Here is a 576,716-nt window from a genome sequence, read left to right as displayed (position 1 = left end):
AATACTGCATATATTTTTAATTTCATGATTTCTAATCCTTTACTTCCCCTGCAACAGCTGGAAGAAAGACAGTTTCAGAATATGGCTATTACTTGGCAACACAAATGGTGAGAGACTTTGTCTTCAGAGAGGTAGTTTCAGACTTGGGCCCAAATACTACTCTACCACTCATACATGTAGGATGCATGAAAAATATTAATTTATCTGAACTTCAGTTCCTAGATCTTGTGTAATAGCGATAATACTATTTCATGGAATAATTGTGAAGATTAAATTAAATGAGATATGTATGTAGTATTTAGTACACTGTAGAAATATGCTATCCAGTAGAGTAGCCACTAACTATATGTGGCCATTTAAGTCAAACTTAATTAAAATTAAATAAAATATAGGATTCAGTTCTTCAGTCACACTAGCCATATTCCAAGTAATTAACAGTCACATGTGGCAGGCACTACTGCATTGAACAGCATAGATACAGAACATTGTCATCGTTACAGAATCTTTGAACATTGCCAGACAAAGTAGTAAGTGCTCAATAAACGTTCATTTGATCAATCTGGCAATTTTTCCTCTTCCTCACCAATTCCTCTAAGTGCTCAGGCTACTCAAGGTATTCCCTTAACAGGAAGGAAATCAATATGATAGAACATGTATGCGTTCATCACTTTTTTCACTCCCAGAAATACTGCAGTTCTAAAAGATAACTGCAGAGAGAAAACAATGGTTACCACAAGTGAGAAAAGTTCTAATGAGGGATTTCATACATTGCAGTCTGACACTGGCAAATGTCTTTTTGGACTGAGTGTGGGGAGAGAAAAGTCTCTGCAATAATCCTCAATTAATACCGAAAGATGCACCTACTCACAGCTATGACATGACCTTAAGGCTTTAACACTTCCTGAAATAATTAAAAAGAGAAGGGCTTTTTCCTCTGTGGAATTCATTTCACACCAAATTACTGCTGATTGAAATGTCTAAAAATAAGTATAAATCAACATTTTTCCAGAAATACTTTAACCAAGTTAGTCTTGGACATCTGAGTACAACTCTTTGCATTAGTCTTTTGGTTTCTTTGGTTTCATTTTCTTTCTCCTTCCAAATATCAGAATTGGAGCTGGGAAGCTACCAAGCAGCTGATAGGGATCTAGAAAGTTGGAGAATGTAGAACTATAAGAAGCTGATAATTAATTTCATCCCTAAGAATAATTCTGGTGTTAGATGATACTTGGGAGTATCTGGTGAATTTGTCATATAGACCTTTGTACATCTGGGCTTACATGTTCTGGGCAAATTTTCTATACCAGGACATTTGTGGCCCTCAAGTTGAAAGGATACACAGATTTATTTTATTTTTGTTTTTTATTTTTTTTAAATATAAAGCAAAAACATACAGTTTCTGTCCTGTGACTGGCCTATTTCACTTAGCATAATGTCCTAAGCTTCATCCATGTTCCAGCATATGTCAGAAATTCCCTCCTTGGTGGCTGAACAATATTCTACTGTATGCATTTTTCACATCTTGTTATCTATTCAGTATTCTTTGATAACTGGACCACCACCTGAGGATTCTCCAATTATCCTTGCTCTTCTTGTTTAAATCTTTTTTTGGCTTATTCTAGTCATTCCTTTCTTCATTCTCTTCAGATGTACTCCTTGGCAAAACTCCCCTTGCTAATCTGCTGTGGCTGTCTCCAGTTGGATCCCTTCCTCCATTTATTGACGCAACAAATCTGGCGATTACACTAGGTTTCTGGAGTCAGGATGTCCTGTGAATCTGGTGACCTGTGACTCTGGGCGTTTCTTTATGTCTCTGTACCTCCTACACAGGTTTATTTTCAAAAGTACAAGTAGAAGGGGCTGGCCTATGTGCCTTATTACAAATGAGAAGGAAGATCTAGTACTTTTAGAAATCATGGTATTCTGCTTATAGGTGGTATCCTTGTGGGTAATATGCAAAACATCCTTCCCAAGTCAAAATGAAAATGTGTCAACATACCTTCTTGAAGTGGTGCACCTTTCAAGACCCAGATGCAAACAAAGCAAGTCTGTTCTCATAGCCTTGGTAATAGCATTTGAATACACTGGGTAATAAATTGGATCATACATCTTTGATGAGTGAAACTAATTCCTTGCTGGTTAAATTCCTTTCAGGTTAAATAAATGCATAGTTCGCTTGTTTCACCTCTTTACCTATTATCAAACAATCCCCATTAGACTGCATACCATTTTGAATTATTCTTCTATAATCAATCCTGGATATTTACTTCACAGCTGAAGTACTTATACAACAATAGCCTCACTGTGATTTTATCTTTTTTTGTGATTTTTTTTGTTATGATATCAATAAGAGAATTTATGGATTAAGCCACAATGAAATGATATAGAAACATAGGACATGATACAAATTTTTTATTTTACTGAAAACATGTATTTACTAGCATCTAAACTCAAAAACATAAAATACTGTCTTTTGGAAAGTGTAAGTAACACAGGATCATAATTTTGTAAAATACAACTATCAGGTTATTTTAATCAATTGCCATATATTTTTCTTATTATAGTATGACCCATGTGCCATACACTTTGATGTAAAATTTCAGCTACTAAAATGATTTTTCTGTCCTATTTACTTTCTATTTTGCTCTTTTTAAAATATTAGCCACATTTTTTGCAATATATCTCTTAGGAATTATTACTGTATTATTAACCCTTCCACTAAGCAGAAATTTCATATTTTTTACTACTTTTCGATGTAAATTTTTATCGATATTATTTTAGGGAGGCATTCTTTAGTGAGGACACATAAGAAAGGCAAAATGTTAAAATAAAAGAAACATAGCTTAACAACTTTTAAAATAAACAAAAATTCATAGACATCAACTAACTTTTACATAGAGCATAGTAGCTAATTGTCCAGCCCATGCTTTCTAATAATAATGCAATCATTTTTGCTGGTCAAAATACTTTGACTAACATAATAGAAACCACAGGGACTTAACCTAAGTACAAAGCAAGAATTTGTTATAATCATACAAATATGTCATGAGAATCAAAGAGTTTAAACTAGAAATGTATAGGTGTCAGGAACTAAGAAGTCTTCTCCCCTTGTCACTCCACTCGAGTACTTTATTTTTCTCTTGGAGGAGTGACTTTTCTCTGCTTCTCCAACAATATACCAAATAAAGCTACTTCCAGCTCCCGAATTACAGTTTTATATTATATGTAAATTGTATATAATATTATATTAATAGCTTTTTAAATTTCAACTTCTCATCAGGAGAATCTAATTGGTCTAGCTTGAATCAGGTGTGCATCCAGAGGTCAAAAGCATGGGCCAAGGCTTAGGGGTTGTGTCATATAAACTTGACTCCCAGTGAGCCCATCCCATGGAATGAGCTTGTGTTGGTGGGTGGCATGTTCTCAGAAGGAAAAATAGTCAACAAGCTAGGCAGAAACCATCAAAAGTATCAACTGCTATGCTTTGCTCTCTTCAAAGTGATTTCATTTACACAATCTTACTTGTTTAGAGAGGATCCAGGGCTTATACTAGGCCTATCTAGTAGTGGTAGTTTTATTGGAAAGTCAAGATGCTCCAAACTGTTTTATTCATGCTGTCATGAACATCAATGCCCAGATTAAGATCAGATAATGCTAGTGAGACTGATGAAGGAATGGCTTCTGAATACAAAATCATGCAGAACTTCTTTAAAAAACTAGCAAGAAAGCTTAAGAAAATATCTTGACTGAAGGTCATTTTAAAAGCAGGAAGGTCAAACATGGTTAGGAAAATAAGAGTATTTGCAAAAGAAAAAAAAAGGTCATGAAGTTAGAGTCCCTAATTTAGCCAAAAGTAAATGAACCTATAGAATGTTACAGTTTTACTGTATTGTATTATTTTCTTATTTTCCTTATTACTGATCAAATTAGTTTCTCTGGTGCCAGTGAAAAAGCCAAAAGAAATCTGAGTAATCAACGTAACATTCAGGTCCAAGGCTTATTTATAGCAGTCAATTTAGGCAATTCATTAATATCCAGGCATACATTTTTTTTTTCACCATGTAGCTATAGTGATTTTCAGAATAAATTTTGGAGATCCAGATTCCAGTGAAGAGCAGGTATCTAGAGAAAATAAGATATGTTGTTAGATCCAGAAAAGATCAAAGACTGACTTGGCAGTACTTGGCACTCTGAATTGGTTATATCAGCCTGCAAACATCCTCTCATTATTTTACTTTCACACAGTATAAAATATTTTTGGATTCTTTACCAACCAGATAAAAACAAATTAAAATGAAACACTGACATGAACTGAATATCTTATTCTGGAAGCACCATCACTGACAGCTTCAGAAAAATAATAGAATGGATCCTTCAAAACATTTTTCCAAAGGGCAAACGATTCTACCAAGAAAGTCAAAAAATAAAATCAGCTTAATAACCTACAAACACAGGAGTGTGATTCTCTTCACTGCTCCTAAAATTTTTTCTTCTTAATGTTCTTATAGTTCTTTATGATTTCTGGGTGTATATAGTTATTTATTTGCAGAATTGGAAGCTTTCTTGGGCACCATATCTTCTTCATGGGTACATTCCCTATGAATTGGTAAACAAAATACTGTGCATGTAGTAAGGGCTCAAAAACTCTTAAAATGAAAAAGCAGCATGTTCTTTGAGTATCTGCAAAATTCCTTCACTGCTTACAATTCCTGATAAATGAACTTAACCTAATTTCCAGCTAATCTGAAATTACTCTTTCCTATACATGCCTTTCTCTTTATTTCTTTATTCCCGCTGTTCCTTCTGACTGGAATGCCCTTTCCTAATCTTCCTAAATCCTATCTATTCTTCAAGGTCTATGGCAAATAGCCCCTTCTCCATGAAACTTTCTCTGATCTCTCCAGCTAGAAATAATCTATCCCTCAGGTTGAAGTTCTACAGAATCTTGACTAAACCTTCCTTACATCCCTTAATTATACAGCAACTAATTGCTTTACATAACTATCTCCTAAGCAAGAGCACATACACAGCCATGTCTGATAAAATATTTATTGGGTGACTACCTTAAAGCCTATGGCTCCTATGGGGTATAAGACTTGTAATAGAGGATCTCTTCTCCTTGCATTTGAGTCATCCTCTGGGAAGACAAAAAAGATTGCTCCAAGGCAGCTTTGTGACCTGCTGTGTGACAGCTGCATGCACTGTTCCCACACAAGAACACCTGTAGTCTCTCTGCTGGCAGGTGGTGACCTTCTGAGTAAACCTAATGCCAAGGGTGGCCTATGAGAGTCCTGTGAGTCTGAACGTTTTAGCGCAATATAAAATGACCCTTGCTCAGTATAGAGAATATAGTTAATGATTCTGTAGCATCATTCTATGTTGACAGATAGTCACTACACTAGTTGGTGTGAACATTTAATACTGTAGGTAACTGTCAAATCACTATGCCATATACTTGAAGCCAACATAATATTGTATATCAACTATACTTCAATACAAATTAAAAAATAAATTAACCCCTGGTGGGCATTTTCAATAAGGTTTCAAGTACTTAATTATGGAAATTAAAAGGATTAGTACATGTAAAATTCTTAAATGATGTCTGGCACATAATAACAACTCAGTGAATATTAGCTATTGTTGCCCATGGTCAGAATCCATCAAGTGTTAACTATGAACTTAAGCATATCTGATTACAATGTTTGGCCCATTACTCTTCGGTACTTTTCTACATAGAATCAAATTCCTATCTTCACCTTTAAACCTGCTCTAAAAAATGGGTTTTTCTAACAAATGTGGACTTCAGTGCAAAATTAAGTGACTTTCTTACCTGCTCATGGATACACATTGTAAGATTGATCTGAGTGTCTGTTCCCAAACTTACTTGCTATAGACTGAATGTTTGTGTCCCTGTAAAGGTCATATGTTGAAGCTCTACTGTGAGGGTATTTGGAGGTGGGGCCTTTGATAATTAGGTCGTGAGGAAGGAACCCCCATGACAGGAGTCATATCCTTATAAGGAGAAGGAGCTAGCCCTTTCCCTATTTCCCTGATGTCAGGATACAATGATAAGAAGCCATCTGCAAACCACGAAAAGGGCCTTCACCAAGAAACCAACCATGCTGGCACCCTCATCTCAGTCTTCCAGCCAACAGAACTGTGAAAAATAAATATTTGTCATTTAAGCCACCCAGTCTATGGTATTCTGTGATGGCAGCTCAGACTAAGACACTACGAATACCAGGTACAACTTATAATTATCTGAAGAAATGATGATGAACTGTGAGTTTACATAAAGAGTTTCTCTCCTCTGGGAAAAACTAGGTGAAACACTCTGGAAACTTGAAAAAATGGCATGTCACTAAAATATGGCTCACCATGTTGAAGCAGATAGAAGGAAAGTATAAAAAACTAGGGGGAAAAAAGAGATCATGAACTCAAGATTGCTATCTTTTAGTTCCTGTCCCAGTTCAAAGACACCCAAACTGGAACTCAGAGTGAGCATGACATGGAACTCTAATCAGTACACAGTGGGTAATACACACACAAAAGGCCTTGGCCCTGTATCAGAAGACCAGATAAAGGAACCTACATTATTTAAGGTAAAACAAAATGTTTCTGTCTCTCTCTCCTGCTCTGTTTCTCTGTCTCCTTCCATGTATATATAATTTTTATGACTTCATCAGGTGGGCTTTGGCAGTGAGTACATTAAAGAGTTACAGGGACTATGAAAAAAATGACTTACAGAGTAAAATAGAAGCACAAAAAAAAGGGTAACCAATGCTACAGGAAAACAGGGTCAGGAAAGATATAGAGAAGGGGACATGAGCTGAGGGGACAGACAATATGGAGAAATGGCACTGGAGACACAAGAACAGTGTGAACAAAGGCACAGAGGCTCAAGTAACAAAGCTGGTTGAGAAAACATACATAGAACAAATGGTTTGAAAACAGACCAAAGAAATAGGTAGGGTCGGGATCTTTAAGGGCTTTATAAGCCAGTTTATAGAAGGTGGACTTTTACAGAAACACACAGAGCAAGTGGAATATAATAATTGGATGTGCATCCTCAAAAGATCTTTGTAGAATTAAGGGTGACATCAGGGTATGGAGAATGTTAAAAATCCTTCCAGAATCCAAGTAAGAAATGAGAACCTGAGATTATGTAAGAAGAAATGAAAATGAGAAAAATTATCAAAGTAGAATTAAGATTTGGCCAGAAAGTTCTTAGTTATGGAGGTCAAAGGTGAGGAAGGAATGCAGGGAAATATTTTGGTTTGTTGCTTTGGGAATTCTGGAGATTGTGGACAAATTATTCTCCCAGTTAATGTTAAAGGAGAAAAGGAAAATTTGCACAGTAAGTCACCTCAGGTCTTTTTGAGGTTGAGGTACTTATAAAGCAGAAGGTAGAAATGTCCACTAATTGGTTGGATAGCCATAATCAGAGCTAAGCGGGTATTCATAACGTCAGGGCTGGAGACTGAGACATAATAATTTATATTTGAAGCCACAGCAGTAGATGCTATGACCGAGGAAGCCCAGACAAGGTGAGAATAGAGCCTTGAGCAAAAAGGCCCACATTTCTGAGAGTCAAGCAGGACAAGGACAAAGGACACTCGGAAGGACAGTCTGAGAGATGGGAGCGCATTCAGAGCAAGCTCCACGGAAGCTTCAAGAAAAGATGGTTTCAAGTAGAAGTAGCAATCTGGTCAGAGAGCTTTGGGAAGGATGAAAATACTCTACTGGATTCAGTAATTTCCAAGTTAATCAGTTTCCTTTCAGGAACAGGGTTTGTCTTTTTCTCGGGAAGGGGAAGCCGGTAGGGTAGCGCATTCCTTACGGCGCCCGATAACGCTCCTGTGAGACTATTCGGCCACCTGAGGGCAAACTCTCTCTCTACATTCCATTTCCACCCCGGTCCCAGGTCTTTGGAAACCCCGGGGTGCAGTTCCCCCTCAGCCTGACACGCGCCCTCCGCCGGCTCCAGCAAACTTCGAAGCCCTCAGGAAGCTGAGGGCTCTAAAAAACCTCACCTCTAAAGCCCTCCCTCAGGCATCCAGGAAAAATTAAAGCCCTTATTTTGTCTTCCCAAAGCTTTGTCCGTTACCTTGCGAGGCTTTCTATTATTTGTACATCTGGCACAAAACTAAAAGCGAGCCAGACCCAAAAGTCTAGGAAAGCTGAGGTTCGGGCAAGGAGATAGCCTCACAAGCCACTAGAGAAAGAAGAGGAGGAAAAACTACAACTCCCATGAGGCAGCGGGGCCACGGGACCCACGTCTCCCAGCACCCTTTGCGAGGCTCAAGAGCGTCAAGGTTGGCCGGCGTATGGAGACGGGGGGTGAAGTGTCCTCTAAAGCCGTGGAGAAGCAGCCTTGCAGGATGGCAGCGGCCGAGGCGGAACCTGAAGCCCTGACGGAGCGGGTGGACATCGCGCGCGGCCTGGAGAACTTGCCTGTGAGCGCTTGGCCGCCGGGAGTGGAGCCAGAGCCCTTCGAGGTAGGAAAGTGGCGCGCGGGACCGACAACCTCCTGTAGGGGGCGGGGCTTGACGGCCACGAGCAGTGTGCGCTCAGCCACTGGGGCGGGGCTGGGGCCCGTCCGGGTTTGAGGCGGGGCTAGATGGCCCCGAGGCTCTCGTGCGCCACTCCCGCACGTGGTCGTGGTTATACGGTTGACTCTTGGACTGCTGCTTGCGTCCTTTTTTTCTTACACCATCGCATAGCTGTTCGCGCACAGGAATAATTTAAATGCACAGGATTCAGTGTTTTCTGTTAATCCATCGTAATCTTAACGAGAGTATTCCTCTTCTCTGCCCATAGACTGGCAGTTCCCTGAAGGGCAAAACCAGATGTTTTATGAGGTCCTTGGGAAAGCTACCGGAGAACTTGGCGTGTCCTAGTTCTGCCGCCAGAACTCACTGAGGAATCAAGGGTTAATCATTTACAAATGTCAGATAAGGCATGGGGCCCATTAACGTATCTCAGACATCATGGTTAAAAACTTAACCTCTTGAGTCAGACTTGAGTCTCCCTCATGCTGTGAGGCTTAAGAAAATAGGGTTTCAGCTAAGCCTTAGGGCCCTCCGTGTACATTAAAGTAACTCCTCTCTCCCAGTTTGTTTTGATAATGATAAGCAAAATACAGTTCCAGGTTTGCTGAAAGTCAATAAATGTTCACAACTATTACTAACTCAGAGCCCTTTCTCCCCTAACTACAGGTTGCCTAAAGAATAAGGAATAACCCAAAGAAAGGATGGTGTGCAAAGAGCACTGGATGTGGACGTTTGGGGGTTATCCATTTTAGCCTGAGTTTCTTCATCTGCAAAATGAAAATAACTAAAAATGTATAGCCCTTGTCACGTCCATTATCAATATTGAACCCTGTCCTTCCTTCTTCCTAGGTTTGTTGTGAGGATCAAATAAGACAATAACTCAATATCAATTTCCAAAGAGTAGAACAGGATATTAATGTCAGAAATGGTTATTTTTCCTCAAACTACCTTAGGCAGTTTATGGTTAATATGGTTAGTTAGCACAGATATTAAACACTGATCCCTAAAAGCTTATTCAAGACCAAACATTGCTGAATGCCTGGTCAAAAACACTGATACATGTTTTCTTTATTCAATAAGTAATTGAGGGCCTATAATGTTCCAGGCACCATTTTAAGTTAGGCATAGAAGATAATATAATGACAATGCACAACTGCTGCGCCTAGGCTTACAAGAGCATTTATAAAGCACTTGGTTGCTATAAAAAGGCAGGGAAGGAAGCCAGGTTATTTATCTTTACACATATAGTTGATGGGCATAAATGAAAATCAGGAGGCCGAGACTCATCCCTACAGTGTTCTAGCTGTCTGGCTATAATAGCACAGCTCTGGGCAGAGTTAGAATTACATAAAGAAAACAAGATTCCTTCCTCATGGAACTTAGTCTTAGCACGAAGAGAAAACATGCTTGAAACATTTAAATGAAAACCCAGAGGTGCCTTCAGCTAATTTGCTTCCATATACTCAGGAGCATAATATCAGTCTTATTAAAAATTTTAAAAAGCTTGCTTGCCCCAAACCCTGCTTCATAGACATACACACATAAGAATTAAGGCATGAAAACTCAAGGTTTTTTTTTTTAGTTTTGCTTCTGGGTACTGTGTGAAAAGGGAAAAAGAATATTCAAATGTTCACATTGCAAACAAGCATTTAATAATGCCATCATTTTTGAAGCCTAGTAGAAAATAAATTGATTTTCTTAAACTATGAGTTGGATCTAGACATTTTTCAGGTTTCTGAAACCAGCTTCAAACATCCTTTTTAATATCTCTACTTGACCTTGACGATTATCTGGCTCTCAGTCTCCTAATAGCTGCTTGAAGCAAAAACTCATGGGGCTGGAAGCCAAGTACAAAAATGCTTGTAGCTGGTGTTTGAAAACAACCAAAAACGGCCTGAAGATTTTCACAGCACTTTCTTAAAATTCAGAATCAAGGCATAGGTTTTAAGCCCAGGTTGTTGTGCATTGTCATACTTCAGTTTCAGGGGCTTCAATACAAAATTTGACTCAGCAAAGTCATACTTTGAATCAAATTATCATGAGCTACAATAAGCAATCAAAAAATAATTCATGAGCCACCTGCTCTGTGCCTAGTCTTATGTATAAGAACCTGACCCCATTACCATGCCACACCCCAAACCTCGTAAGCATGCCTTTCCTTGAGACATGTATTTATTAGAAAAATAACATATACACATTCAATACAAGTAGAGAGCCCTACAGCCTATGTCATTTAGATCCCAGAGTACCTTCTATTAATAAGGGCAGGTCTAGTTCAGAGAAGGGAGAAATGGTATATGAGCATAGCCAAGATGGTGTATTTGCTCTTCAACTAGTCTGGTTCCATTTTGACTTCTTGAGTGGTCATGGTTTAAAAGAAAGTTTTCTGTCAAACTTGACATCTCCTCTCAATTCTTCAAGGATCTGGTTTCTAGTGCATCATTTTGCACTGATCATTTTGCATTTATTCCCAACTCTTGCATGATCAATTTTGTACTTTAACACACACCAGGGAAAAAAAGCTTATGTTATGAAAAAAAAAAAAGTAAAAAATATGAAAATCCCATTCTCCATGTCCTCTTGTGAATTTTTATGAATGGGTTCTTTCTAAATCCCAGCACATGCATGTAATATGCAGTAAGGCAGCATTTGAATAAAAGACATCTGTGCCAGATCAGCTCTTAGTTGCTGCCAACCACCACCAAACCCCTGAAGATGGATAAGTAATGGAGGATAGGAAAATAATCACATGGTTTTCTAAACATAATTTTGGCTCAGATACATTTGAAATTGGGAAATTTAACTCCAGAACCTATTTTTCACCATCCCACTAGATAGCCTGCAGAATTCATATTAAACACCTAAGTGCCAGCCACTCGAGCAAGCTTTTTATGTGGATTCTCCTTTTTTTTTACTTCACAGCAACCTAAGATAGAAAGTGTTTAGAGAGATTAAGTAATATGCCAAAAATATACAATGTTTTAAATATAAAATCTAGAAATATTATCTAGAAAAATTTAAGGAAGCTACTTTTTTAAAAGTATAAAGTGCCTGGCACTGAGAACAGTGTTAGGTTACTTAAATTTCATGAAACCCCATTCCCAAAGAAGGTTTTATTCCTGTTAAATAAATGCTAGCCTGAAGCTTAGCAAGTCACTTGCCCTAAGTCTCACTGCTAATAAAAGCCTTGTTCTGTGTCTCCTGTAAGACTTTCTATGCTGGGAAGCTCTCCACTGCTTGCCCAGTGTTGCAGGCCAGGCATAGAGTTTTACTGTCTGGGCTCCTGCACACATTGCTAGTCTCACCTCCCTCTTGGAGACCTCATTTCTCATTAGCCATTTATGTCTTTGACAAAATTCTCCAGCTACTTCCTGGAACCATTCTCAACTTCCACCCTGGGTATATCACTCAAGACTCATTTGTTTATGAAAAATATAAATACAACATAAACCAACTCAAGCAAAAAAGGGAAGGAATTGCCTCACATGATAGCAAAGTCCAAGAGTGGTAACTATGGGCATGTCTGGATCTAAGAACTCTAACAGTGTCATCAGATATTTCTTTCTACCAACCCCCACTTCGCACCCCATGCTAGCCTTTCTGTGGTTGGCTACACACTCAATAGGATTTGTGTGTGTGGTAGAACTTGGGAATGCCCAGTGAATGCTCTACAGTTTTACAACCCCAGTGGAAAGAATGCCTCTTTCCTAATTGTTTCAGCAAAAATCGTAGAATTCTATTTCATTGATCTGGCTTAGCTCCTGTGTCCATCCAAACATTTGAAAGAGCAAGTGATGTTCTGATTAGCCAGGTGTAGGTCCCTGCCCAAACTGGACCTCCATCCAAACCACTGAGATAAGAGTGGGAAGGGTTCCTTTTAGAAGAGTCAGGGTGCTGTTATCCAAAGAAAAGGAAAGAAAGCTGGATAGGTAAAAACCCATATCCTCTTTGGTCACATCTCCCAAGCTTTGATCTCTCCTTGGCTTAGGGTATGTACAGAAAACCCTTAGCATAAACCCTTTGGGGATCAGTTTGGTCCTGGGCTTTGGACCAGGAAGTAGGGTACAGACTATGGAAAGACTGTTACAAAATGGAGCTTTAAACTCACATTTACTGACTCCCATTTTAACACACTTTATTAGCTTTCAGATACTCAAAATGAAATATTTGAATAGAAGGCCAGGACAATGACATCACATCAGTTTATTTCTGATAAGAAAGAGTAAAAAGAACTTTTTAGCATGTAGCTACTTGAAAAGATGGATTATTACATAATCATCAGTTACATAATTAGACCATGGCTTTCAAGAGAGTATTTTTTAGTATACCCATTTTTCTAAGGTAAAATCTCTCTGGAATGGTATTTTACCAACCTTTAATGGAGGAGAAAATGGAAACATGGATCTAAAATGATTTGTGGTGATTATTGGTATCAGAGTTGAGGATTATATCCATCAAGGGGAAGAAAAAAAGACTCTCTTTAAACAGGAAGTTTATCCAGGAATCTTTATCCTTTGGAAGGTGTCTGCAGCTCTTTTGGAATTAGCTACCTTTAGTAATATAAATCTCTGAAGGATCTTAGAGATTGTGCATCAAGTTTAAATTGCAGAATTTTTTAAAATTCAAAATTCCTAGATTCTCTAAAATCTTTTTTTTAATATATAAGTAAAAAAAAGCAAAAATAGGTATATGTTCCCAAACCCTTCCATATGCAAATAAGTTCAACAAGGAATAATATGCTCTCCTGGTGAGGAAACTGCAATAAGTCAGACTTGATTTTAAAAGAAGTTAACGTGTGTCAAAAAAAAGCACTTTAGATTTTAATGGTTTATACTAAAATGCATGCACCTTTAAACACAATCAATTTAAAAGAATTCTTCACAAAAAGTTTAACAGAAAGATAGTGAAATCTTCATTTTAAGTACTTGTTAATTGTTTCAGTAACCATTTATATTTCAGCATTGACTCTTAGAAGCTGGAAGTAGATTCTGTATAAAACAGCAGTCATATTGAATTTGACTGATAGGTCATCTTTTTCTAAGCCATTCTTTATCCCTTTAGGACATCTCTGCTAAGCTTAAGTCATAAGAAATAACACAAACAAGAAAAGCTCTTCTCACTCTCCCCCATCAAATCACTTTGTAAGCAGTGTTGGCCTTTCCCAGATATTCCAACTCATCCATCACAAGAGGATGTCAATCCTTACTCCCCAGCTCAGCTTTTCTTTAAAGTATAGGGTTTTGCACCTAACTGCATGGCTCCAACAAGGCCTCAACGGGGAGTTACTACATGCTGTTGAATACTTTTTCTAAAGCATGGCCAGGAGACACAGTATTAATGGAGGATTGACTGAAAGAGGTACAGTTCAAACATTCCTGTAGATACAACCTGGGCTTGAGATTGCTATCTGGCAGGGAGAGGGCAAATCGTGTAGGACTGCCCTTAAATTTGGAATGTGATCCCATCTCCAGGTAGATAATGTCAGAACTTCACTGAAATATAGGACACCCAGCTGATGTCTGGGACATAGCTTGTTGGAGGTGTGGGGAAACTGGGTCCAAGGACACTAACAGCATGTATTTCTATTATTTGCAGTATACCCCTGACCATGTAGCTGGGCCGGGAGCAGACACTGATCCCACGCAGATAACCTTTCCCGGATGCATTTGTCTCCAAACTCCCTGCCTCCCTGGTACTTGCTCCTGCCTCCGTCATGAGCAGAACTATGATGATAAGTCATGCCTCAGAGATACAGGATCAGAAGCAAAGCATGCCAAGCCAGTGTTTGAATGCAATGCCCTGTGCCAGTGCAGTGACCACTGCGGGAACAGAGTGGTCCAACGGGGTCTGCAGTTCCACCTCCAGGTGTTCAAGACAGATAAAAAAGGCTGGGGACTTCGTACCAGGGAATTTATACCAAAAGGGCATTTCGTCTGTGAATATGCTGGTGAGGTCTTAGGATCCTCTGAAGTACAGAGAAGAATTCAGTTACAAACAGTACACGATTCAAATTACATAATTGCCATCAGGGAACATGTTTTTAGTGGGCAGGTAATTGAAACATTTGTTGATCCTGCCTATATAGGAAATCTGGGAAGATTCCTTAACCATTCTTGTGAGCCAAACCTGTTGATGATTCCTGTCCGAATTGACTCAATGGTACCAAAGTTGGCACTTTTTGCAGCCAAAGACATTTTGCCAGAAGAAGAACTATCTTATGACTATTCAGGAAGATTTCTTAATCTAATGGACAGTAAAGACACACAAAGGCTAGATAACAGGGAACTAAGAAAACCTTGTTACTGTGGTGCCAGATCATGTACTGCGTTCCTGCCTTATGACGGTTCACTGTACTGCCCCTTAGAAAAGCCAGACATCAAGAAGGAAGAGTATAGGAGAAACACATCTGGTCTATCCTAGTGGGTGAGAGTAAGAAGGAACCAAGCATGTTGCCTCAGGCCCTTCTGAGTTCCCCTTATGACAAGCAGCTTACCCTCCAGGTAGGTCTCTGCTCTGTGTTATGCAGAGCTGGTAGCTGTCCAGCTCTCCCTCTACCTGACTGCACAAATTTATCTCAGGAATATGGCAGAGACTGTAAGTTGTCCAGCAATATCTTCTCTCTATAATAGGCTTCTCCATTTTTAGCTGAGTACATGACTGCCCAGCTAAAAACTGGTTGCTTTTCCTAGTTAGAGGTGACTGTGTTTTAGCTAATGAGAAAGAAGCGAAAAAGGTGTCTTTAAATGGAGACATTCTTCCTTTATCCCCCTCTCTTCCTATTCGCTGGAATGTATACATGACGGCAGGAGCTGCGGCATCCATCCTAGACCCCAAGATGACCTTGGAAAAGAAGCCACACATAGCAGTCAACAAAATTGTGAGGAGTCTGGGTGCTGGAGACTGTGGAACTGTCTACCAGTCCTGATGTGACACCTCTGGCCTCGTAGGTGAGCAGTAGTCTCTCCCTCATTTATGCCACTGCTATTTTTAGTGTTCTAGAACTAGCACCAAACCTAATCATAGTGATCCAAGGAAACCCTGGTGGCTGCATACCTAAGCACTACTTTCCAACAATTTTTTAGTAATAAAGCTAATATTTCTATTTCTGTCTTTCTGACTTCTGCCTCTTATTTCTCATTCATTCTAAATACAAATCAAGGGAAAGGACATGATTATCACCTCCTAAACCCTAATAATTATCACCAATAGTGAAAAATATAACCGTGGCAGTAACTTCCATGGCATGTCACCCCAAACATCATTAAAGGAAACAAAGTTGCAAAATTTTCACTACATACTTGGTTGTACTCCACAACTTGTGAAGCGAAACTTCAAAACTTCAAACAGCCTGACTTCTTCATGTATAAGTAACATGAAAATAACTCTGTCAACATCACAAAAGGGGATGGAAGGTTTATAATTCCATTTAAACTTCCAGACAAGCAAACATCTCTACCTTCCTTCCTTAAAGCAAGGATGTTGCAAAAACGAAGTGACTAGGGAGGTTTATTAGATATTTTGAAAGCTAAAATACTTAGGTGCCATAGTATTATTTGATAAATTAATTAATTTCCTCTCTGGTATATTTAAACCCTTCTGTCAGGATGCATTTAATATGATATATCATAGGAGTCCATATTATATATAATACTCTACTCCTGTATATCATAATTATGCACTTTAAATGAGTGAAATGCATAAATATTAAAAAATTAAGCTGTTAAAATAAGTATGTTAGAGTTTGCATGTCCAGGTTATCATCATGGAATGATTCCATATGAATAGAATATAATACAGAGTGCTCATAAAGTACCCTGAACTACAAATGTGTAATGTCTAAAACAACAGATTTTTCCTCCAAACTACTCATTTCTCTCTGCCAACCTTTCTGTAGAACTTCGATTTCTCTGAGAAAGTCTTGCTTTTGGTAAAGCAGCTTATATCCTTCATTTTACCTTCCTCCTCCTCCCAAGCTCTCCTAACAACTGATGCAGTAACTTGTTAGGCTCTTTGACGTTTTGCAGCATGCTGTCACAAGCCTCAGTATAGCCAAGTATATAGTGAAAATTTTAGTTTGTTTCCTTTTATGACTTTTGGTTACATACATGGAAGTCATTGTCCTGTTTTTCACTCTTGGTGGTAATTATTAGAGTTTAGGAGGTGATCATCAGTCGTTAAGGAATGGTCAGAAGGAAAATTCTTAGCTCATTGTTTGATTGTACAGGTACCCTTTCCTACTTCCCTCAGCCCTTTCTCTGCTGAATATCACCAGCAGAGAAAGAAGCGGAAAAGGTGTCTTTAAATGGAGATACAGAGGACAATCTTCAGTTCAGAGGCATGAGCAGAATCGTCCATCACTGTGCCTCTGTCAGAGATAGAACTCACTGGATAAAGACCCTTGGAATTTTTTTGTACCCATACACAAATTTATCCTTAAACAGCATACAGCCCTGCAAATCAGATTTCTATGGTAAGAATCAAAGACTTTTTATTCCAATTATTTCCTAAGCACTGAATTAACTACATTTACTTTACTGCTGTGGTCTACTTTTGAGAGCAAACATTTAAAAATATACTTTGTTTGACTGTTATCCTAATATAAAAATATATAAAGTTTTCTCTATTATAAATTACTATAAAATTAAACATTTAAAAGATGGCATGTATCTTCATGGATTAAAACATTCATAAAAATTGGTGTTGAAGTCTGTTTCCACTGACTTCACTAAGAATGCAGAAATGTGTACCTTGGAAACTGGTTTGACCCAAGAATAGTAAAGATCATACTTAAAGAAAAAAGCTTTTCAAATGATTTTTTTAAAATTTCAAATTAATAATCACAAAATACCAGTGGCTGATAGATTTTGTTCACAGCTAAATGGACATTTTTGTCTTAATTGAAATGAATATTCAGAGACTATTTCATTCTCCCTCTTCCCCTCAATATTAAGCCCCAGTACTGGCTAGCCTGGTGCATAAGGCAGCAGTGGATTCAGGACATCAACTAGAAACTACCTTGCATAGAACAGAGGATTTTATCTTAAAACTCAAGAAGGTCTCCTAAAAGAAAGGTTGAGGGCACCAAAGAAAAAAATTCTTTTCCTCAAATTGTTTGCATTCTCTTGCGTTCAGATAGTGTTTTATTTGTGTAGTATATATCTAATTACAGCTCTGCCACTGTCCAATGTGTTGAACAAGTTACTGAACCACTCTGAGCCTTAATTCCCTTTTCTGGGTATGGCAATATTGGGAGGATCAAATGAGTTAACACTTAACATTGTTTATAACAATGACTTAGCACTAGGATAGCTGTAACTGAAAAAATAGACAAAAGTGTTGACAAGGATGTGGAGAAGATGGAACCTTCATATATTGCTGATAGAATTCTAAAACTGCACAATTACTTTAGAAAACTGTTTGGATAGTTACTTAAAACATTATATATGGAATAACAACATATTCCAGCGACTCCATTCCTAAGTACAGCCCCAAGAGAAATGAAAACATGTCCAAACCCCATGAAAAGCCACACCCTCACTCATAAAGAAAAACTTGTACACACATATTTGTAGTGGAATTATTTATAACAGCCAAAAAGTAGACATACCTCAAATGTCCATTGACTGATGAATGAACACAATGTGGTATCCATATGGTGGAATATTATTCAGCCATAAGAAGGAAGTATTGACACATGCCACAACATAGATGAGCCTTGAAAATGTTGTGCTAAGTGAAAGAGGCCACATACTGTGTGACTCTATTTATATGAAATGTCTAGAATAGGCAATTCCATGGAGACATAAAGTAGATTAGAGGTTGCCAGAGGCTAGTGGGGAGGGCGGGTATAGGAAGTGATTGCTAACTGTTTCTTTCTAAGGTGAATAAAATCCACTTTCAAAGGGTGAGTTCTATGGTATGTGAATTCTATCTCCATAAAGCTGTTACCAGAAGAGGAAAGAAGACATGGGTGCCTCTCATTTGGAAATGGCACCCTGTAACTCTGAACACTGCTTTCAGAAAAATCACTCTTTAGGTCCCAGAGGAATGTTTCTCCACTTGCTTTATTTTATGTCCTCAAAAAAACCCACGACTGTGCCTAATACTGTAATTGCTTGTGGCCACTACCACTATCAGAGATAGACACTGCTTTGGGGTGACAGAGGCTTTGAAGAGAAGTGCTTGGTTTGATAAGAACATAGATGAATTAATTAACTTGTCAGATCCTTCCTCTTAGAAATTATGACTGTAATTCTTGAGTAACAAACTATAGTTTCCTTGTAGTGTTGAACATCAGTTTTCTTGCTTCTCTTTCTGTTGGAGTTTGTGGTTCCAGGAGTACTCATGAATTGGTACATTGTTCACTACAATTGCACATGGAAACAAACATTTTGCAACATTAAACAATCCATATTACCTTCAAGTTTGTAGATGTGCAGATCTAGAAGTTTCATACTGGTTCTTAACATTTCTTCACATTATTTGATTCTTATTACATTATATTTAAGAGATACTTAAAATAACAATATAAGCGATAAATGATGAAGTTAAAAAATTTTTAATTCAACTCTTAGAGCAAAGCTTTCTCAAATTGAAATTAATAAAAAAACTATCAAAAAGATATACTGACTCAAGAAAGATGGTCTCGTTTAGTATCATTGTTCATATAGCACCAACTAAGTAAAAATCTTGTTTATAGCAACATGACTTCTGATTTTACTGAAAGGAAGATAAATGCATTTTTAAAAATATGTAATAATTTATGAATCAGGTCATTAATTTATTATCCATTCAGAGATTGTCAGTTCAGTTGAATGCCCAGGCATGAGCAAGAAAAATTAAATTTAGTCGTATTTGATGTCTTGCCAATTTCCAGTCATAAAAACCATAACTTTATACATGTTTTCCATTCTTGTGTTTATAAGATAGTCTTATCAAAGGAGGCAGATAACTTGATTTATTACTTAAATATTTTTACATACTGCCTGTGGCTCTCCCACAAGCTGTACTGGCCTTGAATCTTCTATGGGAGAAACTAGCTTCTATGGAGAAACTAGCTTCCCTGGCAAGGCTGTTATGGGACACAGGTAAAATACTGGATGTAAGTAGACTATAAAGTACTATATAAATTTAGTTATATCATTACAGGCATACTTCTGGGGTTACACTGTGCTGCAGAGAACACAACACAGCATGTATCATAGACATTGTCCTCAGTTACATCAAAACTGATGTAGATTCAATTTAATGGCAGGTCTTTGGTGGTAAAGGTTGTGGAAGTATTGGAATAAGCTCCAAAAGGAGGTCTGTTAATGATTTAAATAAAAGGATACCTGTCTTTGATCATTTAAGTATAGACAAAAATTATAAGCAGAATCTGAAGAATGTCATGGAGTTCCATTTATTTTACAATTGCAGCTGATCCTTGAACAACACAGGTTAGACTGTGTGTCAATCTACTGATACCCATTATAAATATAGTGAAAAAAACTTTGGAGATTTCCAATAATTTGAAAAACAGGAACCACATAGCTTAGAAATATCAAAAAGTAAAAATAAGGTATGTCATGAATGTATGAAATATATGTAGATACTAGCCTATTTCATCATTTAATACCATAAAATATATATGAATAAATAAAATTTTAAATCTCTCAAAACCATACACACAAACCATTTACGGTCGAGATGTAAAAAATATAGATACAGTATTAAATTTAAACTGCATAAAATTAACTGCACTACATACTGTACCACTGTCATATTTTGTAGCCACCTCCTGTTGCTATTGCAGTGAGCACAAGTGTTGCAAGTATTGTCATAAAATGCTGTGTGACAATAATCATTTCCATGTGAGCAGTTAACCTCTCCAATAAATTGGGAATCACAGTGAAAAGTCATCTCTCATGATTCTCGTGTACTTCTCATCATGTTTAGTGCAATACCATGAAGTTTGAATAACACTGTGGGAAGTGCCACTAGTGATGCTGAATGTCTTCCCAAGAAGCTGAGAAGAGTCATGACATTTTAAAAAGCTCAACTGCTTGGTATGTACCTAGACTGAAGTCGGCAGCTGCAGATGCCCACCATGTCAAGATGAATGCATCCAGCGTAAGGACCATTGTGCAAAAAGATGAGGAAATTTGTGAAGCCATCACTGCAGCTATGCCAGCAGCTGCAAAAGCATTGCATTTTTTGCAAAATATCTTTTTATCTCATATCAAAAATGCAGTTTTTACAGGGATGAAGGATTGCTATAAGAGAGGCGTAACTATAGACTAAAACGGTTTGAGAAAAAATGAATTCTTGTCATTACATGACAACTTAAAGGAAAGTGAAGAATCTAAAGTTGGAGAATTCAATGCCAGCAAAGGATGGTTTGATAATTTTAGAAAGAAGTTTGGCTTAAAAAAATCAATATAACATGAGAGGTGGCTTCCACTGATCGAAAGGCCACAGGTGAGTCCCCGGACACCACTAGGAAAATCACTGAGGAGAAAGCTTATCTGCCTGAACAGGGTTTTAATGCAGACGGAAGTGCCTTTTTGTGAGGGAAGAAAAAAGCCACAGAGGACATCTATTACAAAGGAAGGGAAGTGAGCACCAGGATTTAAGGCAGGAAGGGATAGGCAAATTCTGTTTTAGGCAAATGCAGTTGGTTTATGATTAGGACTGCCCTTATCTATAAAGCTGCTAACCCCTGAGCCTTCAAGGGAGAAGATAAACACCAGTTGTCAGTCTTTTGGTTGTACAAGAGAAGACCTGGATAATGAGAACACTTTTTCTGGATTTGTTTCATGGATACTTTGTCCCCAAAGCCAGGAAGTGGTGAGGGACTGAGTTTTCAAGTTTTTTGATATTGGATAATGCCCCTGGCCACTCAGAACCATATGAATTCAATACCAAATGTGTCAAAATGGCCTACCTGTCCCCAAACACAACATCTTTCATTCAGTCTCTAGGGGGTCAGAGCACCTTTGAGCCCCATTAGAAAAGCCTTACTCTATGGAAGATTGTCAACACTGTGGAAGAGAACCCCAGTAGAGAGAACATGATTTAAGTCTGGAAGGATTACACCATTGAAGAAGCCATTGTTGTTATAGAAAAAACTGTGAAAACCAACACATCCAAAACTATATATTCCTGCTGGAGAAAACTATCCAGTTGTGCATGAATTCACAGGATTTATGACAGAGCCAATCAAGGAAACCCTGGAAGAGATTATGGATATGGCAGAAAAGGTGAGGTGAAGGGTTTCAAGATATGGATCTTGGAAAAATTCAAAAGTTAATATACACCACACCAGAGGAAAGATAATTTGATAAAGATGAGTGCTTCCGAACTGGTGCCAGATGACAAGGAAGAACACTTTGAAGCAGTGCTAGGAAACAAACTGACATTAGAAAATCTGGCAGAAAAGTTCTACTTACTCAATACTGCTTTGACTTATTTTCAAGCACGGGCCCTAATAGGATGTGGGTGCTGAAACTAAAGGAAAGGGTGGGAGAGGGATTGGTACTGTATAGAAACATTTTTAGAGAAATGAAAAAGCAAAAAAGTCAGAAATTGCTATGTATGTCCTTGAAGTTACTGAGTGCACCCAGCTCTCCTGCTTCCTCTCCTAGCTCCTCCACCTCTCCCGCCTCTGCCCCCCGAGACAGCAAAACCAACCCCTCCTCTGCCTCCTTCTCCTCCTCAGCCTGCTCGGTGTGAGGACAATGAGAATGAAGACCTTTATGATGATCCACTTCCACCTAATGAATAGTAAGTAGTCGTCACGCCACACCAATAATAAACTTACCTGTTCTGTATGTGCGTGAATGTCTTCAGGTGAAAAATCTCGTAATTGTATGCAAATCACTGTAAGAGACGTTTTTAGGTCATCATCATCCCCATCACCTAAGTATTCATCATGTAGAACATCATGTGCAACACCTGCATGGAAGTGGAAAGCCTATCCCTGCAGAGGCATAAGGTATGTGAGGTTTAATATAAAATTAATAATTTTAGTTTTCTCACTGTTTCATAACTTTGCTTTCCAAGAGTCAGATTACAGTATGCCTCCCTCTCATAACTGGAGAAAGTGCCTATCAGCCTATGAGCGCTTTTTTTAAAATGTAACAATGTTTCCTATGCTGTCTTATGAGCATGACTGTAATCCTGTATGCCATAACAATGTTACAGTGATTCATTCATTCATGTATAGGCCAGGCTATCATAAAGAAATTACATTGCTGTTGCTTTACTTCAATGCATGAATCATTATATCTGTAAGTAAATGAATTTTCACATTATCTTTTCATTGTTGATGAATTGTGTTATTAATGCATATAACATCTACACTACTTTGTATCATATATTGTCACTGTAGGTACTGACAGATAATTCATTCTGTAAACAGATGTAAACACAGTATCATTAAATGCAGTACAGTACCATGCATGTATTTTCTCTTCCTTCTGATTTTAATAATATTCTTTTCCTTAGCTTAGTTTATTGTAATATAGTATATAACATATATAACATACAAAATATGTGTTAATCAATAGTTTATGTTATTGGTAAGGTTTCTGGTCAACAGTAGGCTATTAGTGGTTAAGTTTTGGGGTGAGCCAAAAGTTATATGTAGATTTTCAACTGGCAGGGACTCAGCACCCCTAAACCCCTGTGTTGTTCAGGGGTCAACTGTATTTGGGGTTTCCCTGGGTTGATAAAAATCCTCACTATTCTTATGTACATTGTTATTCAGTTAATAGCATTACATTTTGCCTTGTTGCCAAAGCTACAAGTCATCTGTGACTTGTCCTCCTCCTCAGATCTAATCAATCGCCAATTCCTATGTATTTCCTGCCCTACATCTCTCTCAAATCTGTTCCACTTTTTTCACCCTATTATCGTTTTATACCAGCCTTCCATCATTTCTTCCCCACAACTGCCTCTCTGCCTCCCACATTCAAACCCTTTGGTGACTTCTCATCACACTTGGGATGGAGCTCAAACTCCTCAACGTGACCAGAAGGCCCCTGTCTCTCACTCTTCTCCTTCCTTTCTGGGGGGTTCCCCATGAAAAGCCACACCCTCGCTCATCCTTCACCTTGACAATGGTGTTCCCTTATGGAAGCTTAAGGAAGCAAGAGGCTGCTTAGCTTTGCTTTCAGAGGGCATTAGAAGGCATGCGTTTGTGTGTGACTGAATTATTCTTACACTTGCCTTCTTTGCAGAATCCACACCAAAGAAAAGCCATGTGAACACACAGGGAAAAGACAGCCATCTGTAAGCCAGGGAGAGAGCCTTACCAGACACTAAAGCGGCCAGCACCTTTAATCTTGGATTTTTCAGCCTCCAGAACTATGAGAAATACATGCTTTTTGTTTAAGCCACCCTGTCTGTGGTGGTTTGTTATAGCAGCCCGTGCTAAGACAATATTCTTCCTGAAAGTAAATGGAAAGTCACTGGTACAGTTTGAAGAGAACAGGAACATGATCATATTTATATTTCAAAAAGAAATTCTATAATGGGGAGAAGTGACTTGGTTGGAGGGGCAGAGGGGAGTTGTCAGAGAGGATTCAGGTGGACCAGTTAGAGGAGATTATTACAGTAATCCAGGGGAGATAGGCAGCTTGAACTACTGGAAGACAGAGCAAAATAGATTCAAAGGGGGATTTAGAGGCAGTAGGTACAGGACTTAGAGACAGATTAGATGTGAAGAAGAGAGAGGGACAGATGAGGAATGATGCTATAGCTTCTGGCTTATGCAACTGTATGTATTGAGCACCATTTCCTGAAAAATCCAAGGGTTACCACTCATAGGACACAAGGCTCTCAGATACAGCTTTTACAAGTTTTTTGCGTTTGTTTATTCCGAAAAATATCAAATTGCACATCCTTTAAAAAAAATCATTAATTTGTTTCATTTTTCTTCTTCCACCTAAACACAATTTTTTGGGACAATATTCCCAGTGTGAGATGTATTGTGAGGTAGTGTTTGTTTTCAGGAATGCTTGAGTATTTGACCATCAAAACCAGTTTAAAGTCTCATAAGGGAACATCTTGCTCTTAACTGGCTGTACCTAAAACACGTGACAAAGAGCATCACACAGGCTGGTATCATCGTCAGAAAGTCCATCAGGATCTTGCCAGATTCGTTCTTCCACCTCAGACGCAGGTGCTGGCCCTTCCGGTGACAATACAAGGAGGAGAACAGGTGGGTGACATAAAGAAGAACATGGCCAAACACTGTAGATATTGTGGTGACTCCAGCACATCTCTGACCATGAAGCAGAGGTGTTTAGAATGCTTGTTCCAAGAAATTAAGGACATTTTGGTTTTTTAAAAGGAACTTTTTTCTCATTTAAACCAGTTTTTTTTTTCCAGTTTCAAAACTATTATTATTTTTGTACAATACACATGAAATGCTTTTAATATATATTATTTTAATGTTGAATATTTTGTGGAGTATATTTTAACATGAGAAGGGTGTAGAAAATGAATGTGCCTCATACTAACTTTGTATTCACTTCAAAACCATAAGTAACATGCTGTAGTACCTTTTAAATCTAGGCTTTTATCCCACTCTTTCTGTTTTTTTTAAAAATTGAGATATAAGTCATAGAATGCTGTGTATGTTTAAGGTGTAAAACGTGTGAATTTGATACATTTATACATTGCAATATGATTACCATCATAGCGTTCCCTAACACCTCCATCACATCAAATAATTATCATTTCCTTTCTGTGGTGAGAACATTTAAGATCTAGTCTCTTAGCAACTCTTAAGTATATAGCTGACCCATGAACAACATGGGGGCTAAGTGTGCCAACCGCTCCCTTACAGTTGAAAATCCATGTGTAACTTTTGACTTCCCCAAAACTTAACAACTAAATAGCATATTGCTGACCAGAAGCCTTACCAATAACATACAGTCGATTAACACATGTTTTATATGTTACTTGTATCACATAATGTATTCTCACCATAAAGTAAGCTAGAGAAAAGAATGTTTTTTTCAAATTCTCACAAACCTCCAAAAATATTTCCAATGTATTTATCCAAAAAAAATCTGTGTGTAAGTGGACCCACACAGTTCAAGAGTCAACTGTATATACAACAGTATTTGTGAATTATAATCACAATGCTGTGTGCATTAGATTCCTAGAACACATTCATCTTCTAACCCCAGTCTTCAAGATTTAGGAGTCTCTGTCTCATCCGATGAATAAATAGCTTTTCTTTTTTTAAAATTATGATTATCAGATAAAAATAGTTTTGTAAAGTTTCAGAGAACTAGGAGACTTACAAAGCTACAAGCAAGGGAGACTTTTTGGCACCCGTCATTTGAAAGGTTTAAGAGATTAAGATATAACAAGCATTCACTAGGTATTCATTCCTGGACAGAGATCAAATGGATTCACTAACTTTTTTTTTTTTTTTGCTTTAAGAAGACTGTCTTTACCAACACATCTATACTTTTGCAGCTGGTAAGACACTTTGTCCACCTCTCCCAACACTGCCACAAAACATCAAGGGTGATCAAGGGTGATAAATGCTATTCACATGGTTTCTAACTAAGAAGAAATTCAATTGGAATTCTCCAACTGTAGTTTCAGCCTATTCGTTTATAAAGAGTGCCACTCCAAGGACAGAAAATAATAATGTATTCCGTATCACAAAGCAAACTTGATTGTAAGAGACTTGCAGGCATTATGGGACATAAAAGTTCTTAAACTCCCAAGTTCATAATTACAAAACGTACAGGTCCTGACAAAGAAAGCACATGCCAAGGGTAAGCAAATGGCCAGACTATGGAAGAGCTGGTAGCAGGCTGACTTTAGGTCCTCAATTCCAAGTATCAAAAGCTCAGGTCATTTAGCCAACATTTATAAAGTGCTCACTACATGCCAGCTATTGTGTAGGTGCTTTTAACACTACACTAAGCTTTCTGTTGCTTTTTAAAGCTACAATAAAGCAAAACCTACTCCTTAGTTTATGTGGCTCGTTTCATCCTTGGATTTACTTCACCCAGGGGCCACAACCACAGAATTCCAGAGGGGAAGCGTCCTTAAAGTCTGTGAAATGAGGGATCTATAACTGGTTGGTGAAAAGGGAGGGGTGCACAGTTTTTCAGTCTTGCTTTCCTCCCAACTGGCTAGATGTCATACCAGGAGGGAGTCAAAAAACGGCCTAGAGCAGAAGCAGCACCCACCAATGTCTGCAACAACAGGGCCCCCAAGATGGACACACTAGTGACTTCCAGGATTTTCCTGACAACCCTTCTCATCATTCCCCAATGGGATGCTCAAATAATACAAGGCCTCATTTTACAGATGATGCACATAAAGCTTCCAAGGGGTAAGAGGACTCAGAGCTCAAGGAGTGAGAAATATCTAATCCCCTGTCTCATTTGAGCCCTGTGCACTCTGTCTCCTGGGGGTAGGGCTCAGTCGCCGCAAGTACTGCTGACACCACAAAACAGGCATGGTCCAAGGACCAGGTCTGAGGACATCAGATGGAGCAGGGAAAAGAGGGAGAGGAGGCTGATGAGACTAGATAACACGTAAGGTTTCTGACCTCCCAACTGTGATGTTTTAACTTTAAGAAACATCCCTCATCAAACCATGTAGAAAAGGTCAGAATTGTTAGCTCAGAGAGGGGCTCCAGATCACCAAACCACAAGGAGAAAAATAACAAAGTAATTAGAGGCAGTTAAGAGGTCACTGTGGATTGTGGGCAGGGGTGGGGAGAGGAAACAGTTTACTCCTGAAGACTGATTTTATTAACAGCAAATCATTTTTGCAGACTGGAGTCATTTGCAATCAAGATTGGACTGATTAGCATACCCCAGGGTTGTATTTCAGACATGGAGAGCAGGCAATGCTCTAGTGCTGACGCCATTTGAAGATCTTAGTTTGATTGCATTCTTCTCCCCTGACAACTATCCCTGAATCCTACAGAACAATTTCCTCTATGCTGAGGTATCGTGGTCATTCTCAGATTGATTTTAGGATTAAAAAAAAAAAAAAATTGAAAAGCTGCACATTCATTGTGTGTGGCGTGGAATGTAAATTGATAAATCCTTTTTAGAGGATTGTCAGTATTATCACAGTTTAAAATGAACATATGCTTTGATACAGGAGTTGGAATCCCAGGAACTTATGCTACAGAAATACCTGCATAAGTTGGCAAAAGTACAATAGGTACAAGTAGGTTTACTGGACCATTTTTTAACAGTAAAAACTGAAAATATTCTTCCATAGGGGAAATGCTTAAATGAATTTAATTAATTCAACTGTTTTAAAAAGAGTTTGGCCTGTATATTACTTTCATGAGGTGTATAAAATATACTAAATAGTATTTATAGTATGATTCCATTTGTTTTATAGAAACCAAATATGAGTTGTATATATTATGATTTCTGTGTTTATGTATGTTTATAAATCATATATATTCAACATATATCAGTATGCACCTGTATAACAGATGTGTGTAAATGCAATTTTAAAAGTCTGGAAAGATTCACTAACTGTCTATAAGAGTTCCCTGCTAGCTCAGATTTAGAAAACCAAAACTCTAAGGGCTTCTAAGGATACTTTTCATATTTTTTAGAGTGCCTCATTTTATCCTATGCATTTTATTGTTCTTACAATTAAAAAATAATAATAAAGATTTTTCTAATGAAACTTGGTGGATAGTATTAATAATCTAACTGTTAATAAAGGCAGTAGAAATTCAGGGACTAATCAGAGTAAAAAGATGAGAGGTCATTCCAGAGCCTCCTCCCTTCTGCAGGTCACATTCTCCATCTCCTCTTTGAAAGCTAGATGTTGGATCGGACAAATACTTTAGAACAACTTTTTTCTTAAAAAATTTAGAATGATTTTAAAGGTTTGCACCTTCTTCTATCCCCTCTCCGTAGCCTTCCCAAATCCACAGAACCCCTAAATAAAAGGTATCCAACCCTAAAGATCAGTTGTACAAAACCAGCAAAACCCAAATACAATCTGGCCACCAGAGGGGGAACATGAGACATAAAACCATTTCAAGGAGCCGCTTCACAGAAAGACTCCCACAGACGGAGGTACGGGGGGCTGGCTCCAAACAGATGGCCCCAAGTTAACAGCTCACAGGCAGTAAGCAATGTAATGCAAACTTGGACTTGCCTACTATGTCCTGAAGCAAAAGGTTTAATTAATAAATACAAAATTACAAATGTGAATGTGGTCCCCGTATTAGCGAGGTTTTTTTCCCTCCTCACAAATCTGAGTATTTACAAATGTTCTGGAACACAGGCAAATGTTGAGTTGGAACCTGCCCTGAAAACTGTGTTAAGAAAGAGCGCTTAGCTTTCAGTCCAACAGCAGGGTTAGGAGCAGAGAGTGAAAAACTTCAGCCTAGTTTTATAAAGACCAGGGGATTTAATCTTATCAAGGAAGTCCTCCCATATGCTTTTTCAGAATGCTATTTAACAAGCACGGTGCAGGACACATTCCCTTCCATTCCTCATACACACATGATCCCAGGAGTCTTTATCAGCTCTGTTCTTTTCATGGGTTTGAGCCTGACACAAATGAGCTGATAATGCACCTTCTGATCTTCATTATTTCCAGCAGATGAATGTTTCCCACATATCCAGCCTTCTCCCATCTCCCCCATTAAAAAAAAAAAATCCATTCCTTTATGGGCACATAATCATTTTGTAAAAAGAAAGTGGCATATTCTTGGGGGAAAAAAGATGTGATGGAAACATGCCTTTTGAAAATGTGTAATCTTAACCTGGGATATATCATTACCATATTGAGAATAATTACTGCAGGACCTTCAAAGTTTGGAATGGATATAAAGCAGGTCAAAGGTTTACATACAGATCACCCTATACTGGCTATTTCAACCCCTCTGCCTAGCTTCTACCTTTACTAGAAGTATTTCCACTTGATTCAAAATCTGAAGAACAAATCGGTTTAGTCACTTGCTCAAAGTCACAGAACTAGCAAGTGAGTGGTAGGACAAGAATTGAAACCTAGACAGTCTGGCTCCAGAGTTCCTGTTCTTAACCACTAATCCATTCCACCTCCCTTCTCTTTGCCTTTTTTCTCCTTGAGGCTATCTCTTGCCTTAGTAATCTCACCTCTTCAATACACCCCTCCCTACTCCAAACTCACAATAAAAGTGGATTTAATGGTACAGTGGAGAGAACAAAAGTCCCACAACTGGTACGGGTCCCACTTCTGCCTCATTCAGCCATGTCGCCTGGGCACCCTGTAAACACTATGTACGTCTAATTTCCTAAGTGCACGTTGGTAATACTAACCAAAAATAAAAGGTTCCTCCTGAGAGAGCTGGCAGATTAAATTAAACAGGTACCTAAAGCACCCAGCACAGTGCCTAACCCAAAGGGTGCCGAATATTGTGGGCTGGAAGGCAAAGCAGCCAAGAGAAGAGCTAGAGCAATCATGGTTTACAGCAAAGTCAAGACAAAAGCAACCTGGAGAAAGTGAGCAGTTTCATGAAAGTACTTTCTCATTGGCTCTATGATACATCCCCGAGCTGAGGGTGTGGATGCTGGTGACATGCAGGGTCCCACCAGCACGGCACCTTGAGCAGAGGCTGCAGAGGGGACCTCACACCGCATGAACCTAATATTGTGAAGCCTCCTTGGGGAATCCTTCTTTATCACAGTGACACCAACTCAGGGCTGTTCAGGGCAATCCCTGCACAGAGCCATCTCCTGGAGGACCTGCATCATCACCTCCTCACTTCCTAGGTATCCCGAAACGAGCAGGAAGTGCTTCTTAACAGTCAATCCTACTTTCTCTTGTGGTCGTCTAAATTCACTGCTTCTTGACTTTCTTCAGAAGAGATGGAGAAGCACTGGTCGTTACTCCCAAGACAATTTCAGTCCCTATCAGACCTCGCTTTTCCTCTACATCAGCAGCTTTCAAACTTTTTACTGAAGACCCCAAAGAGCTTTTGTAATGTGGGTTATATCTAGGGGCATTTAGCATATTAAATAATGAAGACTGGAAAAATATTTTAAACATAAAAATATACAAGCAAGGTGGATTCAAGAGGAAGAGCTTCAGAATTATACAATATATTTAGCAATAGCCAGACTGAATTTTACCCTTTAATGAAAACTTTGTGGGACAGAAGGACCATACCATATAGTATCAGGGTATTTTCAAATTCAAGTATTAACATAGGTCTGGGGATCGACCATGTCAGCTCTTTTTATTTATTTTTTATGTTAAGATAGAGGTCAATTTTATGTTTTTATATTCAGCCTCTATTATGCTGTCTTACAGCTGCATCCCCTGGCTGATCAGAACCATTTGGTAATAACTTCCTGTTCCTCTGCCTTTAACAATTAAGTACCTGGTAAGCAGTTACCCAACTACTTTGTGCTAAACGACTTTCTTTTTGCATTATTTCACATCTCTCCACAATCCCAAGAGGTAGGTATTCCCTTTTACCTGCGAGAACATTACTTGCCTGAAAGTCGCACAGTTAAGTACATGGCAGGGTGGGATGTGATCCCAGGCAATCTCATTCCAACACTTTCTTCCCACGGTGCTAAACTGCCTTTAAAAGACAGCAACTGAAGAGATTAAAGGGGCATCCTACCATATCATTTAAAAGCAAATAAACAGAGGTTTATTTGGCAAGTGAACCGAGCACAGAAAAGTTGTGGACTTCAAAAAAGCAACCACCAAGGGCCCTTCTGCATAAGCGCCAAACCAAACGCAGGTGAACCTTTTATCGGTACCACCTGACAAGGAGCAGCTTATCTCTTTTCCCCTGAGAACCTGTTAGCTGGTTTCACTTTCCCCCTAAGCACTGACTCCAAGCTTCTCATGTTACCCATTAGAGGTGCCAAACTGACGTGCTGGAAGAGAGTTGCTTTGCTCTTCCATTTCCTCAGCAGAGAAAACAAGAAGTTCCTCGAACACGGCCCGGCCCAGGGACGGGAGAACAATCCTATCTGACCTTCAGTTATTCTGAAATGGAATCGTCTTCTTGCCTGACAGCTATGACTAATGCCAAAGGCCCAACCAGCCTTCTCAGAATGATGACTGTGGGGTCACTTGCCATTTGGGGGCAGATTAGAATCTGACGCTGAAAAATTCCACCCCTTGGTGCTAATCCTCCGAATTTTCCAATCCTAAATAGGACAAGTTTCAGAAAAGGGCATTTCTCATTTTACAGCCTACCTGAATATTATCTGTAATGATTTTGCTTAATCAAAAAATTAATTAAGCCCCTGCTGTAATGGTCTAAACACCAGAGTCAGAGGAAGGAAGAAGTTCTGGCCAGTTGCCAAGGCTCCATCTGAGGCTCTCAGAGTTAATAATTTCCATGATGTTTTAAGCATTTGAAACAACAAAGGCTAGCTTTCACTAACAGCACAGTGAATTCTGGCAAACCTATAAAAACTAGGTCTGTCTCAAGGTCATTTGTATTTCAGGGAATTAAGTATTAATAAATCAAAGGAAACCAATAGTCAAGAAACTGACATTTCTGCTATTTTTCTGATATTAATCTGCTTACTTATTAGTTAATCTACTTGTTACTTATTAGTAATAAGTACTAAAGTTAATGAAAATGGACTTCCAAAGGCATTGCTGGGATTACTATGGCTGTTAGGTGATTTTGGGTGGGATGGGGTGGAGATGGAGGAGAGGAGTCTCAAAAGGCACGTCTAGGTAGGGTAATGTCCTTATGCCCAAGCCACTGTCCCTTCTCACATTTGGTCATTCCTGACTGGTACATTACTTACTTGATCATTTTTCAGACAGAAAAACAAGATTTTGTGCTCCATGAAATGAATCAACTCTTCATAATCTATGTTGGAAAGTGGCACCCCACAGGTTGAATCTGGCTGCAGAAGAAATGTATTAGGTTTTTTAAAATATGAATTAGTTGCCAACATTAAAAACTCAGAAGACTTCACATGAGAATACAGATACCCAGGTACTCTCGGATACTGGGTGATAAGTGACTCTGGGTTCGTATTTCTTCTGCATGGCAGCCATGGGTAAGAGCAAAGCAACAGCAGCCCCTTCAGACGGGCAGCGCTCACACTCAGCCTGCATCCTACGTGGCCCTGTTCCCACAAGAGCTAGGCTCCATGCCTAGCTAATAGCCAGGCTGCAGGTTAATTCCCTATGAGCAATAATGGAGGAAGAAACACATGCAAAATGTCATTTTATAAAGAAAACATATATCCCACACTAGTGTCTTGTATGAAATTCCTCAATTCTAAGAATAGAAAACACCATATTGCCATGTTTTTTTCAAAATGCTCCTTTCACTAAATGAACTGTGGATTTTATCACAAGTAACAATTCTATGTGTAGCTTGAAAACATGGCGTTATTTGGAAAAGGTGATTAGAAAGGACTAAAATTCTGAGATATTCATGGAGGAAATGCCCATTGCCTTATTATATGTCAACAGCAGCATTCTCAGTAAAGACCATTCATGGAAACTAGAATGTACCAATACACTAGTTTGGGGCCACTACCCTACCACACCCTGACCCAAATCAACACTTACTAAAATAAACAAAACTTTCCATTTCTTTTTCTTTCCTGAAGGGTCATGATGACAGAGATGCTTTGTCAAAAAAAAGGGAGGGGGATGAAGGGAGAGAAAATACAGTCTAAACAGATGCAGATCTGTATTTCATTTTAGGCATAGGCTGAACCACACAGCCTGAGGCATCTATGTAATATGACGTTGTTTCCAAGGAAATGTCACTCTTGATCAGTACTACCAACACTCCACTCCCTACCCTGTTCTAATCATGTTTACAAGGCTTTAAAAAAGAAGATATGACTTTCTTCCCCATCATGGACACCCCTGAAAGTAAAGATTGTCCAGGATTCAGGACCAAAGCAAATTTGAGAACAAACCTCAAATTCCATCCAGGGTTAAATGGGGCAAAAAATAAGAGTTAGAAGCATAGGCCCAATTATAAGATCTCCTTAAAAACAAAAACAAAAAACCAGATATCCAATACTGGTATTGGCCCATTAACAAAATATTCTGCTCCGCTACACGAAGTATTTCTTTAATGCAAAAATAGCTCATCAGTGATGAGTAAACAGAATGGAGGGCACCAGAATGTGGAAGTCACGTACTGGCACATGCAGTTTGAAGTGTGTTTTTAAACAATTAGGGATGAACACTTCTGCATTTTTTAGGAGAAAGCCTTACCAATACATGAGACCTTCACACACAAAAAAATTCAAAATCCAATGTAAGTCCAAGTAGAGGTTTATTTAGTGGTTCATGAAGTGCTACATTTTGCATGACCTTAGTTAAGCTCTCTAAAAAGCTGAGAGCGCAGATAAAGATGCTACAAAGACACTGCCCAGCCCCCCTTAAAAAAATATATTGATGAAGAAGTCTATACTCAGATTCGATTTTTACTTTTGACAGAAGTGGTCTCCATTCAGAGGAACTCTAAGCCCTTCAGCTGCAAAGGACTGACTAGCTGTGATGCTGGCTGCCAAGGCTATTGGAGATTTGATGGAATGACTTGTTTTACTCAGACAGCTCTTACTGATTAGTGCTCTAGGTACAAAGTTCCTTAAGCTTTGAGTGGTCTGCTGCTAGCCCTATTTCTTCCATAGGTCCCCTATTTTTTGCATGCAAGTTTGCAGAAAGTGAAGTTGTTTAGGAATGCATATACGGCCCTAAAGGTGTAGTTATTATACTGTCATCTGGTTGGTCTCTCACGTGTCAAACTGCAGCCTTACATAAAAATGTCTGCAGTTTGATGTACTCTTTGGTTGACAAACTGGAAATGTGGTTCTTAAACGAGGGCTTGTTAGGATTCCACTTGAAATGAGTTCCAGCATTATGCTACTGCTAAAAATGCACTTCCAAACACTAAGCCAAAACACACCCCAAAATATTTATGCTATAGAACATTAATTAACAAGAGAAGAATCCAAAATACACACACTAAAAATGTAACCATGCAAAAAAGTATAAACAGGTGGGAGGTAACAAGTAAAAACAAAAACCACACTTGAGTAGTGGTGGCTTTAAAAATTAAAATATCTTATGTCTTGCATTAGCTTTTAAGCAAATGCTCTTTTTTTGTTTGTTTTGCCTGGAATTAATCACCAATTTGGTGAAAGTTTGTAGGGAAACATTTTATATCCACAAAGTGACAGATTAACAAATGTGGCTAAACACCCCAGCAACATGACTGTTTTTCAAGACAAATGTTTAATGTGAGGAGGCTATGCAAAAAAGTAGCAATCAAATGTTGGTTAGACACTTGTGAATATTATTTGACTTACTTTGACAATCAACATAAAGATGAACCATTTCTTTCAAATGACATTTGAGAAATGTTTTAAGGGTCCTTAAGGACTGGGAAGTCAGGATGGGGTCCTGATGACAGGGACCTGTGCTACTGGCGGTCGAAAGCTATCACTCTAAAACAAGGTGCTTTCCTGATAGGTGAAGCAGCTGCGGGGCTTTACAGGACCACCAGCTGAGGCAATGCCCCTGACTTTGCCTCACCTACTGTGGCACAAAGCAGCAAAGTCACAATAAGGTTCCAGGCGGAACAGCTTTGCCTCCAGGAATAAAAATTCCCACAAACTGCTCACCTATCAAAGTTATCAAGTAGCTAATGGACATGAAAGTTTACTAGCAAACAAAACACATGCATATCATCACAGGGCATTTCTTTAAAAAGAAACCCCAATGTAGGGAAACAGAAAAGGAACCAAGGAGAGAGTGAAGTCTGATTTAGCAGATACCAGTTTATTCGACATAGTGCATGATTCAAAGCATCTGATATTCCACAGCCAACTAGATTCCCTACTTCCCTATTACAAAATACCAGATACCCTGAATACAGTTAATTCAAGGCTCTTGTTCCTTTTCTCCTACATCTAGAATTAAAGAAGTTTCTCTGCGTAGCACATATTTCACATTCACTGAAGGCTTTGGGGAGAGGGGGAAATAGGGTTTATAACTGTCCCCCTGAACCAAAGGCACTTAATGTTAAAGGTAAAGCACAGTAGAGTCACCCCACAGACAGTCCTGCATGTTCAAATTGCTGAACTTGAGCATGCCATCGCTGGCCCACGGGGGATTCATCTTAACATTGTGAAAGACACTGATTTCCTTGAAAAAGCAAAGTGCAGTGTGAACATAAAGACTCATCACCACCATCACCCCTATCCTTTCCTGAACATAATATGTAAGAGGACTCTTATTTTACATGATTAGTATCACCCGAGGTTCACATATGGAAAAAAATAGCTAAAAAATAATCTGCCATAAATTCTTACTATGAAATCACAATAGAATCTGATATACTCATAGAATTTTTGAGTTGGAGAGAACCTCAGAGATCATGTTGTGCATTTTTTCACTGATAGATGAGGTCACGGAGGCCCAGGAAAGTCAAGCATGGGACCCCAGAGTCTAACCCTAATGGCAGAGTCTGGGAAGGACACAGGCCTCCTGAAGCCCACCTCAGGGTTCCCTCCACCCCCTTCCTCTTTAAAAGACTCCCGAAAGTAACACATGGCAATGATCCCCAGAAATGCACCACACAATAAAGCGCATTATGCTGACGCAGGTCAGAGATTTGGTCTCGCATGACAGTTCCTTTGGCCATCGGGCAGGTACGTAACCCACCGTGTGGTGGGAATTCCTCACGTGAGGTTGCTCAGTGTTCTGAGGGAAGCTGAGTACAGGTTAGACACCACTTCTTCTTGGATTCGTACAGGCTCTTCACGCCTCTTAGCCCACGGTGGGCAGGCGGTCAGCGGCACAGCGGAATCCCAGATTGGAAGCAGAGCTGTCAGGTGTATTCTGGCTTCGAGCAGCGCAGCGATACCTATAGCAGTAGGACTGGGCAGAGAGAGGGAGCGAGTGAGTGCTCTCAGCCCCCGGCTCTACACCGTCAGGTTCATGCTGTATATCTGAGACCAGCTGGAGAGAAGCTTGGCTTGCCTACAGGGCTTCCCCACAAACAACCCTCATGCAAATTTAGTATATATGTTTTGAAAAAGGCAGCACACTCAGAGCTCATCTCACCTTACCCAAAGTCCTTTACCTTATAAACATGAAACAGCTACAGGACAAAGATGTTGGTGGAAAAAAAGTAACAACCAATAGTTACATAATTTATTGCATACCCATGCTAGACTAGGAGCAGCTGTTAAAAATCATGTTTTTATGTAATATTTAATGGCAGGAAATTCTCATGATACAATGTCAAGTTAACATGCAGAATACAAAACTGTATATGTGGTATGATCCCAATCTACACTGTTACGTACACCAAAAGAAAACACAGCAAGATTAGGAACACACCACAATACTAACAGTAGTTATCCTTAAGCAATGGAGTTCCAAATTTCCTGCAGTAACTATATATTACTTTCATAATTTGAAAAGTTATTTTACATTAAAGTAGCATTTAACATTAAACCAGTAAGGGCAATCAAGAAAATATTAATAAAGAACAACTTTAGACATTATTTAATATCCAGCAGATTGGCAATAATGAAACAAGCCTAGGAACATCAAGAGTAGGAAAAGCTATGGGAAAAAAATTTTTTAATACATTGCTTTTTGAGTTTAAATCATAACAACTCTTAAAGCTAAACTGTTGTGCATAGATTTGTTTTGTATCTCTTTCATTACAGGAGAACAGTACATGTATATACATGTGCACAAACACACGCAGACATTTAATGTCTAGAACACACCAGGGCAGGGTGTGTTCATATAATCATAACAGCGCAGACAAATTAAATGAGTCATGCAAGGTGACACAGATGTTAAAGAAAGTAGAATTCAAACTGAGTTCTAACTGTGATGCACCTGCTCCCTGGTAATATTCTATACTCCTAGATAGAAAAGTTTCCTATCTCATGCTATCCCACCCCTCAACCTGCATGTACACACTTACCTGTACAGGTAAGAAAGCCTAACACTGGCCATCTAGTAGGTACTTGGTGACTAACCACAGATTATTTGATTTAAATGCTTCAAAAGCTTCAAAATTCCAAAAATAACCATGCATGGAACTCTTCTGTCCTAGGGTTGTTCTTTGATCCAAAATAATATAGAATGAAAGTAAACTAGTTATCCTGTGTGCCATGAGCATTACCTCTATGAGTTGGACTGATGAAATTAAAGTTCCTGTCAGCTGGTTAAATAATCTACACAAAACATCCTATGGAATAAGTTCAGAATTCATGAAGGAGAGAGAATCTGGGGCAGAGGGGACAGGTCTGCATGAAAGGGGTTTTTTCTTAATTCTTATTACTGCCCTTTCTGTCACAAAAGTTGCATGTTTCTAATCTTCATAAAAATTATCTCTAAAGCTGCCACAGAAATTATCTGGAGCATTCTACCATAGAAAAAGAATGACACAGTGCTCTGTCCTCTATACAGGGTAACACTAGCAACCAATTTTCTCATTTTCCCTATGGCCAGTGAGGATTGTAACTAGTTTATCACCAATATTTAGGCAGGCAGAGGGAAGATGAGTACAAAATATGCCTCAAATAATGAGAACACTGATGGCATCTGTTACCCCTGTGACTGGCATGCATTGAAAGCTCTGAGATGACTAGAGGTGACCAAGCAGGAAGACAAGAGTAGAAGCCTCATTCCACACAGGGCCTACTCACTGGCTTCTGGGAAGCAGCAGTGCTCTGGTGTTTCTAGAATTAAGTTTCTGCACAGAATCCAGTGCCCCATGGTCCAGGTGTGTGAGTGAATCCCACACTGGAGCAAGAATCAAGTTCACAGGGAGCCAGGTGACCAGACATGGACATTCTCGTTCCATAACTGTGCCACCACACATGATACGGTGGCCTGGGAAGGCCTCTCTAGGAGCTGTCGTTTGGCTGAGTTGCCCAGAGGTGTGGAGAATGAGAAGTCCAGGCAAGAGCCAATGACTGGTACAAAGATGACAGGTGATATAAAGCAGGAAACACAGTGGATGAATAAGATGGAGTCATATTACAGGTGGTCTTCTAAACAGAAAATGGAGTTTGGGCTTGATAAAAACAGAAATTGTGACAAATGTTTTGTAATTTACTCAAGAGAAAGGGCAAAATCCAAGACTCATTGGCTGTTTAAACTTAGGCAAAGACTTTCTGAATCTGTTCCATCATCAGTAAAATGGAGCTGTTAACAGAATAATGTCAAAATGCTTCATCTTCTTTTTACATTAAAAAGCCCTAAGACCATAGATGATATTATAACTGTAAATTCATAATGCACACTCTTAATTACAGAAACTAACTTTGCCTGTCTTATCTGACCTCTTTGGGTTAACTTGCTTCTTCACTGAAGGAAAGCATTAGCCAGCTTCTCTCTGCAGGTCTTAGAAGTCTTGGAAATGATAATGCCCCTGCCAGCATCTGACTGTGGATGTACATTTACCACATAAATTGGAAAGTTGAGGGATGTCTCTGGTGGTAAAGCAGAAGACTGAGGTCTTTGTTGGATGGCATACTTCTATATGCAACATATCTCTCAAATTATAATAAACTATTTTTAAATAACATGTTTGTATGCCACAAAACAGAGGCTGTAACAACTCTTGATGAATTGTGCCTGCCTGGAACACTGTGTTCAGGAGAATTCTGAGGCCTTGACACAGATAGTAGAAAAGAGATCCATGATGTCTAAAAGATTTTCACCACAGCCATATTGGATAAGACCCTGGGTACATACAGAATAATCCCATTTGGGGAAGAAAAAAAACAAAAGAGCACCAAAAAAATTGGTAGAATTCTATCAGTAATTTTCTTCAGGAAGCAAGATAAAAAAATTTTATTTTCATTTTCATGTTTGTTACTTATATTCTAATTTCTATGCAATGAAAACATTTTATTTGCATAACCAAAAAAAGCTTAAAATCAGTGACTACAAAAAGAGCTGGTCCTTTATTGGATCACAGCTGTTCCTAAAAGCTTCCGTTAAGCTGAATGACTGTGAAGAACTAAACCCCACAAAGCAAGTCTGACTATAAGTTAGTGTTGAAGCACCAGGAGGCCACCATTCGAGAACACAGTTCACACGTCATTCCACTTCAAATGCACTCATTCACTCAGCAAACATTTATTAATAAGTAGTTCATTTTAATTTCTAATAATGGGTAACTAATGTAACACATGATTAAAGAGGAAAATGGCCTGATTTTAAATGTCCTCATTGCTCTTTTTTTTTCAACTCTACTTTCAGGACCAAAAACAGTTATTAATGATGTTAGATCTTTGAGTGGCTGAAATATGGGTCACCTTATTAATTAAGAGCAAAGGTAGTAAGAAGGACCTATTTTAGCTCTACTTCATCAAAATGGCTAATTACTACATGAAACTGATCTCAATATCTGCCCTAAGAATGTGATCCTGGACTTAGGAATACTCCATTTAAGATAATGACTTACCAGCCCTGGGACCTTGAGGTCAAGTAATAGTGTTTTTTATGAGAGGAAGATTTTTAGGGATAAGGCAAGTTTTAAGGTAATTGTAGCTTACTATGAACAAAATCATTTAGTGCAAATCACATAGCAGAACTCAGGTCTCTTCACTTCCATGCTTTGTTCTTACCACTGACACTATATCACCTCTTGTTGCCAGTTATCTCGGTGTAAAATGATGTAGAGTGAGGATTTCTTCAGTGTGTGGGTTAGGCTATGGACTCCATGGGGATTAATCTAACAACATGCAAGAACAAAAATTAATATTTCTTGAGCACTTACTATGTGAACTGTTCTAAGAACTTCACATGTATTAATTCACTTAATCATCCCAATAATCCTATGAAGTAGTATTATTAGAATCTACATTATATTACATGAGGAAAAATTGCAGCACAGGGATGCTAAGAGTGTGCCTAAAGTCACATGACTTACAGATGGTGGATTCAGGATTATAGCCTGACCCCATTGCAGAGTTTGTGTTCTTACCCAAAACCACGTTGTCTCATAGTTTTGATTCCTGTGCCCTTTTCACTAAGGTGATTTTTTTTTCAAAATAAATTACTATATTCTTTCTTTCTTTTGTTGATTTTCTTTCTCTTGTTGATTTTCACCTTTGCCATAAGCACCATTTCCAGGTTTTTCCAAATTCTACCTATCTAGTTAGAAGTTCAGTAGGTGGTTCTTTATTGAAAAGGGAGGTAAGGGGAAAAACAATCTAACAATAATAAAGGGGATGATTAAGGATAATGGGGTTAGCAGCAACTAACTTTGACAGAGTCTATACAGTCAGCTAGGCACAGTGCCACATGCTTATATACTTGGGTCCACCCATTCCTCCAAAGAACCTCACAGTAGGGGCAATTATGATACATTTTACAAATGTGAAAACTGAGAATTAGAAAGATCAAGTAAAAAAAGTCACAGACTAGCCAGGGGCAGTTACAGAACTCCAGCTCAGATCTAATTCCAGAGCCCCTATCTTAATAATTTAGTTACAGTTGGGACTAAAGACTGATGTGTATATAAACATTTAAAAGTACTGACCCAGGGTAGTGCTATTAATTTAAAATTAAAATTTTAAAGGCAAATTTGTCCCTATCTTGTCATAAATGTATTGTAAAGCATAAATTGAACTCAACTCTATGAACTTCCATCTACACAACTGGATTAAAAATTCTAAGAAACACAGAAGACACACACATATACCAACAAACTCACATATATACATAATCTAAAAAGATTCTCTTTAGGTCAATGATTCCCAAACTTTGCTCAATGTTATCATCATCCTGAGAGCTTTAAAATCCTGATGCCCATGTCATAATCCACAAAAATTAAATCAGAATGAGGCAAATAGAAAAATTGACATCAGTATTTTTTATAGATCCTAAATGATCCTAAATGTGCAATAAAGTTTGAGAACCACTGTTTTAAGGCAAGTTCACAATGCCTCCATTATCAAAGTAGTATAACTTAACTTGCAGCCATTATAGAGTGTTCTAAGTCTCTAACCACCTGGACTGACTGAATCACCATAGGAAGCTTCTTGTAATAACAATCTGCAAAATGCCATCTTTGCACAGGGATAGAAAGACAGAAACTGAAGTGTGAGAGATCCATAAATATGTGATGAAAAGAAAAAAAAAAAAGGGAGAGATGTAGTATTTGATTTCCAAACTCCTTAAAAACGCTATTCATGAAATACCAAGTCACTCTGACTAACCAAGAACAGCCAGCTTGAACACTGAAATCACAGCCCAGAGAGTAAAAACAATGCAACTGATGCTCACCTCACAAAGCCCACAGAAACACGAGGTTTCCACCCCCGTACACCACAATCCTCCCTTCACTTATAGCTGTCATCTGAATCTCCACAGAGAATCCAAAAATTTACAGGAGTCTCAAATAAATTAAGAGTGTGCTTCCAGACTTATGTACTGGAAAAGGTATATAGCCCACTCCGGCTCCTGGGACAACAAAGGTCTCACAGGGTCAGGATACAACAGATGGACTTTGGTTGGCAACAGGCCATTCACAGCCTCTGCTTTCTGTGCCACTTTTGTCCACGGCTGTGCCCAAACTTGAAATGATTATCCTACTTTTTTGCAGGTTTTGAGGAGAACAGGTATGTATCAACAGAAGTAGATGGGACATTTGGGGGCTAATGTTTACAATGAGTCCATAAACCTGCTGTTAGAATACCAAATGTTGTTAGTAACTGGACTTACCTTATGGCACATGTAGGATCCACCTTTCTTCACCCGGTCTTTCCCTGATGGTGGGCCTTTCTGTATATACAGAGAACAGAACATTTCAGCCCAGACAGCACAGCTGCCCCTCACCCAGTGAGAAGAAGTCCATTTTGGTCCAACCAGCTCTCTCACAGTTGCCTAAACTCTCTACATGTACTTCTGCTCCCTTGGCCTGGCGTCAGCACCCACGCGCCCTTCCCAAATACTCACCTCTCCAAATCCTACCCATATTCTAAGGACTAGCTCAAGTAAGTCCCTACTATTTGGTGAAATCTTCATGACTACCATAAACAATCCCATCTCTCAACTCTTATAAAAGCATTTCTCCCCTAGATGACTAATAAGCTGCTTGGCAGCATCTCTTATATCACGGTTTCATGCTGATATACAAATTTATCCTGCATTAAAATTGGCTTGCTCAACGAGAATGGCAGGCCTTTTTGAATTATGTTTCTATAATCCTACTGGGTAACACATAATGAACCCTTTCCTGACTGAAGTAAGGAATTTGCTATTTTTATATTTTAAAAACATTTTAGGTTAGGCTTATTAAGGTACAATTTATATAAAGTAAATTTGTTAACCTTGTTAATCCTTTTAAAATGCACACTTCTGATGAGTTTTGGCAAATGTGTAGTCATGTAACCACAACCACAGTCAAGAGACAGAACATAGAAAAGAACACTTATCTTTTTAAAACAGATTTATATAGTGTTTCCTATAAACCAAGCACATTTCTAAGTACTTTGCAAATGTTAACTCGTGCAATCTCCATAACAACTTCTAAGGTAAGTTAAGCAAATGGCAGAATGAAGATTCACACCCGGAGTCCACTGTGCTCCCAGTTTAGAGGTCAGGGACGTAGGAAAAATTGGACATTGCCTAAAAGGAGGCAATAAGGAACAGTGGCTATCACGGTAAAGAGAACTAGAGTCACAGCCAGCCAAGAGGTAGGACTATTTCTTCAAGAAAGGGCTTCGTACAAAAGTGCAAAAAAAATGAACATCTCCACACTATAGTTGGAAGCATAAGATCCTCAATATCAAGTAAGCCATACAAAAGCATCTGAAAGGTACCAAAAAGCTACTACAAACTAGAATCACATCTGGGCAGCCTGAGGAAGACAAGGATTTTTTGCTTTTCCTTTGTTTTGCAAAAGTCAACTAATCATGCAGCTGCCTGCTCCTTATTTAATGAAAACAAAGGAAGGGTGAACAATGGCTCCTATCTGTTTCCCATTTTCATGTCAACCACCTATTGTCAGGTCCAGGCATAAGTGGGAGAAGTTAAAAGAATCATGTTTTCTCCAAGTATGGCTGACACAGTGACTTGCAAAGGTCAACTATGTGGGCAGAAGTTCATGTTTTCTTCTAAGCATTTCCAGGTACTTAGAAACTGTCACAGATCAAGCCACTAGTTATTTTTCATTCCACTGCAGAGCCATAGTATTTCATGGCCTTAACTACTTAATGTTACACTAATAAATGTGTATTGACCATACATGGGCAAACTATAAATGAGAAAATCTAGATGCAAAAATAATGACTAACACCAAAGCTTTCTTCCCAGGAATACCTAGAATCTGACAGACATTGCACCAGAATCTTCTGAGTTTATTATTCTGTAAAAGTAAAATAATCACCAAGAATTCACTGAAGCAGAAATGAAAGCATTTATAACTGTGTAATTATCCTATATAATGGCCACTCTCTTCTTCATTAAACTTCTTTCCTGGGAATTCTTGCATTACAATGCTTCAGGTGGTTCTCTGCATGCTGTGTTACAATACACCAAATGGCAGTTTAAATTATGGTTGAAGTTTCTCACAGTGTCTGCTATCATGCAAGATAAAATTCTTTTGTCAAGTGAGATCTAAGAACAAGAAGGAGCTGATTTGCCAATAGGAAGGAGTGAAAACAAAACAGTCCCCTTATATCACCAACTCCATGATCTAGGTCTGCAATCAATAAATATGGCACTCATCAGAATGACCCCATGCTGCTGTGACCACAGCAGTTAATATCGTCTATCTAGGTGACTGCTTAGCTAATTCTTATAACTACAACTGTTTTTGCCAGAAAAACAACACAATGTACGATTAGCTATAGCTGTCTGAAATGCTTTCCACTCTGCCAAAAAATAGAAAAAGTACTAAGAGTGTATAGTGGGTTGATGGGTGTCCCCCCAAAATGCATGTTCACTCAGAGCATCAGAATGTGACCCTGTTTGGAAATAGGGACTTTGCCAATAGGTAATTTTTGTAACTAGTTAAGATGAGATCATACTGGATTATGGGGAGCCCTACATCCAATGACTGGGGTGCTTATAGCAGGAGGAGAGCACAGAGAGACACACAAAGGAGGCTGTGGGAAGACAGAGGCAAGACTGGAGTGATGCAGCAACAAGCCCAGGAACACCAAGGACTCCTGGGAGCTGCCAAGGGTCTGGAAGAAGTAAGGAAGGATTCTCCCCAGGCACTTCAGAGTGCATGGCCCTACTGGAACCTTGATCTTAGACCTCTAGCCTCTGGAATGGTGAGAGAATAAATTTCTGTTGTTTCAAGCCACCAGGTTTGTGATAATTTGTTATGGCAACTTAGGAAACAAAGGGGAAAAGTCCCCATTTCTATTTGTTAAAGGAAGGATTCATACATCAAAATTAATAGTTTCTCATGAGCAAGTTTGTTCCTTGAGGTTAACATAATAAGCTACAGACAGTACTATCAAATACCTCATTTTTCTGCCTATATACCTCACAAGAATAGAGATCGCAGTGCCCCACCACCTCCACTACCAGTCCTCAAAAACCTAAGTAAACAAACACAGTGAACATAGGGACTCTGTCCAGAAAAAACAAGAACCCATGTGAATGTTGTTTCCAAAGATACTACTATCTGTTAACAGCTCTACCCCCAGACACCAAAATATTAGCAGGTCTCTAATGTTTGGATGATTACAAGGACAGCAAAAAACACACATTTATCAATAAACATCAGTGCCAATAATCTCAAAAGGTCAAGGTACAGAGAAAGTTCCCAGGAAGAGGTGAATATGCAATGCTGAGTGTTAATACAAAGAAGCACACGCTCACTTAAAACACCTGGGGAGGCATAAAAGTCTTTAATGATGAAAAATCCACATAGATGCCACAGAATCACTCATCAGCAAGACTAGCTTGTTCAGGTCTGCCAACCTGCTCAGGGCTGCCAGGACATATTTCACAGGAGCATCAACAATGGCATTTCAGGTAATCAAGACAGACACTTCCCTTTCCCTCCTTTTCATCCCCTAATAAAATCACAAGGAAAGCCAAAGAAGGGATAGAGACTTTGACAAATTTTAATGAGTCAGCAAAGAGTCAAGAAGCACTACTTTTAAGCATGTTATTTGAAGTAATCCATATCGTGAAATACTAAGTAGCCACTAAAAAGAATGAGGCATGTTAAAAATACATAAGGGACTTCTGTATAAGAATATTATCATTTTCATTGAAAGGAACACAGAATCAAGCATTATTCTGATTTTTTTACACACTGTGTCCCACTAGGGAGTTGGTTACCTGGAGTGAATGTCTGGCTTTGGGGCAAGGAGGGTGCCACAAAGGGCCTCAGCTCACTGGTCACCCAATCATCCACACATTCTCATTTCCTCAGTTCAATTTACTGCTTTATTTCCCTTGGAAATTCCCCTGTGACCCATGCATTATTCAGAAGTGTGCTGTTCAGTTTCCAAGTGTTTGAACACTTTCTTATTTCTTACTGATTTCTAATTTAATTCTGCTGTGATTGAAAACACACTGTATGATTTCAATTTTTTAAAAATTTGCTGAGATTAACAGACATCTACAGAACACTCCACCCAAAAGCAACAGGAAACACATTCTTCTCAAGTGCACATAGAACATTTTCCAGAATAGATCACTTGCTAGGCCACAGAAAGAGCCTCAGTAAGTAAATTCAAAAAGATTGAAATTGTACCAACCAACTTCTCAGATCACAAAGGTCTGAAACTAGAAATAAATTGTGCAAAGAAAACAGAAGGGCCCACAAACACAGGGAGGCTTAATAACATGCTCCTGAATAATCAATGGATCAATGACCAAATAAAAACAGAGATCAAGCAATATATAGAGACAAATGAAAACAACAGCTCCATGCCCCAACTTCTGTGGGACGCAGTGAAGGCAGTTCTAAGAGGAAAGTATACAGCAATCCAGGCATATTTAAAGAAGGAAGAACAATCCCAAATGAACAATATAAATTCACAATTAGTGAAACTGGAGAAAGAAGAAGAAATGAGGCCCAAAGTCAGCAGAAGGAGGGACATAATAAAGATCAGAGAATAAATAAAATTGAGAAGAATAAAACAATAGAAAGAATTAATGAAAGCATGGGGAAGGCAGTATAGCACAGAGAAGACAAATAGTGACTCTACAGCATCTTACTATGCTGATGGACAGTGACTGCAATGGGGTTGGGGGCGCAGACTTGATAATATGGGTGAATGCAGTAAGCACAATGTTGCTCATGTGAAACCTGAACATAAGGTTATATATCGATACCTTAATTTAAAAAATAATAAATAAATAATAAAATAAATAAAACTGAGGTTTACTGGATTGTGCAGGATATGGTCTATCTATGCATATGTGCAATCAATACTTGAAAGGATATTCTTCTGTTCTCAGGTAGAATATTCTAGAAATATCTATCAGATCCTGTTTGTTGGTGATATTCCTGGGTTCTTCTATATCTTTGCTGATTTTCTGTCTAACTGAACCATCAATTGTTGAGAAAGAAACATTAAAGTTTCCAACTACAATTATGGATTGGTCTGTTTCTTCTTTCAATTTTTTTAGAATTAGATTTTGCTTCATGTTCCAGCTTTTTTCTTAGGAGCATACACATTTAGTATTACTATGTCCCCTTGGTGGATTAACCATTTTATTATTATAGAATGTCCTTCCCTGACTAGTAATTTTCTTTGTTTTGAGTCTACTTTATATGATAATAAATAGACATTTTTATATATGATAAATATGATAGCCATTCCTGCCTTCCTTTGATTAATGTTTGCATAATATATTTTTCCCATCATTTTGTTTTCAACCCATTTATATATACATTATTATATTTAAAGTTTTTTGTGGACAGTATATACTTAGGTTATATTTTTTAGTCCACTCTGCCAATCTGTTTTTAACTGATATAGTTGGGCCATGGACCATGTAATTTAATGAAATTATTGATTTGTTAAGACTTTGTTGTTCATTTTATTTCTTGCTTTGTCTGTTCTCTGTGATTTTGTTTCTGTTTCCTTTTTCCTGCCTTCCTGTGGGTCATTTTTTTAAGAAATACATTTTTATATACCTACAGTGCTTTTGAATGTACATATATATATATTTACATACATACATCACAGTTTATATCATATATATTTATACATGTACATATATATTTATACATGTACATAAAATATAAAGCATCACAGTCAACTGGTATTATTTTACCAGTTCCAATGAAGTATAGAAAAGTTACCTCCCTTTATATCATTTTAGCCTCTGTGATTATAACTGTATTAAATATCTCCTCTAAATATGTTTAGAAACACACCAGATGATAATTTCTGCTTCAATCAACAAACAAAATTTAGAGAACTCATGAGGAGGAAAGCCTATTGTATATACCTTTACTTCTGCTTAGTATGTTCTTTCTTTCATCCTGATGTTCAAAACTTTCCTTCTTTAATCATATCCTTTCTGTTTAGGGAGCTTCCTTTAGCCATTCTTTTAGGATAGGAATGCTGATAACAAATTCTCTTAGTTTTCCTTCATTTGAGAATGTCCTGATTTCCTCTTATTCCTAAAAGACATTTCACGAGATAAAGGCTTGCAGGTTGGCAGTTGTTTTCTTTCAACATTTAAAAAATACCGTACCATTTCCCCTGACCTTTATTAGGGCCTCTGATAAGAAATCCACTGTCATTCGCATTGGTTTTTCCCCTAAGGATAAGGTGTCACTTTTCTTCTGGCTGCTTTCAAAGCATTTTTTTTGTCATGAGTTTTTAGAAGTTTAATTATGATTTCTTTGGGATGATCCTGTTTGGAGTCCACTCAGCCTCTTGAATCTACAGGTTTAAGTCTCTTCCTATATTTGGGAAGTGGTCAGTGACTATTTCTTTGAGTACTCTTAGCTCTATGCTTTTTCTGCTCCTCTAGTATGGCCACGACACGAATGTTAGATGAGCTTTTTGTTGGAGTCACATAGGTACTGGGGAGCTATTAATTAACTAATTTTCTATTTTCTGTTTGTTCAGATTGAGTCATTTCTTTTGTTCTAGTTGCTAGTTCACTGATTATTTCTCCCTCTGTCCCTTTCACACTGCTCTTGAGCCCATTCATTTTTTGTTATTCTATTTTTCAGTTCTGAAATTTACATTTAGCTTTCATTTACATCTTCTACTTCTTTTCTGAAACTTTGTCTTCATTGGTTTCAAGTACATTCATAATTACTCACTGAAGTACCTTTGTCATGGCTGCTTTAAAACTTTTGGTGTGTAATTCTAACACCTCTGTCATCTCAGTGTTAGCATCCTTTGACTGTCTTTTTTCATTTAGTTTAGTATCTTCCTGCTTCTTGGCATGACAAGTGATTATTCAATTATATCCTGGAAAACGTTTTTATTATTATAAGACTTGGGCTCTCATGTAAACATCTTGTTTTAGCTAGCTTTCTATGATACCACACTGGCAGGGGAAGGGTGGCATCTCATTATTGACAAGTTGAAGCAAAGTCCAGGTTTACCCACTCAGCCTCCCCACTCAGCCACTATGGACAACTCGAGAGGAGCCCTGTTACTTACAGCTGCACAGAGCTGAGTTTTGGCTCCCCACACAGTCTCTACTTACACAATAGTGAGGGTAGCCACACTGTTGCTGTGCAATGATGAAAGGCCTAGCTCTCTACTTGGCCTTCTCTGACACCAAAATCAAAGGGGTACTGTGGCACCTCAACAGAGCCTCATGGGGGTGCAAGTCTAGGCTCTATACTTGGCCTTGCAAGAATGGGTAGGCACACAGTATTTTCTGTAGTGTTTGGAGTACGGTAGTTACTGACCAGTTTTCTGTATGCCTAGACTAACCCTTTCCTACTTGCTCCTTCAGCCAGAGAATAGGCTTTTCTGGGATTTTTTTGGTCAATATTCATTGGCATTTGTGGGTTGGTGGCTTCTTCAACTCCAACTCTAGGTTATAAGGGACAAAAATAAAATTCATGGAACTTACCATCATGTCATTCCTAGGGCACAAGCGGTTTGTAGCTACTCTGCCTTCTTTCTTTTCACTTTTCAGGGTCTCCTTATGTTTCTTTTTTATGTAGTTTCCAGAGTTTTAATCATATTTACTGGGAGAAATAGGGAAATGTATGTCTACTCCATTTTCCCAGAATCCAAAGTCAAACCTCCTTTACCGTCATTTTTAAAGGACAGCGTTGCTGGATATAGAATTCTTAGTTGATAGTTTGTTTTTATTCCAGCACTTTGAATATAGAACTTCACCATCTTCTGGGTTCCATTGGTTCTGATGAGAAATTAGTCATTAATTACATTATTGTTGCCCTGTGTATAATACAGTGTTTTTCTCTTGTTGCTTTCAAGACTTTCTCTTTGTCTTTCAAGTGTGGCTATGATTTGTCTAGGTATATTTCTTTTTGTGTTTACCCCAGTTGAAGTTCACTGAACTTCTTGGATCTGCAAATAATTTTCATCAAATTTGGCAAGTATTTAGATCATTTCTCCAAAAAATATTTTGTCCTGTTCTCTCTTCTCCATCTGGAAATCCTATTATACATGTTGGAATTATGTTGAAATGCTTGATATTGTAATAGAGAGCTCTCTTTTTTTTGTCTGATTCTTCTTTTCCTCTCTGTACTTTGGTTTAGAAAATCTCTCTTGATTTACTTTCATGTTCACTGATTCTTTCTTCTACCATTTCTAATTTGTTACTGAGTTCTCTAAGGAACTTTTCATTTCAATTATAATATTTGTCAGTTTTAGAAATTTCACTTGGTTCTTTTTTTTACCATTTCCATTTGCCTGTTGTAATCCTTTATTTGTTGACTCATACAGTATTTTCTACTAATTCTTTGAATATATTTTACTTTAGTTGTTTAAATATAATAGCTGCTTTTAAATCTTTGTTATGCCTAACATCTGGGCTTACTCAGAGTCAGTTTTTACTTAATTCATCTTTTTCATTAGTTTGGATCATACTTTCTTGTTAGTTTGCATGTTATTACTTTTTAAGTGAAAACTAGGCATTTAGATTATTTATGCATACACACATACACATATATAAAATAGCACCTTTACAGTCATTGTGTGAGGTCAAATCTCCATAATAAATCCCTCATTGCACACACACATGCAACCATGCATGCTAGTAGTTTTACTTCTGATTAAACCATGACTGACAGAATTAAAAGTTGTTGAAGCTGGGTTATGAGTACATTCTCTCTACTCTTATTAGCATTCCCATAACAAAATCCTAAAAAAATAACATATACTCATATATGCTCTTTATAAAAGGAGCCATTAGAATTCACAATGTTGCCTGAGGAGGAAATAAAGAAGGGGCTGGGAGAAAAGAGTGGGAGTTTTGTACCTTTTGAAATTATTATTCATAAATTACCTACTCATTTTTTTAATGGGAAAAAAAGCACATTCAGTGCAGTAAAAACTAAAATTCTCTGGCACATACTGATTCTTTTTCATTGAACTCAGAGATAACACTGTTTATTAAAGCTTAAAAGCATCTTTTATTTTGCATTTATTATATCCTCATTATAATAAAATTTTACTACTGAATAGCACAACACATTTATTCAAAGCAGGAAATAAGAGTTAGCCTCTGAAAAAGCATTAACCACCACACCACAGACCTTCCTTTTTACACCCATCATTCACTTAAGGATCAAGTAAGTAGGGTACCATTCCAATGGTATTCAAATGATAGCTAATTGTTAGCCTTTTAGCTTCTGACAAGAGTGTTGGTTTAGAAAGACTATTCAGTTTAAAACTATTAAAACTCCTTTTAACCCTAAAAGGAATCAGAGCCAAACAGAAAAGTTGGGAGCAGTGGATTTACTCCTGGATGACAAGATCCAGGTTACCTGAAATAAGAAGATGCCTTTGAGATTTGCTAGTCCAGAAACTCCCCATCTGAGCTCTGTGGATCTAAGAAAATAGAAATGGTATCTAACTTGTTAAAGATTTCAAAAAGACTTTTTAAAGACCTCATAAATTTACTGATGAAAAAGCTGTTCTGGCTAACCAACACATGTTTTTTAGGCCCAGGTCGTTCTAGCCCTAACACCCCATCATTTCATCATTGCCTCCCCTCCCAGGATAACAAGATTCTCACATCGCCCACAATGAGACACTTGATTCTTTCTGCCTAACATGCCCGTCCCCACTGCTCATCAAACTCCTATTCATCTTGCAAGATCCACCTTGAGTGTCGTCTCTCAATTAAGAGCATGGGCTCTGGAATCAGACTATCTGCCTGAGGTCAGGGCATGGTTCTAACACTGACTGTTGAGTCTGGTCTAGTTAGGTAACCCTTCTATATCCCAGCTTCCTCTCCTGAAAAATGAAGGTGATAACAGTACCCACTTCACTGGATTGATGTGGGGTTTAAATGGGATAATGCACATAAAGCACTCTGAAAATAATAAAGAATAGATATGCAACTGCTGTTGTTACTATTACACAGTAGTAGTTCATGACTAACTCGTTTCCCAAAGGTGCTCATAAATTTAATAATCCAGGTAGCATGTAACTTACAAAATTCAAAAACCAGAAAGATCATTTGACCCAATTTTTCTAAGGCCAAACTCCTGAAAGGAGGCCAAGTTCTTCTAATAAAATAGTTGACACGTTAATAGCCTGTAGAAGGAAGTCACACTATTGTATATTAGAATAAAACTCACATAGCTGGTCAAAGAGTACAGAGGCTAATACCAAAGCAACAGACTTAGCAGAACCTGAGCATTTTTAATAGTGAAATCACCACAAAAACATTCTGGAGGCCATAGTGAACTTCACCTCAAGAAGCTTTTAAAAGTCTGAAAACGTAATTTGCCTTTGCTTTACTTTCATCCCCTTGTCTGGTTTAAATGATACAATACCTAAGGAAAAAACTGAAATTCATTGTTTTTTATTTGACAATGGCAGCAGGCCTCTATTTAATATTTAATACTATTTCTGAGAAGACCCAACAGTCCTGTGAATATCTTATGTATTGTAAATATTGTTTTCCATCTGATTAGAGACTGCTTAAGACCAACTAATGGTAACAACAATAGCTCTGAAAAAGCAATGAACACCTGGTAAAGGAACAAATCAGGAAAGGTCACACCTATTCCTCCCAGAGTCTTCCTCCATTTCTTCACACTTTCCCTATATGCTCAAGCTAGAATCCTGAGGAGCAATTTTCAATTCCTCCTTCTTCCTCACCCACATCCAGCTGGTCTGATTAGCACTACCTCCACAGCAGATCTCTAATTGACAGCAACAATTCTCTCCATAGTAACCACCCAGACCGCAAACACCAGTTCTCACCTGCACTACTACAACAGCCTCCTAACACGTCTTTCAGCTTCCAAAACGGTACCTAGTAGGAGCACAATAATATTTGTAGAATAAATAAAAGACCATGTCATTGTGCAAGAAACTAGACAACCCCCCACAAAAAAAGAGTACATATTGTGTGATTCCATTTATCCAAAACTCTCAAAAATACAAACTAATCTATTGTGACAGAAACCAAATCAATAATTTCTTGAGTGTGGGAGGCAGACAGGGGCACGATGAAGGAATAACCAAGGGGCACAAGGAAATGTTTGGGTGAAGGACATGTACACTGCCTAGATTGTGGTAGTTTCGTGGATATGTGTGTGTGTGTGTGTGTGTGTGCATGTGTACAAACTGTATATATATTATACTTATTATATATCCACTGATATGTTATATATACATAAAGTATACATATACACACTGATCAAATGGTACAGTTTCAATACATGCAATTTATGGCAACTGCACCACAATAAAGCTGTTTTTTAAAATGAAAATAAACCAAAAAAAGATGGTTATTTTTAATAAAATAGAAAGTATGGAATTTGCTTCAAAGAAGCCGGAGGAGAAGAGCAGAGATTAGTGGGCAGCAATACAGATGAAACAAGATTAGCCATGAGTTGATAATTATTGAAGCTGGGTACTTAGGACATGGAGGTTTAACACGCTATTCTCTCAACTGTGGCATGTTTGAAATTTTCTACAATAAAAACAAACTTTAAGTTAAAGAACAGAAAATCATAAACTAGGATAACTAAAAGAAGAAAAATGACTATGCCTTCCGGTGCCCCAAAATGCTAGGAGTCTAAAGACTTCCTTAGAAGTTTAAGTGCAGGGGAATGCAGAGCTTAAAACGACAGTTTTTATTCTCCACCCTGTAAGTCTTCAAAGCATACATATTCCTTGAAAGCTAAGTCATCCTTGCCCTGGTTGGTTAAATCTGAGCTCTCTTGCACATCCGACTTCTGGTCAAGCCTCCAAGCTGTCAGGTAATACAAGCTCCCGCGGATACGGTTCCAGCAGCGCAGTCACAGATACAAACAAGTGGTCTTTCTACCCATATGAAGTATTTCATGCATGCAGAGGCAGGCATCCTTGCTAAATCACCAGGTACTACAGCGATCAGCAGCTCAAACACACATAAAGGGGTAGCACTTTTATCTTCTTTTTCTTCAAGCCTCAGTTCAGGTGTGCCCTCAGAGGAGTCTCTTTTCAATCACCTTAACCAATGTCAAAGGAAGGAACTCCTCATCTGCACTGGCTTAGAGCATGCTCACTGGTCAGGTCACTAGATCCTCACAATCCCCTTGGGAAGCAGGAAGTATCATTATCCTGATTTTAAGGATGAAGAATAATGAAACTGAGAGGCAAAATAAACAGAGTGCCCCAAGTCACACAGTTGGCAGGTGACAGGGCCAGGAGATGAAGTCCATCCTATCTCTGTGCCTGTTCAGCTCGACTATCTCCTAGGCTTAGCTGCAACTCTGACCAAGGTGTGTGTATGAAAAAAGGTCAAAATCCCAACTTGCTTTTTTTAAACCCAATGTCAAACATGACAAAGGATTTAAGAGTGAGTAGATGAAATCACTACTTCAAATAAAGCTTTTTTAATTATGTGTAATTGTATGTATCCCCTTGCACAAGGACCAGTGAAGAAGGGCTGCCAGTTAGCTTTAGACACTGCATGAGAAGAGGAAAAAGAAGGTGACACACAAAGAAAGGTCAAAGGAAGAAAACTAGAGATCAGATTGGAAAGAATAGCACATCAAACACACAAACCAAATTAACACCCCCAGCAGTATTTTCTCTGTAAAACCAGCATGCCCTGTGTGGTGATCACTCTGCGAGTGAAGTGAATGAAAACAGTCATTTCCTCCATGCTACTTGTTTCACCCATTCCAGCTAGGAAAGGAAGGGAATTTTCAAAACTGTATTAAACTTGCTCTCATTGTGGTGGTTCTCCATTTTCCAATTTAAAAAATGTCACCTTCAGAGCTGAGGTGTGCAATAAAGATTCTTGCTTCTGCAGTAATGTGTAAAGCTGGGTATTTAAAACAGATTTTAGTTGCAGCAACTGGTAATAGCAGCTAATATTTACTGAGCACACAGTATAGTCAGCTATTGTTTTCAATGTTTTTAAATTTCAAAATGATGCTCAGATTTTGGCTCTCTTATTTGTAGGGCAACCATATAGTTTATTGTCCAAATAAAGATACTCTGGGGAATGAAAAGAGGAACTATTAAGAATTATGGCAGACACAGGCATAAACCGGGACTCTTTGGACACCCAATCATTAGCCCCACTAAGTGGAGAATTGAGGAACAGAAAGGTTAAATGGCCCATCTAGGTCACACAGCTAGTAATCGGAAGAACCAGGGTTCAAGCCCAGGCCATTTGGCTCCAGGCTCACACTCAGCCACTCTGCCATGTGCCCTTTGTGAGCTGATATAACACACCAGATTTTTTTAACTAAACCACTCCCCTGTTCCAGTTTGAAATACACATACCTCTCTGTATTTCCCAAGTTCACTACAAGAACATAGCTAAAACCCAAGAGAACTATGAGTCAAGAGTTCACATTTTTAAAAAATAAAGATATTCATTAGCTTTTGGAGAGGGCTGAAATATACCCCTTGCTGGACGAGCATCTCCTAATGTACTTCTTTCAGCATGTGGTATCTGCTTATTTCACTTGGGAATAACTGCATTTAAAGTAGCGACACCTACCACTTAAAGAGACCTGCATACCTAGACTGACGGAACAGATGCTTCTAGTGGTTTCACTGGCTCAGACCCCACTGGGTTTTCAGGTCTCACCTCACACCGTGGGAACCACTGCTCCACTTCATTGTCCTGCTTTGTAAAGTCTCATCTTCCTTTGTGTATTGCTAGAACGATTTTCAAAAATCTCTAATGAAAAATCATGTCCCAGAAATAAACTAAGTAAAGAGTTCAATATTTTCCTTTCATTACAAAATAAACTATAGGTGCCATAAAACATCAAAGAGCCACAATGTCAGGCAGGTAGAAAGTGCCGGGTGTATACACAAGAGTTCCCGTAGGCGTGCTCTTTAAGGCAATGTACTGGTATGCTCGATTTTATCCCTTTGCTTGAGTCCCTGAGTGATACCCCCCTCCTTTACACTCAGAGTTCTAAGTGAAAAGAAACAGTAGTTTTTCAACACAAGGCCATGATACATCTAGGTGCTGAAAACCAGTCAACCTAAACACAGAAACAGCAACTATTAAGAGAAAAGAAGCAGTACATTGGATTTCTGCAACAAAGAACTAACTCTCTCATCATCTGCTAATAGCTGTATACTGCTAACTGGGATCGGTCGTCTAATAATGCAGATGGTTCTTTAATTTCAGAAAGCTTAATATCCTAATATACAGCACACAAGAACATTCTTGATCTATCCAGTCCTGGATGGATCAGCTCCAAAGTTTAGAGAAATCAGTTTGTTCCATCCTAAACAATGCATGGCAGACAGCAGTGTCCTAAAGAAAGGTTAACTTCTGGGTCCACAAGTCATCAGTATCACAGGGTACAGACTACATTTGCTGAAAGGTTTGCCCCAGACTCAATCACTTTCACCTCTCAGGGCAACCATGTAAAACTGTTCAGTCCTGCTTGCAAAGCCAGATATGGCTTTAAGCATTGCTTGACGTGAGAAAAATACCATTGAGTCTTCCTAAGGTTTTTATTTATCACATTCTCTTACACTCACAATCTTCTGTATTTTCCAGTGACAAATCATTAGCAAGTTATGACAGAGTAAAAGCAATTAGCTTTTATCAAATAGTATTTTTAGTTAAATATTATTTTCAAAGAATTGAAGACCTCTATGATTTTATTTTGGACATTTTGCCAGTGGACAAGTGCAAAGTGCCCAACTCAGTAAGTTCTGCCACTTCATTAGAAGCAGTGAGTCTGTCCTTTAGAGAGCGTAAAGAAGAAAGTATTCATGGAAAGAAGGCTTATTTATAATTGCATGCCACCAGATGACTTTCTCTCCTTTCCACATCACTAAAAAGGTCCAGAATAAATGTTTTCCATGAAATTTCAGAGTGTGGTATCTTTTCATAGCTGGCTGGCTTATTGTATTTAAATTTTCATTACATATTAAACACAGGAGTTCCCCTCTTTCCTCACTTACAGATGACGCTGTAAACAGAGGGTACCCCTCTTTCCTCACTTATAGATGACGCTGAGAGCTTAAGGAACCTGCCCCAGGTGATGCAGCCAGTGGGTGACTGGGCTAGGAAACCAGGTCCAACTCTAAAACCTCATGCTTTTAACCATCCTGCTGAACTGCCTCCTTACGATTAATTAACTACATATGCATGTATATGTAATTAGGTGCATTTGCTTAATTCCTTAACATCTGCAAGCTCCATGAGGGCAAGGGGATGGGTCTGCTGGATTCCCAAAACCCCGCACAGAGTCTGGCATTCATCAGACTGCCAATAAATTTTGTTGTATGGATAAAAGTATATATACTTACACATACCACTTGTGTGGGTATGTATATTACCTATATTGTAAATGCATCCACATATCCACATGAAAAAAAAAACAGAATAAACTGTAAAAAAAGATGACTTAACTATTCTATTTTTCTTGTCTCAGTAACAGGGTTGTATTTCAATATCCTTTGGGAAGGAACAAATGAGTCACACTATGGCACAGGGCATCAGGAAAAGTAAAGCTATAGATGTGGAAAATGACACTCTCTATTGCTTTACAATTCATTAGCAAGCCAAATGTTAAGTAGAAAAACCAACTTGCCAAATCAGTAATTTTTTAAGAACAATTTAGTGGAAACAAGACATTAGGTGAAAAGGACAGGAAACTGATTTAACATCTCAAGATATAAAAAACCATAGGCTTAAGTCACCGCCTCTCTCTTGCTTTTGGAAGAAGCCACTGCATGACATAGCAATTCACATCTCTTAAATTATCTTTCATATGCATAACACTCCCTGAAATTCCTGACTTAATGTATGCAGTTTGTGATAAAATGCTACAAGGAAGTAAGTACCCTTTCGTGCTTTGTATTTCAAATAACATCTGGAGTCCAGTAAACACTGTACACAGTCTTGAGACCAGAAGACCTGCGATTTAATTCTGACTCTGCAAATCAAATTCAGTATCTGGGGCAAAATTAAAACCTTTCTCCTCCAAGAATTATCATAAGAAATGAGACTAAAACCACATGCCCCCTTTTGCACAATCAGAAATATTTTGAAATATGAGAAAGAAAGAGAAGGAGAGAAACAGCGAGAATGCACTTTGAAATCTTCAGAGGTGAGAAAACGTCTATAAATGTAAAGTATAAGCACTTTCCCTTGTCGAAAAAACACTAGGCAGTTTGGGGGTAAAGTCAGGGCTATCCCACAAGAATACAAGGTCTGAGGTATACCTCTTCTTTTGTAACCCCAAACATACTTTGCAGTAATAATCTACAAAGCTAGAATGGAGAAGGGCTTCAGGGAACATCTTTCAGTTGACAGAGACCACACTTTTTCTTCCCAAACAACTTGTAATGACTCTACCTCTGATTTAGGAGTGCTGGAAAAACTGTTTATGAATACGGACTGTTGTATGTGAAAAACTGTATAGATGAGAATTATTCTGTTTTAGGGTAGGAGTAATATATATATATTAAATTAGCATTTGTTGACTACCAAGCGTATCAAAGGCTTTAGGGGAAAGTGCTAAGCATAAATTAGGGGCTGAGATATTGGGGGAATATTGGGGGATTCATCTCAAAACCAAGCAAAATCTGTCCAGGGAAGCCCCAGAGCATGAAGAAGATGGGAAAAGAGGCCCTCAGAGGTAGATGCCAAGCCTCAGAGAAGGTCTGCTCCAAAATACAGCACCTAAGCTTCTGACTGTCAAGTCATACCTTAAACCATACCTGACAGGAGATAAAAATCTCAAGCAACTGAATCATAATGGAGGCATAGTTCCACCTGGAACCTGGCAAGTACCCATCCTCTGCCCAGAAAAGCTGCTGAGACCTGGCCTGTAAGCTGTGGACCAAAATAAATAAGGGAACCAAGTGACCCAGCCTCTGCAAGCCTTCCCACCCTCCTTTCTCCATGACCCTTTCCAGGTAAACCTTTAAGACGGGCAGAGAAGGAATAAACAAGCTTTGAAAAGAAGCCAGAAAACTGGGTCTGATTCCCTAAGCATCAGCAGGGCAAAACTTCCTATTACCACAGGACTAAGGAACCATTAGTAGTAATTTTAAAATGCAAACTCTCTGTAGTCAAGGACTATGTGATGTTTATGTCTGCTTCAGCACAGAGCAAGTACTGAATAAATGCTTAATTAAATAAGTGGGGGAAAAAAGGCCATCATCTGATCTAATAAACAACAAGAGCAAGTGTTGAAAGAATTTTCAAAAGGAAATGTTCCAACTGCAAGGTGCTTAGAAAACAGTAACCAGCACTCACTGAGTGTTCACTATGCAGCAGGCACAGCACCAGGTGCTCTAATTCTGTTAATCCGCAACACAGCACGATGTCCTTATACCATATTGTTACTCCCATTTTAGAGAGGAGGAAACTAAATCAAAAGATGTCATCCCCTTTGCACAAGGCCTCTATGCCATCGAGTGGCAGAACTGGAATGGACCTAAGGTCTCAATCATTTTAAAACCAGTCCTCTTAACCATGTTACTAGCAGCTTCATCATCCATGACTGCCTGCTTTCCAAGCCAGCACCAGACGGCAGGGCTATGGTCCAGATTTACTGTGTCCCAGGAATGGCTTGCTACATCCCTAGCAAAATTTGCAGATAAAGCATATCAGACAAGGGCAGGATGATTCACCTAAGGTGGCATGATGGTTTAAAGCTCAATGGCAGATGGAAATTCAGGCCACTGACCTCTGCTTTCATTATGTAACGATGGTTCTGTTATTCAGTGCAGCGGGTAGAACCTGACTGAGTGCAGCAAACTACCACATCAGCAAACTCTTTGCTCTTTTCTTTTAATGTTTCTGTTATAACCCCAACTCATTATGTCTGACCTTCTGCCATCCCAGTCTTAGAACATATGGCTCTCCCTTCCCAGGAGTGCTATACACACTGTGAAAAAGACAGCTCATAAAAGCCTTTTTACTGGGCAGACCAAACCAAGGAAGACAATTTACACGTCACAATCCAAAGCCCTGAGTTAGTTGGCTAACAGAAATTCTCCAAACAGCTCTGATGCCCCCATAAGGAGGGGAAAACAGAGCAGCAAAACTGAAAGAAACAAGTGCATGCAGACTTGAGCACAAGTGCAAACCCACCCACCCACCTCCCACGCCCCCACCACTTCTGCTTTCACTCTGAGCGTGGAAAGGGCACAACGCGTCAGAACTGAAGCACAAGCCAAGGGCAGCTGTGGCTCAGGGTACCGACAGCTAGGCATTTACTTCAAGAAACTCAAAGCAATGGGAAAGAAAGGACAAAAACTCTTTCTCCATTTACCATGAATTCCTCAAAAGGCCATGCCCTGCCTGTCCTGTGTTTGGAGCCAGCACAGTGACCTGACCAACTGCTGCCATCCTTTCTAAGGACATCTCCTCAGAGAAGCCTTCACAGCTCCAACAGCACAGAACAGAGATCACTGAGGCTCCCACCTGAGCCATATCTAGTTTTAAGCTAAAGAATGAAGGTCCACAGCTTTTTGGGGCATCAAAGAAAGGATTTGTGCAAGGGTGGAAGCTGGGGGTTTTCACCTCCCACCTTTAAGATCCACTCATCAGAGACCGTCTTACATGCAGGTATCCTGCTCAACGTGCCCAGAAGAGTTAATAGTTGTAACATAAAGTTCTCGAGGTAATTTTATTGTAAAGTAGAAACAGACAGTATTTTTACGACCTTCCAAATAACAACTGGAATTAGCACTCACTCTATTCAAGCAAGAAGCATATGTTTGGACAAAGTGTTTATAGGATCTAAATATCTGAGCTTCATATACTCAGGCTTTTTTCTATTTCTCAACAGTGTGTTGTAGGATGATCAACCTTGCTTCTGAGCCACAAAGAAAAGTGGCAACAGATAAACACTAGCTTCTCCTCCAGGAGGATTTCCATCTTCCACTAGAGAGAAGAAGATACAATTCTTTTCCTAAACATAGTCCCAAGAGACTGATATTTTGATCACTCTGCTGTCCCACTGGCACTTACTAAGTGCAATTTAGAACCACATTAATTTATTGTCAATTGTAAGTTGAGTTCATTAACACTTTCACACCTTTTTCATTTTGAACCAAAGGTTACTTCTCCATCAAACTGATTTATTCATGCCCCTAAAATGTCCTCATTAAAAAATATGTGAATGCAAAAATTCTCAATCATGACATAAGTTGGTCATGGGGATAGCTGTAGAGCATGGAGAACACAGCCAATGATAAAATCATTCTATCTCAACAGATATTAACTGTACTGGTTGGGGTGAGGATTTAAATAATGTGGGTAACTGTTGAACCATTGTATTGTATACTTCAAACCAATATAAGATTGTATATCAATGATACTTCAATAAAAAAAGAAAAAAATAGTAATAATAAAAAATATGTGAATGAAGGCCTTATGTCAGGTAAAAATCCTCAATCAACTGCTCCTCCTAGCACACACTAGGTACTCAGCGAATGCTTGCTGCATTGATTAGGCTGCTGTTGGGCTGGTCCATGGGTGTGGCAGTCTCAAGAAGGGGGATATGATATTTACTGTTTTTGGCCAGGCTGTGACAAGGACAGTCTCATGCCACACACAGAGAAAGACCAGGAGACAGGCCAAGCAAGAGTCTAACATTTTTTTTAATTAAGGTATTATTGATATACAGTCTTATGAAGCCACATTGTGGTTTCAACATTCACCCATATTATCAAGTCCCCTCCACCCCATTTCAGTCACCACTGTCCATCAGCATAGTAAGATGCTATAGAGTCATTACTTGTCCTCATGCTTTACTGCCTTCCCCAAGACCTACCTATATTTTGAGTGCTAATCATAATGCCCCTTAGTCCCCTTCTCCCTCCCTCCCTCCCCGCCCTCCCCAACCCCTTCCCTTTGGTAACCACTAGTCCCTTCTTGGAGTCTGTGATTCTGCTGCTGTTTTGTTCCTTCAGTTTTGTTTCGTTGTTATACTCCACAAATGAGTGACATCATGTGGTACTTGTCTTTCTCCACCTGGCTTATTTCCCTGATCATAATACCCTCTAGCTCCATCCATGTTGTTGCAAATGGTAGGATTTGTCTTCTTTCTATGGCTGAATGATATTCCATTGTGTATATGTACCACCTCTTCTTTATCCATTCATCTACTGATGGACACTTAGGTTGCTTCCATATCTTGGCTATTTAAATAGTGCTGCAATAAACATAGGAGTCCGTATGTCTTTTTGAATCTGAGAACTTGTTTTCTTTGGGTAAATTCCTAGGAATGGATCTCATGGGTCAAATGGTATTTCTATTTTTAGTTTTCTGAGGAACCTCCATATTGCTTTCCACAATGGTTGAACTAGCTTACATTCCCACTAGCAGTGTAGGAGGGTTCCCCTTTCTCCACATCCTCGCCAGTATTTGTTGTTCCTAGTCTTTTCAATGTTGGTCATCCTAACTGGTGTGAGGTGATATCTCATTGTGGTTTTAATTTGCATTTCCCTGATAATTAGCAATGTGGAGCATCTTTTCATATGTCTGTTGGTCATTTGAATTTCTTCTTTGGAGATGCATCTGTTCAGATCCTCTGCTCATTTTTTAATTGGGTTGTTTTTTGGGTGTTGAGGCATGTGAACTCTTTATATATTTTGGGTGTTAACCCCTTACTGGATAAGTCATTTATGAATATATTTTCCCATACTGTAGGATGCCTTTTTGTTCTGCTGATAGGAGTCTAACATTTTTATTGCACAAAATTCATTGATTCATGCAGTGGAGTTAGTCCAGAGGAGGGTTATTGGGAAGAAGAGCAATCAAGTATGGAATTTAGAGGACAGACAAAAGTAATGTAAGTCTAAGTCCCAAGTCTAGTCACCCAATGGCAAAGAAGTACTTGAGCAGAACTGACAAGTTTGTTACCTGCTAGCATGCTGTACATGTTCACCTCAGGTCAGAGGGTGGGCATGTGCCACGTGTGATGGGCAAGGGCTCAGAGGAGGGTCCGTCAAAACAAGCAGAGTGCAAGCTGCAGACAAGGAGGGCTTATGGCCTCCCTGATCAATTCTACACAACAACAAAGCAGCCTTGCAAAACAGAACACATTTCCCAAAGTGTCTTGAGCTATACAATCTAAGTGAACAATCAAATTCCACGTTGACATAAACAAAACAATCTCTGGCTAATAGAATTTGGCAAGCAGCAGGGATTCATTCAGAGGAAAAATACTTTTTGGAAAACTTTATTCCCTTTGGGCTTTAATGAGCCATGAAGCAGGACAAAGTTTTTCACTGTTAGGATGACTATGTGATATGCCAACAAGAGGTGAGGATAGGAGCAATATCAAGCACTCGTTATTTATAAATATCACTTTCTTCCCCTCTTTCCAAAGACCACTATTCTTCACTAACCCAGCTCAATAGAAGCATATAATATTTCAATTAACTAGCCAAAACACAATTTAAACAAAAAGAGCAAATAGCAATAGTACTTCTGAGGTACACAGTATTTTCACATACATTATCAAGTTTAATTTCATAGATTCTTGAGATTGATGTAATTAGTCCCAATCTGTAGATAAGGAAACTTAAGATATATTCTAAGTTCAGATGCATTCCTTTACTTTTAAGTGGCTCAGCTATAATCCAAATTACTCTGACTTAATTCCAAGACTGGCATTCTTTCCTTAGAAAAAACGCTACCCAAATGAAACTGTGTACCTCTAAGTTAGAGTGGCACAGATACTATAGATTACTCCCATCCCTTCACATCATCAGTGAGCAAGTCAGCATGGTACCTGGGTATTGAGAGGGAGCAGGCCCAGGCAGGTGCCATGTAAGATCTATACAGTCTTTGACTGGAAGAACTACATACTGCCACAGATTAACATGGTTCTCAGGGTTAGGTAACAAAAAAGGAAAAAAACCATCAGGTCACCTTTTTAAAAAAAATTTGGTTAAAATAACAATAGTGGCAGCAATGGCCACACTCTGGATTGCATCTCTGTGACAGAGGTGATGCATCTTAAGCAACTCCAGAATATACAGGCACACACGGTCCCCATAACCTCCTAGCAGCTAAGACCAAACCAGCTCTCACTTTATACAGTCATATAAATACTTCAGCCTCTCTCAGAATTGTGTGTACAAGCACACAACGTGTTTCTACCACCTGCTGTGGCCATAAACGACTGTCCAATAAAACAAACAATAATGATTAACTTTTGCTCTCTGCAAGGCACTGAATAAGAAAAAGATATTTCCTGAATAGCCTTTGCATGCAGAGCACTGACTTTTCTTCCCAAGCTCTCCAAAGAAGCTTTAAAATGATTTGGCATTATGAGTTTGTCTCAGAGCTAATGTGACGCTATATACATAATACTCAAGAGGTCAGTTCCTGGTTTCAAATGTTTACTAATCACATGTATATTTTGGTCCAGAACTTTCCCTCAAAATGTCTGCTCCTAACTAGCCTTTGCTTTTGAAACACCTGGAATGTCAACAAGTCAAACTCTCTCAATTCTATGTATCTGGAATTGGCTTTATTATAGGAACAACCACTATGATTACATAACAAGTTCTTTGCTAGGCACTTAGATACACAGGCCTTTAGGGAAGGAAGACAAGTCAATTAAGACCTCAAAGAGAAATAGGAGCTTTAAACAGACCCAATGAAACCATCCATCTGTGAGGAACTGCAGGGATCACAACCCAGAGAGAAGGGAAGCCCCAAGATGTGAACCTATCTTCCCTAGAGGTCTGTTGATTCAAATGGCGGAAGCTATAAGGCTGAGAAGCTGAAAAGAACTTTTAATACATTGATGGCCTAGAGAAACAAAAAACTGGAGTTCAGGGCCCTCTAAGAAAGAAGAGTCATGGTAAAACTCCTGGACTTTCAGTGGGCACCCTGCACTATACCCCGGCTAGCCCCGGCAGGGACTGAAGCTCAGCCTTAAATCATCTCAATTCCTGATTGGAATAAACTAATCTGAAACAGAAGTTTCCAGAAGCAAAGGTAAATCCTCCCTAAACAAAAATCATACTGTCAAGATCTCAAATACTCTGTCTGATTTTTCACATACAACATCTGGTACTCAATCAAAAAAGTTAGTTATATGAGTAAACAAGATATGACCAAAAAAAAAAAAACAAGAACAACAACAAAGGACAGATGCAGATGGACAGGAGAGCCAGATGCTAGAGTTAATCAGATGCACACTTTAACATATGGTGACTAAAAAATCCAGTGACACACCATTATACATTGACCAGAACAGCTTACACTAGAAGTACTGGTAACACCAAATGTTGACAAAAACAATTCCTGTTCTTTTTCTTTAGTTAAAAGAAATTCAGCCTACTGCTGATAAATGTTAAATCTAAATGGTAGGTACACAGGTTATCTGTTATACTACTTTTTGCACTTTTCTGAATGTTTATAACATTTCATACTTAAATGTCTAAAGAAGAAAAAAAGGCATGGCGAGAGAGAGATCAGCAAAGGCTAAATTATTTTAGCTTTCAGAAGTCATGTTGAGGAGTTTGTACTTTATGCTCTGGACAAGAAGCCACTGAAGGATTTTAAACAGAGTAGCGAGAGCATTAGATTTGTTCTCTATAAATACTGTTCCAGGGGCAACAAAGCAGAGAATGAAGGCATGGGGCCCAACTGGGGGGCGGATGCAGTAACCCAGATGAGAGACGAAAATGACACTAGAAATGAAGGAAAGCTGTAGAGAAAGAATCTGCAGCCTGGAGTCAGTTTTCTTGGGAGTGGGGATTTAGTTTCAAAAGTCTTGAACTTTATATCAGTCCAATCAGGAGGCAAATGAGGCCACTGTGACAAAGAGAAACTTAAAATGAGAACAATTTATAGAGCAAGGACAACTTCCAAGATAGAGCCCAGGACTGGTGAGAACAAGAAAAATATGAATTTTTCTGCAAATCCTTAGATGAAACACAAGCAGTTAGAAAACTGAAAACTAATAAGCACTTGACAACAGATGGTCAGATAGAGACGTTCACAGCCTGCCAGAATTCTGAAGCCTTGTGCACCTCCTTTCCAACATGCAGATGCTTCCATCTGAGGGGGTAAATTCTATTTCTGATTCTGAGAGCAAACGCCAAGTCACATCTTGCCAGTAGAAAACGGCATTTCCCAACGACAAACCCACCAAGCAATTCACAATCTATTCCCATTTTGGAGAGATGGCTTGTCTTTGACCTCTACTTCTACCGGCCCTGTCAGAACGTACAAGGGAAATGAGGGGGAGTGACGTTTCTGAAGAACACAGCTTTATCATCTACACCCAGGAGAGTAGATTTGTGTCTCCAAACTATTCATGAGCAGCCCACCTGTTCTTCCAGGAAGACAGATCAAGCATATCAAACTCATCCCCACATTCTGAAAAATCGCCCGAGGCACAGAGTCTGATAAGTTCGTCAATTACTCTGAGCTGCTGAACCCTCCACTAAGAGGAGATTGAAGAATTAGTTTTTGTTATCATTACCCTTTGTGCCTTTTCAAAAGGTTATGGTTTAAAATTAAGTAACCAGTTTAGCTAGTTTTGGTGAAAATACACAATCTTGGATCTGACTTAGGGATGTCTAGTTTGCTGGAGATAGGATTTTTAAATGGTATTCCCTCCCCCTAATCCATTCAGAGAGCAAAAAATATTCAGAGACATTATTTTAAAGGAACTACTTCTCTTTGCTCTGCTGATGGACAGTGACTGTAAAGGGGTTTATAGGGGAGACCTGGTATAGGGGAGAGCCTAGTAAACATAATATTTGTCATGTAAGTGTAGATTAGTGATACCAAAAACAAAACAAAACAAAACAAAACAAAAAAGGGCAGTTCCTGTGTGGTAACCACCAATGAGTTCTACACAAGGGTATAAAGGGCATATAAAAGTGTAGGCAAAGCGCCTGTTTGTGTTTATACAGAAGATCAAAGCCTAATTGGGCTACCCCGAAAATGAACTAAGATACGATATGAAAGAGAACTTCCAACATCAGCACTCTCTGGAAGACTCATGCCAGAAGATGATCATCAAAAAACCCCAACAAAGATCCACGCATTGCTACAGCTGTAGATGCACTCATCCCACCAGTTCCTGGACTTTCCATGGGAATGATGAAGGAGATATCTAAGCTGGCCTGTGCATACAGTAAAACAACAAATTTGACTGGATCTATACTGTTGGAACTCAACCAAGAATTAGGAGAAGTGCAAATTGTAGTGCTCCAAAATCTTACAACTACAGACTATTTACTTTTAAAAGAACATAAGGGATGTGAACATTCCCCAGGAATGGGTTGTTTTAATTTGTCTGATTTCTCGCAGACTGTTCAAGTTCAGTTGGACAATATCCACCATATCATAGATAAGTTTTCACAAATGCCTAAGGTGCCTAACTGGTTTTCTTGGTTTCACTGGAGATGGCTGGTAATTACAGGTATGCTTTGGTTATGTAACTATACTCCTATTATGTTAATGTGTGTGTGCAATTTAAGTAGTAGCTTAAAACCTATACATGCTGAAGTTACTCTACAAGATATGTCAAAGAAATAATCAATCTTCCCATGTTTTCTTCCGCCTGCTACTTCTATAGCTTTTCTTCTTCCTTCCTAATTACAACCCTTAAATAGAATTCGTGCCTCATATCAAATTTACCGAGTATCATAATTCTTCCAAGTGGTAAAGATACCTCAAGACAAATGCTGGGCATAGAAGCTACAGGGCATAAATATGCAAAGAAATAAAAAGCTAACCATTTCAAACAATAAGGCTTCCCTCTCACTTACCAACTTTACATTTCCCTGTATGGCCCCGGAAGATGACTGGTTAGCCAGAGACGGGTAAGATTCCTCAAGGGAGGAACAACCTAAGACAGGCACAGTCGCAGGGGGGTCATCAGGTGAGAAATTGGGGATCAACAGAGGTGAGGCTTAGAACCTCCCCCCTCATGTTCTGAGAGAAATCTTCTGCATACGTGGATGTTTTATTGCCCTTGTCTAGCTTGGATTAACACATAGTCTACAGGCACACACCTGATCATCTACATTTGCTCTCTTACAACACTAAACTATGTTTTCTACCTTTATCTTGTATCTACCTACCACTTAAGCATTTTATTAAAAATAATAATAATAAAGAGAGAAATGTGGTATCCACATATAAATCAAGTATAAAAACCAAATGAGTATTCATATTTGAACTGACTGTTTATAGTTCATAACGCATGAGCAAAACCAAAAGTTTCTGTGATGACTGCCCTTGTACTGTTCACTATGTAACTTATTCATTATTTGAATGAATAAGTTACATAGAATACAAATAAGTAAGAATTTGTTCTCCGTGTAAGAACTTGTTTGTTATGCCTCAGAAGATTGGAGACTGACGAAAATTAGGCTTGGGGTGGATTAATGATTGTGCATTGAGCATTGACTCCCCTATACAGAATTTTATTGTCGTTAACAACCATTTGATCAATAAATATGAGAGATGCCCTCACAAAAAAAAAAAAAGGACAGACTTCCAATGGTAAAATAAATAAGTAACCGGGATGTAATGTATAGCATAAGGAATATAGTCAAGATATTGTAACAGCTTGGTAGGGTGATAGCTAGAACCTAGAATTATGTATATAAATGTTTTATCACTGTGTTGTACACTTGAAACTAATGTAATGTAATACTGTGCGTCAACTACCCTTCAATAAAAAATAATTATCAAAAAAAATAAAAATAAAAAAATAAAAAAATAAAGGAACTACTTCTCACCTCCATGACCATGAAGTGTCTCAATTTTTGAATATTCTGATGGGAGAACTTTTGGTTTTAGAAGCAGAGTAGTATACAGTAGTTGCAGTCTACATTCTTCTGATACCAGAATAAGCAAAACTTAGACAAACATGGTTGTTTCAATTTCCAAGGTAAATGATGCACTGAACTGACATACTGTAGAGTTCAGGAAATAAGCACTGAATGACTCAACTTCCTGATTCAACAATTCACCCAGAAAATACTCCTCATTTTTGCCACATCATGTTCCTGAATCAAAACTTCAACCAATCAAAATGCAGGCCATTAGCTGCATGATGAATACCATCTAGCAGATCTCACTAGCTATTAATAAAACATTAATGAATTTTGCATAGTTATTTATATATCTCACTCTGATCAGTATGACACTGAATATAATTTCAAAAGTTACAGGCATATTCCCTTAAATAATTATAACCATCACAATAAAGAAGCATATAAATCCTCAAAGACATTTCTACACAATATTTTAAGGTTAAATAAAAAACATGTGCTAAAATATCTTCGGAGAAATTCCAAGATTAATTTCAAGAGTAAATAAATATCTCTCAGAAGCATGAAAATCTTGCCACAGACTGTCCAGAGGATGGATCTAAACTTTTCACAATATACACTCTGAGAATGATACTCACTGGGTTAAGCGTTTTTTCAGCAGAATGGTGAATGGTCCACCAGTCTGAAGTCCATTCCCACGCATTCCCTACTATGTTGTATAAGCCATAACCATTGGGAGGAAAGGCATCAACCTAAAAATGAGAGAAAGGGAATTATACTGTCAAACTACTTACCTTGTTCAGAAAACCTTTTTGATGCAGAAATGCACTAAGAGCCATACTTTCAAAGTATGAAATATTAATTTTCATTGCCATAGTCAAAATATAATTTGGCCAGTGTAAAAACAAAGAAAAGAGATACTTCTCAGCTCTGAGCTCTCAAGGGGAGTTTAGAAGCCTAATGGAGTTTATATTACATGGTAGGAAAACTAATGAAATTATTCCTAGTAGAGAGACTAATAGTGATCATAAGTCAAATCTGTATCTTTGGGGTGGATGATATTTAGACCTTCAAAAACATAACAGAAGCATCCTATTAGACCCAGTTGTAAGTCCTGTCATCAGAGCTGAGCTATGCTGGCCACACAATGTCTTTCAGCATCGAGACCCCAACCAATTTCGTCCTCTCCACCAGCCTACTCCAACTCGTCATCTTATCTTTAAGCTTCATCCATTATCAAAACATTGAGGAAACCTGCATTTATAAAGAAAATGTGAGTTTTATTATCAAGCATATTTGTAATACAGCGTCTGAAGTCTCTGGAGTCTGCAAGTATGAGGCCAACTGTACAGGTTCTCCTGCAAGCAATTGTATCACATTTCAACAGTCAGGTCAGACAGTCTGCCACACAATAGTGTCACAGACACAGACGCAAAGCACAGAGCTTTTATGAGATGGAGGGAGAGGAGGAGGGGGACAAGAGAAAAAATTTTAACTGAACAATGGTAAGTACAGAACTGTTTTGCTATTTTAGTGACTTAAAAATTTTTCCCAATATTTTCTTAATGGAAATTCTAAAACATGAAGAACATTTTTCTTTTTTTTTTAATAAGCAAAGGGTAGTTTAATAAAGCAAACAACACACTCAAGGAGGGAGTGCAGGCATGCTCCAGAGGTACGCAGCGTGGTGGGATTCAGGCTGGGTGGTCATGTAGCTGGGGTTTAAGCATCAGTGGAATATTCACTGGGTTAGGGGGTGTTTTCTCAGAATAGGGAGGGGATTTCTGGGATTACAGGGTGACACCATCTTTTTTGTCCTTAGATGGTCTCTTCCTCGGAACTTGCCATGGTGCCAAGAGGTGCAGTTTTATTATGCTAAGTGAGTGTTTAATGTATCTTGAGGTGAAGTAAGGATCAACTTCTCCTCCGTGTTGGAACTAGTCAGTTTTGGTAGTTCTGGTGTCCATATCCTTCCTCCCCATATCCTAGAAAACTTTCATTTTTAAAATGAAAAAAATAGCAAGTTATCTTTGGGATTTTTTTTTTCTCATATTAATGAAGTAGGACTAAAGGAATGAATAAATTAAAATTCATTTCTATTTGGCTTCAGAAGGTTTCAGGTTGACACATGAATATGGAAACATGTGATACTTGGGCAATTCAGAACACTTCAATCACAGTTATGAAGCTACTCCAAAAAGAACGTAATCCGCATGAGCTGCAAAGCTGAAAAATTCTACCACTTGCTTCCATACTCAGCGTTCATTATGGAAACTGCAGTCCTTACCCATGGCTTCATTCAGTAATTCCATGCATGTCAACTGAAGGCAGAAGGGTTCAGTGACTTCAGAAGTCAAAGAGCTTAAAGATAAAGGAAAGAGGAATATGCCAAAAACAAAAAATCCCATTCTAAAAGGCAGAGTGGGATGAGTAGGGAGGGAGACACCTCCTCACAAAGATAGAGGAGCTGTCTCCCTGGGACTGAGGTCAGAGTTTAAGGGTCAGAAAGACAATAGAGGAGGAGAGGCCACAGGTATAACCTGTTCTTTCAAGAATTCAGAGAGGATCACGAAGCTGGAGTAACAGTAGGATGGAGTAGGAAGGGAGAGAAGAGAATGACCTGTTTCAGGGAGGAAAGGGAAGGAACCAGGGCACAAGAGCAATCGTGAGATGAAGGAGACATTCTGGAGGCAGGAATCGTTCTGCAGGCTTACAGAACACAAAAGCGGAGGAGGTTCACCAGTCAGTGTACCTGAGGGGCCTTTCTACGTGCCAACACTCAGTGCTGTTGGGCAAGCAATTTTACCTATCTGGTGCTATTAAACAATAAGATGAGGTAGTATCTACTCAAAGGTCTGGGGTTTTTTCTCCCAAATAATTTGATGCTTTATTGAGGTAAAATCTGGAGGTCAGTGCCCCAAAATTACAACATGAGAGTGCACCACTAAGGACAAGAAACACTTTAACTGCTCATTGTTATGTTAACTGCACAAACCAAAGCTTCCTTTCAGAAACCTCGAAAGAAAACAAATGTATATGAAAATACTTCAAACATGCTTATTTTCAGGTGAATGAACTGACGGACATTAAAACCAAAACAAACTAATAACTGTGTAACAGCAGCCTTGCAAAATATAAATCCAATTCTTTAGGTTCACTGTAGTCAGAACAGTTTGCTCAATTTAAAATCAGAGCAAAAATAATAAAACAGTACATGAGAGAGCTGTTCCATTGTAGTCCATGCCATCACTAAAGTTAAATTTCTGCTCTCAACTGACCAGAGCATGTGGACACAACAGGACAGCTAAGTTGGACGGGAGATAACTCTCTGGGTAAACAGTCCCAATTTAAAGACACAGGTCTCATTAAGTCTCATTCCAAACATGGGTGGAAGTTGCCTCTCTCCAACTTGCTTCTTTCTCCTTAGGTCCTGCTTCTCAAACTGGTTCTTCAAGGGCTCCTAGTAACTGTTCTAATTTTGTCTTAGGACTTCCAAGGCAATTTCCTCAGGGAAGTTCTGCTGAATATATTCCAAGGAAACATATGCCGAACTCCCAGTTTAATGTTCCAACTCTAAACATCTATAAAGTGTCCTTACTTCATATGGAACTTTGTGTTTTCTGAAAGGTGCACTGACTTGAGAATAAATGACTGTTTTCTTTAAATTGTGATAGGAAACGATAGCAGTAAGCACTGTAAAAGATTTCCAACTGTCCAATACAACCTTCCCGGCCTTTTACTAAAACTGGCAGGCGCCTCTATCATTTGTCGGTCCATCAGAAGCCCACACCTAAGGCTCCGAGAGTCACCGCAGTGGCCCTACTTCTCCCAGCCTGGCATCCTTGAGGGGCATCATGGAGGAAACCCTTCTCATGCCAGTCTCTCCCCGGTGTCCACTGCCAAAAAGGCTGCGTCCAACACCATTCACAGTCAGAGTTAGTGCATTATGGGTGAGCTGTCACACAGTCCTTGGCAGTGTGCAACACGTGGAGGGCCGCTGTCCTGCTGTCTGCATCAACACCTTCCCTGGGGCTCATGAGCCCCCTCCTCAGAAACCTTATCTGATAATCCTGTCACCCTGCAGTGTCAGTTGTACCGACCAAAAGTGGCCCATGAGGCATGGGCTGGGCTTCTTGCCCACGTAAAGATTGAAAAAAGGTTGAGGTCCTCCAGTCCCTAAGACTTCTACTCACTCATGTTACTGAATAAAACTATTTGCCTGCAAGAGCAACAGATATCCTGAAGGAAACTTCAGAGGAACCAACTATTAAATGGTCTGATGAATCTTTTCCCTCTATTGAATAAATGCACCCATTTCTTACTGGTTTGAGTTGGTTCCTTTAACGTATCTTCACTCACATACATGGAATTTTATATGCACACACATATGTACTCTTTTACCTATTTAAGGGCTATATATTCTCATGCAATCCATCTTTTACATTAATTCTGCAAAAAATAAAACTGTAATGCTTTACCTATTATTGATGAAAATATTTTATAAATTTCTACCAGGTCGAAGGTCTCACTCTTCTTTTGCAAAATTGTCAAGGTCCTTCTCTCGTTTATTATTTCAGCTGAAATTTTGGAATCATTTAGTCATGTTCCAAATGACATATCTGTGTTACATTTATAAATAAATTATGGAAGAATTATTTTTGTGTGAAACAAAAATACAAAATTTTTTTTTAAACGACAACTGTTTGAAAGATTGTTGAAAGAAAATTATTCCTTGTAACAACAAATCCAGGCAGGTGCTATTTCCCTACCACAAGATTTCTTTCCTCGCTGTGTTAAAAGAAAATGAAATGTTTTGACCACTGCTTCATTAGTTTATGATTTTGCCAGCAAAAGAACAGTGAGAAAGAAACTTTTGCACACTCTAGGAGAGAAACATGTCACACACATTCTGGAAAACAATTTGGCCATATTATCTAAAACACCAAGAAAGTTTTCTAGTCTTTTGCTCATTAATTTCACTGCTGGGAAGCTATCATAAAAACATCATCAGAGATACAATATTTTATGCACAAGATGCTCCCTGTACTGTTTAGCAAAGCAACAGACAAAACCTAAATTTGCAACCATAATAGGTAAATGAATTAGCACTAATCCAAATGATGGGTTGTCCAGATGCTAACAGAGAATGTATTTGGGAAGAACTGATAAAATGTTCCTCCTACTAAACAGGTAAAAACAGTAGCATTTTAAATACTGCATTGAGGAGGACCCAAAAGCAGTCTATAAAAAATACATAGGTGCATACACAGGAAACACATATGCTGGCATATACGGTAGTTAAGAGCATGAGCTTTGGAAACAAATGGACCTAGTTCAAATTCTGCCTGTGCTGCTTTCCAGCTGTGTCACCTTGGGCAAGTTGATTAGCCTCTCTGTGCCTGGGAATGCTCTCCTAGAAAATGGAGTTAACAGTACCTACCTTACAGAGTTGAACTGACATTAAACGAGATAATTCATACAAATGGCTTAGCACCATGTCTGACACACTGCAAGCTCTCACTAACTTCTAGCCATTATTAGCATCATTAACAGAGAAAACGAGTGGGGAAAAAAATGCACCAAAATGCTACCAGGTGTTAGTTCTGGGTAATAGGATTTTAGGTCTTTTTAATTTTCTCCTTTACATTTTTCCTGTTTTTCCAAAGTTTCTATAATAAGTGTCATGGAATCAGAAAGAAAAATGTGTTATAAAAAAGAGCATTTGATTAATTATTAGTATTTGCTATGTGCAGGAGTGGATGAATCCAGGAAGCGGCAACATGTTGGTGAGAGAGTGAGCAATGCCTTTCAGCCATTTCTGCTCAGTTCTCAGGTCCCAGGGGCTGCTGCCTCCTTAGGAAGTCTCGCTACTCACAGGCGCAGTTCCTCGGAAGCCATCCTCTCCAGTGTTGGTCACAGGAAACTCGCCCTGCCAGATGTTGGCATAATGTTGGCCTTTCGGCTGCAGTTTGTTGCCCCAGGGGAAAAGCCTGTCAGAAGAGACACAGGCATCAGCCTGTCAAACAGGCACAGGCTTCTGGGTTAAAGTCAAGAGAAGGAATGCAATGAAAGAGAGGACATTGCTGGCTTGTTCTGAGTGAGCTGTTTTTTAAAAATTGAAACATATAAACAAATAAAGCTTTTAGTCAGAATTTTTTCTCTGTGACATCTGCATAACTAGTTCCTGTCAAGTTCACAACAACCTAAGTCTCTTCCAAGTACTCAGAAGGCCTGAATATAAATCACACAACTAAAAGAAGGGCTTCTAGAAGGCTGGGAAAGTAGACATCATTCTGGACTTATATGGTAGCATGATCAGGCACCACTGTACCACACTTTTTTATAAAGCCTTTGCTATTTTAAGGAGCCTTTCCTAGAAGATGTGACTCGAACACGAATTTTCTGTCTCTAGGCTCTAGAAGAGAAATACTGCTGTTTCAGGAGATGGCTAAAAGAAGAAATTGTAAAAGCAAGGTCGGCTGCCAAGAGGTTCTGAGGAGGACTAAGTAACGCCAGAGAGGCTGCGTTGCTGGAGAACTGTGGGGCTGCAGGGAACCCACTTCACCAGATACTTGGCTTTGAGGGGCTGTGAGGGGTTGATGACCCATGCATCTGTGTCGCCTATGTAACAACGACAATAAGGAAAGCCCCGTAAGAGTTGTTGCTGTTTTGAATCAACGTTCTAGCCAAAGTAAGACCCACAGATGTACAGAAAGGTCAACATACTGTTAGGCAAGCTGAGACCCTCCAGTACCTATTCTGCAGGCCTCCTCGACAGCTGTATTCCCACTCAGCTTCCGTGGGCAACCGCTTTCCCGCCCATGTGCAGAAGGCAACGGCATCATTCCAGGAGACGTGGAGAACCGGGTGATTGGGCCTGGGGAGGAGAGAGACAGAGTGAATGGGGCACGAACTGGAAAAGCAAACAGGAATCAGCTTCAGCAAAGTGCCTGTAATCACCCAGCTTTCAATCCGAGGCACTGAGCGGGTCCTGGTCCCCAACTCAAGCCCCAGCCCCAGATAACAGCACATCTGTAATCTCCCACCATAGGTTCCCGCCATCCCAGGCTCCCAAATGGGTTATAAATGCTCCTGGAAATAGACTTAAAACATTTCTTCACTTTGCAGTTTAGGCTTCAACCGCCCCCCCAGAGTGTCGCTTGGCACAGGAGACATGGACGTGCACTGCCCACGTCCGTCTTTAAGGAAGGAGTGCTGCTCCAGCTCCTGGGAGGGCTGTCAGAAGAGGCTACCAGCTGTTGGCTCCTTTGGGGTTTCCCAGAGCTGTGCAGAGCCACCAGTGGCTACCCAGGCAGGGCCACAAAGGCCCACCCACTTTGGCCTACCACAGCTCAACCCTCCAGGCCATACATAGCCCAGAGCCCCCTGTGGGGCTGGCCAGGACTTCTTGGGCCTGCACTATAGTCTTGGTTTCCCCCTTCTTCCCAGTTCTGCTTCCTCCCCCTCCCTCTCACAGGTGTGGATCCCTAATAAATATTCTCTACGCCAAGCTCTATCTCTGCACACATTTTCAGAAAACCCACCCTGTGACATTTAGCTGTAAGCTTTGCATCTTTCTGTTACAGATTAGCCAGCTGTATTTGTCTCACTCCAGCAGATTCCAAGTAAGTCCTTTTTTTTCTGAGGGTACAGAGGGTTAAGGAAGGTCAGGGGGAAAGTTGAGGATGAGGGGATGACATCATCCTCAGCTTTAACAGCACCCCATAACTTTAATTACCTGTTCACTCTCTTTCCAGTGGAACTACACCTTCTGGTCCATCCCTTAAACATCTTTGAATTCCCTGTAGTAATTACAACATGGCTTCCATGTATTCTTTCAACAAATGTTTACTGAGTATCTACTGTGTACCAGTCACTTTTTTAGACTCAGTCAGTGGAATGAAATATATTCTCTGAGTTTTCCTTCTTCCCTTAGCTTTTTCTTCTACTATGAAATTCAGGGAAGAAGATATTCATTGGGAACTAAGAGGCCCAGTCAACCTGAGGCAGCCAAGAGTCCTCTGACTTTCCACGTCACAGTATTTCCACCACAGAGACCGCCAACTCAGGCTTTGGAAGATTTCTGACATTTGCCATATATCCCTAAAGCTGAACCTCATGTACTCCCAGCTCACTGACAATGAGGGCAGTAACCAGGAATGCTGTCAAAAATTGAGGCTCAAAAATCCTGTCTGAAAAACTGGGTTAGGAGAACAGTTTTCTTGGGCTGCTGAGATGCTGAGTCCTGCCCCAAACCCTCTTCCATCTCCAGGGCTTAAAGTGCTACTCTATTTTTGCTTGAGATAATTACTTCCTTGCCACCCTGGAGACTCGCTGACCGACTTGCAGCTCTGTGGTTTTTCAGTCAGATGGTGGCTTCAGAGTATGTCGGTCCGGGACTGGAGATAACACATGGCCTAGGCCTGAGCTTCTACAGTGGCCACCTGGCAGGAGACAACTTCTTCCTCCTAAGACAGTCTTCTTCCTCATAATGACCCACTCATGAGACAGAGCGACCAGGCTGCAAAGATTAAACATGTCCTGAGATGTGCAACAGGCCTGTCAATAGGAAGATAATTCTCATCAGGCCAAATAAGGAAGGAAAGAGGCCATTTGTTAAGAGCCTTCTGTGAGCTGGGTGCAGTGTTGGGGTCTTTACATATGTTATTTCCTGCCATCATATTTTCCTACTGACTAACTAGGTTGTCATTCTCACCCTTTTACAGATGAAGGTGCCCACTGTGTTCCTTTTCCACAACACAGAAATCTATTTCGAAATGACATGTGTCAACTGGACAATGATCCACCAACCTCACCTGTGCAGAACGGTAGAGTCGGGCCCTTCTGGGTGTCTCCAGTTAGCGCCTTTAACAGGTAACCACCAGGGAGCAGCTGCAACCTCAGAGCAATGCAGAACAAGCCGAGGTTAGCTATGGCGACTCGAAGAAAACTGACTCGCTACAAGGAATCTCACTCAGGGTCTTCCACTTCCACTTAAGTTACCAAACTAATCCCTTACAAGAAAATCAAAGGTAAAGATTTGTATGTAAATATATCTGTAACAAAGAAGTATTATTTCATATCATAAAGCACCACATTGATTAAATATGTATTTTATATAGTATGTATCTACAATAAATATTTTTAAAAGACCCACTGCTAGCTAATCCTCTATAATCTCTAACAAGTAAAAAGAAAGATGGGGAAAAGGGTCAACCTTACAAATAAGTGCTGAGTTGAAGGTAAACCAAAGTGCTCAGAGATCAAGCTTAAAGCACAGGGTAAAAGTTGGAGTGGATTTTCAAAGACCCTGGTCCAAATTTCTAGCCTAACATCTGCTGTGTGGCTCTGGGCAAGTTCGCTATCTGTCTGGCCCCTCAGAATCCTCATCTGTGCAATGGGAGCACGCCCCTGACTCACCAACCTCATACTATAGAGGAGGTCAAATCAGATAGGACTGGGAGGCCCTCTGCCAACTGCGGCCAGGACCTTCACCCCATTATGGTTCCTTAACCCAAATAACAATAGCAGTGACCCTCATTTAGTGACTGGTTGAGAACTTGCTTGGAAACCATGCAAAATGAGATTTTAATCAGGGCTTTGCCACTCACGGTGTGACCCCTGGTAACCTACTGAACCTTCCAAGCCTGATTTCTCATCTGTAGTTGGAGGTAGTAACAGTACCCACCTCACAGGTTATGAGGAGGAAATACACATGTGGGCCTTACAACTATGCCCAGTACTTAACAAGCACTCAGTAAAAGGAGCCAGTCTCTACCATGGCCTCGCTGACAGTCAGAAGGACAGCCACAGCAAGTCATCCCCAGCACTGTCACTGACACTAACTAAAGAATGGAAATTTGCCAATGATGATTCTAATGTAAACTAGAGCAGACTCAAGGTTATCCCACGACCATGTAAAACGTACTCTCAATCGTTTGCATCCTGATGAGCTGGGCTGAGTGTAAGAGGGGGATGTGTTCCCGCTAACAATCACAGCAATCGCTGGGCCACTGTTCTTGTTCTTTTTTTCACATCCACACAATCAAAACATTCACAGTATTCCAACCACGATTTGATGGAAAAAGCCAAATTCTTTCATCTATTTCAACAAAAGAGGCATTATGTCCTTAAGGGATACTGCAAGGTGTTTCATTTTTCAGAGAGCAGGAGAGGTGAAAAGCACGGCTTCTTTCTATTTCAGCTGTGTCCTTGCAGAAACTAATCTGGGGATGTTCTCACTTACTGGACGGCTTGATGTTTAGGTGCCTGTGACAGGTAATTCATTCCATGTCAAGGCAAGACTTGCAGAGAAAGCCCAGCTCATCCCACTCTTGTGTTTCAGTATCATCTCACTCACCCAACTCTACCCTGCCCCCAAGACTGATAAGACAGGCACCAGAAGGTTCTATTCTTAAAAAAAAAAAAAAAGACATGTAGCAAAATGTTAACCTTTGTTAAATCTGGGTGGTAGAAACTAGATATCTGTTTCTCCTGCATCCTTTAGTGTTTTGAAACATTTCATCATTAGTAATTTTTTAAAAACCTAATTATTTATGATTCTACTACTGACTGGCATCTGGGTAGTTTCCAGGTTGGGGCTACTGTGAATAGCAGTATTTCTGTAAACACTCTGAAGAGCTCACAGCTCTTCATATGCATTTCTGCTGCTCGTACACCATGGAGTGGAACTGCGGGATCGTAGGGTAAAACATGCATGCAGCTTTAGGGAAGAGAGCCAAACCCAAGCGTTCAAGGCAAAAGTCCTCCCAGATTTGCTACCCCTTCTTCAAAGGGGACCTGCCCTGGAGGCGGCTTATGCACAGTGGAACCTAGGGCGGCTGCTCCAGGGACCTCTTAGTCGACTGCTTTTTTACTCTTCTTCCCCCTCAATTCATTCTTGTTACAAATATTTACTGAGCACCCACCATCTGCCAGATGCTGACCTTGCTCCTAAAGGGGATCTTCAACCCCCAGGAATCCTCAGAGTATAGTCTAAGACAATTGGTATCCTGATAGCTTTTAAATTATTTCTTTTACATACTTATCATGCATGGTTAATTGCACAAAGTGGGGTACAAAGTGTGAACCTAGTCACCTCACTTTCCTCAAAAATCTTTATAAAACTCAAATTGGGGTGTCCAGGTACCACTTTAGCCACACCAGTGCTATAGTTCTTACTCAATTTCCTCCCCACCACACAAACACCCTTTCTCTCATTCTAGATATTTGCTTTTAATTTCTCCTAGTATCTCTCTTTTCTGAAATATTTCACACTATGTTAGCAACCCATCCAAAAGACTCCACTAGCTTACATGACTTACAGTATGGATCTGTACAATGATTACCTATCTCAGTGATGGTGCAGCAAAAGAGGAAGAACACACTCGCTGAAGCATGGAGAAGGGGACACCAAGATAACACTGTCCTTGTCCAAGGGCCAAAACCTAGTTTTTCCTCCAAAATAAGACCTGAAGTAAGTATGCAAAGATATATATACAACATTAATTAAACATTGCAAAATAACCCATCCTTTGCATTCTCCATCAGAAGGAACACTATACAGTTATCAAAATACACTCCAATATGGTAATATGGATATATTATAAAGATAACCTGTAGAATAGAATACATATTTGATTCTGTTTCTATAAAATATATTCACATGCCCAGGAATGGGTTGTTCTAATTTATCTGAATTCTCTCAGACTTTTTAAGTTCAGTTGGACAATATCCACCATATCATAGATAAGTTTTCACAAATGCCTAAGGTGCCTAACTGGTTTTCTTGGTTTCACTGGAGATGGCTGGTAATTACAGGTATGCTTTGGTTAGGTAACTATATTCCTTTTATGTTAATGTGTGTGCACAATTTAATTAGTAGTTTAAAACCTATCCATGCTGAAGTTACTCTACAAGAAGATATGTCAAAGAAATAATCAATCTTCCCAGGTTTTCTTCTGCCTGCTACTTCTATAGCTTTTCTTCTTCCTACCTAATCATAACCTTTAAATAGAACTCGTGCCACATGTCGAATTTACCGAGTATCATAATTCTTCCAAGTGGTAAAGACACCTCAAGACAAATGCTGGACATAGAAGCCACAGGGCATAAATATGCAAAGAAGTAAAAAGCTAACCTCTTCAAACAATAAGGCTTCTCTCTCACTTACCAACTTAACATTTCCCTGTATGGCCCCAGAAGATGACTGGTTAGCCAGAGACGGGTAAGATTCCTCAAGGGAGGAACAACCTAAGACAGGCACAGTCGCAGGGGGCCATCTGGTGAGAAAATGGGGAGCAGCAGAGGTGAGGCTTAGAACCTCCCCCCTCATGTTCTGAGAGAAATCTTCTGCATACATGGATGTTTATTGCCCTCGTCTAGCTCGGATTAACACATAGTCTACAGGCACACACCTGATCATCTACATTTGCTCTCTTACAACACTAAACTCTGTTTTCTACCTTTATCTCATATCTACCTACCACTTCAGCATTTTATTAAAAATAATAATAATAGTGTCAAAGAAATAATCAATCTTCCCATGTTTTCTCCCGCCTCCTACTTCTATAGCTTTTCTTCTTCCTTCCTAATTACAACGAATTCTTAAATAGAATTCGTGCCTCATATCAAATTTACCGAGTATCATAACTCCTCCAAGTGGTAAAGATACCTCAAGACAAATGCTGGGCATAGAAGCCACAGGGCATAAATATGCAAAGAAATAAAAAGCTAACCATTTCAAACAATAAGGCTTCTCTCTCACTTACCAACTTAACATTTCCCTGTATGGCCCCGGAAGATGACTGGTTAGCCAGAGACGGGTAAGATTCCTCAAGGGAGGAACAACCTAAGACAGGCACAGTCGCAGGGGGGTCATCAGGTGAGAAATTGGGGATCAACAGAGGTGAGGCTTAGAACCTCACCCTCCCTGTTCTGAGAGAAATCTTCTGCATATGTGGATGTTTTATTGCCCTTGTCTAGCTTGGATTAACACATAGTCTACAGGCACACACCTGATCATCTACATTTGCTCTCTTACAACACTGAACTATGTTTTCTACCTTTATGTTGTATCTACCTACCACTTCAGCATTTTATTAAAAATAATAAAGAGAGAAATGTGGTATCCACATATAAATCAAGTATAAAAATCAAATGTGTATTCATATTTGAACTGACTGTTTATAGTTCATAATGCATGAGCAAAACCAAAAGTTTCTGTGATGACTGCCCTTGTACTGTTCACCATGTAACTTATTCACTATGTAAGAATTTGTTCTCCATGTAAGAACTTGTTCGTTATGCTTCAGAAGATTGGAGACTGACGAAAATTAGGCTTGGGGTGGATTAATGATTGTGCATTGAGCATTGACTCCCCTATACAGAATTTTATGGTTGTTAACAACCATTTGATCAATAAATATGAGAGATGCCCTAACAACAACAACCAAAAAAAAGTACACACTTCCAATTGTAAAATAAATAAGTAACCGGGATGTAATGTATAGCATAAGGAATATAGTCAAAATATTGTAACAACTTGGTATGGTGATAGCTGGTACCTAGAATTATCATGTATATAAATGTTGAATCACTGTGTTGTACACCTGAAACTAATGTAATGTAATACTGTGTGTCAACTACCCTTCAATAAAAAATAATTATCTAAAAAAAAAAAAAAATGGTTTGCAGTTGTACACCTGAAACTAATGTAATACTGTGTGTCAACTACCCTTCAATAAAAAATAATTATCTAAAATAAAAAAATAAATAAAATAAAATAAAAAAAATAAAAAAATAAAAAAAATAATAATAATAGAGAAATGTGGTATCCACATATAAATCAAGTTTAAAAATCAAATGTGTATTCATATTTGAACTGTTTATAGTTCATAATGCATGAACAAAACCGAAAGCTTCTGTGATGACTGCCCTTGCACTGTTCACCATGTAACTTATTCACTATGTAAGAATTTGTACTCCATGTAAGAATTTGTTCGTTATGCATCAGAAGATTGGAGACTGACGAAAATTAGGCTTGGGGTGGATTAATGATTGTGCATTGAGTATTGACCCCCCTATACAGAAATTTATTGTTGTTAACAACTATTTGATCAATAAATATGAGAGATGCCCTCACACACACACACACACACACAAATATATATATATATATATATATATATATATATATATAAACAGACTTCCAATTGTAAAATAAATAAGTAACCGGGATGTAATGTATATCATAAGGAATATAGTCAAAATATTGTAACAACTTGGTATGGTGATAGCTGGTACCTAGAATTATCATGTATATAAATGTTGAATCACTGTGTTGTACACCTGAAACTAATGTAATGTAATACTGTTGTCAACTACCCTTCAATTAAAAAAAAATATATATATATATATATATATATATATATATATATATATATATATATATTCACATGAATGAATGTTAGTATGATCACAAGAAAAGAGTCTGGAAGAATATACTTGCACTTAACAGGGATTGTGGACTCGGAAAGGAAATATTATAGTTTTTTGAATGAGCATATGTTACTACAATAGGATTTCTCAACACCAGCACTGCTGACATATTAGGCCAGACAATTCCTTGTTATAGGGGAGAGCTTGTGCATTGTAGGTGGCTCAGCAGCAATCCTGACCTCTCCCGACTAGATGCCAGTAGCTACCTTCCCTAACCCAATTGCAGCAACCAAAAATGTCTCCAGACATTGCCAAACGTCCCCTAGGCGGATCAAAATAACCCACTGCACTAAGATTTAAAAAAAAAAATGACTGTTGTAGCTCCAAGGGGAAGAGTGTTCCAGGCCCAGGGCAAATCCCCCTATGAAACCGGTAAACCAAAATAAGTCAAGGGAAAGGAGGATAGGTTGGGAGAAACCATTTTTATTGCTCACAGCTTACTCAAACTCACTAGCTGGGCCCAGCCCCGGCCTTCTCCTCTGGCCACCACTGGTGCTCTGCTCCCCCCACCACCACCCAACATCCGTGCTCTCTACTTCCTACCAACCCCTTCAGGGAGTAGCACCGTTGGTGGGTCCTTGGTGACTGGCAGATGCCAGACCAATTACGTACCAGGAATGGAGGCGAGGAAAGAATGGCCGTTATCTCTCCACCCCTTGCCCTGGAGGCTGTGGGACATTGCAGTGGTAAACACCTATTGATATGTAAATGGACTAAGGCCAGTTGGGAGATTCTGGAAATTCTGCCATTTACCCACAACTGTTCTCCTTAAATGTTAATTTATAGTTCATAATGGCGTGGTAGTTAAGGGCATCCAATGCCAGAGCCAGGCTGCCTGAGTTTAAACAACGCTCCTTTACAAACTGTATGACCTTGGGCTCCTTAGGCCTCAGTTTCCTCATCTGTAAAATGGGGATAATAATACTGCTATCCATCCCTTGGGTTGTTGTGAGGAATAAATAAGGAAATATATGTAAAGAGCTTGGAACAGTTGGTACACAGTAAGAACTACACCATGTTGGCTATCATTATTACTATTACTCATTTACATTACTGCATGTTGCAAACTTCTCTTAGAACTTTGAAAGAATATATATTCTAATGAGTGAAAATCCACCCCCAATACTTTTTTAGCATGAGCCCCAGCCACCTGCTAATTAAACCCTTTCAGAATACAAAGAGGCTGAGAAAAATGTTAGAACATGTGTCATTCCCAAAGAATTCTCAAGAAGAGTATGTAGTTGTCTTCCATCACAGTCCTGATGAGAATCATCTACACATGAATGAACCCATTCCCTGAAGCAAGTGGCACCCTGACAGCTGGATGGAGGGAGTGTGTGAGGGTTAACTGGAATGCAGGAGGAATCCATTCACCAAGACCCAAACTAAATGAAGCCTGGGGCCTGTGAGAGTACCATACCACAGGCCTGTCTGTGAGCAAGACCCTCAGTCCCCACTCTAACAGTCAGACACACTCAGCAACGATTTCCCCACCTCACACATGAAGAAAAAAGGACAAGTAATGAAAGTCATCCCATGACAGAGGACTGATGAAATCAGAGGTGGGACATTATTCATCCTAGACAAGTTGCCTTGGGAAAGCCATGCTGTTTTCTGGCCAAATTTATGGCAAATCCCACCATATGTCAGCAGATGCTTTTCTCTTCCAAATGTCACTCTTAATGCCATGTTCTAAAAAACTTTTTCTTGAACTCCTGGTCATGCCTTGAAAATAAATGATATTCTACTGTGTTTAAGAATTTATAAAATACTAAATATTTGAGAGTCATATATGAGCTAGTTAGTCAAGGTCAGACTATGACATCTCCAAATTCCTTTTCTTAAATAGGAACAGCCTCCAGGAGTGTTGTTTACAGATTAGCAGCCGCAGCATGAATGGACTGGCATCTAAGCCTCATCCTAAAAAGAGAGAAACTTTTTTGGAAATGGGTGCCCATCTACACATTTTGTGTTCAAATAAGACACTTCCAGAATCACAGTGCTTCCTTGTATCAGGGGGAAAAAGGACTTTGACTTGACCTATTTCTTGTCAACCATCTCCATAGCAACTGTCTTGGGTTTAAGTTGAAACAGCTGTACTAGACAGCCAGACACCAATTACAATGTAAATAGGATCCACGTGAGTATTCATGTCCCCTTGAGAAATGGTCTTGTGAGAGCAAAGTCAGTTTTTTCTCACCTCTCCCTGGGGACGTAACCAGACTTGTAGTAACTCTCAAAGAAAAGAAAGGGGAGGATAGCAAAAGTGCCTTTATTCTTGTCGGAGATGGTAAATTATGCTTCTTATATACACACAGACTAAAATAAAGTCAGCAGCACAGGAAAGAGAGAGATAAAGCACTGTGTAATTATTCATATTCAAGTGTAAAGACATCAAGTTCACAACTTTAAAACCATTCTCAGAAAAATTAAATGCATTTAGACATGCAAATTAAAAAGATGGACGTTTCCTGAAATGTGGTGTAAACATGACAATTACCCCTATAAAAACAGCCTGGGAGAATATTTTCAACTGGCACCAGTGAACAATGAGAAATTGCAGATCTGTTCAAATTCATGAAGTATAAATAAAACTGGAGGAAAATCTAACAAGTGAAGGAATTCAATGGAATCAAAAGCACACAGTGAGTAAAATCTCTTGTTTCAGCACCCAGTGCAAATGTTGGAAGTAGAAAACTGGGCTTAAATAGAGTAAAAACAGAGTCATTAAAATAGATAAGTAGTTAACTCTGACAGTTTATTTCGAATTAAATCCTAAATCAGGTACCTTGACTACTTAATAGAATGCATGCTTTTCCCAACAGAGTACAAATATTTGTGAAATTTAAAGCAGACCCGAAATGTGTCAATACCTTTTGCTTCAGTTCTTAGTGAAATTACTCATGCTGGGCTACACTGCATTGCTAAGGCACTAACCAGGATGCTCTAAACATTCATTACATGTCCTTCAACTCACAGCTGCAGACTTTCAATTCATAACTACTATCCAAGCAACTCCCAGTGACTGTTCCCCAACAGTTTTCTACAAGATGTTAGTAGTTACAAGGAGGACAAAACGAGTTTTGAAAAGTAGTTAGGAAAGAAATGGGTTAATCAAAATAAAACTAGGGTTTTTTTATTGCAGAACTTTTCAAAATCTTTAAACAGCTAACATAATGTGTAGTTAAATTTTAAATAAGGGTATAGAGTATGCACCAGAGTCAAGTAGTTAGCCAAATTGTTAGTGGGCTCCAAACCTGGCTCTTCTACTACTTACAAACTATGTGACATTGGACAAATTACTAAACCTCTCTGAGACCTGGTTTCATCAATCACTAAAATTAGTATACTAAGAGAACTTATCTAGTAGGCTTGCTGTGGCTATTTAGAATAACAAGCATTCAGTAAATAGGTATGTATATGTGGGTGTTGATACTTTACTAGAAATCTACAGGACCAATTCACAATGCCATTCATTCCTTCACTTATTCATTCAATAAACTTTCAATGAACATCTGCCTTTTGCCAGCCCTGTACTAGGTCCTGGGCATGCAGAAGCAAAACATACAATCCAGGGGTGAAGACAGACAAATAAGCACATGGTTTCAACACTGCACTAAGTACTGAGGCCAAGATGAGCTCAGTTAGCTATGGAACCCAAGGAAGGGCACCCAACCAAATTCAGAGGTGCTGCTCTGCAAATGCTTCCTGAGGAAGTGAGCAGGAGGGGCAGGGAGGCAGAGTTGGGGTGGGTAAGATGGCCACTTAGGAGGCCACCTGGATTATAAGCATACTTCACTTACTTCAGAAAAGCTGGGCATCAATATTTTTTGTTAAATATACCAAAGATCTTCAGAACCTCAGTTATGTAGGGATGTGAAGAGGTCACCTTGTTTAAACCTATACCCAAAGGCTATATCCTATCTCCGGCACTCATAGGATGACTGGGTAAGGCAGGATGAACACTGGTCTGATCAGAGCAGTCTAGATTTACACCTGTTATCCCAGCATAATTAATATCATTCCGTCTCACCCTCAAAGTGTTCCTGACTGGATAATCAATCATATCATCACTCTACCAACTGATAGTCCTCCCATCTCAGATTGAACAATGTGGGTGACAGACTTCTCTTCCGTGCCAACAGTCCCTCACGTTCAGATCATTCTAATGAATAAAAGTTCCTAATCAATAGCTAAACAGAAACGCCTCCCATATGCTGGCACTGATTAGGCTTCGAAGGGTTGTGTGGAATAAATCAAATTATTTCTGGATCACCCTTCAGACATGTGTACAATCATCATAACTCATTCACCTCTTATTCTTCTCTAGGTTCAGTAGTTCATTCAACCTCCCCCAGGCTCTATCATCTCAAGGAACCACTACCTCCCCAAAACCTAGAAGTCATACTTGATTCCTTTCTCTCCTTTTCCCCTCAGTATTCTGAGATATACTTTCAAATATCTGACCACTTTCAACTTCTCTACTCCTACCACTCTGCTCCATGGCCCCATTGTGTCTCACTTGGACTATGACAAAAACCCTCACAGAAGCCAGAGCGGCCCCAATGGCTTCTTACTGAAGAAGAAACCCAAACTTCTCTGAGGCCCACAAAGCCCTATGTAATCCACCTGCTGCCTACTTCTCCAACCTAACCCTAACCCCCTATCACAATTCCCCTGCTCATCACTTCACCTTATGGATCATACTGGTTCCTACTCATCCCTTAGGCTTCAGCTCTGGTGTCACTTGCTCAGAGAGGCCCTCTTGGACCCCACAAATAACAGAACCAAAAGCCCAACCCTACTACACTCCAATCACTTTCTATACCATTACCCTGTTTTATTTTTTATTTGCAGGCCACTAGGCAGTTAAAAGTTCACTTTAGAACTGTCTCATTTCTTTTTTTAATTAAAGCATCATTGATATACAATCTTATGATGGTTTCAAATACACAACACAGTGGTTCAACATTCACCCATATTATCAAGTCCTCACCCCCTCTATTGTGGTCACTTTTTATCAACACAGTATTATGTTATAGAGTCATTAATTGTATTCTCCCTGCTGTACTACCATCTGCATGACCTACCCATATTGTAATTGTAATAGAGCCCCTTAGTCCCCTTCTCCCTCCACCTACCCTCCCCAACCCCTTCCTTTGGTAACTGCTAGTCACCCTTCTTGGAGTCTGTGAGTCTGCTGCTATTTTGTTCCTTCACTTTTGCTTTGTTGTTATACTCCACAAATGAGGGAAATCATTTGACATTTGTCTTTCTCCGCCTGGCTTATTTCAGTGAGCATGATATCATCTAGATCTTTCCATGTTGTTGCAAAAGGGAGGATTTCTTTTCTTCTTATGGCTGAATAATATTCCATTGTGTATATGTACATCTTCTTTATCCATCCATCTGTTGATGGGCACTTAGGTTGCCTCTATATCTTGGCTATTGTAAATAGTGCAGCAATAAACATTGGGGTGCATGTCTTTTTGAATCTGTGATCTTGCTTTCTTCAGGTAAATTCCTAGGAGTAGAATTCTTGGGTCAAATGATATTTATATTTTTAGTTTTTTGAAGAACCTCCATATTGCTTTCCACAATGGTTGCATCAATTTACATTACCACAACAGCGTAGGAGGGTTCCCCTTTCTTCACATCCTCACCAGCACTTGTTGTTTCTTGTCTTCTGGATGTTGGCTATCCTAACTGGTGTGAGGTGATATCTGATTGTGGTTTTGATTTGCATTTCCCTGGTGATTAGCAATGTGGAGCACCTTTTCATGTGCCAGTTGGCCATCTGAATTTCTTCTTTGGAGAAATATCTCTTCAGGTTCTCCATCCATTTTGTAATCACTTTATTTTTTGGGTGTTGAGGTATATGAGTTCTTTTTATATTTTGGATGTTAACCCCTTATCAGATGAGTCATTTATGAATATATTCTTCCATACTGTAGGATGTCTTTTTGTTCTGCTGATGGTGTACCTTCTTATACAGAAGCTTTTTAGTTTGATGTACTCCCACCTGTTCACTTTTTATTTGTTTCCCTTGTCCGAGATGTGTCCCAGAAAAAGTTGCTCATCTTTATTCAAGAGATTTTTTTACTGTTTTCTTCTAAGAGTTTTATGGTTTCATGACTTACATTCAGGTCTTTGATCCATTTCAAGTTTACTTTTGTGTATGGAGTTAGTATTCCAGTCATTCCCTTAGATGCGGCTGTCCAGTTTTCCCAACACCAGTTGTTGAAGAGGCTGTCTTTTTCCCATTGTATATTTATGGCTCCTTTATCATATGTTAATTGACCATATATGCATGGGTTTGTATCTGGGCTCTCTATTATGTTGCATTGATCTGTGGGTCTGTTGTTGTGCCAATACCAAATTGTTTTGATTACTGTGACTTTGTAGTAGAGCTTGAAGTCGGGGAGCATAATCTCCCCAGCTTTATTTTTCTTTCTCAGGATTGCTTTGGCTATTTGGGGTCTTTTGTGGTTCCATATGAATTTTAGAACTATTTTTTCTAGTTCATTGAAGAATCATGTTGATATTTTGACAGGAATTGCATTGAATCTGTAGATTGGTTTAGGCAGGTTGGCCATTTTGATAATATTAATTCTTCCTATCCATTAGAGCTGTTTGTTACTAGAGTTCTAACCTAGTAACAGGAGAGGGAGGCCTTCTACCTGGCTCCCTGTTGTCTCCACAGCCAGTAAAACACTGCCTGGTCCATAGCACAGGTGGGATAAACATTTGTTTAAAGAATAATTGACTTATTCCTGAGGTTTCCATGATTTCCAAACCGCTCCTCACCTTGGGTAACCTTCTTCTAGATAAACACCAATTTTAAATACAGACTTTCAGTGGGATATCCTTTTGTAGAGAGAGAGAGAATCCACCCCTGCCTTATGGGCTATACACAGAGGTCTGTAATGGGAAAGGTACTAGGCTGGCTCTCAGGTACTAAGAGGTGCCACCCTCAACATTACCTAGAACTATGAAAAGCCATTTCCCCTCCTGGGCCATGGCTGACTCATTTATAAGAGGAATGTTTTTGCCAGATGATTCTGAAAGTTCCATCCATTCTAAATTCTCACATTTGGGCTTTTCTTAGAGCTTGGTATCCCCTGGGCATGACTCCTGCTAGGATAGTCTATCTTTGTCTCACCATGTAGATATATAATGGAAAAAATGTCAACATCTGGGAAGCAGGGGATGTCAGATCATTTTTATTTCTTAATCCAAGATAGGCCTCAAAACACCCATGCCTTGAAAAGGAATTTATGGACAGCTTGAACAGACATTTCAAATCAAGCCTCTGGAACCCCAGCACACCTTACTCACACTCATTCTGATCAGGTGCATTATTTTGGAGCAGGTTGTAAAAAAAAAAAACTGTGCCTGTTATCCTATTACTCTGGGTTCTCACCTTCCAGGGTTATCATGCTTTGCTTCCTGAGCCTACACCACACTCTGACTCCAAAGTTAGGCAGACAACTACCCTTTTGAAAAATAGGCACAAAATACAGTTGTGTGACTATGTTCCCTTCTTATCTTATCTAATCAGCCACCCCTGGGCCATCCTTCCCAAATAATTCAGTCACTGTGAACCCATTTCAACCCTGATGACAAGCCAGTTTTCTCTTGCCAAGGAAAAGCTTACTTTCCAACACGAGGCAGGTCATTCCCGGTCTGAACCCTGCAGCTTTCAAAAACTAAAAGCTCCAGTAGATGACACCCAAATGGCCTTCTGTCATTTATTGACAAATATGTATTAAGTACTTATTAAGTGACAGTTACTCTGCTGGGCCTGTAGTGTGAATAATACAGATACATTCTCACCCACTGTCACAGAACAAATCTGGGAAAGGGGAAGGCATTCAACAAATACCTACACAAATTAAATATTAAGAGAGATAAATGGCACAAAAAAAAGGCACGAAAAGTCGTACAAACAAATAAATGGAACAATCTAAATCTGGAACGTCAGACAACAGAAGAACATTCCAAATGGACATACATTCAAGAATAAGTTTAGCTAAAACCTGACCTTATAAAGCTGAAGGTGGGCAGTCAGAGTAAAGGGACATAGCAGGCCTTCCACCAGATGCTTTACCCTCATTGACCCCAAGATGAGTTCTTCCTCTTTTTTCAAGGCTTCCCTTAAATACTTCTTCCTTGCACAGGACTTCCCTAATCAACCTACCAAATTCAGCTTTCCAGGCATCTCACCCAGCTCCTCCCCAGTACTCTTCACCACAGCATTGGCCCGTGTCTTTCCTAATACCTTTCTCAGCTTGTCATTTCATACTACCTGGACTCCAGGATGGTATAGATTTCATGTACTCTTATTCTTTTTGATAATTTTTCAGTATATGTTATGTGTGCTTGCATTTTTATTTTTCTAACATATTTTATACAAAAAACTCATAAATCAGAAGAAAAATATCTAACTTTGGTTCAGAGTCTATGCTTCCACATCCCCCAGACTTTATGCAGCTAAAGGGCAGGGAGGGTACCTTTCATCTCTGTATTCTCAGGAATAGCAGAATATCTAGAAGACAGTAGGATATCTCTGTTTCCTAAACAAGAGGAACACATTTTAAGCCAGAAAGCAAATCTTGAAACAGAGGAAAAAGACTCATTTCCATCACTAGAAGTCAAAGAACAGATTCCAGTGATCAAGGAGGCATGACTCCAAACAACAGCTAAAATAATGTCACTGAATACACCCTAAAGAACTGAAAGCAGGGACTCAAGTTGGATACTTGTACACCAATGTTTATGGCAACATTATTCATAATAGCCAAAACAGCTATTAGCTGTTAAATAGCTGGAAACAACCCAAATGTCCCAGATGAATGGATAAACAAAATGTGGTATATAGAAACAATGGAGTATTATTCAGCCTTAAAAATGAATGAAATTCTGATACATGCCACAACAGAGATGAACCTTGAAACCATTATGCTAAGTAAAATAAGCCAGACACAAAAGGACAAATACTATATGGTTCCAATTCCATGAGACACCTAGAATAAACGAATGTTGAGAGACACCAAGTACAATCAAGGTTACAAGGGGATGGGAGGAAGTGAGACTGGACTGGGAAGTTACTGTTTAATGAACACAGAGTTTCTGTTTAGGGAGGTGAACAAGTTCTAGAAATGTATAGTGGTGATGGGTACACAACATTGGGAATGTACTTAATGCTAATGAACTGTACATTTAAAATAGTCAACACAGTAAGTTTTATATTATACATTTAACTGCTCCCACCAAAAATAGATGTATCACTGATACATTCCTCCAGCCAAGGACTGTGAGATGATCCAAGAGGATTTATTCCATAATAGCAAGTCCTTTCAAAATATCATTGTAACTTGGCAGAGTGCTATATATGGCATTACCAAAACTTACCAATGGGGAACAGTTAAGCAAAGGAAATTGAACTCAGACTTTCAATTAGAACAGGCAAACTCACTAGACAGGCTCAAAAGCAGAATGAAAATGACAGAGATACGAAACTTGAAGACATATTAACAAAATTTCACAATCTGAATGTAGAGAAAAACAGTTTTAAAACAATTAACAAAGCCTTAAAAACCTTGAGGATAACATGTAACATTCACACGTTGTAGTCCCAAAAAGAGAGGCAAGATTCATATTGACAAAAGTATTTGAAATAATGGCTGAACACTCTCCAAATATGGTTAAAGACATAAATTCACAGACATGAGAATCTCAACGAACCTCAAACAGAATAATCTCTAACAATGTCCGAAAGCATAATAATCAAAACGCAAAAGACATTTTTAAACCTGGAAGGAAGCCAGAAAATAATGACAATGATACATATAAGAGAACAGTGATTCAAATGGCTGCTCTCAGAAACCACATGGCCAGAAAAGAGTGAAACACTTTTAGAGTGATGAAAGAAGAGAACTGTCAACACAGAAGTTTGTATCCAGAGAAAAAAATCCTTTAGAAATTTAGATGAAATAAAGGCAGTCTCAGATGAAAAAAAACTAAGAAAATTTACAAATGCAAGATTTGCTCTAAAAAAAATGCTAATGAAAGTGTTTTAGATTGAAGAGAAATGATATGAGAGGGAAACACAGTACTTTAGGAATGAAGAAAGAACAATGGAAAAGGCGTGGGTAAATTTAACAGATTAATTTTCTTCTTTAAATTAACAAAAAAAGTATGAGTGTTGCAAAGACCACAAAGGAACAGCAATAGACTGATGACTGACTTCTTAATGGCAACAATAAAAGCCAGAAGACAGTGAAATCACCACTTAAGTTTACTGGGAGAATATAACTTCCAACCTACACTTTTTAATCAGTGAAAATATCGTTAAATAATCTAGCAAAATTAAAGATATTACAAACAATAACAAGAACATTTACTACCAAAGAATGACCTTCAGACAGAAGAGACATTCTGTGTGAGATACAGAAAGGCATGGGGAGCATAGATATTACTAATTATAGAGATAAACAAATATTTATTATATAGAGAAGTATTAATAATATCTAATTAGTGGGGAAAGAAAACAAATTAGAATGAAATAGTGGGTATCAGTAATACATAAGCTGAATGGAGATGATTTAGAGCAAAGTCCTCATATTATAAGCAGAAAAGTTAATGGGCTAAATTTTGGCCTTTAAATATGAGTATTATAATAGATAGTTTAACTACTAAATGAAGATACATAAAGTTATAACTTCTAAGAAGACAAGCAAGGTTGAGATGAGGAAAAATTAGGCAAGAAATTGAAGGAAAAAGAAGTGGAAAAATGGGGTAGAGAGAAAACAAAGAATAAAGTAGTAGACATAAACCCAAATATATCAGTAATCATAACAAATACAAACAAAACTAAAGTCTTGACTGAGAGACAAAGACTCAGAATGGACTTTTTAAAAACATAGCTTTCTAACATACATAAAATATATACCTAAAAACATGAAGACACAGTAAAACTGAAAATGAAAAGAATGAAAAAGTATACATTAGACAAATATTAACCAAAAGAGAGCTGGTATACCTATGTAGATATCAGACAAAACAGACTTTGAGATAAAAATCATTAGAGAAAAAGAGAATCCCTATATAATGACAAAACAGGAAGATATATTTCTAAACTTATACACTTATACTTCTGAGCTTAATAGCATAGCTATGAAGTACATAAAACAAAAATGGGCACAATCATTAAGAGAAATGATCAAATCTACCATCTAAGTGAAATTTTAACAGTTTTCTCAATCACTGAGATCAAGCATAGGAAAAAAAATCATTAAGGATATAGAAAACTTAAACAGTACAACTAACAAACTTTTTAAAATAGTAATGCATAGACTACTGCACTCAACTAATAAAAAAGGAACATTCTTTCCAAATACACATGGCATATTTATCAATGTCAACCCCGGATAGGGACAAAATATCCCCAACAAATTTTGAAGACCAGCATCAAATAGATTACATTATCCAACTACAGTGCAATCAAGTTAGAAATCAGTAACCAAAATGATAATAAAATAACCAAAAGTTGAAAAATAAAAACTTTTAAACAGTATATGGGTTAAAGAACAAATTATGTCAGACATTAGAAATATTTAATGATAAGCAATTATAAATATGCCACAGAACTTGTGGAATTAGAAAGCACTTAGATATTTATAGTAGCCAAGTTATAGAAGCAACCTAAGTGTCATTCAGTAGATGAATGGATAAAGAAGAGGTGGTACATATACACAATGGAATATTATTCAGCCATAAAAAAAGAAATCCTGCCATTTGCAACAACATGGACGGACCTAGAGGATATTATGCTAAGTGAAATAGGCCAGGAGGAGAAAGACAAATACCGTATGATTTCACTTATTTGTGGAATAAAAAAAAAAATGAACAGAATAGCAGCAGCCTCTAGACACTGAGAAGTGACTGGAGGTTACCATAGGGGAGGGGTTGGGGTGGGTGAGTAGAAAGGGTGAGGGGGATAAAAGGGCACAAAAATTCTCAATCGTAATATAAGTTGGTCACAGGGATGGTAGTACAACATGGAGAATATAGCCAATGATACTGTAACATATTCCTATGTTGACAGATAGTAACTGCACTAGAGGAAGTGAGGACTTAATAATATGGGTAAATGTTGAACCAGTGTGTTGCATACTTGAAACCAATATAAGACTATGTATCAACCATACTTCAGTTTTAGAAAAAGAGATCACTTAGAAAGAATCTGTAAACTAAAATGCTCCTATTAAAAAACAAGGCTCAAAAGTTTTAAACTAAGTATCAAACTTGAGAAGTAAACAAAAGAGTAGCAAAGAAGTTAAATGACTTTTCCCAAAAGAGGCAGCCGGTTATTGGTAGAGCTGAGGTTCAAAACCAGGTCTCTCTGACCCAAAGGCTGTGATCTTTTCCTTATGGCATCTCCCAAGAAACAAGCCCCAAAATTAGTTTAGGGAAGAAAACGTCTTGGTGGTCATGTAAAATAAGAAACCTCTTAAAGCTGAACTGAAGTTGTTGAGGAAAATGTTGGTTAGGTTTCTTCAGAAAAGTAAAACTTGTAACATCCAAAAGAACACCAGCAATTTATCCATCAGGCCAGTGTTTTGAGTTATTTTAGTTTGCTCTTCCTATGTGCTGGAACTGGCATTTCTAAACACTTTCTGGCTTGGCTTACACTGCAGTTAATTTACTAAAGCTTTTCTAAGAATTATTTTTAATTCTTAGAATCAAGAGATAATCATTGTTTTTCAGGCTCCCACCAAGGGCAACTGTTTTCTTCCCACCCATGGCCATTCCTCATGTCAGAGATTCATGAGCTACATTAGTAACACAATAATAAAAATGAAGCATTCTTTTTAGATATTAAATATTCTAAATACTACCCTTTTCAACAACAGGTTTCTTAGGGTAAAATACCCCCAAACAAACACAACAAAAACTAGCCTTAATCCTTTCTAGAATTGAATATCTAAACTTTTTAAGACCTGTTTCAAACTGAACATCCAAATAATAAGCACAACTAATTTCAGCACACGCGAGAGCTCTGTTTTAAACCATTAAATTCAGTTTCAAATGAATTTTTATAAGCAAACCCTAAAAGCCAGCTCAATGTTCACCTGAAAACTTTGTATATTAAAAAAAAGCAAACAGAGATGACAGCAGCAGATTTTTTTAACCTCTCCGAGGGTAAGCATCAGCCAGACAGAGCAACCAGACAGCAGCTCCAAAACCCGGGAAAAATGTGCACAAGCAATGGCTGTGCCACTGTCACCTCCCCAAAGTCGGAATACCAGCAGGTAAGGAAGACGTGCCAGCAGCCCTGCAGCCTTCATGATATCTGTGGCTGGGCACAAGGAGAAAGCAGAAGCAAGCAAGAGGGCATCAGACCCAGGAAAAGCAAAATCTCCAAACAGCTAACAGCAATCACTGGAAAGCACAGAAGGACAGTGTAAGAAAACAGCAAAAACTGGAAGTTTTGCCCACTATTACCCTTGCACAAGGGGCCCAAGGGTGAGGGACATTAAAGGCCACAGGGCAGTCTGGCCCACAAACTCTCAAAACTGACCAGCCAGGATTCCCTTCTGGAATAGATCCCCCCCACCAACAAGAAACCTCAGGGAACAAAATGAAATGCCAGAAAATGAGAGACAAGAGAGAAAACACAAAGAGAAGTGAGAGCAGGGAAGACAGCTAGGAAATCTCAGGAAACAAGAGACCATATTTTTAGCATGATGTGAGTAGAAGTGAAAAGGGAGCTCTGTGAAGTTACTGAAATTACCCTGAAAAAGCCTCCTTCTGCAAGTTTGGAAAAATTTAATTCACATAAAAATGAGCACCAGAAGAGACTCAAGCTCAAATACCATCCAAGGTTACTATAAGAAAAAAAGAGAAGTGGGACAACATACTTAGACAACAAATGCAGTCAGAAAGACATCCTTTAAAAACCCTGCAGCATATCACTTCAGAAAGAGGTGAATGACGTTAAGAAAATGACACAGGAGAGAACAAAATAAGCCAGAATTGGCAAATTCAGGAAAGGAGAAGTCAAGCAATAAGGAATAACAGCAAAGAAAAGAAAAAGTCAGGTCAGAATGAACACAGGATTACTTAGGAGACTCAGAAGATGAAAAGGAAGACAGATTTTATTTAAAAAGTGATGGAAATTACTCAAAGTGGTAAACACTGAAAATGGGTAAAAAGGAGCCTACAAATGGATATATTAAGAGTTTCTGAAAAATAAGGGCACAGAAAAAAGCAGCAAAAACTGTAAGAAAATTTTCCTCAAATTAGAAAAAAGAAAATTGTGAAGCTACATATTGAAAAGAACACACTCCCTACCCAAGAAGACTGACCCATAATGACCAATGCCACAGTATATTATAGTAAAATCATTGGATACTAACGAAAAAGGAAAAAACTTTGGGTATCATGCAAAAATAACAAGTACCTTTCAAAGGAAAGAAAATTTCAACAGCAGTGCCTTATTCCAAAAAAAACCACAACAGCATAGATATGATACTGATGAAAAACAAATGTGAACCAAGGATTTCATAACCAGTAAAATTGCCTTTTAGTATAAAGAACAATGACAAACTCTTATCAACATGCACAAACCCAGGGAATTGTTCCCAAGACCACTTCCTAAAGAATCTAGTAGAGACTCTGGAATCCAAATGGCTAAGTTCGACTCATCTAAACTGAACACAGAAAGCATACAGGTTACCTGCAGAAATGAGTATTCTATATAGTGGACACATACTCTAATTATACAGAAGTGGTGCAACAATTTTTAAACTGGGGAAGAAATGGGAAAAGCCTATATAAAAGGTTTTGTTTTGCTTTTGACCTGTTCTCAGTAATTGCACTGGTGTTGGTAGCATCAGTCTTATGATTTTGAGACTGCTGTCATCTGGGATAAAGTGCATGAGTAATTACAGACAATTCTGATTCTATCATTCTCCATATCCTTGAGAACCAGGATTGCTGGTGTGGAAAACGGAGACACGGGTAATACAAAACAGGCTAAGTTACAAACCCTGAACTGGAAATATCACTGTGGATGCACAGAGCATTTTATTTTAGCTCTGTCCACCAACTGAAGGCCATGAGCACACCTAGAACCTAGACCGAGTACTTAAAATACTATTTTCTGCTGAAAGTCACAAGCGCTTCTTAGAGAAATGACTGATTCCAGACTGAGGGGCTGGGGGTGGAGGGTAGATCTTGTCACTGGAGAAAGCAAAGAAGCTATAAAAGACTACTAGGATCACTTCAAAGGACAGTACAGTTGCCTACTGTTAGGGGCAAGAAGCAGGAACAGCTGCAAATGGGTACATGGTTTCTTTTGGGAATGATAGATATGTTCTGCAATTAGACTGATGGCTGCACAGCTCTATAAATACACAAAATAACTTGAATGAAGTGTATGCTTAAAATGGTGGGTTTTACAGGATATAAACTATATCTCAATAAAGCTGTTTAAAAACAAGAGGAAGAAAAAGGACTCATAAGAACTAGAAAAAGCACTCAATACCCCAAAATAAGAAAACTTGACAATCAAAAGGTATCTTGATCCCAAGCAAATGAAACCCATAAAGTATTTTTAAATCCATAAATTCACTGAAGATGTTTTTTTAAATCTGTAGATTAAATAAATCTCCATTTGTGATAAAACTCCACTAAATATACTAAATATAATATTCACAATATATATAAAATATAAAATAATGTATATAATATAGGACTAAATATACACACATAAAAATGAATACACATAAAACTGGTAAATCAGCCAACAAAGACAAGTGGGTTGTATCAACTGCCAACTTTCTGGTTGTGAAGCTGTATGATATTCGTACAAGATGCTACATTGGAGGAAACCAGGGAAAGAGTCCACAAGTTCTCTCTGTATTATTTCTTACAACTGCATGTCAGTCTACAATATCTTTAAATGTTTAATCAAAAAAAAAGAAAGAAAGAAACCTAATGGGTCACTTTGGAGAATAGTACGGAACCAACTCCTTATCTTAGAAGCTAGTAGAGAATCAAGCATTCACCCTACCTTTCCTGTATGAACTGTACAAATGGTTAAAAAAAAAAAGTAGATGGAGGGAAATATCTCTTTATAAAAGTATCTCAATTAACAAACGGAAAAAAAAATTACTAGATTATCACTATCTTACAACCCCCAGTGAATTAATGGACCAAGGTACAGAGCATTAACACCAGGAAACATCACAAGAAGAGGGAGAAGCATGTCTAATTAGGTGTCTCGTGATGAAAGCACACGCGACTATCTAAGGCCTTACCACAGGGTTCACACAGGAGTCCGTCAGGCCTTGGGATTCAGCTACCAGTTTCCAGGAAATTCAGAGGACAGAGAACAGGTGAGCTGCGCCGTGAGAGGGCAAGCAGTAAAATTCACACTGTGGGAAAGTCTACAGGAAAGAAACACCCTGAATTCTTCCAGAGGTAAATTTGGTGGGGAGCAGGGCAATGGAAGAGAAATCTGCAGATTAGAAGAGTCTTAAAAGACACACATTTCCTTCAAATGGGCAAGACTGAACTCTATAGTAGTCATGGAATGTATACCTGGTGACAGACAATACTATAAAGAAATGCAGGAAAGCATCTACTCTAAAAATAGTGGCTACTTAGGGACAGAGATGGGAGGTGATCAGAGGTAGCACATGAATGGGGATGCTGAGGAAGGTAACAAAATTCTAAGGCCTGACTTAGGTGATGGTTACAAGCATGTTTGCCTTAGAAAAATTCAGTGAACTAGACATTTGCTTTGTGTGATTTTTCTGTATGTGTTTTATTTTACAATAAAAAAGGTTTTCTTAAAAGGTAAATTTGTATCACTAGTGTAACCTGTCATAAATAGAACATCTGTGACATTTAAAATAATTACATGAACCATTTAAAGTGAAATTACATGAAAGTAAACATCTGAAACAATTACATCAAAGTAAACAATATTATAAAATAATTACATTTAAAATAATAAATGAAAGTAAACAATATTATTAAATTCTAGCTAGTTACAGTAGCCTGTGGAAGGTTCTGAGGTCTATTTCTGTGTTAAAAAGGAGACAAATGTGTCGCCAAGTATTAAGGACATGTAGCTCCCAAAGATGACTTTTGGCCTGACTTAAATCAGGTCTTAAAACAGACCAGAAAAGGGTCTCACCACATGATTCAGGATTATCTTATGCTTGGCCATGTACCACCTTAACTCATCTCCTGTTTCATTCAAAGTCATCTCATGGACCATCCCACCTCCTACACTTCTGGAAATATTGGGTGAAAAACAGGTCTGGTGCCTGAGAGTATGTCAGACCTAAGAGAGGGTTGAAAAATACAGAAACAGCTGTCTGAGATCAACAGATACATTTTATTTGTTTCAACCCTCTCTAAATATGCTTAAAAGGTTTGCTTTTCCATTATGAGCATTTCAGCAAGTGACCAACACCACGATCTGGTGAGAGCTGCTTGTTCTTGTCCTGGTTACCAGCACACACACTTCACTGGATACTTAATAGGGCACCCTCGGAGCCTAGCAATAATCTGCCTTTGCCTTTATGCATCATGTGTTTGGAGTTTCTCAAGTGACAAGAGGCTCTGTATCCGAAAGCACAAATTATAAAAGTAAGTATAAAGGCCCTCCTCGTCTGAACTCCACATCTTAAAACAAGGTACCACATCCTGAGTTGCTAGCTTATCAACACTACGCCAGTGAGACCTCAAAGCCTTTTTATAAAAGATCACATATTACACTTGTAATATAAACTTGCAATGAGCAAAGAAAACTGAAATTCAAGTGGTGCTCTGTCATGTTTTTAAAACATGTATCTTAAACACACACAGTAAAAATGGCCTGAAATAGTGACTGATGGGCAGTGACTGCAATGGGGCATGGGGGGGACACAATAATATGGGTGAATGTAGTAACCACATTGTTTTTCCATGTGAAACCTTCATAAGAGTGTATATCAATAATACCTTAATATTTTTAAAATGGCCTGATTGTCCTATAAATGACTGAGATCGAGTCTGGTTTTGCATCATCTTTCCCCCCTCCCACCCCCAGTTTTGCTACGTTCGTTTGAAGAAACAGAAAACGCCAGCCAGACAGTCTGATTTTTCTGGCACTCCTGCTCACGAGAGAAAACAGTGACTCCAACACATGAAGACCAACTTAAGGTAGGAGTCAACAGGGAACTTGTAAAACAAAGGAAGATTAGGGTTGAATTCCTGACTTCAATGTGTGTATCTTCTTTTATTAACTGACATATCGCTGAAAAACAATCTGATATTGGTTTCAAGTATACAACACAGTGGTTCAACAGTTACCCATATTATTAAATCCTCACCCCCATTGCTGCAGCTACTATCTGTCAACAGAGGAAGATGTTACAGAATCACCGACCACTTTCTCCATGCTGTACTACCATCCCTGTGACCAACTTACATTATGATTGAGAATTTTTGTGCCCTTTTATCCCCCTCACCCTTCATGTCCACAATGTCTGTATATTAATCAGTCTCCCCCAAGTCGGCTGACCTGTTTCCTTTTCTTTTTCACCACCTCCTGCCTCACCTGCATTCTCTGTCCTCTGTTTTGTACCCTCAGCTTCCTAACTTAACTCCTTTCCCTTTTCTTTTATTTTCTGCCTCAAGAGACATGTATGTAAATAAATACTCAAACATACACAGACCGGCTAAATGTCTGGAACAGAAATCCCAAGTCCCTTACGGAGGCTCAGCTCCATTTTCATGATTCCTGAAATAAACTCCCGTTTGCCACATCCTCTCTATGAAAGCAGGCAAACCCCTGGGAGGTAAGGACCAATTCCCTGGCTCAATTTCCTGTGAATTCCAGAGCAAAGGGCCCCTTTTCATGATTGAAAACTAATCTAATCAGATGAATTCATGAATGTTTAAATAGGAAGCTCTCTCTCCACATCAGCACCTGATGAGATCAAGTCTTCAAGAACAGAAGTTTGAAAATGTTCACATTTAACCCTCCATTCTTGAAATGATTATAAGTAAAATAAATCTGGAAATGTCTAGGGCTAGCTGAGCTCTACTTAGCAACATAATGTGTCACTCAGGTGCACGAGACAGAAGCTCAAGTCGAACCAACACTTCAGACACCACCCTGGGCATGTGCCGTTTTCTCCAAGATAAGGTGCCCTGTCCCGGGAACTGGTATTATGGACACATCTACAGCAGAAGGATTAGGTGTTGGGGGGAGTGGAGGGTGGCACTTACAGTTTGGATCTTTCACCCAAACCCTTTCCAATGAGCAGTGGAGAAATATGAGAGCCTATTTAAACATTACTTACTGCCTGTTGGATATCAGACTTCACCTGCTCACTCAACATGCCTTCAAAGACAAAGGAGTCACCAAACTTCTCGGCCTATAAGGAAACAAGGAAAAAACAACCAGAAAAGCTTGTAGTAACGTGTTTCACATGTGCCATTTTCCTTCTACATGTAAAGTGATTCTTCTTGTCCAAATGAACTCAAGTTTTTCTTATGACTTCCCAAAGGATCCAGAAATGACTGAAAACATCTGGCTTCCTGTTACAATAGTTTATGTCACTTACAGAGACCACTGTCATTTAAGACTCATTTAGCTGGTAAGAATGAAGACAGGAAGAGATTAGCTTTTGAGAATGTGATTGTTCCTGCTGATGGAAGCACATCTCCCCATTACACATGACTTAGGAAAATACTATTCTTCACATGTCAGATTACATAATCAACCTTCATACTCTTGTTCTGCTCCTGGAACTGGCTAAACAAATTAAATGGCATTGTCTGCTGATATTCTGACACATTCTAGGGTCACTAGGATGTCCATTGTGCTAATAAATCTCAAGTGGCCAGTTCAAGCATCAGACAGAAATCTGTACTTGAATTATTTGTATTCAACATTACTGTCTCAAAACCTCATCTACCTGGTTTTCTTTTTTTCATGGGACCCCTGCCCCACAAATCCTCACCCTGGTCCCTGGGTCTCCCTGATTCCACTCTCCTAGTTTTCCTCCTCCATTTCTGACTCTTCTTCCTCACCTCCTGGTCCCAAAAACACTGCTGCTCCCAGTGCTCTGCCTTGGCTCTCTGCTCTTTTTACTCTGCACCGGTGGCTCCTGGGCTTTGTGCAGTGGAGATCACCAGGCCAGCTTGTCAAAACTCCGAACTACCACTCCCCAAGCCCAGAGACGTTGATTCTGGAGGTCTGAGGTGAGGCCACGAACCCGCACGTGCGGTGGTCCCAGAGATCGCACTCTGAGATGCGCTGACCTACTGCTGGATAGCCTCCTTCCATCTCATCACTTTGAACGACTGCCACATTGCAAACAACATCTCTACCTCCACGCCGGTCCTGCCCTCACTGGATGGTAGTAACTGCCCACTTATTTCAGGCCTAAAAATATCTCAAACTCCTTGTCCTGAATGTAGCCCATCATCTTTTCTTCACCCCTGCTCTTCTTCCTGCATCTCCTCGTGGGGAACTGCCTAAGTACCTAAACCATTCCTTCATTCAACAAATATGTAGGAAACACCTACCGTGTGCCTGGCTTTGGGCTAAATGACAGAAACACAAGGTCAGTATTAGACAGCCATGCTCCCTGTCCTAACAGCCTTACATGTGGGGGCACAGACAAAAACTGAGTCAAAGAAAGAAAGAAAGGAAAATAATTTCATCTCAACTTGCCCTTATAAAAAGTATCAAGAAAACTCTTCTTTTAACAGAATGAGTGGAGGAAGCCTTCTTGAAAAGGAGACATTTAAGCTGAAATGACTCAAAAATGACAAGAAGCCAGCCATACAAAAAGGGGAGTAGGCAAGGGGAGGTAGGAAATTCTAAAGCAGGGGTGAGATGTGGGCCAAGCCCCCAGGATGGAAAAGAATGTCAAGTTTTCTAGGAGTAGAAACAAGACCAGCCAGGCTAGATGGTAAGCAAAGAGTGTGATATAAAATAAAGTCAGAGGGAGAGAAAAAAACTGTAAAGCACTAAAAAAATATGAAACAATTATCCAAGCAGGGGATCTTAACCCTTTTTGTACCCTGGATCCCTCTTGCAATATCATGAAGCTTAAAGAACTGCCTTCTCTTAAAAAACCACAATATTTACATGCATAAGTCAGTACAATTATAAAGAAAAATAGTTGTATCAAAATATTAATAAAACAAACTTGTGCTATAGTAATAAGTAAACATTGCTCTTTACTACTATATTAAATAAGATCTCTTCACAGATCTCATAATTACCATCATTTCTAAAACAGAGATGAATGCTAACAATATTTCAAGATAATCTGCAACAACAATAATGTGGCCAAAAAATCTGTGATTTTTGTGACCAATTCATAGGTGCTACTACTATTACTATGCTTTGTTCTCTGACTCATAACTGAAGGAAATGCTAAATTTCATTTAGAGGGTGGTAAAAACTCCAGATGTCATTTTTCCCATCCATGCTCCTGGATGCCCTGCTCTGCTTGTTCTACCTAATATTCATGGAGAACTTCCGTCTAAAGGAAGCTTCTGCCCCGAGAAGTTTATTGTCTAATTTCAGTGAACCACAGAGGAAGTCCAGCTGAGAGTATCCTTATGAAAGAATGAGCGTCTGCTTACTACAAATGGGTACAGAGGAGACAGCCACTTTGTACACGGTGGGCCATTCCAAAGAAATGTGACTATACAAAACCAAATTTGAATGTTGTTCATTTTCAGCATTTACTCTCAAATTATCATTTTAATTAAAAAGAAAAAAGTGTTTAGGCCCAAAAAAACAAAAGAAAACAGAAACCCAAAAATAAAAGCTTCACAAACTGAAAGGAAAAGTCCTTTGGTGAAAGAAAATGGGAAGCCCCCAAAACAAGTACATTCTGGCAACTTCAGAGACCTTCTTAAACTAGAAAGCCTCCCTCTTATTCCCATTTAGAACAAACATCCACTTTGGGAACCTTGCTTTGGGGTTTAGTGGCCACAGGAGAAGACCGGGATCTGCCACAGAAGATCTTTTGAGTCATCAGGCATTGGAATAAAACCACAAAGATGAAGGCTTTCCTTCTTCAACTATAAGTTATGACACACATAATGCTTCTGGAACAACCAAGTTGCAATTTTTTGAGGGAAAAGTGGCCTTACTTTGCATGGTATCTGTTATCAAAAAGCCTGAATGGACAGTGGCCTATTAAAGCATGGACACAATATACCATAATGGTTGAGAAAACAGACCCCAAGGTCACACTGGCCAGGTTTGAATTCCAGTTCCATTTGACCAACTAGCTGTGCAACTCAGGGCAAATCACTTTTCCAACCCTCGGTCTGCTACCTGAAAAATAATCAGTCTCAGGGGGTTGCTAAAAAATGAGATTACATGAAATAACTATAAAGGGCTTAGCACAGCACTGGGCACATAGTAAAAAGTAGTTAATAGACATGAGCAAAGAAGAAGTTTTCCCTCCCCATTCCAAGCCCATTACCTCTGTCAAATAGCCAGTTGAGTTCACAAACTTCTCAAATTCAGCATTACTGACTTCATAGGCATCCATGTAAAAGGCATCAACAGCTACTCTCCTCGCAGGGGCTTCGCCATCCTGCTTTATCTGAGGGTCATCTGTGCCCATTGTAAACACACCAGCAGGGATGGGCACCATCTGCAGGGAAAGGGAAGTCATGCCACTGCAGTCAAAGTGAGTCTGCGTGAAGTGCGGAGTGCCTACACACAGTAAACACCCAAGTTATTAAACCCCCACCACAGAAGTCATGTAAAATTAGTAAAATCACTCTGCACTTCCATGAATGTAAATGACTAGTCACAAAAAGAACTGAAAATGCCTTAGGAAAGTAGTTTCTTTAGTCAAAACTCTACATAATACACATTAGTGCATGCCAAGGAAACAGGTCTGGATCAACAATTACCAAGCTTCTAATGGCTAGAATATAGAGGCAGGAAAAATAATCCACTTCTTTATACATTAGAGTATTTTTCTCCCATAATATGCTCATTTCTTTTGAGTTATTTTTAAGTGTATGTAAAAATGAGATGTCTGATATTCTTAAAACCTACTGAATGAATTTGAGTCTCTGTTAATATAAGACTTAAATCACTGAAATGCGAGGACTCATGGGGAAAAAGATGGCAGAACAGGAAGGGAAGGTGGAAGCTTCCTCCCAAAAATACATAAAACTCAAAAATACAGCAAATACAACCAAACCTGAAAATGACCTCAAGACTACAGAACTGACTACCTACATCTGGGGAAGAGGAGAAGACCTCACAGAAAAGGGAAGAAACACTGATGAAATGAGGAGGCAGAGGAAAATGTTCCAAACAAAACTACAAGACAAAGGAAGAGGGCTGAGTGAAACTGAAATCACCAATCTTCTTGATAAAGACTTCAAAGTAAAAGTCATAAACATATTCACGGATCTACAGAAAAACCCTCAGGATATCAGGGAGGACTTCAAAAAAGAGATACAAAAACCCACAAGAGTCAGAGCTGAAGGATACAGTATCTGATATGAAACATATAATGAAGGAATTTAATAGCAGACTTTCACAGGTTGAAGAAGTTGTAAATGATATGGAAATTAGGGAACAAGAAAACAATGAAGATGAAAAACAGAGAAAAAAGGATCTCTAGGAATGAAAGAATAATAAGAGAACTATGTGACTAATCCAAATGGAACAATATTCGCATAATAGTGAAACCAGAAGGAGAAGAGGGAGACAAAGGGATAGAAGATCTCTTTGAGGAAATAATTGTTGAAAACTTCCCCAATCTGGTGAAGGAAACAGACACTCATGTCATGAAGTACAGAGACCTCCTAACAAAAGCAAGCCCTAACAAGACACCAAGAAATATAATAATTAAATGGCAAAGAAAGCAACCAGAGAGAGAAAAAAGATTAATTATAAAGGAAACCCCATCAGGCTATCAGCTGATTCTCAGCAGACACTTCACAGGCCAGAAGGGAGTGGCATGATATATTTAATGTAATGAAACAGAAGGACCTCCAACCAAGAATACTCTAACTAGCAAAATTATCATATAATTTTGAGGCCGGGATTAAACAATTTTCAGATAAACAAAAGTTGAAGGAATTCACCACCACTAAAACAGACCAACAGGATATATTGAAGAACTGCTGTATATGGAAATATACATAAGCCTAAATAGCTTTCACCAGTGAAAATAAACCCAGAGTAAACATAGCAGACCAATTAATTGCGAAGCAAATATAAAATTAAATCAACTATTCACAAAATCAGTCAAGGGATACACAAAAAGTACAAAACATGACGGGTGGAGCCAAGATGGCGGCATGTGAAGAGCAGCAGCAATCTCCTCCCAAAACCACATATATCTATGAAAATATAACAAAGACAACTCTTCCTAGAATAGAGACCAGAGGACACAGGACAACATCCAGACCAAATCCACACCTGCGAGAAACCAGTGCCTCCCGAAGGCGGTAAGATACAAGCACCGGCCCGGCGGGACCCGAGCGCCCCTCCCCCCAGCTCCAGGCGGGAGAAGAATAGGCAGAGCGGGAGGGAGACGGAGCCCAGGACTGCCGAACACCCAGCCCCAGCCATCCGGACCAGAGCTCAGACACAGTGCATGTGTGGGGTCCTGGATACTAGGGAAACAGGGCAGCAAGAATGGTAAGCGGGTACCGGAGGCTGGCGCCCGAGAACAAAGAAAAGCCAATGGCGTTTTTTTTTTTGGCGAGTGCTTTTTGGAAGTCTTAAAGGGACAGAGACCCCAAAACCGGACAGAAGCGTCCCGGGACACTTAGTCCAGAGGCAGGGAAGCTGGGGATCTCTGGGAACTCTAATGCCCTGGGCAGCAGGGAGTATGGAGGCCCATCACGGAGATAAGCAGCCTCCCAGCCAGTCCCTCTCCAACGCGACTCCACCATTTTCGAGTGGCAGCCCCAGGCAGGCCACGCCCACAGCAACAGCGGAGACAAACTCCATAGCAGCCAGGCAGGAAGCAGAAGCCCTGTCTGCACGCAGCTGCCCAGCACAAGCCACTAGAGGTCACTGTTCTCCCAGGAGAAGAGGGCCACAAACCAACAAGAAGGGAAGTTCTTCCAGCCAGTCACTCGTCCAAGCTCTGCAAACTATTTCTATCACCATGAAAAGGCAAAATTACAGGCAAACCAAGAGCACAGAGACAACACCAGAGAAGGAGACAGACCTAACCAGTCTCCCTGAAAAAGAATTCAAAATAAAAATCACCAACATGCTGACAGAGATGCAGAGAAATATACAAGAGCTAAGGGATGAAGTCCGGAGGGAGATCACAGATGCCAGTAAGGAGATTAAAGAAGTGAAACAAACTCTGGAAGGATTTATAAGCAAAATGGATAAGATGCAAGAGGCCATGGATGGAATTGAAACCAGAGAACAGGAACGCATAGAAGCTGACATAGAGAGAGATAAAAGGATCTCCAGGAATGAAACAATATTAAGAGAACTGTGTGACCAATCCTAAAGGAACAATATCCATATTATGGGGGTACCAGAAGAAGAAGAGAGAGAAAAAGGGATAGAAAGTGTCTTTGAAGAAATAATTGCTGAAAACTTCCCCAAACTGGGGGAGGAAATAATCGAACAGACCACGGAAATACACAGAACTCCCAACAGAAAGGACCCAAGGAGGACAACACCAAGACACATGATAATTAAAATGGCAAAGATCAAGGACAAGGAAAGAGTTTTAAAGGCAGCTAGAGAGAAAAAGTTCACCTATAAAGGAAAACCCATCAGGCTATCATCAGACTTCTCGACAGAAACCTTAAAGGCCAGCAGAGAATGGCATGATATATTTAATGCAATGAAACAAAAGGGCCTTGAACCAAGGATACTGTATCCAGCACGATTATCATGTAAATATGATGGAGGGATTAAACAATTCCCAGACAAACAAAAGCTGAGGGAATTTGCTTCCCACAAACCACCTCTACAGGACATCTTACAGGGACTGCTCCAGAAGGGAGCACTCCTAGAAAGAGCACAGAACAAAACACCCAACATAGGAAGAATGGAGGAGGAGGAATAAGAAGGGAGAGAAGAAAAGAATCTCCAGACAGTGTATATAACAGCTCAATAAGCGAGCTAAGTTAGGCAGTAAGATACTAAAGAGGCTAACCTTGAACCTTTGGTAACCACGAATTTAAAGCCTGCAATGGCAATAAGTACATATCTTTCAATAGTCCCCCTAAATGTAAATGGACTGAATGCACCAATCAACAAACACAGAGTAATAGAATGGATAAAAAAGCAAGACCCATCTATATGCTGCTTACAAGAAACTCACCTCAAACCCAAAGACATATACAGACTAAAAGTCAAGGGATGGAAAAACATACTTCAGGCAAACAACAGAGAGAAGAAAGCAGGGGTTGCAGTACTAATATCAGACAAAATAGACTTCAAAACAGAAAGTAAGAGATAAAGAAGGACACTACATAATGATAAAGGGCTCAGTCCAACAAGAGGATATAACCATTCTAAATATATATGCACCCAACACAGGAGCACCAGCATATGAGAAACAACTACTAACAGAACTAAAGGGGGAAATAGACTGCAATGCATTCATTTTAGGAGACTTCAACATGCCACACATCCCAAAGGACAGATCCACCGGGCAGAAAATAAGTAAGGACACGGAGGCACTGAACAACACAGTAGAACAGATGGACCTAATAGATATCTATAGAACTCTACATCCAAGAGCAACAGGATATACATTCTTCTCAAGTGCACATGGAACATTCTCCAGAATAGACCACATACTAGCCCACAAAAAGAGCCTCAGTAAATTCCAAAATATTGAAATTCTACCAACCAACTTTTCAGACCACAAAGGTATAATACTAGAAATAAATTCTACAAAGAAAACAAAAAGGCTCACAAACACATGGAGGCTTAACAACATGCTCCTAAATAATCAATGGATCAAAGAACAAATTAAAATAGAGATCAAGGAATATATAGAAAAAAATAACAACAATAACACAAAGCCCCAACTTCTGTGGGATGCAGCGAAAGCAGTCTTAAGAGGAAAGTATATAGCGATCCAGGCACACTTGAAGAAGCAAGAACAATCCCAAATGAATAGTCTAACATCACAATTAACGAAACTGGAAAAAGAAGAACAAGTGAGGACTAAAGTCAGCAGAAGGAGGGACATAATAAAGATCAGAGAAGAAATAAACAAAATTGAGAAGAATAGAACAATAGCAAAAATCAATGAAACCAAGAGCTGGTTCTTTGAGAAAATAAACAAAATAGATAAGCCTCTAGAAAAACTTATTAAGAGAAAAAGAGAGTTAACACACATCAACAGAATCAGAAATGAGAACGAAAAAATCAGACGGACTCCACAGAAATACAAAGAATTATTAAAGACTACTATGAAAACCTATATGCCAACAAGCTGGAAAACCTAGAAGAAATGGACAACTTCCTAGAAAAATACAACCTTCCAAGACTGACCAAGGAAGAAACACAAAAGTTAAACAAACCAATTACGAGCAAAGAAATTGAAACGGTAATCAAAAAACTACCCAACAACAAAACCCCCGGGTGGGACAGGTTTACCTTGGAATTTTATCAGACACACAGAGAACACATAATACCCATTCTCCTTAAAGTTTTCCAAAACATAGAAGAGGAGAGAATACTCCCAAACTCACTCTATGAAGCCAACATCACCCTAATACCAAAACCAGGCAAAGACCCCACCAAAAAAGAAAATTACAGACCAATATCCCTGATGAATGTAGATACAAAAATACTCAAAAAAATATTAGCAAACCGAATTCAAAAATATATCAAAAGGATCATACACCATGACCAAGTGGGATTCATTCCAGGGATGAAAGGATGGTACAACATTCAAAAATCCATCAACATCATGCACCACATCAACAAAAAGAAAGACAAAAACCACATGATCATCTTCATAAATGCTGAAAAAGCATTTGACAAAATTCAACATCCATTCATGGGAAAACCTCCTAGCAAAATGGGTATAGAGGGCAAGTACCTCAACATAATAAAGGCCATCTATGATAAACCCACAGCCAACATCATACTGAACAGCAAGAAGCTGAAAGCCTTTCCTCTGAGATCAGGAACAAGACAGGGATGCCCACTCTCCCCACTGTTATTTAACATAGTACTGGAGGTCCTAGCCATGGCAATCAGACAAAACAAAGAAATACAAGGAATCCAGATTGGTAAAGAAGAAGTTAAACTGTCACTATTTGCAGATGACATGATATTGCACATAAAAAACCCTAAAGACTCCACTCCAAAACTACTAGAACTGATATCAGAATTCAGCAAAGTTGCAGGATACAAAATTAACACAAGAAATCTGTGGCTTTCCTATATACTAACAATGAACCAATAGAAAGAGAAATCAGGAAAACAATTCCATTCACAATTGCATCAAAAAGAATAAAATACCTAGGAATAAACCTAACCAAAGAAGTGAAAGACCTATACCCTGAAAACTACAAGTCACTCTTAAGAGAAACTAAAGGGGACACTAACAAATGGAAACTCATCCCATGCTCGTGGCTCGGAAGAATTAATATCGTCAAAATGGCCATCCTGCCCAAAGCAATATACAGATTTGATGCAATCCCTATCAGATTACCAGCAACATTCTTCAACGAACTGGAACAAATAGTTCAAAACTTCATATGTAAACACCAAAGACCCTGAATAGCCAAAGCAATCCTGAGAAAGAAGAATAAAGTAGGGGGGATCTCACTCCCCAACTTCAAGCTCTACTACAAAGCCATAGTAATCAAGACAATTTGGTACTGGCACAAGAACAGAGCCACAGACCAGTGGAACAGATTAGAGACTCCAGACATTAACCCAAACATATATGGTCAATTAATATTTGATAAAGGAGCCATGGACATACAATGGCGAAATGACAGTCTCTTCAACAGATGGTGCTGGCAAAACTGGACAGCTACATGTAGGAGAATGAAATTGGACCATTGTCTAACCCCATACACAAAAGTAAATTCAAAATGGATCAAAGACCTGAATATAAGTCATGAAACCATAAAACTCTTAGAAAAAAACATAGGCAAAAACCTCTTAGACATAAACATGAGTAACCTCTTCTTGAACATACCTCCCCAGGCAAGGAAAACAACAGCAAAAATGAACAAGTGGGACTATACTAAGCTGAAAAGCTTCTGTACAGCAAAAGACACCATCAATAGAACAAAAAGGTACCCTACAGTATGGGAGAATATATTTGTAAATGACAGATCCGATAAAGGCTTGACGTCCAAAATATATGTAAAGAGCTCACCCACCTCAACAAACAAAAAACAAATAATCCAATTAAAAAATGGGCAGAGGAACTGAACAGACAGTTCTCCAAAAAAGAAATACAGATGGGCAACAGACACATGAAAAGATGCTCCACATCGCTAATTATCAGAGAAATGCAAATTAAAACCACAATGAGGTATCACCTCACACCAGTAAGGATGGCTACCATCCAAAAGACAAACAACAACAAATGTTGGCGAGGTTGTGGAGAAAGGGGAACCCTCCTACACTGCTGGTGGGAATGTAAATTAGTTCAACCATTGTGGAAAGCAGTATGGAGGTTCCTCAAAATGCTCAAAATAGACTTATCATTTGACCCAGGAATTCCACTCCTAGGAATTTACCCTAAGAACACAGCACTCAAGTTTGAAAAAGACAGGTGCACCCCTATGTTTATCGCAGCACTATTTACAATAGCCAAGAATTGGAAGCAACCTAAGTGTCCATCAGTGGATGAATGGATAAAGAAGATGTGGTACATATACACAATGGAATATTACTCAGCCATAAGAAGAAAACAAATCCTACCATTTGCAACAACATGGATGGAGCTAGAGGGTATTATGCTCAGTGAAATAAGCCAAGCGGAGAAAGACAAATACCAAATGATTTCACTTATCTGTGGAGTATAAGAACAAAGGAAAAACTGAAGGAACAAAACAGCAGCAGAATCACAGAACTCAAGAATGGACTAACAGGTACCAAAGGGAAAGGGACTGGGGAGGATGGGTGGGTAGGGAGGGATAAGGGGGGGAAGAAGAAAGGGGTATTATGATTAGCATGCATAATGGCGGGAGGTGGGAGAAAGGGGAGGGCTGTACAACACAGAGAAGACAAGTAGTGATTCTACAACATTTTGCTATGCTGATGGACAGTGACTGTAAAGGGGTTTGTCGGGGGGACCTGGTATAGGGGAGAGCCTAGTAAACATAATATTCTTCATGTAATTGTAGATTAATGATAACAAAAAAAAAAGAAAGAAAGAAAAAAAAAGTGGGATTATTCCCTGATAGGATAAAAATAACTGAAAAATCTGCATAAATCAACGATTAATGCATGCTTTAAATATCCTTAATTTTGATCATTTAAAGGGTGTCAGATGATCAGCTATCGGAATACATTTTTCTGATAATATTCCTTTCTCTTAAAAAAAAAAAAAAAGGCAGTTCCTGTGTGGTGATCTCCAATAAGTTCCTCACAATGGCTTAAAGGGCATACCAAAGTGTGGGCAAAGGGTTTGTTTGTGTTTATACAGAGGATCAAAGCCTAATTTGGCTACCCAGAAAACGAATTAAGATACGATATGAAGAAGAACTTCCAACATCAACATTCTCTGGAAGACTCATTCCAGAAGATGATCATCAAAAAACTTCAACAAAGATCCTGGCGCTGCTACAGCTGTAGCTGCATTCATCCCACCGGTTCCTGGACTTGCCATTGGAATGAAGAAGGACATATCTAAGCTGGCCTGTGTATACAGTAAAACAACAAATTTGACTGGATCTATACTCTCGGAACTCAACCAAGAATTAGGAGACGTGCAAGTTGCAGCGCTCCAAAATCTTGCAACTATAGACTATCTACTGTTAAAAGAACATATGGGATGTGAACAGCTCCAAGGAATGTGTTGTTTTAATTTGTCTGATTTTTCTCAAACTATTCAAATTCAGTTAGACAATATCCATCATATCATTGATCAGTTTTCACAAATGCCTAGGGTGCCTAAATGGTTTTCTTGGTTTCACTGGATATGGCTGGTAATTGTAGGTCTGCTTTGGTTATGTAGCTGTATTCCTATTATGTTAATGTGTGTGTGCAATTTAATTAGTAGTTTAAAACCTATACATGCTTATGTTACTCTACAAGAAGGTATGTCAAAGAAATAATCAATCTTCCCATGTTTTCTTCCGTCTGCTACTTGTATAGCTTTTCTTCTTCCTTCCTAATTACAACCCTTAAGTAGAATTTGTGCCTCATATCAAAATTACCGAGTATCATAATTCTTCCAAGTGATAAAGATACCTCAAGACAAATGCTGGGCATAGAAGCCACAGGGCATAAATCTGCAAAGAAGTAAAAAGCTAACCTTTTCAAACAATATTGCTTCTCTCTCACTTACCAACTTTACATTTCCCTGCATGGCCCCGGAAGAGAACTGGTTAGCCAGAGACGGGTAAGATTCCTCAAGGGAGGAACAACCTAAGACAGGCACAGTCGCAGGGGGGTCATCAGGTGAGAAATTGGGGATCAACAGAGGTGAGGCTTAGAACCTCACCATCACCACCCCCCGTTTTGAGAGAAATCTTCTGCATCCATGGATGTTTTGTTGCCCTTGTCTAGCTTGGATTAATACTTAGTCTATAGGCACACACCTGATCATCTACATTTGCCCTCTTACAGCACTAAACTATGTTTTCTACCTTTATCTTGCATCTACCTACCACTTCAGCATTTTATTAAAAATATTAATAATAATAATAATAATAATAAGGGAGAAATGTGGGATTCACATATAAATCAAGTACAAAAATCAAACGAATATTCCTATTTGACCTGATTGTTTATAGTTCATAATGTGTGATCAAAACCGAAAGTTTCTGTGATGACTGCCCTTGCACTGTTCACCATGTAAGAACTTATTCACTATGTAAGAATTTGTTCACCATGTAAGAACTTGTTCGTTATGCTTCAGAAGATTGGAGACTGTTGAGAATTAGGCTTGGGGTTGATTAATGATTGTGCATTGAGTCCCCTATACAGAATTTTATTGTTGGTAACAACCATTTGATCAGTAAGTATGAGAGATGCCCTCTCAAAAAAAAAAAAAGTAGAAAACATGACACCTAATACATAAAGTGTGGACGATGAGGAAGCAGGAAAAAAAATACCTGTAGATTGTGTGTGAAATAGAGTAATCAGAAATTTAAGATAGACTTTTATATAGTAAGGAAGCTATCCTTGAACTACAAAGTAAACTAAAGCCTACAATAGATAGATAGAGAGAAAATAAAAGAAAGCCTAATCATACCACTAAAGAAATCCATCAAATAACCAGAGAAGAGGGTAAGAGAGGAAAAGGGAACAGAGAGATAGAAAAACAACCACTAAACAATTAATAAAATGGCAGTAAGTATGTATCTATCAATAATCACCTTAAATGTAAACGGACTGAATGCAGCAATCAAAAAAGATAGAGTATTAGAATGGATAAAAAAAACAAGACCCATCTATATGCTGCCTACAAGAGACTCATCTCAGACCCAAAGACATACACAGACTAAAAGTGAAGTGATGGAAAAAGATAGATCATACAACTAATAGGGAGAAGAAAGCAGGAGTTGCAGTACTTGTATCAGACAAAATAACTTCAAAACAAAGAAAGTAACAAGAGACAAAGAAAGACATTATATAATGATAAAGGGGTCATTCCAACAAAAGAATATAACCATTATAAATATCTATGCACCCAACACAGGAGCATCTACATATGTAAAACAAATATATTAACAGAATTAAAGGAAGTAAACAGACTGCAACACATTCATTTTAGAAGACTTTAACACACCACTCACATTGATAGATCAATCAGACAGAAAATAAGGAAACAGAGGCACTGAACAATACATTGGATCAGATGGACTTAACAGATATCTACAGAACATTCCAACTAAAACTCCAGGATACTCTTTTTTCTCAAGGGTACATGGAACATTTTACAGAATAGATCATATACTAGGCCACAAAAAGAGCCTTAATAAACTCAAAAAGACTGAAATTGTGATCAAGCAGCTTCTCAGATCACAATGGTATGAAACTAGCAATAAATTATGCAAAGAAAGCAAAAAAGCCTATAAACACATGAGGCTAAACAACATGCTTCTAAAGAATCAGTGGACTGAGGACCAAATTAAAGCAGAAATCAAGCAATACATGGAGATAAATGAACACTAAAACTCAACAGGCCAAACCTGTGGGATGCAATGAAGACAGTTCTAAGAGGAAAGTACACAGCAATATTTCTAGAAAAAAAACCACCTTCCAATAATGACCCAGGAAGAAACAGAATCTGAACAGACCAATTACCAGCAATGGAACTGGAAATCAAAAAACTACCTAAAACAAAACCCCAGGTCCAGATGGCTTCACACCTAAATTTTGTCTAACATATAAAGAGCTAATACTCATTCTTCTTAAAGTATTCCAAAAAGAAGAAATGGCTTCCAAACTCATTCTATGAAGCCAACATCACTCTAACATCAAAACCAGACAAAGACACCACAAAAAAAGAAAATTAGAGACCAATATCCCTGATGAATATAGATGCAAAAATCCTCAACAAAATACTAGCAAATTGAATTCAAAACTACATCAAAAAGATCATCCACCAAGGTGGACTGATTCCAGGAATCCAAGGATGGTACAATATTCATATATCTATCAGTATCACACATCACATGATCATCTCAAAAGATGTTTTAAAAAATCTGCCAAAATTCAACATGCATTCATGCTAAAAACTCTAACAAAATAGGTGTAGTAGAGGGTACTTATCTCAACATAATAAAGGTCATAAATCGACAGCCAACATCATACTTAACAGTAAAAAAGCTGAAAGCTTTTCTGCTAAGATCAGGAACAAGACAAGGATGCCGACTCTCCGCACTTTTCTTCAACATAGTACTGGAGGTCCTAGCCATGGCAATCAGACAAAACAAAGAGACAAAAGGCATCCAAATTGGTAAGGAAGAAGTTAAATTCTCACTATTTGCAGATGACATGATATTACACAGAGAAAAAAAGACTCCAACAAAAAACTACTAGAATTAATAACTGAATTCAACAAAGTTGCAGGACACAAAATTAATACACAGAAATTTGTTGCATTCCTATATACTAACAACAAATTAGCAGAAAGAGAAATCAGTAAAACAACTCCATTTACAATTGCATCAAAAAGAATAAAATACCTAGGAATAAACCTAACCAAGGAGGTGAAAGTCCTTTACACTGAGAGCTATAAGACAATCATGAGAGAAATTAAAGACACCAATAAATGGAAATCTAACCTGTGATCATGGATAGGAAGAATTAATACTGTCAAAATGGCAATCCTGCCTAAAGCAATCTACAGATTCAATGCAATCCCTAGCAAAAAGAACCGGAACAAATACTTCTAAAATTCATATGGAACCACAAAAGACCCCAAATAGCCAAAGCAATCCTGAGAAAGAAGAACAAAGCTGGGGGGATTATGCTCCCTGACTTCAAGCTCTACTACAAAGCCACAGTAACCAAGACAATTTGGTACTGGCACAAGAACAGACCCACAGATCAATGCAACATGACAGAGAGCCTAGATATAAATCCAAGCATATATGGTCAATTAATAAATGATAAAGGAGTCATATACAATGGGAAAAAAGACTCTTCAACAACTGGTGTTGGCAAATCGGAACAGCTACATGTAAGAGAATGAAACCGGATTATTGTCTAATTCCATAGACAAAAGTAAACTCGAAATGGATCAAAACCTGAATGTAAGCCATGAAACCATAAAACTCTTACAAAAAAACGTAGGCAAAAGTCTCTACGGGTAAGATTCCTCAAGGGAGGAACAACCTAAGACAGGCACAGTCGCAGGGGGCCATCTGGTGAGAAAATGGGGAGCAGCAGAGGTGAGGCTTAGAACCTCCCCCCTCACGTTCTGAGAGAAATCTTCTGCATACATGGATGTTTATTGCCCTCATCTAGCTCGGATTAACACATAGTCTACAGGCACACACCTGATCATCTACATTTGCTCTCTTACAACACTAAACTCTGTTTTCTACCTTTATCTCGTATCTACCTACCACTTCAGCATTTTATTAAAAATAATAATAATAGAGAAATGTGGTATCCACATATAAATCAAGTTTAAAAATCAAATGAATATTCATATTTGAACTGACTGTGTATAGTTCGTAATGCATGAACAAAACCGAAAGCTTCTGTGATGACTGCCCTTGCACTGTTCACCATGTAACTTATTCACTATGTAAGAATTTGTACTCCATGTAAGAATTTGTTCGTTATGCATCAGAAGATTGGAGACTGACGAAAATTAGGCTTGGGGTGGATTAATGATTGTGCATTGAGTATTGACCCTCCTATACAGAAATTTATTGTGGTTAACAACTATTTGATCAATAAATATGAGAGATGCCGTCAAAAAAAAAAATATATATATATATATATATATATATATATATATATATATAAACAGACTTCCAATTGTAAAATAAATAAGTAACCGGGATGTAATGTATAGCATAAGGAATATAGTCAAAATATTGTAACAACTTGGTATGGTGATAGCTGGTACCTAGAATTATCATGTATATAAATGTTGAATCACTGCGTTGTACACCTGAAACTAATGTAATGTAATACTGTTGTCAACTACCCTTCAATAAAAAAAAAAAAGTCTCTAGAATATAAACATGAGCAACTTTTTCCTGGACACATCTCCTTGGGCAAGGGAAACAAACAAAAAGAATGAACAAGTGGGACTACATCAAACTAACTTCTGTACAGAAAAGGACACCATCAGCAGAACAAAAAGGCATCCTACAGTATGGAAGAACATATTCATAAATGACTCATCTGATAAGGGGGGAATGATATCCAAAATATAAAAAGAACTCATATACCCCAACACCAAAAAACAAAAAACCTGATTAAAATATAGGGAGGACCTGAAGAGACACTTCTCCAAAGAAGAAATGCAGATGGACAATAAGCATATGAAAAGATGCTCCACATCACTAATTATCAAGGAAATGCAAATTAAAACCACAATGAGATACCACCTCACACCAGTTAGGATGGTCAACATCCAAAAGACAAGGAACAACAAATGCTGGCAAGGATGTGGAGAAAGGTAAACCCTCCTACACTGTTGGTGGGAACATCAATTGGTACAGCCATTGTGGAAATCAGTATGGAGGTTCCTCCAAAAACTAAAAATATAAATACCATATGACCCAGTAATTCCACTTCTAGGAACTTATCAAAAGAAAACAAAGTCTCTGATTCTAAAAGTCATATGCACCCCTATGTTTATCACTGCACTGCTTGCAATAACCAAGATATGGAAGCAAACTAAGTGTCCAACAATAGATGAATGGATAAAGAAGATGTGGTACATATACACAATGGATTATTATTCAGCCATAAAAAGATAAGAAATCCTCCCATTTGCAACAACATGTGGATCTAGATGGTATTATGCTCAGTGAAATAAGCCAGGCAGAGAAAGACAAATACCAAATGACTCCACTTATTTGTGGAGTGTAAAAACAAAGCAAAAAAGAAGGAAAAAAAGAGCAGTAGACTCACACTGAGAAGGGACTAGCAGTTACCAAGGGGGAGGAGTTAGGGACGGTCATGGGGAGAGGAAAGGCGATAAAGGGGCACAATAATTTGTAAGCACAATACAGGTCGGTCACAAGGGCGGCAGTACAGCAAAGAGAACACAGATAATGATTCTGTAACAACTTACTAAATTGATAACATAGTAGCAGCACTAGAGGGAGTGAGGATTAAATAATATGGGTAACCGTTGAACCACTGTGTTGTATATTTGAAACCAATATAAGATTGTGTATTGATGACACTTTAATTTTTTTTTAAATCACTGAAATGGAAAATCTAAAAAGTTTAGTAAGGGACTATGTCTTGCCCATATTATGTCCTTATCTCTAAATATTAAGACCTTATTAAAACTCTAATTTCAATTATTTTGTTCCTCTCTACCACCCCACATAAACTCTAAACTCCAAGAAGGTAGTAACTGCCTGTTCATATCTCTATTTCCAGCACTGGTTGCAGGATCTGAGTATCACACACAAAATGTTCAGTTAAAAAATACAGGCTGATGCTCCACATCATGAGTCTTTAGGGAAATGCAGATCAAAACTAAAAAGAGATTCCTCTTCATGCCCTCTACCATGGCTATACTCAAAAAGACAGACAATAACAAGAGTTGACAGGGATGTAGAACCTTCAAACAATGCCAGTGGAAATGTAAAATGACACAGCTGCATTAGACACAGTCTCTCAGTTCTTCAAAAAGCTAAAGAAAGAGTTATATGACTCTGCAATTCCACTCCTAGATGTACATCCAAGGTAAATGAAAACATATGTCTATGAAAAAGTTATACACAAATATTCACAGCAGCATTATTAACCTTTGTGCACTGTTGGTGGGAATGTAAACTGGTGCAGCCACTATGGAAAACAGTAGAGAGTTTACTCAAAATATTTAAAATAGAACTACCATGTGATCCAGCAATTCCACTTCTGGGTATTTATATAAAGAAAATGAAACATTAACTCAAAAAAACATATGCACCCCTATGTTTACTCCAGAACTATTCACAATAGCCAAGATATGGAAACAATGTTGATCGACAGATGAGTGGATGAAGAAAATGTAGTATATGCATATACAATGGAAGACTATTCACCTAAAAGAAAGAATGAAATTTTGTCATTTGCAATAACATGGATATGAACCCGGAGGACATCATGTTAAGTGAAGTAAGTCAGACAGAGAACGATAAACACCAAATAGTCTGAAATGATTATTTAAATGATCTAATAAAAGGTTCCATAACGGTCTTCAGGGGGAAAAAAGCTTTCCAGCAACAAACAAGTAGGTCCCGTTCTGAGAACAGCTGGACATCTCTCACTGCATAGACAAGTTGCACAGGAAGCTGTACCCATTGTATCTAATGAGGTTTCACAATTATTTGATCTTTTCCATCCTCTTTTCCTTCAAGGTGAGCACCAACAATGATAATACATTCACAACTTCCACTGTGGACTCCTGGCCTAGTTTCTTTTTTTTCCTTCTCTCATTAACCATCAGAGATAGCCACCACTGAATAACCCAAGTTTCCATTCTCGAGGCTATAGATAAAAATAGCTTGCATTGCTCTGAGTGGATCATAACTTCCAATTTATACTGATGAAGTGACATTTTCTGTCCTACAAATTTAACATGTCTTTCTAATGAAATCTAGACCATCAGATATCTCACTCTAGAGGACCCTAGGCCAAATAAAAACCATTTTAATCAAGTCTTCATTGAAGGTCCACATTCAGAGAATCCATACCTCCTTGAAAGTAAAGTAACCCTGCCCCCCACCATATCAGTTTTTCCCACTGAAGCCCAAAAGCACAGGTCAAGTCAAGGTCACTTGACTATCACTAGAACCATATTTGGGCTACAAACATCCCATTATTTCTGCCCACCCAACACTCATCCCCCCCTTGTTCTTGTGAGGGCACCTGAAATGGCTTTGAAACAACTTCATGAGCCCAAAGTCTGTGTGACTTAGGTGGTGTGGGATGACTCTACTGCACGTCCCAAGACCCAGGCCTGGCCAATGACAGCATTCTTTAGACCACAGAGACGTCATGAGGGATGGGGCCATGGCCAAATCAAAGTGAGTCTTAGAACTTTCGCTGGAGCTATGAGTAAAGGGGCATTCTCTTTCTCTTCCAGCTGCTGTATCGTAGTTAAAGGGACATTATCTGAAAACAGAGCCAACAAAGACAAAAGAGCCAACAGCCAGCCAGAAAGAGATCAGGAGATGCTGCTTATAACCCTGGATCGAGGTGTGTCTGGGAGTATTTCTATTTTTTAATTTCCCCACTATAAGAGCCTATAAATGTTCCCTTCCTGACGTTTTTCTGCTTATGCCCAGAGTTGTCCTTTCACTTGCTACACCATAAGATTTTTGTCTTACGTGTAAAAATTAAATAAGTTTATACACAACTCTTTTGTGTAGTTCTTCTCCCTTCCCTTCTTTCTTCCCCTCAAACCTACCATAAAAATGTAAAGGCTCAGGAGGAAGTCAGGTGAAGAACAAGCTTGTCCAGAGGATCCATCCAGAAACTGCTGCCTTACCTGTTTATACAGGCTTATCTAGCTCTACCATTCTCTCATTCTAATGTCTGAAAAAACAGAGATTAATTACAGATGGAAGAGCATTCTAGTTCCCTCAAACCCTCAGGTTTATAACTCCATTAAGCCTCAGTTGCCTCATTTGGAAACTGAGGGATCATACCTCTCACTGGATTCTTGGAAGGATCAGATACAACCAAAGAATATTTTTACAAGGTTTCTTTAAAAAGTATATGGCACCCTTTATTCCCACAGAAGTTTCTCAATTTTGTATCCACCAAAAAAAGGTAACAGATCATTCAGGAATGCCTGAAATGTGTAAGGTACTTGATGGATACACAGAATAAAACAGCTCTAAAAATGATTTCCATGGAGAATGAGATATAAAGCAACTATACAAATAACACTGCATTAAAGAAAATATACAAGTGGTCATCAGACAATATAAAATGTTATGGGAATTCAGAAGATAGAAAAAGTACTTTTGCCTAGGGAAAGATGTCATTGAAGAGATGGCATTCAATTGTGCTGTGACACCTGGACAAGCATTACTGAATTGGCAACATCCTTAGACAAGAAATCAGGACTGAAATTACCCACACATAAAGACATTACATACAATTTTATCATCCTGTGATTCCAAATGCCTTACAAACAACTGCTGTAAAAGAAATAATATTATGAATTTATTATAGAATAAATGTCAATGAAATGATAGGCTGTGTAGAAAATTGTTAGGATGATTTTCTCAATGAGAATTAAATATTTTTTAACAAGAGGAAACAAGTAAAATTTTAAAATATCTATATTGTTTCCAGACTATTTTTACTGCCATAACTTTCCAGTGAAACTGTGAATTCCTTGAGGGTAGGGCCCAGTGCTATTTTTTTCTTTGCGTCCCTCATCTGGGTAAGTGCTCATTAAATGAGTTAAAATACAAAAAAAGGCTCACACCTCAAAAGTGTCACATTAAAAAGTGTTGAAGATGTCACCCCCAGAAACCTAAAATTACTGGCATTGCCAAGAACACAGCATGCACCTGCACGGGGCTTTGTTTGAGCCAATGCTAGTCTCCTTCCTGGAAATACCTTCAATCTGCTTTTCCATCCCTAGCTCCTGAAAATGTCTCATCCAAAGCCTAGCTCAAGTGTGACTTTTTCTGTGAGGTACTTCCTGACTTGTCCAGGAAGAATGAATCCTTTCTTTCTCTTCAAGTGCTTCATACATATGCCTCCCATAGTGCTGTCACTATAGAAAAATGGTACCTACACATGAATAGGTGGGGGAGAGGGAGAGGGCTACCGGAGGGTAAATGCCTTCAGGACAGGGCATAGGTCTTTTTTCTTTTCTTTATGCCCAGGACATAGGGCAGTCTTACATAACATGGGCCCTAAATAAATGGGTAACAAAGAAAAAAACAGATTCATTACAACCCCAACCAAAATTGGAGAAAGTTATTTTATAGATATAAAAGCTGGTTCTAAAGTTGATTAAGAAGAGGCAAAAAAAAAAAAATAGTATCTAGACACTGACCTTATGCCCTTCGTAAAAATTAATTGAAAGTAGGTCACAGATCTAAATGTAAAACTAAAACTCCAAGAAGATAACATAGGAGGAAGCCTAGATGACATTGCGTATGGTGATATCTTTTTAGACAGACCATCAAAGGCACCATCCACAAAAGAAATTGCTAAGCTGGACATCAATAAACCTAAAAACTTCAGCTCTTCAAAAGAAAATGTCAAGAGAATGAGAAGACAAGCCTGGGAGAAAATATTTGCAGATAACACATCTAATAAAGGACTGCTATCCAAAACATACAAAAAAAAACTCTTAAAACTGAACAGTAAGAAAACAATCCAATTAAAAAATGGGCCAAAGACTTACAAACACATCACCAATAAGATACATGGACAGCAAAGACATTCATCACATGTCAAACAAAAAATGCAAATTAAAATGAGATACCATTATACCCCTTAGAATGACCACACTGAACACTGACTCCACCAAATGCTGGTGAGGGTGTGAAGCAACATGAACTCTCCTACACTGCTAGTGGGAATGCAAAATGATGCAGCCACTTTGGAAAACCAGTTTGCAGCCAGTTTGGTGGCTTCTTAAAAAAACTAACCACACTCTTGCCATATGATCCAGCAATCGCATGCCTTGGTATTTCCCTAGAGGAGTTGAAAACGTATGTCCACACAAAAACCTGCACACAGATGTTGACAGCAGCTTTACTCATAATTACCAAAACTTAGAAGCAATAAGATGCCCTTCAAAAGGTGAATGGATAAACTGTGGTACATCCAGACAAACAGAATATTATTCAGCACTAAAAAGAAATGACCTATCAAGCTAGAAAAAGACATGAAGGAAGCTTAAATGTGTATTTCTAAGTGAAAAAAGCAAATCTGAAAAGGCTACATACTGTATGATTCAAACTATATGACATCCTGGCAAAGGCAAAATTATAGAGACAAAGATAAAAAAAGATCAGTGGGTGCCACTGGGGAGGAGAAGGAAGAATGAATAGTGGAGCACAGAGGAATTTTGGGGCACTGAAAATACTCTGTATATTAAAATGATGGCTACATGTCATTATGCATCTGTCCAAATCCATAGAATATACACCACCAAGAGTGAACCCTAAGGACAATTATGGACTGGGTAATTATGATGTGTCAATGTAGGTTTATCAGATGTAATAAATATCCCACTCTGGTGTGGAGGATGTTAGGAGGGGGCTGTGCATGTGTGAGGGTAGGACTATATGGGAAATCTCTGTACCTGCCTCTCAAGTTTGTTGTGAACCTAAAACTTCTCTAAGAAAAATAGTCTTTAAAAAATTTTTTTGAGAAAACAGAAGAGCTTCTGCTATGACCATGTACTTCTCCCATAATACTGGACTCCCTAAATTCAGAATAAATGGCTAAGTGTCTGAATTAGACCAAAGTCATCTGCACATGACCTAAAACATCTGAAAACATGGAAAAGAGAGAGATGAAGAACTGTCTATTAAGTTATTGTCTTGATAACAAGGCTACTTAGGGTTCAATGAAGGCTTGAGAGCAGTGCTCTCAGCAACTACCAGTTTACAATAGCTCGGATGCCTTCCAACACAGAAAGTGAATGCAAGTGTAATGAGCATAAAATAAGAGGATTATACAAGGAAGGAAGGAGGGAGAATGTGAAGAAGGAAGGGAGGGAATGCAGGAACTGGCCAAAATGACCCATACAATACCTAGTCTGGACGCAAAAACCACTACAAAGGAATGAAAAAAAAATGTGTATTTTATAAATGTGATTCAAAAGATATTGGCACCCACATCCCATTCTACAATCAATTGGAAGTTGGAGCATTTAAAATGGTGAGTGTTCAGTAGTGGCCAGAAGGTTCTAGGCAAAATTTTGACACAGACCAATGTGTGCATGCATATAAGACAGTTATCCTGTTAGTTGTAAAACAGATATGGGGCTTTCTCTTTAGAAGAAGAGAAATTATCAATTATATCCAAGTTAGAAGGGAATTAAAATCAACTATAACTATAGCCAAAACACACTACAACAGTAATGAGGGCTCCCCACCACATAAAAGATAAACAGTAATAATGCAGTGCAACCTCTGAGGAACGACAGGAAAATTTTTTAAGTGCAATAATCATACAGGAGGGAGAACCAATGAGAAGCCAAGTTACCAACCTCTTGTCACTCTATAATTAAGAAAAAAAGTCATAGTTCTGACCCCCAACTACCCTCACAGCCTAGTTGTGGAGAGTCGCCAACAGATAGGTATCTTTAGTAATTATGCCAGAGTAAACAGGTATTACTGTGGAAGCTTATGGAAATACTGAAAGGGACGGACAGGAAAGAGGTCAGGTGAAGCTTCCTGGAGGATGTTATCTCTCACTTAAGTCCTAAAACTTGGCCAGAATTAACGCAAGGAAAGAAAAGTGGGACACAGAAAAGAGGAAAGAATGCAGATAGGGATACACGAAGGAACACTAGCGTAGGAGTCAAAAGACCTGGGTTCTGGTATGCAAGTTGTTTTCACAACCAAACCAATATGCAAGACACCTGGCAGGTAGTAGGAGTGAAATAACAGCAGTTACTAATGTTACTATTTATGTATCTTAGCACCTAACACATCCAGGAACTATGAGAGACATGATAAGTAATAGTAATAAAGCAAGCGCAGTTCACTTACTCCTTCCTATGTGCTGAAGTGCTAGGATAGCAGGATAGTAAGACAAGTCCTTGCCCCCCCCAAGAAGCACAGTCTACTGGAAAAGTCTATCAGAAAATATACAACAATGTTAGGGACCCAGTGTCTTGATACCTACACAGTTAATAGAAGACGAACCCAGGACTTAAATCCGAACCTGTTGGCCTTAAAATTCTGAGAACCTCATCAAAAAGATAGGGTGGAGTGAGGAGGTAACAGGGTAAGTAAGTGGTAAGAAAAGGAGCAAAAACTGTCTTCAAACCAAACTCCTTCATGCTCAAAATTGAGCCGAGCCCCAGGTCTCTGCCGTCTTGTGGGCGAAAAGGGAGGAAGAAGGCCTCCTCAGCAGGTGTTGCTGTTTGGGGTGTGGCTAAAATCTCTAACTCGCCTCCCTGCCAACCTCTTGCCTTGCCCATCCCAACCTTGTCCAGGAGCCCAGCTGCCCCCACGCGCCCCCGGGGAATCTAGAGAGCACCTTGGTGGGCTCGAGCGGCCGCTCTCTGGGGCCCCGGCCCGGAGCGTTCGCCTCCCGCGAATATCGATGCGCGGCCGCAGAGCTGCCGTGGGCGCCGGACCGCTGAGGAGCGCCGCAGCCGCACGAGCCCGCGAGGGACGCCGCGCCCGCGTCGGCCTCGACCTCTTCGCCCCCCGCCGCCCGGCCGGCCAGCGAGAGCAGCGGGAGCAAGAGGACGAAGCCGACCCAGGCACAGCGTCCACCAGCCCGCCCCAGCGAGGGCGCAGCCATGTTGTCCCGCGAGCCATGTGACCCGGTAGGTCACGTGCCCCCGCCCTCCTTAAAGGGGCCGACCCTGGACTGACACGAAGTATCCGAGAGAGTAGTTTTCTCTCCGCTCTCTCTAAGCACATCTCCTTTGGAGCGCACCTCCATGGCTCTTCTGAAGGCAAAACACAACAAAACTCAAGATTATGTGTCAGACTGTGTGCTCTGTTATTATAGTTGGTTGAAAAATAACAAATGTATTGAGCATTTGCTAAAGGCCAGGCGTTGTGGTAAGTAAGCACTTCCCTTTGAAATCTCATTTCTTCCTCACAACGACCGTGTAATACTGGGTTCATAGAGCAAGCAGTTAAGTGATTTGCTGAAGGCCACATGGCAAATATGTGTAAAAAAGAAAAAAAAAGATTTAAACTCAGGGAATCTAGATTTAAACCTTGAGTTTTAATCATTATGACTTATGGCAATTAAATAACCTTCCCTTAGCAGGAATTAGAGAGGAAGATGAATGTGTTTAAGGACACTTCACCAAGTTAGGGAACCCCCTAGGCTGGGATATGGACGACAGTGGCTCTTAAAGTGTTGTCTCAGACCAGCAGCAGCATCTGGGAAGTTACTGGAAAAGCATTATTCAGTTAGACTCTTTGGGGACTGGACACAGCCATCTGTTTTTAACAAGTTCTCTGGATGGTTCTACCGCAAACTGATACACACTAATGCACGCTGAAGTTTGAGAACACCTGTTCTACAGGACCCAGTTTCTTCAGGAAAAAAGAAGACACAAGGGGAACTTAGAGATTAAGAATGACATCTCAGCTACTGTAATACAGAACCTTATCTAAATACTGAATCAAACCTACTAATCTTAACATTTTTGAAATAATCAGGGAAATAACTACCACTGGGAATTAAGGAATTACTGTCAGTTTTGTTTTTAGGTTTTTAAGAGTGATCATTATATTTGTGGTTATGTGTCTTCAAAAAATCCCTTCCTTTGAGATACATGTACTGACATATATATATGGATAAAAAGATACGCATTCAAGGATTTGCTTCTCAAAAAATGAATGATGGTGGGGTGGCTAGAGATGAAATAGAATTGGCTATAAGTTGCCAATTGTTGAAGCTGGGTTTTGAGTATCTGGGTGTTTGTTGTACTTTTCTCTCTAGTTTATTCTTGAATTTTTAAATATAAAGTCCTTTCCTTCTTGTTGACTATTTTACAGTTTGCTGAGAGCTTTCACACATTTTCCCATTTGAGATCACAACCACTTGGCAAGAAACCTATTACTATACCCATATCACAATCAGTGAGGCTAAAAAGCCAATGCTTTAACCAAGGTTATATATTTACTGTGAACCATATAGATTCCAGGGTCAAGGTCAAAGATAATTTTTGTTACTCTTTTGCAAAGTTCAGTCTCTGCACATGGTGGTGTATCAGCCGCCCTTCCAAGAACTGAACTCCTTTAATTCATGTATGCGTTCCAAGAAGACAAGGATACTGCCTGTTTTCACCAAAGTATTCCCCCTAATTTTTGGCAAAATTAGGCCAAAGCTTGGCACATAATAAGCAGTCAGTGAACCTTTATTGAATTAATGGATATATGAATGAAGGGCAGGCATCATGAACTCTTGCTCTTAAAAAGAAAGCAAATTGTTGAGGAAATCATACAGATTTTAGACTTAGAGCTGTGTTTAAAGATGTTTTTAAAGAGGTAGAACTTAGGCAAGTTATGTCACCTTTCTGAGCCTGTATTTCTTCATGTGTGAAATGGAGTTAATAATACCTCCTTTTAAAGATTTTATGAAGATTAAGTGAGATAACATATGTAAAAGGCTAATCTAAGCCCATTACTCAGCATTTCACACACCTCAAAAAAAGTTTGCGATTATTAGCTGTCATTATCAAAGATGGAAACTTTGTCAATTCTCCAGAAAGTATCTACCTTCTCTCAAGCCATTAAATAATTTCTTACTGGTCAGTAATCAATGACTAAGTGGAAAATATTGATGAGAAATCACTAGGTGAGGAGGCCTGTGCTAGAAATTAGAGTTAAACTTACAGTTGAGCAGCCAACGCTATACAATTTAGGGCAGTTGATCTAAAACTTCTCACCCTCTCCTATCTCCCATCTGAGGTCCTTCCACTGGTCTTCTTGGCCCTTCTGTGTATGAAGCTGGACAAGTGATTGTGTGTGTTCCTTAAGTGGCAAGAAGCCCAGTGTGGTTATTACAATAGAGTGAGCAAGGGGGAGAGAGAGGAAAGAAGAGCCGAAAGGCAACAGAGAGCCAGGTTATGTAGAATCTGCTAAGCTTTCACTCTAAATGAATGGCAGTGCCATTGAGCCGTTTTGAGAGGACACTTCACACCTTTCCTGTTAATCCAGGTCATTTATCTGCCAAGTTAGAGTCTCCTTGTCTTGCCTGTTCATCCCTGAACACAAGGAATCCAAAGTGGCCTGATGGCAGCCATGGCTTCTTGTTTAATGGGATCCTTCCTATGTCCATAGGAGAAAGTGCACTCACTTTGGGACTAGCACCTCTAACTCTAAAGAGCCCTGAATTGCAGAAATAGGAAGAACAAAGTCCCCAGTGATTCCTGAACCCATGTGTTCTTCCTGCTTGGGGACTCCATGCCCTTTAGACATCTCTGGGTGAATATATATACTGCATCCTTATAGGATGACCCCATCCTTCAGAGGATGGCCTCTAAGCTGGCATTCAGCTACGCCCTCGGTAAGTCATTCCTACTTTCTGTGAGGCCAACTGTTTTCGGCTGGTGTGGTATGGGAGAAGACCATTGGACCCCATGGCCATGTAGGTCCACCCATACAGCTCCTTCACTGTAAAGTCAGTCACCAGACAAATGCTATATTGGTGGGAATATATGCCTGTTGATAAGGCATTCTGCAAGTTCCCACATGCAGGTGCTGGCTGAGGCTTCTTGGAAAGGAAATGCGCAGATAAAACATTGTTCATTGTGATGATTTTCTCTTGCCACTATTTTCAAGGCCACTCCTGAGCAGGGCTGTGATGCAGTCACCATTCATTTTCAGGTTGCATCCTCATCCTGAGCCCACTCATCCATGAGCCCAGCTTGGGCTTTTCCCTACTATTTCTGCTGGTCATATGAGACCCCCCTACATGATCATAGATGTGAGCAGAGGGAGGGGCACTGGTGCAGTCGTGACTGTCTGCAGCTTGTTCATGTCATCAGGTCTTGCTCAGACTTGATCTTGGGTGTACGGTTTCTGTATCATGGATTGCCGCTCAGCCTGCCCAACTTTAAGATTTGGTTGGTCTGACAAAACCAGCTAATGAAAGCAGTTCCAGATCTGTGATTATTTGGTAGCCAACCATTCTATCTATACCAGGGCTCAGGAGCATCTCAAGCTGTTTTTTTAAAAGATGCCTAATTTATTAGTCAGGGTTCTCCAGAGAAAGAGAACCAATAGGATGTGTATACATATATGAAGAGATTTATTATAAAGAATTGACTTACATGGTTTTGGAGGCAAGTAGGTCCCAAGATCCACAGGGTGAGTGGGCAATCTGGAGAACCAGTGATGTACATACCAGTCCAAGTCCAAAGGCCCAAGAACCAGGAATTATTTGGTGTAATTTTAGTCTAAAAGCTGGCAGTCTGGAGACCCAGGAAGAGTCAGTGTTTTGGTTCAAGCTGAAGGCAGGATGAAAGTTGCTGTCCCAATTCAGAGAGAGTCAGGCAGGAAGAACTGTCTATTACTTAGGGAAGGGCCAGCCTTGTCATTCTAGTCAGGCCTTCAGCTAATTAGATGAGGTCCACCCTCATCTAAAGCAACCTGCCTTCATTTAGATAGCCTACCAATTTAGATGTTAATCTCCTCCAAAATACCCTCACAGAAACACCTGGAATAATGTTTGATTATCAAATATCTGAGCACCCTGTGGCCCAGTGAAGTTGGCATAAAATTAACCATCACAATAATCCTCTGCTGTGGATGGCAGGACTTTGCTCCAAAACCCCAGGGGCCTAGTGTTGTGATCCTCCAACTGGGGCTCGCCATCATCTCCCTCCTGCATTTTTCCTGTCACTGAGATCTCCTACACCGTAAGGGCTGCCAAATTGCATGGCCCAAGGAGGAAGCATGGCCCAAGCTTGCACTGCAGGCCGGCTCTGCTTCTGAGCCCTAGCCTTCCGTGTCACCTGGTATGCACTGGAGCACAATATTCCTAGGGGTGAACATGTCTTCAGAGCTAGAAAAGGCCTTGTGCTTCCTTCTTTGTATCGGGGATACATAATGCAGCAGTTTGTCTTTTGCTTTGGAGAAGATGTTCTGGTACAGACCTGACCAATGAACCTACCTTTACTGAGGTGGAAAGTCCCTGAATCCTCATGGGTTTATCACTTACCTCTGGAGTGTGTGTTTCTTATGAAGGCTTCAGTGTGTTGGCCTATTCTTGCTCATCCTGTCTGATTAACATATCATCGATGGAACAGAACATTATAATATTCTGCAAGATGTTTAGAGAGGTTAGTACAGCTCTCTTCAAACTATATTATCACAAAAGACAGGAGCATTCACAGAGGCCTGGGGTAAAACTGTAAAGCTGGGATTGGCAAACTTTTTCTATAAAGGACCAGATGACAAATATTTAGGTTTTGTGGACTACACATGATCTCTATTGGATATTCTCTGATTTTCATTCTATTCAGGCCTTCAAGCTGATTAGATCAGCTACTTGCTGTTATGTTACAAACCTTTAAAAATGTGAAAACCTTTCTTAATTCAAGGGCTATTCAATAGGCTGTGGGCAGCTGTGGGTGGGATTCAGCCCCTGCTATAAAGTAATATTTTACCCATTCTATTTTAATGTGAACACTTTCTGATTCTTCTTTCAGGCTGGGATAGAAATAAGAGGGAAAAAAATGCATTTGCCAAATCTGTAGTGGCATGCCGTGTACCTGAAGACGCCGCGCTGATCTGTTCTGGCAATAATGCGGCATCCAGGACAGCACCCGAGATCGGGGACGGTGTCGGGTGAGCTTGTTGGTGTCTACAGCCATCCTTTATAATGGGCTGGCCACCCCTAGCCTCCTCCTAACTGTAGATATCTAGCAGCACCCTTGTTGATTTCTTACCTATTTTACCATCTTCACATGCCCTGTGAGTCAGGTCTCCTTGGCCGCCCCTCCAACCCTGTCTGCTGTTACATCGATTGTAGCTCCCTGGCTGCTTGTCCTGAGTGCCACCATCGGGCCTCTATTAATTTTGGTTCCTGTCATCTCCTTCACTATTACAAACTCCAGCTCTGTGGCTGCCTCTCCTAGTCAGCCCTGGCCCACAGGAGCGAGCCTCCACCCTACTGCTGAGGGACGCTGGTGCCCTCTGCCCAGTCCCTGCCTGGTGGCCTTGGGGAATGCTGTGCTCTCTGGGCCCTCTCGTGGAATGGAGTCCTTCCTCAGGGGCTCTTCTGGCCTCTCAAAATAAATCCAAACAGCAGTCCTACCTGCCTGAACTGTAGATACCTTTCCGGCATCTGCCTCAGCAACCCACACATTTCGCCTTCATTCTGAGGGAGCCACTGCTTCTCCCTGGCTGCTGAGAGCCACTCTAGCAGCGAGATTTCCCCTTCCCCTGCGGTCCTTGCCAGTGTGTGAAACCCCAGCCCCCAGTGAGTTTCTCCAAGTAAATACATTCTTGTTCATCCAGTCTTATGCCTTGGTCCCCCAATCAAGTACTCACATGGTCCCAGTCTAAGGTTACTCCCCTGACTCTGGCTAGTATTTGCTAATTAATTACTTTTTAAAACAGCTTTGTTGAGATATAATTCACATGCCCTACAGTTCACACTTTTAAAGTATATCATTCAAGGCTTTTTATATACTCACAGTATTGTACCACCATCACCACAATCTAATTTTGGAACGTCTTTGTCACCCCCAAAAGAAAGTCCATACCTCATTGATAGTCACCCCTCATCACTTCTTTCCCCCAGCCCAGTCCCAGGTAACACCTAGCCTACTTTCTGTCTCTGTAGATGTGCCTGTTTTGGACATTTCTAATGAATGAAATCACAGTATATGGCTTTTTGTGACTGCTTCTTTAATTTGGAATAATGTTCCTGAGGTTTATCCATGCTGCGACATGGACCAGTACTTCTTTATGGCCAAAGTGCCAAATTTTATGTATCCATTTATCAGTTGATGGACATTTGGGTTGTTTCCACTTTTTGGCTATTAGGAATAATGCCCCTATGAATAGCATATGAACCCTTGTGTACCAGTTTTAGGTGAACAAATGTTCTCATTTCTCTTGGGTCTATACCTAGGAGGGGAATTGTTTGGTCATATGGTAGCTGTACTGTAAACTTCTTAAATTTTTAAACTTTGGAGGGAACTGCCCAACTGTTTGCCAAAGTGGCTGTACCATTTTACATTCCCATCAAAAATGCATAAGGAGTTCTTATTTCTCCACCAGGAGAGTTAATTCATGGATCTCCTTTAGAGTAAAATCTTCCTGTCTCCTTTCAGGCCCAGCATTTCCTCAGTTTGACTATACTAGGATTTAACCCTGCTTATAGTCCTGCAGCCTCAGAAGGAGGTGGGGGCAGCTCCTGGGGTCTGGGGACCTGTTGCCTTGCAAGGGAGGGGACTCTGCGGTGTCCCCCCACATGGGGGAACTGCTAGTTCTCAGTAGGGAGGGAGAGGCCATCTCGGCAGACTCTGTGAGCTCCAGGAGATTGCTTTAGGTCCTAGGTTTTTCCAACCTGAGAGTTAACTGCCCTCAGTTTCTTATTATCTCTCTGTAGGGGAATCAGTGCAATGTGGTAATAACCAGGCAGTCCTGTTACCCTTGCATGCATTGTTCTTTGATACCTTTCAAAGTCCTGAATTAGCAGTGGCACAGACATTCCTTTCCACATGGATGATCTCCCAGGTTACCACCAGTAAAATTTTGGCAGTTGGGCTGCCATGTTGTGCCAGAGACTGTCCCTACCCCATATACCACTCAAGAAGGTGGTTCCCGTTGCCAACCAAGCTGTGCATAACTCAGTCTCCAAGCCCCATCTTATCACCTGCTTTCTCAGACCACTTCCATTATGAACCATGTCAGTGTGGTTTTTCTCAAAAACAGGTATCAAAGATGTAATTAGAAATGCAAGTGATTAATTGGTGGGACACATGTGAAAACTATAGGGGAAAGGGAATAAGAAGGAGTAGACTTCAGAAGTCTCCAGGAATGGAAGGAGGCAGGAATGTGCATTGGGCAAGAAAAGCCTCTGAATCTGGTGGATAACTTCATGTGTCAACTTGACTGAGCCACAGAATGTCCAGATATCTGGTTAAACATAATTTCTGGGTGTGTCTGTGAAGATGCTTCCAGAAGAGGCCAGCACTGGAATTGGTGGCCTGATTACAGCAGATGGCCCTCTCCAACCTGGGTGGGCATCCTCCAATGTGCTGAGGGCCTGGTGGAGCAACAAGGTGGAGGAAGGTTGAATTCATATTGAATTCATCCTCTGACTACTTGAACTGGAATATTGCTCTCCTGCTCTTGGCACTCTGTGGTTCTCAGGCCTTGAGATCTAGGCTGGAAGCTGCACCATCAGTTGTCCAGCTCTCAGGCCTTGGGACTGCACCACCAGATCTCCTGGTTCTCCAGCTGGCATGCAGCAGATCATAGGAATTTTCCCTCTCCATAATCACAGGAGCCAGTTCCTTATAAAAAATAATCTCATCATCTATAGCTGTATCTCTGTCATCTATAGCTGTAGCTATCTTCTATCGCTTCTGTTCTCTGGAAGACCAGTTATAGTGTTGAAAAAGTCTAGGCCAGCATAATGGGAAGATCAAGGGCAAAGAGGAGTCTTGCATTGAGCCCAAACATCCCTGATCTTCCCCCTGTGTTCAGTCATTGGCTGAAACTGCCCAGCAAAAGCATGTCCTCAGTTTTAACACTGGCTGGCCACACAGGTGCTTCTGCTAGAGGCTGTCAGTTGCCTGTACTCCTGGTAGAGTCTTGAAGGGAGAGCTGAGCGCACACTTACTGTCTTCCACCAGAGCTGACAAGGCCCTCCAGCATCCAACTCCTGCCAACCTCTCATTTCATCGTCCATCATTTATCCCTTTCTCACCGTGTTCCAGCCGTGGTGTCCTCCTTACTGCTCCTAGGACATAGCAAGCACAGTCCTGCCCCTGGGGCTTTGTACTCGCTATTCCTTCCACCTGCAATGCTCTACCCTTTCTTGGCTCTTCCTTGTCATTCAGGTCTCAACACAAATGCTCCCTCCTCAGAGAAGCCTTCCCTAACCCCCCAATATAAAGCAACCCTTCCCTATTGGGTCATGTCACATCACCTCTTTTATGGGCTTCATGTACTTGTCACTACCTGAAATGATTTTCTCTCTCCCCCCATGGGGGCAGGTACGGCGTCTGTAGTGTTTGATGCTATGTCCTCCATGCCTGCAGCAAAGCATGGTATGTCTAAGTGCTAAGTAAGTATTTGTTGACTAAATGAATGAACCATTGAAAGAAGAAAATCTTCAGATCATGAAGGGATTACATTTGAACATCAACATTCCTCAAATAACAGTGCTTCAAAAAACATTTGTAAGACCAACCCCAGTGGCCAGGGTCTTTGTCCCAGAGAAGTTGCTGCCTCACAGTGTCATGCTCACACAGACATTCAGGATGTGGCTTTCCATCTGTACAGCCAGGAGGGCCTCTGAGGTGGATATAATAGCACCTCCATCCAAGGGTTTTGTGACAATCCACTTTTATTCATCCGACAAGTTTTTATTGCATACCAACTAATTGCCAAGCATGATTCTAGGCACCAAGGATATAGCAGAAAACGTAACAGATGAATTCTTGTCCTTGAGGAACTGATATTAAATAACTTAAACCATATGAAATTCTTAGAACATTGCTTGGTACATAGGAATAGCTCAAGAATCATTTGTTATGACTATTACACTTATTAACCTATTCATATCTAAAATGAGCATTCCAGAGGTTTTTCTTTCTTAATACGACATTTTCCTCTGCATATTTAGAGAATGAATATGAGAAGCTCAAATAATTACAGGCAGAAAAATGTCAGGCAGTTTTTTTTGCTAGGCATTCTTCAAAGTCACTAAGGGGTAAAATCACCTGGTTGGAAAGCCTATTAATTCAGACTTTTTAGTTTTGCTAATTTGTGCTGTGGTTGATGAGAACAATTTATGTATAGAGAACTTTTCATCTTTGTTTGTTCTTGTAATGGCTTGGTCTTCCTTCTCCCCCTCCTTCAAACAACCAGAAGAAAAAAAAAAAGGACTTCCTTAAAGAAAATGAAAAGAGATGCATTTGAAGGATACACAGAGGGAATTGGAGCTGCAGTAAACTGAACAATCCAATATCAGAAGAGACTGAAACACTGTCCGGAACAGAACCACCGGAGCCCGGAGAGTCGGCAGCAGCTCCAGGACCTCCCCGGTAGGTGTTCTTTGTCCTCACCGGGGCGCCCTTCTGATGCCCTCCCCATCTCTCCAAGGTTTGCTGTTCCCTGCACTCTGATTGCTTCTCCTCCCATTGGCTTGCCTTCCTCACTCTCTCCTCAGTATCTTTTTTTTTTTCCTTCAAAGCTTCTGCTTCGTCACCGTACAGTTCCTCTTTCCAGCAGGCTCATGACCCTTGGTGGCCTCAGCCATGGCTCAGCCTCATTCAGCTTTGACTGTGCTGCTAACAGTCAAAGTGTCACTGTTTCCCTGTTCAACTGTCACAAAGAGGAAGCCTGGCTTGCCCAGCTCCTCTTTTTCACACCACAGCCCACCATAGACCAATGGGAGCCTACGGCTGAACTGTGCTTGATTCAGGTGGGCATTGCTGGTCCGATCATTTATAATAAGAAGTTTAGGCAAAATTGTAGTATGCATCAGAATTACTTAAAGCAATGATTGGTCCACTCACAGCCAGATTCAATAGGTTTTGGGGTGAGGCCTGGGAATTTGCATTTCTAACAAGTTCCCAGCTGCTGTCGAGACTGCTCATCTGAACAGTTTGTAAACTACCACTTGCATAAAATAAGCCATTAGTGGTAGCTCTTCAGTACCTGTGCTGGGTGCAGTATTTTTCTCTTAGCAAATCTGAGGGTATAGCAAGTACCATGACTGATAACTCCAGTACAACTTATAATTTTCCTTCTCCAGACTTAGTTTTACCCATTTACCTTCCTGATGTTTCTGAACAGTGGTGATTGTAGAGAAAGATGAGAAGAAGCTAAAATGGCACCAAAAGGAGTTTAGAGTAAGTAAAAAAATGCTTTATGTGCCTTTGGAAAGAGAGAGGAAGTAAAAATATAAGAAATCACAGCCATGGTTCTCTCCTAGTTTCTATCTTTCACCATGTTTGAAATCAAAGAAAATGAGGGAGAAGAATGATTCCCAACTTTTTCAAGCTCAGTTGTAAAAAATGAAATGTGTATGCAGCCATATATAATATAAATGTATATTTATATTTCAGATGCCCATATAATAGCAGTTTTAGTATCCATTTATTTAGAACATGAAATGCCAAGGTGCTGCTGTGAAGGCAGTAGTAGCAGAGAAACTGCATATTAAATCACATCAGCACCTGTGTATATTTGAAAGGTACAAAGATGTGTTACCTTTTCAAACTTTAGCTAATGCTGATCATATAAATGAACTCCCAATCTTTGTAATTACTGGTTCCCCAGGGGTCTGTGACCCAAAGCTTAGAGATCACTGAACTAACTTCTTTCTAAGAAGACTCAAACACAACACAAAGAGTCCTGAATTAGAGTCAGAGATTGGGCTTTGGTCCTAGCATTTAGGTAGGAGACTTTAGGGCTAGTCTTCAAACCTCTAGAAGCCTGTATGTCCTACCTTATCTGCTTTATCACAGTACTTTATTAAGATCAAATAGCCAGGTAGGAGAAAGGAAATAAACACATGTGAGTATTATAATGGCATCACTTTAGTTCTAGGAGGCATTTCCATCCCCTTGTATTGGTTCTGAAATCTGGATGTTTCTTATGAACTATGGATACCTATCAAGTGGTATCCATAGTTCATGCTCCATTTTCCCTCCCAAAAAAAGTTTTAAAATCAGGGATATTTATTTCAGTTGATGGTCTTAAAATCAAGAGTCAGAATCAAGAATGTGTGAAAACCAATATGCTTAGAGGAGGAAATACTCCCAAACTCATTCTATGAAGCCAACATCACCCTAATACCAAAACCAGGTAAAGACCAAAAAAGAAAATTACAGACCAATACCCCTGATGAACATAGATGCAAAAAAGCTCAACAAAATATTAGCAAACTGAATTCAAAAATACATCAAAAGGATCATACACCATGATCAAGTGGGATTCATCCCAGGGATGCAAGGATGGTACAACATTCGAAAATCCATCAACATCATCCACTACATAAATAAAAAGAAGGAAAAAAAACACATGATCATCTCCATAGATGCTGAAAAAGCATTCGACAAAATTCAACATCCATTCATGATAAAAACTCTCAACAAAATGGGCATAGAGGGAAAGTACCTCAACATAACAAAGGCCATATATGATAAACCCACAGCTAACATCATACTGAACAGTGAGAGGCTGAAAGCTTTTCCTCTGAAATCAGGAAGCAGACAGGGATGCCCACTCTCCCCACTGTTATTCAACATAGTACTGGAGGTCCTAGCCATGGCAATTAGACAAAACAAAGAAATACAATGAATCCCGATTGGTAAAGAAGAAGTTAAACTGTCACTATTTGTGGATGACATGATATTGTACATAAAAAACCCTAAAGACTCCAATCCAAAACTACTAGAACTAATATCGGAATTCACCAAAATTGCAGGATACAAAATTAACACACAGAAATCTGGCTTTCCTACACACTAACAATGAACTAATAGAGAAATCAGGAAAACAATTCCATTCATAATAGCATCAAAAAGAATAAAATACCTAGGAATAAACCTAACCAAGGAAGTGAAAGACCTATAGCCTGAAAACTATAAGATACTCTTAAGAGAAATTAAAGAGGTCACTAACAAATGGAAGCTCATCCCATGCTCCTGGCTAGGAAGAATTAATATCGTCAAAATGGCCATCCTGCCCAATAGGAATTCGATGCAATCCCTATCAAATTACCAAAAGCATTCTTCAATGAATTGGAACAAATAGTTCTAAAATTCATATGGAACCACCAAAGACCCTGAATAGCCAAAGCAATCCTGAGAAGGAAGAATAAAGTGGGGGGAATCTCGCTCCCCAACTTCAAGCTCTACTACAAAGCCACTTTGTAGTAATCAAGACAATTTGGTACTGGCACAAGAACAGAGCCACAGACCAGTGGAACAGAATAGAGACTCCAAACATTAACCCAAACATATATGGTCAATTAATATTTGATAAAGGAGCCATGGGCATACAATGGTGAAATGACAGTCTCTTCAACAGATGGTGCTGGCAAAACTGGACAGCAACATGTAAGAGAATGAAACTGGATCACTGTCTAACCCCATACACAAAAGTAAATTCGAAATGGATCAAAGACCTGAATGTAAGTCATGAAACCATAAAACTCTTAGAAAAAACATAGGCAAAAATCTCTCGGACATAAACATGAGCGACTTCTTCATGAACATATCTCCCTGGGCAAGGGAAACAAAAGCAAAAATGAACAAGTGGGACTATATCAAGCTGAAAAGCTTCTGTACAGCAAAGGACACCATCAATAGAACAAAAAGGTATCCTACAGTATGGGAGAATATATTCATAAATGACAGATCCGATAAAGGGCTGACTTCCAAAATATATAAAGAGCTCACACACCTCAACAAACAAAAAGCAGACAATACAATTAAAAAATGGGCAGAGGAGCTGAACAGACAGTTCTCCAAAGAAGAAATTCAGATGGCCAACAGACACATGAAAAGATGCTCCACATTGCTAATTATCAGAGAAATGCAAATTAAAACCACAATGAGATATCACCTCACACCAGTAAGGATGGCTACCATCCAAAAGACAAACAACAACAAATGTTGGCAAGGTTGTGGAGAAAGGGGAACCCTCCTATACTGCCGGTGGGAATGTAAATTAGTTCAACCATTGTGGAAAGCACTATGGAGGCTCCTCAAAATGCTTAAAATAGAAATACCATTTGACCCAGGAATTCCACTTCTAGGAATTTACCCTACAAATGCAGCAACCCAGTTGGAAAAAGACAAATGCACCCCTATGTTTATCGCAGCGCTATTTACAATAGCCAAGAAATGGAAGCAACCTAAGTGTCCATCAGTAGATGAATGGATAAAGAAGATGTGATACATATATACAATGGAATATTATTCAGCCATAAGAAGAAAACAAATCCTACCGTTTGCAACAACATGGATGGAGCTAGAGGGTATTATGCTCAGTGAAATAAGCCAGGCGGAGAAAGACAAGTACCAAATGATTTCACTCATCTGTGGAGTATAAGAACAAAGAAAAACTGAAGGAACAAAACAGCAGCAGAATCACAGAACCCAAGAATGGACTAACAGTTACCAAAGGGAAAGGGACTGAGGAGGATGGGTGGTAAGGGAGGGATAAGGGTGGGGAAAAAGAAAGGGGGAATTACAATTAGCATGTGTAATGTGTGTGTGGGGCCACAGGGAGGGCTGTACCACACAGAGAAGATAAGTATGGATTCTGCAGCATCTTACTACACTGATGGACAGTGACTGTAATGGGGTTTGAGGGGGAGATTTGGTGAAGGGGGGAGCCTAGTAAACATAATGTTCTTCATGTAATTGTAGATTAATGATACCAAAAAAAAGACATGATAAAAAAAAAACCAATGTGATTTTACATATTCATCTAACTGACAAATAATATATGAGTTCATTTTCTCTTCTTGCTCCTATCTCTTGAAATTTGCAACTCTAGTCTCCAAAACAGAATGATGCCCTATGCTGCAAATGAAGACTCTGGTAGGCAGAATGATGACCTGCAACAGTGTCCATGTCCTAATCTTAGAACCTGTAAATATGTTACCTTACATGGCAGAAGGACTTTGCAGATGGGATTATGGTCCTTGAGACGGGCAGATTATAATGGATTACTAGATGGGCCCACAGCATGTGGTCAGAGGGAGATGTGACAATGGGAGAATGCTCCAAGAGATGCAACATTGTTAATTTGGAGTATGGAGAAAGGGACCATGAGCCAAGGAATGTTAGGGGCCTCTGGAAGCTGGAGAGGGCAAGGAAAAGGATTCTCCCTTCAAGCCCCCACAAAGGAATGCAGCCCTGTTAGCACCTTGATTTTAGCCCAGTGGGACCCATGTTTGACTTCTGACCTGTGGAACTCTAAGATAACAAGTCTGTGTTGTTTAGGCCACTGTTATTAAGTTTGTGATCTTTTGTTAGAGGAGCAATAGTAAAGTAACAAATATGTATTTCCGTACCAGCATTATCACTAGGTGCCTGCCGGAACTTACCAGCAGAATGTCTTCAGAGGCACAGGGCAGCCTGTGGAATCATACAAGGTACTTTTGGGACACAGCTGGACGAGGATGGACAGGGACTCAGCCTCACACCTGCACTGCTCTTCCTCGCTATGAGGAAAGTGTGAGTGATTTCCATGGGGTAGGGGCAGGCATTGGATGGTGACTGCAATATAATGACATAAATATATATTTGGTCCTTCAGATGACCGAAACACATTTCAAGTGTGTTTGGTCTTTATCTATAGTTCCTGAACATGCTTCGGAGCCATAAAGGTGAAATGGGTGCTGTGTTAAGTAGATGGGGAGACTTTTGGACCCCACCCAAGGGTAAGGCTGTTTAACAGGGGGACCAGCCATGTGATCAGGGGATATGAACTCTCTGCCCCCAGGCCCCAAACCCCTGGGAGGGGAGAGAAGAGAGGAGCTAGAGGTTGAACCAGCCAATGGCCAATGAGTTAGTCAACCACAATTATGCAGTGAAGTCCTCACAAAAATCCAGGAGAATAGCATTTTGCTGCTTTTTGTATCCTGCCTCCATTAGAGAGAGAGCACCAGAACCTTCCACATGTCCCTGAGCCAGGGCCCCCAAGCTCCTTTATTCTGGGCCTTGCTCTGTGTAGCTCTTCATCTGGCTGATAACTTGTATCCTTTATGGTATCTTTAATTAAACTGGTAAACGTTCAGTGTTATTACTGAGTTCTGTGAGTCCCTCTAGCAAATTAATCAAACTTAAGGGGGAGGCCCTGGGAACCTCCAACCTGTAGCAGGTTGGTCAGAAGCACAGGTAACAGCCTGGGGCTTGCAACTGGCATCTGCAGTTGGGAGCAGGGGGCAGCCTTGTGGGACGAAGCCAGTAACCTGGGGAATCGGGAAGTGTCTCTGGGCAGATAGTATCAGAATAGAGTTGAATTCTCAGATACCCTGTTGGTGTTTGAGAATTACTTAGTGTTGTGTGTGGGAAGACCCCCTCCTACACACATACACATTGGAATTGGGTCCAGGAACCAAAACAGAGTGATGATAACTACTTAGGGCTTAGATACAGACAGTCTGAGCTTAGATGCCAGCTATTTAGGCAAATTCTGAGAAATACCCACAGCAGCCCCTAAGGAGCATGGGGTCCTCTGGAACCCTTGGCATTACCCCTCCTTCTAAGAGACAGAAAGCCACAGGTCCCAGCCAGTTCCTGGCCAGGCAACACAAAGTATCTGGAATCATTTCCTAGACAAACTTTCCAGTTCCCTAATTACATGTGTGGTGTCTTTGTGCCTATAAAGTATAGCACACTGCAGCTGATTCTCTTTACAGTATCCATCTGAAGCCTGGTTCAAACACAGATTGCTGGGCCCCATTCCCTGAATTTCTGATTCTAGATCTTGACGCACAGCTCAAGAATTTGTGTTTCTAACAGTTTCCCTGGTAATACTGATACTACTGGTCTGAGGACCACAGTTTGCAACCTATGGGCATAACGAATAAGAGTTTACAGATCAGGCAGTCCTTCCTGCTGACAAATGAATTTATCTTGAGCAACATACCTAACTTTGGGAATTCTGAATGTTCTTCCATCTTTCAGGGCTTATATAACCTACGTATGAAAATTGTAATGAGGTTTAAATGGAATGATCTTGTAAAGCACTATGAAGACCTCAATAAATCGTTTCAATGAAAATATGTTTACCATTATGCTGATTAATGACAAGCTACTAGGTGTTCCATACAAGACACGCCAGGCACATTCCAGATGAGCTAATGGCAGACACTAAATGTGGCCTCACAAACTGTGCTCCTACAACTGTCAGAACTTTCTCAAAGTGTCCCATCCACAGAAAATCATTTAACTTTTTAATTTAAGAGGACTCCCAGAAGAAAGAGCCTGGATAAAATGGTTCACCCACAGAACAGAATGAAGAAGCAGAAAGTTTTAAAACATTTTGAGAAAACTTGTCTAACAATAGAAAGAGGAAACTCATTTGGGTGTGATGCAATGGCTGTAGAAATGAGTAAAAGTAAACTGGGCCAGGAGCAAATTAATATGACAAAAATTGCGGAGAAGAAAAAGGAACTATGCCAGGTTCCCTCCTCTGGGAACTCTGACAAAAAAAAAGTAAGGGTTTGGGACTTTTTTTTTCTTTTTCTCTCCTAGTTCTAGGATAATTGGTATTACCATTGTGTGTGTGGGAAAAGCCATCAATGGAATGACTCCCTTGTCCTTCCATTATGAGGAATTCTTTTTTCTGGGTCACAGGAGAACAGGTTAGGTCATTGGGAACCCAAACATTCTTGTGATTTCCCTACAGAGAAGTGTTTCTTTCCCAGTGAAACTTGTCCATGTCGATGGACAAGTTTATAGCTCAGTGGAATACAACCCCAGTATAAGAAATTGTTGTTTTAACTTATTATAACTTATATAATAATACTGGTGTAATAAAAATTGATATAATAAAGTAAGTAGCATTAGGATTTTAATTGTACCTTCTATTTATAAAAACTAGTAATAAGGAGCAGGGTAAGAGAAAAGGTAAAAAGTTTGTTAATTTCGTGGCTCAGTCTCAGTGATGTGAGTCAGTGACCTGAGCCCCCAGCATTGGCTCAGAAACACAGCTCCTCATCCCCGCATAGCCTCTGGCTGGGTGATCTGGGAGGACCATTGTATCTTTAGTTGTCCTTCCCTTCAGCAAAAGAAGGGACTGATTTCTAAAATTTTCACTGTTAAATATCCTTTCTTACAATTTACCTTTCAACTCCTTTAGTTGAAAATAACTTTGAGTAACCAGCTATTTAATCAAATTTCTTTGCTTGTGTTTTCCCTCAGCAGCGACTCTTGGGTTCCCAGAGCCAATTCCAGGGCATATAGGGGTTGACTAACTCACTGGCCACTTCCTGATTCAACCTCCAGCCCCCACCCTTGGGTGGGGTCCAAAAGTCTCTCATGAACATAACAGGAACCCATTTCACCTTTAAAGCTCTTAAGTGTTCTCATGAACTGTGGATGAAGACCTAATATACCTGGGAAATATATATGCGGTCATCTGAGTGACCACGTATGTATTTCTTATAACTCATACTGCAGCTTGCAATGAGTAAAGTTATATTAATTAAAAAAGAAGACTGTGGCATTAACTAATAATCTCATTTATTGAGTACTTACTATGTGCTGAGCACTTAGACACATGATCTTATCTCATTCCTTCAACAATTCAGTGAGGGAAAGATAGAGGAAGTTCTATTATGATACCAATTGGACAAATAAGATGACTGAGGCTCAGAGAGCTTTGGTAAATTAATTATCCGAAAGGGGCCAATATGGTGCCTTGCCCAAAGTCACAGAGCTAGCAAAGTGGTAAGCTGGGGTTTGAAAATGGGTCCTCAACCTCTGCAGCAGCATGATTGCAGCACTGCTGTTTAGTACATGGTTGGTTACCCTGACTCACCCCAGGGTGGTGGCATGTTACGTAACGTTACAAATGGCTTGCAATTAGACAAGGATATTATCAGGAATTCAGGCAGTTGTATGGATTGGCTACCCTCAGCTTTACTTCTGGCATTCTGCTCCCGTGTTCCCCTAGTTATGTCTGCTTCTGCATCAACTTTGATATGCACAGGCCCCTGTGACCTTGAAAACTTAGGCCTCACAATCTTTTGCCCTAGTTTCTCTGTTTTAATCTAATGTTTTCCTATTTAAATCTAAAGAGCAGAGTTTGGCCCAGCTCACCTTTCCACTTGTAGCAATGCTACATTTGTGGGGCCCGGGGTGCACCCAAAGTGGTCTAAAATACAACAGCATGGGCTGTGTGTGGATGGGCCAGTGTCCTTTAATAACTAATAATAGCTACCACTTCTGTGCTTGTTAGATTTGAGGCTTTTCACCAGGATTATATAATTTAATCATTATAACAACAACCCCATGTGGTAAACACTGTATCAACTCCTTGTCAGATAAGAATTAACCGAAGTAAATAAGTGACAGGTCCCAGGAGTCAAATCCAGCTTTGAATCTTCTAACAGCTTAATAAGAAATAATTCATATACCATACAATTCACCCATTTAAAGTATACAAATCCATGTTTTTTGCATAATGAGAGAGATGTACAATTATCCTGACAATCCATTTGGAAACAATTTTACCACCTCAACAAGAAATCCCATCCCTGTTAGCAGTCAGCCCCAGGCCAACACTCACCTACTTTCTGTCTCTATAGATTTGCCTGTTTTGGACATTTCATACTAAGTGGAATCATGTACTATGTAGCCTTTTGTGACTTAGAATAATATTTTCAAGGTTCATCCATGTTCCAGGATGTGTCACTAGTTCATTTGTTTTTATGGCTGAATAATAATGTATAGATATCCATTGTGTAGATATTCCATATTTTGTTTATCAGTTGATAGACATTTGGGGTGTTTACACTTTTTGTCTATTATGAATAATGATGCTATTAACATTCATGCACACATTTTTGTGTGAATATATGTATTCATTTCTCTTAGGTAGACAGATCCAAAGAGTGGGAAACCCCAGGCATTCTGACTCTATCCTACTTGCAGGCACGGACAGCTTCTGAAAGTCTGGACTGTCTAGGATACACACATTTTACTAGTTAGTACTGGCTATATGATAGTTTGTAAACATTTTTAAATGAATATATTTTTTCCTAACATATGCAGATGAATATTAACTAACCTAGACCATCTAGTTTGTTTGCAGTACGTCATGGATCTCCATTATCAGTTTAACTAGACACTTAGAAACTCAGATTGCCTGCATGTATATAATGCTAAGGAATATATAATCTACATGAGTATTATAAATAAATAGTAAATATTCACCATGTGCCACATACAGTAGAATGAACTGGGGAACCCATGGAAAAGAACATAGCATTGGAAATTATTCTAAAACCCACCTGTGCCTTCTACATTCTAGACAATTCTGCCAACTCTCTTTGCTATTGTGTGCTTATGGATGCCAACATATGCCAGCAGGGTGTCCCATCCTAAGAGCAAAGTTTCCTGTACTTCATGAACAGGCTTCTTCTATGTGGGGAAATGATACAAATCCACTATTTCTTTCTCCCCCAAATAGACTTTTAAGGCAAACTCTATGGTTCCCTCATTTCCTTCAGATTTTTCTGCTTCTACTGCATTTTAATGAGATAGTGACATAAAATAAGATTCATAATTTAATGGCTGCAATTAATAAAAGTTTACTAATTAAAGAGCTATTCCAAGGCACATATGGAAGTGTTTTTCTTCTTCCTTTGCTTGGACTATGGATTGACCTGTCACCACGTGCCACTCTTGCTTAAAAATATTGTTCCCAAAATAGGTTAGCATAATAAAAAGTCCTTTTTTTTCCTTTTTAATATTGGTGCCTCTTCCCTTGTGATAATGTTCTGAGAGTAAGTTAAGTGGAAGAGAAATAAAGGCTAATTTAATCTGAGAACCTCATTTCTGATACTGATTTGAGGTCAGAATGTACACATTCTTTTTTTTTTCTTTTAAAGGGCAACAAACATAATTCAAAGGTTTTTCTAATACAGCTTCACCCTACTCCCAACCCCAGTGAACTTCTCCCAAAATCAGATGAATTTAAACACTGTGCTTTTTCTGAAGGTCAAATGACTGTTCAAATAATGCACAGGGTGAAAATATTTAGTAAATTCTAACCTGAATCAATTTTTGAAAGACAAGATCTGTTTACTTGGTACTGCGTGAAAATATTTTCCTTGAGCCTTATTACAATGTTGTTTTCTTCAGGCAAAAAACAGTATGTTCAGACAGAAAGAAAGGTCTTGCTTTCCTATGAGTGGGATTTTTTTCGGACCCAATCGTCTTTCTTGTCTAAATATTCTTATTTATTTTTGATGATAAAAGTACTATATGCTTGTTTAATTTTCTTTCTAATGAACACTGATCTTGACAGATGGCTCATTTGCTTCCAGATTGGTGATTTCATGTTTCTCAGGGTACTTCAGGTGTTGAGGGAAACTTAGCACTTAAAATAGATAAACTTTCTGCTTCCTTCTCCTTCTGCTCCTAAGAGACAGCATAGTTACTAATGTAAATAAAAGAGCTTAAGGGAGAGGTGAGTTAGAGGAACTGCTCAGAAGAAGCTATGACCCCCGTTCCTTTGCTGTATTATGATCAATGTAACAGTTTCAGTGAGAAAGGATCATCTTGGTGATGGGTACCTTAATGGAGAAATAGTCCAGTGTGAACAGACAAGTGCCTGGAAGGTGGTAAAGTAACTAAAGAAGGCAGGGGACCTGAATAGCATGTAGGCGATTTCTTAGGTCACAGCTGCTAGGTCTGCAAAATATTACTACAAAGAAGAAAGAATGAAGAAATGGAATGAAAGACCAGTTGAGGATGACAATTTATGATTGATAAACAGCCAGTCTTCCTATTTGTTACCCTCTAAACTCCGTGTTTCAAATTCTTTTGGAGGGATGGGTGGTAATGATTAAGGAAAAGGCAGACAGCAAAAGCATGTTGCCTTCTACTGAAGTCTTTTCTACTCTCCTCAGTGCCCAGCATAATACCTGGTAGAGTACATAGATATCCATTAGACATTAGTTTAGTACTGACAACCAGGCACTTAAGCAACCAGTAAAATGTTCCTGTATAGCTCCCCCCACCCTACCTCCTACCCCTCCAATCCCACTTCCCTGGGCTGGCCTACCTGACCTGGTTCATGAAGGGTTGAACTCATGATGCTGTTTACCCATATCCTAAAACTACAATTAGAGGAAAACGCTACTTTGGGTATGGAAAAAAATTAAGTGGGACTAAAAGGAAGCAGTTACTTGAGTCTGGATATACGGATACAGAATGGGAAGGGGAAAAACTATGGGTTTTATTGTATTGGTACCTGACAAGCACAATTCAGTGTGCCTGGTTTAGTGAGTAGGTCTGTTGATCATTAAATCACTTTCCCAGGAGAAGGAAAGCCTATAAAAATTCTCAAGTTTTCCACTTCCTTTTCTCATGCATAATTCCCTTTGCTTTTCTGGTTGACTTGGAAAGACCTTAAGAAGGATATATTGCAACAAATGGAATTACTCATAAGTTGGAGACTGTCGACATAAAAGTTGCCTACTTAGAATAACCACCTTTTTGCATTTTACCTGAGGAGTTAAATGTGGATTTTTATGTAATTTATTATAGTTAACTATCACTTTCAAGGGTGTAAAATAATTCTCCAGCATAGCTGTGAAATGATCACAAAAATGGCCATAAAAATGTCTATAAATAGGGTAAGGTTTTACATAGTTTCTAATAAAATAGACCAATATAAATACATAAACATAATATTTTCAGATTAAATAGATATGCATTTTTGAGAGTGCCTTCCAGACACTGGGAAATATCATTTCCAATACTTTAGGGTGCATCTCCTAAGGACAAGGGCATTCTCCTACCTAACCACAACATCATTATCACACCCAAGAAAATTTTAAAAATTCACAATTATTTAATGTATAGTTCAGATTCAAGTTTTTCTAGTTGCTGAAAAATGCCTTGCCTAGATTTATTTTTTTCTTTCTTTCAATCTAGAATACAGTCATGGGTCACATGTTGCATTTAGTTGTAATGTTTATTTGTCTTTTTAAATCTAGATAGCCTCCTGCCATTTTTTCTTTTTTTCATGACACTGACTTATTTGAAGAGTCCAGGCCAACAGTCATATCCTGGGTTTGTTTGATTGTATCCTCCAACATTTTTGGCAGGAGCATTTCATATGTCATGTTGTATACAGTTATCTGTGTCAGTGTACAAATAATGTGTGGTTGTCCCAGTATTGTTGATGGTAAATTTGATCACTTGGTTAACATGGGTGACTGCCACATTTCTTCATTGTAAAGGTCTATTTTCCACTTCATAATTAGTGGGTAATGTATGGGGTGATTTTTAGGACCAAATAGTTATCTTGTCCCCCATCAACCTTTCTCCCAGGAGGTTTGGCATCTAAGTAAATTATTACATTGGATACTGCAAAATGGTGATTTTCTAATTTTATTATTCCCTCTACATGTATTTAGCTGAATTCTATTGTAGAGAAGAGCTGTTTTTCTTTTGAAAAACAGATTTCCTTTCAGCTCAAACACTAGAATGAGATGATAAGGCCTTTCCCAAGATTTCTTCAAGTCTCCATATCTACCAGGGAAATTTAGGGTGACAGTCTTACAGATGGGAGGTAGGAGATGGGAGGAATGTCTGAGTTGATAATAAACATGCAGTTCTCTGTGTGTCACAGGAAGAAAATGTGCTTTATTTGCTTATGCGCCTAGACAATGTTGGCAGTGATCATCACAGATGATATAGCTGTCACTTCCCTATGGCATAAAGTGCTAGTAATTCCTTAATTGTTGTATTTTTCTGTAGCTTTTATGTGCCTTTTGCAACATGTCAAATCATTGACAATTTGTCCACATTCCCTCCATGAGCAAGGTTACTGACTAGCAGTTTCTAGAGAGAAGACAATATATGTAGGGCTCTCTTTTCAGGCCTTGTCTTAGCCTCACAGGATGCCCAGAGACTGGACCCAGGAAAAAACATTTTTTTCTAGCTCTGTACCAAATTGGTCTCTCTCTTGCTGTTGTCTAACACCGACTGCACTTTTTCCATCTCGAGTAGGGCTGCTGTGTGTCTGCAGGTCATTTCCTCTGGCCACCTGCATGGTTCCAATAATGAATTATCCAGTAAACGCTGTGCACCTACTCTGTACCCAGAGCTGAGCTAGACACTACAAAGAGTACACAAATATGGGACCTGGTCTCTATCGTCAAAGACTTTGTCAGGTTGGAGAGAGCATATCACAGAAAGGTGGACCTAAAAGATAATCTAGTCTTGCAGGGGTACCTATGAATGAGTTTTGCAGGGTTGGTACAAGAAATTCTGAGGGGACTGGTGCTAAAATTGTATCTGTGTTGTGCTGAGGCAAATGCCCACAGGTTTCATGAAATTCTCACAGATGGCTGTGACTCCATCCCTTCACCACAAAAAGTTAACAATGACCAAGAGAGACTAGTTGGAGGACTGGCTGCACAGTAATTAGTTCTCTTTAGTAGTGGTTCTCATGTTCAATGGCACATGGAGGTAATGCATGAGCACCAAAAAAATAGATTGAATTCTCTGATTTTGGTTTTAGTTACTCGGTCTTGTCATTTATGAGTTATTTGGAGAAGCTATTCATTAGAGTACTCAAGGCTCATACATAGGCCATTAAAACCTTTTGCCTGGAAGAAAATTGAGACTAGTGCAGCCCCAATAATCTGAAATTTGGTTTGGAGCTGAGGACTGTTGCACAACACATTAACATGTTCTCCATGGTTGTGTTTAATGCTCTCTTCCTTTAGTATCGCTCGGGTGACCTTGCAAAGTCTTTTCATGCCCGATGACCCATTTGATCCAGTGAGTCTGGCAGGGCAAGGATTATCGGCTTCACTCTATCAAAACATTCTGCAAGGTTAGGTGACTGGCCATGGTTACATGGATATTAAGAGTGCAGCTGGGTTTCAGATCCTGTTTTTCTGACCTCTACTTTCTCTAGCTTATCTTGCTGTCTTAATCAGGGTAGCATTTGAGGGTGGGCTTCTTGGAAGATTAATTCAGTTGCTGTTTCTCAGCTGTATACTGCTGATGAAAACCTATTTCTATTTGTAGGGTTTCCCTGGGGGTAGGCTGGTGTGCTAGTTTTGGACGTTCTTCAGACTTCTGCTCAGTCTATGATCCTGACTCTGCAAAGCCTGCCTACTTCCCTGCAGGGGCATTTCAAGGGCAAAGTCATAAATGGCAATTTTCAGGGTTGGTCGTCATCTCAAATTAAATCCTAAGTCAGACTCTTGGTTTTCTAGACCAGCACTGTCCAATACCATATAACCCACATATGCAATTTTTAATATTATAGTAGTACATTTGTAAAGTTTTTAAAAGATGAGATTAATTTTAATATTTTATTTAACCCAATACATCAAAAATATCATTTCAACAAATATTACCATTTTCAAACAGGTCTTTGAAATTCAGCATGTATTTTACACCCACTTTACATCTCAGCTAGAACTAGCCACGTCTTAAGTGCTTAAATGGTTGGCGATTACTGTATTGGAAAGCGTAGATCTAGAAAATTCTCCTAGGATAAAAAAAAATTTAGTTAGGAAAAAGAAGCCCCCTTCCTTCTAATGATAATGGAGAATGAGTATCAGGGCAGTCGCCTTTTCATTATGATATACTTCATCATCAATCATCAATCAAACATTATCATAGAGAACCTCTAGGTATAATAGTAAACTTAGCAAAACTGCTTTCTAGTGACCTAGTAGCTTCCAGAACCACATGCAAAGTACTGAGTAGAATCATTCATACACACAGGTGGAGGAAACTAGATGATGCGAGTGGGCTACAAGGCTTACGCGCTCAAAAAAATATGTTCGTCTAGTCTGCCGTATGCCTGACACACCTTCTATTAAAACACTTTTTCTAACAAACATTTTTTTTTTTAACATGTCTACTAAAATGTGCAGAGAAGACTAAGGCCTGTTGGGTGAGAGGAATACAGCATGTATAAAAATGGTCCCTGCCTTCAGTGAAACTTGTGTCTGGGAGGGAAGACAGTGAATTAAACAGTTAAGGGTTACGTGTCTGCTGTACAGTGAGAATGAAAAATACCCAATTGCCGCTCTCAAACAAGACCAAGTTTTTTTTTTAAATGCACATTTAAATTCCATTATGTTTCAGAGTTAGAAGCACACAAAATAACTACCCTTTACTATTTACCAGTTACATTAGCATAGACTGCTTTGTTGAACTTATTTGAAAAGTAGAGCCAAAAACTCTTTAGAAATGGGAACAGATTGTTTCCATGGGGGAAAAGAAAGGAGGTGACAGATGGGAAAGGTGTGGCCCCCTCTGCTGTGACAAGATGGGAGCTTCTTGAAAATGGGGGATGGCAGCTTGAGGCACTAGGCCTGCGGCCCTAGGGCCCAGTGACTAGGGGATACTACTGAGAGGAAGGGCACACGTGAGCATAATGAACTTTGACTACTTCACAGCTTTGTCCGTTCCTGGACTGGTATTAAAAGCTTCCATGAGCAGATAAATATAATATGTGTGTATGTTTACTGTGGAGGATACTAGTTAAGGTTCAGGGTTCTGGAATCAGACCGCTTACCACCTGGGTGACTTTGGGGAAGTTACCTAACCTCTGTGTGCCTCAGTTTTCCCATAAATTAAGAAAAGGTTTGTCAGTAGGATTCGATGAGCTATGCCCTAACAGCTTAGAATAATATGTGGCACATGGCATGTATCCAATAAATGCCAGTAATTATTATTAGCTTTGGCATTATGTCAGTAATGATAATTAGGTATGGTTCTTCCCTAATTTTCACAAGACTGTTGAGTCTATACCAAGCGGTCAGATAGAAAGTAGGCAAATACTAATGTTTTTCTCCAAGATCAGAAAACTGGGGCAAAGAGATGAAAATGACTTGCCCAGGGGCTCAGGGGCTGCTCCTAAAATGGGGAAGGAGGCTGTTCAAGGCACTGGTGATGGATTTCCCACAAGATAAGGACTTAGTACAATAGGCTAGAATTGGAATCCAGGCTGCACTACTTAATTCACCGTGTCGTCTTCGGAAATACCTGATTTCTCTAAGCCCTTAAGTGTGCACCTATCAAACAGGGGTAATAAATATGCCCAAGGTTATTAAAACTCAATAGTATGATGCATGGGAAGTGCATGTGGTCTGGGTTCAAGACAACCAGAATCCCCAATTATTATCGTTGTTGTTGCTAGAGCAGATTCTGTGCGCCGCAGGCAGAACATCCCTGTCTGGGATGCTGAGATGCGTTTTGGCTCACCACTCTGCCCCAGCGCCTGACACTCAGTAGATACTCTGGAAACGTTTGTGGAATGAATGCACATCATCCGAGGAAGGGAAGGCAGCCGGCGACTTTGCGTCTGAGCTTAGACCTTTGGCTTCCTCCAGATGCTGGAGCCTGAAGTAGCTTATAGCCCGGGAGCCCAGGCACGTCCTGGCAGTGGGCTGAAACCCACCCCCGTCCCCGTCAGGGCTGCCGGAGGGCGCCGCTCCGAATACACATCTTTGTGTGAGTGGCTCTCTCCAAAGCCCTTGTTTTTCTGGTTTGCAATTTATTTACTTAAGCATTCACAGCTCCAGGAAGCAGAGGGGCTGCCTGAAGCAGGGTCTGGACCGAGGTGCCGGTCTGTAGTTGTTTTCAGCCTCCCAATCTCAGAGCTGGCAAGTCACAACATGGCTCATTTGTGCACTGGAGAGGCTTCTTCTCTACTTCCTGCGGAGCGAGAAAAGACACAGTTTAGGTTCGGTAAAGTGCTCTCAAGCCATTTGCCTGGGTCCCAGCTTGCGTGGACCGTCGCTCCCAGACTTAGTTTTCTGTGCAAACGCGAGCAGGGCGGAGCGGATTAAATAAAGACAACCTCGCGCCTTTAATCCTTGACCGCAAACACTGGCGTTTCTGTGCCCTGGATTTCTGAAATTCTTGGCTCGGAGACTCAAGGCGCTGGGGGGAGGGTGGGTAGCAGCTTGTAAAAACTTCCCAAAGCTAAAATCCGAGCTCCTCCCGACCCCAGCACTTCCCACCAACTGCCAGTGATACCTGGATTCAAGGGAAGCGTGTAGCCCGAGGAGGAGAATCCCCGGGGGTTGGGGGCGCCCTCCAGGGGTGCCTTTGGGTCTCGGGCTCCAAGCCCGATCGGGTCTCAAGAAGAGCGAGGGTTAGGAGCCTGGAAGACTCGCAGGACGCCCCTCCCCACCCCTCGCGCGTCTATTTAGAGCCCGCCCGGGAGCCCAGGGGATTCTGGGACCTGTAGTCCCTCTTCGTAGCCCCAGGCACCGCCAGTTCCCCTGACTCGGACTACATTGCCCAGGGAGCTTCCTGGCCTATATAAGCCGTCAGGAGCCGCTTCAAAGTGCAGTAACCATGTGGATGTGCTGCTGAATCGTTTCCTCTAGCTCGCTGGGGTGGGAGGAAAGGAGGAGGAGGTGGTGGTGGAGGAGGAGGAGGCAGAGGGTGGAGAGAGAGAAAGCGCACACCGAGAGGAGGTGTGGGTGTTCCGCTTCCATCCTAACGGAACGAGCTCCCTCTTCGCGGACATGGGATTACCCAACGGCTGCTAACCCCTCTCCTCACCCTGCTCCCCCAAACCGGCGTGGCTCCCCGGGCACCAAGGTAGCGGCTGGGGCTGGGCAGAGGGCGCGGGGAGTTGGTACTGTCCCCTGGGCTCAGAAGTTTTTGCCCCGCTTTCTTGGAGTTCCTAGTGGATTTGTATGCACTTGCGTGCATTTGGGGGTTCTTTTACTGCGGGTATTTTGGGGTGTTCATTTGAGGTTAAAAAAAAATTATCCACTCTAGTGACTGGCTTTTTGGGCTATCCATTCTGGACTGGAATGGCATTCCCCCAAGTTGGAAACTGTTGCAGCAGCTGCAGGAAATAGTTTTTTGGTGGAGGGGAGGTTGAGGGGGTTGTCATATGTGAGCCCACTCAAAAAAGCAACCTTTCTTAAAATGTAGCCTTCTTTAGAGCTGCTTGGTTGTGAGAATAAATGAACATGTGGGGGCCTCAGTTGGGGAGGGTTTTAAAAAACGGAAGAAAACTCAGGGAGCGGGAGCGATAGGGATGAAGTGTGGACAAAGCTCACACCCAATGAGGATACCGGCTTCTCACACTTGGCCTTGGGTCTGGGAAACAAGTGCTTTGGGATCTGCCAAGTACTTCCTTTAGTTCCAGCCCCCTCAGCACGTTCGCAGTTTGTGCGTGTCTTGTCTCATTTGTCATACTGGAAATAAGTGAAGTTATCTGTAGTCTTTGGCCAGGTGATACTACTAACTTGCCTGTCAAATTGGGGGTGGAGCGGGGACGGTGTCCGCAGAAAGGAGTCTAAAGGTGGAAGCGGAATTTGGAGCGTTTCTGTTAACCCACCTTTGTGGTCTGATGCTCAGTCTTCTTTATTTCTAAATGCTTAGGAGCTGACCCGGAGGAGCAGGATTCGCACAACTGGCTGGGCGTATTTTGGCAACAGCGTGCCTGACCTGGATCAGGTGAGTGTGGAAGTTTGAGTGCTGTAGTCAATAATGAGTGTTTTCCTAAGCCTATTTTAGATTCTCTCTCCAGAGCCATGGAGATGGAAAGTAGGAAAGAAAAGACAACTCCAGGGTTCAGTCTCCAAAATTTGTCACTGCCTTTGATGAGGACTTTGATGATGAAGGAGCAGATGAGATCCGGGGTGGGGAGGTGGTGGTCCTGCCTAGCACTTTGGGCCATGGCTCAGAATTGAAGCATCCTGAAGGCTTATGAGAAGAGAGAAAAAGGGCCATTAAATGGAGCAATAAAAGGGATGCCCATTGGTGGCCTGAGAACTGAACTTGCCAGGCAGCGGGCTGATGATTTAAATTCTGAAGGTTGCAGTGCATATCGTCTGCCAAGATATGTAAGCAAAAATTAAATGCCTCTTTCAAAATTAGTCACTTTTTTCTGACTCTGAACGTGTTTAATCAGAGTAGGTTGGATTGCAAGAAATGAAAGTGGTTGCTGGCAAATGGAAACAATTAGAACTTTAAAAAGGGAAGTTAGTTCTTCAAGCATAAAGTAGTAGCATCCAGCCCTTAACTTGAAGCCTTCTGAATGTCAAGGAATCTGATGGTTCCCTGTTTAGAAGCCTGTCATGGTATATGAGCTGAGGGTAGCATTTATCTGTAAGCACAAGCAGCTCCTATTTTTTTCCCCGAAAATGGTCAGACTGCATTCCAAGAAGGGAGGTTTTAATGGGTACACGTACATTCCCATCGCTGCAGATTTGGCCACCAAAAGTGTTTTCTGAAATGGGCAGGAACAGGGTTAATAACAGAGTAACACGGGTGGGGGACGGAGTTTATTAACTTCTTTAACAGTCTAAATATTTAGTTGTTCCCTGGGCTACAATCTTTAGGCTTTTCTAATGAGAAAATAAGACACTTGGTAACACTAGTATGGTGCTTTTGTTTCCTGTTGATAAGATCCTCAGGAGTGCTAGTGGAGTGGAAGCATTTGAATGTGTGAGGTCTAGTTCCTTCTTGGAGTGCTATTGACTCACCTGGTGTGGGTACTTGAAAGGCCAAGGATCGGGTGAAGTTCCCCTCTTCCTAGTAAGCTGCAGACAAGGAGAAACTGGTTCTCCAAGTAATTGCTAAAATAATAATACTGACACATTAAGTATTTGTAAGCCAGGTCCAGAGCCATGTATCACACAAACCCTGTGAGTCAGGTGCAGCAGAAAATTGCTTGCCCAGTAGCTAATATATAAGGTAGGAAATAAAAGAACCCCAGACGGGGGTATTGCTGTGTCCCACATACGTTCTTAAGTTGTGTCAGGGGTGAGGGAGAAGCTCGGAAAAATGGTAAACCTTTTGCTGTTGATCAAATAACTCTTGCTTGTGATCCTCTAGTGAGTGAACAATACTTAACCTTGATTTAAGAAGGAAACGTTGTAGCTATCGATGCAGAGATGGGAGAGTGGATAATTGAGCAGGTGTTAGATGTTGTATGGAATTTGCTTTGGAAGCTGTGTGCTTGAAAGCCACTCCGAATGAGAAGAGTAAATGAAACCAAACTAGGAGCAACACTGAGTTTGGCATTAGGTTCATCTCCCACCTGAAATCAATCTTGATCATCAACATCAAGGCATCAGCTGGTGAAAAGAATCAGGTGTTTCTCCATGTGAATAATTTAAATCACAATGAGTGTGAACTGGGAAATGTTGGCATCTTTTTAATATACTCTTCAGTTTGCTCTGTGGTCAGGTGTGTAGAACACTTCTTTTTCGTGTCTTTGTGTGTGTGTGTGTTTGTAAAGTACAATCTGTTCTTTGAGTAATTCAAATCAGAATATCCTATCAACATTTCCTTCTTATCAGGCAGGGTAAGTTCTTCATGCTCTAAATGAATTACTCCTGGTTCCCAGTTCAAGATCCCTGAAAGCTGTTTGGGGCTGACCATGGTATTATCCATTTAAACAAAGTGGTTGCCTTTTGGAGAGAATTGGCACATTTTCTTTAGGAATGAGAGATGGATTGCTTGCTTAGAGAAGAATAGATTAACACAACAAGACAGATCTGCCTTTTGCCTCAAAATATTTTCACCTGAGGAAGACCAGGGTATAAAAGGGGGAGACAGGTGAGGAAGGCCGACTTCCAGAGCAAAATCATATGGCTTTTTAGCTCATTTATAATGATCTCATGAAAACTCTGTCTGATCTCTTTATAAGCAGCTCTTAACAAACAAACCAAAATGAAACAACAAACACCGAATATGAACGACAGAAAAAACAAAAAAAAAGTAGGCCTGGAGTTAGATTTCTAGGTCAGTCTGTCCTTGGGTACATCTGATTAGAGAGTCTCCACGAGGCCTGTGTCCCATCTTATTTGCTGTTGGTCTAATCTTTTAAAGTAAAACACATTGCTTTCTCGGGCTCTTTATTAACTGGAATTGCAAACAATTTTTAAGTTCATTTTTTGCTCTTTTAAGTTTTACATGGCTCTTTCGATGGAATCAGTTAAAGCTTGAAGTCAGTGGCATGAATGATGTAATTTCTCTGATTCTACCAGTTGTCATAGTGTCTGTGTTTCTGAGATTATTGCTAATGAGGATGAGCTGAAAACACAGAAACCACCCATTGAACAGTTCCTCATTTTGAATTATGTCAAGGGTCTTGCCTAAACTGGGCATAGTTAGGCATTTGGTGTGATAAATCAATTCAAGAACTTCTAATAGAGGTTAAGTTTGTTGTGGTCCACGTGTTTCTTCATTCAATAACTTTCTTGAGCATGTGTTGTTGGCGCTGGGACACAGACAGTGAAAGTTCTGTTCCCAATAAGCTTAAATCCTAGTTGGTGGCAGCCAGCATAAATAAGCAAGTACTGTACTATGACAGGTGTTAAGTGCTTTGGAGAAAATAAAGCAGGGTAAGGGGGAACATGCAATAAAAGGTGTTGGTGAGGATGTGGAGGAATTGGACCCCTCTGTGCACTGTTGATGGGAATGTAAAATGTGCAGCTGCTGTGGAAGACAGTATGGTGGCTCCTGAAAGAGTTAAACAAAATTTCCAGTTAGTTCTTCATTTCCACTTCGGAGAATTTACCCAAAAAGATTGGAAGCAGGTACTTGAATAGGTATGTGGACCCTCATGTTGATAGCAGCATTATTCACAGCTAAAAAGGTGGAAACAACCTAAATATCCATCAAGAGATGGACAAAAATGCATATAGCCACACAGTGGAATATTATTCAGCCCTAAAAAGGAATTAAATTATGATAATTGTTAAAACATGGATGATGCTTGAAAGCACTGTATGAAGTGCTGACATAAAAGGACAAGTAGTGTGTGATTCCACTTATATGAGGTCCCTAGAGTAGTCAAATTCTACTCTACTTTTTCGAAAGTCGAAAGTTGTAGGCAGGGTATAGGGGAATGAGGAGTTTGTTTAATGGATACAGACTTTCATTTGGGGGGGATTAAAAAGTTCTGGAAATGGATGGTGGTGATGGTTGCACAATGATGTGAATATGCTTAATGCCTCCTAGCTGTACACTTAAAAATGGTTAAAATGGTAAATTCTATGTTATCTATGTTTTACCATAATAAAAATGAAAAACAGGACAGCAACACAGGGTAAGGGGATAAAGGAGCACTCAGGTGGGGTAGGAAATCAAGAAGGGTCTCTTTAGTATGGTGTATTTGAGCAGATATGAAGCAAGTGAGCAGGCCAGGCATTCAGATATGTGTGTTTTTGCAGGTTGGAGATGATACACTTCCCTGAGGATTTCTAAACTCTCACAATTCTCAGTGTGGTTCTCAATATTGCTGAGCTGCATCATCCTTTCTGAAGAGACTGGTGAGGCTGGCAGGATCACATAGCAGATTGGAACTTGGTGGGGGATAAAACTGAGATTTCTAGAGTGTCTCATGAATCACATGACTTACCTGGGATTGTAATTCACCTTAGTAGGGAAAGAACTATCTCTGGTAGATAGGTGCACCTATAGATGGTTTAGACACCAAATTCCAAGAACCTAGTGATATTCCTGGGAGTTTACCCTATACCTGCCCCTGCTGCCATCCTGCAGACTATTCCGGCCTCATATTAAGGAATTACGCAAGGAGGACTATGCTCTTCTGCCTAGTGTCGTCCTTGGGGAATACGAAGTTCCACATGATTAATTCTCCCTGATAAGTGAACTGGACCCCTTCATGTGTACAAACTAACAAAAAACATACATGTCTTTACTTACTGTATAATATGTGCATATTCAACTACAGTAAAACATGAGGAAATAAAGATAAGCAACAAAACTAAACTAGTTTCTCCAATCCCATCATCCAAAATGAGGGCTCCAGACTTCTCCGCTAAATATATATGTATAAAAATTGTGTATATATTTAAATTTAATACAAAGGGACTCATACTCCTGTTTAGTACCTTGCCTTTTTCACTCTATATCTTAAGCACCTTTCCTTGTAAATAGACATCTGTATCTTCATTTTTTGCAAAGGTAGCTGTACCTTTGGGATTTCATTTGAGCCAAGACTTGTACAGAATCACTAGGGCAGAAGGACATTTGTCATTCAATGGGTTTCATCACCATCATAGAATCTAGGTTTTCTCATTCACTTTACACTGTTTTTTAAGAAAACTAAATGGAAAGTGAAGCATTAGTCAAACATTCACTATCTTATGGGGGTGAAACCTAGTAGTCATTCATTTAATGATAGAGTTTCTCATTCTTCAGAGTAACCTATGAGGTAGGTGGGGCAAGGTGCTCTTCTCTGTTTGCATTTTAAAGGAAAGCTTTACTACAGAAAATTTGAAGCAGATGTAATAGTAGATATCTTAGTGTAATGAACCCCTCTTTACTCATCACCCACCCTCCCTGATTGATTTTGTTCCATCTGTATTCTCATATGCTCTCCTGCCTCATCTTGCATGACTTTGAAGCAAATCCCAGACATACCAGTTCATCTGTATTTTAGTATGTATCTCTGGTATTGAGATTTTTTTTAAAAACATAATCACAATACTATCATCCATCTGAAGAAAAAAAAAGCTGTTTTTTTCATTGAGTCTGTGTTCTCACTCCTTAGATATATGTATATATAAAAATACCTATACTAATAATATATATGCATAAATGCATGTTTAGCAGTTTGTTTGAATTAGGACCCAAATAAGGTCAATACATTACAAATGGTCTATGTGTCTTTTATTCTGTATATTTTTTCTACACTTCTTTTTTGTTTTCCATGTATTTTATGGTTGTTAGTGAAGAAACTGGCTGATATTTTCCCCAGAGTTTGGATTTTGCTGTCTGTGTGGTATAGTTGAACATGTTCCTCTGTTCCCTATGTTTACTGTAATTCGGTAGTTAGATGTACATGCTTGATCGAAGTCAGGTTGTTGTGATTTTTTTGTTTATTTGTTTTCGTCCAAGTCTATTTTGTGAATTTCACTCAAGGAAGTGTATGATTATATTTGGATATGTCTTCTTGTGATATTAGCAACCATTGATGCCCATTGTCTCATTGATGCCCATTAGTTTACTTGGAGTTGTAAAACTCCTATTTCTATTTTCTCTTCATTTATTAGCTGGACTATTTTATAGAAAGAAATTTCTTCCACTTAGTTTTTAGTTCCCTGGGGGTATAGTTCATATAAAAAAAGACAGTACTTGAGTTTTTCTCTGTATTTTAGCAGTTTTCAAAAATAAGGAAATTTTGTTTCTCTAGCATAATTCATGGTCCTCAGCTAGGGGACACTGGGCAATATCTGGGGACATGTTTGCTTGTCACAACTGGGGAGAGGGTGCTACTGGCCTCCAATAGTTAGAAACCAGGAATGATGCTAAACAGCCAATAATACATTGCATAGCCTTCCACAACACAGAATCATTCTTTTCAAAATATCAGCAGTGCCTCCGTTGAGAAACCCTGTATCCGGATGACCAATGGGTATTTTGTTTTTTTGTTAATATCATTAGGTACTCATGGATTGAAACATATTTTATGTTTCACTTCATGAGTTACCCTTATTGATGTTCAAATTGACCATCTTTGCTTAGTGAGTGAGGGTCTATTCAAGTTGGTTCAAAAGACACAACCCTAGTAGTCATTGATATCTTTCTTGCAAAATTACTGTAGATCAAAACGTTCCAGGTTCATTTTCTGTATTTCTTGTCCCAGACCTGGAATCAGCCTTTCCCCCAAGGAGCCCTAGTTCTTTTGAGTGGGAGGTGGTATTTAGAGACTCCCAGTGAGTGCCAGATAGGTACTCATATTTGCATACAGGTTAGAAAATACAAATTAAAATGAAGAAAACTTAAAACCTGAACATTTTTAATGGACGCATTTCCAAAATATAGTCAACACATCCTTGCCTTTTTAAAAAGAATTCTGAACATACCCTTAACTTTTCAAATTGGCCTCAGTTTTAGCCTTTGTGTATTGGGGCTCAGAGCCAGTGCTCCTCAGATGAGCAGCAGTGTTATTGTTCTGCATCCATGTTTTTCAAGCTGTATGGAAACCCATTAAGAGTTGGAGAAATTAGTTTAGTGGGCCTTGATCAACAGCTTTGTAATGAAGTAGACTAGAATAGCAGACATCTAAGTGTATCGCCTGGATATTTAAAAAGAACTGTGTCCATTGCAACGAACTTTCCCTCTCCCCATACCCCCCTTCTCCCCATGACACTCACCACAGAGTGAACATTGGGTTTCAAGTTCAATGTATTTCCTACTGTGGATCGCAGTCAAAAGTTTGAGGGACATTGTTTAACATCTTTGCTACTCCATCTGTGGTCACCAGACCAGCATCATTGTGCTCAACTGGGAGATTGTTAGACATGCAGACTCTGAGGCCCTACCTCAGACCCACTGAAGCAGAACTTGTATTTTAGCAAGATCCCCAGGGAAGCCATACACGTGAAAGCATGAGAAGACCTATCCTGGGTTCCTCTGTGCTTTTTCTGTGCCTGCTTTTATCGGTACTTTGTTTCTTCCTGGCTGGCCCTCACCTGCTGAAACTGCCTGCTGTGTGCTTCCCCCTTGGAGCTCGCTCGCTCGTTGTCAGCTAAGTGGGAAGGTTGGTTAAGTCACCAACTGCAGGTGATTGCATAGGAGGTTTGGCAGCATTCTGACAAAAATGGGAATTTTCTTGTTTAGGTCTGGGAATTCTTTTATTAGCAGTTCAGATAGAAGTAGAAAGAGACCCCACAAATACAGTAACACATACTGGAGGTTGTCAAGTCACCAGTATAAACAAGGCTGCTTTTAACCGACTGATGTCAGATACTTTGAGGAACTTGGGTTCTATAATCTTTTATGACCCATCAAATCAGAAGTTTTGGACTGCTTGGTATAATGTTGCTCATCAGAAAAGCGCGAACGTAAGAAAAAATGTCACTAGCCTCCCAGTTCCTCAGGGTTCATTTGCATTTCAGGAGAAGCTTTATCTGGGAAGTGATTTTGTTTTGCAAAAAGAGCTTCAGAGCTTCCCCATGCACATATTCTGAACAGAAATAGCTGATCCAGCACCTTGGCGGTGCGTGTGCATGGGTGTGTGTTCATGCCCTGCCTCTATACCTTTGTACATGTGCTTTCTGCCTGCTGTACTCTTTCCCACCCCCACCCCCCCTTTATCTACCTCGACAAATCCTTCTATTCCCAGCCCAAATGTTCCTCTTCTGGGAAGCCTCCCCTGATGCTTGAAATTCTTTGTCATTTGAAACTCCAGGGTCCTTTATCTCTATTGTCCTCATGGGCCTTTTTGATCTGTAACCCACAGGAGTACCTGGAGCACAGTAGGAGCTCACAAAATATTTTGCAGATGAAGTTATTTATCTACATGTTTTATCTCCCTTTGAAGGTATAGGCTGCTTTTCAGAAGAATCTAAGTACTGCTCTCCTGATTAAATATTTCTTGGAAGACCATCTTGCTTTGAAAAGCCCCTTTTATTGCAGAGAGCAAAGTGAGGACAGTGTGCAAGTGTATTGAGGAGTTCCTTTTCAGAGCTTTTGAGATGTTGCTCAGTATAGCCCTTCGGAGGGCCTTAGGCTTGGGAAATTGTTGAGTGTCAATAAAAGGGAGTGGAGGTAATAATCAGGTAGTGAAACCAGGCTGCTGTCAGGTTGTAATGGTTTTGCCCTGCTGCACCGCAGCCTGGGGACTCCTGAGGGCCAGGTGTGGACTGCCTCTTGGGTGTAGGCAAAACAGGTAACATCTGTGCTTGGTTTTCCTCTTCAGCAGCATAGGTATAAAAATACCTGCTTTGGGTCATTGTTGCCAAGTTGTAGAATAATAAATGCTTGCAAAAAAGTCTTAGAGTTTAAAAAACAAAACAAAACAAAACATTTGTCGTAGAACAGTGGTTCTCTGCCAAGCGGGGTGATTTGCCTTTCAGGGGATATTTGGCAGTGTCTGGAGACATGTTTGTTGTCACAACTCGGGAGAGCGTGCTATTGGCATCTAGTGGGTAGAAGTTAGGGATGCTGCCAAAGGTCCTACAGTAAGCAGGGTGTGTCCCCTACAACAAAGAATTATCAGCCCCAACTGTAAGTAGCTCTAACATTGAGAAATCCCATCCTAGAGTGATTAGGAGGACTTAGGCTTTTCTCTGTCTCTGATTTTCTGGTGTTTTTTGTGGTTCAAGTTGTGGGCTGGGGGGCTTCTCCTTAGGCTCAGGCTGACTTTTAACTTTTTAATAAAAGAAATATTCCTCCCTCACTCCCCAAGCAATGGCTTTCCTTTCTGGAGCCTGTGGTCTACTAGCTTTCGCCACTGATTGGCCATGTGAGCTCGAAGAAATCACTCAAGGGTTTTTTGGTTTGCTTTCTCCACCTATAAAATGAGAAATTTTGGCTAAATCATCTCTACCCACCAAATGTAAAATTTTCTGACAGCCAAGTTTGAGCTTTTGATTGACATCTCTTACCTTGGCCTTGAAGAATAAGAGGCACAGGACCATGTTGTGGTGCTGACATATTTTCTGAGAAATAACTGTAGATAAGGTACTTGTTTCAAGAATTTATTATTTAGCGAACATGTTTGTGAAAAGGTAAATTTATCTTTTGTGTGTATGTTTATCTCTTATATGTCAAATAAACCACCTTTAAACAAGAGAATCGCTCCAGACTAGTATTTCTGAGATTGTCATAGACAGAGCTGCTTAAAGTTGAAACTTCTGAGTTGGTGACTTCCTTTGGGACCGTCTGAAAACGAAAGCAGAATGTGATTTTCTATGCTCCGAGAGAAGTGCTTTCTACAGTAGAATAAATTACCTCTTGATGGGGATATGCTGCATTTCTGAGAACAATCTGATTAGCTGCTAATGGGACAAGACGGCAAGGAGGGTCTACACAGAAATGTGTGTGGTGGTGGGGTGCAGATGGCAGGGTGTCCAACCCAAAAATGTTGTGCTGCTCATCCTCATTTCAGAATAAAGATGATACTGTCAAGAGTCTTTGCTCAAAGGAAGTTCCAAAATTAACCGTGTGAATACCCAGTAACAGAAGCAGAGGCAACTGTAGAGAGAACCTCCTTGCAAAAGCCAGCAGTGAATGTGGGTTTTCTCTCTCCTGTATTTACAGCCATATTACCTTATATGTACCCGGGAGAGGAAATCGGAAGGAGGCTTGTGCTGTGGAGGGAGTGTCATTGGCCTCCAGCCAAGAGATTGATCAAATGCCAGCAAACTCTTCCTTTTTCTGGGCACACTCTTGTTTTCCCACTGAGAGGCTTTGTGGTCTGTCTGGCTTCTGCCTACTGGGGGCTGCTGACCTAAAAGTCAAGTGTTGCCCTTTTACGTTGGAGGCAGCTGTGCTGCCCACCCCCAACTTTGTTCATGTTTCTGGGGGACCTGCTGCCTATGGCCTCTTAGATCTACAGGCACTTTTAAGTCTTTGTGCATAAGCCCCTTTCCTTTAGCTGCCTAACTTTAAAGGAAGCCTTTTGGTATTATTCTTTTTAAACAACCATTTTTAAAGCAAGCAGCAATAAAACGAGCCCTAAGAGACTTTGGCAAAAGCCCTATTTTTTTTGGGAGGTGGAGGTGATGTGGGTATGCCAACAGAGAACAAGGCAGATGGATGGAATTCCATTGGCTGCATTTGTCAGCAGAAGAATGACTTTGCAAGTGCATCATGCAATGGGGCCAGGTGGCCAAATGCAGTGACTGAAGGGTAGACTCAGGGGACTGCGTAGGCGTGAGACAGTCGTCCATTCTTAACCTTTGGTGGTTTGGGATTTGCCCAGAATAGCGGAGAGAATGTTCTGCGGGAGACCCATTCAGATAAATGCGTCTCACGCTGTGTTCCTTGTGTACATTCACTCGTCATGTGGACTTGCTGGTTGATGGGGCTGATGCTCAACTGACTGTGGCCATGAAAAGTTTTTTTTAGTAAGAGTAGTTTACGATAGAAAATACAGCAGATTAGAAGGAAGAATAGTTAACAAACAGGAATATTTCCTGTGTTTTACTTCTTTGTGGTAAGTAAACCCATTATTTTCTTTTCCTCATTTAATTCTCAACACAACTCTGCGAGGTAAGCCCTCGTGGTCCTCATTCTACTGATGAGGAAATTGAGACCCAGAAAGAGTAAGTGACATGGTCAAGGTTATGAACTTACCACTGTATTTAGAAATAAAAGGCCAACTTTTTACCCTGGCCTGGGGAGTCCCACTGACCCTGGCTTCTCTCTTTGGTGACCTAAGCCCGCACTGTCTTCCTTTCCCCATTAATGCTCTTGATACCTTAGTCAGCTTTCTGTTTCTTGAACTTACCAAGCTCTTTTCTGCCAAAGGGGCATTTGTACTAGCTGTTTGCTCTGCCTGAAAGGCTCTTCTGCCTGATTTTTTTTTTTTTTTTTTTTTGCATAAGTGCCTCTGTCTGGACTTTCAGGTCTTAGGTTAAATGTATCAACTGGTTCTCTCTGACCAGCCAAAATGAAGTTGTCACCCAGTCATATCATCCAGTTTTAATTTTCTGTGTAGTCATTATCACTATGTGATATTTCTTGCCTGTTTTATCCTTTTGTTTCTTTGTTTACTGTCTCTGCCTTCACTGGAATATAGGTATCGTGAGAATAGGCACCTTGACGATCTTACTTTGACCTGTACCCCTGGCACCTGGAGTAGGGATAGCACAGAGTAGATACCAATAAATAACATTGAATAAAAAGGAGGATTTAGGTTTCCAATCAATGCGTCCTCTTTAAACTCCTGACTGTTCAGTTGTATGTTTTGCATTTTAATCTTGTTCTCATTCTTCAAACTTATGCAATGTGAGTCATAAGCACACAGCCTTTGCTGAAGCAAATCTTTAATCAAAGAAAATTTAGAGCAGCCATATTCAAACTTCTGTGTCTTAGGAGCTCTTTATAGGCTAACAAATTATTGAGGACCCGAAAGAACTTCTGTTAATGTGAGTTACAACAGTCTGTATTTATCAAAGTAGAAATGGAACACTGAGAAAACATAGGAAAATAAGCCAATCACAAATTAATGCAGTCCCACATTTTTTATAAACAATAACTATGTTTTTTTAACAAAGCAAAAAAAATTCAGTGACGAGTGGGATTGTTTTACACTTTCGCAGATTTCTGTAAGATCTGGCTTAATATCAGAGAGCAGGAGCCCCAGGTTACATATCCACTTTTGTCTTCAGTCTCTTGTGACATCACATATCTTGCAGCTTCTGGGAAAAAAAAAAACCACTGTACATGTATGAGAGACTGAGTGGAAAGGCAAATAATGCCTTGGTGTTTTTATGAAAACAATTCTGGCCTTAAAGATCCTCTGAAAGGGTCACAGGAACCCCCAGAGGTCCCAGAGGCCCCCATTGAGAGCCACTGGCCTACAGGTTACGTACATAATTTGAAAGGGTAGGTGGTGGCATGGAACATTTGAGAGAGGGAGATGTTGAAGGCTTAAGGGGCAAGATCCAATTTAATGTCCCTAAGCCTGGGTATTGTATCAGATCTTTCTGTTGAGAAATATATGTGTGAGGATGCATGTAAAGTGTTGCTTCAAAACAAAACTGCTTCCCAGCTAAAGCTTCTCCTGAATTGCACAGGAACACTGTGAACTTGGAAGCTAGTGGTATTTGTCTTATGTGCATCTTTTTCAGAGGAACAGAGGATTTTGTCAAGCAGTCCAGAAATTATGCAATAAGATGGGTCATTAAAAAATAATAAAGCATAGGTTCCTCTCTGTGCTGGGAATAGTAGCTTCAAATACAACTTCCTTTGTAGCTGTTACTTTACACCCCTTACTTGGCTCTCCTTGTAGGTTTTGGCCTCAGATGAAGTTGTGTCCTATATGGAAATGAGATTGTCTTGAAGCTTTATTGCTCTCAGGTTCTGTCATAACTGGTGTTAAAGGCATCAAGATGGAAGCTGTTAAAAATAGATGAGCTATTCCAAGCTAGCTGCTCGCCAACTTAATTGTTTAAGAAAGGTAAATGATTGCAAATCCAGGCCTCTGGGGAGTACGTTGCATGAATCTTGGATGATGTATATGTAAGATTGTCAAAGTTAAGGTAATTAGGTGGTAAAACACATGGGGAACTTGGACATCAGGAAATAAATGGTTCTGGGTGGGGCCAAGTATGTGGCAGTGGAGGTGGGGTGCTTACCCAATTTAAGGGTAGTGTCAATGGGTTTTTTTCCATCCCCCTCTGATTGCTGAAAGTCACTGTTAGCCCCCCAAAGACCAGATGGCTTCATCTCAGTTAAATAAGGGAGGCTTTTATGTGTCAATAAAAATCTGTGGATTCATGGTTTGGGAGTCCATTAACTGGTGTAAAGTAAGGCTTCTGATTTCCTCTCTTGTCCACCCACCTTTGAGGATTAAGGATACCTTAGGTAACTTCTTGGTTAGTGAAAGTGTTCTAATTTAGTGTCATTTCAGGAGTTGCTAACTTTTAAATTCAGAATTGTGTGTAGGTGTAGGTTGAGATTTTTTTTTTAGAAAAATGAGTATAATGCAATTAGATAAGTGTGTGCAGGAGAAATAGACGGGAAAAATTACAATAAGCGAGTTTTCTGCCACAGTCAAAGCTTTCAGCAGAAAAAAGAACAAAACCTATCTTGAGCTGCTGAAAGTGAACATAGGTTTCTTTTTCCCCCAGTGAGGCTATGCTTTAGCCTGTCTTAACTTGAAAGTAGAAGAGGTTCTAAATATTGAATAATCATTCCTTTGAAGAAGTTTCCACCCACTGCCTCCCAGCAGGGGCCTGGTTTGATGTTGAAGGGGTTTGAGATCTGACTGTCTTAGGTGCTGTGAGTTTGGGGGCCCAAAAGCAATAAATACCTTGGATGACCTGTCCAAGTGTCAGCTACCTCATAGGCTTGCAGAGGATTTAAACATTTCTGGGACCTTTGTTTATTTGGATATGTTTCCAGCAGTGCTGACAAAGTTAGAGGTTTATATCAGAAGAATTGCAAGTTATGGGCAGAATGAGTGAAGATTTTGAAGGAAGGAAAGTGAACCTTTTCACTGGAAAATACAAAAATGGGCTCTTAGTAAGGACCATATACTGTGCTGAGCACTCTGTGTGGATTTAATTTACCCCTCAGTGATCCTGAGACATAGGAAGGATTGCCCCCGTCCCTTTTTCTTTAAGAATGAGGGACCTGAAGTTCAGAGAAGTTACATAAGTTGCTTAAGAACACACAAGTGGTAATTGATAAAACCTTGGCATTTAAACCCAGGAGTTTGGAGTCTGTTTCTTGACTTTTTGGGCGACAGAGGGGATATTCAGCAGGGGAGGGGTACTTCTTGCCAGGGATCCAGGTTAGAAATTTTGTTTCTGGCTCTGAACTTTCTCATTGAAATCTTATGAAAAGGCCCAGTGGGGCCTTTGTTCTCTAATATTGATCCAATAGTGTAAACTTGGCTTTAATTAATTTTAGGAAAACAGTCACCTAAGAAGGAGTTGAAGTCCTTTTAGGCAACAGATATGGTGACACTGTGGTTACACTGAGCAAGAATTGACTTTTTGTCATGGCCCAAGCACTGTACTAGGGACTGGGATGCAATGGGGAAGAATTTTGCTGCTCTGTCCTCACGGGCTCACAGTTGTGTAAAGACAAGTAAATAAGTAAGCAGGTGAATATGCAATTTTAGGACAATGGTAGTGGATCTTCTAGCTAGGGTAATTAAGGTGCTATATAAGGTATGTTGAGGGCGTATAACCCAGATCTAGGGAGTCAGGGCTTCCCAGAGGCTGTGATATCAAACCGCGACTGTAAAGGTGACTGGGAGTTAGCCACAAGTGGTAGTGGAGGAAGGGGGAGGAATATCAGGCAGCAGGGACAGCATGTGCAAAGGCCCAGGGGACAGGGAGGCATGCCACACATCAGGGGATCTGGAAGAAATTCAGTATGGCTACAATGTAGAAGGCAGGGGCCTTGTTCAGAGATGAGGAGAGGGAGCCAGGCAGGAGCCAGATCTTGAAGTGCCCTGAAGAGATTTTGGAGAATTTTAAGTAGAGGACTGACATGAGCTGATTTCTCTTTCTAAAAGGTCATACTAGCTATGTGTGTAGAGTGGATGGAGGGTGAAGGAAAGACTCAGAGAGATGAATAAAAAGGCTTTCTGGAGCCCGGTTGAGAAATGATACTGGCTGAGATTTGGGTGGGGGCAGAGGAGTTAAAAAAAGAATTGAAAGATTCAAGAGATATATTAAAGCTTAAAATCAGTAAGATTTGGTGTTCAGTTAGGCTTTTTCATGTATTTACTAAATATTTGCTGAGCATCTGCCATGTGCTAGACACTGGTTATGGGAATACAAGGGTCTGGGCTTTAACCAGGTAAGGAGTGGGATAATAGGGAAGAGTGTGTTCTAGGCCTCAGGGACAAAGGCACAGTGGCAGGGATAAGGACAGAGGGGAGATGGGTGGTGCCATTGGGCTCTGCGGTGATAGATGCAGCAGGTACAGTGGAGGAGAAGCACACTGGTGAGTTCTTGGTACTTTGAGATGCTGTGGGCATTCAGGAGCTGAATCACAGTAGCTGTTGGCTGTGAGATACAGATTTGGGAATCCTCATCCCAAGAAATCACTGTAGCCAGCAGAACAGAACAGATGACCAGGGTGGGTGTAGAAAAGGCAAAGAGCAACACAGATTCTGAGCCCACAGATTTGGGGGACCACCACCTTTGGTTTCTGTTCTCCAAGGAGATCTCTAAATTTGGGTGTTTTTATTCCTCCTTCCTTATGAGTAGATCAAACGTCCCTTTTCCTTACACCCATTCAGGGAGCAAAGCCTCCATCTGCATGAGCACCTTCCCGGGGCAGTAGTCCACCTTTCTCTGCCCTGGCCAAGCCACCCTGGAAGAGTCCTACTTTCAGAGCTGCCTGAAACCATCTGCATGCTGCTGAGTGGTTGGTGGGGGGCTCGGAGTAGCTTTCGTAGATGGTGTACTTAGTCCTGCAAGCACTTTGATGACTGTTCTACGGACATAATGTCACTGAAGCTTATGACAACCTGCTGAGGGAGCTGCTCTTATTAGCCCCATTTAATAGAGAGTAAAAACAAGGCTTAGGGAAGTTACCGAACTGGCCTGAAGTGCTGCAGTGACCAGGTGGCGGAGCTGGGGTTTGAACCCTAGCATTCTGACGTGGGAGCCTTAGCTCCTGCCTGCTCTGGGGTGCGGAGGGCTCCTGAGGCCAGGAGGTGTCGGGAATGGGGAAGAATGGTGATGCTTTGCAAACAGAATCAGTCTTAAGCAGATCAGATAGCATTTGCATATTAAGAAGTCTTTGAGCACCACAGGACAGATCAGTCGCCAATGTTCTGGTGGGCAGTTGTCTTTCTGTGGGGCAGGGAAGGAGACAGCTGTGTTTACTAAATGGGCTCTCTGAACCTGAAGCAGGCCCCACTGTTAGGTGTTCGAGCAGAAGTTCAGACTGTAGATAGGAAGCCTGATGGGAGGGGATTCCATTATTGGGTGAGAAGTAGAATTATATGCTTTATAGCATTCCTCCCAACCTTCACGATTCTGTATGTTTGGAAAGGCCAGGATGCTCAGTGGTGAGGAGTTGAGTATAATTCTACATAGTTCACTTTTTTCTCACAGGTGAATTAAGGAGGATGATTATTGTCCCTTAATATAATTTATTATCAAAGATCATACAGGAATTCATTTGTTATGATATCCCGCTGACTTTTTATACAGGGGATCCTTTCCTTTAGTGAGTTTAAATTTTGAAGCCCTGGAATCTTCTAGAATTCCACATCATCTCATTAAAAAGTAGTAAAAAAAAAAAAAGAGCTAGCATTGAGCAGTGAAAGTCTGCCAGCTGCTGTACTAGGCACTTTTGATTCACTATTTCATCTCTTCCTCACAGCAAGCCATTGAGGGAAGTACTATCCCCATTTTACAGATGGAATGAAAGCAGAGAGGTTTAAGTGCGCCGGGGTCCAGTGGTGGGCTCATAATAACAGGTGTGCACAGTAAAGGCTGGAGCTCTGGAGGTAACCACCCAGACTTTTCTCAGCTGACTGACTCAGTTTGGTAGCAGAGGGCCCTGGGTGTCTGCACCGTGTTTGGTGTCCTAGGGTCATGCACATGGCGGGTTGGCATCAGCTTTGTTTTTTTCTTAGGTACTCCCCAGCCATTGTGCGAGCGACACAGGAGCCCTGGGTACAGCTGTGACCTTTCTGGCTTAGATGGTCCAGGATCAGATAAATAGGCAGGTCCTGCACCCAACTTTGGCACAACAGGAAGTCTAACAAGATCCTCCCAGGCTTTTCACTCTGCTGCTGACTTTCCATCTCCTCCCCTTCAGTCCCCAGAGGCCTGTTGTGTTGACTTTCCTGGTCTTTGTTTTTCCTTGCAGGACCTCCCTGCTGATTGCCCCAGGACGCTCCTCCTCTCTCTTTAGCAGCCTCCTTTTCCTCCACTTAACTACTGGTAGGTGAGAGGAGACCTCCAAGGGATCCCAGCCAGACCAGGAAAGCTTCTGTCCCGTCCTTTGTGAAGGAACTTATCATTTGAGACTTTTAGGGAAGAATCTGTCCCTGCCTCTCCTGGTTGTTTTTAAAAAAATTGGGACCCCTGGCAGATTTCCCAGTCAAGGATCATTAACTGTGGTGGATATACTGATCTCTGTTTTCTGGAGGAATTGTAAAATACAGTTAATATTTACTCATTCAGTTGTGTACTTAATAAGTGTGTTGGTTAGGAAGAAGATACTTAAATTTCTTCTTCTGACGTATCAAAGTGTTATGTGGCCACAGTAGAAAAATTAGGAAATGGGATTATGCATAGACAAGAAAATCAGTTCTCCATAATTGTAGCACCCAGAGGATAAGAGCAGTTGACATTTAGCCCAAGGTCCAGGGATCACTGTTGATGAAAAGCACTGCTGAACAGTCCAGCGGACCTGGGTTATAACCCTGGCCTTTCTGCTTGCTAACTATATATGATGTGAGCATGTTAACTTCTTTGTACCCCAGTTTCCCCAACAGTAAAATGGAAATAATGTTAGTGCCTGCCTTGCGCTGTGGTCCTGAGGATTCAAAACCCCTTAGCACAAAGGTAGACTTGATGATGCTTGACAAATGTTAGCTATTATTATTAGAAATGGTAATCATACAGATCCATGCTGGAGAAACATCATATCAAGCTATCTATTGCTGTTATCAACTACGGGCAACATTGAGTACGCCAGATTCGGTCATTACAGAGCACCGAATTGCATCTGCTTCTTTCCATTAAGAGCCGGAACCTTTTAATAACATAACCAGGTGGTGAAGAAGGTTAAGAAAACAGTGGTCACACTGCTATTTCCTGGCCTGGTCTCCCTTGGGACCAAATGCTCATTCAAAGGGCAGGCCTAAAAGGAGAAAGTTAATCACGCTGGACAAGGCCCTTTGCCCTCTTGCCTGCCCATGTATCTGCTCTCCTGCTGTCCTTCTGGGAGGCCACAGTATGCAGACTGGTTTCACTCAAAATTCAAACAAGACTTGTTTTCCAGTAATCAGTCTCAGAAGTACACTGACTTCCTGAGCCTTTATCATAAGGCGTTTAAATATGGGCACATAAGGGGAATATTAATGCCCCTTAATGTTTTTCATCTGTGTAGCTTCCTTGGGTGTTGTTTAAAGCATGGGTTTGCCTTTAGGTCTAAAATACCCAGTTAGGAACGAATGACATGATGATAGACTCAAATCTCAAAGTGGGACTTGGCAAATTGTCCTCCTGTCCATGTTGGTGTGTCTGTCCACAGGGTCTAGAAATGCCAGTTCTTGTGCTTGAGAGTTTCTATTCTCATTTGCTGTGTCTCTACGTGAGTTCGTGTTCAGTGATACATTCTTTATCTTTCTTGTCATGTCTCGGTTGTTGGGGAGGATAAATTAGTTTTTTGTTGCAGCTTCTCCAAAGCCGCAAACTGAGGTTCTTTAACGTGTTTTTAGCACCTAGCACTCTCACTAAGGTAGGAGAAGGTTTGCTGCTGAGCGTTGCCGCATAATTCTTACAAACAAAAAACTCGGCACCCAGGACACGATTTCAGGAGAGAATGCTTTGCGGCACCGCTTTGCTTCCTATGGCTTTGCGGGTGAATGATTTCTGGCAGGTGAACGTGAGGAAAGAGATGGGAAAAGGTGTTGAAGGGGGTCTGGGTTTGGAGGAGAGGTCTTGGGCAGACGTGGGTCACCATGTTCATCTACACACATCATAGGAAATGATGCGAACTTAGCATCAGTCCACACCAGCATGTTGTCTTCCCGCATAACCGAGCCTGCTTTTTAAATGTCAGTTTAGCTTTTTTATAATTGGCTCCCACTCCTCAATATTTATGGCCCTGATGAAAGCTGTTTCTATGAGTCATGTCAATATTGTTGTTGATATTTGTGTGTGTGCAAATGTAATGATTTCTGGGCTGTGTAGAGATTTCCTGGAACCGAAGAGCCTTTTCTAGGACTGCCCCTGACTGGTTATGTGTTTTCCTGACAAGGGTTCTTAACCAACCTGAGCCTTGTTCTTAACTGCATGGGGAAGGGTTGGGACCAGGAGCTGAAATCCTTTTTTCTTCTGTTTCTTGGTGAAGGTTGAGAAGGAAAGACGTTGAAATAGTATTTGGGCAAAGTGCCCGCAGTTGTTGAATTCTCAGAAGGCCCCTAGAGCCTTGTGGTGTTTGGTACTAAGTTTCCTTTTATTAATTTCATTTTGTTGCTTTGCTACCTCAGCCCAGGCACCCGCCAGACCTAAGTTTTATACCAGGTGTTTCCTTCTGACTGAACATTCCCTGGGGCAGATTGAATATGTTAAATGTTTTGTAAGTCAGACTTTCCAACTCCTTAATCACCACGGAGTTCTTGGCGGACTTCCCCGCAATCTTTCTGTTCTCCACTTACTATTGTGGGTTCTCCACTTGTAGAATCGGATCTGGGCGTGGTTTTGTTAAAAACAAGTGCTATTGTGGTTGGAATATCCCAAAATTAAATAATATATGGAAAAAAATGTTGTTGCATATGGCCTTGCTTGGCTCATTTAATTGCCTGCCTGTCACACTCTCATTTAAATTTGACTTTTAAGTGGAGCACTTTGGAGCATCGTGCTAAGCCAGCTCTCAGTGACTTTTTTCCCCTCTGAGCATTTCTTTCCTTCTAATAATGTTGTGTATTTTACTTTGTCTAGGATTTTCAAGAAAGACATGTCTGACAAAATGTCTAGTTTCCTGCATATTGGAGACATTTGTTCTCTGTACGCGGAAGGATCGACAAATGGATTTATTAGCACCTTGGGGTAAGAACATCAATTTCTTGGGTGGCACGATTTTTTTTGATCATATAACATCAGCTTAAAAACTGATTTTTCTAGCATAAGAATGTTACCATCTTGGCTTTTCCAGGGGCAGTTGGAATCACGAATACGAGATCCCATATTAGCTAAGTTTAACTTTTTACACAAAAGTACTGTTTTCCTGCCTTCTCTGGGAAAGTGAAGCTTCATTAGTTAAGACTCTGTTCATACAGATTTTATTATAATTTCCTCTACCTTCATATATAAGGGGGAAAGTGCAAAGTGTGTGAGATAAAATTTTAAGATATTTATGGATCCCAAAGAATTACTTTAAAGCTTCCCAGAAGCTCTTACTCTCAAGTGCTGATTTGTTTGTCATATAAGCAAAGACCAGAACTTCTCAGAGCTTATCTGTCTTCTTTGATGCAGAACAGTTCCTGGTTTAAATTGCTGTGTGCATTCAAAAGCCACAAATTGCACAAAGTTCTGTAAATCTGATTTTTTGTTTTTCTGTGCTGTCTTCCATTTTACTCCAACTTTTAATGGTGTAAATATATTCCATAATGTACTCATTTGATTATCTTCTCCCTTCTCCTCCTACTCCTGATGTCTAGAGGAGGAAACGAGAAGTGAAACAGTCCCAAAGGCAGACAAGCAGAATGGAGAACCAAGATGGTTAGCTCTGAAAGAGTCACAAATGGTCTATATTGTCTTGGTGTAGAAAGGAGACCCCGGGTGGCACTGTGACTTTGGCAAGAGCTGGTCCCATGTAATTGGGAAGGAAGGCCAATGGCTTCTTCAAGAACCTCATTCTTACAGCAACCTTTTAATCAGTTGTTATTTAAAGTGTGCTTGTTCTCTGGTCTTCATGCAGAGATGAGTAATCCTACGCTCTCATTCAGGTTACTCTAGCCTCAAGGAGCAAGTTATTTCAGATATAGAATTACAGCTGTTGGCCCTCACCGTATAAAATTTTCATTTCCAAAAGGTGCCCGATAAAAAGAAGTCATCCCCAGCTGCCCCATCACTAAGTCCAGCAACTCTTCCTCAGTCCTTCATTCTTTAACCTCTCTACACGAACGGGCCACCCTTCCCAGTTTATCTCCTGTGCCTTTTGGCAAAGAGGCATTCTGCTTGTGCCTCTCTTCTTGGCTGATGCTTTCCTTTTTTCTCTCCCTCATGGTTGAACCTTGCATCCTCTTCTTATTTTTCAGTAGGAACACCAACAATACTAAATAGCAGTGGTTACCACATCTCTGAGCCCTGGGGGCATTTACAGCACTGTGTTAAGTGCTGTTCATACATCATCCCTTTAATCCACAAATAGCACTAACAGTGAGCAGTGTCCTTACTGCTGTTCATGGAGGCAAACTTCTGAGCATCAGAGAGCTCAAGTCACCTGCCCAAGGTGTTGCAGCGGCTGAGACGCACGACCCCAAGGCTGGTGCTCCTAGCAGTTGCTCTTGGTGAGGCAGAATCTCCCTTCCTCCGCTTTCCTGACCGACCCTCTGTGGCTGAATTTGCTCACCACCCTCTTCACTGTCTACCCACTCCTCTCATCTGGATGCCCTATAAAGCCTCAACCCCTCCTTGGCCCCATCTTTCCTCTGTGGCCCCGATTTATTTTACTGGTGCCACTGTCCTGCTGGGCATCCAGACTCACTGCCAGTCAGTAACCGGGCCCACCGTGCCAGCCCCTGATACCTTAGTGCCTCCTTCCAGAGCATCCCTTCTCAGATAGAATTCCTGAGACACAAATTCTTTGCTTTACAAGAATTTTCCTTAAATATTATAAACAACTTAATGGTAATACCCCAGCCCCTGCCCTTTTCCTTTCACATGAGGATGGCGCTTTTTAAAATTTGGGTATCCAATACTTCCTTCAGATGAGTATTTTATTGCCTTGGTTCCCCACATTTATGTGAGGATAACTAGTATAAAAATGGATTTGGAAAATTCAGTTTGACCCTCTTTTTTCTCTTAATATTCTTAACATCGATGGAGCCCCTGTGGTGGGTGACAATGAGTGACTGCCAGTTTTTCTGTAACTCAGCATCATCTGGAACCCGCTTCCATTTATGTTTGGCAGTGGTTACTTCCAAATGGCTGTATTGGCTCACGAACATTAGAACACGAGTAGGACCTTGAAGAGTGTGTGTGTGTGTGTGTGCACATGCATGTGCTCAGTATTGGTGATATGCTTCTGAATCATCTGCAGAACTTGGTAAAAATAAGGGTTCTTGAGTCCCCTCCCTGAAGACAGCCTTAGTAGACCTGGGGACCATGGGGACCTGGTATTGATACTTTTAGAAACAAAAAGTCGAATGAACATCTACCTGCTTGAGAATCCTTGAGACCAACTCTTTGATATTACAGATGAAAAAACCAGACTTCAGGGACCATCACTCACAGGGGCTCATGGTGGGGATTTTATAGGTGCACATTCTACTTTTGAATTTTGTGTTAAAAATTCATGCTGTTGGCTACACAGCCCCGCTTGATGGAGAGAGGGCTTGTATCTTGGAGCCAAAGGAAGCAAACAGCTGGTGGGCTGCTCTGGACACTTTGATTTGCCCACCGGATAGCTACTGAGCACATTGCCAGGCTGGGCAGGAAAATGTACTAGTTCTGGGCATCTCTGGGCCACTCAGAGGGCAGCTGTCTGCACCCCTGGAGCATGCAGCCTACTCACCATTTGTGCATCAGCCCAGTGAGGTTCAGAGGATGGAAAGGAGAGGCAGAGAGTGCCTGGAGGAAAGGCTTAGGGGCTAGAGGGGCTTCACGGAGAGGATGGGGGCTCTGAGTCAGGGCCTTGAAAGTCAGGACTTTTGAAGGCCAAAGGGATTTTGGAGGAAGAGGTGGAATATTTAATGGTACTTTGCTTTCTGGATAAGAGGCAGCAGCGCAGACTAATGGAAGGGACCCTGGAAAACCCTACCGTATTAGCTGAGAGCAAGTTCTGTGGTCACTTGGAGAATGAGCCAATCCTACCAAAACTAGTTGCAGGAACTTGGACAAGTCATTTAAACTTCTCAGAGCCTCAGTTTCTTAATCTGTTCAAAAAAAATTTTTTTTTAATGTGGTTCTTCTGAAAGAATTGTACAAGTTAGAATGGTCACTGAGGATTTGAAAGACTGCATCTTACATAATTTTGGGCTGGTTACTTATTGGTGACTTTTTGCTTTCCCTACTGTTCGCTTGTGAAGCTCCAGAACCCTTTCTGATTTCCACGCGTCTGTCCTTGCGGTCCCTTCCACCTGCAAAGGCTCCCCTTGTCTTCATCCTCCCACCTCTGTTTCAACTCCCAGTAGTTCCCGTGTGATCCCTTCCACCAGCCCCTTCTCGGATGGCCTCAGGCACATTTTGGCTGTATTTTGTTCTTCCTTCTCTTAAACCTTCTCTTAAACCTTCTCTTTGCCATTTTACTTTTGTGGCTTCCGCCCTAGTCTTGGGCTCCCTAAGGGCAGGGGCCTGCCTCCTATGCAGCCTCACATCCCAGGGCCTAGCACACTGCCTGCACAAAGTGGACCCCTCAGCTACCGTTAATTGAATGCACTGAGCCCTTGCTGTGCCTCGCGACCACAGTGATTGCATGCTGTGCTCCAGTTCACCATGGATGTGGTTAAGGGAAAATAGCCACAGAGAACAGTAGCTGTATGTGTGCTTTGTAGGAGCAGAACCCTGGGCTTTTGGATTAGATTTAGCTCCCTACATAGGACTCCTCTAGGGAAGACAGGTCCCTGGCAGGAGAATATGGCAGTCTTAAGTTTTGCACAGGCACAGCCCTAGGTATTTGACTTTTATATAGTGTTTAGGTTTCCTTTGCTTAGGCTTGGCTTAATATAACATTTATTTTTGTCTTTGCAGCCTGGTTGATGATCGTTGTGTTGTACAGCCAGAAGCTGGGGACCTTAATAATCCACCCAAGAAATTCAGAGGTAAGTTGGTGACTTTGCTTCCCTTGGAAATTAATGAACCGTGTTGCTGTGTATGGGTTGTTGTTATTATTTTTTTTGTAAATGAGCAATTGTGGGTTTATTTATTTATGTATTTCTTTTTTAAGTATAATTTCATTTCTGACCTTATGACCCCTTGAAAATACAGAAATAAGTTCAGTGTCAAGATTGGGATGGCTTTTATTAGGGGCTCAATTTGTGTATTGAGTACATGTTGGCAAGAGCTCATTCACTTTGAAGCCGTCGATTTGTGCAGCTATGTGTCCAAACAAATAGGATTTAGAGATGTAGTCACAAGGGACATGTGCTATTTCAGCAGACTTCGCTGTGCCTTTGGGGGCTGTGATAGTCTTAGATAGCTCAGCCTAGGATGAAAAGTTCTTGATGATTACACTAATTTTTTGAGTTAAAAGACATAGGTACAACAGCCTTCCAACCAGGGGCTTCCTACCAGGATGTACCAGTGGTGGCTTTATTTTTAGGCCTCTTGCATTTGACATTTTCTCAGAAGGTAGTTTCGTTTATTCCAGGAGGTGTTTAAAATACAGTTGGTATCTTAAGATGATAAACATTTTGTTTTTATTTTTTGTTGTTGGGGTAAGTGGTTCTCAGCTCTAATTGCATAGAATTATCTGGGAGAGATCTTAAGAAGATGCTCAGGGCCCCACTCCAAGAGAATCAAGTGACTCTGGAAGCCGGGGTCAGGGCAGCGGCATTTTTTAAGGCTTCTTGAGTGATTTTTATATACAGCTGAGGTTGAGAAATATAGGTCATTTGACCAGTGGTCTCAGTACCAAAGGGCTCAATCCTTGCCACCGTTTGTAGATGATATCATTTGAGTTATACGTTCTTATTGTTAGGTGATTTAGAAACTTTTTTGGATAAAGGTTAAAGAAATTACAGTAAAACAGAAGGCAAGCTTTCAGATGGAGAGAAGCCGTTTGGAAGAGGCTTGGCAGTGAGCTGCATCCAGCTGACATGAGGCTGCCCAGGGACTTTTTCCCTTGGGGTCAGGGGACTGTTTAAGAAAAATTATTGACACAAGGCCTGTGTGATAAGAACCTGAGGCATCTGTTACCTCTGCTGCCTTTTCTTCTCAATCCTTCTTCTACGTCTTTTGCCAAAACAGAACCTTGATTGCAGATTTGGTCCAATGGTCATAGTCCAGTCAGTCACTCATAGATTGAATTCCTTACTCTGAATTCTATAAGGTACTTCACTTTGTTTTTCACAGGGCCAAGATCGATGGCCTCAGGGCCAGGCACTATGCTAAGTGCTCTGCATATCTTGAGCTCATGGAGTTGTCTTCGCCACCCTATGAAGGCCTCAAAGCCCTTGAAAGTGGGGGTTAAGGACCTTGTCTGGGGTCACACAGCTGCAGTGCTTGGAGCAGGAGCTGTCATTCACAGCTTTGGCTGCATAGAGAAATCACCTGGGACACTTTCAAAAATACTGATGTCTGAATTCCACCCCCAAGGATTCTCATATAACTGGGTATTGGGTTTTTTTTTAAAGTTCTCTAGATGGTTCTCCTATGCAGCTAGTGTAAACCACTGCTAACAGAGGCTGGGCTATGAACCACCAGCTTCATTATCACTTAGGGATGAGCTGGTCCCAGTGCGGCTTTTGCAGGTGGGACCAAGTAAAGGGATGTGAGTCAGGAGCTCATTGCTTTGGTCCAGTGTGAGCTTCTACCCCATTCTGCACACAGGTCCTGGGAGCCGGGAAAGGGACCTGGGGAAAATGTTAAGGCATGGAACAAAGTTAGTCAGTGGCTATTCGGACACAGATTTAGAACATTTAAATAAATAGGACCATAGCCAGGGGTGTATGTTTTCTTGGCACTAGGTTGAAAGTGGCTGGTGTTTCAATGTGTATCCAGTGGCTGATTTTGAAAGGGCCATCTTGAGATAAACATGACAGTCCGAGAGAGGCCCTTTGGAAAGAACCTAACTCTGTTTATGGCCTGGTCTGGGTCTTCAGATAGTCACATGATGCGGGCTTGATGTGATGACTGACTTGCCCAAAAATTAAAAATAAAGGTTTCTAGGTTGTGAGGTGCTTTATACTTGTGGGAAAATCTGGCTGAAAACAAGCTTTGCTGCAGGCTTTGTGGATGTAGGTCAGGACTGCCTACGTGGCTCTTGCTGACCTGGAGGGACCTCGGCACACAGGTGAGGGGCTAGGCGGGTCTCCCTTTGAGAGCTGCTGCAGAGCACCAGGAAGAGCTCTTGCACCTTGGAACCTGGGCAGTGAGGATTCAAACATTGTCCAAAGCAGCCCTTCCATTCTAGGGAAGCACGCTTTGAAATAAATGTTCTCTAAAACGAAGAAAAAGATTTTTCCTTTGGAGGGGATTATTGCCTTTCTAAAAGCAAGTGTGTTTTGAAGTTAAAGTCCTTGTGATGTTCAGCAGTTGTGCACAGGGCAGTTGGGCAATTTGGAGGCATTTCTAGTCCATTTCCTTGCCATGCCATTGCACTCTGGAGTTTAACAGGCATATGGAAAAGTGAGAGGCTGGCAGGCAGCCAGATGGGGTGATGGAGTCTATCTGAGCATCTGCAGAGCTCCATTCAGTCATTTGGGTTTGCTCTGCTCCCATTGTTTCCTCGCCAAGTTATTTCCTATACTGAAAACCATCATAACCTATTCTTAAGTAAATGGAAACCAAAGGCCTGTTTATGTTATACTCCCCTGTGGCTTCTGATTTGGGGTTTTTAATTTTGTGAGATCCTCTTGAAATATACCACCCTAGTGGTTACTGATGTAGACCCTAGGATGGGGCTTCCTGGGCTCAAATCCTCATTCTGCTATTTCTTAGCTGGGCGACCCTGGACAAATTGTTTAACATCCATGAGCCTTGGTTTTCTCATCTGTGAAATGAGAGATGATCATACTCCCTATCTCCTAAGGTTATTTGAAGAGTAAATGTGTGTGTTGAATTTAGTACTGAGGCTGCTAGATCCTGAGGTAAGGGCTCAGTGAGCCTTAATTATTCATAGCTTGTCATTCCTAGTACTTAGTAGAGAGCCTGGTACTCAGAAATGGTGGCAGAGGGAAAGGAACTCTATGTGAGTCCCTTAATGATGAGAGAATAATTATATATTGTTTCACTTTCTGTCTGTAAAGCTTTTGTGGGTGGGGATATGCACACAGACCCCATGGGCCTAGATTTGAGGCCCAGTGCTCCTGAATACAGGTTGATTGACCTTGAAAAATTAATTTTTCTGAGCTGCTTTTCTCACTTAAAAAATGGGGGAAAGGAATTCCTTCCTTATGAAGGTAATAAGAATAAAGATAAATTGGGTAAAGTCCCCAGTGGGGTACTTGGTACAAGAGAATAGCCCAGTGACTCATAGCTGTTATTTTTCATAGTAGATGCAGAAGAATTAAACTGTTGAGCACACTTGCTTCTTTCTGATGGGTGAAAGTACATTTCCAAGTGGATTGCTTTTTTGGTAATTCCCTTGAATCTGTCTCCTGTCCCTAACTTCCTCTGTAGGAAGAAAAGATTGCGTTGCATATAAGCCAAGTCTTTGTCATTACTGCATGAATTTTGTAGTGTCCCTGTCCTCCAGGTGATGAGAAGGGCTAAGATGTAGACTAATTCATTTACTTCAGGCCTTTTGTTAATGCTGGTACCATTTTAAAGCACCAGTGTCCATGGAAGGTAAGGCAGAATCTCTGTTGACTTTGCCCACAATTGAAAGAATGTGGAAGGCAAACATCAGGTTGAAACCAGGAATAAAAACATTGTTAGGGAATTCCTTGTTCTATATTATATTTCCTTCTTCCATTTCCTCCCACCCATCCCTTCCCCCTACTACATATAATGGCATCTTCTACGAAGAAAAGAGGGAAACTAACCACCAGTCTTACTATGATCCAAGATCTCAGCTGTTTCTAATGTAACCTCTGGTGTTGCTGGAGAAACACAGACTGTGGCTTTTGGGAAATAAGAGGCATCAGTGTTGATTGTGCCATCTGTTGTCTTACCTCCTTTTTCAGATTGGGGCAACAGTCAAGTACTTGTCCCCCAAACTTGATCATCTCCCTTCAGTTCAAGAGGCCAGCCTGAGCCCCTAATTCCTGATCTTGGACAGTTGATACCATATCAACGTCATCACGGTGGGAGAGGTCTTTTACTTTGCAGGAACCCCTTAAGTTCAGAAGAACAGGAGTTTGAAAGGAAAATCAGTTTAAGATGGGGAGAAATTTGGGCAGGGAAAGGTGAGGAGCAAGAAAGCCTCGGGGTCATTCAGGGATCTGGGAAAGGGGTCAGAAGTCAGGCCGAGTGTGGCTCTTCCAGCTGAGTGTCTTTCTTGTCCCCTGTGTCTCTTGCTTCCCACAGCCAAGGTGGTTTCCAGCTCGGTGTTCCATCAGCTCTCATGTATGATGAAAATCAGTGTTCAGCTCATCAGGCACGGAGGCCCTCCTGTGTACCAGTTGCTGGCCTTGGTGAAGAGGAGGCAAAAGGAGTGAAACACAGTCCCCCGTTGCTTTCAAGAGTCTGTCTATCTGACTTTCTTTTCTTGCATTCTAGGTTTCATGGAGAAACAGACCCACGTTTTAAATAACAGCAGCCAACACAGAGCACTGTCTTTGTTCAGAGCACCTACCATGGATTCTCTTTCAATCCATACAACCTCCCTACGAGGAATATTTCCTGAGGTTCCCATTTTGCAGATGAGGAAATGGAGGCTTTAAGGACTTGAGTTACTTGCAGCACTCAGTTATTTGTCACTTCTTAAAATGATTTCATTCGTTCCACAAATATTTATTAGACGCCTCCTATGTGCCAGCCATTAATACTTCAGGGAGGAAAGGGACATGCTCAAGGACGGCAATGCCAGTACACAGTTAAACTCTTTAAGGAACATGTTTAATGTGTTATCCACACGACAGCTGTTTATATGCAAGTTGAAGCAAAGCAGGTGAAGGACCTTCTTACAAAGTGTAAGAAGTGCTGCGGCGGTCTGGTGGATTGTGACACATTTTACGTGCATCCTCCCCTTTAGCTCTGCAACACCCCAGCCCGGGCAGGATCTGTTTGATGCCCGATGCCGTTTGGCTGATAAGGGTTGAGCACACGGCCTGCTGCATGCCTTGTGAGTGTTAGAGTCAGGCCAGGATCCTCTTCTGAAGGCCCCGGCCCAGGGCTTTTCCCCTTCTGTGCCCCAGGGATCCTTTTCCACATAATGCTCAGGGGTCCATCAAGCCGTGGCCCCTGTCACCTCATCTCTAAATGAGAACAGGCCAAGTTATTACTTTTCTGCTCTCTGCCAAAGCTCTTTCCTAGCTTTAATTTAGGACCTTTTAAATAAGAAAGAAAGCCAAGAGGGAAGACGGAAGCCTGGGACCCTTTTGACTTAATGCATTTGTAACTCTCACCAGGACAAGCTGTGGGGTAGGCAGTGTGTTCCCTACAACATGATTTGAGTCCTGTTGGTAGTACGAATGAGGGCCTGGTCTGCGGCGGTAGAACCATGTCTGTGCACACCTCCGTGTCAGCTGACAACTCCTGGCTGCTCAGCATGTGTCCTGCTTAAAACAATGACAGTGGAATTGTGGTCTCAGGAGGATACTGGGAGGACAGGTATTGCTTGGCTATGACAAGCCACACTTGGACCTAAAGCATGGCCATGAGTTTGAGGATCAGGCCTACTATTTTTCCTGGGCTCGTCTTCTCTCAGTCCCAGAGTGCTTGCACAATGTCAGCCCACCTGTTGGGGGGCATGGATTCACTTAGGATGACTTGGTTGAGAGAGAGCAACAAGGATTTCACATCTCATGCAAGCTCTTTGTGAATGGGCCTTGAACCTTCCAGGAGCTTTGAAAGGAGTCTCAAAGAAGAAGGGGATTTTTCTTGATCAGTGTTAAGTATTTGAGTACCAGCCACCTACTTCTCTAATGATAGCTTTGCCTGCCTTTGGGTTGAGATAGGGAATGGTTCTTCGCAGATGCAGGAAAACAGCCAAGCCTGGAGTAAAGAGCATCATCTGGTATGAGAGCTAGGATCCAGCCCAGTGTGTGCCACCAACTGCTCTGATACTCTGGGGCAGTCATTTCATCTCTATGTGCCTCAGTTTCCCCATCTGTTAAATGTAGTTCAGGTGAAGTGAATTCCAAGATCCCTTCCAGCTTGGAACATTGTGATCCATGTCATAAATAGACCAGTTAACATTTCATAAGAAAGCATTGATGGTTAGGAGCCCAGAAGTAGGTTTTTATTTCTTTGGGAACAGGTCTTTGTCAAGATAAGATGCATGGATGGGAAAACAGCCAAGCCTTGCTTTGAGGCCAGATGGGGACACAGCCAGGTTCTTGGGTCATGCAGGTCATCGGAATCAGGGAGGCCATAATGACCTCACTGACCTCACTTGCTTTCAAACTACCCTCCTTAGTGACAGGTTGTCTTCACTGTTGCTAAGCAACGTTAATTCCCCCTTTTTTTTTTTTGACAAGGCATTGAAGGAAGAAACCCATATCTTATTTAGCTTTAAATACCCACATGCAAAGGGGAGGGCCTAACTTAAGATTTGTTTGTTATTTTTATTCTAATCCATTAGGGGGCTTTTACAGCGAGGGTACAGGACTTCGTTTTTGCCTGTCTTGTTAAATAAGGCACAAACATCAGTCTATTTAAGGTGCCTGTCAAGTGTACGCCCCAAGGCATATTGAAGGTTTTCTGTGCTGGCAGTGGCTTTTGTAGGAAAGTCTCTTGCAACTTGTTCTGTATTCAAAAAATCAATTCAAATTTAATAAAAAGATTAGTAGGTTTTTTACAATCTTCATTTCAGATTTACCAGCTTATCTCAATCTTGCACCAACAGACTCCCTTTAAAGGGCACAGCACTGTAATTTAAATCAATTTCCTGGGCAACGTCAGATGCTCGCAGTGTGTTACACAGTCACCCGGTTGATGCCTGCTGCTTGATTATGCTGGAGTCCCACACGCACTGCTGCGTGTCCCTCGCTGGATCTCCACCTACTTGCTCAAAGCTGTGAGGTGCATGTCTGAAGGCTCCAGACATCCTGCACAGGAGCAGCAGGGAGGCTATGCTAAGTCTGATGCCCTGGATAGCTGCCCTTCCAGATGGATACCTGAGTCACCCATGAAAAGTAGGGCCTAGGCCCCTGTTTAACATTCATTTGCTAATGGAGAACACGTTTCAGCTCTATATGCATAAAATGCTTCCAGTGCAACAAATGTGTTTACCTTGTTGTCTAATTGAATCACAGTCTTGCTGTTGTGGCTTCCTCCATTGAGGGCAAAATTGGTCTGGACAGCGGGCAAGTGTAGTCGGGTCATGTTGTCATACTGTGACGTGCTTCTCCTGAAAGCAGAACATAATAGTTGATTAAGGACCTTTTTTTGGGCAAAGGCTTTTATAATCCTGTCTGCAGAGTATTGACGAAGATGTGTGGTGAATCACTTGGGCTTACAATAATTTTTCCCCTTCATTTTTTGGCAGACAAGGAAGTTAGATTGAGGAAATCTCCTGGGGCTGAGCAATTCTGTGTCACGATCTGGATTAATTTAATCTATTTAATTTGCAGTTCCCTTTATATACATTTGTTTAACCCTCATAACAACCCCAGAAAGCAGCTATGGTCCTTTTAAAGATGAGAAGACTGACGTGCAAGATGTTGAGCGTTTGGTCCAAGACTGCAAGCTATGCATGGCAGAGTCAGGATTTGAACCCTGATGGTTTGACATCAGAAACCTTCCTCTTAACACTGACTCTGAACTGCCCAGAAGTATTCCTTTTAATTGGTTTCCTCTTCCACTACCCCAAATTATGTCATTCTGAGATGCACTGACATAGGGGCAGATGTCTCTGCACTAGCCATAAATGCCAACTGCCTACCTAACCTTGAGTATAGTCTTTATCACAGCTGTCTCCTATTTTTGTCTCCCCAGCTAGATTTTCGAGCACCTGGAGGGACCATATCTTATTTTATACTCCTGGCTCAGTGCCTGGCATAATGGTGGTCCTTAGATAAAAGCCAGGTGAAAAGGAATTAACATTTTTTTCTAGAATGGTTTTCACTTTTCCCAGTTCTAGTAGTGTCTACTGATGACATTTCAGATCAACTGATGACTGAATTAAAAATTTTTTTTTCACAGATTCCTTATACTCTCCTGTAATTTCTCTCGAAAGTACCTGAGTCTGGCACTTCTGAAAAGATGTCTTGTATTTGTTTCTCCCTGGAAAGTAGACTGGCCTCACCCTCTGAAGCTGTTTTCTCCTTGACCTCCAGAGTTTGGTCTTTTTTCTCTCTTTTTTCCCCCAAAGCTTTGAGATTCCTTGGCTTTATTCAATACATGATGATGAAAATAATTAAGTACCATCCTCCTTTGTAGGGTTATGGCATGCCTTTGCTCTTGACGGTGGGAGCATCTGTGTGGTACAGGTGGTGGCGTTATCCCCATTTTAAAGTTGAGCTCCCTGAATCCCGAGAGGATCAGTAAACAACCTGGATCCGGGATGTGTACCCACACAAAGTCTGTACTCAGGCATTTAAGTAAACTAATAAACTTCTGCTCAGGAAACATCTGGGGCCTCTTATCACACTGGGCTGCACATGTAAGAGGCATATTGCTCAGTGGGAATAAAGCTAAAGGAGGGTTACTAGAGGTTAGGTCTCAAAATGATTGCATTCGTGGTGAGGGATGAGTAGTTGACAGAATTTGAGACATTTTAGAGTAGTTGGAGCAACATTTCTCAACTCAGTTGCTGCAGTGGCCTCCTTTGCAGTTTCTGCTTTTCCCCCTTTGCATCCTTTATGCCTGAGTGTGGGTCCCCCTCCAAACTACTGTTCACTGTGGCCAGAGTGCACAATTGGTGCAAATCTGGTATCACTTGGCTGCTTGAAGTCCCTGGTGGTTCCCCCAGTGTGCTTTGGACAGACGAAATGCTTTCAGGATTCGCAGGCCCTGTGAGTCACCCTGCTTACCTCTCAGCCTCATCTGCGGTCCCCATGCCATGTTCTGTGCTCCAGCAGATTGACTGATTTCCCGCTGGCAGTTGGTGTGGTCATTCTGTGCTCTGGGCCTTTGCATGCCCTTTTCCTTCTCTCTGAAATGACCTCCCCATCTCTATCTTTCCTCCCAGGTCCCTTGTATTTTTAATGCACACTCATCCTGTAAAGCCTCAGAGTCCCCCACTGGAGCAGCTGTGTTGACCCCTGTGTGCAGACAAGCTGTCTTTCCTTTGCAAAAACTCTGAAGCCACATGGCTTGGCTTTTTGCTGATCATGTCACCTTGGGCACATCATTCAGGCTCTCAGTGCTTCCGTTTCCTCATCTCGAAAACAGGGAGATTATTATATGCACCTCACAGCGTTTTTGTGAGGTGCATATAAAGGATCAGAGGAGCCAATTTACTTGGCCAATCAAGTGCCACAAAACTGTTTGCTATTATTGCTGCTCCATGACGTCATTATTACCCCACTCCAGTTACCTATCAGGTCAGAAATCATGCCTGACTTCCCTGAAGCTTTGCACAGGCCCTGGCCTATAGCAGCTCTTAGATATTTCTAGAGTGAATGAAAGGAGATCTCTAAGGCATTTAGTCTGAAACATGAATGTGCACAGGACCCATCAGGGATCTTGTGAAAAATGCAGATTGTAATTTGGTAGGTCTGGGCTAAGGCCTGAGATTCTGCATAGCTGATAAGCTGCTATGCCCATGCGAGGCTCTGAGGAAAAAAGGTTTGCTTCTCTTATTTTAAGGCTGTCATATGGAAGATGTATGTTTTGAGCCCAGGACAATAGAGAACTGGTGCCAGTGGATAAAAGTGACCAGAGGCAGAGTTTTAGATTTCAGCAACTTGTGTCTGACTAAGTGGTGAGCTAGTGCTCAGGGAAAAGGCCTTCTTCCAAATACTAAGTTTCCCCTCACTCAGAGTGGGGGACTAACCAATGTCAGGGGGTTTGGGGAGGGAAAGGGCTCTGGGGACAGAGGTTCGGTGGCTAATCCCATTTGACTGTTAAGTGTCTGTGCTTTCCCACCAAAGGATCCAGCTGTTTCTCTTGGTTTTGCTTCCTGTGGAAGCCCTACCGTGGAGGGCGCCAGGTCACCAAACAGCTGTGGAGAAAACAGATACACTCTGCAGACAAGAAGCTCTCAGGAATCCAAATGTGTTCAATCCCATTGGTGGAGAACATTGCCAAATAGTAGACAGATGGACTTACTGGCTATTTGAGAAGGTCAACCAATAGAAAAAACAAGACCCTTTCTAAGTCAAGGTCCTGCTGCATCTGGTTTTTATGAGTCGGTGATACGGCAGGGGGAGGCTGGGGAACAGAGCAGTTAGGAGGGTTGGCGCAGAAGTGAGACATAGGGTCAAATCCCTGTCCCACCTCCTATTGGCTGTGTGACCTTGGGCAAATTGCTTAATCTCTCTGCACCTTCAGTTCTCCACCTGCTAACTATGGTTAATGATGGGTTGTTTGAGGATGTGGTGGTGCACATGTATAGACAGCACAATTAGCAACATGCCTAGTACAGCCTAAGCTCTCAACAAATAGTAGCTGAGTAGTTATTTTGACTAAATTTGCAATTAGCAGCTTTCAGCACATCTCTTAGGAAGATCAAGCATGGCTCTTGCCATCTTGTAAAGCACTGATATGTCTGTTTTAAAATTTCAGTACATGGAGTACCCAAAAGTGTCTGTAGCTAGACATGCTTTAAGCTTTCTGAATTTCTTGGATTTTCTTGAGTGTGCCTTTTAATCAAGAGGGAGTTCTAGAGCTTGTGACTTTGAAGAGAAGCCACCAGGCCTTTTTCTACTTGCACATGCCTTGATCAGATCCTCAGTTACAGTTGGAGCATTTGCTTGAGATGGTAATCCTGCCTCCTGTATAGAATTACAAGCCTCACTGAGAGAGGAAGTTGTGTTTATCTTAACCCAAGCAGCAGGCCTTCCAACCGCTCTTGACAGGAGGAAGATATTGCCAATCTGCTGCTTTCCTGACAGCTCCTCCTGCCCTCCCACTGTGCTTTTTGTAAGTTCGGAGTGGCTCCTGCCAATCAGACTGCAGAACAACATTCTCTACCTTACTATGGGGAGAGTGGAACTTGCAGGAGAAGGGATGTCCAGTGGCTTACCTCCTTGGTAGGATGGCCCAAAGTGGAGGCCAGCATAGCTCCTGTAAAGGCAAAATCTATTCTGTGTCCATTGGCCCTGGTCTGGGGAGAGTGTGTGCAGGTGTGGGGAGATGAATAAGTCCCTTCATCAGACTGTCTTTTTTCCTTTACAAAGCAGTAACTAGAGGTGAGTGCAGAAAAACTCCAGTTTGAGCAGTTGCAATAATTGAGAAAGTAAGTTGGGCAATTATTCCTCTTTTTGAGATGGAAAAGTTCCTTTTTTCATCTGGTATTTTTCCGGGTATATTTGAGTTCCAATTTGGGTGTTTCTGAAATGTCTGGATGTTTTGTGCTGCTAAAATTACTTGTGTCTAAAAATGTTATCAGCAATGACACTTCTCTATAAGCTCACTTGGACTTACACTGGCAAATTTCTGTGACTGAGGCCCTCCTCTTCCTCTATCACCGTTCCCAGAAACACAGCATTTCAGGTAAAGGTAGAAAATAGAATAATCGAGCCTAGGTTTAGCCATCAAGTGGAGGCCTTAACTCTTGAGAACTTTGCTTCAGTTTTGTCAGCAAAGAATCCTGGGGTTTTGTAACCATAGTTTCAGTGAAAAATTTGACCTTAGCTACAATAACATACAGTTAGAAAGAACTAGCTAATCGGTTTTCTAAAATTAGTGTTCTCTAGTACATAAACCAGTAGGAACAGAGTATTTAATTAAATATTATACAAGGATATAAAAGCCTAAGGGAATGTAGTCCCTTGATCTGGGCAGGGGGAGAGAGGAAACCCATAATCGACCTTTATTGGTCTCTTAAGCTAGGAGAACTTTTCTTTGTTTCTTTGGGTTTTTTTTTTTTTAATGTTAGCATTGACTTTATTTTCAGATCTCTCAGGAATGAATATATAAAGCTTGTTGAGAGAGCAAAATAGAACATTCAACATCATTGCCAGTTGTCCCCTACCAGGTACAGATGGACAAGGCAAGATGTGAACATGCCGTGGGGCTTGGGTTCTGACAAGGACCCTTGGTTGATCTTGTAGCCTGCTTGATGAGGGGAGGCTTTTGAAAATGGTCTGAAATCTGGGCATGTTTGAGCAACTAGGTTCTAGATTCTTGTTCCTTCACATGCTTACTGTGCAATTAAGGGTCCAAACCTCCTAGCTGGCCCCAGCTTCCGGTTCTGAGCACAGGTTTGTTTGCCTTCCCTTGACCCCATAGTACCTTAGTCACTGAGGACTGATTTAGCCCCAAGTAATGATCTGCATGCAGATTATGTAAAATTTGGCATCTCTTGTCACTTACCTGCTAAGAATCCCCTGAAATAGCTTGTCTGTTTGGTGATGGCTGAAAATGTCACCGATACTGTGTCAGCCCAGAAAGCTGTGGAACCATTTCAGGGTGAAGTAAGTTTCAGGTTTTATGGTTTCAAGACCATAGTCAAGTCCCTAGTTGACATTTTTGTCTAATTTTTCCATCACCTGCCATAAACGCTACAGAGGTGCAGGTGAACTCAGCTGTTTGCTGGCGTTATTGCTGATGGAAAACATTGCTCAGGCTTTTCTGGAACTTTCGTTGCTGTAGTTCCTTGTCAATTACATGTTGATAAATATTCTCCATTGCATTTTAATGATTTCAGCTTTTTTTCTTTCACCTTAGAACAATTCTTTAAAAGAGTCTGGAGGGTGAGGTATATTTAAGGATTCCCACTCTGGCCATTTGGCTTTTTCACCGTTTTGTATGTGTCTGCATTGGCATCTTCACTATTGCAATGGAAAATATGTGTCCTTGGCGAGACTTGGAAACATAGTCAGTCCTAAAGGTCATTGGATTTTGCAAGGATTTTGCAAGCTTCAGACTATTTAAAAGGTCCTACCTGAATGAATAGAAACGGTCCCTGCCCTTAAGGAATTTGCAATCTTAGGAGAGATGAGTGAGAACTACTTTGAGGATTATTCTTCCCGACTGTTGAATCCTAGAGTGTTGTTCCCCAATGTTCATTGTTTCTGTCTATTCCATCAGGTCACTGCCCAATTATTTTGAACTTCATCTTAATAATAGCTTAAGAAAAAATGCAGTTAGTTTGCTGGGAAAGTGACAGCATAACTTTTAAAGTACTGTGGTTGACCTGGCTTTCATTACCCATATGCACTCAGGCCCTTGCATTCATATGGATAATAGAGTGGATGATAACTTACCAGATATAATCGACAAGATTGGATGTGTCAGACTGATTGGTGGAATGATAACTAGTCAGGACCCTTGATTCTGGGTGATAGCCAACTTGAACTACAACAAAAAGGAGATTTTGTTGGCTCAAAGAGTCCTGGCTGAACAACTGAATTGCACGAAGGACAGGGATGTAGCATGGGATCAGGACCAGACCCATTGGACATGAGCAGCTAGGTCTCTTCTTCCTGCACATCTCTTTCTTTTTCTTCCTGCACATCTGCTTCCTGGTACTCTTGTCCTGTTCTAATGTAGTTTTGGTGTCAAGGTTATACTACACTCTTAAAATGAGTTGTGAGGTGTTCCCTATTTTCTGTTCTCTGAGAGAGTTTCTGTAGCATTGGAGTTATTCCTTGTCTGTCAGATGAGTAAAATAGTCTCAGCCGTATGTTTTCTTTATGGTAAGATAACTACTGATTCAATTTCCTTATGTCTTTAAAAGGGTATTTCTTCTTTGGTCAGTTTTGTAAGTTGTATTTGCTAGAAATTTAGCTGTCTACTTTTTCAAACCTCTTATTGTGAATCCCTGGAGTGTCTGGTTTGGTTCCTGTGGTAGGCTTAAGAATGCCTCCTCCCTGCCATGATGTCCATTTGTAATCCCCAGAACCTGTGACTATATTACCTTATTTGGTAAGAGGAACTTCACAGATGTGATGAAGTTAGGGATCTTGAGATGGGAAGATTATCCTTTATTTCTAGGTGTGTCTGATGTAATCACAAGGGTCCTTACAGGAGGGAAGCAGAAGGATTAGAGGTAGTGTAGTGGGAGATGCGAAGCAACCAGTGGCAGTGATGTGGATATGAGCAAAGGAGGATAGGAAGCTGAAAAGACAAGGTGATGGATTCTCTCCTGAAGCCTTAGGAGATAGATTTGTGTTGCTTTGAGTGACTTAAGTTTTTGGTAGTAACAGCATCAACAGGATTATAATAATAATCCAATATTATTTATTTGTGCGTTCTCTTTTCTGGATGAGTATTATTAACACATACTTCTCTGTCTTACTAGTCTTCAAAGAAACAAATTGTGGCTTCATTGATTTTGTTGTAAATTGGTTTTGAAGTTAGTTAATTTCTGCCCTTAATTATTTTCTTCATTCAACATTCTTTGAAATTGTTCTGCTTTTCATTTACTCTCTTAGTTAATCAACTCCAAATTGAGTCATATGTTGGTCAGATAATATGCTGTATCATATCAGTCCTTTTTTTAAAACTGTAGGGGCTTTCTAAGGCTTAGCATGTGTGACCAATTTTTATACATATTCCATTGTGCTTGAAAGAATATGCGTTTCCCATCCTGGGGTGCAATATCCTGTATATGAATTCATTAGTGGGTTTTGTTTTTTGTCTGCTTGATCTATCAGTTGTTGAAAGACATTTGTTAAAATTTCCCACTATTATTTTTTGGGGTTGTGAAACTGTTCTATATCCTGATTATGGTGGTGGTTATACAATATATGTGTTAAAACTCAGAACTCTATACTAAAGCAAAAGGTGAATTTGACAGCATGTAAACATTTTAAAAAGGTTTAAAAATTTCCTGTGACAGTGGATTTGCCATTTTGCCTTGTAGTTCCTTAAGGTTTTTTTTTCCTGGTTTTTAGCTTACTGAAGTTATGTTAGTAAAAGCTAACACTTGTAAAATTGTTTAATACTGGTGAAAACTTTGTGGCGAACTAAACATATTATCATTATGTAGGGAACATTTTATCTGTTTCATGTCTTGAAATGTTTTGTCTGTTACTAATATACTCATATATCAGAATTGTTTTAGTGTTTACTTTCACTTCTATCTGTCATGTTTTAGAGATGTCACACGTAAACTACATATAACCAGACTTTTAAAATGATTCTGATCATCTTTGTCTATTTTTGCCTATTAATTGGAATGTTAAATCCATATACATTTGTTGTGATTACTGATGATTCTGGTTTACAATCTTGGTTTGTATTTTTCTTTTTTACCTCAAAAACTTCTTTTGTATTTTTTTCCTTTCTAAGTTTCAGGTTTGAAGGTTTTTGCTATTATTTGCCATTCCATTTCTTCCTTATCCTAGCTTAAGGACTATACATGTTCATTATAGCAGTTACCCAATAGGTTTTAACATGTGTATTTAATTAAGCCTCATGTTAATAACTGTCTTTAATAACTGTCTTTATTTTCTGTTACAACACAATGACCTTAGAGCATTTTAATTCCTGTCACTCTCAGTATATGCTCTTGTTTGTAACATTAGTACTTAATATTTTTACTTAAACTTGATTAGGTATCATTTTGTTTTCTGTTACCATTTTTCCCTCCTGACTTAAATATTAGCAAGTATTTGCCAGACCCGAATAATTGTTTTTCTGACTCAAGAACATCCTATAGAATTTAGAGGTTCTGTTAACGCTAAATTCTCTTTTTTTGTTTGCAAATACTTATTTTATTTGTCTGAAAATTTCACTTTTATTATTAAGTGGTAATTTTGCTTGGTATAGAATTGTAGGTAGATGGCTACTTTCAGCATCACCATTTTTGTAGGTTCCATTTTTTTTTTTTTTCTGTTAAAAGGAATTAACAGACTATATTTTTCTGTCTGGTTGACTTTATGATCTTTTCTCTTGCCTTTGATTATCTGCAGCTTTTCCTTATGTGAGTCTAGATGTTGGTTTGTTTCATTCATTTTGAACAATACTTGTTAGATTCCTAATTTGAGATAGTTTTTTTGCTAACAATCATGGAAAGTTCTGAGCCATTATCTATTGAAATACTCCCTTTCCCAGTGTGTCTCTTATCTTCTGGAACTTAAGTTTGGCTTTGTTTCCTAACCTCTCCATCTTTCCCATGTTAGCCCTCTAGGCTGCACTCTTGATAATTACTTCTGACCTATCTTTGTTTACTAACTTTGTTCTATCTAATCAGCTCTTAATTCTTCGAGAGTTTAATTTCAATTAAATTTTTCATTTCTACAAGTTGGCTTTGTGTATTCTCAAAATGATGGGTCAGTCTCCTTCCTCCGTATTTTCAAGCCTCTGTTTTATTTCCTGTTACATAAAAACCAGAGTTTTAAAAAATATTGTATTTCCTAGTAGATGAAATCCCTGCCAGTCTTACTCTATTTTCCGTAGTGGTTGGTTCTAAAAATGGTGTCTTATTTTCCTGTAGGTTTTGTAATTTTGATGACCAACATGTGTTTCTTAGAATTTTTCATCTGTGGGAATTCTTTAAGGCCTGAGCTGAAACTGTTTCTTTTTGCCAATTGCCTGAGGTACCACAACTCAGAACTACTGTAAATCAAATTCTCTGCCTCAAGTTTTCATTACATTTGTTCTGTTTTCTGCTTAAAGTCTAAGGATTTCCCACATAGTGTGAATATGGGTTGCAAACCAGTATGAGGGTCCCCTTGTGGTTGTGAATTATTAGGAGTTTTCTCTCTATACCCAATGCCAAAGTCAAGATAGACAAGTGGCCTTGCCCTCCTATTTTTCAGGATGGGTTTGTTTGTTATTCACCATTGCTTTGAAGGTGTAACTCTTGGGGGTCTAAGCTTTATGTAAAGATCTCCTAGAAGACTTTTGACTTGGAGGAGGCTCTCAAAGTTCTATCTCCTGTACCCAGCATAGGTATAAAAATCAAGGCTTAACGTCACCAGGGTTTCCAAAGAAAGACAGGGTGCTTGCTGGCTTTAGGACTGATTCCCTACTAGCTAACAACTTGAGTAGTTGGTTTAAAAAAATGTCCTAATAATTTCATCTAGCCTTTGTTGTGTTTTAATTGAGGGTCTCATTCAGGGTATCTAGTCTTTGATATTGAAAGAAATAGGAGTGCACACCTGCTACTTTTTGGTTCACTGCAAGCTGTCATGGTCTGTGTGATGTGAAACATGGCTGTCAGTAGCTTCTGAAATTCATGACTTTGCAGCTTTAACCATAGAAGAGAGACTTAGCTCTGTTTTAATATTCAAAAATTCTAAGAGGACTGGGATTAAGTTCAGATCAGATTTCTTCTTTTGTATCAACAACTTAGGCTGGAGAGCTAGGGCTACCTTTGTTTTCTTGGAAGCACCCGAGAAAACTCTTTGGGCCAATATTTGCTCCTAAAATTGGATGTGCTGGACATATAATCCAGGTGTCTACTGTGGTGGTAATCAGGCAGTAAGGGATGATATTTCATTTGGTTAGAAATGATTTTGACTGTGAATAAGAGAAAAATCCACCTAACAGTGGCTTAAAACAAAAGACACTTATTTTTACTTAATTAGAAATCCAGAGATAAGCCAGAAGGTATAGTGAAAGACTCCAATGTCTTATCTTTGAGCGCCACCTCCCCAGGGTGGACTTTTATGAACTTTTCTTTTTATGGTCTTTTCACCTCATGGTTGCAGAATGGCTGTTGTGGCACCAGGGTGGAGGCAACACAGTGAGCTGTGCTGTCATTCCTGTCCCTTTTATTAGGCAACTGAAGATTATCTTCATGCTCCTCAGCAGTCTTCATTTACTTCATGGGTCAATATTAGCTTCCATATTTAATAGGAGTGGCAAGGAATTTGGGGGAACGTGATGCTCTGTCTTCTTAAGCCTCTGTATTAGGTAGCATTCAGGGAGAGAGGTGTTGGAAGTGCCTTGGGTGAACACTAGGATATCCATATGGTGGTATATGGAGTGCGCAGAAGAGGTCTCTGCATGATTTCGTTTCCATCTAATTTCTAGTGTTTTGTGATTATAGAATACTGGCTTATCAACGGCAAATAACATAAAGAACCTATGCATACCTTTTTTCCCAGGCAAAGTTAGCCATGGAAATGCATCTGACATGGATGCAGGTAACCAAACGTGTTCACCAGATGCCAGTGCCCACCATTAATAGTGTGGCTGTTAGTGAAGGCAGATACTTCATGAGTGAGAACTACTTGGTTCGTATGATGGGCTTGCTTGTGAGAAGTATGCCCCACGTGAATCATCTCTGCTTTCAGTTTGTAATTCCTTAGTTTGGCTAGATAAGGGGGGCTAGGTGAACAAAAGCATTTCCTGCACACGACTGCATTTCTGTTACATGATCTGAGAGACATCCATCTCAGTTATTTTGGAACAACACTGCCAGTTGGCAAAGGGAAACGGGTAGTCCTGGACCTTATCTTCATCTGTCATCCCTCTCACGTGATGGTGATGTCGGAGGGCCCTTCTGTGAGCTTGCCTGTAGGTCTGCTTTCCTTGGAACAGTGGCTTAAGAACCAAAAGCTCACTTGTGGTATCCAAGACAGTTTGGTTAATAACTTGTTATCCTCAAAAAGCTGAAGCTTGAGAGGAAAAGCCCTAAAATAAATTAGATGATTTATTTTGAATTCATATTTTTTTTCCCTTTTCATCTGAAGGAAGAAGTAATTTTTCCTAGAAAGTGGTAGGATAATCTTTCTTTTCCTATTTCTAGGACTTGTGTATGGAGGCTGCATATGGTATAGTAAAGAATCTGGCTCCAGAAGCATCTTTATTGGGTTCAAATCCTGACTAGTATGATCTTGGGCAAAATGTTTAATTTATCTGTGTCTTGATTTGCTCATGAGCCAAACAGTCACAACTTCAGAGGGGTTGGGGGTGCTAAAGGGTAGAATAAATGCCCTTAGAGCAGTGCCAAGGACATTGTAAGCTGGTAGTTAATGCTCAAGATTATTATTTTCATGATGATAATAATGGAAGCTTTTTCCCCTCCTTCTTTTTAAACTCTGCCTCTGAGTTGGAGAAGGAATTCTCATTTTCTTTAGCAGCATAGAGTTGGAGAGCAGAAAGTGTCTTCTCAGGGCACCATAAGAAGATACTAGGATTGCTGGTGCATCAGTGTGTGTGTATATTCAAATCTTTCATTTACCTTTATATCATTTGATCCTGGTTTCAGCTTTGTAAGGTTCATGGGTTATAGGTGAGGGAAGATGACTTTGTAAGTCATGGATGGAACTTGCTTGGACTCAACATTCTGCCAAATGTTAGAACAGGGCTTAAAGCTAACAGGTAGCTGCACAAGGTCTCTCCTGGAGCCCAGGCATTGGCTTAAGCTCACTCCGCCAGTGTTCCTCTGTCCACTCAGTAGCAAATTCGCCCTCTGCCTTCAACCCCCTGAATCTGAAAGCTGTATGATACTGTTTGTTGTTTCCTCTTAAACTTCATCTACTTAAAAGGGTTGTGTGTCTGTCTTGGGAGTGAGCAAGTAATTCAGTGGCAGAGAGGCAAGGTGGTGCTTAAAATAGTGACAAGCAAGCATTAGGAGAACTTTGGGTTTTTTTTTCCCTTTTGAATTGTGGTGTTCTGTGTTCTATAGTAAATCTTGACAGACCGCCTCTGGACTTCATGCTATGTGAAAAGTATGGGCGTGTAAGGTAGGACAAAAGGTTGAGAGGGCTAACTTGGAGTGTCCAGAAAATAGGCCAGGTTTAAGAGTTGAAGGAACTGTGTCCCAGCCTTTGCTTTGTCCCTGCCTAGCAATGTGACCTCCCGTAAATTCTCTTGACCTACCTGGGCTGTTTCTTCATCATCTGTGATATGAGTATGTTGGATTGGATAATGAAATATAGCAAAAGTTTTATTGAGTGTCTACCCACACAAGGCATGAGTTAGGCACAGTTTGTATTACTGTTGTATTTACAAGCTCTTAAATCATTCAAGTCCCTTCTATGTGTCTGATTAATTTTAATATTTTTTTTTTGTGAAAGATTACGTCTAACATTGTATTCTTGCATCTCAGTTGTAAGCAGCACTTAAGAATCCCTCATATTTACCACCCATGCTTATTTATATGAATAGCATATATGCATTTATTAAAACCATTTGACTAAGAAGTTATAATCATATCTAAACTCATCCATGATGAAAAATTTAACATAAGCAGTGAAAAGACTGATCTTCAGCCACCCCTGGTGTTATTGCTCCCGGATTCCCTACTTGGCAATGCCCCCTAGATGACATGACATGGTTTTCTCTCTCTAAATCGTACCTCAGTCCAGCATGGCTTTAAAGGACTTCGGCATGTTGGCAGACAGAGTGGCATTGTGGCGATATGAAACTCGGGTTCACATACTAGCTTTGCCATTTATTATGTGCTAAGGTCTTTGAAGCTCAGTTACTTAAGCTAAGAAATAATAACCCCATCAAAAAAGATGGTCTGTTTTGTATCTTTAGGCACATGGGAAATGTTTGTTCCCAACCCCTTTCCGATCCACTTACCCTTGGGGTGTAAGTCACTCACCCAGATCTCAGGGGCTGAGTTTAAGTGCGCCAGAATCATCTTCCTTGCTGCTTCCTCCCAAGACAGTAGTGGTGGTGTGGTAGGCGGAACATGAAACAGGACACAAGCCCATTGCTTTGTGAGAGGGCCTTAAATATCATTTATATCATTTTATTTTACTCTATTAAGTTCATTTCTTCTTTGCCCACTTACGGAACACAGCTATAAGACTGGCACAGTCTGGGTGCCTGACTGTGACTAGACTATCCTGCTTCCTTCTTTCCCTTGTTGAATTAATGACCAGACTGGTTAGGATTGTATAGAGTGACTGGTTAAGTACTGGTTGAGAGGTTGTTTGAAAACATCATTTTTTAATTCCTCTGAATGCAGCCTGTCTCCAGCTCTGCTGAAGTTTGCTTTCAATAGTGGATGAAGTTAGGAATGCCTCACTCTGACTGTAAATGGAAGGACACTGCCCATATTAAATTGCAGTTGGATGAAAACCAGTGATAGTGAATATGGTTAATTAGAGAATTAAGTCTCAGTCAGTATCCACCTTCAGTTTTTCACTTTTGTTTTGTTTTCCCTTTTGTTTGTGCTGCCCTCAAACTTCCCTTTTGTTTGGGTTAATCACACCTTTGGATTCCTTTTCCATGACATTTTCTAGCCACATTCTCCAAGAATGTGTAAAAAAGGGGGATGCATGTGTCTGAAGCTATGATCTTGCCTTTCTAGTAAATACTGTGTCCTTGATTTCTCATTTCTCTGATGGCATTTAGGTTGAATTTAGTTAATCAAGTTTAGCAGCTGTGTAATTTCCCTCATGCAGAAAATGAATTTCAGCACCTCTTCCTTCAGCCCGTATGCCTCCTCATTAAAGGTACAGGTAGTGATGAATGAACCCTTTGTCCTGTCGACTGGAGTTGCCCGGTGGCCCTTTTCTCTGGTCACTTCTCTTCTTCCAAGGTGACATGAAAGACATTTTACCTGGGGTGGGGAGCAGTACGGAGTGTTGCACTCAAGTCGTAAGTTTCATTTTGGGATTAGTTGGCTAAGCCATCTTTATTCTTAAAAAAACTTCTCAGAAGTCCACATTTTCCGCAAGTCAGAGAAACAAGTTGCAGGTAGGTGTTTGCGCTTCACATTTGAAGTTTTCTGTTCTAATTCTCATCTAATCTATAACCATATTAAGAAAATCTGAGTTGTTAACTCTCCCTTCTCAGCAAAAAAAAAAAAATGACTTGAGACAGAACGCTGATGTGTGTTCTCAAGTTACTCAGGAATCACTTTTCAAGGAAGCACACAGCTTGTTTTTCTTGGTCACAAAAGGTAGATAACACCAGAGCACTCTTGGTTGTCAAGTTAGCAGAAAAAAAATCTTAGGTCTTGATTTTCTGATTTTTAGAAATTATTAGTTAATTAGAGAACTCAACATGAAGATTTTCTAAAAAACAAATGCTGATTTATTCTGTAGTAAATAGTTTAAAGATGATGCTCTGCTTTTTCATAGTTCACAAATGCACTGATGCAGTGATTCCTCTCCATTTTATCACAGAACTATTTAAAATTGAAGTCACAGAATACGTTGACTCACCAGGGCTGTTTAAAACGGGCTTGAAATTATTTTTCTCCTGCAAAGAATGAAAAAATTAAAAATAAAGAGATTTCCAAGCCTCTAAATCCTGAGAGCTTCACCATGAATGAAGCATTAAAGTGCCTTGTTCATTTTTCACATCTGTCTTGAAGTTGGGGAGTTTTTTTTTTTTAAACATGGAACATTTTGTTGCCTTTTTGAACACAGGATTTGCCCCATGCATATGGCGCATCTTCCATCTAGAAGGTGCAGCTGCTCTACTGTCCAGCGTGGGAAGTGGGGAACTACTCTGGGTGCAGGCAGGGAACTGAAGTCTTTAATCCCTGGTCTTCTGTTTCCAACCGTAGCCTCTGGCTTCTTTTCCCCCAAAAGTATATGTTGGATTGCTGAGAAATAGCAAATTGTCAGCATTAATAGTTTTTTCCTCCTGGCTGTTTTCACTGTGTTTTCTCCCATGGGGTCGAGTGTGTCTGGGAAACACCCCCTGCCTTGTGAGCACTTGGAGGAAGGAAATGGAGCAAAGAAGGGGACGTGGGTATTTCTACTAACTGAAAAGCCATGGGTGGTAGTTTTTGCCCTGCCCCAGAGAAAACAAAACAAGATTTTCTTCTTGAGACCACCCTACAGTGCCCCTGTTTTCTTTGAAGGACTGTATTTGCTGATGGAATCAGTGTCTACAGCCTGTCCTGTGGTATCCGGCTCGCTCTTTATGGTTATAACAGTCACCTGTCATGGAATATGTAAACAACTTGGCACAGGCCAGAAAGGCAGCCATTCTTGGATGTTGATTTCTAACTATTTAAAGTCCCACAAGCCCCATAACTCTCTGAGCAGGGCCATATTGGAGATTACTAGTACCTATGCTATTTAGACCCTGGTCCAAAGGACCACAGCATGCTTCCCGCATGTACTAGGGACGCTATAGGTGCAGATGCTCTCTCTAAGCACAGTGACAGCAAAAGGAAAGTGTCTGCCACCAGCATGCATGGTAACATCTAACCCGTTGACCTGCTGGCATCTACCTCATAGGGCTGTGGTGATGATTTTACTGGCTGCTTCATGGAAATCATGTAGTGCCTGGTACATAAGAAATAGTTGTAAACTATTGTTTTCCTTATGCTTGGCATCTAATAAATGGTCCTAAACTGTTTTTAAAAAATTCCCTGAGTGCATAATTCGACTACTTATCTTTAAGTCAGACTTCAGCCATGATACTAGTGGCATGCTTCCCAGCACGGGCTTGAGGAAGGAATGCTGATTTCTCAAAGATTAGGATGATCCCAGGAGGATTCAAAATGGCTGGGGAAGGGAGGAGAAGGGAGGAAAGAGGACTGCTGTCTGGGTCTGTGTTTACATCTCACGAGCTGCTGCCCGGCCGCGTGGGGCGGACCGCGCAGAAGTGCCGTGTGCACGTCTGGCGGGGGCGGCGTCTTGGGAGAGAAGATGCCCACTGCGGCTTCTCACGGCGGGGACGTGGTGGTTTGGAGGCCAAGGACGGGACTGCAGGGGAATACCTCTCTTACGGCATGTGTTTCCTTGGTTTCATTCTGGTTTTGCTTCTGCATGCGATGACAGCAGCAGAAAAGAGGCCAGCTGGAGTCTAGAGGGAGAAGTATGGAGAACGGGGATTGAGGGCCAGAATTGCGCCAGCAGCGCGGTGTTTACCGGGTGAACTCTCTCACTTGCCCTGCCTCACTGTTGGTGCTAAGACGGAGAGATGTGAAATTCACGGAACGATTCAGACGTGTCTCCTTAGAAAACGCTGTCTTCTGGTAGCTTCAGCCTACAGGGCTCTTTATGAGGACAGACCTTTCTAATTTCTCAGTATTGCCAAGAAATGCCCATGCTGCTTCTCTGGAGAGTTTATTCCATGTCTTAATTACAAAGGGTTGAGTAGATGTCTCGGGATTGATGGTGGTCCTTGCCTGTGAAAGAAGGTCCTAACAGATCTGGTCCCTGACCTTGGCCAGAGATTTAGCCCTCATTGAATAAATATTTCCTAAATTCTTTGTACATTCTAATATGTGCTAATTGTAGTGGGGTAGCGGCAAAAATAATATTACATGTGCAGTGTTCTTAACAGTTTCTAGAAGGCTTGTTCTCTTATACCAATGAGGAATTTGAAAATCAGAGAGGTTCGGCCAAGGTTATATTGCTGGTAAATCAAAGAGCAGTAGTGGCGACTGACCTCGTCTTGTTCTTTCTCTCTTGTCTTTGTATCTGCTGTCTAAGACATGGTCCCTACCCTCAATCAAGCTGACTTTAAATAGAAAAGATTATTTAGTTGTGACTCAATTGCAGTGAACATTTACTAAGTATGTTTTGGAGGTACTGTGTTGAAACAGATTTGCCTTTAATCTGCATCTCAGGGTAGCAGAAGTGATCCTATTTGTATGTATATCTGTTTTGTTAAGGGTGCTTATCATAATTTCAACGAAGAAATTATTTGAGTGATGACTTATATGTTGTGTATTCCTCCCTGCTAGACTGTGGGCAGGGACTGTATCTCGTTGACCTCAGCATCCCCAACACAAAATGAAGTGCCTCTCACAAAACAGGTCCTGAACACGAGCTTGTGGATTGAGTCCATCCTCAAGAAGAGGTGAAGTACTGTTTTGTGGATGTGTAACGTGTCGTGGGAACATAGAAGACGTCTGCTGGTGGGGGTTGCTGACAAGAGTAGGGAAGCTTACAGAGGTGACATACGAAGCGGGACTGTGAGATGGGTGGGTTAGAAAGGAGTGGAGTGAGAGGGGTGGGATGGGTGGAGGGGAGGGGAGGTGCAGTCCCCGGGCAGTGACTTGTAGGACCAAAGGCAGCTTGTTTGACTGGGGGTGTGATGTTGAGGCTGGAGTGGTGGATTGGTGCCAGAATTTGAAGCCCCTGATTGACCAAATAGAACATTTGGAATTTGTTCATACCTTTATTATTAATTTAAGGCAATATCTCTCACTGTGCTGAATGCATTATACCATCTTCTCATTTACTAGTGAGGTCGGTCCTGTGAGCTAGAGTGATGGTGTCCCCTTCCTCTAGGAGAGGCACTTGATGCTCAGTGAGCATAAGTGATGTGCCCCAGATTGCACAGTCCTCGTCTCTGTTCAGGTTCCTGTAATGAAATACCACAGACTGGGTAACAAAACAAATGTGCTTCTCACAGTTCTGGAGTCTGAGAAGTCAAGATCAAGGTACAGGCAGACTTAGTGTATGGTGGTGGTTTGTTTTCTGGTTCATAGATGACACCTCCTGTCTGTGTCCTCACGTGGTGGAGAGGCAAGCTCTCTCAAGTCTCTTTCTCCTAAGGGCACTAAACTCATCCTTGGGGCTGCACCCTCATGACCCAGTCCCCTCCTAAAGGCCCTCCCTCTTAATACCATCACACTGGGCATTAGCTTTCAACATATAATTTTGTGGGGTGGGGGACACAAACATTCAGACCATAACAGTGAGTCACAGCAGAGTTGATGGTAAATTCTACTGCCTCTCACTGAACTCAGTGAGCCTACGCTTCTCTTGGGGGTGGGAGTGATACGTCATTCTCTGTATCCTCAGGAATGAGCACAGTGCGGGGCACATTGTAAGTGCTCCAGCGTATGAGAGAACAAAGCATTGCCCAGTCACAGACGTACTTGGTACTTTCTCTTAGGAAGATTAGTCTTGTAATGCGATGTATTGGCTGAGTTACTAGAATTTTTGTGTGTGTGGCATGAATATATTGCATTAATATTTTTGTGCTCACTGTTTGCAGGCACTGTTTGTTGTAGGGGCTGTGGACCTATGGTGCTGAGCTTGGTGGTAGGGAGGCAGTCAGGCCAGGTGGGGAGGAGTGAGGTCACTGGTCTCAGCATCAAGAGAAGCTGGGCAATAATGGAGGCTGAGGACCGAGGTTCCAGTTCACTGGACCAAGAATCGGGATGGGTGTCAGTGACAGAAAGTGTCTCAGTGGCCCTTGGGAAGATGATGGGAACATGACTGATTTAAAAACGTCAGTTGCTTATCTTCCTGCTTGTGTGTAGATTAATTGGGTTACATCTGTCTGTGAATGATAGTAGAAATATATTTCTGATGACAATCCAGAGAAAAAGCTAATATGGCAGTAAAAGCACCGCTGCTTATGTATCAGTTGATAAGTAAATCTCCTCTGTTATAACACATGGCAGCAACGTGGGGGCTGGGAGTAAAGAGAGATTTTGTTACTGAGAGCATGATCTAGGGGTGGAACTGTACCCACACAGAGTGTGTTCCATCTGCCGCAGGCTGTGCTTTTGAAACAATGCACCCTGTTCCATAGGGTTTCTAATAAATCCAAAGCAGGATGGAGTGTTAGAGAATGAGTGCTTTTATTTATAGAAAGAACCAGAATCCCATAGTCGAAGCCAAGTATTTGGGAGACTGGAATTGGTTGGAGGGATCACTGAATCCACTCATCCCTAACTCCCTTGTCTTTTAAGATAAAGGTACTATCATGGGGTATTTCCTGAGTTAGGTGACTTAGCCAAGGTTGTGCAGTGAGTTATTATAGAAACAGGACCGGTACCTTGATCTTCAGAGGTAACTGATCATTTTTAGCACTTGGGCATGTGTCTTTCCAGAATGTTTCCTACTCACTTGAGGGCATGTAGGAATACATATGAATGTGCATTTATATGAATTTTCTTAAGCCTAGAATTACTCTCTGTAACTTCCTTTTTCCATCTGACAATATTTCAACTCATTTTTTTAAGTCACTGCCTCGCTCTTCTCAGCAGTTGAGGATTATTCCATATATGTCAGAACATAAATAACGAATGATAAATATGTTTTATTTTACTGTCATGAACAAACTGCAGTTTATCAAAAAGTTACATAGCCCCTATTTGAGCCAGATGCTGTTTAATATTAACTAATTTAATCTTTGTAGCCGACCAATGAGGCTTACCTGTCTTACAAATGTTGAAACTGAGAAAAGAAGTCATTTGCTTAGTGCCACATGGCTTGAATGCAGCCATCCACCTCCAGCCAGAGCCTGTGTTCTTAACCACTGGGCTGTGCTGCCTTTTAGTAATAAGTATGCCTCATGTAATTCTGTGTTCACATGTGCAAATATTTCTGTAGTATGGGTAGCATAGAAATAGAATGATTGAAGAAATTTTTAATGGAGAAATGGCCAAGCGTTCAAACACCAGATGGCTTCTAAGTGTGGATAATATCAATGACTTGCCTTTATTTAACACTGCTAAATTCCTTATATATTTTACCACACTTACTCCTTGTAACTCCTGGTCAGTCAGAATCTCTTTAAGGAAACTACAGTGTGGTAAGATTTTGATGCCCCGGACCACTCATTCGTTTATTTATTCAGCTTTCTTGAGATAAAACTGACTTAATAACACTGTATAGGTTTAAGGTGTACAGTGTGTTGATTTGACATACTTATGTATTGCAAAATGATTACCACCAAACGCATTATCTAACACATCATGTTACATTATCATGTTTTTTTTGTTGTGATAACAATTAAGATTTATTCTCTTAGTAACTTTCAAGTATATAATTGAGTATTAACTATAATTACTGTGCTTTACATTAGATCCCTAGAGCTTATCTTAAAACTGGAAGTTTGTACTCTGAATAGCATCTCCCCTTTTCCTCACCCCATGAGCCCTAGCCCTGGGTAACCACCATTCTGGTCTTCATATCTATGACTTCAGCCTTTTCAAAGTACACATCTAAGTGATATTTTTTTATACACATATATATATGGTATTTTTCACTTAGCATAATGCTTTCAAGGTCCATCCCTGTTGTCCCAAATGGCAGGATGTCTTTCTCATGGCTGAATAATATTTCATTATATATATGTGTGTGTGCCACATTATCTTTATCCATTCATTCACTGATAGATGGCTATTTCCATATCTTGGCTATTGTGAATAATGTTGACATGAATATGGGAGGACAGATGTCTTGCAAAGGTACTGATTTCAGTTCCTTTGCATATGTAACCCAGGAGTGGAATTGCTGAATCATATGATAGTTCTGTTTTTAATTTTTTGAGATGCCTCCATACTGTCTTCCATAGTGGCCGCACCAATTTACAATCTCACTAATAGAGATCATGCACTTGGTTCAGTGACAGTTGATGACTTCAACCCAGGTTTTTTTCAAATCCAGAGCCTCAACTGTAAACACTGTTTAATTTCCTTTTGACTATGTCAGTTGGGCTTCCATTTGAAGAAATATTTTAGCTAAAGCTTTGATTGGACTTATACATAGTCATATGTAGCTTTCTAACTTTAATTGTATTTCTTTAGCATTTGGAGTTAAGTTTATAACATAGAGTAATTCTGTTTGAAGTTTTCCCTTGAGATTATTTTTTGCGGATTTGGTGGTTTTCCCCCTCTGTCCAAGTTATGTTGTAAGGATTTGACTCAGAAGCCCACAAGAGGGTAGGGGTGTTCCCAGTTATTCTAAATGTAAACGTGAATCGGGTTACATGTGGATGCATATCTCACCTCTATAAAAATGTGATTATTTCAGCATATTGTAAATTCACAATGGTCATAAATTCATGGCATGAATCCATCGAGTTTTAAAATAAGTTTTATTACAACCACATAAGCTATTTCTCTCCCCACCCCATCTCCTTTCTTACAAAAACATCCTCTGCCCGCTCTGAATAAGTTTGTGCAAGTGTTTGGACAGTCATCAAACCAGACAACTTCTCAGTTCAGCTTGAAAAGTGGGAAAATATGCTTTGGAGTAGATATGCTGAGTGAGAATTTCTTCTGTTATCTGACAGGTTTAGTATATGTGAAACATAGCAGGAAAAAAACCTTAATTGGAAATACACCCATCCAAGAGAATGCATGATATGATGAAGAGTCTGAAGAAAGTTGAGGATATACCAAAGGCAAATAGAGCAAGGAAAAAAGAGCAGTTAGAAACTGGAGGAAACACTAAACCTGAACTAAAAAGGAAATGTATTCATATTACATTATTTGATATGCTTTGAACAATACTTACATGGTCATAATAATATAAGCAGAATCAATTTATAGACAAAGCAAGAAGCTCATGGTTAGAAAACAATATTGCTAATGAACCTAGATGATTTTAAAAGAAAAATTATGTAAGGCCAATGGTTAGGCATGGATAGATCTGGAAAAATGAAGGAAGACTATAATAATCTCTAGGTCAGGCAGTTAAGAGCTTCTGTCGATAATGAAACAGGAATTAAAGGGGACTGCTTTTTTAAAAATAAAAAGTTAAAAAAGAACCTGGGCAGGGAAATAGCAAGATAATCTTTTTAAAAGAGAAAAATAAGTAACAAAGAAGAAAGTTATGAGCGTGTCCTCTCTGGAGAGGCATTTGGGAAAGGGGTTTCTGGTGCAGGACAAGGGAACATTACTTTCATTTTAAGCTAATTTGACTTTAAAACCCTTTTTTCCAGTGGGAACTTGCAAGTCAAAAAAGAAAGAAATACAGTGAAACCCCCCCATGGACTTATATACAAGACTCAACAATACTCCAAATTTTACTATTTTTGTTTCATCTTTTTTTTTTTTGCTCTTGTACTTAAAGTAGCATGCCATTTCACCTCTAAAGACTTTGAAGTGCATCTCAGAATGAAGAATACATCTTATTAGATAACCACAATACCATTATCACACCTCACAAAACAATTCCTGTCATTACCATATTGAATTTTCTCTGATGATCTGAAAAAAAAATTAAGTGTAAATATGTTTAAATGAGGTTCCAAACAGGTCCCCTCTTGTATTTGGGCATTAATGTCTCTTTAATCTTTAAGTCTCTTTTAATCTAGAATATCCCCCTTTCTTTTTTATCATGCTGTTGGTTTACTGAACAGTATTTGGTATTAAAAATGTGTGCTTGTTTTAATTTTATTAAATTTATTAAAAACTTTAAAAGGTTTAAAAGTACAGATGACTATATTTGCAAAAGCTTTCTTATGTTCTCCTTAATTTTAAGTATATTTTAATACAAATTCCTCTTTAATGCCTAAGTTTAAACATCTCTAATGCGGAAGCATTTATGTATCAACTATTTTGATCAGGATTCTTCACATAAAAAGATGAATAAAAATAATTGTTCTCCTCAAGGGTTTTTCAGTCTAGTCATAGAGGGCAGTTTGTGGATGTCCCTGGTGACACATTTGGCCATATGGAACTGTAATGATTTTTTTAAGCTAACAGCCAATGGAGTCTTTATTAGGTGCCAGCCACTAAGTGCTTTAAATGTATCCTTTTTTTTTTTTTTTTTTTTTTAAATAATTATTTTTTATTGAAGGGTAGTTGACGCACAGTATTACATTACATTAGTTTCAAGTGTACAACACAGTGATAAAACATTTATATACATAATTCTAGGTTCCAGCTATCACCCTACCAAGCTGTTACAATATCTTGACTATATTCCTTATGCTATACATTATTTTCCGGTTACTTATTTATTTTACCATTGGAAGTCTGTCCTTTTTTTTTTTTTTTTTTTTTTTTTGTGAGGGCATCTCTCATATTTATTGATCAAATGGTTGTTAACGACAATAAAATTCTGTATAGGGGACTCAATGCTCAATGCACAATCATTAATCTACCCCAAGCCTAATTTTCGTCAGTCTCCAATCTTCTGAGGCATAACAAGTTCTTACATGGAGAACAAATTCTTACATAATGAATAAGTTACATAGTGAACAGTACAAGGGCAGTCATCACAGAAACTTTCGGTTTTGCTCATGCATTATGAACTCTAAACAGTCAGTTCAAATATGAATACTCATTTGGTTTTTATACTTGATTTATATGTGGATACCACATTTCTCTATTATTATTATTTTTAATAAAATGCTGAAGTGGTAGGTAGATACAAGATAAAGGTAGAAAACATAGTTTAGTGTTGTAAGAGAGCAAATGTAGATGATCAGGTGTGTGCCTGTAGACTATGTGTTAATCCAAGCTAGACAAGGGCAATAAAACATCCACATATGCAGAAGATTTCTCTCAGAACAGGGGGGGTGAGGTTCTAAGCCTCACCTCTGTTGATCCCCAATTTCTCACCTGATGGCCCCCCTGCGACTGTGCCTGTCTTAGGTTGTTCCTCCCTTGAGGAATCTTACCCGTCTCTGGCTAACCAGTCATCTTCCGGGGCCATACAGGGAAATGTGAAGTTGGTAAGTGAGAGGGAAGCCTTATTGTTTGAAATGGTTAGCTTTTTACTTCTTTGCATATTTATGCCCTGTGGCTTCTATGCCCAGCATTTGTCTTGAGGTATCTTTACCACTTGGAAGAATTATGATACTCGGTAAATTTGATACGAGGCACGAATTCTATTTAAGGGTTGTAATTAGGAAGGAAGAAGAAAAGCTGTAGAAGTAGCAGGCGGAAGAAAACATGGGAAGATTGATTATTTCTTTGACATATCTTCTTGTAGAGTAACTTCAGCATGTATAGGTTTTAAGCTACTACTTAAATTGCACACACACATTAACATAATAGGAGTATAGTTACATAACCAAAGCATATCTGTAATTACCAGCCATCTCCAGTGAAACCAAGAAAACCAGTTAGGCACCTTAGGCATTTGTGAAAACTTATCTATGATATGGTGGATATTGTCCAACTGAACTTGAACAGTCTGCGAGAAATCAGACAAATTAAAACAACCCATTCCTGGGGAATGTTCACATCCCTTATGTTCTTTTAACAGTAAATAGTCTGTAGTTGTAAGATTTTGGAGTGCTACAATTTGCACTTCTCCTAATTCTTGGTTGAGTTCCAACAGTATAGATCCAGTCAAATTTGTTGTTTTACTGTATGCACAGGCCAGCTTAGATATCTCCTTCCTCATTCCCATGGCAAGTCCAGGAACTGGTGGGATGAGTGCATCTACAGCTGTAGCAGTGCGTGGATCTTTGTTGGGGTTTTTTGATGATCATTTTCTGGCATGAGTCTTCCAGAGAGTGCAGATGTTGGAAGTTCTTTTTCATATCGTATCTTAGTTCATTTTCGGGGTAGCCCAATTAGGCTTTGATCCTCTGTATAAACACAAACAGACCCTTTGCCTACACGTTTATATGCCCTTTATACCCTTGTGTAGAACTCATTGGAGGTTACCACACAGGAACTGCCCTTTTTTTTTTTTTTTTTTTTGCTTTGTTTTTGGTATCACTAATCTACACTTACATGACGAATATTATGTTTACTAGGCTCTCCCCTATACCAGGTCTCCCCTATAAACCCCTTTACAGTCACTGTCCATCAGCATAGCAAAATGTTGTAGAATCACTACTTGCCTTCTCTGTGTTGTACAGCCCTCCCTTTTCTCCTACCCCCCCATGCATGTTAATCTTAATACCCCCCTACTTCTCCCCTACCCACCCATCCTCCCCAGTCCCTTTCCCTTTGGTACCTGTTAGTCCATTCTTGAGTTCTGTGATTCTGGTGCTGTTTTGTTCCTTCAGTTTTTCCTTTGTTCTTATATTCCACAGATAAGTGAAATCATTTGGTATTTCTCTTTCTCCGCTTGGCTTGTTTCACTGAGAATAATACCCTCCAGCTCCATCCATGTTGCTGCAAATGATTGGATTTGCCCTTTTCTTATGGCTGAGTAGTATTCCATTGTGTATATGTACCACATCTTCTTTATCCATTCATCTATTGATGGACATTTAGGTTGCTTCCAATTCTTGCCTATTGTAAATAGTGCTGCAATAAACATAGGGGTGCATCTGTCTTTCTCAAGCTTGATTGCTGCGTTCTTAGGGTAAATTCCTAGGAGTGGAATTCCTGGGTCAAATGGTAAGTCTGTTTTGAGCATTTTGATGTACCTCCATACTGCTTTCCACAATGGTTGAACTAACTTACATTCCCACCAGCAGTGTAGGAGGGTTCCCCTTTCTCCACAGCCTCGCCAACATTTGTTGTTGTTTGTCTTTTGGATGGCAGCCATCCTTACTGGTGTGAGGTGATACCTCATTGTGGTTTTAATTTGCATTTCTCTGATAATTAGCGATGTAGAGCATCTTTTCATGTGTCTGTTGGCCATCTGTATTTCTTTTTTGGAGAACTGTCCAGTTCCTCTGCCCATTTTTTAATTGGGTTATTTGTTTTTTGTTTGTTGAGGCGTGTGAGCTCTTTATATATTCTGGATGTCAAGCCTTTATCGGATGTGTCATTTTCAAATATATTCTCCCATACTGTAGGGATCCTTTTTGTTCTATTGATGGTGTCTTTTGCTGTACAGAAGCTTTTCAGCTTAATATAGTCCCACTTACTCATTTTTGCTGTTGTTTTCCTTGCCCGGGGAGATATGTTCAAGAAGAGGTCACTCATGTTTATGTCTAAGAGGTTTTCGCCTATGTTTTCTTCCAAGAGTTTAATGGTTTCATGACTTACATTCAGGTCTTTGATCCATTTTGAGTTTACTTTTGTATATGGGGTTAGACAATGGTCCAGTTTCATTCTCCTACATGTAGCTGTCCAGTTTTGCCAGCACCACCTGTTGAAGAGACTGTCATTTCGCCATTGTATGTCCATGGCTCCTTTATCAAATATTAATTGACCATATATGTCTGGGTTAATGTCTGGATTCTCTAGTCTGTTCCATTGGTCTGTCGCTCTGCTCTTGTGCCAGCACCAAATTGTCTTGATTACTATGGCTTTATAGTAGAGCTTGAAGTTGGGGAGTGAGATCCCCCCTACTTTATTCTTCTTTCTCAGGATTGCTTTGGCTATTCGGGGTCTTTGGTGTTTCCATATGAATTTTTGAATTATTTGTTCCAGTTCATTGAAGAATGTTGCTGGTAGTTTCATAGGGATTGCATCAAATCTGTATATTGCTTTGGGCAGGATGGCCATTTTGACGATATTAATTCTTCCTAGCCACAAGCATGGGATGAGTTTCCATCTGTTAGTGTCCCCTTTAATTTCTCTTAAGAGTGACTTGTAGTTTTCAGAGTATAAGTCTTTCACTTCTTTGGTTAGGTTTATTCCTAGGTATTTTATTTTTTTTGATGCAATTGTGAATGGAGTTGTTTTCCTGATTTCTCTTTCTGTTGGTTCATTGTTAGTATATAGGAAAGCCACAGATTTCTGTGTGTTGATTTTGTATCCTGCAACTTTGCTGTATTCCGATATCAGTTCTAGTAGTTTTGGGGTGGAGTCTTTAGGGTTTTTTATGTACAGTATCATGTCATCTGCAAATAGTGACAGTTTAACTTATTCTTTACCAATCTGGATTCCTTGTATTTCTTTATTTTGTCTGATTGCCGTGGCCAGGACCTCCAGTACTATGTTAAATAACAGTGGAGAGAGTGGGCATCCCTGTCTAGTTCCCGATCTCAGAGGAAATGCTTTCAGCTTCTCGCTGTTCAATATAATGTTGGCTGTGGGTTTATCATAGATGGCCTTTATTATGTTGAGGTACTTGCCCTCTATTCCCATTTTGCTGAGAGTTTTTAACATGAATGGATGTTGAACTTTGTCAAATGCTTTTTCAGCATCTATGGAGATGATCATGTGGTTTTTGTCTTTCTTTTTGTTGATGTGGTGGATGATGTTGATGGACTTTCGAATGTTGTACCATCCTTGCATCCCTGGGATGAAGCCCACTTGGTCATGGTGTATGATCCTTTTGATGTATTTTTGAATTCGGTTTGCTAATATTTTGTTGAGTATTTTTGCATCTACGTTCATCAGGGATATTGGTCTGTAGTTTTCTTTTTTGGTGGGGTCTTTGCCTGGTTTTGGTATTAGGGTGATGTTAGCTTCATAGAATGAGTTTGGGAGTATCCCCTCCTCCTCTATTTTTTGGAAAACTTTAAGGAGAATGGGTATTATGTCTTCCCTGTATGTCTGATAAAATTCCGAGGTAAATCCATCTGGCCCGGGGGTTTTGTTCTTTAGTAGTTTTTTGATTACCGCTTCAAGTTCGTTGCTGGTAATTGGTCTGTTTAGATTTTCTGTTTCTTCCTGGGTCAATCTTGGAAGGTTATATTTTTCTAGGAAGTTGTCCATTTCTCCTAGGTTTCCCAGCTTGTTAGCATATAGGTTTTCATAGTATTCTCCAATAATTCTTTGCATTTCCGTGGGGTCCGTCGTGATTTTTCCTTTCTCGTTTCTGATACTGTTGATTTGTGTTGACTCTCTTTTCTTCTTAATAAGTCTGGCTAGAGGCTTATCTATTTTGTTTATTTTCTCGAAGAACCAGCTCTTGGTTTCATTGATTTTTGCTATTGTTTTATTCTTCTCAATTTTATTTATTTCTTCTCTGATCTTTATTATGTCCCTCCTTCTGCTGACCTTAGGCCTCATCTGTTCTTCTTTTTCCAATTTCGATAATTGTGACATTAGACCATTCATTTGGGATTGCTCTTCCTTTTTTAAATATGCTTGGATTGCTATATACTTTCCTCTTAAGACTGCTTTTGCTGTGTCCCACAGAAGTTGGGGCTTAGTGTTGTTGTTGTCATTTGTTTCCATATATTGCTGGATCTCCATTTTGATTTGGTCATTGATCCATTGATTATTTAGGAGCGTGTTGTTAAGCCTCCATGTGTTTGTGAGCCTCTTTGCTTTCTTTGTACAGTTTATTTCTAGTTTTATGCCTTTGTGGTCTGAAAAGTCGGTTGGTAGGATTTCAATCTTTTTAAATGTATCCTTTAATTCTTACATACCCTGTGGGAGAATCCCCAGTGTGGAGAAAAGGAACTTGAGACCCAAGGAGATTAAGTAACTTTGTGTAGGGTTACCTAGCTCGTAGGTGGCTCAGCCTGGGTGTGAACAAGGTCTTTCTGATACTGGATCCTGAACTCTTATCCACACAGGGCTTCCCAGTTTTGAAGTAGTAGCCATCCCTCCTAATAGGCAACAGCAGGTACTGGTTCTGAGTACAGACTCTGGAGCCTGACTGCCTGGTTTCAATCCTGGCTCTGACACTTAATCATTCTGTGGTCTTGGGTGACTGACTTAATCTTTCTGTGTCTTAGTTTCCCTGTCAGTAAAATGGGGATAATAGTCCTGCATCATAGGTGTTTTGTGGATTAAATGACCTGCTATTTGCTAAAGATCTTGAAACAGCACCTGGTACATACATAAACAACAAAAAATTAAATAAGCGCCACCTGGAAACACTGTCCCTGGCATGTATGTGGATGGATGGATGGATGGGTGACGGATGGACAGGTGGACAGAGTGGAAGCAAGTTGTGGACCATTTTTCCTTATGTTTCATCAGTGACAGGAATCCCTTTATGTCATGAGACTCGCTATCAGGTCCCATGATGTTTTGTTGATAGATTTCTAGATGCTTAATGTTCATACCACCTTTGTGACCCTTCCTTTTCAGTGTGTTTTTCTCTCTTCTGAATCATCTGGAAGCATAAAAGGCAATGATAATGTTACATTTTCTGTGGGAAGAAAGACAGCTGGGTTTGGGCTTTCCTCTCAAGGAGAAAGAAAAAATGTTAGTCACATTACAGCATTGAGGAATCTCGAGTGGTACTGGAGGGACAGATGGTCTTTAATGCATGGGGAGGAGATGCAGTAGTTTAGCCTCTACCATGTGATCTGTCCCCAAAGGTGTCATGCAGAAGAGCAGGCATGACAGTGGATTATGATCATGTGACTGAGTAGTCAGTGATGGCTCCAAAACTCCTTGTTTGGCTTGACCAGCTCTTTTTAATAACTTCTTGAACTTTGCTTAAACATAATTATAATCTAGGAGGCAAGAGGAACTGGGAGACCAGCAAACTGCTTCTGAGATGGCACTTTGCTGTTTTGAGGAAGCAGGCTGATGTGATTTGGGTCATGCACTGACTTTCCTGGAGATATACACAGAATGAGGTAGAGAATCTTGTATTTAAATTCCTCATTATCGATTTTTAGCAGCTGACCTGGTTGGCTGTGATTTGCTGATTACTCTGGCAAAATAGGTGTTAGTAAATGCCAACTAGTTTTGGACAAATAGTCTTGGATGAAAGAACTTGATCTGTTTGGCCTGGTCACTGATTCTTCCTGTAAAATTGGTAATGATGTGAGTGAAGTTTCATCTTAACAAATGCAGCAATTGCCCGAATTGAGAAGGATGATACGCAGTTTCCCGCTGTCTACCCACATTCTCTGAATAACATATGATCAATTCTAGTGACCGTGATGAAGTACCTGAGTGGTTAATGATGGCTCTGCAAATCTTAGCTTGGCTTGACTTTTTTTTTTTTTAACTTTTTGAATTTTGCTAATACATAATTGTTTCGAATTTGTGTAAACTCATTAAAATATGTTTTTAGGTTCAAATTTATTGACTTTTTTGGGTCCACTCTGATATACTGACCAAAAGGGAAAAAAGGAGAAAATAAGAAGGTATGTTAGTTAATTTTATCTCTTATTTTTGAGTCTGGAAATGAGTTTTGGACACTGTTACCTTTGCTTAGGGACTAGTTTTTTCTTTTTTTAGTCATAGCATTGGCTTGTAATATTCAGGTTTGTTTTTTAAATGTAGGATAAAAGGACATGAGTAATAGACCTGACAATAACTGTTTTAAAATGTAACAGATAACTGTTTATTTTGCTCTAAAGGTCACATTCATGATTGAGAGCGTATGAGTCTTACGATGGCTGTTTTTCTTAAGGAAATGATTTAGACGAGTTGCATAGCTCCTAGGTCTTTGGCATTTATTCAATTTTGTTTTTAATGGTTATTCACTTTCTAAACATGTAAAACGTTGGAATTTAGATACATATTATCAAAATATTTTGATATACTAAAAAGTTCTTAATTCCTATACTTAACAGGAAAACTTGTTAGTTTGAAATGTTTAGCAACAGCTAGCTTTGCAGTTTGAGTTGTGATAGTCCCTAATTGTATTAAAAGCTTGCTTTGTGGTAACCATAGAGTTGTTTTTTTTTTTTACTGTTTGTGAAAAAAATTACTGAGTGGGTGAAGCAGTTGGACTAATTGTTGAAGCCGAGATTGCTTAAGACATATCTGACATGTTTATAGTACACTGAGCAAATTGTTTATAGTAGGGATCATTTACATATGTATTACCAGTATCTGAGGTTTTAGATTTGCCAGCTCTGTATGTTGAGACTCTCCAGAATCCTATAATTGCGCCAGCTAGTGATTCTCCCCTGAATAGAATTGCAGGACCTTGCACCTGGCTGAAAAGAGTTCAAACTTGAAGATGATACTCATTTGTTCATTAAAAAAAAAAACCAAAACAAACCAAACAAAATTAAGTGCCTGCAATGCCCTGTGCACCATACTAAGCCCTGGAGATTTAGTACTGAAAGAGACAAATTTAGTCTCTGCCCTCAAAGAACCTACATTCATTCTAGTGAGGTTAAGGCAGACACTGAGCAAGTAAAACAATAAATAATACACAAGGTGCATCAAGGGAGTGATCAATCTGTGGAGAGTATAAGGTGAGGTGATAGGAAACAGTGTGTGACGGCTGGAGTGGTGTGGCCAGCACTCAGTAGGGTGGTGAGGGAAGTGTCTTGAGGAGGTAACATACACATTGACACAAGTCTGTAGGGAGTCAGCCGTGTGAGCCTTGGGGGTGGTGTGCTTGGCACCAGGAAAATCAAAGGCAGGCCAGGGCGTGGTTGTGTTGAATGATGGAAGACAGGAAGAGAGCTGGGTGTTTGGCCATCAACATGTCCCAACCCACTCCCACCATGGAGCGTGGTCAAGACCATGTGAGAAGTGCTTTGACCTCTCCAGTCAGATGTTGAGAAGCATTATGTAAATTGGGCTTTGATAAGCCATATAAAGTTGAGGTTAATAGGTTTGATTTCCAATACCCCTGGCGATGAGGATTTCCAGTGCTCCCTTTCCTGTTTTACTTTTTCTTTGGCAAGGAGAGGAGGCTGTACTGGATTTATTCATTCAGGATGTTTTGGGGTATCTGTGAATCGACAGACCCAATATCTTTGTGTTTGAAATTGGGTGGGTTCATGGTTGTTTGCTAAACAAAATTGACCTTATGTTGTGGTTGTATTCATTTGCTAGTGCTGCCCTAACAAAACACTGCAAACCGGGTGGCTTAAACCACGGAAATTTATTGTCTCACCTAAATTAAGGTGCTGGCAGCCTTCTGAAAGCTGCCAGGAAGAATGTATCCCCAGCATTTCTCTCCTAGCTTCTGGTGGCTGGCTGGCAATCCTTGGCTTCCTCTGAGCCACCCTGCTCTTGGCCTTCATCTTCATATGGCTTTCTCCCCTACCATATGTGTGTGTTCATCTGTCCAAATTGTCCAAATACCCACTTTTTATAAGCACCAAACACACTGGATGCCATGCTACTCCTGTATGACCTCATCTTAACATTATGTCTGCTGTGACCCTGTTTCCAAATAAGGTCCCATTAGACTAGGCATTAGGACTGCAGCATTTGAGTTTTGGGGGGGACAAACTTGAATCTGTAACGGAGGTGTATGTAATTCATCGTCTCTCACAACTGGAAAAATGGGCATTGCCTGCAAATTTCCTGAAGCTGTTAACCCACTTTCCAACTCGGATACCTGGAAGCCATGACCTCCTTTCCAGTTGGTAACAACCAGTGTTTATTGAGCATTTACTAGGCTCCTCTGTATTAAGATTTTGGCAAGTGTTACCTTGTGGGATCACTATATGCCTGCTCTGGAGATGGTTCTGAATTCATCTTCACCTATCGCTGAGGAACCTGAGGCTTAGTTCTACAAGGGACCTTTGGCCTTGTTCCACTACTTATCTCAATACTATTTCTCATGTTGATTGTAAACTGCTAGAGTTTGTGGAGTCCTAGGTGCCTGCCATTAATAGCACCTCCAGGTAGAAGGGATTTCTTATCGTTGTAGTTTCTTCTGAATTCTACTCCCTGGCCATTCGCTGTCTCCCTTGCTCTTTACCTTGAAAGATCTTATGTCATTGTGTAGCAGCACTGGGAAGATTAATTAGTTAGTATTAGCGAAGCACTCTGAAGATGAAAAGCTTATGAACACTAAGTAAAATTAAGTTTTGTCTCCTGGTGCCAAAAAATAAACAGTTTTTTCTTTCCCATTGCTTAGGGGTCAAAAGCTGCCTTTAGCATGCAGGAGAGCGTGTCCTCAGAGCGAACGATTATCTCCCCAAGGGGAAGGTCCAATGGTTACCAATTCCCTTAACCTAGATTTGATTCTGCAAACTATTAAACAGTTGTCTCTCTGCTAAATAGAAGTGTGATTGATACTGAAACAGGTTTTGCATTTTAACTTCTAGGGAACTAAATGAAGTGCAACCTCAGAAATTCAGAGATGAATGTCAAAACGGTTTGAAAAGTGATTCTGATGTTGGACTAAGTATATTAACACCAAAAGTGATATTAATGTTTCAGAGCATTAGGTTGCGATTGTTTCCTTATCCTTTTCATACGTTGTCATTTTGGCCAAAGGTTTGTGCCAGGAAGTTCAAACGTCTTGCTCTTAATAAATCTAAGTGGCATAATGTTGGCTTTGTCTTGCCTGTTGCTGTTCCTGGGAGCCAAATCCCTATACAATGAGCTGTAGCATATCCTCAAATGAACTTCATGAAAGTGTCCTGGAGATGGGGGAGAGAGAAGATAAATCCACTGCACAAATACATTAAAAAATCATGACTGGTTAAGAATTTGTAAGCCAAGTTGGGAGCCCGGTTGGAAACTGAATCTTGGGTTTTTAAAAGATTATATTCTTCTCTTCTGTTGAATCAATCTTCTAAGCATTGCTCTCAACCCCTGAGGTTAACAACTGCTTTCAAAAGGACAGTTTCTTTATTGAACGCTGACTTTATATATAAGCAATGTTTTGTTGTACAGGAGTTGTTTTCCCAACATATAAGACCTTTATTCTAGTCTCCCCTATGACCAAGCCTCTGCTAAATTCAGCTCCCAGAACTTCAGCTGTGAATAAATAGATAAGGAAAGGAAACAGTCACTTAGTTCAGCCAGGAGTGAGGCCAGGTCAGCTCAGAGGTCAGAGTCTGGTCAGAGCTGGGAGTGGAGAGAAAGAGCTAGCAGTGTTTGGCCCGAGAGAGATGCACACGTACATACTCACACACAGCAAAAGTAGAGCTGCTGCCCATGTTTTTAATCTCCTGAGCTCAGCACAGCAGCCTCCCCCTTGCCTCTCTCGCCTTGTACCACCTGTCTAACCTGTGTGCCACTGGGCAGGAACCTCGGCCCTGGCCACAACCAGATAACCTCCTGGCACCAAGAGCAGGCAAGACCAGTTTCCCTTCCCTTCGTTTCTCATCAAGAGTCAAGCGTCTATTAGGTTCCCTTCTTTCCCTCTGCCTTCCTCCATTCCCAGCTGGGATGACCCTCCCTTCAGCTGTCTTTCTCCTCCACGTGCACCTTGGGAGGAAATACAGTGTAGGCTAACACTGCATGAGTTTAAATGCTGACTCTGCCACTTACAACTTTTATGACCTTGGGAAAGTTATTTGGTCTCTCTTTGTCCCAGTTTCCTTGTCAGGAAAATGGGGATATTAATAATGCCTATTTGATCACAGTATCTTGAGGATTGAATGAATTAATTGTGTCAAAATCTTAAGGTGTGGCTGGTAATGTGTTCAATTAGTGTTAATTGGAAAGGAAGTGAATTTCCATCTTTATTCTTTCAAATCTTACCTAGGTAACATTAGACAATCTGTTTTTCTTTAGTTCTTCCTCTTTCTTATTCATTCTTATAGTGGTCAGAGAAAATTCGTTATCATAGAAGAAAAGACTTAATTGCTGACAGATCAATTCCTTTTTGAATTTTTGTAATGTTCCAGGTTGGAGGTGAAACAATCAAGCATAGCAAGATAAATTCTTTCTATGGAACTTAAAGTGCATTAGGAGAGGAGACGCACCAACAAGGGATTACATTGTAAAGTGTAGAAGTTGCCAGGCTCTACACGTATAAGCCAAGATTATAGATAGGATGGAGGAAGACCATAGTTAACTATATGGAGTAGGTGTAGGGGCCAGGGTAGATCGTGGGGGGCTTCACAGAGGAGGTGATACTTGTGCTACTTCCTAAAGGATGAAGAGGCATTTTCCAGGCATACAAAATAGAAAGAGGAGTTCCAGGAAGATATAACCTGACATGAGAAAGAATGGAGAAATAAACAGCATTAGGAGGACTATGCACAAGAGGTTCCCCGTGGCTGGAGGAAGGGTTGAGGGGCCATGCTGCAGGGACGGTGAGGCTGGATGAACAGACCAGGCTCATGGAGAGGCTTACTGGCAGTGAAGCAGCTTAGACTTCACCTTTAGTCAGGGATGTCATGGAAGGGATTTAGCAGAGGTGTGAGTCTGGTATATTTGCCGTTTAGAAGGACAGCTCTGCCAGCATTGTGTATAAAACGTGTAGTGTGGAGAGGGGGTAGTTTAGAAAGCCAGTCAGTTATTCTGCAGTCTGGGTGAGAGATGGCAAGGAACCTGGGCTGAGGGGCAGTAAAGAACTGTGGGAATGGATGGGACAGAAAAAGAAAAGTGAAAGATTAAAGCCTGGAAATCTAAGGAACACCAGCGTATAGGGGACAGGTAAAGGAAAGGGAGAAAACACAGGAGCAGGGGACTGGGGTGTGTAGAAGAACATCCAGGAGAGGCTGTTGTGCTGGATGTCAGGCGGGGCGAGAGGTTCACCACCACTGACACCCTTGAGAAGTCAAATATGTTGAAATGAGCAAGCTACCCACTGGATTTAGTGGTTGGGGGTCACTGGGAGTCTACGCCAGCCATTGCAGTTGGGGGGAGGCTGGGGAACCCTAATGCAGGGATCCGAGGAGAGGAGATAGAGTGTCTGTTCTTACTACAAAGTTGGGCTGTGAAGGTGATGGTAGTTACTGTAGAGTTCCACGATAAAACTTTTTGGTGCTAGTGATGTTTTAGAGAAACACAGAAGACAAAAGCCCATAACAAGTCTTGCTGTGAATTGAGACATAGTAAAGACTAGCCACACTCTCCTGCTGAGATCCTCACTGTCTAATATACTTAGACTACTGGCTGTCCAGGGACTGGTATTTACTGACATTCTTGAATGACTTTGGAGTCACAACTCTAACAGCTAAGGATTATATCACTATTCACTCCCTCTCTTCTCCCAACTCTCCTATTGAGCTACCCTTCATTTTGAGCACAGTGTATTTCACAGTCCAACTTTGAGATTTACTCTTTCAATGTACGGTGGAAATAGAGTTGCTGGGAGAAACTACAAGATTGCAAACTTGATCAGAGGCAAATGTGAGCTTGTTAGTTGGCTTCATTCAAACTTCTTAAGCTCCTACGCCTCATGTTACCAGATTGGAACTATAGACTATTGAAATACTGATTTCAGTTCTTTGAAAAGTTCTGCACTTCTCATAAAATAACCAGCTCTGTGTTCACAATTTCTGACAGCCTATGAATAGCATTTATGAGAACTGTGCTAACTCCATGTAAAATCATTCTCTAAGTAATGCTTTTGGAATCAGTGTGCAGTTTGACCAAAGTATGAGAAGACTGTGTAACCACTCAATGGAGAAGAGGTTTTGACACTGGAAGATTTAAAGATTGTTTCTTAAAAGAGACTGCTTGTTGAGTTTTCAACCACCTGTATAGCAAATCATGCAAAGAAGACTCTGAATGCCTGCCACACATTATTATAGACTTGTTTATTTATTTGCTTACTTACTTTATAATAAACCTTAAAGCTATGTATAGCTAATTCTACACTGGTTGGGGATAATTCAGCCAGATCCTTTATCAATCCAGGTATTTTCAAAGCTCCCTTTTTGCTCTGTCAATTACTTTTTGCCCATATTTGGCTGTATTTGGGGGCCAGGTTAGTCCTTACTTATCAGTGGTAATAACTGTATATCAAGGAAGTTGATCAAATCCAACCAGTGTTTTTATATATGATATATCTGTTGTCTTTGCTACATAGCAGGTTGCAAAACCTCAGGAGTACATAAGAGTTTGTTGCTCATGTGTCTGGGGTCACTGCAGTTCTGCTGATCTTGGGTGAGCACGCCCATGTGTCTGGGCTTTGGCGGGCTGGCTGTCGGTTGGGGTGAGATGACTGGGTGACTTGGCTCTGTTCCCCATGTCTCTCATTTCCCTGCTGTTGTGGTAATAGGCAGAGCCTCTAAAGAGCAAGCCCCAGTGCACGAGCCCCTGAAGCCTCTGCCTGCATCATCTCTGCTCACCAAAACATGTCTCTCTGATCTGAGCCCACCGTCAAGAGGCAGAGCAGACCACCCCACCCACAGTACGTTGGCCCTGCAGAGTTACATGGCAAAGGTCATGGATGCAAGGGGGAGTGAAGAATGGGGCCAAATGATGCAATCCTCCATGTAAGATGTAGAATTTTTAGTGAGAACAATTGATTCCACTTCTTACCCACTCTATATATCATCTCCTTTCTTTAGGATTTAATCCGAGATGACTTGGTGATAAAAAACAGAAACCCACTCAGGGTGGCTTGAGGTTATTGTAAACAGAACAGGCAAGATCGCAGATAGACATGTAGAAAACTGAGAATAGGTAGGTTTCACTGGACCTGGGACTGCTACATGTTAGATTTGGAGGCTGTTGTCTCATCTCGACTTGCATTTTATCTCAGGCACCTCAAATTTACAGCCAAAGTGGATCACTTGGTTTCCCACTCATAAACCTGCACGTCCTAGTCTTTTCTCACTTTCCATTTGTTTAAGCCTTAGAGTTTTTTTTTTTTTTACCTGTTTGGTTATATGTTTTTAACTTACATGCATATACTACAGTGCTAATATAGTCTATTATTATAAAATTATAAAAGAAAGCAAATTAAACACAATAGATACTTAATGTGCCTTAAACATGAGTTTTATTTTTTTATTGTGGTAAAAAACACTGAACATAAAACTTAGCATCATAACTGTTTCTGAGTGTGCAATTCAGTAATGTTAACTATATTCATGCTGTTGTGAAACAGATCTGAACTTTTTCACTTTGCAAATCCAAAACTCTACACCCATGAAACAACTTTCCTCTCCCCCTCCCCCCAGTCTCTGGTAACCACCGTGCTGCTTTCTTTTTCTATGAATTTGACTACTTTTGGATACCTCATGTAAGTGGAAACCGTACAAGTATCTGTCTTTTTTTTGACGGCTTGGTTCCCTCAGCCTAGTGGCCTTAAAGCTCATTCATGTTGTAGCATATGACAGGAAGTCCTTTCTTTTTAAGGCTGAATAATATTCCATTGTTTGTATATACCACATTTTGTTTATCCATTCACCCTATGGGCATTTGGGTATTGTGAGCAGTGCTGCTGTGAACATAGGTGTGCAAATATCTCTTGCTGTTCTTTTGAATACACACACACACACACACACACACACACACACACACACCCAGAAGTGGGATTGTTGGGTTGTATGGTAGTTCTATTTTTACTTTTTTGAAGAGCCTTCACACTGTTTTCCATTTGCACCATTTTACAGTCGCACCAATAGGACACAAGAGTTCCAATTTCTCTACATCCAAGATTTGGAGTCTTTGTAACTTTTCTCTGCCTTAATTTAGATTTGCTTCCTAATGGAATCCGTCAGTAAATCCTCTTTATTTATGTTCAAAACATATCCCACATCTGACTGCTGCTCAACTTGTCCATCCCTGTCACCCTGTCCCTAATCACCATTGGATCTTGCCTGGACCATTACAGTAGTCTTCTAACTGGCTGCCCTGTTGCTAAACATGCCTCCTACAGTCTGTTCTCCACAGAGCAGCCAGAAAGGCAGTTTTAAAACATAAGCCACATCTTACCATGCCTCTGCTCAGACCCTTCTAATGGCACACATCACACTGATGATAAAATCCAAAGTCTCTCCCTGGTGTATAGCATCCAAAAAATTCTCATCCCTTTACTCATATGGCATGAGACACACTAATGCCTTAAACAAAGTAAGATTGTTCCTGCCTCAGGACCTTGGCTCTTGATATACCTTCATCCTGGGTGGCTTTATTCATGGACATGGGTGTGTGATTCTCTCCTGTTCTTAATTCAGGTGTCTGCTCATTGTGACCTATTTAAAGAAGCTTTCCCAAACCAATCAAAAAAGGCACTCAGTGTCAACTTTGAGCACTTACCAGTCTTTTACATCATACTTTATTTGTGACTTTAGTAATAGCTTTCTTTTTCAAGAGAATGTGAGTACCCTGAATTCTATCTCAGCATCTGGAAGAGCATGTAGCACTTTGAAGATGCTCAATAAATATTTGTTGAGTGAATGAATAAAAGAATACTTATACTGTTTTTGCCTGAACAGCTTTGGCCATGGTGTCAGGTACCTAGGGTGCATTTGGCATCCTAAGTAGGGGTGGCTTCCAAAGATAATGGCTGAAGTGTGTCTCCCTCCTCCAGCTGTTTTCTCCGGCCCTTATTCACTTGTGGGCTGTTGCTCATGATTTCTGAGTGGGAAAGTGTAGATGCCTCATCCAACCTTTTATTAAAAGAAACAATTCAAGGATTCATGGGAATTGTTTGCCTCTGTCTTCTTGGCCCCAGATTGCCCTTCCTAAATGAGTGTTGGCTGCATTTTATTACCTGCAATCACATTTCTTATTGTAATGTGAGGGCAATGCCTCATTTGTACAATGAATGCTTGAAATGGGTTTTAAAGCATAAAGCAAAGCCAGAAATTCCTCCTGCAGGGGAGGCTGTAACTTGACATGTCTGTGAATTATATAATGGAATCTCCTCTTACCCTCCTTATAAAAGATACAAAAATATCAAAAACAATGGGCTTTTCTTCCCAGTTTGTTTGGAATATTCCTGGCACTCTCCTGCCTGCTGTCCTGTACTTGAGGGGCTCTGGGATCAAAATTACATGCAATGGCTTTGTTTCTCCTCCCCAGCTGGGTTTGTGGTAAAGGTATTCTCATGGGAAGTATTCAGTTAATTCTAAAGGATCCGCAAATGCTTGCTGAACAGAGCACTTCTACCTTAAATGGTCTTCCGTGCTGTGGAAGTCACGGTGGTAATGTCACAGGGTTGGAGCATCGTCTCTGCCTGTTCACACCTCCTCATGGCCTTGAGAAGTCTATTTCAATCTTACTAGTCTCTTAGAAACCATGATATTTAAAACAGGTCTGTACTGAGAAGTGACTGGTGATTACCTTGGGCAAGGAGTTGGGGGTGTGGATGAAATAGGTGACTGGGGTAAAGAGGCACAAATCACAGTCATCATATATATGAGTCACAGGGATTAAAGTACAGCAGATAGAGTATGGTCAGTAGTTCTGTAACATCTTTCTAGGTTGACAGTAACTATACTAGTTGGGGTGAACATTTGATAATACATAGAACTGTCGTATTACTGTCGTATACTTGAAACCAATACTATATATCAGCTATACTTAAATAAAAAGTGTATCTGAATAAATACAGTAAAATAAAATAAATGGTTGGTAGACTTGTGGGGTCTTAGGTAACCAGGGGTGCATCAATTGCAAGAGATGTAAGAACGGTTGCAATCGTAGTTTTTGGTTTCTCAGTCTGTGTGCTGATTACACAAATATGTTCACTCTGTGAAAACTCAGGTTCTCTAACTAGTGATGCGTATACTTTTCCGTATGTATGTTATTCTTCGGTAAAAAGACTTTCTTAAGAAAACAGACCAACCATAATTCCTACCTGCAAGATCTCCTCCTGGTAGAGAGTATATATGGAATAGAAGATCCCATGCTCAGACTAGTGCTAGGATTAAGGAAAGCATATTATAGAAGCACCAATAGAAGGGATTAAATTAATCTTTTAAGAGGAGGATAGAGAAAAACCAGTAGATTTAAATGGCATTTATCACCTTTTCCTGACTTCCTCCATATACGTTAAGGATTTATGTAAAGGAAACTTGAATAAAGTAGGTTAGGTTCTAGTTCTGTGATAGCATGCTTAGAAGATAAATATTGCCTAAAAAAGCCAAATATTAAAAATATCATTACCCTCAGGGAGCTTCTGTGTAGTCTCCTCAGACCTATCTCACTTTTGACATGGGTAACTACATGGATGGATGAATGAGAGTGAAACCCTTACTATCCAAGCCCCTGTATTGGAGGAGAGTGGTGTTGCTCTACTGTGTATGAGGGGCAGTAGGCTAGTAATGGCTGCAAAAAATCGATGTCAGTATTTTTAAAAATATTGCTGACTATGAAAGAGTCATAAATGAGACTCTAAAACTGAGCCACAAAATGCTTTTATTGTCTTTTAATCAGGATTGAGCTAAATTGTCATAGGCAGTAATTAGCAAGCATTGCAAGGCTGTATGAAGCTAATTTCTGTAGTGTAAATGCATTGAGATCATAGAAGGAGCTGATGGGTAGGGAAAGAAAGTGCTGGACAGTTGGAGTCATTAGAGTACATGGTATCCAAACTGGTCTTTGAACAGTGGGTTCCAGACTTGTGGGTGCATATGAAATACGTTGGTAAGAACTTTATGGTGAGGATTCCTAGGTCCTGCCCTAGATTCTGTGGGCCTGGGAGAGGCCTAGCGCTATGCTGAGGTAGATGATTCACAGACTGTGCTTTGAGGATGATCGGAAGGTAGGGTAGGTAGGTAAGTAGAGAACTAGTGGCAGGGAGAGAGGGAGGAGGTCTGGTGGAAGGCAAGTGCTTGGAAGTAAAAGACAACAGCATTCAGTCCGGAGGTAGGCCCTGTGGCAGGCAGCCTCGAGGATCAGAGAGACTGATGTCGGGACACTAACAGCAATCAGACCTGCTATCCTTAGAATGCTGTGGTCTGTACTTCATATTTTTATTTGAAAGTGGCTTAAGAATGAGGTTAATACTTAAATTAAAATGTTGTTCTAGAGGAATTTGTGTCTTAACATGTCATAGCTGGAACTAATCTCAGAGAGTAGCTTCCTGTTCTAATCTGTCATTTAAGAGAGGAGAGGACTGGGAACCCCAGAGTCAAAGGAAGTGATTTGTGGAGAGTCCGAGCTTTGGCTAAAATCCAGAAATCTCCGATGAGTAATCATTGTACTTATTTGTTCATTCATCAGACACTTAGTAAGCACCTCCTATATGCTCAGTCCTGAGCTAAGCGCTGAGGTTCTGCTGTTTAAAAAAAAAAAAGTCTGTATAGTCCTTCCCCTCATGGAGTATACAGTCTAATGAAGGTGTCAGTTGTAGAACCAGTAAAGGAATTTTTCCTTCTGTGAGTTCATTTCCCCATGATGCTGGTTAAATATAGCAAGGTGGTTTTATTAAGAAACAAACTGCATTATGCAGACTCTGGCTGATTACAGTATTATTGAAATGGGCACCTGGGTAGGTGATTAGCCACGCAGCTCTCTACATCGCTGCACTATTTGAGGGGCAGGTTTCTAGATGGCCCTGAGTTCTTTCACTTAATAAAAACTTCTGTGAATTATTTGCATAGTGTACAGCTGTGCTTCTTGAACTTTCCTGTGCAAGGTTGTCACCCAGAGATTTTCTTACAATGCAGATTCTGTGAGTTTCACAGTGAGGGCTGAGCTCCGGTGTTTCCAACAAACTCCCAGGGGTGTTCATGTTGCCAGCAGGTGACCCCACAGAGGAGCAGGCGACTAGAAACCTGGGGATGGTAGAAGGAGTGCTGAGTCACTGAACATCCACCCCATGATAATAAGTTTTGGTTGTCATTAGTTTTGATCAACTGACTTGTTTTTTTCCTTGTAATAGGAAGGTGCACTATAGCTCCAAAAATACTTTTACTGTTGAAATTTGTCCAGAAAAACGACTTCACCATAACAAGTCCTCTCTTTTCTAACTCATTGAAAAAATTATAACATCATTTTGGGTAAAACAAGATTTCTTGAGTTCACCAAATACCTCAGAATAGACTGTAATCACAAGTGTGAGAAATGTAATCAAGGAAATGGGAAGGACACCAGAGGCGTCTCTGTCGGGGTATTCCGACTGCAGTATGTTTGGATAGAAGCCATATCAGTTTCTTGTTCTCTCCATCCTGTATTAGTGCATAAGACAGCATATCCTGGCACAGAAAATCCTTAAGGGTGAAAGCATTATTACCTGAAGCTTTTCCAGCAACCGGTGCCAGCGAAACTGCACATTTCATACGCATCTTGAAACATTAGCCCTTTACTTCCGGCTCACAGTTTATTTATAGCAAGCCAAAGGAGAAAAATTATTACTTTCAGATTGCTATAATGCTTAACATTATTGGGCTTTTAAAGGTCATAAGTGAATACATTGAGCTTTTTGTAGGCGTGTTTCTTTTTTTAAATTTTTTGATACGAGGTTTAAACTTAATTATGTAAGATTCTATATAGAAGACAGATTCTTCTCTGCCACCTTTTTTTTTTTTTGAATGATTTTTTTTCCCATCTTTTGAGTGACAGTATCAAAGACTACAAGAAATCATAGGAGGGAGAAGTTTGGCTCAGCCTACTTGATGAATTTCCTTTCATTGTCTGTGTCCCTCCATGTTCAAAGCAGAAACTTCCATGGCTGAGAAGGTCGTTTATTTAGATGTTATTCCAAGTTCCATTGCTACTTAGGACTGTGAAATTTCTGCTCTCTGTAGAGCGAGAAGGGCTCTTGGTCTTGACCCAGCCCCGTGGTTCACGTATCCCTCCTCTCAGGGCCCTTGTGTTCAGTGCTCTTCCAGTCAACATTTGTGCATGAGGTCTGACCATTTTTGAAGGCTCTCCTGATGGCCATAACGAGCGTGTAGAGTTTCCAAGGAGCATCTGATGAATTATAAATAACCTCAAAAAGTTTTTCTTATTGTGGCTTCTTGTTTAATGTCCTCTCTACTCTCACTGTGTGAGTGCAGAGTCTTTATTACTGAGCGGTGGTTAGAGAGACCAAATGAGGTAGGTAACAGTGAACTTTGCAGTGTTGTTGAGATGGTAGGTCTCCAAGACTCAAGGCAGCTTTTGATTTTGACTTGTAATTTTGAGGTTTCTACAGTTCTGACTTGAAGCAAAATTTAACCCACGAGTTACTGCCGATTTTGACCTATCGAAATGTTTTTTTTCCTTTTACCTAACCAATTATATGAGTTACGCCATGGCTATTGTGGCCTGAACATTCTGATATAAAGAAGCTCCCTTTGGGCAGTGACTTTGGGTGGCCGGCTTGAGGTCAAATTGCCTGGATTTGATTTCTAGCCCCATGGCTCCTTCTGAAAGATGAGTTGTTTTGATGATGAAATGAAGGGATAGTGTGAAGTCTTGTATGTAGTACCTAGAAATTGTAAGCACTTAATAATAGCAATACAATTGAATATTTGTTGAGTTTCATAAATACTAGTTACTGTATGATTATAATATGTTAATATCAATAAAAATCTCTTAGTATTTTATTTGTTTCTCATGTCTATTGCATAGCTTAAAAGTTTAGAATAGTAGATTAGAGGAAGCATAGTAGCTCCTATAAGTTGACCAAGAGCTGTTTTCGTGGAAATCTGTTTTCTCCTTTCAGGATAAATGGTTGTGAATGGTTGGCTGCTGGCTTGGATGTGCTTAGAGTCAGTCACCACCTGCATGCATCCGTGTTTGGTGGTTTCCCTTTAAACAGAAAATCTATTACTGATGTAGATTCCTTTCTATAGGAAAGTTCATATTAGACAGCATTGAGCTAAGAGTTTTTGTTTCCTTTAATGATAGAAAATTGAAAAGTGGCATTCCCAGATGGTGTAGGGGGTTCTTTCTGGCGCTGTATGAAATGAGGTTGGACCCAGACTTTATGTGGAATTGTTTAACTCCTTTGCTTTTTCTTTAAAGCACATCCCGCCATGGGCAGATGACAGGCATGTTTTATCTGGATTGGATAATTTGATATAACTGCATTTTGAATGTTAAATCAAGCCGCCTTTTTTTTTTTAATGGTATGATTTGTTGAAAGACCCTTTGATGGAGAATATTAACATTATTAAGCATTCAGCAGTGAGGAGGAAGGACAAGGTTCAGGTTAATTAAATAAGGAATTAGTTGGCTGGTGATTCAGAGGAGTGGTTTTTCAGAGTTATCCAGCTATTCCCTATGACCCATGTCACCCTTTCAAAGGGGAGACAGAACAAGAGAACCCTGCAAATTACGCACATTTGACTTTGTAAACACTGCCAAGCCAATTACTCAAATCAGCATAGTTACCTAATCTCCTGATGTCCCTGGCAGTGAGAACAAGTGTTAAAGAGAGAAGCTAGGGATGAGCAAAATGGGGCTGCCCCTATGTCTTAGAGCTCACTGGTACAGCACATGATGGATGTGGCTGAAGCCCTGCTGTCCCATGGGCTTGTTAATAGTCCCCCATAACTGTCCTTATCCCCAACCGCTGGCAGGGACAGAGTTTCCATGGCGGAGCTGCCCAGAATAGACCCTCTGGGCAAGCAGCAGGGGCTCGACTGAGCATGCCTAGCCGTCTCCAAGCCTTCCAGTCACTGAACAGGACCTCCTCCCATCAGAGGATTGAGAGGGCTGGAGAGAGGGTAGGAGTGTCATGTTTGGGCACAGTCCCCTGCCAAGGGAAACATCAGGTAAGGGGAATGAAGGTTCCACTTCCTGCCAGCAAATATTGTTTCTAGAAATACCAAGCACCGTGTGAGATGCCAGAGCAGCTAATTAAACTTTGTACCTCTAGGCTCCTTAACCCTTAGGACTTCACTGTATTGACTGTGGCATATAAACCAGTCATTCCCACCCCCACACACCAAACTCAAAACATTTCAGAAACTTAATAATCCTACCTGTCTCAGGTACTGGTAGAATTTCAAAGAAGTTCCCCTAAGACCACTTAGACATGACCCCAAACTGTCCTGATACCATGGCCATCTTGGAGCATGTTTTTGCTGAGGCAGATTAGGGATAGAGGAAGAATGGCAGGTGTCAGCCCTGCCTGTGCTCCTGAGAAGCCCGTGAGATTCTTGTCTAAGAAGGCTGCCTGCGTGGATGAAACGCATCTACTGTGTGACGCTTTGGGCTCAGGTACTGAGTTTACCTCCCAGTTGGAGGGTTCACAATGCCCAGGAGGCCTTTTCGTTGTTCCCAGAACAGTGTTGTATATGTCGGTCACTTTTACATAATTGTAGGTTGCTTGCCATATTCTATATAAATCTCTTGTAGGAAAACTTAGCATGCTAGTGTTAGTCTATATTGGGATCCAAGCCTCCTCAGTATTAAATGAGTCTAGGACACCAGCAACGCCCACCCCATTGCAGGTTTTATATGAAGCAAACATCTATTTTTTGCTTTGTGCAGAATCCAATGTATCAAGGGCTAAAAATAACCAAATGCCCAAAAACCATTTGCGATAGAAAAATGACTGTAGGGGGAACTATGTTGTTTTCTGCCCTGGTTGTGACTAAGCAGTATAGGCCAGAAATTGTGCCCTAGAACCAGTTTTGCTAGGTTATCCTGAGGTTCTTCTGGTGTTGGAGGACCTGCAGTTTTCCCTGTGAACTTGAAATGTCATCTTGCCTGTATAAACTGTTAAAGAGGCTTAAAAATAATTTAGACAGTAGTCTTTTCCTTCTTTTCTTGATTGCCTAGAAGTGGTCTATTTGGATCTTGAAGACTTTGAAAGTTTGTTTGTTTGTTTGTTTTTTAGGACTTTCAAAAAGAGAGACATGGAAATAAATAGACCATAGGTTAGAGTAACCAAAAGACAGGGCTGTTAATGCCTTTTAAAATCTTCACCACATTTTTCTAATGCCAACATCATTTCTTAAGCTATGCCACACACAAGATGTGAACACTCTGGTAGTCCTGTGCTGGCCGGAGTCCTATTACCAAGAAGTATATTTGCTAATGTCATCAAACTGGCATCAGCTATCCAGTTCTGAACTCAGAGGTTAGATGCCTCTTATTTTTCTCAAGTAGGCAATTTCCCTTTCTTTCTGGCAAACAAACAAGCCTGGGGATGGGGATCCAGAAACGTTGGAGAGTGCCAACAGGAGCAGCTGGTTGTTTTAATGTCTACAGGCTGCACTCCTGCTGCATTGATAGGACAGTCCTCTCCACCCAGTCTGAATGTGTCCAGGGTGAGCCCAGCTGACCCACTTCTCAGTGTGCTGTGAAGTCACCACTGCCTGGCCACACCCTCCCACAGATGTGCATGTATAAAGATGAATGTGGTCTTTCGCTTCTCCATACCATTGTGGTTTGTGTTATGTCCAAACTTCAGAGGAAAAAACACCAAACCCAGGATGGTTAGTGACTGATCATGTTGCATTAAAAGGAAGCAGACGGGGAGGATGCACATTCAGGATTTAAAGGGACTAGCAGTGGACTGGACTATGGATTTTCTCTGAGCCTCTTAACCCTTCAAGTGCATCCCTTCATGTTGGGAAAGTATCTTACCATCTGTTCGATTTTTCTGTAAGATGATTAACATTCAGAAACCTAAATGACTCAAGAAAAGTGAAAGCAGTACTAGACTTTGTGGAAAAATTTGTGGAATGTGTTGTCCTCTCCCCAGCAATGTGGACTCTTAAGGGAAGCAGCCTCCCCTGTTGTCCACAGCCTTTGGCTGGTGGCATGTCTGAAAACCTGCAGAGGACACTGGCGAAATCAAACTAAAAACCCCAGAGAGTTTTTTTTTTTAATCCCTAGATTTATTGGAGCAATCTTTCTCCCCAGTAATTTAAAAAATTTGTGACATATGAAAGACTCATTGGGTAAGGGGAGAAGGATAAGATTTTCTAAAAATCAAGCCATTTCTCTTATTAGGGAGATTTACTAAAACAGGAAATGAGATTTGGAGCTTTTTTGGAGACAAGAAAACAGTTAAATAAATGTTTAAACGCAAGTAGACCCATAAATGTTTTCATTAAAAAAAATGAAAATTCACTGCAGAGCCTCATCTGTAATAATGACTGTTACATCTGAACTTTATGTTCTAAAACTGTGCATATATGACACTGAAAAAAAAAAGGGTTGGAATCGGAGCACCAGCTCGGTCCAGTTTGAGTTACGTGTTTCACAAGAGAACATTCAGCAGCGCAGCGGGTTTGAAACTTCCTGAAAGTTGCAGGGGCTGGGATCAGTACATCACAGGCCCCTCCTTGGCAAATTATTTGTTCTTCTGTAGTTTCTTCCTATTTTTTCTTCCCATTTGCAATCCATGCTAGTAGAATCGGGATGCATTTCTATCATCCAGCTGGCTAGTTTCAGGAAAGATACAGCTTGAGTCTGTGCTTCCTTGGCTTTTAGCTTTCACTTGCCTTATTTGGTAAAGCTGTGGGCTTTGTTGTTCCTGGAAAGGGCTGTTTCACCAGTTTCAAGGACTATTTTCCACTTTCATTAAGTTCAGAGCTGGGAAGCAGAGCTTGCTTGCAGCTCGATGGTGTCTGCTTTGAACTAGGGGAATGGTAGGGCTGGAATATCCTGAAGAATTCTCAATGTATACAGGGCTGATGGTGACATATCCTTCACTAATGAGCTGTTTACACATGGCACATATGAACCATGTAAACTTCCTTTTGAAACTGGGACTCTGCTGCTGGCTTTTTTGCTTTGTCGAGAGCCTGGAATAGGCATGCCCTTCTCGCCTTTCCCAGTATCTCGCTATCTAGATTGCCTTTCCCACAGTTATTTCCTGTTCTGCTTGTGCTCTGTCTCTTTTGGGGCTATTTCCTATCCCTTTTAAGGAACACATCATTTTGTTCACATGAGAGGTCTACATCCCAGGTTTTAATAAAGCTCACAGTTTATTATTCTCTAAGTACTTCTTTTGATGTTATTTATAGGAAAACTTATTCTTATCATGCTCATTTATATATGAAGTCATGCTCTTAGCATCAACTCACCCCCCCCCACACCCACACCTTTAACCAAATGAAATCTAGAATTCTGACAACATATCCTTCTCTTGTTTCCAAGTAGCATTGTTTCAGAAGTAATTAGCATCAATTTTAGAGAGATGAGACTGTGCGGCCTATTTCTTGGAGCTTTTGTTTGTTTTGTATTTTAGCCTAAAAAGGAAGTTCGTAGACCCCTAGTCCTCAGAAAGATGTATTCTTTCTGATAAAAGATGGGGATGGAGAAAGGGGTAAGAGAGGAAGTGAGGTTGATGTAAGCTAATCCTTAGTCAGCACTTTGCCAAAAGAACAGCCGTTTTTTGTGTCTTTTTTTTTTTTTTTTTCAGTATAAGGAAGTTGAATTCATTAAGGGTTTGGAGGGAGGGGGCTGAAGGAAATGTTTTTACCTCCCAGAATGCAGAGGCTGCCCACTCAGTGGGAGAGAATCAGCAAAGCTCCTGAACTCACTTTCATTTTCAAGGACTTGTTGGTGGAGCATTTCTCATCTTTGTTGCATTTCTCTCTCTGAGCTCTGCCTATCACAGAAAGACTCTCTGTTCTTCTTTCTTATCCTACTTTTCCTCTTTGGTGTGTGTGGGAGAAATTAAGGGATGCTAGCTAGCTATCCGTCCAGGACATCCTAAAAGGCTAATGAAGAGGCGCAAGTGTGACATCTAGAAATTTCCTGGGATAGAAGGCTGGAAGGAGAAAAACAGAAGGCCAGCCTCTGAATGTTGAACCACCAGTAATAAAACTGACCTTACCTGCCCAAACCAGTTAGAGGAATGCACCATCCCTGGGTCCAGAATCTGTGCCCTTCCCTAGCTGGACACTTGGCTGTTCAGTTCAGTCTGTCAAGTTTGGGGATCTGTTTCCTCTTAGCATAACAGGCTAGTTTGAGAGATACAAAGCAATATGCTAGGTATGTCATGAACAAGTTATCCTAATGTTGGGTTAAGTGTGTAAACCCAACCCATTATCTGTCTAGGATACACGAGTATCTGGATTTAACTACCTATAGCCCTTCTGTGCTTGAGTTGAATGTCTTTTGGCTGGAGTTAGTTCCTGGCTCCTCCTCCTATTCATTCCTATCCATCCTGGGCACATAACTCCTTGTCATACTAACAATGATTGCTGCTAACACTTATAGTCTCAACTGAATGCCTAAGTGTACCTAGTCCACACTGGAAGGAAGCTTTACACACAGGTCCCCATTTCTTCTGCACAGCCACACTGTGAGGCCAGTGCTTGGGAGGATCTTTGTTTTATTACAGAGGAAACTGAGGCTGAGGTAATTCACATGACCAAAGCAACACAGTTAGCTAGGAATATACTTTCTTGTCAGCTGCTTTGCTGTCCTGTCTTCTGATGCTGTTTAAGTCATATCTGGCTGCCTGGAGCCTTGACTGAATTTTTCTGAATGGATGTCAGAGATCATGGTGCAAAGACTGGCTAGATTAAGTGCCCCTAAGTTATTTGTTGTGATTGCTGTTCATTTCATAAGGTTACCCCTCAGCCTCAATTTCCATGCTTGCTTTTTTATTTTATTTTATTTTATTCCTTATTGAAGTCTCATTGATATGCAATCCCTTATTGGTTTCAAATTTACAACACAGTGGTTCAACAGTTATCCATATTATTAAACCCTCACCCCCACTAGTCGCCATGCTCTCTTTTAAGCTTGATTTCCCTTGTTACCTTATTGTGATTTTCTCTGACTCTGATTCATCTCCATCTGCAGTAGCTCTCAAACCTTGGGGTCCTCTAAAGTATTGGTCCCTGAGTTTGACTGTGCCTCAGAATAACTTAGGAGAATTAAAAAAAACAAGATTTCCGGCCTCCATCCATGCACTTTGGGATAGGGTTTAGAAATCCATATTTTCTACATTTCCCGGGAGATTATGGTGACCAGCTAGCATGGTTGTAAGACAGTATTTCTCAAACTTTACAGGCAAAATATGTATGCAGTGATTTTGTTCCAGTGCAGATTCTGAATCCATCTGCTGATTGCTATCTGTCTCCTGAGAGCCTGCATTTCTCAGCCAGCACCCAGGGATGCTGAGCTACAGATTTGCAGTCTTTGTTTCAAGTAGCTGGTGCCTAGACTATACATCTTGACGCTGCTTCCTTTACTTTTGAATCAATTTAGAGAGTCATGTGTCCCAGTGGGTGGAATTTGTGGCTTCTAACAGCCTATTGGAGGTAATTGCCTCTGGCATAAAGTGAGAAAGAGAAAAATGGAAGGATATTGAAAGAGAAACTGTCTCAGTTTGGAAAGGACTTATTAAAAAGGTAGGCATTGTTAATTAGTAGTTTGGTTATCTAATCTTTGTCACTGGAAGGCTGCAAATCAAGCTTTCTGGAGTCTTCCAGAAGACAGCTTCCAGCTGCAAAGGTTTTTAACACCTAACATCTGACTCTGTTAAAGAGCCTGCTGGAATCCAGAACAGAAGCTGTGCAGGGAGTCTCCCTAAGCATAGTTCAGCTGCTGAGCATGCTCTGCTAAGGTTGTTTCAGTGTTTTTTTTTTCTTGGTATGACATCAGTCATATCACATCTCAAAGCTCTCAAAAGTCATTTGGTTCAGTCTCATTTTTTGATGCTAGAGTCTGTCCCTGTTAGCATCCCCACCTGGTGATCCCTAGACCTGGCTGCCTATCAAGATCATGTAAGAGCTATAAAGAAGTGGTTTTTCCCATTATACACGGGATAGATAAATACACTGTCCTCATAAATCAGTAAGGTATTGATGCAAAGACTTTTCTTTTTGAACCCTTCCAGACCCTAGTTAGCCACTGTTAGCGGATTGCTCTGTAACCTTTCAGACTTATTTCTCTGCATTTACTCATATTTATATATCTGATTTTTTAAGTCTATTATTGAAGGTTTTTTTTTAAGTCTATTACTGGAGGGATATTATAAAGAGGGTTTTTAAACCTGTGCTCAAAGCAGTGATGACATCCTTTTTTCACTTGCCTTTGCAGATCCCCTACTGAGCTGTCTCTCCAGAAGCTCCTGGTGGCTCCTTCTGAGATATTCCTATAGGGTTATAGCATCTTTCTCACCTCTGAATCTTGTTCTGGTCTGGAGTTGGTTCTTGGTTCTCAGCTCCTCTCTATGTTCCCTCTCTAGATTATCCAGTCCTGTGAGGTTAAATGTGCTGGTGACTAACAATGGTTTATCTCCAGTCACCATATCTCCCAGGAACTAAATACAAACACATCCAATTTTCCAAGAAACTCTTCCACTTGAATGGATCTCAAAGGCATCTTAAACTTTGAATCTGCCTCAGACTGGCAGGTTTTTCCTGCCCCAAATATGTTCCATCCCTGGTCTTCCCCATATCAGTGAACTGGTGGCTCCTTTTTCTAAGGCCAGAACCTTGTACCATGTGGTCTGGCTCCATCCCTCACACATCACACCTTAGCCAGCTGAGGCCTTGCTCTGTCTCCATTTATATTCCAAATCTGTCTACATCCCACCTCCTAGTCTACAGCCCCCATCATCTGTTACCCAGACTAGTCTTTCACAGACTTCTTTGGACCTCATAGCAAGAAATGTATTTCATATTGCAATCCAGCAGACATATGTATTTGTATATGTGTATGTATCTTACATGAAAGGTTCATAAAACAGTACTTACCTTTGCTGTTTGTAAAGCATCCTGATATTTCATTTTATTTCATGAAAAACAATAATTTTAGTTGTGATCCATTAAATTGATGGCAGTTCATGATCCGTAGCTTGAAAAACAATGGTGTGGATCCTTGCTAGGGTGATCCACAGAACCAGCAGCCTTGGCATTAATTGGGAACTTTTTAGAAATGCAAAGCTCAGCTCCTCTTTTGGCCTACTGGGTCAGAATCTGCAGTGAAGGAGATCCCCAGCCATGGGCCAGCTTTGAAGTTTGTGTGGCACTCGTCTAGAATGACTTTGTCATTTTCCAGTAGCTCTCTCTCTTTCTCCACCAAGCTCCCACCAGTCCCCACCACTGTGCACACAGCTGTAGGGCTGCTCTAAAACCACTCAGGTTAAGCTATTCCCCTGTTCCCCACCTTGCTTAGAATAAAATCCTCCAGGACATTAATTCAGCCAGGTTTTCAACCCTGGCTGGCTGCACATTAAGATCCCCTGGAGGAATTAAAAAAAAAAACAGAACAGCTACAAAAAACCCCGGTGCCTGAGATGTATTATAAAATAATTGCATCAGAATATTTGCATATGCAAATATGACTGAGACCTGCCATCTGGCCCCACCCACTGCTGGCGGTTGACCTACTAGGGGCTCTCCTGGTTCACTCAGCTCCTTTACAATTCCTTGCACAGAGTGAGCTTATTCCTGCCCCCAGAGCCTTTGTGCTGCCTGGAATGTTGTTCTGTAGTTTTACAGGGCTCATGCCCTCACTTCATGTGTCTGCACAGATGCCCCCACCTCAGAGAGACCCCCTGACCTTCCTGTCTTAGCACCTGTATCTCTCCAGTTTCTTCTTCTGTCCTTCCACCTTGCTTTATTCTTTTTCATAGCAATTGTTATTCCCAAGACTGTATTTTGCATTGTCTCCTTACTTATTTATGCTTTATCTTCTTCCCTAAAACTTAACGCTGTATGAGGACAGAGAGACCACATCTGCTTATCATTGTATCTCTAGTATCTAGAACAGCGTCTGGTTGGCAGGAGATGCCAAGTTAGCAGTTATGAACAAATGAGAGGCAGTAAAGTAAGTGGATGACTGTCAGTTTTTTCTGGCTTGGTACCACTGAAGCTGTCCTTGCTGCTTCAAGACCATTAGGCATGAAGAATGCTTTGTCCCTAGTGAGCTGTAACTCTGGCCCTTTCCAAGTATTTGGGTTCAGTACAATTCCTTATTTCTTCCTAGGTGAAGAGTGTAGAGAAAGAATGGCAGGCTAACCTGATTATTTTCCTGAAGGGGCTCAACTGACTTCAGAATCACCAGATCTGTACCTTGAACTGGTTTTACTTTTTTGGTAGCATTTGGAAGACTTTTGTTTAACCTGGACCCCTCCCTTTTTTTTTTTAAGAGGAGCTTATGATTGAGTAACAGAAACTTACAGAGCTTAGGACTGCTATCAGAGTGTTAAATGTCACAGGTTTTCTGGTTTGGATTTGGAGTTGGTATATTTAAATGATGGCTTCCTTCCACTCTGTGGATTTTTTTTTTTTAAGTCCTCTTTTGGAGCGGTGTCAGTTTAACAGTCAGACCTGACATAACTGGATTACATAATCAGACTTTTTAAGGATTGAAATTGAAAAGGCATTGCACTTAGGTTTTAGAACTTATTTTATACACTTTGAGGATTGGTCTTCTGTGTTTGATCTTTTGCCCTTGATCCCTCGTTCTTCCGTAGATTAATTCAGATCTGGGGTTCTAAGGATTTCTTTGACCAAAAAAAGCAATGCGGTGACAATAACATCCATGTATGACAAATGACAAAATCTGAGAGAGGGCTGGGGACCGTCTTGTGTAAGAGGTATTGCTGATACCTACCTGCCACCCCTGGAGTGCCAAGGAGTGGCTCGGACAGCCGTGGGGAAGGTGCAGTGTGAGTCTCTGTACTTGCCTTGACTGTCCTGTTTTATTATGTTAGGGGGTTAATAATATTTAGTCTCTGTCCTGCAGCTTCTTTTAGTTTCAACACATTGGTGATGGTCACCAGACATTAAGTGTTTGCAGGAAATTTTGCTCATTATTTGTAAAATGTACAGTCTTTTGTATTCTATGAGACCAATTTCTGGCTATTTAATGAAGCCCTTCCTGTTGTTTTCCCTCTGCAGCCTTTATGTTAATCATGCTCCTTCCAGTGCTCAAACCACTGAGAGCCTGGCTCATGCAGGAATTTGTTGGCTCATATTAATGGCTGCAGCCAAGGGGCTGAAATAATGTCCATGGGTCTTCAGGGGGTGTACTCTGCACTTTTTTTTTTTTTTACAACTTTATTGACATATAATTGGAGTGTAAGTTGCATGTGTTTCAAGTACACAATTTGAACAAATGTTAAGTATACACTTAGGACACCATCACCACCATCAAGATAAGCAGACACTTCGATCTTCCCACAAAGTAATCCATCCCTGCTTCCGTCCCCATCCCTAGGTTTGGGGTGTCCTCTGTGCTTCCTTCTGGCTGGGCCTTGTTCTCAGGCAGGTCTGTTTTGGTGTCCACACTGTGGTGTGCAGCTCTGGATTTGCACATTCTCCTCAGCCATGTCAGGGGAAGGGAGGTGTCTCCTCCCAGTTTCTCCTCCCAGTTAAGTCCCACTGACTCTGGGGCTGTAGACTTTTAGTACTGCGGCCGTGGTCACCATCCTCTCTTCCACCAGGGCTGGGTCATGGGCCCTCTTTGGAATAGGAAGGCCAGGTGAGCTTTACCCAAACACAGGGGCTTGGGATGGGCAGAGGCTGGTGCCTGAGGAAATCTGAGTAGTTGTACGGGCCGAGTGGGGGATTGGTCTGGGCCTGCTGATAATAACTGGCTTCACTGGTGTGATCCCCAGGAAGTGCCCCACGGTCTGGTAACTGAGGCATTCTATGTGCTGGCCCGAGAAATTGCCCAGAGTCAGGAGACTTGAGCATCTCTGATGCTTGTGTTGGCTCTTGGTCCTGTCTGACGGCATCTGGGTGATGCTTTTACCCAATGCTTCCACATGTGCTATTTATTTACATATTTTGTGAACTTAGATATATCATTTCCCTTCTCTGAGTAATTGTTACCATTATTTGTGAGTGGGAGACCTAGACAAGGCCACTTTTAACTCTAAAACTTTATGATGTCATTGGTGATGCCATTTCCTCCATTTTCAGAAGAGGAACGTGGAACTCCAAGTGGGTGAGTGACTAGAGAAAGCGGCGGAGTCTGGGTTGCATTTCATATTTTATGTCAGAGCTGAGATGAGGGAAAAGTGAACACAACAGCAAGGGGGCTGGTGACAGACTGTTTTTCTTGATAGCCTTGAACTTGATTCTGCAATACAAATGAAACAATTATTTGTACAGTTCTGATGCTAATTCCTTGGGAGAATTGAAAAATGAGTAGTAAGATGTCCATCCTTCCCTTCAGGCATACGGGATACTGTAGAAGGGCAACTATATACTCTCTTACAGTTCTGTTATAAGGCATGAGAAAATACATACTTAACAGACTTGTGTAAAACACCACAAAAGCCCGAAGCAAAAGGAAGTGTAAGACATGTTGTTAAAGACATGCAGGATAAGGTGGGAGGTGAAACTGGAAATGGGCCGATTAATTTGGTGCTGGTCTGGGGAGCTCAGGCCTTTGTTCTTGTCACTGAGAGCCTGTAAGATGTTTGGGTAGGGAAGGATATGGTCAGCAGGTGTTGCGGAAAGTCAACCCTGGTGGAGAAGTGGGAGGCTAGAGCCCAGGAGGCTAGTGGGAGAGTCTCTATGGGAGACGGTGGGTCTGGAAAGCAAGGCAGAGACCAGCACTAGGGGTTGGGTGGCCATAGGTAGAAGGTAGTTTCACTGCTCACTAGCTTTTGGAAATGTGATGGAGAAAGAGAAGCTGTAATAATTTAAGCATTCTTTCCTGATTTACAAGGAGGATAGTGATGCCATTAATCATGACAGATGGTTAGGAGAAGGAATTGATTTACAGTGGGGACATGGGCAGAGAATGACTTGACACAGGTTCATCTTGCCACAACTATGGGGCAGATGTCAGCTGCTCCTGTCTTTTAAGAAGCCAGATGAGGTATGAACATATGTGGAGGTACATATCAGGTACTTAAATTCTGGTCTGAAGTTCAGGAGAGTCGTTAGTGCTGAAGATGCTAATATGGATGTCTTCAGTCAAGAAGTTGAATTATTCAAGATGAGGTCTGGCTGTTATATAAGAGAAATACTAATCACAGGGACTTAAACCAGAGGAATGTTGCTGTGGCTACTGTCTGTGCTCTGCCTCAATCACCTGGGCTCTCCGTGTGGTCCTTCTGGGTTTTGTGGGTATTTGCCTCCAGCAGCCTGAGCTGCTGGGGTTCATCGGAGGACTGCCCTCGCGCTGTAGGTGCCACCTGGCCTTAAGACAGGGAGAGCCCAAAGTAGCCAGAGTCTCTGCCATTCCCCATCCTCACCAGGGATTGGCTGACAGAGAAGAATGAAAGCCCAGCAGCTCAGCCTCAGGTCTGGATAACAGGAGCCATTATTTGTACTCCAGGACTCCCCATAGGATTGGGCTGAAGTCATCCCCTGTGGAATTTTGCTTAATAATCCACCCTGATGGGATTTTCTCCCTTCCCTGTTCTGCATCCCCCACCTCCTGTAGGTTTATCCTGGGAGCTATTCCTTAATATATCATTTGTACATGAATCCTTGACCTAGCTTTCCCTTCCTGGGGACCCAGTCCAAGGTAAGGGGTTCATCCTTATTTCAGGTAAATGAAATCCAGATAGAGGTATTCTAAGTCTGTGTGGCAGTTGCATAGCTAATGAGAGCTGGTGCCTTCTCTCTTTCTGCTCTCCCAAGCTTAGTGTGTGCCTCTCCTGAAGTTGTGTCTTTATCATAAGATGGCTACTGTAGCTCCAGCCATCATGTTCATGTTCTAGCAAGTGGGAAAGTGGGAAAAATGACGCACCTACCCACTCACTGAGCCACATTTAAAACTCTTAGCCAAAAGCACCTCCCCATGGTCATCTCACTGAGAGACTGGGAAATGTGTGTGTTTAAATCTGTGCGTGTGTGTGTGTGTTTAAATCTGGGCCTGTTCCCACCACCAGTAATGAAATGTTCTGTTAGGAAGAAGAGGGGAATGGGTACTGAGTAAGCTGCAGTCTCTGCCACGGAAGTTAAAATCAAACCGAGCATGTCGATAGTGTTGCTCATAGAAGCCTGGGTGAGGAGGAAAGAAGTGGTTAAGGATATGGGCTCTGGATTTAGACCTGGCTTTACAAGCCCTGCTCTAAAGTTGACCTGATATATATATATATAACTTGGCCAATTGCTAAGCCTCGGTTTCTTCATCTGAAAAATGAGGATGGTGGTAATGATGAAACCTCACTCAAAAGGTAGTAATGTGAATTTGTTAAGGTAGATTTGTATATGAAACTGTTAGCATAGTACCTGGTATATATCGCAGTTAATCTGGGTTATTGTATATGAGGAAGAGGGGTTTTGGCTTTGGGATGTTTTCAAGAGCAGAGAAGGAGGAGGTAGTGGAAAAGTCTACGGAGTCACAGTGAGGCAGAGAGCGGGAGGGTGGAGGTCGCCAGGGACATACATGGTTCAAGGGGAGGGTGATAGAGAGTGTCAGATAGTGCCAAGGTTGGGGAGGATGAGATCTGAAAAGTCAGTTGACTTCAGCTTTAGGTCATTGATGATCTCTGAGAGAATTTTGGTCGCATGGCTGGGGCAGAATATTCTTAGGAAATCAGAAAGGCCAGGTATGTCAGGTATGTATCATCATCACATGGATGAAGAACTTACAGTATATGTTTGTTTTTCTTTGGGATTTGCCTAAGCACACCCTGACCTTCCCACTGCCCCCAGGTAATTAAGATGAAACCAGAAATTAAATACAAATCCCCTGCTAATGGGGGGCCTGGCCAACGGCATTTTACGAAGTGGTGATAATACCCAGTTACAGACAAACACTTTAAAAAGTCTTCCACATTTCAGAGAGTTCACCGAGCTTAAATTGGATCTGTATTTCAGGTAAATCTCAACAGTAAAAGTCCCTTAGGAGCCAAGAATTGAGAACAAGTGTCTTAGGGTTGTTTGTACCTTTATGGTTGAAGACCCAAGTCCATAAACAAACAGATAAACTCTTTCTGTGAGTTTTTCTTCCCTGCTTTTGAAGTATTAGTCTGTAATGAAGTTAACACCTGCCCTTTGTTACATTATCCTGGTTCCAAATCTCGGGCTTAGTAGCTGAGTGAGATAACAGTCCGTAGTCCCTGTAAAGTGGTGTCCATTCTCTTGTTTACAGTGGCAGAGGAAGAACACGGGGTTTATTTATGGTCTGAAGAGCTCAGCAACTGGTCAGAGATGGGTTTTCAGTTCTCCGAATCAGGTTGTTATTGTAATAAAGGTGTGAGGTGTCACCTTCCCGGTTTGGGGTTTTGTGGACTGACTGCTCTTTGCTGGAATCCTTTTAATTCTTAAGTGTGGAAATCTCTCTCCTCCCTACAGCTTTGGCCAGCTTCTTACCATCGGAACTCCTCATTAGCTGTTGGGTCTTCCCACAGCTGTCTTTGTGTACCTTATGTTTAAACCAAGAACTGATCTATGCTTATTCCACAGGGCCAGACGGAAGTCGCCCTGTAGGGAACAGGAATGGGGTTATAATTCACATTAAAGCAAGTTGACTTATATTGTTTCTCTGCATCAGTAGAAGTCGGTAACCTCTTAGAGGCTGATATTCACAGTGCGTTGGTATGTCAACGGGTTTGTGGCTTACTTATATTCAGCAAGCATGGGTTAGGTCTGTAGAGCAATACATGAGTGAATTCTCTCAGAGAGGACTGGGGCAAGCAAGAAAATAAGTGACTGTCTAGTCTGAAAGGGGTCCCTTTACTCACCTCCAGCAACCTGCTGCCATGCAGAAATAGGAGCCCAGTGTTTACCAAATCCTGTTTTTGTCTGTCTTTTAATGAAAAGCTGGAGAGGTGAATTTTAATGTGAAATTGCTTACTTTTGAAATAGTGGCAATTTATGTTAGTTCAAAACATTGAGCAGGCCAGATAGAACATTGTCTGTGAGCTGGATTTGCCCTTAAGCCCACCAGCTGTCCACTTTGGCTTAGGATAATGTTTTTAAGTGAAGCTACTGTTCATTCAGCCAATGTGTCTGCATGTGCAGAGCAGAGAGCGAGGTTTTGTGGGGCTGGGGGTCTATGCCAGTGATGACAATGGTGCTCGAGTTACCCTGGAGCTCACGGTGCAGCAGACAAACGAGGCAGGGCTGTACATGACAGTGCTGTAGGGGAGGGAGCACAGTGACGAGGGATTTCCAGATTGGAGACGTGACTCTGGCTGGCATCACCAAGGAAAGGGGACACTGAGTTCTGGTGCAAAGGGAATGAAGCATGGACCCCTCCAGGTACCGAGAAAGACAAGTAAAGCTGTGGAAGGGAACAGACCAACCTGTTTTCAGGTCAGTGACCTGGTTTGGCTAGAGGTGAAGTACTGGTTACTTTTTATCTGGTGATTCTGACCTGGCATGTTGTGTGACCGTCCTTAGCTGCCGCTCACTGCAGGCCGCCCTGCTAGTGTGGCAGACCACTCGTGGCCCTCTGGGCGGGGCCTGAAGTGCAGAGTCATGGGGGTCTCCTCCCTAGTGTTGATCCCTGGGCTTGGTTTTGCACACATCCACAGAGCCTGTGCTTTGGGAAGCTGAGAGTGTTAGGAGACTGATTCAGAGAGCTGGTCATACTCTTGCCTGTTGTGTGAATCTCAGATTCCCCCCGAGTCTTTTTATCTAGGGGTGGGCAGAAGGCATGAGTTTTCGGCACCTGTTCAAGGTGTACATGGCCGCATGGCTCTGGATAGCAAGTTGTGCTGAGCTGACGTCCTCCTTCCAGGGAAGGTTTGCCCCCGTCCTTCTCACCTCCCCTGGTTGCAGAGAAGCCAGCCCTCCCTTCTGCGACCTGCCATTGCACTTTTCCATGCTTGTCATATGGCAGTCAAATCTCTTTAACTAGGATGCATGGTTCTGGAAGGCAGCAAAGTCTTTTCCCTTCTTGCTTCCATGGTGGGAAACCCTAGTTTGACCAGAGAATTAAGAAACAAAGGCAGGAAAGTTTTAGGAAACATGATTATTACACCCCACCTTTAAGAGGCTCATAAAGAATGGGAATTATACTAAAGGCTCTGTCAGGTCTTGTAAGAAAGAAATAGTTTTTTTTTTTTTTTAATTATTATTTTTTATTGAAGGGTAGTTGACGCACAGTATTACATTACATTAGTTTCAAGTGTACAACACAGTGGTAGAACATTTATATACATAATTCTAGGTTCCAGCTATCACCCTACCAAGCTGTTACAATATCTTGACTATATTCCTTATGCTATACATTACATCCCGGTTACTTATTTATTTTACCATTGGAAGTCTGTCCTTTTTTTTTTTTTTTTTTTTTTTTGTGAGGGCATCTCTCATATTTATTGATCAAATGGTTGTTAACGACAATAAAATTCTGTATAGGGGAGTCAGTGCTCAAAGCACAATCATTAATCCACCCCAAGCCTAATTTTCGTCAGTCTCCAATCTTCTGAGGCATAACAAACAAGTTCTTACATGTAGAACAAATTCTTACATAATGAATAAGTTACATGGTGAACATTACAAGGGCAGTCATCACAGAAACTTTCGGTTTTGCTCATGCATTATGAACTCTAAACAGTTCAAATATGAATACTCATTTGGTTTTTATACTTGATTTATATGTGGATACCACATTTCTCTCTTTATTATTATTATTTTTAATAAAATGCTGAAGTGGTAGGTAGATACAAGATAAAGGTAGAAAACATAGTTTAGTGTTGTAAGAGAGCACTTGTAGATGATCAGGTGTGTGCCTGTAGACTATGTGTTAATCCAAGCTAGACAAGGGCAATAAAACATCCACATATGCAGAAGATTTCTCTCAGAACAGAGGGGGTGAGGTTCTAAGCCTCACCTCTGTTGATCCCCAATTTCTCACCTGATGGCCCCCCTGCGACTGTGCCTGTCTTAGGTTGTTCCTCCCTTGAGGAATCTTACCCGTCTCTGGCTAACCAGTCATCTTCCGGGGCCATACAGGGAAATGTGAAGTTGGTAAGTGAGAGGAAAGCCTTATTGTTTGAAAAGGTTAGCTTTTTACTTCTTTGCATATTTATGCCCTGTGGCTTCTATGCCCAGCATTCGTCTTGAGGTATCTTTACCACTTGGAGGAGTTATGATACTCGGTAAATTTGATATGAGGCACGAATTCTATTTAAGGGTTGTAATTAGGAAGGAAGAAGAAAAGCTATAGAAGTAGCAGGCGGAAGAAAACATGGGAAGATTGATTATTTCTTTGACATATCTTCTTGTAGAGCACCTTCCGCATGTATAGGTTTTAAGCTACTACTTAAATTGCGCACACACATTAACATAATAGGAGTATAGTTACATAACCAAAGCATATCTGTAATTACCAGCCATCTCCAGTGAAACCAAGAAAACCATTAAGGCACCTTAGGCATTTGTGAAAACTTATCTGTGATATGGTGGATATTGTCCAACTGAACTTGAACAGTCTGAGAGAAATCAGACAAATTAAAACAACCCATTCCTGGGGACTGTTCACATGCCACATGTTCTTTTAACAGTAAATAGTCTGTAGTTGTAAGACTTTGGAGCGCTACAATTTGCACTTCTCCAAATTCTTGGTTGAGTTCCAACAGTATAGATCCAGTCAAATTTGTTGTTTTACTGTATGCACAGGCCAGCTTAGATATCTCCTTCCTCATTCCCATGGCAAGTCCAGGAACTGGTGGGATGAGTGCATCTACAGCTGTAGCAGTGCGTGGATCTTTGTTGGGGTTTTTTGATAATCATCTTCTGGCATGAGTCTTCCAGAGAGTGCAGATGTTGGAAGTTCTTTTTCATATCGTATCTTAGTTCATTTTCGGGGTAGCCCAATTAGGCTTTGATCCTCTGTATAAACACAAACAGACCCTTTGCCTACACTTTTATATGCCCTTTATACCCTTGTGTAGAACTCGTTGGAGGTTACTACCACACAGGAACTGCCCTTTTTTTTTTTTTTTTGCTTTGTTTTTGGTATCACTAATCTACACTTACATGACGAATATTATGTTTACTAGGCTCTCCCCTATACCAGGTTTCCCCTATAAACCCCTTTACAGTCACTGTCCATCAGCATAGCAAAATGTTGTAGAATCACTACTTGCCTTCTCTGTGTTGTACAGCCCTCCCTTTTCTCCTACCCCCCCATGCATGTTAATCTTAATACCCCCCTACTCCTCCCCCCCTTATCCCTCCCTACCCACCCATCCTCCCCAGTCCCTTTCCCTTTGGTACCTGTTAGTCCATTGTTGAGTTCTGTGTTTCTGGTGCTGTTTTGTTCCTTCAGTTTTTCCTTTGTTCTTATATTCCACAGATAAGTGAAATCATTTGGTATTTCTCTTTCTCCGCTTGGCTTGTTTCACTGAGAATAATACCCTCCAGCTCCATCCATGTTGCTGCAAATGATTGGATTTGCCCTTTTCTTATGGCTGAGTAGTATTCCATTGTGTATATGTACCACACCTTCTTTATCCATTCATCTATTGATGGACATTTAGGTTGCTTCCAATTCTTGGCTATTGTAAATAGTGCTGCAATAAACATAGGGGTGCATCTGTCTTTCTCAAACTTGATTGCTGCGTTCTTAGGGTAAATTCCTAGGAGTGGAATTCCTGGGTCAAATGGTAAGTCTGTTTTGAGCATTTTGATATACCTCCATACTGCTTTCCACAATGGTTGAACTAACTTACATTCCCACCAGCAGTGTAGGAGGGTTCCCCTTTCTCCACAGCCTCGCCAACATTTGTTGTTGTTTGTCTTTTGGATGGCAGCCATCCTTACTGGTGTGAGGTGATACCTCATTGTAGTTTTAATTTGCATTTCTCTGATAATTAGCGATGTGGAGCATCTTTTCATGTGTCTGTTGGCCATCTGTATTTCTTTTTTGGAGAACTGTCTGTTCAGTTCCTCTGCCCATTTTTTAATTGGGTTATTTGTTTTTTGTTTGTTGAGGCGTGTGAGCTCCTTATATATTCTGGACGTCAAGCCTTTATCGGATGTGTCATTTTCAAATATATTCTCCCATACTGTAGGGATCCTTCTTGTTCTATTGATGGTGTCTTTTGCTGTACAGAAGCTTTTCAGCTTAATATAGTCCCACTTACTCATTTTTGCTGTTGTTTTTCTTGCCCGGGGAGATATGTTCAAGAAGAGGTCACTCATGTTTATGTCTAAGAGGTTTGTGCCTATGTTTTCTTCCAAGAGTTTAATGGTTTCATGGCTTACATTCAGGTCTTTGATCCATTTTGAGTTTACTTTTGTATATGGGGTTAGACAATGGTCCAGTTTCATTCTCCTACATGTAGCTGTCCAGTTTTGCCAGCACCACCTGTTGAAGAGACTGTCATTTCGCCATTGTATGTCCATGGCTCCTTTATCAAATATTAATTGACCATATATGTCTGGGTTAATGTCTGGATTCTCTAGTCTGTTCCATTGGTCTGTGGCTCTGCTCTTGTGCCAGTACCAAATTGTCTTGATTACTATGGCTTTATAGTAGAGCTTGAAGTTGGGGAGTGAGATCCCCCCTACTTTATTCTTCTTTCTCAGGATTGCTTTGGCTATTCGGGGTCTTTGGTGTTTCCATATGAATTTTTGAATTATTTGTTCCAGTTCATTGAAGAATGTTGCTGGTAGTTTCATAGGGATTGCATCAAATCTGTATATTGCTTTGGGCAGGATGGCCATTTTAACGATATTAATTCTTCCTAGCCACGAGCATGGGATGAGTTTCCATCTGTTAGTGTCCCCTTTAATTTCTCTTAAGAGTGACTTGTAGTTTTCAGAGTATAAGTCTTTCACTTCTTTGGTTAGGTTTATTCCTAGGTATTTTATTTTTTTTTTAATGCAATTGTGAATGGAGTTGTTTTCCTGATTTCTCTTTCTGTTGGTTCATTGTTAGTATATAGGAAAGCCACAGATTTCTGTGTGTTGATTTTGTATCCTGCAACTTTGCTGTATTCCGATATCAGTTCTAGTAGTTTTGGGGTGGAGTCTTTAGGGTCTTTTATGTAGAGTATCATGTCATCTGCAAATAGTGACAGTTTAACTTCTTCTTTACCAATCTGGATTCCTTGTATTTCTTTATTTTGTCTGATTGCCGTGGCCAGGACCTCCAGTACTATGTTAAATAACAGTGGAGAGAGTGGGCATCCCTGTCTAGTTCCCGATCTCAGAGGAAATGCTTTCAGCTTCTCGCTGTTCAATATAATGTTGGCTGTGGGTTTATCATAGATGGCCTTTATTATGTTGAGGTACTTGCCCTCTATTCCCATTTTGCTGAGAGTTTTTAACATGAATGGATGTTGAACTTTGTCAAATGCTTTTTCAGCATCTATGGAGATGATCATGTGGTTTTTGTCTTTCTTTTTGTTGATGTGGTGGATGATGTTGATGGACTTTCGAATGTTGTACCATCCTTGCATCCTTGGGATGAATCCCACTTGGTCATGGTGTATGATCCTTTTGATGTATTTTTGAATTCGGTTTGCTAATATTTTGTTGAGTATTTTTGCATCTACGTTCATCAGGGATATTGGTCTGTAGTTTTCTTTTTTGGTGGGGTCTTTGCCTGGTTTTGGTATTAGGGTGATGTTAGCTTCATAGAATGAGTTTGGGAGTATCCCCTCCTCCTCTATTTTTTGGAAAACTTTAAGGAGAGTGGGTATTATGTCTTCCCTGTATGTCTGATAAAATTCCGAGGTAAATCCATCTGGCCCGGGGGTTTTGTTCTTTGGTAGTTTTTGGATTACCGCTTCAATTTCGTTGCTGGTAATTGGTCTGTTTAGATTTTCTGTTTCTTCCTGGGTCAATCTTGGAAGGTTATATTTTTCTAGGAAGTTGTCCATTTCTCCTAGGTTTCCCAGCTTGTTAGCATATAGGTTTTCATAATATTCTCCAATAATTCTTTGCATTTCTGTGGGGTCTGTCGTGATTTTTCCTTTCTCGTTTCTGATACTGTTGATTTGTGTTGACTCTCTTTTCTTCTTAATAAGTCTGGCTAGAGGCTTATCTATTTTGTTTATTTTCTCGAAGAACCAGCTCTTGGTTTCATTGATTTTTGCTATTGTTTTATTCTTCTCAATTTTATTTATTTCTTCTCTGATCTTTATTATGTCCCTCCTTCTGCTGACCTTAGGCCTCATCTGTTCTTCTTTTTCCAATTTCGATAATTGTGACATTAGACCATTCATTTGGGATTGCTCTTCCTTTTTTAAATATGCTTGGATTGCTATATACTTTCCTCTTAAGACTGCTTTTGCTGTGTCCCACAGAAGTTGGGGCTTAGTGTTGTTGTTGTCATTTGTTTCCATATATTGCTGGATCTCCATTTTGATTTGGTCATTGATCCATTGATTATTTAGGAGCGTGTTGTTAAGCCTCCATGTGTTTGTGAGCCTCTTTGCTTTCTTTGTACAGTTTATTTCTAGTTTTATGCCTTTGTGGTCTGAAAAGTTGGTTGGTAGGATTTCAATCTTTTGGAATTTTCTGAGGCTCTTTTTGTGGCCTAGTATGTGGTCTATTCTGGAGAATGTTCCATGTGCACTTGAGAAGAATGTATATCCCGCTGCTTTTGGATGTAGAGTTCTATAGATGTCAATTACGTTCATCTGCTCTACTGTGTTGTTCAGTGCTTCCGTGTCCTTACTTATTTTCTGCCCAGTGGATCTATCCTTTGGGGTGAGTGGTGTGTTGAAGTCTCCTAGAATGAATGCATTGCAGTCTATATCCCCCTTTAGTTCTGTTAGTATTTGTTTCACATATGCTGGTGCTCCTGTGTTGGGTGCATATATATTTAGAATGGTTATATCCTCTTGTCTGACTGAGCCCTTTATCATTATGTAGTGTCCTTCTTTATCTCTTGTTACTTTCTTTGTTTTGAAGTCTATTTTGTCTGATATTAGTACTGCAACCCCTGCTTTCTTCCTACTGTTGTTTGCTTGGAATATGTTTTTCCATCCCTTGACTTTTAGTCTGTACCTGTCTTTGGGTTTGAGGTGAGTTTCTTGTAAGCAGCATATAGATGGGTCTTGCTTTTTTATCCATTCTGTTACTCTGTGTCTTTTGATTGGTGCATTCAACCCATTAACATTTAGGGTGACTATTGAAAGATATGTACTTATTGCCATTGCAGGCTTTAAATTTGTGGTTACCAAAGGTTCAAGGTTAGCCTCTTTAGTATCTTACTGCCTAACTTAGCTCGCTTATTGAGCTGTTATATACACTGTCTGGAGATTCTTTTCTTCTCTCCCTTCTTGTTCCTCCTCCTCGATTCTTCATATGTTGGGTGTTTTGTGCTGTGCTCTTTCTAGGAGTGCTCCCATCTAGAGCAGTCCCTGTAAGATGTTCTGTAGTGGTGGTTTGTGGAAAGCAAATTCCCTCAGTTTTTGTTTGTCTGGGAATTGTTTAATCCCACCGTCATATTTGAATGATAGTCGTGCTGGATACAGTATCCTTGGTTCAAGGCCCTTCTGTTTCATTGTATTAAATATATCATGCCATTGTCTTCTGGCCTGTAGGGTTTCTGTTGAGAAATCTGACGTTAGCCTGATGGGTTTCCCTTTATAGGTGACCTTTTTCTCTCTAGCTGCCTTTAACACTCTTTCCTTGTCCTTGATCTTTGCCATTTTAATTATTATGTGTCTTCGTGTTGCCCTTCTTGGATCCTTTCTGTTGGGGGTTCTGTGTATTTCCGTGGTCTGTTCGATTACTTCCTCCCCCAGTGTGGGGAAGTTTTCAGCAATTATTTCTTCTAAGATACTTTCCATCTCTTTTCCTCTCTCTTCTTCTTCTGGGACCCCTATAATACGGATATTGTTCCTTTTGGATTGGTCACACAGTTCTCTTAATATTGTTTCATTCCTGGAGATCCTTTTGTCTCTCTCTATGTCAGCTTCTATGCGTTCCTGTTCTCTGATTTCAATTCCATCAATGGCCTCTTGCATTCTATCCATTCTGCTTATAAACCCTTCCAGAGTTTGTTTCATTTCTGCGATCTCCTTTCTGGCATCTGTGATCTCCTTCCGGACTTCATCCCATTTCTCTTGCGTATTTCTCTGCATCTCTGTCAGCATGTTTATGATTCTTATTTTGAATTCTTTTTCAGGGAGACTGGTTAGGTCTGTCTCCTTCTCTGGTGTTGTCTCTGTGATCTTTGTCTGCCTGTAGCTTTGCCTTTTCATGGTGATAGGAATAGTCTGCAGAACTGGGACGAGTGACGGCTGGAAGGACTTCCTTTCTTGTTGGTTTGTGGCCCTCCTCTCCTGGGAGAACAGCGACCTCTAGTGGCTTGTGCTGCGCAGCTGCGTGCAGACAGGGTTTCTGCTTCCTGCCCGGCTGCTATGGAGTTAATCTCCGCTGTTGCTGTGGGCGTGGCCTGGCTCGGGCAGCTACTCCAAAATGGTGGAGTCGCGTTGGAGCCGGAGCTGCTGGGAGGCTATTTATCTCCGTAAGGGGCCTTCCTGCTCCCTGCAGCCCAGGGGTTAGGGTGCCCAGAGATGCCGGATTCCCTACCTCTGGATTAAGTGACCCGCCCTGTCCCTTTAAGACTTCCAAAAAGCACCCGCCAAAACAAAACAACGCCCACCAAAAAAAAAAGAAAAAAAAATTTTTTTAATTAAAAAAAAAAAAAAGTTTTTAATTAAAAAAAAAAGGTGGTCGTTCATTTTTCTTTATTCTCCGGTGCCAGCCTCAGGCCTCTGCTCACCGGTCGGTCTTTCTGTCCTGTTTCCCTAGTATTAGGATAGTATTAGGATAGGGGTCCCTATCCCTTTAAGACTTCCAAAAAGCGCTCGCCAAAACAAAACAGCAAAAAAGCAAAAAAAAATGGTCGCGCGCTTTTCTTATGTCCTCTGTCGCCCAGCCTCCAGTGCCTGCTCACTGTTCTTGCTGCCCTGTTTTCCTAGTATCGAGCGCCCTGCACTCTGGCCCGGGTGGCTGGGGCTGGGTGTTCGGCAGTCCTGGGCTCCGTCTCCCTCCCGCTCTGCCTGCTCTTCTCCCGCCGGGAGCTGGGGGGAGGGGCGCTCGGCTCCCGCGGGGCCGGGGCTTGTATCTTACCCCCTTCGCGAGGCGCTGGGTTCTCTCAGGTGCGGATGTGGTCTGGATATTGTCCTGTGTCCTCTGGTCTTTATTCTAGGAAGGGTTGTCTTTGTTATATTTTCATAGATATATGTTGTTTTGGGAGGAGATTTCCGCTGCTCTACTCACGCCGCCATCTTCCGCCAAGAAAGAAATAGTTTTAACTTTGTCCAAAAGGAGTTTTCCAAACATATGCGTGCAAGATTTGGCTCTGGATTTGGAGGCCTCCATTCAGTGTGACCTCATGCAAGTTACTTAACGTCCCTGAGCCTCCCTTTCCTCTGAGAAAATTGTCAAGTCCCCTGGGTGTCCTGATTTTTCTCTCTTGTTATATCCAATTCAGTTATGTTTCTTACGACGTGGCTTCTAAAACCAAAGGTCATTATCTAGATGTGGCCTAATTAGTGCACAGGATCCTTACCAATGAGTTTTCTTTCCTGGCCATCATGTTCTGGTGCCACATACACAGGACACGTTCCACTCACATCCCCCAGACTCCTTCCCCAGGCACATTTTCCCAGTATCTTATTTAGGAAACAAGGGCTTGCCCCTCACATGTTCACCTTCACACTCAAACCTGGTTGACCTGTAATGAGGTTTGTTTTGTCCCCTTCCTCTGGCCTGTTGAAACCCGTTTGCTGTTACCCAGTGTTCTTAAGATCACTCCAAGCTTCATGCCATCTGTAGGTTCAATACAAAAGAGAAATCTATTTTTGGAGAAGTCTACTGAAGTGAGGCATGCTGTCATTTGGAGAATTATGTAATATTTACTGAGGGTTTTCTGTGTGTAAAACATTTTACTTTTACTACAACTCTCCATGTGGGTCCTTTAGTGTCAGCCCCATTTTGCTGGTGAGGATACAGGGTCATGGAGAAGCTGAATCTGTTCCCTAAGGTCATGGCAAGTAAGGACAGAGCTGGCCTTGAAATCAGAGACTGTGTTTGAAGCTGCTGTTTCCATAGTTGCAAGTCAGCAGCCCGTACGATGGCTCCTGCTCAAGCTTCTTTTTTTTTATTTGACTTGCTTGATGTTTTAAACATTGAGTTAGTTGCTTCTCCCTTCCAAAATGCAGATTTTATATAAAAAACACAAATTGCTGGCTTCTTGAGGTCAGACAATCTAGCCATAGTGCATTAGCATTCCCAGATGGCAACTATTGTCAGAAACTGAGTAGCAGCCTTCCCCTGTGCAGGGGGCAAGGTCCCTGCAATTGCTAACATCCCTCTGTGCCCCATGGTCCTCACCGTCTTACTGTTCTTGAGCGGCTGCTGCAGGCACTTGATTGATTTATGAATTCCAGGGTGGAGAGAACCAAGGAGTCCAGAAGTGACAATCACTGAATGAAAGTAATGGGCGGCAGCCCTCACCTAGACAGTGGTGGAACTGTTACAGTCGAATTCCTCGGGGTCTTGGCTTTACGTCCCTGGCACTAGCATGGGTTGCATCTACCCTGCACTGAATCAGCCTTGGACTGGACATATGTATTAGGTTGGCATGTCAGTACCTAGAGTTGAAAGCTGGTGGATGTCATTTTGTGTTGTTTTTAAAAATGGCATTATTGAGGTATAATTGGGATGCACTAAACTCCACATTTTAAAAATGCACAGTTTGAAAAGTTTTGACACATGTATACACCCATGAAACCAACACAATTCTGAGAATGAAGATAATCACCACCCCAAAAGTCTCATCCTGCCCCATTGTTAACCCTGTTCCCTCCTTCCTACCACCGTGTAACCCTGTGCACGTCCACCCCGAAGCCAGCAAATCCTGATCTGCTTCATCACTACGGATTAGTGTGCATTTCCTAGAATTTTACATTTAAATGGAATCACACAGTGTGTACTCATACATCTGATCTCTTTCATGCAGCATACTTATGTTAAGATTAATGTTGTTGAGTCTATCAATAGTCTGGTCTTTTTTTACTGCTAAGCATGATTCCATTGAACTCCTCAGTCTGTTTACCCACTCAAGGCAGATTTGGGACATTATGGCCCCAGTTTCTACCCACTCATCATGCTTCCTTGAAGCTCCCCTGTGGGAGAGAATTGTTGTTGAGGATTTCTGAGGCCTTAAATGATTCTGTGATTCTAAAGAGATGCCAGCCCTGGACATGTTGTGGATGGCCTTGCTGGGGAACGTGCAGATGGGCTCTTTGGAGGTGCGTAAACTGGAGCTCAGAATGAATGCCGTCTCTGCAGACCTTCCGGTTTGGTGTTTTTTTTTTTTTTTGAGAAGAGTTTAAATAGCTTTAATTTTTAGCTTCTAAATTGAGAACATTTTCCTGGCATTTGTCAAATATATGTGAATGTTTATGTGTCGTCTACGTAAAATGATAGTCTGTGGGCTGTTTAGAAATTGTAAATGTGGAGACTATGCTGTGAAGAGTGGTATTCTGGGAATTTGAAGTTAATGGTGGTAGACACATTCCTTGGAAGAAGGTCAAGATTGTGTCACACAGCTAATTTCCGTGACTGTCCCTGTAAGACTGATTGGCTCCTCAAAGGCAAGTTCCACAGAATATCAGTAACCATCTCAACATAGGAATGGAGAGAGAAAAGTATGAGGTCCGCTTAATTTCTTGGTCGAGTTGTACAGCTCATGAAACTACATCATAATTTTGTGGTCTTCACAGAAATTCCTTCAGTGGTACAGTTGCATTTATTCCTGGAAGATAATTTGGTTAAAGCTAGCGTCACCAAATACGGTGTCACATCCATTGTTTAAAAAGTTATTGACAGTAAAGAAAAGCAGCCTGGGAATGTTATCTCACAGTGTTTTGTATGTCAACAAGACCGATTTTGAAGACCTTCCTTCCTCCCCTTATATTTGAAAAGCTAGGTTTTCAGCTCCAGTTTTATCACCTCACATTCTTTCATACTAAAGTGCATTATTGGTGGTGTATTTTGTTGTGTATAATGTTTATGGAACTTTTAGAAAAATCATTCTAATTTAATACATTCAAATGTCCTTAATCATATTTGTAGACTTTCTTGGTGAGTTTCTAAAATAATTTCTTTGGAATAAATAATTAAGAAGATACTTCTTCCTTTAGTTGGGTATGGGGAGGGTTAGATGGACATTAATTAATTAACTGTCAGATATAAAGGAGGAAAACCATTATTTGTTGTCAGTTAATTTTCAACATGTGTACCAAGACAGTTAAATGGGGAAAACAGTCTTTTCAACAAGTGGTGCTGGGACAACTGGATTTCTACATGCAGAAGTTGATCCCTAATTCCCACTGCATATAAAAGTTTAATACAAAATGGATCCAAGATCTAAATATGAGAGCTAAAACTATAAACTTCCAAGAAGAAAACATAGGCATGAATCTTGATGACTTTGGATTAAGCTGTAGTTTCTTGATATGACACCAAAAACACAAGCAACAGAAGAAAAAATAAATTGAACTGTGTCAAACTTAAAAACTTTAGTGCTTCAAATGACAGGAGCAAGAAAGTGAAGAGATAAATTCACAGGAAGGCGGAAAATATTTGCAAATCATCTTTCTGATAAGAGACTAGGATTTAGGATATATAAAGAACTCTTACAACTCCATAATAAAAAACAACACAGTTTAAAAATGGTCAAAGTAAGACAAAAGAAAAAAAAAAGACAAAAAAAATGGGCAAAGGCTTTAAACAGACATTTCTCCAAAGAAAATACACAGCTGGCCAATAAGCACATGAAAAGGTGCTCAAATATCATCAGTTATTAGGGAAATGCCAGTGCAAAGCGCAGGAAACCACTAGGATGACTAGAGTCCCGAGGTGGACAGTAATAAGTGTTGCTGAGGATATGCAGAAATTGGAACCCTTTGTACTGCTGGGATTGTAAAATTATGCATCCACTTTGTAAAATAGTTCAGCTGTTCCTCAGAAGGTTGAACAGAGTTCCCATGTGACCCAGCACTTCCACTCCTAGGTATATACTCAAGAAAACTGAAAACATGTCTGCATAAAAACTTGTATACAAATGTTCATAGGAGAGTTATTCATATTAGCTAAAAAGTAGAAACAACCCAAATGTCCATCACCTGATGAATGGATAAACAAAACGTGGTCGATCCTTACAGCGGGATGTACTCCAGTCCTAAAGAGGAATGAAGTACTGACGCACGCCACGGCATGCAGGAACCTAGAAAAATGATGCTAAATGAAAGGATTTATGTGAAGTGTCCAGAACTGATAAAGACAGAAAATAGATGACTAGTTCCTAGAAGCCAAGGGCAGAGGAGGAGGAGTGAGTGCTATGGGGTATGGGGTTTCTTTTGGGGTGATGACAGTGTTCTGGAAGTAGATGATGGTGATATTTACACCAACTCTGGATTTCCTAAAAGAACTGAATTGTATACTTCAGAAGTGTGAATTTTGTTGGATATAATTTGTTGAATGACATCTCAGTAAGAAAAAGGGTACAATAAAAACTTGCGAGCTTCTTGGCAACAGAACAAGTGAAAATAAAACAGACATACCAAGTAAGATAAGGTTTCAACTTTCGAGTAAAAAACAAGGGAAAAAAGAAAGGGGGAGGAAATAAGGCAACACCTCTTTTAATGGATGACAGTCGTTGAATGTGTCTGGGGATATAGTCTGTATTGTAGTGCATTTCGCAAAGGTCATTGAAGGCGGATGTGCTGTCTAGGCCTTTTGGAACAATGGGATGAATAAGACTCAGGCCCTCTGTTTGCCAGCATTCACAGAGCTGGGGAACGGGGAGAGGGGAGGGAGGTCAGGTAGATAGGATAGAAGGGAGAAATCTCTGCTGAGGCACCAAAACACAAAGGATGATGCATTCCTGAGCATGGACTGGAACATTTGTAAAGGCATTAGCTGAAAAAACTTAGAGCGGGATTCCTTGGAGAGTTGGGTATGTGTTCTCTCTGCCTGGGGCAGGATGGCAGTGTCTGATTCTAACCAGGGAATATGCAGGGGATGAAAGGGCATGCCTAGCTGTGTTGACAGTGAAGTACAAAAGCATTTCCGTTACATTGGCCTCAGTTTGCCTGAGCAAAGAATTCATGATTGTCCCTTTGAGCACCTATGGGTCACGTGTGAAAGAGCTGGGGCAGGGGTCTTCTTAGCTGGGAATGGGGCCTCTGTGGAGGAAAACCTAGGGCTACATGGTGGATCTTCAGTGGCTGAGGAGGGACTGTGTCTGGCAGAACTGATGCTTTTCCTCCCGAAGAGAGAATGCAGAGAAGGGACCTCCAGCTAGAGGAGGCTGATGTCTATTGAAGTACCTACCAGAGCATATGGACACTATGTACCTCCACATGTGATTCCTTGAGAAGGACATGACGCCCTTTATATAGTACTCCAGCTGGAATCGAACCATGGGAAAACATCAGACAAACCCCAAATGAAGAATATACTTTAAAAAAACAATGGAGCACTGTATTCTTAAATATCATAATCATAAAGATAAAGATTAGCTGTAGTGACATTACAAATAAATGTAGCACCTAATCCTAAACTCGGTGTGGTATTGGAAGGGAGAAAGTGCTGGAAAGGACATTGGTAATACACTGTGATCATTAGAGACCATAGAGAATATCCTCCTTCTTAGGAAGCAGACATTGAAATAGGGGCAAAATGTATGCAACTTACTCTCAACTGGTTCAGGAAAGTATTTCATGTGTAGATGTCATACATATGAAATGTCATGCATTATATATGTATCCATAGAGAGAACAAGAATGATAAAGCAGATAGGCAAGATGTTATCAATAAGTGACTTTGGATAAAGAGTTTATGTATTCTTCATATCTCTGGCAACTTTTCTGTAAGTTTGCAGTTATTTACAAATAAAAATGTAAGAAAAAGTGCCCAATGAATGAAGTCAGCTTTAAGTATCTAGCATCTAGGGCTAGAGTATGAAGCCAGCTTAATATCTCTAGCCATGTAAGAACTTTGCTGCTCTCTCTACGTACCCTGCTTCCTCCCAGGTGGGACCCACAACAGGCAAGGTGGGACTGAGCTGTGGGAGGATGGAGGCCTATGACAGAATTCAGGGGAGTGGAATCCGAGCTTGAAATAATTTTTGGAGGTTTAATTAATTCACGGGTCTAGATACATGTAATTTTTGAATTGGCACTGTTACAACTTTGGGTAGTCACTGTCTTCATGTTATCAGAGTCTTGCCCAATTTTTTATCCAGGAGTGGAGGAGAGAACCTTCCTCACTGCTTAAATTTTTAAACAGCAGTGGAAGATAGATATTTTCTGATTAAGTCATGCAAGTCCTTAATGAGCAACATACCATATAAAAACCATAAGGCACTCCTAGAATAAAGGCATTGTTCAGAATCCTGGATGGGGCATAATGACTCTGCTTGCTAGGTGGGGTAGGATGGAGGGCAGGAAGGTTTTCCCCAGAATGCTGAACTTTGAGGTGTGCTTAAAGCCTGATAGATGAAGAGTGGCCTGGGCAGAAAATGGTAATGATGTGGTCAAGTGGTGATGTGGGACTGCAATTTCTGGCAGGGAGAACAACATGGTAAAGGTACAGAAGAGTGACATATGGAGCATGTTTGTGAGAGCTGTCAGTAGGGTGGAATGACCAGAGCAGGACGTTGGTGGAGGAACAATGTAGATAAATGAAACTGGAGAGTTGGATGGCCCATAGGAAGGGCCACACATTCCTAGCTAGCATTCTTTCTACCACACCCGAACATCTGAGACATCTGAATGTTTTTGTTGCTAAGCTCTTTGGTATATGTACCAACAGGACTTGGAAATCCAAGTTGCTGGCAGTGACTCATATCTGTTAGAACCTGGTTATGCACGTTGGTTCTCAGACCAGGACTTCTGCATTGCTTGAGAGCTTGTTAGAAATGCAGAATCTCAGACCCCGCCCCGGACCTGTTGAATCAGTGCCTGCATTTTAACAAGATCCTCAGATGATTTGTCTGTGTGTTAAAGTTGGAGAAGTGCTGTTTTTAGAATTTCTTTTTTCTGCAGGTTAGTATTTCTCAGTGTGGGTGGGGGCCTGTAGATCAAGGAGGAGGGGTTTCCCCGCCTGGGCAAGTTCTTTGTGGATTTGATGAGACCGAATAAAGGCAAGGGCAAGAAGTTTGGGGTAAAGAGGTTACCACGTTTATTCTCACGGTGGTCACAGGCAACTTGGCACATGCAGCTGGCTTGAATGTGCTCGCCAGGCTGGCTACAGGTTCTGTTCCCCAGCACACACTTAATCCTCTTGGCAGTAGGTCTCAGTCTCTCCTCATTCCCTGTCCTCCAAGCTCCCTGCTCCCACGCTTGGGCTTAATTTTCCAGGGGCACCAGGGCTCCACGGCTTTTTCACATCTGTCCATGGCACCACTTCCCTGCCCCTAGCACTGGGAGGGACTCTGTGTGCAGGTCTCCAGTGATTCTTGGATGCCTGACCAATTAGGTATCAGGAACTGAGGGAAGGAAAGAATGGGTGTTTCTTCTGTACCTCTCCACTGGGCCAGTGCTTCTGTGACTGACCAGCTGCTCTGTCACTAGTAAACATCCTGTAAATGTGCAAACATGCTCTTATTATGCACACAGTGGGTGCTACTAAGACTAGGTGAGAATCCTGGTCAGAAAGTTCTATTTCCCCCACAGGGCCATTCATGTTAAAATGACCTGAAGAATGTGTCAAAAATGAGGATTCCTAGGCCTCCAACCCAGGCATGTGTATTTTAATAAATCTCCTGGCGAGGGCATACTCCTAAGTTTGATGACCCTTCTGTGATGTGAAATTCTAAAGGAGCTCTTCTCAATTGAAGTCGCCTGGGGAGGTGAGGCGGGAAACACTGGTGTGCCCCACCTGCACGCCCATGAATTAGAATCTCCAAGGCAGAGGCCAGGGCACTGTTTTAAAAGCTTCCCGTGTGACTGAAGAGTAGCCTGGGCTGAGAACCTGACGAAGGATCCTAGGCAAGGGAGTCAGTTTTAGAAAGCGAATTCCAGCCATCAAGTGGAATTTCAAGCACAGCAAACAAAGCAGCTGCTTTCCAGACATGATTCAGAAGTGTCTAGATGCTTTCTGCCTCTCTCTCTCGTCTTTATCAGGCTATCTTGTCACTTTTAGTAATCTCATGGCATTGAATCTCAAGAAGGAAGGTTTAATCCTGTGGTTCTCAATGGGCGATGATTTTGCCCCACAGCCCCCACCCCCTGACATTGGGCAACACGTGGAAACATTTTTGATTGTAAGAAATGGGTATAAGGGGCTACTGACAAGTGTACAGGCTAGGGATGCTGCTAGCATCTTAGAAGGCACCAGAGGGCCCCCATAAATAATTATAGGTGATGCTAATAGTGGCATTGAGAAACCCTAGTAGAATCACCTTTTGGGACGGAAAGGGTCATTCTTGAAGTGCCTTCCTGGAGACTCTCTGTTGTAATATGCCACTATTTTGGATGGGAATGTGTTGTATCTTTCAGGTAGATGTTCTGGGAAAGAGAAAGATTGACATTGTTCTTGGCAGATATTTTGACTTAAAAGGCTGTTTGATGGTGGGCTATGTTTGTCTGCTAAGATAAAAATTAAGGAAAGGAAACACGTCATGAAATAAATCAAGAAAGTGACTTTTGTCTTTAGGGAAAATATATGATGTCTTTGTCTCAATTTGTTTAATTAGATCCTTTTTGATAGGTTAGGGTCATGAAAGGGCCTCTTTGGAAGAAATCTGTTCACTGAAAGTATGCTTAATATGTAAAAAAATAAAAAATATGTGGAGAGAGTGGCCCAACTCACACATTATAGGGACTGGTTGGGAAATCTCGGGATGGGAGGAAGGACTGAGGAGCTCAGAGTTGGGTGACTAGGTCTCCAGTGGAGGCCAGGAAGGAAAGGAACAGAGAAAGACATAGGGCAGTGTCTCCGTCTGATCACTGGCATCCGTGTGCCTTCTCGTCTGCTGATGGAAAAAGGGTGCAAACCAGCCATGAGGGTGCTGCTCGGTCGACAGTGCTTGCCTTAGACACTGGGTTGCCCCAGGTGGAGGAGGGTGGGGGACGGCTGGCTTGTGTGAGCCTTTCCTTCTGGACCATGGGCTGTAATAGGAGGTCTGACCCACTTCTCAGAAAAGTAAGTTAATTCTGGGGCTGATGTGCTGTGCATAATGCAACAGGCTTCTGTAGAGCCTCATTCTTTCTGTATTGTCCATCCCTCTTCCTCCCCCACCCATTCGCTTAAGCCCTAGACCCTGCAAAGCTCTCTTGAGGAGGCCTTCTCTCACTGCCTCTCCCATGTCTGCCCAGATTGGGTTGAGTGCCCCTCTGCTCCAAACACCCTGGCATTTCCTGTTGGCTGATCTGTCTCCCTGCGGATGCTCAGGGACCAGGTTTTCCTGACTCCTTATCTCTAGTACGCAGGGCTTAAGAAATGTTTGAATGAAGGAGAAATCAAATGAATTCAAGAGAAATAGGCTACATATGCTTTGTGTAACAGGATTTTCTGATGGAAAAATAATTTTTCTCCAAGGGCCCCAGGATGACCAACCCAATAACTTACGTAACTCCTTTCAGAGCAGACATTCCAGACCTTCTGAACACCTTTCTGTAAAAGATGTGACATATCCTCAGAGGTTCATAGGTGCTATAGTTTCTTGAATAACCAGGACCACATACAGCGAAATTTGATGCCTTGAACTCTGAGGGGTGCTAAGGATGTAGAGTTTTATACAGGAAAGCTTTTTCATTTTTCACCCAAAGTCCGTGGTGGTATTTGTTGTTCACAGATTTAACTTAGAGCAGCAGGGCATCCTCTCTCATTTTGTTGTGCACTCCTGTCTGTTGTATTTTTCACTTGAGAAGTCCATCTAGCTATTTCCTCTTTCCAGAATATATTGGTTTTCATGGAGACAGGCAGTTGGACCAGGTTACATATATAGCAAGGTTTCTTTTCTTTATCTTTTTTTTGAAAAAAGTTAGGACTTAAAGAAAAATAACCTTGTTTTGAACTTGGTGAATACTTGTTTGGTTTTTTTATAAAAATTTCATACTTTGAAAATAAATTTCGTAGACGATTTGAAAGACCTTTTGTTACATAAAATGTATATATACAAGCTGAGAGAGTAACGGTATAATGAACCTCCCTCTATGTACCCAACACCCACCTTTAACAGTTATCAACTCACAGCCAATCTTGTTTCATCTCTACCCCCCTACTCCCCTCTCCTTGATTCTTTCGAAGCAGCTATCAGCATAGCATGTTATTACAGTCTACATTTTTAAACTGCTGCCTATTAATGGCATCAAGTTATTTGGATAGAACCAGGGAGTCAGCGGGGGGAGAAAAGCGTGCCTTGGTGGAAGTTGTTCTGGGCATTAGACATTGGGCTAGTGAATGCGCTGCCTGGAGCGTCCTGCGCATAATGCAAATAACCAAGGCCATTTGGGGGAGTCACTGATGTAATTGCTCCCTCTTCTGTCATTCCTCCTGTCCATTTAGACCAGCAAACACCCAACCCCCAAATGCTGACAACACAAAGCATGTTTTCCCAGTGACGGAAATCAGGCACTACTGTTAACCTTTCACATGAAGCGAAAATTTGTTTCATTCTCCTTTTTGTGGGAACAGCTGCTATGGCAATTTCATCTTTTATAGAGGTATGTGCACAAACCTTAAATGCACAGCTTGATGAAATTTCACATAGATGTAGACCCACATGAGTCCCCCCCAGACTGAGATAAAGAGCATTTCCAGCACCTCAGAAAGTGTCCCTTTCCAGGGACTATCCCCCTGCCCTCCCACCATCCTGACCAAAGGCAACCACTTTTCTGACTCCATAGACTGATTTTGCCTGTTCCTGAATATCATAGAAATGGGTTCGTTCACTATAAATGGGCTCTTTTCGCTTTGGTTTCTTTCACTCAAAATACTGCTTGTGAAATCCATCCCTGCTGTTGTGTGTAACAGTAGTTTGTTTCCATTGCAGTGTGCATGAATACACAACTTGTTTACCTACCTCTCCTCCCTTCATGGCTGATGTTTATGGAGTGTCAACTCGGGGCGGGTTCTGTACCAAGTGCTTTAAGTGAGGTAGTTAATATCTTAAATGAGTTTGTGAGGAGTTAGCCATTGTGGTTATTGTCCTTTTATAGGCAAGAAACAAAAACTCAAAGAGATGAGACGATCTCCCCTAAGGTCATACAGCTAACGTGATAGAGCTGAGGTGTGAATCCGGTCAGCCGGATCGTGGTCCGTGTAGACCTGAGCACATCCACATCTGGGTTTTCTGTGAGTTACCTGACATGGAGTGTGTACTTCCACATACTTCGTCGGATCTCAGTACTGTGGCTCCTTAGGGATGATCCCTTTGCCAGAGAAAATCATGCAGACACAGAGAGCTTTAGTAACCTGGCCAAGGCTGCTCAGCTAGAGAGGGGCCAGGGCTGGAACCCAGGTTTCCAGATTCCCTGTCTCCAGGTTTCTTTTTTGGGGCGGGAGCGGGGGGGGCGGATTCTCTTTGGTGATGTCCATTGCTAGCAAAGGGTGACATGTTTTATCACAATAGCCACCTAGGATTCTTGGTTGTAAACAACAGCAACTGACTAACAAAAGCTGAAAAGCAAACTGTTGGGAGGATATCAGCTAGTCCCAAGAATCCATAGGAAGGCAACTCAAGCTAGGCACAAAGGGGGCGGGTGTGGTGGTGCAGCCTGGGTCTTACTGAGGGACCATTTAGAGGGACACTGCTTCTGGCCCAGTGACCTGTCATCTCTCGTTGACAGACTATCCATAATGCTCGTGGCCCTGTGACTCTGCTGTCACAAGCAGTCCTTAACTGGCTCTTGGTCTTTGAATCCATCTGTCCAGATACAGAGGCCAGGGCAGGGCATCTGACTGTCCAGGTGTAGGCAGATGTCTGTGTTCTGGCTGCAGCTGAAACGAACTCTGGGCTCTTCCGTCTTCTTTCGTGGGAGGAGAACTGGACTTTCTAACTAATTTTTTACTGTCAGTCTCTGGGTTAAAGGTGATCCATATTCAATAATTCGTGCAAAGAGGTGGGTAAAAATGTAATTGGCTAAGCTAACTTCGGTCAAAAAGCACTTTCTACACTTGCATTTCCTGTTAGTGTTTGTGAATGATGGGCCTGCACCCGGGAAAGATGATAAAGGCAGAAAGTAGCAGCCTTGGGTATTGTCAGCTTGGGTTTTCTTTCTTTTTTTCCCCTTAATGTGTATTTTTCAAAATTAAAATGTGTTTGACATATAGCACTGTGTAAATTTAAGGTATTTAACATATTTGATACATTTATATAGTATATAATATGGTTGCCATCGTGATGAAAACTAGCACCCCTGTCACACTACATCATTATCCTTTTATTTTTAGTGCTTGGAATAATTGAATTCTAGTCTCTTGGCAAGTTTGATGATGATCATACAATGTGGTTGCTTCGATTCACTGTACTATGCATTAATCCCTCAGGCTTATTTATGACTTGTAAATCTGTACCTTTAAACAGCTGTCCTGATTGTTCTACTTCGAAAAAACACCTGGTCGCCAAAGTGAGAAAAAATCACCTTCTTTTCCATTCTTTCTTAATAACAATGTGCTTTTTGTAGACAGGTAGTGGAAGGTTGACTTGGCAGTCCCAATTGGAGAATGTCACTTAACTTCAAAGGGCTCCTGTCATGGCTTAGGAAATGCAATTAGCATGCAGCAGACACAACAATGTGTTGTACTAGTTTCCTGTTTTAGTGAACTGGAGTTAATTACTTGTTCAAGGGAGGCTTTTGTTGGAAATGTGAGTGGGTTCTTCTTTTGTGAACTGCCATCTTAAGAGTGTTCTTCCACCTTGCTATCCATGCATGTATTCACTGGCCCCATATTCACTGAATGCAGTGGGGAGAGAATAATAAACAGATCAGCCTTACCCCCATGCTACTTTCAGTCTTGGAAGTTTGAGTTGGGAGAGTCCTTAAAAAACACAGCTGTTTTGTATTTCCCTTTCATTGTTTCTTTGAAATCTTAACTCCCTTGGTGGGCAATTACTATATTCTTCCTTCTCTTTTAATCATATTGTCTGTTCTTTCTGAAATTGTTATTCTGTTACCTCTTACCTTTTCAGAAGAAGGAAAGATACGAAAAATCAACACTTAAATTTTCCATATTTGTTGCTCCTGTAAATCCCCCGTTGGTTTCTCCCTGTATAAAATTGCATTTATATATGCTGGCTGACTGAAACATTTTAAAAAAATGATCACGGAGGCAGGTTTGAAGAGCTCAAATTCTGGGACATAAGGGACTGTTTTTGCCTAGTTAACTCCTCCATCACCAGCCCGTGGATGGTGAAATAAACAGTTGACAACTTGAAGGACAGACTTGAGCAGAGGTTGGCTAGGTCCCCAGCAAACTGATTTCTTCTTCTTGGGTGCTCTCTGAACTACATTTCTTAGCTCCTTGTACCATGGGGTCATGTGGTTGGTATCACTGATGACCCGTGAGTGCAAAGTTTGTCGTACTTCTAGGCCAGCGCGGCCAAGAGCAGGTGCGTCTTCTTATGGATCTCTTCCCCAGAACGTCCTCCTCCATATGGAAGTGGGGGGTCTGAGATGTGAGAGAGATTTCTTTAGAATGGGTGCCCAGTAGCAGAATGGCTGGATTACATCTTCCAGGTTCTATGTGTCTACTTACTTTGACTCATGCCAGCTTGCCGTCCATAGTTAACCCCATCAGTCTATGCACCCATCCCCAGGAGAGAGTTTCCAGTATCCCACCGGTCCTCTGCATTTCCGGCTTGTTGCCGTTTGTCTCTCTGTACTACAGTGATAACGGAATAAAAGCTGAAAAGTCATTGAGTACAAAAAGGCTGTTTAAAATTTTTAAATATTTCCATTGTCTTGTGCCCATCCTTCAAAATACGAAATATTGCGGGTAAGGGGTGAACTGTTTCATAAATACAGGGTTTCCTTTTGGGGGATGATGAAGTTGATTTGGAACTAGATGGAGGTGGTCGTATAACATTGTCAGTATGTAAGCGCCACTAACTGTTCAGTTTAAAATGGCTAATTTTATGTGTCATGAATTCACCTAAAAAAAAAAAAGGTGTCAAATAGTGATAATATGTAGACTGAAAATAACAGTTCTATGTCTTACAGCTTTCCAGAGACAATTTAAAATATTTTAACGTTTTTCTACCTGGCATTTACCACTGCATTTCTAGATGATGTGTCTCCTGATGTCTTCGGATTAATCTGTTTTAAATATCGTCTGTGACTTCCTGTTATTACAGATGCGGTTGACTTTCTAACGCTTCCTGCTTGTTGTCCACCCTCCCATTACAGTTGTCTCCTTTTTTATTTTTGGCAAGACTAATATTCAGTCTTAGACTTTTATGACTGTGTAAATATTGTTCACTGTTGAACTAAAGACATACTAGATTTTAATATGCAGCTTTCCCCTGGAGTTAGTAATAATCGTATTTTTCTTTATTTGCACAGCTCTTTCATAGCATTTACAGAGTCTTTTCTCCCTCTGAAGGCCTCAGTGTGTTTCCATGTGCCAGGCGGGTGGGATGAACTGCCCCTCCTGGTCTGCCCCGCTGTGCTCAGCCCCTGGAGCCCTTCGGCCCTGCCCCAGCTTGGGCCCGTGGTGAGCCCTGATGACCTTTGCGGGGCTGGGGCTGCACAGGGCGAGTTGGCACGCCTCTCGCTTGTGTCCCCTGGGCAGACACATAGGCTTCACTTACCTCCTTCCATCTAGTCCACCCCCCCCCCATCCTCTTTCCATCTTCTATTGCAACTTGGGAAGATGGGAGTTGCATTTTGTAGGAGATGGAGTTGGGGTTTTCTGGGGTATATTTTGTGGGGGGTAGGGAAAAAGAAGAGGAACGGTCTTTATTCTGCCCTGTGAAAACTTTGAATCCAGTTCACTTTTGTAAGCCTCAGTTAACACATCCTCAAGATTTGGATACATCTCCCTGGCTTCCAGGGGGTAACTAGTCACATATGTAGTACTGACTTCCTCAGCTTTTCTCTTCAGCTCCCCCATCCTTCTCCTCTTCCACCCACCCACCCCTTATTCCCTTAAATAACTGACTGCACCGTATTTAAACCTGCTAGTTGATGGATGGCCTACTCAGCATTTCAGCTTGGCTGTTCCATGGGCATCTCAAACTAAGCAGGGCCAAAGTAAGCTTCTTGATTTCTATTCCTTTCCCTATCTTAGGAGGCACCATCACGAAAAAGAAAGCTGCCCTAGGAACCTACTCTGGACCAGGTCCTTCTTTGCTTAAAGCCCTTTGGTAGCTTCCCTCTGCCTTCCAAGTGACAAAAATCAAATGCCTCACAGTGCTCTGCACATCTCTGCAGGATGCAACCTCTGTCTGCTTCTCCAGCCACATCTCCCTTCACTCTCTTTTGCCTACTGCCCTCTGGTCACTTTTGTAAAAAATTTTTATTTTTAACCTTGTCAAGATTTTCTTCCAACTCAGGGCCCTTGTACTTGCTGGGCCCTCTGCCTGGAAGGCATTGCCTCCAGATGTTTATCAGGCCTGACTCTTTCCTCCTTGATCTGTCCAGTCATTGCCACAGGTCTGGGGATGCCATTCCTGGTGACCTTGTATGAAGCGCTGCTCCTCTGCACCAGCCGTATTGTGCCAAGACAGGGCTCTCACTTCTGTGGTACTTTTGATTTCCTGCAAGACTGGAGTCTTTGACTAATTTTTCCCTGTCACAAGGGTAGTGTTGAGAAACTTGTGTGTCTCGTTCACTGTTGGATTTCCAGCAGTCAATACTGTGGCCAACACTCTGTAGACACTTTAATAAATAGTGACTGAATCTGCAAATAGATGCCTAGGGGCTGAGAGCTGGACCTGTCTTTAGGGGACATATTGCTTATCACTTCCAGAGTCCTAGAGATTACAGTGTGATTAAATCATTAATTCAGCACTCTCCTGATGGTCCTACTCTACCCACAGGCCCTGGGTTACCAGTGGGTACAAAACAGACAAAAATATCTGCCCTTAGGACCCTTACATTCTGGAGTTCAAAATCCCAGGTATGCAGTCGATATGGAGATAGCAGGATTTCCATTGTGCTGGCAGCCTTTATTCTCTGACTTGGTCCCTGATATGACTCCCTCTGAGGCCAGCTTCTGTGCCTTCTCACTCCCCTTGGGATCTATTGCCAGGGGCTCCAAGCCCACCTGTGGCTCCTCTTGCCTCTGTCTTCTCTTTACTGTGCACCCCAAGTCCTCATTTCCTAGCTAATGCATCTGCTAAGCACTGAGTGTTCTCCCTCCAACCGAGTTCCGGAATGCTGCTTAAACCATGGACGATCACCTCGGGCCTGTTCTCGTTCTCCTACTCGACCCACACAGCTCTGTAACACTCTCCCATTCAGCTAACTTCTCCTTTGCTAGTCCAGCATGGTATCTACTAAAGCTTAGGAATATTCCAAAGACATTTTTTGAACGCTTAATATAGTTTATTCTTCAAAGGCTTGAAATAACCCTTGTCACATGAGATATTCATTGTGGTATTTCTTTGGGGTGAGATTAACCACTCTGTGTGTCGGGGGTGGGGTGGTGTATGCGTACATGTGTATATAGTCACACATATTACCTTCTCCCAAAGGGGTATTACATATATTCTCACACTGAACTTCCTATATATATATGTGTGTGTTTCTATACTTAGCACAGTGGTAGGGTCCAGCAGAACTTTCATTGTGCCCTGCTGTGCCATCCAAATAGCAAAGGGCAATGTGGAGCCACTGAGTTGCAAAATTTGGAACGTTACTTTAACATCACATTTGAATTGCTTAATTTAATTTTCACTTTGAATCAGTTGCTAAGCAACCAGGGAGCCAGGACAAAATCAGCAAGGCTAATTTGGTTCTGGTACTGGCATGCTAGCATGTCTTGTATTTACATAGGTGCTTGGTTGTAAATACACTTAATCCTATGCAATGCTCTGTTTTGCCCAAGGGAAATAGTTGGTGTGGAAGTTCTAGCAAAGTTTTGGTTGGATTGACAGTGCTTAAATTCACACTTTCCCCTTCGGTGAATGGAAAGTTTCTGGAGTTTTGAGCATTATGTTGTGCCCCATTTGTTAAGTGGGGTGCTTGACTTGGCTGCACCATGAACACTTGTAGAATGGTACTTACCACTGCCTGTTAATTAATCCCTTGGCATTATGAACCCAGCCTGATTATTCTCAAAATAGATTTACACAGATTTTTTTTTGGATGCATACCACTTAGCTATCATTATAGAAAGTGTGTTGGAGGAAAAAAAGGACTATTTTACTCTCAATATCTTATTGATGCAATTTGAAATGTTTTGCCCTTTTGGGTCCATAAAGTCAATCCTCTGTCCAATGTTAATACTGGTGGCTTAAATATTTTCAATGTTCTTTTTGTTTTAATTCATGTGATTATTGACGAAGTCATCCCTGCCCAGCCTAGATGCCCCTCTGTGTCCTGGGTCAAAGATAGGACATTTAGTTGCGACCAGTAGTCTCATGGTTGCTTGATTGTTCCTGGGGTGAATGGAGAGTTCACATGTGTCAAACTAGTAGAAAAACTGTCTCTTGATGTCAGTAGGTTGCCACTGTTACAGTAAATGACAATGACCTGTGGTTTTCATAAGATGTGGGGAAAGCAGCCTATCTTCTAATAGGTTTCCTGTTATGTCCTGTGTTCTCTAAAGACATAGATAGTATCTTTTCATATGCACTAATTTTCATAGAGGGGTTGTATTCTTGATAAAGATGGAGATCAGTGGTTTTCTTTTTACATTCTAACTGCTTGTGACTAGATAGAAATATTTACTGAAGGAGAGTATAGAAAGGGGGGAGTACCTTTTATTTCTACAATTAAATGTTTTGGTTTTTTTTGTTTTTTTTCTAAACAATGTCAAGTATTTGTGGTGCAGCATTCGGTAAAAATTCACTGATCCAACTAGATGAAAGGGTCATCTGAATTAGAGGAAAGTCCTAATGTCTATGTACTTGACAGCAGATGAATTTTTCTTACTTTGAGATAATTATTTGGCTAAGACAGTAGTTGGGCATTTACTTGTTCAGGGTCCTATAAGGAAATCTGTTTGAGTGAACAGATAAGAAGTGTATAGCCAGTAGACTAAATTGCCTTTAAAGCTTGTTCTGATCTATGCTCAGGGTACAGTTTTTCCAAATCTGGGTATTCATTCCAAATTGATTAATTTCACTCTGTAAGCACTGACCATTTGAAAACCCATTATGTCAAAATGTAAACTTTTTAGGGAGTGAGGGTTATTTCTAATACCAGTTTCTTAGAGAAGTTATTTCTAGTCTTTTTGGATGGCACAGCCCTGTCAAAAAGGGTTGACAACTATACCCTGAAACTATGTGGAAATGTATTTAAAAGTGATATGTGACTGTACTGAAATATTGAATTCATTATAAAAACAAGTCAGAAAATGTTGATGAAAAAGATTAAGACTACACAATAAGTGCCTTGTTAACTATGGTTATCATGTAATTGATACCATAAGGCCCATAGAAGCTTGAGGGTAGAGTTTATCATTAGAGACAACCTTTTCAATGGTCTTCCTTCGAATTTTTAATATCTGAGTGACTTTTTCTCAGATCCAGCGAGATCATCATGATTTTTTGTCTTACAGAGTGAGGGGCAAGGGCATGGATGGTCTCAGTGCAAGTCAGATACTTCCTGTCTGTTCCCCAGGGAATCATCTTGTACATGACACTCCTAGGGGTCCCTCCAAATAAGCTCCTGAGTATTTTTTTTTAATGTAGTTGGAATGAAGACAGCTGGATTTATATGCAAAAATGCTCCTGTGTGTTGTTACATCCAGTTAGGATGCTCATGTTTATATATGTCCATCAAAAAGGAAAGGAGAAAAATGACAGGGTAGGATTTAGAGCCCTGGATTTGGACTCTGAGTTGTAGCTCTGCCACCAGTAGGCTATGTGACAATTCACTTATTTTCCAAAAGCCTGGGTTTCCTCATCTGTAACCCTGTGTTGTGGTGGTGAGAATTAAAGGTCAAGGAGAAGTTTGTAAAAGGGTCTTGTAACTTGTCGTTTATGCTTATGTACAGTTTATAATGCCTTCTATCAATAGAAGGGGAATGTTTTCTTCCTACATTGAACATATCTACTTTCTCAGTAATGGATTTTGTTTGTTCACTCCTAGATTGCCTCTTTAAACTATGTCCTATGAATCGCTACTCTGCCCAGAAGCAGTTCTGGAAAGCGGCTAAGCCAGGGGCCAACAGTACAACAGATGCGGTTCTGCTCAACAAATTGCACGTACGTATGGAGCCAGGCCTGTCCATGCAGAGTGACTCATGAGCGGCCACTTGGTTGTGTCTGAATGTTACGGGTTGGGGGGATTAGTGCTGCAGTGCTCCAACTCGGGGTACCAGCTTTCCCTTGTTCTATAATAAAGGGGTGAAAGGGAGCTGACCCTGAGGAGAGATGGGTCACCATCATCTCAAGATGTCTTGAGAGTTATTTTTTCTCAGCCATTCCCTTTCCAGGATGGCTTTGGGTAAAGTGCTGGCTGGGAGCATAAGCTCTGGAAGCGAATCCTGGCCCCACTGCTAACTGGGATCTTGGGGAAGTTACATAGCTATTTGTAACTACTTGCTTATTTAAGTAATTAGGTAAGGGTCTGTTACCTTGCCATTACCTACTTGTAAAATGGAAATGCTACATCTGCATCAGGAGGTAGTTACACATTGAATATATCAGGAGAGAATTACATGAAAAGCAGCCTAAAAGACATAGGGACAATGCTGGGTGCATAATACGTCCTTAATAACTTTAGCTATTATAATCATATTTATCTTGACCATTAGTTGGCATACAGGAGATGTGCTTATTCCATTGCTGATGGGTGTGTGACCATAAGCAAGTTTTTGAGCCTCTCTGAGCCTGTTTCTCCATCTGTAAATGGTGACATAATTCTTCTAGCACCTAGTGTCTCAATGACAATTCTTCTGTGAGGCTAATCTGTGTGGAACTTCTTTGGGGTGTTTCAGAAGAAGGACATGATGTATATCCAATGTAGTAGTATGGAAATTGCAACCCATTCCCTACCCCCAGTCCTGCTTTATTTTTCTCAGTGGCGCTTATGATCATATTTCTAGGTTATTGTGTTTATGGGTTGTCCATCCGCACTAGAATAGAAATGACCCGAGGGTAGAAGTTTGTGTCAGGTTCACTTGTGGCTGTATCCCTCATGCCTGCGACATGGGGCAGGCACTCAAATATTTAATAAAATAAGATCTTTCTTGGTACTTAGTGATGACAGTTGAAGATGCAGAATATCTGTGAGCACTGTGGAGCTCCTCCATCATGCTCTGTTTTTGATGCATATATATGGTGAAGTAACCACCAGCCACACTTGGAAGGGTAGGGGTCATGTGAAGAGACTCCCTTATTCAGTACATACTGTGTCAGATGACAGTGAGGTGCTCCAGGTGTGTTGAAAAGACCAGCTCCTAACCTCAGTGAGCTTATCCTCTGGTGTGGGGACACACAAGCAGTCACTCCTGATGTATGTAAGAGGATACCTGGACTTTGTGCCTACTGGACCCTGCTGTCCCCTCTGAGACTTCTGAACCACACTCACTATGTTCCAGCCACACTGGTTCTATTTCATTCCGTTCCTTGGTTTTTGAGCACCACAGACCCTGAACAGTCTCATGACCTGGGCGTTTTCAATTCTTTCCAGCTAGAACATTCTTCTCCTGGATCTTCCTTTGCATCCTTACATCATAGTGTAAGTGTCATCTCACTGAGGTCTTTCTCCACCTCCTGACCTAAGGCGATGTCCTGCTTGCCTTCCTCCATCACAGCACCCTGTTTATAGGTTTCTCAGCTTTGACTATGATCTGCAATTATATTTAAGTATAATTGCAATTATATTTAAGTATAATTGCAATTATATTTAAGTATAATTAAGAATACATTAATTCTCATCGGTCACTCACGAGAATGACAGTTCCACGAAATGAGGAGCAGTGACTTTCCACCACTGTATCCCGGGTTCCTGTAATAGTATCTGGCATATAGTAGTTGCTCAGGAAGTATTTGTTGAATGAATGAGCTCTGTGATAGATGATAAAGCTGAGTCTTCACCCTCTGAGAGCTTAATAGTTAATAAAGAATAAAAATGTAGTGATAAGACACAAGTATTATTACAGGAAAAACTGTAGAAGCTGTAGTCTGCTATACAGGGGGTGAATCCATCTTTGTGAGTAAGGTGGTTGGGGTGATATCAAGGAGGGCTTCCTGGAGGAAGAGGAAGTGACAAGCCTCATTGTGAGGCATCTGTGCGAGTCACGGTAGAAAAAGAAACAACAGAAACAAGATTGTTTTGAAGAGTTCAGGAATTACATCTTTATTTTAATTGCTTTAGGGCAGACATTCTCAACCTCAGCAGAACCCCTTCTCCCTCTTAATAGCAAATATGACACTGTATGAACAGGAAATAAAATTCACAAATAATATACCCTGCCAAGGTACCAAATTATAAAAACTGAATTATAAAGGAAAAATAAAAGGAAAGTTATAAATTATACAATTGTATACTTAGTAAGCTAATGCCAGGCATGACCACTCTACAGGCCACAAGGAAGTAAATGCTTTTGTCCCTGCCTGTGAAAAATCCTCAAACGAGGCAGCCGAAGACAGTATTTGATGTAGGTGTGTAGTACTGGAGACCCAGAAAGCATGTTTTCTGTGATATGGTTTTCCAAAATGGTCAGTAGCTCTTGGTAATTTTATGAAGAATTCAAAATACACTCTTTCCTTTATTAAGTAACATCTGTGTTTTTGTAAAATGTATTCATAGTAGTATTAAGCCATGTGAAAATGTGCTTTGTGTTGATATGTAAAGTGGAGTTAGGGGCTAAGCTCCAAAATTGCAGGCAGCTTTTTAATCTATGTGCATGTCCAGCCAGACATAAAATTGTATTGGATGAACAATGCTTCATCCTGGTACGGGGACTGCACCATGCACTTCAGGGCATCCAGCGTCCCTGGCCCTGTGTCCTGAATCTCAGTAGCACCTCCCTCCTCCCCCAAGCTTTGTGACAACCCACAGTTCCCCTGAAGTCTGTGCTGGGAGCATGGGAATCTAGCTGAATGAGTGGGCAAGGGGCCCCAGTCCTGCATATTTCTGGGAGAACTATGCCTGTCGAGTTATCTCTGTGGAAGGAGTGCATGGCTTTAGTAGTCCTGCCTTCCCTTTTCTGGAGTGAAATCATTCTGTCCAATGAGATCTCATTAGTACATCTCAAGCCCTTTCTTCTCCTATGCTTTTTATAGCAGAGGTGAATTCAGATTCCTTTTGGCCAGAGCAGGAAGCCAGCTGGTATAATGGGGACTTGGTGGGCCCGGTTGCTCAGTGGAGTATGCACGCATGTAGACTCAGAGTGGACTCCCTGCTGTTGTGTGTGGGAAGGTGGGCCAAGAGCTGATTCCACAAGAGAAGCAAAAATTCCATGCTTTTATGTGTAATATCTCAGCTTTTAAAAAATGTTGGCAACTAATTCAATTAAAATTTAAAACATACAGTGAACATTAGCACAGTGATGGCTCAGGTTGGACAGGGTTCTTAATCATCCATTTACAACTTGTAATACATGTGTTACATTTCATCAGCAATTTCTTTTCACGTTCCATCCCATGAATAAACTGTGAAAGAAAACCCACAGTTGGAAAAATGCAGTCCTAAAAGTGATCAAGAACTCTGAACTTCTTATTAAAAAAAAAAGGACAATGAATTATCTCTTCCATGTTGTTTATGCTTTTCAGTAAATTAAAAGGAAACCAGTGCTTTCCCCTGATTTAGGATTACTGATGCAACTTTGAGGTTTTAAGTGTTGACTTTGTGTAATTCCTGCTTTCCCGCTTATTTGGACCTTTCTTCCCCTGCTGTCTGGAAGTCATCTACATGTTATAGTATAGTCATTAAAGTGTTGTATTTTGGACAGCTGCTGGCCATTGGGGGCTGATGGCCAGTCTCTAGTGGGTTTTCATTTTTATTTTTGTCAACTGCTATGCAGCCCCCCAGTCAAAGGTCAGATTATTTTAAATTAATGCCATTTAAGGAATTAGTTGTCTAGACCGCTTGACTTCCTTTGGACTAGGATAAGCAACATATAAAGAGCACTCTGAGGGAGAATGACATCTAGTGGCTGGATGCTGTGTATGTTCATTCTTTTTACAGGAAAAACTGGATTCTAGCTCTCCTGGTTCATGACTTCCCACAAATCTTTTGGCAAAATGAGCTTCCTCTACCCACAAATCACATGATTTGTTCTACAGGCCTTGACTACCATTTCCTGACAGCATTTTGACTTAACATTATTTTGGTTCTAAGAAATGATGTGCTTTGACAAGCAAGAAGAACCAGAAGAGCGACAAGTCTTTATTGTCTTCAGAAAGTCTGGGTCCTGTATTGTCTGTTTTCAGAAGCCTTAATTCAGTGTCACATTACATAATTCAGAGCTTGTTGACCTTAAATAAACAGCCTTTCCCCACTGTTCCAATGACCTTTCTGTAGTAATTTAATAATGTTTTCTCTATTTCTGAAATAAAATAGTGGGTAGCTATAATGTGGTTGATCTTGGTGTTGCTTAGGTAACATGGTAATAGTCCTTGGTGAACAATGGTGAATAGAGACCATAGCATAAAGTGTGATCTTTTTCCTTAGAAATTCGAAACAGCCTCTACCCAGTTAGTAAGGAGAAAGAGCAACAGCTATTTCAATTATTAGGATTTTTAAATATTGAAAAGGTAACACATTTCAGATGGGTTGTTAAAAATTCAGGCTACTTGCCACAGAGACATGATTATGTTTTTGAGGAAATAACACATACGAGTATTAATAAGAAAAAGAATTCCAAAATATACATGAGTAGGAAAAGGGGGAAAAAATGAATATGATCCTCAAATCTTACTCCTTTTTAAAAATAACTTTGGTTTGTATTTGGTGTTTTCCCCACCTCCCCACCCCCGTATCTATTGTAGTATTTCTGCATTTTAAAGTATCAGTGGGAGCATATTCTCTTTCTTTAACCTGGTTTTGTTCACTTAAGATGTTGTGAATAAATAGGAATCTCTATCTTCGTTTTTAGTGGCTGCACGATTACTCCACTGTTTGGTGGTAGTGTAATGTTGGATAGCCAATCCCTGTGCAGGGGCTGGAATTCAGGATCCTGACAATTTTTGCCATTCTGAAAAAAAAAAAAGTTATGGCCTGGTACATGCGCCAACTTATCTTCTTAGGAGAAATTCCTGGAAATAGAATCGTTATGTCATATTTGTGTCCATTGAAACAGTTTTTTTTTAGACGTTGCCAGATTATCCTTCAGAAAGATTATCCCAGTTCGCCCACCTGTGGGCTTACTGTTAGAATGTACTTGAAGGATTTAGCAGACCAGACTCATTCTTTTTAAGGATGGAAGTAACCTTGATCAGCGGGTCCAGGTATAGTTTATATCTTGTTCATATCTTACTAATTGTCTATCTGCCTGTTACCTCACCGGTTGAACCTAAAAATGATGATGTTATGTTTGTGTCTCAAACCCAAATTTGGTTTTGTGGAGAAGTTATCCAAGGACTGAACTTCTTTTGGTATTTATTTAGTAATTTGGTATGAACACATTTGGTATTTATTTAGTAAAAGGCAAAATAATTTGGAGAGTTTTCTCTTGAAACAAAGTGTGCTTATAGGAAAAGTGAATTCTCAGAATGGGTCCATAAACTTAATGCATTAAATGTTAGTTAGTTCAGTAGTTAACTGTAGGATTGGTTATCATTAAACCCTTTAACAGAGTCCGATGTCACATTCGTATTTGAAGAGTAGTTAGATATGTATTCTCCAATTTAGTTGTATATTCTGTTCTGATTATACCCTTTGTGTGTTTTTAGACAAGTGCCCTTTTATCTGTAGAGCTACTGAGGCTTAATTAGCTTATAGTAAATAGAATATTTGCCTTTTTGATGACTAACTTGAATTTCTTGTTAGATATGCTGTTGACCATTGAATTGCCACTTTAATACTTAGTCTGTGTGCTGGTAGGAACTTAGTATTTTAGACTAGTGTTTCTTAAAGTGAGGCCACTGGAAATTGTTGAGAGGAAGAGCAGCAACCAGGAGACCTGTGGCGCTTGAACAGGACCCATGATCCTTTAAGTCCACGAGCCTCTACTTAGTGATATTCTGAATCCTTTCAGTGTGACCTTTTGAGTTAGAGAAACACTGTACTTATTTGTTGGAAAATGTTAATGTTTTGTCTTCCTGAATCTATTAATTTTCCCCCCTTTGATATTTTTTCTTTCTTCAGTTTCCTGTCCATATTAACTGAGAACTGCCAAGTATAAAGAACAAATGGCTCTCTACAGAGTACAAACTCTCCTTCCAGTGGGTTCAGCCTGGTGTTTTGTCTGGAAAACTACCTGTAGAACCTGAGGGTACTGCTGAGATATCTGGAGGGGGTGAAGTATAGCCATAAAAATTGGGAGAATGAGAGAGGAGAGCAAATTCAGAGAAGGTGTTTATGGGGGCAGAGAGAGCTAGAGCCGTGCAAGGATGGTCGTGTTGTCTGCACTGGTGTTTCTAGACATGTCTTGAACCCAGTGGATTTTATCTTTATATAACTGAGAACAGCAGACTAATAATTAATTCCAGAAGAAAGGCAAGTGTCTGAATAGACACATTGTTTTAAAGGGCTGAGACAGATGTGGCACCTTGTAGTGGTCCACACTAACATAGGAAGGTCATTCTCCTCCTCTGTGTACAGCTGCTTTTGGGTTTAGGATGGCTTCCTGGGGTTTATTTTTCTCAAAAGATGTACTTTCTTACAAATACCTACACTCCACTTACAGATGGAGCAAATGCTGAATGTGAAGGAAACCGAAAGAAGCGTCACCCAACCCCCCTAGTTCACCTTCCGAAATTCTCATCATGAGAACATTTCTTAGTGTTAGAAACTTACGTGTAATAATAATGGTTAAAATTTCTGGAATGCCTGGTATACATTTTCTCTCATCTTTACAAGAGCCCTAAAAAACGTGTGCTGTCCCCGTTTTGTGCTGGGTGAGGGTGGTTGAGATTAAGTGACCTGCCCAAGATGATAAAGCTGGTATGTGGTGGGATCAAGATCAGGTCCAGATGGAGCCTGTGAAGATGCAGACGTGTTCCCGGGAAGGAGGCCCATTAACCCGTTGTCTCCAGGAAAGGAGAAACTCTAGGAAAAAAAGACTGGAAATAGTTCTCAAGCACACGACTGGTCTTCAGGGTTTTGTCAGCCATGAGATGAGTTACTTTGCTTTTGGTTCATGCAGTCTAGGTTGGGGAAGACGGGTTGGAACAACGGTATCTTCACTGCCCATTGCATTGTTAAAATAGGATAATAGTACTTCTGCAGAGTTGTACAGGTAAACAAATGAAAAACAACTGTTGAGGCTGGTGACTCAGGCCGACTATTCTGGAACCCTCTGTTCAGCTTTACTGTATTCCCTGGCATGCCACATTTGGGCTGGTAATGTCTCCCAGCCTCATTTGTTCCCACAAACTCAGAGTTGACCCAATGTGGATTTGAGGATCATCTCTGCTACTTAATAGGTGTGTGATTTCTTAAAAAATACTTTATTAAGGAAAATTTCAAATGTACCCCAGAGGTAGAGAAAATAGTAAAACAAACCTCTTCATACCCACCATTCAACTAGCTATGCAATGTCAGCCAAGCTTTTTACTATCTCTGAGTGTGTTTCTTATTTAAACTGGGAGATTGATGGTCTTTCCCTCAAGGAACTACTATGAAAATTAAATAAATTATAATAATATCTAACAGTAATAACTAACACTCCTTAAATGAATGCTACATGGACAAGGCCCTGTGCTACCTGGTTCCTGTGAAGTGTAGGTACTCTTTTTATACTGTTTTACAAAAGAGAAAACTGGAGCTCGCAGATGTTAAACAACACATTCCAGGTCACACACCAGAAATCACCCCAAACCAGCCTTTAAACTCAGTTTTAGTTTACCTTAAAACCTTAGAGAGGGCTTTTTTACAAATCAAGGAAGGGCTACGAGAAATTCCCTCCCACCCTGTTTCCTTAAAGAATATATAAGCTTTTGACTTCACCTTACCCTAAGCAGATATCCATGAATTCTTTAAGGAAAAAAGTACACTTTTAAAAAGACAAAAAGGCCGACAAAGCAAAAGCCCAGGTGGGTTGGGTTCTTGAACGCCTTGTCCATGTCACTTAGCCTCAGGGTGTCCTTAGGTATTTGCTTATTTCTGGGGTTCTTGTTTGAACTGGTGAAGGTGGTTTTGCATCGCTGTAGACAAATACTGCCCATTGTTTCCTCTTTGTGACCAGTCTTCCTTCTCCATGAACAGCATGCTGCCGACTTGGAAAAGAAGCAGAATGAGACAGAAAACAGGAAATTGCTGGGGACTGTAATCCAGTACGGCAACGTGATCCAGGTGGGTCAAGGCTGTTCTTCTCTTCTGGAGCTGAAGCATTACAAGGAATGAAGCTAAAAAAAAAAACCGACACGTGAAGTTGGGCTTGGCCATCTTTCCAGTAGGGCTCCGTGGAGACAGCCAGTCCGGTGCAGGAAGCCTAGTGTTCTTTTCCTTTTGGGCTGGACACTTGGGCTTTTTCGTGGTCCTCTGTCTGTAGGAGAGTCCACTTCTCTCCCCTGTAACAGATCATCTAAGATCTGTCTGAGTATTTTAAATGATGGTCTCCCTCCCTAGAAAGGAGCCTGACTGATGAATTTTTGTTTAACTTGCATACTTGGAAGTTCTAACTATTTGGTGAAAACTGGCTTCCCTGTAACTTTCATCTGTTGGTCCAAGAGGGGGTCGCCAGAGGTAAGGAGCAATTCTGTAACTTCAGGGAGAGTATTTGATGCTGCATCTCATGTCTTGTCTCATGGCTGTGAGGTTGACTTGTTTCTCTCTTGCATCTTTAAATTTGGATTGAGGATAAAACATAATCTAGAAAACAACTACTGCAAGGTTTGCTCAGAAAAATCCGTCCAGGTGTATCCTTGCAGAAAACAGTGTGAAAGGAAGTCTGGGGCCAAATGTGGCTGTTCTCAATTTGTCCAGTTACGAGATTCACGTGCAAAGGGTTGTAGTTACCAATTTTGAGGACTGACCCATTTGGCTATCTTGATTCATTGTTTTCCATTTTGGAAGATTTTGCCTTCCATGTAAAGTAAAATCAGTGATTACAAAAGCATTCCTTCCCACTTTTTTCTTTTTTTCTGTTAGGTATAGAGCAGTGCTAATCCGGAGCATGGGAAAACTAGAATTGCCACAGGGGTAGTAGCAATCTTTTGTGTTTAAACAAGCTGTTATTATTAGGCCGTTAGAAATAGTGAAAGTAGCTTAGGTGCAGCCAGTCCCGTTGCTCTTCCCTCTCAGATTCTGTCCAACTGAGAATGGACACGAGGGGCCCGGTGGGCTCAAAGTTCAGTGTCACCTTTTTTATGAGGCCAGATCAATTCTTTGAAACTCGGGGTGTAAGACTCCCTGATCAGGTTAGACTGCAGAATAGGGCTAGAGCTGAAGATGATGAGGGGCACAGAGCTAAGAACATAAACTCTTAAGTGCATTCCAGCTCAAAGTTTGTGCCTTAATGACTGTAAGGTTTTGGCCAAAATCTTGCCATGCCTGTTTTTGCTTGCTACCCAAGTGGGAGTAGTAATGGGTCTAATTCCTAGGATGATTGAGCAGTGCCTCTCACACAGTAAGCTCTGAACACATGTTAACTAATATTAGTATTATTACTTCTGCCAAGCTCAGTCCCTGGGATCTACCTCTGCATGATGCTGGTTGTAAACCAGCTGAGTCCGGCACCTGCACTGGTATGCGGAGGATCAGGGACCACTCACCAGGGTCACAGTGAGGACTCAGGAGAGCATTGCCTTCCCCTTGTGTATCAGATCAGACAAGTTATTCCCCCACCCCCATCAACCCTGATAGAAGATTGGTGGACCTCCTGGGACTGTCCTAGAAACTGTATCTGAACATATGGATAGGAGCTATTGGCAGTTGGCAGTGACATCCCATGCTGGACTTAGCATGTATCCAGGGATTAGGCAGTCTTTCACTTTCTCTCCTATAGCCCTTATAGCCTGTTTGAGTTGGGAAGTCTTGGTCAGCGCTTCCTGGTCAAGACCTAACTATGATGCAAGTTGTTTCCCACTGAAGTCTTTGGTTTTTCCATCTCCTTCATGTAACCATGACCCAAGAATTAAGAATAAGGTGCTTAGAAATTCAAGGTGGAAATGTGTAGCAGCCCTCCTCTTCTAAATGAAGTGACTGTCCCTTAAACGGGTCGCCTCTTACACCCAGCTGTTGCTTGTGCTCGGAAGGACCCTTCCTCAGCTCCACCTTTGTGCCCGGCATCTTCAGACTGGATATCCCCATCCTCAGCTCCTTTACACGGTCCCCTCCCTGCTGAGAGACGCAGAATACCGTTTTTAACTGATGGTACACGACCTCAGGAATGTCCATCTTGTCAAGACTGCATGGGGAAAAAAAATAAAATATGTCTTCTGCCTCTGCTGCCCTTGCTCTCCCATTCTTTCTCATCATTCCCGGCCTTGGGCACTTCTGCAGTTCTCTCACTTCACAGTCAGCTCATTGGTGGGGGGAAGGTCCGATACGTAGTTTATGTGACTGAGAGAGAAATGGGGGAGATTTGGAGACTTGCTGACACTCACCGTGCTCTCTGGCTTGCTTTCAGCTCCTGCATTTGAAAAGTAATAAATACCTAACTGTGAATAAGAGGCTGCCGGCTCTGCTCGAGAAGAATGCCATGAGAGTGACGCTGGACGAGGCTGGGAATGAAGGGTCCTGGTTTTACATTCAGCCGTTCTACAAGCTGCGGTCCATCGGGGACAGCGTAAGCGCACATCCCCGGCCTGGGGGTGCTCCGTGCCCCTGCCCAGGACTGTGTCTTCCATTCAACTGGGAGAGTTTTAAAGTTGGAACCAGAGGCTTATCCTGTATGGAGAGAAGGAGGGAATCACTATGGAAACGAGTGTTTGGGAAACAGGGAAATTTGGAGAGAAGTGCGACCTAAATGCAGTAACTGTTTTCCTACCGGGCTTCTGAAGAAATGATGCAAACAGCCCATTCCCTCAGTAACTTTACCATGACAACACTGTCCTGTATTAAAGTCCTGGGCGTATCCTTGTCATTCTAGAGCATTAGAGGAATAAATGCCTCTCTATTACGGGAATAAACTTAGTAAAGGAGGATGTTGGAAAATAAGTAGATGGCAGGGAAGGAGAGTGTGTTTTACGATGATCTATATTTGTTCCTCTGTTGATGAGTCTGCAGGCCCTCCATCCCATGGCAGTCAGCCTGAGCTGGCCCCTCTCCTCGGGGGTCTTCAGCCCCTAAAGCTCCAGGCATCCTTTCAGTGAGACTTAGACGAGTCCTGATACTTGTTAGCTATGTTAGTAAGTCATTAGGTGGGCATATCCTTAACAAGAAATGTGTTTAAACGCAATCAGCCCTATTTCTGAGCTCGTTAAGATTCTAAAATAGTTGTTTGCTACTAAAAAGAAATATGGTTTACCTTAAATGGCATGAAATCTTACCAAAATGCTCAAGTAGCCTTAACCTAAAACTGGATTTTGCCAACTAAGTTTACAAGCTTTGGCAGTTTAAATATGTGTTAGTTTATATGTTGGGGGGTGGGGGACAGTGTTACATTGCATACAGTGTACCAGAAGCATCGGATCAGACTGTTCCCTCTCAGGTAGTGTACCCATGTGGATCCTCAGGTGAAAATAGAAGCACAAGTCCAGTAAGCTTAGGTTTCACCAAAGGCATTGGATTTTTTATGGTAGTTGATTTATATTCATTTGGAGAGAAATTTTTATTGTATAAATTCCCCAAAGGTATCAAACTGAAAGTAGATTTACATTTGAGGAAACCAACATTTCTATTCCCCTTCTTCCCACCCCTATAACAAAAGACATGGGCTCTTTGTTTTGAATTTAATTTTCATCCAGCCCTTAGCTTTCCTATCCCTTAAACTTACCTGTTCCCCAGTGCCTTAGTTGAGAAGGTAAGGTGCATGTGAATAGTTATCCTTGTAGGACAGTGTTTGTCCAAGGGTAGGTCTTGATCCATCTATGGACCAATTTAGTAGCTTGAGACTATCATTTTAGAAAGTGGAATAGAATAGAAAATAATCAAGCTGTGTTAAACATAGTAAATATTGGTTCTTGGAGATAACTTTTGTTTGAGATAAATATAGATATATCTATGTATGTACACAAACACATACATATACACAGACATGCACATAAGTGTGTCTGTGTCATAAACAACACGTATTAATGTGACTTTTACTCAAAAGAGTATGAAAGTAATTGATTTAGATATAAAAGATATCTATTCTTTATTCTTTAAAAAATAAAGACTTTTCTCTTTATTCTTTATTTAATGCAGTTTACTCTTTAAAAGTTAAAGACTTCCTTCAGATAATATTCTACTTCTCCTAAAATTTAGTTAATTGTTATATACCTGCTAACATAAGAAAAGGGGATGTTGGCTTTGGCAGCGTGGTCCCAGGCTGGTTTTACCTTTTCTCCTGGGGTTGGGCAGAGACTGTTGGACTTCATGACATGGGTGCGGTTATGCAGCTGGGGTTGTGCTATGTCCAAGTGATGTTCTAAGAACATGAGCTGCCTTCTGCTCCGGGACTCCTGACTTGTCCTGTGCAAAACTCTGTTGGTCCTTTCCTTTTCAGGTGGTTATAGGTGACAAAGTTGTTCTGAATCCCGTCAATGCTGGCCAGCCCCTACACGCCAGCAGCCATCAGCTGGTGGATAACCCCGGCTGCAATGAGGTAAGGGAAACCCAGTTAAGGCTTTTTGGGGGACATATGCTGCAGGAGCCACCTCCTTGGGGCCAGTGCACGTGCGTCTGGAACGTGACTTCAGTAGTGATGTGGGACAATGTTCTGCAGATGAGGAACTGAGAGCCAGAATCTGGGCTGCCTGGCGAGGTCATGCAAGCCTGTATATTAGGTGGTGGGTGAGGGCTGATAGTGACCCCTCAGGTTCCTAAGGTTTATGTAACCTGATAGGGCTCAGGTTGCTAAGCTTTATGTAACTGGGAGATTGTTTTCTAATATATTAAGTCAGAGAAGGGCCCCTTTTACCATAACTTTCTGGTTAAGCGCACCTTGTTCTAACTGGTCTCCCTAAAGAGAGCCTTTTGCTAATTGCTAAGAAGGGTACGCTCTAGGCCTTCAGCAGCCCTGCAAAAATGATGTCTTATTTCTGGCAGTATATCTATTTAGCTTCTAAACTGGCAATTGTAGGACATGAGAGTAACTTGATTGTGACATAAATGTTTGTCTTATGGTTGAGGACACAAGCCCTGGGGTCTCACCCAGCACTGTAACTCTAGGTTAGCCACCCAGTCTCCCTGTGCATCTTTTTTTTTTTGCCTCTGAAAGGGGTATGATGGTCCTTCCCATTTTCTAGGATGTTGCTGAGATGAAACACACTAGTAAATATTAGTACTTAGCCCAATGCCTGGCATCTACTTAGTGTGCAGTGACTGCTGCTGTTAGTGATCATCACTGACATTTCATCGTGTATCCACTGGAGTCTTTTTTTTTTTAATCTCTATAGCTCATCCCTTTTTATAAATACTTGTTTTCATTGGGCCTTTACTTTTTGGCTGTAGGGCAAGAGACTTGGAGGAAAAGGAGGAGACGCTTCCAGAAGGGAGGAAGCTGGGTTCCTTAGTCAGTAGGCACATACCTAGTGATGGGCACAAAGGAAACATAACCAAACCCTGATGAGGGACCAGTGGGATTTGCAGGTCCTGGGAGCTGAATGGTCTCTGTCGTTAAGGTTCTGAATATGAACAATATGAAATCAAGGGCCTACTCACCACCAAGGCTGAGGCATAGCCTTGCCTGTTGGGCACTAGTGAGGAAGTTTTGGGTGACACAGTTGTGAGGGGTATGTAAAAAAAACTAATATGTTTTCCAGGTCAATTCCGTCAACTGCAATACAAGCTGGAAAATAGTTCTTTTCATGAAATGGAGTGATAACAAAGACGACATATTAAAGGGGGTGAGTTCCATACTTTATGGATTGAGTAGCACTTGGCTCCTTCTGGGAAAGCAGTTATGATCTCTTTTAAAATTCATCTTCCTCAATTTCTGCACATGTGTACTTTTAGGGGGACGTGGTGAGGCTGTTTCATGCCGAGCAGGAGAAATTTCTCACCTGTGATGAGCACCGGAAGAAGCAGCATGTGTTCCTGAGAACTACCGGCCGGCAGTCGGCCACGTCTGCCACCAGTTCGAAAGCCCTGTGGGAGGTGGAGGTAAGCGCTGGGGCAGGAGTGGCCGGGAGAAAGGACTCCTGGGTTTATAGGAGTGAATTGCATCCAAGTCCTGAACCACCTCATCCCAAAAATGAGTTGGGATGACTCGGAGAAACAAGGACTTCACGTCGTTTCAAGAGGCTGCTGGATGTTTTGTGAAGGGAAATAAGGAAACTTTGGAAGCAAATTCACCACTGAAATTGGACCTTGCTTCCTCTGAGCCATTGAATCATCCCTTCCTTCTGTTTTGTGCTCTCTCTTCCTTCTGTATCTGCAACAACAATAAGAAATCAAGTGGCTACCCACCATGGTGGTAGGAGGAAAAGATTCACACCCAGATGGCTGGATGGTGGCAGTGATGAGCACCGAGCTCTGGAGATTGAGGTGCAGGAGGGAGAAGTTCAGAGGGAGGGATTAACAAGGAAGACTTCCTGAAGGAGGTAGCATCTGAGCCGCTGCTGATAGGCGATCTGTATTTCAGAAGGAAGAGGTGGAGTAGGTCACTTCATGTAAGACGGTGGCATGAAGTTGGAAATATGAGATAGGCCTCGGATAAGACTGGGTGTCCCAGTTTGGCAGGTGGCAGAGGATAGGCATGGCAAATGAAACAGAAACCGGTTTTGGAGACCAGAGCCTGAAGGGCTGTGTATCCCGGCTGTAGGGAGTTGGCATTTCATTCATAGGCAGGGGAGAAACTTGCAAAGTTCTTTTAAGCAAGGGGGTAACATGATGAGTACATTACTTAAAAGACAGATGATGATGCCCACCGTATGCATTTTATTGAGAGGAGGCAGAGAGAGAGAGAGAGGCTGTAACTGTGGGACCCAGAAGAAAATGAGTGCTTGGGGAAGAGGTAATGAGAGCCTGGATTAACGGGGGGGACTCTGCTTCTCACTGAAGTCCTCCTCTTCGTGTAGCTGCAACTTTGGGGGTAGACACTTTTCTCAATCTCAGCTTGCCTCCTCTCTTCTTCCTCCCTGGCTACAATTATAATAAAGTTTGTATTGCGGTATAGCCAACCAAGTGCCCAAGTCAGAAGTATACAACTGGAAAAATTAATGGTTACAAACATGTGTAGCCATATAACCACCCAGATCAAGAAATAGAACAACTTAGCAACACCCAGAAGGCTTCCTTGAGCCTCTGTCCATGCAATGTTCTAATTTTTTCTCTGGAAGAGGTAACCACTGATTGACTTCTGTCTTAGTGGATTGGTATTGCCTGTTCTTGAACCTCATATAAATGGAATCATAAAGTATATAATCTTTTTTTGGTCTGGGTTTTTTTTCCTCACTCAATTGTTTTGAGATTTGTTTATGTTGTTGCCTGAATCAAACAGCTTATTTCTTCATATTGTGGACTGGTATTTCATGATATGGACATACTGTGATTTCTTTACCACCTGTTGATGGACATTTGAGTGGTTCCTGATTTTGGGGTCTTACAAATAAAGCTTCTGTGGACATTTAAATGTGTATAATTGTCTGTATGGATATAGTTTTCATTTTTCTTGGCTAAATACCTAAATGGAATTGCTGGACCATAGGGTGGGTATATGTTTACCATAAAGAAACTACCAAATTGTTTTTCAAAGTGATCAATCATTTGACATTCTCATCAGCAGGGTAAGAAAGTTCCAGTTCTTCCACATCCTCACTGACACTGCATATGGTCAGTCTTCTGAATTTTAGCCATTTTAGTAGTTGTGTAGTGAGAGTCCATCATGGTTTTGATCTGCATCTCCCTTGTGCCTAATGACGTGGAGCATTTTTTTCATGTGCCTGATTTGTAGTCATTGTATCTTCTCTGGTCGAGCATCTGTCACACAATACTTTGTCTGTTAGACAAATTGTCTCTGCTCTCTTCTAACATGGGTATTATACCCATGTTTACCCTGCTCAGGTTTATCTTGGTTATTGTATAGAACTATTTCTACAGTTTTCATGATTAAAGGGATCTACATAAATTTAAAAATGTCCCCATTCCACCCATCTTCTTCTTTTCCTCCTTCTTACCATGCTGTAGCACATATTTTTTGAGTGTCTCCATAGATAAACCTGAACACAGTTGTTTCACATATTTTATTCAGTTTTCTAGTCATCTATGGTAAGTTCCTAGATTTTGTGCTGTGTCTAATTGTTTTTGGCACCAACCTTCAGTGCCAATTACTCTCTCTTGACCAGAAGCTGAAGTTCTATTTATTTTTCTGGTAAATTGGCCCAAGCTTTCTGAGTTTTATGTTTCAGAATACAGGCTTGTCTATGGGTTTCACCACATGAGTACATATAGAGAATGCTTTTACAGTTTTCCATGAAATTCCTTTTTAATGTTGTGCCTTTTGTGGATGAATTTCAGAATCTTTATTTCTGTTTCATTATAGTTAAGGCAAATGTTCTGAAAACCATTGAACTTTGTACCTAAACCATTTAATGCTAACCAAGTAGCTCTTTTTCTTCTTTGCAGAAACATTACTGATCACTTCCATGTGTATGAGCTCTGACATTACCTGTGACATCTGCAGTGGGCTTGTCAGAAGAAATTGTTTTTCTCAGCTAGTAAATACCCATCCGGAACTGCAGCCCCTGGACAGTGTCTCAGATTCAGAGTTGGCCACCATTTCTTCCACTCCTCTTGATCCTTCCTTGTCTTGCAGGTGGTCCAGCATGACCCGTGTCGGGGTGGAGCAGGGTATTGGAACAGCCTCTTCCGTTTCAAGCATCTTGCTACCGGGCACTACTTAGCAGCAGAGGTAAGTAGCGGCCCCTTTGTTTTTCTCTTCTGGGGCTGATGCATTTCCCTTTCCTCACTTCCCTGTGGCCTGTTAGCAGTTAGGTGCTCAGTCAGTCACCTTGCTTTTCCTTCTGCTTTTCTGTTCCCTTCTGCCTCACTCCGCTGCTTGTAAGACAAAAGGAAAAAAATGATGAACACGTTTTAGTGCTTCACAGGGATTATGATCAAGATGTGGGGAGAGAGTAAGCAAGAAAATACTGCTGTCGCAGGGACGAAACATACAGATGTGACTCTAGTTAATACTACTGTGCTGTATATTTGAAAGTTGCTTAAAAGAGAGCAGATCTTAAAAAAGAAAAAGAATAGAGTGCTACTCTGGGTTTTAGGATTATCTTTGTTTTGCTTTAGAATACTACTCTCCTCACATCTTTTCTACCAGCCCTGCTCCTGATGCAAATGACCAAGACTTGGCTGTCATGCAACATGGTGTGGAAAGCTGGAAGCATTAAGCACGTAAAGAATTAGACAACTTTATAAAGTGGAACACACAGGGTCTTACCTTTCACTTGCAGGAATTCACTTGCCAAAAATCATGGAAATTCACTTTACCTTACCTTAACTCACTATGTATGTCTATAAAAGGTTTTTGAGGAAAGGCACAAGAAAGGCAACATTGAAGGGCAGGAGGAATTTACTCTTCATTTCTCTATTAAATTAAGGAGCCATTCTTCTGTGTGACAGATGTTGAGTTTTACTCTGATCTGCCGGATATGCGATGCATATTCATATCAGCTTCTAGTTGTACATGAAAAGAGGCCTCCTGTTGTTCAGTACCACTGGTGAGAGACTTTCAAGGTGATGCCTCGGTGCCAATACTGCTTCTTTAGCTGACCCTGAGGAAGCCGGATTCTTAAGTGTATCAGCCCCCCTGGGATGCCTGACACCTGGATGAACTGATCATTTGGAAATAGTTAAGAACCAAACATCAAGACCACACTGAAATTCAAAATGGAGCCCCAGGGAATTATGGGCCCAGCTAACCAGCTGTGAGAAATGTTGGTTACATGGTTTGCCAAAAATCAGTGGTTGTTGCATAATTTTTTATGTTCTGAGGCAAATGTAGCTCTTGCTGGAGGCCACAAATATTTATTTCTAACTAAAAATATGCAGGGTTATAAGTGACTGGATAGTGGTCTTTTATTTATCTCAGGCTTTTAACTCTTGCTTTGCTAGTGAATTCCTCGTGCTCCTGTCTACACTTAAGAGCCGTCTACTGGTGACTGGTAGCTTGTTCCGTATATGTTGTACTCATGTGACGTGTGGTGTTGTGGCATGCTGGTTTTGTGAACAGAGGGAAGGGACAAGTTCTCAGCTGTTCAAGGATGTGCACAGGCCTTGAAGGTCGCCTGCAAGTGGGGCCAAGTCCTCGAGAAAGCAATGGATGTTTTAATTTCCTAATGGTTCTTTTTCATCAGGTAGACCCTGACTTTGAGGAAGAATGCCTGGAGTATCAGCCGTCAGTAAGTATGGGCAAGAGCCTTCTTGTCTTCATCTGTTAGGGTGAGGCTGAATGATCTGGACCCCCATTTAAGAAACTGCCACTGTGGCCCTGAGTGCTGGGGAAGGAGACACCTTAGTCTGTCTTAAAAGAGGGTCTTGTTCTATGTTTCCCTTGGAGGCAGTCACCTCTCCGTGGGTCCTGATTGGTCCAAGGGACTGTCAGTCATGGTGCTCTTTCTGTGTGCTTAGTCAAGGGGTCCCCACCTCTAAGTTGCCAAAGTTCAAGGTATCTCTTGGGAATACCCTTAAGCTGGAGATATTGATGGCCTCTGTGGAAGTTGACCTTCTACAAACCAGTGTCCTATTGCTGTTGGTCTCAATCTATAGCTCACTCAGATTTCTCAAGGAGTGAGTGTATGAGCTGAATAGTGTCATAAGGACTGCAGAGGTGACATATGAGGCATGGTGTGCCTGACATCTGATTAGACATTCAATTGTTTAATCATATGTCCTTGTTTTCTGTAAAGTTAGAAATAGTCTTTATAATGTCATTTTAATGCAAGTTGGCATTTTAATGACGATCGTATCTTTTTTTGGAAGTCATATTGCTTAACTAATGCTGATCTGGAGTCACTTGGGGGTTCAGGTGTTCACAGCTGAAGGGGGCAGTGGTACACAGCAATGATGGATATAAGCAAAGCAGTTGTCTTGTGGAGTGCTTCATTCTGGTCTACGATTTAAACAAAAATGTAAACAGTTGCTCCTCTACTTGACATTGTGTGTCCATGTGACCATCTCCATGGTGTATGTGGTAGGTGTTATTGAGAGGTTTTTTTTGCTTTGATTTTTGGTAAAATTTTGAAAGAATTGGAGAGACTTGAACGTAGACACATTAATGAAGGGTGTTGGGGTGGAATTAATACAGAATGTAATTGCTTTTGGAAAGTGTGAACTCCGTAGCAATATGACCCTTCTAGTTAGGTTTGGATAGAATGTTAGCTTTGGAATAAATGTGGAGGATAGTTCCAGTGGAGTTCCTGATTCGCTGGAGGAGTTCATCTCCTCTTTCCTGCTTCTTGAGGGAACACCTGAGGATTCTCTTCCTTCCTCTTTTGCTGTTCGCCCTCCTGGCTGGAGCCCACTTTGAAAGCTGACCTTCCACATTTAATGGAAGGTAGAAAACACAGACCTTGTCCAACTCTCTGCTAATATGCAAGGAAATGTTCACACAGCATCTCTGCTTCCTGCTCATGTGGCTTGTATTTGAAGGTGTGGCCTGGCAGGGGCATTATTTTTCATCAGACAGCTCTTGCACCCTCTTTATGTTGAGAGAAAGAACTGCCTTTTTGTGACTTGCATCTTTGGCCTTAGTGCTCTCCTGGCCTGTTGGTGTGCAAGGGAAAGCCTGGCATTTGTAGTGCAGGAGGAAGAACATAGTGATCAAAGCAGGGCAGGAGAGGGAGACAGACCTGGGTTTAAATAACAGACCCACAACTTATGAGCTGTGTGACCCTGGACAAGCTACCTTGCCTCTCTGAGCCTTAATTCCTTCATCTGTAGATGTGCCGGATATACCTGTTGTAAGGATGAAATGAGATGATATGCAAATGAAGTGGCCCCTAGTGAGCTCCCAGTAAATGGCATTTTCATAAGTTGCACAAGATTTAGCATTTTCCATGCTTTACATCCACCACTTCATTTGTGCACAGCAGCCACACGGAAGGAGTTAGGGTGGGTTTTATGATCTTCCCTGGACCAAAGAGGTAGCAGAGAGAGTGGTCTTATCTCCTCACATATCTCACAGCGTGCTGGAGTCTGGCTGACTTAGTCCTGTTTCATGCTGCTCCATGGCAGGCTGTGTCGGCAGGCTTGGGTGTAGATCTAGGCTGCGTTGCTCTGGCTACAGTGGCGGTCCTCATGTGCAGGAGGGCTGGGTGGAGGCCTCTGCAGGGAAGGTGTAAGCCTTGGGAGGGTCCTGCAACCTTCGCCCTCTTCTTGGCTTGGAAACTTGGGTGGAAAAGCTAGAGCGTGTAAGTTTGGGAGAGGAGGCCTCTCGTTCTGCTCTGCTCATGGTCACACATTTCGCTGAGACTGGCACCCAGCACTTGTGCTTTTGGGCTGGGACCTCATTCAGCCTTGTTGTGCATGTTCTTCCTAATTCAGCAGCACCCCTTCGCCGTGGGCTTGATGCCAGAGGGAGAGGGGACAGCTGTAGGCTGGCTTTCGTCTGAGGGCTCTGGCACATGTGCCTTACCTCCCACTAGGGGGCACATGCCGACCACACGTGGAAAGAAAGTGAGGATGCTGGTTCTCAGTCAAAGGTCTGGAGACCCTGGACGTAATGCAATTTTAATTTTTCTTTAGAATTCTGGCAGGTCTGAAATTTAACTGCCAGCCTGTAGCTGAGCCCTAGGTCTCCAACCAGCATCAGGTCAAGGTTTGTTCTGAAAGTGGTGTGTGGAGCACTCTGCAGGTACCAGTAGTTAGAAGAGGACAAATGCTGCCTTTTCTGGAAGCTCTTTCTCCTGGCCTGAGCTTGTAGAAGTGGTCTGGTGCTCCCCAGGGGAGTCTGCTTCGGTGTAGCTGGAATAACGGGTCATGAGTGTGTTCAGGTAGAGCTGCAAGGTGTTAGAGGAGACAGCACATGGAGAAAGGAGAAACGTTTTGGGTATTATAAGAACCATTTATATTTTCTTTCCTTCCTTTTTTTTTGAAATAACAGACAAAAGTTGGGGCTGCTGATGAACTAATGAAGCCGGCTGCAATCCTTGATGTCAGGCCCTGTGGAATTTAATTCTCTCATGCTCTCTCTTTGGCCTGTTAGGTTTGATTTCTTTTTCTCCATTCCCTATTTGGGGAGGAAGCAGTCCCAGAACCTAAGCAGAGCAAATTAGTAACAAAGAAAATGTGGCTTTCCCAGGAAATGCACGTGGATGTTGTCATCGTGCAAAGATGTTAAAAATGAAAAGTAGTCGCATGTAGAGGCACGGCACCGAGAGAACTTGCAGAGCCTACTGGCAGGTGCTGAACTAAACATGCTCAAATCTCCCTGGGAAGGTGGGCTTTGGAGCGTAGCGTGTGTTTTACAAGTTCCTCAGGAAAGTTTTCATCATTATTCATTAGCCTTCACTGTCAGAGATTTTCTTCAATCTCAGCCAAACCCCTAATGCAGCCAGAGAGGCCCTTTCTTCCCTCTACTGTCGTCAGCAGCTCTGCTTAATTATGGACGCATTTTTCAGGACTGCCCTGACTTCCTCGAATATTTTTCTTGGCCACGCTGGGATCACTGCTTGCAATCGCTTGGATTCAGGCTCATTTACGTTACTGCTTTTCTCCTGGGAAGTAGCTGTATCATGTTACTGCTGGACAGTTTCACTCTAGGTTAACACAGCAACCCATAACCAAATCCACAGGGTAAGTTTTCTCAAAAAGTGCTTCTCCCCTTTGCCAACTACCACAGACGGACGCATCTCTACGGAGGGCGTTCATTACCAACACGGACATCTGTTATTGTAACCTGGCACTGTTGGATCATTTTTATTGCAACATAAGGAGGTTGAATGTAAAGATGCTTGGCACGGGTGGCCGGTTATCCTCTTCAGTGGCTGCTCTCAAAATGTGGTGCTTTTCCTGCCAACCGCCGACGTTCACAATCGTTTCCTCCCTGTTACCAGGGACTGTGCAGTGATCACAGCACGAAATACTGGGAAGGGTTTGGCGCACAGAATCCTTGACATGATGGCTTTTCCTCCTCAGGTGGATCCTGATCAGGACGCCTCTCGAAGCAGGTTGCGAAATGCCCAAGAAAAGATGGTGTACTCGCTGGTGTCTGTGCCTGAAGGCAGCGACATCTCCTCCATTTTTGAGCTTGACCCCACCACTCTCCGTGGGGGGGATAGCCTCGTCCCCAGGTACGATTCCAAAATGGCTTATCCCAAGTGAGTCCGGGCCAGCATATGTGACCCGGCTGGGTTTCTTGGAATCCAAATCATGAGTGCATTTCTCGCAGCTTTTGCACAGGGTTCCATAAAGGGTTTGTTCTGGCTCTCCGTTGAAACAGCGTTCAGATTTTTTTTAATGGCTCATCAGTTAGGATTTCTCAGTGGTTGTATAAGAAACGCCGTATGGAGGTAAGCAAGCCAAACCTTAAGCTCAAGGAGTTCCATATTCTTAGTTTCCTTTATTTCCTTTCTCCTTCCCAAACCTGAGAGAGCTCCTGAGCAGTTGAATAAACAGTTGAAAAACAACTCCAGAAAATGGGATATTTGAAATTCCCTGAGTACATAGTATATCGTATTGAAAACATGGAGGAGTCAGACTAGTATTCTTTGGTTATTTTATTAAATTTAGCTCTTTGGGTTATTGCATAAGCATGCATTTCAAGGCAGGGGAAAGAACCATCCTATAAAAGGACAAAAGCCCGTGCTTAACAATGTCAGCACCAGTATTATTAGTAATGGCTAACTTTTGTTCAGGGCTGACTACATGCCACATACAATGCTGAGCCCTTTTTTTGTGTTACATTATTTCATCTTCACGAGGACCTTTGTGATATGGGTATTATTATTATTATAGATAAAGTAACTGAAGCTCAAAGTTGAAGCAACTTGTCATAAGTCAGCAAGTCTCAACACGGACCCCAAAATCTTAGATCTTAGAGGAGAATCTTCTTCTGTGCTGGGTGCCATTCCTGTCCCTCTCAGAGTGGCACATGTAAGGCAGTGTCCACACAGAGCCTTAAAATGCAAGGAGGCCTTTCACTGCATTTAGTAACATGATCACTGGTTCTTAATCCCTGCTGGGTTGTTCACTCCTTGAGAATCTGGGGAAAGCTAGAAATGTTCCCCTGGAAAACCCCAACTATGTGCACAGCTTTGCATAATCCAGATTTAGAACCCCTGACTTAGATTGCCTTTTTAAAAAATAACAATGAGGCATAATTCATATACCATCTAATTCACCTATTTAAAGTGCTCAGTGCAGTGGTTTTTAGTAGGTTAGCAGAATTGGGCAACCATCATCGCAATTTTAGGACATCTTGTCATCCCAGAAAGAAACACCATACTCATCAGCAGTCTCTTTCATTTCCCCATGCTCTGCCCCAAGCCTTAGACTGATCTGCTTTCTCTGTCAGTCTGCCTATTCTGGACATTTGTGTAAATGAAATCATGTATTATGTGGACTCTTGTGATTGGCTTCTTTCACTTAGTATTTGTAAGGTTCATACTTATCTAATATGTATTATTATTATAGGGCATGTATTAATGCTTCATTTTATTGCTTAATAATAGTCCATTAAGTGGTTATTACTTTATTGTATTTATCCACTTACTAGGTGATGACCATTTGGGTAGTTGGCTCCTTGTAACTATTATGTAATAATGCTACTGTGAACATTTTGTGTACACAGTTCTGTATGGATATAGTTTTCATTTCTCTTGAGGCTCTCCCTACAAGTAGAATTACTGGGTCATACAGTAACTTTATGTCTAAACTTTTGAGGAACTGCCAGACTGCTTTTCAACATAGATGTACCATTTTACATTCCCACCAGCCATATAGGGGGTTCTAATTTCTCTACATTGTCTCCTACACTTGTTACTGTCTGTCCTTTTCTATGCGATCCTTACTTGTGTGTATCTCCTTGTGGTTTTGATTTGCATTTCTCTGATGGCTAATGATGTCAGTCATCTCTTCATGTGCTTATTGGCCATTTGTGTATTGTTTTTGGAGAGATGTCTATTCAGATCCTTTGCCCATTATTGTTTGCTTACTTAAAAAATTGGGTTGTCTTTTTGTTACTGAGTTTTAAGTGTTCTTTAGATACAAACCCTTATCAAATACATGATTTGCACATATTTTCTCCCATCCTATAGAATTTCTTGATGGTGTGTGTTGAAGCACAAAAGATTTTAATTTTATCAAAGTGCAGTTTCTTTTTTATTTGATTGCTTATGCTCGGGGATTCTTAAGAAACCATGGTCTAATCCAGGATCACAGAGATTTATGCCAATGTTTTCTTCTAAGAATTTCACAGCTTTTGCTATTTACACTTTGGTCTTTGATCTATTTTGAGATCACTTTAAAGTATGACTTGAAGTAGGGTAGATAGCTTTTTTTAAAATTTTGGTATCATTAATCTACAATTACATGAAGGACATTATGTTCATTAGGCTCCCCCCCTCACTAAGCCCCCCCCCCCATACCCATTCACAGTCACTGTCTATCAACGTAGTAAGATGCTGTAAAATCACTACTTGTCTTCTCTGTGTTGCATATTCCTCCCCATGCCACCCCACACACTATACATGTTAATCGTAATGCCCCCTTTCTTTTTTTCCACCCTTATCCCTCCCTTCCCACCCGTCCTCCCCAGTCCCTTTCCCTTTGGTAACTGTTAGTCCATTCTTGGGTTCTGTGCTTCTGCTGCTGTTTTGTTCCTTCAGTTTTCTTTTGTTCTTATACTCCACATATGAGTGAAATCATTTGGTACTTGTCTTTCTCTGCCTGGCTTATTTCACTGTGCATAATACCCTCTAGCTCTATCCATGTTGTTGCAAATGGTAGGATTTGTTTTCTTCTTATGGCTGAATAATATTCCATTGTATATATGTACCACCTCTTCTTTATCCACTTATTTACTGATGGACACTTAGGTTGCTTTCATTTCTTGGCTATTGTAAATAGTGCTGCGATAAACATAGGGGTGCATCTGTCTTTTTCAAACTGGGCTGCTGTATTCTTAGGGTAAATTCCTAGAAGTGGAATTCCTGGGTCAAATGATATTTCTATTTTGAGCTTTTTGAGGAACCTCCATACTGCTTTCCACAATGGTTAAACTAATTTACATTCCCATCAGCAGTGTAGGAGGGTTCCCCTTTCTCCACAACCTCACCAACATTTGTTGTTGTTTGTCTTTTGGATGATGGCGATCCTTACTGGTGTGAGGTGATATCTCATTGTGGTTTTAATTTGCATTTCTCTGATGACTAGCGATGTGGAGCATCTTTTCATGTGTCTGTTGGCCATCTGAATTTCTTCTTTGGAGAATGGTCTGTTCAGCTCCTCTGCCCATTTTTTAATTGAATTATTTGCTTTTTGTTTGTTGAGGTGCATGAGCTCTTTATATATTTTGGCTGTCAACCCTTTATCGGCTCTGTCATTTATGAATATATTCTCCCATACTGTAGGGTACCTTCTTGTTCTATTGATGGTGTCCTTTGCTGTACAGAAGCTTTTCAGCTTGCTATAGTCCCACTTGTTCATTTTTCCTTTTGTTTCCCTTGCCCGGGGAGATAAGTTCATGAAGAAGTCGCTTATGTTTATGTCCAAGAGATTTTTGCCTATGTTTTTTTCTAAGAGTTTTATGGTTTCATGAGTTACATTCAGGTCTTTGATCCATTTCGAATTTACCTTTGTGTATGGGGTTAGACAGTGATCCAGTTTCATTCTCTTACATGTAGCTGTTTGGTAGACAGCTTTTTGAAAGCTTCCTTTCCCATTGCCTGCCTTCCTATTACCTAGATAGGTACATGTCTGTAGAACACAATTGCATTTTGGTTTAAGTAATTTTCCATGTGCTGCATCCTCTTTCTGGAAGTTACTTACTGAATCTTTTGAGGTTCCCAGAAGACAAGGAAATGACATTTATATTGTATGCTAAATGTTTTAGTTGGTAAGGGATAGTTAAGAACAGAACCATGTGATTTAAGGAATCATATTGCTCCCACAGAAGGCATGGCTGCAGGGAAGAGGAATGAGGTGCTAGCTGGCTGTATCCCACAGTGGGTGGAAATCCCCCATGGTCATGTGGGAAGAGAAAGTTAAACTGCTAGGGCAGCTGGCCAAGCAGCTTTCTCTGGTTGGAGACCCCTGTTTCTCTATCCCTTCCATTCATTACTGTTTCTTTGTTGAAAAACTCTCTTAGTGGTCAGTTGTTACTAGGTAGATGTATTCTAAACTCACAAGCTAGGGAAGCCTTGTGTTCACTATGGAGAAGGTGTCTGGCAATGATCTACCAGCATGTTCACTACCGGTGATGACCTCAGACTTGATCTTAGCTCTTTAATTTTGTATCCATGCTTGCCCTTAACCAGTAACCTCAGAGCCATATTGTGTAAAGGCATGAAAGACTTCAGGAGTAGTATACTCATTTCCTTCCATCTTGAAGTTGCAGTAAGTTTTCCTTGTTTGAAAATCAGGGAGTCTAGGAGTAGTTATATGAAGGTCCCTGAAATGTTATCAGCAAAGGAATTTTTGTCCTAGTCACTGGTTAGAAGAATCCTTGCTACATAGAAAAGGATAATGGCAAATCCTTGTTATACTAAATAAGATAATAAAATTGCAGCATATGCAAAATAGTTGCATTAAATGAACATTGGGAGAGCATTCAGCTTTGTGGCTCTTTTGTAATTGTCCCAATATCACGGCTTTTGAGTTAAGGATTGGGAATGGGGCTTCAGCTGAATTGATAGATGCCCTTTGTGTTTTACATGTAATTTGACATAGAACTCTATGGACTATAACCATCCAACTTAAAGCTAAGCTACAAGGAGCTTTGGTTATACTTGGACAATAAGAAAATGAGTCCAAATCACTTGGGAAAAAAAACTGTAAATCTCTGTCAAATTTCTTGTTCACGTTGTTTACTTTTTATTCATGCTAGTTTAAAGTAAATTTCACTGGTTGCCTTACTTGTAATGTTCAAGACAGTTATAATGACGGGAGACAGAAGGCAGAGATCTGCTGAGAAGATGTGTACCCTCCCCACCTCTTTCCCATGTGGATCCCATTCTAAATTCCTATCAATGCAAATGACTTCCGTGCTGCCCCAGTCTCCCCAATGTTTAAAGTTCCCACTCAAGTTTTCTGTAACAAGAAACTTCATGACTCTCTGAAGTCTCCCTGATCTCCTCTAAAGGTCCTTCAGTATTTATCTTGACTGTCTCCCAACTTAATGCCTTTTCATGTACATCGCCCATTACTTACCACTGGTGGTCATACATTTATCTTCTTTTACCAGTGGGATGCACAAGAACTGAACTTTTACTTCTATTATTTCTTTAAAAGAAAAGTAAAATTGAAAAACATTGCAAAATCTGTACTCACTGTAAAAAGAAACAACAAAAATGTTTTAAAACCCCATGAAGAACACAGAAGCAAGAAAAATTCACATAAAGTGCAACCTTTCAGAGTTGACTACTGTTCGTATTTTGGTTTATATCATCTCAGGTCTCTGGGCACATAGATAACCTAAATATAATTTATCGTAAAAGACATTATAAGCTGTTCTTAACTTTTTTTTAACCTCAGCAGTATGTTCTTTACATATTTCCATGTAAATGAATATTGATTGTCATCACTGAAAATACCTCTATAATATTCTATTGTATGTATGATAATTAACTAATCCACTATTGACACATTGGATTGTTTATAATAGTTTATTATTGTAAATAATGCTTTGGTGGACACTGTGTGGCTCGGTTTGAACCTGCACTGTCATCTCTGATGGCAGAAATCTAAAAAAGGGATTGCTAGGTGGAAAGATACATATTACACGTTATGCAAAGTGCCAGACATCCTTCCAGAGTTTGACCTGTTGACACTCTAACCATGAATGTGAGCACTCATTCCCCTAAGCTCTTGTCTATACTGGGTATATCAGTCTCTAAGATCTTTGGAATATGATACAATGAAATGACATATTGTCGTAATTTGTGTAAATTGCGTACTAAGGTACTGTGTACCTCCATGTTTATTGGCCATTTGAATTGCTTCAGTAAATTACTGGTTTGTGTCCTTGTCCCATTTTCATATCCAATATCCATGTTTTTCTTATTTATTTTAAAGATCTCTTTATATATGTGGATTAATAGGCTTTTTATGCTATGTGCTACTCTTTTGTTCTCCCAGGTTGTCATTTTTCTTTCAGCTTTGCTCATATTTTTGTGCTGTGTGGAAGTTAAAAATTTTAAACTACTAATTAGATACATCTATCCTTCACTTTTAAAATTGAGGGATCTTGTATTTTGTTTCATGCTTCAGCAGGCTTTCCCCACCTCAAGATTTACTCATATTTTCTCATAGGAATTTCATTAAATTTTGCTTTACTGGTCCACGTGAAAATTTCAGTTACTGCTTTATCATCTCTCATGATAAGCATTAATATAAACTCAGTAAGAAATTCTTACTACTCCACCTCATGCTCAGTTCCGAGATACCCGTTCACAGGATATGACCTTGCTTAGAGAAACACCGCATATCACAACAGTGTCAGTCACTGTGAATGATTTTCTATTGTATATACATCAGGATTCATCTTGGTAAAGAACTCTCTGTTCTTAAGTTCATATTTTGCCCAGTGTGTAGAGAAGCATTTCAGTATCCCATTTTGTTTTGACAGAATATATTCTAGGCTGGTGATTATAGAGAACCTAAATAGTCCCGTCCCCCAGCTCCTTCTTTTTTTTCCTCTTTAGAAACTCCTATGTCCGGCTCAGACACCTATGTACTAATACCTGGGTTCACAGCACAAATATCCCCATTGACAAGGAGGAAGAGAAGCCCGTGATGCTGAAAGTAAGTCCCGGAACTTGGCTGCCTGCCCTTGGGTCTCATGCTTCTTGATGAAAGGGCTCCTTTGAGGGCAGATTGGGGGTTAGGGAGCTGTGAAGTCCGTTGCTTTGTCAAGAATGTGGTCATGAACAAACTTGAATGTGATGAACGAATTCTCTCCAAGGGACGTGGCTAAAGCAAGCCCAGGCTTTTGAAATCACCAGAACCTTTTTAATTTTATTCCATGGCTTCTGCCCTAAAGGTTGAGCCATTGTCTGGATTTCATGTCTGTCTGAAGGATGATTTTGGCTGTTGGAATGTTTGCCTGTGCCTTGAGGAAATCAGATACCTGGTTACTTTTCCCCAATCTGTATTATTCATTTATTTCTCTGTGTATTTAATATACTTTTATTTCTTGAAAGTTCTCCCAAGCCCTTCTATTTCCCTCCCTGAAGCCCACCTCTCCTTCCCCACCTTCTCCAGGATCACAGAGCATAAATACATAAACACAGGAGTTTCTTTTAAAAAAGTAGAATGATATCTCATGTAATTTTGTTTTCTTTTAGTGATGAGGGAGGGTTTTTGGAACTTTTTCTTCTATTTCTATGAGCATCATCTGGTATATAGAAAAGTTGAAAGAATGGCACAATATCTACTCTTAAAATACTGTCCCTTAGAGTCAGAATTACCATTTTGCATATTTTCTTTTTTCTCTTTGTGTTTATAAACATGTTTTGAATTCTAAGAGTCTTACCTGCTCCCTGTAGCAAATGAAGGTCTAAAATGATAGCAGTGCCCAATTTCCTGCCCCTCTGCTCCCCACAATATCAATCTCCAGAGGTAACACCTGTTAACAGTTTAGGGGTACTTCCTTCTAGATGGCTTTCTGTCTAGGTGATTTTAACTGTGTCATAATTCTAGCTGTTTGTATTGTCCAATGTCCCATAAATATGATGTTTGCCTAATATCTCAGCCAAGAGTCTGCCCCACAAAGACCATCTTGCGTTTCAGATTGGCACCTCTCCTGTGAAGGAGGATAAGGAAGCATTTGCCATAGTTCCAGTATCTCCTGCTGAGGTTCGGGACCTGGATTTTGCCAATGATGCTAGCAAGGTGCTGGGCTCCATAGCTGGGAAGCTGGAGAAGGGCACCATCACCCAGAATGAAAGAAGGTAAGGGTTTCCTGCGAGAACCAGACACACGCGTCCTCACCCACTGTGGATTTTTACAACCCCTTGCACTGAGGGGGAATGATGATTCTCAACAGTTCGGTAGGAGAGTAGCAGACTGTAGTGTTTGTGGGCGGCTCCGACTCCTGTTTTCAAGAACCACATATACTTTTTTGAAGGTCTCTAAAGTCGTACAGATCTATCTCTGCTCTGTCTCCAGCTTGGTGTCTGGAGCTACCTCACTCAATGTCAGGGGTTGAGGTCACCTGAAATACAATTTGATGGTTAAAACTTTGTGAAGGTGATAATCCTTTTGTGGACAATAATGTGTTGTCTGTATTTCATTCTTTCTAGTAACTGACCTCAGTTGTCAATTTCAGGGCAATTGGAAAGACTGGGGCTGTTTCTGTTCCTTAGGCCTAAGGCTTCCAAGGGGAGGCCTCTAGCCTGCCAAATGGCAAACATTTCCCATCCCCAATAGCGTCTTTCCCCCTCAGGTCTGTAACCAAGCTGCTGGAAGATTTGGTTTATTTTGTCACTGGTGGAACGAACTCTGGTCAGGATGTGCTTGAAGTGGTCTTCTCCAAGCCCAACAGAGAACGGCAGAAGCTGATGAGGGAACAGAATATCCTCAAGCAGGTCAGTGAGATGTTACAAGTGGGGTTGGCTTTGTAAGAAATCATTGCGATTGCTGCTCTTGGAGAGAGACATGGGTGATTCCCGCCTGGAAGGCTTGATCAGTTGACTTTTTTTAAAAAATGGGCTTTACTTTTTAGAACAGTTTTAAGTTTATAGCAATAGTGAGTGGAGAGTACAGAGTTTGCATATACCGCCTACCCTCACACATACGTAGCGTTTCCCAGTATTAACATCCCCCACCATTTGTTACAACTGATGAACCTACATCAACACATCAGAATTGCTCAAAGTCTGTAGTTTACATTATGGTTCACTCTTGGTCTTGTCCATTCTCTGGGCCTGGACAAATGTGCAACAACATGTGTCACCTTTACAATAGTGTACAGCGTAGTTTCACTGCCATTAAAGTCCCCATCTGTTCATCCCTCCCTCCCCCAATGCCTCTGATCCTTTTACTGCTCCCATAATTTTGCCTTTTCCAGAATGTTACACAGTTGGAATCATGCAGTATGTAGGCTTTTTATGTTGACTTCCTTCACTTAATAATATACATCTGAGTTTCCTCTAAGTCACTTCAGGGCTTGATAGCTCAATTCCCTTGGAAACATGCTTGGTGAATATCAACTATGTGAGAATGCACCTGTGAGGAACTCTAAAAAGAGTTCTTTGACAACTTTATTTTCTCAGAAATAATATCAAGTGCTGTGTGTCCTTAAGGTTATTTCATATGTCTGGGAGTTTTGGAGTATTTTATAAACCAAGGTCTGTCTAGACTCTTATAGGAACCCCTGTAAATCATCATGAAATCGTACCATAAAGATTGAGTAATGGCTTATAGGAAATGTATAGGTGGTATTATCTGATACAAATTTAAATAAACTGGTGTAAAGACAAATTATAGGGAGGAAAGTTAAAAGTCTGGTGTAGCTGAAGTCCATCAAAATGCGAACATACAGTTCTCTAATGCTATTGGAGATTGGGCTATTAGCTTGGCATGGAAATTCCTAACCACTGAAACCAGAAGAAAAACATATTAATTACCAGTCCCAGAATTCTGCATAGGAACTTGGGATATAAGAAACCCTTTCTCCGATCAGTCAATGATAGACAAAATTTATTAACCACTTCATCACATTTCAATAAGGATTTCTAGTCCAGGAATAAATTCTGCCCAGCAGTTTCATGTGATGACTCCCATAACAGACCTCTGGCTCAATTCCCATGTTCATTTTCACAATAGCAATTCCTTGAGGGGCTAAAGTGATCTGCTTCAATGGCAGGAACCTTCACTGAGCACTGTACTTATACAACCAACAGTTGTTATCTGTGTTTGTCTTTGTAATACCCTTGTGAGCTAGGTTTTATTCTTTCCATTTTGCTAATGAGAACACCAAAAGTTACCTCAACTGTTCTGTACTGCTAGCAAGTAATAAGGGTGTGTGATTTCAACCTCGAATCTCCTGATTCTAGAGTCTGTACTCAACCACCAGTCTCAACGTTGCACTTTCCAGTATTTAAGGACCAGTAAGGTCCAGGTGGACTGAATTCAGTGGGTGGCCTGTCCCAGTTGAACAGTAAATGCAGTCTGCAGGCTATTGATGTGTTTGGATAGAAAGACTTCCCTACATTGTCCAGCCACCCTTGAGGTTGTATTACTTCCAGGCAGAGGGTTAGCCACTGGCGTTCGAAGTGAAGGCTATATTTACTCTTACTTTTTCACAAATAGATCTTCAAGTTGTTACAGGCACCATTCACAGACTGTGGCGATGGCCCAATGCTGCGACTGGAAGAGCTTGGGGACCAGAGACACGCCCCTTTCAGACACATCTGCCGGCTCTGCTACAGGGTCCTGAGGCACTCCCAGCAGGACTACAGGAAGAACCAGGTTAGGATTAAGCACTGATGGGAAGTGATCAGCATTTGCCCCCTGAAGTTCATATATTTCACCTAGGAATTTTAAGTGTTACATATACATGTATTTAATGGCTAGAGAATAGTTTATGGTTATGCTGACTCCTAGAAAGGAAACAGTTTTTTTTGCAATCCAGGGAAGAAGATGTATTACAGCATCCTTAGGAAGGATACCCAAGGATTCCCCTTCTGCAGCCACTTTTCAATGAGATTTCTTTGTTGTGTTTTTTTTCCCACATTATTACATTTATAGTATTTTTTAATGGCACATTCCCTTAAGGCTTAGGGAAATGATACCATGTGCTTATATTGAAGATAGAGCACAAACTTGTCTTCCTGCCCCCTCCACACCCTCCCTCTCTGCTGTTAGTTAACGTTCTCTTTTTTTGGTCCCGTCTCAGGTTGTATGACATTCTAAGTCATCATGTTACCACCCTCCATAGACATATGCATAATCCATTCTCCCCATAAAATAAATGTCCTGACCTCTTGGGGCTTCCAAACAATCGGAGATTCCAAGGAAATCTGAGAACTACATCGTTTCATTTGATGGTTCTCAGCTGGGAATAATTATGTCCCACAGGGTACTTCGGGCAATGCCTGGACACTGTTGGAGTGTCCCAGCTTGGGGGTGCCACTGGCATCTAGCGGGTAGAGGCCAAGGATGCTACTGGACTGCACTAATATATGGGGCAGGCCCCCCACAACAGAATTATCTGGCCCAGAAAATCAGTATTCCTGAGGTTGAGACACCCTGCGTGACATAGAGCGTTGCGGCCGCACAGAATCGTGCATGTTATAATCTTGACTCCAGTTCCTGCACTGTGTGACACGAGACTTTTTGTTTTTAAGCTTTTGACTGCCATTATATCTGGCCTTTAAACCTTTCTCTACAGTTTAGCTATTTTTTTGGTCCTCCTAAAGATAGTGTTGCTCTTAAGCCGTTACTCTAAACTATTAGATATTACCTTGTGAGCAAGTGTCTCTAAAACCTTTACTTGGCCATTGCCGTTGTTTATATATCAAGCGTCATGTACCTGTGATGGTGCAGTCATTAATCGGAGCAGGTTGCCTCAGCTCTATGGTTGCTTTATGTCTAGTAAAGCAAAGCATTAATACCAGACTCAGGTTGTGCCAAAGAGCTTTTATTCTGCTCTGTCTTTCATCTTCGGATAAGAATATGTCAGAGCCTGAAGTGTGTGCCAGGACATTTTGCTTGTACGCGAGGAGGCTAGACTAGTTGGTACTCCTGCTATGGATGTCTCGCGAGGTTGTTTATGGATCTGACGCCAGTTGGCAATAGTGTAGGCTGATAAAATTCGCAAACACGGAGCCTTATCGAGTAGGGGCTGAAAAATGGCCCATATCCACCTTGTAAGTCCTGAGTCATTTTTAGGATTTTGGAACTAATAATTAAAAAATGTAAACTGAGTTTCAAGGGCCACTTGAACTTCGAGCAAACACATAGTCTGTCTTGGGCAGGGAAATATCTTTGCATAGAAACACATCTTCCCAAGAAGGTTCCTTGAGTTGTCAAATGTTTTTAGGGAACGTCACATCTGATCCCCAAAGAGAGAAGCCAAAGATGTTTTCATGTGTTCTGTGAATATGATGGACTGGCTCAGGTATTCCTAACTCTCTGCTACCCTTTGACTTTCAAAACGTATTTTGACCCCAGATATGGAGAATGAAATAGGGTAACATTGTTCTAAATATCCAGGCAGGCTTAACTGTGTTGATTCAGCAGCACAGAACAGTAAGGCACAGTTAAGTCCTCTTGAATTAGCAATAGAATCAGAGCTGAAAAACAGCTTTTGACCTTTTAGAAAAATAAGCCTCTACATTAAAATTTATACTACGTGCTTAATGAAATGCCTATCCATAAATGCAGGATATTTTACTTAATTACATTTGTGTGGCAGGTTTAGTGAAATGAAAGCTGTGAAAGGCATGTACAGCTGTTGCCCTTGGTTAGGAAGTTGTGGAAAGATGATCCACCCTCATTTCCCTTATGAGCAATAATTTTCACTGAGAATGGAGAATGTCACTACTTTTCTTGTTTTTAGATTAATCATATTGTATTTTTTCTCCCTGCTGACCTCACTTTTCTTCCTTGAAAGGAATACATAGCCAAGCAGTTTGGCTTCATGCAGAAGCAGATTGGCTATGACGTGTTGGCTGAAGACACTATTACCGCCCTGCTCCACAATAATCGAAAACTCCTGGAAAAACACATCACTGCCGCCGAGATCGACACGTTCGTCAGTCTGGTGCGAAAGAACAGGGAGCCCAGGTGAGGCTGAGGCAGGGATTGTCAGCGGAAGGAGTCTGTGCGTTTTAAGATGCAGGCTCTGAGCTGGTCATTGTTGCTTTTTGCTAGAATTCCTTTTGGGGGGCTGCCAGTGACAGATTTTGATTGGGCAGGTCTCGAGGGGCTCCTGAATGCATATTGTAAAGAACATGGTACTGGAACGAGTTCACGGGGGACTCCCAGCTCTGACACTTACCCCCTGGGTGACCTTGGCGTTTCCCCCACACTTTGCTTTCCTCGGCTGCTAAATGAGTGGTTATAAAAATCAGGATAAATGCACGTGAAGTTCCTGGCACTCAGTAGATGTGCAGTAAATGACAATTGTTGGCCACTTGTTTACTTTTCTGCACCCCTATTATCAGAACACCCCTCCCACAAATATCATCTGTAAGAGGCTTTTGGAAACTCAGTTGTTACTTGAGTGTTTTTATTACCCAGTATTATATGTAGAATTCATCGTGTCTGTCTCATTCAGATTGCCCTCCCCCTCCCCTCACTCTCTTCCCTCCTTTCTTCTCCTTCTAAATAAGGTACACACCACGTCATGGGACATGGGGAATGGTTTATGATACAGGCGTTGTGAACAGTCTCACTGGGGCGCCCCCAGTGTTGTCACAAAAATGACTACCCCTTACCATCTTGGGGGCACTCTCATGCGCCGGGGAGTGATCCAAGTAAGCACTAGATGGAAAGTATCTCCATTCTCAGAGCAGCCGTCTCAGCTTATACACCGTCCTTTTCTGTAGATGAGAAAACTGAAGCACGGCAAGGGGAAGCGACTTCCCCGAATCACAGTGCAGGTCAGAACGGCTAACGGGACTCCAAGCGGGGATTCCGGTGCGGGCCGTCAGCACCAGAGGCTTGCCCTAACCCTTCTGGCCCTCCTCCGTCTCTTCCTTATGTGTCCTTTTCTTGTGTTGTTCCTTCTTTCCACTCCTCCTTACTATCTACCACAGTCAGTGGCATCTTTCCTTCTCCCTGGTGATCGGGTTTCTGGTAGGGCCCCAGGCAGGGGCGCTACAACCTAATATGTAGCATCTTCCGTCAGAGGTGTGTTGGGTTTGTCTACCTGAGGAAGATTCTGGCTCCAAGAGCCAGACCTCTGCTGTTTCTTCAGACAGCATTTTGTTTGGTTTTTCTTTCTCGATAGGTTCTTAGATTACCTCTCTGACCTCTGTGTGTCCATGAACAAATCAATTCCAGTGACCCAAGAACTGATATGTAAAGCTGTGCTGAATCCAACTAACGCCGATATCCTGATTGAGACCAAGTGAGTAAGGGTTTGGGGGCTGAAGATAGACACAAGCAAGGGGCTTGATGGACAGTGTGTGGGTCCATGGATGTCTGTGCTCATGAGCAATAAAACCTGACCCCTCGATTTCTTCAGACTCTGTCTGAAGTCACTCTGGCTGGCTTTTGATCATCTTTTTTGCAAAGGTTTTGTTTAGGGGAATTAAGTGTGCATTTAGGGTGGCTTCTGCATAACAGTGTCACTTTTCACACTGGTTTAAAAGTAAAGTGAAGTCACCAGGGAGTATTGTATACTCACTTGGTTTAATCTTAACAGTTTAAAGTTCTTAAGTATGATCATCGATTTTAAATTTTATAAAAGGTAATTTGGTGTTGATACTGAGTCAGTGTAGGGAAGAGCTTATTAAGTGACCGCTCATCTGAAACTGTTTATTGGTCCACAGAGGTTTTAGTAATAATGTTCATTTTTAGCACAAGAATGGTTCTCCTAATAAGCATAGTGCCAATAATATGGGCAATGTTTTTAAAAAAACCCAAAAGTAAATTATGCCCTATGTTAGTGATTTTTTTTCACTTCTCGTATATAACCTAATTTTGGGATTGGGCTAGTGTACGGTTTCTCAGCCTCAGGATTTTGACAGTTGGGCCCAAATCACTGTTCCTTGTAGGGGACTGTCCTGCGTACTGCGGGGTGTTCAGCAGTGTCCCTGGCTTCTACCCACTCAGTGTCATTAGTATCCCTCCCACTCAGACACATTGTCTTCAGACACTGCCAGATGCCCTCTGGTTGGGGTGGGGGGCAAAATTTCCCTGGTTGAGAACCATAGAGAAAGTAATAAGTTAATGTTTGGCTCTTTGTGATTCTGCCAGTGGGAGAAACAGTTTCAGTGCATTGCTATGGCTGATCAGAGAACAGCAAGAATTTCACACATAATGACTTGTCCCTTCCTGTTATTTTCCAGGTTGGTTCTTTCTCGTTTTGAATTTGAAGGTGTTTCTACCGGAGAGAATGCTCTGGAGGCAGGAGAAGATGAGGAGGAGGTGTGGCTGTTCTGGAGGGACAGCAACAAAGAGGTCCGCAGTAAGAGTGTCCGGGAGCTGGCTCAGGATGCCAAGGAAGGGCAGAAGGAAGACCGGGATGTGCTCAGCTACTACAGGTGAGCGGGGGCCGTGCTGGCCACCAGGGCTGCTTCGTCAGTTTCTCCAGGGAGTCCCAAGGTGTCATCCAGTTGTGAGGCAAAAAGACAGATGTGTAATTTAGGAGTTTAGAGTGCACAGTTCATCAATACTTCGTAAATTGGTATCTGAATGTGACTAGGTAAAAAAAAAAAAAAAAAAAAGAGTTTGCATCAGTACATAAGCTCCTGGTTACAGTTGGTCCTTAACCAGCATGTCACCTGTATGGACAGTGCAATACTTAGGAGTCAGGCTTTGGGGTCGGATGGCTTGGGTTCAAATCCTGATCTTTGTACTTCCTAGCTTTTCTGATTTCAGTCAAGTTATATATGCCCTAGTTTCTTTTTCTTTTTTTTAATTTAAATAAGTTCAAAAAAGTATTTTTTTATATTGAAGTACATATAAGAAAATGCACAAATCTTTGTCTACAGCTTAATAAATTTTGACATCTATATATATTCATGTAACCATCGTCCAGATCAAGATATCAAACATTCTCACTAATATGCCTCAGGTTCTTTATCTGCAAAGTACAGAAAATAGTGCCAGTCTCATAAAAGTTCAGCAGACAGAGCTAGGGCTTGTGTGTGTATTAACACATGTATCTATTATATATATATGTATATGTATATATGCATACCTGCCTATTTCTGTACTATACAAATACATAATAAAATCCCTGAGTCCACATCCCTACTCCCTGTTCCATGGGGTTGTTCCGGCCTTGGCCTTTCCGTATTCACAACTCCCATCTGTGGCAGTGAGAACCTGGCTGGCGTTTCCCCTGGTATACCCACCTGTTGGCTCAATGTCTGCCTCTGCTGGTCACCTCCTCCAGCCCCAGGGTCTCCTTGCTCCCAGATCTGAGGCCTGCTGGCCCTGCCACCTCAAGGGAAGGGGATGGAAAGGCAAAGGGAAGAGAACCAGTAAACACCTTGAAAAGAAAAAGGAAGAAAAGATGGCAAAGTGACTGTGGCGTTTTTAATAAAATAAATAAAACTTGGCAGTCGCCTGCATTCTCTTCCCTTCTCCTTTATGTGTGTGGTGTGTATCCTTCCACCCTCTCTATTTTACTAGGTGTCTATGTGTTCATAAAAAATAGATAGCATTTTATCTGTTCTTAAAAATGTGTGTAAATGGTACCATACTCTGAGTTCCATTCTAACACCTGCCCTATTTATTCTGTATTGTCTCAAATGTATTCGTATTAATGGTGGTAGATTATTTATTTAATTTTGACTGCTGCATGGTATTCCATTTTATTAGTGTGCCATGTTTTCATTGCTCTTTGATATTCCATTGTACACCACAGTGTAGTTTTTCATGTCAGGGAACATCCTTGTTCAGATCTGTGCATATGTGTAAGAGTTTCCATTTCACACCAGGAGTGGCATTACTGAATTGGCATTTTACTGAGTATGCACATTTGAAGCCCTACTAAGCAATTCTAAATTGGATATTCTGGTTCAGACTTCCACTGGGCATGAATGAGAACTTTTGATTTTCCTTATTTTCTCTAACTCTGAATATTGGGCTTCTTTTTAATTTTTGTTCATCTTATGAGGGTGCAGTAGAGTCATATTTTAATATGCATTTCACTGATATTTAGAGAGGTTGAAAATATTTTCAACTCATTTATTGGTAATAACTACGGTTTTAAATTCGAAAGTCATTACTTACTACTTTGGAAGCTTTTAGCTTTCTCATTGTACATTACAAGTATGTCTACTTTTTCAGTGTTTGAAGGAGTGGTTCACTTGTCAAGTTCAGAAATTAATGATAATCACATGTAATTGGAGGAAGAAGAAAGCACAGGACATTTAAGGAGTCCCCTGCTTTTTACACCGTGTTTTACTCTTGTGTAGAAGTCAAAGAGTACTCTTAGATAAGATCCTAGAAGTATTATTAAATCTCTAACTAGACTCAGTATGGGCAATATCTTTACCATTTACTCTGTGTTCTTTACTGTGTAAAAAAAAAGAACTGAGGAAATAGATCATCATTTTCAGCCTAACATTATTTTCCAATTTTGCAAAATAAACAAGGGCAAATGGAATCAAGAAGTCACATAAGTACTGCAGTGCAGCAGGGTAGACACATGTGACTATTGGCATAGCTTGACTGTTTATCTGCTTGGTACGAAAGCCAAAGTGTGGGGTACAGAAGCCATTTAAGGGTGTTGATGTATAAGTTCATATGGCCACATGTCACTCCTCTGAAAGTTGTGGCCATCCGAACTGTCCTGCTGTGTTTTCCATCTGTCGTCAATGATTTCTGATGAACTTTATGGAACCCCTTTATTCTCCAGGTATCAGCTGAACCTTTTTGCTAGGATGTGTCTAGACCGCCAGTACCTGGCCATCAACGAAATATCAGGCCAGCTGGATGTAGATCTCATTCTCCGCTGCATGTCTGACGAGAACCTGCCCTACGACCTGAGGGCGTCCTTCTGCCGCCTCATGCTTCATATGCACGTGGACCGAGATCCCCAGGAACAAGTCACGCCCGTGAAATATGCTCGCCTCTGGTCCGAGATTCCCTCCGAGATCGCCATTGATGAGTGAGCCTGGCCCCTTCTGTCAATAGCTCACGTGGCTTTGAAACCTCATATTTGTAATGTTCTGTGTGGCTGTAAACAGACCACTTGTGGTTGGGTTTAAGTCTAGTGAAGTCATAGAAGAAAGATAAAGTCACTTTTTTCTATAAGCTTAGAGTAAAATTAAGCAAATGGCAAATACTATTTCTTCAAGAATGTAAAAAGATGGCATGCTGATTTTTTAAAAATCTTGTTTCTCTCTTTCATTCAACAAATATTTGTGTCTGCTGTGTGCCAGGCTGAGGGAATACACCAGTGAACAAACTGGAGCACCATCTCTACACTAATGGGGGAGGACAGATAATAAGATAAATGACTAAAATATGTATGTCTTGGGGATATGTGCCAAGGAGGAAAAAATGAAATAGGGATGGGGCGGGTGACTGGGCAGCACTGGCTTTTGAAGCTGAGCCGCCAGCGAAGGCATTACTGAGGAATCCTTGAAATTTCATTTCCTTGTCTTTCTCCTTTCCTTTTAGCTATGATAGTAGTGGGACCTCCAAAGATGAAATTAAGGAGAGGTTTGCTCAGACCATGGAATTTGTGGAGGAATATTTACGAGACGTGGTTTGTCAGAGATTTCCTTTCTCTGATAAGGAGAAAAATAAGCTTACATTTGAGGTAACTTATGGTAAAATGATCTCTGTGTTTTATCTGCTCTTCTGTGGTCATTTTTGTATGGGGCATGAAAAATTATTTTCACATATGGTGCTTTTTATCGTGACACTCTGCTTTTATAGTAAAAGGAATTCAGCTTAGTGTGGTTGCAGAATAATAGCTTAATGGTAGTTATGCTTTTAATGGTAGTTAGGCTCTTAGAAGAAATATGCAGGGTGAATTAAGTCATGTCAAATGATAGAACATTTTATATTCTCTGTACATTATATTAAAAATGGCAGGAAAAAAACAGACTGTGCTTGGGATCTGACACTGATTGATAAGGACATGAATCCTTATAATCTTTGAGTTAAACTGTTTCTCTTTGAGGCCACTTTTCCTTTTGAAAGTTATATTTCTTTATAACCTAGATGACAGTGTTGTTATCTGTGTCCTTATTGGTTATAACTTGGCTGGCCCTGTATTATCTTTGAGAAGATGCACAGACCACATGATTCAGTCTGTTTTCTTATTAACTGTCATCAGAGCAGATCAGTAGCTTTGCAGGGTTACTTTTAAGTTTTTCTCCTTATGAAACAGAATAAACTTTGATCAAAAATTGTAAGCAAAACATGCCTTCCCTTACAGTAAAGGAAGGTCAGAGTCAGTCATTTATAAACTAGTCAACATGAAATGGCACTGAAGGATACAGTATTTAAAACCATCTTCTTCTCTTCCCTTTAATACAACAGGTCGTAAATTTAGCTAGGAATCTCATATACTTTGGTTTCTACAACTTCTCTGACCTTCTCCGCTTAACCAAAATCCTCTTGGCTATACTCGACTGTGTGCACGTGACGACAATCTTCCCCATTAGCAAAATGACGAAAGGAGAAGAGAATAAAGGTAAGAAGGATGTGGGGCAGCTGGAAGGAGGTGTAATGGTACCCAGGCAGGACAAGCCCGCCTGGCTCTCTTCTTCCTGCTCTTGTCACACTTCACTGTGTGCTGTCATGTCCTTTCCTTGTTTCTCGACTTCTTCTTATGAACATTTTCAAAGAAAAAGAAAAGCTGAGCAGTGGACACCCAGTAGACCCGTGACAAAAGAGTCAGTGATTGTTAACGTGTTGCGGTACTTCCTTTATATTTATATATGCATCTATAGTTTGCTGAACCATTTGAAAGTTACCTAACCACTTGAATGCTTATGTCTTAAAAATACATCTCTGATCATTATTCTCAATATTGTCATGAGGACCTCAATTGTTATATTACTATATGATGAGATAAAGCCAGATTTATGTGTAATTAGCCTATTTCCAGTTTGTGAATAGGAAAATCTTCCTTTCTATGTTTATTTTTCCCTCTGCTTTCGGGTCAAAGTAGGCACCTATAAGGTACTCATGAATGGATTGTTCAACAGAAGCAGCACGTTGACTTACCTCCTACCACCTGTTAGGTCCCGTGCTCACGTCACATACAATTTACCATTTAATCTTGTCATTGGGCTCCTTTGTTCTCATGTTGGATGAAGAAACAGCCTCAGAGATAATGCAGTGCTCAAGTTCCAGTGGCCACGGGTAGCAGCCCCAGATGTGTGCCTTGTGAACTCCTGTCTCCCTAGGTTTGTGCACAGCAACAAGCACATAGTAGGCGAACAATAAAATTCTGCAGGCGAGTTAATATACAGAAATGCTCTTTGGGGACCTCAAAGCCCATTCCCTTTACACTACTCCCTGAAGCCCCATGGTTTTGATGAGTACTAACTTTTCCAGGTCCCTAGGGTCCTGAGAGTGTATCAGAACAGGGACACATTACATAGTTTGTCCTGAAGAGCCCCTTACCCATGCCAGATGCCTCAGAGCGCTCTCTAGGGATGTTGTCACGACCGAGGTGTGCCCTGGCCCCTCTTAGGCAGTAATGTGATGCGGTCCATCCATGGCGTCGGAGAGCTGATGACACAGGTGGTGCTCCGGGGGGGCGGCTTTTTGCCTGTGACGCCCATGGCTGCTGCCCCTGAAGGCAACGTGAAGCAGGCAGAGCCGGAGAAGGAGGACATCATGGTCATGGACACCAAGCTGAAGATCATTGAAATACTCCAGGTAACCGTCAGCCAGAGCTGATGGGGGCTGACGTGAAAATCAGCCCCTTTGGGAGGTGGGTTTGGTACATTTGGTTCCTTAATGGCCAAGGCAGGAGATAATGAGGATGTCAGCAGGGGTAGATGACAGTTGGGAAAAGACCCATGAGAAGTGGGGGAGGTGGAACCAGCAGGACTGGTTAGGTGTGTGCATGCAGGCGGGAGGAATCGACAGTCCTGCTGATGACGGAGGGTGAGAGAACTGGGCAGGACTGACAGTTAACATTTTGTATAATGCTGGGTTTGAGAATCTGGCAAGGCACCAAGTAGGATGTCCATCGACAGTAGGAAACGTGGACCAAGAGCTTGGAAAGCAAGCCAAGGAAAGGTGACAGCCCCGGGATTGGGTAAGGTCACCAAGAGGGCAAGACCGAGACCAGGGGAGGATGGGAGGGAGGGTGTCAGTACGGCCCTCAGTGCCAGGTGGTCAATCTTCTTGACTCTACCAATAATCATGGAAAAAGTGACTTGGTGTTTGAGTAGAGGGCAAGAGAACATAGAAAATGAAAGAAGAGAAAACTCAAGCCCAAGAGTTTGTATCAACATCAAAGGAAACAATCAGAAATAAAAAATATGCACCAAGCTAACTGTCAGTAGTAAAACCTACTTTCCTCTGCCAGTTCTCTTAAATTAGAAGCAACCAACTTCATCCTTTTCAAGGCCCAGAGTTGGCATTCAGTACTTGCTTGAATAAAATAATGTTTTATAGAGGATGGAATTCCGGGTGAGTGATTTACTGTTCCAATTATTAAATTAATTGCCGGGATACTGAAGTTTACTTTGTAAGTGAAGGTGCTGCAGGCGGCCTTGACATACCCCATGAAAGTCTGTTGTTAAAGAGACTGTTGAAATCTAAGCCAAATATTTGGCTCATGTAGTGCTTAAGGTAATTGATGCAGCAGATACCAGGCCCAGCCAGAGTCTAGTGGCTTGGCCAAGTGCTACAGGTGGTATGCTAATGTAACCAATCTGTTTCCATTTCCACTTGAATCTCTAGTTTATTCTGAATGTGAGGTTGGATTATAGGATCTCCTGCCTCCTATGTATATTTAAGCGGGAGTTTGATGAAAGCAATTCCCAGGCTTCGGAAACATCCTCTGGAAGCAGCAGCCAAGAGGGGCCAAGTAATGTACCAGGTTAGTGATTCCAGAATGGGATTTCAGCCAGAGAGTGAGACCTGGGTCTAATGAAAATGGGGGATCCAACAGTACGTTCTAGGAAAAGGGTAAAATGTGAATGTTTTTGAAGATTATCATATTTTAGAATGAGATCCTGAGAGTTAATTCTCTGGGGCCAGGGAATAATTGAAAGAGCCCAGATCCCCTTGGGACAGATCTTGTTTCCTTCCCTCTTGGAGTGTCTTAGTCATAAGACAGTGAGGGTTCTAGTGTTGTAGTTACATGAAATGCCAAAAACAAACCAAACAAAACTCTGCAAGAAAACTTACTACCCACTAGCAACTTTCATTCATGATGGAAGTTTTTCTCCCATACCGGAAATAGTGGGAAAGTATAAGGGGAAGGGTTGGTGGCAGAAATAATCCACCCATCAGGGCCTGAGTGTCCTTGAAATGAGATCACTCGTTTGCTGTGACATGAGTTCGTGCGGTGAGTGGAAACCAGGCCAGAAGTGTGGAACGCTGCCCGCTAAAGCCATTGGGCAGTGTGATCTGGGCTGACCTGGCTCCAGAGCTTTGCAATATAAGATTCTGGAAAAATGTGAGATCCATCTGTGGTCAGAGGCAAGACTGTGTTTGGAGATGTTCGCCAGCAGCATGTCTATGACCCTCCTGCATCTGAAAGTGTGTTCTCTAACTTCTCAGGTGCTCTTGACTTTGAACACATTGAGGAGCAAGCAGAAGGCATCTTTGGAGGAAGGAAAGTATATTTTCTGTTACTATGTTGAAGGTGGTTCTAAGATTGGGAAGGCTCCTCCTCACTAGCTCTCAAAGGCTTTTCCTTCACTGTACAGTGGACCCTTGAACAATGCAGGGGTCGGAGATGGAGCCCTGCACAGTTGAAGACCACATGTAATATTTGATTCCCCAAAACTTAAATACCAATAGTCTACTGTTGACCAGAAGTCTTACCAATAATATAAGTAGTCAATTAATGCACATGTTCTATGTTATACATATTAAGTAAGCTAGAGAAAAAGAAAATATTTTTTCAAATTGCTGCAATTTCCAAAAGAGTCTCCAGTATATTTATTGAAAAAAATCTGCCCGGAAGTGAACCTACACAGTTCAAACTCTTGTGATTCAGGGGGCAACTGTACTAGGAAAGGTGTGGTCTTTGGATTGAGGGTGTTTTACTGCTTCTCTTGTAACCCTTAGTACTCAGGTCAGAATGATCTCCGTTGACTTGGGGTGTGTGTGTGTGCGTGTGTTTCCTGCCGACAAAAAGGACTTGTGGAGGTTTTCCAAAATACACACATTACAAGACTTTTTTTAAATGGTGAGGAATTAGGTTCAAAAAAGGAGGGGAACCTTTAAACTGAGTAAGATTAGCAAGATTATGTATTACTTCCTCCCATGGGCTGCAGTTTTTACCCCTAAGCTCTATAGAGGCCCTGCAAGGACAATAACAGCACACTCACACTGTCTGTCATTGTCCCTGACATTAGATTCATGTATGAACCCCATTTGAATAGATGAGATGGGTCACTCCTGGCTGAAGACACATGAGATTCAAATACCTACAAACGTGGCATAAACATACAGTTCTTTAAATGTACACCCTTGGTTCAACTAGGTAACAAACTGCTCTAGAAATTTGATGTACTTAAACAACATTTTATGGCCTCTCCCCATTTTATGGGTTGATGCTGTTCATTGTTGAGCCTGTGGTGTGACTGTGGCGAGCTGGTGGCTGGGACTGGCACCTCCAGGTTGCTTTATCTGCATTTCTGGGTCCTTGAGGTGGGGAATCTTTGTGGCTGGGACCTCTGTATTTCTCTGCACATGAATATCTTGGGCTTATGTATAGTATGATGACTGGCTGTTCGTGCAAAGGTCCCAAGAGGACAGGCCAACAGTATGCAAGCACTAATCAAGCCAGTGTCCTATTGGCCACAGGAAATTTTATGTCTGAGCCCAGTGTCAGTGTGGGAGGGGCCCACATACTGGTATACGTACCAGCAGGGTCCAGTTTGTCAGGGACCACCAGTGTTAACAGTCTACCTCAATGCTTCATACAAAACCTGTGAAATCTGAATCAGCAACATTATTTCCTATACTAGAAGATGTTTTGTTTTAAAACAATGAATGTTTTGAGTCCAGCATGATGACAGTTCGCTGTGCTATGTGGTGGCTCAGTTCTCCACCCTTTTTCTAATATCAATTAGTGAGGAAACCTCCTTCACACCTTTTTGGTGTGAAGCCTTCTCTCCTTTTCTGCCAGCCTGCAACCAGGAAGCTCTCCTCATTTCATCTTCATTTGTTTGTAAACACAGTTGAGGTGCCCGCACAATAACTGAGGTGCTCAAGTTATGCACTGACCTGCCGTTTGACCCAGGACATGCTTATTGACTCTTCATTATGTAAATAACATACAGTCAGGTTATCATAGATACTGAGATGAACCCTGAAAATATGCTGGTTGACCCCAGTCTGAAGGACACTGACTTGTGACACTTCGTGGCGATACTCCACAGAGTTGAGTCTGCAGGAAGGAACTGCTTGCTTCCAGTTTGTGACGGGTTAAGTACAGAACACGGAAGTCAGCATTCAGGAGCTGTGTGGCAATGTGACATGGCCACGACATCCAAGTGCCTGATCAGTGGACTTGGTGTGGACTAAGATGTCAGTTGGATACAAACCAATAAAAAAAGCGGTCCTTTGCCACAATAACTTGGTAGGCACTGAATTACAGCATCTTACACACACAAAAAAACTAATAACTTATGAGAAACACAACTGTATGCAGCTCTCAAACCACAGAGGAGACCCAGCAGAATAACACCCAAATGGAGGAGTTGGGAATTTGTTTGCAAAGCCAGTCCTGTTGCTGTGGGGAGGTAGAGGTTTGGGTTTAAAATTTGACAATTTTGACATCTTCATTTTCTCCTCAGCTCACAGTGTAGCTGAAGATAAAAGAAGGTGGCATGTTTAGAGGAACTAGTTAATCATGCCCCCTGAGGTAGACTACAGTGTTAGAAATCTGACTAGTTGAGGTGTGTCTGGGCCCCAGGTGCATGGGAGGGCGTTTGTGGTTCATCTGGCCTTTCCCTTCCCTCCTTTAGTGAGGAGAACACCCCGCTGGACCTGGATGATCATGGTGGCCGAACCTTCCTCCGCGTCTTGCTCCATTTGACGATGCACGACTATCCTCCCCTCGTGTCGGGGGCCCTGCAGCTCCTCTTTCGGCACTTCAGTCAGAGGCAGGAGGTCCTGCAGGCCTTCAAGCAGGTAACTTGGGTTGCCTGGTGTCTATGTGTCTGTTGTCTGTCTGGGAGGCTGTTGCATGCCACTAATGTATTGTATTCACTCAGGTTCAACTGCTTGTTACCAGCCAAGATGTTGACAACTACAAACAGATCAAACAAGACTTGGATCAACTGAGATCCATCGTGGAAAAGTCAGAGCTCTGGGTGTACAAAGGGCAGGGCCCTGACGAGGCCATGGATGGGGCATCTGGTGAAAATGAACACAAGAAAACAGAGGTGGGTGAGACCCAGGTTTGGCTGCCCAAGGAGATGAATGGGTTCCTCAGTACAAATAAATGTCTTCCTCTGGTTTGAGATAGAAGTGTAGATTATAGGATGGGCTTTATTCTCAAGAGATCTGCTTATTGTATGGCCAAGATAATAGCTGTTCTCCCAGGACACAAGGTGCAAAGCGAGCCCAGCTACTCCTCCCATGCCATCCTGGACCACGTAGAACAGACTTCACTGTTGAGTGGATTAGCACCAGGTTTCCCTTGCAGACCCACATGGGTAGGACCCTGTCCTCCAGCCATAGCCTGGCCCACCATCCCCTCACACAGCAGTGAAATCCCGTCAGCCAGAAGGGAGTTGAGCATTAGCAAGTAAATGACACTGCCATAAACCTGCCATGACTATTGGAAAACACTGCAAAACTCCTTTTCTCGCCTAAGGGGTGATGCAAACCCCAACCTATAGTAGCCCAGAATTGCACGAACCATACTTACATCTGTTCTGGTCCCTAGGAGGGGAATAACAAGCCACAAAAGCACGAGAGCACCAGCAGCTACAACTACAGGGTGGTGAAAGAGGTACGTGCCCCCCGCTGCCTGGTCTCCTCCATTACCTCTAAGGCACCTCGTCTGCAGGGGTCAAGCTAAAGGTGCAAACACTTCAGCTTTTGTCTTCATGTAAAGTTTAACAGGTAGAAAGAAGAGCCCAGGCTTTAAGCACATGGGTTTCCATGTCCCCTTGGGGCTTGGATCCAGCTCTGCCACTATTGGTATGTTCTCTGTTCCTTCCCCTTTTATGGGTGTGACCAGCACCATACTTCTGAAGGTTTACGGTTGAATAAAGGATCAAATGATAAAGTTGTCAAGGATTTATCTTGGTGCCTGCACATCGTGTCTACCATGAGAGCTGTGGTTCTTTAGAAATCTTTGCCTAGGGTGGTTTAAAGTGGGGAGGTTGGGAGCTTTGTGTTCTTTTTTTAAACCCAGGACAAACTCTTCCCAAGTCCTTGGCAGTGATGCTGAGACGCACCCTATAACATGGATCTGAAACCCCCTATGTGCTGTCCCAGCATAAGCCACTGCATGTTCCAGAAGGATGTGCTCTTAGACATTTGTAGGTTTAGTTTAATGCAGTTGGCAGGAATACTCTGTATTGGAGGAATGTCCCTTATTTTAGAATTTCAGTATATTGTGATCCCTTTGCCTCCCCGCCTACAGCCACCCCCGCAATCTTTTTTTCTAATTATGGTTCTTGTTTTTCTGAGGTTTCTTTTTTTTTTTTTGAAAAAGATTTTTTTTCTAGCTCTGATGAGGTATCACTGACAATAACACTATATTCTAGCTACAACTTGATCTGACATACATATACATTGGGAAATGACCGCGATCAAATCCAATAAACACATCTATCACCTCACAGGTAGCTTTTTGTGCGGGCAGGGAGCTGAGAACACCATGGACTGACCCTCTTAGCAGACACTAGGCATACAGTACATTTTCTGTCGACAGTAGTGGCCGTGTGGTGTAGTAGATCCCAGAACCGAGGCGCCGGTCAGAGGGTACAGGCTCGGATTCTTCCTTCCACCAGATCCTGATCCGGCTCAGCAGGCTGTGCGTGCAGGAGGGCGCGCCTGTGAGGAAGAGCAGGAAACAGCAGCAGCGCCTGCTCCGGAACATGGGCGCGCACGCCGTCGTGCTGGAGCTCCTGCAGATTCCCTACGAGAAGGTAAATGGGCACCTGGGCTTCCCACGAAACACGCACCACAGAAGGGAGGCAGGATCACCCAGAAGCTCCCTCTACTTTTAAGATTCTGCTGATATAGGAAAGGTTGTTTATTCTCCCCTCCCTCCCACGCCCCACTGGAGGGGGACAGCCGGGTCTGTGTGCAGAGGGCAGGTACCAGGAGCCGTATGGGCATGTGGCAGCTCGTACCACAGTTTCATCTGCAAACGCTGTGTAAGGAATTTAAGCTCTCCCGGCCGCTAAACGTGTGAGAACATGGACTTGCTCACTTCAAAAGTCCCCACCAGTGGGCTGATGTCTGGTTAAGTATTTGGATCTATTAGATGACACTTGCTGTATGTCATCTACTCTGTCATTAGAAGTTGCACAGTGTCTCCAGTCTGTCCTGTTAGCCCATGTCATCGATCTCAGGGGAAGTAGGGTACCACTGCTTTGCGTCTGCCTGGCCCTCTGGAGGTTGCCGCTCTCCCTGTTCATGGGTGACAGATGTAATGCTCGCTCTGTCGCCCTGGGACGTGCTGGTAGTGTTCTCTATAATTCCCGTTTCTGTTTGAGGGTCAAAGTTGGTCATTCAGAGTCCTTCAGTAAGCTGTTCTCAACCCCATGTATCCTGTTCCCTTGCAGGTTACTGTTTAGCAGGGTGGACAAGGCCCAGGCAGGGACCCAGTCCAGCCCCCGACTTGTTTTTGTACAACACATGAGCTAAGAATGGGTGTTATGTTTTAAATTAATTAACATTTTTAGCAGTTGTAAAGTACCTGCATAATGTTCTCCATTTTCATGCTAGACCCACAAAGCCTAAAGTATCTATGGAAAAGTTTTCTTACCCTTGGTCTAGACCAGATCCAATATCTAACATTTATTGAGTAATTAGTGTCTAAGCACTGACATGAACTTTTTCATTTAATCTCTGTAACAACCATACAAAGTGTCCATTTTTTAAATCTCCATTTTACAGATGAGGAGACTGAGGTCCCAAAAAGTTACTTTCAAGGCCACACAGCTAGTAAGTCGTAGATCTGGAATAAGACCTAATCAGTCTGGTTTGAGGGCCCACATTCCTAACTGCTACACTCTCAGGCCTCTGGAATGAGGGGGTATATGTGAGAAGGCTTAGCAAGAGTATTATGGGCTAAATGAATATGAGAGGTGGTTTCCATTTTTGGAGTTCTCATTTTGATTTTTAGGATCTTAAATGTTTTTTGTGTTTAGCATTTGGTAAAATGGGAATAGGTTTTATGTAATTGTCTTCTCTTGGGGCATCTAACACTTTATAAATACTGAGTGTACATTTTAAATAGATGGAATGAGAATCACAGAATGAACTGGGTGAAATGCCCAGGGCAGATATCAACCCCATTTTGCAGATGGGAAAAATAAATCTTCCATTAAGTGCTGTGACAAGGACAGGAGTTATGGCCAGTATATTTACCCTAATTTATAATCTAAAGAGATTCCTAGTCTGCCATGTGACCTACAGCCAAAAGTTAATTTGCCCATAGGTTTGGCAACTTAAAAAGGTGATTCTGAGAGGTGGGCAAGTGTGCGCTCCCCAGCAGTGGTGTAGCCGGCCCCTGATCTGCTGTCAGTCTGTATCCAGAAGTGGGGGCTCAGAAGTTGTAACCACTGGTAGAAATGGAATCCTTGAGTTTTCTCTCAGCTCCCACACCATATTGCCTTTTACAGAATACATTCTTTTTGTTTCTGCCCAAGGCTGGTGGGAGAGAATTCAGTAAGTTACCAGCTTTTTCCATTGTGAGCCCTGCAGCACCTGAATACCCTCACACAGCAGGCCCTGAGCCCACGCCTCCAGGACTGGGCGTGTGGTGGAACTTGGCCTCCTGGCTGAGACACGAGGGTTCTCTCCTGGGGACCTCCTCTTGCCTGCTGCACAGCCCCGTTCTCAACCTGTTTTTTAATCCTTTTTCTTCCCCACAGGCTGAAGATACCAAGATGCAGGAGATAATGAGGCTCGCTCATGAATTTCTGCAGAACTTCTGTGCAGGCAATCAGCAGAATCAAGCCTTGCTACACAAACACATAAACCTGTTTCTCAACCCAGGGGTAAGACTTGAGGCCTGTCTGGAAATGTGTGTGAGGAGGATGACAGAGAAGTGGGTCACAGGAGCGGCTTGTTTCTCTGCCTGCTTGTGGATAGGGCTCATTATAGGGCAACATTCATTCCAAGGGGCAACATTTGGATCAACTCTCAGGAGGGCATAGAAACTCCCTAGCTGTTTGTGGGAGGAGAGGGAAAGGAGGTAGGAGATGACAGAGGCAAGGCAAGATATATTTGTATTTTTCATAGTAACATTCCCTGTTACGTCGGATTTCAGCAGTAGAGAGTACTAATTCTCAGTTTCCAGCCACATCCTTCTGAGTGCATGCATGATGTTTTCTATGTTTATAAAATATAGGTATCTGTATAAAGCCTAACTGTGTTACATTTTGTCAAATATGTTTTAAAAGTATATTAGATATATATCATGTGTTTTTTAAACCCTTATCTCACACCAAACATAAAGCTCAATAACTGGGTAAAAAGTAGGAAATAAAGCTTCCAGAAGATAACACAAAACTATCTTCATGACCTTTTCCAAGTAAGTTTTAAAACAGCACTAATCACAAAAGGAAATACTGAGAAATTAGACTTCTATAAAATTGCTGTCCATCAGATGAAACCATTAAGAACATCAAAGGCAAGCCAGAGAGTAGGAGAAATTATTTGCAATGCATGTGCCTAATAATTTGTATCCAGAATATATAACACAGAAAAGTCAGGAAAAACAGACAATCCACTTTTAAAAATGGGCAAAAATCTTTAAACAGAGGATATCCAAATGGCCAATAAATATGACAAGGTACTCAACATAGTCAACAGAGAAATGCAAGTTTAAGTAAGATGTGCACAAGATATATCTAAAAGAGACTGACAGTGCTAAGTATTGGTAAGGATATAGAACAGCTGTAATGCAGAATATAAATCATTAACATCTTTTAAGAGCTGTTGGGAGGTATTACCTAAAGCCAAACCTATTTATACTTTTCAACTCAGCAATTCTACTCCTGGGTGGAAACCCAACAGAAATGCATACATTAAGTTTACCAGAACCCATGTGCAGGGATGTCCAGAGCAACACTATTTGTAATAAGAAATGGTGTCACTACTTACCATTAAAACCGGATACTCCCCCAAATGCCCATCAGCAATAGAATAGATGATATGCTCTGGTATATTCATGCCATGCAATGTACCTACCAGTGACTGACACATGCAGCCACACAGTGACAACCTTGGAAATGTGATATTGAACAAAAGAAATCAGATGGAAGAATACATGAGGTTCAAGAAGGCAAAACTAATCTATGGCTATGGAAGTCAACTAGTGAAATTGGGGTGTGGGGCATAAAGGAGGCCTGTTTATTGTTTCTTGATCTGGATGGTGGCATTCCTTTGGTAATCCATTTACCTGAATGCTCATGATTCGTTTAGTTTTCTGCATGTCTGTTATATGTGATTGGAAAAGTTTAGTAAAACAGAAGGCAGTACAGAAGCAAGAATGGAGAAAGATACCTTCATGGATGTAAATGCTTCTCCCTCTGTGTTTTTGGCAGTCTCTGCTTTTTCTCAGTTTTTACTCTATTCCAGCCTTCTTTTGACCATTTTTTGTGCCTCCTACCCTCACTCTTCTGCCAGATCCTGGAGGCTGTAACGATGCAGCACATCTTCATGAACAATTTCCAGCTCTGCAGTGAGATAAACGAGAGAGTCGTCCAGCACTTTGTTCACTGCATTGAGACTCATGGTCGAAACGTCCAGTACATAAAATTCTTGCAGACGATTGTCAAGGCAGAAGGGAAATTCATTAAAAAGTGCCAAGACATGGTCATGGCTGAGGTGACAACTATCTATTTCTATATGCCTTCATTTGGTGTTCTGTAGACATTTTTAAGTTATTTCGTCTTTACCTGTATGAACTGCCTCCCTCTCCTGGAGCCATATGATGAGACACAAAGTAATTTTGTGAGGTTAAAATGTAGACATAGGCATGAGTCTGGTCTGATTTTTCGTAGCAATAAATCTGTTTTAAGGAAGTTTGGCCCAGATTCTTAGGGAAAGAAGAAAAACCCAGGAATAATGAACTAAATAAAGAAAGTGAGTGGAGATTAAATGTGGGTAGAACCCAGTGAGCCAGAACAGCCTCCCTTCTTGTGGATGTGGATATATGACTTTTTAAAAAATAATTTACTTTATTAATTGCTAGAAAAATTGATGCTTGACGATTTGCAAGGAGCTTGTGGGTGGAATCAGGGTGAAGTCCCACTTGGTTCTCTGAGGGAAGTCAGCCTCCCGTGGGTGCTGTCTGACCAGGAGCCCTGCCGTGCCTGTGCTTTTGGCTTTCACATGTGCTCAGTTTAATCTTTCCCCCTTTTTAAGAAAGGAAAATTTAAGTAAATCCACATATGTGCATACTATAATCCCATCTACTCATATGATTCCAGTGGAAGGTAGTATAGTATAACAAGGAATTGGCTCAACCTGGGAGACAGATGTCAGCTGCACCACTTCAGTGGCCGTGGGACATGGGACATGTTACGTGACTTCTCAAACCCTCAGGTGTGCATTTCTCTAAGATGAAAGCATAGCGGTGTTCACTTAAGGAGCTGGTGTACAGACTAAATGAGATAATGGTGACAATAACAGCTGACATTTATTAGAAGCCTGTCGTACTCTAGTCACTGTTCTAAGTGATTTATATATAACCATTTAATCCATGTGACAGTCCACGAGTTAGCTACCATATTTATCCTCAGCTGTACAGACAGAACTGGATCACAGTGAGGTCAGGTAATCCATCTAAAGTATTCGTCATGGTACCTGGCATGTAATTAGAGCTCATAAAGGTTTGTCACTTAAATAATATTGCCATATTTATTTTGAATTCTGTGCCAGTTCTTTTTGGAGCTGTTGTATTTTATGCACTGCTGAGACTGATTTCTTCTTAAGCAGACTGATGAGAAGCCACAGTCTTGGGAGACAAGTTATGACAGGAAGGTCTAGACTTTGTGGAAAGGAAGGCATAGCCTAATAATGAGAAGTAGATGATTTGTGATGGTGAAGAGATGAGGCAGTGTATGAAAGAGTTGTAAGAGGGATACTACTTTTAAACCCTGAAAAAAAAATACAAATATTTTTAAAAAGAAAAACCATAGAATCATAGTGTAATTATAGGTTTGGAAATACAAGAGCAAGCTTGCCACTTGCTTTTCCACTTGATGCATGAATGCTACTATGTGGACTTTCTCTTCCCCAGTGGTTTCTAGGACCCCTATGATATTTCTGTATCTGGGAATTAAAATGATGCCGCTGTGGATTTTCAGTCATTTAACAGTATAGATCAGTGAGATATAGATGAGTGATACAGGTGAGACTGGTTTGGGAAGGTAAATGCTAACAGAATCTCTTTCTCTTGCAAATAGATATTTAAAAAGTTTTGTCCCCACCCCTGCCAGCTTATAATGTAAAAGCCCTGTTCTTTTTGCAGCTGGTTAATTCAGGAGAGGACGTCCTCGTGTTCTACAATGACAGAGCCTCTTTCCAGACTCTGATCCAGATGATGAGGTCGGAGCGGGACCGGATGGATGAGAACAGCCCTCTCATGTACCACATCCACCTGGTGGAGCTCTTGGCTGTGTGCACAGAGGGCAAGAATGTCTACACGGAGATCAAGTGCAACTCCTTGCTCCCGCTGGACGACATTGTCCGCGTGGTGACCCACGAGGACTGCATCCCAGAGGTGAGCAAGCCTGGGAAGGTGCATGCCCCTCTGAGGCTTCGCCACATGGCATGTGGGCCGTGACTGGGTGGGACTGGGTGGGACCTCTCAGTTTTGAAAACTGCAGCTCCTTTTTAAGTGATTTTTCAGTTGACTGAAACAACAGTTTCCCATGTGTCGATTTTGTGCAAAAAGAATGTGGACCATATTAATCCGTCCTCCTGTCTCTTCGACAAGAGTGGGAAAATGCAGCAGTGTTTCAACTCTAGGAAACTAATAATTCAAACCCGTTAAGCAAAGAGGATTTCATTGAGTGAACTCAGAAATGAGATTGAGCGAGCTGAAAAGTAGTTCATATGCATGTAAGTTTACTCTTTAAAATAAAAACTTGTGTTGCAAAAATAATGAATGACAATTATAAAAGAGTTAGGAATGACAGGTAACCAATAAGAAAATTAAAATAACTTATAATGCCAGCACCCATAATAAATTCCTATTATATTTCGAAAGTGATTCCTTCCAGTCTTTTTTCCCCTCTCTTTATATGTATTAGCTAGTAACAATGGCAACAAAAATGGATCATGCAGCATGTATTTTATCCTTCTTTGTTTTAAAATACATACTATTAGTTTATATTTTAAACTAAATATATATATATATATACACACACATAGCATATGTAGTACACATCAAAATATATACTAATTATGTTTTCAGATGAATTTTTTGAAAAGCTTTTGAATTTTTTGAACATTTTGAAAAGTTAAAACAGCAGAGGTGATAAAGGAGTAAATTATGAAAAATATCCTAAACTGTTCCCTCCCATCCCACAGAAAGTCATTTAGTATGTTCTTGTATATCCTTGTAGAGTTTTGCTTATAAACAAATACAAATAATGTATTTTTTAACCCTTTTTTTTCTTAACACAAAAGGTGACATGCTAGGTACACTATTCATATCAGTCCATACAGAGAGTCCACATTCTTTTTTCAGTTACATAATTTCCATTACACAATTGTACCATAATTGCCCTCCATGAATGTTGAACCAGTTTATAATTATATGAGAAAATAATATTAAATAATAATTACAATAGTAAAATAAAACAAGGTTGTACTTTTCTCATAGCCTTATCCACACAGTATGTTATCAAACTTCTGGATTTTCATTTACCTACTAAATTAAAATGGTATTTTGACATAGTTTTTATTTGAATTACTCTTATTATGGATGAGTATTTTACCTTGTTTATCACCCATTTTGTTTGAAATACAATGTAAGCACGGAAGAGTACATAATTCTGAGTTGCATAGTATAAGAATAACTCTGGAAGGAACAGTGGAACCATAGGCCAGGTCAAGAAATACTACCAACTCCTCGGCCAAGTCCTCTCCCAGTTGTGACCTCCCCCAAAGGGCTCTCCTTATGGAGGAGCCACGAGCCAGCTTTTATGTAACCCTTTCCCTAAATACTGTAATGCAGCTCTGCCAGGTTTTGGTCTCCCTTTATATGGTCCCTGTTCTTGCATAGATTCACATCACGGCACCACCATTCATCCACCTGGATGTGTGTGGCTGTGTTTGTTGCCCTGGCTTTGGAGCATCTCCCAGGCCACTGTGCTGCAGGGTGACTTTCTCTTCTTCTGTAGATACACAGCTCAGCTGGTCCTAGTTTTGGGCTGTTAAAATTGTTGCTCACGTGCATACATATCTTCCCAGGTGCACACTTAGAGGTGGACATGTAGGTCACGTGGGTACATTGCTTCTGCTCAACCTGCTCATCTCAAGTGGTTCTCTAGCAGTAGTTGCTCCAGTGGCTGTCCCTCCTGCTGGAGCCCTTGTTGCTCTTAACTCCCTCCCAACTCTTGGTATTATCAGACCCTTTATTTGTTTTTCAGTCTGGTAGGTGTATAGTGAAATCTGAATGGTTCCAATTTCTGTGTCCTTGATTATGAGTGAAGTTGAGTCCCTTTCCATGTTTTGTTTTTGTTTCTTGGACACTTCATATTCCTTCAAGAAAGGAATATCTTCAAATTTTTGCCTATTTTTCTTTGTAGTGTCCGTCTTACATGCACAAGTCTATAGGAATCCTTTGTTTGGGATATGCACTGCAAACAGCTTCCCCCACTAGTGGTGCCTTTTCATGAATGGAAATTCTTAATTTTAATGTGGTCAAACAAGTCCATCTTCTCTTCTCTGATCAGAGTTTTTTGTTCTATTCTTTACCTTGTGGTCTTGTAAATACTCTCCCAAAAGCTTTATGTTTTTGAATTTTAAAATGGTGAATTCTGAATATCAAAAAATCGTAGAAGTGAAAGCTGGCAGGGGACAGTGAAGTGACTGTCACGGTCTATCCTCCTGTTAAGATGAGGCAGCTAATCAGCTCTACACATGCCAGGTTGGTTTTTCAGAAAAGCCTGTGTCTATATCTTCCAGGTTAAGATTGCATACATCAACTTCCTGAATCACTGCTACGTGGATACTGAGGTGGAAATGAAGGAGATTTACACCAGCAATCACATGTGGAAACTGTTTGAGAATTTCCTTGTGGACATCTGCAGGGTAAGCCCTCTGGAACTAAGGGAGCAGTGTCACAGTGTCTGTGTGTATGTCAGGCCATCCCTGTGCAGGTGTAAGGGAAAGAGCTGCCTAATGTCAACCCACTAATTCCGGCCATGAGGAGGCAGATGTGGCTCTTACACTTTCACATGTGTCATGGCTGTCTACCTTTTCCTCTTAGGTGAGAAGAGGTTTCATTTGTCGAGCTTCAGGGAAGATAGGCTGTTTCTGGTTTTCATTTCATTCCTTTCTGGATTGATTTGTCATTGATAACCTGGGACATATTAAAAGCAAGTTTATCATTTTCTTTTCCTTGGCAATATGTTTCTCCTTGAAGAACACCTCCCTGAGTTTGAGCATTTACCTCCTATAATCTGGTATTGAAGATTCTGCAAAGCCCTTCACTTTCCATCTGTTGCTTTTGTGGCCCAGTGGTGGGGGGTAGGTTTGCACTGAGCTTATTATTCATTCTAAGGCCGTAGGACTACTACATAACAGGGTACACTGTGGACTTTATATGAGTCTTCTGGTGGTAGGGCTTTGGGGGGAGGAGGAAAATAATATAATTTTGCAAAGAATAATTGTGAGGTAAAGCCCAATCCAGAAATGCTGTGATGTTTAAAAGAAAAAAGGTGTGTTGCAGAATCCTAGAATGTGATATTTTTTGCCTGACTACACAATGAATGACCAGGGTGAGGCAGAAGTGTACGAGAACTTGTTTTACTGGACTATATTTAATAATACTCAGGTGATGGTATCACAGACATTTTTTTAATCACAAATTCCTCTAGTCTTTTAATCCAGTACGTCTGGGGTTTGGGGCGTGGGATGGAGCAGGGCTTTGCAGAGTTTTCCAGAAAGGGTCAGATAGTGGGTGTGTTCAGTTTTGATGGCCAGCCAGCCAGTCTGTCACACCTACTCCCCCTAACAGGAAGCAGCCATGACAGTATGTGAACAAATGGGCGTGGCTGTGGTCCAATAAAACTCGGTGTATGAAAACGGCCACCAATCCTGTAGCTCTGCTGCCCCTGCATTAAAGTATTCAGAAACACTGTAAAATCATTTACTAATTTCATTTACCCTGTCCACAACATGCTTGGCATTGAGCTCAGAACATTGTAGTCAGTTAATAAAACTTGATTTGTTTTTGCCCTTTATTGCAAAATTGCTTATGAAAAGCAATGTTATATATCGAATTACGGGACTAACATTTAAAAACTTCATTTTTAAAAATACATTTTCTGAAACTATCCTTGTAAATGTCTAATCTTACTCTGAGCAGCAAAATCAGGTAAAGTAGAAACAAAACGTGAAGTCTGTCCTCACCCCAAAACATCCAATTGGTTATTCTGCATCACAGCCTGCTATTTTCAACAATATCTCTTATCACCAAAAATTTTTATTGAGGGGAAAATTGGTCCAGGTTTGGAGAACATCAAGCACAGTGGGCCTCAGTGAGGCACTCATTTCTCTCAGTTATGTGGATTAGGAAGCCATGGCCTAGAGCAGGTGAATGGTTTGACTGGGAGGACAGTTCCTTTTAGAGGAAATTGGAGATGACTTTAGTTAGAAGGCCACCTACTGCCTTTTGGGGTTTCAGATTTGTCATACATGGGTTGGAATTTGGAAGCAATGACCTTGGAGGTACCACCCCAATTTTAATGTGTTGTGTTACTTGCTGGGCTGTCTTAGCTGCTTTATCTGCTGCTTATTTCCCTTGATTTATTTTGATTCTTGTTAGCTCTTACAGGGAGGAACACTGCCTGCAGGCCTTTGCTTTTGGTTTAAGGGTGGTCAGGTTAGCAGGCATGGTCGCAGAACTCTTAATCTCACAGCCGACATACAGGTTTTGGTGTAATGTCTCAAGCGTCCGGTTGTCTTCCAGGCCTGCAACAACACGAGTGACAGGAAACACGCAGACTCCATCTTGGAGAAGTATGTCACTGAGATTGTCATGAGCATCGTCACAACCTTCTTCAGCTCTCCCTTCTCGGACCAGAGTACAACACTGCAGGTAAGAAGTGCAAACGTAGGTGCAGTGCAGGGTGTCTGCCACGGATCGTCACTGGTTGGAGCCAGTGCTGAGTGGGGAGTGAGAGGCGAGAGATGTGCTGCTCTGCAAAGCACTGGTACCAGGGGCTTTTCTCTTGTGGAGGATAAGCTTTTAAGGGATTGCTTGGACAGAGAAGTACCTGAGACATTGGAGATGGTGTTTATGAAACATCTAGCATAATGCCCGACACACAGGGGGTGCTTAATAAACAGTAGCTTGGACTGTTTCCTGCTAAACTGTAAACTGTGGTAAGAAGGGCAGAGTCGTGCCTTCCGTGCACAGTTGTCTCACATGCTGCACTGTCCCTTGTACCTAGTGTTGTGCCTGGCACCTGGTAGATGCTTATTTGATGAGTAAATGCATCAGTGAGACTCAGGAGAGTGAAGTGGTAGAGGCCAAATATTAACCTTTGCTAGCCGAAGACTCAGGCAGAAAAATGAAGTGGTTGGCTGGAAGGGAACTGGGCAGGACACAAATAGTTAAAACACGGGATATAGAAGAGGCCACAGGAATATTAAAAAGGGTTACCAGGCAGGCAGGCTGAGATGAGGAGCAAGTGGGACCTCAGGACTACCTGGCGGGGGGAATTTCAGGAAGAAGGTGACAGGCAGCCATGAGGTGGACTGAGCTGATGCCTCCAGATGGCCACTGTAATGGGTAAGTCGGAGGCAGCTCTTCTGGCCAAGTTACTCCCTTTTTGTTTACCGAGGTGTCAGATGGGAACAGAACAGATGTTCAATAAATACTGGTTCAGTTGAAGTAGTTTAGTCAAAGGACACTTCTTTCTTTGGGTTAGGACAGTGGGTTCCTTGCCCAGCTCCACAAACTAGCCGGTAAGGCAGGTGGGAACACCACTGCTTACCTCATCGGGTCCTGGTGAGGGTTCCGGAGACGTGTGTAAGGCAGCGAGCATGGGGCCTTGGTGAATGACCGCTCTCCTTGGGCCAGCTGCTCTCAGGAGTGGGTGTGCCAGCCATCCGCCCGATGCTCCTGTCCTCTGTCAGTGACACAGTGTCCTGTCTGGGTGGCTGTGAGGTGTAGAACAGAAGGAACCTCTCAAAGAAAGCCAGCAGATCGTGGTTCACAGGCAACCTGAGGAGAAAGAGCACAGATTTTTGGCATCTGAGATTCTGAAGTCAACTCTCTGCTCTGCCGTCCTGGCTTCATTCTTTGGGTTATTTTCTTTTAACATTTCTGGGCTTTTGTTTTTTATTTATGGCATGAAGGTGACTCTTTGTCCTAGGGTTGGTATCAAGGCACAGATGACCCTGTCATGAAGTACATGGTGCTTAAGAAGTGGGAGTTATCAGAACAGTGTTTATGGAAAAGGCTCTGAATTTTCATTAAACTGTTTTATTTTCTTGTGCTAGACTCTTTCCCCCAGCACTTCCAATTGTTTTTTTCTTGGATCTTGTTCCTAACTCTCTAGAGTTTTCCAATACTTCTTTTCTTTGATGACCAAAATGATAACTTTTAAATGAATTCAGAAAGTCAGTGTCAAACTGATTAAGTGGCTATTTGAGTTCTCTTACTTTAAAATGGGTACAAGTGTATACTGTCACAGAGACGAATAAATCCTACCACGGAGCCAACGTCTAAGTACTCATCGATAGTAAATGAGTATTGTCACCATCAGAACTGTCTTCTCTTTGTGTCATTGAAGACATTGCTGGAAATAGAAAGGTACGTTCCAGGGGAGATCCACTTGCCAGTTTGTTATTGCAAATTGAAAATAGAGGTTCTTCATGTAGGATATAAAGTCTGGAAAGAACTTTGAGGTTAATCTCTTAATCCAGTTATTTTATATATTGAACAAAGTTAAAGCTCAGAGAGGTAGAGTAATTTGCCCAAGTCATACAGTCAGTTGGTGACCGGACAAGAATGCCTGTTTACAGACTCGGCTCCCACTTCTTGTAGTCGGACATAGATAGCATCACGTTTGTGCTTCGCTTTAAAATGCTCCTGATATTTTCTCGCTGGAGGACACAGCTTTCCAGCTCATAACCAGTCACCCCTTCCCCCCCTTGCATAAGGATCCCCTAACCCATGGGTGAAGGCAGGGTCTGTTTCTGCTCAGTGTATCCACAAATAAGTCTTCCCATCGCCTCTCTCTTGGCCTCTCTTCCTCGCAGACTCGCCAGCCTGTCTTTGTGCAGCTGCTGCAAGGTGTGTTCCGGGTTTACCACTGCAACTGGTTGATGCCGAACCAAAAGGCCTCTGTGGAGAGCTGCATCCGGGTGCTCTCTGATGTAGGTAAGATGCCACTTTGGTTTGGATTTACCGTGATGAGAACGGATTGCCTCCCAACAGTCAAGGCCACCATTTCTGGAGCACTCGCTCTTGCTCTTCTCAGCTTCCACACACCAGAAGTTGCAGAGCCAGGACTGGAACTGAAGTCTTGTTGATTCCTAAACTTCACTTTTGTACCCCAAGCCAGCATCTCCCAAAGTTAAGAGCCGGTATGTCCGCAAGAATGACAGGCTTTGGAAAACAAGATTCTGCTATTCAAATGTTAGGCAACTCTTGGCAAGTCACAGCACAGACAAGATTCTTCAAAGTCCTGGGAAGTCCCTTATTCAAGAAACTAACTTGTTCAATCCAGGAAATGTGCTTGACCATAAGGGAACTTGTTTTCCTGTAAAGCACACATCTAATCCTGAGGAACACCATTTCTCAGAAACAGCGTGCTACTCTTTTGCCTCTCCACCATCAATGGTTCTCCTCTTCTTCCTCCTCCCCTCATGATCACCTGTCAGAGGCAGCTTTGAAAGGAAGTTAGGAAAATTACCACTCCCTTCACCCTCACTTTATCAGACTGTTACTACTTAGATCTCTTGCCCCTTGCCATAAATGCTATGCAAAGGGGGGATAATCTTCCTGCCTAATTTGAAAAGTTATTTGCCTATAGGAGCTCTGTGGGTCCCTGTAGACAGCTGCCAGCAAAGACAAGTGGGGTTCTTATTGGTGTTTAGCTGTTGTCCAGCAAGTACAGGTTGTGTTTATTGGGGCTTGTTGCCTGATTGCAGTCATCCCTGTCTGATTTCCTTTACTCTCATATGGTGGGTATTGGCATCTTTTTATTCTTTGGCTGTCACTATTTCACAAAAAGGCATTAGGCTTTCGAAAGTGTGTAGATGACAGGTTCATGATGTGATATGTCTGACACAGGGCTCTGACACGACTCCCCAAGTTACTTTACTCTGACCAGACGTGTATCATGAAGTTGTTGGTTAAAATTTCATCAGGTCACTGAGCTGACTAGCTCAACACTCATTAGAGAGATGAAAATGTTTTAACAGTCTTGGCCATGATGAGAAAAGTCAAGACAAGCTGGTGTTTGGGAAATGCCACAACTCAGCCCCAGGAAATCAGACTTAACACCCTTGGGGAATCAAAGCTTCCCTCCGGACTAAAATTACACCCGAAGCCCGCTGTTTTTCATTGTTCAGCTTGCAGAGGGGTATCCAAGATGCATAGTTTCTAGCCGAGTGTATCCTGTGAGTCCTGCTTTTTACATTTACATTTGTATTTTTTCCCAAATTTCCCACTTTCTTTATAAAACTGTTAGAAATTTGTTAGCTGGTTTGATCGTTTGTTTCCTTAAAATTTTTTTTATTATACTTAAATGGTTGCTTCTTAGATTCTTCTTCCAAAGTTGTCTTCACAGTTAGATACAGGTAATAACACCTCTTTGCTTCTAGTCTTACAAGGCATTGAAGATAGGAAATAGTTGTCTTATTTTCTGGATGTTGTTGGATTTCCCATATGGAAAAAAAGATTATTAGTTTTATCTTCTTTTTTAAAGATAATCTTAAATTTGGAGTAATTTTAGATTTATTTTGGAATCATTTTAGATTTAGAGGTAATTTACCAAGAATAACACAGAGAGTTCCCATGGACCCCTCACCCAGCTCCCCCAACTGTCAACATCTTTCATCGCCAGCCTGTTTGTCAAAACTAGGAAACTGACATTAGCCCATTGCTGTGCATGAAACTCTAGACTTGATTTGGTTTTCATCACTTTTTCTGCTCCACGATTTAATCTAGGCCACCATGTTGCATTACGTTGTCATGCCTCTCCAGTCTGGTCTGTGACAGTTTCTCAGACTTTCCATGTTTTTTATTACTTTGGCAGGCTTGGGGAATACTGGTCAGGTGTCCTGTAGAATGTCCCCTGTTGTGGGCTTCACGGATGTTTTTCTCATGATTAGGCTGGAGTTGTCTACTTTAGGAGGGGAAGAAAAGAGACAATATAGAAAGAAGAGCTGACATTGTAAATGTCACATTTTGTGTTGCGTTTGGCTTAACTTAGCATTTTGTAGATGGTTGTATAGAACTCCAGAGATAATTTTTGGAAAAGTAGTTCAAATTTTTGGACAAACTAGTTCCTCGTCATAATAATTCTCAAAATTTATGAACACATTGGAGACCCTAAGAAGCTATTCATTGAGGAAACTCACTGAACTTTGACTCACCCAAATTTTATGACCATAGAACATTTTAACATCCCTCAGAGCTGCTGTCCTCCAAAATTCATGTTGGGAAACCCTGACCTAAAGGCTGATACAGTTAAGTGGAGCTCCTCAGTGTTTACAGTCAATACATGCAAGCTGACACATTATAGGCATGAAAAAAATTCTGTGTGATGGGTGATGGGGAGTAAGTCTGTCTCTAGGGCATCTCCCATGAAAGCTGTAGGCTCATGAGTCATCTTTCTCCTGTGCAGCCAAGAGCCGGGCCATTGCCATTCCTGTGGACCTGGACAGCCAAGTCAACAACCTCTTTCTGAAGTCTCATAACATTGTACAGAAAACCGCCATGAACTGGCGGCTGACAGCCCGCAATGCGGCTCGTAGAGACTCTGTTCTGGCAGCTTCCAGAGACTACCGGAATATCATTGAGAGATTACAGGTAATGCCTAGTACTGACAGAAGTGAACCTGAACCTGCCCTAAGGTGGTTTCCACACACAGCATTGCTTCCTTGAACCAGGGAAAATCCCAAATTGGCCATAGGGAGATGTCAGTGTGGTGAGTGGACCATCAAACCCAATAATATGTGCAGGCACAAGAGTGCGAAGCTAACTGGGAAGAGAAAAGCTCCTGATAAAGTTATGGTCTCTAAAGGTTACTCATAGGTGTACAGATTTCTTTATGAAGAATGGGGGCTTTGCTCTTATTATAAAGGAACGATTGGTTATTACAAGAGGATGCTTAGATTAAAAGCTTAAGGGCTCCATTGTTCTCATCACCTGGGGATATTTAGTCTCTGGAATCAGAGGTAAAACAAGCTCCGAGAGAAGAGCTTTATATCAGATGAGCCAAATGAACATAAAAGTATTGTTAAATTGCAGCTAGATTTTACTCTCTTTTTCGTAGCATCTGTGAAGAAATCTGCTCTCCTTTTGTCAAAGGGGAGATTAGTGAGTATTATATGGCTGTTAAACACTCGAACATATATAATAAATTAATACCTTTTTTTTTTTAACAAGCACCTCAAGTGATTCTCTCACAGGTAGTCCAATGACCACAGTTTGGGACTTGCAGGTCCTTTGAATGAGCTTGGTGCTGTGGCACCGTGGTAAAGACTAGGATCTCTGCCAGTGCCTGGGTTCAGATCCTGGCTCCTCTTAGAAATGGCATAACCTTGGGAAAGTTACTTCACTTCAATTCCGGGGGCTTGACTTGAGAATTAAGAGAGTCGATGACATGTTCCAGTTAGCTGTGCCCTTTAACAAATCACAGCAGCAATTATTTTATTCTCTTTTATTGTCCGGGAGCTTGGCTGGGGTCAGGGAGGAGAGTCCTGCTCAGGGTCTTTCATGCAGTTGCAGATGGATGGTGGCTGTGGGTAGACTCCTTTTGAAATCTTGCTCACTCACCTGTTTGGCGGTCGAGGCTGGTTGTCCGCAACATCTTAAATAGTCTCCCCACTTGGTCTGGGCTTCCTCACAATGTGGCCACTGGCCGGCTCCCAAGATACATGTCCCTGGAGAAAGACGAGTGCCAGCTGTATTGCCTTTATGACCTAGGAATCACATGGCAGCCCTTATTATTACTACTGTTATTGTCCTTACTGTTATGGCTATAATAATCACCATCAGATGAAATAAATGAGCCTCTGTGAGGTTATATAACTTACCAAGAGACAAAAAAGCTCGCTCATTCATTCATCAGCCCCATGCTAGCCCCAGGGATACAGTGGTGAGCAAAACTGGAAACAGTCCCTGCCTTCAGAGGGTCTCAAGTTCTGGAAGGGAGACATTAATCAGCTAATCACATAGATAAAAGTCAAACAGCAAAAGGGGCAGACACTCAAGAGAAGTGAGGAGGGCTATGCAAGATTGTGATGACAACCTAATCTTACCCTGGGCTGGGACGGTGATCGAGGAAGGCTTTGAGGAGGAAGTAACATTTGAACCAAGATCAGAGAAATGTAGGACGTCTTTAAAGAAAGAAATGAAAGGGAGGAAAACAGCCTATGAAAAGACCGTTATCTAGAAGAGAGTGTGGCACATTCAAAGAGAGTGGAAGGTGAATGTGGCTGGCGCCCACTGAGCCAGGGAGACGGGCAGAGAGGGCCTCTCAGGCCAAGGAAGGAATTTCAGCTCTCCCTTGACACAACTGATTGTCAAAGACAATTCGGTTCCGAATGGCTCCACCATGTTTTTAGAAAGGGTAGTGGTGAACCGTACACCCTGTATGAACTGTGCGAATGCATAGTATTTTCTTGCCTGCTCAAACAAAATCATCTGTAGCCAGACACACCAGTTTCTTATGTTCTTTTTTGATTTATTGTGCATGTTTGGGGGAAATAAAATAAAATACGTAAGTATAGGTAATGCTTGTTAGGAAGACTTTCCCAGTGGCTGAAAGGGTCCTTGTTATCTAACGATTTATTGTCAGAGCCCCTGTAGTTATGATTGCCCAGGACAGCAAAGCTGCCCTCATGTAAGAACATTCACTTACAAACTGACAGCTTATGGAATTAATCCCCATTTAGAATCCCCCTCACTTAATACCAGCATCCTTCCCTGCCCATCGCTTCACCACCCTGTGTGTTGGTCTCTCTCCAATTGCTGAGTGTCATACATTTGACAATACAGTGCAAATCAATTGCAATGTAAAGTTCAAAACTTGCAAAAGATGCAGGATTTCATAGAGGATATTGGGGAGCTACTTCAATCCCATGCAAATGCTGTAGGCAAATGAAGATTTGCCAGCTAGGACCAGTAACTACTAAAGAAGACACTGGGTGTTTTCAAAGAGGAAACTCTTGGAGACATTGATGAGACCCTCAGACAGTTTTGCAGAAATGACCCTTTTTTGACTGTGCTGTGAAAGTCCATATGAATTAAGGGATGTTGCAATGTACACCTACAATTTTGTTGGGAAAATTGCCTCCACCCCTAAAGAAATAGTTTGATTCCTTTATGCATTTTTTAATGCATCCTAAATATTATTGGGCAATTACCAGTCTTTTAAAAATAAAAGATAAAGTGAAATAACATTCACGTTTTAGTTTCTGGCTAAGATCAGTCACTTCTTTCTTTACTGACCATTATCTGTGAAATGTGGGTCCCTGGTTGAGGCAAATGCAATTCAAGTGGCCCTTTCCACACAATCCTTGGTTAACCAGGTCCCCCTACATCTAATGTGCTGTATTCTGCCCCCACCCTAGCCAGCATGCCTCTGGTTAGGTTCTAAGCTTCCCAGCCATGCAAAGACTTTAGCATCTTTTGAAGATATTTCTCATCTGTTTTCTGCCATTTGCCTTTATATGGTGTTTGTTATGTTGGTTTTGCTGCTCTTTCAACTTCTCTCTGTTTTCCTTTCCTACAGCTATGTGTTTTGCATTTGAAGACCATCATGCTATCAGGGTACATATTTAGCATGTTGATAAAGCATGTTCATTCATTTGTGTTCTCATTTTTGTAAAACTTTTTATTATATGAATAGTTCATGCTCATTGGAAATAATTGGACAACATCCACATGTGCTGTTATATGGAAGAAAATTAGCATCTCCTATATTCCCACTAACCCAGGGAGAACCACTAGTGATGTTTTGATAATGTTTGGTATATATCCTTTAGCTGTTGCTGTTGTTTATAGAAAGTCAGATCATAGAGTCCATACTATTATTTAACCATTTTGTATACTCATATTGTAAGACATCTTTCCATGTTGTTGAATGTATTTTTTGTGTCGTATTTTGAAATACAGAATGATCCCTTGAATAGCATAAAGGCCATCTCAAAAGAAGGGCCAGTGGGAATGTTGACTTGTTTTTATTTTGTTTTCTGCCTCAGAGACTAATGCTTCAGGTAACCACTGGGCAATGCCTAACACTGTGAGATCAATACTAGACAGCCTAGCCTATGCTCACGTTTTGGGTCAGAACTGAATGTTCTCTCCCTCCGGTAGTCGCCCTCGGCCCAAGCTCACCAAGGCTGTGCTTCCCATTCCAGGACATTGTCTCAGCGCTGGAGGACCGTCTGCGGCCCCTGGTACAGGCCGAGCTCTCCGTGCTCGTGGATGTGCTCCACAGACCTGAGTTGCTTTTCCCAGAGAACACAGACGCCAGGAGAAAGTGTGAAAGTGGGGGCTTCATTTGCAAGTAAGCGGCCTCTGTCTCTGGGGGGTCAGTTTCAGAGCCCTGCGGAGCAGACAAAACAGTTGCTCCTGAAGGAGACACTGGCCTGGATTTTGACTTTGATGAGTCCAAGGCTCATGTGCTAGAGTCCAGTGCTGACCGTCCCAGAGTTAAGTCGGCAGGTTCAGTCCTACTTATGGGCGCTGTTGTTTTGGTGATAATTTCTCTTGTTAACTGCATGCCTGTGGGTTCATCTCCCATTAACAAGTACTGATAGAGCACCCACCATAGGCTGGAACACAGTCCTAAAAAGTCATGACCCTTTTGCCCTCAAAAAGCTCAGACCTCCCATGATCCCACAGTCTTTTCTTAACAACTTTGTAGTTTCTTTGTTTATCCCTTGGGGCAAAAATCTAAAAGGAACAGCTTGTCCCATAACCAGAAATTGCCACTTGACTTGTACCCTTAGGTTGGTTTGTTGTTTAACTGGAAAGTGGGCTCTGCCTCTGAGTTTCTTACATTTTTGGGTCCCCCAAAGGATGACACTGTGGATAAGGAAAGAGTATGGGTTCCTCTGGCCATCATTCTCATGGGGTATTTTACACTGCTGGCATATTTTAGCCATGTTACCAGCAATCTTCAGTGGATAAATGGCCGCGCTGTATGAACGAGCAGGTTTGAGTGTACCTCTGCTGGATTTCTCCTGCCCCTGTAATGACTCCCTGGCCTGGTGGACTCCGAGTGCCCAATGAGCCTGTTTGCCGCTAGTGATCAGCAGGTGTCGCTGTTGAGATGTTGTATCTCACTCATACTGAATTGAAGCAGGTTTATCCTGGGAGTCCTTGATAAATATTTGTTCATTAACTGACTAGGTACAGTGGGTTGCTTGTGAAGTGTTTTTTTAACTTAAAGATCATTCCAGGGACATAAGGCATGGTTTTCCCCCATTCAGGTTAATAAAGCATACTAAACAGCTGCTGGAGGAAAATGAGGAGAAACTCTGCATTAAGGTCCTACAAACCCTCAGAGAAATGATGACCAAAGATAGAGGCTATGGAGAAAAGGTACTACATTTTATTTTCATGTTCAAACCAGGATTTTCTATTAAAGTGGGGTGGTTAGAAATCCACCTTCGTTCAGGGAAAGTGTGCGATGGGTTAACTTTTTATTTTAAAGCTATTTATCCTGCCCCTGAGATAGTGAAGACATGTGACTGTCTCTTTTAAAAGTCAAATATACTTAGTTGTCTCATACAGGCTGCTTGCCACATACATAATCTAGTGTCAGAGAAACGGTAATAAAATTTTCCATCTATTTGAATTCCCAGTGAGAATGTAAATGCCTCTGGTGTATAAACTCCTTAATTTGGGGTGTCAGCTAAGCATACCTGTGGGCTTACTTGCTTTTTTCTGATGAGATGTTGTACAGCCCTCCCAGTGTATTAAGAAACTCTCCAGTTCTAACTGGAATTAAGGCAGGCAAACATGTCACTATTTCTAATTGAGACTGTGAAACGGACAGTGCATGGAACATGACACTTGTTCAGAGACTGTTCCCCACACCTCCAATTTTAGTCTAAGTGGGGTAAAAATAATCCCATCACCCCTTCTTTCTGCCTCCAGCCAAAAATTATGGGCCTTAGTTTAAAATTTCACCAGTTTTCACTTGAAGGTAGTATGTTCAATAATGATCTCATAGCCACTTTTAGCAGCATTCTCCAGGTAGGTAAATCCACTGATATAATCAACGTACCGAAATCCCTAGTAGCTCATTTATTCATCTCTGTGAGGAAGCCTCAATAATTAAATCACAGCCTGCCTTGTCACAATGGATGGTGAAAACCAGATTTTTGCAAGTGTAAAAGTATTCAGGAATATTGCTCTGTAACCTAAGCAGCATCTATCCCTAATTTACAGCAATTTAAAGTCTGAGAGTCTTTGGATAAGAAAAATACCACAGAGAAGTGCACAATCCTTTTTGGTGTGTATATTCCTCCACTGTCCTCAAATCACAAAGCTTTTAAATGTCACTCTAAGTTTTTTAAGTACATAAATTAAAAGGTGAATGGATGTTGAGCAATGAGAAAATAAGTACCTGTAACTTCAGTAGGAATTTCTTAGAAGAAACCTGCTGGAAAGAGCTTGTAAATATAAATGATAGAAGCGAAAAAGGCCCTGGATAAGTCAGAAATGATGAGATGACCTGTTCATACAAACACCTGTATGGCACCTACATTGGTCTTGAGCTTAAGAAAAAAAAAGGAAAGAAAGAAAGAAAGAAGGGAAAGGCTGATAGCAGAGAATCTACTTAACAGAGAAATAAATAATAACCATTCTATTCCTTAAGATCTTTAGTTTTCCTAGAGTGACCTTTAAGAAATATTTTTAAAATGTAATTCGAATTAACAGAAATTCACTCTCTATAATAAGATAAAATCCATCAATGGAGCTGTAACCACCTGTGAATATATGTGCACCTTTGGGGCATAAAATTTGATTCTAAAATAGGGAGACCACACTTCTCTCTACTTCAGGATAAATGTCTCCTCCTATAACTGAGGTATTTAAACTTGGTGTCTCTACTCCAAAGAATGTCATAAGCTGTGGTTACGCATTCATTTCCTTTACATTTCTGCTTTATTAAAGGAAAGTAGAAACACTAGGAGTTGTCTGAGTCTGCTGCTTGGCAGATAAGTATGTCAGGGTCTGTGGGGCTGCGTGGAAGGCATGGCTCCCTTCTGCTCTTCCCAACCCTTCAGTGTTAGCTGAGAGAGCATCCTTGTAGACCCTGGGAGATAGCTGAGCTGAGATGTTACAACACTGTCTATTGTAACGCTCAAGGAAAAATGTAAGAGCCTGGGGCTTTAAGAGTGCAGTAGATAGAGGTCTCCAGGAGAGGGCACATTATCAGTTTAGACGAGGTCTTAGGTCCTAGCGCATAGCCCTTTTCAGCAGACAGAGGCTTGGAGGAGAGATGACATTTCTTTCCAGTCTGATCACGGGTGTCATCCCCCTTCATGAAGTGAAAATACGATAGACAAGTATGGGAAATGCCATGCAGCCAAGGAAGGCATTCTAGAAACCCGTGTTACTCAGCAGCTCCAGTACCTACAGCCCATACTTGCAATGCTTCTGGCCCTGTCCTTTGTTGGAAAATTGTACTTCACCATTCACATTAGTTGAACTTGAAAAGAGTGGGTTGGGGTGGGGCACTAAACGATTTCTGTTTCTTTTGATCTGGTAGTGGCTATTAACTCGGTCCTGTTTCACTAAGGTTTTTTGAAAATGTTTTCAATGGTTTACTGGCTGTCTAAAGAAACATGACACGAGGGGCAGGCCAGCTCTTTCAAGGGTATAAGGAACCCAGAGCCAAAGAACTATAACAGCATAGAAAACTTAAAAATCAATGAGGGTAATAAATAAATAAATAAATAAATAAATAAAAACAATAAGGTGTTCTTTGGATGGGGTGCTCGGGACATGAAGACAGTGTTGAGGTCGTTTCTGTCTTCTTGGCCCAGTTTTCCTATGTGTCCTCCTAAGCGGACGTTGCCCCTGACTGACAGCCTCCTGGGATATCCGGGGCTGGTCTGCCTCCCTGCCCTCTCCTGACTCTTTGTGGTCATTGGATCTGGGCTGGCACCTCCTCCTCTGGTGCCATTTGCCGACAAGGGGGCCTTGGCAGAAAGTCGAAGGGGCTGCACAGGGAAAGAGTAGGGCAGGATCAGGAGCAGAACCCACCCTTCTCGAATCCCAGTGCCGTGGCCTTTCCTGCCTTCCCTGAGGTGGCGTCCACCGTGTCTGTAGGCCAAGTTTTCAAGTCTTTTATTCTCAGCAATAATCCTTAAAGATGATGAGACTTCAGTGTCTTTACTCACCTCTACCTTTGCATTCAACATTTCAGATGTACTTAAGGGCACAAATGAAAAAGGAAGCTGATACCATTCTTTATTATGCTGTTAAAAAACATTGGCATGGTGGTGGTTTGTATGGGTCTATTTATCTGGAAAAAAAAAAAAAACCACTGAGAACTACAACCCATATTACCAAATAGACTAAAACATGACAGAATCACTGTAAGACTGACTCACACTTTTAAAATGCCACGTATACCCACTAGTGTTCTACAGTACATCTTAAATAGCAATGATACCATTTATGGACCTCTTGTAATGTGCCAGCCACTACAGTAAGCACATCTCCTACCTCCTGTCTGATCAACCTCAGAGATAAATATCACTATTGTTATTGACTGTTGTATACAAGAGGGAGAAAACAGAGGCTCAGGGAGGTCCACGGACTGGGGCCACATAGCTAATAACGGGAGAGCCAAGAATTCAAACCCTGACTGACGCCTTGAGTCCCCAGTCCAAGCTCCTTTTCACTGTCGTCACTGAATAGATAGACACTGTTTAAATGGTTTGAAGTCTACCCCCAAGTTAAACATTTAAGTTTTGATTGTGTTACATAATTATGTGCATGATATGGGACAGTGGCCCTGAGAGCAATGAATGTAGTAGAACTTAAATATCTAGTCTTCAGCTCAGTTCAGTTTCTCACCCAATTAAAAAAAGTCTCCAATCAATGCCAAGAGACTTTACAAATTGTAATTGTCCCAAGGTCATCCAAAACCTGTTCTGTAGATGTATCAATAAATAGCCAGTGGTCAGTCTGTTTTTCTTGTAAAACTGCCTGAGACGTGCCTGTCCCAGACCTATCCTATATGGTGGCAAGGTAGGGGGCTGGTCAGAGATCCCACAAAAGTGGAACCATGATATTTAAGAGTGAAAAATAACTTATTTTTTAAAACTTTATTATGTCTCTAAAATGCAGAGGGGACCAGCAATGTATATTCTTCTCAGTGGTAAATTCAAAACCAATAAATACTAAAAATGATCACCAAAATAATGGTGAAATACATTTTTGCCTGGTGCTTATAATGTCTTCTATCCCATGCATTCAAAGTTAATAAACTTGAAAATTATGTCATAACTTCACAACCACACTGTGTGTGCAATGCCTACGGAACTCTTTTAATCTACAGATTAACCCATGGACATGTTTTAACAAAACAACCTCCCACAGCCAAACATCTCTAAAATGTAATCTGAATCTCCCTTTAAGTCCTAGGACATCTAAAAGCCCCTAGACCCTGCTTGAAAAGAAAGCGTAGTCATTTTATATATTGGCTACTCTGTCGTCTACTGTAGGTTGTTTCATTAAGCCGCTATTGACTTAAGTTTTTAGAGAAGCTTTGGAAAGAAAACCAGAGGCCAAGAATTAATGTAAAAGGTTATCACAACATTTATTTAAAATCCGTTTTCTCTTCTGAATCGTAGTAACTGTTCTACTACCAGAGCATTGTTGACCTCAAGTAGTGTCAGGGTTTCGTTTCCTACAGATTGTCAGTCCTGTTAGTTACCAAGGCTGCTTTTCTCTAGCTGAACCAGTATTAGCATTTCCAGCCACTAGTGTTTCTAACTGGAAGTTAAATTTGCAAAATGCACCAAATACTAAAGAAGCATCATAAAGATCTGCTAAGGAACATCCATCTCTCCTTAAGCAAGCATAACCATAATTAATGCTCCAGTCATTTCTTTTTCTTGAACTTGATGCTAACGAATCATTTACTTGTTCCTAATATCACTTGCATTGGCATTAATCATCTCAAGGGGAAAAACATTTTCTTTTAATCATTAATAGTACCAGGATTTGGAGCTTCTGGGCTTTGGATCTGTTGGTCTTCTCACTTGGTGAAATGGAACCTCATTTCTGATTTTGCCCAACTATAATTTGGACCCCAGATCCCCACTAAATGGCAGAATGAGTCTAAAGAAAGAATTTGCTCCTAGGCTGAGCTGACCCGGTGGTCATGAGTCTTACACTCTGCTCTTCCCCATCCTCTTGGAAAGAACATGGTTCTTGACTGGGGAGTTGGCACTTGCTCATGGCTCAACTCATGTTTTCATGTCTGCAAGAGGATGCAAAGGTGCACTTTGGGCTCTTGGTTAAGTGAGCTGCGAGGTTTGATATGTGCCACGTAAACAAAGCATGCCAACATGCTGTCCATTCTTTCCCTGAAGAGCACATTCCCGAGCAGATGTCACCATGGGCTGTGGTAGTGTCCACACTGCCTGCACCTCTTAAGATACCATCCTCAGTGCTCCAGCCTGTAAGAGTCCGTGGTAAGAATGCATTGAAAGTGTCTACACTGAACTTGGCTTGCATTTCTTTTCCTAACATGTCCTTCTTTTTCTCCCCCCTTTTTTCTTTTCCAGCTAATTTCCATTGATGAATTGGATAATGCTGAGGTCCTAATTTCATTTTCTTTTAAATGTCCCATGGTGATGTTTCCATGACACTTTTCCAGTGAACTCTGTGCTCTGTCCCCTAGTCTTGGGCGCGTCTAGTATCTGACTGTGTGTGCTGTGCCTCCTGGGAGAGAGCAAGTCCTTCATGTCTGTGTTAGCATTTCCCATGAGTTTGTTTGCCATTTGTCCTTGAAGATGCCATCTGAGTCTAGATAAAGATTCTTTGAACTGCGATAAGATTTCCATCACTCGATGTCTAGAATCTCAACTGAATTTGTGGTTGATGCTGGCCATTAACCAATCTCCGAAACTTGGGGTCAATAGGATCATAAAGAACTTTTCTATTTGTATGTAAAGCACCAAAGGAAAAAGAAATAACTGTTGGTATAAACTGAAAATAGTAAAAAGAGAAAAGACAAAAGGAAACACTATTACTTCCTTGGTCCACATGTTGGAAAGCATTGAGTGTGAAGGGTCATAAAAAAGTCTGTCATGGTGCAGCGTGAATTCCAAAGTGCCCGTTGAGGCTTTCCAGCTGCAGGCTTGCAGTGGGAGTAGGAATGTACTATATTCATGGCTTCTCATCTAGGGAAACTACCTAAGATCAAGAAATTGAAATGTCATCTGATGGTTTCTATACTTAGGTATGAAATTTAATTTCACTTACCTAGAATTGCCGTGGAGTCTAATGATTGGTCATTTTGTTTGGGGGCCTCGTAAATATTTTGGGAATATATTTAAACATGTCTTGCTGTATTTTTATGATGTGATACATGCTTGGTAAATCGTACTAGAAAGGATTAATTTGGTTGGGGGAATTAATGTACATACATGAGGGAGTTTAATTGGCAAATTTGACATACTGGGAAAAAATTCTATTTGGTTTTTAAAAATCACTTTTCTGGTCTACTTCTTTAGATGATATTCCTTCAAAAGGTAGACCAATTAATACCTTATTGGGGGCAGAATAGAGCCATCAGATAGAATATTTTGTCTAATACCTACCACTATCATTTGAGAAATAGTAAGAGATGGTTCAGATATACCTAAGGAGAGTTTGAATCACAGATCTAAAACTGAAAGCAACAGGAGTGGTTATGAACCTGGACCAGTTCTCTCAAGAATGAAGCTCAGACAGGGTAAGTGACTGGACGTAGCTCATGCAGCTAGGGTGGGGGCTAAATAGAACAAGCACAGTTTGTGTACCCAGCTCCTAGCCTGTGTACCTACTCTTCTTGCACAGCAAATTCTGGAAGCATAAACAGCTCCTTTTATTAATCAGACACGAGCAGGTAAGGAGGCCAGGCCATCTGAGATAAAAAGAAGGTGAGGAAAGCAAAAGGTCGTGGACCACTTGATGAATTGCTTTACCTACAGTGATTTTTTTTTTTTTTTTGCTGTTTCCTGTTTATTTTTCTCTCTTCTGGGTTACTTGTCTGCCAGAAAAATAGCTCATGCTGAATTTGCATGTTGGCATCCTTTGATACTCCTGTTTCTACCTAGAGTTGTAAATGCCTCGCTGATTTGAATTTTTCCTGTGAAATATTGAGGTGGTGTTTCTATTTGCTGAAGTACAAATTAAGCCAGGAGAGGAAAACCTTCCCTCATCGGAGTCTGCCGTGTTATTAATACACTGTTTTGCACCATAGTAATCAGTTGATGTGTTTGCTTGCTCAAGATAGAACTTGGGTCTCCTGGCTGGGAGCTCACTGCTCGCTTATGGAAAGATTCCACAGTTGGAGCAGGTGTGTTTATAATTATACTCTAGGAAATAGAATACTGTCTGTTTATAAAAGAAGAATGTTCTGGCAGCCACTTTGGATTCTTTGAAAATTCCCTGAGGAAGCAACTGTGGCTCCCTTCTTCGTTGTTACCCCTGGCAACCATCAGAGCCCTGGACACCAACCTTGTGTCCCCTGTCCCTCGGGCTGTTGGATCTGGTCCTCCAGGCAGAGATACAGTTGATCTTTATCATCGATGCCTGTTCTGGAAACTGCCACTGCTCCTGTGAATGTTGCTCCACCAAGCGTTTTGTCAGTGTGTGCTGGTGGAAGCCGACAGCCCACAGCTGGAGTTCTGCAGAAGCTTAATGAGAGTTCACGCGGGGCCCGGGCATGGCCAAGGCCTCCCACCCAGCTTGCATACCACTGTTCCAGATCCTAAACATGGGGGGAATAGCCCCTGAGACAGTGTGAGGCTCATCCAGCAGCCTCTGACCCCCGCGAGGCGAGAGGCCACTGCCCTTCGATGGTAAAGGCCAGCCAGGCATCTCAAGAGGGGCTGTGCAGTGAGTGACTTGTGGAAAAGCCCAGCCCCTCCAAGTCTCTGTCAGCACTCTGAGAGAGCAGGGAGAAATGAGGACAGAGTCTCGTAGTTGTAGGAAAAGTGCATGGTGTGGGGTCTTCCCAGCTGTCTTCTAGAACAGTTTCATTTGAAACCAGGAAGACTAGGCTTTCCTTTCTTTTTGGCAAATAAAGAAGAAGAGTCTCCATCCTCACCCCGATTTTACTTTTTCCTTGGGGAGCCGGTTGGGGAGGTGGGGGGTGCACATGGGGTAGAGGAAGAAAGGAAACCACTTGGATTGCTGTCCCTTCAGCTCATTCTTAAATCTAGAGCTGGATGAGCTGTTACATATGTATATGTACAAATCAAGATGAGCAATGTTTCCATCACCTACTCATCTCTGTTCCCTCATCTTCCCACCCTTGGCTTTGACAGACACAAATTGGTGAGACAGACATTCACTTAGGTGCCTGGTAGTGAGTACCTGGTACATTCCAGGCACGGTGGTAGGATATTTGGATAGAGTGGTCCCGATCAGGCACAGTGTCTGCCCTTCTGGAGCTGGGGTTTTGTAGGAGAGATAGACAATCGTACAAATTTATGTTACGTGACAGCTGTCAACGTGAGAAGGGTAGAGTGAAGTGCACAGGGTCATGAGAACATGTCATTTGGGAATTTCTGTCTGAGCAGGGAAATCAGGGAAGACTTCAGGAGGTCAGGTAACAACTGGCGAGTAGCTCCAGCAGGTGATCATGTGAATCACCTTTCTAAACTGTGAAGTGCTGTGCTAACCAAGGGGTGATCCCGATGAAGTGCTCAGGACTTCAGGCTCAGGCGGTGGGCAGAACGAACGGCAACCCGCCTCGCTTTCGTGTGTGTGCCTTCGGTGAGGAGTGGTGGGTTTAGAAAGTGTGTGCTGTAGCTCTGTGGCTGCGCCACGTTTCTACTTGTTTGCAACACGATCCCCATTCAATCACAGTCGCTTGGAGCCATTAAATCTCCAGAGCCACTTGTGTCAGTCGGCAACTTGGCCCTCCTGCGCTGCAATGAAAAAGCGAGGTTGACATTCCCTCTTGTTCAGGGTAGCCACAGCCTGCTTAGTCCCAGTCTTCCACTCTTCCCTGGAGCTGTTTCTGCAAGCAAAGGATGCCCCCAACAGGGAACTTTGTAAACATTGGGGGTGGGGTGGGGGGCGGTGGAGGGGGGGAGAGAAACACAGGAATTCTTACATTTCACCTTCAGGGGGCGTTCTCATGACGTCCAACCCCGAGTGGAGGTGTCCTACTTTTTTACATTGCTGTGAACTGCTGGGCTGGGCATCTGCCAACATTCAGGCGGCCGTTACATAAGAACTGCTTTTTTCCTGGAATTTAGGCTCACTGCTGATGTGTGACCTTCAGCAGTAATTGCCAATAAATGCAGTGGGGCTGTTTACTGTTAGACACTGGCGCTCTACTCAGAGCGCACAGAAGCTGCTGCAGAATCTGTAGAGGGTTGTTTTTTTTTTTAATACTGACATGATTCTACAATGACTGAAGTTGTATACTTGACTCAAGTCCGAATGCCTTTTTAAAAAATGAATTTTACTTTTGAGCTCTGATTAGTGTGTTCTGTAAAATGTAGGTGAAATGGCATCATTGGGACTAAGTCTTCCCATTTTGCTTCTAAAAACCAGTGCTGTTAGTAAAGGGCACTGTGTTGGCAGATGTGAAGATGTACAGCTGTGTGGCTAAAATGCTAGATAACTTCTATTTCAACTCAATTTTCTTTAAAGCTTCCTGTTCTCTTCAGGCGGGTTTGCAAAAGCTCATGGAGGCCGGGACTCTGCACACACGTTTGCAAACCCAGTCTCTGTTGGCTTGTTTGTTTCCCTCCTCCGAGGCTGGGAGTGGGAGAAAGGGAACTGAAGACCGAACTGAGGGACTGGAGGTGATCGGTGCCCTCTGATGTGTGGGTGATATCTGTCACACAGCTCTAGACTGCATTCCCCTTCTCTCGGGGATGCTCCATGGAAGGAAAGATCTTATTTCAAAGGGAAATTCTAGAAGCCCAGGCGTAATAGAGGGATTCATGTTGGTGGCAGCAGAAAACAAGGGGTTGTTACCTGGCTATGCTCCGGGCTAGCCTGTAATAGGCACGCATGAAATGGATGTAGGTGAGCGATGCCGTGGTGCAAACACCTAGAAACTCTGTGGGCTTCTTTTTATTTCAGGGTGACAAAGTATAAATCTCCTTCATTTATAGTAGAAATCCATCCCTTGATAAAATGTTAGGTACGTTATGCATTAAGTGAGCATAGCATTGTCTGACATGTGTACTTCCTTCACCACTCAGGGACCATAGATATGACGACCTGCTTCTTGGCCTCATTTTAGGAAGGACACTGGGATTCAGTGTCCTAAGATTCAAGTGAATGTCTATTTCAAAGTCAGTTGTTGGAATTTTTTCTGTTAAGTTTGATTTTGCTGACCCTGTCTAAAAGCACTAGGAAGACTTACTATCAAAGAGGAAATATGAAGCAGTGATAGGGTAATAGTTTCCAAGTTCAAAACCAGGTGGCTCAAATCACTGTCAATCACCTGTTGGTTCTGGTGGCTTTGCCTTGATTGGCGGGGTCAGCACCTGAATATAGTGTCTGATCCTGAAACTGAGGTGAGAGAAAACAAGATTTGGACGATGCAGACATTCCCATTTTCTTAAGACATTCTCCCTTGATGTAGTCATTGAGGATTACTTTTCATGTAAAAAAAAAAAAAAGGATAATGAAAATGTGCTGAGAAAAATTCATTCATGGAACATTGTCTTTTGCTTTGGGTGTTTTATGCTGTATTATGTAGCTATTATTCGAACATCTGTAGCTTATTAATATGTTTCTATTTTTCAAAATTGTAACTTACTGCCTTAAAATAACCTTATCCTCAAGGAAACAGAGCTGAAATCCTCATAGGAGGAAGTGCTAGTAAAGGCTATCCTAGCAGGTTGTATTATTTAGGGAACTTGTCGGTTAGATATTAGGAAAGGAAGTTTACTGAAAATATACCAACATTACTTAATCCTAAAGAATATCTGCAGCAGTCCCCTTGAACTGCAGGTCAGGAGGTAAAAGCCCAGAGAGGTTCAGTGAGGGGCTCAGGATCACACAGAGCCAGTGCCTGGATGAGCTGGGGTCTCGTCACCCCTGTCCGGTGCTCCTGCTTTTTCCATGATATTTTGTGAACGGATAGCATTCAAAAATTGTTCTTCTGTTTAGATAGTGATTCCTAAAGCTGCAGAGCACCCTCTGTTGTCTCAAAAGGCTTCATGAAATGTTCAAAGAAAAAAGATAATTCAAATTTGATTTTTGTTTTAAAAAATCTAACTTGAAAACAGAGTGACAGCTTGGAGGCAGGAGAGCGCCAATGCAATCGTAAAACACAGCAGAAGCCACTAATCACTGAGCGACTAAGAAACAGCCATGTACTACTGCCTGTGAACCATTCTAAAAGAATTCAAGATCCTCGTTTGGACGAAGAGCTCCAGACAAGAGAATTAAAAAAAAAAAGACACCACGTCCATTTCCATTTTCATCATTTCCTAACTTTGGTTTTGATCAGGTTTTGAACAAGGGTGTAGGAGGGTAGCTCCATGGGTTCCTAGAGTAAATACATGCCTATGATCCTTTTGTTATAATCATATAGGATCAGAATAAAGGGTATGTTAGTGGGAACGTGGCCAATGCAAATAGTAGAAGATGATACTTCCCCCACTGATATCTCTTGACTGCTCTAAGGTATACGTGGGCAGTCACTTCGGTTCTCTTTTTTGTGCCCTTTTTGCACTAAGGGCAGATAGCAAAAATCCATAATTTCAGTTCTTAAGACTAAAGCCAACAGAATGTAAGGGTAGAGTTAAATTAAAGTGCATTCTTGGATCACGATGTTATTCATATTATCTTGAGAAGACCTATGAGTGAGCTCTGTTTTTACTTTCCCTTGCCATTCCTAAGTGCTTTGTCCCACAGTGTGCCTCCCCACCTCTAACAGGAAGCTAAATACTCGAGAGGGAGATTTTCACCCTGAGGCTAGTGCAATCTGGGAGCTCTTCTGCCCGGGATTGAGTGAGCAGCCCCACATTTGGGCCCCGTTGTCCTGGGTGAATTGGTTTCATCTTGGTGCTTAAAGAGATCCCCTGTAACTGGATTTTATTTTACCTGTTGAGAAATGGAAAAAAAGAAATCAGTAAGGCACATAATAACAATCTCGTATTGAGAGCATTTTTTTCCATCTGGGAGATAAACTGCTTGCTACTATAGGGGTGGCATTGAGCTGGATTGAGACACCATCAGATTTCACAGCTTCAGGCCTCCCATGCTTTCAACACCTACTCTGGCTCACCACCCCACAGCCACACTCTGGAATCAGGATGGGTGTCTGTGTCTCCAGAATGCTGCCGAAGGAGGCCAAGGTCACTCGGTGGCAGTGAGCCTTGGCCTCATTCCGTGGGCCCAGATTGCACCCTGAACCAGCCATGCCTGCTGTGTGACTTTGGTCCACGGCAGCCTGGGTGGGGTCTGGCGGTTGCACCTGACGTCAGTTTTCAGCTCCAGTCACGTGCCCTTTGGAGGACAGATTCATGGCATTGTCTTTTCCAAGTCCCCTGGGGGAGGGAACCGCACCCGAGTCCTCTTGCTGTCACCTGCCCCTTCTCCCTCCCTGAGCCTCCCTGGGTCTGCACTGTAATTGCTTCTCTGTGGATGGCAAAACACAGATGTGGGTGGTTCTTTTGGCATCTTTTACTTTTTTTTTTTTTAAGATTTATTTCCTTCTTGGTTAGGGCTAGACCTTGGTTTCTTTCCTTTCTTTAACTATGTTTCCCTGTCTCAGGCCAATTGCTTCTTCCAGCACAACCTCATTCAGTTCAATTTAAAACACAATGCAGTTCCTGGGACTTATGGCCGAAGTCCCCTTCAGCAGGCAGTACAGCCAGGTCCCCTCGGCTTTGATCTTGCCCTTCTGTGTTTTGTCCTTGAGTGTTGGTCTCTGCACTTCTTTGTGGCCCATGAGATTCAGGTGCTGTAACTAACATGCTTCGTTTTACTCCCAACTAGCTGCCGCAAGCTCCGGACGCTGAGAACTCCACAGAGGTGTGTGTTGCTCGCCTACATTTGTGGTGCCAGCAAATCTGGGTGCTTCCCAATTGTCCTGGTTGAGTGTCTGAACTGTCGTGGTGAAGTGTCTGTCTTGGTGAAAGGTGCTGGAGGGAACTGATCATTGCTGTGATTGAGGGGCTCTTGGAGAAGCATACAAAGTTCTGAGGACCTGGGGCTAAACCAGAGTGTCCCTCCAGGTGAGGGAGGGGGCTCTCCGAAGGCTTTCACACAAAACTGTCCATCTGACTCTTGAAATGTTCAGTTGAGAAATTCTGGAATGTCAAGACCTTTCTGTTGTTTTCTAGAAGAGACTTGGGGTCCCATGTAAGGATAATATAAACTTGAAGGTCTGGATATTAATATATAGTTTTGGTGAAAGCTCCTAATAAAGTTATGGTTTCATACGCACTTTCTGTTCTTCCTTCTGCTAGCTAAACTCACTAAACGAGGGACTAGACTTAAAATAATCAAGACATCTAACTAAAGTCATAAAGAACCTTTGGGGGAGACATATTTTGAAAGATCAAATTCACTTTCAGAAAGGGTTCTAAAAATCACAGTACTTAAAGCTGGAATGAATTGTCCTTTCTTTGAAAGTAGTGAAGATCTTGAAAAGGAAAAAAATTATCAAATAGCAGAATTGTGGTGTGGATGCTTCATAATGATCAGTCTCTTGATATTCTAATCAGAGCTCTTTGTTGGTAACTAACAGCTTTGATTAGAATGCTGTGTACTGGCAGATCTGGGAATGCTGAGGCCCCATGTGTGTACTGTTCAGAGGTGTATGCGTTCATGTTCCTGTGCATGTGCTGTCAGTAATGCATGTATGAATCGTAAAGACCTGCCCAGCTGAGTCTTGCATTTTAAACCCCTTTGAGTAAATAACAGAGAAATCACTTTTAATAATCTTTGCAAAAAAAGAAAAACATTGCCCCCAAAAGTCATATACCTACTCGTTTTAAATGGTGCCCTCAGGTTGGGGTACAAGACAATTATTAAACATTATTCAGAGTAGCTGAGCATTTAGTGTCTGTCTGGAGAAAGACAGAAACAGGCCTGTATGCCTTTTGTGTGGCTCCTTAGTACATGTGAGCTCTTGGTGTGTTTAATCTGTGAATGATGCTGAAGACAGTAGTTTTGCCCTAGTGTTGTGCTTAAAATGGAATTTCTACACGCTTAGCAGGAGCTTGAACCGAGTCCACCCCTGAGGCAACTGGAAGACCATAAAAGGGTACGTAGTCTTGGGTGTTGGGAGGAGCTAAGGACCATAACCCCTCCCTCAGCCACCCACTGTGACTTACACAGCTTCTTTTGGTCTTGATACTGTTTAAGCATTAATTGGCTCAGGACCAGTGATAGCCATTTATCTCAATGCCTGGTGATACCCATCTATTATGTCCCTGCTCAGAGCACTATGCCAGCCAGTCTCCAAAGAATGACCAGTAAGCTTTTCATACCCTCAGCTTTTTTTGAGTGGTAGCTTTCTACTATGTGACGTCTTAAAAAAAATTTTTTTTTCCTGTAAGCAACAGATGATCATTATGGATCATATATAATAAATGTTTTTTATAAAAGCTAACGATTTAATAGCACCTTCTGTCCACTTTTTTACACAGATGAGAATATGTGCCCGTGAACACACATACACATCCATTGTCACGGGGATTTTTCTAAGTGTATGACTTTTTGCACCCTGCATTTGTCATTTAATACTATGCCTGAGCATTTTCTGTGAAAATGTTTGAAAGCTAACAGCTGCCTAGAGCTCCACAAATTAGCAAATGGTTTGTAATTTTTTTCTTTTAAGAAATGAACCAACATGTATGTCTTTGGGTAGATTTCTAGTTGGGGAATTCCTAGGCCAAAGGGTAGATACTGTAATAGCATAATGGTTATACATTGCTAAACCATTTTCTAGGAGTCAGTAGAAGTCATTAGCATGCTGACCAGCACTGATTTCAAGTTACCACTTTGTGAAGATGACCAGATAGCCTGGAGTTCCGATCACTTATCATAAGCCAATTACTGTGCTAAGACTTTGGTATATGCTAACTCCTCAATTTGCATTACTGCTGCCTTGATCTAGTGGCACAGCCTTCCTCCCCATGTCACAGACTAGGAAACCAAGACTCAGAGACACGAGGTACCTTACCCAAGGTCATAGGGTTAGAAAATGAGCTGCCATTGCAAAAACTGCTTTGAAATTGTGGTCATCAGTGTCCTGGAGAATTTGTCCCCAAGATAAACAGTGGCCCGGTGCACCTGTGTTCTGCTCACATTGTCTTGACACGTGAATTCTCAGGCTGTGACCAGGACGGCTCCCCAGAAGTGGGCATTTAGCCCTTCCCTTCCAGCACCTTGGATCTCCTGTAGTTCATGGACCAAGGCCACCTTGCATGCCTGTATTTTCCATCCTTGCCTGTCCTTGAATCGTCCTGGGTCTTAGAAGTAGCTGGTAACAGCCCAGAGCCATCCCTCATGTCCCAGGCTCTCAAGCAACACGATAGTGAATGTTGTCTAAGCACATGAGCGTTGGCATTAGGAAAAGGGTCAGTTTCCCCTTGCCGAGCCCTAGCTATGTGATTTGGGGCAAGTTAGTCAAGCCCCATGTGCCTGTAAAATGGGAATGATAATCATTTCCATCCCTTAGGACTTTCTTCTGCTGTAAAATGGGAATGATAATCATTTCCATCCCTTAGGACTGGCTGAGCTGTGCGCAGCCAGCATGTAGGACAGTGGCTGGAGATGGGCCCGGGATGTTAGCTAGTGTATGGTAGTTTTCTTGCCAACTGAGACACTTCACTGAGCTGGTAGACAACAGGAGTGGGACAAGGAAGGTATTTTTAAATCGAGGCGCTACCGTAGTGCTGACTCAGGTGTGAAAGGCTCACTGCTCATGTGAGACAATGATCTCTTCTGAAGCACATGATTTTTTAACTGGCTGGAACCTGGGAAGCCAAAAGGTCACTTTTTCTGTCCCATGTGTGTAGCAATAGTAACTCCTTCGTGCCGTGCTCAATACTTAGCTATATTCCTACATAATTCATTAGCCATTGGTTTAACTGATAGGAATGAAATTCGTTTGAACCCAATTGCAATGTAGGGGCTTTGTTTTTATTACTGGGCATCACTGATCTGCCATTTTCACTGTTTTCCCATGACACCTCATGCAAATGGAAATACCTTCCCAGTCTTAGGTAATAATGTGTGTGTGGAATTTCTTAACTGGAGACAAACATCTGATAATTCTTTGCATACTGTAGGTATATAAACTACTGGGTAAGAAAAGCAGCATTGTTTTTGAAAAGGGGGTTGTGTGGCCAAATGTTAAAGCTGAAGAAGTAACATTACTTGTGAAGTCATTCTTTTATTTTCCTCTCTGCAGTCAGTTTTGTCAGCCTGGTGCACTATGACGAGCTTAGTGCTGTTGAGTAATTTATATAAAGATGATCGGGAAAGCTTTTAACTGCAGATTTTAATTTTTCCTATATTAAACCACTGGCTCAGAAAACCAGAATTTTCCTCAAATCTGAGTTTTCACACCAGGGATTTGCATAACTTTTAATAATGCTTATCCATTTGTCTTTCTGTATCCTTTTACCTAAAATTGTCCATTTTTTTCTTTCAGAAAAGGAATGACTCTCATCTTGTTTAAAAAAAAAAAATCCCTCAGGCTCTGTGGGGATTTTTTTCCTTGCAGTTTAACCTTTTTGTGTGTGTGTGGAGAGAAGGTGAGGTGAATGTGTGCCCAAAACCTTATAATTAAGAGGGAAAAAAAAAAAAGTTTGTAGGGTGGAATGCGTGTGTGCGTGTTTTTCCATAATTAGCACATTTCATGATATTCTCTTATGGGGGAAAATGTACCATTTGATGCATCAGTTGCTATAGTAACTGCTAGGGTTTTTCTGTGGAAGAAAAGACAAGTGGTGATGTGAGATCCCTTTGTAACTTTGGTTTGGTATCCAGGCTGCATAAATGTGACATCCCTGTTCCTGGAGTCCACATGTTCCCAGATGCCTTGTCCTCCTTTCTTTACGTTCTGCTTACTTGACTGTAAACTGACCAGGATCTTGCTAATCACCCTCAAACTCACAAGGAGTGGAAAATCTAACCAGCTGCTCTGGTCCCAAGTGAAATTGCAGTGTGAAGGCTCTCGTTGAGGCTTCCTTAAGGAGACTTACTTCCTTTTTGGCTGGTCACAGTCACCCTGATGTCGACGTGACCATTCAGCTCTGTGATCTTCCCAATTCTTGCACGGTGGCTACATTGGCTGTCTTCTGTAACTAAGCTTATAGGTCTCAACCCAGCTGTTTGTCTACCTCTCAGACAATGGTTTTGTGGCACCAAAGGGGATCTGCTTAGAGAATTAGGATGGTTTCCTGCCAACCATCCCTGTTGTGGGGACTCAAACTCTATCTTACTGAAAGAAAAAATCAAACAGGTGCATCTTGATGTTGAAGAGGAAAATCACATTTAATCTCCCTATTATATTCAACATGGAGGTAACCTTTTCCTTTCCCTCTTTCTTTCTGAGTAGGCTTTCTTGAATGTTCCTTTGAAATTGGTGTTTCTCGTATGAAGTCACCATGCTCTCAGTGAGTGCTTTGGAAGTGTTGATGTGTTTGCTGGAGACTTGAAGACCAGCAAAGCTATACCTTTATACCAAAATGTGATCTTCTAAGCCACTGAAGAATATGGTACTGAAAGCAGTTTATTTAAAAAGTACTTGTAAATATCACAAAAAGCTTCCTCCTTGGAAGCACTCTCAGAATTTTGAATTTGCAGTTGGTCCAGGTAGGAAATGAGTTCCATTGGCTACTAGAAGCATCCTCCTTTACTCAACTACAGTGAGAGATGTTTGTGGGTGGAACAGAGAGGAAAATGGAGACTTCATTGTTTGAACTTTAACTTAAAAATCAGTACTGCACCCCCACCCCCCTTATTTATCCCATCCCAATCTGTCCCTGGAGCCTTTGGCCAGCAGCATGAATTAACAAAGAAAAGCCTGGCAATGTAGCCTTAGGACCTTACCTGATTTTCACATTGACCTAACATCTCTTGCCCTTCTCCTTTCTTCCCTGGCCTTCCTACCCATCTCAGGGTGCCCCTCATCCTCCTGTCTGCTCCTTCCCAACTTGTTTTGCAAGCACCACTAGAAGCCTCCAGACCTATTTCTCAAAGCTTATTAACAAATCATTTTAAATCCTACTGACTCACATTACAGTTGCAGTTCTCTTCAAAAGAAGTCTTGAGTCTCTATTTTAGAGACCTGCTATATCTCAACACCTCTTCTGTCTGCTAGACTTCTCACTTGCCTCCCTGGATGATGTACCGGAGGAACTCCATGCCTTACTACTTAGTCCCGGGAGAAAGAGGCTGGGGGAAATCCATACAGCCTTTGACTTTTAGAAACTTCCAGACTGGGAGGTGGTCTGGGAGTCCCTTAGCATATCTGAAAGTGGACTAGAGCTGAGAATAAATCCTGCTTTTCACGCTGCTTTGTCAATACTTTCTAATACTAGAGAACAAAATCCTTATTTTTGTATGGAGTTGAGGGGAAGAGTTTTATCCTCTGTCCAGTATTGCATTGATAGCTGTATCTTTTTATGAGGGAAATGTTCGAATATATACGAAAGGAGTCAGGAGAGTTCTGAGAACCCCTCTTCATAACTCAGCTTTGACAACTATCACTTATATCCCTACCTCTTCCCCACCTCCCATATTATTTCAAAGCAAATTCCAAATGTCATTTCATCCATAATGCTTAATTTTTTTATTGAAATATGTGATATCTGCCACTAATTTATTTTCTATAACATCATTTTTTTCTTTACCATTTGGCCTGTTGACTATTTCTATAAGAAGGGCTTCCTTTCAGCTTCTAATATCATTACACAATATATTACTCAGACACCTCAATATTTTCTTTGGATCTTGGGAATTAACCCTGTGTGTGGAGTTAACATTTTTATGTTGCTGTGTGGAGAGTGACCTGTGAAATTATCAATTTGTCTGAATTTTATTGGCTTACCCCTAAGGGACTTTTTTGTTTGCTTTTGTTATTGTTACTCATCCTTCAAAATTAAAGTTCTGTCTTCATCACTGTGTAAGAGATTACATCAGATAATTTTTCTAGATTGTTTTTTTTTTAATCTGGTTTCCTGAGAAAGTATTGAAGAAATCCACTTGAGTTTCAAAATACGTTTGTTTATTAATAATTTATTATTTTACTGAGTGAAACTGAGACAGTTACAGCTGAGTACCCCTTTGTTTTTTTAAAAATATTAGTCACTCGGTTGTTATTCATTAAATCGAGAACCTGATTTCATTGTCCTGTTTGAATTAAGGGTGAGGCCCTCAGGCAAATTTTGGTCAACCGCTACTATGGAAACGTCCGACCTTCAGGAAGAAGAGAGAGCCTTACCAGCTTCGGCAATGGACCCCTGTCACCTGGAGGACCCAGCAAGCCTGGGGGAGGAGGTAGGCCATGTGCGGCTCGGCTGCATGTGTGCGCTGCGTGTTCCTGAGACCTGCGTGTTCCTGCTTCACAGTTTGAAACTCTTAACACGTGAATTTGGGTCGCAGGTGTATTTTTGAGCAACTTGTTTTGTCTTTGGTCTACCATCAAAGTGATGTGTGAGGTCATTTCCCTGCGATTAGATGCTGGCTAAGCCTATTGCCCCTCTTGCACATGCATCAACCCTCACCGTGATATTTGAATGACTCAGGGAACTCGATTCTATTGCGCATTTTCTTGCAGTTGTTAGGATTGATGTCTTCCCCTACAGTAATGATGTTGGCAGTGAGGATGGGGAAAGCTACTATTTACTCTACACCTGCCAAGGGCCAAGGGCGCTCCCAGGCATTTTGCGTTCTTTATCTCATTTGCTTCTCTCGGTTACCTGTTTTGTACAGTCGGTTCTGTTGTAATCTAGGTTTAAGAGAGGAAATGGAAGCTGTTAATGACTAGTCTATACTTTGAACCTCAGTATATCTAATTCTGGTGCCCGTGCTGTGTGGCCTCCCAAACTCTATGGGAATTTTAAAAAAAAAATCCCCTTCTAGAACTGCTTAAAAATAAATCCTTAAAGGTATCCTCATATGTTGCAAGCACAATTACAGGTAAAAGTGAACTCAACTGTGAGTGTCGGTTTGGGTTTTAAGGGGTCCAGAAGCTCAGCACGTGAATGTGTGTTGCTCAATTCCCCCTCTGTGATGGTGACCCCGGGGCACTTTCAAGCCTTGGTGAGGTGGGGGTGGTCTGTAGGTAGCAAAAAATACTCAGTACTTAGTAAACTTACCCTTGCAATGGTTTCCAGACACTGGAACCAGTTCACCTATGAGAAGGGATCTTGGATTTGTCACCACATGAAACCTTGAAATCCCAATTCGTGGAGCTGTATAAGCTCGATGAAGATGGAGTTCTCAGGCTGTCCCAGAAACAGGACCTTAGCTTTCCATCCAGAAGTTCCCAGGCATTCTTGAGTAGAAGCTCTTCATACAACATCAGAAAACTATGTCCCTTTACTTTCTGTAGTGGGGTCATTCCACAGCGATGTGAGGCCCTGGGGAAACATCCCTGGTGGGGGCGGGGGTTTGGAACTGTGTCAGAGACAAATTCTGCTTTAAGAAGCTGTAGGAAAGACAGTATGCTACCCGCTTTCTACCTTATACTGGATATAATGGATCTAGACAGCCAATGCAAGCAGCAGAAGGAGGTGGCATTTGAGTTGAGCTCTGCAGGGAAGGACTGGTAGATAATTTTTCTGAAATTGATCAGCCCAATTTTTCATGCACATTCAGTTATTGCCAATGATTATGCCAGGCAAGGTCTTAAATAGACATTTTGTAAACACAGCCAGAATCCGGTCTGCTAAATGGTGTAGGCCCTCTCTCCTTCAGTGTATTTTCTCATCTGAAGCTCAGTGAGGGCAGAAACTTCATTTTGTTCATTCCCTGGTCCCCAACTCTTGGCTCCATGCCAAGCACTGAGTAAATGTTTGCTGAATGAATGAATGAAGTTATGGGAAACAGTGAGTTGGGGCTACGGTTGATTTGTTATAAAGACGGCTAACGTGGTTGTAGGATTTTGCTTTCTTAGGGGTGTGATAAAAAGTAAGTTTGACTGGTCTCTTGAACGCAAACCAATTCTTAATAATTCTGCCCCAAATGATTATTCATTAATATAAGGGAGCATCTTAGCTTGATGGCTCTATGTCTCTCACTGCAGATGTAACATTTTTTTCCATCATTCCTGCCTGATTTCAAATACCGTCTCTGCCTCTTATAAGCTGGGTGTCCTGGGAAAAGTGACTTGATCTCTGTGCTAATAGTCAATGCCTTTTTTGTAGGAGTGTTAAGAAGGTTAAAGCAATACTGTTAAAGTGTTTATTGTATTATGTTGGTACATAGTAAATGTGCAGTAAATGTTAGCTGCTCTGATTCTGGTTAATAAAAACGATGTTCCACCCTCCTAGGGGGAGGTTCTGGGTCCAGCTCCATGAGCAGGGGCGAGATGAGCCTGGCTGAGGTTCAGTGCCACCTCGACAAGGAGGGTGCCTCTAACCTGGTCATCGACCTCATAATGAATGCATCCAGTGACCGAGTGTTCCACGAAAGCATTCTCCTGGCTATCGCCCTTCTGGAAGGAGGCAACACCACCATTCAGGTAAGAAGACAGCTTGACTGTTCAGGTGGCTCCCCTGTGGAGCCAGAGGAGAACCTGCCCCGGCAGCCAGATGCCCAGATGTTGCTGAGACTCGTGCACGAGGGCCGCTTGTTTTTAGAGCTCAACGTTCCTTTGTTGTGAAAAAGGGATTCTGTCATTATCTTGCTGTGGTCATAATTCAGACTTGGTTTCAAAACATGAGTTACATCTGAAAATAGATGAAATGCTCAGAATGTGCAAAGGAAATTGGCTCAGGATCTGGGGCCCAGTAAGTATACCATAAACGTTTGTTCACTGAATGATTGAATGAAAGACACTTACAGGTTTTGCCAAGATTGAAGAGCGTTTCTTTACAAGATGACCAGAAAGGAGCTGGGACTGTGTATATTATTTAGATTAATTTTTCCACCTGTACACACTCCAGCTATTGCTGATATTAAATTTCTGTGCCTTTCAATTGGAAAGTTCCATAAAACCAAACCAATTTGAACCAATGGGAAAAAGATAAGCTAGTTCAGTCAAAGATGAGTAGATGACTTTTTGTTAGCTGGGTTATGGTATATATTAAAAAAAAATAAAAACTGGACTTCTTGGTAGAAATTCTTAAGGAAGTAATTGTAATGTACACATGTAATTTGCATGCAGAAACCTCAGTTAAAATGGATCCTGTACATGTTTTTAGTACTCCCTTTTTCTACACTCTTGCTTCTCCATTGGCTTGCTGAGTAAGGGTTTACTTAGTTGTGTGCGTTGTGTGTGTGCATGTATTTGACATGAGATTATATTCATGGTCTTGAATTTAAATTCAGAGTTTGGATTAATGAAAACTTGGTTCATTGCGCAAATTAGGAAAAGCGTTTCTCGCCATGGGTATGTATGCCCTGGGCCAGGACACCCGGCTTGGCAAGTGGCACACAGGCCGGATTGCAGCCCCTGCTCAGTCTTCCAGCCAGGTGCCCTGTGCCTTGTACAAAGTGCATAGGCAGCTGAGGTTGGTGCTGCCTTCTCACCCTCCAATCCCTGCTTGCCCCAGCACACACCTTTGAGGTTCAGCATTATGCACGGCACCAAGTTGAGATTTGTGGCCGTGGTGGAATCCGCTGCTTGCCTGAGTCAGCACGTGGGCTCCTGAGTCGTGGCGTGTTGGGATTGTCGGTTGATTCTGTCACATGGGAGTCTGACTGCAAGCATGGTCCTGCGCATCGGTGGCATGCTGTCCACCCACAGCCACATTTGGTGTCCGGATGCGTGTGCTGGAATGGAAGCTGAAACCCTCCTTGCCTTTGATTTCCAGTGACTAGATCGGTTAAACTAAACATTTATTGAGCATTTTCTGTGTATACGGTGCTCCACTAGGTGCTACAGGGCATGGGTCACTGGGTACTAAAGACAATTCACCTATGAGAATTTTCCCCAGGCATAGCCAGGTGTGAAAAACAAGGGCAATGTGGTGAGTTTTTAATAAACCAAATGTATTCAATTTGAAGGACCATCTGATCATTTTATTCTGAGATTATATCCTCGTCAACTGTTTTTTTTTTCTTAGCTCTGTTGTCTTTTGTTTAATGAAATGGTGTTGATAGTGGATGACAGTGCTGGGTTTTTTTCCCCCTCTATTGGTTACATAAGAAGTTGGAAGCCCTAGGTTATTCCCTCTCCTCAATTTTTAAAAAGTTTTGTCAATCAGAGAAACCCCAAAATCCTAGAAGTTCAGCCTCCAGAAAATTAAAAATCTAGCAAGGATACATGGGTGCACACACATGCCTATGGGAACTAAGCCTCGAGAATAATGTGTGGTGCCCTCCAAGGGGCAGGAGTGACACCATGCACCCTCCGAGGAAGAAGGAACATTGTGTGAGGAGTTGGAGGAAGGGGTTCTGGTGAGATGGGCTCCGAGGGACAGCTGTGGGTCTGAAAGGTGGAGATAGGGTGGAGCCAGAGCGATGGGAGGGCAGGCCTGGGAGGGCAGACCTGGAAGGGCAGGAGCAGTGGGTGTGCTGGCAAAGCAGGGCCCAGGTTCGGGTCCTTCAGACTCAGCAGGGCTAGTGGATGGGGTGGGGAGGGGTCTGCGGATGGGTGTGGGGTTTGTGTGCAGGCGCAGGGTGGCCCTCTGAGGGACCTTGGGGCTGGGATTTGGGACTACAAATCTGGCAGGGTAGGGCAGACAGATTGAGGAAAGCAGAGTCCAGAAGGAGGCAGTCCAATAATTTAAAAGTTGATTAGTAATTAAGGGGAGAGCTAATGAGAGCCTAACCTGAAACCGAATCTATGATCAAACTGGTCATAACATGGGAGAGGGTGTTGCCTAGGCGGGCACTGGGGGGACCTTGCGCAGGGCTGGTGATATTTAACATTTTGGCCTAGGTGGCTGCTACCTGGGTATGTACCTGTTTTGGACTCAGACTACAGTTAAAATTGGTGTGCTTCACTGTACACAAGTTACACCTCAATAGAAAAAAAAAAGCAATGGGGAGAAAAAGAGACACTGAACCTAGTAGGGTAAGGGCAGGACAGTGTGCATGGAGACTCTGACACACCCTGCTTGCAGCCGGTGGATGCATTGACAGTGAATAATGTTGGCTGAAATGGCACCTGATCGGATGTGGGCGATGAGAAGGTCAGTTGGGTCCTGAGGCCTTACACAGAGTCTGGACATCTAGATGCAGGAAGGCAGCGTTCCTGCGGGAATAAGGAAGCGTGCAGAGGGCTCGCGGGGGCTGGCTGGCACCACGAAGTCTGAGGTGCTGGCGAGGTGCCGTGTTTTTCACAGTGTACCCCTGATAGTGATGGCAAGGCACACAGAAGCTGTTTTTCCTTCAAGTTCTTTATCTTGTAAAGTAATTATGAATATTAGTTTCATGTTTTCACACATTTATTACTCATATGCTCAGGCTGCAGAGGAAATAGCAAGATAGAGCTCCAGTACTGCAGTCTCAGAGAGTGGAGGTGTTTTCTCTTAGGGAGCCTGCATTCTCATGAGTGGGAGGTCCTGGATGTGGCAGCCTGGGGGGCCCCCTGCCAGGATGGGAGGGCACAGCACTGGGGGCTTGCTCTCCCCTCCTCTGCTCCTTCTCTCTGCCTACCCCTGCCCTGTTCTGTGACCTCAGAGGACAGGAGAATCCTACCCACTTCTTGATAGAGACTTGTGGTTCCAGGAAGATTTATTCTAACCTAAAGTTGACTTGTGAGATTCCCCTTTAGCCCCTAGGTTCTCTTTCTGAGAGAAAACGTGGAACTCAAGTTGTGTGTGACGCCAGGTCAGGACAGGAACCCTGAAGCCCTTCGGTAGTGATTCAGAATTTCATGTTGCTTTAGAGAAGCTGGTTCAAAGTAGTAAATGACCAGCAGGGAGGTGAGTCTGAGCTAGGTTGAGCCTGCACTTGTGGCTGTTAATGATTGCTGAGATGCTGCATCCATTAGAGCAGGGTAGGTTCCAGCTGGAACTCGCCCACTGGCACTTCCTATTCAGCGTGACGTGTTAGGTCTCAGGAAGGGAAATCGGTCTGTGGTCAGTGGGCTTGCTTCCCTGGATTCCTGTTTCCCAGTGGCAGGTGGTAGAGGGGCAGAGGCAGAGAGCGTGCCGGCTCTAGGGTTCCAGGACTGTGTGTGGCCTGCCTAAGAAGAGGGCGGTAGAGGAGCCCTTACATCCTCCTCCCAGGATTTGGAACATGCTTCACATGAGGAAAAAAAAATGAGAATGAGACCTACTTTCCAGTCTGGTTTTCATGGGGTCAGAGAAGTCATCCCTGAGTTTCCGTTCCTTTGTATGTCAAATGTGAGGCATAAGTGTGGACCCCTGTGGTCTTTGTAGTTTGGGATCAGGACTTTTGTACATGTATTAGATATTTTCCCAGGCATTCTTAGAACCCAGCAGTGATTGGTGGCTGGTTCCATGTTTGAGGTCTTCCCTGGCTTGTGAAAATAGTTTATAAAAATATGATGATCGGACAAATGATGGTATATCCATACAATGGAATACTACTCAGCAATAAAGAGGAATAAACTACTGATGAGTGGAACCATTTGAATGCATCTTAGGCATTACACTGAGTGAAAGAGGCCAGTCTCAAAAGGTGGCATACTCTGTGGTTCTATGTATATGACATTCTCGAAAGGAGAACCTTATAGTGAGGGAGAACAGATCAGTGTTCACCAGGGCTGGGATGAAGGAAAAACTTGATGACAAGGGATTCTTTTTGGGCAATGACACTATTGTGTGTTCCTTGATGGTAGCCCCACGAATCTGTATGTTATGAGATGCGGTAGAACTGTACAGCAAAAAAGTCAATTTTACTGTATGGCCATTTAAAAAATTAACAGAAGTAAACACTATAATGATGATGATGATAATCAGCATTTGTTAAGTGCTTAGTGTGGGCCAGGAACGATGCTTCACTGCTGCTCTCATTTAATCCCCACACACTCACTATGACAGGTGCCATAATGAACCCTTTTTATAGATGAGAAAACAAAACTACCAAAGAGTTAAGGAACTTGGCCCAAATCATAGATGAGCAGTAGGTAGCAGAGCCAAGATTTGAACCAAGGCAGCTTGTTCCCTGAATCCTCTTTGCCTGTAATGGCTTCATTCTTCAGGATGATGGTAAAGATCTGAGGAAGAATTGGCAGGTGCTGCATAAAGAACCATGACCTGCTCCTTCCTACAGGGTAACACCTTGTTGTCCTCAAACACAGAGGCATAAGCCGGCCTGGGATGGTTTCCTGGCAGTGGAGCTCAGTAGAGAAGACAAAGGGGCCTAGTAACCTGTTTCCGTTGGTGCGCTCATGCACTTGGTCATTTGCTGAAATAATGAGGTCCTGTCACTCAGACTCTCTCCTTTGAGTGTGCTGGGCATGTGTTAGGAGGCTCAAGGAGGGTTTGACATACTCAGGGCTACAGAGCTACATCAAATAGCATGTGCTTCTCCCCCCCAACCTCATGTCCCCCTGTTTTAGTTATCTATCACTTAGTAAGTAACCATCTCAAAATTGAGTGGCCTTAGGCAATGGCCATTCTGATCGCTGTCCTGAGCATCTGGGCTTGGGCCCAGAGGAGTGTATCTTTTGTACTGTGTGATCTTGGCAGAGCCGTAATTGGGCTGAAACAGCCGAAATGGCCATGTGTATGCCTGTGGCGCTTGGCGCCGGCTCCCAGCTGGGGCCGTCACCCGGAGTGCTGCGGTTCTCCTCTGCGTGGCCTCTCCACGTGCACTTGGACGACTTAGAGTGCGGTGGCTGGGTTCTAAGAAGTAGTGTTTCAAGACACAGGAAGTGGAAGTTGCCAATCCTTGTAAGGGTTGGGCTTGGAATTTCTGGCATATCACTTCTGCCACATTCTATTCATCACAGCCGGTTGTGAGGCTAGCCCAGTTTCAGCGGGAAGAAAAGCCCAGGGTGCATATACCCACAGAAGAGTGAGCATTGTGTGGGGGTGGGCACCCCACCTCATTACAATGGATTGAGCACCTTCCGTAGTCATTCAAGGCCCTGCGTTGGGGGCTACAGCTTCAGTAAAAGGTGATGCCATTGTCTCTGCAGTGGAGAAGCTTGGTTCTCCCTGGAAGTTCAAGCCCATCTATACAGAAGTGTTGACTCATGTCCTTCCCCTTTTGGGTGATGTGTGAAAAATCAGTCCTCCTCTGAGGATAAGGTTCCTAGGGACCAGAGCTCTTCAGAAGTTCTGAATTCATTGCTCAAACCTGGAAGAATTCAATTTATGGGAATCCAAAAACGAGGACATACTGTGCTTGCTAGAAACCCTCACAGTGAGTTTGTTCCCTTGCTCTGAAACCTCATTATCCATCATATGATCCCCTACAGCCCTGAAATGCCTAGAAGCCAAATTTAGGATAGTTCCCAGCCTGGTATAATGGACTGCTAAGAACAGTGTCCCCAAGTCTTCCAGCATCTTCTGTCCCTGTCCTGGCTTCTGTGAGATCAGGTTTTACCGCCCGTACTACCAGGGTGCCGTCAGAGCAGCCCAGACCGCATAGTGAGCTCACTGCTCATAGGAACAAGGAGATGGTACCCCCGCCAGGAGCGGGTGACACGTTGTCAAGCCATGGGATCGAACTCCCCTTGGAGTCCCTCCTGCTTTCTTGCTCCTCACTCGGTGCCACCCCCTTCCTGCCAGCCCCCAGAAGAAAATCTTTTCTCTCTGCTTGATGTTTTGTAGCAAGTGGGAAACTATAAAATAAGCATTTGCTTGTGAATTAATTTTTGGCACACCCAGAGCTCAGCAGGCCTCATGGCACTTGCATATCCGTCCTTCCAGTCCTTGCCAATTGCTGTGTTCCTTCCTCCAGAGCCGTTCCCACCAGCACCCAGGAGGAAGTTCCCTCCACTTCCTTCATCCTGCAAGGAGGGCAGAGGTTGTTGTCACCTGGGAAGAGCAGAGAACAGGATTTGAGCAAGTGTTGTGTGGTGGTTTTTCACAGCGGATTATAGGCGTCGAGGGCTGTGTGTGCCGACACGGCCATAGAGAACCACATAGCACATTCAGGGGACAGAGCAAACCAAAAAGAAATGTTTAGACTAATGCCTTCCGGTTGCAGAAGCACAGTGAATTTATGTATCAAGTGGCTGCCCACGGCTATTTCTATGCCAAGTCTAGCCTACAGACACACCCAGAAAAGGTTTTCTTTCTTGCACGTACGCAGCTCAAGTTGGAAAATGTGAGAAGTGCTCCCTCAGGAAACTGGCTTGCAAATTCAGCTGAGAGAGAGAGAGATCCCTAGTCCACAGGGCCTTTCCCTCACCACACGCTTATTTTTTGAAGCCGGCTTAAGACACTGGCCCCAGAGCCAACATGAGATATGAAATCTACCCCCCACCTTCCAGAAGTCACCAGAAGAACACGCTCGGGGAAGGGCATGCTGGGGAGACTGCCTCTGACCCCTGTCCATGGAGGGATGAGAGCGGAAGGGGCCTTCTGGTTTGCCCATTGCTGGAAATAGAAGTCCAGTCTGGGGGGAAGATGAGCCTCAGTCTGACAGGGCAGTCACCCTGAGGAGGAGGGAAAGCCTGGTGTGTGAGCCACTTGCGTAAGTGGGTGTTGTTTTTGGCAGGGAAGTCAGAAATGAGTCAGTCCTGAGTGGTATTTTCTGACCTCAGGTTTCATCCATGTGGGAACCCAGTGTAGCCAGCAGTGGTGTCAGAAGACCACTTTCTCCCAGGCGTTGGGGGGCGGGGTGGGAGCCCTTGGCATTAAAACCAGAGGGAGGCAGGTGGCCTGTCCCCAGCAGGCTCTCCTGGACACTCTGCCCTTCAGCTGGAGCCGTGAGGGGTCTGGGCAGTGAGGCTGCCCCAGCCTGGCTCTGGGGGCAGAGGGGACCTCGCAGGTGCTGCGGACTGGCTCCTGTGCGAGTGGGTGCCTGGGGTTGGGGACGTGCCAGGGACTACCTGGAAGGGAGAGCTGTGGCACAGGGAGGAGCTTGGCCTCCAGGGTGGAAGCACCTGCCCTGGAAGTCCCAGCTCTGCCCTCTGCCAGCAGAGTGACCTTGGACTTTCTTAGGGTGCTTTGAAACTCTGCTTTCTCATCTGTAAAATGGGAATGAGAAAAACCAAGCCCCATCTTTGTGGTATTGCCGAGAGGCCTAAGCAGAGTACTGCGGGGCCCGGTAGACAGAGTGGACTTGTGAGCCACTGCTGTGGGGGCTGATTCTGTGGAGGGACGGCGGCCCCGCTTGGGCCCTGCCATGCCCACCTCAGTACACGGGGCAAAGCCCTTGGCCTCCCACAGCCTGACTGCCCGCAGGAGAGCAGGGTGTGAGCTCGCCACCTCACAGGGCTCCCGGGACAGTCGGACAAGACGGTTCAAAGAAAGTGCCTCCCATGGCATTGTGGCCATAGAAAGATCTCAAAATGCACTGGTCACTATTTTTATTAATAACATTTTTACTGAAAAATAGGCTTTATTCAATTAAATTTGTTTTTTATCGAAAGCTGACTTCTGATGTTTTGCCTCTGTGTAGAGGTCTGTGATCTGGTGGGCTGGGGGGTGCTCCGTTCCATGTTGTTTCGCACTGAGTTCCCCCCGGTCCCTCTGACTGTGTATACGAGACAATGTTAGAGGTCCAGGTGTTCAGGACACTTCATGCCTTGGGTCCAGGCACTCATGCTGCAGACGTTCCAGGAGAAGCAGAAAGCAAAGGGTGGTCCAGTGACTCCGGTTTCAAGTGTTACCTATCCAGGCCTTTTCTTTCCTTCCTTTTGTTTTTGGTCTGAGTGAATCTTGTGACATGTGCACCTTACCCTTCTACTCCATCCCCAGGCAACTGGTGTGTCATTACACAAGGGTCGCCATAGGCGTCTTGGTCTAACTCCTGGTTTGGGGATGGAAACTCAGAATTCAAAAGTAGTTACCATGCTTGGGAACACAGGGTGTGAGGGAGCTCTCCTGCAGGGCCACAACTTGGTCCTGGGCATCCAGGGAACAGAGGGCACCAGAGAATGCTGAGACCTCCTGGTGCTCGGTTTTGCAGCTCAGGGCCAGAAATGGCTGTGAGGATTTTCAGCATGTTCACTTGTAGGTGGTCCGACAGGAAATTTTATCCTATTAAATCCACAGCAAGTCCAGATTTTCCTTCTCTCTCTCCTTCCGGTCTAGCCAGGGGTCTGAGCTTTTCCTAACTTTCTGTAGTGATTTATGAGCATGGAACGCCTCTTATGAACTTTCAAGCTGACACCAAATTCTCCTCTGTTGGCTTGTGACATGTTACTGGACAGGCTGGCAACGATGGTCAGCAGGTCAAGTCCAGTCAACTGCCTGCTTTTGTAAATAAAGTTTAATTGGAGCACAGCCACCCTTATTCCTCTAGTATTGTCTCTGGCTGCTTTCATGCCACGAGGGCAAAACTGAGTAGTTCCAACAGAGACTGTTTGCCCACAAAGCCCAGAACACTAACCGTTTGGCCTTTTACAGAAAACCTTTGCAAAATTCCTGTGTTTGTTTTACCTTTTGTGTCTGGATATTAAGCTGTTTAAGGGAAAGAACCACATCTTTTTGTGCCTTGGCTCTGGGCTCTTCAACCCCTGGTAGGGAAATGATAGGTTTCAGGTAAATATTCACCAGATGACCACTGTCCTAAGTCCCAAGATATTTTGGTCCTTACTCAGCTAATAAATGGTAATTCAGAGAGAGGGGTCTCTACTTTTTCTTCCCTGTTTAATTTTTTTTGTGGTGGGAGTGGGGATGGTCTATACAGGGACAACTGGGATTAGTTTTTAGAAAACTTTTCCTTTCCCAGAGGTAATCTCCCCTTTTCCTTCACTGTCTCTACTGGGGTGGATGTCACTGCCCCTGTTTACCACCGTTCAACCCAGCCTGGAAGGCAGACTAAGGCAGCTCATTCCTGGGGGGCTTTATGTGTGTGGCTCAAGAGTCCAAACACTTGAAATGTAGACTTTTCATCTGTAAACCCTCTCTGACTATCCTGCCCCAAAGCACCACATTTTATGTTAATCACTTCCTTATGGCCTAATGCTATGCTATTTCTCTGCCTCCTATACAAAGGTTTTCCTAGTGGCAAAGCAGGGACTTCTTGGGGTGTACGTATATGGTTAACCTTCAGAGATCTGAAATGTGGGATCCTGGTCTCCAGCCTATTTGTCTTCTTTTTCTTCTGACTCCGGTGATTTCATCCATCCCCATAGTTTCCAGCTACCATTTATGCCAGCAACTCCCAAAGGTATAGCTTCTGGCTCCACCTTTCTGCTGATTGGTAGATTTCTGTTCAGATCCCTGCTGGGCACCATCACCTGTGTTAACTCTTAAGCATGACCCCAAGCGCATCCCTGGGCTCCCCTTCTTCACCCCATTTGCCCTCCTGTTTAAAAAAAATTAAACAGGAAAGAAAAAGTAGAGACCCCTCTCTCTGAATTACCATTTATTAGCTGAGTGTATCTTCATTCCATAGCTTGGTCAATGGGCTCCCCACCACCCTCCGGTCAACCAAGCTACCCCCCTGGATGTCACTGGTCTCCTTCCTCTCTTGCTTTTCTGCAGAAGCGCATTCTGTGCCCACTCTGCCTCCCACTGATTGAATGGTCAACATCCATATGGCACGAGCCCGACTGTTGGCACCTTGGGTTTAGGTGACATGCTCAGAGTGGCCCAGCTGGGGGTGGAGGGGCTCAGATTGGAAGTGAGGCACTCTTGCTTCAGAACTCCTACTCCAAACCGGCGTGTACACTGCCTGCCAACAGGGGGCTGAGTTCTAAGCCTGGCTGCCTTTTACCCAGGTGACTGAGATAGTCCCTTAGCAGGTTGCCTTTTAAAGACCCTTCCCCATGCTGCTGTCAGCGATGTCCCCCAAATGGAAGCCTGAGCACCTCCTCTCCTGTCTTGCCAGCCTCGCCACCCTGATGAACTCCACTGACGGCCTGTGTGCTCTGGCTGCCCCTGGGTTTCTGTACTCACACCCACACGCTCGTGTCCTGTAGCTGCATCTGCTCGTTTCCACGACCCTGGCCATGTGCTCAGGTGCGTCTGCTTCATGTGGAACGTGTGCTCTTTCCCTTCACCTGGCAGTCTTCAAGCTCTGTTTGAAATGGCTGCTGCTCTGGGAGCGACCTCTTGATCCCCTGAGGCAGAGGTCATGGGCTCCATCTCCAGTCTGTTCATTTTTTTTTTACACTTTGAAGTTCTTTGTAAGACCCAAGGGAGCAGAGACCAAGTCTGCCTTCACCCCCAGGCTCCCTAGAGAAGTCCTTACATGTGTTAGGTGAAGGGAACTCAATCTGTACGTATATATCAATGTAGAAAATTCTACTCTTTAGGGTTATTCTGGGAATTAAATGAGATAATACATGGAAAGCATTAAGCTCAGCAAGGTACTTAACATAAAGTAGTTGCTTATGGTTACTTTCTGGTTGTATACCTTCCTCTCTGCCCACCCACCCACCCAAGAGTATGATTTCTTCCAGCGTCAAGCCTCATTCTTACTGCCCTGCACCTGGACTATAATGGGGGTTCAGTAAATGTTCACTGACTGAATAAAAGTTCTGACCCTCTGTGGCCACTACGTTTCTTTAGCCTTCTTACCCTTTTTTGAATATAAATATTAGGATATGAAAATGTATTTTTATTGGTTGTTATAATTTTAATGGGGCGCCTTCTTGAGGAATAGGAGGGAGTTAAGTTTATCTGAGTCCAAGGGAAAATATATGTCAGTTTGGAGAAATACACTTATGATGCCAGCTATTTTTAATGGGTCTATTTCCTCTTCTTTTCTTCTTGATAATCACTAAAGACAGTAGTAAAAATAATGAGCACTTATGTGCCGGGAGTTCGGGTAGGTGCCTTCTGTGCACGATGTCGTTGAGTCTCCACCGTAATCCTGTGTGGTAGGCACTGACCCCTTTGGGCGATGGAGGAAATGGGGGCCCCAGAGGTCAAGCTGCTTGCTCGGGCTCACTCAGCCAGCCAGTCGTGGGTCTGCTTCTTGCCATAGCCTGAGTTCTTAGCTCCCTGTTGCTTGTGTGAGAAGCCTTCCACCAATTTCCCTGGCCCAGCCGTGGCTCTTGGCCCCCTCCCTGGGGATTGAGGGAATAGGCCATGCACCCCCTTCAAGGACCTTGCCTCTGTTCATCAGGCAAACTGGAATTGTGGCTTTGCTCTCTCTTTTACCTTTTGTTGGTGAGCTCTTTGTGCAGGGCGCCCTGCCTTCCCGATGCATCTGAAGACGGCTAGTGTGACTGGTCTCTTTGCCTTGGCTAGAATATCGTCCTGTGAGTGACAGAGGAGGAAATGTGAAGGGCTTTGCCTTGCAGGCTGCCAAATAAAAATTATATGTGCCATACATGCTGCTTCACCTCCAGCAAGTTCCAAGTTCCCAGGTCTATCAAAATTAATGACAAGGAAACTTTCTTGCATAACTTCCTCGCTGTGGAGATGGAGGGCAGGCAACTCATTTAATTAGGGCCTGTATGAAGACTTTGATTATATTACTAACGATGTATGTTTCTTACTGCATCTGAAGGAGCATATGCATGGACTTTGGCAAAATGTGGCATTTATTAGCTTTGCCCATTTTGCACAAAGAAGCTCAGTGCACTGGATGCTCCCCATCTTGTGGTCTTTGGCTGGTTGAAGAATGTTCATGTTCTGGGGAAGAAAAAAAGAAGGGACTTCTTGCCTTTATAAAGTACCCATTCTGGGCAGGTATTATACATAGTGCTGTCAGGTACTCTATCTGGGCGTGTGGGTATGGTCCCAGACACAGATGAGGAAACTGAGTCTCAAAAGAGCCAGGGGTCTTACCCAAAGCCACCCAGTTAGCAGAGTTTAGATTTGAACTTAGGTCTGCCTCCCTCAAACATCTCTTGACTTTCTACCATGCTAGACAGTCTTTAAGTTGCCTGGGACCCATGTCAGGGAGCCTTCACTCCACATCCTCTTTGGTGCTATGTATACTCAAGAGCATGGTCTGCCTTGTTACAGTTGGATGTGGGGCTAGCAAGCACTGGCCATTTGATCCGAGAAGCAAATAGTCGCTGCTTGGTTATGCTATGAATTTTACAAGTCAGCTCATGAACCTACACCCTGGAAGCATGCAGTTTTACAGTAATGGAAAGGCTTTTCTTTGGTTTGCACCAGTGCCCCCTTTAGGAGTAGCTTTCTCTGGCCAGAGGTGAACTTGTCCCTGGCATTTGAAAGGCTCTTGCTCACTTATATGTCTTTGAATTTTCTGGAATCCACATTGGGGGTGGAGCCGGGGGGAAGTGAGAGCTAGGGTATGTCACAGATGGCTATTGCAAACCCCTCTACTATTTCCAATTAGTGGATGCATGTGTAAGTTGTATGCCTGCCTCATATTTACAAGAGGAAGTATCCCGTTTAATTTTATTTTCACACCAAAAGCCCGAGTGTTGAGAGAACATGATGTTTTAACACTCCCTCGGTTATCAGCTGCAGAGCGGAGGCTGTATATTGTCACATACAGTTTTTTGAGTATATTTCTACATTTGTTACCTGGCAACATTGCTGCATCAGGACACAGAACTGTATTGGTTCCTACCAAATCCGCACTGGGCATAGTGCAGACAGCAGAGCCTCTTCCCCTCGCAGGAATTTAGAAGAGGACACAGCAGGAGGCTGTGGGTGGTGGGCTGGAGGGGGTCAGTGGAGAGACAGGCTGATGCACTCCAGTGACTGGCCAAGGAGCAGGGCTTGGCAGGACATGTGGGCTCTTGTCCTGCCTGAATGTATGTGTTATTGTGTTGTTGACCTACCACCAGTTCTGATGAGAAAGGACATCCCCTGGTAGGGACAGCAGCCACAGCATCTCTTGCTGGGGTCACCCTCTGAGCTATGTATGGCCATACAGCGCCTTCTGTTCTGTTGGTGTGATGCGTCAAAAGTGCCGTGTACAGAATTTGAATGCTTAGTGGATCCTGCACATACTTGGGCTCTCATAGCACACTCCTGTCCATGCCCTGTGTGATTAGCTCCTGTCCCTTGCAGACCAGGGGCCTTGAATTCTCTAGCACCTTCAACACTGCTCAAAGAATGCTTCACAGGGAAAAGTTCCCGTGGAGACAGTTTTTAAAAGAGTTTTGTGGCATCAACAGGTTAGACTAGATACCAGAGTAATGGGGCTCAGCAGCATGTCCTAGAAGCATACACTCCTTTTAAAGGACCTCCTGGCACAGACGCTGAAGAGAGAGTCTGTTCCGAAGCCCCAGCATGCCTTGCGGGGCTGGCTGGGGGGCGGGTATCAGAGCATCGGGCTGTCCCCCTCTTCTGCCCTCCGCACTGCTCACTGGGAAGGCATCTCTGCAGAGGAGGCCTTTCCAATCTCCTGGGCTCCTCCTGTCCTGCCTGTTATGAAAGAAAAGGACAACTGATAATACCTGGAGGAATTTAGAAACCACCAGTGAGCTTTAAATATATGTATTTTAAGTGCTGGGACCTTTGTAGAAAACCCAAGAAGCCATTTTATTCATGGCCACTTGCTCTTGGGAGTTCATATGATGGTGTTCCTGGCACCCTCAGGAAGTGTTCTGAGAGGAAGCCACGAGACTCCTTAAGACTTGTTTTTCGTTTTGTTTTGTATTTTATAGCTGGTGGATTTTTTTTTTAATGTATACCTAAGGAGGACTTGACCCTGACGGTTCCGGGCTTGGATGGTCATCCTGCACACCCTCCCCTTGGAAATCTCTACCTTGCTGTGCAAACTCTAAGATGCTCCCAAACTCGGTTACAGTCCTCAACCAGTAGGCTGAGGAAAATGCTTCAGAAAAAAAACAAGGTCAGGCTGCATTTTTTTGGTAAGCCAGGAATCAACAAAGAGATGTTATGTAACTTCTATTTATATCCTCCTTGCTCACTATCTGCAGGCAGACAAGAGTTGCTGAGAAGGGATTTAATGAGCTCGCTGGGTCTGCTCACCTTCCCGAGCTGGTGGGAGCCAGCTTGTGCTCAAGTGCGTCAGCACAGAATCCGGCTGTGGGTGGGCGGCCGGGGTAGGTGGACAGACTCGTTGCCATGGTGCTCTTTAATTCCCCTGGCTCTCAGAGATCCCACTCCCCCCTGCCCTGACTCCTTCCTTTCCCCCTTCTTTCTTTCCTTTTCTTTTTTTTGCAATCGATGAGCTTCCTTGTTTCTCACACCTACTCATGATTCCTGGAGCTGTCCCCGGAAGCTGAATGCTTCTCCCCTGCGGAGCCCCCATTGGGCAGCTCCCGGACAGCAGGAGAGTTGCTTTTGCTAAGGTGTATTTTTCCTGCCTTCCCCTCTCCCTCATGGTTTTATTACCAACCTCTCCATTATAGGGATCTATCCTAGATGCCTTTAATCTCACCAGATAGAAGCTTGCTTGTCACTATTGGACTGTCCCCAAACCAGGTGAAGTCCGTAGCCAGTTGGACAGACAGTCACAGGCCCCAGAGGAGAAGGGCTGTCTGTGTTTCCACACGTCCTGACGTCTTCCTCTGTGCCCCGGCCCTGGGTGGGGTGCTGTCTCCTACCGCATCCGGCACATTATAAAAGAGAATCATGTGGAAACAAGGGAATGTGTCTGTCCCACAGTGATAATTCCTGAAGCTTAGACAACTTCTGTTACCTAAAGGTTGCAGTTTGAAATCAGCCAGCCTGCATTTAAAAAACAAAAACAAAAACACGAAAGTGGCTGCTCCATCCAATTCTCAGCAGGAAGCAGAACTACCCTTCTGAGAACCCTGCTATGGCAGCCCCTGGAGGGTTCACCTGCTCCCCGGCTGCCACAAGGCCTTCTGACGGCCTTGCCTTGCCGGCCACATTCCCACCAGAGCAGAGACATTAGGAGACATGAGTAAGGAAGTTACCATGGGATGTTCTTAGAAAAGAATAAGTAGTTCCCGTGAGGACAGGCTTTTAAAAAAAAAAAAAAAACCCCAAAACCCACCCCTGCCTTGCCCAAGAGTTGTGCAATTCTTAATAGCAGTAGCCTGTTTGAATAATCAAAGGCAAGCTGACTTCCCCTTATTAACTTGTTAGACACATCTGCATAAAATATCCCCAGATTCCTGACCGAGAAGGTAATTCCCCCCCACCACCACCCTCCCAGTAACTGGAGGGACTTTCCCTTTGGAACTCTTCCAGTGAATTAACTTCATGGCTGAGAGTATTTGCTCATTAGAAACTGCCAGCAGCTTGAGTCCTGATGCGGGCAACTGAAAGACATGCCGCGCACACAGCGCCAGGGGCCTTCGCTGCGGGCTTCGGCTCCCCTGCCGTGGTCCTCCTTCGCAGAGCGCTCTGTCCCCGCTTGTATTTCCAGGTCCTTTGAGTTCCTTTTCGAAACTGTCAAAGAGTCTCTCTTGATGTTTCTACCAGTTATCTCTGCCTGGGTTTTAAACTTTTCAGCAAGATGTCCCAGCCACGGAAGGGGAGAGTCCCATTAACCATCTGTTGCCTTAAAGCCACTTGTTGCCCTGTGAATTCAGGACTTTGAAAAAAAAAAATTGTATTGCTCTTCGAGGAGGATGTGTTTTCAGTTGCCCTCACCATACGGTGTTTGAGAAATGTGTTTTTATTAGCCTCCTTGCAACACAAGCCCGCCAACTGTTCAGCCCAGAGTGTGTGGTTCTCAAGCGAAGGGAGGGAGCCAGGGTCAGAGGATTAAAGCCCGCAGGTGATTGTCCTTCCTGCTCCAGAGGTAAGAATGCAAATGTCAGTGACGGCAGAGTAGTTAACAGTTAACTAGATGGATGAAGGATCTCCAGTCAGCCTGAGCCCATCACAGAAGCATGTGCACAAACCTGATAAGCCTCTGAGAGGTGAGAAGGCCACATCAGCCACCTTCAGCTGGTCTTTGGCATGCCGCGTTTTACCCATTTGGCAGGACTTTGAGCTTTCAGACAGGGAGCTCCTGGTTATTGAGTTAAACGTCAGCTGCTATAGATGTAAGGCTCAATTCCACCAAAGTTTTTAGGATTTGCACCTCCTTCAGGACTTCTGTGCATTCATTAAGATAGCAAACAAATTTTTGCAGACCAACTGGGTGCCAGTCACTGTCTGAGTTGGCCGCACTACCATCAGGGATGAGCTCAGTATGGGTCCTGCCCTCCTGGAGCTTATAGTCTAGCAGGAGAGATGAATCATGAACCAGTTAACAATTAAATAAGTAACAAATTGAAAGAAGCCTGGGGAGGGACACAACCAGGAAGCAGAGTGTCATGGAGAACCCACTTAGAGTAGTCAGGAAGGGCTTCTCCAAGGGGTGCCCTTTAGCCCAGAGCTAACAGGTGAGCAGAGAACTGGACCACGAAGAGCGGAGCAGAGGGCAGGAGTGTTTGCACAGACGGCTTGGCATGAGCTTAGTATATTACAGGGGCTGGAAGAGGCTGATGTGGCTGGAGTGGTGGCCAGGGCAGTGGGGGGAGAGGGCGAGAGGTGGGGCAGGGCATGAACTACTCGACCCAGGTAATATGCTTGTCATCAGGCGGGAGGCTGGATTAAGTGATCTCCGTGGCCCCTGCCAACCCCTAGTCAGTGTTTTTAAAGGGCACCAAGTTGGCTCGGGCCATAACCTGCTTGGATCTACGTTAGTGATGCCAAACCCGTAATATATTAAGCAGCACTTACACAGATGAGCACTGTAACTTCATCCTGCCACCTCCGTCCACCTGGCTGTCTGTAGTTCTACTGTCAGATCCCAAGGATGTTCTCTGCAGCCTGTTCTCTGAAAGCTGCCTGACAAGCCAGTACCTGGTGAAACGGGCCTGCAAGGTTGGGGGAAATGAAAGCCCCAGAGCTCATCCTGTGGGGTTCTAACTGGGGCTGGGACCTGGGAGTCAGCTGAGCGGAGCAGAGGACTGAGGGTAACTGCAGGCTGTCCACCAGGAAGCCACTCGCTTTGCTTGGTGTTTGCTGTTTGCCATCCAGTGTCCTTGCCCCTAGCAGGCCGGAGTATATTTATTTTTCTTGGGATTTAACGGTCGAGTAGACTTGTCACACTTCTGTCTGTGGCAAGCAGGGAAGGCAGAGTGGCTGGTACAGCCCACCTGTCTGATGCCAGGCCCGGGCTGGCCTTTCACCTGTCACCTCCTCAGTTCCATCGTCCTGGCCTCTGAGGGTACATCTCCTGCTCCTTCCCCCATTACAGATGAGTCAGGTGAGGCCACAGTTCATCAGTGACCTGGGCGAACCCGGTTCCACAGTCGCTCCATCCCTCTGTTTCTGCCTTGCTAAGTATGCAGGATATGGAGGCCTTTCTTGGAGCCCCTGTCACCTCTGTTCCAATACAGAAGTTGGGTTGCAAAGGATTATTCCTGATGTCACTGTAAAGATCACGCTGAATGCCATGGGGAACTTTGTAGCTTTTTGGGTGGGAAAATTCTGTCAGTGTTGATTCATTGGCCCTCAGGTAACCAGAATGGAAAACCAAAGATCAGGGTTCTTACCCCAACTCCTGTGTCAGTCCTCTCAGTAACACAGAGCAAAGTCCCGAGTGAAGCGGGAGGGGGGCAGGTTGCCTCTCGGCGAGGGCCCGGCCCCAGCCACCTTGCACCCCCTGCGTGGATGCGCAGGATGCCGTTTCCTGTGATAGTTTCCCCCACCTCTTCATTGTTCTTTTCAGGCCTCCTGGTTCAGGCTGAAGGCTCCTCGAGAAGGCCTTGGGCCTCCCTGTCCCAGATGCCACACCGAGTCTGTGGGCAGCTGACATGGGCCTGAGAGTTTCACCCAAATCTCCAGAAGATACTCTTCATGCACTTAAGATGGTTTTTCACCTTTTTATTCTATAGTGGAGTAGATGTGCATGGACAGAGACCGTAAACCTCTCTGAGTGCCTTAAAAATGGCCTTTTCCTGAGGTCGAACTGAAACCTCACTTGCTGTAGCCTTTCTTTTTTATAAGCCTCGTCTTGACCACAATGCTTCATTGCACTTCGGGAAGATTCCTGGGAGGTCCCTAGTACCGTCCCCCGCCACTGCAGGCAGATGTGGGGGGTTGTATCTATGTCACATTCCACTGGTCATTTCTGTTTTTCTCTTCCTGTCTTTGGCTGGAAGAGACAGACAGCAGCTAATGCACCCCCACAAAAGATGCTGGCTTTTGACATTCGTAAAGTTGGAGAATTGAACCCAGAGAAGATTTGGAGTCTAATGTCTTGTCCCTGCATCAGAGGTACAGGGCCTTCTAGAATGTTGCCTGACCTGTATCTGATTTCACTGATAAACATTGCTAGAGATGTTGGCTACACGTACGGTGACTTTGTAAGATAACACCTTTGCTTTTTTTTTATAGAAAGTACATTTTCTTGTTTGAGATGTTGTGGATGAATATGTGAGAAACTGTTAGCGTTCTGATCCACACAGAGGGAGAAACAGACGGCTTACCAGATAGGGCAGGCTTTCCCTGCAAATGCCGATTCCCGTGGGCACTGGGAGATAGAAGAGGAGCGGGTTTAGCTTTCCATCTCAGGAGCAAGGTGGTTCTTACAGAGTGGGTTGGATTTTGTGGTTCACTAAAAATGGAATTATTTCACCTTGAAAAGCATCTTGAAGCTGTACTGCTCCGGCCTTGACCTTGGAGCTCGTGCCCTGTGCTGGAGCCCAATGGCCAGATTAATTCAAGTGAGGTCTCTCTTTCCCCCAGCCCTTCTCTCAGGCATCACATTCCCTGGTGAGCCATCGGGTGGCCTCCATCCTCCATGGCCTGGCAGAAGACTTGGAAAACGCTGTTAATGTCTAAGTCCTCAAGAGATGGCTCTACAGTTTGAATGAGGGAGAACCTCCTTTCAGAAAATGGAGTTGAAATACAGATGTATTTCCAACCCAGACCTGCTTTATTTCATCACTTCCTTCTTTTCTGCTTTGAAGTTTATATTACTTCTGAACTCATTAATTCTAGAAACATTCTCAGAGAGGTTGGTGAGCTGAAAGCTCCAGATGTTTACTGGTTAAAGCCCATCAAACGTCATATAAAATTTCCTTCTTAGAGCGAGTGAAAATTTACGCCAGGGGAGTGTTTGCTTCTTATTGCCCATTTTGTTAATTATTAGACTCTTTTCATACACGGTGCTTCTCCTGAGGTCAAGAAGGGTTAAGAATATTGGAAAAACAGTCCTTGTTGAAAGATTTGGGACTGTCCGGGAGGAGGGCCTGACACCAAGCTTGTGTTCTGCCTTTGGGTCCCTTAAACTTTGAGAGGTGGAAGCGAAATTGTTTATCTCTGTGTCTAAGGGAATCTGAATGGCTTCTATGGTGAAATTCCGGCTGGATTTTTTTTTCCCCCAACTTCATTGTGATGGTTTTTGGGAATTGCTATTCAGCAGTATTTTTTTGTGCTGAATTTAGAGGCTGTCTTGATGTGTTAGTATCAGCTGGATTGTTTGTCATTGGACGTCTTTTGGACACTAGACTTTGGTCATCATATAACACCCAGTAAATTGATTGGCCTATTTTCCATTCTAATGTCTTTCCTTTGAAAGGGGTATTGCTAGATAACAACAGCATGTTGCATTAGAGTAGTTTTCCATAGTAATCAAACTGTTTTCCACCCATGGTGTTTCATAACCACAATCTTGATGAGCCCCCAGCTTCCATATGATGCAGACAAGGCAGGTGATAAGAGTTTCCTTTCCCAGATAAGGAACCCAGGACACAAGTGCAGTTAAGTAAATTGCCCAAGATCACATGGCTGGTTAGTGAAGAGGCAAAGCTAAAATTTAGGTTTCTAGACTTCCACTTCCTCTGCCTCCTATTCCCAACCACCACCTACTGCATGATCTTCAGGTTTTGATTGTCTTTGGCTTCCGAGAAAAGGACTGGGGGCCTACAGTAGTCATTGTGTGACACTGGTTTTGTTAGCAGTATGTAACCCCAGCCCTGGCAAGTCTTCAGCTAGCCCGAGGGGCTTGTTCAGGATCCCATGTTAGCAGGTGCACCAGGTGTCACAGGAGAACCAAAAGCATTCATTCGCAGGTGCAGTCAACACAACTACTCTTTGGTGTGAGAACAGACTATGTCTGTGCAGCTGAGAGACTCAGGGCTGGTGAGGGAGTGGATTATAAAAAGCCAAAAGGTGTTTAGAGGTTGACAAACTCTTGCTCAGCTGAGAGGTGTTCAGAAAACCAGGACTGAGAGCATGGGCTGAGGCATCAGAGAAGTGGGCCTTGAGTCCTGGGGCACTCCAGGCACTTCCTAGCTGTGTGACCTGGCAAATTATTTAACTTCTCTGAACCTCAGTTTCCTTATCTATAATGTGGGGATAATAAGAATACCTACCTTAAGGAATAATTCTGAGGATTAAATGAGATAATGTGTGTAAAGCCCCAAGGCAGTGCCTGACATATACGAAGTGTTCAGTCACCATTCACTGTGATATAACTGATGGCTGAGGAGGGTGCCCAGGAAAAGGTGAGCTCTCAGTTAATCACAGGTGTAGGAAGAGAACCCCACTAAGGCAACCCCCACACCCTGGTAGCCATTGCTATCACCATGTCACCCCCAGAACATCATTCGAGAAGAGCAGGGACAGGTTGGCCTGGTCAGAGATGTGCCCTCAAGTCCCAGAGATTCCCAGGACTGAGGTTGAGGTCTTAGTGTGCCAGAGGCAGAGTGAAAAGAGAATTAACAGACTCTAGGGAAGGATTTCCATCAGCCCCTGGAAGCTCAGGCATTCAGTAGTGCTCAGCAGTCACATTTTTCAAATTCTTAGACATAGTCTGAGGACTTAATTCTTTTTGCAGCAGATAAGTGAGTGTCCAAAGTGCACGTCATGGGCCATGTTGGTCAAGGTCGTGACCTACGAGGCAATCACATGGAAAAGCTCATTCTCTGGGTTCTTGCAAGGCCTAGCAGAAGAGTTTCTAGAAGGTGGACCGCCTGCGAGATGGAAGTGCTGCCTGTGGGAAGAATCTGAGTCTCCGAGCTGCCCCAGTGGGGCTGTGGACTGCTCCCCCCAGGCCACGCCCACTGCCACCAGGCACCCCCCTGGATCACCCCTGCCACTGACCATTTCTGTAGGCGAGACGCCTGTGAAGGGCTCCTCTCAGAGTGGCCTCGTGTCCCTGTGGGTACAGGCCAGGGTACAAAGCTTGCCTTTGCCCCTAAAGTCTCTGGACTGTGGGGAAGATGGCTTTTCAATAAGGTGCTCATTCGTACCTTCCCCATTGTGAGTCCAGGACGTGAGGAAGACCTGTGTCTCCCTTTCTTCTCTCTGCACACCTTGCCTGCACAGTGTAATTGTGACCTCTTGCACCTAAGAGCGTCCCTGTCCCCCTTCCTGCATGCTTTTTGTCTAGAGTAGCTGCCACTATGTGCTTGTCCTAACTTTGGGGTACCTCTCGTTTCAGAATCTGGGCGGGCTTGTCTTAAACGTGCTATTTCTTTCGGTGGGAATATTGGGTGGCTGCCAGACTCCTTAAGCAATATCTCATTATTTTCAAGAGTGATGTGAAAGGGTGGTTGCCTTGTCATTTTAAACTAAGACCTCAGTTCTTTAGACCCTATACAGCTCAAGCAGCCTAAGGAGGACAAGAATGTAAAGTCAGGCCATGTGTCAATCAATCAGCTGCCCCCCAGTGAAGTCAAGGGGGAGTGGCTTGGGTGTTCGGGGGACAAAGGTTCCTTGTGGCCTTGGCAATTCCCTTCTCCCTTTGGGCCTTGGTTTCCTCATCTGTAAAATGTGAAGGGCTGGACCAAATTAGTAGTTTTCCAAACGATGTTCCGTAGTGCTCTGGAGCTCCGGGGACCAGTCCCAGTGCTGAGGGGAGGGTCCCGCCACTGTGCCTGATCTGTCTTATGCATGGGGTCTTCACCTGAGATGGTATGTGGGGAGGGAGGAAGGGCGGGGTTTTCCTGCTGGGGAAAACATTTGGAAACTCCTGGAATGGAGTACTTCTAGCTAGTAACATTCTGTGACCTGTATTTTATTTTTTGTGGTATTTTATTATTTTAAGCTTGGCTTACAAGGGCCATGATTGGCTCTTTCCCTGCCCACCGGTAGTCCCCCACCCCCGAGTTCCCTGTCGGACCACAGGGGCTGGTCTTCTGTGTGTTGGTTCAAAAGGCAGGATGGTTGAAAGGGCTCTGGGTGGGAAGGGGAAGCTGCAGCTAGAGACTTTACCCCAAGTCACCCCATCTCTCCTAACCTCAGCTTTGCCATCTCTGATGTGATGGATTTATTGGTGGTATCTGTCTTGGCAATCTCCTAAGACGCCGATGAGACAGTTTCCATGAAAACAGCTTTGTAATCAGACATGGAGATAAGTGGAGGGTGGAGAAAGGTCGGTCCTGAGACTCAGATCTCTTTGCTGGGGTAGGTGGCCTCTGAGGGGTGACTCCTTTCTGGATAGCTTTGCATAGGTCTCTAGCTTTCTGGGAACAAAGCAGATTTTCTTTGCTCACTCCCTCGTCATTGTAATATAATTTATATGGAATAATATGCATATATTTTAAGTGTACTGTTTGATTAGATTTGACAAAAGTTTATACCCGTCATATTTGTTTTATGTGGCTACTCTAAAAAATCAGTACAAATTTGGTGGCTTAAGACAGATTTTTTATCTTACAGAAATCGGCATGACTCTTAGGTAAGCTAAAATCAAGGCCTCCACAGGGCTGCGCTCCTTTCTGGAGGCTCTGGGGGAGAATCCACATCCTTGCCTCTTACAGTTTCTAGAGGCTGCCTCATTCCGTGGCTTGTGGCCCCGTCCCCCATCCTCAAAGCCAGCAATGGCGCGTGGAGTCCTTCTCACATTGCATGCTGCACCCTCCTCTTCCACCTCTCTCTTCCTCTTTTAAGAATCCTGTGATTACATAGCCCTTCTGAATAACCCAGATCACCTCCCCATTTTAAGGTCAGCTGATGAGCAACCTTAACTGCACCTGCAACTTTATTCCCCTTTGCCATGTAAGATAACATTTTCATAGGTCCCAGGTGTTTGGATGTGGGCTTCTGTTCTGGGGGAAGGACTCTACCACACCTATGTAACCACCACCCTGAGCAAGCCATTTCCTGCATTCCAGAAAATTCTCTTGTTTCCCTTTTAGTCATTTCCCACCCCCACCACTGCCACCACAGCCCTGGGGGGGCAGCCACTGTGTGAATTTCTCTTACTTTCCACTAATGTTGCCTGCTCTGGGCCAGATTTGTTTTGAAGGGTTACCTCTGACCTGCCAGTTGAGGTGGAGTGAAAAGTTTGGAAAAGTGGAATAATCTCTCTATAACTATTAGCTCTTGGTTTGCAGGGTGGGACCATTCACTGGACTAGATTTAGGGAGAAGTAGACAAGTAGCTTGTGGAGAAGCCCTGCTTAAGGAGCCTGAGGGCTGGGAGACAGGTGTCCACCTGCTGGTCTGAGGACCCTCCTGGATCAGGGACACAGTCCTGAGTAGGGCACCCCCTGGTGCCCTCTCATGCCCTCCAAACATTATTACAGGAAGAGGTTTAAACAGCAGGTCTGTGAGCTGTGTGCGGGGTCCTGGTCTTGCTGAGTCCAGACAGCACTGGGCACCACAGAGGGGCAGCAACTGTCTGCAGGAGCCCCGACTCGAGGACCCTGGTCTCAGTGCCCCCTTTCTCCCCACGTCCCATCCTGCCTCTGTGGATGGGGGCAGGTCTTAGTTCTCCAGCACGGCTATCATTTTTCACTTTTCTTGTACAAGTTAGCCACTTGTACAAGAGACCACACTTCTTCCTTGCAGAGCGTCTCCGTATAGATTCCCAGTTGGGAGACCGGAAGTAACAGCTGTTGCTTCTCCTCCGTGCTGTACCACCTCCTTGGCCCGCCCCTCACATGGGCGTCCTGGTGAGGTCGCACCTGTCAGCATGTCACACATCTCAGGGGTGTGTAAACATTATCTGTGTGATACCACCCATGAGGTTTCTCCCCAAGCTCCTGCCGCCTCATGAGCAAGCAGGGAATGTTAGCCATTGTGAGCCCTGGCCGCTCTGGTGATCTCTTGGGTTTTCCTAAGCACCCATGAAGTGCTGTTGTCATGCCCACTTTGCAGATGGAACATAACATTTGGGTTTTGGAGACATCACTTTCTAAGGTGATACCAGCTAGTGATTGTAGAGCTCACTCCAACTCGGGAACCAGTTCTCAGCCCTTTGCTCTCCTGCCCCGGCTGCTCAAGGGACATCTTCACATTATACTAATGTAATGGTGGTACAGAAACAAAACGACCATACTCAGTGGGCTTGGTCTGTGCTGATGTGTGCACGGCGGCAGCTCTTCCCTGTGGGTTGAGAGAGCTGAGTAATTGGCCTAGGGTCACGGGACTAGTGGACGAAGAACCTGGGACTCAAACCCAGGTGGTCTGACTGGACGACCTGCCCTGCTAACCTTTCCATTAAGAAAAACTCTCCTTCCTTTGAGGCACTGGTCGTATGTTTGTTTTTGATACTGAGAGGCATGATAGAATATACATCTCATTTGAGCCTAAAGGCCAGGCACCTCGTAGCCAAGCCCAAAACTGCCCCAGTTCACTCTTTCCATCCTCCAGCCACCAACATTGTTCAGTCCTGCTTCCCTCATGTCACTGTACCCGAGAGTCCACTGTATGATTTTATTGACCACATTCTGTTTATAAAGCCTTTTCAAATACTTGTGCAACTGAGGGCTATTATAAATAATGCAAAATAAATAGACTGGGCATTACAGAAACATATATAGATGAATGTAATCCTCAGTCCCCTGTCCTTCTCTCATTTCATAAGAGGTCTCCTTTCTCTGACCCTATCAATTGACATCCTTTGGGTGAACCAGCTAGATGTTATACAGTGTGGCTTGTAACAAGCGATCTGTTTGTGCTGTGTTGGACTGTTGTAGATGACAGATGGTGGGCTTCATTTATTTACTTACTGACTTATTTAAAGTGCATCTCTTTTCTTGAATGACCAGATTGCCCAAGGATGCTTTTTTAAGTTGCCTCTTTGCAATGAGAAAACTAATGGGGTAGCAACTGAAGTTTATTGCTCTGAGCGGTTGCCTTCTGGTGCAGCCTCCCCATGACCCTGTGTGGGTGAGATGTTGTATGATCTGTCTTGGGGAACATGTAGTCAATGTAATTAGGTGGCTGCAGGTTGAGTTCTTAGTCCTTTGCTACGCCTGCAGATGCATCGGCTCTCCAAGAAGTGAACAGTTGGAACTTGGGTTTCACACATTTGAGCGATTTTCCAGAATTAATCTTTGTTGGGGATTTATTTCTGTCATGGCCACTGAACATAAGCAAGATTTGATTGAGGGGATCTAGTTAAGAGGAGTCACGAAGTGTTGGGTTATATCCATTCTTTCATCAAATAATTATGGAATACCTTCTATGTGTGGGCCTCCCTGGGTACTCTGGGGACAGCTGCGAACCATATTGGTGGGGCATCTACTCTTGCAGAACTTACACTCTGCGTAAGGCAGTAAGTAGGTGAACAGTAAATACAACAGTGTCATTTCAGAGGCCAGCTGCTGTGAAGAGACTAAGAGCATGTGAGAATAAGCAGCTGGCTTGGCTGCTGCTTTACCTAAGATGATCAGGGACAGCCTCACAGGAAGTGATGTTCGTGGTGAGACCAAAGGATAAGGGACCCTAGCTATGGGAAGAGCCAGGAAAAGCAAGGAAGAATGGGGCAGTAGCATCCACTGTCTGCCACAGTGTCGCTTGCCTGGGTCAGATTCCTACAGATAAAAGGCTGTTTCAGTAAAACATCATTGGGGTGATTATTAGGTTACTCTGTCTTTTCCTTTCCTGGCAGTTTTATGGGCGAGGGGGGCAGGGGCTTGGCTCCTTTTTGCTCATTATTGATCTCCTGTGGTGGGCATAGTGCCCAGGTCAGGACAGGTGCATAGTGAGTAGTGGGTGGATGGGTAGGTGGATGAATGGATAGATGGATGGACGGACAGAATGGTGGATGGATAGAATGACAGATGGCATGATGGATGGATGGATGAAATAGTAAGAAGTCTAAAAGAAAAGGCAATAAAGGACAATGGGTGACACTGAAGACCAGCTTGGTTCTCAGAGTGGAAGTCTTGAGGGGACCCAGAATAAGGCCACACAGTAGGCAGGGGGTGACTTACTCAGGCATTTGGGAGCAACTCGAGGGGAAAGAACCACAGAGCACAAGTAGGAAGGATGGATCCTGTGTGTGTGTTGGAAACAAGCAGAGGTACAGGTCAGTGAGGAGAAGGAAGGACACAGTCAAGAAGTACTTTGTGGGCAAGTGGCATTGACATGTCAGTGTACAGATGGGCTAGTGGCTGTGAGAAGGGTCAAGTGACTGATGGAAATGTGGTGGCGGTCTGGCGGGGTGGCTGATTCGGGCACTGGGCATGGGGGGAGTGAGAGAGAGAGGAGTTAAGGGGCATCAGAGGACTCATAAGATGTTAATTTTTCCTGGCATGTCAGGACTAAGACTACGGTCTGTAGGGAGATGCCATCTTTCCAAATGGGGGAGGATATGAAATTGGCAGAACGATCCAACTGAGAGAAGCAAATATATTGTTTTAGAGCTTTGTTTTATTCCCCTGGAAATGACCGTATTGTATTTTTATGTAAATAACTCACAACAGTGTGGTGTTTACAAAAGGGTGAACAGTGAACACTCATAAATGAAGTTGAGACACCATATTGTGTTTTGGTATCAACAATGTATACTATTGCTTACAGTGGGTCCAAAAACAAATGTGTATCCAAGAGGCGAGCTACCTGTTAAATTCCCCATCTACCCACCCTTTACCTGTCCTTCAAGACTTGGTTTAGAAAACATATTTTTCATGAAGATTTTGGGTTCACTCCAGCCCAATGTCATCCTTGCCAGCTCTGAACTTCTATAATATAATTGTCTGTGTAGCTCCTGGAACACTTTGTGCTCACACATTTTTGTCTTAGTTATGAAAATGTCATCCTAACCTGGTATGGAGCCCCATAGAGCAAGTGGCACGTTGTACTCAACTGTTTATATTCACAGGGCTGTGCAAAGAGGAGGGACTCACTTAAGTCCTTAAACACATGACTGGCCTTGCAGTATTCACCAAAAATACACTCCTTTTCCATTGTTAATGGAATTGTTTTGTGTGCATGTAGGGGGTTGTTCTTAGTTGTCTAAAATCTGCCCGCCACTCCTTTGCATGCTTCCCAAGCCAGTATGACTGCTTCAAGAAAGACAGCCAGTGGCAGGTTGCTTCAAAGGCTCTGTGTTGAAAACCTTAGGCTGTAGAATCCAGAGAATAATAGTGCATGGAACAGGGTTTAACCTTGGCCCATGCTTAGACCTTTTGTGAGGTTCCGTGGCTGGCTCTGATCTCTGTGAGGTTTTGGTGTCTTGAGTGGGATTCAGTAACTGGTCTGTCACAGTGTTGAAAAATCTGTGGGTTTTCTTTGGCAGCACTCCTTTTTCTGCCGGTTGACAGAAGATAAAAAGTCAGAGAAGTTCTTTAAAGTCTTCTATGACCGAATGAAGGTGGCCCAGCAAGAAATCAAGGCAACGGTGACAGTGAACACCAGTGACTTGGGAAATAAAAAGAAAGATGATGAGACAGACAGGGATGCCCCATCACGGAAAAAAGGTAAATGCTCCCCTGCATGAAGCTCTTCTGTCAGCTGGATCATGAGCCCCAGAGAAGTCTCATGTTTCCTGTAGTTTTTTTTCTTTACTTCTAGACTCCAAACTGTATTCTGACTAGGGTTTTCAGAAGAAGAAAACCAGTCTGGTTATAATGTAATTCTTCCTAAGTAACATGAGCTGAATCCCTGCTGCCCTGTAGGTTCCTCTTGTGAAAAACGTTCTAGGGAAACTCAGGGTTTTATTGGCAGGAAATACATCAGTAATCTTTTCCTATAATTTTTCGTTTTATGTTAGAGAAAGTTGAGTAATATACATACTTTAAAACTAGATGTCCATCTTTTGTCAACGAATTCCCCCTTATTTCCTAAAGTATTTGAGAGTTTACAAAGCTTTGTATCCCTTATCTTGCTTGAAGAGAAGTAATATTTGGGGGAAGTGGATAGGCCCACAAGGGTTGGTGTCAGATGGCCTTGAGCAGGTTAATGAACCACTCTAAACCTTGTTTAGTTTAGAACTGGGTGTCTTTGCCACAGCGCACTTGACATCTGGAGAATTCATTCCTGTAGGGGCTTTCCCGTGCATTATATGATATTTATCAGCGTAGGTGACTTCTACCCAGTAGATGACAGTAGCTTACCCCAGCCCCCAACCGAAAATGTCTCCAGATATTGCCAGCTGTCCCCTGGGTGGGGCTGGGGGCAAAATCATTCCTAGTTGATAACTACTAGTCTAATATGGGGATTAAAAAAAAAGAATGGCTAACATTTACTAACTACTTCCTGTGAACCAGGCCCTACCTGAAGTTCTCTACATGTGTTAATTCATTTACAACTCAGGTCAACCCTGCAAAGTAGATAAAATTGTTATCACCATTTTACAGATAAGGAAACTGAGGCACAGAGGTAGTGATGAAGTTGACCTTGTTAAGGACATGCAGCTAGTAGGCAGTAGAGCCAGGGTTTAAACCCAGGCAGGCCAGCTGCAGAGTCTAATGCTCCTAACCTTACCTTATGCCTGGTTACCTTACAGGGTCACTGTGAGAATTAGAGGGAATAACACACCTCAAGGCCTTAATCACAGTGCCTGGGCACTTAGTGAAGGGCCCAGTCGATTGTTGCAACAGTAACTAGTATTGTGATTAGCACTACGGTGACCCTGTCAGGAACCTTCTGTAGGTGGAATTCACTGATGCTCTCGCCATTTTACAGACGGGGAAGCTGAAGCTCAGAGCCTTAGCTTTGTGTGGTTGACGGCGCCTATGCTGAGGCTTTTCCCTAGAACACAGAGCACAGAGGCAGTGTCAGAGCCCTGGGCCAGCTGGCAGGCCTTGACGCAGTTCTGGTCCCATCTAAGCACTGGGAGGACGTGGTGATTTCTGGGCGTGTTTTGCTGACCTCGAGAGCCATAGTGAACACAAGAACTTAGGTCTCTGGGCTCCGTCTTTGGTGTGGTGCGGAGCATTCCGGAAGGGTCAGTACCACTGGTTGTCTCACATTTGCATTCTAGCCAAGGAGCCCACCACTCAAATAACGGAAGAGGTCCGCGATCAGCTCCTGGAGGCCTCGGCCGCCACCAGGAAGGCCTTCACCACCTTTAGGAGGGAGGCCGATCCCGACGACCACTACCAGTCTGGGGAGGGTGCGCAGGCAACTGCGGACAAGACCAAGGACGACCTGGAGATGAGCGCCGTCATCACCATCATGCAGCCCATCCTCCGCTTCCTGCAGCTGCTGTGCGAAAACCACAACCGGGACCTGCAGGTGAGGTGGGCGTGGCCGGGGCCATGGCTTCATCACTCGTCGCAGCCCCTCTCCCCGCCGCCAGTGCCCTGGAGTTGAGGTGCTAGGATGGTTTTTGGTATCTGGGCAATCGGTGTGTCTCTTTATCTGTTCTCCCCGCCATCTCCGCCGGGACGGAAACCGTGTCCCAGTTAGGCGCCTGCTCCGTGCGAGTGCATGTCTGTGTGTATTGCTGCTAGCCTGTTGCTGTTTGGCGTAGAGGTACCTAGGTGAAACGTGGATGAGTGGATGGATGGATGATTAAATATGCTAGACTTAACAACAAAATCTGGGACCTAGAAAGTTCTAATTTAATATTTGTTGGTGATGAGTGAAGTGGCCTTCCCAAGTTTTACACAAACAGGCACTCAGAAATATTTGTTGAGCTGATTATTCCAGAAACACTGTTCACTTTTTTTGTTGTTAGAATGATAATGATGGCCAATGTTTCTTGGGCACTTGGAGTATCCTGGATGCCAAGTATTGCTTAATTTATTACATTCGTTTTGTAGATGAGAAAAGTGAGGTTCAGGAGACACAGGTGGGGAGGGCAGACCTGGAACTTGAACCCAGGCAGTCTGATGGTAGAGCTCATGCTGCTCACTGCCATTGTCAGATAGAAGCATTTTTTCCCTTGCAACATTTCCTCACCACCAAAGGCTATTGAGAAAAGGCTACTGGTAGATTCCAGAGATACAGTTCTTTCTACCGAGTGGGTAAAGATTGGTGGAGCCCATCCCTGCCCAGGAGAAGCATTCAGGAGCCTGCTGCCCCTGGCCCACTGCCTGGTTACGTGATTGACTCTTGAGGAGAATGTCCCTCTCTGCCTAAAAGGGATGAGGTTGAATGACAAATAGTGTTTCTGAATAGGCCCTCTAAGATAGAGCATTTCCTTCTAAAGTAAGCACGTTGGCAGCATTAGTTTTATTTATTTGAATAATGATGGTATGAAAAGGAAGTCATTCTAGTCCAAATGTGGCAATGGTAAAGTGCAGCCTTTAAATATTTGCATTGTGACTTTATCCACCAGGCGATCTGATGGCCTTTCACACGTCCACTGGAGCCAGACCAGTTGGTGTTGCCACTGAAAACTGCCAGCACTTAAATCCTGCCACAGAATCTATGCCCAGACAGGTTAAATAAGAAATTATATTATTAAACAGTAAGACAGAACAATGAAATGGAACTGGGAGATGTCTACAGTGTGAACCCCTTCTACACTGGTCTTTATTTTTAATCAAATTGGCCTGAAGAGTCTGAGCTTTGAAATCTAGATCTGAGGTCATCAGTCAGACACCTCTGGCCTAGATCTTAAAGTGGAGGGATTCCCCAGAAGCCCCGCTGCTGGCCACCCTGGAGCCTGAGCTCTCTCTCCCCTTTGCTGCCTGCTCCATGTTCCCTGCTTGAGCCCCACAGACATCTGAGTGTGGGGTCCTGGCTACCAGTGTTCTTTTCTTGCCCTCTGCTCAGACGTCCCTGCTTCGGACTCCGGACGCCTTGGCCCTGGACTCACTCACCTGGGGCTGCCTGGCTCGGTCGGGTAGATGAAAGTACTGGTGGTCCAAAGCCCAGGGCTTGGCTATTGCCTCACCGGCCACTGTCCCTCTGTCTGATGGGACTATGCCCCTCTCCCCTTCCATATCTACACCATTAGCCCCGAGGGAGGCAGGCCGGGTGGGTGTGAGTGACACCATGGAGAGCCAGGCTGACCCACCGGCAGGAAAGCAGAGCCTACAGCTCAGCTGTGACACTCGTGTGGGTGGCAGCCCTGCCGTTTCAGCCTCCACTACTTCTAGGCTGAGCTTGGTGACCAGTGCGCTGTACTGTTCCCCTGGCCTGGCCGCTGGTCTTCAAAGGGAAAGGAAGTTGAGACTGTGTGTGTGTGTGCGCATGTGTGTGTGCGCATGTGTGTGTGCATGCTCATGACATCATCCTGACGAATATCTGCACCATGATAAAGCCCTGCCATGGGGGTGTCTTAGGACTTCAGCGGGTTCAGAGAAAAACTGTCCCAGTGTGCTGGGTCCAGGAAGGCTTCTCAGGGGAGCTGCTCTCTGCCGAACTCTGAAGAAATAAAACTCAAGAATGGGTAGAATCCCCCCCTGAACACCAGAGGGACAGTCCTGAGGTGCTTGCTCCCGAGTGGTTCTGGTTTCATGGACCCGTGCTCCCTTCCATCACCCCGATCTCTTTTCTCCATCAGCACACCCAGCTTCCGCTGTGGAAGCAGCATAAGGCTGCCATTGCTCGAGTTCTCCATGTCTTGTTTGGAAGTCTCCACAGTTTTAGTTTTGTACCTTATCTCTTGTAAAACTCTCCTTTAAACTAACGCCCTGAGAAGCCCATGGGCAGGAGCACCTTTTAATGATTCGTTGCAAGGCTTGATTCTCCAACACACTGCTCTGTGGAAAACAGAGCTATTTGGGGAAGAGAAGGGTGTGTAATATAATTTAATACATTTTTTTAAGACTTCACATCTTAACTTTTGAAGGTACCAGAAAAATTATCCAAGTCAGTGGTTAAACTTTTGGTTTTGGCCACAGAATCTTTCATTTGAACATCTTATGCAGAAATATACTGAGTAAAGCAAATGAGAACACAGCTGCTCTGTCTAGTAGAAACTACAGAATGCTAGAACGTTCCTTTCCTCCCTTACCTGTAAGAGCTCTAGGAGGCCAGGAACTTCCAGGGCTTCCCCAGGTTCATGCAGGCCCAGTTGGAAAACCAATGATTGGACCAGTGGTTCGTAAAGCTGAAAGTTAGAATCATCTTTAATGATTTCCACTAAGTCAGACACACTGAGGTGCTGATAATATTGCTCTGATAAAATTATGTTTGTAGGAATCTGGTTCTCAAGAGGATGGTTTTAAGCAGGACTCACCTACTCTGAATGCCACCTCGTTGGCTGTGTTCTGGAACAGGTGGTGGATCTGCAGGTCAGAATTTCCTTGTAGATCAAGGGAGAAGACATTCTCACAGAGAGAAAATTATCAGCTCCCTGGTGTAGAAGTGCAGATAAGTTCAGAGAGAAGGAATCTGGCCTTTTGAAATTGTCCAAAGTTTCTTGTCGTATTTATATCCTTAATTTCCTGTTGGTAAATGTTGAGTACAGATAAAGCCACCGAGCTTGACTTTGCCGAACAGGCAAGCTTTGGTTACAGTCATGAGAAACTTGATGGGAAGGACTATTCCTGAGCCATTTTGCATGTGCTTTTGAACCTTCCCCTGAGAGGCTGCCTCTGCTTTCACCTGGGTGACGAGTGCAGGTTCCCATCTCTCCTCACTGATGTCTGTCTACACGCAGTCTTGAAGTCTTTCTTTTCCTTAACCCACCCATCTGGACTTGGTCCCTGGCTGTCTAAAAAGACCACAAAAAGAGCAGGATTTCCCTAGCAAAGACCAGACAGGGTGGTGTGGGCTAAGGGTGAACTGTCTTCCCTAGGCATAGAAAGAGGTCCTATGGTCCTTGTAAGTTGCGTGCCTCTGTTCTTGTAGAGGGCAAGAGGACATGGATCTGAGCTAGGGAAAGTGAGGTTCTGGCTAGATACTGCAAAACCATGAGAAATGGGAGAGGCTTTCAAGTAAGGGCTGCCACATGAGTTTGAAACATGTCAGCCGTGGTGCCTTCCTAAGTCCCCTTTCCTCTAGCCATTCAGTTTTTTGCAGGTTCTTTCAGCTAGCGTCATGAAGCATCTGGCACATACCTGTCCCTGTGGTAGCTGCCAGGCATCCATGCTGTCATCATCATGCTGCTCAGGCTGACACCTCTGTGAGGAGGGCAAGGAGAGGTGTGTGCGGTGCTCTGATCTCACTGGAGTCAGAATGCAGGGCCAGGAAGGGCTTCCCGAAAGAAAGGACTCAAGATTCCATCCTGAAGGGAGAGGAATTCATCAGAGTGCAGATGGGAGACATTTGCAGGCAGAGGGAATAGCAAGACTGAAGAGCAAAAAGAAATTCATTCCTGAATATATTCCTTCTATAAAGGTCCAAATGAAAATAAGTATTTACTGAGAAAGAATTGTCCCTTTCCCAATGCTGACCTCTCTACACGGAGAGAACTGTTCGTGGTGCGGACTGTATCCTGAGTCATTTAAGTCCTTTCTCTATATATTTGGATGGCAACATTGGGCACATATTAATGTGCTATTTGCTTCTTGCTCTTCTTAACAGTGTGTTAGGGATCTTTCGACATAGGTGCATATGGACTGACTTTAGTGTTTCTAATTTGTAATATTAAATGATGTTGATGTAACTGATTTAACTACTCCCCAACTGACGGGCATTTAGATTGTTCCCAGTTCTTCACTGTTACCAGCAGTGCTCTGGTGATCATCCAATGCATACTTTGTGAATGGAAGTCTCATATAAGTGAATTACCAGGCCAAAGGTTACATTCATTTAATCTTTTGATTATATCTTTTTGTGGTACCAGTTTTCTTCAGTGACCATGGAACTTTTATACCTGCACAAAAGAATATTTATAGTTAAGTTTTGCTTCTTTTTAAGAAGCAATTACTGGTGTCTCTGACAAAAATCTCTTCATCAAAACAGACTGTTTTATGAGATGGTTGAATGTGGCTTGCTTTATTTTGTCAAGGAAGTACCTGCTTTTATATCTCGAGTTGACATCACAAGTGTACCTGGAGGAGGCGTACTCGACAGCGTGCACATAGCACGCATACACATTTACTCACTGCAGCCCCTTCCTTTATTAATGGAAATGGCCAAACAAGATAATCCACATTCCCACCATAGCACTGGGCTTAAGCCAGCTTGTAACACCTCATTTTATGATGAATCGTCCCCAGTACTAAACTCTTGGCGTTCAGCGTTCTGACTGTTCCATCGTCTTTTGAACATAACTGTTGCCTTTGGAAACGTCAGATGCCTCTGAGCTTAACACCTGGGGGGCGGGAAAGAGGAACAGGAACTCAGAAGGGCTCAAGGAGTCGGAAGCGATTTGTCAGAGAGGAGCCCTCCTCCACTGCACCCCATACAAAAGCATTCTGGAGAACAAGCCACAGTGGTATTGCCATGGCCCAGGTCCACAGTGGGCCGTCATGGGCTGACTTTTCTGCTCTGTCCAGAGCTGCATCTCCCTGCATGATTGATGATCCATTAATGGCACCAAAAGTTAGACCCTGTCAAAATGGCAGGATGAGTGACCTTATCCCTCTTCTCTCTGCCTTTGCTCTCCCAACGTGGGGACTGCTCACGTTCAGAACTTCCTTCGTTGCCAAAATAACAAGACCAACTACAATTTGGTATGTGAGACGCTGCAGTTTCTGGACTGTATCTGCGGAAGCACAACTGGCGGTCTTGGTCTTCTCGGACTCTATATAAACGAAAAGAACGTAGCCCTCATCAACCAAACTCTGGAGAGTCTGACCGAGTACTGTCAAGGGCCTTGCCATGAGAACCAGGTAATTCCATTTTTATTTTGGGGGTGCAAAGAAAAGTTTATCATTTTGGAAATGTTCTTGACAGGGACCAGGGCAGAAGTCACATAGCCCTTGCCTGTCAGCCTAGGGAGTCAGTAGAACTGGAGGCCTTTTTCCAGGAGTCAGGAAGGAGCTGTGGTGTTTTACGATGTTTCAGGACTTTCCCTAATTACACACACTGGATGGGTTGGCCTTGGTCTCCATGCCTGGTTTGGTTTGATTTGAATGCCCAACTGTAACTTGACTAGAGATGGATGTTCAAGTTGGAGTTAAAAGAAGACCAGAAGACTGCTCTCTTTTAATGGCTAGGAAAGACTCAATAAGTGTCTGTTTGATAGAAGGAGATTTAAACCTAGTTAGACATATCTTGCTCTACAGGAGAAAATGTGTTGGTGAGATTTTAACACCTCAGGCATGCCGAAAAGAGAAAGATCCATTAGTCTTGACTGTTTTTTCTTGCACTGGAGCCCAGTAGTTTCTAGGGTAGGGTCATTGCTTTTCCATGACATCTTGCAGACTTTGCATTGGTCCCAGGATGAGTATGGTTTTTAACTTGAATTGTACTCTGTCCTGACAGGAGGGGGTAGGCCAATGCTAAAACAGCCATTTCTAAGTGGCTTAGATAAGCTGTGTCACGTGGGTTTGCAAAGCCAGGACCTTCCCCCCACTCAGAGCAGAAGAATGGCTTCTAAGAGTGACAACTGGCCACATATGAAAACCTTGGTCTTAGTTGTCTGAATTTGAGGCTAGCATTTTGTTAGATCCGCTTTTTTCTTCTGGTTCCCTGATGAGACAGATGGTGTAGTCCAAATTAAAATGAGAAGGAACCAAAAAAATTACAACGGGGGGGTGGGGGGAAGGCTTTATCTGACATCTAAGTGAATTTCCTTATAAACCTCAGGTTTGCTTTCCTGCCAAACAGAGGTCTGTTGAAGGGAACATACCGGAGTGGATTCTGCTGCAAATGGGGATCTTACCTGGGGGAAGATGATTAATTTTGGTATTTTTTGAATTAAACAGGAAACTTGCTTTCCAAGCTTAAGCCTTAAGCAAAAAAAGTGTGCAATACGAAAACCCAGTGATATAGAGAGAACGGAACACACCTTTAAAGGGGAAAACAGGGCTCAGAACCCAGAATCAGTCACACACCATATTTTCCCTTCAGAACAAAAGCCGACTGCCCTGTACTGCTTGGATTAGACACAACCATTTATCAGTTACAGTGCCTATGGGGACTTTCCTACTGTTTACTGTTAATTCTGAAACTAGAGATTTTCATCTGTCTTTTATTTTTACCACTTTCTCACGGAAAATTTGCAGCTCTACCCTAGAGACATGACCGGGAGTGGCAAGCGTTGTGTTGAAATAGCAGTTCAGTCCGTCTCCCTTTGCCATCTGATTTATGACCAGCATGTGAGTAAACGTGTGTGTGTCTGTTCCCTCAGAACTGCATTGCCACCCACGAGTCCAATGGCATTGACATCATCACAGCCCTGATTCTGAATGACATCAATCCTTTGGGAAAGAAGAGGATGGATCTGGTACTAGAACTGAAGGCAAGTAGGAAATGAAAGCAAAAGGCAGTAGCATTTGGAAACAGTCACTTGTGTGTTTTTCCTCGGCACGTAACACGGTGGTCAGTGTTGTGAAACTACGTACTGGAGACAGTTCTTTGAGTCTAAATGAATGGTCCACGTTGCACATTCTGACTCACATGCAGAACTGCAGTGTGGCCCTTCCAAGTAAGGGTCTTTTGACAGGAGACCTGCTCTTCACCTTTCAGGTCCCAGGGCATGAGAACTCGTCACTCAAAGTGGAGAAACGAATGCAAACAGCATCCAAGAACTAAGGGAAAGGCTGGATTCTGAAAGCCGTAGGCAGAGAAGCCACGGCAACTTCATCCCCCTGGGGTCTTAGATGTGTCCCCTGTGGGAAAAAAAGGGCCGGAGGAAGAATACTCGGGCCAAACCCACGTATGACGCAAAGACGTTCTATTTTCACATTATTAGCAACAGAAGGGAAAAAGGTTTGCCCTGACTTTTTCTCTTCTATTGTTAATTCAGCAGAAGGGTGGTTCATAGGTGTCTGTTTAAAATAAGGAAAGTTATCCTGGCCAGTAATGTTTCTATAAGCCTCTAATGCAACTCTTTGAATTGTGTAGAAATGGTGGATGTAGAAGCACCACTGACGTGTGTTGACCCCCCACAATACCAAACTAGTTTTATGGGATAAAGCAGTGACTTCAGCTGCTGGTTTCCAAAGCCGGCCTCTTGGACATTCAAGAAGCTGACAAAGCACTCCTGATGTTAATTTCTTAAGCCTACAAAACAAAACAAAAAAAACAAACTCTGGCTCCTATTTAGAGGTTCCAAAGATTCAATTCTCAGAATTGAACTTGCAACCAGCCTGGTGTCTAAATGAAATGGGTCTGTTTCGAAACATGTTAGCCTCTCTGATCACATTTCCTTTTAACTGTTCCCATGATGGGGCATGTTGAGATCCGTCCTCTCTTAGACGCAGGACACAGCAGTGAGCTCTTTATCAGTGTCCTGGAAGAGGCTGGGGCTGTAAGGCTGAGCTGGAAAGTTGATCTGTATTTATGGGATAAACGGCATCACAGGAAAGAATGATCATTCAAAAAGCCCACGGGAATTGCACAGTTATTTTTACTTTTTCTTTTCTGTTTAGAACTGAGAGTCCAAACTAATAACTGATTTGGGTTTAAATGGATTTTTTTCCCCTAGTTTTAACTCCTTTGACAAACTGGGCGGGAGCATTGACTTGCACATAACTGAAGCTCGTGCATCTGGCTACCGTTTGTCAGAATGTGCATGAGGAGAGCCTGAAAGAAACAGAATTTCATGTGATCTTGATCAGCATTTCAGTGGCTTTTTCCACTCATCCAGTAATCTGTGAGTTATTATAGAAATTTCTACCCTATGAAAAGCCACCATTTCATAGCACAGCAACCTGATTGAACTGCTGTGACCTATGCTTGGAGAGCAAAAAAATACTGCTCCCTCTCATCCAAACACCCCAGACAACAAGGCCTTTTGAGTCCTCTACACAAGGAAGCTTACAGATTCTCATAGGCCCAGGGCCTAAAATGAGGTCACGCTGAGAAGTGCAGGGTGTGGGCACATGGACACTGTGAACTTGATGGGAAATTATGGCTTGGCATGCATACAGTGCCCCTCTGGGTCACTTCACTGTCCCCTCATTATAATGTTGGGGGTTATGAGAGCTGGTAGCACTCTCTGAAGGCAGGGAGGTATTACCTTACTTGGCTGCCTTCTCTGGCCTGCAAGGCTGAATAACAGCTTTTACAACATGCCTGCCCTGAAGGCCTCAGTGGTCCCTAGAGCAGGTTCTTCCTGACCACTGTCATCATGAGAGAGACTGCATGCCCACGAGCACCCATGGGTGCCTTTCCACTTTCCACCAGGACTCGAACCAGGTAGCTTTAGGGACGAGCAGCCCAAACAAATACATGCTGTTTTAACCCACATCAGATTCAGCAGAGATGTTTCTGGAGTTGGCGTGGCCCATTCTCTGATGCAGGAGGTTGTCGTGCACTTGACGGTGGCTCTCCCAGGGGCCGAAATGTCTATCTAGCCAGGACGCCATGCCTGGATCAGTGAGACATTGGCCCCTAAGCAGCCCCTCTTCCTTTCCTTCCCTTCTTTCTTTCTCCAATTAGAACAATGCTTCCAAGTTGCTGCTGGCCATCATGGAGAGCAGGCACGACAGTGAAAATGCAGAGAGGATACTTTACAACATGAGGCCGAAGGAACTGGTGAGTCGGAGGGCTGATCCCCTGGCCCCACGTAGCTCAGAGTGGTTATCTGTGGCAGCCGAAGGGCTCTGCTTCCTTACGCTTTGTTAAAGATGCCCCAAATCAGAAGGATAAAGAGAACACTTGATTCGGCCCCCGAGCAGGGTCGAGAAGGGAAGCGTTGCATTGGCTATGTGGTGTTGCGCCGTCTCCCTTCTGCACAACCACACGCGGAAGCCTCCCTTGCCCGTTGCCCCTCATGGGAGACGGCAGGGAGTGGGGTGGGAGCCCAGCGGCCTGGAGTTCAGGTGCACAGCTCTGCCTTCATGCTGGTCACCCTGGGCGGGCCCGTGAACCACAGCCACACTTTCCACATCCCCAAAAAGATGAGGATATCATGTGGTCCAGAGGGCTGTTTTGAAGAGTAGACAAGACAGTTCACGGCAGACCTTAACGTGCAGCACGGTGAACCCTTCGGGGGTGGCGGTTCCTCTTCTCCCCTGCCTCGCTCTCCCCCGCCCTTACACCACGACTTTGTCCGCAGCCACAGAATCCACATCTCTTCTTGGTGCCCATTGCCTGGGCAACAGGAGAGTGTTTCTCTGGTGCCAAAGTTTTGGGTTTTTTTAAAAAGAAGACACAGGCTTGTTTATTTTTGAGGGGTGAGATTCACATTTGGCTGTGGCTCCAGGCAGAGAGTTAGTGCTGTAGCCTGTGAGACGATCTGAGGATGGGACTCTCTATTTGGACTTCTTCCCACGCAAATAAACTGTGACTGACAGACCTAAATCAGGGCACAAAAAGTTTTCTGCCACCTGCCGCTCTAATGTGCCCTTGGGACCAGGCTGAAGTCCCTTTATGTATTCCTTTAACTGAAGTGAACAGGGAGTGCAGCTCTTTGATCTCTGAGGTCAGGAGTGAGTTCTCAGCCTGAGATGGACATCCTCCCCACGCTTGCATAACAGCTTATATAACTGGAGGGGTGGGGAGTGGGGGAGAGGCTAGGATTTGGCACTGCTGTGCAGGAGTAGAATGATATCGCAGAGACCCCATCCCAAATCCCGGGAGGCAAGAACTCAGCCCCACCTTGGCAGGGGGAATGTTGGCACCCAGGACTCTGGATGCCACAACTTCTTGGATTGCTCCCTGCTGGTTGGAGAACATCGCTTTCGGCTCATGAGGGTGGGTCAGAGGCTTCCCGGAATAGACACAGTCCTAAGATTCCATAGAAGAAAAGCTGAGACTGTCCACAGAATGTCCAGAACATGTGTGTACATACGTATCCACATGCCCACATGTGTGTACTCGGGCCCCACATCCTATGCCACATGTTGTCTGGTCAATCTGGAATTAGGGAGAACTGACAGGCCACACGCTCAGGGAGTGAGAATCTTTTGTCCCAAACTATTTCCAGGGCCTGAGCAGGTGTCAGTGCAGAAATGTGTGACCCTCTGCACGTCTGGTCTTGGATAATGAGAAATAATTCAGAATACTAGCTGTGCAGCAAGGCAGGCAGCTGAAATGTCTTCTGAATCATCAAAGAAAATGATTAATTTTTAATACAACTTAGGTTTTAAGGCATATTGTTTTTATTCTTTGCATGGTTAAATCTTGAATGATACGCTCAAATCTTTGGGAACTAACTGGCCAGAGCGTTCTGCTGGGCTCCAGGGAGGGGCTGAGAAGCGAGCAGCCCAGCCCCTGTTGTTGGCATGGAGGCGGTGGGGGAGCAGTAAGGCAGGCTCAGAACTGTGTGCGGGATGCGCTCTGAGCAGGAGACAAGCTGCACGCGTGGGTCCTCTGGTGCCTGTCGAGACCGAATCTCAGCTCACGAGCCCTGTGATGTCAGGAATGCCCTTTGGCTCTCTATTTCCTCATCCGTAATAAATGGGAATATTTGATATCTGATCGACTTTTTACAAGCATTAAATTTCCAGAAAGAATGTTAAAATACTAAGCACAGTGCTTGGCATAGCAAGTTCTTGGTAGGTGTTACTTGTGAATGGTGTTACTACCACGTGGAGTAGGCCGGTCAGGACAGGAAACATTTTGAATCAGAGAAAATAGTTTCACCAGCTATTTCTAAAGTCTAATGGATTTCTTACTAGTTTTTCCTGAAATGCCAAAGGCAGGGGGGTGAGGAGAGATGGCAAGAGGAAGTGTAGAGATAAGGATGTCTGGCTTCTAGCCAACATTAATATCATATTTTATTTCAAGGCCCTTTTGTGGCCATTGTGCCCTTTAGAATAGAAGGGTGCAAAGCTGTCTTAGAATGTCTTTGGGTCCAGTTAGAACAAATGGGTCTCTTTTCTCATGTCAGGGGAAGCTCATTGGCAGCTACTGAGAAGTGTTGGCAGTGTTGTGAAGGATTCTGAGGCTGTGTCCAAGCCTCATAGGAAAGAGCAGTGGGTTTGAGATCAGGTGATGGGCAGCGCCTGCCCCTGGCGGGAGACTGTGGATTCCGGTCCTGTGCTGGGTCTTCCCGGAAACAGGCGCTCTCTTGACTTGCCCCTTCTTGCAGGTGGAAGTGATCAAGAAAGCCTATATGCAAGGGGAAGTGGAATTTGAGGATGGGGAGAATGGTGAGGAAGGAGCCGCCTCGCCTAGGAACGTGGGGCATAACATCTACATACTAGCTCACCAGGTACGAACTCCCCCCCAGGCCCCTGGCCAGATGGTGCTCACCTCCAGTGCCAGAATTCCCAGATGCCTGTGCCCTTAAGCGTACTGTTCCCTTTCGGCTTTAACCCAGGGCTGTTTGTATTCATGTGGCTCCCAGGTACTGTTGGTAACCTGACCCAGTGTGCTGAGTTCCAGGACTCCAACTTTCCTCCGTGGTAGGGTCACATCCTCAGAAATCCCCTCATTTCTTAAATGCCTCTACACTGAGCAGTGTCATTTTATGACTATCTGGACACAGTTGAAAAGAGGGTTAGGTTTTTCATAAATATTGATGAGTCTGTCTTAACAATGTAAAGAAATAAACCCCAGCTGCCCTGCCTACCACCTTTGGAAATCTTTGGGAACTAACTGGTAATTATGACCTCCTTCTGTTTGCCTATTGGGGGGATGTAGTAACACTTCCTATCCTGGCACCAAAATGCCCTGTTTCGTAACTCTTTTCCCAAGTGGCTGGGCTTTTGAAGGTACTTCCTCTTTCGGGAGGTAGATGTGCTTTGAACTTGCTCATGTGTGGGCAGCCTGAAACTCCGCTGCAGGCTTGTGCTCTGTCCCTTTCGCCTCTTTTAGGGGTGGGAATCAGATATAAAGCAATGGCGGGATGGGGCCAGAGGTTGCTCCACCCTGCCACGGCATGCTGGCAGGAGAACAGAAAACTGTCTCCTGCCCCTCAGCTCCATTACCAGTGTTAAGCCACTGAGAAGGTTTCGAAACATTCCAAAGGGAGGCACGGTGTGGCCATACAGAAAACCCCATCTCCCTCCTACCTAGCTAAAGAAATCAGTGCAAGTGGGACCTCGCGTGGGCACGAGCTTTCCATGCTATTCTGCTAAGCTCCCCAAAGAGCTGCTTTGCAAAGCTCACCTTGGTGAGATACAGCAAGACCCCTGCACCTCGGCCCTCTGCTTGCCCAGGTGGTCATGCATTCTTTATACCCGAGGGGCAATGGAGCATGTGTTCCTGTTGCAGAGAGTCATCAGCTCCCCTGTTTTCTGTACTTGTGTTCCAGTTGGCTCGGCATAACAAAGAGCTGCAGACTATGCTGAAACCTGGTGGCCAGGTGGATGGAGATGAAGCTCTGGAGTTTTATGCCAAGCACACGGCCCAGATAGAGGTAAAAGTGGAGCACGCTCCGGCCCCAGGCCTGCGTTGAGGGCCCTCAGTGTGCGATGCCTGGCGCTGAAGCTGGCATGCTTTTGTTTGTCTGAGTAGCTGAATGTGTGAGTACCTACTGTATACCAGGTCCGACACACAGTGCTGAATATCTAGTGATGGCCAGGGCAGTCCTGATTCCTGCTTAAGGCCTACCGAGAAGGCAGACACCTAGCAGGCCCCACAAGGAGATGGCGCCCATTATGAATTCTGACAAGACCATGAGGGTTGGTATAAGAAAGTCCATCAGAGGGACTGGCTGTAGATCGTGGTGGTCACAGAGGCCTGTTCTGAAGAATGATCTATAAGCACAGGCCTTAAGAAAAATAAGAATGAAACAGGCAGAGCCCAGAGGGAAGAGCTTGTCAGACATGGAATAAGGCGAGTGGAGGGAAATGCTAGGTGAGCGTGAGGAGCTGGAAGTGAGCGAGCAGGAGGGACAGTAGCTCGAGGTCAGGTAGGAAAGGCAGGCAGGCCCAGACCCAAGGAATCTCATCAGCCATCCTCATACGAGGTCTCGATGTCCCCTGAGAGCAGTGCTGAACTGTTGGAGCATTTTACACAGTGGAATGACACAATCAGTTCTGCATTTCAAAAAAAAAAACATGCGACAATCCTTACTAATCCCTGTGCGTGAAATGGGGTCATGCCCATTTTGCAGATGGGGAAACTAAGACCCAGTCTGTGCCACCCGTCCAGTGATCAGTGGCAGAGCTGAATTTTCATCCAGGTCTGGCTGAGCCCAGAGCCCTTGGGTACTTTTTATGTTAGTTGCATTGTCTCTTGGCACCCAAGGGAGCAGGCTTCTGTCTCCAGTCTCCAGGCGGAAAGGGATGGTGGGAGGAAATGCACAAATTCAATATCCGTGCTGGAACAAAGGTTGTGAAGGATTCCCAGATTCTGCAGGGCCACATAATATATTCAGGATAGAGACTCTTTAAGAATATATTCTTATCTGCTATTTCAAGTCCCTGGGCTGTCCTAATAAAATGTGCCATTTCTCTGATTAGTTGACCATAACAGTGTATGTGGGCAAATACTCTTCATTTATTGGTAATGACTGGAAGCTTGATGGAAGCGCCATCTCTGTCCTCTGGAGCCTTAAAAGACATGCTTTAGGTGTTGCAATATAAGATGTCAGAGGAGAATGGAACCTTGGAGGTCATCTCACTGAGCTCCTTGATTCACCGGGGAGAAGACAGAAAGCTTGATCAGGTTAAGAGGTGTAAACAAGGTCACCCAGCCTGAGGTGGGAGAAGGGCTGGGATATGTTCTTCTGCCTCCCAGTTAGAAGTTTGCAGACAAAGGTGCCAGCAGATCTTAAATGATAGAGGCAAATGGCCAGGCATGGTGTCCCTATCTCTCAAATCCTGCACTGGACCAGCCACCCATGTCTTCAAGTCACCCAAGGGTGTTACTTTGCAAAGGCAGAGAACACTTTGTTACTCCCTGGGCCTCTTCACAGACCCTGGGACCCGTTGGGTCCCTTTGCTCTGGTGAGTGAGGCTGCTGGGTAGCCCTGGAGTCTAGGACTCACTTCCTGCCAGGTGGCCTCCTGTCTCCTCCTTTCCCTCCTGATGCTGAACACACACCACTCAGATCATATTCCTCCAGCCTGAGGAGATCCAGAGCCCACTTGACCATGTGAAGCAGGCAGGCTCTTGACAGCAGGAGTCCTGACCCTGCGCGTACACCAGGGTCCCCTGCGGAGCTGGCTCGTGTCCAGGTTCTAGTCACCTGTATACCACGGTTGACTTACAGACCAGAATCAGTGTGACAGTGGATTCCTATGCACTGATCTCTCCACCTAGATGTGGTAACCAGTGGTTTGAGGACCATGTCTTGCAGAATTTATGGAGGCAGAGCGTGGGAACCTGTCTCACCTCTGAGAGTTTCCCACTGCTGCATGACCTGAGTCACCTATCTTGCTGCGTCAGGAAACAGAATTGTTGGGAGAGTGAGAACTGGATCTTCTCGTTGGACCTGGGCCTCACCTGACTCCTCCGGCCCCTCGGAAGGAAGAATGGAGTGAGGCCGTGACCTTACTGAGTGGCAATCCATACCCCTTTTGAAATCTCTACCCCCCGGGACTGTGACTCAATACAGTGTCCTGGAATTTGAACAATCCCAGCCAGCCTACCTCCCCTGTGGGGACGGAGCTAGTCCAGGAAGGGCAAGGAGAAGCCCTGTGAGGTGTCCATGCCGGGTGGGGCCCAACAAAGCTCGTTTAAACCCCAAGGAGTGCTGTACCAGCGTCGCATGGGCAGGCTGGTTCAGGCGGGGTACATTTCAGATGCTATGACAAGTGAGAGACAGGAGGTCACTACACATGGATAAACCAAATATCTCTTTTCCACATTCCTGTCTAGGAAAAAAATCCAAATTTTCTGTCAGAGAAAGGACATTAGGTGAAGTTTGTGCCACAGTTCTGTCCAGTCTGGAAGCCACTAGCCATGTGTGGCTGTTTATATTAAAATATTCAGCTGCTCAGTGGCATGAGCCACCTGTGCAAGTGCTCAGAGGCCACGTGTGAGTAGTGGCCTGCCTTTTAGACAGGGCAGAGACACAGGTGCAGAGCCACGCCGGCATCACAGAAAGCTCTCTTGGACAGGCCCAGCCTAGCGCTCCATCTGAATGTGTGCACGACACACAGTTTAAATTGTTCCAGGCAAAACTTAGTCACAGGAAAAGTAGTGGGTCTGAGGTTCATGAAATACTCCTCTAGACTTATCAAAACGGTTTTCTATATCAATCTGAGAGACAAGATCCAGTCCAGCAGTTAAAAGATCAGAGAAGACTCAAGAACAGGAATGTATTATATACATTCTGGATGTCTAAGCCCAGGGCCGACAGCAAGTATCTTGAGTGAAAGGTTTTGAAAGATGACTGTGTAAGTGACACTCTTTCTCTCCCTAGATTGTCCGGTTAGACCGGACCATGGAACAGATCGTTTTCCCTGTGCCCAGCATATGTGAATTCCTAACCAAGGAGTCAAAACTGCGGATATACTACACAACGGAGCGGGACGAGCAAGGCAGCAAGATCAACGACTTCTTCCTGCGCTCCGAAGACCTCTTCAACGAGATGAACTGGCAAAAGAAACTGAGAGGTGGGCCAGCGGCCCCTCTGCAACAAGGGTTCTGGGGTTTCCGAGGCCTGGGCTGGCTTCCTGGTGGGTGACTGGATCTCAAGGAGCAAACTGGTGCACTTTCTAGTACTTTCCACCACTGGGCACTAGGAAGACCCAGACACCTTTATGGCAATAGCTGGGCTGCAGCCTCAGGAAGGTGCCTCCACTGAAAGGCTGCCTTCGTGCAGCATCTGACGGGATCAGGTTAGAGGGCTCTGTGGGGGGACTTCGGCGATGTCTTTTGTGGTATCTTGATGTAGGAAATAAAAAGGAAGGGAATGAAGGCCAGGCCATGAGCTGTCAGAATGCTGCACCGGAGTAGGAAGCTCAGGCAGCCTGGCTGCTCATTTCCTAGCTCACTGCTCGGCAGACGCTGCTGTTTCCCTCCGAGAGGGTAGCTCGGGTTTTAGGCCCGAGTGTCCTTTCACAGGCATTGTGAAAGTGCCACGTGAGATGGGGGCCGCTGCTCACCAGCAAGTCCTGTGGCAGAGCCCAGCCAGTGAGGGTTGAAATTACTCTTCGAAAACACTTTTATAGGGCTTCTTAGCTCCTGGTTTTCATTAGGATTTTAATGTGATCCTTCAGTACCGACAGTGTGCTCTGCACCGGCTGTTGTGACCAACTTAGAAAGGATCGGGGGTTATTTCTGTCTGTCTGTCAGGAGCCAGGTTTTTTATTTGAAACCCTGGGATTGCAGCCACAGTTGTGATCTTTGGGCTCTTTCTGCGGTGCGGGGCTCCGGGAGGGGAAGCTGTGTCAGAGGTCAGTTTCAGGGAGAGTTTGTCCCCTTGCTGCTGCCCACCAGTCTGAGCCAGCCCAGATCAGCCTGACTGACTGTGTGCTGCTGCTGCTGCCTCGGTTCTTTTCTCCCTGCCTCCCTGCACCCCTGAATCTGGCTGGTGGCAGAGAGGGTTGGGCAAGCAGGCTGACCAGCAGGCCCTGTTCTCACCCTGACCCCTACTCCGTTCTCATTCATCTCTTAGGGGCACCTCACTGTCCAGCACTTTAGCATTATAAGATATTTTGGTGGGCCAGACCCATGCCTTACCTAGCGCCATGCTTGGTGTCTGACAGGGGCCAGGGGGCCGTTGGCAGCACAGCATGCATGTCCCCCTTGGCAGGGACCACAGCAGACTCCGTAAGATTCTGCCCACAATCCTTGTGTCCTGGGAGCTCTTCCAGCTCAAGCATCAAGAGGAGTGACACAGCTCCATGCTCAAGGAATAAGAAAAAAGGGGATCCACAGACCCATGCATTTTGTACTCTGGTATTTTCAGCTATCATGTTAACCAGAAAAGAACTTCCTCTTATTAGTTGCTTTTTTTTCTTCCCTGGGATAGTCTGTGATTCCAGCTTTAGGGAACATTCCTGAATTCATATATCTAAACCTCCATAATCGTTACTAAAACTGTCAATATATGGGGTCTACTAAGGAGACTGGTCAGATATATTCATTCTTTCAGAATTGCTTAATATATATATATACATACATATATAACATATATAAATAATATATGTAATATATTTGTAAACACACATATATATCTTATGTCCATATATATACAAACACATATAAATAAAATAGGCTGTCCAAGAGCCTTATGAACCGACAGAAGGGTGTTCACCTTTCCTGGTGAGGTGAGACTGCTCATCACCTCTCTCTGGGGTGCTGTCTTCAGCCCAGTGTAGTAGGAAGACCTCAGCCCCAAGAGGTGGGGGATCATAGTTCCCTTCTACTCCTGCCACTCGCTGGCTCTGTGGCCCTGGGCAGATGACCTAACTGCTCCCAGACCCTCTAAAGTGGGGAGGAAAGACCATGTGCTCGATTAATTGCAGAATGACTCTCTCATCATCCCAAGATTTACACTGCACTGTAGCTAATACCTTCTCTTATTTGGTCTGTCTTTGTTTCAAAAACAGCTTTTGTTGCAGCAAAGCTTAAAGCCAGCTATAGTTGCCAACTGAAAGATTTTTAATTGGCCTCACAGCTATCTGCTTATAAGAAAAAAATTAAAAATAATAACTGAATTAAACATGATTTACATATTTAAGGGTGGAGAAATCTACTCATTAGAGGTGCAATTAAAATGAAATAAGTTTCTCCTCTAAGTAGCTTATTTCTCTTTTAATACATCTGCAGAAAAGATTTTTTTCTAACTTACTCATGCAGCTGCTTTTTACCTTTACCTGAAAGAACCACAGAGAATCACCTCTGCTCTGGCTGGTCCGGAGCCAGGCTTGGATACAAAGTGAGGTCCTCTGGAGACTGAGGTTGCTTAGTATTTTCTTCTGCAAATGTTATTAAGGTACTCAGTTTCTACACTTTTATGAAACCTTCCTCCCTGCTCTACTCATGCAACACACACACACTTACACATGACACATGCACGCACGCTCACACACACACACACCTTCTGGGTATTCACATCCTCTCCTGACTGCATCTCTGGTACCTTCTCTGCAGCTCTTAGACCCAGTGAAGTGAAAACTCCAGAATAAGAAAACTAGGACACAATGAAAGAGGAAATTGAGGCAGAGCTGCATGTGCTGACACTTGCTTGGGGTTTTCCCTTATGATTATCATGTGTGTTGGAGCAAAGCTGGGAAAGTCTGCTGCTCAATATACATGGAGTGCAGTCATCAAGTAAGAACCAGTTCGAACAAACAAACAAATCAGGAAAGAAGGTTACCAGCAGATACCCTGGGTTGCAGTTATTTAAACTGTCCTGCTTACCTGGGATCAGAGCATCCTGTCTTTTTGCTATAAGGTAGCAGGTGAATTGATGCAGACACATTTTAACCCCGAGTGAGCAGAAAGCATGCTACAGGGTACAGGGGGTCGTCCACAGTGTATAAGCTGTGATTCCTTCCAGTGACAACTTATGGGACAGGCAACACAGGAGTATTTCTAAGTGGCTGTAATTTAAGTGACCAATTATGAGCAAGGCTGTACTCAAGCAGTGACACACGGTAGAAATGTGGGAAAGACAGGCTTCTGAGAAAAGGTGGGATGCAAATAGCATCTAGAAGGACAGGAGGACTTGGATAAACACAAGGCTAAGAGACGGGGGAAAGGGAAGGTGTGTTTATATCCTCTTGCTGCCATGATGCATGGCCATAAACTTGGAGGCACGGACAAAATGCACTTATTATCTTACTGTTCTGGAGGCCAGAAATCTGCAAAATATTCTCCATGGGCTAAAACCAAGGGGATTCCTTTTGGATTTTCTAGCCTTTTCCAGCTTCTGGTTGTGTTCCTTGGCCCCTTCCTCCATCCATGAAGCCAGGAGTGGTCAGGAGAGCCATTCCCACGCCGTATCACTCCGACCCTGCAGCCTCCCTCTTTCACTTATAAGGATGTTTGTGATTACATTGGGCCATCTAGATAATTCAGGATAATTCCTCTGCCTCAAGATCCTTAACTTCATCACATTTGCAAGGACCCTTTTGCCATGTAAAGTAACATACTCACTGGTTCCAAGAACTAGGCTGTGGACATCTTTGGTGGGGAACCCTTATTTTGCCCACTGCAAAAGTTATGCTAGTTGCATTATACTGCTGTGTAATAAGTTGCCGGAAAATTTAGTGGCTTAAAATAACAAATATTTATTTTCTCATAGTTTCTCAGGGCAGGGAATTTGTGAGTGGCTTAGCTGGGTGCCGACTCAGTGCCTTAGGTTGCTGTCCAGGTGTCATCCAGGCTACCTCCATTCCCAGTGCTTGACTGGACCCAGAGGATCCCCTTTGAAGGATGTCTAACTCACATGGCTGTGGGTGGGAGGCCTCACATCCTCTCCGTGTGGACACAGGGCTGCTTGAGTGTCCTCACAACATGGCGTTGGCTTCCTGAGAGCAAATGACTGATGAGAGAGAGCGACCATGTGCAAGGAAGAAGCCGCAGTGCCTTGCACGACTTAATCTCAGAAACATGCCCCTCCCTTCTGCCGTTTTCTGTTTCTTAGAAGCAAGGTGCTAAGTCCAGCCCACCCTCAAGGGGAAGTGGATTGACTGCACCCCTTGAAGAGAGCAGTATTAGAGAGTTTGCAGACATGGATTTAAATCACTGGAGAGGAAGTACACGCAGGCCGAGGAGTATAGGATGTGTTCAGGGAACTGTCACTAGACCATGCAGAGACAGAGCCTGTGAGGAAGGGGAGTGGCAGGGGAGTTCCAGCAGGTAGGCAGGGACGCAGTCCCATGTGCCGCTGAAGGCAGAAGACCCTGCCCATCAAGGCTGGTTTGTAAGGATCTTCTTGTACCTGGAGGGAGACCCAGTTGACTTGAAGGACTTAATCTTCCTTTTCAGAATGACACTACAGTTTAAGTAGGATGTCAGCCTTATAATAAGATTTGTTTCTGAAGTATATGCCGTAACTGAAGACCCTTTATTATAATTAAATGAATGCACCCTACAGTGGCTACTCTCACATTTGATGTTGAGAGCTACTCCTTGAAGAGAATGCTGGCCTACGCATCGCCGAGCTTTGCCATTTCCTGTCTTTTTTAACTTATTCTTGTGAGCCTTTACACATCCACTCATGTGGAGAGGATGTAATAGTTTCCTAGGCACCCATTACTCAGCTTCCAAAAACATGGACCCTTTGCCCTTCTTGCCATCCGTCTCTTCCATCCTTTTCTGGAGTTCTCATATCCAGATCAGAAAAGGGCTTCAATCCCCACAGAAATCCATGTAACTATTGTTTCCAGAGCAGTTGATTTCTCACCTTAAATTTGCTGCAGCAGTTAACTTACAAAATATCTCTTGTTCAACTGAATCCTGGCCAGCCCCTCTATGGAATGGTGATGTGAGCCATTTATCTTTATCCCTGTCACTGGCCCCAGAGGATCACTGACCTGGGTGCTGAGGTCTCCACAGCTTCCACTCTCTGCTGGGGCCTCAGTTTCCCTTATTTATAAAATGAGAGATTTAAAACTAGAAGCTGAGAGCTCTAAAACTCGACAGTTTGGAAACCTTGCCTTTTACCAAGTGCACACTTAACAAGCAATGATTAAATTCCCCAGGGCTCCATTTAACTGTGCTGTAACTTCATTTTGGATAGACGCGCTCAAAGATTTGGCCGCTGCTGTAGGCTTTGTTACAGGGCCATTGGATTCATCACTGGCCACTGTTCTTATGTTAACTGGTGACCTCACTGGCAAAGAGAGTTCACAATGGAGAGCCACTGTCACATGCTCCACACTTTTCTGTGTGTGGGGATAACATTGAATGAGACCATCTTTTGGAAACTTTGCTTCTGGCATGGGGACTGAAATTATTCCTGCTACATCTGTTTTTGAGCATCAGTCTAAGTGTAAAGTGCCACCGAGGAAGACTTCTGGGGAAAAGGATACACCATGGCACACTGCGTGGCCACAGGCCTGTTGCTCTAACACTGAGAATGCCCTGCGAGCATGCTGTCACCTGTAGGGAGCAACAGATTATGTTGGCAGCAATACTGAAAGTAGCTCTCGCCCCTTAGTGATAGCCTCAGTGCCACACCCTTTCTCCGCCGCAGCCTTCAGAAATGCAGACTACCCAGGTATCAGCTCTCGTTCCCCGTTCCCTGCCCCGCCAGAGTGATCACCAGACTTAAGGAAAATGGCAAACAACTCAGTATGGGCAAAGGGATCGTGGTCTTGCTTTTAGGCACTCGAGAGTCAGGAAAGATTTTTGAGCAAAGAAGGGGTGTGGAAATGGGCCAGCTGGGCCAGCTCTGAGAGCTGGGTGTCCGCCTCCACCAGTGGCCCACACTTCTAAAACCTAATTAAATGCTTGGGTGTCTCCGGGCATCTCATCTGGTCCCGGGGGCCTGGGGGGAACTAAGGACTAGGCGTGTGAATGCTCGTTAGCCCCCAGATTCCATAACGGATGGTGTTGACTGGGACATGGTGGCTTTTAGACACTTCAGCTTTTCTGCTTTTCTTCTCTTCCTTGTCCCCAAATACATCTTCTGTTCCAGCAAGTACTCCAAACAGAAATAAACCAATCTGATGTCATTAGCAGCCTGTGAGTCAACTTCAAAACAAATGGTCGTTTTTACTGTTGTGGTGAAAAGTGGGAACAGAAGCGGACTTGGGGGGCAGAGCAGGACAAGGGCCACGCGGGAGTCCCTGCGTCCTGGCTCGTGGCCCCGAGCCTCACACGGCTTCCTTATTTCCGCAGCCCAGCCCGTTCTGTACTGGTGCGCCCGCAACATGTCCGTCTGGAGCAGCATCTCCTTCAACCTGGCCGTCCTGATGAACCTGCTCGTGGCGTTTTTCTACCCATTTAAAGGAGTCCGAGGAGGTACCCATATCTTTTTTTCAAGGACACTCCTAGAAGCAGTAGGAAAGCTATGGCTGGCTTCTCACATGTGACCCCTGGAAGTATTGGCATGATATGTAGGGCCCCGGTTACCCATTTTCAAGACAAGATGAGATCGTGGCTTTTACCACATGTTTAGTTCTAAATCTAACTTAAAATAATACATATGTTGGCTCCGTATTTATTTACCAGGGAAGAAAGAGAAGAAGCTGTACACTATTAAACCTGTAAGAAATTGTTTTATCAGCCTCCTTGTTTTATATGTTGAGAAACTATGTCTCAGGGAAGTGGAGAGATCCAGGTAGTCGCACAGCTAGTTAGTGGCAGAGCTAACCCTGGAACATAGGTACTGTGATGCTCAATCCAATATATCGCCCTGCCCCGCCCCATACCATACTTCTGAAATTAATTTCAGCTAAAGAATTGGTAAGGAATTTCTGGAATTTTTTTTTCTGGCAAGGAGTGGAGGGGAGGCAGAACCTGAATGACTGCAGACTGTACATCCTTGGATATTTAGCCTGTTAGGAGCCACGTGCCATTATTCACATAATGGACCATGAAAAGGTCTTGGTGGATTTTCCCCCACCACCATCTCCTCCCAGTCATCTGTATGCACATGCTACATATTTTGCTGAGAATAGGTGAACAACTCAGGAGGGGCATTTTGCTGTCTGGGCTTCTCAATTTGCCTGATGGCATTCTGGAGTCATTCACACTGGTGGGGCTCAGAGTCAGCAAAAGCTCTTTTTGTATTACACACCCACGGCCCCCTTTGTGAAACCCACTACAGCCTCTAGGGAGGTCTGCTTTTCAGCTAAATTTTTCACAGAGTGTTTTGACAAATCACCTCACATACGTAAGTAGCAACCTGCCGGGAGCTGCCTTGTGTGAAACGTACGGGATAAAGAGCTCAAAACTAAGATATAACAGCACAGGAGTGAGTTCTAGGCTCAGTCCTTGAGTCCAGTAATATGTATGCATAATAAAACAGCATGTGTATGTTTAAGTAAAGTTAATTTAAGGACCAATTTAAAAGCAGTAATGGGTTATGTGGTACGTATGTATCTGACTTACCCATTTGAGGAGTTAGCTTTTCTGTTTGGCCTTAAGTTTTATTGAAAGCTCCATTTGAGTGAATTTTTTCCCCAAAAAAGCACTACCTAAACACAAGTCCAGGGGACTTTTCCTTTTAAATGGCATGTCAGGACTCGTTAACTGCCTCTGTCCGAAAAGATTTGGTGGGTCCACAGGACCACAAAGTTTTCTCTGAGGGGACATCTTAGCCAGGCTGCCAGTGAGCCGAGGTAAGACTGCGAAGTGGTCAGCCAAGGGCTCAGTCGGAGGTGATAGCCAGGCCTCCTGTCACTTCTCAGGAGTTACTATGCTCATCACAGCAGATTCTTCAACCATTACTTTAGATGTGTTTTCATTTACCCTCCAATTATTTAAAAATACTTAAAATCAATTTTTATTACATGTCTTGACCATTTTCTTCAGTGGTCACTTGGGGCGGCCCTGAGGCCCAAGTTTGGGGAGAGTTGGCCGACAGCTGCCCTCCCCTTCTGTGATGAGCCTCGTCCAGTGAAATACCTAGGTGTGCCACTTGCCCAGCATGCGACCCTGGGCCAGCCACTTCAACTGGTATGCTTTATCCTCTCTAAAAGGTGCTTAAATTGTCCTAGTGGTTGTGAAATCTTGGTGCGGATTTGGAAATCCCTGTGGACTTCAGGGCAAAATAGTTGCTGGCCCACCCGGGGTCTTTGGGGCATCCTGTGTCTTGCCCATCCAAGCTGGAGACCCACTGGATGAGGTGACTCCTAAAGGTCCCTCCAACCCTCCAGCCAGGGTTCTCAGTGTGGCAGCAGGTCTGACTGATCTGTAGGAGGCTAGGCTTCCTGTTTTGGCAGCATGGGCTTTAGAACTTCATGTTGACAGACTAAACAGAAAGCATAATTGGATCTCCTGAGAGAGAAGGAGCTTGATGTTTTTTAAGGAAGCCTTTTCTGTTATATAGTGACAGAGATCACTTCAAGCCCATCAATTCATGCTCAGAGAGACTCATTTCATTCTTTTCTAAGATGTGTTGGGGGCATTTCCTCTACTCCACAGCTAACCATCTTTAAGAGGGGGGTTGTATTAGCCCTACTTAGAAATAAAATCTGGTTGGTTAGATGTGAAGGTACTTTGGGATCAGTATGTGTTCTTGTTGAATCCTAAAACCAGAATCTGAAAAACATCCCTCTTGAATGTGGTGATAACCTTGTATGAGTGCTGATGGGGCTTTATGGGTTTATAAGGCCTATGGCTGCCAAGAACACCAGTGGCCTTAAAAGCTCCTTTTCAGAAGTATAATTTGCCGCCTTTATTTCAGAACTGAAAAGTCACACAGTCTTTAAAAAGCATACAACTAGGGCTGCTTCCGATTTTTCACTGAATTTGTGAGTCTGCTGTGATGATTAAGGCAAATACAGTACTGCATTTTAAACTGTCTTACATTGAAATTTTCAAGTATACACAAAAGTAGGAAGAAGACTACAATAAAGTGCCATGTACCTATCAGCCCAGCTTTAACAATTACCAACATCTTGCCAATATTGTTTCATCTATCCTCCTACTATATTTCCTGAAAGATTTTAAAGAAGTATGGACATCTTGTTGTTCTGCCCATAAATATTTCAGTTCAACTCCAAACTTAATAATGATATTTAAAAATATGCATAATAATCATACCATTATCATTTAACAAAACAAATACTAATTATATAATAGCCTGTCTATATTCATGTTTCTCTAGTTGTCTCAAAGATGTCTTTCTTTAATTGGATTTTTGGAGTCTAGTATTATTTCTCAACATTGTTTTTATGTGGGTAAATAGCAAGTTTTTATATCAGCCCCTTCAGGATTTGGGTACAAGCACTGTACTGGTTACAGTTATTATACTGAGACCTTAAGAGTCAGTTTAAGATGGTGAGTAAACACTTCAGAAAATGAAAAACAAAGCCATAGACTGGAAGAAAATATTTACCATACATACATCTGACAAAAAGCTTATATCCACAATATATAAAGAATCCTTACAACTCAGAAGACTATAAAATTAAAATAGTGGGCAAAAGATTTGATCAGATACCTCACAAAACAAGATATACAAATGGCCAATAAGCACATAAAATGTAATTTAACATCAGTAATTATCAGGGAAAAGCAAATGAAAACCAAAATAGCATAGCCCTAGAAACCTACTAGAATGGCTAAAATTAGAAAGACGAACAATATCATGCTTTGGAAAGACTGACGCAGAGTAAGTGGAACTCCCATATATTGTTGATGGGAAGGAAAAACGATACACTTTGGAAAACAGTATGGTAGTATCTTATAAAGTTAAAGATATACATAGGATCCAAAAATCTACTTACATGTATTTGTCCAAGAGAAATGAAAACATACACCCCTCTAAGATTTGTACTAGAATGTTCCCAGTAGCATTTTTCATTACAGTTCCAAACAGGACACAACCCAAATACACATCAGTTGTTGAGTGGATAAATAAATTGTGGCATATCTATCTTAATGAGCCACAACTCAGCAGTAGAAAAACAAAATATTAATACACACAATAGTTTGAATGAATCTTAAAAATGTACTAAGTGAAAGAATAAAAGGGTTCCCTACCAATGATCGTTTTTTTCCATTTTTATGAAACTAGAAAATGCAAAGCTACAGAGATAGATGGTAGATGAATGGCTGCCTGGGGTGCAGATGGGACAGTGCATCAACTGCAAGGGGCCCCAAGAAACCTTTTAGGGTGGTTAAAAATGTTTATCTGGATTGTGTTGGCAGTTATATGTGGTTGTGTGATTATACAGCTGCCCAAAATCATGAAATTGTACATTCAACTTGGGTGGATTTTATGTGTTTCTTTTTAGACATAGTAAAGACAATTGACTTGAAAGGCATGTAGATGGCAGCCATTTGTTCTGTCACTTTAGGCAAGATAATGTAACCTAAGACTCAGTTTCCTCTGAAGGAAAATGGATATAATAGTACCAGCCTCATAGGGTGATCAAGAGGACTGAATAAGTGATACCAATGTAAAGACCTTAGTATGATAACTAATAACTATTAAATGTACAATAGTGATGCAGATGCCTCAATATCTATTTCATCCCAAATTTCTGAAAAACTTCGGCGTCTTTGTGCCCATTTCTAATGGGGTTTTCCTTCTGAAGGCTATTCAAAGGGAAGAGGAAGTGCTTGGGGCTGGAGGAAAAATGTTTTGAGAGAAAGCACACCTCAGCGGGGGCACCCTAGGGGGACTAGGGCAGCAGCTAGCTTGTGGGGGACTGTGTCCTGCAAGGGGACCCCTTTCCTGGGTGGCGACAGTCCCGGCAGTTCTGGAGAAGTAAAACACCTTTATATAAGTGGCCTTAATCATGTAGTGCTGCTTGTTTACATCTGAGAGAGACTCAAAATGTGACAGCATGTGAAATAGGGTGGGTTTTTTTTTTTTAATGAGTGTTTTACAGAACTTTATTTTTAGCCACGGTGGCTTGTGTTATATAACCAGCCATCTCGTGGGACACTCTAAATAGAACCTGCAGTAGCAAGAGATGACAGAAACTGATATAAGCTCTTTGACTACAAGGATAATCTAATTGTATGATGATGCTAATGATATGGAAGTTGCCTTCCTCCTTCCCTGGAAGAAATCTGACTCAGGCGGGGGCCCTGCAATTCTGCTTTGCATACTTTTCATAGAATTTAGAAGTTTAGGCTTCCAGTTCGCTTTGCTAAGACGGAAGTGTGACACATGTATGAGTTTTAGTTACTGAACCAACTCATGTGATGGGTGCCTACTGGGTGTCAGGTGCTCCCCTCGGGGAACTAGAGGGAGACACTTGGGAGGGGCCGATGGGGGCAAAGACGAGCAAACTGACCACCAGAAAGCAGTGTCCTATGGATTGGTTGGTGGGTACAGAGAACACAGGTGGAAGGATGACCGGGATGGTGGTGTAGGAGGAGGAGATGAGAGGCTTCCTGGAAGAGGGGATATCTAAGCTGAGACATCAGAGGAATAAGAGAGGCAGAAAAATTTCTCAGGTAGAAGGAACACATGTGAAGCCTTGGAGGTAAGAAAATGTGAATGTGATGGGTTATGTCTGGGGCAGAGAATTGGTACAAACAAGGCCAGAGAGGTTACTGCAGAGAGTGTCGCTAACCCACTCCGGCCTGTCAGTTGTGCTTGGTGACAGCGGTGCTGTGTGTGACCCCTGCCCTGTCTTCCCAGGAACCTTGGAGCCACACTGGTCGGGGCTGCTGTGGACAGCTATGCTCATCTCTCTGGCCATCGTCATTGCGCTCCCCAAGCCCCACGGCATCCGGGCCTTAATTGCTTCGACGATTCTACGGTTGATATTTTCCGTTGGGCTACAACCCACGTTGTTTCTTCTGGGGGCTTTCAATGTAAGTAGGAATATCTTCATAGCCTCTGTTGTGTTTCCATGCAAAAAGGAAAGCCTTCCATTTGGGTCCCTAGAATCCTGGCTTGTGTGGGTCCTTTGTTACAAGGGCAGAAGAAAGGGGAAGCGGCAGGTGACATGGCCTTCTGAACCTGCTCAAGGCACAGGAAATCTCTTGATGAGTTACCTGGACACTGATGAGCTCATTTTTAGGGAAGTGAGGCAGGAAGAGGGAAAGTGGGTAAGATTTAAGTTAGTTTTTCCAATCAGATCAAAGGGTTGCTGGGACAGGAGATTCTAGGCAATAATACTGACACAGCACCCACTTTTGGTGGGAACCACATTGAACAGAGAGGCGAGGCAAGAGGAATTGGTCATAGATGGCAGCAGGAAGGGAGGGAAGAGGAGAATCGGTTATTTCAGAGTCAGTGGTGACATTTGGAAATGCTTTTTCACTGTAGTTGAAGGATAAACACCAACTACATCTATAGGAGATTTCTTAGGAAGTAGAGACAGCTTTCATAAGATCATAAATTGTAGGTTTCTTGGTGAAAGGAAGGAGAAAATTAGCTTTCTAAAGGTTTCTGCCCCTGAGCATATAAGGAAGCTGAAGTCAATGTACACAAGTGAAAGTGATATTGCAAAACAAGGTTAACAGTAACTTAGAGCAACAGTGAATGTCCCCAAACAGATACTGTGAATCAGATAGCAAGGGCAGTGAGGGCACTGTGGGGAAAGAGACCACTTCACGCCGACAAGCTTAAACAGAGGAGGCAGGGCTGAAGTTCTGTCTTAAAGAATGGAAAGGATCTGGCCACGAAGCCGGATTGAGAAGAGCATTTTCCCTTAGGCTCCATAGGGCCAGAGCAGTGGGAAGGCCTGGATGTTCTCAAGAGCAGACCAGCGGTTGGGTCGCACCTCCCCTGTGGTTCCTGGAGGGCTATGTAGGACCTGGCCCTGTGCAGGCAACCTGGGTGCTGCATTTTAGGAACACATTTGGGCCCCACCCCCCAGGTCAGCATTTCCAAAGCAGGTTCCAAGTTGATAAATCGTAGGTGAAAAGGGGTCCCCAGGTTAAACTGCTGTGGGAAAAGCTGGGTTAAACAAATTGAAAAGGGTTTTGTGGAGGGCTTTCTTGGAGACTTTAACAAGCTGGTGTGGGTCAGGAATCTCTGAGATAGGGGAGCAGTGTATTTATGGGTCCCAAACTTACTTGCCCACAGTTTTTTTTTTTTAAAGTATCACTTGGAATTGCTGTTGTATAGAATATAGATTGGGAAACCCTAGTGAGAAATGACTCAAGTTTTTTCTGAGCAAAGAAATGGTATGTGCAGAGAGTTTCTCTTGAGAAAATTCATTAAGTGGTGGTGTGTTACGTGGGCTCAGCGTAACTGTCGAAGGGAGCCGCTGGAGGCGGGGCCACTCAGGACCTCTGGCAGAGCTTTTGAGCAGGTGTGACGAGCTGCGTCTGGGTCGTAGCGTAGGACACGGGAGGCACACGTGTCGCAGCTACGAAGGGAGCAGCCTCGTGGGGGCGGAGTCAGAGCGGCGTCCGCTCGCGCAAGGGCCAGTCCTCCAGGCAGAGAGGGAGAGCGCTGTCCTGACTAGGCGATGGAAGAGGTGCCTACAGCTCCCGCTGTCAGTCCCCGACAAGGACAACCGGGAGAAGAATGCGGCCAGCTAAAACTGAGTCATGCAGAGACCTAGCTTTCAGGGTGCAAATACACTTCACTTTGTTGATTCGCTGTGCTTGAGGTGACAAGACAGCTCGCGTCAGCTCTGGGATTTGGAACTGCATGAGCAGAGGGACAGGGAATGTCGGCTCCTTGCTCTGGGAGGAGTCTGTTGGGAAGGAGAGGCAGCGGAAACAAACACGTGGAGGGGAGGTGCTCAGTGTTTCAGAGAGACAGTCTGTGGGCTGGATTAGTTCTGTGTTTCTGGCCCCTTTCATCCCACCTTTATCTCTTCTTTCACTTATATTGGCTGGCGGAAAGACTCAAATTAGATAATTAATTACTATTTATAATAACATTAGCTGGTGGGGAGCTGAAGTAACTATAACAAATAGTTATTTAAAGGGAATAAAAGAAGAGAAACATGGAGCATATAGGGGAAGACAGGGTAGCTGTGGACAGACAGGGAAGGAACGTCGGAGAGCTGAGAGCTGGTGCAGCAGGCCGGGGCGGTGCCTGGTGGTCAGGTGCCGGGAGGGTGGTCAGCAGGGCTGCAGAGCGCTGCGGGGGGCAGGAGTGGGGCTGCAGGGCTCAGGACAGCCGGGGGAAGACCCGCTGCCCCTGCTGGGGGAGAAGCCTTTGGAGGTGGGAAGGCTGCTGCCGTGGAGAGGCGGGGCTGGACGCCAGAGCTCAGACGAATCAAGCAGGGTCAGCCAGAAGCAGAGACAGTTTCCTGACCAGTAGGGAATGTGTGCTGGTGAAGCAACAGAGAAAAACAGGGCAGGTGTTACAGGGGAGAGCGGATGCAGCGAAGCAAGGTCCTGTGTTGCCAACAGCAGGGACTGGGCGTGTTCGAGGCCCTGGGATGTCACTCAGAGCGCGGCTGTTTGTTGTTTTCCCTGAAACCCCACCAACACAAACCCCCCAGAGTCTGTGATGCGTTCTCACCCCATGTAAGAGCCTACATGAGTGAAGTGTAGAAGATCAGAAAAACAGCAACTGGTGGGTTAGATATTGAGCCTGTCTGAGAAAGCTGAACGCTCTCTGTGGGTGTCGGCTTCCCTGCGTATCTGATGACTGAGAAGCTCCCTTACACCAACCCACCAGATTGCCTGGCAGAATTTGCCCAGCACCTGTGCCAGCCTGGCTAGGGTTGCAGAAGGTAGTTTTACCAAATGCATCCAAAGAGCTTCTTCTCCAGCCTTTACCTGGTTCAGGTGTTTCTGCCAGGGTGTTGCTAGAGGCGGAGTCCTAGGCATGGGGTTTCTGTCCAAGGCAGGACTATATCATACAGGAGGTCCGGGAAAGATCTCAGTGGGTATCTCTGGCTCCATTTGACCATGTCTCTCCCCCTGAACCACTTGTTACTGCCAGGAGAATACAATATTCTGACTGTCCAGGATGGAGCCCCACCCAGACCTCAAGGACAGACACGTGGAAGGGGATGGATTCTCCAGAGGGAAATGAGAAGTTATTCCCAGAAGGGAGGCAGGGGAACCCAACTCATATCCAGAAGTCCCTTACTTTTTTTTCCCCAAGAAGTGTATCATTGTCCCAGTGAAATTAGGAGCAATTTAAGACAAGAACTGGCTGTTTCTCTTTGAATTGCAACCCTATCAATGCCTAGAGTATAACAGAAATTCAAAAACTGCTTTTAAGCATACTGATCACAGGGTTCACAGATTAAGGTGACTTCTGTTTTTGACTAAGTCATGTAAGAATGCTTGAAATGATTCATACCTCATTTTGAAAATCCTAATTTCGGTATGTGTTAATTTTGTTTTTGTCATATACAAATGCCACTTGATTACTGCTGCGCATGAAGTTATTTGACTGCCACGTAACTTATAATATGCCTGAAAAGCAAAGTAATGAAATGACTTAGATCTGCAAATGGTTCTCAGGTGGGTTCGGTGGGCCCTTGTTGCAAAAGGAAGCTTTTGTTTGTTTTACTGAAATGCATTTGAATGAGAATCGCCCTCTGCTCTCACGAAGTCTGCTGCTTGGCACAGTCTGTGCTTATCTGACAGTTCCTGTCATTGTTCACAGGTCTGCAATAAAATCATCTTTCTAATGAGCTTCGTGGGCAACTGTGGGACATTCACCAGAGGCTACCGGGCCATGGTTCTTGATGTTGAGTTCCTCTATCATTTGTTGTATCTGCTGATCTGCGCCTTGGGGCTCTTTGTCCATGAATTCTTCTACAGCCTGCTGGTGAGTTCCGAGTTCCTGGTGTTGACAGATTCTTGCATGGTGAAAATAAGGAGAGCCGCCTCTGTCCTCTCTTGTCATCACAGAGCCCTCCTTGTAATGGTGATTGGTGTTCCCGGTCTCACAAGGTCATAACCGCCCCCCATCTCCCCTGTACACAGCATCTGAGAGATCTGGAGAGCAAAGCTGTGCAGCGAGCTGGTGAGCTCCTAGGAGTCTAAGAGGGGCACAGTCACCCAGCGTGCATATGGGACACTTTATCCTCTAGTAGTAGGTGATGCCTGTAGTCTCAATCAGGAGTTGTTTCCTTCACATGCACCTTGGTGGGGTGTTTTGTTTTGTTTTAACTTTCTTGGACTCTGCCAGCATTTACCAAGGAGCCTGTTTTTGAGACTGTCATCTCATTACAGTTCTCATGGGATCTGTTCCCAGTGCAAACAGGTAGTGACAAGACCAGGAGCTTTTTCCAAGTCCTAAGATCCGTGACAATGAGTGCAATAGATTTTTTTGGTCCAACAGACCTTTTTAGTAGAAGTTATTTTGTTCCAGTCTGTGCCAAGTAGTGAATGTCTGATAGCCTATAAAAATGAGGTGGTTAATGTCTTCCTAGTCTATAAAATGAGTTGTTTCTATTACCTTCCTCCTGAGCAGGTTTTTAAATTATCTGCTTATTCTCTTGAATATCTGCTTATTCTCCTGTCATTAGAGGGAATGTAGACCTGCAGGGTTGTAGATAAGAAACTATTTCCTTATACCTACATCAGATGAGAAAAGGATTAAAATTGACCTATCTGCAGGCAAAACCATCCATACTGGGACTGGAAGCATTAAAATGTTTGTGAGGATAAAAAATGGTCAAAGCCTAAGTGCTGTTGATTTAAGAGTCTTAGAAAAGGCAGAGCAAGGAAAGCTCTTCCTATAGGTGCTCTCCGTGTGGTCTCTGGACTGGTTACTTAACTGCTCTGTGCCTCAGTTTCCTCGGCTATAAAGTGAGTTGAACCCTGTGTCTCCCTCACGGCCCCTCAGAGGGTTCATCTCCAACTGGGTAACGTCAGGGTCTTAGAATAGCAGCACTGCTACACGTAAATGCTGAACGGCTGCTCGCTCTTAGGATCTCTGTCATCGCATATTCCCTGTCCCATCCAGAACATCATAAAGAATTCACCGCTGGGCCATCAGGATTAGCTCATTCCATTAGTGGTGGACATTGGCAGGCTGCGGGAAATGGATTCTTTTCCCTCATTCGAAAACAGGTCTGGCGATACTTTGAGGTTTTAGGCGAAGAGTTCTCTGGATATACTTGTGATTGCCATTATGTGGCCTATTTTGGTCACTCTGTATCAGACATCTTTAGAGCCCTGTGTATATTTCTGAGCCTTTTTGTCTCATGCAGTAATGTCCCTGGGTGGGGCTCCGGTTTGTGAGTCAGGGAGACCCCGGTGTGCCCATCCAGCAAATTCCTGGTCTTCCTGGGTAGGGAAGCGGAGTCCAGCCGATGGCCACCCCTGCTGTGGGGTCTCCTTCCCTGGGAGACAGGAGATCCCCCATAGACAGTGCTGTTTCTCCCTGGGAGAGTTCGACTTTTCCTGCAGTCAAAATCCATTGGCGTCATTTCCTTTCCTCTTCATTCAAGCGCTCTTCCACAATGCCAGCTGGTGCTAGATGTTTGGGACGTCCCAGTAAGACACGCCAGTGTTGCCCCTGCCCTCACGGGCCTCACAGTCTAGAAAATTACAGTGATTGCCTTTGATTGCCTGTCCGTGTGTTGTCGTCATGCTCTCTCACGCCTTGGAGGCAGGTTTCTCCACATTCCAGATGGTGACACCGAGGCTCGGCGAGGTAGGTAGGTTGCCAAAGTCCCACCATGAGTCTGCGGCAGAGACGGGGTAGCAACTCAGCTCTTGTCACCGCCGAGTCTGGGTTCCTAAGCTCGGCCCTCAGCGGCCTTTTATCTGAGCTTGTGGTGAAGTCCTTCTTTGGGCGACACCGGTATTTCATGCTGCGGTTTGCCCTTGAGCTTTCACATCTCTGACCCATCCCAGAAAGGTGAGAGGGACTCAGAGGTTCCAGTGATGTTACCTGAGCTCAAATCACTTTAGAAAATCATATATAGGATCAAACTGGATGGCTGGGTGCCTCTCCTGTGTGCTGCTGAGGGCTTGTCTAAGCCGCCTGGGCCTTGGCTTGTCTGTGGCCTCCTTTTGGTTCCCAGGCAGTATTTAACGTGTCTGTTGGGAACCACAGACAAAATACAGAACCGTTCAAATTATTGCACAAATAAGTAAAGCCTTTGACAGAGGGGAATTGGAGAGAGGCCTCCAGCAGGGAAGACCCACATCTCAGTGGACTGTGAAAGCTCCTCGCCAGCAGGCCGTAAAGAGGGACAGTGTGGGACCACTGCGTGATCGAAGGGGCCCTCGAGACCGGCTGACCCTGGTGGTCTTGAGCCTGCCTTCAACTTGTGTCCTTGAAAAATATTAACAGCCCAAGATGGAAGTGTGCAAAGTTCATAGACAGGTACCAAAGAGAGAAATCCAGATGGTCAGGAAACATGGAAAAAATGTTGATCCTTAATGCAAAGCAAAGACATGCTGATTAAAACAACAGCCTGATCCCGTGTCATACTTGTCACATTAGGAAAGATTCACAAGCATGCTCATGCCCAGGCCTAGTGACAGTGGCCAAAATGGGCATTATTGTCCAACAGCGGTGAGTCTAAATCGGTACAGCCTTCCTGGAAGGCTATGGGCAACAAGTTTCTACTAAAACATTTGACTCAACAATTCCTTTTCTGGAAATTATGCCAAAAAGAAATACCTGGACAAGTACATATAAATCCAGATACAGAAGTGTTCATCACAGCATTTTTTTTAATGGCATACGATTGAAAACAGCTGGACTATTTAACAAAAAGAAGTATATTGGTTAAGTAAACTGTGGTTTTTCCTTTCAGTGAAATACCAGGTGATCACTTTTGACATGAAAATGTTCATGATTGCTTGGTGAGAAAGGCTGACAATATGCCAGGACAATAATAGTATGCTATTTTTGTAAAAGTATGTGTGTATATACTACATTTTTTCAAATGTAGAAAGGCCAGGAGGAAATAACTTATTGAGTAGAGGTTTTTAGATGGTGGGTTTTTTGTGGGTTTTGTGTTTCTCTGTGCTTTTTTGTGTTTTCAAAGTTTTCTCCATGGAACATGTGCAGTTTTCTAATTAGAACAAACTTTTCCTTTATGAGGCAATGAGCATCCATTGCTTTACAAACCAGAAATTACAGATGAGTGAAAGGGAGAGGAAAAAAAAAAAGCACTTGTCATTCAATGACTTGAGGGCTGTATAATCTCCATGCTTCTCACCCACAAAAAACAAGCGTCATTTCTTTGTCATCCAAACCGCTCTGGCTTGATGCCCCACAGGAGGCTGCTGGGAAATATCTGACCAACATTAACAGCAACAGTAGTCTTTTGTCCTCTTATACTGACTACCTGCCTCTTCCGTGCTTCCATTTAAGTATCCCCCTTTCACCCAGTGCCCTTCACGCTGCTCTCAGGGCACAGATTGGTGTTCTGGAGGCTGAAAAGCTAACTGACCAGAAAATGAACTCAGATAATAAAATTCTAAATTGGAAGGCACATGGAGATCAGCTAGTTGAGTCCACTGATTTTACAGATGAGGAAACTGAGGTCCAGAGAGATTACATGGCTCCATCTGCGTCTTGCAACAAATTAGAAGCAGAGTCAGGATTCAAACCCTTGTCCCCTAGCGCACTGCCCTGTGCACGGGCATTCCCTGGACCACGGTGGAGGTGGGACCTTCAGGAGAGGACATGATGTCAGCACAGAGGTCAGATGAGATCCAGCCCCCGTGCCAGAATCACCCGCTGGATCTCCCTTCCTGTTACTCTCTGCCATTCCTCCAGTCCAGACATCTGAGTGTAGTTCTTAGAAAGCCAGCCATCCATCCCCCAAACCTGTGAGTTCCTAGAGGGATCCTCCATTTCTCATGAAGTCAGCTTCTTGCCAAGAGCACCATCTCTTTGTGGAGGACAAGCCTAGCTTATGAACACATGGGGGACTGGTGGGGGGTCTCCGTCCTCACTGAGGGGAAAGCAGGAGTTCAGGCTTCCTGGTGTGCCACTGTCCCCAGTGTCCCTGCCATATACAACCTGTATGAGCTTGGCCCAGACTCTTCATCAGGAAATTAATGATAATTACCACTTATTTTTGCTTACTCAATACACATATATGGCCATATGCTAAGTATTATATATACATCATCTGTTATTCTTCATAATAACTCTCCATCCTCCAGGCTACAGAGGAGGAAACTGAGGCTCAGAGAGGAAGGGGAAAGTACCTAGGCCACCGTCCGGATGGCAGCAATTGGTGGAGCTAAGACGAACCCCTAACTCCAGGGTCCTCGTGGCCTGTGCCGGCTGTTGTACGTCCACCTTCCGCATGAGGCTTTAAGCTCCACGAGCACAAGGCCAGGACTTGTCCAGCCCTATATCCAGAGTAGCTAGCCCTTACTGGAACTCAATAAACACTCCCTAAATAAATGCCTGCCAGGACCCTCAGCGCTTTCCTCTCCCTTGCTTTCTGCAACTCCCTGGCACGTCCCTGTATCTTCTCTATTTCCAAATCCTCTAAACTTATATAGGCTACCCAAATTGCTGTTGTTCCCTGCCTTCCTTTTCTGTTTATTTTTACCATCTCAGTTCTCAACTCTACTCACTTAAGTGTTAAAACAATATAGGGCTTTCGAGGTTTCAGAGGGGTGAATTCTCTATACATGAAGTTTTCATTGTGGGATATTGATGTACATCTAATGTAGAGGCTTTTTGTCTTCTTTCTGTTTGTTTTTAAAGCTTTTTGATTTAGTGTACAGAGAAGAGACTCTGCTTAATGTCATTAAAAGTGTCACTCGCAATGGACGGTCCATCATCTTGACAGCAGTTCTGGCTTTGATCCTGGTTTACCTGTTCTCAATAGTGGGCTATCTCTTCTTCAAGGATGACTTTATCTTGGAAGTAGATAGGTTGCCCAATGAAACAGCTCTCCCAGGTGGGTTTGGACCTTCTGATCTTGTTTAATGTTAAATGAGTATTTCCTGATCACAACTAAACTAAAGAAAACAATGAGTTGAGCAGTGTAGGTATCTCCTAACACCCAGAGTATGAATTTTGAATGCAGAGCTAAATGTTTACTTTATTCAGAGGCTGGTATAGCATATCAAATGCTAAGTGACAGTGTCCAGATCCTACATTTAGTTTATTTACCAAAGTCGTATTTTAAACTAGCACACCTTTTTCATAAAACAATGTGACCATATATACTATATTGCTTGGCTTGGTAAATCTACTTCTAGGAATTTATCCTTAAAAGAAAAATCTGGTATGCATGTAGAAACAGGTGTATATGGAAGGATGTTCATTGCAGTGTAAAACTGGAAGCAACCTAAATGTATGAGAGTATTCCATGAGGTTATGGTCCACCCTGCAGATATGGTCCATCTTTATAAAACCTTCATGGAAAACCCCACAAGATATATATGGTGGTAATTTGCAGAAGAACAACTGCAGTGGGATCCATGTATATGTTTTTTTTAATCATAAACCTCATATATGTATTTTAAAATATGGAAGCATGTACCCCCAAACTGCTATCAGTACCTACTCTGGGGCCTTTTTCACTATCTGCAGATTCTACAATGAACTTAATGTGATTTTTATGTATCGCAGGAACAGAAGAGATTTCCAATATTGAGAATGAATTAAAGTGATCACGTACTTGACTGATCCTTCAAAATAGGGGACACTACTACTAAGTGACAGATTACTGTTCTTTCATCAGGTGACCCTGCGTGCAAGGGACAAACTAGAATTGTTGTGACTTGACTAAGGCAGGCAGCCTTTTCTCCCTGCCAAATGCTACAAAAAGTGTGTAACTCCAGCTTCCACATTAACACTAAATAGCATTTACTGGCAGCTGTCTCAGGGTTTTGAACTAACCTGGCTTGGACCTCGGATTTCTGCTAATTTCTGACACTTCTCATGCAGAATTGGTATGCTTCTTGCTGCAGTCTGTACACTCAATAGTATTTGTCAGCAAGTTTCAGCTGTTTGTCTTTAAAGTTGGAGAGGTGCTATTTAAGTGCGATATTTCTAGTAAGCCTACAGGAATTGACATTTCTGGCTTTTTTCCCATCCAGATCACCAAATGAAAGTGTAAATTGCATCTCTGCTTTGAATTTATATGCAGGATTCTAGGATGTTATTTATGTAAAGAATTGTTTAATCAGCCGTGAATTGGGGACTTCAAACATTTTAACTGTATGCTGCCAGATTGTTCCTCATAAATCCTCCTTGTCTTTCCCAGAAGCCAGCGAGAGTTTGGCAAGCGAGTTCCTGTACTCTGACGTGTGTCGGGTGGAGAGTGGAGAGAACTGCTCCTCTCCTGCCCCCAGAGAAGGTAAGACCTTGGATGTTAAGCCCCACATTAGTGCCAGGCTCCTCCAGAAGCTTAGATGATGCACATGACATTGGAAGCAGATAAAGGCTGGAAGAGGGGGAGGAGATGAAGGGAAAAGAAGGCTCTGTGGGAAGAAAATACTGCTTGACTGATTCAGGCAGTATGTACTGAGTGCTCACTATTTGCCAGGGACTGTGTTATTCTCTAAGGTACAATAATATGCAGGAGGCATACAGGCAAATAGGCGAGGACTAGAGTTTGCTGAATGCTGCAAATAAGGATGGAATACAGAAGATAGGCATCCACCCTACTGTTGGAGTAAAAGTATCATGGAGGAGGTGATAGCTAAACTAAAACAGTAGAATCTTGGGTGGAGGAGGGTGGGGTAGGTATTCCAGTTGGAGGGAATATTGTGTCTAAAGGCTTAGAGGTAGAATACAGCATGTTTAGGGAGATACTGATCGTGAAGAACAAGAGTAGCAAGAAATGAAGGCTGAGAGGTCAACAAAGGGCCAGATCATGAAGGGTCTTACATGTCAGGTCAAGGAGATTAAACTTCATCCAAAGGGTGATTGGAAGTTGTTAAAAGGGAAGTGATAAGATGAGATAAGAATACTGCAGCTGGAGAAAAGAGTAAGGTCAGCAGCAAGGCATGGGTCTCCAAAGACCAGTGAGAATGGGCAGCCTCCGATATAAAGCAGTTTATCTAAAGGACCCGCTGTAGAACACGGCTAGATTTAGCCCTCACAGTCTCCCCGGTGAGGAGCCCGGGTCCTGTGGCATTCTCCTCAGCTGAGAGAAGAGATGCTCCTAACTCAGAGTATTAGGCAACTTACCTGAGGCCGGGTGTCTATTAAGAGCTAGGACTGGACTTTAAAATCTGAGAAGGATAGGGAGCATTTTAGACGTATTAGAGGGAAAGGGACTTCTGACATGGCTGGAGAAATTAGCAGGGGTTAGTGGTGAAAACTGAATTGCCCCAGACAATTTAAGCTTTTTGAAAATATGTGACGCTTGATTCCTTAATTTGATTCTTTCTTGTTCCTGTCTTTCCCCCCGGTAAGATGACATTCAGAAAACATAATCCCGGAATCTCGGTATCTCTTTTCTCCCACGTTTGAAATCTGCTATCCCTGTGCCTCCTTGGCAGGCCTGGTTCGTGCAGAAGAGACGGAGCAAGATAAGGAGCACACGTGTGAGACGTTGCTGATGTGCATCGTCACGGTGCTGAGTCACGGGCTGAGAAGCGGGGGCGGCGTCGGAGATGTGCTCAGGAAGCCGTCCAAAGAGGTAGCTGAGTCCCGGGGGGAAGGAAGAGCCCAGGGGGTGGGGGTGGGCGGTGAGAGCACAACGCCGTGGGCTTGAGTGTAAACTGAAGACACACAGGCACGGTGGCGGTGTGTAGACGTGCAGAGCAAGCTAGTGAAGGCTTCTTCCCGCACAGTTGTCACGTTGAAGTGGTGCAAGGAAGCCAGCTGTGTGGGAAGAGGCAGCCTCTCGTCTCCACTCACTGCCTCTGGGTGGCTGTCGCCCTCAGGGCTGGGTCTGGCCCACCTGAACACGGCCCCCAAACTCCTTAGAGCCCAGGAAGCTAGTCTCCTGCACGGACCACCCAGCACTTGGGAGAGCTGAAAATTTGGGACAGAGGGTGTGAAAGGAGCTGCAGTTGTGCCTTCCCGCGCTAGATGCCCAGTTTAGGTGCCGCCAGAGCAGCTGCCGGGCGCGGGAGGGCGCGGCGGAGCCCGCGTGCTGGCCATGCGTCTGCCTGGCTGGAGCCGCAGCGGCCTTGCCCCGAGCGCACGGGCCTCACGGCGGCTGTGCCTCTCGCCCAGGAGCCCCTGTTTGCCGCCAGAGTCATCTACGACCTCCTGTTCTTCTTCATGGTCATCATCATCGTCCTCAACCTCATTTTCGGGGTCATCATTGACACCTTCGCGGACCTGCGGAGTGAGAAGCAGAAGAAAGAGGAGATCTTAAAGACCACGTGCTTCATCTGCGGTGAGTGTGGCGCCGGCCGCGGACGAGGCCGGGCCCTGGGAGCGCGCGGTGCGCCGCGTCTGCCCCCGGGGGGGCCCTTCTCAGCCTCCGCCAGCCGGGAGGGCTCCCCCATGCCTGGGGATGTGGTGTCGCACTTGCCAGTTTGCCCTAACAAGTGAAGTTTGGGGTGGCAGAAATGTGACTGCACGTTATTTGAAACGAATACACCGTGGGGCCTTTACCGTGGCGGGCTGCCCGAGCATCCCTTGGTCCTGTTTTAAGTAATTAGACCTTTCATTCAGCTCCTGCCTGGGGTTGGCTTTACTGCAGATGGTATCAGGCTTTACGTGAAAAAATAAGTCCTCTTAGAGAATATGGTGAAAGCGTTCAGGGCCTGGGCTCAGGAGTCGGCCCTGGGTTCTGGTTAAGCTTCTGCCACTTAGTAACTGTGTAACCTGGGTATCATCACTTCACTTCCCTAAACCTTTATTGCTTGGCTTATCTGTAAAATGGGTACAATATGTACCTCAGAACATTACTGTGGCACTTGGGAGAGCTGAATTATGGAGTACTCCCTGCACAGAACCTGCATGTTGTAGGGGCTGGATGATAAGTAGTAAATTGCTACATAACAGAGGTGCAGGGTACCATAGAAGTGATTTTCAGAAAACTACAGGGAAATACATGTAAAGGTAAACTAATCATGTAGGAATCTGGCAGTTAAGAAATAAGGATTATTCATAATATAGTTACTAAATACATAAATTTCCTACTGGTATATAAAATAAAAAATCAAGTGCTTTCCATTTGAAGACTTAAATTCTTTGCTTTTTGCCCCCTTCAAGCCATTTAAAGCTTTTTGTTTTGACATAATTCCAGACTTTCAGAAGGGTCGTAAGACTAGTACCGAGAATTTCTATATATTCTTCTCTCGAATTTCCCGAATATTAATTTACTTCCTTTGCTTTATTCATACATACACCTATTTTTCTGAACAGTTTGAGAGTGGCTGACACAATGTGCCCTCGTTCCTAAATATTTCAATATTTATTTTCTGAAAACAAGAACCATCTCATATACATATGCAGTATAATTATCAAAATTGGGAAGTTAAAGACACAATAGCACTATGTAATCTATAGGTCCTATTCAGATCTCACCTTGTATCTCAGTCGTGTCCTTTATAGCAGATGAAAGTCACAGGGCATATGTTGTATGTCACTGTGCCTCCTCAACTTCCACCACATTTTTGAAGAGTACAGGTCAGTCATCTTGTAGAATGTTCCTTGGTTTGGGTTTCTCATGGTAACACGGAGGTCATGAAGTTTTTATAGGAACATCAAAGAAATGTTATATTCTACTCAGTGCATCGTGTGAGGGGGCACATGCTGCCCGTTCATCTTACAACTGGCGGTGCTAACGCTGGTCAACCTGGTAAAGCTGGTAATTGCCAGGTTTGTTCAGTGAAGTTTTTTTCTCTCTAATTATGAACCATTTTATGGGGAGATACTTTAAGACTGTAAATATCCTGTTCCTTAAATGTTAACCCGCTGGTTATAAAAACTACATAACCTCAATGTTACCCATGGATGATTCCTGCCTGAGTCTGTTGTGATGGTTGCCAAATGATGATTTTCGTATTTTACTACTCTTTCTACATTTGTTAACTGGCTTCTTATTTTAAGAAGAGACTTCCTCTTTTCCTCGTGTTTGTAGGTATATTTGCATGGGTGCATTTGTGTCAACCCGGTTCATGTATTTCTAGTCAGCTGGGTGGATTATATTCCTTTACTGTCATTATTTATTCTGATGCCCAAATTGCCCCCAGATTTGTCTAGTGAGAGCCCCTTCAAGCTGACTTCTGTGTTTTGTCATGCCACCACCACTTTTTATGTACTTCCTCACGTTTTTAGTACCATGAGATATTCTAGGCTCCAGCTTACCTTGTACCTTCCCTGACCCAGCCCTGGTATCAGCCATTTTTCAGAAAAAGCTCATTCTTTTTATTGGAGAACAGCATCTAGAAGCCAAGATCTGGGGACAAGGTGTGCTCAGTACTGTTGGTGTGCCACTGCTCCGAGGGCCTGTTTGGGTGTAGATCTAGAGGGTACGTGTGTGTGTGTGTACACACTTATGTAGCCACATACTTTTGTATCTGTTATATAATATGAAGGAGGATGAATGCATACCCATATTCAACATTATACAAGTATTCCAGTCATTCTCCTTCTCTGTATTTGTGCTCCCTTTCACAGTGAGAATTCTGGCTCTCATTATTTGCCAAACACTTATTTTTTTGCTCAAGAATATAAACAAACTCATTTCAGAACTGCTCACCCAGACCTCTGCACAATATAACTTACCAGCTAGAGTTCAAAATGTGTTTAAGTTTTCCTGTCCTTTTTCTGTCCCCTCAAAGCCTTTCCACATTACACATTTTGGCATTTGTCTGGGAGAAGGGACCTCCAGGTGACTCTGGAGAAATGATCTGGGTGAGCAGGGAGGGTCCTGGAGGCAGGCCCCACACTCCATGGTTGCCTGCCATGCGTGCATGCATCCTGTGCCGTTTTAACCCCGAACACGCCTGGAATCTAGATGCCAGCCTTCCTATTCTGACTAGGCAGCTAAAGCACTGGTAAGTGGCAGAGGTAGGATTCAAATCCAAGTCCACCTGACTCACAAACGAAGCCTGTGTTCTCCTACTGCAGTGTGAAAGTCAGTGCGTTTAGAAGCCAGCAGGATCCAGGGCTTCATAAAGATAGCAGGGAAAGCACAGCCTCCTCTGCGTGGGCAGCTCTGTCGGGGACTGGTCTGCACCATGGCCGCTCACTGGGGACTGGGCGCTCTCTCTCTCTCCAGGCTTGGAAAGAGACAAGTTTGACAACAAGACTGTCACCTTTGAAGAGCACATCAAGGAGGAACATAACATGTGGCACTATCTGTGCTTCATCGTCCTGGTGAAAGTGAAGGACTCCACGGAGTACACCGGGCCTGAGAGCTACGTGGCAGAAATGATCAAGGTGAGTGGGGGGCAGCGGTCCTGGGGGAAGGTCACGCTGGGGCCTGCTGGCCTGGCTCCTTGGCTCAAAGCACAGTGCTGGCGCCAGTGGGGAAGCCACATAGCAGAGAAAGACCATCGGATGTTTACTGAGCCCTCACCTGTGGGACTCTGTGTGTCCTCTGAAGTGATCTTCAGAAGGACCAGACAGGCAGTGTCATCCCATTTTAAAGGAAGAAGCACTGGGGTCACTAAGACTAGTGCACTGGGGCTTGGGTTTGAACCTAAATCCAACTCCTGAGCCTGACCACCCATTTCTGTGTACTTGGCCTCTTCCTGATAATGGATGCTTTTTCTTTTCTCCTGAAGTTACAACCTGGTGTCCTTTAAAAATGAGCGCTCAGTGCAGTTTGGCATGCGTGGCTGGTTGGTCTCTTGGGCCTCAGCCTGGCCTTTCTGAGAGATGCTTTTCTAATCACCAGGAAGGGATCATGTGATGAAGGAATTTGAGTCGCAAATTAATCTTCTTGCTGATGGGGCGCGTGACCGCCGCGTCCTGGGAAGATAGGAAGCTGCTGTGGGTTTTCAGAGCACCGTTCTCAGTCAGGGCTTTGCGGGGGCACTGAACATGGGCTGTGGGCGTCCCAGGCCAGCTGTCCTTTCGTACCTGTGGTTTTTGAACTTCATTAAAATGTTCAGGGGCATAGGGTAAACAGAGGAGGCGTGAGCTGTGAAGCCTGGGGTGTCTTTGTGATTTGCACAAGCTCACCTTGAAGGAGAAGGACCAGTAGCTATTAAGAAAGACCACACAATTCGCTGACTCCCCTCCCACTGGCCAAGGATGTGAGCACCCTGCCCAGTAATGAGTTACCCTACATGAACCCTTCTGTGTGTGTTTATGCAGATGTGATTTTAAAGCTTGGTATGTAAAGAAACCCCAGGTGAGGTCTGCTCCTACAGCATCATCGTTCACACCCAGTGGGCACAGGCCAGCAGTCGTGTGGCAGTGTCCCTGCACACGCACGTACCACCAGCTCCAGGCCTTACAGCTTCTGGGGTACTGTGCCATTCTCCCTTCCCAACCCTAAAGTCTAATTCCATGCTTCTCCACCTTTAACGTAACTCCGGCTCCTCCGGAGACCTGGTTGGAGTTCAGGGACAGGAGATGGTACGTGTCCAGCAGGCTCCCGGGGACACCGGAGCTGCTGGCTCATAAGTCACGCTTTGAGCATTCAGTGTCTAAGAGAAGAGACAAAACAGATACAGATTTAAGAAATTATCACCCAGACTGGTTATGTGAGCGCCGAGAAGTACTCCTAATCTCTGTGTAGTTGGCCCTTATGGTTTATAAATCCCTGCCACATCTGTTACTGTGTTTGATAATTTAAATTATCCTGAGTGGGGAACTAGTAAGAGAGAACTTTGGGGGTGAGGAGAAATGGATGAGGTTTCACAGCAGAGATGGCCTTTAAAGGGTTTTGAAAGGGAGAAGGTAGAGAGACAAGGGCCGCACATTAGCAGAGGAGGAGAAAAAGACCAGATCCAAAAGGAGGGCAGCGTGCAGCCCATTTGCCAGATGAAAGCCAGGCTCTGGGCTAAGTAATTTGTGCAGGAGGAGCACAGAAGGGTGGGAGAGCAGGGTGTTATTAAGGAGATTAGGCATTCTGACGGTTGCCTGTGCGGATTTTCACTGATCAGGTTTCCAGAGTGAGGACACATTAACTTAAAAGTCCTCAGGTACCTTGTTTTCCTCCCGTTGTTGATACAGCCAGATTAAACCGTATTCGATCAGCATTCATGCCGACACAAAGCTATCTGCATAAAGGCTTTCACTTGCATTAAATCCTTCATGCACTGAAGAGATGGCCTGTAGTTTTCAGCATGTCACACTGTTTCTTTTCTCCACTCACAGTGTTTTCTTCTCCTGTAAGTGGGTGAATGTGCCCTCTCTTCAATCTTTCCCCAGCCAGTTTTGAAGCTTTCCGTTAATCCACCTTACTTTATGGTCACAGAAAGCTGGCACGCTTTCAGGTTTCCATTTCGATCACGAAGACTTAGAGGCCTCGTGAGCAGTCGCCTGATGCGCATTAAGAGCCAGGAGTCACCCCCGGGCCGGCCCGCCAGCCGGCTAAGAGCCTGCTGTGTAGGGATGGTTTCCCCATCCCTGCCTTTTTAGATTGCATGAGAACTTCTTGTCACAAATCCTAAAATCTGTAGCATCAAAGAATTTCAACTCTAAATGTCAAAAACTGCTGAGGAACCAGATGTTTTGAGGGCTCAGGGAAGCGTTGGACCCCATGGCTGAAAGGCAGTGCCTTTTGGCCAACCGTTTTCATAGGTGTCTGGTTGGAGCCACGTGAAGCCCTGCTGGGGGCTCCCAGGACAGCCCTGACCACGTGGGTTCGGAAGGCTGGGGTGCTCAGCTGAATCCTTCAGCGGATGGCTGGGACCCCCTGCGAAGTGAGCACCATGATGGAGCAGGTTCTGTGCCCATAGCATGGCCTCATGAGTCATTCCCCTTGGAGGCAGCCACAGCCAGTCTTCCCCAAGGAGGCAGGCATCCTTCTGGGAGGACAAGCTAGGTGACCTCGTTGAGGCGCCGACTCTAGAAGCTGCAGGTGCACCAGCACTGCAGAGGGAGGGGCCAGCAGCTGAGCAGTGTCAGAGCTGAACAGGAAAGTCGGCTGGGGGCTCATCTACCCTGCTGCCTACCTTGTGTCCCAAAAGAAGTCACCGAGACAGGGCTCTCTTGGGACCGGGGTTCCCAGGAAAACCACCTCTTGCTGAGTGGCCAAGGGCTGGGGGTATTTAATCTTAATGGATTAAGGTCCCCAGAGACTCCTCAGGAGCTGTGAGCTAACAGCTGCCATCCCAACTGAACCAAGCAGAGAAGGCCCCAAGTGGTCAGTGGAAGGTGGAGAAGCTTACAGGCAACCTGAAAGTGCCTTGCAGACAGCAGAGTCAGGGACGGCAAATAGGTTTTCGTTTCAAAAAACCACCAACTGGTTGGTAAAATCCGCCCAGGGCTGTGTATTGAGAAGAGTTCTTAGAAGGCCCAGTGGGCTTTGAGAGCATGCCATCTGACCAGCCACGGAGCAAAGGGCTGAGGAGGGAGGCTGCCACGCCCTCTGGGACTGGCCTGCAGTCCAGGCTGTGTACATGGGAACAGCAGGCCTGCCGTCTCGTGGGGGAAAGAAGGAACCAGTGGACGCTCTGTGTCACAACTGAGAACTGAGCAACCTGATGTTCACCGGCAAATTAATTGTCATCTAACCATAATAGAAGATTGTACATTCTTTCCTCTCTCCTCTGGTCAGTCCCCTTTCTAAGATGGGAATATTCCTGGCAAAAACAGGGCCAGGCTCATGCGTACCATAAAGCCATCACTTCCTAAGAACTGGACTTAGAAGCAGACAATTTGAACTTTGAGTTTTGACTCCTTTTTAGCCATGTAATCCTGGGAAAGTCCTGGGACTTCCTTGATTGGAGCTACTGTCTGTGAATCGGGGTTAATACCACCTCATGTATCCATTGGGTGGTGGAAATAAGGTAACTGAGGGACCCAGGGGTGGTAGGCACCCAGGGAGGGAGGGGCGTACCAGGTGAGCTGGCACGGTGCAGCCGGCTGGCAGCAGCAGGGCTGCAGCACGGACAGCTGATGCAGCTCCAGGACTGGGTATGACGCCTCGGCTGTTGGCACGCTGTTGCTAAGAAAAGTCAGAACAGGCATCTTTACTCCAAGAACTAATTCCCATGGAAAACCCCTATGTCTTCCTCTCCCTTGAATTGAAACTGTTGTGTCGAGGTAGGGCAAGGATGACGTTCCGTTTCTTTCTCCACTGAATCAGCTGCAGACACTCAACTTCTCTCCTTATGTTTAGTGGTGTCCCCTACACCTGTTCACTGTGCAGGGCCAGGGGCTCCAGTGACCTGCAGAGTGGCCCCTGGAGTCTGTCTATTAGATGCTGTCGTGCTTATATGTGGTTTGCAGGTAGATCTGTCCCTGGATTCCCCTCACGTGATGGCAGGTGGTGCAGGAACTGGCATTACCATGGGACGCGCAGCCCGCCTGTAGCTCCGTAAGGTACAGACCACCCAGCACCGCTGTGTATGGCGACACAGTCTCAGATCCGTTGACATGGGCCCCAGATAGGGCTGAGCTTTCGGAGAAATGGGACTATGGTGACCTCAGTTAGCCCTGGCAATTCAAGACAGGAGGAAAAACCCTCAGCTTCCTCTCCCTAGAGGAACTTGAATTCCAGTGCTACCATGTAGAGCGTTGGTGATTGCCTTTGTACCTGGCAAACTTTTGTTAACCCTGAATGGCAGCAAAATTTTCATGACAATTTCCATACCACACATCCTTTGGCGAATAATTTTAGCATGATTTGGCTTTTCGCCAGCGCCGTCTGAAATGAGTCTGTGTTAGTCTGTAATGATTTGATAGGCCATGCAATCAGATGTATTTAATCTGAATAATGGTAAATTCATTGTATGTTTGCTGAAGGAATTTAAATACCTCACAGTGGGCATGTTGTAGGCAAAAAGATCAAATATAGGGTGTCCAGTACGTACTCAGCAGCCCTATTTTCTGTGACACTCAAGCTCAGGAGAAAAGCCAGTCTTTAATTTGACAAGCAGACTTAAGTTATTCTTGATGCTTAAAACTCAAGCGGCACCAAGAAGGAAGGTTGGTAAACAGCCAATCGCTGAAGGCATGTATTTGCTAACGAATTACAGATTCTCCTTCCTTATCTTGGAATTCTACCTTGTTAACATTAGTTATATTTTCGGAGATGTGTGTTTGAGTGAATTGCATATAAAGACAGGGTGGTGAGATGGAGTAATTGTTCATCCATACCTCATCGAGCCCTGAGATCTTGGGCTGCTCTGGCCCCTCCTCTTCTCCCACTCACCATATTATTGAATACAGACCTGAACAGTGAATTCCCTGGGGAGGACTCTGGCCCACAGGCTCCCCCCATGATAGCCCGTGTCCTGGAACAAGCAGCTGCTTCCTGAGGGGCAGGCTGTGCTGTGCCCTGCCATCAGGAGGGCACACTGAGTAAGAACTCTAATACTAGGCCATGTTTGATTGGTGTGTACTGGAATAAATACTTTGCATGCATGGTCCCATGTAATCCCCATAACAGCTTTGTAGGCAGCTATTACCATTTTACAGATGGGAACCTAAAGCCCAGGAAGGTTAGGGCAGCTTTCCAGGGTCACACTGCTGGGAAGTGCTAGAGCTGAGGTTCAAATGCAGGTCTGCTGAATCAGAACCCACACAGGAGCTGCCCCGACATGTGCACATACTCCGTGGCTCCATCTGTGCTCACAGCACAACCCTCAGTGGCAGAAACCTGTGGCCATCGTTTGGCTGCACCTGGCTTTCCTGACTTGGACTGGCTCACCTCCCAGGTGCCTCTCCCCACCCCAGCCGTGCTGAATTAGCCTCCCCCAGAGAGGCCAGGCCTAGCAAAGGCCCCACCGCGGGTAGGGAGAGGCTGGGAAAGAGGATCCCAGGTCATGCTGACTGGCTAATGCATAAATCAACAGGACAGGCGCCCTGTGCACTCTGCGTTTTGCTCTGCGGCCGCCCTGAGTGGAGTGGTTTGGGGGTTGGTCAGGTGACTGCAGTGCAGGAAGGGCACAGCAGAGCTCCTGCAAATGGTGTATCTGAAACAGGTGTTGATTTTGACTTGCTAAAAACTGATAAACTTCCTGTCCTCATCTGAGCTTAGAATAGGGAATGATATTTCCCTTGGTAGCTGTATTTGTGGAGAAATTGGTGGCTAAGTTAAAGAGGAAGGGAAGTTCACCAGGACCACAGCCAGACTGGGGCTTCCACACCCGGGTGACTCATCTGAACGGGTATAACTCCCTGATAATTAAACATGAGAGCGTCTGATCCATCATCCTTTAAGCCTAGTGCTGACTTTTTCTCACAGCTAGAGTGCACTTTCTCTTTCTCTGTCACAGACACACACACACACACATATGCTATTCCATGGGAGATTTTCCCATCTGTTCCATCTTATATTGGTTCACCTGACCTGTTCAAAAACTAGTCCAACGGGGATGTAAAAGCAAAGAAGCAATTTGCCAAATCAAAAGTAGTATCATCGTGGCAGGCAGTGGAATGCTCTCAGAAGATAGGTGGGTGCTGCCTTTCACATAGGAGGGGAGAGGCCAGGAGCCTGAATTTCTCAAAAGTATTTTGCTGTGAAAGCCCTTGGCAATTTGGTTCAAAAAAAATTTTTTAAAAACCCGTGTGAGAGAGAACCTTTTTGCCTGAAAACACCTCCTAGGAAAACTAACCAAAACATACATTTTGTTAGCAAATTAAGCACTACTAAACTTGTGCTAAGATGAAACAAGAAGATTCAAAAGCAATAGGGCAACTGGCCTCAGCACTGGGGTTTATCTGTGTTTGATAAGATGACACAGGAAGCAAGCCGTCTGAAGGCAGTGTGTTAACAAGGGCAGAAGATCAAAATTGGAACCGAGCACCTACATGTCACTGTCTCTGGTTGAAAGAGGAACTGGTCAAAGTCTTGCACATTTCTTGACCCAGGAGGGAGCCTGGTGCTACCAGATCTGCACTTTCCAAGGTGAAGACAGCAGCTTTCTGCCTGAGGAAACCCGGGGCACTGAGAGAAGGGGCTGGAGGTCGTCACTCAGTGCCCACATGGAGCCAAGTTCCTTGTGGCTCAGCAGCAGGTCAAACGGAGGCCCTGGATGTTGAGGGGAAGGGGTGGTGATGGGCACCAGGAGCAGAGAAGTGAGCGTAAGCACTCACACAGCCATCATAAGGGGTGACCACTGAGGCAGTGAGAAACGGGGAGCCCCCAGCAGGCAGGACAGGGAGTGTAGCGGAGGGGAGGGGAGGGCCAGCAGGCCTGCACCTGACTCCCACTGACCTCGCTTCCCGCCCGCCGGAGTTTTCACCCCACCTGTGCTTCATTCTGAGCCAGCCTGGCAGGCCCTGGCTGCTGACAGTGACATGGAAACCTTCTGCTTCCCTGCAGATGTACGGTAACGGGTCCAGGCTTTTGTCCTGGACTCCAGTGAGGATGCTGGGAGGAAGGGGGTGCCTCGGTAAGCTGGGACAGGCAGATTTCAGCACTCCTAGCACAGGGTCTCAGCTTCCCTGCCTAGCTAGGCGGCCACAGCCCAACCTGCAGGCGAGGACACAGCTGGTGCTGCCCTCTGATGTGACTCCCCAGTGCTTTCTGAAGTTAGCTGACACCATGGCAGACTTCAGGAATACCAGCGAGGGGGACGTGGAGAGGGATTTGGCAGTGGCCTCCTCATGGCTGGAACAGCGTGTCAGCAACACCAGGCTCCCCTCCCGGCCAGTCAGGCTATGCTCGCCCCACCCTCTGCACTTGAGCTGGGGTTTGCCACTGTGGCAGCTGCAGAGCAGTTGCTGACCTGAAGTTTCCCTCCCGAGCTCCTCACACACTCTGCCCTCCTGTCCACCCCTCATCCACTGCGCACTTCACAGAGGCCTGCTCTGTATTACGGAACACTTGGCATCGGGAGCCTCAGTTGGCACTGCCCTCCCACATCTGACCCTCATGGAGTGCGCTGAGGCAGTTAGGAACAGCGGAGCAGTGCTGTCATCTGCCCAAAAGGAACTTAGTGCTAGAGCAGACATGGCGTCAGGTACACCCAGTGGTCTGTGAGCCTGTGCACAGTGTAAGTCACGCACAGCAGTTGTTAGAAACTGCAGACCAAGTTCACTACCTGTGATTCTTCCCCGGGGGGGTTAGTCCAGGGATGTATGTAGGACCTGGTGTGTCTATACATGCTTGTATATAAGATATCTGCACTCACATGGTTTCCCCCTCAGCAGATTTTTGAACTCCGAAAATGCATTCTCCTCCCCCTTTTGGGACCCACCTCCTGCCCCTCACCCCTGTGGAAGGCAGGCCCTCCTTGCTCCTCAACTCCACTCATCCCAACTCCACTGGGAACCCCTTCACCTCCGCATCTGCGTTTCCTCTGTGAATTGTGATTGTGTCTGACAGGGTGAGTCTGTCGTGCCATGTGCTGCTGAGAGGCACAGCTCTCTGGCCTTTATGAACAAGCTCTAGTCTGGGAAGTGTTCTGAGTTTTACAGTCTTTGTCAAGTACTTGTATTCAAGAGCCATTAGACCTTGTCTCTACAGAATGGAACCTGCTAGCATGTCTTCAGGGAATGTGAGAATAAGGAAAAGGCGTGTGTACCGAGGTGTACTCATTCATATTTACAGGTTACACAGGTGGACAAGGCTCTCCACCTCTCCTTTCACAAACCCACTGCTTTTCAGGGCCTCAGTGTTACCACCTGAATAATGAGAAGGTGGAACCAAAGGGTCTCTTACGCCATTTTTACAATTCCAGGAAGCTCTACAATTCCAGGAAGCCACGTGCAGAGTGGTGGTGGGAATTTAGGAACTGCTGAAGGGGGTCTGCATCAGGAGCAGGGATGGGGTGTCAGGAGGGAGAAAGGGGACCTGTGTGGCCCAGCCGGCAGATCTCTGGGGTCAGTGCACAAGAGGCAGATGAGTACAATGGGGGACTTAGGAAGGATTGAGGAATTTGGAGGATCTGTCCACAGCAGATACACTAATTTACTCTTTCACCTGTAGGAGTCCAACCTGTATGGCCCCTTTCTTCCAAACCACTTCCAAGTCAGTGACCTGCAGTGACAAAGATGACATCTTCCTACCACTTCTTTCTCACAGTGTGTCCAGGCAGAGCTGACCTTAAATAGCACCATTTCAGTCAAGAGGAGCCTTCTGACGTAATAAACCCAGAGGCTGATAAATGCCATTGGACAGAACACTGTACTAAGTGCCACACTTAGTCGTGAAGCATACGGGTATGCACGTGTATAGGTTCAAAGATGAATGCCAAGTATTTTTCTCTGAAACAACAGCAAAGAACTTTGGGGAGCTGTTTAAGCAGGCTTAAAATAAACATTATTGTATAAAGGTAATTAAGAGGTGAAAGTTTAAAACTCATGGAATCAGAAACGAATGGAGGAAAACCACTAAAATTTGCTAAAATCCCACTGTCACCACTGGGAATGTCATGGTAGATCTCTTGGCTAAATGAAAATGCAGGGGAAGTTGCCGAAGTTAAAACGCCGTGAGCTAGCTCGAGAGAAGGGCAGGTCAGTCTGATTTGTTCTTTGTTGGGAAGCTGCAGTGGGCCAGCCCTGCCTTCCTCCGGCACAGGCTGCCAGCCCCACCTTTCTCTACCCTTCGGTGACCTCTGGCTTCCTCTGCCTGGCAGCCCCAGGTGCCCAGGGCCCAGCTGCACGACCCCGAGCGAGTGCCACCTTCTCCGGGGCTCAGTGGGGGGCCAGCCATCACTCCACCTGAGGGCCCCAATGACTGAAACCAGTGACTCTCTGCAGCTGACTTTTCCTAGGATTTCATCAGATATGGGTGCGGTTCTCCCTGCTGGCACCAGCCTGTCTTTGTTTCACTGTATCATCCAAGAACAACTATTAACTGAGTCTGGGAAGGGTAAGCGGTCATTCCAGCCCAGCTGAAGATTATATAACGTGGCCTGTGTGGGTAATGTCACTCAGAGCCCAAGAACAGAACCACACTGCCACCCAGACCTGGGAGCCACTGGGGCAGCCTTCAGGTGGCTGTGTTGGGAAGAAAAACCTGTGTCTCTAACATTGTATCCCAAAGAAAGGAAGGAACTCATTTGCATGGAAGCCGAGCCAGTATTGGGATTGCAGGGCAGACTGCAGACCAGCTTTGTGACGTTAGGCTGATGACACTGACTTACAGTACTCTGGCATAATGCTTTCCAGTTCATGGAACACTTTCTCACAGCCATTTGGTGCTCACAATAACCCTGTGAGGCAGCCGGGGATGTGTCTTAAAAACACACACGCGCGCGCGCGCACAAAACAGAGACCCAGGCTGGTTAGCTGATTCACTCACTCGTTCACTGCTCTGTGAACACATTGGGGCACCAGAACCTGAACTCCTAGGCCCCCATTTCAGGCCATTGCTCTTCCTACCAACGCACTAATGCCACCAGGTTGCTGCAGAAATGCACCCGTGAAACACAGGGCTGTTATGTGGTTTGAGTTTGCTGTGCTTTTGGAGCAGAGAGAACTGGCTCCTTGAATTTGGGGCTGGCTAACAAATTCCAGGCTGTGGGATGCATTTAAAAATTTTTTTTTAATTAATAGGCTTTATTTTTTTACAGCAGTTGGAGGTTTACAGAAAAAATAGCAGAAAGTATCATTTCCTATATCCCCCTCTCTCCCTTCTTCCACCCCCAGTTCTATTATTGTTTTGTGTTACTGTGGTGTGTTCGTTACGACTGATGAACCAATGTAGATATACTATTACTGACTGCAAACTGGAGTTTACATTAGGGCTCACTCTTGGTGTGGTATCTTCTGTAGGTTTTGGCAAATATATGATGACATGCTTCCCCCAAATAGGAGCACACAGCATTGTTTCCCTGCCCTAAAAATTCTCGCTGTTCTGCCTATTTGCCCCTCCCTCCCCGAACCCCTGGTCTTTTTACTGTGTCCAAAGTCGGGATCCATTTTTTCAGTTTGGCTTTTTAAAATGCATAACAGATACTATAAATAGCAATTTCAGAGTCACTGAGCATAGAAATCGTTATCGCTATTTTTTACCTAAAGCAACAGATTCTAGGTCATGTTTTGTTTTTTCTTGTGATATTAGAAAAGTGAACTGTCAAGATTATTTCCTTCTTTAAACTCACAAGAGGAGCAGAATATTTAAAGTTACTGATTATCCTGTATTCCTACTCTTGAAAAGTTGAGGGTTATCTTCAACCCTCACCCAGCATCCTCCAGGGATTTTCTGAGGTTTGGATATGTGGCGAGGCCTAGACTCTGTTTCCAGGCATTCTGGGAAAATCCAGTTTGTCATCTTGCTTGGTTATAAGTAGAAATACAGTTGCGATTTGAGCTGATGGATAGTCTTTGCCTTCTTGAATCTCTCATAGGGGATTCTGAAGGGCACAGGGGATTCAGAGGCAGTGGACCCTTCTTCCTGGACCCATATTATTTCCCACAACCCTTTCTTTTACCCTCGTGTCCCCCACCAAAAAACCTCAGTTCTCTAGTCTAGTAATAGGGCTTCAACAATAAATGCTCTGTTGTTTACATGATAAACAAAACTCTCTACCTGAGCGGACTTTCTCTGAGGAGGTTACTGATTACCTCAGTAGCCTTTCTTAGAAAAGCCTCTTCAGTTGAACTTGGGAAGAAAAAAAAATGCTTCTCAGAATGATTAGCATTTGCATCACACAGTCCAACTTCCTCTCCTCCTCCTCCTCTCAGACACACACACACACACACACACACACACACACACTCACACTCACACTCACACACTCACACACTCCCCACACCCCACCCTCTTTCCAGTCAAGGACATTTCAAGAGGTCAGTGCCACCCCCGCGTCTAAAACTTCAGTGTTTGCCTTGGCAGGGACTTTTCCAACTTTACCTAGAAAAGAACTAACCAGAACCTTAGCACTTGTGGCCAGCCTGCTTCCGGCTGTGGCTTCAGTCAGTTGTCTGCTCTGACAGAGGATGCACTGGCTGTGACGGGAACTGCTCTAGGCTGGATTGCAGGAGGACCAGGCCGACAGTGCCTAATGGCTGCGGTATGTGAGATGCCAGCAGCGAGAAGGGCAAGGGAAGGACAGAGGGACGTCCCAGACGCAGGGACAGATGCTCGGGGAACCCACAGCCTCCCCCACTCACCCTCCTGACCATATACACCCCCCAAGATGAACTCACGTATAAACAAATGTCTTAGTTGAAGGTGACTTTCCCAAAAATGCAGCAGAAGCCAAAACACGGAGGCATGTTTTGGATCTTGAATAGACCATAAAGGGGAGATTCTGCAAACATTTGTAGACCTTCAGACTCGGGCTGGAAAGCCATGGGCAACGGGCTTCAGGGGAGCTGTGGAGCGTTCACACGGGCACAGTGTCCTGTATGTGGGTCTGAGGGCAACAGAAAGTGACTAAATCCAGGGGTTCCTGCTCTGCCCCTGTACTAGTAACTGAGATAGTCTAAACATTTCTATTTAAAGATTCAAGATTCCCTGCAAGGGGGAGCCTGGTGCTGAGGAAGCTTACACTGCATCACAGCTGATCCTAATGCACAGGCGCAAGATCAAATGGAAACCGAGAGAACAGTTTGGCTAGAATCGCTAATTAATTTTAACTACTAGACACTCCCTGGTAATTTGAGATTTGACTTAGCAGCTCAGGATGATTATTAAAATACAGGCAACACCTAGCACTCACCTTTGGGGACCTACCCATCTCGGGGCATAAAAGCTAACAAGACATGCCATCCAGAGACTTCAATTCTCTGCAGTTGAACTTGTTCCCCCATGGTTTAGGATTTTGGTGGGATCCCCCCTCAGATTTCATTGTTAAGATATTGAGGCTGGAAAAGCCAATGAGGAAGAACCTGTAGGATGGTAAAACTGGTAAATATGTAGACCAGGAAATCCTTTTCCTCCCTTTGTGCTGAAAGACACTGGTGAAATAGAAAATGAAGGTTTATCCCTCCAGTGGGGTACATGGCCCCACCTGGCCTGTGGCCAAGTATGACAGTTCTTTAAAATCTTGTCTTTTATCTTTAAAATCTGATCCAACTCATGTTCTGCGCCAGGGCTTATTTTGAGTTTTAATAGAAAAATATTTCCAATTGTCTAGCATTGACTAAAGTGGACATTCTAAGAAGATGCATTATTTCTGCTTGTGGCTTTCTGTACCCCTTGGGCAGGGCCTCCATGCCCCAGGAACACAGGCATCAATAGCAGCACAGATAAAGCAAACACCACCAATATCTGAGTGCATTTCCTCAGCTGCTGCGGCGAGGCACACAGACGCCAGCACAGCCCTTTTCAGGCCAGTGCACCCATTCGTACGCCCAGCAGACGCTGCAAGCACCCAGAGCTTAGAGCTGGGCTACACGGAGCCCCACAAAGCCAAGAACCACGCCCTGACACCAGCTGCAACACCCCCATCCTTGCATTAAAGCACTTGGGGGCAGAGACCTCGACTTCCTCATCTCCAGACCCTCAGCACTCAGCCCTGTGCCAGACACAGAAATTATCAGTGTTCAGGAAAATAGCTGTTGGGTGACATCTGTGCATTTTGCATTTGTTGCAAGGCCTTTCTGAAACCACTGCTTGGGAGTCCAGGAATCATAGATGCCATGCAAGAAGGTGAGATCTGCCACAGAAACATTTTCAGCTTAAACTCTATAGTCTTTGGTCACTTGCTATTAGAATAAGGAAAAGAAACTTAAATTTAAGCCATGTGCAGACTCTTGCATTGATTTTCTGTATTCTTTGGAAGACTTCATCAATGTGGACTCTTATTTAGAAATCTGTTTTGTATTTTTATGGGGGTGTGGTGGAGGGTTGCCAAACAAATGAACATGGGAAAATCTGAGAGCCAGGTTTTAGGTAACTCTCTAACCATTTAAGGCAGGTTAGCATTAATCTGCATGTCAGTAGTAAGTTAGCTCCTAGGCGGGTTCCAGCTATGGAAGCATGCCCTTGTCCTCTCCCTACTCTCCCCTCCCCCTACGTCTTGCCAGGTGGGTGATGCTCACAGGTCCTCCAGACCACCTCCTCTCCTTTCCTTCCCTCTGCCACCCCCTTGTCCAGGCCCTCCTTGTTCCATGGCCCCGTGACTCAGGTCTAGCCCCCTTGTGACCCTGGTTATTCTACAGTCTGAGCTGCCTCTACTGGTCTGCCCTCATCTCCAGTTCTGGCCAGACTGGCTTCCTCACCTTGCCAGTCTCCTCTCTGCTGAGAAAGCCCCCATGCCCCCTTACCCCCCACCCCCCACCCCGGTTCAATGCATTTCAAAGATGGGGCCAGCTGTCCACGGCCACTGGTAGCTGGTTCTCCTCTGAGCCTGCTCTGTTCCATTCTTTGTTCATCTAATTCTCCCCTCTCCTTAAGTAAACTGCAAATCCTTGATGGCAGGGACCCACCTCATGGTCAGCTGTCAAAGCCCTCTCCACTGTAAGGAGGCCCAGGAGGCAGCGACCATGTGCATGGGGCTCACTGCTGTCCTTGGCACCAAGCACATGAGCAAAGTGCTCCTTAAGGATTCACTGAATATGTAATATTTTTAAAAGTATTTTCCTCCGAAAGAGCTAATAGTGCTTATACTTTTGGTTAGAATTCAAAGTGTCATCAAATAATTCCACCCTGAAATACACCTACTAGCAGCAGTTTACAGTCTGTAAATACCAGGCAATTCTCGGGCTCCCCTTTGAAGTAGAGGACTTTGTTCTCTCCTCCTTCCCGAAGACAAGTTCCTCTCCCTTTCAGGGCTCAGTGGTTTGCACTATAGATAGGACTGTGGGATTCATGATTCTGAACTCCCTCCTGGCATGGCATTCTGTCACATCCCAGTGCACAGTGTGTCTAGATGCTCCTCAGAGGCGGACAATAAGTAGGTGTTGGATCTGTCCGCACCTCCAGGTTCCGTCTGCAGATGTGTCGCCAGCCCCATGAGCATCTGGGGCTCTGCTAGCTGGGGGAGCCCCGTGTGTGAGGTCTTCCCGCAGCTGTGCCTTAAGTTCGCAGTGCCGTCCACCCGGCCCACACCCTCGCCTCCGTGCACAGGCCAGTTGGCTCTAGTGAGAGTGAGTCATCAGCAGCCTCCTGTCCCCTGTGCGTGTCCTCTCCTGAACACTTAGGGGCATGTTTCCCTTAGAGTTGCGTGGACCTTGAACCTGGGCTATTTCCTCTGTGGGCTGACCAAGGAGCAGTGAGCATAATCCATCAGTGACAGGTTCTAGTGTCAGTGATGTTGACACTGTCAATACCAAGCTTAAATGTTTTCACGTCTGCTCTCCGTCTTTTCTTTGCAGTAGACACATAGGAGAAAACCATTTAGATTTCTAATTGGAAATTAGGCTGGTCGTCTTTGAAATGGGATATTTTGCCTCAACGGTCATTTGTCGTTGCTCTGTGTTGGGAAAACAAGGGAAATTAATACCAGCCACCATGGAGTTACATGTGAATGTGTTGTCTGTCACAGGCTATTCAGTAACAAGAGTAAAGATCATCATTCTTCTGCCCCAGCAGTCATTCTAAGCACTGAGGTTTGCTATTTAAGCATCTGTTATCAGGGCCCATGCAGGAAAGAGTTAGCTTCTCATTCTTCCCTTCCGCAAACATTTATCAAGACTGCGGCATTCTAGTCACTACACTGAGGTGGTTCCTGCACTCGTGATGCTGAGAGGCGAGTGAGTTCCTACTTACCCAGACTGCCCAGGTTTTTAAACAAGTGTGCTAAGGTGGAGTGAGGCCATGCTGCCAGGCCGGGAGGCTAGGCTGCCTCACTCGTATTTTCCAGCTCGTTCTTGTTTGGCTTCTATGTTGCTAGATCACCTTAGGTCAAGACAGTTTGATGGTCTCACTTGCTTTTTAATATGTGCACATGTCTTATGGAATTTTGTGTTTGATTTTAAGTATGTTGGTGCCTTCTACTGTATACAACCGAGGTTGGCAAACTCCAGCTGATGGGCCAAACCCAGCCTGCCACCACCAGCATTTGTAAATGGTCTGATTGGAACTCAGCTACAACTCTTCATTTATGCATTGTCTATGGCTGCTTTCTGGGGCTACGATGGCAGTCACTGTGGCAGAGGGTCCGCAAGGCTGAGGCTGTTTGCTGTCAAAATAGTGACAGGAAAATTCTGCCTACCCCTGGTGTACACAGAGCAGTAACAAATTCTGTGTGTGTATTGGTGGGGACAAGGGCTACGGGCGGCAGGGAAGCGGGGCGTGATTTGTGTTAGAATGTCTCCTACAATTCACCCTGACAAGATCAGCATGGTCCAGGTGAGGAGTGACACCAGACAGATAGGGAATTGAGTCAGATTTCTTCCCCTTAGCTCGTGCTGCTTAACCTTTTCTTACTGTTCATTCCTGTCTCTGTACTGAACTTACCTATGAGGCACACTTTTTAGGAGAAGGCCTATGTGGGCAGAAGGAAGTGGGGGGCGCATAAGAGTCTTGCTGGCTCTTACCCAGCAGTGGACAAAGACGGAGGTGGACAGGGCAGGAGATTGGATGGGCCTTCCTTACACCAATGGGCAGCACGTAACTATTTCCGGCTGGAAGGAAAAGGAAACAAGAGCACCCTCGAGGAGTGGTTCCATGGGCTCTCCAGGAGGGTGGAGTCTAGAGCAGTCGGACGCAGAGGGATGGCAAGTACAGCCGCCAGAGGCAGGAGAGTTGCTGTTTGAGGATGGTGATGGTTGCACAACAATGTAAATGCACTGAATCCCCGCAAGCTGCACACCTAAAAAATGAGTTACATGGTAAATTTGTGTTATACATATATTTTCTTTGCCACAGTTTTAAAATTGTGGCCATGTCATTGGCAAAGATCAGAGACTCAGTAGCAGTACTCACATTTGCAGATTAGGAATCTTATTTGGAGACCTACTTCTTCCCCTATATTTAATTTCAAAGTGACTACTTCCAAGAATCAAGAAAGTTCAGTTATACTCAAGTAAGATATTTACTGTATAGTTAAAATAATCTGCAACAAACAGAGATGGGCTAATAGAAGATGCACAGTATGATTGCCTTTCTCGTCTCATAGAAATGATCCTCATTTTTTTTTTAATGTGAATTCCAGGAAAGAAACCTTGACTGGTTCCCAAGGATGAGAGCCATGTCCTTGGTCAGCAGCGACTCCGAAGGAGAACAGAATGAGCTGAGGAACCTGCAGGAGAAGCTGGAGTCCACCATGAAGCTTGTCACTAATCTTTCCGGGCAGCTGTCAGAATTAAAAGACCAGGTAAGAGAAGACATCCCGTGGTCTACACACACACAGGTGCACTGCCATCTGTAGCAAATTCGATGAAAAACTTCAGTAGAGATCAGGCCAAAAGGTTATCATTTCCATCATGCCTGGACAGGAATGGCTCCGGGGGCCAAAAGACCAGTTCATTTACTCACCAGTTTCTGCCCCCACCCCACAGCATCCCCTCACTGCCCTTTTACAGGATGAGCCCTGACACTGCTTTCAGTACTGCTAAGGACAAGGTTTTAAGATGAAAAAAACAGAAAATGCAAGCTACTTCAATGAAGTGCTGTACAAAAAATAAGGATTATAAAGCTATACTCTTTATTTACTGCCAGAACATTAAAAGCTGGTGGTAGTTTTGCTCCCTAGCTCTCAAATCAATCAACTCTTCACCCAAGATGTTTAAATTCCTCATCTTGGGATGAACCATAGTCATGAAAAAGCTCTTTTTGGTTCAGTCACTGGCCCTGTGCTTCCTGAGTATCTGCCAGTCCAGGCATTATTCCAGGTGCTGGGGGGTAAAAGCGCAAACAGAGACCCCTGCTCCCTCTCCAAAAGACAAATACTTTGACCCTTTTAGTAAGTCTACTCCATAGGCAAGATTATCAGTTTCACACGGGAATCATCATCAGGCAAGGCTGCCATGGAGGTGAGTTACAAGATGGGCCCACAGGTGATGTATTAAGCTCAGGTACTTAACCAGGGAAAACCCCATCTAGAATGAAGTCTTCTTGGAGATGGTTTACAGAGAGCACTTTTAACAATCCTACTGTGAATTACATTTCTTTTCCAACTAAAGTATTCCAAGCTGGGTCCCCAAGATACCACTTAGCCTCAACGTTCTTTTCTTTCCTGTGTATTAAGATCCAAATAATAAAGAGTGCGGAGAACAGAAGGCCTTCTTGATGCAGGCCATCTCGAGTGCTGAGCTTGGCAACTCCCTCCCATGAGTAGTGACCTAACTAGACCACACTGCTTAGTATTTTATAAGCTTTGTACCCCTACTGCCAAATGCTCGCAGGACTAAACTGACACATGAGTACGCTGTCTGCTACAGCGTTTCTCCCCTTGAAGGGTGAGGGCAACTTCTCAGTGCATCTAGCGCGTCAGGAACCCTGTCCCTTTTCAGAGAGCTGTGGCTACAGGAATCTCAGCTAAATCAGATGTTTTCAATTAGATGCCAAAAATCTTACAGAAATTGATCTGATACAGATTTAGTTAGCTAAAGGAACTGTGCAGCTTTCCATAAAGCAGAGTCATTTTAAAATGTGTCTGAGACAAAATGATTGTCAGGTATTCTGTGGTGATAAACGCCATACAAGTCCTCCTCTGCAGGCTCGGCCTCTCCTTTCAACGCTAAGGATCTGCTGTTTTCATTTGCTCACTGAGGCCAATTCTGAAGTTGCTTCAATGCACACTGTGCAGACCAGTGGGCCTGGTCGGAGGGGCGGGGTGAGCCGAGAGCCAGCAGGAGGGCGCACAGGGGTAGGAGCGCACCCAGCATGGCAGGAGGGGTCTCTCCTAATTCCCTCCTTTTCTGGAGGATGATACTGATACTGAGGTACACATAAGGCTGTTAGGCTGGAACTCCTGATCTGCCAGGCTGAATTTCGTTTTTCTGTGATATGTGTTTTCATTTGTTTTGTTTTGCCACGGTACCCTGTTTAAATCCTTAGTTATTTTCTTACTCATTTTTTTTTTAAGAGCCTTTAAGTTTCAGAAGTCACATCGCATTTCAACACTATAGAGCACACACTCATTGCCATTTTATACAATTGAGCATTGCAGGGGCTTAACTTTTTTAAATATCCAAGGTGGAATTGTCTCTGAAGCCTAAATTTAGGTTTAAAATATGTAAAAACGATTACATTTGGGTGAAGGCTCACTGAGTAACATTAAAACCAGTATGGTTTCAACCCTAATGTTTTCTGTTTTGAAGTTGGCAGTTGGATCCACTTTTTAGAAGGCGTTTTCCCTGTGAATGAATTTGAAATTGAACTTTTTTCCTTGAGAGACAGTATAGGTTAAAAGGAAGTAGGAAGAAACCTGTAATATATTCTCAAGTTCCTTTACCAGGATTGATTTGCTTAGGTTTTAAGGTGCCCTGAATTTCAGGAAAAATTCACCATAGCTGCTTTTACTGGGCATAATTTGCTTCTTTCACAAGGAATTAGTCAACGTTTTCTTTTGATTAGGTAACTTCTAACAAAGCTTTAATGTACTTGTTTCAGAATCAACTTGTTGAAAAGATTTGAATTTTTCTTAAGTTGCTCTGCATGAAAAAAAAAATCACACATATATATTAGAGAATTCCTGGTTCTTAAATGGTAATCATGAGGATTCCTGCCTTCTAAAGGCAAAAAAAGTTTTTGAATTAAAAAGCTCCATGAATGATTAATGAGCACCAAACTTCGTAACAGATATTTTTTAAAACAGCTATGAGAGAATACCATTCACTGGTAACAGTGCTAGAAAACACAAAAATTGCTTCATCACTAAGATATTTTGTAGATCTTCTGGTCCAAAAGCCAGCATAATGGGGCAATGATCTTTGAAATGTGAATGTCTGTGGTTCTCTTGAAATACTAATTTAAGGGGGAAAAGTTCTTGTCCAGGATATCAGGAAAACCTGGTTTAGTGATGTCATTTTTTGTGTTACTGGCAAGAACATTCGATTGGAATTGCTATTCTGGGTGTTAATGGTGCATCTCAAGTTTGCCCTCCCAAGAGATTCTGAATGCTAAATGTGATTCTCTTACATTCTTACTCCAAGGAGAACTAATGTAAGAACCTATTTTTTGTTTGCATCTTTCCTTCACAATGCAAAAGGTCAAATACTGTGAGAAAGGTTTACTCTCTTGAAAATGTGATGGCTTCCTATAGGACAGTGACCCTTATGTAGTGTTGTCAGGAATGTAAGAAGTGCTTGAAACTTCAGATATTAGGATATAAGTGTTTGGCCTTTCTCAAGCAAAACATGAACTGCTTAAGGCAGGCAGGAGTAACACAAGATTAGAGTAATTGCCTGGAGATGAAAAATGAAATGTTAAACACACCTTATTGGCCATCTGTGTTCCCAACACAGTGCTTGAGCCACAAGAGGACTAATGTCACCATCTGCCCTCTAGGGTCCCATAGGCCTCTAAAAACATGACGTACCAGGTAAAGTTCTATGACCCAAGGCCTGAAATAAGGACAGAGAGGTCGTCCTGTGTGAGGTGTGGAGTAAGAGGAGTTCAGCTTCTACAATCATAGAAGCAGGTGACTTGTGCAGTCACCGACACAGTGTTGGGGGCGTCTCAGGTAAGGACTGAGCCTGAGCAGAGGCACAAAAGCGCCTGGCATATTTGAGGGATGGCAAGAGGTGCTGGTCAATTCTGTTCATTCCCTGAACCACCATTTATGGGACACCTTTAGCCAGGTGCAGCCCTAGGTATGGGGATTACAAAGGTGAAGAAAACCTGTTCTTGTTCTTCATCATGGTAAGTACATAACAGAAGTGTGAACAGACAGCTCCAAGAAGGAAGCAATTCACTCAGCCTAATTTTACAGAGAGATCTGGAGTAATTGCCACAGAAACTTCTGATCGTCCTGCGGGAATTTGGTTTCAAAGCTTGAGAACAAGTTTACCAAGTGGAATAGTGGGCCGGGCATTAGGGATCTACTTTAAGGAAGTGAACAAATATCTGCACATAATTTACATCAGTATAATTGTGCTCAAGAGATGCTTTCGTCTTATGGGTTACAAGCATAACTGGTTTTATAAGACTGAAAATTCTGCACTATAGAATCTGAGTAGCCAAGACCTTCCTGTGCCAGCCTTGAATCGGTTAGAGGCCAGTACTGGTGGATTAAAATTTGCTCATTTGTACTCTACACTTTGTGTAGACTACATGAATGATCTTCCCCATGTCTGGCTGCATCTGATTGGTAAAACTACACTATTCTTTGCTTCTAGTTTAGGCTGTCAAAAGGAGGAATGCTGAAACACAGCTAATCTCTGTATTTATATGTAACTTGCTTCGTAAGTTCATCCTTAGCTAAATGGGAATTCTGAATGTATCTACTAAGTGGGAGATTTCACACTATTCAAGATAGGTATTTTTAAACTATTAGATTCAGATTGTAGGTAACTATTCAAAATTTTGTTTGAAATGTCCAGAGAGAATCTATGTGAGCACATGCACTAATGGGCCAGGGAAACCTAACTAGCCAGCAGTGTTGACCCTTGGTTTTTTTACAGGCCAGATTTAGGGGATTTTGTTCTCTGTGACTGCAGCTGAGTGATGGCTAAACATTTCCACAGTTGTCCTCTTCCTTCTCACTTATTAGTCACTTAAATGACAGCCATTCTGCCTAAAAGGCCATGGTTGATCAAAAGAAAATTCAGACATTTTAGAAAAGTGACTTATGTACCAGACTACGTTTTTTAAAAAAGTGTTCAAGTACATGAAAATATTTGAAAATATTACCCCGAGTGATCCTGGCCTGCTTCACAGGTAATCAGAGAAGAGCTCTACAGAGGTGCACTGTGGTGCCAGTCCAGCATCCCCTTGCAACTTGTTAGAAATGCAAATTCACAGGCCCTATGCTAGGCCTACTGAATCAGAAACTCTGTGGGCCTTTTGATCTGTGTTTTAACATACCTGGGCGAGCAACTGTGAGACACACCGAAGTTTAATTCTAGAGAAACAGAAAACAAAATTAGATAGGGATATACTAGGGACTTGTAGTTACCAGGAATGTGAGTCCCTGGGAAACAAATCAGCCACTCACCTACATCATAGGAAGTTCTAAAGTTTACAAGGGAGGAAGGGATCATTACCTTAGGAAGACACACCTAGAAAATTAGAATAGGGCTGACCACAAATGAAGTGGCAGCTGTAGAAGTGGGAAGGAAGCTGTACCATCAGTGGAAGATTAATTTGCTACAGAGATTTCAATCTGGGGGTTATTCATTCATGGTCTCAAAGCCTCTAAAACTGTAAAGTCAAGAAAAGCTGATTTAATGAACAGGTATAAGGAAGGATATGCATCCATAAAAGGTCACCTCAAATACATTAATAGAAAAAGTAGAGAAAAGGCTAAGTGGAGCCTTTGAATAATCATCCAAAAGGGGCTGACCCACCAAGATTCCTAAATCCATTAGAATGTTTGACATGAGTAAACTTGGTTACCTGCAGGAAGAAGGTGAGGTAAGTATCTATGGTATCAAGAATGAATTACTGATTACATTATAATCTAACTGAATTTATTCCATGGGTCATACTAGGCTGTTCTTCCTCAGCTGAATATGTAAAGTGTAGTGTTTAACAATCAAAGATCTGTCATTCATCTTAGGAAGCTTTAGAGGCTAACTGGAATATCATGATTCAATTCATTATTAAAACTTACCTTTTGGAAATAGTCATTCCTTGTCAATCTTCTCCTCAGCCAAAAAAACAGTATCTTGATTTGAAAGGGAAACTGCTATGTCTTGCAGAAGAAAACATTACCACTTTAAAACTGAACCTAGATAAGTTACCCTTGTTTTAGGTTCTCAGGATATTTTATACCAAATGAAAACTGAGCTTTACATACAACCTCTCAATTTTCCACCTATGGGAGAAGAACTTATACTGCTATTTGTATAAATGAAGGAACAGACTTTGAGAAGTTCAATAAAATAAAACTATAGGGAAATAGGTCTGATTCCTTCTACTACTACACCCTAATTCCTCTCTAATTTTAGGAAATCAGAAATCTAGGAGCAGGACTTTTAGATGACAATTGAGTATATAGTCCATATAGACTTACCTTATTTGACTTAAACTCCCAGCATCAAATCCAGAGCTGGAACTAATGGGCTTAAGAAAACTGTTAATGTAGAGAATTAAATGTGCCCTAAAATACCAAGAGCAAAGCTAGATACCCACCAACATAAGAGCTGATTTAGTTTGGCAGCCACATGAATAGTAACAAACCCTTATTTTTTGTTTTGAAAGCACTTTTTTACTTGACCAGTCTCAGGAAATGGTCTTTCCTGACCTTAAGTAATCCTCGGTGTTTGTGGGTGGCAAGGAAGAGTTACCACTGAGTGCCTGAGGATTGGAGATGTGAAGACAGTCCATCTTCCTAGACATGATAGCTAATTTTTTTTCTCTCAAACCCAAACTACTCAGGAATCATTGGAGAAAAGGGATCAGGCACCTGCCCCCTGAAGGCCATGGGCATAACCCCACTGAAACCTGGAAATCTCAACCCTGCTTCCCTTGAGCATGTGGTGTTGGGCATGTTACTGTCCTATGAAGCCACCATTTTCCAATGAGCCTTTACATCATTTGGAAATGGATTTAGGAAACAAGAATCCTGTGCTTTTAGTGTTTGTTTCTTTATGAAACAAACAGCAAGCCACACTTCTGAACATCACATTGTATGACTACGGCACAGAATTTCCCATGCTGCCTAGGAAGAGGTCCTTTTTGAGGTTCTATGTGTTTGATTTACTGACGGTACACTATTTGTAGAAAGTAGGTTTCAGTATAAACCATAACCACAGAAGTAAATCTATGGTTCAGTATATGATTTGACGTACAGGAAGTGTCTGGGTCTAATGATGAAACTTTTTAACTTTCCAGATGACAGAACAAAGGAAGCAGAAACAAAGAATTGGTCTTCTAGGACATCCTCCTCACATGAATGTCAACCCACAGCAACCAGCATAAGCAAATGAAATAAAGGAATCCTATTTACCTTTTCAAATTACTGTTGGTGTGGGCATGGCTAATTAATTCTGATTCACCCACAGAAGTTATATTTCTGCTTAGTACAGTTGTAAATACTCAGTTTTATACTGTATGTATATGATTGCTACTCTAAAGGTTTGGATATATGTATTGTAATTAGAATTGTTGGCATGATGAAATTTCATTTGTGCCAAAAATATTAAAAATGCCTTTTTTGGAAGGACTGAGGAAAGCACCTGATTTGCACTTGAACCAGATTATAGATTTAAAAGTATATGACATGTATTTTGTATTTAAAACTAGAATAGCCAGTATTTATGTTTTTTATAAACCTGTGCAATACGAATTATGCAATCACAAAAAATTTGTAACCCCTGAGTATCCTACAGGGAGCGCACATCTTTGAAGCTGGTGTGTTAATAGTATGTAATAAATGGTTAAATATCAAATGATGCTGCTGCCAAAAATCATATTAATAGTGAGTTTCAGGCCCCTGGGCATTTTGTACCATGTAATTATCCTGTGGTGATACTGTTTCTCGTTGCTAGTGGCTTTAGCCTCTGTCTTATAGTGACAGTGCTCCAAGTCTATGGCCTGTCAAGTCAGCATTCATTTTAAGACAAACAACTTTAGTTTCAAAGATACTTTTAAGCTTCTGAATTCATCATTAGACTACTTCTTTAAATAAGGGAGCTAAATTAGAAGCTCAGACTTTATCTTGTGAGGTTAATGAATTTTTAAAGGGAACTTTTTATGCAATGTTTGGATAAACGCACATTGCTGGCCAATCAATGTCATCTCCCAGGTGAATTTTGGTTATAAAGAAATAAATAAATGATGGTCTCTAGATTATCTAGTCCAAACAGTAGAGTTGATTTTTTTTCATCTGAACCAAACATGCTACAGTAGCTAAGAAGTATTAAACTATACACATCCATATAGAAATACAACATGATCTATCCCAGTAGAACTCATAGCTGAACACTGACATATTACTCTTGCAAAAGAGCCACGTTTTAGTTTTATTTCTATGTTACGATTTCTTGATGGATGAAAAGTATGAAAGGAAACTTTTATATCTGTTGCCTAGTTTTGTACATGGATCTCATTTTACAAGAGACTCTCTCTGCAAAGAAGTTTAAAAATGTATTGAAAGCAGAGTTCTGAAATGAGTAGTTTGTAAATGCATATATAAAAATATTTAATAAATGATGCAGAATAATATACGGTGACCGACTCGTGGCCTTCATTTTGCCATGTCTTTGTGTCTTAAGAGCTATCCCAAATACATAGTTTCCTTAGGACCACTTCAAAGGACAACTGGTTGATCACCAGATCAGTGCAGAAAATGCTCACCTGATCACTAACCCTGAGGAGCTCTACTTGTGGTATTCAGGGAGTGTTTAGTACAATGTTCATCGGCTCTTCCAGACGAGGGGCTGCCAGCCAGCTGGTCACGAGCACTGCGGCGACCATCGTAAAGTCGGGGGAGCTCTGCCAAGGCTACCGCCTCCCGGGCTTCCCATCTGCAATGTAGAAGAGCCACAAACAGTTGAAATTTGTTTTTGTCCCTGGCTAGTGGTCAGAGTCCTTCTGCAAGACAAAACTTGTTCCTTCCTCAAAGCAATACACACCCGGGCTGCTCTTCTACCACTGATTTTCTCCGGGCTTTAGTAAAGAGTAATAACTACCACCCAATGTTGGGAACTAGGTCAGGATTAAAAATTCCAGTTAAATGACTATACATTCGATAACTTGAAAAAACAAATGAATAATTTTCCAGTCAGCACAGCCTATCTCCACAAAATTTTTCCATGATAAGGAAAGCCCAAGATACACACTTGTATCTATAAACAAGAGTCATCCGTGCTGACCCCACCACATGAGCTCCAGGCAGCAAGGACCTGCTCTTGCTCGGGTTTCCCTTTGATCTCCAGGCTGCCCGGCACAATGTGTGGGTGGCTCGTCTTCCAAGTCCCATCCCGTTCACTGAAAAGCTCTGCATTGACATGTCCAGGTTACAACTTTTACAGGTTTCTCATGTTTCATTTGAATCCTGTCACTTATGATATACATCTTCATTCAATTTGCCAGCTTCAGCAGAAAAGTAACTTGGAATGGCACTCCACCCTACATGTGGTACATCCTACCCTAGGAGTTTGGGCGTGAACACAAAGCTCGTATAATTGAAACATGAAGTTTGTGAAGTTAAATCTCCTGCGGCCTTTGATGTGTGTGATTGTGATGTCACCTTTCTCCAGACACTGCTTTTTTCAACACCTCTTCCAAGGACTGAGGTCCAAGTCCCTTTCAAAGTTACTTAACCAGATAAAGAATCAGTGTTCTTAGGCTGAGTAACAAATATGGTAGTATAGTGCTAACATGCAAGAAAAGTCTTTTTTGCTTTATTTAAAAGTTTGCTCTAGCAACAATTCAAATTTCAAGATTTTGTCCATTTCTTTATTCACTAAACCACTGGTTAAAGGATCTGAGAGATTTCATTCCACTTTAACATTTATAATACCTTGCCCTGTCCCTAAAATTGTGTAGTGATAAGTATTTTTCCCTACAAGTAAAGTTTCTGCTCTTTTTCTGCTGGGTTCTAAAGTTTGAGATTATACTCTACCCTGTACAGGTTTTCTTAGAACTGTATCTGTCTTTACATCCCCCAAACACATACAAAACCCTTCTTTTATTTCATTCTTTAAATATTTGACTCAACCTACATGGTTTGTTTACAATTTCATGTTCCTTATTCATTGTTCTTCATTCACCCAGTTTCTTTAGTTGGTTGTACTTTCTGAAAATGAACTGATTGATTTTGGTTCTTCAAAAACTGCTCTTTCACCCTGTTTAAGTATTTCCTAGCATAAATTACAGAGCAAGCATACGTTATATGTGGACACTAACCAGCAGTTCAGTGTTTGCACCAGCAAACTAAACAAAGCTTTACTTAGGTGCAAGTGGGAAATTATGAAGACCTTTACAATACACTAAGGAATTAAACCACTCAAAAGTCAACTCTAGATTTCTGTATCCTTCTACTGTGGATGGCTTTGATAATGTACTAATGAGAATTGGCCTGAAAGTGTCTGATAATCACTTTAAGGCTAATCATGAGAACATTGGTGTGACTTACACTCTGCATAGTCCTTCAAAAATATTAAATACAAAAGGCCTAACTACATACTCACAGACGTACACGAGGTTGTTGCTAAAATAATGTTTTTACAGATTTTTTAAGGTGAAATATGGGCTTCACAGAAAGCTTAAGTTATGTAACAATAAAAGTCCCCTTTATGTAAGACAGGATATAGTAACAAAGGACTCCTACCGAATGCTCCTGAGACAATATGCTCTATCGCCCAGACCACAGAGCAGGAGCGATAAGATATCTTATTTAAAGAAAAGAACTTAAACCTTAGAGAGGTAAAGTAACTTGCCCAAGGACTTAGCTCCAAAATAAAAAGAGGTCTCCTGGCTTAGCCAAATACAGGCAGAGCTCTTCCCACTTGCGATCTTTTCAAAATAGGGTGGTAGTGCCTTAGCAGAGGCCACTTCCCCAGCAGTTCTCCCTCTACAGAAAGCTCTCAGCAGAGTTGTATTGTGTGCTGTAACACAAATGATTTGCTTTCTTTTCAAATCTTTCACAAGCAGATCCACAAATTGGAAAGTATTGAATGTTGATACTTTGTCAAGACTGAAAACTTTGTGGCAAAGATAAGAAGCTCCTAAAATCTCAATCTTCTATAACTACAAGTCACACATAAATACCTCTTAACTGACTTTTTCACAGGGACAATGTGTTCTCATTCCAGGAGCCTTTCTCCAAGTGAAAATATTCAGATACAGAATATGGTGTCCTATCCTACTGCAGGAGGAGATGTTTATTAGCAAACTCTGCTTTGCTGTTCTTATACTGATAATTTGTTAACAGTCAACTAGAATGTTGGAAAACCCCCATAAAGATTTCGATTTTACAGAAAGTACCCAAAATTCCACCAGTTTTGCATCACAAAGTAGTGGTTAAAGTAAAGTTTTGAGTAAAATGCCATGTGTGTGGTTTTTGTGGGTGGCTGTGGCTCAGAGTGACTATTAGGCCTCATCAGCTGCCTACGGGGAGAGCTAGGATGGCAATTATAACTGAAGACAATTCTGATCGTCGTAATAAACATTTTTCCATCTTTGGTACTGGATGCCACACTTAGCAATGCATGCAACCTAAAGGCTGATTTAGAAGCATAACTAGCTTTCAAGTCTGGACCCCAAAGCCCACCAAAATGAAGCAAAGAAAAAGGCAGACCTCCAGCACCTGGTCACCCCTGGCAGTGCTAAGGGACCACAGACTCTCCCAGTGCTGGAACTGTCACCTCATTCGGTGACACAAATCTCTGGCTTAACTAGGGTACTGCATGAAAAATAAAAAATTACCAAAGGAGAAACTTACGATACTTTAAGGTCAAACTGGTGTGAAAGAGAATCCTAACACCTAACACCTAGAAGTGAAACTGCATCATCCCGTCCCGGGCCTGGAAAGAAAAAAGAGAGCTACAAACCACTGTAGAGTAAGAATGCAGAGTTTGAGAAAACCCCTAAGGTGAATTCTGAAAAACAGAAAAAAGAGTCCACAGCGTAAGTGCATGCTGTGTGCAAGACCTGCTGGCGGAAAGGGTTTGCCAGCGTCTCTGTGATGACCTCACGGGAGATGGCTGGTCCCATGTAAAGAATGGAACATAGGGCGATGCAGGAATGTAACCTGTTCACTATGCGACTTCAGCCAGTTACTTCACCCTTTCTGCACCTATTTTTCTCTGAGTATCTCCAAAGGTCTTGTCGGAAGCTTTCTGTACAAGTGCTCTGGAAGAAAAATACTAAAGATGTGGTATGAGATTAGGACAAGGACTCTGGAAACACACAAGATTTGGGGGGCTCGGTATCAGTTTACTTAAGAGCCCACATGGCAGCAGGGTGGGATGAGAGGAACACAGACCTTGAAATCTGTGAGAATCTCCAGACCAGACCTTCCACTTCAATGCTGTGACTCTGAGTGAGCTCCTGAATCACTGTCATTTGCACCCCCTGCCTAAGCAGTGGAACGTACTTCTTTGGGCACTAATGAGCATCAGAACAGACCATGTGCCACAAGTGCCTAGTAGCTACCCGACAACGCGCTATTTGCCATTCCTTTGCGACAGAGTCCCTTCCTTTTTCTCATAGCTATTAACAATCTCAGCTAAGTATCGCATGACCAAAGCTGCTTTCTCTTTCTGTCAAACGGGCCTAATGTTATTAACGTGGGATCCTAAATCCTCGTGGGGTTTTTTTTTAGCATTAAAAAATTTTTATTTTGGTATCATTAATATACAATTACATGAGCAACATTATGAGTCTAGACTCCCCACATCATCAAGTCTAAATCCTTGTGTTTTAACATGACACGTTTGGGCTATAGCAAGTCATTTTTTGAACTATTTTTTCACATCGAAATTGTTTTATCAATAAGAACTGAATTAATAAAGAAAAATAACTATCATACAGCTCATGACTTCCATGCAGTTACTCTCCTAATTTGTGATCCATGTTGAATTCAAATCTGACTTTTCAAGAACATCTTCCTCGAAAGATGTTTCCTCTTAGGGACGGATGATGATCTATTTCCTTAGTTTACAAAGTGTTTTCACCTCTATTCTCCTCCTCAATAATTTCAAGGGTCCTAAGGAGGTTACAACTTCCTAATGATCCCTTATCACTTGTGATCCTAAATCCTGTGGCAACCCAATTCTCATCATCTCCTCTCTCCCTATTCCACGACACCCTAGTGTCCCCATCAGTATTCTCCACCCTCTGTCTCCAAAACACATCAACACCTGGGTGTTGTGAAGAGCAGAAATCTACTGGAGGGAGACTGTAGCAGTGATTAGGGAATTAGTTAAAACTGTGAATCAGACCTCCAAGCTCCCTGCCCCCTCCCTTCTCTGCCACCGGAGTAGCTATCCTCATCTCTGGTCTATGCTAGGGCCCACTCTCTCACTACCCTGGTCAAACAAAAGCAAAATAAAAAATTCCCTCCAGCTTCAAGTAAAAACTAAAAATTCCTGTTTCTTTATTACACAGAGCAATTTTAGCCCCCAGGTCCTCACCACTCCCATCTCCATTAGCCCTTTGCTTTGACCAAAGGGGGAAGAAAAAAAAAAAAAGACTGATTCTCCTGTCCTTTCCTTCCAATTCAAAAAGCAACCAGCTTTTAAAATAGCATTCTCTTTTCTTCCTGATACATCTCTAACCTACAGAAGAAAAAAATCAGGTTAGAAAGGTGAAGTGATTTGCTAGTCTAGAACATCAGACCTGAGATTCAAAAGCAGAACACCTGATCACATATACATTCTTCTTTATGCCATTGCTTCCCTCTGCCAGATGCAGTCCTGCCGATGACACCCTGGGGCCTCCACCTCTACCCTGCCACCCATCTGGGGAAGATCGGCAGATACCAGATACAGGTTCTAAGAGATACAAAGGGAAGTAAGAGGTCTGAAAGGTAAGGGCTGCAACTAATTCATTTCTGTATTGTAGGTACCCAGAACCATTCCTGCCAAACAAAGGGGCTTAATAAATTTGGGCGGGGGGAGAATTCTTTGCAAACAAACCTTCACTTAACCGGCTTTAGGGCAATGGAGACAACATCAAGGAGGACTCTTTCATTAAGGAAGGGATATCTAGCAGTGGCCCAAAGGGAGTTGCATACAGAACTAACCATCAGGCAATCATTACTCTTTTTGCTGCTAATTGGCCATTTAATCCTATAACTAAGCATTAATCATGCTTCTGGCTCCAGTGTCCTGCTTCACAACTCAAACTACCCCCAGGGCTCCCTCTCACCCAGTGACCCCAATCTCTTTCTTCCTTCTTCTTCCAATTCTTACAACTGATAAAGCTGTGGTTGTGTTGTTTGCAGGAATGTGTAAGTTCAGACCCCCTTGTACCTCCCTACTCCTCTCTCCAGTCCCCCGCCCCATCTAACAGTGCTAAAGACACTCCCTCAACAATCCATGCAGGATGAGGGCACTTCCCAGATGATAACCACACCTTTTAGGCAACACAAGGAAATTCTGGCCATTTGGGTGACAAAGAATTATGGTTCCTTTAACATATGAACATACATACAACGTGGATACATCTCAGAAGACAGACTCAAAAGGATACACAGTGTGTTGTTCCCTGTATATGACATTCTGTAAAAGGCAACACTAGAGGGACAGATCAGATGAGTGATTGCCAGAGACAGGAGGTTTTGGAAGGTGATTTGTTACAAAGGACACTATTACATTGGGCAATGGGAAACCTTCAGTGTGTTGGTAGTTATGTGACTATATAAGCTTCTCAAAATTCACAAAACTATAACCAAAAAGGGTAAATCATACTATATGCAAATTATGCCTCCATAAACGTGACTTTAAAGAGGTTTTAAAAACTAGTGGTGGGGGCAGTAGGGGATAAAGGGCCAGGCCAAGAATTTGCATGTTTAACCTGCTCCCAGGTGACTCTGATGCAGGCTTCCACAGTCCATGTTCAGAGAAGCATTGCTAACGTTTGGGTTGTGTCCCAATACCTTCATCCTTTTTGGCATGTACAATGTGCATGTGTTTTGAACTGATCATTTCAGAACTTGGTAGGAGGGTAAAGGTAAAGAATTTGCCCACTGGGGAGCCCGGTAGGGCTGGCAGTGACATGGGGTGATCCTGCTATTAAAAAATTGTCAGTACTTTAGAACTTGTAAAAAGAACTGTCTTGTAGTTATGCTGCATTCATTTTCTATTGCTGACATAACAGATTACCAAAAACTTACTGGCCTAAGACAACACAAATTCACTATTTTATGCTTCCTGTGGTCCAAGTGTAAAATGGGTTGGCAGGGCTGCATTCTGTCTGGACGCGTAAAGGGAGAATCCATTTCCTTAACTTTTTCACCTTCTGTAGGAGCTGCCTGCATTCCTAGGCTTGTAGCCTGCTCCCATCTTCAAAGCCAGAAGTGGGTGGACACATTCTTTGCATGCTCTATCACACTGACTGGTGCTTCTGCCCCCCTCTTTCATTTATTAGGACTATTGTGATTTACACAAATCCCACTTGGGTAATCCAGGAAGTCTCCCCATGTCAAAATCCTTAAAATAATCCTTTCTGCAAAATACCTTTTGCCATGTAAGGTAACATATTCTCAGGGTTTGGGGGGCATTAGGATGTGGCCATCTGTAAGGGTGCCATCATTCTGCCAACCACAGATGCCTAAGCAGAATCTGAGCAGGTGCTTCGGTTTAAGACAAGAAAAACAGATCACCTATTTTCAAACTTAACTGATTTGAATACAATTAAGAAAGTCACATTGTCTTATGATTTAAACAGGCTGAACAAGTTAGTTCATTAACAGGTCATACAAACTGATTTAAGTTATACATGATTGCCTAAGAGCCTGTTACTTCCTTTACCTTTCCTATTGATACTTTAGGACAATCAGAAACAATTTTAAGAAAAGTGTGTTTGCTGTTTTAGACCCACATACACACATCTCATTTTCCTCAGGTTTTCCCTGTGAGGATTAGCACCTAAAAGTAAGACAGACCCAGTGTGGTACAAGGAAAACAAAAGTGGACAAACTTCCCAACCTTATAATCCTTGCTGATGGGGTTGGGGTGCAGAGTGGGTAAAGAGCTGACACATACTTATGTAAAATTAGAAAATTTAAATACTATGTCATCCCTATCTCTTCTTTGATGGTTCTATTCAAATTTTTGCTCACTTTTTCTTTTGTTTCTGAATTTTGCCATGTTTTGTTTTTCTATTCCAGTTGCCATATCTTATTCAAAGATGTGTTTTGCAAATATTCTTTTCCTGGTCTCTGGCTCCTCTTTTTATGTCCTTAGAGCTATTTGAAGACCAAAGGTTTTTAATTTTGATGAAATTCCACTTATCAATTTTTTTTCATCTATGGTTCATGTTCTTTTTGGGACCTAAGAAACCATTGCCTAAGATCACAAATATTTTCTCCAATGTGTTCCTCTGGAACTGCAACATATAATAGAGTTTTCTGCAATGATGGAAATGTGCTATAATCCAAGCTAACCAATGCATTAGCTGCATGAGGATGTGACATGTGGTTAGAACAACTAAGAGCTAAATTTTAAATTTTTATTTAAATTATTCAAATTCAAATAGCCACATGTGACTACCATATGGACAGGAAGTTCTAGAAGAGTTTAGTTTTAGATTTTACATTTTGGTCTGTGATACATTTTGAATTAATTTTTGTATATGTTTGAGGTAGGGGTCAGGGTTCATTTTTTAAAACATGGACATTCATTTATTCTAGCACCATTTTCTGAAAAAACTACTCCAATGAGCTATCATGGCACCTTTGTCCAAAAGCAACTGACCATGTTATGTCTATTTCTGGACTCTATATACTGTTCCATTGACCTATCTATCTGTCCTTTCACAAATATCACATTGTCTTCATATATGGTCAACAGGTCTTCACAAGGATACCAAGGATACACAATGGGGAAAAGATAGTCTCAACAAATGGTGCTGGGAAAAGGCATGCAAAAGAATGAAACTTCACCTTTATTTTATGACAGACACAAAAATTAACTCAAAATGGATAAAAGACTTAAATGTAAGACCTGAAACTGTAAAACTCCAACAAGAAAAGATATGGGAAAGCCTTCATGACTTTGGTTACAGCAATGATTTCCTGAATATGACACCAACAGAACAGGTAACAACAGCAGAAATACACAAGATGGGACTTGTCAACAACAGCACAAAAGACCCCAAATAGCTAAAGCAATCTTGATAAAGAACATATCACACTCCCTGATTTCAAGCTGTACTACAAAGCTACAGTAATCAAAACAATATGCTACTGACACCAAAAAAGATATATGGATCAATGAAACAGAACAGAGTCCAGAAATAAATCCATGCCTATATGTTCAATTAATATATGACAAAGGAAGCAAGAATATACAATGGGAAAAGACAGTTTCTTCAATAAATGGTGTTGGGAAAACTGGGCAGCTACATGCAAAACAGTGAAATTGGACTACTGTCTAACACTATACATAAAAATAAATTTGAAAGACCTAAATATAAGACCTGAAACCATAAAACTACCAATAGAAACCACAGGCAGTAAACTCTTCGACATTGGCAGAGTACCTGAACAGACATTTTCCCAAAGAAGAACTACAGATAGACAACAAGCACATGAAAAGATGCTCCATACCGCTAATCATCAAGGAAAAGCAAATCAAAACCACAATGACACCACCTCATACCAATCAGAATGGCTGATATCAACTAGGCAAAAAATAACAAGTGTTGGGGAGGATGTAAAGAACAGGAACCCTCCTACACTGCTGGTGGAATGTAAATTGGTGCAGCCACTGTGGAAAGCAGTATGGAGGTTCCTCAAAAAACTAAAAATAGAAATACCATACAACCCACTTCTAGGAATTTACCTGAAGAAAGCAAAATCACTGATTTGAAAAAATATATGTACCCCTATGCTTATTACCACATTACTTGCAAAAGTCAAGACATGGAAGCAACCAAAATGTCCATCAACAGATGAATGAGTAAAGTAGTAGTACATATATATAAAGGAATATTATTCAGCCTTAAAAAAGAAAGAATTCTTAGCATTTGCAACAACATGGATGGACCTACAGGGCATTATGCTGAGTAAAATAATCCAGGTAGATACCACATGATTTCACTTATTTGTGGAATCTAAAAACAAAACAAAGCAAATGAACAAAATAGACTCACTATGCACACTGAGAAGAGACTGGTGGTTACCATGGAGGAGGGGTTGGAATTGGTGTGTTATTTAGGTAAAGGGAATAAAGAGGCACAAAAATCCCAATTATAATACAAATTAGCCATGGGGATGAAAGTATAGTACAGAGAATATAGTCAATAACACAATAATATCTTAAAGAAAAAAAAACATGAAAAAAAACCCTCTATGGCAAATGAAACAATCAGTAGAGTGAAAAGGGAAGGCACATTTGCTAATTTATAAGGAGCTAACATCCAAAATATGTAAGGAACTCCTACAACACAATAACAAAAAAACTCAAGTAACTTGATTAAAAAATAGGCAAAAATATTTGAACAGATACTTCTCCCAAGAAAATATACAAATGACCAACAGATATATGAAAAGATGCTCAACATCACTAAACATAAGGGAAATGCAAATCAAAACCATGATGATACCACCCCACACATGTCAGAATGGCCATTATCAAGAAATCAGAAAATAACAAGTGTTGACAAGAATGTGGATAAACTGGAACCCCTGTGCACTGTCAGTGGGAATATAAAATGGTATAGACTATGAAGAAGAGTATAGGGGTTCCTCAAAAAATTAGAAATAAAACTACTACATGACCCAGCAATTTCATTTCTTTGTACTAAACCTAAGAACTGAAATCAGGATCTCAGCCGGCCATGCTCCCAGGCTCACTGCAGCATTGTTCCTCGTAGCCAAGACTAGGAACAGCCTCAATGTCTGGTCAAAGATGAATGGACACAGAAACATGGTCTACACATACAGTGGAATATTATTCAGCCATAAAAAGGAAGGAAATCCTGTCATATGCCACAAAATGGATGAAACTTGAGGACATTATGCTAAGTGAAATAAGCCAGATGCAGAAGGCCAAATATCACATGATTACACTTACATGAAGCATCTAAAGTAGCAAAGTATCAGAACAGAAAGCAGAGAATTTGGGAAGATGGCAGAGTAGAAGTCACTGTGATAACCTCCTCCCACGTACACACTGAGGTAACAACTACATGTAATACAACTCAGACTGAAAACAACCTAACAGAACACTTTTCACAGTTAATGACAAAGAGAAGGCCACATCAAGAAGGGTAAAAGGGGCACAGCCATAATCAGGATGGAAACCCTTCCCCCACCCCAGCCCATAAATGGGAAAGAATGAGGTACAGAAGGGTGAGGGGATAAAGCACTATGCTGAGCATGCCTGGCCCTGGGAATCTGCACCTAGAAAATGAGCTCCATAATGTCTGGCTTTGAAAATCCGTGGGGTTTAACACTGCAAGCTTTGAAAACATCAGTGGGGCTTAAGTCTGGGAGAGCAGGAAAGCTGTGGAAGGCTGCATCTACACTCGTGGAGGGCCAGTGTGCGGTGAGGATTGGTCTGAGACCCAACACAGAAGCAGCAGTTTGAAAAGAGACTTATTAACTTTTGGGACATGTGCTGGGAGAGTCAGGGATCCACAGGAGCTTTCTCAAGGGGAGGAGGGGCTCACTGTTTTTCTTGCCCTCCCTCACCCTAGTTTGCTGAACACCTGCAGGGCCCAGTTTTTATACTATCTACAATACTAGCACTGCTTTCCTACCATTTCCCTGTAGACTTACCCCAACCAACCTGCCTAACCTGGCAGGTGCCCCTCCAATGCAACTACTACCCCACCCACCAGCATACGTGCAGTAGTCTCTTCGGGATTGCTGAGGACTGGCCCCGCCCACCAGCACATAGGCAGGGGCTGCAGCTAAGCCTTTTAGTCAGCCACACCCACCAGGACACCTGCAAGGAGTGAGCCTTTTAAACCAGTGCAACTGAGGAAATCATGCCAGTCATTGCTGACAGCCAGGCAAAGGGCCAGCCTCACCCACCCAGTCACTCACAGCAGTCACAGCTTGACCACAGCAGGAGGGGGCACAGAGCACACAGAAGGGACACCCCTGGAGCACCTGGTTCTGGTGACCAGGAGGTACACTGCATTTCTGGGCACTAGAGATGGTTGCTACTTAAGGCCACTGCTTACAAACCAGGAGACATAGCTAACCTACCTAATCACAGAAACAAACACAAAGAGCCAGACAAAATGAGGAGGCAGAGGAACATGTTCCAATTGAAAGAACAAGGGAAAACCAGAAAAACTGCTAAATGAAATGGAAGTAAGCATTCTACCTGGTAAGAGTACAAAGTAATGGTCATAAAGATACTCACCAGACTGGAGAGAAGACTGGATGAACTCAGTGAGAAGTTCAACAAAGAGAGAGAAAATATAAAAACCAACTTGTCAGAGCTGAAGAATACAATAAGTGAAGAGAAAAATACACTAGAGGGAATCAACAGCAGATCAGAGAATGCAGAAGAACACATCAGTGATCTGGAAGACAGGGTAGTGAAAAACATCCAAGTGGAACAGCAGAAAGATAAAAAAAAATGTTTAAAAATGACATCCTGAGAGATCTCTCAGCAACTTCAAGTGAAACATTTGCATAATAGAGGTCCCACAAGGAGAAGAGAGAAATGGGTAGAAAATGTATTTGAAGAAAAAATAGTTGAACTTCCCTAACTGGGGAAAGAAAACAGACATTCAGGTCCAGGAAGCAGAGAGAACCCCAAACAGGATGAATCCAATAAGGCACATACCTAAGGCACATAATAATTAAAATGGCAAAGATTAGAGAGAGAATTGTAAAAACAGCAAGTAAAAAGCTGACATTTATATACAACAGAAATCCAATAAGGCTATTGGCTGAATTTTCAGCAGAAAGTTTGCAGACCAGAAAGGAGTGGAATGATATATTCAAACTGTTGAAAGGAAAATACCTACAACCAAGAATACCAAGCAAGGATATCATTCAGAATGGAAAAGAGAGAGACAGAGTTTCCCAGACAAAAGTTAAGACTTCATAATCACTAAACCAGCCTTACAAGAAATGTTGAAAAGACTTCTTTATGTAGAAAAGAAAAGGCCATAAATAAAAGAAAATTGGTAGAGTAAAAAATCTCCCAGGTAAAAATGAACATACAGTAAAGGTAGCAGACCAGTCCCTAACAGAGCTAGTATGAAGTTCAAAAGAAAAAAGTAATAAAATCAATTATATACATAAAAATTAGTCCAGACATACACAAAATTAAAATATGTAAATTATGACACTATATATACAGAAAATGCAGAGGGGGAACAATAAAAAGGTAGTGATTTTAGAATGTGTTTGACCTTAAGCAACTATTGCCTAATATAGACTGCTATATATATATATAGGACACTGTATATGAACCTCACAGTAACCACAAACCAAAGGCCTGTAATAGATACATGAAAAAATAAAGAGAAAGGAATCCAAGCATGACACTAAAGAAAGGCATCAAATCACGAGGGAAGAGAGCAGGAGAAGAAAGGAACAGAGAATAACTACAAAAATAACCAGAATATAATTAACACCATGGCAACAAGTAGATACCTATCAATAATTACTTTAAAAATAAACAGACTAAAATGCTCTAATCAAAAGATACAGGGTGACACAAAAGTAAACTCAAAATGGATCAAAAACCTGAATGTAAGTCATGAAATCATAAAACTCTTAGAAGACAACACAGGCAAAAATCTCCTGAATATAAACATGAGCAACTTTTTCCTGAACGCATCTCCTGGAGCAAGGGAAACAAAAGCAAAAATGAACTCATGGGACTACATCAAACTTAAAAGCTTCTGTACAGCAAAGGACACCATCAACAGAACAAAAAGACATCCTACAGTATGGGAGAATATATTTGTAAACGACATACCCAACAAGAGGTTAACATTCGAAATATATAAAGAACTCACAGGCCTCAACACCCAAAAAGCAAATAACCCCATTAAAAAATGGGCAGAGGATATGAAGAGACAATTCTCCAAAGAAGAAATTCAGATGGCCAACAGACACATGAAAAGATGCTCCACATCACTAATCATAAGGGAAATTCAAATTAAAACCACAATGAGATATCACCTCACACCAGTAAGGATGGCCAGCATTGAAAAGACTAAGAACAACAAATGCTGGCAAGGATACAGAGAAAGGGGAACCCTACTACACTGCTGGTGGGAATGTAAACTGGTTCAACCATTGTGGAAAGCAATATGGAGGTTCCTCAAAAAACTAAAAATAGAAATATCATTTGACCCGGGAATTCCACTCCTAGGAATTTATCCAAAGAATACAAGTTCTCAGATTCAAAAAGACATAGCACCCCTATGTTTATTGTAGCACTATTTACAAATGCCAAGATATGGAAGCAACCTAAGTGTCCATCAGTAGATGAATGAATAAAGAAGATGTGGTACATATACACAATGAAATACTATTCAGCCATAGGAAACAAATCCTACCATTTGCAGCAACATGGACGGAGCTAGAGGTTATTATGCTCAGTGAAATAAGCCAGGTGGAGAAAGACAAGTACCATATGATTTCCCTCATTTGTGGAGTATAACAATGAAGCAAAACTGAAGGAACAAAAGAGCAACAGACTCACAAACTCCAAGAAGGGACTAGTGGTTCCCATAGGGGAGGGGTGGGAGAGGGCAGGTGGGAAGGGAGGGAGAAGGGGACTGAGGGGTATTATGATTAGTACACATATTGTGTGGTTGGGATCATGGGGAAGACAGTGTAGCACAGAGAAGGCAAGTAGTGACTCTGTGGCATCTTACCACGCTGATGGACAGTGACTGCAATGGGGTATGGGGGAGGATTCGATAATAAGGGTGAATGTAGTAACCACATTGTTTTTCATATGAAACCTTCATAAGAGTGTATATCAGTAATATTTTTAAATAATATTATTTAAAAAGCGTAAATAAACAAAATAAAGATATAGGGTAAGAATGGATAAAAAAAGATCCACCTATTTACTGCTTACAAGAGACTCACTTTGACCTAAAGATACATACAGACTGAAAGGTAAGGAATGGAAAAGATATTCCATGCAAATGGAAAAAAAACAAACAAAAAAGGTTGAGTAGCAATACTCACATTGAACAAAATAGACTTCAAAACAAAGAATGTAACAAGAGACAAAGGCAGACATTATTACATAATGATAAAGGGATCAATGGATCAAGAGGCTAAAACAATTATAAATAGAGTATTATCTAAATATGTAAAGGAAATATTAACAGATATAAAAAGAGAAAATGTAAGTAAAATAATAATAGTAGGTCAATTTAACACCCCACTTACATCAATGAATAGGTCATCCAAACAGAAAATCAGTAAGGAAAAGTTGCTATGAATGACATATTAGACCAGAAGGATTTAGTAAGATATATAAATGGGCCATTCTGTCCAAAACAGCTGAGTACACATTCTTTTCAAGTGCGCATGTAATCCTGGAATTCAGGATACTACAAAACAAGTCTCAATAAACTGAAGAAAACTGAAATTATATCAAGTATCTTTTCTGAGCACAAAGGTATGAAACAAGAAATCACTAACAAGAGGCGGGGAGGAAAAACACGAACACATGGAGGCGAAACAACTAAAGGGTCAATGATGAAATCAAAGAAGAAATAAAAAAATACATGGAGACAATGAAAACAGAAACACAATGGTTCAAAATCTCTAGAATGCAGCAAAAGCAGTTCTAAGAGGGAAGTTTATAATGCTACAGGCCTACCTCAAGAATTAAGAAAAATCTCAAGCAATCTAACTGCACATGGAAAGGAACCAGAAAAACAACAAAGCCTAAAGTTAGTAGAAGTAGGGCAATAATAAAGCTCAGAGCAGAAATGAAGGAAATAGAGACTAAGAAAATAATAGAAATCAATTAAACTAAGAGCTAGCTCTTTGAAAAGATAAGCAAAACTGATAAACCTTTAGCCAAACTCATCAAGAAAAAAAGAGAGGACTCAAATCAATAAAATCAGAAATGAAAGAGATGTTACAACTGACATACTTTGAAATTCAAAGGGTTGTAAGAGAATTCTAGGAAAAATGATATGCTAATAAATTGGAGAACCTAAAAGAAATGGAAAAATTCCTAGGAATATACGATCTTTTCAGACTGAATCATGAAGAAATAGAAAACCTGGACAGACCAGTTATGAGTAATGAAATTGAATGTGTAATCAAAAACCTCCAATGAACAAAACTCCAGGTCCAGGTGGCTTCATAGGTAAATTCTACCAAACATGTAAAGATTTTATACTTATCCTTCTTCAAACTATTCCAAAAAATAAAAAAAGGAAGAAGTGCTTCCAAATTCATTCTATGAGACCAGTACTACCATGACATCAAAACCAGACAAATATGTTATTAAAAAAAGGAAATTATAGACCAATATCCTTGATGAACATACATGCAAAAATACACAAGAAAGTATCAACAAACTGAATTCAAAAATAAATTGAAAGAGGATGCTGGGGGAAAAATGGTGGAGTAGGAAGGCAAGGTAGAAACATCCCACAAAACACCAAGGAAGCAACTACAGTGAATACAACTAACCCTGAAAATGACCTGAGCACTGCAGAACAGACCATCTACACCTGAAAAGAAGACACACAGAGAAGTGTAAAGTGGTATAGCTGCAACCCAGGAAAGACACAAGCCCTTCTCCAATCCCAGCCCACAAGTGGGAGGGAGAGGAATGGACTGAGGAGGGGTAAGTGCTCAAAACTCTATGCACCCGGTCCTGGAGATCTGCTCTGGGAACATGAGTCAACACTGCATTGGGTTTTGGTGATTAATGGGGCTGGACACCAGCGAGACTTGGAGCACTCCAGGAGGCTGAGACTCCAGTCATTTGTGGAGGACAGGCACGCTCTGATGGTCCCACTAACACCCAAAACAGAGACAGCAGTTTGAAAGATTTGCCAACACTGGGACGGGTATCAGAAGGCATGAGGGCTGGACAGAGCTCTTTCCCCAGCAGAAAGGGCAGGTGGATGACACTCCCTAGCCCTTCCTCAGCCCAACTGGTCAGGCACTCCCTGGAGCCATCCCCAAATGCTTCATCCCCCTGGATGGTGACTCAAACCCGAGGTGCTTCTCTGCACACCCCCTGCCCACCCAGCCTAGCAATAGTCAGACTTTGCTGCCTGGCAGGTGGAGAGAGGCTTTCCCAGTTGTTCTGGCCATCTCTCAGCCCAACTGCAGAGATGCCTGCAGGAGCCAGGTCCAAATTCTCCTTTCCCTTGCTGGTAGCCCAGCCATATGCCAAACTCCCCCGCACACCTCCTCTGCCCATCCCATTGGCCCATCACTGCCACCATCACTACCAGGAGGAAGAAAGGTAGCCCAACCATCAATGACCTCAACAGAAATGATACTGCACAGCTCATATAGGGCAGCAACTCACAAAGGGGCGCTGATGACAGAGACTAACCACTGCTGGCAGACAGGCAGAAAGGCAGCCCTGCCCACAGCTCACCAACAGGAACTGCAGCTCTACCATAAGGGAAGACCAGGCACAGGTGGGCAGACAGTCTTGAGCTTCTGGGCACCAAAGGACGCATTCTTCAGAGAAAGTCATTATCCTCTAGGCCAATAGGCATGGCAGATCTATCTAATACAAAGGAAGAAACACAGAAACCCAGACAAAATGAGGAGGCAGAGGAATAAGTTCCAAAAAGGATAAAACACCAGAAAGAGGGTCAAATGAAACAAAGATAACCAATATTCTTGATAAAGATTAAAAATAATGATCATAAATATGCTCACTGATCTGCAGAAAAGTATTTCAGGAGAACTTCAACAAACAGAAGATTTGAAAAAGAGCCACTCAGAACTGAAAAATACAGTAAAAATGAAAAACAGAATGGAGGGAATGAATAATTGTTTGCTGCAAATAGAGGAAACAATTATGACATGGAAATGAAAGAAACAGGGAAACAATGAAGCTGAGGAAGAGAGAAAAAAGAAAAAACTGAAACGAGATGTAAGAGAGCTGTGTGGCAACTCCAAAAGAAACAATATCTGCATAATAGGGGCACCAGAAAGAGAGACAAAGGAGTAGACCATTTGTTTGAAGAAATAATAGCTGAAAATACTTCCCAATCTGGGGAAGGAAATAGACAGTCAGGTCCTGGAAACCCAGAGAGTCTTTAACAAAAGGAACCCCCAGGAAGACAACACCATATAATTAAAATGACAAAGATTAAGGATAAAGAGAGGATATTGCAAGCAGCTAGAGAGAGGCAAAATATTACTTACAAGGGAAACACCATAAAGAAATCTGCATATTTCTCAGCAGAAACTTTACAGGCCAGAAGGGAGCTGCATGAAATATTTAATGTATTGAAACAGAAAGACCTTCAATCAAGAACCCTCTACCTAGTAAGGTTATCATTCAGAATTGAAGGAGAGACTAAACGTTTCCCAGATAAATGAAATTAGAAGTATTCACCTCCACTAAAACAGCCCTATAGGATATGTTAAAAGGACTTCTGTAGATAGAAAGGAAATGTTTTGTTTGTTTTTTTGTTTTTTAACAGGAGAAAAAAGTTTAATTACATACATGGCCATAGATATGGGTTCCCAATGGAAATGTTTTGAAGCCTAATTGTTTTTCATTGCAAAAATAAACTCACAGCAAAAGTAGTAGACCAATTCCTAACTAAGCAAATATGAAGCTAAAAAAAAAAAAAAAACAGGAAAAAAACCCAAAAGTAGTAAAATCAACCACACACAAAATCAGTCAAGGGATACTAAAAAAATACAGATTATGGTATCTATACTCAAAGTGTGGAGGAGGAAGAAAAAAAGTACTTGCAGACTGTTCAAAATAGAGCAACCATCAACCTGTTGTCTATTTAGGAAACTATGAACCTTATGGTAACCACAAGCCTAAAGCCTAAAATAGATAAACAAAAAAAATTTTTTAAGAGAAATCTAATCACAACACTAAAAGAAACTATCAAATAACAAGAGAATAGTATAAGAGAGGAACCACAAAGACAACCGGAAAACAAAAATGGCAATAAGCAAATACACATCAATAACGACCTGAAATGTAATGGACTGAATGCACCAAAGGATACTGGGTGGCAGAATGCAAACAAGACCCATCTATATGCTGCCTACAATACACCTCCTTCAGACCTAATGACATACACAGACTGAAAGTGAAACTATGGAAAAGGCATTTCATGCAAATAATAGGAAGAAAAGCAGGAGTAACAATAATTACATCAGAAAAAGTAGAGCTCAAAACAAAGAAAGTTACAAGAGACCAAGAATGAATGCCATAATGATAAAAGAGTCAGTCCAACAAGAGAATATAACAATTATAAATATCTATGCACCCAACATAGGAGCACCTGAATATGCAAAACAAATACTAACAGAACTAAAGGAGAAATAGACTGCAGCTCAATAATATTAGGGGACATTGACAAACCACATACATCAATGGACAGATCAACCAGACAAAAAATAAGGAAACACAGGCACTGAGCAACACACTAAATCAGATAAACTTTGCAGACCATTCCACCCAAAAGCAGCAGGATACACATTTTTTCCAAGTGCACATGGAATATTCTCCATAAGAGGTCACACATTAGGACACAAGTAAATTTAAGAAGATTAAAATTGTATCAAGCATCTTTTCGGATTGTAACGATATGAAACTGGAAGTAAATTGCATGAAGAAAACAAAAACCCACAAACACATGGAGACTAAGCAACATGACCCTAAATAATCAATGGATCAAGAACAAATCAAAGAAGAAATCAAGAAAAACATTGAGACAAATGAAAACCAAAATAAAACAGTTCAAAACATGTGGTATGTTGCAAAAGCAGTGCTAAGAGGAAAGTACATAGCAATCCAGGCCTACCTCAAGAAACAAGAATAATCCCAAATAAGAATCTAAAGTCACAATTGAACAAACTAGAAAAAGAACAAATGAAAAAGTTAGTAGAAAGAGGGACATAATAAAGATCAGAGCAAAAATAAAATAGAGAATAAAATAATAGAAAAAAATCAATAAAACCATGAGCTGATTCTTTGACAAAATAAAATAGACAAACCCCTAGCCAGACTTATCAAGAAAAAAGAGAGAGGACACAAACAAAATTAGAAACAAAAAAAGGAATAGTCACAACAGATGCCACAGAAATACAAAGAGTAGAGAATTTTATGAAAAACTGTATGCCAATAAATTGAATCACCTAGAAGAAACAGGCAAATTCTTAGAAAAAGACAGCCTTCCAAGACTGACCCAGGCTGAAACAGAAAATCTGAACATATCAATAACCAGTAATGAAATTGAGTTGGTAATCAAACAACTCAACAAACAAAAGTGCAGGACCATATGGCTTCACAGCTGAATTCTATGTAACACCCTTCTTAAAGTATTCCAAAAAGCAGAAGAGGAGGGATTACTTCCAAACTCATTCTCTGAGGCCAGCATTATTCTAATACCAAAATCAGATGAAGTCACTACAAAAAATAAAATTTTAGACCACTATTCCCTGCTGAGCACAAATGCAAAAATACTCAACAAAATATTAGCAAGCTGAATTCAAAAACAGATCAAAAGGATCATCCATTACAACCAAGTGGGACTTATTCCAGGGATGCAAGGATGGTACAATATTCATAAATTAATCAATGTGATACACCACATTAACAAAAAGGATGAAAACCACATGATCATCTCAACAGATGCTGAAAAAGCCTTTGACAAAACTCAACATCCATTCATGATAAAAACTCTCAAACAAAATGGGTGTTGAGGGTATATGCCACAACATAATAAAGGCCGTATATGACAAATGCACAGCTAACATCATAATCAATGGGGAAAAGCTAAAAGCTTTTCCTCTAAAATAAGGAACAAGACAAGAATGCCCAACTTTCAACACTTTTATTCAACGTAGTACTGGAAGTCCTAGTCAGATGAACTTAACAGATATATATACAGAACATTCTACCCAAAAGCAGCATGGTACACATTTTTCTCTAGTGCACCTGGAACGTTCCCAAAACTGATCAAATATTAGGATACAAATCAATTCAAAAATATTAAAATTGTATTAAGTACCTTTTCAGATCACAGTGATATGGAACAAGAAGTAAATTTCATGAAGAAAAAAAACACACAAACACATGGACGCTAAACATCATGCTTCTAATAATCAATGGATCAAGAATGAATCAGATTAAAGATGGTAGAATGGGAAGGCAAGGCAAAATCCTCCTCCAAAAAACACATAAAAGAAAAAAACACACAAATACAACTAAACTTGAAAATGACCTGAAGACTGCAGAACAGGTCACATACACATGAAGAAGAAGAGAAGACCACAGAGAAAAGGATAAAGTAACAAAGCCAAGGTCAAGTAGGACCCAAGCCCTCCCCCAACCCCAGCCTACAGGCAGGAGAAAGAGGAATGTAGTAGGGAAGAAACAGAAACCAGGAGCACCGCACACCTGGCCCTGACAGAGGTGGCTTCCCAGCCCCACCAACACCCAAACACCACTGTCAGAGATCCAGAAGTCACACCAAAGTGGTACTAAAGCAAAACTCACATGGAATCACCTGGTCCACCACACTTCTGTCCCTGGCTGCCCCATTTGCATAAGCCAGGCAACAACCTGAGAGACCCACCCCAGACTGCACCCATCTACCACCAGCTGCCCCATTAGCATGTACCTAGCTGGCATCCACCCAAAAGCCCCCAAAATGGTGCCCCGTTTCCCCCAGTCATCTCTCCAGAGAGGGCCCAGCTCAGTGCCCACCAGAGAGCTCACTGAACTGTACACCTTTGACACTGTTCACTCCACCAGCACATTCCCAGCTGACAACAACACAGGAGACCTCTGGTTCATGTTCTGGTAGCCCCAGCCCTGGGACACACCCATCTCATGCTCACTTGGCCTCCAGCCAACCAGAAACACCAGACAAATGCATTTTACCTAAGAGACGGTCCAACACGAAGCCAATCTTTCAAGACTGGAAGAGGTACTCCTTTCCACATTTAGAGAAGCAAGCACAGAGTCAGACAAAATGAGAAGACAGAGGAATATGCTTCAAATGACAGAACAAGGAAATTTCAGGAAAAAACTAAATGCAATGGAGTTAACCAATCTGCCTGATAAAAGAGTTCAAAGCAATGCTTATAAAGATGCTTACCAGACTTGAGAGAAGGATGGATGAGCTCAGGGAGAACTTCAAAAAAAAAAGAGATAGAAAATCTAAAAAAGAACCAATCACGGATGAAGAATCCAATAAATGAAATAAAAAATACACTAGAGGGAATCAACAGAAGACTAGAGGGTGCAGAAAAGATCAGCAACTTGGAAAGAGAGTGATGGGAAGCATTCAAGCTAAAGAGCAGGAAAAAAAAAGAAATGAAGATAGGTTAAAGGAGCTCTAGGACAACATCAAATATCCTAATATTCACATTACAGGGAATCCAGAAGGAGAAGAGAGAAATGAGTGGAAAACTTATTTACAGAAATAATAGCTGAATACTTCCCTAACCTAGGGAAGGAAACAGGTTTCCAGGCCCAGGAAGCACAAAGAACCCCAAATACAAAGAACCCAAGGAGGGCCACACCAAGACTCATAATTAAAATGTCAAAGATAAAAGACAAGGAGACAATCTTTAAAACAGTGAGAGAAAAGCAACAAGTTACCCAGAAACTCTATAGGCCAAAAGGGAGAGGCATGATATATTCAAAGTGCTGAAAGAAAAATGCCTAAAACCAAGAATACTCGATCCAGCAAGGTTATTGTCCAGAATTTAAGGAGAAATAAAGGGCTTCTCAGATAAATACTGGCTAAAGGAGTTAAACACCAATAAACCAACCTTACAAGAACTTTTAAAGGGCATTAAAGAAAAACAGGAAAGGCTTTAACTAGAAGAAAACTATGAAAAAAAAAATTTCACTGATGAAAGCAAACAGACCAAAGGTAGTAAGTAGAACAGTCACTTAAAAGCTAGTGTGAAGGTTAAAAGACAAAAGGAGTAAAAATAAGCTACTTCTAAAAATTAGTTAAGGGAATCACTAAATAAAAGGTGTTAAGAAGACCTCATATATATAAAACATGGAAGAGGGGGATTTTTAAATGTTTAAAAATGTAGTGCTGTTAGAATGCATTCAATCTTAAACAACTATCAACTTAATATAGACTGCTATATATGTAGGACATTATATATAAACTACATGGTAAACCAATCCTGAAGCCTGTAACTAATACACAAAAAACAAATAAGAGAATCCAACTACAGCATTAAAAAACGGTCATCAAGCACAAGGGAAGAGACCAAGAGAGAAAAGGACCACAGAAAAACAACAAATAGAACCAGAAAATGTTAAGCAAAATGGCAACACACACATACCAATCAATAATTACTTTAAATCAGTCAATAATTACTTTAAATGTAAATGGCTAAATGCTTCAATCAAAAGACACAGGGTGACTGAATGTATAAAAAAACAAGACCCATCATAAGCCACCTACAAGAAACTCACAACAAAACTAAAGACACAGACAGACTGAAACTGAAGGGATGGAAAAAGATATTCTTTGCAAAGAGAAATTTTTAAAAACCTGGAATAGCAGTAGTTATATCACACACAATAGACTTTTTATAAAAACACCATAAAAACAGATAAGGAAGGGCATTATACAATGATTAAAGGCTCAGTCTAGCAAGAAGATATAACAACTGTAAATATTTACATGCTATACAGAAGAGCACCTATTACGTTGAGCAAATATTAACAAGACATTAAGGGAGAAATTGGCAGTAATACAATAGTAGTAAGGGACATAGAGCAAATACTAACAGACATTAAGGGAGAAATTGACAGTTATTCAATAACAGTAGGCAACTTTAACACCCCACTTACATCAATGGATAGATCATCCAGACAGAAAATCACTAAGTAAAAAGTAGGTCAGAATAACACATTACACCAAATGGACCTATCAGAATATTACATCTAAAAAGAGAATACTCATTATTTTCAAGTGCACACAGAACATTCTCCAGGATAGATCACATTTTAGGCCACAAGTTTTTAAAAACTTTGGAAGACTGAAATCATATCAATCATCTTTTTGAACCACAACAGAATGAAACTATAAATCAATTACTGGAAAAAATACAAACACATGGAGGCCAAACAACTAAACAACCAATAGGTCAACAAGAAATTAAAGAAATAAAAAAAGACTAATGAAATAGAAACCGAAGACACAAAATCTTTGGGATGCAGCAAAAGCAGTTCTAAGAGGGAGATTTATAGCATTATAGGTGTACCTGAAGAAACAAAATCCTCAAACTAATCCTTCACCTAAAGCAACTACGAAAAGAAGAACAAAACCCAAAGTTAATGTAAGAAATGAAATAGACATCAGAGCAGAAAAAAAATGAAATAGCGACTAAGAAAATAGGAAAAAAATCAGTGAAACTGAGTTGGCTCTTTGAAAAGATAAAATTGATAAAACCTTTAGCTGGACTCATCAAGAATAAAAGAGAACTCAAATCATAAAATCAGAAATGAAAGAGAAGTTACAATCAATGCCACTGAAATACAATTATAAGAAAGTGCTATGAAAAATTATATGCCAATAATGGGACAACTTAGGAAAAAATGTATAAATCCCTGTAAATAAGCAATCTCCCAAGACTGAACCACAGGAAACAGAAAATCTGAACAGACCAATTACTAGTGATGAAATTAAAGCAGTAAAAAAACAAAAAACAAAGCTCCCAATAAACAAAAGGCCAAGATGATATGATGTCATAGGGAGGTCCACCGAATATTTAAGAAGAGTTAATACATATCCTTCTTAAACTATTCCCAAAAAAAACTGAAGAGGAAGGAAAGCTTCCAAATTCATTCCATGAAGCCAGTATCACCTTGATACCAAAACCAGAAAAAAAGACTACAAAAAAAGAAAATTACAGACCAATATCCCTGATGAACATAGATGCAAAACTCCTCAAAAATATATTAGCAAACCAAATTACAAAATATATTAAAAGGAATATTCACCACAAACAAGTTGGATTTACTCCAGAGATGCAAAGAAGGCCCAATATCTGCAAATCAATGTGATACACCACATTAACAAAGGGAAGGATAAAAACTATATGATCATCTCAACAGATATAGACAAATTTTGCATTTGATAAAATTTAACATGATTAAAAACTTTCAATAATGTAGGTATATAGGAAACATACCTCAACATGATAAAGGTCATTCATTTATGACAAACCCACAACTAACATGCTCGACAGTGATAAGCTGAAAGCTTTTTCTCTAAGATAAGAACAAGACAAGGATTTTTCACTCTTACCACTTCTATTCAACATAGAAGTTGGTAGTCTTGGTCACAGCAATCAGATATGAAAAAAGTAAGACACATTCAAGTTAGTCTTTTAAAATAGTAATTTAAAATAATAAAATTGTCACTATTTGTAGATAATACTATATGTAGAAAACCCTAGAGACTCCACCAAAAAATTATTTTAATAAATGAACTCAGTAATGTTGCAGGATACAAAATCAATATACAAAAATCTGTTGCATTTCTATATACAAATAATGAACAGAATGAAAAATTATTAAATCAATCCCATTTACAACTGCATCCAAAAAATACATAGGAAAACATGAACTGAGGTGAAAGAACTCTACTGTGGAAACTATAACACACTGATGAAAGAAGCTAAGATGACAAATAAACATTAAGCTATTCTATGAGCAAGGATGGGAAGAATTAATATTGTTAAAATGATTCTAATGAAAGCAATTTACAGATTTAATGTAATGCATATCAAAATACCTATGGCATTTTTCACTGAACTAGAGCAAATCATCCTAATGATTTAGAATATCCACAATGATCTCAAATATCCAAAACAATCTTGAGAAGGAAGAACAAAGCTGGAAGCATATTTCCCTGATTTCAAACTATACTACAAGACTACAATAATCAAAACAGTATGATACTAGCACAAAAACAGACACAAAGATCAATGGACTAGAATAGGGAGCCCAGAAATAAACCCATACTTGTTTGATCAGTTAATCTATGAAGAAGGAGGAAAGAATATACAATGGGGAAAAGACAGTTTCTTCAATAAATGGTGCTGGGAAAACTGGACAGCTACATGAAAAACTGTAAAACTGGACTATTATCTTACACTATATTCATATATAAACTTGAAATGGATTAAAGACTTAAATATAAGACCTGAAACCATAAAACTAATAGAAAACACAAGCAGTGAACTCCTGAACATCAGCATTAGCAATTTTTTTCTGGATATGTCTCCCTAGCCAAGGGAAACAAAAGCAAAGATAAAACAAATGGGGTTACATCAAACTACAAAGCTCTGTACAGTGAAGGAAACCATTAACAAAACAAAAAGGCAACCTACTGTATAGGAAAATATATTCACAAATTATATATCCACTAAGGGGCTAATACACAAAATATATAAAGGACTTATACAAATCAACACCAAACAAAACCATATAATCTAAATAAAAAATGGGCAGAGGACCTGATAGATATTTTTCCAAAGAAGACATACAGATGGCCACAGGAGCATGAAAAGATGCTCCACGTCACTAATCATTAGGGAAAAGCAAATCAAAACCATGATGATTCACCTCACAGCAGTCAGAATGACTAATATCAACAAGGCAAAAAATAACAAGTGTTGGGGAGGATGTGGAGGAAAAGGAACCCTTGTACATTGCTGGTGAGACTGCAAAGTGGTACAGCCACTGTGAAAAGCAGTATGGAGGTTTCTCAAAAAATTAAAAATAGAAATACCACATGACCCAGTAATTCCACTTCTGGGAACTTACCCCAAAAAACCCCCAATCACTAATCTGAAAAGATATATGCACCCCTATATTTATTGCATTATTTCTAATAGCCAAAATACGGATACAACCTAAATACCCATCAATACTTGAATGGATAAAAAACGTGTTGCATATATTTGATGGAGCATTGCTCCACCATAAAAAAGAATGAAATTTTGCCATTTGTAACATGAATGGAACTAGAGGGTATTATGCTAAGTGAAAAACAAATACTGTATGATTTCACTTATATGTGGAATTTAAAAAAACAAAATTGAAATCAACTCATGAACATAGAGAAGAGACATGGGTGAGATGAGTGAAATATACAAAGAACGAAAAGAATAGTGAAAATGTTTGGTATCTTGATCTGGGTAATGGTTATATGAGGTATACATATGCCAAAATTCATTAAGCTGTTCACTAAGATTTATGCATTTTATTGTGCAAAAATTGTATGTTCCTCAGTTTTTAAAATAAGATGTGGTATATGTACATAATAGAATATTACTCAGTCATAAATATTTGAACAAAATCTTGCCATTGGCAACAACAGAGACAGACCTACAGGATATTATGCAAAGTGAAATAAGTTAAAGAAAGACAAATATCATATGATTTCACTTAAGTGTGCAATCTAAAAAAACAAAACAAATGAGTGAACAAAGAAAAACCCAGGAAGACTCACAGAGAGCAAACTGTTGGTTGCCAGAGGAGAATGGGGTATGGGGACAGGCAAAGTAAGTGAAGAGTATCGAGGTAGAAACTTCGTTATAAAATAATCAAGGGGATGCAACATAAATTAATATTGTAGTAATTTGGTATGGTGACATGATAACTACACTTATCATGATGAGCATTTTGTAATGCATGTAAATGTCTATTCACTATTGCTATACACCTAAAACTATTATGTCAACTATACTTCAATTTTAAAAATATATTCATATATAATGATGGAGCTGAAGGAAGAGGGAAATGGGGATTTGCTATTCAATGAGTATAAAGTTCCAGTCATGCAAGATTGAAAAGTTATAGTATCTGTTCAACATTGTGCTTATAGCTAACAACACTGCAATTAAAAATAAAGAGGGAAGATCTCATGTTATGTGTATTTTTTACTATAGTTTTTAAAAATATCACATTGTATTGATTAATGTAGATTTATAGTCAGTCTCAAAATCAGATAGTGTGCATCCTCCAACCTTTTCTTTTTCAAAATTGTTTTGGTTGTTCTAAGTTCTTTGCTTCTGTATATAAGTTTTAGAAATAGCCTGTTGATTTCCACAGAGACAACTGCTAAGATTGAGACTGTAATTTCATTGAATCTATACATCACTTGCGTAAAAAATGACATTTTCACATTGAGTATTCTAACCCATGAACACAGTACATCCCTCTAATTTAAATCTCCTTTGATTTCTCTCATCAATTTTGTAGTTTCAGCATACAAATCTTGAACATATTTTGCTATTTTTATTCCTAAGTATTTAAAACTTTTGGATAGTACTGTAAATAGCACTTTTAAAACTTTTCAAGCTCAAAATGTCTGCTGGTAGAAAAATATTATTAGTTTTCATATATTGACCTTGTATCTTGTGACCTTGCTAAACTTATCTACTAGATTCAGCAACTTTTTTGCAGATTCGGGATTTTCTGCATAGATAATCATAGTATCTACAAATAAAGACATTTCTATTTCTTCCTTTACAATCTGTATGCCTATTTATTTTTCTTGCCTCATTGCACTAGCTAGGTTCTCCAGGAAAATGCTGCTGAAGAAGACTGCTGAGGCCAACATCCTTGCTCCTCTCCAATCTTAGGGGAAAGCATTCAGTCTTTCACCATTAAGTATAATGTTACTTGTAGTTTTTTCCTATATGCTCTTAGCAGGTAGAGGAAGTTCACTTTTACTCCTAATTTTCTGAGCGTTTTACCAGGAATGAGTGAGTGATACCAGGAATGAGATGTTTGTAAAGCACTTTTTTTTTTTTTGCATCTACCAAAATTATCATATGGTTTTTCTTCTTTAGTATGTGGATATGGTGACTTGCATCAGTTGACTTATGAATAGTATACCAATCTTGCCTCTTGTGATAAACCCTTGGTAAACCTCATCACCTGGTCACAGTGTTTTCTATTCTTTTTATCTACTGGATCTTTCTGTGATGAAATACACACAACAATATTTACCACTTAACCATTCTTAAATGTATAGTTCAGTGGTATTAAGTATATATATATATGCAATCATCACCACCACTTGCCTCCCTAGCTCTTTTCCTCTTGCAAAACTGAAGCCCTGTACCCATCAAACAATCACCCCATTCCCCTTCCTCCTTAACCCCTAAAAACCACCATTCTACTCTCTGTCTCTATGATTTTGACTAAGTATCTCATATAAGTAAAATCATATAGGACTTGTCTTTTTATGACTGGCTTATTTCATTTAGCATAATGTACTCCAAATGTATCCATGTTGTAAGCATGTATCAGAATTTCCTTAAGTTTGAATAATATTCTATTATATGCATATACTACATTTTGATAATGCATTTATCAGTCACTGGACACTCTAAGGTGTTTCCATGTTTTAGCTATTGTGAATAATGCTGCAATGAAAATGAGTATACAAGTATCTCTTTAAGACCCCACTCTTGATTTTTTGGGGCCTAAATCTAGAAGTGGAATTGTTGGATCACATGGTAATTTTAATGTTTATGAGAAATTACCATACTATTTTCCATAGCAGTTGTATCACTGTACATTCCCATAAACAGTGCACAAGGGTTCCAATTTCTCCACATCCTAACACTTACCATTTTCTTTTTTTTTTATATAGTAGCTAGCCTAATAGTATGAGGTGTTATTAATGGCCTCACAAAATTAGGTGGGAAGTGTTCTTCTCTCCTCTTCTTTTTCTGGAAGAGTCTGTGTAGAATTGGTATTGCTTCTTCCTTAAATACATGTAAAATTAGCCAGTGAAGTCACTAGAGTTTTTCAGTGGGAAAGTTTTTAGCTTATCTATTACTTCTTAAGTAAGCTTTGGTAGTCACTCTTTCAAAGAATTTGTCCACTTTATCTAAGTTATCAAATTTATTGACGTTAAAAACTGTTCATAATATTCCCTAGTATCATTCTAATGCCTATAGGACCTACGGTGATGTCCTCTCTTTTTGTTCTTGATTTTGACATTTTCATCCTCTTTTTCCCAGCAAACCTAGTTAGAGGTTTGTCAATTTTATATTTCAAACAACAACAGCTTTTGGTTTCAGTAACTTTCTCTATTTTTGTTTTCCACTTTACTACTGCTCTTATCTTTGTTATTTCCTAGTTTCTTCTTTTTTGGGGTCTAGATTGCCCTTCTGTTTTTTAATTTCTTAACTAAGATCTTGATTGAGGTCTTGTGATTGAGGTCATTGATTTGAGGTCTTTGTTTTTTTAATGTAAACAATGTTATACATGTCTAAGCACTGCTATAGCTCAGTCCATACATTTTGATGTGTTCCATCTTCCCTCCATTCAAAATAGATTTCAATTCCCTTTAATGCCTTCCTCTTTGACTCATGGGTTATTTAGAAGTGTGTTCATTTCTAAATATTTGGAAATTATTTCTCATTTTATCCTACTATGCCCAGAGAAATTACTTTACATGGTTTCTTTAAATTTGTTGAGGCTTGTTTGATGGCCCAGAATATGATCTAACCAGGGAAATTTTCCATATACACTGAAAAATAGTATGTATTCTGCTGTTGGCTGGAGTATTCTCTAAAAGTCAATTCAATCAGGTTGGTTGGTAGGGCGATTTAGGTTTTCTACATTCCTATTCATTTTCTGTCTACTAGTTCTAGGATGACCAGAGGAGGAACACTTACGTCTCCAACTTAACTTGTGAACTTATCTAGTTCACCTTTTAGTTCTTTCAGTTTTTGTGTTAGGGGCATTCACATTTATGCTTATTATGTGCTCTTGATGAATTGACCCATTATCCATTATGAAATGCCTTCCTTCCTTCCTGGGAATATTTCTTTTTTGAAGTCTACTTTGTCTGGTATTAATATAGCTACATAATTCTTTTCATTAGTGTTTTTTTGCATGGTGTTTTTTTCTATCCTTCTACTTTTAGCATATCTATGTCTTTATATTTAATTTGGACTCAGAAGACTTCGGGCAATTCCCTTACTCTCCTCTGAAATTTTTCTTCACTTCTTAGAAGGGTTATCAAAATGACATAGGAGAATTTGATGAGGAGATAAAGTGAAAGCATTTTGTAAATCAAACAATGATACATATACATACACATCTATATCATTATACATATATGTATCATTAAGTTATTCACAGTGCCCAAAGTATAATGGCTTATTTTTATCCCTCTCTATTACTAATTTACATTTTCAAAATTTTCTTAATTTTAATGAAGCACAGGATAAACACAAATTTACCTTTCCTATTCCACAATCAAAAATACTGGTTTTAAAATCGTTTTCATCCCATAACAATTTTATGAGCAGATTCTTAATTATTTTCTGTGTTAAACTGAAATTCTTCATTCCTTAATTAAAGTAGGAAATGGTCACTTTTGGCTAAAGGACACACTAACATTGTAAGATTGTTACTTCATTTGAAACAAAGAAAAAACAAAAATGTTTAAAAAGAAACTACTATTTATCAATGAAACATTATAAATATCCAGGATTTCAACCAAAATTAAAAGGTGTAACTTTTCAGCAAGATTTTTCTGTCTTAGAGAAAACAATGTCACAAATCTCCTGAGGTGTAAGAACATAAACAATTTTATTCCAAGTCTTATAGCTGAAATGAAATAATAGTAAATATAAATGATCTACATTCTAAAGGAATGTTCATCATGATTGTTGCAGTTATTCAGCATACTAGGCTCTATTAATAATTTATGTTGAACTGAAATAGTAAATGAGAGCAAGCCGAATTTGAGAAACTGGAACGTTAGCAGGTAGACTCTACAACTGTTCAAAATATTGAAATGAAAAATTGAAAATAAATGAAAAGGTCAAGCTCCATTATGTCTCATATGCTTTGAATCAGATAACATCAATCAAATGGCTACATTTTCCAAGGAGCTATATGTGGGCAAACCACTGACTTTAACAAACATCTGCCATTCATGTAAGGGGGTGAGGATCAATCAGCCATTTGTACATACTTGAGATGCAAGGCATCACATACTGTGTGTAGTCATGGCAGGCTGACAAAACACTAGTCACATTCTGGCAAAGTATGTGTATGATAAACAGAAACTACCACTGGCACTCTGGGGCAAAGTCCAGCTGGGTTTCTTTATCCCTAATCCCAGATTCAGCTGCAGGTTTTTTCCAGAAAGAACAGTAGTTTGATTTACTCAACACGCCTTAGAAGTCCGGGTGTGGTCATCCCTTTCTAAATAATATTACAAATGGATTTTCCCTGAACTCTTGTAGCAACAGGATCTTAAAAGTGGTTACTGGTAGGAAAAGGTGAAATTAAGGTCAAAATACATGTCTACAAAAAAGTAATAAAGAACAGCTGTTAAGGACCACCCTTGAGACAATGGAGGCAGAGGTAATTACTAAGGCCAAAAAAAAAAAGAGGTAATACAGCACAGAACACGAAGATTTTTCAAGCTTTCAAACATGAAGCCACCGTAACAGCTGACTGAACATCTGGTTTTGCCCAAGTTATTCCACTACACCAATAACTGCCCCAAATGTAAATTAATCACTTTTCTTTCTTGATCATCACAGCAGGACTAAATATAAGAGTCAATTCAGAAAAATCAATGAAAAGCTTCCTTTAGCTTTTCTAAACCACCACCACCTAGAGGGATTTGTAAAGAGGGAAAAGCCTTTTCTAAGAAAGGGATAATTAAACAGGAGTGTGCTTAACAAATTAATTAATTGCATTCCTTTCTCCCTGGCGCCATCGTGGAAATTGACCTCTGCTGTGCAGGCGTGCACTGCCGGCTCACACACCGTGTTCGCACTCCCCCAGACATCCTGGCTGCCCTGAAACGACTGTACACAGGCGCCCTCAGCATTGCCTCAAACCTGTAGGCTAGTGTTGCAAGCCTAGTATGTGCCAGGGTCGACGCCCGGCCCCCTCCACACTTTTTCATTACCTTTGAAACACGCTCTAGGCCTTGACAAGGAAACTGAGGCCCTAGCTGGCGCCAAGCCTGAGAGCAGGGGAAGGAGGCAGACACTCGAGAGACCTGGCACTAAACCACCGTGGAATTTTTGTTTTGCTCAGGGCCTGCACTGGGCACCCATCTCCCTGAGGATAAGGGCATGGCTTCGGTGCTTTTAAATACTCACTAGGCACGTAGTGATTGTGACGTGAAATCTTTTCTTCTTGGCCAGCCCCTCTAGAAGAGTAGGGAAACTGAGGACCGGGCTAAATGAGTTGCCAGAGATCACAGAGGCGATAGAGCACAGAGAGAGACCTCGAAGGCTGATCTTGGCTTTTCTCAACGTCCGACTGTAATACCGCCCAGAGCCTCTGTCTGGTTTACCGGGCCCTAGGATCCCGCGGACTTTCACGGGAGGGAGCCCAGGCCGGGGCGCTCTCCTCCCGGATCGTTTTCTTGTCCGCAGCCTTCTCGACAGGGGAAAGCAGCGGCCCGCCCGGCGGCCCCAAGCGCCGCCAGCTGCAGGGCACGACGCCAGGCATCCGTCGCCGTTTTCCAGGCACTCCCTCCTCAGCCCTCACCCCTGCACCACCTCCGCCCTCTCCCAAGCTCCGCTGCGAGCCTGCGCGCCCGACGGCCCGTGGGCGGACGGCTCACGTGAGCCTCCACATGGCCCGGCCGCCGCCAATGACATAGCAGGGCCTCGCACTCGCCACGCCCCCTCGGTGCTCCGCCCAGTCGTGGGAGCTCAGGCTCCCGGCTCCCGCGTGCACCTCTTCGCCGGGCAGCTGAGCCTGCTTTGGCGCGTGCTGTGTGCGTGTGCGCGTGCGCGAGCAGTGGTGTGGCGGGGCTTGCAGCGCGGCGGAGTAGTTTTACCTGTAAAGGATGGAAGAGGGTGTCACGGGCGCCGTACCTTGCCCATTTGGCGGTGTCCGGGGGAAGTCAGACAGAACTGCTCCAGATTTTCCCACTCGGTGATCAAATGCAAATCACCTGAACCTCTACAACTCCAGCCTGTCAGGAACATCAACAATTACTTCCAAGCTGCTGCACGTGCTACAGTAATGTTCCTCTCTTGAGCGCTGCTGTGTGCCAGGTCGCTCATCTTCCAGGAGGAGTAACAGGCTCAGAGAGATCCTCTCATCCGAGGGACCCACCTGGCCAGTGTCCTACCCTGGAGGCTAGCCCCCAGGAACGCTCAGAACTTTAGTGACACTTTGTCTTCGTACATTAACTTAACCCTAGCACAGGTATCTGAGCAGCTTTCCTGTGGATGGTTTTATGAAGAAAAGATGAGGCTGTATCTGGACTGCTTTGCTATTATATTCAAAGCCCAAAATATGTACCTTATGTCACTTATGTATTATCTTATGCCACAGGTCCCTCCATTAAGCTACATGTCATTTGAAAACAGGGCATTTTTTTGTTACTGCTTTTAACACTGTTTAGAAGCTGTTGTGATGGCCTCTGTTAAGGTGGGGTATTCCTGATACAGACCTTCACTGAACTATGTCCCCCATTTGTCCTTTTTGACATATATAATTGTGCTTGACTGTGAGGTCCCCTGGATAGTTTTTTAGGTTGATAGCTGGGTACAAATGCCATGGGGAAATAGCTCCAGATCTGCTACTCTGCCCCCCGATTTCATTTTCTTGTTATTAGAATTTCAGCAACAGCATCCTGATTCAAGCAGAGTACTGTGTATCATACTCCTTTACCATAGTCTTTGGTTTTCAATTTGGGGGCAGGGTGGGGACACTAAATGTGCACTGAGATCTACTGGATCCCAGATTATCTTTCTGGCACTAAACTATCAACCCCTCCCTATGTCCTTCCTGCTTGATTGCCAGAACTCTCAGAACTCCTCAGATGAGGAAGCGGTAATGTATTTTGGTCACCATAAGCAATATACAAATCCTCATGTTCAAGAACATAGCTTACCATTTGCTATTAGAAACACAGAATCAGTCCATCTGCCACTCACTCTGTTTCTTTTGTCTTTATTCTTTCTCTAAGCTCTTGCTGTTATCTTCCCTAACCAGGATCTTCATATTCTCCTTTCCTGAATACCCGACACTGTCTCTCCCCCCACACCCTATTTCCAGCACTTCCAAAGTTCTGCCAAAATTTCAGTTTAGGCCATACCAGTCCAAATGCAGGGAAGATATTCTTGCAAGTGTTATGAAGAAAGATGTGATTAAAATCAATTGGAGTCAGTGAATTCTAAAATCTTTGGGGGAGAGGGTGTCAAAAAAGATCCAGAATTTAAGATCTGTAAAGGTTTTTTGTTACCCAGTTCTCATTGTTCCTTAATCCTTCCCCCATCCTCCTTACAACCTCTGTCAATAGTCTTCAGTAGAGAGTACAAGAAGACAGAAGGGAAAACAGGAGTAGTGGCAATTCTGTACTAACAATAGGCCTCAGAAACTGAAATCCTATGGTGATCGGTTAGGGAGATGTCACAAGCACAGCTAGCCAATCCACACCTAAAGGTTAATCACAAGCTAGCAACAACCTGGAAGAAAACAATTGGATAATTAAATAATTGTGTGTCTGTGTCCATCCCCTTCTGCTCCCACCTTCTAGGGTAACGTAAGTTCTGCTTTGATTAAAGGCAAGTTTGGGGGACTATACAGGATCTTGGTGCTCATGGCCCCTTCTCCACACCTGGCACATGAGCAAACAGGTACACCTTAACAGGTAACTTGGCCAACACCACACAGCTAGTTAGTGGCAGAGGTAAGACTAGAACCTCTCTCCTTCTTCAGAGCGAATTACTCTTCCCATTTGTCTCCAAAATGACCTTCCCATCATGGATGTGCATAACATGCCATCCATCAAGAGGTGGTCTCTTCTCTCTCTCCTTGACTCGGTTTCTGACTTCATTGAACTAACAGGATGTGTTGGAAGTGACATCTTGGGACTTCAGTGCTTTAAAAAAGCTTGAGCTAGATCATGAGTGATGAGACAGCACATGCATGCGAAGCCACGTGGAAGAGCAGCAGACACACGAGAGAAGCCTTCTTGGACCTTGCATCTCAGCCCAGCCACAACCTGAATGCAGCTAAAGAGGGACCCCCACCAAGCCACATGAAGCAGAAGACTTACCCAGCCAACCCTACCCTGACTGCCGTCCCAGAGAATCATGAGAAGTAGACAATGGGAAGAACTCTACATCCTTTGCCTTACTCTATTCACCTCTCATAGTTAAGAAATCAGGACAGTAGACTCTGGTTAGTTTCAGAAGTCTTCAGGAACCTACTAGCCAACACTTCCATGTGTCAACAGCTCTGATCAAGACAAGGTGGTTTTCTGCTTTAACCTTCAGATCCTAATGTTATAAATTACAGTTAATTAATTTGCTGATCAGCCAACCCTGCTATGGGTATATTAGCTTACACTTGGCATTTCACTGTAATAACATTTCCTCCAAATCCTGATGTTCTGGTTATCTAATGATGTATCACACACCACCAGAAAACTTAGTGGCTTAAGATAACACTTCCGATTTTGCTCACTACCTTGCAGTTCGGGCAGGGCTCCGTGAGGACAGCTGGTCCCTGTTGGCTTGGCATCAGCCAGGGATGGCTGGAAGACTGGCATTCTCACGTCTGGAGGTTGGTGGTGGGAAGAAGACACAAACAGCTTGGGGCTAGAACAGCTGGGCTCCTCAGGGACTACTATCTCCACGGAGCCTCCCATGTGGTCTCTCTGGCGTGGTGGCGTCAAGCTGGCTGTGCTTTTATATGTTGGCTCAGAGATCCTAAGACACAAATCCAAGAAAGGGATTCCAGCAGAAGCTCTACCTCCAATGGGACACGGACCCCACCTCTGGATGAGGCAGAGTCGACATTGCCCTGTGAGAAGGGCATGAGGGAGGGAGGAGGCTGGTGCTGCCATATGTGGACAACACAATCCTGCCTTTCTTGGCTCCCAAACTCAACATCTGAGTTTCATGCTAATGATAAAATCTCGATGGAAAAACAAATTCCAGCTTTGATTTTTTTTTTTTTAATTATTGCTGATTCCAATACTGTCTTGCCAATGGGTTTCAGCCCCAGGCAAGTTCGCTATGGATTCAATGTGACCAAAGAAATTGACAGCAAAACGTTCCTTGGGGTGAAAGGGTTTATTACCCAGCTTGTTCTCCCAGCGGTAGGTCGTGCACTAGCGTCTCTGCCTCCACCCAGAGCACTGGGCCGAGCTCTCTATATAGCGCAATAATAGCTTATTGCCTAAAGGTGTGGAAGTAGTAGCCTAGCAACAGGCCAGTTACATCATCAGGTGGTTTAAGTTCAGTGAGGATCCCGGCCATAGGAACCCCAACTTCCCCACACTCCACCTCTCCAGGATTCTCGCCTTACAATCTACACACTTTTATTCTTCCACAATGGTCCCTGTGCGAGAAAGCTGGAGTACTGTAACCAGATTCCACAATAGCAACAGAGGATAACAACAACTTAGAGATAATAAAAATTAAGATACAACAAAATTTTGATACAGATAACAAAAATTATAATAATCTTCAAGCCAGAGGAGGTTCCTAATAACAAAAAATTATAATAATCCTCAAGCCAGAGGAAGTTCCCAATCCACAAAGACTTTAGGGGCAATAAGACAAATGTTTTAATGACACCAACATAGGCAAATCTTGTCCATCAGGTAGGGTGCATGCAAGAGAGTGGTCCTGTGATAGGACTGTAGCAGGAAGGGGGGCCCTTCCAGGGCTAGTACACCATACTTTTACTCCTTTCTCCATGGGGGTTACTGAAGGGTGCTACTGGAGGTACATGCACTGGCCATAATGATAAAACAAAACTCCTCAGTAAGATGCTCCTACCTTCTGGCTGTTCAGGATATACTACTGTGACCTTTGGTGACCACTCTGCTGTTATTCCAGGAATACACAGGAGGCCAGCTTCCAGGCCTTGTCCCCAAGGTGCCAGGAGAGCCAGCCATCATTGGTCCATGTGTCAAAAGGTCCAAGGCCACATCCACTCAATGGAGTCTCCGGGGTTCAGTGCAGTTGGTGTTGGCAGCAAGATGTTATTCTGGTGTCTGAACCTCAACTTCAGTGATTCTTCCTTGGTTTGTACTTGCAGTTGTATAGGGGAGGCAGCCATATGTGTTAACATGTCTTTGGGGCTCAGGGCTCCCTTATGTGGCTCTGTCTCTGACCTCTGCCTCTTTGGTCTTAGTGGCTGGAACTGCTGCTCTTGTTCAAACACCATAGCACAGTCCACAGACTGACCATTCCCGCAGACTATTGTTATTTGACTTTAGTTCAGATTTTAACAAGCCATTGTGCCTCTCTATCACGCCTGCTGTGGTAGGATTGTAAGGCACATAAAACTTCCATTTGATTCCCAGATGTTGCACCCATTCTTGCAGTGTATGTCCAGTAAAATGGGTGCCCTGATCACCCTCAATTACCTGTGGTCAGCCATAGGCAGCAAAGAGATGCCCCAGACCTCTTTTGGTCATCTGTTGGTCTGTACAACAGGTAGGAAAAGCAACCAGAAGTTCAGTAGTTGTGTTCACACAAGTCATAGCATACCGATATCCTTCTGACACAGGTAGAGGCCCAATATAGTCTATCTGCCACCTGACAAGGAGTATAGGCCCCTGAACTATTGCCCCATTTTGCTATGGAACTCGGTGTAAGTCCCTTTTGGAGCACACAACACACTGCTGCTGGGCTCTACTAACTTCTTAAAAGGTCAAAGGTAAGCCCCACCGATGGACTACAGCCCACATTGTCTTTTGCCCCGTATGCAACAAACACTGATATAACTATTGGGCTACGTCAGAGGCAGGCTTTCCTTCTAACCAACATATCTGGGCCAATTTATCTGCTTCATCATTTCCTGGGGATGCAGTGGCAAATGACCTGTCACATGGTATACTGTAATTATTTTAGTCTGATCACAGGCCCATAAGTCTTGCCACAATTCTTGCCCCCAAAGGGTTCAATGACCAACCAGCCAGTTGGCATGGTACCAGGTTGGTAGCCACAGGGTCAAGCCCCAATAGACAAGCCCAGCTGTCAGTGCAGACAGCTATAGGGGAGGGCTCCTGGCTGATCACAAGCTACATGGCCTGCAACTCTGCCCATTGGTTGCTCTTCACCTCACCATCTTCCATCCATATTGTCTCAGGATGTCTTAGGATGGAAATCTATTTCAACATGTGGCCTCCCATGCCCCCCTGGTCCCTCAGGGAAGATATCTTGACCTTCCCCTCAGTCAAACCGCATTCCCCAATCACCTTGTTGTGTGAGCTCAAGTGAGGTTGGCTTGCTCTCCAGCAGGAAGTCTTGCAAGCACACAGGCTGGACTTGTGGCTCTATCTCTGACCTCTGCCTCTTTGGTCTTAATGGCTGGAACTGCTGCTGTGGTTTCAGCTGTTGCCATAGCTCTAGTAAGATCCTATTTGACTTCCCATCTAATTTCCTTCCATCTGCTCCTGCCTGTATTAAATCAACCCACATCTGGGTTCTCATAACCTTCATGGGGTCCTATAAATCCTTGTGAGTAACAGATTATTTCTTTCCGGGTTCTCGTTGCTTCAGCCTCTCCTAAGTCTGCTACTGTATGTGTCACCTCACTTATGGGATGCCCTAAGTGAGGGGAAAGAATGGCCACTAGAGACCCAAAGAGGAATGTAGGAGCCATTTGAAGTACAATATTTCTTATTCCAGTAGTGAAAATCTCTTTATCTGGACCATAATTCTCTGGACTACAGAAGGTATTTCTTATGCCTAGCTCTCATAACACCTGTTGGAGCTCAGCATATGTCTGCAATCTAACAGGAGAGGATGGTAGATCACCCAGACTGGGCCACACAGCATGAAGTGCAGCCATGAGCCAATCGAGGAGGGAGTGACTTCCTATCTGATGTGCATTTTGTAATCGCTGCCTCAAGGCAGGCTGCACTGTCCGGGAAGACAGCTTTCCCATCTCTGATCATGAAAGAACAATTCCACCCACCCCTAAGTCCCACAGACACAGGAGCCAAGCTGATATTGACTCCGAGGGCTTCTGCCTAAACCGGGAGCCCAAATCCACTGATGGACTATAGCCCACATTATCTTTTGCCCCATATGCAACAAACACAGATGTAACCATTGGGCTACGTCAGAGGCCACGACCTGGGGAGGAGGCTGCTCCTCTCCTTGAGGAACTTTCAGCTGCTGGGTCTTTATTTTCCTTATAATCACTAGGCGTACTTTCAATACAGGAGGGGCCGTGCCTCCGGCACCACCCCTTCATCCTTTCCCAGCTCCTCCATTTCTGGGGCTGATGGCACCTTCCTCTCCCCTCCCCCGAGTGCCTCCTCTGCTACAACGTTTACCTTTTCTACTGTGCCTCGCAGCAATGCTAGCTCAGTCTTCAGAAGCTCTCTTACCTTCACCTCAATGCTTCGCAGCTGGTGTTCTCATGCCACCTCCCCCTGTGCTTCCCTCAGGAGTTTGTCTTTTTGCTTGATGGACTCTTCCTCCTTCAGAACACCTGGCAGCGCTGCTGTCTCATTCTGTAAGGAATTTTTTACCTCTTCACTGGCACCTTGCTGCCAGCATTCTCCTCTCGCATCAATGTTATTTCCTTCTTTAGGGAATCCACAGAAGTTTGCAGCTCCCGTTCTCATGCCACCATTTCTTGGGTCTCTTCTGTAGACCTTTTTAATACTGTGAGAAGCAGCCAGCCCACAGTCCCTGCTGCCTCACGAACACTGTTTCTCAAAAGACCTACTTACTGTACCAAGGGCCACCCCTACAGCCTCAGGTGTCACCTCCACTTGCCTCCAGTCCTGGAGTGGGGCCCAGTCCTGTAGGAGGCAAGCCACCTCAGACCACATACCCACTGGGGGACTATCCACTGTTTCCCCCATTCACAGGGGCAGCCCGCTGAAGCACCCCTCCCATAAGGGCAGCCTGTCTTTTTCCTTGGTCAGCAATGAACCCTGCCGACTTTCATCAACTGTCTTGCCAATGGGTTTCAGCCCCGGGCAAGTTCGCTATGGATTCAATGTGACCAAAGAAATTGACAGCAAAACGTTCTTTGGGGTGAAAGGGTTTATTACGCAGCTTGTTCTCCTGGTGGTAGGTTGAGCACTAGCATTTCTAGCACTGGGCCGAGCTCTCTATGTAGCGCAATAATAGCTTATTGCCTAAAGGTGTGGAAGCGGTAGCCTAGCAACAGGCCCGTTACATCATCGGGTGGTTTAAGTTCAGTGAGGATCCCGGCCTTAGGAACCCTAAATTCCCCACAAATACCTACGAAAGTTTTTATTTTCCTTATCGATGACTTGGTTTGGAGGCTATAGTTTATCTCCTTCTTGCTCAGAGATTTAGATTAGAGCTGGGGTGAGGGGAATATGAATAATCTACTGTTGTTGCTGTTTTGTAAACCTCCCCCCTCGTAAAAAAAAAAAAAAATAGATTCGCTGCTTACAGTTGAAGTAAGAGGGGTATTCATAGCAAGGTTGAGACATTATTAATTTCATCTGGCCACTACATATGTTAAAGAAAATTAGCTTTATATGCTCTGTATCAAGTTTTGGATGAATAATTTACATTTTTACATGCCCATGAATGCAAGCACACCCATCACACTCATTCAGTATCTTTTATTCCAAAAGGTTTTCTAACTGAGCTTACCTGGTGTCAGGTTTTTGGTTTTTTTTAAAACCTGGCAATGCCACAACAAAGGTATGCAGTGCCTTTTTAACTGTTGCCTAGCAACACTCAAATGCTCAGGACAGGAAGTAAAATGTGCAGTATCTCATTGTAATTCTAGTAGGAATCATGTTGTTCCTGAGACTTCATTAACTACATTGAAATTTTTGTGTGAACAGCAAAACTAACATTTCTATTATTGCAAAAATGTGCCCCAGGACATGTACCAATCAGAGAGCTGCTATACTTCTTAGCATTTTGTAGCCCTTTTGAAACTGTTACAAGTAAATCTAAGTATCCAGTAAAGATTACCCACATATTCTTTGCAGATTATTGTACCTATGTTAAATACTTCTCTCTCTGTGCTCTGACCTCTAAATCTAGTTTTTCCAGCTTATTTTCCTAAACTATGTTTTCATCATGATCTAAAGATCTGATTTTATGAATCCTTTAGGATCTGGGCTTTCCAGACTATCTCTGGAGATTCCACTTTGAAGTTTACCAAATAGCTATCATTACCAAAAACTTCATATGTATCAAATGACTGCATTTTAAACTGTCTTCTCAACAGTGTGATTTCAGAGATTTTGCTGGTCAACTGAATCCTAACATTTCACACCTATAAATTAAATGGATCACTAACAGAAGCCATCAGTGAACAAAAACATTCTTTCATAATGAAAATTGTTACTTTGTAATGGTTCACCGGAAAGTTTTCACTTCCATAGTTTACCTCTCTTGAAGCTGAGCAGCCTAAAAATATTTTTGCCAGAAGCACAAAAGTGAGGGATAAGATTATTCCTCCTTGACCCAGGAATTCCACTTCTAGGAATTTACCCTAAGAATGCAGTACTCCAGTTTGAAAAAGACAGATGCACCCCTATGTTTATCGCTGCACTATTTACAATAGCCAAGATATGGAAGCAACCTAAATGTCCATCAGTAGATGATTGGATAAAGAAGATGTGGTACATATACACAATGGAATATTATGCAGCCCTAAGAAAAAAACAAATCCTACCATTCGCAACGACATGGATGCAGCTAGAGGGTATTATGCTCAGTGAAATAAGCCGGGCGGAGAAAGACAAGTACCAAATGATCTCACTCATATGTGGAGTATAAGAACAAAAGAAAACTGAAGGAACAAAACAGCAGCAGAAGCACAGAACCCAAGAATGGACTAATAGTTACCAAAGGGAAAGGGACTGGGGAGGACAGGTGGGAAGGGAGGGATAAGGGTGGAAAGAAAAGAAAGGGGGCATTATGATTAGCATGTATAGTGTTGGGGGGGCATGGGAAGGGCTGTGCAACACAGAGAAAAAAAGTAGTGATCCTACAGCATCTTATATGTTGAAGGACAGTGACTGTGAACTTGGTGACAAGTAGTGATTTTACAGCATCTTACTATGTTGATGGACAGTGACTGTGAACGGGGATGTGGCGGGGACTTGGTGAAAGGGGGAGCCTAGTAAACATAATGTCCTTCATGTAATTGTAGATTAATGATACCAAAAAAAAAAAAAAAAAAAAGATTATTCCTCCTTAACGTTTCAGTTCATTTTCAAAGGAATGACTTTATTTTTAAAAAGTGTTGGTTAGGAAAAAGAAAAATTGGATTACATGCCAAAGAATGATAAGCATGTCATGAGGAGGTGACTCTCATCTAATTAATAAAATTGCTGAGAAGAAATCACAGAGTGCATCTTTGTCACAAACTAATGAGATGTATTGCTTTCCTAGTAGCTTCAAAAAAGAGCAGCCCTGTCTCATACAAAGCTGCACATTTGGCCAAATAAGGCAAGGGCCAGCCATCACCCTGCAGTTCCAGACCCCCTACTCGTGCCCCTTTAGCAAAATCATATTAACCAAGGGAGCTGAGTTTTTAAAGTAGCTACACACTCACAGAAATTCTCAGAAGAGAAATTTTCATTGAGATGCAAAATTGATATAATTTGTCTGTATCATTTCTACCACTATCCTCGCCCAAAAAACAGTGGAATGATTTGAACCTGCTTTGTTAGTGTTGAGCTCAAGTGGAACATTAGGCCAGGAGCTCTGTGACTTATAAATAGAATATCTGACAGTGTCAGAGTTTTAGGGGTTCTCTTAACCCCACAAGGGTGTTCCAGGTTTCCTGTGTGTTTGCTCCACTCAAGAGAAAGGGCTCAGGAGCTCACCTGATGGTCCTCTCTAGTCCTGGCACTAAGAATGCCATTGAAATTCAGTTTAAAAACTAAAGAATCACTTGTCATTTCACATAATCTCTCTGAGCCCTATTTTCCTCTTTGGTAAAACGAAGGTAATCCCCCACACCCTACTTTTTCACAAGAGCATTGTAAGAAACAAAAAAAGTTAGACAATAAACAACATGGACTGAACAGTTTGCATGATCTAGACCCTTTTAGTGAATTATGTACGGTGTTCTCCCAAATCCACATAATAACTTCATGAGACAGGTAGGTATACAGAGATCAAATCGAGGCTTAGAGAAGGTCATTGTCTTGCCTAAAACCATACCTGGCATGCGGCAAAGATGTGAACTGTCTGACTTCTAACTACTAAGCTATTTCACCTCCAGTATAAGGTTATGAAACTACCAGCAAATGGTAACATGACAGGTCAACATCAAATAACACTCTTATTAAAACTTTTCTAGCTGTGCATCTTTATTTTAAACTTACATTTTGTGCATGCGTGTGTGTACATTCCCCTATTTTTTCTTCAGTTTCCATGTTCATCAGTTTGCAGGGCATGAGGTCTCCATTCAGATGATTTTTTTAATGGTAGTAATTATTAATATAGAAAATCTGGAAAATACAGAAAAGTCTAAACTAAAATAAGAGACACTACAATAGCAAGTCAGATATAAAAGTGTGTTGGATGAGTCTCAAACCCCCATTTCCCAAAAGAGAAGTAAGGCCATTCTAACACTTTTCTCAGGAGAAGAATAAAGCATTTTAGCACTGGGCATGTAGTTAGAATTCTGATATTTGTGAAATGAGGGTCAGGATGACATATTGACCATACAAGTGGTCATAGCTTCTCAGATATAATTACATGAGAAAAAAAAAATCAAAAGCTTGCCAAGTAACAAAATGCTGCCCAAAAGTAGGATCTGGCAGATATATTGAGACCACATTTGCTAATGTCCATGAAGACATGTTCATTTCTAGAAAATCCAGATCCAAAAGGAAAGATCCCAGTAGTATAGCAGTTTGCATAGGACAGTTTAGAATGTATTTATTTAAAGAATGACTTGAGTATTGACTCAGGCAAATGTTCACACTGGGGCCAGAGCAAAGGGTCAGAGGGTTCCTAGAATTTAGGTTACACCTTGGACTTTAGAGTGACATTTGAGGCAGAAATGTGAGTAGCAAGAAGGAGACTGGACCGTGAACATGAGGGGTTTCTTTCAAAGGAAGAGATTATTACTAGAAACATGCAGTCAAGAACGTCTGTTACTGTGTGTTTAGTTAATTGCTGGAGGGAAGAACTCTAAGACGGAAACTGGAAGATTCCCGAAGAGCTGGACAGACTTCCAGGAAGCCGGGTGAGAACATGTTCAGAACCAAAAGAATAACACGATGACGTCAAATATATCTGCCCTGTCTCCATTCCTTTCAAAAACAGAGGCATTTTTTCTTTTCCTTGAGGTACACTGAATTCCTTTCTAATGTCAACTTCGCTCACACTGAGAGGAACTACATTTTCATACGGTCCCCCTGGACAGGTTGTCACCTGCAAGGACTTACCCCAGATCTGGGGGCTGCAATGAAGCCTCTGAAGCCACTTCTTTTTCCTTCAAACCTAAACCCAGCCATCCTCTGTACCACCACCTCTTCTCCCTCAATGACACCTTCAGCTACTAACTCGGGAAAGGAAATGTTTCAGGAAAATAATGATTATGGTAGAGAGCACACACACACACACACACACACACACACACACACACACACACACACACACACACACACCTCACACCTTCAAGATGCCCCCAACAACTTAAGCAATTTCCCAAGATTCTGTACAAAGTTCCTGAATCCCCTAAGTCCTGCCCTTCATTCTTTCTAAGCATGAATAGTTCAATTCTCTGATGCCTGGCCAATTGTAGGCAATATGTGGAAGCAGAGAAAAGAACTGACCTTAATCTCTTTCATGAAAATTCCTGAGCTGTAGTTCATGTAATCTTGCTCTTCCTGAAGATAACCTGAATCATCTTAGACACTTAATAAAGCTTTAACTATTACCTACAAGGGAGCATAAACTCTGTCCCTCAAACCAATGAATTTTGCTTAAACAATAGGAAGAGAGTAGATTTATCCCATTAAGCATAGAATATGCTTAATAAATTCATTAATTAAAAAACACAAACCATGGCGTCTCTGCTAGCAGGAAAGGAAGTTTTAAACTAATGTCATTGAATTCTATCATACACTAATCAAAGAGTAATTTAACCTTCCACCAATCCTATTTTCCTTCACAAGAGCCTTTTTTTTCTTTTCTTTTTTTCTCACGTGCAGCTTTAATGAAGAACCACTAAAAAGGAATCAAAAGCAGAGGTTCACGCTGCTCAGGCCACAAAATCAGCAAACAATGAAAGACATCCTAGGCACTGAAGGTTATAAAAAGAAATATAAGCTGCAATCCTTGCCGTCACTGCTTTACCACAAAACAGTCATCATTACCTACTGTTTCATTCAGTCTTTGCCTTATACCAGGCAGCTTTCCAGGGGCTCTCTACCTCCCTCTTATTCCAAAAACTTCTTCATTCATCATCAGTAATTACCTAGTCCCTTCTTATCAACTATACGGTCTCTGTATGGTTACGATAGGTTACCTCCTGTAGGCTGTGGCACTGGGGTGTAGGCAGCCCCAGGGAAGTACTATTTTTAGAGGGTAAAGAACATTTAATTCGGGTAAAGAACAATTAATAGCATTTAAACCATCCAGTCTCCTCATTTTGATTGACCTATTTCCTTATCTTGGGAAAAAAATTCACACCTTGGTCGCTCATTTCACACAAGAAAGTATTCAATGCTCAGAGTCAATAAACTTTCTTTCAAAGAAATTTGGATTTTTTCTCAGAAAAATGCTTCTTTGTTTTTTCTCCCTTTAGATTTTGATATATGGAAAGCTATATTTACTGAGCAAGTTTAAAATTAATTTTGACTCCCATGTTTATGTTGATTTGTGTTGTTACTGATGGGCAAACTATTCAGTGTATAATTAATGAGATTTTTTTTTTCAGGTGGTCATATTATGTTTTTGATGAGGAGGTAGGACTTGTATTTTTGATGTTTTCACTTTAATTTCATGATAAATATTCTGAAGAAGAAAGATAATCTGATATGAACCTTAAACTAACTTTGATTCCTTTTTTTATTTCCATTTGGTATGTATGATCCAGCTAAGGCTAAGTTCTATTCCATGTCTGATAGAAATAAAATGTCTTTCTCTTTTTTCCAGCATACAATGTAATTCTTCCCTAATTGTCAAATAGTCATTATATTCTTATAAGTAGCCATGCCAATATTAAGCTCAACGTGTGGTTTTAAAATAATTCAATGAACCCTGCCAAACACTAGTGTTGACATTTTCCCCAGGAAGCGTTAGAGAGCTGACTTAGGTGTGGGCCATGTATGGTGACACCTAGCAAAATAATCCAGAAAAATTTATTCGAACTTCCCATTCTATCGATTTCATTTACAGAAGGCCAGCTGGTTTCAATGTTTCCCTACTTATCCAAACACGAATTGCAACCTTTTCAAACAGATCTTACTTGGTCAAGGAAAGTCAATAGAACATGAATGAGTTGTCCCGTGTCAAATGCAGCCTATGAGCCTCATGCTTACAATTGACTCATGGAATTTAAGTGTCTGGAGGATATTTATCCACTGTCTTATTCTCAGCTATATAATTTTCCAGATTAAACTGCCCCAGAAATAATCTGTACACCCCACAGAGAGTAAATAATCAAACACACATATCTCTGTTCCTCCCCACTTTCCACTATCAGACATAGCTTTGCATATGATTATCTAAAACTTGCAGACCTGATATTTTCACTAAAAGTGTGCAATTACAACGATTTTCTAACCAGCTCACTGTTGTTTCTAACTTAAAAAATATATTTTTAAAGTAACAAAACCAGGCTCTGATAAATGTGATTTAAGGTTCAGCCTCTATACAACCTCAGTAAGGAATTCCAAGATAAATCTAAAAACACTTTCCTCCAACTCTTTGCCCAGTGGATCCATCTTTCACTTTAAAATACATTATGTATGATCAAAAATACTTCTGGTCTGAGTATATGGAGGCTCCCTGGAAGTGAGAGGAGTTCACTTGAAATAGATTTTTCTTTTTCACAAGATTTCAGCTTTTGCAGAATTAGCCCTGATGTGAATAATATTTTCACATAATTGCAAACACATTTTTCATTCCATATAACTTTCTAAAGATGTTGCTCAAGGAAGCAATTAATGGAAGCTTTGTTAACAGGAGAAACCATATTTTTAAAAAAAAACAAAAAACATGGCAGTTACCTGAAAGGAGCCTAAACACAGAAACAGCATGAGAACATTTTTAAGAGTTGAAGTGTGTGAAAATATGTACACAACAGCGCGGAGTATACAGTTAATGATTCTGTAACATGTTATTATACTGTAAGATAGTGACCACACTAGAGGGGGTGAGGATTTAATAATATGGGTAACTGCTGAACCACTGTGTTGTATATTTGAAACCAACATAAGATTGTATATCAATGATACTTTAATTTTTAAAAAAAGGGAAAAATATGTACACAAAAAAGTTCAGAAATTGATGTAAATAGATATGTTATAAAAATGACATCACAAAACTGTGAATATGGACAATTCACTATTTGATAATGAGATAACTGGATAGAAATTTTAGGGAGAAATGTCATGTCTTCAAAATTCCAAATGGATAAAAAATTTAAAGATAATCGATGAAAACTACTCAAGGCCTAGAAGAAAAACAGTATACTCTCTTAATGATCTTGAAGTATAGTTGTCTTTTTAAATTACGAGTCAATCCAGAAGCCATAAAGAAAATACTGATAAACTCAACTACATAAAAATAAAACTTCTGTGGCCAAAGACACCATAAGCAAGTCAAAAAACAACTGATAAAGGGAAATAAAAATATTTGTAACTCATATTACTAATGAAGATCTTACCTTCCTAAAATTTTCTTCAAATTGAGGGGGGAAAAAAGGATTAACATTCCAATAGAAAATGTTAAGAGAGAAGCAATGCAAAAATGAGATGCCTTTTTAATCTAATCATTCACACACCAAAAAAAACCCCTAAAAGATGGATAACACCAAGTGGAAAATAAATATTCAATATATTCTCATATAACTAGTACAGTCTTTATATAGGACATTTAGCAAGAGCTACTATAATTACTAATTATTAATGATTATATCCTCTGTGGATAGACTTGAGAAATGACCATGCACAAGGCTGTTCACTGCAGAAATGCTAGAAATTATTGGAATCAACCCAACTATATAACCAAAGGAGCCTAGTTATATAAATTAAGGCACATCCACAGAGTGGAATACTATACAGCTGTAAAAAGGGAGGAAACAGTGAAAGAATTTGCATACTTATACAAAAAGATCTCCAAGAAATGATGCTCAGTGAAAAAAAAGTGAAGGTACAACAGCATGTAGATTATTTTACCTTGCATCTAAAAAGAGATGCCTATATTAAGTTTTGCTGGTATATGCTAAACAACCTGTGTATACCCACACAAGTAAACTAACTATATTATTGTCTAGGCTGTATTTAATATTCAAGATAAAGCCATATACTACACAGTGTTTAGTGATATAAATGCAAGTGTGTCATCTCTGTGTGTGTTCCAGGGTGGTTAGGAAATAGATGAATGGGGAGTAGGGTTGGAAAGAGACATTGTAATTCTTGGAATCTTTGATTTTTTTTCCAAAACTGTACATATTACCTATTTAAAAATTAAATGTAAATTTAATCAAAGCTTAGCAGATGATTGTATTTACTTTACTTCTGATTATGTATCTAATGATGCACTTTCTAAGCTTGCATATTATGCTAGAAATTTTTAATTAATTAAATTTGGTTGAAATTCATTATTAAAAGAATAAATTGGAAAGAATTAATCATATACTTGACTTTCTTAAGTCAATGTAGCTTGCTTTGTGCAAGTCTGACCTTATGCTTCAGCTCCACAGAAAATCACTCTATTTTGCTTATAAATATGTGAGAGCACTCCCTGATCAAGGAGCCCAAACCTGTCACTGAAGAATTTTAATCAATTTGAAGATTTTATAAGCATATAAGCATGTTAAAATTTATTTTTTACATTAAACTTTAATTTTTATCATGTGTATGAAGTTTCACTGAAGAAATTAATTGGTTATCTGAATTTCTTACCCATTTTTCCTCCTTCTAAAGTGGAATCTAATATTTTATTTTTATCCTAAGGTGAAAAATCATTCCTTCAAGTGGTAACAGGTCTTCAGCACATGCAAGGACATTTTTCTGCTTACATAAGATTCTTACCAAACAACACAATATTTCTCTTAAGAGAATTTTTGGCTCTTTATCTTTAAATATAAGTACACTTCTTTTTTTTTTAAGCTTGACACAATTAAGATTTTATCTCAGTTCATTCCAAACACAATTTAAACTTGAAGAACTCTTAAAAAAACAAACTTGCTCTTCCACCGCACTCTAGTTTTCTACCCTCCACCCACCCTGTAGGTATCTTTTGAAATTCTTCCCATAATTATTAAATAATCAACTGTGTAATTTGTGGTCTCATGTTGGTCTCCCTGATAGAAGGCAAGGATATGAACCAAACGTCCCGTTTGCCACAGTGTATTCCCCAGGCCCCAAGAAAGTATAACAGAGTGCCTTGGACACAGTAGATTCTCAATATGTATTTGTTGAATAAATGAACAAATGAATTGCCTTTGTTCATTCCCAAGGTCTTCTCATCTGTTACAAATGCCAGCCCCTAGAAGTCAGCTTGTTTCAAAGTAGCTGGTTAGATAAAGCTAACATAGTATGGAACCAAATTCTATACCTTATTCACTTAATACTAATTAAGCAATCATCTAACAGTGGCAACACTAATATTGACAGACCAAGTAACTCAACATCCTTAAAGAGCTAGAACTTGGCTGGCTTGATTTAAAATAATGATACATTTTTCCAAATATATTTTGCACCAGTAACCCCAACAATGAGTATTTCTTGCATGTTATTAAGAGTATCAATGAACAATGGGGTGCTACCCACCTTTCAGGTGGGTTCTACATGGAATGCAGTTTACCTCCAGCAGGCCAGCAAAGACAGACGAGCAAAACTGAGCCAGCATTGGATATTTAAAAGTATTTACAGTATGTCTGTGTGGAAAGTGTATCTCCCATTCCAAATGCTTCAGTTTTCCTTGGATTCTTATAATGACAGTTTTCTTAACCTGATAACAGATTTTTAAAAATATAATCATGTATTTATTTTACGGTTTGTACAAGATGTACCTTTAGTACATCCAGATTTTCATAACCCATCAAACAGTTTTTCAGTATGTGTTATGGCAGGATATTCTAGAACTGCCAAGAAAAGTAAATTCACAGAGCTGCCTGCAACTCACTAACTATAACGAATTAGCATAAGCAGCCCCATTTTAGAAGGAATGGCTTTTACAAGTTATACAGAAAAATAATGTGATTTCACATTTATGTCATTCAAGACTGTCCATGTAGTATATGGTTTCATCATTAATATGAAATGCAGCCCAGACAATAACATAGCTAGGTAGTCTATTTGGGGTGGAACTCCTCCATGAAAGAGAACTGATTATAATCTTAAGACTAACTAGGAAAACTAGCTTAAAAATACCTATTTTTACAGATCTTTTTCTACTTTAAAAAATGCATATCAAATAAAACCTCTCAACACTTGTCAGCTCTCCTGTGAACATACCATATAAATGGACTGGCATGGACTGCCAGGCAAAACTAAAGGCCAAATTACTCTCTTCCACCCATGCTGTGAAGTTCAGAGAGAAATCTGTCCTAGACCCATACCGTACAATGAGCCATTTAGAATGAATTGAAGAATGGATAAAATTCTTCAGATTTCTCTGCACAATAGCCAAGATCTTATTTTCTTAGTCACCCTCAACAATTTAAAATGCCTCTGGCTGGGTGTTCCCAACACAAAACAAAGGTGAGTGTTTTCAAATATCTAATTAACTTATGCTGTATTAACTCTGGCAAAAGGAATTAATAACTCCAAAAGGCAAAAGAAAACCCCACTGCGGCTGCAGGCTTACCTTATTTCAGATATATCCACAGTGCAATCAGCTGGCAGTGCAATACTGAAGAGGCAGCATCAGGACCCAGAATAAATTGAAAACTAAAAAGATTTAGAGTCTGTTTTGTACACTATTCTGGCAATCTTGGAACTATTAGGTAATCATTTATAACTACCTTAAGAGTACTGTATTGTCCTTTGCAGAATGTAATGCATTGTTAGCCAGAACGCAATACAGAATTTTGTAAACATGACGGTTTATAATGCAGGACCATCCGTTCGACCTTTCTGCTCCCAGGGGTGGAAAAAGGTGGAGGAGAAGTCCCTTACTACCAGCTTGCTTTACAAGAGGTGGGAGAGTGTCAGGGCAGGAAAAAAGCAGGGATGGAGAGAGATGCCGACTAAGCAAGGTTAAAGAGAAATTAGATGCCCATCTTGCCATTGACCACCACCAGCCAACTGATCCCTTGGTTAAACTCTAGATTTTAATTTAGCTGTTCATTCTCTCTTCCTCAAATTCAGAATGTCAAACTCATCCTTCACTCTCACAAATGCCTTCTCCCAAAGTGCTTTCCCACCTGTGTTTCTACTGGAGTGAAAAACAGTCAAGTGCCCAGGCTAGAAATGTGGGAGTGTCCAGCATATATTCCCTTCCACTCACTCACCACGTCTTGCTGAGTCTATCTTTTAAATAATTTCAGAATGTTTCCTGTTCTTCCCTTCCCTACGATGTCCATCTAATTCAGGCCATTCCTGTCTCTTTGGACAACAGCCTAGTAAATCATCTCCTGACCTCTACTTTTACCCCCTTCCAATCTGTTTGTTCTAAAATCAAAATCCAGTTTTTATATTGATTACATCATTCCCAAACTTAAAAGTTGACCCTCAGAGCCATCCTATTTTTTCCCATCTTATTTTGACCTCAGTTTTCCTCCCTCATTTCATCTTGCACCTCTCCTGCACACAAACACCAAAATGCTTGACTCCCTGGTTGCTTGAGACCAGTGTGCTGGATTGGGACTTGGGACCTCTCCATTTTTCCTTTTCTCTCAGCCAGGAAGACCTTCCTTCTCCATTTATCCAGACAGCACCGCCTCATCATCTATTTCGCCTCTGTGTGAAAATCCCTCCCTTCTAGAAGCCTTGGCCCACCTCCAGTGCCCATGAGCTGCTACAGTGCCCTGTGCATTCCTTCCTCACAGCACTTGGGCTGGAAGTGGCTGCTTCCTCTATTAGACTGTGAGTTCCTGTGAGCTGGGTTCATTGTTCACCATTGTTCATCATAGACATTATCAAATAATGGTTAAATGAATGAATCTAAGTATCATACCCAGGATAGAATCCAACTAAATCCATGTCCCAGAACTCATGAGTAATCAAGTAAAGTTTTCCAGCTGTTTCAACTTATTATGATAAATGTAGGGTGTCCCAAACACACTACATATAAGAATGACCTGATTCACTTGTTAAAACAATAGAGACCTATCTCTGAAAGAGGCCCACAAGCAACAGATAAAAGTGTTTGAACATGAAGAGGAGAACAGGTGAGCAGGACCAAAAATGAACTTGCTTTTGCTGTTTATTCTTTTGATTTTTGATTTGCCTTATATATAATATGCACACACACACACACATATACATATGTGTGTGTGCATATTATACAGAAACATGTTTGTATTATAGAGTAATTAGATGTCTATCACATTTGTACAGTTTATCTAGAGCATAAATATGGATGAATTCTGGGGCCTGCAGAAAAGTTATCTCCAACACCATTCTCCATCCTCCCTAATTTGGAAGCCCATCTGTGCTGACAGAGGAGGTGAACACCTGATTTTCATCTGAGAAACTGTACATGTGCAACATCACCATTATCAGAAAGAGCATTTCATACATAATTACTTTCTAGGTCTTAGGCATACTAAACTGCCAGCAACCTCTCTCTCCTTGATGTCACCTGCACAAATCACACTTGATTTCACTAATGAATTGTCAGCCAAAGTCTTAAAACAAATACGTGCATTTGCCTTCCGGCAGCTCTTCCCCTTTTCTGCCAGTTTCTGATAGCTATGGTCATTTGGTTTGATCTGAGCGGACACCTGAGCACTTAAACATCCCAAATCCTTACCGCTCTGGTATGATTCTGCTGACACATAAAAGCCGAGGTCCATTTGTGAAACATCAAACGGAATTAGGAGAATGTGGGATGTGTGTTGCCTAGCAATATGGTTAGGGCACAGGAATCACAAAGAGGATGAAATTCCCACCCACGAGGGGAGCATATTATTCATAAACACACACATTCACACACACATGCATACACACACAGCTGACATTTCTGGAAGAATGTTATAAAACTATGAGTACAGAATCATAGTGGCCAATGGAATAATCTTCAGAGCACTGTAGAATAAACATGCTAGATGATCCATTATTTATACTTCAATGTCCACGTGAGTATCACTGCAAGGAAAAGTATTATATGCCTGCGAACAGAGCTTCCAACATCCCTCATAGACATGAACCATGCCAGTATAAGTAAAATGCACGTTTTTAGAATGAATCTGTTAATATGTAAAATTATAGGAAGACATATTTAATATATAGAAGCAACTTTAACCTCTCTGCTCATCTTTATTTCACAATGTTGAGGTCTGCCGTTAACTTTCATAAGAGCCTAGTGTGGTGCTAAAAAGCACGAACATCAAAATTAGACCCTTATTTCAAATCCTGACTCTGTCTTTTGCCATGTTATTTAAATTCCCAGTAGACTTCCCTCATCTGTGAGGTGGAAATAATAGTCATATGTAACCTATAGAGCTATGTGAGAGTTAAAATAAGGGAAGCCATGTAAAGGACAGAGACAGGACTTGAGACCCCAAATGTGAAACCTTTCTAATCTTTATTAGTGTTATTATGGAAAAGATCTCTTGATTTTTTTTCAATAAATGTAGAGGCCACTTAACCCAAGCAATGTTGTCAGTAGGGTTTTTGCCTGTAAGAAGGCTGTGTGGCTGTCAGAAACAAGAGACCGTGGCCTGCAGCCCTTTCCCTGCTCTTTCCTCTCCTCGCCCCATTGCTGGTTCTTCCGAAGTCAGACAGCCAAGTAACCAAGTCCTGGTAAAGAGACCCGGGTCTCTATTGTGGCCACTCACAACAGGACTTTACCCTAAGGTTTGCTTCACGGCCCAGGGTCTTCTTCTTCCCTCCCATACCCTACAGGTTACAAATCTGCAAGTCCTCTGAAGGACTTCCCTCTTTCTCCTTCCCAGCTGACCTTGGGAAAGTTCTCAGCTGTTGGGGGAGCTGTGATTTCCTGGATATAGACTGTTTCCCCAGGCTGCGGTTGAAGGGAACTGGCAGGCGGGAAAGGCGGGGAAGCGTCAGCGCCTCCCTTGCGTGAACTGCGAGCTCTAGTTCCCAGCAGCGTTTGTCTCTTCAGATCTAGGTGAGAAAGGATCGGAATAGCTGAGCTGCCAGCCTTCCCCTGGAAAGAGGAAAGCAATTAGCAGAGCGTCCTCAGAATCACTAACGAAAATCAATATGTGTACCCTGCTAGGCAAAGATGAACAGTGGGTGATTTGTGAGAGCGAGAAAATTATATGAATTCAATTTTAACATTAACATGTGAATCAAAAAACAGTTTTTAGAAGCTATTTTGATTTATTCCTAATATCCTTTTACTGGTATAAATTTGGGAATTCTTTTCTTTTTTCCCTTTTGAACTATTTTGAACAGAATTAAATTACAAGTGCTATGGTTACCGATTGCAGTTTAGAAAATTCCATTTATTGAGGTAAGAATAAATTTTTTTCCTTGGCTTTTAAAAGACCTTGAAACAAGTTAGAAAATATAATGGAAGAAAGGACCCTATTTGTATTAGCAAAAAAAAGATTAAATTCCTTGGAATAAACTTAAGAAGTGAAGAGCTATATAAAGAAGACTTTTGAAGCTACTGAGGGTCAAAGAGAAGACTTGAACAAATGGAAGGATACTTTCTAGATAAAAGACTTCATAAAAATGTCTATTCCCTAAATCACCTATAAATGTAAAAATATTTCAGTTTAAAAATATGAATTTTTTTAAAACAACATAAGCTGATATAAAGTTAATATGGAAAAAAGAGCAAGCCAGAGTATGAGCAAAAATCCCGAAAAGGAAAATAAGGATTGCCTAGCTGTATTAGATATTAAAATATAAAGCTACAGTAATTAAAAAGGCATGGCACATGATTAGACAGGCAGCTCAATGGAACAGAAATGGACTCCAGTACAAAAAAAAATTTAGTGTATGATAAAATGGTGTCTTTTATCAATAGAAAGAGATGACATATTTAATAAATGGAGTTCAAGCAACTGAGTAGCACCTGAAAAAAATTAGAGTTGGGCCCAAACTTTATACCTTTCACCATGATAAATTCCAGATGGATTAACATATTTAGAAGTAAAGAGAAAGAAAATCCTGAGCATGCCAGAATAAATTGTTAGATAATTTTTATATAATCTTGGAGTAGAGCAGGCCCTGTGAAGTATAGAATAAAAGCCAGACTTTATAAGAAATTTGATTATACATAAAATCAAACATTTCTGTATGGCAAAACAACAACAGAACACTGGCAACATTAAAAGACAAACAACAAACTTTTTAAAAGAAATTATAATTCATTTAACAGATAAACAATTCCTGGGAATTAATAAGAAAAAGATAAACATTTCAATAAAATAGGGACAATCTGTAGAAAAAGAAATAAATGGAAAAAGTTCCAGTTCATTCTTAATATGTCATTTTGATTTATCAGATTGGGAAAAATCAAGTAAATATTCACTGTTAAAGACATCATGTCAAATAGGCACTCCAATTTTACTACTTGAAGTTTAAAATGGTATACTACCATCATGGGAAATTTAACAATATATATGAAAATTATAAATGGACATATATTTTGATGTAGCAATTTCATTTCAGGGATATATCCTGCATGTATGCTCAAGCATGTGTGAAATGTGGAGACTAAATTATTAAATACATACTTTCTGTAATAACAAAAGATTAGAAACAATCTAAATGCTTATCAATAGGGAATTTTAAATAAATTGTGCAACATCTATACCGTGGAATATTATGCAGCTGTTAAGAAGGATGTGGAAGCTCTTTATGTACTAATATGAAGTGATTTCCACGACCTGTTATGAAGTAAAAGGTAAATAAGAGACTGCTTTCATCAGTTATCTTCAGAAAAGAGACAGCTAGGTAAAAGATTTTCACTGTACCTCCCTTTATCTTAGGAAATGTGAAACCTGTGAAGGTATTATGTAGTCCAGGAATGTATAACTAAAATGCAAAATAAATAAAAGCCTTTGCCACTTTGATGATTTTTATGTAAACAGTTCTGTGTTTTGTTTGGTATTTTGACAATCCTGCTACAGCAAATACCTAAAGATTCTTCAGCACTTTCATGTCATCTTTGTTTATATAGAGTTGGGTTTTAAATATAAATTCTCCAACAAACAAGGATAATGCCAAATCAAGCCTATTTCTTTAGACATGTCATTTTCTTTGGTGATATTACCTGATCTAACTTTTCAGGTGAGAGCTGGTAGTAGTTAGAATCCTGAAACGGCCCCCAAGCTCACTTGTTTTATTAGGACGCATACTCACATAGTGTGTGGGCGCTTTCTTGCTATAATACAGAGTTGACTAGTCATGATAAGAAGTTACCTGGCCCAAAACACCTACAATCTTTTCTATGTGTCCTTTTATGGGAAAAGTTTGCCAGCCCCTAGTTTAAACTGTTTTGTGTTGGGTCTCCCATTATTTGCAGCTTCTCAGCAGTCATATAATTTTGATCTCTTTCATTTTGAAAAAAATTGAAATAACACTAAACCTAAACTAATGAAAATGACTATGCATGTTTTTAAGTAAACCTCTACTGTAGTAAGCCATACATACATAAAAGCTTAGGAATCATTATTGTACAGCTCAGTGAGTTTTCACAAAATGAATGTATGGTTGACCCTTGACCAATGTAGGGCTTAGAAGCATGGAGGCCCCATGCAGTTGAAAATCCACGTATAATTTTTAACTCCTTCAAAATTTAACCAATAGCCTACGGTTGACCAGAAGCCTTACCAATAACATAAAGTCAATGAACACATATTTTGTATATTATATGCATCATGTACTGTATTCTTACAATAAAGTAAGCTAGAGTGAAGAAAATGTTTTTTTTCAAGTTGTCACAGATCTCCAAAAACTTTTCCAACATATTTATTGGGGGAAAAAAATCCACATGTAGGCAGAATCACACAGTTCAAATCCATGTTGTTCAAGGGTCAACTGTACTTGTATAACCATACCAAACCCCAGAAGTTCCCTTTTTCCCCACTGTAGTTCACTCTATGTCTTGCCCCAAAGACACTCACTGTTCAGATTTCTATGAGAATACATCCCCATAGGCTATTTTGTCTGTTTATGAACTTCATGTAAATGGACTCCTAAGTATGTGTCCTTTTTTGGGCCTGGCTTTTACTCAGCATTGTCTTTGTGTAATTCATCTATGTTGTGTGTCCACACATTCATATTGCTGTGTAATATTCCATTGTATGAGTATACCACAATTTATCCATTCTACAGTTGATGGACATTTGAATTATTTCCACTTTTTTACTATTGTGAATAGTGCTGTTGTATTTTGTAAATAATGTTATCTTTGGTTCACATATATACACCTTTACATATAAGTGACATGTAAGTCATAAATATGATACATAAGTGTATATAACATAAACAGTGTTGAGTGGAATTGTGGGTCATTCATACTTGATCTTTTACTATAGATCAGCAAGCAATTCAATACACAGTTCCACTGGACAGAAATCTGGTCTTGTTCCCAGTTTACTTAACATTGAGATTAATTTACCAGAGTATCAGACTCAAAAGACCACACACAACCAGATGAATAATTAATTGAAAAATTAAAACAATTACCAACAAGCGAATTTCCACTCCAGAAACCTAAACCACTATTTTAAGGAAGTTTCAAACTACCGGTTTAGAGGCTAATTGTTTAAACTGCTGAATTCCAATCAAGACTTCCTTTGACGGTTGGGAAGGCTCAGATGGCCTTGGCATGTAGCTGAGTCACAGAGGTGCCTTTTCTGGGATACATTCCTTACTTTGAAGGATAAGTGAGGAAAGTCATAAATGGATAGGGTGGCAGGGAGCTTCAGTGAACTGAGAGCTTGGAAAAATAAGAAAGGCAAAATTGCTGCAGTCAAGTTCCAGTGACTTTCCTACTTGGCAACCCAGTTATACAGAAAAGCCACAGAAAATCATGATTTCATTACACTGCACTTTCTCCTATTCCAGCCACCTCTGACTGGTACTCCTGCCTTCTTCTTCCCTTCTTTCATTTAGACAGCATGAAAACGATTTACATTTTTTTCTCCAAGCAGCACCCAAGGATTGCATGGATAGCATATCATCTTACACATGCCAGGAAAATTAAGAGAACCAAGAAAGAGTCTCCAGGGACAATCAGGAGGCCGGTTATTAGGCATGCACATTTGATTGAAGTTCTTTTTCCACCCATCAGTCGCTATCAAACCAGCAGAGAAGATTCAATCTGATAATTATCAAGATGAGTCATCGGCAGCCACAGAGGGCTCGGGTCAGACTCGGGGCTTTGTGGTTTTGAGCTGCTGTCCTCCCAACAAGACAGCAAATTGCAGATTGAACGATTTTTGGCCTGTCTCTCCTTGTCTGGCCAAATAGAAGGTAAAGATTTCTTTAACAAAGAAAGGGAGAGAAAGAGAGTGAGTGAGTGAGTGAGTGAGTGAGTGTGTGTGTGTGTGTGTGTGTGCAGAGAAATAAGGAAAAGGGGGAGGAGGAGGAGAGAGAGGATAAAAAAGCAAGCATTCTTGGCAGGATGATCCTAAGAAATATTTCAGCACCCAAACTTTCCAGAGCAAGGCAGAGCCTGTCCTCTACAGGATGGACAAATCGCAGGGTTGATTCTTCAGTTTTCTTTAGAAACTTCAGTATCCCCCTCAGCTCCAAAGGCCAATGACAGACTGTTAGCTACGAGGCAGTAGCTCCTGCCAGTAGCTACTAGGAACAGCAGCGGCCACAGTTCCTCACTAGGCCAGATTGGGAAAGTCTCAAGAGGAAAATGGAGATGGGGATTTTTCCCTCTGCACCTTCCTAACTGAATATACACAGGATTGGCTGAATATTCCGAGCTCTGAAAGTACAGACACAGCAGCTCTATGTGTCCACCTTGTCTAGGGCAATGCTGTCTTTCCCACCATTAAACCAAAATAATTTCTGTCCTAACTTTCATCTAGAGAATACTGTCAGAGACTTCTACCGGCAGTTCATGCGTATCTTTAGCAATCTGTAGGTTCTGTGTCAGTCATTGGTAATTGCTTCCGTTTTGCAAAGCTCTTGGCTCTTAGAAGCTGTAAACAGTGTCTTACTTTAATTCTGAAAATCTCGTTTTCCCCCTTAAACTCTTGAAAGAGAAAGAACCCTCCTCCCCCACCCCCCGCTGCCCAGTTTCCAGGAGCACTTATCCTGAAAGCTTTTTGGCAGACATGTATTCCTCTGGGTCACACTCCTTCCATAACGTGGCTAAGGTCTGTTATCCCCATTTCATTGCCAAGGAAACTGAGATAGTGAGAAGCTGCGTGCTCTGCCGAAGGTCACGCGCCGAGTCCAGGGCAAACTCAGAGGCAGAGCGCAGTGTTCCTGGGGCCTCACCAGCCTCAGCGGCCTCACCTCTGTTTGAACTGCCTTAAAAATAGGACTTTCAAGAATTCTGATGAGTAGATTGAAACGCTATAGGGCTTTATTTGTTAATGGTGACTTGGTCACTGCACATATTAATGTTATTGACGTACAGCCAAGAGCCATTCATTTACTAGATGCTCAGCTGAAAGGGACTATTTCCTTCATTTTTTACCGATTACACAAAAACGCTTCCCTGGAACTGAATGAGAATACGGTTCCGTCAGACGCCAACGGAAAAGCATGCATGAATGGTTGACCTTTTGGCCTCTATGAGAATGAATCTCTTGATTCTGTACAAAATCCTTAGCATGGCCTCTGTCTCACAGTTTTCACCTTGATTTCCCTCCTGGTTGGCCACCTCCAGCCATCCAGGTGCTTCTGAAAGTGAATCACCCACAGATTCCAGAACACACCCCTGCATTTCAGTCTCTGCACCCCCCACCCCACCCACCTCTATCCTTTAAAATTTCCTGTTGTCTTCAAGGTTAACCTTAAGAACCACGTCCTTTAATCACTTATTACAGCCACTCCCTAGTCCCCCACCAACCCTGGTGTCTGTTCTTTGAAGTCCTTATCTGACGCCATCTTTTTACAGTCCTTTTCTAGCCTTATCCCCTTAAGTGTAGATGATAAACTACTTCCAGGCAGGGAAGGTTTCACTTGTCTTTGTGTCTTGGTCTGAGATGGAAAATGAACTTCCCTTCACGGAAGAGGGAGCTGCTGACCCCCAGGGGCGGGGCGGGGACAAACTTTTTCTGCCAAGCACCAGTTAGCAAATATTTTAGACTTTGCCAGTCACAAATAGTTGCTATTGATTCTTCTTTGTTTCCTTTGTCACAACCCTTTAAAATTATAAAATCAATCCTTAGCTGCCAGGTCAGCCGGGGACTGGATTTGGCCCTCAGACCACAGTTAGCCTGTTCCTGGCTTAGTGAATATTTCTTGGATTGTCATTAGTGGTCTTGTATTATGTTGGAAATTACCTACTTTGTATTTATGGAAATTTTAGCATAATTGATGACTTTTGTGCTGGTCAAAAAATAACAGTATTTGTAATGGAGAATGCTTTCTTCCATTTTTCTAATATTGTGAGTGATCGGTTGGAGCACAGAACCCAAATAGTTTTACACTCTGGACTTTTTGTACTTTTAGAAGAAATTCCATCCTATAGTATCTGGGTGTTTATTTGATTTTAAAGGTCTAAACAATGAAAACAGGGGTGAGACCCAGCGCTTATGTAGGTGGAAGTATGAACTTGCAAAATCTGTGCATGCATCCTTTTTGCGTCACTAAAGGGCCAAATTCCATCACCTTTACAAAGATTTTGCCAGAGCTATTGAGGCCTCATGGCCTTTTTAGAAAGTAGGATAATAAAACTAGCTCTGCAACACTGATAGGATTGTTTTCTCAAGGTGTTGCAAAATATTGCATTTGTCCTGTCAATGATTGCTCTGAAGCAGGATCTTGGACAAGTTAATATTTATAATGCCCGAAACGGTAGAAAGAAGGACAAAAAATGGGCTCTTTCAAGTCTCACTGACCTAGGTTGCCATTTAGTGCCCACACAATGCCTTCCTTGCCGTCTCCCCACCCCAGGAATACTGCAAAGTAATACACATTAAATGGTTAGTCATTTCCTCCATCACGTTTGTCAGACATCATAGCCTTCGCCTATTAACATATCTAACTGAGTTACAGTCTCAACAGCCGGTTTCCATATCAGCAGCTGTTTGGTTTAATAACTTTTCAGCAAAGGTGCCATAGGGGGCCTTTCAGAAAACCTCATGTTAATACTTAAGCCTGTTTTCCTGAGGACATCCAGCTGAGAGTAGCATTGCCTCATATTGTGGAAAATTTGCCAGAGTGTGTGATTTGTCTAACTTTTGCAGGTGAAATTGTCTTAAAGGTGTCACATCTGAAAACCCCTGGACTTCAGTGAAATTTAACTGTGTGTTGAAGGGCATGTCATGCTTTCAGTAATGTGCTGATAGTTAGTCTGTCTCAGGAAAGCACATATATGCTGGAATGGATGGCTGCTCTGCCTATAGAAAAGAAAGAGCCACAGGAGGGTAATAATCTCAGACTTGAAGACAGTGTTAATCACAGTAGGTTGACTTCTTCCTTTTGACAGAGAAGCCATAACACTTCAAATAGAGTTCTGCCAGCAAGATGACCAATTAAAGAAGCAGAAAACAGCAAGAAGGCCAGTATAAAATTATCTTGTAAGAATATTCTTCAAAATTAGGCCTATTTAACACATAAGAAGAAGATATGGTCTAAGGCAATAGCGAGTTTTATTAAAAATAATCTTGTCCTATAGAAGTGAAGCTGATCTACAGCAAACTTTTAAAACATCTTTGTCTCAGTAAAGGACAGTGAACTTTCATGCTCAAAACAGCCATAATTAAAAATATATATTATTTGATTTTTTTTTATATTTTATACTTAGAAAATGCCATTTCCTATATTTAAAATGGCTTTGAAGATGGAAAATACAACAAACCAAAACTGTTCTGAATTAATTATATGTTCTAAACTTTGAACGACCCTGGTGAATAACTATTTCCTATTCTATTGTTTTTTGGGTTTTTTTTGCTGTATGTTTCTTTCACATCTTGGAAGTAGGTGAGAAGAAAATTAGAAAATACAGTGTCTCTTTGGTTTTTAATTCTTAACCTGGATGTGTCGGGATTCAGAGTCCATTAGATTGAATCATATGAAATTGCCATTTATTTAGGTCAAAAACCATCAAATATTGGTAATTTGGTAAAGGATAGCTAGAGACCACTTCAATGTTTCTCCTTTTTTGTCCCTGTGATTTTTATTGTCTTTGATACTTGTCAATTGGCCAATGGGTAAATGGAACAGTCACAGGATAAAAATGTATTCTTGCATGATAGGATAATAGATAATAGACAGAAAATAGCGATAGATATATATATAATAGCTAGATAAGAAGAAGAGATAATAGATGATAATACATCATAGACAGAATTTCTGGCTCCAAGCATTCTGTATCTACAGAAGAGTATTTTATTCCTTCCAATCTTTCAAAGAAACAATAGAAACGTTCTCTTTTTCTAAGTAAACACCCTATTACAATCATGCTTTTACCATGACCCAAGTCAAGGGTTTTGAAGTCCTCCATTTCTTTCCTGAGCTGACCATAATGATCATTGTAGTTAACATTTATTAAATGACTACTAAGTGCCAGTGTGATAAGGTCTTTACATTTTCTCATTTCCTCCTCAAAACAATTCTACATTGTGTTAGTAATATAATCTAAGTTTTATATAAACACATATATTTGTATATATATAATATATATAATAAAATCTAGTAATAAAATCAAAGTTTTACTGAAGAAACTTTGGAAGAGCAAGAGAGCTCAAGAATTGTTTTTGAGCCTATGTTATAGTTGCTGGAAGGCGGAAGGCTGGAGTGGTAGAGAAAAATTTTAGCCAGTCAACCTGCATATCCTTATGTCAACTAAATTCAGCCTTGGTATCAAAATCTGGGAATCTCTGTTGATGTGGTTTGGTAGAAAATCATACTTCTGATCCTTCAATTTGAACCTTCAAATCGAACTTTGTGGAAATGGCGTATGACCCCAAGATTTATTCAGCTCATCATTAGCCTTATGGACAAAATCACATAAAATTGTGTATCTCACAAAGGCATTGAGATTTCCACTGACATTTGACATCTTCAGATGAAGATAAATACAGTGATATAATCTATCACAAAACTGGAACAGATCACTCTTTGGTTGTTCTGCCGTTGTAATAATCGCTATTTCTCATTTGTAAGTTTATGGCAACAGATGGACAAGCAAAGATATCAGTTCTATAGATTCATAGTTCATTTTCCTAGATTGTTCTGTTCAACAAAAATAAAAATCTTTCAACGTGAGATGCATTTTTAAAAGTCTAAAGAATAGGAAAGAAACACAGAATTATTGCTATTCTCCAAAGAGCATCTGTTCATGGGGAACCTTGCTACAAAACCCGATCGACCACATGAAAATGATTTACTTTCCTGAAGATTGCACACTAGTCAACAGCCCAATGACCCAATTTTTTTTTTTTTTAATTCTCCAGGTTGCAGAATTATCTAACGAAAAAGGAGCTGATTTTTTAAAGGATCGCTAAAGACATCTTTGAAGACAGTTGAATCTGGGTTGGCAAGGCAAAAAGTCAAACAGCCGATCAAAACAAGAGAAGAAAAATGTGACTAAAATAAAAGTGATGATATGTTCATGTAATTTAAACATTCAAGTCTGTGTAAATGAATTAAAGAATTTTCTCTGAAAGGGTCTGTTCATTTCTCATCAGTTGTTAGACCAAATAGTTTAAAATAATCTGTAGAGGTTGAATTAAGGTCCTGGCTTTGGAGGCACTATTAGGAAGGCAAATGATGATAAAAATTATCACAAAGTAATGGTTGTCAATACAGCTCAGTCAAGCCACCCAACTGGTGGTATCCATTTTTTGACTATTACAGGCATCTTGATTTCACCTCCCATGCATACCTATGGTCCCATCACTTCACAGTTCTTTCTTTCAACAAGGAATGAGATCGTTTACATAGCCCAGCTGTCAAAAAAGGAACAACCCAAGAGACAAGAACATCTTGGGAGACGAGACCCAAGGATATGCCACGACCACTTGCCTTGTTCACATGGACAACTTGAGTCTAATTCAGAAAAGCACTTTTCATTAAAACATTATACTACAATGATTGAAACACTTGTTGTTTTTTTTCTTCCAAATTAGCTACCTCATTTTTCTTCAGATTAGCTAGTTTACAAAAGAATATAATTGATTAGTGAAAAAAACAGACTTGACTAATGAGTGAGCTCTGGGAATAGGCTTCTGGGTATCTGAGAAGCATGAACTCATACAAATAAGTTGGAACAATGACTCCAGCTGGGAAAAGAACAGAGATGCCTAGGGCAGTGGATTACCAAGGGCAGCGGGACCTCCAAGTGGCTTTCTGTGGGAGCAAACACCGCCTTTGAATTTAGGTATTACTCACTTTGCTTGGGGTAGGAAACTCTGCAGATCAGGTATTCACTGGAGGAGTTAAGCAGCTACTCCTCTGGGCTCAGAGAGTGGATGGCAGATGGATGATTTAAAAGTGAATATTCAGAGTTCAGGACGCAATTTAATCACTAGTGTGGCTCCATAGCAATATGTGGCATTGGCTATAAGCCAAGCTTGCCTTCGCCCCTTCCCTCCAGCCCTGCACCGGCTGCTGAATATAAACCCGGTTGCAATCACCAGGTGGCAAAGGTTTGTCTTTGCTTTGGCTTCTAGAAAACTTTGTCTTTTTTTTTTTTTTTTCCTTTTTTTTTTTCCTTTATTTTTTTCCTCACTGCTGGCCACTGAGTTGGACTACTGGGTATATGTCTGGCAGTTCATCCTATTTCCTTATCCTTAATTTTTTCTTTCCCCAAATGCACACCACTTTATTTTACCCTTGGACGGAGTATATATTTGTATGAACTGCTTCAAATCCCTCTGGAGAAAGCAGCAAACACATAAAATAGAATATAGAAAGATCATATTCATATTCATTTATATATAGAATGATCATCTATCATTAATATGTTAGGTCATAAGAGTTCAGAGTCCTTTTGACTAAACTTGTTTAAATTATATATACAAAACCTTAAATTGTTAGCTCTAGCAAATGGTGAGTAAATAACTCAAGTATTCAAGTTGCAAGGCTCACAGACTCAGGGAAACGGAGCTGTTAGGAAAGAATAGAATGATAGAAGGCTGTAATATGAATGCAAGTCCACAGGAAATAACTTTCATTTCCTTCACTGAACTTCCTAGTCATCTCTGAGCATTTTTCCTTTCTTTAGCAGAAAAGCAAAATAATGCTGTAAAATGGGTTTTAGTCAGCTAGATTGTTTATACTGATCTTTTTTAGTGTTTTATATGTTTTATTATATTTGGGGTACCATTTTAAGAGAGATGGTAGAGTCCAATGTTCATATATAGCTTTGTTAGGCGTTTGTTGAATAAATCTAGCAAATCTGGTGGTTGTTTTGAACGTAATTTTGAATCTCCATCTGGAAGGTCCACTCACCATTCTCAGGAAGCAGTAGGTAGACCTACTCACGTATCCCTAATAAACCTGAGGAAATCACTCAGCTGCTCCTGGCACCCTGATCTTTAAACCCAGGGGCATGAAGTAGATCGTGATAATAGGGCTGTAGAATTCACCCTCTGCTTTCACAATCATTAGCTCTTTTGATCTTCATAGCAACCCCGAAAGGTAGGCAGGGCAGTTGTTATTTAACAACTGAGGGTATGGAGGCTCAGAGATTAAACAACATGTTTAAGATCTGAGAGCAATTAAAATAGAACACCTCAGACCAGAACACAGTTCTAACTCCAGATATCTGTTTTATTGCAGTTTTAGCATAATGCAGTTTCTACTGGAATCTCCTATGTCACTTAATACGCGGAAGAAGAAAGAAAGCAAAACATCTCTTAGTGCCGATGTTGCACAGACACCAGGCTGAGCATACTATTGGTCTGGCCCTTTTATGGATTGACTTTTGGTCTTGGAGAAGAATGTACAGTCTGACTCTGGTTCAAGTCAGCTGACTGAGCTCTCGCGGGGGTCAGCTCTGGTTTGGAGCAGGAGTGGGTTGAGCCAGGACTGCCTTGCTTAAGGTGGGGTGCTTAGCAACAGGGCTACCCCAGGTGGTTGCACACAGTAGCATATGCTCAACCTTTCAGTAAAGGCCACAGTATGATTTAAAAACAAAATATCCAAAATTTCTATTATGAGCTTCATAAATCCCCGTTAAATGAAAATGCAGTCTTTTCCTCACTCTTTCCATGTTGACATTTTTAAATACCATTTTCCTCTTTCATTTCCTATCTTTGGAGAGAAAACTAGGTAATGCAGCAGAAAGATCCCCATTTGGAATTCTAGAAAAGTGGGTCCTCAACCTTGCTCAACCCAGTTCTGTGACTTTGGGCAAGTTACTTAACATTTCAGGGCCTATTTCTGCACAGGAAATCTAGGGAGTTTCCTATCTAAGCTTTGAGATCTAACTCTCAAAATCTATGATTCATTTCTAACTTAGGTTTCTCTTATTCAGTGTTTGCATTTGTCCTGTAGGGTGTTAATTCATTCTCGTAAGCCTAGTTAAATTTCCTAGTTGATCATATTTTTATTATTATACTCTACTAGTTACAGCATCCTGTCTCTAAAGGACTCTGTTTTGGTCTTTAGCATAAACTTTGTCATTTATCATACTCTGACAAATGTTGTAACTATCAATATGCTTATCACCTGCATCAGTTAGGATGAGAAAAGCCGACTCAAACTGCCTTAAAATAAAAAAGATCTATTGACTCATATGACTACAATTACCTAGTAGCGCAGGTTTAGGCAAGGCTTGATCAGGGTTCTCCATCTATTTCTCTGTGATTTTGTTTACCTATCTTTGTTTCTATCCTAAAATAGCAAAAGGCTGGGGGATTCCAGGCCTTCTATCCATAACCAATAGGGACTCTAGGAAGACTATCCTACTGTTTATCAGAAAACTGTCCCTGAAATCCACAGAAAACTCTGTTTTGTGCCTCACTGACCTGAACTGGGTCATGCAATCATTCCTGAATCAGCCACTGTGGCCTGATGAGTGTTACGAGGGCGTAGGCCTGGGTGTCTGAATCAATCACCTACCTTGACCAGCTTAAACCAATCAAAACCCTCCCCTAGAACTGAAGTCCATACCCTAAATGACATCATGTCTTCATAATCCTTCAAAATGATGCTGGGGAGTCAATCTTATTTCATTATATCCTGCCTATTCAATTCCAAGCACATGGGGGCTAACTTACATTTTCATGACCCTCTGCATACGAGGCACCTAGTTAATGTTTGCTAAATGTAATTGAACTTCAGGTAGTGATCAAGACATCAAGCAAAACAGATAAAACAACACACACCTCTTCTTCTCTATTCTATTCCTGTAATGGCTGTTTTTCATGCTCCCTAACTTTCACCACTATTTATATTTTACCCCTCTTATTTTTAGCTGTAAGTTTTACTTAGTCTGAAGATAACCAAATATTTCCTGAATAATAAGTCTCTGAATATGCATATTCTCTAAATTTGAATATAAGCCTATTTGCAAATCTAGCACTTACATTTAGAGTGTTGCTGGCAGGACTCTGAAAATCAGGGGTTTTTTTTCTTTTTTAATGGAAAAATGTACTACAGCAGAAGGATTTGTTTTCCACAAAGCAAAACCAACTTTTTTGATGTCAATGATTTTGATATTTCCATATATACTTACATACTCATAAAACATTAAATAAATAAAAACCCAATCACACTTTACTGGTTATATAATCCTCTGCCACTGGAAAAATAAATCGAATTTAGGACTGGCAGGTCCACCTCAGGAAAGAAAAAAGGTTGTGGGAAGAGGTGGAAGGACTTTTATTTAAAAGCCTATCACCAGCCAAGGCTTGAGCACCTGGGTGTCTTCAGCTCCTCTCTTCCATACGGCCCCTCATGCAGTGCCCTTCTCTCAGAAGGTACACAGGGCGCTGGGGCCTGGCAGCAGGTGATGCTCAGAAACGGCAAGGAATAGGAAGCCCCCGTCTGGATTTAGTAATGCCCCTTCCTCCAAAACAGACCTTCAAGCCCACTGATCAGGGCTGGGGATCAGGGAATGCAGGGGTCAGTCCACCCTAAGCAACAATGGGTAGTTCTTTAGTGTCCCGTCCAGCGGGACCTAGTTATTTGTGGGGACGAGGGGGATCCGACCTGAAAGAAAATGGGGGCGAGAGAAGAGCGAAGGCAAGACAGTATTCTGATCAAGCCCTCAAATTTTATTGTAAGACGGGGGTAGATATACACCAGTGTTCAGGGGCAAAGTGGGCCATAGGATACTTGTAAGCAGGGGATTGGCTGCATAGCAGGGATGGCGCAGCGAGTTACATTCTGATTGGTATATGATAATGGGGAAGGAGGGGGAGAAGAGTATCTCTTGGCGCGCGCGGGCTTTCTTGTTGGCGCGCGCGGGCTCGCAGCTAATCTCCAGGAAGTGAAGCAGGAACCTCATGAACTGTGGCCATCTTGTTGTCTTTGTGTGGCTCCCAACATCTCCTCCCTTTCTATTTATTTCAGAAAGGTGGGCCTTAATCGAGTGAGGGAATAGAGGCCTGGCTCCTCCAGCAGGGTAACATTTCGCAAATGCTCTCGGTATCTTTTAGGGAGGAGAGGCAGAGCTGAAAGCCAAATTGATCTTAATATATCAAGGCTTTATGTACATATGGATACCAACCTCTATGCAAGCCAGGCGTATTCTCAGGGAGGACCAGAGAGGTTCTAGGAAGAACCCTCCCTTGCGGTACTTTGTCTCGCACTCATCTCGATGCCCATACCCTCACAGTTAGGGGTATGCTTGGTTCTGGCCGACCAGCATATGGGCCACATTAATTACGGTGCCAGAATCGATGGTACCATGGTTGAGGCGCCTGTAAAGTTGAGAACTGGAGGCCGGGAGCATTGGTTGGTTCGGTGTAAGACTCTTCATCACAGGCTGTAAGTCTGTGATAATGAACAGCAACCGCTGGCTTGACGAGCTGGTCAACCTGCTCTCGAATAAAAACTGTCAGTTTTCTTAAGGCCCAAGGGCCAAGAGACACTAAAAGGAAGAATCCTGCCAAGGGTCCAAGGATGGTGGGGATCAGAGTAGTTAACCAAGGGGTGGCAGAGGTCTAGTTTTTATACCAGGCCTCATCCTTTTCTCTTTGTTTTTGCCTGGCTTCTAGGTTTTTCTTAACTTTATCAATGCTATCTTGCACTAACCCTGTTTTGTCTTTATAGAAGCAACATTCTTCTTTAAGAGCAGCGCAGAGGCCTCCTTCTTTCAGGAAAAGGAGGTCTAACCCTCGGCGATTTTGGAGCACTACCTCAGAGAGAGAGACAACAGATTCTTTCAGGCTGTCTAAACCTTCTTGCAGATTTTGTATGTCTTTATCAATAGCCTGACTAAGAGCATAATATTGTTGTTTAGAAGTAATTATGGAGGCAATGCCTGTTCCAGCCCCAGCTGCTCTTAATCTTAATATCACAGATAAGGTAATGGCGGTTACTGGCTCACGCTTAGTGCGAGTAGAGCCCGAGTAATATGGAAGGAGGTCTTCGGTGGGATGTATGGAAATCTTGGGCATGAGCATGACTAAAACACAATATTCATTGTTAGATATTAGCAAGCGCGGGTTAACAGAGGGCGTTATGCCAAAGGAGCAAGCAAAATAAGTACCGTTGGGCGCGACAAGGAATTCATAGGACAGCGGGGGTGAGAAGGAGCTGTTACAAATGGGTATTAGCTGAGGGGGTAGACGCAAGACGGGGCTATGTATACAGAGGCCTATTCCCGAAAGCTGCGTCAATGTGAGACCCGGAGAGGTCTCTGAAAAACGGGAGGGGTCTGACCAGCGAGTCTTGCTGGAGTCATTGGTAAGTATGAGGTCTGCTGAGGTGTTTACTAAAACTGCTATCCCTTCGTAAAACGGGGGAACGGGGGAGAAACATAACCAGCACTCGCTATATCCAGTGGAGTTAAGGGATTCTGCAGTCACATTAGCCAGGCCTTTAAGGATTTCGCCTGTAGAGGGTAAAACTGGGGGGAGCAAGGCCTGGAAAACAGTACTAGTAGACAGGGGAGAAGGGTTAGAAGGTCTTGGGTCTCTTGCCTTAGGGGCAATAGGGCCAAGGACAACGTGCTTGTTGGCGTTTGGAATGGATCGAATTAATTTGATTTTAAAAGTGAGCCCAGGGTCCTTTCCTGAAACATAAAGCCTTAGCCCCCATTCATGTCCCCTGAGCCATCTATCAATAGGGGCCCTTTTTCCCTTGTCAGTAAAGGCAATGGAGAGCGGTGTACATCGCCCCCTTGTGGATTGGGTGCTTTGACATTCTGGGGTAACAGTTGAGTTAGGCTTGGGATTCCAAGCCCTACTTACAGTTATATAATCCCAGGTGGAGCTAGGCTTCCAACTAGCATCTCCTGTAGTCTCACACCCCCAGGAGTCACAGAAATAGGAGTCTCTATATCCACATTTATAGTTAAGGGCTCGATCTCTATGAGCTCCCGGGCAAACATAAAATTCTGTTTCTCTGAGGTAGGTTCTCCTAGGGGTGTTGTTACACCCAGGAGAGGTGGTAGATTGTCCCTCAGGGTAGGTCTCAGGGGAGGTGGAAAAAGGAAAGTAAATGTCTGGGGTCCCCCAGGCTGCAGAAGCTCCAGCGGCCAAGTCACAGAGGTCAGGGGCAAGAACAGGCCATGGGGGGGAACTTGCTAAGGTAGAAGAACTGAAAACGACGTCTCCTGCTTCACTGGTGACTGTCCAGGTGAAATTGAAAATCTGATGGGTCCAAACGGGGCGAAAGGTCATGACGAGGGTCAATAGTGTAGAAATCTTCATTTTTGCCTCCTGAAAATAAACAGAAAGGGAAGGCTTCTCAGGGGTTAATATGCCCTGGACTGGAATTATTATTGTTTTTGCCTCTATTTGTGTCTAGGAGTTTAATGAGCCTATCTGGGAGCCATCGGGCATTTTGTGCCTTAGCATCATATATACAAGCATGTCCTTTCCCCCATATGAGCACAGGGTCAGGCCCGTGCCATGTGTTGGTCATCGGATCTCTCCACATAGCCTGTGCATAATTATCTGCCGTGGAGGGATGCCAAAGGCGATCAGCAGCGGTTTTACCCGCGGAGTCATAAGTAAGGAAATTAAGAACAAACAGTGCATGATTTAGGAGTGTCTTTGCATTACCTGTTTTCGGATAGAGTACTTCTCCCCCCGACTGAAGTTTGAATAACATGTTTTTAAGGGTTAAGTGGGCTCTTTCAACAATGCCTTGGCCTTGGGGATTATAGGGAATTCCTGTTATGTGCTTAATACCTAACTGCGCACAGAACTGTTTAAAGCTAGAGCTGGCGTATCCAGGCCCATTGTCAGTTTTTAAGATTTTAGGTGGTGGTAGATATGCCAGGCATGAGAGAACATGGGTAATAACATTTTTAGTTGCCTCTCCCGTTTGCAAGGATGCACATAGGAAACCACTACATGTGTCAATAGACACATGGATATATTTTAATTTACCAAAGGGAGGGTAATGAGTGACATCCATTTGCCATATCTCTCCTGGAACCAACCCCCGGGGGTTGATTCCGTTATGAGGCTCTGGGAGGAGAGTTAGACATCCTTGACATTGCCGAACTATTTGGCGGGCCTGTTCTCGGGTGATTGAAAATTTGAGTCTAAGAGTATGAGCATTGAGATGATGTAGTTCATGAGCCCGTTGGGCTGCAGCCAAGGGTGAGTCTGACGTGACAGAGGCTACTAATTGAGTCGCCAGATCAACTCTGTCATTGCCTTTGGCAAGCGGCCCTGGAAGGCTAGTGTGAGCGCGTATGTGCCCGATGAAAAAAGGGGCATCGCGGTTTAGAATTAATTTTTGCAATTTTGCGAATAGGGGGGAAGCATTTGTAGAGGGACGTATGTAAGGCACTGTCTCTAATAGGGGAACAGAGGTTGCTACATAGGCACTGTCAGTGTAAAGGTTAAAGGGGGCATCTATTAAAAGCTCAAAAACTTTGATTATTGCAGTTAGTTCAACAAGTTGTGCAGAAGAGAGGTCTGTCTGTATTCGAGTAACTTGCCCATTAATACTGAAAGCGGCTATACCGGAGGAGGACCCATCAGAGAACACCATTACGGCCCCAGCAATTGGCGTGGTTTTAGTCCTCTTGGGAAAGACAACCGGGGTCTTTTGAAGGAACTGGACTAATCTGTCTGCAGGGTAATGATTGTCTATTGTCCCCTGGAAGGAGGTGCAGCTAATTGCCCAATCATCATCATGTTGAATAAGCCATTGTAATTGAGATGTATTGTATGGGAGGGTTATAACTTCAGGGTCTCTCCCAAACAACTTGAGAGCTGCCTCTCGGCCTAAACGTAAGAGGGCAGCAACTAATTGAGGATAGGTAGCTAAGACTCTAGGGGGGGAGGCTGGCAAATGAACCCAAAATAGTGGATGGTTTTGCCAAAGGACTCCTGTAGGGGAGAAGGGGGTAGGGAAAATGAGCAGCCACAAACTTAGATGTGGAGAGAAGTAGCTAATGGTCTGTTCAGAAATAGCCCGCTCTACAATGGTTAATGCCCTTTGTGCTTCTGATGAAAGCGAGCGGGGGGAGGAAGGATCAGGGTCTCCACGTAAGACATCAAACAAGGGCTTTAACTCTCCGGTGGTCAGCTTTAAATAAGGCCTGAGCCAGTTGATGTCTCCTAGCAGACGCTGAAAATCATTAAGAGTGTTTAAGGAGCTTCTCTTTAACTGAATTTTTTGAGTGAGGATTTTATTAGAAAATAATTCAAAGCCTAAAAAAAGTTGGGGGGGGTGGACCTGGACTTTTTCTGGGGAAATTTGTAGTCCTCGATCTCGGAGGGCAGTGACTAGCTGTTGACTGGCCGCATAGAGCTGTTGCTGGTCAGGACTGGCAAGAAGAATATCATCCATATAATGGATAATATACAAAGTGGGGAAGAGCAACCTAAAGGGGTCTATAGTCTGGGCTACAAACTTTTGGCAAAGAGTGGGGCTGTTGGCCATTCCTTGTGGGAGAACTCTCCACTGAAACCGGGGAGAAGGCCCTACACAATTGGTAATGGGTATACTAAAGGCAAAACGTTTGCAATCATCAGGATGCAAAGGTATGGAGAAAAAGCAATCTTTTAGATCAATTACTAATTTGACATACCCTTTAGGGATGGCTATTGGAGAGGGAATTCCCGGTTGTAATGCGCCCATAGAGACCATAGTCTTATTAACCGCCCTGAGGTCTTGTAGGAGCCTCCACTTGCCTGATTTCTTTTGGATTACAAAGATTGGGGTGTTCCAAGGGGATGTAGAAGGTTCAATATGTCCAGCAGCCAGCTGTTCCTGCACTAACTCTATGGCTGCATTTAATTTTGTAGTGGTAAGGGGCCATTGATCGATCCAGACAGGAACATCACTTTTCCAAGTAATCTTGTCTGCCTGGAGTGCAGGAGGAGCAACGGCCCTTACGAAAAATGTTTTTCAAACCCTAAACCTGAGCGGTCTATCTTAGGCGTGGCCAGTATCGGGTTGGGATCTCCCTGTTTTAGTTTGCCCAACCCCTGACCAGGGAGGTAACCCTGTGAAAGCATCTGCTGTGTTACAACTTCATTAGGGCTACACATGATGACCTTCATTTGAGAAAGGATATCTCTTCCCCAAAGATTTACCGGCAACCCAGGAACTACGAAGGGTTGAATGAATCCGGTATTTCCTTCTTCATCTTCCCAGTTTAATAACTGTGAGCTCTGTAAGGTGTTTCTTGACTGCCCAATTCCTTGTAGATGGGTCAAGGAAGCGTGTAAGGGCCAGCTGGAGGGCCATGAAGCCTGAGATATGACCGTAGAGTCGGCCCCCGAATCTAAAATTCCTTCAAATACTTTTCCTTGGATCTTAAGTTTAAGAGTGGGGCGTTCTTTAGTAATAGCTTGGATCCAATATAAGTCTGAAGAACCTGGGGTAGAGGAGCCTCGCTGCTTATGAATAGCAGGGTGAGATGTACTTAAAGGGAGGGGGAGCGCCTGCGCAAGGCGCTGACCTTTCATAATGCTGACAGGGCACTGGGGGGCACTAGCAAGAATTTTTATTTCTCCAGTATAGTCATTGTCAACTAAGGAAGGGTGGACAATAAGGCCGTTTATTGTGGTGGAAGCTCGCCCTAAAATTAGAAAATAAGTATCTTTGGGAGGTGGGCCATAAATTCCTGTGGAAATAATTGTAATTCCCTCTTCAGGCGTTAATATTGTTGAGGAGGAGGCACAGAGGTCAAGTCCTGCACTCCCGGGTGTGGCCCGATAGAGGGCGGGAGTGCTACAGCTAGGCTGTTCCCCGAGGCCGGCTGAAATGGAATTGGCTGGGGGGCCCGGGGCTGGCCCCTCAGCCCGTTTCCCTGAAAAGGGGGGGTGAAAGGATTTGTGGTACTGTAAAAAGGATTTGTTGGATTGTTACGGCACTCTTTGGCCCAGTGCCGCCCCTTATGGCAGCGAGGGCAAATACCGGGGACTGACCCAACTCTAGGAGGAGGAGCTGTGGTAGGGCATTGGCGAGCGAAATGGCCTGGCTGTCCACATTTAAAGCAGTTACGCATAGGCGGTGCGCCCCTGGGGAAGGAAGGAGGATAAGAAGCCGGGGGAGTTTGAACAGCGGCACCTACAGCTAAAAGGGCTTGGACTTTGGATGTAAAAGGATCGACATCTCTACACATTCTCAGCATTTCATCAAAAGTTTTGTCTCGAGTCTTACCGCGGAGGACGGCTCGACATGCCGAATTGGCGTTTTCATAGGCTAGCTGTTTTACAATCTTATCATTGGCAGCCGCGGAACCAAGGGTCCTTTCGGCGGCCTCTAACAGTCTGCTAACAAATTCGCTATAGTCTTCTTGCGAGCTTTGAGTGATCTTAGTTAGAGGAGTGTTAGCAGTCCTGGAAGCAGGGAGTGATATCCAAGCGCCCAAAGCGGCATCTTTCACTTGAGATAAAAGACCAAGGGGAAGGCGCTGCTGCCTGGTTTCAGAGATATATCTGCCCTGTCCCGTAAGCTTATCAAAAGTCTAGGACGCTGTTGGGGAATGAGGGTCTTTTACATTGGCAGCAGCGATGGTCTGACAGCGGTCAGCAAAATCTGCCTTCCAAGTTAAAAACTGACCACGGGTAAGCACAGCCTGGACTATACGCAGCCATTCACCTGGGAGTAAATGTCCTCCTCGAGACAGCGAATCAAGAACAGAAAGGGTAAAAGGGGCATTGGGGCCATAAGCTTTAACGGCCGCGTTCAGCTCTTTTAAGCTTTTGAAATGGATTTTGTGAAATTCTCTAGGGCCATCAGCAGGCTCGGCCGGCTCTGGCTCAGCCTGCTCCTCTCCCTCACTTTCTATTTCCTGAGCAGCAGGGGCGTCTTCGCCGTCGCTTTCAAGATCGCCCTCCTCCGGGCTATGTGTTGTGGAGGTGGGGCCAGAGCGGGCGGAGGCCCGGGTAAGAACAGGAAAGAGCAGTTTTTTAGGTTGTTTTTTAGGTTCTGTGGCTGTAAGCGGTTTCTTAGAGAGGCCCCTTTGCGAATATAATGCGGGACGAACTGGTTGGGAGACAACTAATTTTTGGAGATGGCAAGTTATTCTTTGTTCTACTATCTGTGCTATTAGGTCTTTAGTGCTGGTAGGGGGGCTAACAGGACCGGGAGCCGGAGGGGGTAGCGGAGGGGCCGACGGGGGCAAAAAGGCCGGGGCGCAAACATTGGGAGGCCGAATAGGGGGAGTGTGAGAGGCTCCTTTCAAAACTGGGGGTGTGTAAGAAGGGGGGTTAAGCGACGGGGCGGCAAGAGGCCAATCTGGGTTGTGATACTTGGCCGCTTCGTCTTCTAGTTCAGCCGCGTCTCTCGGATCTAAAGGCTCGCCATTTTGGCTCTTAGTCACGACTGGAAAAACCTTTTGTGTATCGACAAAGTCCGAATCTCGAGGGAGAGGCGGATAAATGCAACATTTGGGAGGGGTATCATGGAGGGCACCGAGCAAAGATGGTGTCGGGCTAGGGGAGGGGGATTTAGCTGATTTTGGGGCAGGGGGATCACTCGAAAGAGACGATTTTGAGGCCGCCCGAGATAGGGGGCGGAGGCAATATTCTGCCACTGACAAGAGTTGACGTTTATCAGGGTCAGTATTTTCAACAATATCTCTGATAAGACCCCAATAGGAAAATACTGAAACAGGAACAGAGTCAGGGCCGTTTTTGATAAGATAATCATTTAAATCTCTACCTACTTTCTGCCATTTTTTAGGATGAATTTCGGGGCCATTAATGATAAACCACGGACAGACTTCATCAACAAAAATAAAAAACTTTACCAAGTCTTTCTTTTTAACTCGAACTCCTCTCTCCCTAAGTGAACTTTTTAGGTCTCTTATGAAGACCGCTTCTTTACTTAATTTAGTTCCCATTTTCTTGTAAGGCGGCCGGTACTCACCAGGGACGACGACCTCCGTGAGCGGCGAAAGGCGTCTCCTATTGTTTCATCAAGAAGGGGTCTGGCCAGACGATATCTTACTCGGGGGTCCGCCTGCGAAGGATCCGCGCCTCGAGCCCCACGTTGGGCGCCACTTGTCCCGTCCAGCGGGACCTAGTTATTTGTGGGGACGAGGGGGATCCGACCTGAAAGAAAATGGGGGCGAGAGAAGAGCGAAGGCAAGACAGTATTCTGATCAAGCCCTCAAATTTTATTGTAAGACGGGGGTAGATATACACCAGTGTTCAGGGGCAAAGTGGGCCATAGGATACTTGTAAGCAGGGGATTGGCTGCATAGCAGGGATGGCGCAGCGAGTTACATTCTGATTGGTATATGATAATGGGGAAGGAGGGGGAGAAGAGTATCTCTTGGCGCGCGCGGGCTTTCTTGTTGGCGCGCGCGGGCTCGCAGCTAATCTCCAGGAAGTGAAGCAGGAACCTCATGAACTGTGGCCATCTTGTTGTCTTTGTGTGGCTCCCAACACTTTAGAAACTTTTTCCAAGCGCATACTCTGTGTCAAGTTGTCTTATAAGATACAGTCCCTACCCTTTAGGAAGGGAGATGGACAAGGCAATAGGCAGTTGCACTGCAGCTGGGTAAAGACAGTGAAAGAGGCCCAGGGGACTGTGATAGCCTGTAAGAGGGGCACGTAGTGAGGGCTGCTTTCTTGCCTGAACACCAGGAGGCACCATGCACTTCAAACACAATGGGAACCGTGTCCCTGTAGCTGCGCACCATGGCAGCCCTGACCCATGCCCTGTTGGAGGCTGGTGGAGGAAGGCTTCCCAGAGAAGGGATATTCAAGCTGGGATCTGAAAGAAGGAAAGGGAGATCACTGAACAATTCACAGCACATCCAGGAGGGCGCATGCATATGCACATGCACATACAGCCGTAAGCATCAGCCAACACTTAGAAGTGTGGACCGCACATCCTTGCGTGAGTAGCTGGGAAAGGAGTGCTCCCATCTGCACCCCCTCCTACTGCTGAGTGAGATGAAGGATGTGGTTATGCGCTGCTTGGGTGTATATGAGCCTTCGGTCCTTTGGGTACTAGATGGTCCTATATCCACAATTGTCTCCCTGGGTCCCTGATCATCTGCTAACACTGCAGAGTTTAGAGGAAAGAGTCCAAACTTGGGGCATGTCTTGGTGGGGGGGTCTTCAGACAGATTGTCACTGTGAACAAAACAGGAACAGTTAACTATATTAAATAGTTAATCCTTCCCCATGTTCATAAAGGCTCACTGAGCTCATGTTTGGCAGCCCAAACTCCCTATAAAATAATAAGAGAAATGGATTGTAAATATTAAAATAATTCTGCTTGCCAGATATGTGAACATTGAGAACGATCAATTATTCAAGAGCCCAACTCAGCACAGGTTTTAATAGAAGCGGCTGGATCTAAGCAAAATCAAATACATGGAACAATGATCCGTAAACACTAATGGATGTCTTGAGTTACCTGAACTGACAGATATGAAATGAGATCATAAAAATGCTGGCATTTTAAAAATGTTATTTACATCATTTTTAAAGTCAAACATTGTAATGCTATATCATCATTAGAAAATTGGGAATCAGATTAAATTTGATTACCGGTTATTATCATGTTTGTATGCTAAGTCACAGTCCTACTTACATATCCCTTTGGGTTTTGAAAATGGAACACCAGAGTTTGGCTTTTAGGCTGCACACTTGAAAAGATGAATTATGGACTATGGAGTCATTTTCAGAATGATTCGAGAGATAAGTGCTGAATAGTTCCAGAATATCCCTCAAGAAAAGACAATTTTTATGGAATAAATTTTACCCCTGGATGAATGCCTCCTCTGGTGTTTATTAGAACTTCCATGAGACTAGGAAGAAAGTAGTATTTTAGGCTGTTTGCATCAAAGTTATGTCCTTTGGGCTTGTAGGAGTTCATTTCAGTTTTCATTTGTTTGTCTTTGTAACACTGTGAACCTAAAGAGGAAAATCTGGAGTCTCTACTCTTCCTATGCTACTGTAAAACATCTCGGTAATGATTTTTAACTCCAAACTATGTGTCTATACAAATTCCCTAATTTCAATCACAAGTGTAAGAGTTTTGCTGTGGCTCTGTGGCATCTAGACTAGTCATGAACTAGTCTTTACTTTTTGCAAAACATAAGTCACTTTATCTTTCAAAACCTTTATTTTTGCAAAATGATATCTTTTCAGGCAGATAAGTGCACAAGTATACAAGATGTTAATTGTAAACATGCAGCTATACATGAACTCCTACTTGTCAATAAGCATAAAAATCCCAGTATTGCCCCTTTTTTATTCTTATTCATCAGCTCTCTGGGTAAGTATTCTGTTCTTAGAACATAATCAAAGACATGGACAGGTAAAATTTTTATAACAAAGCCAGACTTGTTTGTTAGATTTCTAAGATGATTTTGCTGTTAAAACTCAGGGATGAAGGCTTATGTCAGAATGTGAACCTGGAAAGGTCGCATTTGAAAAATTCATGTGAATTCTAACCACATCTACCATTATTTATGTTAGGCTGACAGCATTTTACAAATGGAAAGGACAATAGTGATCATCGGGGCACAGGTGAGAAAATTTTTCCAAAGCACAACAAACACATTATACTGTTAGATATTATAAATGCTACTGTTAAAATATGTTATATGTTTTATACATATCTTTTATACATTACAATGAAGCAATACTCATAAAACCACTAGATCTGTATATTTTCTGAACCAAACAGAAGCTTCCTGCAGGGGCTGTGCTTTTTGAACTACTTACTGAAGTATAAGATTAATTGAGAACTTGACATTCTAAGATGAGGACACAACTTAGAAATGAATGGATATGTTCAGCAGATCATCTATATTCTTCAGAGGTCTTTGCTACTTATCTGGGCCCCTTTATATCTTACTATGGCTGATATCTTTCTGTATATCCACATAGGAAGGGCAAACAATTGTTGAGATTTTTATCCAAAAATCTGATTATAATATTTTTGTACTAGAGACGTGACCATATGCATGCTGAAACAACTAAGATAATTTAAATTCCATTAGAGAATAATGAGTTCTAGTCTGTCTACTTGGTATCAAGAGTCAAAATCTACTGAAGATGAAGTTAGCATTCTCATGCATGTGCCTGAGAACACACACGTGCATGCACACACACAAACACAAAACCTGTCAGAGGCACACAGCCACAAAGTAACCTATGAACAGTTCAGAAAACATGTCTGACCTAAGATAAAATTTGCAGAAAATAAGAAAAATAGACCTTTTTGACCAGATCAGAGTCCTAACAATACAAGAGAAGACCTGTGGTCCCTTGACTGTCCCTACAGCCTATTATACTTTTTCAAGGAATTCATTACCAGATTGGTAAATGAATACCAAGTGTATTCCTTTGCTACAAGCTGCCATAACAGAAGACCACAAACTGAGCAGCTTAAACAACAGAAATTTGTTGTCTCACAGGTCTGGAGGCTGGAAGTCCAAGATCAAGGTGTTGTCAGGGCTGCTCCTTCTGAGAGCTGGGAAGAGAATCTGTTCTGCCCTTCCCCCAGCTTCTGGTGGGTTGCTGGCAATCTTTGGTGTTCCTTGGCTTGTAGATGCATCATCCCATCTCTGCTGTCAGCTTTACGTGGCATCCTCCCTATGTGTTTGTCTCTGTGTACAAACTTCCCCTTTTTATGAGCACATTAGTCATACTGACTTAAGGCCACCCTAATGGCCTCATTTTAACTTGATTGATTACATCTGCAATGACTCTATTTCCAAACAAGTTCACCTTTTGAGGCACTGGGGATTAAGATTTCAATATATGAATTTGGGTTGGGAGGACACAATTTAACCACAGGTCTAAGAAAAAGTAAACTAGCTGCCCAACAATTGTCTTGGATCATGGGACATCAAAGGAAACAATAAAAACAAAATAAACATAAGAGTAAAAACAAAATAAAAGTACACTCATCAGAACCAATATCCTAATTCATAAGAATACTTACTGAGTACCTACATGGAGTATGCATTGCCTAATCATGAAGTTAATAGCAATTCCCAACTGTTTTAATTTTTGAGAGAAATAAAAAGCTCCCACATTGTGCAACCAATAAATGCTATCTAATAAGTTTTACTAAGTGAAATGGAGCACAACTACAGAATCATGAACTATCAGAGCTGTGAGGAACTCTAAGACCAACTCAAGTCATGGATGGAGAAACTGGAGCCCATGGAAGTTGAATGAATGAAGGTCACAGAGCTACTTAGTGGCAGATTAGAGACTGAAACTTTGATCCCTGATTTTGATTTCCAATGCAATGACCTTTCCACTGATCCCAGAGCAAGGAGCTGACCATGCCCTGTTACTTCCAAGTGGTAGAATGGCATGCTTGCTTCTGCATTTTTATTTGTACTTAAAAGCAGTCTGAACCACTAGTTGGAGTTAAGATATATAAGGAAGAAACAAATGGAGTTCCACCCCCTTTCTTTGAAATTTAACTCTTTGACATCTCTCAAGGTTAAAGGAGTAGCTATGTCACAGCCACTGAGACAGGAAAGGGAGCCACTGGAATAGGGAAACTGTACCTTTTCAATGGAGAGTTCTGGTGGACAACACTTAAAACAAGTGATCAAGCTTCACATCACTTGTAGGGGAAGAAGATGACATCATATGCCTCTTGATAGGATGCAGTAAATATACAGAATTACCTACTAAATGTTCTCCCAGAAATACTTAACTTGGAACTAATCAAGTCGTTAGGATTAACCTTCAAATTTATAGAAAATACTGGAAATGAAAGAAAAGGGTACACAATACCGTGAGGGAACAACGAGGCATAAAACCAGAGAGCTTAGTCTCTTTGAAAAGTCAATATTACTAAAAAAGAAAAAATAAATATATAGGAACTGTTCTAGATAAAAGAGACTTAGGACAGATAATAACCAAAATGCAATGTGTAGACGTTTGATTGGATTTTATTCTTGCTTTTTTTTAAGACAGCTAAAGAAGACATTTTGGGGACAAATAGGAAAATTTTGAATATGGACCAGATATCTGATGGCATCTAGGAATAAACTGAATTTCCTTGTACAATTCTTTCAACTCTTCTGTGTTGTTTGAAATTTGGAAAATTAGAAGAAATAGGGTTAGGTGAACAAAATTTTTTTTTTTTTCTGAGTATTTTCACACCCAAAGTGGGAAAATGAAGTAAATGAAAGTTAGGCCTTATTTCCTTTAATAATTTTTAATGTGCTCTATACCACAGTGGGGGGTGTGTGTGTAAATAAATAGTAGGGATTAAATAAATGTTTGCTGATTTTGAGTTCATATGACCAATACTGCTGATAGTTAGATTATCCTTCAATAGGGGAATGACTGAATACATGACAGTACATCCGCACAATGAAAAGCTAAGCAACCATTTTTAAAAGTGAGGAATTTTTCAGAGTATTGCTTTGGAAATATTTCCAAGATAAGTTGTTAGGTAAAAAATGCAAGGTACAGACCAATGTATATAGACTAACAATTAGGTTAAAAGATACCATTTTATATACGAATGAACTATCTCTGGAAGAATACACCGAAACCTAATGAAAACCCCCGAGCTAACACCATCCTTAATGTCCAAGACAGAAAGCTTAGCTCCTAAGGATGTCTACTCTCACCACTTATATTCCGTATCATACCAGAAGTCCTAGCTAGTACAGTTAGGTAAGAAAAAGAAAAGGCAGACGGATTGGAAAGGAAGAAGTAAAACTGTCTCTAGTCACAGGTAACGTAACTTATACATTGAAACCCCTAAAAAAAAAGTCCACCAGAAAAGCTGTTAGTGCTAATAAGCAAGTTCACCAAAATTATAGAATATAAAATCAATAAATAGAAAAATCAGTTATACTTCCATACACTAGCAATAAACACTTACTAGAGGGACTATAAAAATAAATAAGTAAACAAATAAATAGAATAAAAACAGAAAACAACAAGTCTTGTTGAGGATACTTAGAACTTGGAACCATCTTACATTGTTGGTGGGAATGTGAAATGATTAAGCCCCGGTGGAAAACATCTTAGCAGTTTCTCAGACACAATGAAGCACAGAGTTACCATATGACCCAGCAAATCCACTCACAGGAATATACTCAGAAGAATAGAAAACCTATGTCCACATAAGAAAATTGTAGACAAACATTTATAGCAGCATTATTCCTAATAGCCAAAGAGAGGAAACTCAAATGTCCATCAGTGGACAAATGGGTAAACAAAATGTGGTACATTGGTACAATGGAATATTATTCAACCATAAAAAGGAATGATATTCTGATACATTCTACAACACAGAGGAACCTTGAAAACATGGTGAAAGAAGTCAGATACAAGTTGCCACATATTGTACAATTTTATTTACATGAAATGTCCACAACAGGCAAATCCATGGAGATAGAAAGTAGATTGGTTGCCAGGGAGGGAGGGGAGGAGGAATTAGGAGGATGGTCAAGGTTTTATTTGAAGTGATAGAAATATTCTGGAATTAGATGGGGATGATGGTTGCAAAATACTGTGAATATACTAAAAACCACTGGATTATACAGTTTAAAATGGCTAAAATTATGGATTTTATGATGTGTGAATATGTTTTGTTTCAATTAAAACATTTAAAATATATATGAAACTGAAGGAACAAAACAGCAGTAGACTCACAGACTCCAAGAAGGGACCAGCGGTTACCAAAGGGGAGGGGTGGAGAGAGTGAGTGGGGAGGGAGGGAGGAGAAGGGGATTGAGGGGTACTATGATTAGTACACATGGTGTGTGGGGTCAAGGGGAAGACAGTGTAGCACAGAGAAGACAAGTAGTGACTCTGTAGCATCTTACTACGCTGATGGACAGTGACTTCAGTGGGGCATGGGGGGACTCGATAATACGGGTGAATGTAGTAACCACATTGTTTTGCATGTGAAACCTTCATAAGAGTGTATATCAATGATACCCTAATAAGAGTATATATCAATGATACCTTAATATAAATAAATTAATTTAATTAAATATATATGTTGGGCCCCAGAAAAGAGAACTGGATGTCTGGAGGAAAAGGATAGAAAAGAATTATTTCGTTATATATATACACTCTTGTCCCTACTGAATTTTGCACCATGTGAATTTGTAAAACACAAATAACATTCAAAGATTTTTTTTAAATAAACAAATTGCTGGGCTTTAATTTTTACTGATAAATAGTGGTTAATTCCAGACCTGGAAATTAATGAATGATTAAACCAGATTTTAGAATTGCATAATGTGAGGGCCTTTCAAAATAGAATAGTTTCTCCTGTGTTCAGCCAGACATGAATGTACCTGCCTACAGATCAGGTAATTTCTCAAAGCCCTCTTTCCACCCTAGATTCTAGAAGATAAATTCTTCTGAGAGGCAAAACTGGTATAGAGACCACACCCTGCCTTTGTGGGGAGGTATAATTCTCTTCCTCCAGTCAATGAGAAAAGATAGTCACACATTACAAAGCTAACCTCATTCACCTCTGCCATGTCACTATGCAATGTGGATGCTGTTTCCACTGGCATCCATTCTTCTCTTGGCTGAGTCTGTGTGTGTGTGAGTGTGTGTTTTTCAGAATCACTGAGAAAACTGATGCCAATACAGATAACCAAACCACACTCTGGCCCACTGAATCAGAATTTCAAAATATATAAAGAACTCATATAATTTGATGGCAAAAAAAAATCTGATTTTAAAAATGGACAGAAGGTCTGAATAGACATTTTTCCAAAGAAGACATACAGATGGCCAACAGACATGGAAAGATGCTCTATATCATTAATCAGCAGGGAAATGCAAATCAAAGCTATAATGAGATAACACCTTATACCAGGAAGAATGGCTAGTATCAGAAAAAGAAGAATTAACAAGTGTTGGCGAGGATGTGGAAGAAAGAGAACCCTTGCACACTCTTGGTGGGCATGTAAATTGGTGCAGTCCCTATGGAAAGCAATATGGAGGATCTTCAAAAAATGAAAAATAGAAATACTATATGACTCAGTAATTCCACTTCTGGGTATTTATCTGAAGAAAATGAAAACACTAACTCAAAAAGATAGCTGCACCCCCATGTTCATAACAGTATTATTTACAATAGCCAAGATATGGAAACAGATTAATCTAAGTGTTCACTGACAGATGACTAGATAAAGAAATTGTGGTACAATGGAATATTATTTATCCATGAAAAAAGAATGAAATCTTGCCATTTGCAACAACATGGATGGCTGTCAAGGGCATTATGCTAAGTGAAGTTAGTCAGACAGAGAAAGATAAATACCACATGACTTCACTTATATGTGAGATCTAAAAAAAATAAAACAAAACCCAGACTTGTACCTACAAATAAGATTAGTGCTTGTCAGAGGGTGGGGGTGAGCAGTGGGAGAAATGGGTGAACCAGTTTTAGTTAGTTTGTTTTTTTTTACTTTAACAAGGTGAATTATTGTTTATTAAAGAAAAAAAAAGAACACAGGGCTACTGAAGACCCAAGAAAGGGTATTTTAAACCACTGTCCTAGGAAAAAGAAGGGCTAGATTCGAAGTTGGTGAGGGAGTTTGGAGGAGGTGCTTTAAGCACCATTTTCCTTTGTGTTCATACATCTGAAGGGTCTATCTCTGGGGCAAGGAGTTAGCCATTTACAAGGAGGATTCTTCCCAGGACTTTGCCTGCCTCTGTTTAAATTTCCTTATTTGAGGGAGCTGTTCCTTAGGGTTACAGCAAGGTAACACTAAGCCAATATCAGTTACTAGCATCTCAGTATGAATGAAAGTGTGGGTCTGCTTTCACACCCATTAACTGATGGCAAGACTCTTAAAGGCCAGGCTGCAGTACAGGCTAATGTTAACATGGGATAACATTCCCACATTAGGGACAGCAGAGGGGACATTGACTTACACTGGCCATCCAGAGAGATGCCCTGGGCTGTGCCTGTGTGCGTGTAGTGGGGTGGTAGCAGTGCTAACGTCTTAGGAAGTCTGGAGGAGTGTCAGTTATGTATACTCTGTAACAAGCCATCCTAAAACCTAACAATGGTTATTATTCCTCACCATTTCTGTGGGTCATACTGGTCTCACCTAAGCTCATTAATGTGGCTGCACTCAGCAGGTGGGGCAGGTGAGGCTGGATCACACTAGACTCAGCTGAGACAACTGGAAGGAGTCTGGGCCTCTCTCCACCAGTGGGCTTCCATTCTGGGATTCTTCATAGTATGGGGGTCACAGGGCAGAGTTCCGAAAGGCAAAGGCAGAAACGGAAAGGTTTTTTGAGGCTCCTGATATTGCTGCTCTCAACTTTGGGCACATTCTACTGGTCTGCAAAAGCCACAGAAGTCACACAGTCCAGGCTCCGGGTACAAGCAGACAGATTCTACTGAATCTGTACATATTTTTGCCACGTTTTTCAATCTACCACAAGAGGCAACATGAAGACCGCAGATATCCAGAGAAGAGGCTGGTCTCTCTGTCCAGGAAGCTTTTTCTAGTTTTTCTGGCAAATTCCATCTCATCCTTCAGGTCTCAACTCAAATTCATCTTCCCAGAGAGAACCCTCCTTCAAGGAGCTTCCTCAAGTCTGTCTGTTTATCTTTCTTTCTCTCTCCCTCCCCCACTATTTATTTCCTTCCGAGCACTGTTTTTTTGCTGTTTTATCGTTTGTCCTCCCCAGTAGAATTGAGCTCCTCGGTGGCAACGTCCTATTCTGTTTTGTTCATACTCCGTCCCTACCACAAGCATACTGCCTAGTGCAGAGCAAGCCTTTGATAAATTTTTGTTGAATATGATAAATAAATAAATAGAGCTTTCAAGTGTCAAGGAATGAGGCTTAATTGCATTTTTAACTATCTTAAGCTTGCCTTTAAACACCATTTTGCAGTTAATTTTCTAATAAAAAATAATAGCTCTCATTGGCCTAGTTTCATACTAATGATTTTTATAAGGCTCTTTCCCACATATAAGTAAGTATGATGGGGGAAAATATAATCTAGGAAGATTTATTTCCCTTATAACAATGATTATTTTTGAAAAACCATTTATAGGAGACACAAAAGATGAAGATGTTTCTTAAGCTCCTCTACACACAAATTATAAAAATCAGAGGTCATGGAAAAAGGAAACACACCCTTCTGACGAAATATTTTCCAGAGCAAAATTAGTTCCTTTGCTAAAAATCCAAAGAATGAATGCTAAGTTCTCAAATTATAATGGAGAGTGGACCAAAACATTCCATGAGTGAGGTGGAAGAAAACTGAATTCACATATTAAAACTTTGTGATATAAAAGGAAGCTTAAATGTTGCTGGTTACAAGATAAATATACTATTTGCAACAAAAGTGACACTTTCAGAATGACATGTCTTTATAATACCTGATGGCAGGGTCCCTGCTGGGCAAAACTGTAAAATGTAAGGAATTCACTCAGTAGTTCCCATCCTCTATCCTCAGGGTATTTAGTGCCCTATGAATAAGGCCCCCTGCCCTGAGCTGTCTTCCTAGGCACTATCCCATCATCCTGTCCCAGTTAAAGCCTACCTATTCCACGTCCCAGCCTTCAAGCCACCATAGGCAGAAAATTTGATAAACTAAACCATAATGATGTGGCACCCAAAGCACGTATGGGCCAGCACAGACTGTCCACTGTCCTATGTGTTAGCAGTGTCCTGTTCAGGAGAATGCCTTTGTAAGGAGGTGAGACCACATGGCTTTAGTAGTGAAGTACTGGGGGCACAGAGGGGACAAAGGCTTTGGAGGAAGGCCTGAGGTGCCTACAGATTGTAGAAAGAGGAGGTGACCAGGGGGCCTTTGGATATGTAAGTCTGAAACTCAGGAGAAAGATTTAGTCTGGAAAAAAATAGACTTTGGAGTATCAGCCCCTGAATAATAATTAGAACAATGACAGCCTGAGGCCCTCAGATTGTCCAGGAAAAGGGTGTCCAGCGAAACAAAGTCACTCCTCCTGGTTTCTACCGGCCCCCTCTTGGTCGGCCTCTCTCCAAGAGCCGGCTCCTCCATTCATTCCTGCCACCTCCCTTCTTCCATCCTCTTCACAGTTCAGCAGCTACAGTGGCCCTTTAATGACTTGATTCTTCGCCTCGTAACTCCTCAATGACACCCCCAACTACCAGCGTCAAAACCTCACAGAGGCCCCACGAGGTCCTGACAGTGGCTCACAAGCCCTACAGACCTGGAGGCCATCGTTTCTCTGAGCTCTTCCCCCACTGTTCACCCACCCCGCCTCAGGGGCGTCCTTCCTGTTCTCAAACACCCCAGGCAGGCTCCTGGCCTTAGGATCTCTGCCCTGCTGCTCCCTGTGCCTCCCGATACCCACCTATCAGCTTCTTCAGCTTTTTTGTTTTAAGACTTTGCTCAGATGCCATCATCTCAAAAAACGATGATTTCTGATTCCAACGATTCAGATTTCTGTTCTGCAACCTTTCTCTAAACCCCTCCTCCCCCCACCTCATACTCTTTACTCCCTGTTCTACTTTTCTTTCCTCAAGCAGTTACGAACTTTGAACTTTTGTAATAATGTACTTTATTATGTATACATAAAAAAATTTCCCCAAGGGCAGGAATTTTTGTTTGCCTTGTTCACTAATGTGCCCCATTTACCTGGAAGAGTGCCTGGCACATAGTAGGCTCAATGTATACTAGCTAAATAGAGAACAAAGTCCGAGAGGGAGTCCTGAGAAGCTCTTAACAGTAAATGTTAAGCGGAAGATCAGACCCCCATAAAGAAATTGATAAGGGGCTCCTTATATGACAAAAGAAAGTCAGGAGATTATGGTTTAAATGAATAAACAGAAGAGAATGTTTCAAGAACAAAGAAGTGGTCAACAGGGTCAAACGGTGACCAAGAGTTAAATGAGAAACATCCAACAGATTTAGTAACAAGCGGGCATTGACCTCCATGAGAGAAGTCTCAGGGACACATGGCTGCAACAGACTAGAAAAATTTCAATAAAACTTGCTAGAAGTTGAGAGAAAAGAAAAGAAGGTAAAATGGTAAACCATGAAATCATCAAGCTTATGAAATACAGATAGATTTTACAATTTGTTTTGGTTGTTGCTGAATAACAAACCATCCCAAAATTTAATGATTTCAGGCAATAAACTACTTGATTAATACTCATGATTCTGTGGCTTAATTGGGTTCAGCTGGGCATTCTTTTGCTTCACATGATCTCAGCTGGGGCTACAATCATCCAGGGCAGGGGTTTGCAAACTTTCCTGTAAAGGGCCAAATAGTAAATATTTTAGACTTTGCAGACCATACGGTCTCTGTCATGACTCTTCAACTCTGGCATTGTAGTGAGAAAGCAGCCATAGAGAATATATAAACAAATGGTCATGGCTGTGTTCCAATAAAACTTTATTTATAGAATCAGACAGTAGGCCACACTTACCTAAAAGCCATAGTTTGCTTACCTTTGATTTAAGAGCTCAAGTAGGGTGGCACATGCAACATTGCTCTCTCCTAGAGTGTCGTGGGACTTCTCAGTGTGGCCTCTTGATGTGCCTTGGGTGTTTCCAGCCTGGTGTCTTTCTCTAAAAGTGAAAAATGGAAGTTATCAGACCTTGAGCATCAGAACTTGCTTAGCATCACCTCCACCACATTACATTGGTTAAAGTGAGACCCAGGACCTGCCCAGATTCAAAGGAAGGGGGCTCTTCAAGGGTCTAAATGCCAGAGGCATGATCCACTAGAAGCTACCAAATGTAACAGACTACCACAAAATTCTAACAGTTTTGCTTATTAAAACTGTGTTCCATTCCACATTTTATGTGGAGACCCTCACCTTAGGAAAAGATCTCGTGACTTGCGAAGCCATCCTTTCCCTCCAAAATTGATCCTTACAAGAGTTCTTTTTTATATTATCAATTGCAAAAGTGCATGGTTTAAGTTGGTGCTGGCAAAACTGGACAGCTACATGTAAGAGATGAAACTGGATCATTGTCTAACCCCATACACAAAAGTAAATTTGAAATGGATCAAAGACCTGAATGTAAATCATGAAACCATAAAACTCTTAGAAAAAACATAGGCAAAAATCTCTTGGATATAAACATGAGCGACTTCTTCATGAACTTATCTCTCCAGGCAAGGGAAACAAAAGCAAAAATGAACAAGTGGAACTATATCTAGCTGAAAAGCTTCTGTACAGTAAAGGACACCATTAATAGAACAAAAAGACATCCTACAGTATGGGAGAATATATTCATAAATGACAGAGCCGATAAAGGGTTAACATCCAAAATATATAAAGAGCTCATGCACCTCAACAAACAAAAAGCAAACAATCCAGTTAAAAAATAGGCAGAGGAGCTGGACAGTTCTCCAAAGAAGAAATTCAGATGGCCAACAGACACATGAAAAGATACTCTACATAGCTAGTCATCAGAGAAATGCAAATTAAAACCACAATGACATATCACCTCACACCAGTAAGGATCGCCACCATCCAAAAGACAAACAACAACAAATGTTGGTGAGGTTATGGAGAAAGGGGAACCCTCCTACACTGCTGGTGGGAATGTAAATTAGTTCAACCATTGTGGAAAACAATATGGAGGTTCCTCAAAGAGATCAAAATAGAAATACCATTTGACCCAGGAATTCCACTTCTAGGAATTTACCCTAAGAATACAGCAGCCCAGTTTGAAAAAGACAGATGCACCCCTGTGTTTATCGCAGCACTATTTACAATAGCCAAGAAATGGAAACAACCTAAGTGTCCATCAGTAGATGAATGGATAAAGAAGATGTGGTACATATACACAATGGAATATTATTCAGCCATAAGAAGAAAACAAATCCTACCATTTGTAACAACATGGATGGAACTAGAGGGTATTATGCTCAGTGAAATAAGCCAGGCGGAGAAAGACAAGTACCAAATGATTTCACTCATATGTGGAGTATAAAAACAGAGAAAAAACTGAAGGAACAAAACAGCAGCAGACTCACAGAACCCAAGAACGGACTAACAGTAACCAAAGGGAAAGGGACTGGGGAGGATGGGTGGGAAGGGAGGGATGGGGGGGAAAGAAAGGGGGCATTACGAGTAGCATGTGTAGTTGGGGGGGCACGGGGAGGGCTGTGCAACACAGAGATGACAAGTAGTGATTTTATAGCATCTTACTATGCTGATGGTCAGTGACTGTAATGGGGTTTGTGGGGGGGACTTGGTGATGGGGGGAGTGTAGTAAACATAATGTTCTTCAAAAAAAAAAAATTAAAGTCTTTCCAAAAAAAAAAAAAAATCCTCATGTGAAAGGTGCCCTCCCTATACCTGGAAGAATGAAAAATCTGTATCACCAAAGATGAGAATGCCAAGAAGAATCTGAAAAAACAGGCCTTGCTAAGATTTCCCCAGTTTACTAAAATTACCTCATACTCCTAAGCCTGTCATATTCTGCCACAACTGTCCACTCTTCATCAGACCTAGCTTAAAATACTCAGTTCTGTTTCTTTGGTTATTTATTTCCTCATGAAGCCTCCCTTGTCATGTAAAACATATTAAATAAATTTGTATCCTTTCCTCCTTAAAAAAAAAAGTGAATGGTTTATTATTTTAAGATAACCTGAGAAATTAGTTCCTTCCCTTTAGCCTGAGAAAATCTCTTCTGGCTGAAAATGTAATTTCCAATGCATCATACTTAAGCTATAAGATACCTCAAACCCATTAAACTTAGACTACAAGTGTGATAAAAAGGGGTTACTATTAGTAAAAGCGTCCATACTGAGCTACTTGAAGATCTATCAGAGTGATGTTATTTTGCAAAAGTAAGTAACTTAAAATCTATGTCATATATCCATTTGTTTGCTCTTCAATTTTAAAAGTGTCTATTGAACACTTATAAGGGTTAGGCCTTGTGCTAGGTTGCAGTGGATATAGCCATCATCTTGTTCTTAATGTAGGTCTTTAACCCACTATGTGACTTGAGCATACAGTAAAACAAAGATTGCATAAGATCAAATATTTTCAGTGGACTGAAAAAATGGAAGGAATTTAATTCTCACAAAATTACTGAGCCACAAGAAACTTAAGCATATAAATGTTATTTTAGGTTAATAGTCTAGTGAACTAATATGGTTTGATTTAACCAGACTATTTTTATGTAATTACTATCTTTTTATTGTTAGGAAAATAATAGTAGAACATTATGAGAAGAAGTGCTTCTACCCTTTCAAAAGTATAGCCAAAAATGACTAAACATTCTGTCAGGGATGTGTGGTCATATGGCAAGGGCTACAAGGTATCACCAGATGAATATAGTATATCTTCCTCATGTTAATTTTACTTTAATATGTAGGGAGGAGAAAAGTTTTAACTAGTAAGGACTATAAAACATAATTGTTATCACAATACAATAAAACTACAAACTACTTTAAAAGCCTTTAGCAGAGAAAATTTAAACATTCTCTATTAACACTTAGGTGAAAGTGTAAATAAAAATCACAGTAGCAGTATTTCTAAAAAAATAATGAAAGCACTCACATGATAATTTATGGGATACATTAGAGCAGTGATCAGAGAGAAATTCATAGCCTTAGATACTTAACACCAATAAAAATAAAAGAAAGAAACAAGTGAATGAAACTCCAACTCATAAAAGCTAGAAAAACAACAACTAAGGAACCAAAAGAAAGCATGGAAGTAATATACATGGAGGCAGAAATGAATAGGGTTGAAAAAAATACAGAAAAATAACATAACACATTAATAAACAAAAATGGTGGTTCTTTGGGGGTGAAGAACAACACAAATTAACCTAATCAAGAAGAAAAAGAAAAAGCCATAATATATATAGAAAATTAAAGTGAGAGGTTTTAGCCTGGAGGAAATTTTAAAAATCATCAGAGACTACGTGGCACAATTCTTCACAAAGAAATTCAAAAACTTAGATGAAACAGATAACTTCCTAGAAATACAATTATTTAAAACTCACCCTGTTAGAAAGCAAATACTTAAGCAGACAAACTTCCACAGGAATATTAAAGACCATTTCAAAAAATCACCCTAAAAAAAGAAATCATCACACTCAAATGGGTTCACAGGGGATTCCTACCAAACCTTCAAAATTTGAATAATCTCAATGCTAGATGAATTATTCCAGAACCTAGAAAATAGAAATCTCTAAATTTTTTATCAAGCAAGATTAACATTTATACTTAAACTTAATAAATACAGCATACAAAAATACCTGTAAAGATCAGTCTCATTTAGGAATATTAATGCAAAAAAAAAAAACTTTAAAAAAGACCTCATTTAAAAATACATAATGACCAAGTGAAATTTATATCAAGAATGCCAAAATGGTTTGATATTGGGAAATACATGAATATAATTCACCACATGAATGTAAGAAGGACAGTTATGTGTTTATTTCTATAGATACTGAAAAGGTTTTTGATAAAATTCAATGCTCATTCCAAAATTCAATAAAATAGGAAGATACATATTTCCTTAATATGATAAAACATAGTAAGTGCAAAAGCTAGTTTTTAATTTAATTGGAAAACACTAGAGATAGGTCCCATAAAGTCAGGTATATGGCAAGGATGCCAATTACCACCATTTAACACAGCATTAGCCATATCAGGCAATGAAGTCAGACAAGAAGAAGCAATTTAAGATATAAGAATTGGAAAAGCAGAACTAAAACCGTATTTGCAGATGATATGATAGTGGGCCAACAAAACCCAAGACATTCAATGATAAAAACTAATTCAAATAACAAAGTGATTCAGTAATACAGCAAGATACAAAATTAATCTACAGTAATCAATAGCTTCATATACACAATGACCAGTCAGAAAGGATAATGAAAGCAAAAACCCCACTTACAATAGTGACAATAGCTACAAAGATAAAATGTGTAGAAGTTATAAGAGAATATCTTTAAAATAGTCCTGTAAGACTTAATAGTATACTTGACAGAAAGATATCCCTGTTTTTGGAAAGTACAACCCATTATAAAGATGTCACTTATCCCTAAATTATAAATTTAATTCAATGCCAATAAAAAAATACCAGTAAGTTCATGTTTCTGGAGCTAGACAAATTGATTCTAAACTTCATATCTATTTTAAGCAATGAAGCACACAAGAATAGCTAGAAAAATTGAAAAAGAAAGGCAAGGAGGGAGGAATAGACCTAACAGACATTAAAACATACTATAAAAACCTCCATAATTAAAAAAAAAAAACTCCATAATTAAAACTTTTAAACTTCTGCCATTTAGATAAGTGAAAGTGGTATTTCAATGCAGTTTTAATCTGCATTCTCTTTTGATGAACAAAACTTAATATTTTCATTTGCTTAAGAGGTATTTTGTATATTTTATATCTTTCTTTTTTATTAAGGTGTAATTAACATACAACAAAACATACAGATCCTGTTCTTCAGGTCAATGAACTTTGACAATTGAATACACCTGTGTAACTACCACTCAAAATGAGATCTAAACATTTTCTTCACCCCAGAAAGTCCCCTTGCATTACTTTCCATTCAGTCTCCCCACCCCTCCAGAGGCAACCACCTTGTAATTTCTATCACCATAGATTAGTTTTGCTTGTTTTTGGACTTTGCATAAGTGGAATATACAGTATGCATATCTAAATTTTGTGTGTGCCTGATTCTTTTCCTCAACATAATTTTTTTGGATTCATCCATTAATCCATGTTGAGCATTAGTTCATTTCTTTTTATTGCTGAGTAGTTTCTTTCTATGGATATAACACAATGTTTGCAAAATTAAATTTTATTTTCTATATGGTTTCTCACTGTTGAAGAAAGGAGCTGCAAATATGAAATGGGAAAAGAATAGAATGAAGCCTGTGATGTTTCATTGGGATCAGAGCTATTGGTATGAACTCATAGATTTTAATGGGTATAGACAGATACAGAAATAGCTATAGACACATGACTATATTAGTATATATACATACATGTATTCCCTGGCTCTGTTTACTGATAGAGTGCAGGAGCAGTGCCATTCCAATGGTAACGAGTACACCCACCACCTATACCTTGGTTTCTAAACACCATGAAAAAGAACTAAGTCTCCTTTGAGAAATGGCTGATTCCAGGATTGAGGCAAAAAAAGTACAAGGTCAGTCTGGAATGTCTTCCACCAAACAGGAAGGACATTTTCAAAAAATGATGTGGCTGTCTCAAAAGGACAGATAAGCCAGCATGAAGTACTGTCACTGGCCAAATTTCAGACCATATGAGCACCATAATGAATAAAAACATGAATGGATGATAAGACACTGAATTCCTTAAAATTCACAAGTCCATATTGTTACCAAAAATTTTTTAAATTAATGTTGGGTAGAGGGGAAGCTTTTTTTTAAACAGATGAATAGCAGCTAATAAATGTAGAAGAAATGACAGAAATAGAAAAATCACCATTTTAAAATCCCCATTGTAATATCTGATTCAGACAAAAATCACCATGGGGTGGAAGGTTGCTGAAAAACAGGGTAGTCACACGACCTCATGTGAATTACTTATTCATTAGACGGGGAAGACGTACTGTTTTAAATGGTGGCCTTGGCAGGCACCATGTTAACGGAGTGCTCAAAGTGAACATTGCCAGTGATTGTGCACACTGATGCCATGTGCCCCCGAGGGAATGAATGCCCTGAGAGGACATACTATTCCATCCAAAAATGTTGAGTCTCCTCATAATGAAAGAATCATAGAGTGGCAATTCAAGGGACATTTGGCAACTGAAGCATGGGCTCCAAAAATATAAGTGGCATAAAAGACAAAGAGAGGAGACTAAAGAAATGAGGCAACTAAATGCAGCGTGTCATCATCGATTGGATCCCAGAGCAGGAAGGGAAACACTGTCAAGGACATTACTGAGATAACTGGGGAAGTTTGAAGGTGGCCTGATGTTAAATAATAATATCACATCCACGTTAAATTTCTTGAGTATAATAATTACATTGTGGTTCTATAGGAGAATCTCTTTGTTCTTTGGAGTTGTAAGATTAAGTATTTAGAGATGAAGCATCCTATCTGCAACTAAATCTCAACTGGTTTAGAAAAAAAGGAAATATTTATGTTTCTGTTCGTGTGTCTCTATCTTTTCATATTTATGTGTAAAGAGAGAGAGAAATAAAACGGATCTGGCAAAATGTTAACAACTGTTGAAGCTGAAGGAAAATGGATGGTGATCATACTATTTTTTCAACCATTCACAATTTCTTTTTTCATTTGAAACAGACTTCCAAAAAATGTTTAGACTGTCTATGCCCACTTTGAGCTATGTGACCCTAGATCCCAGAGAATAAAAACTCACCATCTTCAAGGTTACTTCAAGGTGAAACGTCCTTCAGTGGGGAGGTTTAAGAAGCTTTGCCCGGGGAGTAGGATGCGTCCCATTGGAGGTAGCTAGCGACTTTAGTGGTTAGAGCAGGTCAAGGTCACGGCTGGGAGTACTGTGTTTCATCTCCACAGTGATCCCTTCTAGCTCTGCTGGTGGGAGTTTCCTTTCCTTTGAGGAACTACCACTCCATGTGCTTCTGTTGGGCTTGTCAATCATGCGATCCCATCTCTTGCCCAAAGGATGAACGTGTAATTCAGGATTGGCCAGCAATACCCCAGCCTAGTGACCACAGTGATTAGCCTAGGAAAGGGTATGTGACCTGAGCTGGGCCAGTCAGGCTCCTTTTCTGATAATTTGTTTATGGAAGCTGGAAGAGAGAAGTTCTAACTTTCCTCTGGGATCTTTGGACAGGATGGTGTGAACCTGGAACTGTCCATAGCCAGCAACCAATTACTCCAGACTATTACAGACAGTAGCTGTGCTATTCCGCAGGGTGAACTGCAGTCCAAACGGGGAGCCTTCCACTTTGCTTCTGCTCCTTCACGTTACAGCAGCCCTGGGGTACCTGTTCCCTTATGGGGATCTTCTGGCTCCTGGGTCACCTTGTCCTGAATTACAGGCAACATCTTATGCCACAGACCCAGCTCTATTCTGCAGATCACATGGCACATATGTACACACATAAACACACACACACACTGCTCTACAAAATGCCTTCTTGGTTGTCAAAGCCCTGCCCCCACACAGAGTAGTCATTATTTCAGGAAACACAGAAGGCCAACCATGAGCAAGACCTGGCACAGACTGTGTGTCCCAACATCACACTGGTTGCTTAAAATCCCCCCTCAAAGGCTTACAAACAGTGCTTTCTATGTCCCGTTCCTAGAGATCTTGCAAGAGAATCTGTATATGTACTAAGTCACCCAGGTAACTGGCATGCCCACCCAGGTTTAGAAAGCACTGCAGGGGAGGCAGGGGCATCCAGGTGAATGTGGCTCAAAGCTTCTTCTCAGGGAGCATTTAGATTAGTGAGGACGATGAGGCAACTCAGCGAATCATACGACACAGCAGGATCAGTGAGGGGCCCAGAGAGAACACACCTGAGAGTCTGCTGACTGGACCTAATGTGACGCTGGGTCCTGCTGATGGGCGCTCAGGGGTTTTCTCTTCTAGTCATCAGGACAGTGTCATGTCTCCAAACAGTGCCTTCGGAGAAAGGACTCAACCTCCTATTTCACTGCATGTTCACATTTGGAGCCTGAGGGGATTGGGCCACTGAGGAGCTGCTGTTGGTGGCTTCAGCAGTGGTTGTGTGTGTGCTGTGGTGTATGTGGTGCGCTGTTCACATTGTGTGTATGCTGTGCCTTGTGTGTGGTATGTGTGGGTGGCTGTGTATTTGTGTGTATGTGTGTGTACAGCCTTACCCAGGGCTCTGGACCTGCATGTGTTCACCCCAGCTTGTCAAATCTATGTTCTCAACAAGGAGAGAACATTGATGGAGCCATAGAAAACTCTAGGTGACATTTTGGCAAGTCACAGTGTGGCTAGAAGGCACCGTGTAGTCATAATAACTGTAGTTTGTTGGTCACCTGTTACCTGGCAGGGAGCATAGCTGCTTTTCGTACATTCTCATTTAAACCTCTTGAGACCCCCACTGAAATTAGTATGATTATCCTTATTTTACAGACAGGGAAACAGAAACTTAGAGGGGGCATACAAGTTTGTGTTGGAGTTTTTTTTAAAGTGTGATTTGCAAGTGATATAATATCTATCCTAATAGCAATTAAAACCTAATATACAATTCAGTTGCAAGATTTTTCCTCAACTATCACTTATTTGACAAATATTAATTGAGCATTTCCTTTTTTCTTAACAGAATTTTTTTTAATTGAAGTATCATTGATAACAATCTTATATTGGTTTCAAATGTACAATACAATGATTCAACAGTTACCCATATTATTAAATCCTCACCCCCTCTAGTGCAATTACTATCTGTCAATATAGGACTATGTTATAGAATCATTGGCTATACTCTCCATGCTGTACTACTATCCCCATGACCAACTTATAAATGATTGAGAATTTTTGTGCCCCTTTATCCCCCTCATCCTTGTCACCCACCCATCCTAACCTGTCCACCTTGGTAACTACCAGTCACTTCTCAGTGTCTTTGATTCTACTGCTGCTTTGTTCATTCTGTTTTTCTTTGTTTTTTATGCTCCATAATTAAGTGAAATCATACAGTATTTGTCTTATTTCACTGAGCATAATATCCTCAAGATCCACCCATGTTGTTGCAAATGGCAGGATTTGTTTTCTTTCTATGGCTGAATAATATTTGATTGTGTATATGTACCACATCTTTATCCATTCATCTATTGATGGATACTTAGGTTGCTTCCATATCTTGGCTATTGCAAACAGTGAGGCAATAAACAAAGGGGTGCATATGTCTTTTTGAATTGAGGATTTTGTTTTCTCTGGGTAAATTCCTAGAAGTGGAATTACCGGATCAAACGGTATTTCTATTTTTAGTTTTTTAAGGAACATATATACTGCTTTCCACAGTAGTTGTACCAATTTACATTCCCACCAACAGTGTAGGAGGGTTCAGATTTCTCCACATCCTCACCAACACTTGTTATTTCTTGTCTTTTGGATAGTGGCCATTCTAACTGATGTGAGGTGATGTCTCATTGTGGTTTTGACTTGCATTTCCCTTATGATTAGCAATGTGGAGCATCTTTTCATGTGCCTGTTGGCCATCTGTATTTATTCTTTGGAGAAATGTCTGTTCAGGTTCCCCACCCACTTTTTAAATGGGTTATTTGTTTTTTAGGTGTTGAGGCATATGAGTTCTTTATACATTTTGGATGTTAACCCTTTATTGGATGAATCATTTACAAATATGTTCTTCCATATAGTAGGTTGTCTTTTTGTTCTGCTGACGATGTCCTTTGCTGTACAGAAGCTTTTTAGTTTGATGTAGTCCCACTTGCTCATTTTTTGTTTCCCTTGCCCAAGGAAACGTGTTCAGGAAAAAGTTGCTCATGTTTATATTCAAGAGAGTTTTTGCCTGTTTTTTTCCTAAGAGTTTTATGGTTTCACAAATTACATTCAGGTCTTTAATCCATTTTGAGTTTACTTTTGTATATGGATTTAGACAATAATCCAGTTTCCTTTGCTTGCATGTAGTTGTCCAGTTTCCCAACATCAGTTATTGAAGAGGCTGCATTTTCCTCATTGTGTATTCATGGGTCCTCTATCATATTGACCATATATGGATGGGTTTAAATCTGGGACCTCTTTCTGTTCCATTGAACTATGGGTCTGTTCTTGTGCCAGTACCAAAATGTTTTGATTACTGTAGCTTTGTAGTATAGCTTGAAGTCAGGGAGTATAATACCCCTAGCTTTGTTCTTCTTTCTCAGGATTGCTTTGGCTATTTGGGGTCTTTTGTGGTTCCATATGACTTAAGATTATGTGCTCTAGTACATTGAAAAATGGCATTGTATTTGGATACAGATTGAATTGAATCTATAAATTGGTTTGGGCAGGATGGGCATTTTGACAATATTAATTCTTCCTATCCATGACCATGGGTAAGATTTCCATTTATTGGTTACTTTTTAAATTTCTCTCATGATTTTGTCTTACAGTTTTCAGAGTACAATTCTTTCACCTCCTTGGTTAGGTTTATTCCTAGGTATTTTATTCTTTTTGATGTAATTGTAAATGGAGTTGTTTTCCTGATTTCTCCTTCTGCTAGTTCATTGTTAGTATACAGGAATGCAACAGATTTCTGTGTATTAATTTTGTATCCTGCAACTTTGCTGAGTCCAGTTATTAGTTCTAATAGTTTTTTGGTGGGGTTTTTAGGGGGTTCTATGTATATCATGTCATCTGCAAGTAGTGACAGTTTAACTTCCTGCTTACCAAGTTGGATGCCTTTTATCTCTTTGTCTTGTCTGATTACTGTGGCTAGGATGTCCAGTACTATGTTGAATAAGAGTGGTGAGAGTAGACATCCTTTTCTTCTTCTTTATCTTAGAGGATAAGATTTCAGCTTTTTGTCATTAAGTATTATGCTACCTGTGGCTTTGTTTTATGTGGCCTTTATTATTTTGAGGTACATATTCTCTATACCCATTTTGTTGAGAGGTTTTATCATGAATGGATATTGAATTTTGCCAAATGCTTTTTCAGCATCTATTGAGATGATCTTGTGGTTTTTATCCTTCTTATTGTTAATGTGATGCATCACATGGTTGATTTATGAATATTGTACCATCCTTGCATCTCTGGAATAAATCTCACTTAGTCATTATGGATGATCCTTTTGATGTATTTCCGGCTTTGGTTTGCTAATATTTTGTTGAGGATTTTTGCATCTATGTTCATCAGGGATAGTGGTCTATAATTTTCTTTTTTGTAGTGTCTTTTGCCTTTGGTATCAGAGTGATGCTGGCCTCACAGAATGAGTTTGAAAGTATTCCCTCCTCTATTGAGCATTTCTTATGTGCATAGTTCCTGTTAGGTATTATAAGAATGACTGAAAAATATCACAAATAGCTCTTCTTCCTAAGCAGCAGCTAGACCTGGTTAGTTCTGGAGGTATAATCATGAAAGGATATTTTTCTGAGCTACTTTCCTTCTTTGTGTTGCTCTTTTACAGCAATGATCGAATTGTATTTGGACTCACAATTGTGCAAGTCTCCACACCTCTTCAGCACTTTAGAGGTAAAGAAGTGCATTCATATTCCTGGGCCATAGTGGTACCAAAAAAATATTGGGTGAATCAGTGAACTCAGTTAATTGACTTGGCTTAACTTTACCCATGCTGGTGATGCATTGTACATCTTGAGTCTTTCTAAATCACCATAGACGGCTAGGTGTCTAGGTTTCAAGAGGGGTATCCCTGTAAAAAAGTGAAGTGAAGAAGCTGAATTATCAGCAAACATTCACCAGGCAATTGACTTTAACTCATAACAAATGCCAGGTACCAAAAAATACCTAGGTATTACAATTAACCAAACTGCAGATAATCTAGCCCTTGGCTACCACTATAATCTCTTGTTGCGTTGCTCACTCTTCCATCCTGACCCTGAAATCCTGATAGTCTTGCATCTCATCAGGTAACCAAGCCCCTAGAAGATAACCAAGCCCCTTCCCCCTTCAGGGCCTTTGCCCTGTGGTCCCTTTGTTGAGTGCTTTCTCCTGGCTGGTCTCTGATGGGGGGCTCCCTCTCCTCCTCTCAGCCTAAGAGTTCCATCATCAGAAGGGCCAGTAGCCTCCTCATCTCCCACCCATTATTCTCTCTCTCTCAGTACCTTGTTCATATCCTTTGTGGCAGACATTGTGCCCAGAAATTATTGATTTCATTTGTTTATTCACTTATTGTCTGTTCTCCTTCCTGCAGGAGGTGTGAGATCATATTGGCATTTCCAGTACCAAACACAGGAAGACATTTGCTATGGATTAAGTTGTGTTCCTCCAAAATTTTATATGTTGAAGTCCTAGCCCCCAGTATGATGGTATCCAGAAACGGGCCTTTGGAAGGTAAGTGGTGTTAGATAAGGTCACGAGGGTGGGTGTGTCTATAAGAGGCATCTCAGTTAAGAAGAGAGCCCAGAGAGCTTGTTCTCTCCCTGTCTCTCCACCACGTGAGGACACAATGAGAAGGCAGCTGATTGTGAGCCTGGAAGACAATTCTCACCAGAACCCAGCCATGCTGGCACCCTGATTTCAGACTGCCAGATGCTAGAACTGCGAGAAAATTCATTTCTGTTGTTTAAGCCACCCCATGTATAGTATTTTACTACAGCAGCCCAAGCAGACTAATTCAGCATTCAATAAACCTTTTTTGAATGAATGAATATATAATCTCAATGCAATCGATCGTTAACTACATTTTATAATCTAAATGATCCTGGATGATTTTTTTAAGTGTCAGTTGGACAGGTTTCATACTGTTTTGTTAGGAGATTTATTAAACACAACTTGTCTTCCCTTTCTCTTTTTTGCTACTCTTATCACGAATCCCTATTATTGCTAAGCTTTACTGAAAGATACATCCAAGCAAAGTCCATGTGCACAGCTGGCCACCAGATTAGATGTCTTAACCAACCAGGCTTATCTGTCAAACAGCTTTTATTTTATTTATTTATTTATTTTTAAATGCTGAATAATTGTTTGAATTGTTCAAAAGGTCCAGCACCCTATAGACAAAACCACAGAGCTATGAACACCTCCATGGAACTGCACGATTCTTTGTGGAGTGAATTTACACAGGTTCATTCTAAAAATTTCCATGACTTTTCCTAGATTATCATGGAAAGTACTTGAAAAACATGTCTAATCACTTTTTTCAGTCCAGTCATAATTGTTATAAACATTAGTTCATATTCCTCAGAATCATCTATTTATCTCTTTATATACTTAAAAGCTAAAACTCAAGATTTTCTGTTTTTATTAACAAAGAAAGCTTATTATGTTATTGTGGACAACTTCAGCATGGTGGGGAGGGGAACATATGGTCAATGTTACTTTTTTTCTGGACAAAAATTTCAGGACTCTCAAACTGTTTCCTTGCTGTTGGTCCCAAAAGCAATGGACAGTTGGTATACAGAACACATCCAGGCTTAGAACCCGAGGTCAGCTTCACGAGATTTTGCAGAGAAAAATTCTGGTTGTACTATTAATGTCCAAATTACATCTATGTGACTAAATGCTCAGATAGGCTAAGCAATTACTGGCACTCTACTAACAAAAATAAATAGTATTGACAAACACTAATTGAGTTATTAGTACAATCAGGCACTGTGGTAAGTATTTTAAACACATTATTTAATTTGGTCCTCACTGTGACCCTATGAGGTAGCTACTACTAACCCCATTTTACAGATGAGCAATCTGAGGCTGTAGGTAACTCACTCAAGGCTTTTATCCTTGCTCTCATCGCGCCAAGCCACTGGTTCTAACACCTAACAATATTACCCTGCTTTTTTGGACCCCTTAACCTCATTTGTCATTCCCCATTTAATGAAGGCCTTACTCCTTGAGACCACTATGGTAAGTGGCTAGTGGTCGGTCTCAGGCTTTTTCTTGCTATAGTGTGGATAATGTCTGAAGAAATTGGGTTTAAGTACTTAAGAGAACAAGTTATTTTTAGGTAAGATGCTTTCATTTGCATGAACAAAACACTGTAATTTTGAATAATTCTTGACTACTCATTAAACAGTTTCCCAAAGGAAATAGCATGCAATAATCAGTTAGCCTAGAGCATTAGACTCATAGACACTGAGAAGTGACTAGTGGTTACCACAGAAGAGGAGCTGGAGGGAGAGGTCTAAAAGGGCACAATACTTTGCAATCACAATATAATTTGATCACGGGGACTGTTGAACCACTGTGATGCACATTTGAAACCAACATAAGATTGTATAGAAACAATACTTTAATTAAAAAAAAATCAGCTAGCCTAGTTCAAGTTACTTACATGCTTCAAAGTAATGTAATTGCCATCTGTGAGATTTGTAAATCCATGAGAGTACAATCATGAAAATTTTGTTTATATAATAATGTGACTGGCACATAGAAAATGCTCAGTAAACGTCTTTCACTAAAAAACATATTGCAATCTCTTAAATTATCTTCAACTGGATGTCACCAAAACTTTAGACTACCTCCCTCTGTACTTCTGTGAGTGGTAAAGTTTTAACTGAATATTGTCAGCTGGTTTATAATTATTTTCCAGATTTCTCCATGCTTTTTTCCTAACGGGGTGGTCTGGATCCTAATCATCTTTTTTTGAGATTCATACTACATCGCTAAGCACAGGAAATGAAGAAAAATTTATTCTCTGTCCTGTTGATGCATGAATTCTTCCTGTCAATAAAGTAGGACCAAGAGCTATATCAGAGCTATAACATTCCAATTGGTAAGTCTCTTCGGGTGTAAACAAACAAACCTACCTGGTTATTAGAAGGAAAAGAGGAATGGTGGGATTCAGGGGCTAATTTACAACCACTCCAGTGAATATCCTCTGCAATTATCAGTGCCGCCACCCCTCCACATAGCCAAACTCTGGGCTGGGCTTCCCAGTGCTACCCAGATCTCCCTCCACATTCCTTCCCCATCCTTCCTCCTTGCAGAGCTGGTGCGTAATGACCTCAGGCAGGCCTGAGAGCAGAGCTGTAAGGAGCCTGGTTCCTTAGGCAATGAACTGCCCCTGACTGCAGCCCCCAGAATATCGGGTGTCCACGGCAAGGAAAACGTAACCCCCCAAAAAAGAAGTGAGTTTGATGAACTACAGGCCTACCTCCCACTAGATTTCCTCAACATTAAAATGCCACTTTTCTCTACACCTTGTGTGACTATAAGCCACATTCTAGCTACTTCTTGGGAGTTCTGGATTCTTGGTTTTTAGTTAATTCAGTGAAAATCTTTCCACGATTGCCTTTATACTATAAACTCACTTTAGTGATAAAGTTCCATTGTCATTACTCACCTAAAAAATGAAGGTCTACAAATACAGGTAGGTCACCGGGAAGGCAGTACAGCATGGAGAAAACAAGTAATGTCTCTGTAGCATCTTACTACGCTGGTGGACAGTGAGTGCAATGGCGGGGTGGGGGGCAGGTGAGGGCTGAATAATATGGGTGAATGTTGAAACCTCAATGTTGTTCACGTAAAACCTTCATAAGATTGTATATCAATGATACTTTAATTAAAGAATGAAAGTGTACATAACTTAGGACCTGGCTGTTCATATATTATCAGCATGATCTGGGAACTTGTTAGAAATGCAGAATCTCAACCTCAACCCCAACTCAGAACTACTGAGAGAGAATCTGAATTGTAACAAGATGTCCGAGTGATTTGTATGTAGAGTAAAATGGAAGGATCACTGCCCTAAGAGACAGAGACAGATGACAGAGTGGGACTTTGACCAGAGAAGAAACCAACATATTTTGGTGCACTGTCCATTCTCTGAAAATAAATGTCACTTGCTGGGTGCCAAAGCATCTCTTCTTTGCCTTAGTCTGTCTGTCTTTCTGTGTATGTGAGTAGCACTTTACCACCTGTTTGACAGACTACGATGCAAACTTTCACCATCCTCTGTGTTGTTAGATTAGATCCCTGCACTGGCTTGGTATTTCAAATGTTCAGTTCCTACAAATTGTGTGGTTCGTGTTAATGCCTACCCACCTTGTCATTTCTAGTAAGAGTTATCTATCTAGAGGATTACTGCTTACAAGTCAGGTGTAAAGGATTACAAGAGACTGTCATTTCCACCCTAACACCCAAAACAAGTCAGGGAAGTGCAGAATAATCGTTGATATATATTAAAAACCCATCAGAGAATGGAGGGACACAAAGAAATCTAAATGAACTAAGCTTAAGAAAATGACAAGTTCTACATAGGACAGAAAAGACTCACGGGCATTTTCACCTCTGGTGGAATGGCAGGAGGAGGAGGAGTCACTCAGTGGGGATGAGGAGAACTCAGCTGAAATGCTAACAAACTCAGCGCCTGCCTGTGGGCTGAGAAGCTCTAGCCCCAGAGCAAGTCTGCACCTTCCCCGGAGTCTTCACCAGGACATAGGGCTGGAAGTAGTGCACCAAATTTGGAGGCAGGGAAGAAGGGCTGAGGAGAATTCCTTGAGGCATTTTAGGTTTTCACAAAGTCCAGGAAGCTGCTAAGGCCTGAGAGGGACAAAAGGACTGGAAGAAATCATCTCCAGAGGGGCAGAAAGTGGGGTGTGGGGGGCATGGGGGGATGTCAAAGGGCAAAGAGAACTCAAAAAGCTATTAGCTGGGCAGTGAAGCACAGTGAGATCTCCCACAGTCCTCAAACCTGGTAGCTTGGTTTTGAAGTACAGGCAGATCTCAAGAATATAACCAGGGCTCAGATACCAGGCTTTGCTGACAGGAAAGTCCTAATCTCACCCTCAAAACATTTGAGAGCAGCAGCAAGCTGAATCAAACTAAAGCCACAGTAAACCCCAGACCCAAGTCAGTTATGGATTAGATGGACCCAGCCTCTCTTGGAAGAAGGGGCTTGCTCTTTTTGGAGGTAAATATCATTTACATTCTAATTTTCTTTCCTTCAAAATATTCAGCATGCAAATAAAAAAAACCCCAAGGTCTCTGGAAAAGCAAGAAAATGTGTCTTCTGTTTAATATAGAAAAGAAGCAATAGAAACAGATCCAGAAATAGCCTAGAAATTGAAATGCTCTAACTGGGTTATTAAAATAGAAAATACCTATAATATAAAAACATGGAAAGATCTCATGGAAAGGAAGGCAACATGCATGGAGAAATAGGGAATTTCAATGAAGTGAAAATCAGAAAAAAGAGCCATATAAAAATACTAGAAATGAGAAATACAGTATCAAAAATAAATTCATTACATGAGTTAAGTAGCAGACCCAACAGCAGAGGAAACTAAGCATCTGACAGGGTTTGGGCCAATTTCAAACAATCCAATACATATATTGTGTCCCAGGAATAAGAGAAGAGGGACAACATGGAACAAGAGATTGCTGAGGCTTTATTGGCAAAGACTTATCAAAACTGGTGAAAAATCGATAGATGAATGGATAAAGAAGATGTGGTACATATACACAATGGAATACTACTCAGCCATAAGAAAAGGGCAAATCCAACCATTTGCAGCAACATGGATGGAGCTGGAGGGTATTTTGCTCAGTGAAACAAGCCAAGCAGAGAAAGAGAAATACCAAATGATTTCACTCATCTGTGGAATATAAGTACAAAGGAAAAACTGAAGGAACAAAACAGCAGTAGAATCACAGAACTCAAGAAGGGACTAACAGGTAACAAAGGGAAAGGGACTGGGGAGGATGGGTGGGTAGGGAGGGATAAGGGGGGGAGAAGTAGGGGGGTATTAAGATTAGCATCCATAGCGGGGTGGGAGAAAGGGGAGGGCTGTACAACACAGAGAAGACAAGTAGTGATTCTACAACAGGTTGCTACGCTGATGGACAGTGACTGTAAAGGAGTATATAGGGGGGACCTGGTATAGGGGAGAGCCTAGTAAACAAAGTATTCGTCATGTAAGTGTAGATTAATGATTAAAAAAAAAAAAATGCAGTTCCTATGTGGTGACCTCTAATGAGTTCTACACAATGATATAAAGGACATATAAAAGTGTAGGCAAAGGGTCTGTTTGTGTTTATACAGAGGATCAAAGCCTAATTTGGCTACCCTGAAAATGAACTAAGAAACGATATGAAAGAGAACTTCCAACATCAGCACTCTCTGGAAGACTCATGCCAGAAGATGATCATCAAAATCCCCAACAAAGATCCACGCACTGCTACAGCTGTAGATGCACTCATCCCACCAGCTCCTGGACTTGCCATGGGAATGAAGGAGATATCTAAGCTGGCCTGTGCATACAGTAAAACAACAAATTTGACTGGATCTATACTGTTGGAACTCAACCAAGAATTAGGAGAAGTGCAAATTGTAGCGCTCCAAAATCTTACAACTACAGACTATTTACTGTTAAAAGAACATATGGGATGTGAACAGTGCCCAGGAATGGGTTGTTTTAATTTGTCTGATTTTTCTCAAACTACTCAAATTCAGTTAGATAATAACCATCATATCATTGATAAGTTTTCACAAATGCCTAGGGTGCCTAACTGGTTTTCTTGGTTTCACTGGAGATGGCTGGTAATTACAGGTATGCTTTGGTTATGTAACTATACTCCTATTATGTTAATGTGTGTGCGCAATTTAAGTAGTAGCTTAAAATCTATACATGCTGAAGTTACTCTACAAGAAGATATGTCAAAGAAATAATCAATCTTCCCATGTTTTCTCCCGCCTGCTACTTCTATAGCTTTTCTTCTTTCTTCCTAATTACAACGAATTCTTAAATAGAATTCGTGCCTCATATCAAATTTACCGAGTATCATAACTCCTCCAAGTGGTAAAGATACCTCAAGACAAATGCTGGGCATAGAAGCCACAGGGCATAAATATGCAAAGAAATAAAAAGCTAACCATTTCAAACAATAAGGCTTCTCTCTCACTTACCAACTTAACATTTCCCTGTATGGCCCCGGAAGATGACTGGTTAGCCAGAGACGGGTAAGATTCCTCAAGGGAGGAACAACCTAAGACAGGCACAGTCGCAGGGGGGTCATCAGGTGAGAAATTGGGGATCAACAGAGGTGAGGCTTAGAACCTCACCCCCCCTGTTCTGAGAGAAATCTTCTGCATATGTGGATGTTTTATTGCCCTTGTCTAGCTTGGATTAACACATAGTCTACAGGCACACACCTGATCATCTACATTTGCTCTCTTACAACACTAAACTATGTTTTCTACCTTTATGTTGTATCTACCTACCACTTCAGCATCTTATTAAAAATAATAAAGAGAGAAATGTGGTATCCACATATAAATCAAGTATAAAAATCAAATGTGTATTCATATTTGAACTGACTGTTTATAGTTCATAATGCATGAGCAAAACCAAAAGTTTCTGTGATGACTGCCCTTGTACTGTTCACCATGTAACTTATTCACTATGTAAGAATTTGTTCTCCATGTAAGAACTTGTTCGTTATGCTTCAGAAGATTGGAGACTGACGAAAATTAGGCTTGGGGTGGATTAATGATTGTGCATTGAGCATTGACTCCCCTATACAGAATTTTATTGTTGTTAACAACCATTTGATCAATAAATATGAGAGATGCCCTAACAACAACAACCAAGAAAAAGTACACACTTCCAATTGTAAAATAAATAAGCAACCGGGATGTAATGTATAGCATAAGGAATATAGTCAAAATATTGTAACAACTTGGTATGGTGATAGCTGGTACCTAGAATTATCATGTATATAAATGTTGAATCACTGTGTTGTACACCTGAAACTAATGTAATGTAATACTGTGTGTCAACTACCCTTCAATAAAAAATAATTATCTATAAAAAAAAAAAAAACTGGTGAAAAATATCAATTCGCAGAACCAAGAACTCAGCACACCCCACACAGAATGAAGACAGAACAAACCACACCTAAACAAATCATAGCCAAACTGCTGAAAACCAATGCTAACTTGGTAAATCTAAAAAGCAGCCAGAGAGAAAAAAGACATAAACATAAGGGATTGATGATACAAATAATAGATGGTTTCTCCTAAGAATCACTGGAGGCCAGAAGACAATAGAATGTTTACAAAGTGCCAAGAAAAATGCTGTCAAATGAAAATCCCATACCTAGTGAAAATACACTTCAAAAATGGAGGTGAAATAAAGGCATTTTCAGGCAGAGAAAAGTTGGGAGGATTCATGTCCAGTGGACCAACAGTACAAGAAAAGCTAACATAAGTTTTTTAGCCTAAGCAGAAAGGATACAAGAAGTAAACTTAGACTACAAAAAGTGTGAGCACCAGAAAGGGTAAACAGATGGGTAGATGTTAAAGTTTACTTTTCAAAGTAAAATCTCTACCTCTATATCTATCTCTGTGTATAATATTTTAAGACTATTGACTGTTTAAAGCAAAGAACTGCAATATATCATGAGTTTATAGCATATTTAGAGGTAAGTGTAAACAACAAGAGCTGCAAGGTTAAGAGGGGGAATAAATAGAATTATATTGTTGTAAGGTTCTTATACAGCCTGTGAAGTCATATGACAGTATTTTTTCACACATTGTTTGAAGGTAGACTGTGATAACTTAGAGATGCCAAGCAAAATCTCTACAGCAGAGAGTCCTAAAGTACGGTCCCCAAACAGATAGCAGCAGCATCTGAGAAATTATCAGACAAGCAAATTTTTGAGCTCTATCACAGACCTACTGAATAAGAAACTCTGGGAGTGTGGCCCAAAATCTATGTTTTTATAAGACCATTTCTAATGCATACAAAGTTTAAAAAACACTGCTCTACAACAGCCACTAGACTATACCACAAAGAAATACACTTAAAAACAAAAGATAAAATAGAATGATTAAAAAATGCAATATACTTAAAAGGAGGCAGGGAAGTAGGAACAGAAACAAAGAATAAAAAGGATAAGTGGAAAATAAATACTAAGACAGGAGATTTAAACCCAACCATATTAAAATTACCTCAAATATAAATACATTAAACACTCAAATAAAAAGGCAGATATTAAGATTGATAAAAAAGCAAGATCCAACAATATGCTGTTTATAAATAGGAAGTTCAGTTATAAAGATACAGGTTGAAAATGGGACTACATCAAACTAAAAAGCTTCTGTACAGCAAAGGACACCATCAGTAGAACAAAAAGGCATCCTACAGTATGGGAGAATATATTCATAAATGACATATCCAATAAGGGGTTAACATCCAAAATACATAAAGAACTCATGTGCCTCAACATCCAAAAAACAAATAACCTGATTAAAAAATGGGTGAAGGATCTGAACAGACACTTCTCCAAAGAAGAAATTCAGATGGTCAGCAGGCACATGTAAAGATGCTCCACCTCACTAATCATCAGGGAAATGCATATTAAAACTACAATGAGATATCACCTCACACCAGTTAGGAAGGCCAATATCCAACAGACAAGAAACAAAAAAAGCTGGCGAAGATTTGGAGAAAGGAGAACCCTCCTACACTGTTTGTAGGAATGTAAATCAGTTCAACCATTGTGAAAGCAATATGAAGTTTCCTCAAAAACCTAAAAATAGAAATACCATTTGACCCAGTCATTCCACTCTTAGGAATTTACCCTAAGAATGCAGGATCCCAGTTTCAAAAAGATATTTGCACCCCTATGTTTATCGCAGCACTATTTACAATAACCAAGATACAGACGCAACCTAAGTGTCCATCAGTAGATGAATGGATAAAGAAGATATGGTACATATACATAATGGAATATTATTTAACCATAAGAAAAAAACAAATCCTACCATTTGCAACAGCATGGATGGAGCTAGAGGGTATTATGCTCAATGAAATAAGCCAGGTGGAGAAAGACAAGTACCAAATGATTACAGTCATCTGTGGAGTGTAACAACAAAGCAAAACTGAAGGAACAGAACAGCAGCAAACTCACAGACTCCAAGAAGGGACTAGTGGTTACCAAAGGGAAGGGGCTGGGGAGGTTGGGTGGGGAAGGAAGGAGCAGGGGATTAAGGGGCATTGTAATTAGCACTCACCATATAGGTAGGGGAAGGCAGTATAGCAACGAGAAGACAAGTAATGACTTTATAGCATCTTATAACGCTGATGGACAGTGACTGCAATGGAGGGAGGAATTGATAATGTGGGTGAATGCTGAAACCACAATGTTGCTCAAGTAAAACCTTTATAAGATTGTATATCAATGATACCTTAATGAAAAAATAATAATAATTTTTTAAAAGATACAGGTTGAAAGCATAGGATAGAGGAAAATATATCATGCAAACACTAAGCAAAGAAAAGCAAGAGTGATTACATCAATAGCAAATAAAATAGACTCATAATAAGAATACCACTGGAGGAAAAAAGGAAAATTTTTAATGATAAGAATAAAATCATCAGGAAGACCTATCAATCCTAAATGTGCATGTAACTAAGAACAGAGTTCCAAATGCATAAAACAAAAATTCACATAAAATGGACAAAACTACAATCATAGCTGCAGAGATTTTAACATTCCTATCTCAGAAATTATAGGAAAATAGATGAGAATCAGTAGAGTGATATATTTGAACAGCATTGTCAACGAGCTTTACCCAGTTGACTTGGTAAAATATTACTCCTGATAACTACAGAATACACATTCTTTTCAAACCCACAGGGAACATTCATCAAGATAGGCTACATGCCACACAATGAAAGATGTCATAAGAAATGTCAAAGAATTAAAGTCTAATAGATTGTATCTTCTGACCCAATTGTAATAAATTAGAAACCAACATAAAGATACGTGGCATTACACACCTATTTGGACAAGCTAAAATAAAAAACAATGACAATACCAAATGCTGTCAGAGATATGGAGAAATGATCTCTCTCATAGATTGCAACTATGAACATAAAATGGTACAACTACTCTGACAAATTATCAGTTTCTTATAAAACTAAACATACATTATTATATGACCCAGGAATTAAAGTCCTGGGCATTTATCCCAGAGAAGAAAACTTATGTCCACACAAAAATGTGTGGAAAAATGTTCATAGTAGGTTTCTCTCTTATAGCATAAAATCGGCACTAAAATGTCCTTCAATGAGTGAATGGTAATCAAATTGTGGCCCATCTACATCATGGACTACCACTCATCAATAACAAAGAAACTTACTATCGATGCACACAACCACTTGAATGGATGTCAAGAGAATTATGCTGAGTGGAAAAAAAACTTAATCTCATAAAGTTGTATACTATATGATTCCATTTATATAACATCCTTGAAATGATAATGTTATAGTGATGGAGACCCTATCAGTGATTACCAGACA

The 576,716-nt window shown here is 41.7% G+C and overlaps 3 protein-coding genes and 1 long non-coding RNA gene across 16 annotated transcripts; 2 read left to right on the top strand and 2 right to left on the bottom strand.

Moving 5' to 3' along the window:
* The first annotated feature begins 8,039 nt into the window (after window positions 1–8,039).
* LOC118908615 (histone-lysine N-methyltransferase SETMAR) lies at window positions 8,040–22,316 on the top strand. 4 transcript variants are annotated; one of them, XR_005023258.2, is made up of 3 exons: window positions 8,040–8,498; window positions 14,148–15,499; window positions 22,252–22,316. XR_005023258.2 is itself a non-coding variant. In XM_036878375.2 (2 exons), exons 1-2 carry the CDS (start codon window positions 8,328–8,330, stop codon window positions 14,970–14,972), a joined length of 996 nt encoding a protein of 331 aa, XP_036734270.2. In that variant the 5' UTR covers window positions 8,040–8,327; the 3' UTR covers window positions 14,973–18,067. The 4 variants fall into 4 exon arrangements, 1 of the variants encoding a protein (XP_036734270.2); XR_005023257.2 differs by having other exon boundaries at window positions 22,178–22,316; XM_036878375.2 differs by lacking the exon at window positions 22,252–22,316 and having other exon boundaries at window positions 14,148–18,067.
* A 12,996-nt stretch (window positions 22,317–35,312) lies between these two features.
* SUMF1 (sulfatase modifying factor 1) lies at window positions 35,313–127,784 on the bottom strand. Of its 3 annotated transcripts, XM_036878373.2 has the most exons (10): window positions 127,485–127,784; window positions 105,922–106,095; window positions 102,766–102,840; window positions 77,713–77,795; window positions 75,651–75,773; window positions 74,772–74,886; window positions 69,535–69,648; window positions 52,901–52,952; window positions 42,261–42,320; window positions 35,313–36,434 (listed from the first exon to the last, which is right to left on the bottom strand). In XM_036878373.2, exons 1-9 carry the CDS (start codon window positions 127,752–127,754, stop codon window positions 42,262–42,264), a joined length of 1,065 nt encoding a protein of 354 aa, XP_036734268.2. In that variant the 5' UTR covers window positions 127,755–127,784; the 3' UTR covers window positions 35,313–36,434; window position 42,261. The 3 variants fall into 3 exon arrangements, with proteins under 3 accessions (XP_036734268.2, XP_036734267.2, XP_036734269.2); XM_036878372.2 differs by lacking the exon at window positions 52,901–52,952 and having other exon boundaries at window positions 127,485–127,782; XM_036878374.2 differs by lacking the exons at window positions 52,901–52,952; window positions 69,535–69,648 and having other exon boundaries at window positions 127,485–127,783.
* A 27,429-nt stretch (window positions 127,785–155,213) lies between these two features.
* On the top strand, window positions 155,214–463,312 carry ITPR1 (inositol 1,4,5-trisphosphate receptor type 1). 8 transcript variants are annotated; one of them, XM_036878380.2, is made up of 62 exons: window positions 155,214–155,457; window positions 156,253–156,327; window positions 175,956–176,063; window positions 179,928–179,998; window positions 274,883–274,998; window positions 283,112–283,198; window positions 285,477–285,635; window positions 287,499–287,597; window positions 288,757–288,840; window positions 288,950–289,096; window positions 291,750–291,845; window positions 293,302–293,346; window positions 297,083–297,237; window positions 303,808–303,907; window positions 304,895–305,055; window positions 305,550–305,691; window positions 307,418–307,576; window positions 309,723–309,895; window positions 311,064–311,183; window positions 312,127–312,321; window positions 314,649–314,900; window positions 315,416–315,557; window positions 316,286–316,439; window positions 317,448–317,635; window positions 318,671–318,809; window positions 319,496–319,550; window positions 321,916–322,081; window positions 322,165–322,335; window positions 322,842–322,907; window positions 323,917–324,054; window positions 326,011–326,136; window positions 327,770–327,970; window positions 329,619–329,870; window positions 332,285–332,410; window positions 334,293–334,421; window positions 336,593–336,713; window positions 339,187–339,371; window positions 342,929–343,077; window positions 344,006–344,117; window positions 349,331–349,363; window positions 356,733–356,768; window positions 357,955–358,005; window positions 363,122–363,254; window positions 365,252–365,442; window positions 393,257–393,437; window positions 394,943–395,196; window positions 400,437–400,637; window positions 402,101–402,211; window positions 404,356–404,451; window positions 406,952–407,074; window positions 408,119–408,223; window positions 411,178–411,370; window positions 417,555–417,677; window positions 422,983–423,158; window positions 426,877–427,041; window positions 431,911–432,106; window positions 433,421–433,513; window positions 434,664–434,803; window positions 435,346–435,511; window positions 438,350–438,510; window positions 455,190–455,351; window positions 461,978–463,312. In XM_036878380.2, the coding sequence occupies exons 3-62, from the start codon at window positions 175,972–175,974 to the stop codon at window positions 462,062–462,064; spliced, it is 8,250 nt and encodes a 2,749-aa protein (XP_036734275.1). In that variant the 5' UTR covers window positions 155,214–155,457; window positions 156,253–156,327; window positions 175,956–175,971; the 3' UTR covers window positions 462,065–463,312. The 8 variants fall into 8 exon arrangements, with proteins under 8 accessions (XP_036734275.1, XP_057363114.1, XP_057363101.1 ...); XM_057507131.1 differs by having other exon boundaries at window positions 319,496–319,554; window positions 321,920–322,081; window positions 357,958–358,005; XM_057507118.1 differs by having other exon boundaries at window positions 319,496–319,554; window positions 321,920–322,081.
* On the bottom strand, window positions 455,194–496,482 carry LOC130684860 (uncharacterized). Its single transcript, XR_008999185.1, has 5 exons — window positions 496,086–496,482; window positions 480,334–480,464; window positions 463,442–463,611; window positions 460,007–460,043; window positions 455,194–455,330 (listed from the first exon to the last, which is right to left on the bottom strand). It is a non-coding gene; the product is annotated as an uncharacterized LOC130684860 (long non-coding RNA).
* Between the last annotated feature and the right edge of the window lie 80,234 nt (window positions 496,483–576,716).

Source organism: Manis pentadactyla, chromosome 1 (assembly GCF_030020395.1).
Source record: "Manis pentadactyla isolate mManPen7 chromosome 1, mManPen7.hap1, whole genome shotgun sequence".
In the NCBI taxonomy this organism is placed as follows: Eukaryota; Metazoa; Chordata; class Mammalia; order Pholidota; family Manidae; genus Manis; species Manis pentadactyla.
The sequence above is the reverse complement of the archived record's forward strand: the minus strand, read 5'-3'. Positions and strand labels throughout refer to the sequence as shown.

Excerpts from the sequence above, each read along its gene's own strand:
- LOC118908615 (XM_036878375.2), top strand. The coding sequence starts at position 8,328 with ATGGAGACGGGGGGTGAAGTGTCCTCTAAAGCCGTGGAGAAGCAGCCT. Across the intron at positions 8,499-14,147 it reads TGGAGCCAGAGCCCTTCGAG|TATACCCCTGACCATGTAGC; the intron begins GTAGGAAAGTGG and ends TATTATTTGCAG.
- SUMF1 (XM_036878372.2), bottom strand. The coding sequence starts at position 127,754 with ATGGCTGCGCCCTCGCTGGGGCGGGCTGGTGGACGCTGTGCCTGGGTC. Across the intron at positions 74,887-75,650 it reads CGAGGAGGCCTGCAGAATAG|GCTTTTCCCCTGGGGCAACA; the intron begins GTACTGGAGGGT and ends CTCTTCTGACAG. Across the intron at positions 69,649-74,771 it reads GCTTCCGAGGAACTGCGCCT|GTTGATGCCTTTCCTCCCAA; the intron begins GTGAGTAGCGAG and ends TCTCATTTTTAG.
- ITPR1 (XM_036878380.2), top strand. The coding sequence starts at position 175,972 with ATGTCTGACAAAATGTCTAGTTTCCTGCATATTGGAGACATTTGTTCT. Across the intron at positions 336,714-339,186 it reads CCGGGTGCTCTCTGATGTAG|CCAAGAGCCGGGCCATTGCC; the intron begins GTAAGATGCCAC and ends TCTCCTGTGCAG. Across the intron at positions 427,042-431,910 it reads AATTCTTCTACAGCCTGCTG|CTTTTTGATTTAGTGTACAG; the intron begins GTGAGTTCCGAG and ends TTGTTTTTAAAG.